The sequence below is a fragment of the Tenrec ecaudatus genome, chromosome 4 (genome assembly GCF_050624435.1).
Source record: "Tenrec ecaudatus isolate mTenEca1 chromosome 4, mTenEca1.hap1, whole genome shotgun sequence".
NCBI classification, from domain to species: domain Eukaryota; kingdom Metazoa; phylum Chordata; class Mammalia; order Afrosoricida; family Tenrecidae; genus Tenrec; species Tenrec ecaudatus.
Window position 1 is genome coordinate 57,750,515 of NC_134533.1, and position 451,639 is coordinate 58,202,153.

At 47.6% G+C, this 451,639-nt stretch overlaps 2 protein-coding genes across 12 annotated transcripts; both read right to left on the reverse strand.

The window, feature by feature from the left end:
- Positions 1-1,270: 1,270 nt before the first annotated feature.
- Positions 1,271-2,800, reverse strand: RASSF10 (Ras association domain family member 10). The gene has a single exon (XM_075548441.1). It carries the CDS (start codon positions 2,798-2,800, stop codon positions 1,271-1,273), a length of 1,530 nt encoding a protein of 509 aa, XP_075404556.1.
- A 45,779-nt stretch (positions 2,801-48,579) lies between these two features.
- Positions 48,580-333,992, reverse strand: TEAD1 (TEA domain transcription factor 1). Of its 11 annotated transcripts, XM_075546046.1 has the most exons (15): positions 332,198-332,313; positions 284,668-284,783; positions 240,753-241,008; positions 130,052-130,116; positions 127,389-127,451; positions 127,238-127,300; positions 114,247-114,258; positions 113,289-113,423; positions 112,200-112,246; positions 111,353-111,414; positions 110,274-110,398; positions 90,361-90,534; positions 66,855-66,995; positions 58,933-59,085; positions 48,580-56,119 (listed from the first exon to the last, which is right to left on the reverse strand). In XM_075546046.1, exons 3-15 carry the CDS (start codon positions 240,907-240,909, stop codon positions 56,006-56,008), a joined length of 1,311 nt encoding a protein of 436 aa, XP_075402161.1. In that variant the 5' UTR covers positions 240,910-241,008; positions 284,668-284,783; positions 332,198-332,313; the 3' UTR covers positions 48,580-56,005. The 11 variants fall into 11 exon arrangements, with proteins under 11 accessions (XP_075402161.1, XP_075402152.1, XP_075402160.1 ...); XM_075546037.1 differs by lacking the exons at positions 284,668-284,783; positions 332,198-332,313 and adding an exon at positions 332,986-333,992; XM_075546045.1 differs by lacking the exon at positions 284,668-284,783 and having other exon boundaries at positions 332,198-332,670.
- Between the last annotated feature and the right edge of the window lie 117,647 nt (positions 333,993-451,639).

Genomic DNA, 451,639 nt, shown 5'->3' on the forward strand with positions numbered 1-451,639 from the left:
TGCTCGGAGCTCCCACCAGGGCTGACTGGAGCTCAGGAGAAGGTGTTGCGCCTGCCTCCCCCGGCTGGTGGCTAGGCTCGGGAGACAAGACAGTCAACTCATTAGCTGCTTTTATATGCTTTTACGGATGGCTCTGTGCAATTGTTAATCAAATGAGTCGCCTAAGGTGTACGACGCCCCCAAGGGACCTCTCTCTTCCTCTCTTTTCCAGGCTTTATCTGGTAAGCATTGGTATTTACAGGACCTTGATTTCCATTTGAACAAGTCACTGAAAGCTAGACTGGTTTGGGTAAAATCAGTTGAGGTCAAGGTTGTTTTTATTCATAGAGCTCCACTCAAAAACTCAACACACACTCACAAAGAGCTTTGTTTCCAGGCCCCACTGTTAGAGTACACACTGGAAAGCAAACGCCGTGAGTGTGAGTGTCAGTTCTGCAAGGTCCCCTTCCTTTTTCCTAAGTCACTGCCACGGAGCTGAGGAAAGCAGCGAGATGAATTAAAGTGCAACACACACGTGCCCTTCCAGGATCAAATCCCACGGGCCCAGGTTAAATTTTAGCCAGGGATTGTGTTTGCCAGGATTTGATATAGCTCACCGGGGCTATGTTTGGCCTTTGCCATAATAAAAGTTAATTTGGGGGGGATGTGTCCCATTTTAACAACCACTGAGAAATACAGGGTTACGTGTCGCTACGGTTCAGCCTTTGAAAGAAAATAAAAGGGAAATGGACGAGTAATTCCCGAATCTGCAGAAATGTAAACAGCCTATAGTTTTATCAGAGACTCGAGGAAGGCTGAGATCAACCCCAGTGCGTCCTCTTTCGCTAGTTTTAACACGTTTACAGTCACAATTAACATTCAAGGAATTTCCTTTTCGTCCAAGAATTTCTTTTAAAAGCGCTTTATGCCACAAACTAACGTTCTAGTTGCCATCAGTCCTTCCCATGAGGAAAACAGGCGAAATCGCCATAATACTTTTCTCTCTGGTTTTGGAAATGGGCTTGGACCACGTCAATTTCCCGGGGGGGGGGGGGGTTCCCATAGCCTTCCTCCTTCCTCCCCCTAAAAGCATGTGGATTTGGCCCTTGGGCCTTCGGGGTCCCCTCACTCCACACTCGCCCCGTGGGGGAGGGGGAGGCTGGGGACGCTGTCTCACAGCCGTCCGGAGCGCGCTTCTCCTGCGCAAAGGGCACCGCTGCCTGCAGGAGCCCGAGGCCCACCCTAGGCCGGTGCTTTCTGCAGGGAAGGGAGATGCGTCCGTCCCTGTTTCCTACACCAGGGATTCACACACCGGCACGGAATCGGAGTCCTGACTGTGCATAGAACTCAGCCCCGTATCCGAGTCCTCGTCGTTGCCAGGGGAGCTCTTGGCCAGTCCTCGGGCCTGGTCCACCCACATCTCAGCAGAGGTCTGGGGCCGAGGCTCCCCGGAAGGTCCGCCCGAATCCGGAGACCCGTCGGGCGTCACGGTCAGCTCCAACGTGTGCAAAGTCTGAAGCAGGCCCTGCAGCTCACGATCCTTGCTGTCCCACTGCTGCTGGCTGTAATCCAAGTCCGACTTGATGGCCTCCAGGTCGGTGTTGAGCCGGAGCCCGATGTAGAGGCTGGTGCTGAGCTGCGTCCTGACCCGTTCCTGCTCCAGCACCAGCTCGCCGTCGGGGCCGCAGTCGGGTTCCGGGGGCTCCTCTTCGGCTGCCAGTTCCTCCTGGCGCCGCCGCATCCACCGCTGGTTCAGCTCCTCCTGGAGCTCCGCGGAGAGGCGCTCGAGCAACTCCTCCTGCTGGGCCCGCTGCTCCTGCAGCTGCAGCAGGTCGTCGCAGCGCCGGGCCAGCTCCTCCAGCGCCGCCGCCTGCACCTCGCCGTCCAGGGGCGCCGAGGCCTCCGACTCCTGTCCTGCCGCCGCCGCCAACGCCGCCGCGTCTCCCGGACTGGGCTCGTCGGGCTCGATACCTGCACCCACCAAATAAGTGTCCTGCACGTAGTTGACCCCGTGCCGCCGCATGCGGTCCAGGTGCACCTTGGCCTCGTACCGGTCGATCTCGCGGTCCAGCTCCCGGAGCCGCTGCACCTGCTGGCGAATGGTGTGGTCCTGGGACAGCACCAGATGCACCAGCGTCTCCATGCGCTCCACTGACGCACTCTCGTGGCCCCGCGGCAGCGACGAGCAGGACGAGGCGGTGGAAGAAGAAGTGGACGAACAGGGCGACGGCGGCGGCTGCTGCTGGCGCCGCCGGTTGAGTTTGGCCAGCTTGCGGAAGGCCTTGCGCACCACGCGCCGCTGCTTCTCCTGGGTCATGGCCAGGCCGGGCCGCGCCGGGGCCCCCCGGGCCGAGCAGGCCCGTTCGCGGCTGAGCACCACGCGCGCCTCGGCGCTGCGCGGACCCGCGTTGGGCAGCGACGCCTCGCTGCGCACCAGCACGAAGCGCACATTCTCCTGTTCGTCGCCCCAGGCGGCCCACAGGCGCAAGATGCGCGTCTTGTTGGGCAGAATGCGCTCGAAGCCGCGCCACTTCTCCACGATGCAGTAGCACTGCGGGGGCCCGCACAGCACCCCCTGCGGTCCCGCCTCCTCGTCCTCGTCCTCCTCCTCTTCATCCCGGGGCTCCCCCGGGCCTGGAGAGTCGCCGGCCACCCCGGCCACCCCTCGCCGCCGGCCCCGCCACTGTCTCCGGCGCCGGCGGCAGCCGTCCTCCAACAGCACCCGCACCACGTCCGAGCAAGTGGTGCGGCGCGAGAGGCCGGACACCAGCTTCTCCTCCTGGCAGATCCACACCGAGATCTTCTTCTCCGAGGGATCCATGACACCCCCCGACGCTGGGGGCGGGGGGGCTCCAGCCGGGCCCCTCCGGGCGGCCGGGACAGCCTTGCAGCCCGGGTGAGGAAAGGCGCCCGGGACCCCAACGCGAGAGCCAAGGGCGCTGCGTCCCGGAAGGCAGCCGCCTCTGCTCGGCAGCCGGGACGGCGAGTGCTCCCTCCCGGGCCGCTCGGACTCCAGCCGCTCGGGCTCTACCCGCGGCTCCCGGGGCCTCCGGGTTTTGCTCCTCCCCGTGTGGCTCCTCCTCCTCCCGCCCCCGGCGCCCGGAGCCGCGGGCCGGAGCGCGGGAGGCGCGGCGCCCAGACCCGCCCCTCGCAGCCTCGCAGCGCGGGGTCCGCCCCGTCGGTCTTGTCCTGCCTGCGTGGATGGATCAACCTCAGCCCACTCGCTTCACTCGTCGCGTCTGCTAGCTCGCTGGAGGTATCTTGGCTTTTGTGCCTTTTCTGGTGGTCCTAAAGGAGGTTTCTAACCCTTCAAGGTAGGGGTGTTTGGGAGGACCCTTTTCACAGCCTAGGAAACTGAGGCACGGGGAGTAGCTTACTGCCACGCTCTACCCTCCTCAGCTGGGAGCTGTAAGCAAAGTCGAGTTTGAGCGGAAAGCACTATTTGCATATTTAAAGAAGTAAACTACATGGGGCTGTGTTCTCCAAGGGCAAGTGTAGAAGTGTAGGTATGGAATGAAGGCCTTGTTCTAAGGGTACATTCAGGAGCTGCTTCCCAGTTTTTCGCGGGGACAAGTCAATGGACCCCCACGGAACCTCAGACTTACTCAGCCTTTATGGTGAGCCCTGGGCCCCTGATGGTATCAAGGTTCTGTGTTGGACCACTAACCATAAAGCTTGCATTTTGATGAGACGATCCACTCCGGTAAAGAATTACAGTCACAGAAACCCAGAGGCAGTTCGTTTCTACCCTGTCCTGTAGGGTCGCTAGAGCCGAATCCACTCCGTGGCAGTGAGTTTGGTGCTTTGGTTTTAGGGAGACTCCTGGTTCTGTGGCCCACACAGAACATAAGGCTCAGGCTCTTTTAGGCATCCCACCTCCATAAGGCGAAACTAGGGGCATTACCATGGCGCTTTCTGGTGTTCTCCAGGGTGACCACGTAGACGTAAAAGCACACATATTTCATGCTCCCAAAGAACTTAACTTGCTTCATCCTCAGCCACTGCCTACTAAATCGATGGAAGGCCCCTGAACGCAAGGCTTGTCCTTGTGTGCCCAGTCTGACAGGGCCACTCTGCACATGTTAGATGGTTCTCCATTACCCCTCAAATAAAGTACTTTTATTCCTTTGATCAGTAAATATTTGTTGAATACCGGAATACCGGCTGGGCTCTAGGTGCTGTGCTGGGAGTTTGAGGATGAACAAAAGTGGTGGCGGGCAAGGAGGTTGCCACCTAAGGGAGAACACAGCTGAGTGAAGGTTTATACAGCTTGCCTGATTCTCTGAAAAGGTGTCCTGGTGGAATAGTGGTCACTTGTTGGGCTGTGAGCCACGTGGTCGGCAGTTTGAAACCACCTGCCACTGCTCAGGAGAAAGAGTGGGCTTTCTACTTCCACGAACAGTTACAGTCTCAGACACCAACCAACAGGGAGCTCATTGACTTGGTGGCAGTGCTCTGATAAGGGAGAGCTTGAGGTGCCAGGGTGTGTTAGTCCGGGTAGACTAGAGAAACAAATTCATAGACACTCATGTGTATAAGAAAGAGTTTTATATAAAAGAGCAATTGTATATTGAGAAAACATCCCAGCCCAGTCCAGATCAAGTCCATAAGTCCGGTGTTAGCCCATATGCCCGATACCAATCTATAAATTCCTCTTCAGACTTAAGAAACACATCAATGTTACCCAATGCAGGAAGATCACAGGCGAGTGGGTGGAAAGTTTTATGGATTCAATGGCAGTGGAAGCATCTCAATGATGGCAGGGGTCTTCATGTGGCTCCTCCAGCTCCAGGGCTCTAGTGTAGATGACCAGACACCCCGCTTTTGGTGGGACAGTCCCAATTTTTAACAATTTTTCTATATCCCGCGGCATTTTAAAAAAGTCCCGATTTTTGGAAAGAATGCACGACAAGCTAGGGTATATGGTTTTCGGCTGCCATGTGGCTATTTCCCCAGGATATGAGTTTTATCAGTGGTGTCCCGCTGGTGTCCCGCGTTACCAATGTTAAAATCTGGTCACCTTGAAGCTCCATGTCTTTTGTCAGCAGGAATGTCTCCTAGGAAGTGTGTGTGTCCCACCTCCAGGGAGCTATTTAGTGACTCCAAATGTCATCAACCTGATTGACAGGCTAAACTTCACCCCTTCACTCTTAATAGTCGCAAGTTGACAACAGATTATGTAACTGCCTCACGGGAATGCTCGAACGGCACCCAGCTCCATGTGGGTGCGTCCAGGAGGCTTCTTCTAGCAGATGGTACCTTAAGCAAGGCCTGAAAGAACATTCCACCACTACCCGTTAACCATTCATCCCAGTTTCTGGGGACCCCTGTGTGTCACAATCGAGCTGCACCCCACAGGGCTTTCAAGGGCTGTGACTTTGGGGAAGTAGATTGCCAGGCCTTTCTTCTTTCTTGGAGAGGATTCAAACCTTTCTGTTAGTTGGAGAGTACCTGCCCATCTGTGCTACTAGGGACTCCAGAAAGACCCGTACACGGAGGGGCAGAGAGAGGTGGAGAGGGGAGGAGAGGCAGCAATCTAGGCAGAAGGTGCAATGTCAAGGTATCGGGTAGTGTGGCCGTGACGGGCCTGCCAAGCAGTTGAGTGAGTTACATTATCTGGCATCAACTTGAGGAGTAAGATTGTATGGGTGGAGTCTAGCCTGTCAATCAGGAGATAGTCAAGGAGGCCTCTGTGTGGGCATGGCCTTCTCCTGAAGATTCTGGGAACGCCTGTATTTCCTCCTTAGAGGCGGGGGACATACACACACTCTCTCTGCTCACCTCTGGGAGACATAGCAGCTGACAAGACACATGGAACTACACCAGTGCCCTGAGCTGGAGAAACCACATGGAGACCCCTGCCAGCACTGAGATGCTTACACTGCCACTGGATTCACAAGACTTCCCATCCACTGGCCTGTGATCTTCCTGCATTCAGGGTCATTGCATGTGTTTTGTGAGTTTAAAGGGGACTTTATAGATTGGTATCAGACATATGGGCTAATATCAGACTTGATCTGGACTGGGCTGGGATGTTTCCTCAATATTCAATTGCTCTTGTATATAAAGCTCTTTCTCAGACACGTGTGAGTGTCTCTGAATTTGTTTCTCTAGTCAACCCAAACTAACACACATGCTTAAAAATGAGATTGGGAAGATGAACAGGACTGGGATCAGGTGGACCTTTAATTTAGATATTTGGACTTATTTGAAAGGCAATGAGAAATCGGCGAACAGATTCTATAACAAGTCAGACTCTCGGAGTAAAAATGTCACCCCTGACACAGAGTTTGCAAGGATACTCTGAAGTAGCGCATTGTAGCACAGAGACATTTGCAGGTGGAGACCAGCAGGATGTTTTCAGGGCCCCTGTGTGGTACAAAGGAAGTCATGGTGGCGCTGTGGTTAGTTACTTGGATGCTAACCAAAAGGTGGGGAATTCAAACCCACCAGCCACACCACAGGAGAAAGACAGGGTTGTCTGTGTCCATAAAGATTAACAGTAACAACAAAGTACCTCAAACCACAGTCCTCTAACTGATTCTCACTCCAACTGTACTCAAAGATAGGGATTCTGAGATGGTAAATCTTTATAAGAGCAGACAGCCTCATTTTCTCTTGTAGAGTGACTGGTGGGTTTGAACCATCAACCTTTGGCTCCTAACCTACAGTGCCATGTCAGGATTACAGCCTGGGAAACTTGAGCAGACAGTTCTATTCACTATGAGTCAGAATTGGCTCAATGGCATGGGTTTGGAATTGGTTTGGGGAGTGCAAATAAGTTGTGTTTGACTACGGACCTGACCGTTGATGGTTCAAACCTGCGTGGCTGCACTTCACAAGAAAGACCTGAAACCTCTTCCAAAATTATAGTCCAGGGAGACCTTGAGACAGTTCTACTTGGTAACTCATGGGGTTTCCTTGAGTTGCAAATGACTTGGTGACAATGGGCTTGCTTTTTAATTTTGTAATGATTTTACCAGAAATTTATTTGGTGGAGAGGGGGGGACAACAAGTAAACTAAAATCAATGGAGAGAGGGGCATAGGATGCCTGGTGGGCTTAATCAAGGGCAATGAAGCAGTGAGGAATTACTAAACCCAAACGTAAGGCCAAACATGATGGTGGGACAAGAAGAAAGTAAAAGGAAATAGGGGAAAGAATCAAGAGGCAAAGGACATTTATAGAAGTCTAAATTCAGGCATATATATATACATATACATATATATATATATATATAATGAGAGGGGAATAGAACTATGTACTTTTAGCTACATGTTAAGAATTAAGGTTGCAGATGGACATTGGGCCTCCACTCAAGTACTCCCGCAACACAAGAACACTTTGTTCTAACAGTCCAGTATTCCATAATGCTCACCTACCCAACATGATCTCTGAAGACAAAATGGGTGTATAAGTAAATGTGAAGAAAGTTGATGGTGCCTGCCTATCAAAAGATATTGTGTCTGGGGTCTTAAAGGCTTGAAGATATACAAGTGGCCATCTAGCTCAGAAGCAACAAAGCCCTCATGGAAGAAGCACACCAGCCTGTGTGATCATGAGGTGTTGATGGTATCAGGTACCAGGCATCTAAGACCCAGGACAAAATCATACCAAAGGTGAATGAGGGGGGGGTTGGGAGGGTGGCAAGGAGTGGAGACCCAATGCCCATCAGTAGACAATTGGATATCCTCCTATAGAGGAGTCATAAGAAGAAATGAGCCAGTCAGGGTGCAGTATAGCACCAATGAAACACACAACTTTCCCCTAGTTCGTTGGTGCTTCCTTCCCCCCACTATCATGACCTCAATTCTACCTTACAGATCCAATTAGACCAGAACATGCACACTGTTACAAACAAGAGCCCTCAACACAGGGAATCCAGGATAGATAAACCCCCCAGGGCCAACAATGAGAGTAGAGCTATCAGGAGGATTAGAGGAGAGTGGGGGAGAAAGGGGGAATCAATCACAAAGATCAATCTATAGCCCTCTCCCAGGGGGAGGAATAACATAAAAGTGGATGAGGGGTAATGGAGGATGATGTTAGATAAGAAAATAATAATCTATAACTTATCAAGGGTTCGTGAGGGAGGGCAGGAGGGGAAGGGAGGGGGTGGAAGAAATGGGGAGCTGATATCAGGAGCTCAAGTGGGAAGAGAATGCTTTGAAGATGATGATGGCAGCATATGTGCAAATGTGCTTGACACAGTGGAGGAATGTATGGATTGTGGTAAGAGATGGAAGAGCCCCCAATAAAAATATTTAATTTAAAAAAAGAAAGAAAAAATGCATTCACATGTATGAACTTTTGAAGTGAAAGGGTTTCAGGATTCTCCCTGGCACCTAGCTCTCACCTGATTCTTTTCCTTGGGAAGTCCCCAATCTTCCCTGCCCCACACCCACTCTGAGTTTGTTCCCTAACTCATTGTCATTCAGTGGACTCTGACTCATAGTGAGCCATTAGGACAAGGTAGCACTCCCCCTAGTGGGTTTTGGAGACTCTAACTCTTGATGGGATTAGAAAGCCTCATCTTTCTACGAAAGAGTGACTGATGGTTTCGAACTGCAGACCTTGTGGTTAGCAGTCCAATGCGTAACAACTATGCCACGAGGCTCGTTTGTTTCCCACTATTGTATTCCACAAGGTCATCAAGCTCACACGTTACTGACTGAGAAGGAGTCGAGTTCCGAGCCTGGTTCAAAGCATGTGCATCTTTCCTTCCCTTCAGACTGAGCTTTCCAGAAGACAGCACGCCTCCCACTACGGTGCCGGAACCCTGTGATATGTCTTCACGTGGGATCCCAAGGCTGTCTGCCATTCAACCCTGTGGGGGTTTTAAGTCGTTTATCTTCCTAACACCTGTGAGAGACAGGACTCGGCTCCCTTGTCTGGGAGAAAACTGAGGCAGAGAGCGGTGCCAGGGGATGGGATTGGCCTGTTTCTCAGCTCACAGAGCTCTGTGGGAGCTGGTATTTTTGGTCTGAAAAGTCTACCTATCCAGTCTGTCAGTCACGGGTCATGGCAGCCATGGAACACCCCAAACGGGAACTTCCGCCTTAATGACGCTGAGCCGTGCCGAAGTGTGACTGAGCCTTCCTACCGCTTCAGTTCCTCTGAATGATTAACCTCCGGACATCATCCAGTAAATGGTGTTTACAGAAGCGTGTGCTCGCTCTCACACACTTTAGAGGAGACCTGGGAGCAGCTGCACTTCCCCAGGGTTTGGACTACACAGCTTCCACTAGGTAGTTGACCACAAAGCCCTTCCACCCACCCTAGACCTCCTGGATCAGGTTCTCAGGGGTGGGGGGTGGGGGGCTCATACCCAGGAACCTGCATTGGAAGCAGTTTCCTTGGGATTCTGGTGCGCTCACAAGTTTGACCTCAATGCTTGGGAAGGACAGTGGGATGCAGGAAAGTTCTCAGTAGGACAGCAATATTTGGTCATCTTGGTTCCATAGATACATACCCAGGAGAACGGTGATGGCATGTCACAGATGAGAAAGAGAAGACTTGCTCATTTCTGATCCTTTTTGGAATCTTTTTTGTCAGAGACCTCAGTGACAAGGTGATGATGACATAGAAATGTTTAAGTGACGGACATAGAAATGTTTAAGTGACGGAGTCAAAGGTCATAGTGACATCAGTCAGTCATCTCAAAGACATTCCACAAGGTATTCAGCTTTTTTTAGTCTTTGTTCCAGCAAGACCAGCCTCTTTCCTGGCTTACAAACCATCCTGAGAATGTCCAGCACTTTCTGTCAGAAAGCAGTGGCTTTTCAATGGAATATGACATCACCATTGAAGACGATGTCAAAGGGGGTTTTGTTTGATTAATTTCCTTATCTGCTGGTAGCCAATTAGTGAAAGGTGATACTATTAGCAAGTGTGTGAACGAGCCAGTGTCTTCCTTGCCACATTCTAAACATGCCCAGCATTTCCAGGGTAGAATAGGCCTGCCCCAAAATGTGGCCTTTCTCCTTTGTAGGGCGATACCAACTCTTTCTCTCCAAGCACCCCACACCAATTAATGTGTGTCAGCTGCTCCCCACCCGAGAAAATAATATGAAGCCTGTGCTTGAGTTACTGCTTTTTTTGTGGGAGCAAAAACACTAGCTTTCTTTGCTTGTTTTGTCAGCAGCGTCCATTGAGCAGGGCAAAGTTTTAAGACCACATTTCTCGGTTTGAAAGCATGATTGTTTGAGTTGCTGCTGTAAGCCACGAAGAACTTGAGACTCCCTGTACTGTTCCCAAGAAATTCAAATGGGATGGATTTGGAATATTTGCTCCGGTGAACTGTGCCAGCGCTGAAACCATATTCCCAAGGAGATGGTCTTGTTTGCTCCGCCGAGGAAGACACGGAGACCCGGCTCCCATTGACACTACATCCGGGTTGAAAGGGAAGGCTGCAGGCTAGATAAGCAAAAGGAGGTTACATCTGGGGAGCCCACAGGCTCGTCCTGCTCCCCAAAGAAGCTCCTCTTTGTCTCAGCCTGAAGCACAGGCTTGTTGCTCGCACCTTGCTCCCGGTTAAACCCGAGGTAAACGGTGGATCCCTTACACTTGATTTTGTGATTGTTAAGACCTGCACAGATGCAAGCCGAGACCACAATTGAGCCCTTAATAGCTGAAATCTCTGCCAATAGTAAAGAAGCCACTCGATCCAGCCAACGCTTTGCCAACTTGCATTCTCTCTGAGCTTTTTCTCTGCCTCCTTCTGTTCAACTAGAACACGAGTCTGGCAGAATACCAGTGAGCGAGTACTCACGACTTTCAGCCCCTTGTTCACAATGAAATGTTCACAATAATAATTCTGTCTATGAGCTCCTGTGCTTTCCTGCTCAGTTCATGACATGGGTCAGTCAGTGTCCGGTGTGGGGGTCAGTGGAGAATTTCAAGAGGGGACAGGTGGAAAAGCTTTTGTAAAGAAGCTGGGTTAGCAGGGAGCAAGGAAGTGACACCAGGCAGTCTGTCGATTAGCCAGTGGGCATTTTACCTCCCAAGTTGGGGACCAAAGGGAAGAGGTGAACCATTTGAAAATGATCAGCCAGTCAGGTGCACATTGGCTCACTTAGGCTTCGATTTCAGAACTGGTTCCTTCTGGAACCCTGCTGAGAATGTGCTTTCCCACCTCAGAGCTACAGGTTCCGAATCTAGATTCCGTCTGCCTGAGGTCAAGTGCCGCCCAGTCCTGGGTCATCCTCACAATTGTCCATATGTCAGAGCCCCTTGTTGCAGCCACTGGGCCAATCAACCCATCTTCTCGGGGGCCTTCCTCTCTTTTGCTGCCCCTCCACTTTACCAAGCCCTGTGGGCTTCTGAGACTGTAAATTCTTTCCAGGAATAGAAAGTTCTGTCTTTCTCCCTTGAAGGTGCTGGTGGTTTCAAACTGCCGACCTTGTGGTTGGCAGTGCAACCCACAGCCACACCACCACCAAGGTCCCACATGTATATGAGGTGATTTTCAAATACCCTGGCCCACCATACTCCTCAAAGTGACATCCTGGCTCTTCAACACTTTCAGGAGGGCTTGTGCAGCAGATTTGCCCAGTGCAACACATCATTTGGTCTCTTAACTACTGCTTCCATAACATTGATTATGGATTCAAAGAAGATTAAATCCTTCACAACTTCAATCCGTTCTCCATTCATCATGATGTTACCTATCGGTGCAGATGGTGGGTATCTTTACAGTGAGTGACAATCCATACTGAAGGCTGCAGTCCTTGATTGTCAGCAAGTGCTTCAAGTTCTCTTGGCTTTCAGCAAGCAAGATCGTGTCATCTGCATATTCAAGTTGCTGGATCTGAAGTATAAAGGCAAATTCTCAGCAGGGGGTTGAACAGAACTGAATCTATCGAAGCCCTGGTTTACTGGCATGAGGCTCAAGACAAGGAACTCTGCTTTGGGCTTAGGTTAGCCTAGTGACCTAGCAGTTAAAGACTTCAACTACTAATGGAAAGGTCAGTGGTTTGAACCCACGATCCACTCAGTGGGAGAAAGAGGGAGCAGTCTGCATCTGTGAAAGGGAAAGCCTTAGAAAGCCAATTCAGCAGTGTCTGAGGGTCACTGTGAGTCAGAATTGATTTGAGGGCATGAGATTTGGATTTTCTTGTTTGCAGTCAGGTTATCAATCTACATTAAAGAATTTTACAAAACAAAAACGCAGCCACAACAAATATTTCAGATTTTACGCCCCAACTTGTGCTAAGGGAATCTTCAACTTTCTCAAAGAAATGTAGACTGCCTTCCGAAGAAAATATGACATTTTGTGAATTCTCTGGTCTTTGAAGAAGCCAACTGTCTGATCAGTGTCCAGTCAAAGGAAGTGTCTTATCTTCCCTTTTTCACACCTGTTCTCCTAGCTCCACCTGCCAGTTAGCTCTGTTAGCTGTTTGTGCTCAGTGGCATTTATAGTTCCGGTCTTTGCCAGAAATGTAGGCCAACAGTTGTAAGTTTTGCTAAACTTGAAAAACAATAGCACTGATAAGCCTTTATGTTGAGAAACCTACAACTATAAATCACATTCCTACTAAAATTAATGTTCCACCTAGTTCCCAAAGCTGTGCTGTCACTGGGTGGCACCGGGTGGATTCTGCCACACTGTAACCCTCTGAATGACAGATTGACCTGCCTCAGAGAGTCTTCTCAGTTACCGTGTTACAGAGCCGATCACCATGCCTGCCAAACCACCGGCCTTTCTGTTGGCGGTGCAGTGCTTAACCCTTACACCACCAGGGCTGTGCACAAAATAAATGGACCAGACCTGGCAATGTAGCTGGAGACACTAGGCATGTTGGCATCACCATATGTTGGCATCTTTGAGTCCTTGTAGATATTTTCTGGGATCAAGCAATAGAAAAAAATAGAGCTGGGTGCACCCAAGGAAATCATCTTCCTCCTCGTTCCCTGGAGCAGGTAAAGGGCCTTAGTGTGGCAGGTGTAATTGCCCCTCATTCCAGTATCTGCCAGGGAGCTCCGGTTATATACATTATCTATTGGGTTTCCACTCACCACCCTCTGCCAAAAGGTAGAAATCCCCTGACCGGATTTCCTTAACTCTGCACCTTCCTTTCTTCCCTTCTTACTTCCTAATGATTCCACTTCCATGTTATGGAAGCTACTTAGTTATGGGGAAGCTGAATCCACCCACAGGAACAGAAAGGGAACTAGTGACACATGAGTTAGGTTTGACCAATCTTTTTGTTCCATCACTTGACTCACTGATTGGTTCAAGGATGGGCACGTGTCAGCAGAGGGCATGGTTACAGTATATCTTTGGGTTTTTCCTCGTGTGGTTGGTACAACTTTATGGCGTTCTTTCTGCTGTCCATGAACGAAGATGCCCAGAACATCTGTGGCAACCACAAGGATGGGCCAAGCTCTGACACGGAGCAGCACTGAGGAGCTGAGCCAAGTCATGGTATCTGCTCGAGTCGTGTGGCTGACCCCAAGCACTTCTCATGTCTTGGGGGTTTCAATTCTAGGAGTCAGTTTAAATTCCTTTATTGTTTAAGCCATGATGAGCTTCTTTTCTGTTACTTAGAACCAAAATTCTAACCGATACACCATTGATTCATGTCAAATGCTCCCTTATTTTATAAATGAGGAACCTAAGCCCTACTGGTACGAGATAGTTATTTTCCATTCAAAGTTTATGGAATATTTCAGGATATTCATGTTAGGGAACCTCTAGTATGTCTGGACTTCTTTTTTAAAAAAAGAGTTGAGTTCTGCTCCACATTTCTCCCTTTGTATCAGGATCCATCTATTGTGGCTCTGAACAGAAAGGTCAGGAGCTGGGCACCATCTAATTCTTCTTGTTCCAGTGTAGAGGAAGCTTTGATTCATGTTGATTATTAGTCAGAGGAATTTCATCAGTCGCATCTGAATATCTGCTACCTAAAAACTAAATTATAAAGCTAAGTTAACCACCAACACCAATATTTATTAAAAGGATCAATTATAGGGGGAAATAAGAAATAAGTATTTGTCATACATGTATGTTTATACATATGTGTACATATACATGTAACATGTAAGGAAGAAACAATGGCTAGCTTTTCAAGTTCTGTTTTCTATAACTGATTACTGGGCAGAGTTGGTATTCCCAACTTTCTTCCACCTCTTCTCTTCCTATGTTCCCTTCTCCTGTCCCCTGCCCAGAGCTTGTCTGGTCACGGTGCTATGCCTGGTAGCATGGCCCCAGCTTGCATTTCTAAAAGTGCATACCCTCAGTGGTCCTGCCTGTTTTTCCATCAAGTATTATTGGGCATGAAAGTACTAAGAGGCATGCCCGAGAACTCCCCAGCTTCCAGACATAGGCCCCAGCCTGCACTGTCTGACAGTCACCCACGTGCAAGACTAAGCACCACCGAGGAGAATAATGTGCTCCTTTGCCTTCCACTGCAGTGGCTGAGGAGCTCCTAATGGTTTAACTTAGTGTGTGTCTTCTGGTCCAAGAATTCCTCCCTTGGATGCTCAGACATCGAAACAGCAGAAATCAACGCTGTGGGAACAGAACACAAAGATTCTCAGAGTTACTGGGTGACTAGTGACCGAAGCCACTCCCATTCCCACCCCTTGGCACTTGGGCTGTGCGTTTTGTCTGTGGGCGAAACGGCAACATGGAGTTGTTGCTGGGTCAAAGAACATGCTTACTGCATCCTGGAAGATAGCGCCTTCAGCTGTCCAGAGTGTCATCTCCCAAATGATGCCCTAAATGGGTCTTCAGCAGGCCAGTCCATCCCGCTCCTCTGTCTCGCAGGCTACGTCTCACGTGGTCATGGGCTCCTTGCTCCACGTTTGCTGTGAAACATTGTCACAGAAGTGATCTGAGCAAATCTGTGAAAGGCAGCTACGCTCACCGCTGTACCACCAAGGCAGGAAAACTACGATGAGGAACCCTGTGCTTTGAAAGTTTGTGGACTCCGTGCCTGGCAAAATTGCAACAGCTGGAAGGCACTGGATTGATCCTCCAGGCTTGAAAGGGAGAGGGAAAGAAATTGAGTTTTAGGCTCCAAGTGAGAGGAAAAGGAGTCATGCCTACCTACCTGCCCCTCTCAGCCCCTTCCCACCCCCACCCCTGGCTCCAGCCCCAGCAGCAGTTGTGGCTAGGGAGCATCCCCGCTATTGCCAGGGCTCCGCAGGAAAACTGAGAAACCGGGGCTGAAATCCTCCAACCCCCATCGGCTGCTCTTTGATCTCTGGCACCGCTTTGCTTTGTCTGAAGCTAAAGGGAACCAGAGAAGCATAGTGCTTCTCTCCAAGGGGTCAGGCTCCTGGGGCACAGAGCAGAGCAGAGACTGGAGGGAGAAGAAGGCGCATATGAAAGGAACCATCCAGGCAGAAGCAATCTGGAGGGAATCTTTTTAAGGTTGGAGAAGCAGGGGTGAGAATTCCAGTCAATAGACTCAAGATCTGGTGGAATGGAATGACAGGCTCATGTTGCTAGAGATGGTTCATAGGAGAGCCGTGTAGGATGGGAATGGTGGGGTGTGCGCAAAGGTCCAGCCATACTGAAGTCTGACAGTGGTACCCAAGCGGGAAGGTCCGGAGGAAGTATCAGTGGACTGTACTCGCTGTGTGAAACTTTGTTAAGTCGCTTAACTTCTCTGAGCCCTAACTTCCATTTCTGTAAAACCCGAAGGATAGTATTAACCTTGCCGGGTTGGTGGTGGGCTTAAAAAAAAAAAGAAAAAGGTAAAAACCATCTGGCAGGTCGTAAGCATGTACTAACTTAGCAGATAACAACTATTATCGTGATCTCGGTCCATAGCCTCCTTAGTACATGGTAGAAGCAGGATTTGAAGCTGAGGATTGTGACCTTTGAGCCGATGCGCTTCATGACAACTTGTGGTAGCCATGGCTCCTGATGCTTTTGGCTCATGGGTAAACCCCCCCCCCCCCCACTGTGTGGTCCATCGAGAAGGCAGAAGGGATGGTAGAGCATTGCCAAGGCAGGATCATAAAGACTTTGGTTTCTGCCTGTCTCCCCCTGAGTGCTCATTCTGTCATGTCATGAATAGGGGGCAGAGCCTGTTTAGGAGGGCAGAGACCTCCAGCCAACAAGGAGCAACACACCCAGGTGTCCTGTTAAGCCATGTGACTGAGCCTGCAAGGGGACCTTCCATCTCCAGTCCAGCGGCCAGATGACTGTAGATCCTGCTGATATTCCGCCTGCAACCTCAAGAGACATCTTAAACCACAAACACACGCAAACTATTCCCAGATTCCTGTCCCCCGGGAAGGGTAAGCTAAGCCACTCCATTGTAGGTGTTTTGTCACCGGGCCACAGGTAAGGAATATATTCCTGGCACTGTGCTAGTGAGACAAGTCCAGAGGACCGGTCACTTTCCCCGAGTTCCAAAGCTGACAAGCTGGGCTTGGAGGGATGAGCTTTCTTGACAGAAGTGCACAGGGCACCACAGGATGCCATTCGGCCTTCCAGCAGCCGCTTGTAGTCACTGATCCACTGTGAGAGGAGTGTGCAGGGTGCTAGCGGATGGAGCCATAGACGATGCCTGGGCTCTATTCTCTGAGGATTAGCACATGAACCAAACTCCAAACCAAACCCACCGCCGGCAAGTGGATTCCGACTCATTGAGACCTTGCAGAGCGGAGCAGACGACCCGTGAGTTTCTGAGACTGTAACTCTTTATGGGAGTAGAAAGCCCCCCTTCTCCCCATTCGAGCTGATGGCTTGGCAGCTAGCAGCCCTACGCCTAACTTCTCTACCGCCAGGGCTCCTCTGTAGGGAGGGTCGGTGGTGTAGAAAGATGTAAGACCACGGAGAGAGAGGGACTCTTGCTCCCAGGAGACCTGGTGGAGGGCGCTCTGGTGGCTAGTGGGTTACCTGTGGTCACGCTGGAAGCCACCAGGTGTTCCCTGGGAGAAGGCCGAGGCTTTGGACCCCCATAGAGATTTACCATCTCAGAAACTCGCCTGTGCGTTTGTGCTCTGGCCTCCAGGTCGCTGTGAGTCAGAACCAGGCAGACTGCCATGGGTCTGGTTTGTTTGGGGGCGGGAAACAGAGACCCTGAGCCTGGGCCGAAGTTAGAGGGTCTCCACATGGAATAGCAATGGCACAAAGTAAAAATAAAACCCAAACCAGAGTCCCACATGGGGGTGGGGGGGGAGCGGGGGCAGGGGGAGAGCGGAAGAACCCGAGAGGGAGAGCCCAGTGCCCAGTGTTGGCACAGGGAGAGTGGCGAGTAGCTTATTGCTTGCTCATTTTCTGCTTTTCTTTTTCTTTTAATTTTCAAGATGAGACAGGTAGATAGTAAAATTACCATATCAAAGTAATCTGGAAGGATTTTTTTTTTGGCTCTTCATCCCACTTGCCCGCGTCCCTGGCAGGGGGTGAGGGAATCCCAGCTCTCTCCTGCCCAGGCCACAATCTGGGCCCTGGCCAGAGCTGAGCCCGGAGGGTGACTCCGATGGCTGTCAGGGGCCACGGCCCCCACCACCCTGGCATCGCCCTCTGAACCTGCTCCCTCACTGCGCAGAGAACGAGCCATCCGTGAAGGGCTCTTACCTTCTCCAGTTCCTTTGTCAACAGTGTCCAGGAAGCAGCCCGGCCAGGGGCCCACAGTGGCTTTGTGACTGCTGACTCTGCCTTTGCTACGTCTCAGGCTCTATTTGTACCCAGGGCGTTTCCGTGTGGAAAAACTCCCCTGGCTAGGCTACCGTTCACAGTGCGGTGGAGACCAGGCCATGGCAAACAGAATCTTAAAACTGACTTAGGGCAAGCAAGTTCTTTGGTTGAGTGGGTCGAGCCGCAGCAGTGACGGTGTTTGTTATCTCAGGCAATGGCAGTCTACAGACTCCTGCCCTGGTCCTGGGGCCCAAAGGAAGACCCAGCTCCCAAACAGCGCCCCAAAGAGCCGGAAACTAAGAAAAACCATGGGTCCACGGGAGGGGGAAAGGAGGGGGACACACTTGCAAGAAGGCAGGGATTCTCTGTCTCTCTTCTCCCTTTAATTTTTATCTTCTCTTATTGTGGTCGAGTTTGCCCTTCAACTGTTGAGCTGCAGTTCAGTGGCACGCTTCACATTCACCCTGCTGTGCCATCGCCCTTCCTTATTTCCAAACCCGTGTCATCATGCCAACAGAAACTCTCTCCTGCCACAAACCTAAAGTGCGCAGAGAAACACCCAACGCAGAGGAACCGAGGGTGAGCCTGGTGCCCTCAGCTGGCTAGTGCTGTTCACTAGCCCGTGCGCTTCACCACAACGTGTGGGCGCGACCACTCCTGATGGTGCCCCCCCCACTGTTTGGGCCACAGAAGAAGGCAGAAGGGATGGTAGAGCAGTGCCAAGGCTTATAGGTAAGGTCGCCCCACCCTGTACCGTGTAGCACAGACATCTTCGGAGACAGTCCATTTTTCTGGGAGTAGACAACCTTAGCTTTCTCCTCCAGAGCGGATGGTGGGTGGGAACTAAGAACCTGGTGGTTACCAGCCCGGCACTTCACCACTGCCACCAAAAGGACGCTGTAATTCTCCAAAGAGCCCGATGCCTAAAGCGAAGCTCTCTCTGCTAAACTGCTTGCTAGGCGTGTGTTTAACTTGGGGAAACAGTTCCTTAGAGGTTCAAGGGTCAAAAGGACACCTGTGCAGGTCACGCACACCCCTAGGACTCAGACATCAGGGTTGCTAGGGAACTGGACCGGTGTCTCCTACACCCCTCCTCTCCCGCCAGCCCTTGGTGACAACCACTGAGTTCTGTCTCTCGGCATTCGTCTAGTCGAGGCTTTCATACTAGTGGGACCTGATTATGTTTGTTCATTCTTGCCTTCCATTTCTTCACTTGACATGTTTTCAAGGCTCACCCTGTTCCCTGTTGTAGCGTCCAACAGGACTTCATTCCCTCTGAAAGGAGTAGAACGTTCCAGTATATGGACATAACACATTTTGCTTCATCTGTTGGCGGAGATTAGGGTTTTTTCACCTTTGGGGTACCATGACTAATGCTGCAGCGAACGTGCATCTGTTAGCGTCCCTGCTTTCAGGTCTTTGGGGACTATACCTATTTTATCCCCCACCCGCCCACCCACCCCAAATGTCCTGGGTACAATAGAGGCCCCAATCTCCAATATAATTTAGAGAGAACATTTTATTAAGTCTTCAAAAAGCAAAGATAAGGGGCGCATCATCCGAATGCGGGCGGCCATTAGCACACGATCATAATGGTCTCCAAAATGTACATCCAGGCAGCCACTTAACTACAGCATGGAACACAAAGGAAACACTCACAAACTCATGACTGGAGGGCGATAAAGAGATCCCAGTTACAGCTGGCACGACCGAGCAGGAGTAGGACCTAGAGTGGGACTTGTACGTTATGTTAGACCGAAAGGTTACCAGATTGGCCCAGGGCTTTCCAACAAAGGCAGTTAAGGCATGACTGATAGAACATGATTCATGACTATGTGACCTTCTGAACTGTCCCCAGTATGGTGATCTCCATCAAGGGTACCCCCAGGCAAGCCCATAAGAGAGACTGTACTTCCAGGGCTGGCTGGACAGGGGTGGAGGTAAGCCACTTTCCAAGGCACTCTGCCGGATGACAAGACTGTTTTCATCCCGAGTTCATGGTCAGAAGGAATTCAGTGGAGGCTTGTCCAATGTGGGGCCTCTGCGAATGGATCTTGGGCTTTCGCTGCTTTCCATGGCCTTCTGCACACCAGGTGCTGAGAATTTAAGTGCTAGAACATGCCCACAAACCTCAGAGTAAACTCGTTGGGTCATAGTAAGTCAATAGTAGACAGTAATTGCAGCTTATTAACTAGAAGGTTTGCAAATCATGTAACATTTCAACTGGAGAATCAAAAACATCCCAAAGATGGAGGAACCTCTAAGGATGCTGAAACCAAGTCCTGCTGGAATTGCCATGGACAAAGGATTGGGACTGAATGGAAAGCCGAACCTATGGTCAGGCAGGATTTTCATACAGCGTTGTCTTGAAGAGCAATCCCAATAATATCCGGCTTATCCGAACCATAGCACCCAGTCTGATCCTTGGAGTTCGTTTCCCAAAATGGGCTTAATTCTCCAGAGGAACACAATGCCCACGGCCAAAAGGGTCTTACTCATTCATCTGGTATCTAGACCATTGTTTGATTCAGAAGTGACTTCTAGAAGCCCAGTTTCAAAGAGGCTCGAGGTTCTGAAGGACGGGTAAAGATAAACCGCCTAGGTGGGTCACCTCAACCCTGTGGGCCCCAGAAATCTGGATGTTGGGTGAATTGAAAACTATTACCCAGGCCATATGATATGTGTATGTTTCACTTTCTGAGGACCTCTCAAGCTATTTCCCACAGTGCCTGCGTCATTTTAGCTTCTGCCCCGTAATACATGAGGGACCCAATTTCCCCACCCACACTTGCCATTGTCTTTCTATGTTGTAGCGATTCGAGTGTGTCGGATCCACTTCTAAAATAGCATCTACCACTCTCTGCAGTTATCTTGTTCGTGTACTGGTTTTTATTAGTATCCATCCGCTGTCCTCTGATGGCAACTCCGGGACCTCTTCATCCTCAGGGTCCTCAAAGTAAGCACTCAATGAATATTTGTTGAATGAATGAGTGAATGAATAAATGAATGACCAGGACCTCCAAAGGCAGACTCTTTGGAAGGTGGGTCTTATCCAAGATTTTCAACCCTCACCCCACCCTAATGATTAGGAAGCATCTAATACACTTTGTCATAGCAAGGAGCGATTCGTGTGGGGAAGCCAGCAGCATCCTTTGGACAAATCCAGAGACACTCATATATGAGTAAGAGAGAACGTTATATCAAAGAGCAATTGTGCATTAAGAAAATATCCCAGCCCAGTCCAGATCAAGTCCACAAGTCCGATATTACCCCATATGTTGATACTAGTCCAAAATTCCTTTTAGACTCACACGGTCATGCAATGACACCAAATGCAGGAAGATCACCTGCCAGTGGGTGGAAAGTCTCATGGATCCAGATGTGGTGGAAGCATCTCAGGCCTGGTGCGGGTTTCCACATGGCTCTGGCTATCATCAGTGTGGCTCCATGTGGCTTGTCAGCAGGAATGTCAAGAAGAGAGTTTATGTGTTCTGCCTCCAGCGAGCTAGTTATCTCTGTAGCACCTCCAAATGAGGCCATCAAGCTGCGACCTGATTGACAGGCTAAACTTCGCCCCTTCGCTCTGAAGTCTCAAGTAGACAACACATTATGTAACTACCACAGGGCCCATCATGCTTTACGCCGATCTTCAGTCTGATGACTTTCCCAAGGACAGGGAGCTTGACTCCCAGCACTGCTGCGAATAGGTTTGAATTCTGTGTGTAAGCAAGGAAGAGCTTTGGCTGTCCTTTTGGCTGGAGGGGGGGCTAGCCAAAGCAACGGCTCAAGGACGTGTATTTGGAAAGGATGGATGTTTCTCAAAGTGAGGGTGCCACGGCCGTTGTTCTTAATTAAGCACTGCAGCAAGCATAGCGAGGAGAATTGGAGGCACTCCCCGGGGGTGGAAGCTGCCCTTTCCCATGCACTCAGCAGCAGACACACTGCAGGGGCTTAGTTCCTGGGGCCAGAGCAGTTAGAGCGGCTGAGAGAAGACAGGACTGTGTTGCCACCTGAGCTCAACTCGCCAGTCTTCAATCTTCTAGTTTCACTCCTCGATTGTGAACTTATCACAATCTCTTTCCATGACTCTTGGCCTCTGACATACAGTAGACTTAAAAAAATGAAAGAAGTTTGAGTCATTGATAATCACTGAATGTCATACAATTCAATGATTTAAACATATTAATAAAAATCATGGAATCATTGCCATAATCAATTTTAGAACACTCTCTTCATTCTTATTCTTATTAGTTCCTCATTTTCCCCCAGCCTCCCCTGACATAACCCTAGGAAGCTATTAATCAAATTATTGTCTCTATAGATTTGCTTGTTTTGGATTTCCTATAAAGAAAAACATACCAAAAAATACATAACGATAAGGAAATAGATCTATGTACATATATTTATATGTTCAGTATCAAGATAGTAGACAGACATTGGGCCTCTACTCAAGTACTCCGTCAATGCAAGAACACTTTGTTCTAATAACTTGGCAATCTGTGATGCTCACCTTCCCAACACGATCCCTGAAGACAAAATGGGTGCATAAGCAAATGTGGTGAAGGTAGCTGATGGTGCCAGGCTATCAAAAGATATATTGTCTGGGGTCTTAAAGGCTTGAAGATAAACAAGTGGCCATCTGGCTGAGGAGCACCAAAGTCCGTCCACATGGAAGCAGCCCACCAGCCTGTGTGATCATGAGGTGTTGATGGGATCAGGTATCAGACATTAAAGACCCAGAGCAAAAAAATCATATCAACGTGAATGAGGGGGAGTGCAGAGTGGAGACTCAAAGCCCATCTGGAAACAATTGGGCATCCTCTTACAGAGGGGTCACAAGAAAGAGATGAGCCAGTTGGGGTGCAATATAGCACTGATGAAACAAACTTTCCTCTAGTTCTTTGATGCTTCCTCCCCCCACTGTCATGATCCAAATTCTACCTTACAAAACCGCCTCAACCAGAGCATGTTCTTGGGTACAGATAAGATCTGGATTGTGGATTTGTACAGATTAAAACGTGACTGCGCATGATTTATGCCAACCATGCAGCTGGATAAGGGAAAGTTTCAACGACACTCATTCACAAAGGAACAGACCTGCCTGCTGGACGCCGACAGGCCATGCAGGACTCTCAGGAGAGCTCTGTCCGCTCGATGGCTGCATAAAACCCTCTGTAAGCCCTCAGAGCCCTAGCTCCACTTCCCCCGAAGGTCCTGGTGCCAGCCTCAGAAGATTAAGCAAGGTGAAGCACATGCAGTGGGAGCAGGGAGCCCGACCCAGAGTTTATGGTCAGTAAAAGGTGATTTTGCTATGAGTCTGATGACTTCATTTCACAACAAAGCATCTGAAGCCCAGAAAACAATCTGATCGCGGTCTCCCGGTCAGTGACAGAGCTCATGATCTTTTGAGGTCTTTCCCTAACGCTTGCCACAAAACCAGAGAAGTCACCGAAATAGGAATGCGGGTGTGTTGGAGACTCGGGACATTGAGGAGCATCCTGGGTAATAACAATGAATAGCAGCTCTGAAATCGTTCTCCCTGGAACCTTCCGGAAGAGCCCTGGTGTGGTAGCCAGTTACCTCTTGAGCTGCTAAAGACAAGGTCAGGAGTTTGAAACCAGCAGCCACTGCTGTGCACGAGAAAGATGAGGCTTTCTACTCCCAGGAAGAGTTACAGTCCTGGAAACCCACAGAGGCGGTTCTGCTCTGTCCCACAGAGCCCGTGTGAGTCAGAATCAACTCCGTGGCAGAGCGAAAACCTTCTGACATGGTCAACAATTCTACCTTCCTGTCTAATTGACGGACCACAGACAATCCTCCATATTCCTCTCACAGTTTTATTATTATTATTATCTTAATTCTGGTTCCACTTTTGGGGTAACAATCCTGTGATTCTTTTCACAACCGAGTCGAGGGGACTAGCTATGCTATACCACATGCCCGGTTTGTCCATTAGTAGTTATTCTAGAACTGTAACTCCTCGTGCTGCCTCCATTAGTCACAGCTCCAGGTGGTAACATCCCCATAGATCCAAAGTGCATTTCTGGGTATTATTAATAGAGGTCTTTATGACCTTGGACCACACCTTTTCTCATACTTGCACTAGATGAACAGCTGCCTTTGTCCAAGATGCTCTCTCTGTCCTTGCCGGGATGAATAGAGAATGTTTACCTGTGTCAACATTTCTTTGGGGAGTATTATACACAGCCATTCCTTTAATATGACAGTAAATCTCCAGCAGACTTTATGGGCTGTCTTTCATCCAAAAGACCTCAAAGAAACTTTGCTAACACTGTCATTATTAATCATCCAACTTGCAAGTGGTGGTTGTCTCAGAGGGAGAAACTGAGGTTCCGGGAAGGTTGTGTGACTTCTAAGGGTCATGAAAAGGATCAGGAAAAAAGAGCCTGGCACAAAGCCCAAATTCCTGTCCCTCGGACCGAAGACCCCCTCCTCCCCTTCCCTCCAAAGCTCCGTCCTTGGCATAGAAAAGGCCATTTGTGACCTTGGGCGACTAGGCAGAAGGAACTCGGAACCTTTCTTCAATGACTCGGAGAAACCAGTTTATTTCTGAAGCCACTTTGAGTCATGCAATGCTGGATTCACTTTATTGAATAATGACACTGAAGTAAGTCAGTAGCTTTGTAGCCCTAATGATAGCTTGGGGTTCAATGGGGCCTGTGCGCGGCACAGCAGGGCAGTGCACCAACTTCTAAAGACCTTTGTTCTCTTGGCTGCCCCTCTTTTTGACTTCCAAGTCTCTCCAGCAAGCTCTTCCTATGTTTATGTGCACACGCGCGCACTCGCGCGCACACACACAGGTACATGAGCGCAAGCAATGCTCTCTTCATCAAATTTGTTCTTCTTATGCTTCAGGAATTGCAAGGTAAAAGAAGAGCCCCCTTGCCAGAGCCACACATGAGGAGACTTCCAGGCCTCCGGACGAGGCTGGGCAAGGCCCCCGCGAGAGGCTGCCCTGGGAAAGGGTTCAGATGTGAGCGCTCAGAGGCAGACAGTCCATGTTGCCAAGGTGATGCAATGTCCCACAGTGTAAGACATGACAAAATAATAATCACTTATAAATTATCAGGGGTTCATGGGGGCGGGGGGCAGGGAGGAAGGGGGAAAGATGGGGAGCTGATACCAAGGACTCAAGTAAAAAGAAACTGTTTTGAGAATGATGAGGGCAACAAATGTACAAATGTGCTTGACACAGTGGATGGCTGTATGGATTGTGATAAGAGTTATATGAGCCCCCATAAAATGATTTTTTTAAAAAGAAGAACTCATAACGCATTGGACGGGTCCTCCAGGGCGTAAGCTCATGACGCTTCTGGTCAGTGCCGTGCGAGGTGGTGAAGAACCACAGGCCTCCTCCACCTCTCCCCGACCTCGTGGGGGCCCTGAGGGGCCTATGGGTTACTCTCGGGTTGCGAGCTGCAAGGTCAGCAGTTCAACTCCACCAGCCATTCGCAGGAGGCTTTCTACTCCCGTCGAAGGTTGCCTTCTATGAAATCCCCAGGGTAGCTATAAGGCCAAATAAACTCAATGGCAGCAAGTTTGGCTTGGCAGTCACTTTCGAGGGCAGGGAGCCCAAGCTGGGCCGCTAACTTCAAGGTCAGCCCTTGGAAATGACCGGCAGCAGCGCAGCCAGAGAAAGACGGGCTTTCACTCCTGCAAACAGTCCTGGAAGTTCACGGGGGCAGTTCTGCCCTGTCTTGCAGGGTGGCTCTGACCCAGCATCGACTCGACGGCAGTGAGACCAGCCTTGCATTTGGTCTGCAGCAGGTGCATCTGTGAGATGGAAGGCTAAGTTCCAATCCTACTTCGCACTTCACATGAACAGGAAACAAGCTTCCTGTTAAACGCCTGAGGTTTCCACGTGGCGTCCGCTGTTAAGGAGCCTAACGCAGCAGCAGCAACATAACAAAATCTTCTAAAACTGGTGGCAGTGGCTTAGGCGTCAGGCTGGAAAGCTAGCAATCCACGAGACGCAATGGGAAGAATTCCAGAAAGTGGGGTCTGCCGTGACCTCAAAGGCAGCCCAGGAGCCTAGGACATTTCTAGCAGTGTGTGGAGAAGGCAGGAAAGCTTTTTTTTTTTTTTTTTCTTGTAAAGAGCAAGATGTAAATCTTCCCGGATTTGGAGGCTGTGTGGTCTCTTTCCCCCGGGCTCATTTCTGCCACTGTCGCATGAAACCAGCCACCGACAATGCGTCAGCGAACAAGTTCAGTATTCTTCTCCAGCACCACATGCACATGCATCCACTCTTATTTGTTAAACTTCAATATTGTAATTTTATGCTTGAATGTTGTCTCCGGTTCTTTTATCTCGAGAAATGCTGTTTGTGTTCTTCCGTTTTGGTTGTCCGATTCCAGGTCTCCCCACATTTCATGATAACAGTTTACTGTCTTCCCGAGTTGCCCTTTGACGTGGCCTGTGGCGCCCTGTGGCGCCATCATGTCTGCCACTTGCTGTAAGTCCTCTTCAAGAAGAGCAAGTTTCAGACTCTCCTCTGACATCCACGTTGGTCTTTTCTTCAGTGACCTTTGCTCTCTTCATGTAGGGTGGTCTTGATGTCCTCCCACGGCCCATCAGGGCTTCTGTCCTCAGTGCTCAATGCAGCAAAGCTGTTCCTGAGCTGGCCTCTAAATTCACGTGGGGTGTACTCAGGTCCCGTTTGGGCTCTGGTGGACTCGTTTTAATTGCCTTTAACGTCAGCCTGAACTTAAGCATGAGCAGCGGATGGTCTGTTCCACATTTGGCCTCTGGCCTGGTTTGGGCTGATAATAAAGAGCTCCTCCCATTGTCTTTTCCCACAAATGTAGTCAATTTGATTCTTGTGTATTCCATCCGGCAAGGTCAATGTATCGTCACCAGCCTCCCAAACCCCCTGGCGCCACTTGACTCAGAAACACTGGGGTCCGCAGGACTCGGCCTCCGCTAGATAAAACCAACAACACAGTGCTCACCCCGCCTGTCTGTAGATTGAAAAGAACCCAGGCCTACATCCCCTCTCGAGACCCTGGTTTCTGGGACACGGCAGGGAGTGGCCTGGGCATAGTTTGCTCCCCTTTTGACAATTTCTAGACTTGTATGGTAGTTACATAATCCGGTGTCAACTTACAAAGGGGTGGAGTCTAGCCGTCCATCTCAGGTCACAGCTTGATGACTTCACTTGGAGGCACCATGGAGATAAATCACTCACTGGAAGCCAGGTACACACAGACTCCCTGCTTCTTCTGCCTGCTGACAAGGCACACGGAGCAACGCTGGAGCCCTGGAGCTGGAGGAGCCACGCGGAGACCCCTGCCAGCGCTACTCTTTGATATAAAGTTCACTCTGACGCGTCTAGGAATGTCAATGAATTTGTTTCTCTAGTCCACCCAGACTAACACAACATGTTATTCAGTGACACTAGTTAGATTCTTCACATTGATTTAGACTCTAAACGCTTCATTGATGCTTTAGAATTTCTGTTATCCCTTTCGTCTCATATCGGTACTTAAAAATTTATAAACACGGTACTTAATGGTGTGTGCATATGTGTGTGTGTGTGTGTGTGATTTCACTTTAAGATGACTTCTTCTGGGGGTAGTTTTTGTTCATGGTTTGAAAAATCTCTGTCTAGAACTCTAGGCTTCCTTCCACCTCTGTTCCACAGTTTGCCTTCCTTTGAGGATCCACCTAGAGCGGCCCCGCCTTCTCATAATGTCCGGTGATGGCAGCCAAGCACTGTGCAGGTCTGGGCTCCAGCAGAAGGGGTGGGGACTCATGGGAGTAAGCAGCTCCGGAGTCCGTTGCTTCCCTGCTTCTTCAGGGAATTGGGAAGCCAGGTGCGTTCCTTCTTCCTCTGCTGCTCGGAGCAAATAGAGACCAATTGTATCACAGATGACCTCTAGCATACTTATTAAGCCCCGGGCGTGACTCTCGGAGCTAGGGGACAGAACATAACCTTGAAAACAGCCTGATGGCCATTGAGGGGTATTGGTTCAAGCTCCCCTGTGATTCTCATGTGCGGCTGTGGTGGCAATCCATGGATCCGTGCTACGGCACCACCTGCTCAGAGCGGAACCCAGAGCCTGTCAGGTCCCAGAGATGCAATAATCTGAGACCGTCCATGGGCTGCAGGGCAAAGCTCTTCTCTATTGCTGACCTTCACGTCCCCAGCTGGGCGCAGAGACTGTAGGATGCTCTCCAGTGTCCATCCTGATGGGCCTGTGGCATCAGTAAAGGGCATCTTGTTGGTCCATCCAAGGAGGGACTATGGTGCAATGTCATTGGGCTGTAAGATGAGGAGGTGGCCTTTGAGGAGCCCCGCTGGCATAGTGGTTACACATGGTCAGCAGTTCCAGAGCTAAGCATAAGGTCGGCAGTTCAAAACCACCAGGTGCTTCCTGCTTCTGTAGCACTCCGGTCTCTGAAACTCACGTGGCCAGTTTCCCCCTGTCCTATAGGGTCACTAGGCGTCAGAATAGACTCGACGGCAGGGAAGGTGTTTTTTGTTTTATTTAATTTGTTGCTGTTTTGAAGTAGCCTTCGGCAAGAACAAGCAGGAGGGGACAGGGCCTTGAAGGTGATTTCAGAACCACTCCTTTGCAGTGGCATCCCTCTCTGTGTCCTCAGAGGCCACACCTGTTTCTCAAACAGCCCAGAAAATCCTGATGCTGTTGTAGCCCCTGTCTGCTCTGGAAACTAGCAATCAGAGGAGACCCCAAGCCTCAAGGCCAGAGTGGCCAAGTGGGGGATCCCCAGCTCTTTCCTACAGCATGGGTATGCTGTTGGGGCCTCCTCCACTGTAAGTCACCCTCCTCCGACATTCTTCTAAGGAAAGTCGTTTTCAGCAGCTTTAGAATGCCAATGCACAACGGTCCCTGGCATCTCGGGAGGCAATCCCCAGCCACTTTTCATCTCTAAACGCTCCCGCGCTTCTATTAAATGAGACATTTTCAAAGCAATGGGAGCAAGTTACTCATTCAAATACTGTTAACAAATAACAGGATTTAAGTGTGTAATACGTAGTTACTCAGCTTTGAAAATTTGCCCCGAAGAGTTAAAATTTCTGCTTCACTGGAAATTAGAGGGAGGGGTAAATGGCCTTGTGGGAGGAATTTTTCAGCCCCTGGAATTTTCTGTCTGATCTCCCTCCCTGCATGGGAGCTGGGACGTGAGATCCCGCATGAGATTGAAGGGAGGGGGGGGGGCATGCGTGCAGGCTGGGGACAGTTCTGAGGCCTGCAGGTGTTCAGTGCCTGTGCCAGCAAGGGCTGCCCCCCAGCCCCGTCCCCCTACCCCCTCGAAGCCAGCAGATACCCGCCAGGACTTGCAGGAGCCCCTGTCAGGGAGCCGGCTTGTAAATTACTCTCTGGCTCATTGTGCCACGTTGCATCAAGCCACAGAGGGTGGAGATGGAGGCGCTGGGGCCCAGACGGGCTGCTGAGCATCTCGGAGGGACCCAGGCAGACAAGGCTGAGATGCAGTGGCAAAACGCAAGCACCACCTAGTGCGCGCAGGAGTGTCCGGTGGGAAACACTCTCTCACCAAAATTGCCATTTCCAAAATTGGCCCTGTGCGAAAATTGGGAAGAACACTCCATCTCCTCCCTCCATCGGAGTCCTCCGGCGGGGCAACAACGCGCTCAGCCGCTAATCACAGTGGTTCAATGTAGGGCTGAAAGAACATTCACATGGACAACCCCACGTGGAGCACAGTTCTGCTTCGGGACACCCATAAATGGGAGTCAAGCAGGCAGCAACTAGGTGACTGGTTCTCCCACCTCTAGTTCACTTCTTTTTTTCTTTTAACAAATATTTCCTGAAGTTCTGTATCACCAGAAGTGAAAACGTATGGAAGGATGCATAGAGTCTGGTCCAAATTGTAAGTGTTCAATGCATAATGGTTGTCGTCTCTTGGAATGAAGAAAATACACATGCCCCCAGGGTGATGCATACAATGCAGCCTCCGTGTCCTAAAATGAAGTCAATGTAATGCTGCTACCTCTAGGTATATGAGTGGATTTTGAGCTCATACCTAACCTGAGAACAATCAGTTATTATGAACCCCTCAACACTTACCTTCACATCCCGAGAATTTACTATAAAGCTACATGATTAACTTGTATTCTTTAAATAGAAAAATGTGTGTGTATGCTCTGTGAACTATCCCTCAGTATATCAGGGAGGGAAGAAAGGAACACAATAGTAAATCCAGGAAATGTTTATTCCGAGCAGCAGTGATGGTTACATTTGAGGCGGGAGAGGGGCTTGCAAGGACCAAGGCTGGGAGCGAAAGAAAAGAGCCTCAAGTTTCCACTTGAGGGCCTGAGAGGAAGGGGGGAGGAATGCCACCTCACCCTCACCCCTTTGGAGTTTCAGAGCGTGGTGGGGGCGGAGTGGGGTGAGAGGCTGAGGGACAAAGAGCAGGAAGAGAGGAGCCAAGGGTCAAGTTCTCAAGTTCTCCTGCCTCCAGTGGTAAGAATAGCAGGACCCCCCACTGAGGAAGCTCTTCCTCCTTAACAATCCCTCTCCAGGAGGTGCATTTGATCTGCTAGGCTCCCCCCCACCCCCAGGCCCCAGGCCACCCACTGACAGCACTCCCAGAGTATCACATTCAAGACCTCGCCCAGTACTTTACATATCTCACCTCCAAATCAAGAAATCAATGCCCTCACGCCCTAGGATCTGAAAACTTTTTCTGCATAAATCTCCTCTCAAAGTTCTTGTCTTGGATCCAGATGATATCGATCTACATTTTCACTTTCACGATAGCATGTTATCTATTGATTGTAATACCCAACCTCCGTCCAAAGAGGATTTGAGGCAGTTTCTCACGTTTCACTGCAATATATCTTGATAAATCTGCCCCCCACCTTCCTTCACAAATCCCGTATCCATACCCACAAAACACAAATGGTCTTGATCTTGTTCCAAATGGGTGCAGTGTGTCTGCGATGCTGTTGACCTTCCTGAGCACAGAAAGCAGTGGTGGTGGGTGATGTCAGTCAGTGGGACCTGGGAGCTGTTGGAGACACCCAGGGGTCCCTGACTGTGCCCATCCCCAGCAGGATGCTGGCTCTGATCTTCTCGCGTCTGCTTCATGACGGATGTGATTCTGGCTTGAAGGCAGTCCTTGGGACGGCTGTATTCCAGTTTGCGGGCACCCACTGTGTTAAGGAAGGAGCCCTGGTGATGTAGTGGGTGCCGGTTGGGCCGCTTACCACAGTCAACACTTTAAAACCACCGCTGTTATCTATTGATTGTCTTGGAAACCCGCAGGTTCAGCTCAACACTGTCCAGTAGGGTCGCTGTGAGTCAGAACAGACTTGAGGGGGGCGCGCTTACTGTGCTTTGGGGAGGGGCAGGAGCTCCATCCACCCAAGCAAAGGCAAGGAAGAACGTCTTCTTTCATAGAGGCAGCAGGGGCTGGGGAAACAGCAGGAATTTGAAACTTGCAGGTGAGTCAGGGTTCAAAGCCTCATTCCACACATGGCCAGAAGGTTGTCCTCCCAGAAGAAGACGTATGCCCTCCTTGCAAGTCTCTCCTTTGTTAAGGACTGAGGGGGACACACAGGCTCTACTGTTGAGACGGACAGTATTCAGAGCAAAGGGGCATTGGTGGAGGAAGGATTTTCCTCCCCCAAGGAACCCCTGCAGAGCCCCAGGTCTTGCCAACTTAGCCTTTGCCCAGCCAAATAGGGAGGCCACTGATCCTTACTGGACTGGTAATCCTTGGCTACAGGGCCTCTCAGCACCACCTGCCCAGCCTCAGAGGGTTTGCTGCAGGGAGCCTGCCACCTGGTCTCCCGCTCTGTGCCCCTGCCCACATCGCTGAGATGGTGTCTGGGGTTTGCAATAGGACTTGCCGCTGGTGTTCTCCCCTTCAAAGCCAAGGAAGTCCGTGTGCAGCCTCCCCCTGGGGGAAGTAACAGGGCCTGCTTGCTGCGGGGGCTGCTCTGTTCTCAGCACAGAGGGTGAGACAAAGAGGGGGAATCCCAAACCCTCCCAAACACAACTGCCAGCAAGCCATAGTTTCCATCTCCAAGCAGCCCTGGAGGCAGGGCAGAACTGCCTCTGTGGATTTCCAAGGCTGTCACCCTTTTCTGGTGTGATAGAGACATAATCTGTTGTCAATTTGAGACTTAAGAGTGGAGGGGTGGAGCTAGCCTGTCAATCAGGTAGTAGCTTGATGACCTCATTTGGAGGCGCTAAGGAGATAAATAGCTCGCTGGAGGTGGGACACAGGCTCACTCCCTGTGAGACATTCTACTGGGAAGACACATGGTGCTACTCTAGTGTCCTGGAGCTGAAGGAGCCATGTGGAAACCCCTGCCAACACTGAGATGCTTCCGCCGCCACTGGATCCAAAAGACTTCCCACCCACTGGCCTGTGATCTTCCTGCATTCAGCATCATTGGGTGTGTTTTGTGAGTCTGAAGAGGGATTTATAGATTGGTATGGGACATGTGGGCTAATATCAGACTTAGGGACTTGATCTGGATTGGGCTGGGATGTTTTCTTGTTGTTGTTTTCTCAATATACAATTGCTCTTGTATATAAAGCTGTTTCTTATACACATATGTTTGTTTATGAAGTTGTTTCTCTAGTCTACTGGACTAACACAACCGGAGTAGAAAACCTCATTTTTCTCCCCAGGAATGGCTGGTGGTTTTGAACTGCTGACCTTGCAGTTAGCAGACCAACATGTAGCCCTCCAGGGCCCGTGTATGTTTTGCTTCACAGATGGGAGGGAGTGCCTGTGGTGGTGGAGGCAGGGCTTTCGAATCACACTGCCTGGCTTCAAACTCGGACTCTCCCACTTACGAGCTGGAGGGTTTTGCATGCCGTTTCCGGAGGAGCCTCTGTTTCGTCATCTGTAAGATGGTGGTGACAGCCATTCCCAATGGTCGTCGCAGTTGGCTGCCCTCTACATGGCCCTGAGTCCTGTCATCCCCATGAGATGTTACACAGAGTCGAGCTGCTCCCCAGCGTTTCCTTGGCTGCCTCTTTGTGGAAACCTTGCCCCAGGCCTGCCTTCGGTGGAGCCGCTGGGGGACAGTGGGCAGTGGGGGTAGGGGGTTAAGGGTAGGGGCGGGGGAGGTAGAACTTTCCTGCTTTAGATTCACAGCCAGTCACAAGTGGTTGGTTCCTCCCAGGCTCCTGCCAGTAGGAGGAGGGTACCCCCTCTGCTCTCAGCCCGCTTCTGAAGGAAGAGTCTGGCCCAGCTGCAGTAGCGCTTCCCAACAGCACTGTCAGCCCCCTCAGAGGTAGGCCTAGCGACCAAAATGAATACAATGCACTTTCTGGGCCCCTGGCACCCTTTGCACTTTCTGGGCCCCTGGCACCCAATGCACTTTCTGGGCCCCTGGCACCCTTTGCTCGGAAGCCCTGGTGAGGTAGTGCTTATGCCTTGGGCTGCTAACCGCAAGGTCGGCAGTTTGAAACCGTTAGCGGCTTCTCGGGAGAAAGAGGAGGCTTTCTGCTCATCTGCGAGGAGCTTCCGTCTCAGAACCCCACAGGGGCAGTTGCACCCTGTCCCCAAGGGCCTCTGTGAGTCAGAATGGCAGTGAGAGACTGGGCTGTGGGGCTGTGGGGCTGTGGGGTGGGCTGGGTGCTGCAGCGGGAGCAGAGTGGAAGTTACCAAGGCCACCTGACATGGGAAGGCACACCAGACCTAGCACGCTGTTTGCCCGCTTTCCCAGAGGCAGGTAGGATCTGTGCAAAGAGGGTGATTTGGGATATAAATTGGATAAGGGTTCAAATCCAAGTCCCCCCTCCCACCTTTTTTGCAAGCTGTATGACTTTGGACAAGTTACGTACATCCAGTCATAGTTCTCAGGCCGGTTTCGCCGGCTGTAAATTGCAGATGAAAATGCAGACCTTGCGTGAAGGGTAGAGGAAGTCCACGCAGGTCCCCTGCCTGACAGTCAAAGGCTCCTATAAGTAAACCGGGTGGCCCTCCCTCTGTCAAAGTAGAACAGGAACTTCTTAGCATGTTCAATAGCTGAGGTGCTGCCAGCAGCTCACCAGGCCTTTCTTCTGAGGCAATTGTAAGCCAACTCAGACTTCTCATTCTCTGGTTAGCAGCCGAGCATGTGAACTGTGACTCTTCTTCGTTGTCCGCAGCAGCTGGTGGCCCTGCACATCCTCACTGTGGGCTTGTACTTCGGTGAGAAAGGCACCTGCTCGAATCCAAAGCGGACAGGATTCACAGGGTCCACAGGGGTGGCCCCAAAGTGTAACTTCTGGTTGTCAATGATGAACATGAGCAGAGGAACTACCAAAAACGCTCACAATGTCCATTGCGCATCGTCCCCCAACATGTGGTGTTGTGTGCCATTTGTTACAACTCAGAGTGGCACATGGGGTCTCCTGGGCTGTAAGCTTTATGCCTTGATCCAGGAAGAGCTGCCACCTCAAAACAGAGTGAACCATACCATAGTGCAGCAGATGCAGCAAGTCTTCCATTTGCAGCTGCACTGTGACTTGGAATGAGAAAAAGGAAACAAAGTATCCAGTAGTAAGTAAATGGAACAGTGAAAGAATGAAGTAGGTGCCTAGCAAAATTGGAAGTTGTCCCCCCAAATTAAATGGAATGCTTGATAATCAATAGCCTATGCATTGGTGACCTAAAAGGGACTGCTTTAGCCATTTTGAATTAGGCAGTCAGGTGTGATAAGTAGGTTTATTGTGCCAACCTGGCCAATAAGAACATGTGGGCCAATGCCTTCTTCTCAATATCAGACTTGAAGGACCACCAGAAGCAGTTTGCTTTCAGTTAGTAGGGGAAACAATACACTTTCACAACTCTCCCCCAGGGGTACATCAACTCTTCTGCCCCGTGCCATAATTTAGTCCAAAGGGACCTTGATTACCTGTCTCTTCTGCAAAGTGTCACACTAGTCCATTATATCGTGACATTATGCTGATTGGACCCACCAAGGAGGAGGTATCAAAACTCTAGATTCACTGGTACAACATGTGTGTGCAAGAATTTGGGAAATTAATCCAACAAAGAGTCAGGCACCTCCACATCAGTAAAATTTCTAGGGGTCCAGTGGTGTGGGGCATGTCGAGACATTCCTACTAAAGTGAAGAAAAAGCTATTGTATCTGCCCCCTCACAATAACTAAACAGGAGGCACAACACCTAGTGGGCTTCTTATGATTTTGGAGGCAACATATCCCTCACTTGGGTGTTCTACTTCAACATATTTATCAAGTGACACACAAAGCCTCCAATGTTGAATGGGGCCCAGAACAAGAAAAGGCTCTTCAACAGGTTCAGGCTGCCGTGCAAGCTGCTTTGCCACTGGGACCATATGACCCAGCTGACCCGATGGTGCTAGAGGTGTCAGTTACAGATAGAGATGCAGTGTGGAGTCTTTGGCAGACCCCTATTGGCGAATCACAGCTTTGATTGTTGGGATTTTGGAGTAAAGTCCTGCCATCCTCTACAGACAACTACTCCCCTTTTGAAAAATAGCTGTTGGCCTGTTACTGGGTCTTGGTGGAGACTGAACGCCTCACCATGGGCCACCACCAAGTCACCATGAGGCCTGAGCTGCCCATCATGAAGTGGGTATTGTCTGACCCACGTAATCATAAAGTTGGACGTGCGCAGCAACACTCCATTGTTAAATGGAAGTGGTATATACAAAATTGGGCTAGAACAGCACCTGAAGGTACAAGTAAACTGCATGAAGAAGTGGCCCAAATGCCCACAGTCTCCACACCTGTCACAGTACCTTCCTTCTCCCAGTCTGCACCGATGACCTCCTGGGGAGGTCCTTATGATAATTTAACTGAAGAGCTGAAAATCCATGCTTGGTTTATGGATGGTATTGCATGATATGCAGGTGCCACTCGTAAGGGGACAGCAGCAGCACTACAGCCCCTTTCTGGGATCTCCCTAAAGGACAGTGGGGAAGGGAAATCCTCCCAATGGGTGAACTTCAAGCAGTGAACCTGGCCATTCAGTTTGCCTGGAAGGAGAAATGACCAGATGTGAGACTGTATACTGATTCATGGGCTGTGGCTAATGGCTTCACTAGAGGGTCAGGGAATTGGAAAGAACATGATTGGAAAATTGGTGATAAGAAGTTGCGGGGAAGAGGTATGCGAATACACCTCTCTGAATGGGCCGAGAAAGTAAAGATAGCCGTGTCTCTTGTGAACACTCACCAAAGGGTTACTTCAAAAGAGGAGGATTTTAATAATCAAGTGGATAAAATGACACACACTGTGGAGACTGGTCCTCCTCTTTCCTCTGCCACCCCTGTTATCGCCCAATGGGCACATGAACAAAGTGGACATGGTGGCAGGGATGGAGGTTATGCATGGGCACAGCAACATGGACTTCCACTTACCAAGGCTGACTTGGCCACTGCCACTGCTGAGTGTCCCATTTGCCAGCAACAGAAACCAACATTAAGTCTAAGATATGGGATCATTCCTCGGGGAGATCAACCAGCAACTTGGTGGCAGGTTGATTACATAGAACCACTTCCATCATGGAGGGGACAGCATTTTGTTCTTACTGGAATAAACACCTACTCTGGATATGGATTTGCCTTCCCTGCACCTGATGCTTCTGCCAAAACTACTATTCATGGACTTACAGAATGCCTCATCCACCGGCATGGCATCCCACATAGCATTGCTTCAGATCAAGGAACTCACTTCACAGCAAATGCAGTGCGGCAATGGGCCCATTCCCATGGAATTCACTGGTCGTATCATGTTCCTCATCAGCCTGAAGCAGCTGGCTTGATAGAATAATGGAATGGGCTCCTAAAGACGCATTTACAGCACCGGCTAGGTGGCAACAACTTGCAGGACTGGGGAAATTTTCTCCAGGAAGCTGTATATGCTCTAAACCAGTGGCCAATATATGGTGCTGTGTCTCCAATAGCCAGAATTCATGGGTCCAGGAACCAAGGGGCGGAAGCTGGAGTGGCATCACTCACTATTACTCCTAGTGATCCACTTGCAGCATTTTTTATTCCTGTCCCAGCAACCCTGTGTTCCTCAGGTCTGGAGGTCCTGGTCCCGAAGGAAGGAACTCTCCAACCCAGAAACACAGCACGGATTCCACTGAACTGGCAGCTGAGAATGCCCCCTGGCCACTTTGGGTTTCTCATGCCTTTGGATCAACATGTCAGGAAGGGTGTCACTGAACTGAGTGGTGTGATTGATCCTGATTACCAAGGAGAAATTGGACTGGTGCTACATAATGGAGGTAAAGAAGAATATGTCTGGAATCCAGGAGATCCCGTAGGCCATATCTTAGTACTACCATGCCCTGTGATTAAAGTAAATGGTAAGTTATAGCAACCCAATTGTGAGAGAACATCTAATGAACCAGGCCCCTCAAGAATGAAGGTCTGGGTCACCCCACAAGGCAAAGAACCATGGCCAGCTGATGTGCTAGCCAAGGGCAAAGTAATATATAATGGGTAGTAGAAGAAAGTTCTACCTATCAGTTACAACCATGTGATCAATTGCAAAAGCGAGGTTTGTGACTGTCAGCTTATTCTCTTTATATGAGCTTATTGAATATCTTTCCTTTGTTCATGTATGATGTACCAGATACAATTAGATTCGGTGTGTTTTCATTTATATTTATGATAGATTTTTGCTGTTAGGTGTAAGTGTGATTTCATTAATGTCTGGAAATTTTAAATGGCTAAAGAATTATGTGCAGGTGCCAAGTTGGCAAAGGGTGGACTGTGATAGGTAGGTTTATTGTGCCTACCTGGCCAATAAGAACATGTGGGATTAATAAGGTCACAGTTTGATTGGAGGGCAAAGAGGTAAATGGCTTAGTGAGCCTTGACTCTCTCTCTTGCTCTCTGGTGATCGGACCAGCCTATAGCTGTCTTAGCTAGTTCTCCGCCTCAATTTGTGAGCTACACTACCTGTGCGACACCCAACCCATGGATCATGCCACTAGGGCTGGAGGTTACTTCGAGACCTGCTTTGCTACGTTGCTGGTACATATACATTGCTTAGGTTTGGGATTGTTGGATCCTGTCGTCTGGTTGACTGTTGGTAACCTGCCCTGCTGTTTGCTGCCTCTGGCTGGACTGCCTGCATTGTTCTTTGGAAGACTCAGCTGTCTGCTTCCTTGACCTTTGGCCCAGCAGCCCTAGTGAGTTGCAGGACTTCCAGTATATTAACTGTTTCACGGAAATGAGTTGAACTGAGTCCTGTGTACTGCTGTGTAGACTAATCAGCTGTTATATTTATATATATAAAATCCTAAGTGTCCTGACTTTGTTTCTGTAGAGAACCCTAACGCACCAGGAATGGCAAATTGAAGAGGAACATGGCCACATGCCCAGTAGTCTTTATGGCTGGCTGAGGCTCGCCTGGTTCTCCGCAGCAACCTCCTGCAGGCGTCCTCCAGGCATGGAGAGGGACGGCCCCTTGGTCCCTGCTTCTCACACCTACGAGGACCATAAGAAGGAGGAAGACTCTCCATGAGATGGATCGGCACAAAGACTGCAACTAGCAGTGATGGTGGGGACGCTGCGGGATTGTAGTTTTGTTGGTCATGACAGCTGGCACTTCAGAGCCACAACAAGCTGTACCGTAGCAGGGCAGCAAGTGTTTAGTCTCGCAAGAGCCACTTGCTCACTGCCATCTGGCCCCTTCTGCTCACAGTGACCCCATGGCGGAGTAGAACTGTCCCCATGGCTTCTGAGACTGTAACTCCAGACAGTCTCTTCTTTCTCCTGCAGTGACTGGAGGTTTTGAACTGCTGACCTGGCAGTTAGCGGCCCAGCATATAATCCACTATGCCACCGGGGCTCCTGCAGGAACCACTAGTGGGCTGGAACCACTAAGCTTTTGTAGAAGTCACGCTCTTAACCACTGTGCCACACGGGTTTCTTTCTTTTCTCGTCTTTTAAAATCCTTTCCCCCATCTTATTGGGGGCTCCTACAGCTCTTATCACAATCCACCGATCGTATCAACCACATTTGTACATATGTTGCCATCATCATTTTCAAAACATTTTTTTACTTGAGCTTTTGCTATCAGTTAATTTCCCCCCCTTCCCTCCTTCATAACCCCTTGATTTTTTTTTCGTGTCTTACACCGACCGCTGTCTCCCTTCACCCACTTTTCTGTTGTCTGTCCCCCTGGGAGGAGGTTATATGTTGATCATTGAGATAGATTCCCCTCCTGGTATCCCTACTCTCAATATCGGTTCTGAGGCGTTTATCTGTCCTGGATTCCCTGTGTTTCTAGTTCTTAGTTCTTAGTGTGCATGCTCTGGTCTAGCCACATTTATAAAGTAGCCTTGGGATCATGATGGCGGGGGGAGCAGTAAAGAACTAGAGGAAAGTTGTGTGTTTCGTCGGTGCTACACTGCACCCTGACTGGCTCCTCTCTTCCCTGTGTCCCTTCTGTAAGGGGAAGTACAAGGGTTTCTTAACATGAAGCATTCAGAAATGGCTACTTCACTCTGTAGCCTTCTCGGGAGAACGCCCGTAAGTGGCGGTTTGCTGCCCTCTGCCGTCCACACAGAGAGTTCCCTGCCATGTCTCCGGCAGCATCACCAGCCTGGTTCACATTGCAAGGAGCTCTGAGTTGCAGACCTTGCCTCGCTGTTGGCATCAAGGGGAGGTGGTGCCAGACCAGCGACGTCATTTGAGGTGCTCAGTTAAAAATGAAAACGTGGGGCACCTTGTTCGGATCTTTTATTAAGGGTTTCAAGAACACGGCCACGGTGTTGAAGCATGTGCTTTGAGGGTGGAGTTCTGGGCGAGGGCATGCCCCATGTGCACGGAACTGGCCTTCCCTAACCACCTGCTCCTGAGATTAGCTTCCTCAGCCACCAGGTCGTCTCAATAGCTCCCCGAGGAATGTTCTGGGCAGTGTCTGGAGAGAGGAAGAGGGACTCAGACTGAACATTTCTCCAGGCTGCCCGGCAGCCCTGGTGTCACTGAGGTTACCCTTTGGGTTGTAATCCACAAGCTCAGCAGTTCAAAACCACCAGCTGCTCCGGGGGAAAGGGCAGGACTTTCTATTCCTGTAAACACTTAACCTCAAAACTCCCAGGGGTAGTTCTCCCGTGCCCTATAGAGCTGCAACGAGTTGGCATCAATTTGATGGCAGTGGCGTTGGTTGGTGTTTATTTTGGGGGGAGGGGGGGCTGTGGTTCAAGGAGCCCTGGTGGCGTAGTGGGCTTTGTGTGGACTGCTAACTTCAAGGTCGGCAGTTCAAAACCACCAGCTGCTTGGTGGTGGGCTATTCCCCTAAAGAGTTAGTCTGGGAAGCCACAGGGGCAGCTCTACCCTGTCCTATAGGGTCTCCATGAGTTGAAATGGCCTCTGTGACCGTTTGGATTTATTTTTTTGGGACTGTATCAGAGATCGAAGCCCTCTTTTTCTTCCTGTTGGGCGTTTGAGGGGCAAGAATGCCAGTGTGTCTTGGCCAGCTCAGGGACTAGGCAGACAGCTGCGTGACGGAGTGAGGACAGAGCTTTGCTGGGACTCTGGAGTTCGCGAAAAGTGCTCCGGGATTCCACTCAGAGAGGTGGAGACCCACCCAGGTAAGAATGCAGGCCGGCTGGCCCCACCCACTAGAGCAGTGCTTCTCAACCGGTGGGTCGCGACCCCTTTGGGGGTTGGAACGGCCCTTTCACAGGAGTCACCTGATTCATAACAGTAGCAAAATGACAGTTATGAAGTAGCAATGAAAATAATGCTATGGTTGGGGGTCACCACCACGCGACATTAGAAGATTGAGAACCGCTGCTCTAGAGTCTAGTGACCAGACGATAATCCACGACAGGATTTTCTGAGAACAATCGTTGCCTGTGGACATCAGGCTCCGGGGGCTAGGGGGGGGGGGGTAAGGTGACCCCTCTGCTAGTCAAGGCCTCTCCACTGGTGGCACAGGCGGCGTCAGAAGGCAGCCCTGGGCTCTGTCCCAGCAAGCTCGCCATCTTTCAAACTGCCCCTGCACGGGTGGGGCCACTCCGAGTGGGGACGCAGCTGAAGGCCACGAACAACGGGAAGACCGGAAGTGCTCCAAGGGCTCACCACAAGGGCACTGGGTGGAGGGACTGGCTTTCACGGACGGGCAGGAAGGTCCTGAGGGGCTGGTGTCCAGGACTGGCAGGAATAAGCACGTCACCCGTCTTGGGGCGGAGGAGCCAAGGGCTGAGAGCTAAGACGGTGTTGACACATTCCAGGGGTGCCCCTGGAGCCCCCGCGGTCCCCTCTGTCCGGGCTGGAGCCTGAAGGAAGCCCAGGGCTGCTGACACCGTGCCTGGCACGGAGGAAAGGGAACAGTGCCCAGGCCTCTGCCCGCCCTCAAGGCCTGCCAGCGCCTCGCATTCTCACCGGGCTGAGGACGCAAGGAGCATGTCCGTCTCAATGACTGCAACCTCCGCAAGGTCCCCCCTCTTCCCCGCCATCTTTCTCTCCGTCCCCCGAGGTCTGTCCTTGCATGAAGGCTGACTTTTGAGGTTTACGGTGCACACCTCCCTAGTGTTACAGCTTCCTTCGAAGACCTACCTGCCCATGGCTGGGCTGAAACTTGAGCTCCGATCCGGCCCCGCAGCGCCACACTTCCTGGGGTTCCATTCCTCTCTCCACAGCCCACCCCCAGGGCTCCCCTTGTCACAGCACTTGGGCGCTGCAGCCAGGCGTCCGGGCTTAGGCTCCTGGAACTGATATTCTTGGGCGCCACCAGCTCAGGGAACTCACTGCGTCTGCGTGTCCCGACTGTCATGTCCCGTGTCTGCAGAGGGAGTGACCCGTCGCTGTACCTGTCCCGGCCACTCACGAACTCTGAAGACTCCCTGGCGTACTGTTGCCAGTGTGCCATGGCTGGGTTCTTGATTGTAATGCTATAAAAGCTACAATCACAGATATACCTGTTTCACTTTCTTACATAATGCCGAGCTGGTTTTCTGAATGGTCCCACCCATTGTCGTGTCCACTGGCATGGACGAGTACCCCGTAGAAAGATCCAGAACCACATTAATATGCCAGACGCTCATGTTTACCCGTCTAGGGTGTCTGTGGTGCAGGAAATGTCTGCATCTGGCTCGTCTCCACGTCTCTGTCCCCACGGGATGAGGTGGATCATGCAAGGAAGGCGGAGAGGACGCTGACTCCAGGACTGCTCTCTGAAGCAGGAGCAGGGAGGGAATTCCAGCCCAGCGAGGGTGAGATTCCTCACAGGCTGAAAAGAGGCACCAGACCAGAGGAGCTGCGACAGAGACCAGAGACAGAGCAGCAGGGGGGCTTCCTGGCCCCTGGAACAAGGCAGAGGCCAAGGGGCCACGTGGGTGAGAAGCTGAAGACCAGAGAGAGACGAGGCTGCTGAAATGGAGAGGTGCTGCTTTGGACCACGACTGAACCCTAATCTTTTGATCCTGATCTGTTGCCCTCCCTAATGAGCCCCTACGATTGTGAGTCTGGTCTGTGAGCTCTGCGTGGCCCCTGCAACAGACAATGGGGCTCAGCGGAGGCAGGGGGCCTGGGGAGGCGCCATCTGTGTCAGGGTAGGGTGAAGAAAGAGGGGGGCTGGAGGCAGGTCTGACCGCTGCTTGGTGGCAACAGGCCTCAGGCCCATGAGGACTTGTATTCCTCCCCCCCCCCCACCCCAGGTGCGGCCAGAGGTCAGCTAGGGCCCCACGCCATTTCCTCAGTCTCATTGGGGGTTTAACTTGTCTTTCTGGATTACTATGGGGTTCATGTTTACTGGCCAAATGGCTTCTTTGAAAAAGCATCCAAGTCTTCTCCATTTCCCCCTCAGGTTTGGACGTGGGGTTTTATCACTTTTGTAGTCCATGTAATTATGTTGTTTTTCATGATTCACAGTTATTTATTTTTTTGTAATTGTATGTTTTAAAGCAGTGGTTCTCAACCTTCCTAATGCTGTGACCCTTTCATACACTTCCTCATGTTGTGGGAACCCCCAACCTTAACATTATTTTCATTGCTACTTCATCACTGTCATTTTGCTACTGTTATGAATCAGGTGACCCCTGTGAAAGGGTCGTTCGACCCCCCCAAAGGGGTCGCGACCCACAGGTTGAGAACTGCTTTAAAAAAGGATGTTCCATTCTGTCCATCTCAAGACATATATCACCACAACCGTGGCTTGCATTTTCAGAAGCAGATGCACAGTTTTAGCCTTCTGAAACAACAGGTCGCCACAGAGATGGCAAAATGCCCGGGCTCTGGAAGCAGGCTGCCTGGGTTCCAATCCTGGCTTCCCCATTGGATGAGCTATGAGCCACTGGGCAGGTTAACCTTTCCTGGCTTGTCTCTTCTAAAGTGGGTTATCAAGTCTTGTCCATAACGTTTCTGAGACAGTAAATTCTAAACTCATGGAACAATAGCCGGCCCACTGGAAGCTTTCAATATTTACGCTCAGCAATGTTACCTAGGTCAGGTCTCACGCGGAGGCCGCAGAACCAGTAGTGCCAGCAAGAGCTGGGACCGTGCTAGAGATGGCAGTTTGGGGTCCACCCCATCCCTGCTCATGTCAGTCGCTCACCTTTTGACAAACTTTCCAGGCTTATGGCAAATGTTAAAATTCTTGGAAATTGGGTGATACGGGAGTAGACAGGAAGTTTTCTATAAATATCTAATTACTGCCCAATGAAAAATGTATTAAAAATCCTAAACATATAAAAAGCTGCTTTTCATTTTGGTACATAATTTATGACTATGCATCAAGTAATTTGCAAAGACATCCAGAATTCCTCCTCTCGAGAAAGCCAATCACAGGTCTAAGAATATCCACATATTTATTGTTAAGTTTGAAGTTACCTGACCAACCATTTCAACATTAACTGGTGAGAACAAGGAAATGTTGGGAAATGGCTCGCAAAATTGTAGCTTTAACAAAAATTTGAAGTATGACTGTAGGGTATGAACTATTCATACTGTCGCAAGTTAATGCCCCAACCCTCTTACCCAGCAAGCCCTTCCCCTTCTCCCAGTCCTGCCTGGGATTCCTTCCAAAGAACCGCTTGCTGTTAGATGCCAAGTCCAAGTGCACAGCAGAAGGAAACTGCCCCCGGACCTGCGCCAGCCTCACAATCGTTCCCATGCCTGCAGCCAGTGTCAATCCATGCATCTCTCACTTCCTCTCCACCAAGGGACGGTCTCTCCTGGCAACACGTCCGAAGGACATGAGATGAAGCCTCCCCATCCTTGCCTCTAAGGTTACCCAGAAGCTAAAGGAGTGAGCTAGGGAGAATCGAACAGCTGAGGGTTGTAACCTGGACACTCAACAACTTTTGTGGGAATGGTCTAGTGAGAACTTAACTTGCTGTGAAAACTCTCACCCACATTCAAATGTTATCAAAATTTAAAAAGCAAACAAGTGCTAGGGGGATAAACCAAAACACCCCCCACAGAACAGTGGATAGTGTTCTGATGTGTTAAGCTCGACGTTTCCTTTGTCTCATTAAAATCTTTTTTCCAGTTTAGGCCTTGGTTAGAGCAAAATATAAATTTGCCACATGCGTGGTTCATCAGCCAGGAGCGGCAGTGCTTGTCCCATCACCGTTAGAGCCTCTGGCAGGCCAGGGGGCCCCCCCTGGTCCCAGAGAGGGTGCCCGCTGTGGGCAGCTCTGCTCACACTGGCAACATACCTGGGAGTCACGTCCTGTGGTCCGTCCTGACTAGCACGGTGGCTGCTTTATATGGCTCCCGAGTTACACACAGCACCTCAGGTGCAATATAAACAGAGGGGAAAGGAAAGCCAGGTCCTTGGGGGCACAGCTGAAGAGTCCCCTCCCCCTACATATTTTCCATTCAGATAATGTTAAACGTGTATTATCGCCAACTTCTCATTTTGCCCTCTTTGCTTTGCAAACGTGGTTGCAGACTCTTCGCTGCAGATCCTTCCTTTCAAACACTCTCCACTCTCCCAGGCCCGTGGAGACATCTGGGCACATGATGCCGGGCTCTCAGGAAGGTGCCCCACAGGGAGAGGGAAAGCATGCCCTTCCTCCAACCTCCTCACCCCCCAACTCCTGCTTTCTTTTTCAAGTCTGACATGATAGTGTTAAAATATAAAGTCTGGAATGACTCCACCTACAAACTGAGGTGGATTTCTGACATCAAAGTATGAGAGGTTGTTTGTCAATGCAAATGTCTTCCACCCACACTGTCACCAGCAGCGGGCATCTTCTCCAAACGTCTTTTCTTCAGAGCGACACCAACATGCTGCTCTCTGGCTGTCAGGTGTGGGCGGCGGGCTAACCATCTGCCACGATCACACAGCAGCCCCGCTGTTGGTTTGCTGCTGTTTTCCGTACATCCCACCCGAGTCGGGCAGCCGCTACCAGGACCCCGCCTCATGGCTGTTCTCTTTTGCCTCAGGGTCCCTAGGCCCTGCAGGGCCAGTTGCCCCATCCCATGGGGGAAGGGCTGCCAATGTGAACACCACACACAGGAGCCACAGCCGTTCAGTGGGAAGGGTTTTGACTTGTCACCCCACTTACCTTGGCAGAGCCCGCCCTCGCCTCCCAGGAGGCCCAAGGCAGCACTCAGGTACGCTGACTCTCTTGTGAGCACCGCTTCAGGTGGCCTTCAAAGGTGGCTCTCCAGGCCATGGACTGGGCCCTCCTGGTGCATGAGGGAGGTGGCCAGGCAGAGGGGGGGCCAACAGGTGGGAGTAGACGCCATCCAAGGTATTACTTGACTGTTTTTCTCACACTAGTTGGGCATCGCCAGTTTGGTATTAAGGTCGCTTAATGACCAAATCTGGAGCCCTGGCGGCTTGGTGGTTTGCGGTTGAAACCCCCAGCCGCTCCACGGGAGAAAGGTGGGACCGTCTGCTCAAGAGTTAGTCTCCGAAACTTAGAGAAGCATTCCGCTCTGTCCTCGAGTCCGACTGCGTCGGTCTTGACTGGTGGCCAGTTGTTGCAACAAACCCCCCTTCTCTCAGATTGGGTCCTCCTTCCACCATTTCTAGACCTCCGTTGGCTTTCAGACCCAGACCTTTGATCAAAGGGAGGCTGGGGTCTTCAAGCAACGACTCCCCAATGCCACCAGCTGGCCACAAAGGGCTCTATCTATAGCTACTCACTATCTAATCCTGGGGAAAGGGACCCATGGAGAACTTTCCAGAGCTGTGAGGCACAGAATCACGCTTTTTGGCTTAGGGATAGAAGCTGCCAAGACTTCTTTTCTCCCAAGGGCCAGATGATGATTGGCAGGTGTACGAACTATAGGGCTCTGTCACAGCCCGCCGACGGCCACTGAGTGGGAAAGCAAGCCTACAGGCAGGGCGGGGCCCAGCATCTCATTTACTGAAGCCGGCTCGCAGCACCAGGACTACACTTTTCCAAACTCTGGCCTTGGACCTGGCCAACTCCTATCAGTTTCATGTGTACTTGAAAAGGATGTGTGGTATCCAATGGCAGAGGTTATAGTTTATAAATTAGAACATTAAATGATGGCGCTCAAATCAATTTCCCATATTCTTATCTGTTCTCTCTATAAAGAACCGATCGGGTTTAGCTGTTGAAGAAGCTCCCACCACAGCCACACATTTGTCTGCTCCATCTAGTTTGAAGCAGTCTTATGAGGTGCATACTAGTGTCGAAATCTTTCTTCTTCCTGGTCAATGGGCATTTGCATCACTTTGAAGTCATCCTCTTAAATGCCAGGGATCAATTTGCCTTGAAGCCTATGTTCGATACTCAAACCATGCCACACTCACCGCCATCGAGTCAATCCTGACTCACGGCGACACCCCCGTGAGACTGTAGAAAGCCCAGTCTTTCTCACCACGTTGATAGTAAAATAGCTACCCCCTTGTTTTGCTGGTATATTTCTAATCTTTAAATTTTGATCTATGCTCCCCGCCCCCTTTTAAGTTGGATCTCATAAAAAGAGCAGAGAGCAGATTTCAAGCTTTTGGGAAACCACAGCAAACGGAATAATGTTTACTAAAAGAGGCTGCTGGAATGCCGGGAACTTATTTGCTATGACTAGCTGGATACACTGACCACACGGGATGGGGCAGAACTGTCCCAGACAACCCTGTTTTTGAAGCTGTAATCTTGACAGCAGCTTATCACTGGGTCTTCCTCTAAACAGCTCCTGGGGTGATCTCAACCTACCGTGTGAAGCATTCAACAGAACAAGGATGTCTAAGGAAGCAATTTTTGCAAGCAACTTAAAGGTGCCCCAAAGCAGAGGTGCCTGGCTTATTAACACTACCTCTTTGGCTGCAGCCATAGCTGCTCGCTGACACGGACTCCTGGTCAACCAAACGGTAGCAGCAACTGGTATCTACCCACAGGCTCTTCATTAGTAGCAGGCACTTTTTAGTCAGGCAGTTTGTTCTCCTGGTGTTCTTGTGGGTCTTGGTGGGCTCTCTGCTTTTCTCCCTTCACTCAGTGCAGTGGGTTTGTCCCTCTCTCTGCTCAACTCAAATGGATCAGAACCCCAGACATTGGAGGGGCAAAATATTACAAAGCCTGGTTTTAGAGAAAGCCAAGGGTGATGCTGGCCTCCCAAATGCCTTACAGCAAGTAGCAGGAGCCTGTCCACCGTTGAATTCTTGCCTTGCGCTAGCTTTTACAGCCTCACGGGGCCCTGAGCTGTGTGTCTTACTGTCCTTACTGGAAAACTGGAGGGTTCCGTGGGTTAGGGAAATAGACTCCGGAGGTGCCATGCATCTAATAGGCACACCAGGAAGTGCTCCCCAGTCCCTCCCTGTTCAACGAACTCACAAAGCCCTGAGCACCTCACTGCACAAGAGAATCCCTCTCCAATGCTAGCCTGCTGCAAATAGGCCTCTTTTCAACTGAGTGTCCAGGTGCTTTCTGCTCACACTTCTTGGGAATTCAGGGAGACGTTATTTCAGATTTCAAAGACACCATGCCGTGATTCTCGGTCTGGTTCCCAAAGGGAAGTCCCGGGATAAAAGGACTTCTGTTCCTTTATTAGAAGCCCAAGGTCACAAGAGGCGTCCCACCCCCATGCTAGTCTCCAGGGGCTTTGAAGGCTTCCCAGTGTGCATGCATTGGTCTGGAGTTCTGGGGTCAGAGTGACCAGGTGTAAGGTTCTCTGCGCGTCCTAATTTCGAAGGACTACTTTTCTGAGGAGCCCAGGCGGCACAGTGGTTTTGTGCTGGGCTGGTAGCTGCAAGGTCGGTAGTTCAAACCTACCAGTCTCTCGTTGGGAGAAAGATGGGCTTTCCACTCCCATAAAGACTTGTCTCAGAAAGACACAGGGGCAGTCCTCGGGGCCTGGAATACAGGGTTGCGGCAGGCCAGAATCACTGGTTGCTGTGCGTTCTTACCTTTCCCAGCCCCAGTCTGTGGGGGTCATAATGTCCCTGCCACTACTCCATCATTAATTAAGGCTGCGCTGTACAGCTGGAGCGGCTTCACAAAGTTCCATGGGGAAATTCCATTATCTTTCAACTCCATTCCCTCTGACTTTTGGAAGCCCATGACCACGGTACCAGCACACCTGGCACACCGGGAGTTCTGCGATGCACGTGCGCCGCGCACATGGATGGGACCCCACTGATGCGGATTTCGGAGGCCTCAGAGAAAAAGCTCCACACACAATGATACCACTGGGAATGGAGGCGCCCTGCAGGCTGGCATAGCCCGCCCTCTGCCCCCTCCCGTGCTGTGCGTGCTCAGCAGCGGCGACCACACTTGCTCAACGGTTGGGTTGGTGTGCTTTTTGGGTTTCTAAGGTCCTAGGGAGACCGTGCAACGTGGAATGTACTTCTCAAGGTGCGCTTGGGGTCTACATACACACTGCTCTGCAACACTCAGGTGGGTTTTAATGAAGCACTGGAGACTGACCGACCGGCTGGCAGGAGGTCTTAAGAAGTCCTGCTAAATGTTAACACCTAAAGTTCTAATTATTGTGCTTGGTAAACACAGTCAAAAGGAGCCGGGTTTCAACCTTCTTCTTTTCAGCACCCACACACGTAAGGCACATTTCATTCTGAACCAAGTCCACTCTGAAGACTGAACAACAAGGTGACCCACACTTTCATTGTCTTTATTTTTCATTGATACCGTATGAATACAAAGTTTCTAAGAAAGCTACAAAATGTCTACCACTTTATCAAGAAGGCATCAAAATGTGTCACTTTGCAAAGACATGGAAACACCTGCAGGAACTGACACAAAAATAGCATTTTTAGAGTGATGAAATAATTGCACTTAACTGTCATGGATATTAAAGTTATCACACATATGTACCGCGAAAGCTAGAATACATTTTGTTTTGTTTTGTTTTTTTACAAAGCACTTTATAAAAAAATCCTCTGCACACAAACCCTATAATTTTCATATAACTATCATACTAAAGATAAAGTTCACTTTAAAGCCAACACATAGAACATTGCTTAAACAGAAAGGTACCAGTACCTAAACACAGACCTTAACAAGTACGAGAATACTGTACTGCCAAGAGGTTTGACCAAAATGCCTTTGAAAGTTTCCACACATGGGTTCAGAAAACGCTGTGTGAGAATTTGCCTCGCACCACTCAGTCCCTCCCACCAGCCCCTGGGGAACCTCCTTCCCCAAAGGCAGGCTCCACAGCCTGTGGCCAGGTGCAGTACAGTAACGAAGGAACCACTGACCCGATGAGAACGCTTACGTCACAAGCCCATCTGACACACAGGACACAAGACACAGACCGTGAGGATTTCATTAAGTCATGTAGAATGTGAACACACACGTGTCGAAAACCATTTACATGAAATTTAAGCATATTAAAAGAATTTAAAGGCTATTCAGGTTTCTTTTTTTTTTAATGTTACAAAAAAATTTTTTTGTTATTTTTTTAGGCACGTACTGTTTTTACTTTTTTTTGTCTGCAGTCATGAGCCTATTAAAAAAGGCCTACAGAAATGAATCTTTTAAGGAGGTGTAACAGGGACATGTAGGGTTTTTAAAAAGAAGTGCAGTTCACACCTAATTTACACCGGGAGACGAATCACAGAAGCAAACGCAAAGAAAAGCATCAGAGGTTTTTCCCTAGCGGACTGACATCGAGAGTCAGCCAGCTTCGCTGAGCGAGGGGAGGAAACCACCTCTTCACGGAAGCAGGGAGAAACGCACCAGCCTGAGAGGTGGCTCCGACCCCGCCACCCACAATGGCGAGCGAGCGAGGAAGACTCCCATGGCGTGCGCAGGGGTGCAGCCGCCCCCATGCCAACCACGGAGCTTACATGACAACCTCGACAATAAATACACACAGTTCATCTGATTTCCTGGGGGCGACTTCAGTGGAACTATCCCTTGCAACAAATTTTAAACACAAACCCTTCATTTCTAACAATATCAGCAATGAGTTTGTGACAGAAAAAAACTCTTGCCACACAAAAGCACAGTTGAAAACAGCAGGGGGAAAAACAAACAACAAACACGACACACACAGAAAGCAACAATCAGCTGTAATGTCTTCTAAGCAGTGGTGTTCAGTACCAATGGGGAGGAGCTGAGAATTCAGGCGGCTTAACTAGAACTCCTGTCTTTGGGGGAGGGAGGAGCCGGGGTGGGGGTGGGGAGGAGGGCAGAAATGTATAAACACAACTGGGCGTGGACAGAGATCCCATCTGAGCAGTCTGCCCTCAGAGTAGGTATTTTTGAAGACACCAGGGGGCGGCAGACGGACAGAAATATGGAGAGTTCAGAGGCTAACTTTCATGGAAATCTGGTATTGTTTTTAAGTCTACCCAGGGGCACAGGAAAAAATAAAATCTATTTTTTCCCCCTCCTGGCTTTTGTTTGGCTGGTGTTTGTCATCTGTTTGCTTTCTAGTCTTTGTCGTTCCTCTTCTTGACTTCTACCAGTCTGACCAGTTTAGACAAGGCTTTGAGCAGAGCCCACATGGGCTTTGAACGGGGCCGACCCTCTGAGGGCTGGAACAGTCTGTGAAGATGCCGAATTGTGAATGGTGCTCTTTGGAAGTTTCTCGTAGCACATCTGTACACGACACTCAAGAGTCCACATGTTCGCCTGGAGAAGGACGCGTTCAATTACAGTGACCCTGGCGCGTTTTTTGTTCTGCACGGTTATCTCAGTCTGAGGCTTCCAACTTTCAACATGGTATCGCTGGGGAAACCCAGTTACGTGCACGCTGTCGTCTGAGTGGGCCGGAGCCTCCGTGGAGGCTGGACACGGATACGAGAAGGACAGAGCCGTCACATCTGTCCACAGGCTGAGATCCGCTGCCACTGCCGCCTTCATCTGTGCGGGAAGCTCCCTCTCTCGGATGCAAGGCTGGGGGCGAGCTGCAATGGCGCACACGCGCAACGGGCCACAGCTTCTGGGCTCCACCCTGCTCTTGGTGCATGGGGCACGATGGGAGCCCCGGTGGGCAGACGCTAATGTGAGCAGAGGCCTGCGCTCGGTTCCTCGTCCCAGTGAGCCGAAGGCATTGCGGTGATGTCAGAGTATTTTTGGTCTCTCTACAAAGCATCGTTAGTATGGCGGCACTTCTCTAAGCTGGAATCTCAAACCAAAGGCACTTTCATGCTAGAGTGCAGACGGCTCACAAATAGCTAAGTATTTGGTCAGGTCTTTTAAAAAGGCAACGTTAAAGGTACAATTTCACTCGTTCAGAACTCAACTACCAAGTTGTAACCTTCCCGTTTGGGGGTGGACTTTGGAGAGAACCGACTGGGGCGCAAACTGCAGGCCAAGTTGTCCGTGTCTAAAGAACTGGAGGAGCGTGCACTTACTGTGCGTGAGAACCAATGCACGGTGTGTGGAGCTGTTGTCTGGCTGTACGTACTGGGCCAGCCAGCGATGGGTGACGAGAACAGGTGTCAGAAAGGCTGGTGGCAAGTCTAGTGTGTCTCTAAGGCACTGCTTACTGGAACGCTTTGGCAGCTCTGAATTGAAAACTTCCTAAAAAAGTCACAGTAGTGAGAGAAATGCTCCCAGCTTACAAGGGCTCACTGTTCCCGAGGCAGCCTTTGCATGGCACGCGCCCCCCCCCCTGCCCCCCGTGTGACATCTTGAGAGGTTTAAGGCTTTTCAGAAATGACAGCAGGGGCCGGGCTCTGCCACAGCAACATCAGCACGACGTCAGCAATGCAGACACGTCCTCCCTGACGTGCACAGGTGGGGACACCAACCCGCGGGAATCGGCTCGCCCAGTCGGTCGCACAGGTGTAGTGTACCAGAGCATAGAAAAAGGTGTACAAATTACATGTACCTGGTTTGTCAAAGTGACGGTCACTTCATAGGATTCCAATAAGTTACGGGTATACAGAAACAAACAAACAAAATTACCAAAAACAAGTTGCTAAAGCCACTAACGGTATTGAAACCTACGGGAGACTCGGGTCTGAAAGTCACCTGGGGACTCATAACACCAAGTGCTCGCACAGGGGCTGCTTTTTTGGCTGGTCTGAGAGCAGGCTCTGCTGCTGGGATGCTTTAATGAATAGAGATTGGGTTCGCGGCCTGTGGCAGGTGAATTGTCCTCAGGTGGAAAGGCTCACCAGCTTTTCGTATCTGCTGTGAATGCCCCAGGCAGTTACCGCCCGACAGGACCCGCCAGTGGGAAGAAGTAATGTCAGAAGAGGCAGGTGCTTTAGCAGAAGGAAGGGCCTATCATTCTCTCGCTTCTGAACTGCCCCTGCCCACACCCCTCTGAGGGAGCAGCGAAGCACAGAGCACTACAGAGGGGCAACTGCCACCAGACAAGTCCACGGGTTAAGTGGCAGCAGTCTCAATGCCTCACACTTATTCTGTCACTCACCACTGGGGCGGCTCTGGCTAAGCCACCTCCCCTTGGGGGTCTCACTCAGATGGGGTTCCCATCTACAACCCCAAAGGTAAGCTGTGCCCTCATTAAGCTGGTGCCTCTCTCTTCCGCCCCTAGAGGTAATACACAGAGATGTTCCAGAGGCGTCCGCAAATTGTACACGCGGTACTGACTGTAAGGAAAAAAGGAACGCAGCCCAGAGGAGATTTACTGAAACGATGAAAGACAGGATCGTGAGACCCCTAAATGTATGAAAGTATCCACGCGTTCTGTCTCGTTTTGTAGGGTTGAGGATCAAATGAGAAGCCTTCTTTCCACTGGTGTGGACTGCCGACAGGGATGAGGGTGATCTGTTGGGATCAGGCTTCCTCAGCTACGAAGGAAAGAACACTGTAGCAAGAGCGAGTGAGAGTGCTACGCGGCAGAAGCTCTGAAACAGAGGCGTGTGGACATCACGTCCCTCGCCGAATGCCCCTCCCGAGGTACTGGTGAGCTCAACCAGGCCTTGCGGGAGACGACCATCTTAGGCTCGGTCGGAGAGGAGGGCCCATCTCCATGAGAGGCTCTGGCACTGTAAGGTCCAGGGCAGTGGTTCTCAACCTTGGTGACCCAGCAACCCAGGGGACACTTGGCATTGTCTCTCCAGACATTTTGGGTTGTCACAACTGGGGCGCGTGCATGTGGGTGTGTGGCTAGAGGCAAGGATGCTGCCCAACATCCCACAATGCAACAAGGAACCACCTGGTCCAGAATGCTGAGGCTGGGGGCTAGGAGGGAAGCTGGGGCACAGGTGTGGCTCTAGGACAAGTTCTGAAGAAGCCTTGGTTCTAACGGAAGGCCTCTCACTAAGATGGAAACGAAGGCCTGTTCTTCAGCTCCTCTCTGCTTTGGCACCGGAAAAGATGCCTCCAAACTTTCCAGTGAAAACAGGACATGTCCCTGAAGCAGACCTGGCAGGGGAGGATCCCCAGGAGACAGACAGAGCACCTGAATGCCAACAGCGAGCAGCGTGGCCAGGACTGGGAAGCTTTCAAGACAGGGGAGAAGAATTGCCCACACAGTGTGAGGATCACGTGAATACCTCGGCTTGGCTGTTACAATACAAAGCTCTCTCTAGCGTCTCACTTGGGACGGGCAGAGAGGGGTCCAAGCATTAAGGAAAATATCTGTCTGGTAGAAAGCTTTTGAACAAAAGAAGATGCAAATGATCAAACAGCTTATACATTTTTAAGAGCAGAAAGGAACCCTCTAATTCAATTCTGCAACCCCCTGAAACTCAAGCGCACAGGCACAGGAGAAGAGGGCACTGACAACCCAGAGGGCCGGTGAGTGAGATCAGCAGAGAGGGTAGTTCTTCCTCTGCAGCAGGAGCGCTGCCTTCGACAAGGCCGGCCTGGCCCCACAAAACATGCTGTGTGTGACTGTGAGCCCTCTGAGGTCTGGGCTGGCCTGGGTCTGAAGGATCTAAGACAATGTGTACCGCCCCGCCCCCCCACCCCCCCACCCCTTCAGGAGTCCTGGCCACAGGAGATGAGGGGCTTCCCCTGGAGGACAGATGCAGGAAACAGAGCAAAAGAAACATCCCTAAATGGGATGGTCAGGAAAGGTCACTGCGAATGTGGTAGCCACAGAGGCGAGAAGCGTAAAAGCCTGGGCTGGAGCGGACGGAAGGGTCCCTTGAAGGTCCTGTGGAGCCAGAACAAATGGAAGTCTCTTGGTGGAGGGAGGAGGCTTGCCTTTCCCCCCTGCTCTTCCCAACGACAGTCTTCATCAGTTTGCCACCAAGGATCAGCCATACCTTATGGTGCTGCCCCCCAGATTTGGATCAAGTGTGGACAGGGTCAGAGCAGACACAGAGAAGGGAAGGGGCCTGTGCATGACATGGGCGTGGGAGAAGGAAGTGTCTGTTTTCTGGCTTGATGAAGCAGTCTTGACCATGCTCACAGAACTCAAAATTCATATCCTATTCTACGTTCCTGCTTGAACAGAGGCACGGCAATGACCAAGGTTGGTGGTGGTTGTTTTTTCACCTTTAAGAAGCTGGGGGGGGGGAGGGGAGGGGTGCCCTCTTGTCCTCTACTCAGTGAAGCACTTACAAGAAATCACCCAAGACATATGGCTGTCTCAAACCATCTGAGCCTGGGCAATGCTTTGGAATATTTGGATTGGAAAGCTGAAATTCTCTCCCAGGAAGAGAACCTCTCAAAGGAGCCTGTTTGCCAAGGCCAGATCGACAGCTGGTCTCTCTCTTGAATCCAAAGTCAAGCCAGCACTGGGACTTACCGAGAGAGGTCAAGTAAATGGATGTCCTTAGAGATCATCTATCTAGCTCTATGGATACAAAAGGAGAGATACATACCTATCAGCACCTAGTAAACTGAGTGACACTAAACTAGATGTTCAATAAATAAATGTTGAGTAACTCCACATGCCGATGTGTGTCTATGTACACATACACACACTAATTAAAGCACTAGCAAGATCACATGGACAGTGGGCCACCAGGAGAAAAGAAATCACCCACAGGCTGGTGAGGATGCTTGCGACTTTCTGGGGAGCAGAGATGCACAAAGCAGCTGAGCCTTCCCTAGTTTGACTGATGGAGCTTTCTCCTAGCCACAGGACTTTCTAGACCTTGCCGCTCACAGTGCAGTATTCATGCCAATTTACAATTCTGTGATTAAATTTCAGTGGTTCAAATATTTACTCATCTTCATAATAATTAAAAAAACACTTGGTTGTCCATATAAAATATAACTGCACACACAAGACTATAAACATTGTAAATTTTCAATATGTATCTAACTTATTGCAAAAAGAGCCATCTGTTCTTTTTTTCATTAAATAATCAGATCATCACATTAGTACAATATAATTTTATATTTTTAAATATACTATATATGTTAAGAATAAGGGGGTGACGTTTTCTTTCTTGGTAATAATACCTGTTTAAGAGTTAAAAATGGATTAGGAGATTAGTTTTTAACCTTGAGGAACAAATAAACCAAAAAAAAAAAGGGGGTTCAATTTTGTCCCATTAGGATATTCCTACCAAGCATTTAAGGCTGTATTTTTTAACATTTGGTTTTCAAAAAAAAATTTTTTTTTCATTTAAAAAATAATTTAGTGAATTACATTCTTCCATAACTTCCGCCCTAATTAGTTACAAAGATAAGTCTAAAGAGTCTTAGTTTTGTGTACTCATTTACAATTATATTTAAAGATTAATTTTACTTGTATCTTAAAACAAGAGTTTATGTTGGATTAAAAAAAAAGGAACTAAATTCATTTGAATCAAGGCTGTAAATGCTCCGTGGCAAATGCTCATTCCACTCATTTCTACCACTCAGGACACAGGTCTCTGCGGACAGAGACTTGGGGGCCTCGGGGCCTCCTTCCTCGAAGGACACAGAAATTTTCTATTTCTCTTGTTTTATCAACTGAACCAGAACTTCACAGCTACAGTGGTGGCAGGGACACATGGAAAATGACTTCCCTCAAACAGGGCTTAGAAAAGTTGGGGGTTGGGGTGACTGCAGGGCTAGGGCATCACCCCTGGGTGGGGAGGTTTACAGTCAGTCAGTCGTTCGATCATGGAGTGTGTGTGTGTGCACGTGTGTGTGCGTGCGGCGCATGTGTGTGTGTGTATGTACAGGTATCTATATATATAAATAAGCACGTTCAGTCCTTTACAAGCCTGTAGATATGATGCTGTGCTCCGTGTTCACTATTTGAAACTTCAAATACACAGGCCATGCAGAGGAGGGTTTCTTGTGTATCCCTGTTTGTTACCACCTGTTTAAACAAACAAACAAACAAACAAACAAACAAACAAACAAACAAACAAAGTAAATCAGGGCCCAGATGTACATCTCCATCACCACAGGGATGAGTCCCCATTCCAATGGGGCTGTGACAACACAGCCTTTGATCAGCCACACTTGCACCTCCACCCCACGATTTCAGGACCCTAAGGGTTCCCAAATGAAAGACCCACCTTGTAGAGAGGGCCTCCTTCATACTGTGGGCCCAAGAAGAGATCGCAATAATTCATTTTGTTTCTTTATAACAGACATTTCCCTCCCATCTGTGAGTCTCACTAGTCTTTCATTCGTTCAACATATCTTGAATTCTACTACACAGCAGCCACGCGGATGGGAGTTCAGCCAGTGGGCTGACTCACTGCTGCATTAACCAGCAGCACTGGGCCTCAGGATGCTATTTGGTGGCAGGAGGAGCAGGTAGGACTAGGATTATGACAAATGGTAATGGTTTTTAATTCACATAGGCAATTCAATTCAACCGCTCTCTTGGTCTCTGGAATGTGTGTCTCTCCTTGGGCCCGGGACCTCATTCCTGGTTCAGGTCTGGGGCTCTCGCCTCCCCACTGGCCTCAGACTCCTTCCTTCCTTCCTTCCTTCCTTCCTTCCTTCCTTCCTTCCTTCCTTCCTTCCTTCCTTCCTTCCTTCCTTCCTTCCTTCCTTCCTTCCTTCATTCATTCCCCTGCTCCATTCCCCAGGGCATGCTGAAAGCAAACCTAATCAAATGCCCTTACTTACTGGCATCCCTTCAAAGACTTCCTGTGTGGAGAACTAGAGAGGTAGGGGCCATGTAGTTGGAGTTCGGGTTAATTCCTAAGACTGCTTATCGCCCATCACCGCCAGCTCCTAGAGCTCCAAAGGCGTGCACCTGGCCTTCGACAGCAGCAGAGTGCTGAAGTGACCTGGGGCTGCTGGCGCCCCAAACTCTCCACTGCTCTATGTGCATCCAAAGACCATTTTGGGGAAAATGATATTAATGAAAGCATCGTTGTGGTTGTAGGAAGGAGCTTTAAAAAGTCTGTGGAAAAGCGGAGTTAAAAGCTAAGGAAAATTTTCCACACTTTTGAAGCCCTCATATTCCCAACTGCCATAGAATCAGCCCCTCATTCCCTGCAACTCCATGCACAAAACACCACCTGGTCCTTCCCCAGCCCCTGCATCCCCAGGGACTGTACTGCGGTGACCCATGGGGTTTTCCATCAGTTGGTGTCCTGAAGTAGATACCTGGCCTTTCTTCCTAGTGTGTTTTACTTGGAAACCAGCACAGCTGCATGCACGTGTCCCTGGCTGGCCAAGTGGCAGCTACACATGAGGCGCACTGGTGTGAACGGAAAGCCAGGTTTTCCCGCACGAAGGGGAGATTTCAACCCCTGACCGTCACTGCTTGCTATCCTCTGAAGAGTTATCAAGTAGCACATAATCCAATTTTTTCTGAAGATTCCTGGTCTCTAAATTACAGAGACTCTACTGAGTGTCCCTGCCTAGGATAAATGGAAGCAGTCTAGGAAGTGACCTATCTGTGATCACAGACCCATCAGCCACACAGGTGGCTCTCAATTCTGGCTGCACGTCTGACCCACCTGGGAGCTTTAACACTCTGCCAACAAAAGGTGATGCTGAACTCTACCCCTCAGATTAAAAAAAAATCCATCCCCCCCAAAAAAAATTCCTGGGCGAATCTAATATAACAGATGTTTTCCAGTTTTATTTATTTGGCCAGTAGTAGCCTAGAATTGGCTTCCAGTTGTTCATGAAAGTTAATCATGAAATAAAGGGAACTGTGGAGCCAGAAATCACTGGTAGCTGAAAGTCCTCATGGACGTCGTATTCACACCACAGGAAGTGGCAGAGGCTATTAACTAGGGTCCTCTGAGGGGTGCGGGCAGCTTTCCTTTTAACCTCATACCACTGACCGAGGACACGACGTGTGCCAATGAATCCCTGCAAAGTCCTTCTCTTAGTATTGTAGCTCCTTATCCCAGGAGCGAGGTAACCCTTCGGAAGGTTGAATATTAGGCCACGGTATTCTCTTTCTGCCCCTTTTAGCAAAATTGTTTTTGCCGAGTGTTATTTTGGCATTCGTCCCTCCGTTTCATCAGGAATGCCATTTTTAAGATGCGTTTCGTGAACCTGTTACTGTGTATTTTTATAGGTGTGCTAAGGATGTTGGTGCAAAACCTATCCAAATCCCCAGGGAGAAAACAGTTTAACAGTGAAAAATGCGGGGAAGCTGACATTAGAACTACTTTCCCCCCTCCCATGTTAGCTGCCTGTGCATCTTGGTTTTGTTTTGCTGTCCAGAAAGTTCTGCCCATCCTTTCCTATTTCACTAAGAAGGGCAGTGTCTCTCCTGTACCCCCGCCCCTTTCATGGTCACCGCATGCTCTGGAGAGTTACGGTTCTTGTGGACTGAGCGCACCTGATGGGGCCTTGCACAGCCTTTGTGGAAGGAGTTGGGGTATCTTTGAAACCTCCTGACCCCCAACTTTTGCCTCCCTGGTGATGCCCACACCTTGCTGAAACTATAATTACAGTGGTCCTAAGCCTGGCTGCACATTGGCATGATCAGGGAAACAGACAAACAGAAATGACCACACCTGGTCTTAGCCTCGGCAGTTCAGATTTAACGGACTTCCCCTCCTCACTGACCACCCACGGGGGGCGGGGGAGAACCTCAGCTGGCTGGTTCCACCACCTAGACCCCAACAGGCGGTCCCTTTTCTCCCTTCCCCAAAAGGCGGCCTCAAGGCAGAGCCTCCCAAGACAGGAAAGAGCAGAAACCATTACCAATAAAATTGTGAAGTTTTCCAAAACACTGTTCATCATATATTTCTCAGGTAAGTGTTTGAGCTTGTGGATGAAGTTGATCATATATTCACACATTGGGGAGCGGTTTATTCGGTACACAAATCGGCCATTCTCAAACCTTGCGTACTCCGTCTGTGAGGGAAAAAAGGATTTGAGCAGTTTTAGACTGAACTTAAAACATGCACCACACAGGTAGGGCTGCCTTTAGAAGCATGCCTGGTGAGCCTATCAAACCCATGCTAACTGATGGACTATTTGTGTTGTTTCCTTACAGGGAATTTAATTTCCAAACTTAACGAAACTGTTGTACACAAAATGCATTATTTTCCTGCCCCCTGTTAATTTAAAACACACACACACACACACACGTCAGAAACATGATAGTATTACAGGTTTTTTTGTAGTAAAGGTCGAGGGAGTGGGGGGAATAGAACTGCCTACCTAGTGACTCTGCTTGGGGAAGGTCCCTGAGAGTTGGCCCCAGTGAGCGGAGGCACCAAGAAGTCCCCAGAACCTCTCTTTCCCTTGAGCAGGTCTCCCAGGTTACCAGGCCACAGCGGCCCTGAGCCTCTTCTCATCAGCTATGACAGAATCTCACAAGACAGGAGGATTTTCAAGGCTGTAAGTCTTGACACAAGCAGATCGCCCCATTCTCTTCCTCAGAGCAGCTGGTAGCTCAGATAGCTGGCCTTTCAGTTAGCGTCCCAGCGCTGTAACCCCTGCACCACCAAGGTTCTGCGATGGTCGGATGTCTATTCTTTTATTACAGTGAAAAGTTAAGATATCGATATCTCACCAAAATATCCAGACACACACTTGGACCTAAACCAGATCAAAGAGGAAGGACACACCGGCCAGGGTACAGTGAGGAGAAACGGGTGTGGGGTCCAAAGGAACAGGGCACAATTTGGTTCTCTCTGGAGGAGAATGAGGCAGCTTCCTATGTCTTCGCCATTAAGGAGGAGACATTATGGAACAAAAATGAAAATCTTAAAAAAAAAAACTCCACAAAATAAACCCAAGCCACAAAGGAATCAAAGGGAATCGGGGACAGAAAAGTAAGGGCAAAAGCTCAAGTCAATGAAACTCAAAGTAAAAACCTAGGCGGAATAAATTCACAAAGCGGATCCACTGAAAAGGCAAAATAAACAAGCCCTCATAAACAGTGGGGGGGGGGATTCGAAAAAAAGAAAGCGTATTTTCTTTTTAAGGTAGGTCTAAGACAAAGTGACAAAACCACAATTACAGTGAGATGAAGAGATGCTCAGAGGGTAACTTCACGACTACGGAGATTAAAGACCCACCCCCCACATTACCCCAAGAAGAGATGGGAACGAGGAACAGACTAAAACTGCTTTCAAAGGGACTGAACCCAACGTGAGAAAGGGCGCACAGAGCAAGGCCTCCATCACTAAGGACTATGAAACCTTGACAGGACGGTCAGCGAAACGTGCCAGGCCACAGACAGGACGTCCCGGTTCTCCTGATGAGTGCACTAGCCACTCGGTGCCCAGTAGACGCCACCTATGTACCCCAAGCGGGACTTTCTTCAGCAACGTCGTGAGGGTTCACACACACAGGAAACGCACTAACCCTGTTCATCATATCAACAGACAGGAGGAGGAAAACCACACAGCAAGAGTTGCTGAAAAACCATGTGACGAAATACTGCAGCGAGACGAAAAGCAACTCAGGTACCACAAGAATAGAAAGCACTTAAACACTCTCTTTAATAAAGACTACTTAAAAAGTTAATATGACCATAAATGGCAAAAAGAAAAGCCAAAACAAGAATCCCCATATCGTTTCTATTAATCATAGGCAACTATAGAAGGTTAAGGAGCCCTAGAAGCACAGTGGGTGTTTCTGTGTGGGGCTGTGAATCTCAAGGTTGAGGGTTCAGAGCCACCAGCTGCTCCAAGTGAGAAAGATGAGACTGTCTGCTCCCAAAGATGTACAGCCTTGGAAACCCACAGTTCTATAGGGTGGTTCCGGGGGGAATCGACCCGATGGCAGGTACAAGGATACCAGCCGCGATGCCATTTATAACTGTGTTAGAAGTTTTAGCAAATGAGAAAGGAATCATGTTTTAAATCCTAGCATAAATGGGGAAAACGAGAAAGACTTTTCTTTTTCACTGCTGATCTGACCACACAAAGGAAACCCATGACTTCCAGGGAAGGGATGCCAACAAAGGAGACCCATGATGGGGCAACGAGAATGTGGTAGGGTGAATGACAGAAAGAATGACCATTGAAGGCAGTGGCTCTCCACCTTCCTAACTCTGCGACTCTAACACAATTCCTCATATTGTGGTGACTCCCAACCATAAAATTATCTTCGTTCCTACTTCATAACTGCCATTTTGCTGTTATGGATCGGGCAACCCCTGTGAAAGGGTCGCTTGACCCCAAAAGGGGTTGCAACCCACAGGTTGAGAACCATTAACTTAAAAAAAGTTGGTGGAAAAATTCAATTATTTTCTAATTCCATTTTCCCATAATCTTTTCCAAGTCCCGTTGTTCATAAACCAAGTGTTTCTCTTTTCTAGCACTTAGAATCTAGACATAAAGAATTACTAATTTATATAATATTTAGGAATTGATTTAATAAAGGCTAGATATATATGACATAGACTATCATCTTTAATATATATGAGTGTACCCCCCAAAAAACAGAATTTCCCCCCTCCAAAACTATGCATTTAATTTTTACACAACCGTATTACCTTCAAAGTACTCCCCATTAAACTTAATACATTTGTCAATTCTGCGATTCCATTCTTGAAAACATTTTTCAAATTCGTGTGTTTGAATGGCTGACAGCACCCCCTCACTTTCCTGCACATCTTCTACGTCAGTCATCAAATCGCTGTCCTTTCATGTCCTCTTTCTTTGAGGAAAGCAAACGGAAGTTGCATGGAGTGAGGTCAGGTGAGTAAGGTGTGTGGGGCAAGAGAGGTAGGCTGCTCTTTTGCCAAAACTGGCGCACTGAGATGGCTGCATGAGCAGGTGCATTGTTGTGGTGGCAAAACCAGTCCTCCGTCTGCCACGAAGCAGGCCTTTTTTGTCTCACGCCGTAACGCAATCTCTTTGGAACCTCAAACTAAAAAGCTTGATTAACAGCCTGACCTGGTGGAACGAACTTCAAATGTACTATCCCCCTCCCATCAAATAAACAAATGAGCATCGTCTTCATCTTTGATTTCACTTGCCAAGCTTTTTTTGGGCAAGGTGACGATGGCGTCTTCCACTGGCTTGATTGATGTTTGCTCTCAGGGCTGCATGAATAGCACCGTGTCTCCTCAACAGCAATGACCTTGGATAAAAGACTGGGTCACTTTGGAGCTGTTCTTTCAAAGCACAGCATGTTTCCACTCAATGCTCTTTTTCCTGGCCAGTCAGAACCCAAGGCAAAAATTTTGCAGTGTTCCTAATCATTCCAAAATCTCTACTAAAATTTGCTGAATTGAGCTCCAAGAGAGTCCAGATAACTTTCCCATCTCTTCAATGGTCCATCAGTTGTCTTCAAGCACAAGTGTAAGAATTTTGTGGGCATTTTTGTCCGGGAAGTTGACGGATGTCCAGAATGAGGTTTGTTATTAATCGACATATTACCTTTTTTGAAACATGAAAACCCCTCATACACTTGAGTTTTTCCCATAGCGCTGTCCTTTTAAGCTGTGTTCAACATCACAACAGTTTCTGTGGCATTTCTCTTGAGCAGGAAACAAAATTTCATAGCCATACATTGTTCTCTTGAATCGGCCATCACAAAAAAAAATGAGGTTTGAGCAAAACTGCTTTTATGAAAAAATTCACTGTGACCAGAAAGAACCTTCCCAGGAAACACCACTGGATGCACTAACTCAGAGAGAATTGCTTGATGCTTTCCTAGTGGGAAAAACGTGTACTATGAGCACTCCACCCAGCAGAGATTTTGGGGGGTACCCCCTCGTGTGTGTGTGTGTGTGTGTGTGTGTGTGTGTGTGTAACAAGATAGAAATGCAAAGGTTCTTGGTTGGGAAGATTTAACAACAAAAATGTATCCATTTTCTACAAAGTAACAGCTAAATTTAAAGCAATTTCAATCAGATGGCCCAAACATGCCCCACCCCCTTTCAAATTTTGGAATGATTTCACTATTTGTAATACTAAAAGCTGGTCACTCGCTTAGAACAAATGTGAAAAATTAGAATGAGGCTGACTTGCTTTGGCAGATGAGAATATACTGTAAAGCCAAGGTCATTCAATCAACATTGTAGCAAGAGAGAGACTGGGACAGGATACAGAGAATCCAGGAACAACTCCCTGGATATATTTGGTAATTTAAGGGGCAGGTCAGTTTAGATGGGAAAGGGTGAATCATTTAATAAGTGACTTTGACACAAATGCTTATTGATTTGAAAGAAAATAAGAGCAGGCCCCCATTTCATAACAAATACAAAAGAATAAAGAGATACGGAATTTTGCCTGTCAGACTATTAGTTCCTCCATGAAAACTCTGGATTTAACGCATCAAAAGCAACCTTTCTCTGCTCCCTCAACTTGCAGAGCTTTGGATGTGCACTTAGCTACGGACCTCAAACTTCATGGGTGGGTTTACTTCCTCTTTAATATGAGGTAAATTTGCCCTCACTGTGTAATGATTAGGAGCTCTTGTGGCTATGTGTTGGGCTGCTAACTGTAAGGTCAGCAGTTCAAAACAACCAACTGCTCTGTCTGTGGGAGAAGGACCAGGCTTTCTATCCCTGTAAAGATTTAGTTTTGGAAGATATGACAAAATAACGAGGTATAAATTACCAAGGGCATATGAGGGGGGGGGAAAAGGGAGGGAGGGGGGGAAAAAAAAGAGGACCTGATGCAAGGGGCTTAAGTGAAGAGCAAATGCCTTGAGAATGATTGGGACAGGGAATGTATGGGTGTGCTTTATACAATTGATGTATGTATATGTATGGATTGTGGTAAGAGTTGTTGGAGTCCCTAATAAAATGTAAAAGAAGAAAAAAAAAAAAAAAGAAAAGGTACAAGTGTTTCAAAAAAAAAGATTTAGTTTTGGAAGCTGCGGGGGCAGTCCTACCCTCCCTATGAGTGGGCAATAACTTGATGCCGTGAATTTGGGTTTGTTTTTGAAAAGATTGGAGTCAGCCCTTCCTGATTGAAACAAATTCTCCACCATAATCACCTTTACTTGCTGCCCTTGCAGCTTGTGAATCAGGGACAAGCCGCTGACCCCTTTCTTGCACTCCAAAGACAACCAAGCTTGTTGCCACCCCCTCCATTCCAACTCCAAGACCCCATAGGACGAGCCGAGCTGGCCCCGTGGGTTTCTGAAACTGCCACCTCTTACAGAAAGAGAAAGCTCCCAAACCCAACCTAAGTGCCATCAAGCAACTCACAGCGACCCTAGATGGGCTCCCGGGCTGTCAATCTTTACAGGCGTATGAAGCCTCATCTTTCTCCCCCGGAGCGGCTGGGGTGTGTGAGCCTTTCAGGGAGCAGTCCAATGCTTACCGGACACAGGCAGCAGGCTAAGGTAGAGCCATATGCACCTGTTCCAACTTTACCCTACAAAACCTTAAAGACACAGTGAGGAATTGATTGTGCATGTGGTGCCCGGGGATTTAGTATCTAAGGCAGCGGTTCTCAACCTGTGGTTCGAGACCTCTTTGGGGGGGTTGAATGACCCTTTCACAGGAGTCATCTGATGAAGTAGCAATGAAAATAATTTTATGGTCACGGGGGGGTCACCACAACATGAACTGTATTAAAGGGTTGTGGCATTAGGAAGATTGAGAACCACTATCTAAGGACCCACTGGGGAAACTCAGACACTTAAATTCCCTGCTCTCCACTCACAGGCCAGTCGGGGTGTGTGAGGGGAGACATACACGCACATATGTTTTTTATCCATGTACAGAAAAGTATCCTTCATGACTCAGTTATATGGTAGTGTTATGTAACCTTCACCTACCATGTTCCAAACTATAGACAAGTAATGGCTTTTTCTCAGCAGAAAGCCCCCTGGTTGCAGGTCTCTCACCTCTGCCTCACTGTACAGGTATATTCTCTCACCTCCACTTAACCTCCCCTCCCCTCTCCTTGGACTTCCTGAATACAGAGCCAGTGCTCCTGCACTGTGGGCTCCGGCTGCTCGCACCCCTTCTACTTACTGGCATTCCTCAAATGAACCCTGTCACATTGCTTGCCTTCCCCTGCCCCCCTTTTCTCTGCAGCTCACGCCCCATGCCCACGGCGGTAAGGACTCTTCACTGGTATGTCCAGCCTTTGCCTCCTTCCCTCCCCCGAATTCCAGATCCACAGTCATCCCCTCGGGCTACCTCCTCTGGGACTCTGCTTCTTGGCCTCTTCTTTATCTTTAATACCCTAGAACTTTCAAAGTTCTGCTCAGAATGAGGGCCACACTCGCTTTCGTCAAGTGGTTTTATGACACATAGAGCCCCGACTGACAACCTAGTCCACTCGTGCACCCCCTCTTCTGTCAGCACACCCCAAAAACCAAACTCACGGCCACCGCGTTGGTGCTGCCGACTCCTAGCGACCCTATAGGCAAAGAAGGAACTAACCGCCCCTAGGACTTTCTAAGACTAACTCTTTACGGGAGTCTTTCTCCCTCGGAGTGGCTGGGTTTCAAACAGCTGACCTCGCAGTTAGCAGTCCAACGAGTAACCGCTACGCAACCAGGGCTCCTTCTATGGGTGCTCCACCTGTAACAATCTTCACAAGGCCCCTCCGGTGCCCAGGGACCTCGGAGGGCTGCAACATCCCCAAACCCTCACTGAGCCACCTAAGAAACCCCACCCAAACCAAAAAACCCTTGGCCCCACCCCACTGTGTCCAACACCCCTTTCTCACTCCTCCACATCATGGTTTTGTCACCACTGGGGTCACCGCCGGGCTCCTCTGTGACCTGGACCACGTCAACTACACACTGTCCTCGGAATACCCACCCACACTGCAGAGTCCAACTCTAAATGCAATGTCAATTTAACACGATCCACCCGGAGCGACCACTCACAAAAACAGGCATTCTTGGGGGAGGAGGGAGAAAAGAGGAGCTGATCCCAAAGGCTCGAGTAGAAAGAAAATGTTTTGGAAATGATGGCAACATATGTACAAGTGTGCTTGATACAATTGAATGGTGCATTATCATAAGATCTGATTTTTATAACTGCCTTCTTTTAAAAGAGAAGAGGCATAAAACCTAAGAGCCATAAATAGGTGACTGACCCAGTCTGACAGGGTCACTGGAAGTGAATTGACGTGATGGCAGTGCGCTACATAACGAGGTATGTTCAGAACAACAAAACATCATTCGAACAAGGGGAGTATAAACGGCAAAAGCAGCTCTCGGACTCCAGGTGCTGGGCTTCTACGGCAGGAGCCAGAGCTCAAGGCCATTCTACGTGCGTATCAACAATGCCTGGGGGTCCCCTTGGACCTGGGGGTGGGGTTTCCCGGGAAGGATGTCCCTGGGACCCTCCTGCTTGGGGGAGGCGACAGGACCTGTAACTCAGGCATCCATCCAGGGCACCCCACACGATCTCATGCAGAGGCGGGCACTCTGGGCGGAGCAACACAGACTAGACTCAGCAGGTCCCGGGGTGCTGCTTGCCTTCTACCTCACCAGGGCAGTCACTGCACCACACCACACTCGTACAGACCCTGCTGGCCGGGCAGGTCTGCCCCGTGGGCTTCCGAGACTGAGACTGTGAACTCATCTTTCTCCCGACCTTCCACCAGGGACCTTGCCTTTTTTAAAGTCACAGGGAATCGGTGGGAGGGAGGAGACATCATAAAAGGAAAACTCGGTTTCACTGCTGGCTTCAAGAGAGCAGGGCGCGCCTCTGAACCAAGGTTTCAGGAGACTGGCCAACTTACCTCGACTTTTTCTACTACTTGCTTCCCAAAGGAGCAAACTTTGGTGGAACAGGTGACCGTCATGTTTTCGGAACTCTCGTACTGGCTGGTCACGCCATAAAAAGCCCCGGCATCATCTTGGATATTGCAATTTAAATCCGCCTGTTGAAAAGCAAATGCAGGTGTGGATTATTCTCAGCAGCCGCAAGGAGCGGAGTGGACGGCAGGGGGGATTCTGGGAGGTGATACCTAGCGCACACACACACACACACACACACACACACACACACACACACAATCCTTCACAGCGCAAATGTTGTGGATTAGGGCAGCCTTCCCTTGGGACAGACAGATGGACGGCACACTCCCTCCACCTATTCCATTTCACTTCCATGTAGGCACGGTCACAAAGCTGTCCCCTTGCAGTCAGAGACCCATGAGGTCTTCCGAGCGGGATTTTTAAAGGAACAGGAGGCTCTGCCATTGGGCATGTGTTTCCCACTCGGAAACAGAAACTTAACTCAAAACCACAGCCCTAGGGTGGCAGCGGTGCCAGTTAAAACAGAGTACCCGAGGAAGAATGCACCCTGTCCTCAGTTCACACACCTCCCGTACAGGCCCTAGCTGCCCACTCACAGGAAAGATATGATATGGGAGTGTAGCGTTACTGAATCTCCACTAGTGAAGTTGAGCCATGTGAAAGGCGGGCTCCAAGTTCAGACGACGGGAGGCAGCACGCAAAGTGGCGGTGGAGGGGTGGGGCAGGGACTGCAGAGGCGGGGACCTGGAGGATGGACGCCTGAAGAGGTTTGTTCTAGGGCTAAGGAAAGTCAGCTGCTGTCCAGTGACCTCCAGCTCCAGGTGACCCAAGCGGCTGGAGCAGAACCTCGTGCTCCTCAGGGGTTCAATGGCCGGTTTCTCAAGGTAGACTGCCAGGCCTTTCTTCTCAATGCCTCTGGGTGGACTAAAGCCTGAAGCCTTCCGTTGGCAGCCAAGCACAGTAAGCCACGGGGGATGCCACGGATGGGGTGGGATGCATTCAAAAACAACACTTTGGACTCAGACAATGAGTGCTAAAACCAGGGGTGTGGACTGCAATAGTGGGAAACGGGCCCTTGAGCATTTTGGGTTAAGAAGGGATGTGATCCCTGTACCTCAGCGGGAAATCTCTCAAGAAGGTGCCACAGATACTGGGCAGTGGTGCTGCAGGTCTAAGGCTCCTGACTGACAGCTCCCTTCCTGCAAGCTGCTGACTGGCCCCTACTGCCCACCAGGCACTGTGTCTGCAGCTAGGGAGGCAACTGTGAGCCAAAGCTGAGCCTGTCTCTGCTCTCGATGAGAGGAAGAAACAGTCCTGCGACAGGTACTGGGGGCAGGAGGGTAGGGTCCTGAGCCTCCCAAGATGCAGCTCAATTCAAAGGAAGGAGACTGCCTAACAGAGAGGCACCCCTTCACAGAGTGAGCAGGAACTTGGATAGCAAGCAAACGGAAAAGGGAGCCAGAGCACAGCATGGTGGGAACAGCCATGGGGTGGGAGGCTTTGGGTCTTCTAACAGCTCTGACTCACAGGAAGGGGGTGGGGCCAGTGAGAGGGTACGATCAGATCTGCCTCCCCAAAAGCCCTTCTCACCACTACATGCCGAGCAAATGAGCAAGAACGTTAAGAGACATTCAAACTCCAAACACATCCACTATGCCACCAGGGCTCCCTGAAAGACATTCGGAGGCTATCTGGTGGCCTGGTGGGTTAAACAATGGGCTGCTAACAGCAAAGTCACCAGTTTCAAACCGCCAGCCGCACCAAAGACGAAACAAGAGGCTTTCCACTCCCCTGCAGGTTTCTGGTTTCAGAAACCCCCAGCAGCAGTTCTGCTCTGTCCCCCTGCGTTGCTGTCAGCATCAACTGGACGGCAGTAAGAATGGTGGGTGATTTGATGCTGAGACTTCAGATTTGTGGGGTTCGAGCATTCTCACTAGCTGGTTTTAATGCACCGGCAAGCACGAGCCACCAGGAGACCTTGTTCCAGATTCTAACATTAGCTGAGTCATCACATTTACACATATGGCTGGAGTGGCTATGGGACATTATGTATCTATACACCTGAGCTTGAACTCAGCACCAGGAAGATGTCTATCTCCTTATTCAAAACTGGATTCAAATGAAGAGAACCTTACACTCTATATTCCCCTTTCACCTTAATGTGCAAAGGGGTTCCAGGTTAAAGTCAGTACTCCACTGCAGTCCTAAACTTACGCCAGGTGTCTCTAGTCGCCCCTAACAGTCAGTGTATGGCTCCTTTCACTTGCTTCCAATCTGCTTTCATTTGTACTTGTCCGTAAATGTTGTTAAGCTCCCACCCAATTTGTTTTTGTAGTGTATATGGAACACAAATCCTAAAAAAACACAAAAACAAAAGAGCCAGGCAGGCATTCTCTCAGATTCACCGGTCTAATGTCTGTCCCTGTAAAAGTGCAGCTTAGGAAGTAAAGTTACAGTTCTCCCTCCACTAAGATCTACATCTGAGCTACTCAAGGCCAAGAGCAGCCGGGTCTACTGGCGCTCCAGTTTCCAGGGCCGAGGGCTACCCAGTCCTTCCAGTCAGGCACAGGTACACCAGCGTCACCGAACCTGCACTCACCACCAAGCTCTTGGCAGGGGAGTCACTATGCAGCTTCGCCTGGCATCCCACAGCCGCTCCTGCCATGTTCTGCTCCTGACAGGAGTGAAATGCCCCATCTTTCACCCAAGGAGCAGCTGGTAGCTTCGGATGACCTTATGGTCTGCAGCATGTATAGCTATTTTAATAGTAAATCCCATGAACATTTTGAAGTTCCACTGTCTTTTAATCCCACTTTTAAAGAACATTTGAAGCCTCCTCATAGGTGTGTCTATGTATGCATAAAATGAAAACCCAATACTAATTGCAGCAATTGCTTAGAACTTGACCACCAAAGGATTCCCCAGCCCCCAGAGAAGTAGGGGTGCACTGTGATAATGAGAATGGGTTTTAGATAGTCATGGTTTCTAAAATTTCCAAAGACACAAACTCCCTTACTGCCTGAGCCAAGGTCAGATAAGCCAGCTTGCAACCACCTTGCCTTTGATTGTCTGGATCCCTTAGAATTCCCTGAACGATTTAGCTTAGCTGTAATACAAACTGTCGTTATGACAGGAGCCATCAATAATGAAATCATTAGAGAACACATTATAAAAACCTGCCTCCAGGAACGATGCCCACAATGGTGAGTCCAAAGTGGTTGAGGCCAACTTTTTCACATAAAGCATAACACATACTCAGAAAAGTGCACAAATCATGTTCACAACTCAATCCATTTCCATAAGGTGAACATGCTGGTGCACCCAGAAGAAACAGAAGAGACCCCCATCTTGCTCCTACCTATCACAGTCCTCCTGTCACCTCCCCAAAGTACCACTGTCCAGCCTCCAATTGCATGCGCTCGCTTTGGCTGTCTTTTTGAACTTTAGATACACGGCTCTCCACAGTATTTACTCCATTGTGCTTCGCTTCATTGACTCAGCACTGTTTTTCTGAACTTCGTCAATACTGATGTGCACGATTATGTGCAGAGTATTCACTGAATGAATAAGGCCACCATCTACCCTATCTACCTCTTGTAGACAGTGGCAACGTTTCCAAGTGGGGCCTATTATGAGGCGCTAGGACGAACACTCTCGTGGATGCCTTTGAAGAGCACATGGGTGCAGCATTTCTGCGAGGTGGTCCTCAGAGATGGGACTGCTGGGTTGTAGGCATCTTTAGCTTGCATACAAATAAGGGGCACAGACGGTTTTTAATGATCTTGCTTTATTTTTCTACAGCTCCCTTAAGAGTTTACACTTAATTACTCGTGTACATTTAATAGGTTCGATTTTAAAAGGCTTCCATCGAATGGTAAATAACCAATTAGCTAGAACAACTGCTTTGAACATGGAAAATAATCATGCAACCATCCAACCATCTCAGCTGCTCTTCAGGAATTTTCAGGGAGGCGGTATTGATGTGAAAGATGATCTGTCAGCTGATGTCACTATGGCGACCCCAGAAAGAACTATGGGCAGGAAATTCCCATTGAGCACAGGGAATATCCCAGAGAGAATGCTAGCATTAACCCCACAGTGAAGGAGGCAAACTCTGTAACAAGCCTGGGACCAGAGCTGAATTCATTACCCACTCTACTGACTCCTTGCCCCTGCACTGCAGCCCCAAACTCAGGGTGGCAAGCAAATCTATTTTCTGAAAGCAAGGAAAAGGGTTGGGGGAGGTGGTATCAGAAAAAGAAACTATTTCTATCCACCGGTATTCAGATTTCATCTGACCACAGGCTTTTAAAAAAGAAAACAAATACCAAAAAGGAGAGAAACAGCCAAACACTAGTGAACTTCTGAACACAAATCCCAAATCCAAACACATCCTCTCCTCTGAGGATGATACAGTTTAAAGTCTTGGTCATCAGTCAGGTTCTGCAGTATTAAGAAGGGACACTTTTGAACATGACCGAGGAAGGCAAGGCCAGGGAGCTAAGCCCTTCAGAGAAATCTTTACCTGTTTTACCGCAAGAGAAAGGATCCCCATGTATGAACGAGGCACTGAGTCCGCCCCTTCTCCCATCTCCTGATGCAGAAATCTTCTCTACAGCACCCTGAGTGCAGCTACCTTCTGGCTAAATATCTTCTATCACAAGAGTAGCATGACCTCAATATAATATTTACTGCATTGATTGGCAATCCCAACTGCTCGTTTTCTCTTGGCGGAGGTATTGGTTTCCTGTGCACACTTACTGTCTTAAGACAACACAAAGGCCTTTTCTCACAGTCCTGCCGGTTAGAAGGCCGACACACGTCTCCTGAGGTTAAGGTCAAGGTATTGGCAGCGCTGGGCTCCTCCTCTCTGGAGGCTCCAGGGGAGAATCCACTCCCTTGCCATTTCCATCTCTGAGATGCTGCCTGTGTTCCTTGCCCTGTGGCATCCTTCTCTGGGCAAAGCCAGCGGCATCAGACTGAGTCCTCACGCTGCCCTGTCTCTGGCTCTATCTACTCTTCTGTCTCCTCAGAGCAGAACCACCCTCCACGGGCTTTTTAAGGGTCCCCTGCCCCACCCCACCCCCATGGAAGTTCCCTGCCAGGCCTCTGGGTAGACTCAAACCTCCACTGCTTTGGTGTACACTAGCACATGTTCGTTAACTGGTGTGCACCACTAGGGGCTCCATCTGCCCATAGCTGTTGATGCTGTTGACTGCCTTCAATTCAGGGCCACCCCAACTCCATTCCATCCCAGGCTCTGACCCTGCAACTGCTCTGTATGGTTGTAAGGTTGTGACCTCCCAGAAGCAGGTATCTCACCAACCCTGTCTTCCAAGATGCAAGATGCCAAACTTTCAGCTCCTCGTCAAGCCCCATCTGTGCCCCTGGCCTCCCTCTGCACACCAGCAACCTCGATTCCCCTTGGCCATTTTATGTAGCTGATTCACAGATACAGGGGGTCGTTCAGAAGCCAGTGTTCTGCCTATATGCCTGTTAGATTCCAGCTGCTTCTCTGGACATCCACAGAGCTTCGGCCTCTAGAGCTGCCTTCATCTAAGAACTACAACTCCACGCGCTCCCTTCTCACCTCCTGTTTCCCAGGGTTCAGGTGCTACTTTCGCTGCTTCATCTCGGTTTCTGACCTCTGTTCCACCTGTGAATAAGCACCTTTGTGACCCCCAGCTCTCCACCTGTCATTTTGTCACCGCAGACCCACACTCCGACTCACTGCACGGACAGCAAAGGCGTGGGATTCATTGTCACTTGTCTTGTGTCTTGGTTCCTCAGACTTTAATGCAGAGAAGGCTAGCTTCCAATGGTCACTGAGATGTAGTCAATCAATAAGGCCTTCCTATCCACAATTCCTTATGCGACGTACTGTAGATTCTAGCCGCTTTGCCGAGGGTTCTAATCCCCCTCGGGAGGGAGTTCTGTTACAGGCGGGCAGTACGCACGGCGGCTCGGCTGCCAACTGCAGGGAGAGTGAGTGCAGCATTTGGTCGTGACTTTAGAGCCTGCTTACAACACAGCGATGCATAACCCTAGGGCAGGGGTCCTGGGTCGGCCCAGGAGCAGGGGCAGACACTCATCCCTCCTCCCTTCCGCCAAGGGCTTTGGTAGGGCTGGGCGGGAATTAACTTGGTGGCAAAGCTGAAAGCATCAAGAGCACTGTCCCTGATGAGAGACACTATAATAGGAGCTGATGGAGGAACGACGACGCGGGTGTTTTCAAACCGCCACTTTGAACCTCTCCTCTCCAGCCTCTCGGAGCAGTGATCAAAGGACCAAGATTTCCAAATTGTGAAGCAATTTTTTCCAATGGCAGCATCTGGCTCCTTGGCAGGAGGCACTGGGAGCTGGGCCCTGCAGTGGGCGGCTGTCCAGGCCTGCCACATGGTGAGGCTCGGCCAGGCAGGGCACGCCACTCGGGCCTCGCAGCTGCTCCCACAGGCGCCAAAGGACAATTGCTCTGCACCGGGAGCTGTCAGGCAGAATGCCCCAGAGGCAGCGCTGGGCAGGGGGGTCTGAGAAAGCTGGCTGCTCCCAAACCCACCCGGTCTGGCTCATTTGCATATATTTGCATCCTGGCCAAGACCCACTGGCATCCTGAAGGCCAGGTGTAGGGGGAGACTGGGAAGACGGGTGGGACGCATCTCCAGCCAGGCAAACTGCATCTGTAGAGAGTGATGGGGCTGCCCATGGGAGGCAGCTCTTTGAGCACATTCACTTCTGGCCTTCGGGTCCCTGCCCTGCACAACAGGCCCACAGCTGTGGCTCTCCTGTCACAGCTGTTTCAAATAAGAATAATAGGAATAAACTCAGCCAGACTCTTCAAGTTCCTTCCCACTAGTTATGGCATATATTTACATCTACAAAATAGAGGAGTTTTTTTTTGAAACATCACCCAGGGCCTTTATTGTGCAGATTGGGACCCCTATTTGAATTTCATAAACATTTAGTTCTTCAAAGAATCTTAAAAGCATGCTCTAATTACAATATGCACTGCTTGAAAGGCGGGCTGTTTGCATTGCAAATTCCTACAAATACCAGCATTCATTAAAAAAGAAAAAAAAATCAATTAATATCACCCGCACTACTTCAGGTGACTGCCATGGGCAGCTTCAGACCATGGCTCAGATGAAAATGCCAGGGTCCCAGTCTCTTCTTCCTTGGGGAGGCAGTTGAGGACCAGGGTGCCCATCCAGGCAGGTCATGCACACAGACAGCAGGGGTGGGGGGGGTTGGTGAGCACCAGCACTAGCCCCCCCCCCCAAACCTGGAAGAACAATGCCGGGCCCTGCCCCTGTTTTTTGTGCATGAAAACTCTGACAAAGACCAAGTTAAAATAAACATGGTCATATGCCATTAGAATGTGTGGGGGTAGAACAAGTAAAATAGAGAATGCCCTGTTTCATTTACACTTCATTGTGTCCTGCGTGGACATCCAAATATTTCCTTCGTGGACTGGATGGACAGGCATTCGTTGCTTTTCTGAAATTCGAGTTTAACTGGGAGGCCGCCTGCTGTGCTTGCTCCATCTGCCACCCCCACATTAACAAGTCACTTCTACCAAAAATAACAAAGATTGGGGCAATCCCTCAAATTCTCACTGTGTTCAAAGGCATCTGACACTCAAGATATCCTGGGTGGTTAAAAAAAAAAGAGAAGTGACCATCAAGTCGATTCTGACTCCCAGTGACTAATAAGGCGGAGGAGAACTGCTCCTTGGGGTTTCTGAGGCTGTAAACCTCCACAGGAAACAGCTTGTGGGCTTGAACTGGCGATCTTGGGGGTAAGCTGTCCAGTGCTTAGCATGCGCCACTAAATGCAGGGTCAGCAGTTGAGACTGCCTACTCTCCCAGAAAGATGTGCAGCCCCAGAAACTGCATCTAAGGCTGCTACACGTCAAAACCGACCCGTGGGCTGTGCTGAGTGGTTCGGTTGTAGAATTTGTTCGATGATGCGTGCCTGGTGAGGTGCAAGATGGATTTCTGAGTCATGAACCTCATGTGCAGCCGCCACCAGCCACCGGTGGGAGCTTCTGTGTTGCTTTGACGCCCAACAGGCTTCAGGGATGTTTCCAGATTAAGAAAAGCCTAGGAAGAAGGGAGGTGCGGGGGCTGGTGGCACAGTGGGTCATGCACTGGGCAGCTAACCACACCAGTTTGACACACTGAATGCTCCAAGGGAGAGAAAGGATGTTTCCTACTGCATCGAGAGTTACATTCTCATAAACCCTGTGCTGCAGTCACTATGCCCTGGGACAGACTCATTGGCAGTGCGTCTGATCTTTGTTTGGAGGAAGAAAATCCTGGCGAGCTATAGAAAATCAGTCGATGAGAACTCTATGGGTCACAACGGTCTGACTCCCACTCCAGGGTGGCTAATTGAAGACAAGTGACAAATTCCCCAGGGTTTGAGGCCATATCCAAATAAGAGCTCTCCTAACACTGGGCAGGGAAATAAGTAGTGCTTAGGACGATGCTCCTTTAATTCTTTCCTTCCCAGGCTTGAGCTGAAATGGAAGCAGTCGAAGAGGAAAGCCAGTGGGTGGCTCCTCAACAGGGCCAGAGCTGCAGATACAGGCATGCAGGGAGCATGCTTCCTGTGGGACCTCTGTTAGCTGCAGCAGCTCTGGACAGGACAGCTGGTTTAGGGGCGCAATCTGTAACCATGGTAGTTAGATAGCCCCAAGCAGGACAAGGCATAAATAACCCTGACCTTGGCTTTGTGAACAACTTCGCCAAATGGCTCAGGGCATAAAGCACCAGGGTAACAGCTGTCAGATGGATTCCCCCAGGAGGAAGGGTAACTTCCAATTTAAAGAGCTTCTGCCGGGATGGATACCCTGCAGGCTTAGAGTTCAAGGTTATAAGAGAAAAAAAATTGTAATTGGTGTGATAGAGATTAAAGGACTGGGGGGGACAAGCAGAGTGTACAAGCTGTCCTGTTCTTGTTTGCAAGGGAGTCAAGGAAGTCTTTTAAGGAAACACCTTTGATAGATGCTTCTATCCTTGGCTCTCCCCAAAGATGGAGAGGCGATGGGGACTCTTTCCTGAAAAACCCTCTCCACTCCCTTGTGAAGCCTTTGAGAGCCTTCTCAGATAGAATGGGTTGCAACTCTGCTTCCACTGCCCACACTTGCTCTTCCCACCTGGGCAGTCACTTACCTGCCTGAGTGGCAACCATTCCTCACCAGACGAAGGTCCGGCAGTTGGAACCATCTAGCCCATCTTGCTTTCCTCAGTTCTACAGGAACAAAGCTAAGCCAAGTTCAGTAGACGTCTGTTGAGACTCTCTGGTTGTTGTCTGGTCAAGTCTGACCTCAAGTGAGTCAGAGTGTAATTGCACTTCTGAGAGTTCTCCATTGCTGGGATCTTAAATAAGCTAACCGCCAGGCCTTTCTGCGGTGGTGCTATTGGGTAGATGTGAACGGCCCACCTTTCGGTTAGCAGCAGAGTTAAATGATCTTCCCACACAAGGGCCTTTCGGCAATGAGTGCACTACTTACTGATCCAAATAAGTAAAACATCTTTACAATAACCTGATGGCAGAGGGGAAGATTCTTATGAGACTCTTGATTTCTCCACTCATGAATTCCTTGAAGCTGATGATAACTCAACACTCAACGAATTATAGGGTGTTGACCATGAGCTGGCTGAGTTACCATGTCCAATCTATAGCAATCACTCTATGATTTATACAAAATACCATGACTGCATAAGATAACAGATTAAATTACATTAAATTTTTAAAAAAATTTTTAAAAACTAGTCCATCTCTCGGAGCCCTGGTGGCATGGTGGTTTCATGTTGGGCTGTGATCCGAAAGGTTGGCAATTGAAAACCACCAGCAGCTCTGTGGGAGAAAGACAGAGCTTTCTACTCCCGTAAACAGTCTCAGAAACTCACAGGAACAGTTCTATCCTATCCCAGAGGGTCCCTATGAGTCAGTATAAATGGAGTTGGGTCCATTTTTAGAAAATTGGGATGCTATTATGTACTTTGCAGTACTAACCAAAGACTAGTGGTAGTAGCCCCAGGACGTTTTCTTATATAATCAAACCAAGGGGAGTAGGCATGCAAATTCATCAGCTCCCCTAGTCCTCTACTTGAAATATTGGGGCCTGCCTACTGTAAGATCTACCCTTCGTTACAGTAACAGTGCATTCACAATCCACTGGAAGAGGCTTTAACTGTCTGAGCCCCGCAAGCCCCTCTATGTCTTGCTACTGTTTTCTACCACTTAAATCATCTCAACAGTAAATAGTGTCCAGGTAAATTTCAGAACTGACTACATTTTGAGATGAAATAGAAATAGAGAGACAGGAAAACTCATTAAGTTGAAAGGCCCCCTTTTTATTTGTAGCTGTTCAAAAACATGTGGGGAGCAAACGGTCCCCTTCTGCTTATTTCCTTTTCCAAGAAGAGCAACAAGGACATTCGATTCCAAATGATAGACTCTGGTCTGTAATTGCAACCTGAATCACACAGGGTCCAATTAGAAACAGGCTGAACCCCCAAAGGGGGTCCAACCTGAGAGTCACACTGTGTAGCTGGTTCCTTCACCTTAAATAAAGCCCAGCTGTTTTATGTTGAGCAGATGACAAGTTTGTGGGACAAACGTGCTTTCATTCCTACCAACATAAAAGCGTGTTCTAGAGGCTTCCACCCTCCTTCCAGGTAGCTTCTCTATTTTATAAAGTCTTAAAAGATGCTAGAGTTGGTCAAACGAACCTTTTTATGTCATAAAACACATAGGTTAAATTCCATTTATAATGTCATCTAAGAAAATAAAATACATAGGAATCTAACCAGGGACACATGAAGAACTTATACAATGAAAACCATATAACACTGCTGAAGTCAGTGGAAATGTGAATAAACGGAAAGACGTTCCATGTTCGTGGGTTAAAGACGATGTTGTTAAGAGATCATTAACACCCAAAGTGATCTACCGAGTCAACGTAATCCCAATAGAAATTTCAACAGCCTTCTTTAGAGAAACAGAAAAAAAGTACAATCTTCAACTTTAAATGGAATGACAAAGGGCTCTACATATGAAGATTAAGTGAGAAAAGTATTGCTACAAACTCATTTAAAAAAACTTGTATCATGGAAAAAAAAAACCTGGAAATGTGATGCTAACTTTTGTTGACATATCCTGCATCTAGGCTAGGTGCACACCCTTCTGAAGGTGGTGTGTCCATCTCTCTCAACCCCCCCCCCCCCCCACCGAGAATTCTCCACTCTGGCGTGTTTGGCATCTCTGGGGGACTCAAATCGCACTCCTTTACAATGTGCTTTGGGTTTGGGGAGTGAAAAAACCCTGAAGGGCCACAATCAGATCAGGGTGGGTGGGGTAAGGCTTCCCAATGAAACGCTCCTAGCCCTTGCTACTCCCAGAAAAGGAAAAGGGGCCTGATTGTGATGGGGGAAAACTTGCTTGGTACAACTTTACTGGCCTTTTCTCATCCGGGCAGCTTTTACTTTTCTTAAAACTTCTTCCTAACAAGCTCCGACGATCATCTTATGTCTTTAGGGAAAATCTATCCAAATCCGTGTTGTTATAAGGTGCTGTTGAGCCGGGGCTGACCCCTCGTGTCCCTAATGCACGGGAGGGAGACACCACCTGGTGCTGCGCCACCCTCACAAGTGTGTTACACTGGAGCCCACCGTGGCAGCCACCGTGTCAGTCCGCCTACTCAAGGGCTTCCTGTCTTTCCTGCTGCCCCTCTGCTTTACCACGCGTGATGTCCTTTTCCAGGGACTGGCGTCTTCTGATAACATGTCCGAAATACGTGAGATGAAGTCTCGCCGTTCTTGCCACTAAGGAACATGCTGGCTGTACTTCTTCCAAGACAGAGCTGCGTGTTCTCTTGGCAGTCCGTGGGGCTTTTCAATGCCTATTCTGTCCAAATGCACCAATTCTTCAGTCCACGGCCAACTTTCACAAGCATACGAGGCAATGGAAAACACGACAGCTTGGGTCAGGTAGCCTTTAGTCCTCAAAGTAACTCCCTTGCTTTTCAACGTGTTGAAGAGGCCTAGTGCAACCGATTTACCAAATGCCATGTGTCCTTTGACCTCTTGACTGGTGCTATCATTCATACTGCTGTGGTTTCAAAATGGAATCCCTGAAAACTTCTATCATTTCTCCTTTATCGTAATGTTACGGATTGGTCCATTTGCGAGGTCAAGGGGGTGTAATGGATACACTTTGGTTACAGTTGCAGTTTGAACCCTCCAGCTTCAGCAGGAGGAAGATGTGTTTACCACTCCTGAAGAGTTCCAGTCTGTCTTCAGGGTTACTATGAGCTGCAATCAACTCACTGGCATTAAGTTCTATCCAGATTACCTTTGGGGGGTTTGGGGGTGGAGAAGGGTCGGTGCAGGTGTGTGTGTGTGGGGGGAAGGGGTGATGGTGTAACAGCTGCCCTAAGCTGCTGAGCTGAGCTCTCTGCCTTGAAGTTAATTGGCCTAGAAGATCTCAAAAACCATGCTTTAGTTGGACCTTGCTCTCTGGATCATACTGATACATCTAGGACTCATTTGAAGTTACATTTGTTCCAGAAAGTTGTCTTCATTGCTTCTATCATGCTTTAAAGAGCAATGGATAAGATCAGCCCCTTGAACTACCTGACCCTCACATACTGCTTTTGCTACCCACTGAGCCAAAAGTTTGCTGTGGCCAAAAGTTGGTTTATAGAGGAAAACGCCACACCGTGTGACAGCCCAACCTCAGTAGCTATCATATGCATGGTAGCTCCACTGGCTTCTTATACCAGTTTTTGGACTTTAACCAGAGTATCTTCATTCATCAAGGTTGATCATCTGCCTTAAAATACTCCATCCAATTAAAACCTGCTGTCTGTGTAGGGCAGCATTCCTGAAAAATTTGTTGTGAAGTTTCAATGATCTGGAAAGATGTCCACAACTTGTGTTTTGCTAAAATTTGCTATAAGGTCCGACTTCAAAAATCCTTTTTGCCTTGGCACAAAAAGCATCCTTTATTTTTAAGGTACCCTAACACAGCTAAATTCAAGTGTATTTCTGAGAAAACGTGTCCACCGCTATCAACTGACTGCAGACACGTTTAAACATGTCTGTGTTATAAACCCAAGCCAAGTGTGAACTGGGGCCCCTGTAGCAATCCTTTCTAATTCACCCTCATACACCTAAAAAAAATGTCAACTGTTAAAAGTTGTGTGATAAACACATTTACCACAATAACGACAACAAAGAGAAGCTTTGGATCCGCTATGTACAACCGAACACCTCATGGGAATCAGTCTTTGGGTGTTCACCGTCCCAGCACCCAAAGAGCCAACCTTCCGACGGCTGAGAATACGTGGGGAGGGGGCAATATGTGATGGAAAGAATCCTTAAAAGGCCAAGAGGGTGCACAAAGTACTTTTCACATTATATCAGGTATTAAGTATACAAACACTGCTTATATGCAAACACGATGACATTTTATAAAAGTGCCTTGAGCGTCCCCAGATGTTGACAGGGCTCCTGAAACCAACCCCTTGTGGACACTGAGGGGCATCTGTGATGGGCTTAGTGCTTCTGTTCCATCTCTAGTTACTTGCACAGTGCCTGGGTCTTAAGAGCTTGTCACGGGCTCTCCTAGGAACGGAAATTGGTCTCTCTTCAAATGGAACAACAGAGGAAGAAGGTGAGCAGGGGCAACAGGAGGATATGGAATGTGTGGCTAATTGCTTCCAGAACAACTGGCTCCTTTGCCTTGAGACTGCGAGAATTGCCGCCTGGCTACAATTTATGAACATGGTGATCAGAGATTCCAGAAATAGAATCCTGATCACAAGGTGGAAAATAGAAAGCACAATTTCAAATTTTCGAGGGCTTGAGATTTCCTGGAGTCATGAAGCATGGATGGATCCTTGAACTACTGCTCTGATTTAATAAAACCTAAACCAAAGTATCCCCCGAAGTCTTCTTAAGCCATCACACCAGCTCAGCTTCAGCAGTATAGAAGGTCTGTCTTTGTTATTTAACTTACGCCTATGCTTGAAGAGCATTACGGTCTTTTAGATCAGATCTAGCTATATGATGTCAAACTGACGACAACAACCCGGAAGATGAGACAGGAACCTGAGGGCTTCTGAGGGAGGGGCACTCAGAAAAGGAGGGGGAGACGGTGACACAACAACTTGAAGACTATAACCAGTGTTGCAGAATTGGACATGCGGACACTACTGAACTGCTGTGTACACTCAACAAGGTATCAGTAAGGAAAGAGGTGAACGGGAGGAAAATAGGTTATGAAAGTTAACCGACTTTGAACTGAGTTGGACCCACTCAATGGCTGCTGGTTTTGAGTTGGTTGGAATCCATTTTAGTTGTTCTCATTGAATAATCACAATTCTAGGATTTTTAAAAACAAAGAATTGTTAACTATAGGAAAAGATCATAGATCCTGAGTTCTGGTGTCGTGGGCTACTAACCACAAGGTCAGAGGTTCAAACCCATTAGTCTCTCCTAGAGAGAAAGATGAGGCTTTCTGGTCCCTTAAAGATATAAAGTCTTAGAAACCCAAAGGGGCAGTTCTACTCACTGTAAGTCAGAATCAACTCGAAGGCAATAGGTTTTAGGGTTGGGTTTGTGTTTGGTTAAGATTCCATTAATTTGATCATTATTTTGGAGGCGGTGGGGGGGTGTGTGCGCATGAAAAATGCTTTCAAACTGACAACAGGAAATCCAGACAATCATTTTTGTTCTAAATTGGTCAGTCACGTGGACCTGGCTGACCTTCATCTCCAGCCCTGCCAAAGGTTAAGCTGATAGCACCTGGCCCCAGAATAAATCATGTTTTGGGCACCGACTAGGTGTCACAGCTCAAGACTTCCAAGTAAACAAAGACTGTCTTATCAAGTGAACACTCCAAAAAGCCTGACAGGTCACAATCCAGAATCAAAGGTCACAACCTTCTCTGGTCAAGCCTCATTTACAGCACTGAGCGGGACCTTTATCAGGTTTGCTTGGCATACGTTAGGAGAACAAAGACTGTTTTCATTGTTGGTTTGTATCTACAGCTGGTATCCTTTGCCTTCAATGCTATTTTTTTTCTTTCTCCGTCAGTCTTCAATCATCACTCATTCCCTAAAGGAACCATAATTATTTAGATTAAACACACCATATTCCTTCACTTTTAAGACACACAGGGGCTTCAGAAAGTTCATGGAAAACTGGAATTAAAAGACAAAGGAATTTTCCCACAAGCTTTCTGAAGCCGTCTCAGACAGATATTTGTCGCCAATGCTGCGTCCTAAAAGTGGGAGGCTTCTTAGAGTGGACGTCCTAGCTGCCTGGCCCACCCCCAGGGGGAGGAGGTGGCTATGGCCTGCCCCTAGTGGCCAGAGGCAGGGGAATAAGCATCGCAGGAACCTTGTATACCTGAGTTATTTGCATGGGTAGCACCGTCCAGAGTTAAAACTGTTGCTTAAGTTTGGATGGCTCATTAAAATATCACAGAAAAATCACATATTGTTGTAGCACTGAAACTGTTATGATGACTTAAGAGGAGTGGGAAACCAGATTTGTTCTAAGTGGAGCCAGTATTTGTCACTGGCGGAGAGCCACTCCCGCACCTCCCCACAGAGCACTGGCCAGCTGCGGTGCAGGCCCACAGGGCGAAGATGCCACGTGCAAGCGGACGGAACTCTGCTTCATTGCTTCCTTGAGGGGCATGCAGGTGTGTTGCCAGTTACCTGGCAGGCAAAGCTGCTAATTTTAGATTTGAAAAAATGTCAACTGCCTTGGAATCGATCACCGCATTTCCCAAGCTGGAAGAGGTGGGTGGGATTCAGTCATGCACTGTGAAGGACAAAAAATGCAAGCACAACTTGCAGTTGACTTCAAACAGGAGCTAATTTCCAGCCATCGGCAGGTTACTTAAGGAAATCAACCAGATGAAAGACGTACACAGATGAGCAAGTGCAGGTGCATCTGATATTTCTGGATGACCCTAAAGACCACGGCCTCTATCCCAACTATGTCTCATAGTGACAAGGTCATGAACACTGGGCTGCTAAAAAACAGGATGTCATGGACAAATCTGTCTTGGGAGAAGTGCAGCGTGAACGCTCCTTCCAGGAGAAGGCAGCCAGACTTCAACTCATGGACTTTGGGCACAGGGGGAAACCAAACAAGCAAGAAAACTCGTGAGTCGATTCTGACTCATGGCGACCCTATAGGACAGAGTAGAACGGCCCCTGTGAGCTTCCAAGACTGTAACTCTTTATGGGAGTAGAAAGCCTCATCCTTATCCTACAGCAGCGGGTATTTTGGAACTGTTGACCTTGTGGTTAGCAGGCCAAGAAACATAACACTAGAGTATGAAGGGGCTTCAGAAACGTTGTGGGGAAAAGTCCATTGTCTTTTTGTTCCATCCTTCCGTGAACTTTTTGAAGCCCCTCATATTGTAAGAAGGAACTAGTGCCTGGAATAGGTTATAATGTGTGGCAGTTACATAATCCGGTGTCAACTTGTGAAGGGGTGGAGTCTAGCCTGTCAATCAGGTCGCAGCTTGATGACCTCGTTTGGAGGTACCACAGAGCTAAATAGTGCACTGCACACAAGGCTATTTTGTCTTTCTGAAAACAAGAGACATGGAGCTACCCCAGAGCCCCGTAACTGGAGAAGCCACATGGAGACCCACGCCAGCATTGAGATGCTTACACCACCACTGGCTCCACAAGACTTTCCACCCACTGGACCGTGATTTTCCTGTATTCGGCAACATTGCATGTGCTTCCTGAGTCCGAAGAATTTACAGATTGGTATCGGACATATGGGCTAATATTGGACTTATGGACTTGATCTGGACTGGGCTGGGATGTTTTATCAATATACAACTGCTCTTGTATATAAAGTTCTTTCTTCTACACATGAGCGTCTATGAATTTGTTTCTCTAGTCCACCCGGACTGACACATCATGCTTGGTAAAGCAAAGGTCAGCAAAACATGATGGCTCACCACCTCCAACAGAGTGGCTGCAAACCAAGGGCCTCAGCCATGGGAATGATGGTGGTGACACAGGGCCAAGCAGTGACTGGGTCTGTTGTACACAGGATCACTCATAAGTTAGAATCCACTCGACTGCACCAGGCAGCAGCAGCAACCCGAACCTGTATATGCCTAAATCTCAGCATCATAATCTACAGTACAGAACCTTCCGCGATCACAAGTTTGTACACGTGATCATTCCCACTTCATACACGTACAGAAACTCAGTCGCAGGAAGGTAACGCTTCTGCAAAATCAGACAGCTCAGACCTTCCAGGTCCCAGACCCATGCTCATCCCACCAAACCCTCGCCTAGTCTCACCTCAGGGAGCATAGCTCTGTGGATGGAAGCCCCTGATGCCAGAGGTGGTCACTGGGGTTGTCATCGTCACGTTACCGAGTCCCTTACAAATGCTAGTGACCCTACAGGATAGAGGACAACACCCCATAGGGCTTTCTAGGCCGTACTCTTTACGGGAGCAGGTCTCTGGCCCTTTTCTCCTTGGACATGCTTGGTAGGGTCCGCCTGAACGGTTAACTACAGCGCCACTAGGGACCACAGCGTCCACAATCATGCCAGTTCACCCAGAGCTGCAGAGGAGCCCTCTGTCCTGTCCAAGACTATGCCTGGGACAGTGCCTGGCCCTAAGGCGGCATTCAATTGACATGAAAATAAGCGAATCTGCAGGAATAAAATGACTGGTCTCCCCGCCCCACCCCCCAAAAAAGGCATTTTAAAGAGCATTGAACTTACTTTAGAAACACCCACTGTGAGCATTTACTTATATCAAAGGATAAATATTCTACGAGTGCGTCACTGTTACTGAATTATCAGAGGAAGCCAATGCAAGTTCCAGACGGCAGCCTATTCTCAGCTGGATTTAAATTTCCTTTCCTCGTTTATGTTAACTTAGTCACAACTGAATTTCAATAAAAGGTTAATCTGAACAATTATACTGAAGGGTTCCCCTGCCCCCAAGGGAGTGACCTGCTCCATTTTACTTTTGTATAATCTTAATTTAATGAACTGCTATCTGATCTTGGAGTGGTTATCGTTAAATTTGCAGTGGGCACTTGTGTTAGTCTGGGTACTTTAAAGAAACAAATCCATAGAAACTCATATATAACAGAGAGTTTTATATAAAGGTTAAGGGTGCATCAAGAAAACATCCCAACCCAGTGCTGCCCAAGCCCACAAGCCCAACATTAACTCATATGTCCAACACCAATCCACAAAGTCCTCCTCCATCTCTCAAAACAGTCACAATGATACCGACTGCAGGAGGAAGGCCAAGTCAGTGAGCATGTAAGCATCTCAGGACTGGCAGGGGCCTCCACACTTCTGCTCCAGCACCTAGGGCTGCATCGGGGTAGGTCCATGCGGCTTCCCCTTAGAGATATCTTGCAGGAAGTCAGCCTTGCAAGCTTCACCCTGGTCTGACCATCAGAAAGCAAGAGACCCGAGAACTAGAAAGGCGAGGCTCACTGAGCCATTTATCCCTCCGCCCTTCTTTCTATTAAGCCTACATGTGTTATTGGCCAGGTTGGCACAATAAACTACCTCAGCACTGTACTTTAAATATCTATAATCAATATTTCTGTTTGGAGATTCATAACTAAAGGGTCCAACTACTGAAATTGTTGATTAACATTATCCATGAGTCAAACAGGAGCAATTTGGAGGGAAAGACATAATAACTTTCTTAGCTATTTGGAGGGAAAGACACAATAACTTAATTTCTTAGCATGGTCTGTACCATTTTATAGTCAAATAATCCATTAGTGGTCCTTAGGTGCCCATGTCCATGCCTACTCATGGTGATACTAGGTTCAATGAAGGAACACTTGCAGGTCCTGTGCCATGCTCACAATTGGCATGTTGGAACCCACTCTCACGGGCATGGTGTCAATCCACCTTGTCCGGGGTCTTCTACTTCAGCAAGCATGAGTCCCTTCTCAGGATCTGTGAGATGAAGTCTTATGATCTGATCCTCATGGCTAAGGAACACTCCGAGTGTGCTGCTTTCAACAGCTACTTGTTCTTCTGACGATCCATGGTGCTGTCAAAGTTCTCCACCAATACCATAATTCAGGTGCTTCAAATCCTCTCTGTTCTTCCTAGGGCATGATCTAACTTCCACATGCATATGAGACAGATTGAAAAAAAAGTGACATTTTTGCTCTTGAACACCTTTGTGCAGATCAGTGCAGTGAAATACATCATTTGGTTTCTTGAGTCTGGCTTCCATGACCAGTGACTGTGGATCCCAGCAAAAAGAACTCCTTAACCAACACTTGAGTCTTTGCTGCTTTTTTATGATATTGTCTATTGGTCCACTAGCAAACACTGTTGCTCTCTTTACAATGAGTTGCAATCCATACCAAAGACTGCATGTAGTTTTTGATTTTCATTATCAAGTGCTTTCAGCCCTCCTCCTGGCTTTCAACAAGCAAGATTGTGTCATCTGCTTACGACAGGATGTTAACAAGCCTTCCTTCCACCCTCATGGTGTCTTCTTCATATAGTCCAGCTTCTCTGATGATCTGATCAGCATGCAGATGAAATATGATGAAAGGCAACACCCTGCCACACCTTTTCTGGTTTTAAACCATATAGTATTCCTCGTTCTGTTTGCGTGACTGCCTCTTGGTCTATGTACAGGTTGCACACGATCGGTAGTCTGGAATTCCCGTTCTTCTCAACATTATCCAGGTGAGACAACTATGACTCAAATTTTCGTACCAACCACTAAAGCTAGTGATGAAAATCTTCCTAACTTATTCAGTCTGAAATTAAATATGCTAATTATAAATATTATCACGAAAGCAAATGTTTTTATTTTAACTTAATTTGAAACTAAATATTGTTTTTATCACCATTTGTAGTGCGTTAGTCTGGGTAGACTAGAGTAACAAATTCAGAGAGTCATGTGTATAAGAAAGAACTTTCTTTAAAGAGTAATTGTACATTTAGAAAAAAACCCAGCCTCGTCCAGAGCAAGTCTTAAGTTTGACAGCCCATCTGTCCAATACCAATCTATAAAGCCCTCTTCAGACTCACGAAACACATGCAATGATGCCAAATACAGGAAGATCACAGGCCAGTGGATGGGAAGTCTTGTGAACCCAGTAGCACTGTAAGCATCTCAGCGCTGGCAGAGGTCTCCAAGTGGCTCCCCGGCTCCCAGGGCCCTGGCTCCATCAGTATAGCTACATGTGGCTCATTGTCCATAATGTCTCACAGGGAGTCAGCTGGTGTCCTGCCTCCATCGAGCTATTTATCTCCTTAGCACCTCCAAGTGAGGTCATCAAGCTGCGACCTGAGTGACAGGCTGAACTCCACCCCTTCACTCTTAAGTTGCAAACTGACAACAGATTATGTAACTACCACATGTAGTTTCTGATTATTATTTCTACATTAACTTGTACAGAAAAAAACGTCTTTTTAAATCCTTTTAATAATGGCTCCTTAATTCTGTGCTGTCAGTCACTTAAACATTGGGGACCCCCAAACAACCTTTGCTTGTGTGGGTTTTATCTTTCTAAATTTTCTTCTCTATTAGGATTTTTAAGTGACACGATTTTAAAATATTTTAAAATGCCAGTAATGGGTTCACTGTGCCCTTTTCTGTTCGACAAACCTGTCACCACAAGGAAGCTGTGAGAAAAGCGGTGCTGGTTTACACACCAAATTATCTAATGTCCATCTGAATGGGTTCTCTTGCCGAATTCCACACTCAATTTGCTAAGCTATATCGAAGAATACAAAGAAAACCAGTTGCCTCAGATAGATGTGTAACCGGGAAAGATTTCAATAGACTTTTCAAATAACTGGTCATTTTTCTTTGAGGCTACACCAAAGCCCGACAAGTGGGAGTTCTGTGGCGGTCACACCACAATGGGATGGCACCTGAATGGTCTTCTTCCATAATAATCACACTCGCTAATATCACCATCGGTCCCTCATAAAGTCTTTGAATACATGCTATCCAAAATTGTAACTTTTGCTTAAAAGCTTGAATTTTATCATCGATACTAAATACTGTCAGCTGGTTTCCTTGAAGTGACAGGCTCACTGAGTACGTACTTGACGTTCTCGTAGTCAGAAAGTGCATAAAGGACATTTGTTATGGTGTAACTGGACTTTTCATTTTAACTGTGAATGAGTGCGTACCAATGATGGAGCCTACAGCCTTGACTCACAGCAAGGCATGGCAGCTTCACCCACTGCTTTTGTACTGTCCGTGTAATACTGGCAGAGAAAAGGAGATAAATGCGTCTCAGTATCCTTATGAAGCAGTTTGGGTCTGGAGGCTCTGGGGCCACACCCAGAGGACTGCTGTACCCTACTGTACAATACTGAAGCATCGATCCCTCAGCTACAATCCAACTCACTAGGTGGCAGTCACCAATTTGGAAAGGGAAAGTGGCGCTTTTGCAGATAGTCCACAGGCACTACTGACCCCAAGAACATTAATGTAAGTGGAAGGCTACTCCCACTATCCAAATTTGAATAGGAAACATGGAAAAGTAAACCTAGTTACCATGGAAAAATTTTAAAGGAAAACAAACCAGCCAATAAACTAAATATGCAAAGTTTCCCCCAACAAATTTGAAATATGAATGTTTTTTAATTCATCCATCTGTTCCCACATTTATTCAGCTGTGTAGGGTAGTTGTGGGGTGTGAGGGATATGGAGGGTCTTAGGCTCACAGACCCGGTGGCCGGTCCGCAGGCTGTTTATCTGCCAGGGAACCAAGCAGGGGCATGAAAGTCTGAGAGAGCTGCCTAGCCCCCCAACCTACGAGCAGCCTGCCTCTCTGTCACTGCCATGGAGCCAATATTGACTCACAGGGACAATGTAGGAGAGGGGAGAGCTGCTCCTGTGAGTTTCCAAGACTGTGGCTCTGAGCGGGAGTAGAATGCCCCATCCTTCTCCCATAGAGCTGCTAGATTGGAACTGCTGACTTTGGGGATTCTGTCCAGTGTGTAGCCACTATACGCTACCAGGGCTCCACAAGTATCCTGCGGGGTTTATATATAACCTTTATCTCTCTGAATATAAAGAAGAACTCCATAATCTCCAAGTCTCTCTTTTCTTAGCTGGGAAGGAGGTGCACTCCACTGAGCCCACAGAGGCGACGGTCGAGCATTCACAACAATGCAGGGCACAGAGCAGGCTCCTAACACACACTAGCTGCTGTCAGGGGGTCCACTGGAGGCACACAGACCCACAGCCAAATAATCGTGATACAGCAAGAGGAAGGATTCACTACAAAAGGTGATGGCAGCAAAAACAGAAATGGGGGGGAAAAACATGAAGGTCTGGCCAGTTGGGGGGAGGTGCCTTATTGGCGAGGCCACCTGCCTCAGAGGAGGAGGAGAAGCCGGCCAGGTGGTGGAGGAGGGAAAAGGAAGAAAAGGTACACAGACATGCGTAACAGTGGGGCAGAAGAGGGACAGGTGGGCAGGTGGAGTCTGGCAGCACCTGAGGCAGAAAACACACTGGGACACAGTCATCTGGGGCCTTCCGTACTGCGCTACGGGACAGATGCTTGAAGCCGTTCTCTTTTGATTCTGGAGAAGACTGAGAAATTGTCGTGTTTCAATGCTGGCAGGTCGTTTTCTCCCACACCTTGTCCCCACACGTGCGCGCGCGCGCGCACACACACACACACACTTACGCATGTGTGCACTCTGTCTTCTCTAGTGGCCCTCACCATCAACCCCCCTGGCCCAGCATGGACAGCAAAGCTCTTCTCAGAGGCCAGGGGACAGCCTTGTTCCAGCAGCGAGGGGAACTGGCCCTTAAGAGTTTTAAAAGTCAAACCAAACTCACTGCCAGAGTCAGTCTGACTCATAGAGAGCCTGTGGGACAGAGTAGAACCACCCCTGTTGGTTTCCGAGACTGAATCTTTACGAGAGCAGAGAGTCTCATCTCTCTCCCGTGGAGCTGGGGGGTTTTGAACTGCTGACTTTGCAGTTAGCAGTCCAAAGGATATGCCCCTACACCACCAGGGCTCTTGTCTTAAAAATAGCAGCGAGTATTTACTGGACAAAAAGCATGTGCATCCTCAGTGACACACACAACCTCCTGACATGTACAACTGTCTTCAGCCCAGCTCCTTTTCTGCCCATGCAGGATGGGCAGGCCCCTTTGCTAAGCGAAGTGGGAAGACGCAGAACTGAGGGGAGAGGGTCATGGCTTCCTACCGTGGAGCCCCTTGCTGCAACCTGAGTGAGCACTGAAGCCCCAAGTGGCCGCCCTCTCTCTGGCCCTTTGGCAGGGCCGGAGATGCACCTTGGAGTATTCAGGATGCAGGTGCACAGGTGCAAGTCTGTGGCCCTTGGTGATTCTGCGAATGTCCACGGACGGGGACGGGCAGGTGCCCAGGGCTGCACCCATGCCCTCTCAGACAGGACCACAAAGATCGGGGCGGCGCCTCACTCACCCAGAATTTTACGAGGAAGAAGGCATTCTGAGGGCCCTTTCCGAACAGTTCCTTTAAGCCGCCTTTCTTTTCAGGAAATTTGTCGTAAATCTGACGGATGTCCACGGACTCGAGCAATGGGTCGCTGTACGAATGGTTGGCATGGCCAATGTGCACGAAGAGGTGTTTGTTGTACTGCAAGAAACCAACAGAAACATTCCCGTTACAAACCCTCAGAGCAGTCGGGAAATTCCAGAATGACCAGGGAGGCGCTGGACAGCTTCAGGTCTGTTAAAACAAAAACAAACAAACATGACGTTAGCTTTGGGTTAAAACAATCATGATCTTTCGTTGACAAGGGAAAGTATTCCCAAATGCCTGAAAAGTGCGTGTTTGTTTTGCCAAGACAGAAATAAAGAGCTGCTTCAACAACCACCCAATGATGAATCCAATAAACAGCTGGAGAGACGCAGAGGCTGCAGAAGCTGATCCCTACACTTTATCCTGGGTCATAGGCTGTCATGCAAATGTTTTAAATTACCGGGGAGGGGGAAGGGGTAGGTTTGAGTAATTTTTTTCTGGAAAGGAGGCAGCACGCTGAGAAAGTTTGGGAACCTATGGTGTCGATAGCACACTTGAGCCTCTCTCTGTGCCTGTCTCTCTGCTGACTAGGCAGTGTGACACCAACTCAATATGATGTGAGCAACAATGTCTGGGGACAGGGACTCCGGGGTCCTTGGAACCCACAGGGGCTCTGAAAACCATCTCCTCTCTTCACCTAACACTCCCCACTCACTTTCCAGGTTTAAAATCGGGATTTCTCAATTTGCTATCCTCCTTCACCCTTTGAATCCCATAAGGCGGCCTAGTCAGAAACCCAACAAGAAGACCTGCTCAGAACCACCTCCCAGGAGAGTGTGGGGTCTAGACTCAGTCTGCTCATGCACTAAACTCAGGGCACAGCAAATTAGCCAGTAACAATAACAAATGTCTATTGAGAGGGAGCTGGGATGGCATCTACCTCAGCAGGTTGAAATGAGGTAGATACTGCCTGTAACTCTTCACAGGAGTAGAAAGCCTCGTCTTTCTCCTGCGGTGCAGTGGGTGGCTTCATACTGCCTTGCCCACCATACTGCCTGCATACAATAAGTGCTGGCTGTCCTCCCCATTTTTAGCCAGTCTCCCTTCTTCAGATTGACAGTGATCATCAGCAGCAAATTAAAAACACGGAAGCAGAGACATTTCTGTTAACCTTGTTTGACCAACGAGCCCCGGTTGCCTAGTGGCTATGCGTTGGGCTTCCATCCACAAGGGCCGCAGTCTGAAGCCAGTAGCTGCTCCTTGGAAGAAAGACAGGGTTTTCTACTCCTGGAAAGAGAGTCTTGGAAACCCACAGGGGCATCCTGTAAGCTGGCATCGGCTCGATGGCAGGAGTTTGGCTTTTGTTTTTTATAGCCCCAAAGTTTCCTGACTCATAATATGGTCACCAAACACTACTGCTTCTTGCTTTGGAAAGACATGCTTATTACGTCCATGACCTGCTGCCACCCACAAAGGGATTTCCGGTTCGCTCTGCCCGCCTGTGACCCACAGTGCTACCATGCAAGGGGCAGGCGGCCAGACCCCTTTCCTGCCCCAGAGCAGAGTGAGACCTTCTTCAGGGCACCAACACCCTGGCAGGAATCAGTGTAATGGAAAGTGGGAACCCGTCTACAAGCGACCAGGCAGACTTCAGGTAAAAGCAAGACCGTCCTACAAAAGACCGTAAGAAGGAGGTCTGCCGAGTCTGACAGAAAGACAAGTAGAAGCCCCATTTTTTAAGGGAGGGAGGACTGGTCTTTCTGTAGACTTTCTCAAATGCTGTCACCTCCTTATTTCAACGATAAGCAAACAAAGGCTGCAGAAATGCATGAGTCATGGGTATTGTAAGGCCAGGAAAAAGCCACACCGGCCGAGCCAGCAACACGACAATGTTTACAAGGCAATCAGAGCTGGCTCGTAGTCTGTCTGTTCATTCTCCAGGGACAGCACCACAGAATCAGGGCGGCAGCACTGTGCCTTCACTGCTCAGGCCGCCCGCCGCCCACCCCAACCCTCCTTCAGAGCCTCTGCTGGCAGCTGAACCCAGCCTGCCAGGCTCCTTCTTGTGCCACCCCCCCCTTGTCCCCTAAAAACAAGAACCCACGACCATCAACTCGAGCCCCACTCTCCGCAACTCTACACAGGGGCTCCGAGGCTGTCAAGCTTGACAGGAGCAGACAGCTATGTCTTCCTTCCAAGGAGCTGCGGGCCCTGCTGCTAGCAGTTCAGTGCTTACCTGACTTATCACTGCCACCAAGGCTCCTGCGCTTCCCATAAAGGCAAACCCTCCCCCCAAACAGACCAACCAAGAACTCAGGGCCACTGAGTCGACTCAGCCTCACAGTGATTCCACAGGGCAGAGAAGGACTGGTGTTGGTAAAGACTACACAACTCTGCTTGAGGTACTTGAACTTCTGAACTGTTAAGATAAGTGGATGGAATCCCAATAAAACTGTCTTTAAAATAAATAAAATACATCCCACCCCACCCCCAAAGAACAACTAGTCATTTGGTTTCCAGGGCTGTAAATCTCTATGGAGTAGAAAGCATCACCTTTCTGTCATGGAGCAGCTGGGGGTGAGGGGGTTTGAACTACTGACCTTGTGGTCCACTACCCCTCCAGGACTCCTTTGTAGGTAAGGAGCATTTGGGAAAGAATGGAACACAAACAGAGACTGAGGGAAACCGGTGTTTCAAATCTGAGTCTCCCACTGGAACGCCACCTGCCCCACTCTGTGGCCTCGGCCATATGAGGAGGCAGAGATTGAGCAAAGCTAAAATAGCTTAGAGAACCAGGATGCTGTTTCTCGCCCCACAAAAGGTCCCAGCAGCGCTGTGCTGGACCTAACGGGTCGAGGAGGTGAGGGGAGAAAGATGAAGTGCTCATCAGCAGAGGCCAGGAAGGAGCGGCCGAGATGCAGGGTGTCCAGACAGACAGAAACCTGAACCTCAGCGTGCTCCTATGTACAAGTGGGGATGTGGTACCCGCAGATGAAAGGGAACAAGGGACAGGAAGTGGTAGGTGTAGAACCAGCATTGGAGAAGTGCTCATCAGATCATTGTGGCAATGCTGATTCTTATCAGGGCTCCTTATCAGGTGAGATCAAGCAGCTCCTGCAGCACTGTCGTCCTGTAGCTAGCCCTCCTGACAGAGTCAGATAGAAACACACACACCCCACCAGGAGTCAGACAGACAGACAGAAACACACACACACAGCACCAGGAGATGGGAGCAAGTTACGGAGGCAGAGTTCAAATCCTCCATCTAGCCTGCTCATGGCAAACTCCTTATCATGGGACCTCTCCCCTGGGCCTGAAGGGAAGAGAATGACTCTCCTGTCCTAACTGTGCTAAGAGCTTCTGAGATAGGTGGCCTCAGGGAATTCTGGCTTCCCAGCAATGCTGCGTAAAGCCGCCAAGCCAGTTTTGACCCATGGCAACCCCCAGAGCAGAGCAGAACTGCAAGTCACGGCAGGAGCAGGCAGCCCATCTTTTTCCTGTGGGGCAGATGGAGGGCTCGAATCACTAACCTTGTGGGGTGAACAGTATAATGTGTAACCCTCTACACCACCAAGGGGGTCCAGGAGGGGGAAGCTTGATTAGAATCACTTTACAGGTAAGGAAAGAGCTGCTTCACGGACGGATTAGCTTGCTTTCTGTCATCCAGCACTGGAGCTCAGGACGGCAAGGGCGGGACCTGCCAGTCATCACAGCCCACGCCGTGGCAGTACACATTCATCACACTGCCTTGGCCAAGGCCATCTAAACACTGAGGAAAACCTGCTCTGGAAACTGAAAAGCTAAGCAGCGTCTCAAAATTGTGAGAAACGGACCTGGAATTCAGGGCACATGGGTCCACAGATGCACCCGGACCCAGACCTAGGAGGCTTCTATTTTGAGTCATGACCTTTGAGTGCAAATGGCCGGAGTGACCTGAGAAGGGGCAGCCTGTGTCTGCCAAAGGAAATCGGGCACTGCTTCCCCAAGCCTGGGGCTGGAAACCAGATGCTGGCCGTTGGCATCTGACGAGAGGCGTTCCGGCCAAGGGGTTTACTTTGTTTCTAAGAATAAGAATACAAAGGACTAGAGAAGGTATCCAGGAGACCGCCCACTGCTACAAACACAGGCTCGGTTGTCCTCACCCCTGGCTGATCCAGGCATCCCTTGGCCCCCAAACCTGGAAGGCTGGAAAGGGGAAATCCACCTGATACATTTGAGTTCAAGTTTTCATGAAATTAAAACTCTGAAAGCCATTTGGTGAGGCTCTATCTACCTCCTAACACGCCAGGTCTCCTTATAAGGGAAGGTTATGGTGGACACCTATCCTCCTTTTTCTCAAGTGAGTCCTACATTCTTTCCGGCAGCAAAGGTCTCCCTAAAACTAAAGGTGGAATGTACACACACACACACACACACACACACACACACACACACACACACACACACACACACCATGTGCTTCAGTTTATGGGGCAGAAAATGCAAAAAAAAAACCCAAAACCCAAGTATTTGCAGCAATTTATGAACTGAGCCAATGTCCCATGGACATTGTTACACGGACAACAAAAGCCAAAGACTAGATGTCCTCGATAGTGAGGAGGAAAAAAAGAGCCCCACCTTTTAGTCCGTTTAACTACAGAATAAACAAAGGTCCCCCTGGCAGTCAGCAGACACACGATGGATCATCAACAAAGGTGACAAAGAAAAGGCAGCGGCTCTTGGTATTTCGCTGTTGAGACTGGTGGGCCTGCGCCACAGAGAACACTTGCTAGCCATGAACAGTGACCCACTCCCGTGCCCTGTTACAGCAGCAGGACGTAATTACGACAGATGCCTACAACTTGAACACATGAAATACAGAGGCCAGGATATATATCCTAGAAAGACAAGAGAAGACCAAAAGGCTTCCAACTAAGAAAACGGTCCTCATGGACCACCTTAACCGTGTGGTGTACAAACTCCACACAGGCTGGAAATATGACTGCTGGATGGTCCTTATAACAAGATGCTGTGATGTAGTCCACGGTGGTAAGGGGTGGGGAGGGGGAGAGCGAATGGAAGACATGAGTGTGTTGGGAGGATTTTGTAATACGCGTGGGACACCAGGCCCCTAGCCTCCCATAGTCAGCCATCAACAGGTGATGTCTAAAATGGCAGGAGCAAGCTGTACAGCCTACGCTTGTCACTTAGAAAAAAGGAGGGAAACACCTAGAGCACTGGCTGGGAGGCCAGGAGGGCTGGGGTCTGTTGGGGTCTCTTCCCAGAGGCCATATGAACTTTTATAGACTACACACAGGTTACTTGAGTCAGTCATCACCCAATCAGAACAATCCTGAAACATCATGGGGATTCTTGAGGAACAAACTATAAAGGAGATTAAGTTATATTAAGAGTTCTGTGCCAAGAGATCATTCTACGTTGGTCATGCCATAGGAATTAGGTGCGTGTATAACCGAGACCAAGATTTACTTTTGGAAGACAACAGGCATCACGAGGGAATTTTATTTAGAAGTTCCTGGGAGGAAGTCCAGCAAGGCCAACTTGAGTTTTTCTTGACACCTGCCACCCCCACCAACACATGCAACATTTAAAAAAAATCATCTTATTAGGGGCTCGTATAACTCTTATCACAATCCATCCATCCGTCCATTGTGTCAAGCACATTTGTTAACATCACCATTCTCAAAACATTTTTCTTTCTACTTGAGCCCTTGGTATCAGCTTATTTTTCCCCTCCCTCATGAACCCTTGATAATTTATAAATGTTTATTATTTTTTCATGTCTTACACTGACTGATGTCTCCTTTCATCCACTTTTCTGTTGTTCATTCCCCCTGGGAGGGAGTTATAGGTAGATCATTGTGATCGGTTCCTCCTTTCTCCCTCTACCTTCCACTTACTGGTCCTGAGAGGTTTATCTGTCCTGGATTCCCTGTGTTTCCAGCTCTTATCTGTACCCGTGTACATGCTCTGGTCTAGCTGGATTTGTAAAGGTAGAATTGGGATCATGATAGTGGCGGGGGATGAAGCATTAAAGAAATAGAGGAAAGTTGTATGCTCCATCGGCACTATACTGGCTCTTCGCCTCCCTGTTACACTTCTGTAAGGGGATGTCCAGGTGCCTACAGATGGGCTTTGGGTCCCCAACCCCTCATTCACAATGACAGGATTCACATGGAATTTTTTAGAAGGTTCCTGCATGCCCGAGATTCCTAGGAACGTCCATCGTGGTGCAGGGGATTCTGGGAACGTCTTTCTGCAATGCACATGCTCTGCCCAAATGTCTACCTTCCCTCCCCTGCCCTGAATCTGAAAGATACCTGGGTCCAATCCCAGAGCTCCCGGCAGCTCAGGTACTCTGGATAACCGAAAGGAGCGGGAACACTGGGCTGTCTGTAGGGCTCATCTTAAAGACCCTTGCTGTACCAGAAACCCCACAGGGATCACAGACCTCCCACAGCTCCGTGCCTCCGATAGACTGCTCCACATGCAGAGGTCTGCTCTGACTTGGAGAAATGCTCATTTTTCTCTCACTAGAGGTATAATCCCTCATTATTCTTTGTAGCAGTTAAAAAACATCCTGAGAAAGTTGAGTGCAATCCTGAAAATTGATTAGGATCCTTTAGGGAGCACCTGGGGTAACAAAAAGCATTTTCTTCCTATCCCTGGCTCTCTCATAGGACAGAGTAAATCTTCCTCTGAGGGTTTCTGAGAGCATCAATCAGTACAAGAGCAGAAAGTCCCAGTGGAGCCACTGGTGGCTTTGAATGGCTGACCTTGAAGTTGGCAGCCCAAGGCATACATAGCCCACTATGCCATCAGGGCTCGGCATGGACTCGATGGCAGTGAGTTTGGTTTGGCATCCCAGGCTTTTGTGTGTGTGTGCTTTGTTTTGTTTTGTGGGCAGGGCTTCAAACGGTTTCATTCTGGTTTGTCCCCCTACCGAGAAATTGCATTTCCTCCCTAGATTTACTGAATCGGGATCCAAAATCTCACTACCATCCCCAGGTGATTCTTAGCTATACATAAGCTGGGGATCTTCCTAAAACGTGGGCTGTTGTTCAGAATATATCTGGGATGGAAGGCCAGTTTGGGGGGAAAAAGCAGAGGGGGATCTGGTTTGAAGCGCAGTCTGCTGCATAAGGAAGCAGTAGAGACTATTAAGGAGGGGCTGGCACTTGGGTGCTGGAGTCAGAGGTGGTCCAGGTCTGGACCCTGGCTCTCCCTCACCTCCCAGCTAAGTCATGGAGACAAGCAATTTAAGCCTCCTGGCTACAGTCCCCACCTGTCCTGGCAAGAGGTTTATGAGGCTGCGATGAGACAAAGCCTGGAATGGGCTATCATCATGATCGCTTCCCCTAATCATTGTGACAGGATTATTTTACTATGGACAGAATAATGAAATTAAGGCTGCTCCTCTGACAGCAACAAAAGGGAAACAGAAAACACAGAGAGAAAGTTTCAGGCACCTTAGGGCCAGGTCCACGGGCCCCTGATGATGCAAAAGTTAGACGCACGCCCGGAATCAGTGGGTGGTTCGGACTCACCCTGTAGCTCCTTGAGGGACCAGGCCTGGGGAGCTGCTTCTGTAAGGACTCCTGTTAGCTGCCATCCAGTCCGCTCTGACAGCAGGCGACCCTAGGCACCACAGAGGCAAATCCCACCATCTGGCGCCATCCTCCCAACAGCTGCTATGTCGGGGCCCCTCGCTGCAGCCACTGCATCAGTCCCCCTTTTCGCTGCCCCTCTACCTTTACCCAGCAGTGTGTCCTTCTCCCAGCACTGACCCCTCCTGATCACATGCCCGAAGCACGAGAGGCGACGTCCTCATCAGCCTTGCTTCGATACATGTGGGGCAGGGTGACTGTCACAAGGGGCTGGCTACTCTGGGTTGGGAGCACAGACCATGATTAGCTAGAGGGCCTCAGAGGTGGGAATGAGATGCCTGTGTGGCCTTTCCTAACCTAGGCCTACACGTCCCTGAGGCACCTGTCCGGACACCTCTTTCCAAGAGTGTAAAATCTTTCCTTGCAAAGAGGGACTGGGCCGCGTGGAAATATGTCCCTCTGCAGATGACACCAATCAGAAGAAGACTTCCCAAAGTGGCTGCTAAGGTTTCCTTTTCTGAGAGCCGCCACTACAGTCCTCCCATGCTGCGGCGCTCAAGTGCACAAACCAGGCTGGCCTGCGGGCTCCTGGGACGTGCCCCGCCGCAGCACTGCGCTGTCTGCCCTGAAGGTGGCAGTGGTGCCGCAGACTTACTGCAAAAATGCCAACGATTTGAAGAATGCCGTTAAACCTTGAAAAATGACTGCTGTCAAATCATACCAAGAGAAAAATTATAATCCACTTAGGAATTTAAAGGAATCAAGACAAATAACTCATGTCAAGGGATGCTAATGCACAAGTTGAAACGGAACAAGGACAAATCACCCACATTTGCTTCCTGTCAAAAGTTCCTGTTGGGGGCTGCCTGGCCAGTCGATGGCAGCTCAGGGCCACGTGGGGACAAGGAGTGGCTGCAGAGTCCAGCCAATTGGGGGTAAAAATACAGTGATCTGCATATCTCGACCAGCCTGGAAGAAAGCGACTGTGAATGAGGAATGAGTAATGAGTGCTCTAAGCCACAGCTGAGAGAACTAGCTTTCCCGGGCTCCAGCCCATCTGGCTGTCCAGCCCCCAACCCCCAGGGCTGCTGCCCCTCTCCTGGGCCTTTTCCCTGGAGAAGCACCAGGGCACACCGGGGACAAGGACAGCGAGCCCTTCCCTCCAGCACGTCTCACACCAGGGCCTGGCTGGCTGGGGGAGGCGGGCGTCCGCTGAAGAGCAGACACACAGGGCGGGCGGGTGCTGACCTGCCAAGGAAAGCAGATGGAGCCTGGCTGGGGCCTCTGTGAAATGTCTATAAAACCCGGGTCTCCAACTGCTTTCACTTGCCTCATCCCCAAACAGTAATGAAGAAAGTGAGTGAGTGGCCGGAGCAAAGTGCTGATGTTGGGTGAACAGGCTGCTGCTCCCAGGGGCATGGGAGACCCAGACCAGCAGCTCTGTCCCACTGCCCGACCCAGCAGGAGACCAAGCCACACCACAAGGGAGGGCCACTGAGTCCACAGAGGAGAAGGTCGCTAGAAGACAACTATCTCCAGAGTCCTGGGAGACCACATCTGGCAAAACCTCAGAGGGGCACAAAAGTTGGGGTTCAGCCAACAGAGACCAGCGGCCGCCTCTACTACGAAGCTGAAAGGTCAAATGAACTTTCTGACCATTTATTCTTGGCCTATGGGGCTCCAGGGAGCCCTGCTGGCGTAGTGGTTATGCAGAGCTGCTAACCAAAAGGTTAGCAGTTTTCTCCACGGAAGAAAGATGGGGTGGGGGTGGCTTTCTGCTCTTGTAGAGTTAGTCTTGGAAACCCACAGGGACAGTTCTTCCCTGTCCTATGGGGTTGTATGAGTCCGCATGGGCTCAAGAGCAGTGAAGCACACACATCAGCGACACATGGGCTGGCATCATGGCCTGAGAGAACCCATCTAAGCCTTCTGGGCCTCGGCTTGCTCCTACCGCAGGCCTTGTACCCGCTCTCCTGTACATCCCAGGGTCAATGTGGAGGACAAATGAAACTGTACACATGAACATCCTTTATAAGTTACCAAGAGCCGCACAGGCGCTGGTGAACAGATGGGAAGATCCACAGGCAAGCATAAAGGGGGCTGGAGAAAAGGGACCAGCCAGGGACAGAAACCAGAACTGGTTTTACCCCACTGAGGTGAAGCAACCACTCCTGTGGACACTGCAGAGCCTGGAAGCTCCTCCAGAAAGCACCCCAGCACCCCCCCCCCCAGGACAGAGCCTAGGCTCCTCCTGGCAACCTAACCCCCCATACAACCCATCCTTCCCGCTCTCTGCCACAGACCTCAGGCAGGTCACATGTCCACACTGTGCAGTGGTCACATTTTCCCAACCAAAATCAGGATCTGTGGTTGGACCGGAATGTCGCTGATCGGAAATCAGGCCTTCGAAAGACACTATGAACTTGTAAAGATTAAATCATCCTTGGGCCGACTGCTCTATGGAAAAGAAGGGGTTGTCTGCGGTATCCAGTACTTAAGAGGACTCCAGTGCGGGCCTGCTGTTGGTCCAGAGGTAAAGACATGGGCTCCCTGAAGCTGGAAAGACTGCTGACTCATAGCACCCCCTTCCCCCACTGAGGAGACTTTATAAGTTTTGCCACTTTGAATGAAGAGAGAGGTCAGAGAAAGCCAGCCTTGCCTGCTGGCTGAAGAACTGCTCACGCCGGAGCCTAGATCCAACTTCAAGACTTCTCTGCTGTCCCAGCCCAGCCCGAGTCTTGAGCTCACTGTCCTCTTCCTCCTGTGACTGCCCAGCACAGCTTCCTCCGCTGGACCCCGCCTGTGAACCAGCAGGAACAGCCACCTGAGGCCCCCTCCAGTAGGCTGGAGAGCAAAGGAAACAATGACAGGGCACATGGCCTCCCCCTCAGCGCTCCTTGCTGCCATTACCTTCCCAAGCCTCTCAGGCGCTGCCGGGCAGCTTTGGATCCGTGCAAACATCCAGCTGAAATAACTATCAGTGCAGTCGCAGTCGTGGGCTGGCTCTATTAGACGCTCAACATGCGGGGCCTCTTGCTCCCAATGCCTCTTTCCATAGAGCACTCGCATTATCACCAAGGCCGGCCTGCTCTGTACAGATCAGCTTCCTCCTCCTCCTTCCCCGGCTCTGCAAAGCATCGTCACTAGCCTTGGTCTCAAAAACTTCCATTTGTGCTCTTTTCTCCACATCAAATTAATCCCCCAGTAATGCTCTCTCCTCGGTCATCAACCATCACCTGGGCAACTGCAATGGGGGACCTCCCCCCTCAAGGGCACCCTCTGGCCCACAGCAGCCCTCATCTTCCTGAAACACAGCAGGGAGGGGAATAGTGCACACTCACATGAAGCTAGGGAGCCAGAAACCTCTGAGAGCCAGAATCCCAGGGAATGGCCTTGCCAGCTTTCCGCCTCTGACAGAATGCGAACACTCTACCACCACTCTCTGTGAGTGGAAAATATGTGTGTTTTCTCTGACACAGCCTTCTGTTTTCAAAGGTTTTCATGTACAAAAGAAAACCATCTCTAGACCGAGTCTCCCAAAGCTAGTTACAAGAGCTGCTTCTTTCAGGGGTGGGGTACGAATTAGAAGGAGGGAAAGTCTCCCTGCCCCGTTCTTTCACACTTTTAAGATTTATGACCCTATGAGTTTATTACAGGCGTGGCTTGCTGTTATGCTATCCCAGGGCACGCCAGGTCCAAGACCCCACCCACGCAGTGCACAGTAGGTCCCAGGGAGGTTGCTACACATCACTATCGCAGTCACACAGTGAGAGGGGTCCTGGCACGTCCAATTTACAGACAGGAAAAGCTTACGTTCTAGATGCAACATCCTTTGCCCCGAGGATCACACAGCAGGTCAGGGCGCTACCCCTAAGATTGACGGTTCAAAGCCATCAGCCAGGAGGCTGTCCCTGTAAAGATTTACAGCCTCTCTAAAGGTCACTATGAGCGGAAGATGACCTGATGGTAGTGGGTCTGGTTTAATTTGGGGCTTGGGCTTGGCGGGAGAATTACATGTTCTTATTTACAGTATGAGAGGGGCTTCAAACGGTTTGGGAGGGAAATGGAACTGATAGGTTATAGAAATTTTCTTTGAACTTCACTGCTCAGCCCCACATCCTCAGAAGAACCATTGTTTTCACCATGGGTTGAGGCAACCACCTCGGAGAAAGTTCGAATCTCTACCCAGTGGGCAGAGTCCTGCTGGGTCCAGCCAGTGCATGGGGAACTTGCCCGTATTTTGGAAGGCAGCCATTTTTACGGCTGAACAATTTAATTCTTCAAAAGTACTTCCTAATGGTGGATATCAATAACGTTACCTACCACCCGTCCCTCTCCCTCCTGCCTGCTGCAGCTGATGTGGGTCAGCAAGCGCCCCCATAACCTGTAACATACGTGCTTCCATGTACCTGAGCCTGGGTGTGCTTTCCTCACAGCTGTCTCTTAGGTCACAAGATAGTCCTTGTTCAAAACTTAAAGGGGGGTATCTCCCATCAACCCCCACTCTGTGGTGTAACTCCTACCCCAGTAAACTCTCCATGGGCCCTCTTCCTGTTCAGGCTCCTGCCTGTTCCAGCATTCAGACCACAGCAGGCACTGAACACACCAGCCATGCCTGGGCCACCTGAGCCCGGTGGGTCTGCCAGCTGTGGGACAGGAAGGGGTGGAGCTGCCAGGGAGCTGAAGAGGACAGCAATGGTCCAGGGGGTTTGGCGGGGGTGGGGTGGGGGCAATCACAAGAGCTGTACTAGGCCAGGTACTCCCTCCCCTTCCCCCAAGTCCCTCCTTACAGGATTCCCCTCACAGCTCCCATGAAGGGAGGGGCTTCTTCTGTCTAACCTAGCATGGTCCCCGGGAACCAAACGGTCATTTCCACAGTCCTCCTTGGGCAAAGGATCTTGCGCTTGCATTTTAAGACTCTGGTTACGCAACGTTACAATCACGTAGAAAGTGTATTTCCAAGCACTGCCAACCACTTCTAAAACAGTCTTTGTTTTCACACTCTTCCTTCCTTCTGTGCTCGCTGCTGCTGTTTTCCTCCGAGCTTCTGGTGCAAGCCAGAGGCAATAGAGGGGTGGACTGGCTGGTTCTCTACCAACAGAAACCGCTGACTTGGAGAAGCACTGCCCTCTGGCTGATGGGTGATGCAGAGCCAGCAGGGGGCGCCCACCCCTTTGATTAGTCTTTCCTTCGCTCCCTATGGACGACAGGCCTGGGCCTGAAAGAGGCCACCGACCCCAGATGGAAAGGGGCAGTATCGCCTTTTGGTCACGGTCTCAGGAATGCACACAGATGACCTGGATCAGAATCCTATGTCCAATAACAGTTAGCTCTCTGATACTGGGGCAAGCTGCCTCATAGGGATTAAACACAGAAACGTACTATGTTGGCGTGAAAGAGCCCATGACCACTAGTACTGCCATTATTACTCCTAGTACCACTAGAATACCAGGACTAGTACCACCACCACTCAGAGTGGCAGGTTTCCAGAGAAGCCTTTAGCAATGGGGACTTACAGAGACTCTCCAGAAATGTACACAGTGGGTAAAGAATTCCCAGGAAGGCTGGGGTTGTGGACGGAGGGAGAGAATGAGGTTCTCACCTCGTCACTGCTGCCACCTAAGTGTGCAAGGTGGGCAAGTTTTATCTTGGAGGCAGGGCAGCCACTCTGGGGTTCACGCTGGCCGCAGTGACTGCTGCACCTGACAACTGTTGAGACAGCAGCATTGCCAGGTGCCTCTGTGGAAGGGAGCGCCACCTAGTCTGCTGCCACGCTGGCGAGATGAGCAACACTGCTTCTTGGAAACGGGCCTACATTTGGCTCATCGGTGGATTTATTTTTCTTAGGCAGCACTGCCTATAACGTTCTCTTCTACTCAAAGTATCTTACGACCCTGTGATTTTAAGGAATCCAATCCATCTTGGGAGCCCGTGCTACTAAACAAGACCTGTGGTGTGGCCACCCCTGCCCCTCTGTAGGAGAAAGACGTGGGGGTCTCCTGCGGGCTGAAGCCTTGGAAACCCTGCGGGGCAGCTCCACTCAGTATGATAGGGTCCCCCCAAATCAAAACTGACTCCCAGAGTGGGCAATGGAAGCCAACGTAAACCAGGGGAAGAAAATGTGCAGACAAGTATTTGGAAAATTTATATGCGCAGCGTTTGTTTAGTGGCCCTTTAATTATTTGTCACTTTATTGGCGCACTTGTCAAATTAGCATGCTTAATGCTTGATGTTAAATCTTAAGCACAGTGGATTTAAACTCATTAATATGTCATCGGTTTAATTGCTTTTCTATGACTTCACTTTTTCTTCGACTTGAAGGCTGAGGGGGGTCACAAAAATCTGAAAGTCAAAGAAATCATCCCAATGCTGCTTCTTCCACTCACTTCAGTCGTGAAGGGCCAGCACACCCGCAGGCTAACAAGACCTGGTGTTCCTACCACCAAGCACAGATTATGTCATCTGAAAGGCAGGCCCTTGAGACATTGCCAGGATGCTTTAAATAATTTCGTGATATGTCCACATCACTTAAGTCAGTCACCTCCTTCACAATGAGGGTCCCAACCCTCCTCTTTGGGCACAAGAACTACCCTTCATGCCCCAACCCTTCCACCGAAATCAAACACAAACTAGTCACAATCTGCCTAGAGCACACAATTTAGCTGCAAAAGAACCACTCATAGCAGGGGCGCATTAGGAACAGGATCAGTCCCCTTCAAATCCACACAGTGCTACACACAGCACTGGTGGACATCTAATGTGAGAAACCGATGAAATGATCAGATATGATTTAATACGGCATTCAATGCCACATGCAACGTGTCAGAAAGTAGTAGTATTCTTAGAAAGAGCACTTTTTAAAACTAAAGACCACGTTAACTTTCAGTTGTGAAGGGCTAATGCTCTGTGTGAAGGGCGCCGTCACCCAAAATCCTAGCGCTCAAGGTCCAGAACACAAAATTGTCTGTAATTCACTGAGGAATCCCCAACGACTGAAACCGTGCAAGACTTGGGGCAGGTACTCCAAAAGTATTTGCTGCATGAATACCAATTTCTTGTAGACCCCAACTCATACCTCTAAGACAGCCAAGGGTGCTGACTCACAGTAGAGACTCTGAAATCACTTGCTGGGGCCCGACCTCTGGTTAGAGCCCACCAACTGCCCCAAGGGAGAAAGGTGCAACGGGCTGCTTCAGGAAGAGTCCAGCTTTCTTCAGAAACCTCACAGGGGAGTTGCACAGGGTCCGACCAAGACTCAGAAGGAACTCACTGGCAGCGAGTGATAGGATCTCTAGCTATCTATCAACCAGGCCTTTCCATTCAGTAGTCAAGGGATGGAAAGCTCCCGTCCAGGTAAAACACTCCGACCATCAGACGTGAACCCGCCTGAAAAGAGACAAGCACCTCCGCACCCCTGCTTAGCTTGGTGGCCCTGGCTTGACAGAAATCGTCACCGTGTTCATCCATGGCTTCTCAACTTCAGGGCCATCACCGTTGGGCTGCTCCCTTCCCAGTCCTTACTCTTCGCCTGCAGGTCACTCCCTTCCCCGCCCCTGTGGTACGGCTACCAGACTCAGCTGGCTCCTTTCCCCAGTCACACACCTGAGCGCCCTCCTGTATGTGACGGTTTCTTCTTGGCCTCCCTCACCACATGTGATGCTCCACAGGGACAGAGACGAGGCCTGTACATTGTAGGCACTCAATGGACTGAACTGAATAGCTCTAGCGATCATTTCAGGCCCACCCCCAGGGTGCCCTGAGACTAAAGCCAACAAATACTAAGCAATATAAGAGGTAACTGGGCACTCAGAGCCCTTACCAAGACTGACTAGAGAACATGGGAGCACTGAGAGGGAGGGGTCACCACAGTCTTCCAGCCGCAGGAAAACGTCCTTCTTCCTAGCACTTTTGCTGCCCACTGCCTTAGAGTTCTGAACCGAAGAAAGTTCTCTAGAGCAAAGGTATAGACTGGCTTACAGCGTACGCAATTTCCCAAGAGCTTCGGAACTGGGGGCTGGTGTGTCCTAGCAGTAAAGGGTACACACACATAGAAGCCAAGTTCTTTGGTGATGAGCAGGGACCAGAGCACACCTGTGCTCATTCTGGTGCTGGCCAGGGCAAGACAGAGTGTGGGGAAGGTAGCAACGGACCTCAGTAAGTGGAGACACTGAGAGGTCCATGAACATAAAAGAGGAGCCCTGGTGGTACAGTGGTTACACATCGCGCTATGATCCCCAAGGTCAGCAGTTTGAAACCACCAGCCTCTCTAAGGGAGAGTGATGGGGCTTTCTACTCCTGTAAAGTGTTTCAGTCTAAGAAACTCACAGAGGCAGTTCTACCCTCTCCCACAATATCACCCTGTGTTGGTTCAGACTCAATGCCAATGAGGTTAGTTTACTTTTTTATGGCAAATGCTGTAACATGCAGTTTTGTAACAACAGAAATAACATATCATGGTTACATAAATACGAGTGTGGGGAGGTCTATGGGAATACATGCGTACAGATAAGAACTGGAAACACGGGGAATCCAGGACAGATAAACCCTTCAGGACCAATAATGAGGGTAGTGATACCAGGAGGGTAAGAAAATGCTTTGAGAATGATGATGGTAACAAATGTACAGATGTGCCTGATACAATGGATGGAGGTACAGATTGTGGCAAGAGTTGCATGAGCCCCCAATAAAATTATTTTTTTAAAAAGGAAGACATGCATGAATATGCATGGGTGTATGTGCGGACACCTGCCTGTGTACATGTGTAGACGTGGTAACAATGGCATATGCTATGAAGTACGGAGAGGCATGGGTGTGGATAATTCCTAGGCCTATCCTAACCCTCACAGGATTGATTTATTGGGTTTGAAGACTCAGGACCATCGTCTCCTGGGACGACTAGGTCAGCTAGCATAACTTGTCTCCTAAGCACAGGGCAAATCTGCTGCCAGAGGGCCTGTCCAAGGGTAAAAGGCAAAGGAGTCATCTGAAGACTAAGATGCACCCGAGCCAAGCCAGGGTATTTTCAATCATCTCCTATGCACATGAAAGCTAGACACTAAGTATTAGTAAAGGATATTAAGATCCCGTGGACTGACAGAAGAATGAACAAATCTGTCTTGGAAGAAGTACAACTTCAGAAAGCTCCTTACGTTTATTTGCACGTCACCAGGAGGAACCAGTCCCTGGAGAAGAAAATCATGCTTGGTCAGCGGGTCAAGAAAAAGAAGACGGCCATTCACAAGATGGGCTGACATAGTCGCTGGAACTATGGGCTGAAACCTATTGTGAGGAGGGCAGCAGATAACGTTTTGTTTGGTTATACAAATGGACCAGAATGGACTTGATAGCCCTTAACAATAGGAACTGAAATTCATAAAGATAAAGCTCTCAATCCTAATCTGGTGAGTAGCATCTGGGGTCTTCAAAGTTTGAGGTTGGCCATCTGTGACATAATTATTGCTCTCTTCTTGTCTAGAGCAAAGGACAGGAAAGGGTTTAAGACACAAGAAAGCAATTAATCCACAGGATCAACCATCCACAAATACCACAGCCTCAGCTACCCTGAGACCAGAAGAACTAGATGGTACCCAAATACGCCTACTAATATTCTGACCAAGGACACAATCGAAGGTCCTGTTTAGAATGAGAGAAAATTAAGGAGCAAAACTCAAGTTCCTAAAGAAGGCTGGATTCTGAAATGACTAAGAGACCAGAGGAAGTCCCCAAACCATTGACCGACGACACACCTTAACTTAGAATTGAAGCCACTCCCAAGAGTCACCTTTTAGCCAAATAACAGATTGGCCTATGAGATATAAGGTAACTCCTGCGAGGGCTGTGAGCCAATAAACAATCAGGTTTATGAGACCAAATAGCCAACATCTGCCCCAAAGCAGGAATGAGATGGCGAGGAGGGGCAGGGCCACAGGAGGGAGGGGAGCAGGGCAGGTGGGGTGGAAAGGAGAGAGGGTTGACACGTTGTGTGGACTGTAGCCAGTGCTGTGGAGCAATATGTTTACACACAGCTGAATGAGGAAATGAGCTGCCAACTCCCACCTCCAGTACAATAAGATATTTGAAAACATCCGTATGGGAATATTCAATTTGGGCTCCTCGTCCTTCGGCTAAGAAACCTAAAGCATTTACTGCGCATGGATCTCAGCCGACTTTCTGAAGACAAGGAGCAAAGAATTCAATGGCACAGAGCTCTCTCAACAATGACGTGTTGTATGAGTTATGGATCGCACTTGAAAAACTATCTATACGGGATCAAGTGGACAACAGCAACTCAAAAGATGTGTCGGGAGCCCTAAGGAGCTGTGGGTTCAAGGTTAACGAGGGAGGGGAGTTGGGAGTGGAATGTAATCACTGCTATTGAATTATACACATCAATGAATTGATGTATGTTCTCAACAGCACCATATATATATTTTTAGTATTAGGGATGCTGAGCATCATCAGGGCCAAGTCTCAGCCTTCAGCTGAAGAACCACCTCAACTTTCCAGGACACAATCTCTTCCAGAAGAGGAGGCAGAGGGTCATCACAAAGCCATCTGCTTCCATACCCCCTATGGACAGGGACCGGAACCCATCCTGTCAGCTGCATATGAACCTTGAGAAGAGTGGCCATTTCTTCCTTGGCTTCACGAGCCTCACCTTCCTCACTGACTGGCCCAATGGCCTCATTTTCAGCTCTGAATGTGGAGCGTGCCCTATTTTCCCACTGGCTCCCAGACTTCTCTCCGAGTTCCTAGACCAGGGACACAGTGAGGAGGCCCCGCGGAGCCCCTCTGCTGAGGGTCTCTCCCCTCACCCTGTCACAGACTTTCCACTGAGCTGGAACATACGTGCTCCCCCTTATTTCCAGAGCCCACCGGGCCCAACCCACTACTGCTGGCCCTTCTCCTGATTGCAGGGCAAAAGTAGGTGGCAGACACACAGAGGACACAGGCTCTGTGAATGTCGGAGCGCCACAGGGTCAGGCGGTGGGGTGATGGAGCCTGTAGAACGGCGTCGGTGGGATCCCAAAGGTAAGCTCCCGATCTGCCTGGAGTGCACCCACACGCAGATCAGTGTTCATACTCCCGGCCCAGGAGCAGGTGTGAAGGACAGGGTACTGGGGTGATGGCACATGCCTGGGAAACGAGGGGCCTGGCTGGAAGACAATGGAATGAGGAGGGCTGAATCTGTGGGGGCTTGGGCTGGGGAAGGATGAAAAGGGCAAATCCATTCCAGATGCCACAGTGGCTGGTATTGATGATAACGGCACTGCAGTCTGCGTTACATTGTTACTGCATATTTAAAACAAACACCTCCTTAAGAAGATAATTAGTTTCCGATCTTGAGAAAGCATAGATTGACAGTCCAGATTGACCTGGATGGAGTCTAGGCTGATGGTCAGGGCATTTTTGAAGTGCTAGAGACCCCAGTGTGAATCTCAAATCCATCCATATTCTCTGTGTGACTCTGGGGAAATTACCTAGCCTGCCTGTTTCCTCATTAACCAAAGAGTTCCTACTCTGATAGCATTTCTGAGAGGAGAACAGGATCATCAATTAAACAGCTTTGCACAGCACCAGGCTCGGTAAAGGTTACTTTGTTTTAACATTTTACTCCAAGCAGAGATCTTCCCCTTTAGCTTCATTATTCCCATCTATCTGGGGTCTGGAGCAGCAGTCAAGAGTCAGTTCTAAAAAGATCTACATGCTGGAATGAGCTCTGGTGGTGTAGTGGTTACACTTTAGGCTGTGTTCCGCATGGTCGGCAGTTCAAAACCACCAGCAGCTCTGCAGGAGAAAGACTGGGCTTTCTACTCCCATAAACAGTTACTATCTCAGAAACCCCTGGATGCCAGCAGTGACTTGATGGTAGTGTGTTGTTGTTGTTTGTTTGGTTCAATGAACTAAAATCAAACTCACTGCCATCAAGTCCATTTCAGACTCCCAGTGACCCCCACAGAACAAAGTAGAACTGCCTCAGAACTGCCCCTGTAGATTGCTGAGACAGGAATGGGAAAGGAGAACGCCGCCTCTTTCTCCCTCAGAGCTGCTGGTGGTTTCAAACTGCTGATGTTGTGCTTAGCACCAGGGATCCTGATTTGTGCTAAGGGCTGCCTGGCTCTATCCCTCCTAGGTCCATCTTCACACAGGGTGCCTGTGTGGCAGGTGAGAGTGCAGGGGAAGGAGAGAAGACGGGCTGGAGAAGCCAGCCCTGGGCACGAGACGCAGTTCAAGGGTCACACTCACCGAGTCTGGATCTCGCTGCTGCTCCAGGAAGGCTGAGAACTCCACCAGGCGAAGCTTGGTTGTGCCGATGGAGCGGCCCTGCCAGGCAGGGACCAAGGGTGCTGGGGCGGATGCAGGCTCAAACCCTGAAAGACCAATCCAGACATTAATCTCGACTACTCCCCTGCCCATGGGCTAATAGTCAGTCAGGATGCTTCACAAAACAGGGGACTTTGGAGGAAAGGTCAATCACTAGCTAGGTATGGAACTAAGTCTTCAACTGGTGGGATTCTGACTCCAGACAGTGAACAGCCGTGGGAGCAGACCCAAGGAGCCAACTCCAGCTAAGGTCAGGGCTGTGGCAGGTAGCGGTCTGGACAGGACAGCAGGAACAAGAGGACACCTGGCTCTGAACCAAGTCCCTCAGGGTGGTACAGGCTGAAGCAAATGCTTCCAGAGGTTTCTTAGGAGATCCCCAACATGCTGGGCATTCCTGTCTGTCCATTTCCGTTCTCGTGAAGGTGGGATATGCTCTCCAAGTGCACTGGGACAGGAGTAGGGAACAGCATGGAACTGAGCTTTATGCTGGAGGACTCCCTATGTTTCAGCTCTACTGAGCCCCTCTGTGGACACGGGTGTCGGCCTGGGAGGGGCGAGCATGTGGTGGGGAGGAAGACGGACACAGAGGCAGACAGTAGCTCTCCTTTAAAAGGCCAAGCACCAGAAATCAAACTACATTAGTCTTAGAACCTGCCCTCAAAGACCTGGGGTCAGACGCAGGCAATCTGCCTTCACTTAGGATGAGGAAGTAGCCAGGGCAGCTTACTCGTCCAAGGACTGTCGCATGTCTTTAGTGAAAGCGACCGGGTTTCCAGTTACTTTAAAAGTCCGTCAGAAGAGCTCTCAGGAGTTGACTACAGTGAATCAGGACAGAGCTGGGACCCCCTGTGACCTTCTTGTGCGCCTCCATGCTCACCCGGCCTGGGGGCCAAGAGGAGACCACCATGGGTCTTCAAGTAACAAGAGTGCATTTTCCCCCTCTGGAGACAAGGTGAGGGAGAGGCCCCTCCCCGAGAAGAGCCTCCGAAGGCATGACTCACCTGGAATGGGGGCCGGGACTGCTGGCTGGATGGGGTAGGCCTGCTGCACAAAGGGCTTGACGCTGGGAAGGAGGAGGACAAGGTCAGAAGCCAGTATGGCAGTGTTAGCTGCTATCAGGGCTACCCGGGGTCTCCACGGCTACCCCAGGTTTCTAAATGGCACTGGCCTCTGCCTGCTGGTCAGCAATCCCTGGCAGAGCTCTCTTCAAGAGCCAAGACCCGGTGTGGTTGGGGAATCAAACCTCACCCAACTGTTCTGTGTGGGGATGTCTGCCTTTGACCCTTCTCGGCTAATCCTGGCAGAGGGCTAAGTAAGGTCAGCAGTCACCATTTCCAACAAGGTTGGGGACATGCTTCAGGCAAATAGCTAGAGATCCTTTCTACAGACGGCAAGATTTCCTCTCTGCTCTTATTTCCCTGACTGTCGTTGCTTCCAGCTCACTGAGCATTTGCCTCCCTTGTACCCAAATCACCAAAGGATTTCTGATTAGCTGGTCTTACCATGGGGGGGGGGCGGGGGGGGGCGAGAAACCGGGAACTAACTTCCTGTTTCAGCTGGAGGATGCTAGAAACTCTCTCTCTCTCCCTCCCTCTCTCTGTAACCCTGAAGGTGGAGAGAGCTGCTTACAGGGCTCCTGGCTCTGCAGGGGTCTTCCTTGCTATCAGTCTCTTAGGATGACCCCCTAAGAGGGGTCTCAAAAGAAGACAGCTCTGCAGATAAGCACGGCAGGGGGCCTGGGTGAGCTCAGGTGAAACCTCCCTTCTCCTCCAAGCTGGAGGCAGCGTGGCCCCCAAGAGGACTCTCCCCCAGTTAGGCTTGCCAGGGACAGTCCCTCCTCAGACTTACTCTTGCGAGGATCCCGGCTGCCCTGTTTGTATCATTCCCGGCCAGAACTGGAAGGCAAAGTGCAGAAGTTTCAGGCGCTGGGTTTTTGGCTCAGAAATTCTAAGCATTGTCACCCCTGCGCCACACCAGCAGATCCCCCATTGTCCACCAGGTTGCCTGGTCTACCTTCTCCGCCCATTGACCTACATCCTGAGCCTGGCAATGCAAGGCTCCCTTTAGCTTCTCTTTCCTGAAAGCCTCCAGGGCAGGGCCAAGGCATCCTTGGAGCACCTAGAGGATATCTGGGCATCTGACCACATCCCCACCCATCCTTCTCTCCCTCCCTCCCTCTACCATCTCCAGCTCACAGGATGGAAGGCCCGTGGGATAAAGGCAATGAGCTCAACGAGCCAATGCAACCATGTCCTTCGCTGTGTGGCCTGGAGGCCTTGGGGGCAGCCAGGCACCCAGCCAGAGGGTCAGCAAGGTGCTAGGGAGAAACCAGGGTTCTGACTTCACTATCCTTGTAGCTCGACTCTCAGAGACATGTACTGACAGCAGCTACAACGGGCTCCACTGTAGAAGAGACTGGGAGGATGGGGTCAGGATGGGGCAGGGTTTGCTTCCATTGTACACAGGGTCACTATGGGTTGTAACCAACTGTGAGTTGTTACCAAGTCATCTCAGTTTCCTGGTCTGTAATGGACATGGCAGTCCGAGGAAGAGGTATTTACTGTTGTCCTGAGGACCAGTGGCAGTGATAAACACGAACCTCTGGTTGGTGGCAAATGATTACTCTGTCCCCCGAGTGGCTTCCTGAGGACAGAGATCCAGGAAGGAGGAGAGGAGGCAGGGCCTGACAGAGACACACTGAAGGTTGCGTCTTCACAATGTCTTCCGGAACTAAAGACTCCCCAACTGCTGCTTCCTCCTCCTTGTGCCCCTCTCCTCTCTTCCTCCCCACATTCACCTCCTCCTGTTTCTGCCCACTGCCCCCCTCATGCATCACATGGTCTTCTCACTCCCGTGACCCAGGTCATGTTTGCAGGAGGCGCTGTGGGAAGGTTTACTGCTGGCCCCGCCCCCAGCACAGCACAGCCCGTCACTTACCCCCGGGGCCCCCGGGAAGGTCGGGCGTGGAATCCCCGGCAGCCCCAGCTTGTTGTGGATGGCCGTGGCCGACACTATCTGGGCCGAGGACATGGCTGCCATGTGCTGCAGGGCCTTGTCCTTTGCAGTCTGATCCTTGAATGTGACAGCGACACACTGACTTAATACAGGAGGCATGACTATCGAGGAGGTGCAACAGCGCAGCCACGAGCACACGGACTAAAATATGGAGCCATATAAAATAAGAAAAAACAAGGCCAAAACCAGCAAACATGCACTGATGAACGAATACAGCCAGGAGGCGAGGGCACACTCGGATGCCGCAGCGCTGTGCAGCGGGGACGCCCGGCGGCGGCGGCAAGGTCTTTAAAACCATATTCGTAACCGCACTGCTTGCAAAACGGGGAGCCTCTGAGAAGGAGCTACGTCTGCATCTACTTTCAGCTTCCAGAGGGAGATTCCGCCCTTGATTAGACTTGACGCACTTCAGGGGGAAATCAGGGGTCCAGGTTTAAGTAGAGGGGAGACGGGCGGGGAAGGAGATGGGGTGTGCACTAGGTCGGTCCAGCCACAGAGCACTGGTAAACCCTATGAGGGGGTGCTGTCATGTGGCCACAGTCCCAGGAGCTCCTGGGGTCACTTGAGGCTGGAAGCCCTGCAAGGGGATGGTGGCTCAGAAGCAGCGGGTGGACTGCTAGACAGACGGACGGGGCAAGAGGGGGCAGGCCAAGCGCATGCTGGCGGGCGCATGCTCAGTCTTCCCGCCGGGGGTTCCGCGGCTACACAGGCTCTTTCTAAAGCCATGGGCAGCGTAGAAGGTTCTTCAGGCAAGAGTCTGACTCCCCTTTTCCTACATGGGACTTTTCTAGAAAAGCCAAGGCTGGTCACACAATGCGAGCCAAAACGTCTGCCAAGCACAGCTAAAATACAGAATACTCTGTTTGGTGAAAATACTTACCATGCTGGTCACCTGGATACAATAATAAACAGTTTGTTAAAATGATTGTGTGCAGGGGCAGGGTTACTTTATTCCTCAGTTCAAGAGTACTTAGGTATACAAACACAATGCTTGGTTTCAGGAAAATAACATGGTTCTTTCCCCCCCGCCCCCACGTGACAGGTGAGCAGGAGACCCGGAAAGAGCGGCCCAGAAGGGCAGGCGTCAAGAAGGGGCACCCAGTTAATGATCAAAACACTACTCCTGACTCTTTGGATGGGTGCTATGGCTTCCCCACGTTCAGACGGGGAGATGGTCCTCCCCCGCAGCCCACGACCTGCCCTGTGTGAGGAAGGCAGGCTCTGCTGGTATGGGCAGGGGTTCATGCCTGGCACATACGGAAAGGCTCCTGGGCCGATACTAGCAGGTCTCTGCCATCAGCCCAGCTTGGAAGCCGTCCTTTAACCAACCAGGGGTAAAATGGGAGTACCCAAACACGCCACCCTCCATCCCTGCTGCCACTGGGGAGTTTCGAGATGACTGAGGGCCATGGGGAGGTTCAGGCTTACGTAGGGAGGCGATTTTCTGGGTTCAGAGTCAACCAGAGGTGATGAGGAAGCACACAGAGACACCAGGGCAGGATGGGAAGGAGAAGTTAAAAAGAAACATGAAAGCCTATAACACCCAGCTCCGAGGACGGGGACACCGCTCTGCCCAGGGAGTACCCGTGAACTAACAGAAAGCCTGTGTTCGTCTGTCCGTGGGAAAAGCTCCCTAGACAGATAGTGTTCACTGTCATTCCACAGAGTCCTCTGGCCTCCCTCAGAAAAGCACAGTGCGCCGCGTGACAAGCTCTGCAGGGACACACCGCATCATCATGAGCGTGTGTGGCGGGCACATGTGCCGTCGCTGAGTGGACATTTAGAGGGTCCCTGGAAGGATGTGGGACTACTGGTCCCTGGGGGACGGTCCCAGGAGGTTGCCCGGGTGATGGTCTTCTGTCTCTGTAAGCTCCTCCCCAGACAGCAACTTCTCCCCGGAGTTGTGGCTCCCTTCGCTCCTGCATTGACTGCTCCACCCCAGACCTAGCTTCCTCTGTTCCGTTTTCTTTGGTTCTGATGACATCTCAGGCTTTGAGGATCTCAGAAAAACTCACATCTTGAGGTAGGTGATGGAAGTTGGGGCAGGGGATCAACATGTCCTTAAGTTGAACTGAGCCCCAGGCATGTAGCCCACACAGTGGCAGGGAATCTGTTCTTGACTGGCCTGTGGTTGAACCCAACCCCGGCCAATCCATCTCCTCCGAGGGCAATCGTGTGCAACCCACAAAGCCTGGCTCCATCCATTCAATCTTGGGCAAAGAGGGCATACCCCAGTGCATTACTATGAACTCGCTGGTTCCTCTTTGGAGCCATCACTACAGCCCGCAAGCACAAAACCCGCAAAGGCCAGATTAGAAGTGCTCCAGAGACGATTTCTCATACTGGAGAAATGGCATGGGTCGGGCCAAGGGGGGCCTTTCTCCTGTGGGAGCTGCCCTACAACTCCTCTAGGGCCCAGGCTGGGGAGCTTGGAAAATGGCGGCTGGGCCTTCTTGCTGGCTTCGCTGACTGGCTTCAGAGAGCAATACCACAGAAGACTGGTGGGCTCGGCTCCATGGCAGAGGCCTCACCACTGAGCCGGGGTTCCGAGCTCAGGAAATACTCCCGACGGGGAAGGGCTGACTCCCCTGGCCAATACAGAGTGTATTTCTGTGCATGGGTGGGGCACCTCCTGGCTCCAAACACTGGGTGGTCCAGTGCCACGTGTTTGCTTACATCTCCGTCACCCACTAAATCCCGGGAGCGTGGCCCTTTGGGAGGCTTACTGAAAATGTCCTCAATGTTTATACCTCCCCAACTCCCTTTTTAACAGGGACTATTAGTCAGCTGAGAAGGAGAAGAGTAGCCATCTTGGCTTTTGATGTCACATAGCCTCAGAACTGGGATCCCTTTTCTGGCGCTCAATAAGGCTTGGTTTCGCTTGTGACCAAGCATTCTACGGAGTACTTCAAGGACAACCAAAGCTCAAAAGTGGGAGCAGCAAAACCCGTCTCTTCTATGTCATCCATTTGCTGTGTGGCAGTAAAAAGTATCCATGCTGGGCAGTCAGAGGAGCCAGTTCCAGCCTGCCCTGACATTAGCTAACCAGCTGCATTAACTTTGGGCAAATCAACACCAACACACACACACACACACACACACACACACACACACACTTTCTTTACCTACAAAAGAAAGTGATTCCCCCTTTGTGCTCTAAAGCCAAGAGTGCATTACTTGTAGCTAGTTAGAAGCAAAAAATACAAAAACATCTTAATAGATATAGCCTAGCTGCTGCCCTGCCCCCGCATTCCCACCCCCGCTACCTCCCCAAAAGAAAAGAAACCACAACACGCACTAATGAGGAGAGCAAGATGTTAAAATTTGGGCAGCACTCAGCTAGCTGCCCATCCTAATAGAGAGAAATCCAAGTGTGGAGAGGAAATTTTATCTCAAGTAGAAGTTCTGTCTGCACTTGACCTACCTATTTGAGAATAGGCAATTTTCTGCAAATGGACTAAGAAATATCTAGACCAGTGATTTCCTATCTTTTGTCCTGGCGACATTCTGATAACTCATTTAATTTCCTAGCACCACCTCCTCCCCACCCCTTTATATATGATCTACATTTGCCATTTTTTAAAAGGGTAAGGGATATTTTGGTTTGAAATCTGAAGTAACCTTGGAGATAATAAACCACCACTGGGGACAGATCTTGAAATCAGAACTGCAAGCTCGGCTGTAGATCCACTTATCTTGAAATGGGAGGACAGGAGGAGGCCGAGCTAAGAGATTTCAATGGCAGGGTCTCTAAATTGTCATTTTCAGCCCACGGATACACGCCTGGCTTTGCGGGGAAAGAATTATAACTCTAAATGTCAGGCCTGAGCAAACCGCTGCCCTGTGTCGTTCTGCTCCCTGTCCTCGGACATCTGAACATTCCTGTCCATCCTGCGCTGTTCACCGAAGCCCATGGAAACACCGATGTGGCCACATCTGTATGCCGTCTTTAAGACGTGTCCCCACCAACACTTGTGAGGTGGGTGAAATGGACAAAGGATGAGCACATGAACCTTCTACCTTGAGAGTGTTGAGATCAATTTCATGCTTTACACCCTATGGGGGTTTTATTGTTGTGTGCCGATTCTGATTCACATGGACCCCACATGACAGAGCAGAACTGCCCCCATAGAGTCGCCAAAGCTAGAAATCTTTCCGGAACCAGGAGTAGTACATCTCCCTTATGCAGAGTGGCTATGGGCTTGAAATGCCACTATTCCTGTTAGTAGACAGGTGTTTAACCACAGTGCCGCCAGCTACAGGAAATACTCTGATGAGATTTGCACAACAAAAATGTGTCCCAGACAGAAGCTGGGACCAATCTGCACCAACTCTCATCTTACTGATTTTCTCTCTCCATCCTATCAAAGGGGGTGGGTGATGAGAACAAATGGCGCCCTTGACTCGAAAGTAAAGCTGATGAAGCACTCGAGCCTGGGGTGCACGTCTCATTACCCCACTTTCTTCAGTATCCAATTTCTGGCACGCCACTACTGTCAGTGGCTTCACCGCGCTAGCCACACACGGTGCAAGCCAGCTGTGTCACGCATAAGCTCCTCAACCTGAAGCCTTTCAAACTGTTATTGTTACTAAGTAAACAGGCTTTCATATTTCATGAAGCAGAGCGGGCTGCTGCTACAACTCCCCGTTCCACTGACTGGCTCCTTTTTGTGGCTGAAAAGTACACACTGTTTGGAAAATGTCTACATGTAAGATACATGACAGGAAGGCAGCAGTATTACAAATGCACACGGCTTCAGGGCTTTTTATGAATCAGCTTCTGGATGTTTGGGGAGTGTTGTTCCTTTATCTCTCAGCTCCCCCGCCTTCTGATTATTCTGGGAAATCAATGACCTCATAATTTAGACATTCACCACACGCAAATTTTAAACATAATAAAAGTAACAGGCTTACATATACAATATATTACAGCTGCCATACATAGAATTTTTATGACTGGCATACTAAATCAATTTATTTCAAACAGCTTATTCAGAGCCATCATTTCAGATCTAATATAAAAGACTCCCAACTAATTTATTCATCTGAAAGGCTACCAATGAGCACCGGGGAAAATATGTAAAGTCAAAAGAAGAAGAAAAAGGGGGTAGGGGGAGGAGAAGGACCAAGGATTCAAAAACTCCTGATAGCTATTAAATGCCTTCCTTCAAATCTACTTTCCCCAGCAATATAAAAAAATAAGTGCAGGCAAGGAAAGACAGTAATTTGCTTGCAAAATCACTTTTTCAGAAAAAGACACAAAACGCAAAATAGTTTCCCAAGAAGTCATTTTGCAGATGTTGTTTCTAATCTTGCACTATGCAGCTCCGCATGCCCTTTGCAATGATTAGATGTAGCCTCTGAGAAGATAAACATCGCAAAACTATAGGAAGGCTTCGGAGAAAGGCTGGAGGGCCCTTGAATTTTTCTAGCCATGATCTCTAATTTACTTATTATTAGAGAAGGCAGGAGTAAACACAAAAGGGCTATTTCAGTCAGGCAACAGCTAATGCTGAGGCGAGAAGGCACATTCATACTTCGCCTGACTTGCTGTCTAATGAGTAGTAATTAATTCATCTTATTGTATCTCCAAATGCCAAAGGCTCCATTCACATCAAAGGGGGTTGAAAAACTCAAGGCTTTTGCCATTATTCATTTTTAAAGGTACTGGGCTATATTTAGTATTTTATAATTGTCAACAGCTTTTTCTTCCATTCTGGTGTGGGTCTTAGCATTATAAAGGGCTGTCTGCAGCTGAGAATTCATGTGATATCTTGGTGTGCAGATCAACTCCCTACTAGGGATTCAGTTCAGCGCTGCCTGGCTGTCGGTTCGGCCGGAGTTATCTAGAAGACACTCTTCTGCTCATCAGTCCTGTTTCTCTAGGAGGTGACAGCAAGAAGCAGGTAGGACACCTGAGAGGGGCCAGAGGAACCCTAGTGGGCAGCTGATCAAGTTTAGCCACAGACTGCAAACTGGTTCCCGTCACTCACCTCCTCTGTCCTTGAAGCACACTGACAAAATCAAAAGTGGGCTCCCTGAAGCCCTGGGGTGTGGTGGTTAGGTGATGGGGCAGCCGTTTGAAACCACCAGCCACTCCTTGGGAGGAAGACTGGGCTTTCTGCTCCCATGAAGAGTTACAGTCTCGGAAATCTGCAGGGGCAGCTCTACTCTGTCCTATAGGGTCGCATCAATTCAATGGCAGGGAGTGAAAGAGGGAACTATGGAACCTTGATTTTTCTGTGGGTTAGGCACTGGGCTGCTAACCCCAAGGTCAGTGGTTCAAAACTCCTTGGGAGAGAGATGGGGCCCTTTGCTCCCATAAAGATGCACTATGTCTCAGACCCTCAGTACAGGGTCACTGTGTCTGAACCAGCTGTCTCGCTGTGGGTGGGTGGAGCGAGAGACCTTGCACTCCAGGCAGGGGAGTGAGCACTCCTCCTGAATGGCACCTTTGGGAGAGGCAGCAAGACATCATTACTCCATGAAAAGAGCTTAGGTGCACTGCCAGACAGCCGTGGGATCCAATGCAGATGTGTGGCCCTGGGCCAGTCACTTATGACAGTCAGGCTGCTGCTACCTCATTTGTCACATCAGAGGAACAAAACCAGCTTCTTGGCTGCTCTGAGAATCACATCAAGTTCCCCGCAAGCACCTTGCCTGCAGCCTTGCCCTTGTTGACCCTGCTACCTGGCTCACTGAGCTCAGCAGCGGGAATATTTAAAAGCTCTGGTCTTCACAACGATCTTCAAGGTCGATGGGGCTCTTGGGAATTGTCTATTGGAGGCTGATGAGCATGGGGTGTGCTCTGTGAAACATCGAGGCCGGCTATTTCTGCTGGCCTTCCACACCAGACTGCCGAGGCTCCGTTCAGAACAAGGCAGATGTGGGTCAATGCTCTGCCTCCCAATTGACGTTTGGCGTGGCCATGCCGCGAGGATAGCTTCTAATTCCATCACACCCAGGCAAGAGGAAATCATGGTCTCCAATCTAAGCTCTCGTTCTGTTAAATTAACCACAAGGCAATGAGCCTATCTTGAGGAGTGGATGCCTGCCATGAATGCCAAAGAACTCCCCAAAGATCGGGACATGCCAGCAAAGGCCATGCATCATTTCCCAAGTCCAGTGGCAAGGCCAAGTGCCTTGGTGCTGACAGGAAGACAAAGACACTTGTCTCGGGTGTGCTTTGCCTTGGGCACTAAGAGTTAGCTGTGGAAGGGGTAAGGGTAGGGGGAGCCATAGGGATCGGGGCCACTGCCTGCAGGAATGTGTGTCTGTCTTTCCTGAGGGCGGGTCTGCACTTGGGTGGAAGCCACTGCAACACAAACGGGAGTCAGCAAACAGGGCTTTCACAGTGGCCCCAGCGAAGTTCTTAAACTTCTCAAAGGAAAACTAAGTCAACAATTTGAACTTTGGGGCTCTCTGCTTATTGGAAGGAACGGCCTGTTCAGAAATCAAATCACGAAGGCCACCAGGGCAAAAATGAAGAAAATGGCCCCGGGGGAGTACATGTGCCTTGTAAATTATCACCAGTGACTGATCACAGTCAGAGAGGCTCCGACCTTGTTCTGCTCTGCTGAGATGATGCAGGGTCAGCAATACGGGCTCTTGTGCAGCGCATGCCCAGCGCTTGGCGTGTGTGTCCCACTGAATGAAGTGTGTCTGCTTCATGATGCGGCCAAAGGCAGAGCAGTCAAGACTTCCTTTCTTGCCAGGATTGTCCAGAGTTAAGCCCTCCCCAAACATACTCCAAGATGAACCAGAAACAGCCTACTCCAACTTCACCTGGTGATGCACTGGTCCACAGCGAAGGTGGACTGAGCTGGCTGTGATTCTTGCAAGCTCCTGGAGCCAGCAAATGCAGGACCAATTTTCTCTCTTTTCTGGTCTCTGTAAGGGTGCTTTGAATAGGGAGCACCTAGCACCTACTTTGGACATGCTGTCAGTAGAGACCAGTCCCTGGAGAAGGACACCATACTTGGTAACATGGAGGGGCAGTGAAGAAGAGGAAGGCCCTTGATGAGCTGGACGGACACAGTGGCTTCAACAATGGGCTCAAGCATAACAGCAATTGTGAGGAGGGCACAGGACCTGGCAGTGTTTCTTTCTGCTGTACACAGGGTTGCTATCAAGTCAGGCCCGACTCTAGGGCACCTAATAACCATGGGCAAAGGAGGTCTGTGGGCAGGGCCTGGCCAGCCTCGCCAATGAACATTTGGAGAGCCTCAGGGGCAGGAACCACGAGAGGGACCTGAGTAGGAACAATGAGGGATGCAACATTCACAGAGAATCTTGCTATATGCTTTCTTGATAGTAACCTTCCAGAGTGGAAATAATCCATAATCGAGACTAAATGCATAGCGTTGTGGGCCAGCTCTGAGAACATCCCACCAGGTCTTCTCAGGCATGCATGCAACAATCCGAGATGTTGTTGGAAGGACAAGGCAAAACACTAGACATGGTTGTGGTTTAAGGGACCCTGGAGGTGATTCTCCCATGCAAGCTCCCACAGCTACACAACAGTGGCCCTTCCTTATTCCTGCACAGCCCTAGTCCCACCTGCATCCTAGCAAGAGGAGGAAGTCAACTTCCATTTCACGAGAACCAGACCCAGCTACCTAAAATCATACCCTCCATCTGAAGACTGGCTAAGCTAAAGGATTGGGGGGGGGGGGGGCAGAAGTGGGGGGGCGGCGGGAGACACATGACCTAGGGCACTCTTCCCACTGAGAAACACCTCTTTTCTCTAAGATACGCTCTCTTCTAGCCCATCAATGAGCACTCTCAACAAAACATAGATGGAAAGCGTGTTTAATTCCCAAAGTTCTGAAGCTCTGGTCACAACCGTGCTTTAGTCCTCTTTCCCTGTAACCAACTCTTCAGTCTTCAATTGCAATCCTCAGGCCCCTCCCTGGCTCCCCAGCTCTGGGGTCTCCCGTTCCTCATCCAGTTCTTTCTCTACCTGGCTACTTCTGCTTAACACTTTTTAATAGTTCCCGGCTCCCGGCATCTTCCCCTTCTAGTCTTTGGTCAATATCCATGTGGTCACCCCAAAGAGTTAGCCAAGTTTACCTTGGCTCAGGCTGCTGTAAACTGTGTGCGTGTAGGGGGCGGGGGAGTGCTAGCAGTTTGTTGCTGTAACACAAAAGAATACAACTGGTCGACAGACAATGAATAAAACTCTAGATTAATTTTAGGAAAGAGGCAAAAAGAGGTCAGAGAGCTAGTGGTGGATTTTTGTGTTCTCTGGGAAAATAAATGGCCAGAGAGAGACAGAAGTACTGAAGGAAAGAGACAGATATTGGTTAGAGAAAATAAACTGTGTAAGTACAACGGATTAGCATTTCTTTCTTTTAAAATATAAAAGGAACTATGTCACAGTAAAAATGAACATTTGTGGATGGTAGAAACATAAAGAATGTTATTCTCTGTAGTTTTTCACTTGCGGTGCTGAAAACTGGGCAACATCAAAAATTTCACTGATAAATTTAAATGCACATGCCTTTAAGAGACCTAAGTCTTTAATAAGTTAAGCTTCAACTGCTCTTATTGAAACTCATTTGGCGTATACTTTCCAGCTTTAGTAAGGACAGAAACGTTAAAAAATAATTTACTCTTTAAAAACATTGAGAGCAGATAGGCGGAGAAAGTGCCTGGCTTGGGAAGGCAGCCAAAGACGGCAAGAAGGACTGACTACTGCTCTCCCCAGCCCCGGACCCTCACAGCTGTCTCTGAATTACTGACTCCCTCTTAGCGACCCTCCGAAAAACGACTGGCGAGAGCTCCTCAGATGCTCCAGCCCATCCCAAGCCTCTAACTCAAGTGGCCCTGATAGTCTCCCTTTCCCCTGGCAGAGAATGGCCTCCCCTCCTTGAAGCTTCCTCAAGTCCCTCAGTCGGAATTAGTCACTGCTTTTGCTGCACCCACACTGTCCTGCTTAACTTCTCCTACTGAGTCCCCCTACCTGGGGTTGGCCCCCAAGAAGCCCCGTGTTCTCCCCAAGGACGAAGCTGAAAACAGTATGTGCGCCTGATGTTTCTCCAGAACACATTCACATTTGGGGGAGATCTAGGCCCTAAGCAAACACTTGGACAGCCACGGTGGCTTCAGTGTCCTTGGCAGCAGCGGCAGCAGGGTAGAGCTGGCCTTTGGAATTTATTCCCAGAGACTTCCAAGAGAGTGGCTTTCTTTAGCGAGATGACTCAACTGCAAATAGGAACACAAGAATGGCCACTTTCTTCCAATGGTTTCTTTGAGCCTGTTACTTTCGGAGGAGCTTGGTGTATGTTAGAGCAAGCTCCAGAGCTCAGAGAATACAACTTTGAAAATGGGGCACATGGGCTGTTCTGGAATGCATGGCTAGGAGGGACAGCCTGACAGGTAGGCACCTCCTCCGCCTGCTGTATAAAGTCGCGTGGCGGGTCAAACCTTGTTCAGCGGAACAGTCAAAGGTTTGAGATGTCCGCGACCAGCTGTGCTTACATTAGAACAGCGTTCACTCACTTCTAGGAGCGGTAGTACATTGGGCAATGGACTGGAAAGATCATGGAATTTTCCAGGCTGTATTCAAAGTCTCAAGTGAGGGTTTGAAATGAAACATGAGTTTTGTTATTTAAGAACGGTCGGGAAACCACACTCTTCCTCGTGAGGGAAGAGCTGCTTCTTGGCGAGAGCCCTCACATGGAAGCCACCCCTGGCAAGGACCCCAGGTGTGGGTAGAGCACCTTTTCAAGCTCCCTGGGAGGACAAGGTAAACGTTAAGTTTGGCCCCATTCACACAGGAGAACCATAGGCCTTTGTCTGCTCCAGAAAACAGAATTCTTTTGACTTTGGAGTCTGCATGGAGGTGGCGACCTGCCTGGCGGAGAGAGGGCTTGCCACAGTAGATCCTGATAGGCTCGGGCATCACCGCCTCCTCTAGGACACTTTCCTACATCTTCTCAGGCACAACTCAAGAGTCTCTTGAGAGCTAAGGAACTGCCTCCCACCTCCACAGCCGGGTCCCCCATGCTTGCCTTGTTGGGACGGCTTCCCATGACTCTAGTGAATTTATCACAGCAGAGGATACGGAAGGCTCCGAAAGAGTGGGGGCTATCTTCTCACCCCATCCCAAAGTTGGTGAGGATGCTTGCTTCTGCCCCCTCACAAATGTGCCGGAAGACTCCAGAGCCGAACAATAGTGTGGATAAGATCCACCTCTTCCTTTGAGACCTGGTCAGTTTAATAGGCTGAGACCACTTCCAAGCAATGGCTGGTTAGGGAGGCTAAGGGCCACGTCTTTAGGATAGAATGCCCATGGGAGAAGTGGAGGCAGTAGCATCTCCAGGAAGCAAGGGCCAGCCAGTCTCTCTTCCGACGCCCACAGAGTGATGCCACGACAGCTCTGTGCAGTAAGGCCGCATCGCCCCTGAGTTACTGATGACCGTCACAGCACCAACCCCTAAGGGCAGGTCTGTATTGACCTCCATGTTTCCAGGTCCACATTAAACATTCCTCTTTGTTCTAAACTGAAGGCCTGCCGCTCCAGCAAACACGAGGGCTGACCGGTTACACATGCTACGCAATGGCACGAAGCCTTCTCCCATCTCCACTACATGAAAGTCTGCCTGAAAGAGCAGTGGTTTAGGGTTCAGAAGGATCTGAGTTCAAATCCGGGCTTTGCCACTTACTAAGCTTTGAGACGTTTGTCAAGTCAACTTACACCCTTTGAGCCCCAGTTTCCTGTGTGTCTCCTCAGAGTCAGAATTGTGGAACTCACTACTTTACATTGGCCTTACATGCAAGGACATGGAAGTGGCTGAGCATTATGGGAACTCCTCCCTTTCAGTGTTTAAACTCAGAAGTATGTTTCTATGCAGGGGGTCCCTAGAATCCCCTCTGTGCTTTACGTTGGCACTAACAGCTAACACTTAAGCAAGAGAAAGCTCTATTTCATGGTCCCCTTTACACTGCCGGCTCTGGGAGAAGAGGGTTGGGTGTTAACTGCCCACCATGATGAACTCCCTGTCAGCGACACTCCATTGATATTAAGTGATGCAAAAGAAAAAAAACAACAACCCACAAAGAAGTCCATTTTCTCAAAGAATCATGTGGCAGGGAGTAAGGAAAGGAGCCACAGAAGACGGAGGTGGTTCTTGGAGCGTAAATGCTGAGCCAGTTGCCACGCCACTGCCTCTTCTCCCACCTCCTCCGCTGCCTGCCCCGAAGAAGAGTGGGCCAGGTCTGACAGCGGGGCCATTAATCCTTTTTTAAAGAACAAAACAAGTATAGCTGTGTGTCTCTGTGTAGGCATAGGTAAAAAGCAAAGAAGCATCACCAAGCAAGAGGATTTTACTGTCCAGGCGTTCAGCTGAGGACTCTGTGCCCTGGTACGTTGACCAGAACCACCCAACAGTGCAAAGAGTGCAATGCATAACATCTCGACCGGAAACACACAATTGATGTCTGTAAACTTCTTTGTACATCATTAACCCGTTAGCTCAGAAAGATCAGAAACAGGGTCAGAACTTCAGCAAACACTAGGGTAGTTACATCCACATAGAGGGGACTGCACCTTGGGTTAAAAAGCGGGATTCTATTTAGTTATCTTAGTCTTCCAACTGCTCAGCCAGTGCAGCTAAAAGCCAGCCACCATCAGCCACGTGTGCGAGCGAGCCAGCCCACTGCAGAGGGAACCACGCCAAGTGCTCCTGCCTAGCCTAGCAGAGGACCTAGTCCGGCTCCACTGCCAGCCTGGTTTGCATTTAAAAAAAAGAAAGAAGAAAAAGTCGGAGCCCTTCGGGGACAGTCCCAGTGCTCCGCCACTCAACGCAGTGAAACTACACTGTGTGTTCTCGGTTCAAACAAAAACAAATTCATATGTGGCAAAAATCAGAGCAGAATAAGACAAAAACCAAGGCACATCGGAAAGGCAATAATACAGGATCCAAATTCACTTTTGCTAGAAAGTTGAACTCTTCCCTGTAAACAAACATCCCTTTGCACTGTTGAAAACAGGGCACTGGGAAAAGGAAAAAAGTCCCACCTTTTTCCCTGCACACTTTGGAAGAGAAGAAAACGGGGAGAACTTGTCTTTTAAAAAATGGTCCACGCTTCCATTTTTAGCTTCAAAATAATTTTAAGAGATTATTGAAATGAGATGTGTTGATAGGGGGTAAAAAAATTAAAACTCACTGTAGATTGAGTTGCAAATGCAGGCTTACATGAGCAAGAACTTTCCTGTCTGTAAAATCCATTTTTTCTTTTGTTTGAAGGCCATACCCTCAAACTTTTTTTCCAAATAACAGAGCCGTTCATTTTGAACACAATTTTAAGCAACGTGGAAGAAACGTGGCCTCAAATACTCTCCCATGTTGGAAGAAACATTACCGGAAAAGGACTTCTTTTTCATAAATATTTCTGGAAATACATCAAAAGCCCACATTAAAATAATATCTAAATTTTATTTTTAATGCATTTCATGACCATTCTGGAAATGATTTTTTTCTTTTAAAAATAATTTCTGCATCCACTGTGTCTCTCTTGGACTTTATTCCTTTCCAATTACTGAGCTGTTTGGTGGCCATTTGAAGGTTTAAAAAAGAATATGAAAAAGAAAAAAAAAATCAGGTTTCTGGGCTGCAAAGTTATCAGGAGCAGCTCTGCGCCGCGTAGGCATTGTTATCAGGAACCCGCACGCACGCATCCACACTCTGGAGTTTAATGTGAGGCTAGTACAGAGACCAAGGGATTAGACACAAAGGAAGGACAACAGCTCTCACATGCGAGGAAACTAGGTTACAGGATCCCAGCACCAGGCATTCACGGTCGCCATGGAAAACAGGAAGTGAGGTGCATAGCAACCACAAGCCAAAAAGCAGGAAAGCGCATACCTTTAGCTTGGAATGAAAATCACGAGATTTCCTTCTGGCAAGAACCTGAATGTGACTAGACACCTGCAGGGAGGGGAAGGGAGGGAGACAAAGGAAACGCCTGTAACCATGGAGATGAAAAGCCCCCTACAACTGGGCAAGCCAGACGTACCTTAATGGCGGCTTGAATTTCTCGAACTTTCTTTCTTGCTAAGACCTGTATATGACTAGACACCTACATTGTGCGGGTTTATGAGGGGAAACAAACAAAACAAAACAAAACAAAAAAAGGAAATCAAATATAAAATCGCTACTCCTCGCGAGGGTTTTTCAAGGGGGAGGGGTGGGGGAGGTTATTTGCATCTCAACAAAGCGCGGCAGTTAGGAACACACAGTCCGGGCCAGACACCAAGCCCCCAGCGTTGCTCTAAGCCTTTCAGACTGGGCCATCAATGCAGTGACTCCATGTCAGGGTGAAGGTTGAGACTCACAGGTGGTCTCCTACCCGGGAGAAGAAATCACGGGTTCGGGAAAAACTATTTGGGGGGGGGCGGGTTTCTTCATAAAATTTAAAAGGTGGGGGTAGGCATGAGTGAAAACACATCTAACGTCTCAGGATCAGGATGGAAACTCCCTTTGTCTCGGCTCAGAAGAGACTGCCTATAAAGCAGGAGCCACGGTGGCACGGTGGTTAAAGTGCTGGACTGCTAACCAGCAGGTTGGTGGGTCGAAGGCTCCTTGGGAGGAAAGACATGGCAGTCAGCTTCCATAAAAATCCCCAGCCTGGAGAAGCCTAGGGGACAGCTCTACTCTGCCCAGGCGGGTCACTGGGAGTCGGATCAACTTGATGGCAGTGTGTTGTGTTGTTTTTTTGTGTGTGCGCGGGGGGGGTGGGGGGGGATCCATAAATTAGCACCTTCTGCAAAATCAAAAAGCAGATGCAGTTGGTTGTATTCTGATCTCATTAAGAGCTCTGGATTCTGTAGCAAATGTTAAAATAATACTGACATGTAAATTAGATCTCAAAAAGAAGTGGAAAGTCCCAGTTAGCAGAGCTTCCCCACTGCCCACCCCCTCAGTTCTTTTTCTCCTCCTCTTATAACTATCTCTAATCCTTTCACTCTTCTGACTGGGTGCCAAGTAGATTTGCATATTATTACAAAGCGAAATGTGTGAATACAGCCAGCCAGCCAGCCTGTTAAAAATCTGGATTGAAAACCACCCGGATTTGCTCAACAACAGAACCACATTGGAGGGGTGCATCACCAACTGCTGCCTAGGGCCATTCCCAGGATGCCGGGGTGGGGAGGCAAAGCCGGCCGTTTCTGAAGCACAATGGTTCCGAGAGGTCAACAAATTCACATCTCTTTCATTAGGCACTTGGTTATCATTTTGTGAGGGCCGGCTGCCCCAGTGAAGGGGCTGGGGAGAATGACCAGAGCTCGCTCAGGTGCCCAGCTTGCCATTTCAAAGTTCAGCGGCTCGGTGAAGGTTCTTCTATTCACATAACAGCAACTCTGCAGACCGGGTGTATGATCACCAAGGAGCCCTCTCTCTAGGTCTCCGAGTTCCATCAAACTCAACTTTCCCCCTGTCAGTTTGCTTGTGTACTTTGCAAGGCTCAGAGAAGCAGAGGCTCCTGCTGGGCTTCTTCACCCCCGCATCCAGCCCCTGGATTTCCACTGGTTTCTGTTTGCGGCCCATTTCATTTTCACAGGATCCTCTGAGTTGATGAGGGCCACAGTTAGGGCGACACCCCCAAACCGACAATGGCCTGCCTCTGCCCTGGCAGAAGGCCGGCTTCTCTTGTGCTGACTCAGCACCAGGCCCTCCAGGCTGTGGCGCATGTAGCATTCCTGGGGATAAAGCCTGTCCCAGGCACACACTCAGAAAAACAGCCCTTCAGCAGAACTGGAAGCTGCCCCTCGGGCTTAAGGAGACCCCAGCCTACCTGGCCCTGTGGCTTTTGACGGCAGATATATGTATTTTCAGAGCCATTCCAGATCATTCGGCAGAGATCAAAGTTTTAAAGTTCATTTTTAACAACTCACCCATCAGGTGGTGGTGGTTGGTTGCTTTTTTTAAACCCTTTGGGCTTTGTTTTCCTTAATTAGACCAGCATTTTTAGTCCATCCCAGCTCTATACTGGGTTCACCTCAGAGATTTGTGGTGATCACCCTCTGCTAGGACCAGGGGAGGCCGGGTGCCGACAGACGGCAGAGGAAAATACCCTCACCTGGTCCACCCTGCACAAGAGGTGGGTGAGTCGTAACTTCACCTCTGTGCAGTGGCTAATGACCACAAGCCACGCTGAAGGAACAACAGTCCCCAGGATGCACATCAGCTGCATGATGTTAGGCTGATGCACAGGCTGCTAGCGTTACTCGTGGACACGATGACTAAGAGGCCGTTGTCCCAGGGTTTTACAAGGTGCAAGATATCTCACCACCTTGGGACTTGGGAGAGTACACATGCCTGCAAGCCTTGGCGGCGTTGGCAGGTGCACCATTTGGGGAAGAAACGTGAGTTCCCATCGACCGTGCAGGAGCAGTCTCCCTCCATGCTGTCCCGGGCAGCGAGATCTGAGCTCTGTCAGGGAGGAGCCTAAGTATGGGCATGAGAAGCACTCCACTGGGGAGGCCTCGTCCTCAGGGTCACTGAAATGATGAGCAGTGGTAACAGCCGGTCCAGGAGCACCTAGAACGCTGCTGCTTGCACAGGGGCCTCAAGTTGGGGGTTCCTGGGAGCTGAAGCGCAGCCAGCCACCGCAGCCAAAATGCCTCCTGGGGCCATTCGCGGACAGGACATGCAGCACCACCCAAGAGGGCCCCTTACCTGCTTTCTTGTCCTCGTCTTCCCTGTCCTGAGTTTGATGTATCTGGCGATCAGTTCATTCCTACCTGGAAGAAAGAAAGAATTCACAATAAAGTGGGCTACCTAAAAACAAAACCAACCATTGACAGCTAAGACTCAGAACCCAATCATGTCATAGTTGCAGCTGTCGGTGTATTAATACTAGATACACACTGAGGGTGGAAGATTAGGAGGAAGGGTATTCTGACTTTGAACTTGGATCTGCCAGAGGAAGCTAGGGTTTCTGAGGGCAGAGGTGTGCTTGAGACTCTGCCTTGCGTGTGTGTTTGCTGTGTGTGTGCTTGTAGCTGAACGGGGGTTACATGTGTAAGCAACAAATCCAACAAAGAGATGATCTGGGAGGAAATAGCCCAGTGCTGTTCTGGCCTTCTTGTTTTTTTTTGTCAAATCCAGTTGCATTCTGGTTTCTACTTGGGGTGAAATTCCAGTTAGAATCTGAACAGTTGAAATAAATAAATACAAGAGAGAGCGGGGTGGGGGGTGGGGGGGATGGGATCTGAATGGTCTCAAGAGACTTTGGCACCCAGGCAGTGGCAGGCACCCTTACAACTAGGTCTAAGAAGCTAAACCGTGTACATGCAGACATGCCTAAAGACAGTCTTTCACCATGAACTCTAATTACATACATGATCACTGCAGTGACAGTGGGAGGGGGAGACGCAACCTCCCCTAAGCTTTATAACCCTGTAAGGAATGAACACGCCTACACAGAGATAAATCCCCAAGACACATCCCGATTCAATCAGGAGATAGTCTGACCTCAGAGAACTATAGTGCCATGGGAAAAGATAGCGCTTGAAGCTACGAGGAGAACACATCGCTAATAATACACCCTGTGAAATAAAAACCCACTCACACGAGACATGGGTGTCTCTGAGCCGCTCAAACTTTGGCTTCCGCTTGCTTTCCTATCAAACGCTTCATTTTCCACATGGCTGAGAGGTACCCTTGAGTTTGCCCCGACACAGCGAGACCCCATCTGTGCACAGCGGAAGAAAGCACTGCCATCCATGTTCGAGCATGGCACCTGGGTGGCAGCTACTGTGGCAACCCATCTCATTGAGGATCTGCCTGCTTGGTTTCTGTTGTTGCTGACCCTCCCTCCACTTTACCAAACATGATGTCCTCCAGGGACTGGTCCCTCCAGATAACACATCCAATGTTTGCATACTCTCTCGGGTCTCGGGTATGAAGGCCCCCGCTTCCCAACAGCATGTGACTGGCTTTGCATCAATCAGCCCACCTTAGGTGAGCTCTCCGGGGCCCAAAGCAAGTGTGAAGGGACGCACTCCTGAGCCTCACTGCACTGTGGCTATTGAGAGGACGTCTCGCCATCCTCAGGCCTGCTTCACGTCGCCCACCGAGGGAAATCTCCAGCTACCCACACTGAGACCCAGTTTCCTCCATCCGCCATTCCAGAGCAGCCCATCCCAGAGACCAGTGGTCCGTCCTCAACCCTTTAATACACTTCCTCATGTTGTGGTGGCCTCCAACCAGAAAACTATTTTCGCTGCTACTTCGTAATTGTCATTTTGCTACTGGCATGAGTCATCATGTAGATAGCTGATATGCAGGATGTATTTTCATGGTTACAAATTGAACATCATTAAAGCATAGTGATTAATCACAAAATAATATGTCATTATATATTGTGAAATATTTATTTCTAATGACAAAGATATGGGTTAAACAGTCTTCCCGCTGGGGACTCGTACGTGGGTGTATCAGAATGTGGGTGGACCTACCTGGAGGTAGATAGAGGTGTGGTGTCTCAGTTTCTAAGGCCATCGGAAATATGTGTTTTCCGATGGTCTTAGGGGACTCCTGTGAGGTCGAGAACTGCTGCTGAAGACGTCTCTCCTGATCTGCATCCAAAGCACAGCTATAATAACTGTCTGGTTATTTGTATAATTTGTGTTTATGTCTTACGCAGGGATCACAGAGGGTGAGAACTTTACCTTGATTCTCAAAGTTTTTCCAGCTCCCACAACACTGCCCAGCACATGAAAAGAATTCCAGAGTACACACTAGTGCAAACAAGGGGCCCCTCTTCCCCAGACCACCCCAAGACTTCCCTCGTGGAAATCCTGTGTGAGAATTTTGCTGCTGAGAAGGTTCATGAAGTCATGATTGTGTTCACTATCTGCCTGCCTGAGAGGTAGAACTTTCTGCTGGACAGAGTCCCTCCTGGAGGACAGAGGGACCGTGGAGTTCTGCAGCTGGCTCAAAACTTCAGGAAACTCCACATCCAATCCTCAAAGCCCAGCCGATGGGCGGACCCATGAGTGGAAGCAAACACTTTGAGGATCAAGAGAACAACCCATGAAGTCTTCAAACACATTTGAAAGGAACAAAGGCCTGCTTTATTGGGGGCTCCCTCTAACTTCCATCTCCAGATCCCCAAACAAAAAAATAAGCACAGTCCCCTTATCCACATAACAGTCCTTTAGATGTTAATGACAGTGTTCAGGTCCTCCTGAAACTACCTGGGCGAAAACTCTCCCCACTCGACTTCCTATGGTATTTGTGATGCGTTCTGGAATCCTCACGCCATCAGAGGCCGGCATCGGGTCTATTTTCCTTTCAGAGCGTAGAGTCCAGACCTACAGGCACAGCCTTGTCATGACAGGTCCACAAAAAGAGGGGACTGGTTACTTCCCTCATCCTAAGCACTCCACCCTTTTTTGGGGGGGGGGGGTGGGGGTTCCATGATAAAATGTCAACTCACCAACTTGAATTCTCAGGCCTTAATGTATGGGCTGTGTATTGCTAGCTCCCGAATCCCATCGTTTCTTGAATAGTTGGGGTTTCTAATCTGAAACCAGAACCTGACATTTACTTGTGTTCCGTTGCATCCTGACAGAATCTTCTTGGACCACACTTCTGACTGGACTTTCCTTTTACCCCAGGAAAGGGATTTCTAAATTCCATTTTGAGGGCTGTCTCTCAAAGCACTCACTTTCAAACTTGTGAGAGCCACCAATCTCCTCTGTAGTACCATTGGGCATCCTTCTCCATCTCTCAGATGGCTGTACAGATTTTGCAATTTGTCTCAAAAGCGCACTGACAGCAGTGCCCAGCTAGGAGTGAGTGCCTAATTACCAGAAGCCAGACCTCAGTGGCAATGTCTGCAGGCAAGCCAAGCACCCTCATGCTCGGGGCCATCTGAGTGGCCAAGCAGAGAGAAATCCTGTGCTCTGTGTAATTCCATCTGAACCTTGTCCAGACGGCGGACATGTCTCTGGCTCCCTCATCCTTGCTCATTTTCTGTTTACGAAGAGTGACTTGGTAAGTGTGACATAGCATACATAACTAATTTTCAATTTCCTATGGCATTTGGTTGAATGGATGAGATCAATATCCAGAACAGCCACGTGTGACTGCGTGGCGGGTGGTCTATGCAAACAGCACTCCTGGAGTTAACACATTGCCCAGGCAGTACCCCACTTTGAGAAAAACAGCTTTAAAATTGCTATTACAGGAGTCTCTACTGAGTACCTACTATCTGCAAAGCCTACCACGATGGTCGGCATTGCACCGAAAGCTTTTAACCTCCTGCCTCTGCTGCACCTCCTAGGCGCTTGCTTTGACATTCTCTTTCAAAGCATGAATGTTAATTGATGTGGGGTTCCTAGGTGCTTCCTCCTACCTGCCCGTCAGGAATATTGCTGATTCAAATTTTAAATTCAAAGTTAACGAATATTGAACATGGACTGTGACCTAAACACAGGCTCAGTCACTTTATGGTAAATGATTTTTACAAAAATAATTGAAAAGGTGGCTTTGTGCACACAAAGTACAATTCAGGTTTGCCTGGTTCCAATAAATCACAAGTTATAGAAAGAAAATGCACTGGTTTACCTTCAAGTTTTACATTGACCTTAAACAGCTTATAATTCTCTTTATAATCAGCAAATTTTTATAATCACTTTAAAAAATATTTAGTCCATCTTAAAAACCTTGCTCCACTCTGTAAACACCCAGAACTATTTTTATATGTTATATATTATAATGCATTTCATTCTTTTAAATGTCGAATTGTCTGATGTAAGGTTCCAAACATTTTCTTAAGCAACATTTAAGGCACCTTCCATTCCAACTCACAGGGTTTCCCGGATTGTAGGTCTTTACAGGAGGTGATAGCCTCCTGGTTCTCCCTCCGAGCAGCGAGGAGGTTGGAACCGCTGACCTTGCTGTTATAATCCAATGATGAAACCACAATGTCGTCAGGGCTACTATCTCTTAAATGCTCTACTATTGCTTGGAAACCTAATCGGACTTAAAATCTTCTCAATCCAAAGTCTCCATCAAGTCACTTCATTGTAAATTTTAGATGGGAAAAAGCCGCAATCCTGCTATATAGGCCAAATTATTTCAAACAACTACTTGAAATATCAACTATATGGAGTACCGTTAAAAACATAAGCTGCCTAATTTCTAAATCTAACCAGAATAAAAAACTGCTTATCCATAAAGGAAGGAACCACATACGCCATTCCAAATGATTTTGCAGCATCTTTTTTGGCATTGTTTAACAACTGGAAAAACTGATCAGGCTCCAGCAAGATTCTGGGCAGTGACCCTGACACCGAGCCTTAATTACAGTTTCCATGGCCCAATCCCTCCAAATGGGTTGAGTGGTCTCTGCAGACCACAGCCCTGGATCTGAACCGTGTGACTGAGGAGCAGAATTCCCAGAGCAAAGATTGGGAGCTCACTGGACCCCAGTGATCACTGATCTACCTGGGAGTGAGCCAGGAGTCCACACGGCACCGTCCTGTTCTCTTGCAGCCAAGATCAGAATGTGGGGTTTTAAAACTGTAATCTTTGTCTCTCTAATCCTTTGGCCCATCACACATAGAGAAACAAGCACTTGCCTGGTGGCACTTAATCCAGGTAAATATTGTATTTCAAAAATGACTTTCAACAAAGCTCACTTTAAAGCTATTTGCTACTGTCTCCCTATCCAGGATATAAAGATAAGGCAGTGCCTGCCCACGGGAGTTCAATATCCAATACAAAGAGGAAGGTAAGAAAGCAAATCGGCTCCACACATCAAACTACGACTGCCATGAGCGTTGTTTTAGGAATACCTGTGGGTAATTCAGAAAATCTAGAAGGTTTCCCAGAGGTCTGAAACTATCAGTTAAGGCCTTTAAAGATCCACCCCAACTTCCCCAAAACAAAACTGAAGGCCACTGCCAACCAGATGATTCTGACTCATGGTGATCCTCCAGATAGATCAGAACTTCCCCCAAGGTTTTTCAATGGGCTGTAATCTTTAAGGAAATAGACAGCGACGTCTCTCACCTCTTGGCCAGCAATGGAGCACACCTGACCACTTTACCACCAGGACTCCTTATTTTAAGGCTGTTATGACCCGGCCCACCCCCAAAATTTCAGGCATACAGAACAGAGTACGCACTCATCATTGTCTTTTTACCGTCTAGATTCTACTAATTTTTCCATTATTTTCCTTATTACATCTTCCCATCTACCAGCCATCGATCCAGCCACCAAGCCATCTTCTTTTACTGTTTTATTTCAAAATAAGCTGAAAACATATTTCTCTCCCCCAAATACTTCAGTGTGCATATCATTAACTAGAGTGAAAGATGTATTTTGACAGCAGAAAAAGGTTGAAAACCTTTTTTAGCCAGAGGAATCAGCATGTCTTTAAACATATAAAAACTTTAAGGAAAACAAGCCTCTGGACACTCCTGCTCCCCAGGCCACGGCATACACGCTTTCCCTCTCAAGTTAGGTGCCTGCAGGCTCTCAACCCACAGCATCTGCAATCCACTTCCTTCACTACAATCCCTGTGATCACTTATAGAGCTGAGTGGCAACATCACACTCCACCAAGAGGGGTCACTACACTAAAGCTCTGCAGCATGACACTCCATGGAGGAATGCACAGTGCATTCCACAGGTACGTGTTCCTGCTTTTCCTGCAAGCAGCAGCCAGGAGAAACAGTCCAATCTCACAACACAGTTACAGTCCTGACCAGCACCAGGAACTCTACTCTCATTTTCATTGTTCCTTTTCCCCGTTTTCCTAAATAACTCAGCTGAAAGGAGGCCCAGTACTAGTTACTCCTGCATCCTGGAATGCCCTTAAATTTCCTGTGCAGTAGGCAATCCATGCAGGGACTCTGGCAGAAAGGCGTGGCGCTTGTGCTGGGCTTGCCTGAGCTGACAGAGGCCTGGTGAAAGCTGTGGCAATGGGACGTGGCCGCGAGGTCATGTTTGAGGCACAGCAAATGCAGGGTCTGTGGTTAGAGATCGCAGCCCAGAGACACTCTGCTTTAACAGTCAAAGAGCCACTTTGTAACTGAACGGAGCCAGGGAGACACTTCTTCATCCAGGCTACAGCCAGTGGAGGACTGGACAGCCAGGCCCGGGGAAGGAAGGGGCTAGTGGGTTGAGAAAACCTCCATTAGCTCTCCCTCAGTTAAACCCAACGCAGAGCCACCCTTTGGGGACAAAGTAGAACTGCTCTTGTGAGTTTCCAAGACTGTAACTCTTTAAAGGAATAAAAAAAGTCGAAAGCATGGTCTTCCTCCCACAAAGGGGCTGGCTGGTGCTTTCAAACTGTTGACCTTGTCCTTAGCTTCCCAACCTGTGACCACTAGGCCAGTATAAATTGGAATCGACTCAAGAGCAGTACATTTGGTTTTGATCTTTACGTGGAAGCAGAGCATCACCTCTTTTTCCCCCACAGTGGCTGGCGAATTAGAATCATGAACTTTTTTTTTTAAATCATTTTATTGGGGGCTTATACAACTCATCACAATCCATACATACATCCATTGTGTCAAGCACATTTGTACATTTGTTGCCATCATCATTCTCAAAACATCTACTTTCTGCTTGAGCCCTTGATACCAGCTCCTCATTCTTCCCCTCCCTCTCCGACCGCCTCCCTTCATGAATCCTTGATAATTTATAAATTACTACTTTGTCACATCTTGCACTGGCCAACGTCTCCCTTTACCCACTTTTCTCTTGTCCATCCCTCAGGGAGGAGGTTATATGTAGAATGTAGATCCTTGTAATTGTGAACCGTCAACTTTGTGGCGAGCAGCTGGTGCACTGTCCGTCCCACCAGAGCTCCTTATCAACGTTTGCGAGGAGGGATGTATGAAGATTCCCACCCTCCTTTTCCCATGCAGACAGTGAGAGTCTAAATACAAACTCAAGTTTCTCTTCATTTGTACACTAAAACTTTATCAAATAGGCACCAATGCTACGACTTCTATATCCTCACAAACCCACGCTGGCCCTGAGTGGTCTAGGCCTTGGACCTGCACACCCAGGTGTTCTTAATGGCTTACAAAGCCCTTGCCCATTTCTGCAGGTCCCGAGTCTACAGATTTTTCAAAAGCCTCATCGTTTAGGAGCTTTCCAGTTGCCAGAGGACACTCTCCTGTCTCTAAACAGCCACAACCCCTGACCTGGGCTGCTTCCAGATGCCTTGTATCTTCCTCTGCTTTCGATCCTACGTGTCATGTCAGTGCTTATCACAGCGCCAACTAGAACATAACATTCTGAAAAGTACTGAACAAACAACAGGCATTCTTCTCTGCCCTCCTTTCCTGGGCAGTGAAGTGTCTGGGAAACAAATTGTGGTCAGGGGCGGAAGGAGGCTTCCGTACAGGAGTAACCCTGATGGAACAGTGGGCTAGTAAGCATTGGATTGTACACACAAGGCAAGTGGTTCAAACCCAGTAGCTGCTCTGCAGGTGAAAGATGAGGCTGCCTGTTCCCGGAAAGATTTACAGTCTCAGAAACCCTAAGGAGCAATCATACTCACCCGCCCTATGAAGTTGCTGTGAGTTGGAGTCCTCTCAATGCCAGCAGGGATATGTCCTTTCAATCATTTGATTTTAGATCATCAACATTAAGCGCAAGAAGGAAAATATGGCCCAGTGGGAGGAAGGGAAAGGCCACCAGTACTTTGCCTCAAGAGTGAAGGAAAGCAGAGGGAGAGAGAGAAGCACTCCACTAGCTGACCACTAGCTGAGGAGGGACACTCAGGACCGGAGAGCACACGGCTCTGTCGGCCAACAGTAGCAGCAGCAGGATCTGGCATATAAGAGACAGGAGCTTCACAAGTAATCTTGAAGTCGTGTTAAAATGTTTGTTTATATGTGTTTACATACTTAATTATATCTTAAAGTGTACATTTAAATGATAGAATTAAACATTTTATGTATATATTATACTTTATATATTACAAAATACTAATTATATTATTTAAATCATATATGTTAATATCTTACATATGAATATATACCTATTCTATATTTATATTATTTATTGAAATGTACTTATATGTAATCTATACATATCTTCATTATTACTTAATGATATAATCTAAATATTAATATACTGAATAGAGATATTTATCTATATATATATATACACTTAAAAAACACACCATAGGACTTCTTTTTTATCACCTGAGGTTCATCTAAAGCAGTGGTTCTCAACTTGTGGGTTGCGACCCCTTTGGGGTCGAACGATCCCTTCACACAGGTTGTCCGATTCATAACAGTAGCAAAATGACTTATGAAGCAGCAACGAAAATAATTTTATGGTTGGGGCTCACCACAACATGAGGAACTGTATGAAAGGGCTGCAGCATTAGGAAGGCTGAGAACCACTGATCTAAAGGAAGAAGTTTAGACAAATAAAAAAAATCCAACAACCAAAGGGACAGGTGCAAAGAGAGGGGAAGGCACAAACACAGCTGGCCGGGAGATGGGCTGACACCCTTGTCCTGCTACAGGTGTGGGGATTTATCCCCATGGACACAAAGGCAGAGTCTCTGTTACACACTAAACTGCGAGGAGTTAATAATTAGCCATTTCTCCCACACTGCTGCCATAGCAACTTGTTCTAGCCACACTGGACAAGAAGGCTGCCAAGCTGGCTAGCCAGCCAGTGACTGTGCCCCTATAGAGCACGCTACTAGAACCACGGGTGCAGAAGCAGGCTATCCCTGCCCTCAAGGATCTAACACCTGTTTGGAGTAAATCCCGCCTCTGAGAACAGGGTCAAACGGCCCTACTGTGTGCTCGCCCACTTAGTTCCCAAGTTGCTCGTTCCCAGCACAACTCCCGGCTGCGATCGAGTATTGGTTGGAACTATCACATGATCTCTGCCTGCTTTCCCCACTACTGACAGGAAGCTTCACAGGAGCATGGAGTACACGCTGGGTGGCCAACTGAATGAGACAAATGGAGGAAGACTCAGGGCATGGGGAGCAGGGAGTTATCAGAAGACTACAAAGTAGGGGTGAGGGAAGGCCTGTAACAGAGTATTTGAACTAGTCCCCAAGTATTGCCAAGGAGGAAGTTTAGACACTGGTGTCTCGGTTAATCCCCAATATAAATCATTGACCAAAAATCAGTACCAACGTGGAAAATCACAGGAACTGGCCAGACTGCCTATACTGGGCTGCCAGGGGCTAGGACTGCTTGTTCCTGGTTCCTGCTCTCAAGGTTTACAAGGAGAGTCAGTGGCCTTGACAAGGGGAATGCTGGTCCTTCCCCGAGATAATCTGTCTCTGCTCCACACAGGGGCTGTCAGGGACAGCTGGGGTAGGAAGAAGGTGCAGGGCAAGCTGGGCTCACTCTTGGTTCATCAAAATCTAGCACCCTGCACGCATCCCTCCAAAGGGCCTGCCAACCACAAGGCCCAGCTCTCAGATTTCCAGTAAGTCAAGGGCAACTGAGAACATGATCATGGGGCAGTTCCACAAACACTGTTCTCTTCTTCACCTAGCAGACAACCTACAAACTACATGTTCATATTAACTTCAAAGTGAAACACACTGCCATTGAGTCCATTGTAATAGTGCCCCTCTAGGGCAGGGTATAAGTATCCCTGTGAGTTCCCAAGACTCTACGTCTTTACGGGAGGAGAAAGCCTCACCAGTTTCCCAAGCAGTGGTTGGTGGTTTCAAACTGCTGACCTTGATGTTAGCAGCCCAACATGTAATCATTATGCCACGAGGGCGGTTATATTAACATAGACGGGGTAAAACGAGACAAGGAAAATATCTGAGGCTTGATATCGAGTACAAATCTTCTATGTTGGATAAGGAGTGTCTGAATGGTGCGAATGGTTAACACCTTGGTTATGACCTCAGAGGCTGGAGTTTCCTGACCCAGAAGCACCTGAGAAGAAAGGTCTGGTGAGCTAATTTCATAAACTGGTCATTGGATATACGCTCACAGAAGGGTCACAGGAAGGGACAAGTCAGCCAGAGTGCAGTATAGCACCAACAATACACACAACATTCCTCTAGTTATTTAATGCTTCCTCCCCCCACTATCATGACCCCAGTTCTGCCCTAAACACCTAGCTAGACCAAAGCATGTACACTGGTACAGATAAGAGCCCTGGACACACAGAATTCAGGCAGATAAATCCCTCAAGAACAGTACTGGGAGTAGCAAAACCATGAGGGTAGGGGGAAGGGAGGTAGGAAGGGGCAGAAAGGGGAATCAATTACAATGATCTATATAGAATACCTCCCATTCCCCTTGGAGGGTGGAAAACAACAGAAACGTGGGTGAGACAGTGGATGGTGTAAGATATGAAAACAAAAATAATTTATAATTTATCAAGGGGTCACGAGAGTGGGAGGAGGGAAAAAAGAGCTGATACCAAAGGCTTATGTAGAGAGAAAATGTTCTATAAAATGTTAAAAAAAATTTTTTAAAAGAAAGAAAATGTTTCTAAAAGAATGATGGGAGCATATGTACAAATGTGCTTGATACAACTGATATTTGGATTGTAATAAGAGCTGTAAGAGCCCCCAATAAAATGATATTTTTACTTAAAAATATTTATAACTACCAATGTTGTTATAAAGAGTACACATCTTTGGGAAAACAAATTGATAATACATAGTGAGCCCCAAAAGAATCCTCTCTTGGAAATTAATCCTAAGCAAAAATTTAAACAGAATAAAGTCTTTACCTACAAGGGGGCTAACAAAGAAAGAGAGCTCCTATGGACCACAGAGCTGCTCTGATACACACAGGCCAAGATGGAATGAACACCACCGGAGCTGCTGGGAGTGGGTAGTGGATAGCAATTCCGTTGTTTTGGAATTATTTCTACAAGGGGATAAAAAAGCCACAAATGATGCAATTTCTTCCTACTATCTCCTTCTATATGGCACAGTAAAGAAACGCCCACACAATCATCTTTTTAACCCTGAAGTGAATAGTTTAACTTGCCTCAACAGTTTGATGCCTCCATCTCCTCTTCTTCATCCATCTCATACACAACTATCTCAAAGACATCTTCAGTCTGGCCATTCTAACGCCTCAGTACCTTTCATGGCCAATACACTCCCTGCTGCCCCGAGAGTAAAGGCCACACAACTTTAGCTAGCCTTTAACCTTTTCTTTCCCATGACATACCCCACCATCATATCACTTTCTCGATCCATTTTGCCACCATCAAAATGCACGTTCAACATCCAGTTCTCTGAATCACCCTATCATCCTAAGGATTTGCTTATGATGAGCATTCCTCGTTCCATCCCATCACAAGCGAAAATCTTCCAGGTCCAGGAAGCCCCAGCTGAAGTATACTAGGGTGCCCGAGCCCTACCCGCAGATCCACTGCCAGAGAGTTGACTCTACCACACAGGACGGAGGAGAACTGATCCACAGGGTACCCGAGACTGTCACTCTTTATGGGAGCAAACTGCCTCATCTTTCTCCCTCTGAATGGTTGGTGGGTTTGAACTGATTATGTGGTTCTAATTCCAGGATTGCCACCTATCACTTACGTACCCCATAAATGTTTCTAATGAACAAATGGGCAGATGGTTGAGCTCTCTTTTCTGAAGAACAGAGCCAGAAGGATTAATCTAGGGCAGCGGTTCTCAACCTGTGGGTCGCGACCCCTTTGGGGGTTGAACCACCCTTTCACAGGGTCACCAGATTCATAACAGTAGCAAAATGACAGCTATGAAATAGCAACAAAAATCATGTTTATGGTTTGGGGGGGGGTCACCACAACACAAGGAACTGTATTAAAGGGTTGTGGAATTAGGAAGGTTGAGAACCACTTATCTAGGGTGTAAAAATTTTATTTATTTTTTAAATCAGACAGCATTCCCAGTATCGTCTATAATCTGTTGGATCTTTACAGTTATGACTATTCAGCGAAAGAGAGGCAGCAAGATTTCCCAAAGCTTACTTCTGTATTCTCAGCTAGGTATCCCTGGGGCCGATGAGGATTTTCTTCCTCCCACCTCTAAATGCTACAGAGTAACATGGACCTGGTCCAAAAAAAATCTAATCTTAATATTAACCCAGGTAAGTCTCATTAATGAAAAACTCAGCAAAGAACATCCTGTTTATGTGTTAATCATTTGGCCTTAGAGTGTGAAATCCACACATTTAAAGTGCTTTAAAAAACAAAAAACAAACCAAAAAACCAACACTACCGGTGGGAATGTTGCAGCCTCTTTTTTTTGGGGGGGGGGCCTTAGTCATTAGTGCGGTTGTTTAGATTTCTCTGTGGGGATCTGAATCTGTACAGAGTAGCTGTTTAAGCTTGGTCACGTGGTTTAACTTCTTTGGGCTTCTCTGACCTGACCTAGAAAATGGGAATCTTTATTGCACCAACCCTGGAGAGCCTTACATACATTGCAAATACAAATTCAAAAGTCCCAGAACCTAGAACAACAACAACAACACAACCATCAAATTATTTTCGTTGCTACTTCATCACTGTCATTTTGCTACTGTTAAGAATCGTCATGTAAATATCTGATAGGCAGGATGTATTTCCATTGTTACAAATCGAACATCATTAAAGCACAATGATTAATCACAAAAACAACATATGATTATATATTGTGAAATATTTCTTTCTAATGACAAATAAAAATTTTGTCCTCGTATAGCACAGGTAATAGTCTTCAGCCCATGTCTGTGGGTATATCTCCATGTGGGCGAACCCGCCTGGAAACAGATGGAGAGCGGCGTCTCAGTTTCTAAGACCATCAGAAATATGTGTTTTCCGATGGTCTTAGGTGGCCCCTGTGGTTGTTTGACCCCCAGGTTGAGAGCCACTGATCAAGACCATGGCTCTTACTATTCAGGTCTGGATGGAACTCACCTTCATCCTAGGATTATCAACCATTTGAGATGAAAAGGGCGGTTTTCCAAGGACTGAGAGTTCAGAAGAAGAGGAGCGGAGGAGTGGAGACAGGAATCACAGGCAGTGAACTGATAGTGCACGAGATGAATCAGAATGCGTATGAACCGCAGCGTGTGAAACTATGGCTCGCTCTGTAAACACTCGTCCAAGTCACAAAAAGCTGATGAATAGTCATATAACCCTGGAATCTTAATGCGCTTGGTTGATAGGTTTCCAATCAGAATCAACTTGATGGCAGTTACCAACAAGAGCTTTAAAGGCTTTTTGTACAAGACACCCTGCTACATGGGACCTGGTCCTTAGACTCAACGCCCTCCTCTTGATAAACTTTTCTGGGCTATACAGAAAATCTTAAAACCTTTGCTCCCACCCTGAATTTTCAAAATGTCATGGCCATGAAGTAAACGGCTTCCAATAAAACGAGCACTTTGTTGTAATGTCGTAACAGTAAGAGTGGTACCATGCAAGCTACTTTACTGATTGCAGTACTCTTTAATCTGGAATGTGTTTCTTTGTGGACTGAAATAGCCACAAATTGCTGTTGTTTTGCTTTGTCCAGAGGCCGAGCAAGGCCAAAATTCTTAAACTGTGTGGCAGATTGTAATGTCTCTCTGGATAAACTCTAAACCCAACCCACGGCCACAGAGTGCGTTCCATTCACACAGGCTGGCGGTTCTGCCTTCAGCAGTAGCCCTCCCCCACAAATTTCCACACTTTAGTTCTTAGTGTAAAAAATGAACTATCATCAGAAAAATTAAGCATCAGCTTCTTAGAGTTGCCCTAACAGCTCTTCAATGGTGAGTTACAGAACCATCAAATCAAAATGACACTCACATGCTTAGAACATATGCTTAAGAGAAATATAAAAGTCTTAATTAAAAAAAAATTACAGTACCCATGACCCAAAAGGACGACAGGTTGAAAATATACTCAACTGGAAGAAGTTAGAATGTGAAAGTTAAGTATTCCGTATGTGTGGGAAGCACAGGTGGTGTGAAGTGGTTTAGAACTGGACTATCACACGTGAATGCCTGCTGTGTCAGCATTATGCAAATCCCCAGGCATGTACACTCAGACCGAACCCCCAGACCCTTCTTACGCCCATTATATAAATGTTCAAACTAAGGTCAAAAGGTGTGAAGAAACTTGCTCAGGTTCCAAACTAGTAACTGGGAGAGCTGGGATCCGAGCCTAGCTGTCTCCACACCTCATTCCGCCTCCCTTGATTTCACAGTAACGGTTCTGCGGTGCACGAGGCTACTTACTGGGCTGCTAACCACAAGGCCAGCATGGGACTGCAGGCCAGTGTTTGAACTCAGCAGCCACTGTGGGAGAAAGATGAGGCTGACTATCCCTGTAGAGAGTTAGAGTCAAGAAACTCACGGGGTAGCTCTACCCCGCCCTACAGGGTCACGATACGTTGGTTTCGACTCGATGGCAGTGACTGAAGATCATTACTGCATCCAGAAAGTAGGCGGAATTATCTATCCATTACTTGAAAAGCTCTTTACCTATGGAGTCAAAGGATGAAATCCCAATTCCTCGCCATCCCTTGAAGGCTTACAATCTGGCGCCTATGCATTCCTCTGCCTTGTTCATTTGCTGATCATTTCCCATGTGAAAGGTTTGGTGTTAACCTCTGGCGGGTGGGGGGAAATACAGTCTGAAACATTACACACTCTACCTTGTAGGGAGGCACTCTGGTAGCATTGTTCATTAAGTACTGACCTGCTAATTGCAAGGTGGGAGGTTCAAAACCACTAACTCCTCTATGGAAGAAAGATGAGGGTACCTGCTCCCGTAAAGATTCACAGCCTCAAGAGTCCTCTGCAGCTGCTGTGAGTCAGTCAACCCCACGCAGCAGGTTACTCATGAGTTAGGAGGAGAAAGGAGTTAGGAAGTCACAGCAATAATGAAAGGCACAGTAAGCGGAGGGTGGGAAGAGATGTCCCTAAGAACGGTCTGCTGACAGTCCAGAGGTTTTTTCCTATGGTTCTCCTGCTGTCCCTTGACCCAACCACCCTAGTTTAGAAATCAGCAAGCAATCAAATCCACCCACACCCAGGCCAGCCATCCAGGAGAGATCAACAGCCTTTGAAGTGGCCCTCCCATTTAGACGGCCATCAAGCAAACAACAGATCGCCTGCCTCTGTCAGTAGAGGTTTTTAGATTCAGAAGCGCCAGCTCATTTTCATTCTCCCTTTACACGTCTAGTTAAAGCTGAGTAGTATGTGGACACATTTTCCTGTAATGTACATGTAACAAACCCACGGCTCACACATTCTGTCCCACTCCCCCCAACTCGTCTCTTTATCCTTCTTGCCACGCCGGCTGGTATTCTCTGTGTGGGATGACCTGTCCCCACACCTGCTTGCCCCGCTCCACCTCCATCCCCAATTATTTCTGAGTTGCCAAGGACTCTGCAGGTGTCCTGTCAGGTCCCGAGCAGGGTTAGCTTGCTCTGCCCCCTCACCTGACCCCTCTGCGTACACTTCCAGGTCAGGGCTTGCGATACTGCACTCTGTTGGTTTGCGGCCATCATCCTTGACAAACGGCAGGCTTCTAGAAGGCAGGGACCATGGTCTGTGCCAGAGTCCCCTCTACCAATTCCTGCCACTGTGCTGAGCAACGACGGTTGACTTTAGACCCTTCTTGAAAGAAAAAAAGCTGTCTATGTGAAGTAGTTTCCTGGCCCACGGGAGCTGGAAGGACAGAAGCAGGGCTGTATTGGGAGACACTGGGGGGCTACAGAAGAAGAGAAGTGGAATGCCTCATTCAAAGACGTGCCTTCCTTCCCAGAATAGTGGCAGAGCCCTGACCATCCTAGTGGCTGAGGCTGTTTGGGGCAGTGCTGAAGGTGGGTGAGCGAGGCCATCTTCCCGAGGGAAGGACCTGGGAAACTCACCACCGTTCCTTCTTCCACAGGAGCACGGTCACTCTGCTGTGTTCCTGCGGTTGCCATCCTGCGTTTTAACATCCTGCTTCTACTTCCCCCCGTACCCTCTGTAGGGTCACATTTAGTGCCTGGGAAAACCCTTCTTCCCCTCCTAACATCGCACATATTTTCTTATATCTACTTTGACCATAACCACCATCTGCTGTCTGGAAGGAGTAACCCCTGGAGGAGGACATCACGTTTGGTAGAGTGGGATCAGCGAAAATGAGGGACACGCTCAACACGATGAAGTGCCTCCGTGGCCGCTGAAAGAATGGGTTCCGCACATGGCGACAAACCGGGCGGGGGGATGCGGCATTTCATTCAGTTGCATGCACACAGGATCTTTACGAGTCGAAACTGTCTGGACGACACAGAATGCGCCCAATCAAGTGCAGGGTCACTATGTTGGGCTGCATACTATTTTTCACAGACAGAAGATTATGGATATATATGGATATGCACAAATGTGGCTTCAAATGTAATCTCATTACGTCACTAGAGAAGTGTGATGCTTCCCAAGAAAGGCAGCGCCCGGGCTCCGTAGCCTGACGTGGCCCCAGCCCTGAAGGCTGCTTTGCAGATAGCTCGGAGAGAACTGGTCCAGCAACCCCCTTGTGTGGATAGAAGGTGCCACAAGTCAACAACCGCTTAAGCAGTTTAAACCTACAAGCAAGATGCCCTCTATTTAAATGCTATGAGTGAATCTATTTTAAGCCTTTAAAAATCCTCTGGGCAGGTGTTTAAGCTGTGTACAGACTGAGCCTGTGGAGGCCCCGGGGGGTGAGGGGCGGGCGCCACTTTCCATCCAGGCAACATTTTATTCAGACAATCTTCCTGCAGCAGGTCATGTGACAAAGGCCAAATAAACAGCATCTGGGGATTTTCAATTACAGACCTTTGCCCAGCATGCCTGCACTGTAATCTCTACCAGATGAGGCTCAGGCCTCCCTATTTTCAATAATTCACACACTGTGTACACATAACACGACAATAAGGGCATTCATGGTGCGGTCTGATTCGCAGATCAAAGCTAGCAACGGGCAGGCTGTAAGCATGCTCCGCTGCTGGATGGTGCCCGCCTTTCACAGGCTTGGAAAGACACTCCGCGGGCCCTGGCAAGCCAGCGTCTTTCCTGTGCGGTGTGCTGAGCAAACTCTAAGCATGAAGGGGCACGGTCCCCTGGGAAGGCTAGAGAGGCAACCGATGCCGTGGGCATGTGCAAGTACTGGGCAGCTTCAAACTCCCATCTATCAACAAGCTGCCTCTCCGAGGGGCTTCCCTTGGCAGATGCATGCCCTGTGCAAAGATGGTGGTTCTGGAAAACAAACCTGTCCGAAGAAGACAAGACAGTTCCTCTATTTTATAAATCCTAAGCCAGGTGCTAGAGATTACAAACTCACTGGCTGTGAGCATCCATTGAGCTGTCCTCGAACACATACCCTAGCTCCCTGCCACCAACTCGAGTCCAAACTGCGGGGAGGTCTACTTTAAATGCACGGAGCTTTGGTGCTGAGAAACGGAAGAGGACAATCTTTTGTTATTACTGAAATCTCTACAAGTTAACTCAATTTAAGTGGGGTGTGTGTGTGTGTGCGCGCGCGCACCTGCTGGAGCACGCATCCTCAAGCCTTTCAAAAGAGTTCAAAATTCCCAAGTCCGTGGCATTCCAAATGCCCACTGCCCTGGCAGGAGAGTTGTGACTGGAGGAAGTGAGGCCACTGCTTCCTCAGATAAAGACTTCCGACCCGTCCATCAGGGAGGGGACCCCAGTGGTGACTTCCTCCTCCGTGGCAAACACACGCTGCTCACCAGCTGTGGGCTGGCTGTCCTGACTGCCTTTTCTCTCCCATTCAGAATGGTTTCCTCTTAATCACAATAATCCCAAAAGTGCTAAAACATATCAATCGTTGGGTAAGCCCTGCCTACAAAGGGCCAGCCGGCTGGCTTTTGTGGCCTTGTCCAACTGCAGCTGATACTTCATTCAGTGACAAATCCAATTTAGCAGTTACAAGAGGTTTAGCATCCCTGAAAAAGTATAGGGATTGATCTGGCACTCTGGAGTCAGCAAATGCTCCACAGCCATATTGTTTCAGAGATTTTTCTGCTGTTATATTTGAATATCTACAGCCTACTGTCTTCTACCTTCCCACCCTTGGCCCTGCCCCCAGACCTGATGGTAGTGATGGTGACCACCACTTAATCTCCAGCTAAAACTTATTGGCAGCAACCACATTGGAAACCAACAGAATCATGTGACTCCACCTCCCTTTGCTAAAAAGGAGCCACTGGCTCTGCTTCTTAAATGGCCATTGCCCACACACTTCAGTGAAAACTATGGGGGAAATGGATTTCACTCTAACCTCTGGATTCTAGGTCATCTCTGAAGAATGAAAGGAGATACATAAATTTAGTTATTTTCACCCTGGGGCTGAAATTCACCTTCTAATACATGATTGCAGGACATAATATAAAGGCCTTGTGATTCAAATATTAATTTTAAGCATATAATGTTAAAACAAAACCAAAAACACACTGTAAGTCACGATCAGAGGGAAAGCAAGGAAAAGTTTTAGGAATATTTAACGTCGGCTCTTCACAGCAACTATGTAGATACACATTAAACAAATTTTTTTAAAAACTGGGATGACTGAACTCTAACAAGGGAATGCACTGTGGTTCTGTTTACGGTGGCGGAAAATTTCAAATCTAGCAACAGATACTGGTGATGGTCATACAAGACAAAGAACGCAGTTACTGTGCCGATACACTGGTACACGTGAAAAATCTTTCACTGGCAGCTGTTGGGTGATTTACATCTTTAGAACAATTTTTAAGACACACAACTAATACGCTATCATTTTTAAGCAGCACCATACGGCGACTTATACAGTAAAATGAAAGGGAGGTGATCTAACAAGAAAGTGTCCAATCCTTACATTATCATTAGGCTTTGTAGTCAGTAGTTGGTTATTTATTCCAGCTCCAGTTTAAACATCACCAAAAGAAAAACCATAAAGATGTGTGTGTGTGTGTGTGTGTGTGTGTGTGTGTGTGTAAAGGCTATAGGTGTACAATTGTCACTGGTAAGGTTCCTGCAAGGGAATATTCCATACATCGAGGTATTACTTCACACGGCATTAAAAATATATCAGCTCTCCCACCCCCATTTCTTAAAGGCCAAACTGAAAATTAAAACAAAACCAAGCAAATGCCCAAAGCAGGCAAACTAGAGAAGACATTCCGCGCTTCTGTGAATAACAATCCATTAGATTAATATTTTGTCAATGCCACTTGTCACAACAAAAGCGGCATTTATAATTTTCTCTAAGACTGGTTTAATTAAAATTCAAAAAAACCCCGACAAAGCTATATTGAATTTCATTTGCTGCATCGTAATTACTTACTTTGTAGCTGACTATAAACAGTATTTTATTACATCCACAAAAATGCATTTAAAAAGGAACAGTAATTCTCAGACTCTGGAGGCACAGAGGGAACGGGCCCTGTCACTTCTACTTTGAACAGAGAATTACCTCCTACTCGTCAATGTGACATTAAGAAAATGGGCACCCACGAGCTGTCCCAATCTCAGGGACCTATCGGCCTGCCGACAGACATTTCCTTAGTGCAGCCTCACCAGGAACAGATTTGGCAGCGGCAGACCTATCTACTTCCTTCCCAAGACCAGTATAAAAGGGTCTGATTTGGCTCAAGCCCAACAGGGAGACAATTGCAGCTGTCAGACATGATGGATGACTTAAAAGACCCAAAACCACCGTTTGCATCCTCCCAGATAAACAATTAGCAGGGGGAGATCTCCCCCACCCTTTTTTCTTCTTCTGGAGACAACTTCTAACCTTGTTAATATGCCTGGTTGGGGAAGCAGTTAGGTTAGTGAAATCATACTTATTTTGAGAATATTTGACGTTGTCTTAAAATGTCTGATTGGAGCAAAAAGAGAGAAACCTTTCATTTTCGATGAGACTAATAATTTTGGAAGTTAGGAAAAGCTTACAAACATAGGACTCCTTTCAAAAGCTGGTATTTTAAATTCTGCAATGTATTTGGTAGTTAATTTGTAGATCATCTTTCCATCTCCCTCTCCTAGACTTAAAAGTCCAGATAGTTCTCAAGGGCAGGATAAGACTACAAAAAAAGAATCTCCGACTGAACAAGGCAGGCAGGCAGGCACACCGGCGGGCTGAGCATGAAAGCAAGGCAATGTCCAGAAGACATGCTTGCCAGATACAAATCACGGGCTCTGAATCGGCACAGACAGGCTGTTTTTTGGAGCTCCTGCACACACAGGAGAGAATGCCTGAGAAATGACAGAGAAATGGACTTACAAGTCAACCTGCATTTCTGGGGAATGGATTTACAGGACAGGGTAACAGTACCTCCGGAAGTTCACCAAGCCTCCATTAATAAATGAGACAGCAGTGTGGTTTCCGTGGTAACCGGAGGACTCTTAATTCTCCAGCAAGCTTAGTGTCTAACTGCCAAAAGTTTCTTCTAAAATCTCAATTCCCTGTTTCCAGGTGCTGACAAAACCAAACAGACTTTTTAAGTGCAGGAGGGCAGTGTAGAGGTTTTGGAAAGGGGACTCTCAGGACGCAGGCTGGGTCAGCAGGGGTGTGGGAAGTCTGCAGTTCAACCTTCCTGCAGAAGCTTGGCTTGGCTGTAGGGAGTGTTAAGAGCCCCTCTCCTCTTCCTCCCCCCACTCCCCCCCACCCTGCTCGGGATGCTAAATATATTTGTCGTAATATTATCGCTTGTTATGACAAGTTATATATTATTGTAATAGGCTCCTACGATTAACATTTGACTTCTCTGCTCTGTGGAAATGATCCGGGGATACTTGGGATCAGCTTACTGACCAGAATTTGGCACCTGGGAGAGATGACCACATTTCACCAACATGTCACTTCAATGGAGTCATTTCAGTGGGGTCATGCAACATTTTATAGGAGGCCTTTCCAGACTCCTTCTGTTGAACAAGAGAGAACAGATGGAACAGACTCTAGAACTTTCCTTCAGTAGCCATTGGCCCGAGGGAAAGGCATTATCCCGTTTGTGGGCCTTGGTTTCCACACAGGTCTTAAAATGCTAGGATTCTATTACAATGAGATATAGCTACTTTTTTCCCTTGTTATTTTTATTTTAAAATTTTTCTTTCTTTTAAAAGTTATTTTATTGGGGGCTTGTACAACTCTTATCATAATCCATACATACATCCGTTGTGTCAAGCACATTTGTACATTTGTTGCTATCATCATTCTCAAAACATTTTCTTTCTGCTTGAACCCTTGGTATCAGCTCACTTTTCTCTTCCCTTACAAACCCTTGATATTTTACAAATTATCATTTTGTATGATTAAAGATCATCTGAAATGAAGATGGCAACAGATGTACAAATGTGCTTGACACAATGGATGGATGATGGATTGTGATTAAGAGCTTACTCAATAAAATGATTTTTTTTTTTTAAAGAGCTGTTGGCAACTGGACACCCCCTATACAGAAGGGTCTCGGGGAGGAGACGAGCCAGTCAGGGTGCAGAGTAGCAACAATTAAACATACAACTTTCCTCTTGTTCTTAAATGCTTCCTCCTCCCCACTATCATGATCCCAATTTTACCTTATAAATCTGGCTAGACCAGAGCATGTACACTGGTATAGATAGGAACTGGAAACACAGGGAATCCAGGACAGATGATCCCTTCAGAGAGTGGCAATACCGGAAGGGTGGAGGGAAGGTGGGGTAGAAAGGGGGAACTGATTACAAGAACCTACATATAACCCCCTCCCTGGGGGACGGACAACAGAAAAGTGGGTGAAGGGAGACGTGGGACAGGGTAAGATATGACAAAATAATAAAATGATTTTTGCTGCTACTTAATCACTGTCATTTTGCTAATGTGATGAATCGGGTGACCCCTGTGAAAGGGTCGTTCGACCCCCAGGTTGAGAACCACTGCTCTACAGCTAAACTACCTTTGCACGGTCTCCCGTGGAGAAAAAGGGAAGCTTCGTGACATGAGTGTGGCCACTCCATCATGGCACAATGAGCGAACCCTGCAGTCAACAGGGGAAACCACCAGTCACTTTAAGGGAGAAGTCTTCCACTCCGGGAAGTACTTGCAGTCTCCGAGACCCACACGTTCTACCCTGTCCTACAGGGTCCCTGTGAGTCAGAACCAACAGAGGGCATGCGTTTAGGTTTTTGTTGTTTTCTGAGTTATCTTTGATGGAAGATCTGCCAAGAATACACCAATCATGTGTGCGTCAACCCCGAGTTTCGGAGCAGAGCTACACTACACAGGGTTGTCAGTGGCCGGTGTTGGGAACAGTGTCACCACGGCTTTATTTTGAGGAAACGCTGGGTGGACTGGGCCCTCCCCATTCTAACTTCCGTGAAGAGCCACAAAGAGAAGTGTAGTCATGCTATTAACTCAACCCAAGACAGACATCCTGAGACCAAGAATACATGATTAGTATGTCAAAGAGGAAAGCAAGCCAAGGTGAGGAAAGGCTTAGAATCAACCACTCCTGGTAGATGAGCTCCGATCGCCCTTTCTCTACTATTTAATCCCACACCTGCAGACTGACCTCACGGCTGCAGACTGAGCAGCTACATCACTCGGGGAGCACAGAAGGAAAGACACACCTGCTGGAGCAGCGGTTCTCAACCTGTGGGTCTCAACCCCAGTAGGGTCCCCCAATCAATAACAGCAGGAAAATGACAGTGGTGAAGTAGCAAAGAAAATATGTGATGGTTGGGGGTCACCACCACATGAAGAGCTGTAGGAAAGGGTCACGGCATTAGGAAGATTGAGAACCACTGTGTTAGAGGAACAGTGGAAGAGGAGCTAAGAAGAGAGGGCCGTGGCAGAGTGTTCAGTGCATTCCACAGACCGTGGAAAACACAGAAGTGGGCAAGGAAGAATGCTTAAAGCATGCTCACGAGGATAAATCCAGATACAGTGGATTTGGGGCACAATTGGAAGCAGGAAGACATGTAGAACAGAGACCTACCACGAGAGGGGATGGACCCCTGAGTGTAGGAAGTACGGTTCTGATTCAAGAGGCAGAATCTCCAGGCAATAGCCTCTTAAGTTTGTAAGATTGGAAAGAACTAATTTTAATGAGAACTGAGCTTTTTCATACCAAGATGGTGGCAACATGTATGTATATGTATGGATTGTGGTAAGAGTTGTTGGAGTCCCTAATAAGATGTAAAAGAAGAAAAGAGAAAAAAATGATTAGGGCAAAGACTGTACAGATGTGCTTTATACAATTGATGTATGTATATGTATGAACTGTGAAAAGAATTGTATCAGCCCCAATAAATTGTTAAAAAAAAAAAAAAAAAGATCCAAAAAAAAAAAAAAAGAAAAGAAACAAAGAATACAGGGGACATGGGAGCTCAAAGTAAGAGGGACAAGGCATTTCATTTGGAGTATTTTGAACTTAAGGGTGTGGAGACAGTTAATTATTTAATGTGAATCTTTTAGCCAAAGTCTTGAATTCCCACCAAATGCACTTTTCTTGCATGGGTCTGATAAGGAGGTAGAGGAAGATACCGATAGAATTCATCTGTGAGTAACTGCAAACAGGATTCTCTGAAATGCCATCCTGCTGTGCTGCGCTGTGCTGGGTGGGGCCGGGGGTGGCGGTGTTTAATCTCACATCCTCTGGCCCTGAGGTCCCTGTGCAGGGAGCCTCTTGGATCCAGATGGCAGCTCTAACAATATCAGCAGAGCAGCAGCAAAACCAGGAGCCAGAATATGGGAGAGTGATGGACTTCCCAGCCCGTGGAGCAAGTAAAGTGGAGGAATGGCTTGTAGAGTGGGGTGCCTCTGGGTACTTAATTGGGGGAGTTGGACTTGCTGAGTCATGGAAGTGAATTGGGTGCCTTTGAGCTGAGGCTTACAGGCTTGAGTGGGTTTGCGGATCCATCAAGTTTAAGTGGAATGCCTACGGTAGAGTGGTATGCCCTATGGGCATTTATTAGTAGACTTGACAGAACCGAGGAATAACTCAACCCTTGTCATTTCTCACTGGCAAGATAGCTTGTTAATTTCCTCAACAAATCCTTCAATTGTGAATTCTGTTTGTGAATGTGAGTTCTGTGTTGCCATTGTAATGGACACTAGAACCCAGAGAGGTGAAACCTTGAACACTAATTAAGACTACACACAGGGAACAAAAGTATGCCCATGTGGAACCAGCTGACAAGAAGCCCGATGTGCTCGGTTGGAGGACTAAGCACAGGAGACCTGGTTTTAGCAGTCAAAACCTGATTGGTGATAACTGAGCCCTCGAGAGTAACAAATCACACACCCGGCAGGGAGTGCAGGAGGCGAATGCAGGGCTGCAAAGGCAACATAATAATGCAGAGGAGGCAAGGAACATGAGAGAAAATGCACTTGGGATAAGTAATACAGTAGAAGGCGAGGGTAGATAGAGTTTTAAATAAAGAGAACTCCAAAAGTCAACAGTCTAAGATGCTGGAGGAAGGTCAAGAGAGCTTCGTGGACATATTAAATCACATCTCTTAAATGTTATAATAAACATCCTCACGTGCAAAAGTCGTCTGTACCACCCACCCGTCAGATTGAGCTAGGGTGAGTCTTGCTCTAAGAGAAGGCTTCTAAAGCAGAGCACACAAAGATCAAGGGCCCCTTTGAGAGCTACATGACTCACAGGGTCTCTGCAGCTGACCTCTGGGTCACTGGCCCAAGGCTGGGAAGCCAAGGCCAAGAGCAGCTGCTGAATTGCCATGGTCAGCGGACAGTGTGGACAAAGTGAGGTCTGTGTCCAGTAGCCCTCTGGTAGAGCACAGGAAGTGAGGTAAAACGGGGCCTTCTCTCCCAGAGTGATGCAAAGGTTGGGGGTGGAGGATGACTACAGTCACAGGTTCACTATTGATACAAGAGTTCAAGTGGGTAGAGGGTGCGGGTGGTGGGAATCCATGAAAATATTCTTCTGTGGGAATCAAACAGCCATGTAGCATTTATAATACAGGGTATTGTATATGTTATCATTACGTGTGAATGATGTGTTATACATCCTTTAAATAAAAACAAACCATTTACCATCAGGTGATTCCAATTCATGATAATACCGCGCCTGCCAGAACAGAACTGTTGCTCCAAAAGGTTGTCACTGGCTGGCATTTCAGAAGCTGACAGCTACGCTTTGTGATCCAAGGCCTCTCTGGGGGGACTAGAACTACCAATCTTCTGGTGAGCATGCAAGCACATCAACTGTCTGCACCATTCAGGGGTCCAGGGTCCACATATCCCTTGTAGCAATAAGCAAACATTTCTTTAACAGTTGCAACATATTTACCAGCACACCGCTGGCTATATCCTAACTCTAGCCACTGGTTCTCAGGGTTTTTCAAAAGACGAAACAGGTACCTATAAAAGCCAAAAAGAAATGTCACGTCAAATGCTCAAAAACCACTTCATTGCCACCCAGGGATGATGCACCGCCACCACTACTTAGAAACCCTCCACCTGTCTTGACACACTCCTCACAAGAACATCCCATTTCTCAGACCCACACGCTCTTCCGCCTCGGCCTTCACTCAGGCTCCATTTCTTTTCTGGTCATTTCCTTATCTTCCACCTCCTGCTGCTCTCAACCTTCCTAAGGCTACAACCAGTGGGCTCTTTCCTAAAATAACATGTCTTATCGCATTACCTTCAACGCCTCCTTCCTATTCCTGGGCTTTCTATCATGCCGTTCTCCCAAGGTCTCAAATGCCAGCTCTTGTTGCTGTCTGCAAAACTTCAGCTCACCCTTGAACAGCCTACTAAAATAAAGCCCTCCACGACAAACCTCTGGCAGTTATGCTCCTTGGTGTTCTTGGGGAACACACAAAGGGTGACATGGGGGACTACTAACCCAAAGTTGGGCAGTTTGAAACCGCCCAAAGAAACCTCAAGAAAAAGACTGCTTTTGAAGATCTGCCTCTGAAAGGTCACAACCTTGAAAATGCTGGCGCAGTTCCACTCTGTCCACACCAGGTAGTCATGAGTCCAATTCAACTCAAGGGACAATTTTTTTTGGTTCACAGCATGCGCCTTTCTCTCACCGGGACTCCGCTACATCTTTGTATTCAGAGTTACCTTCTCTACCAGTCTACATGGCAAATGCTTTTTCCTGTAACGTTCCTCTCCCAGCTCTCAGAACACCCTCTGGTACACTGGATGTGATCAATAGCTGCTCAATGGACAGAAATATACACAGAGGATGTGCAAGTGATTTTTTTCCTGAGACTTTGGACACGGACACAAGACACACACACATTTGGAATAAAAATATTATTTGGGAAGTCTCTGAAAGGCACTGCTCAGAATTCTTTCACTCATGGCTGCGGGGAAACATGTTTTCTGTCTTGAGAAATTCATAAGCCTGTTTCCCTGTGTGGCCACAGAGATTTCCTGTTGGGAAACCCACGTGTGCCCTGTGTGTGGTTTCATATCTACCTGAGCGAGCCTCATAATTACAAAATATTATCACCCTAAAGCCAACAAGCAAACATTGGGAAGATTTGTAAGCTGCGTTACCAGGACTTCAGAAGAGCTCTCTCAGAGACTTCGAAATTAAAGAGACAGAAATATGTGCCTCTGGAAGATACCTTAAGGATAATTCAGTTCAACTAGTTTAATTTTTGCAGAAAAGAAAATTAAAGCAGAGAGAAGCCAAAGACTTGTCCACGGCCACATCACTCATCAGTTCAGAGTTGGGGAGAATCAAGCCATCTAAAACCATTGGTTTCCATTGACTTTTTGTTCTCCATTCCAAACGCTATAAAGCTTACCTTTAAAAAGGCACCTCTCATCTCTTGCTTTAACATTTAGTAAATGCATAGCATGCCACTCACTGCTTCCCAGAGGACTGAAGTCACAGGCTCTTAAAGCGAATCTGGGTGGGTATTTTGGAACGAATCAACTCTGATCACAATTGCATCATCAAACACGAAGGCTCTATATTGGTCGTGGAGCACCGGTAGCTCACAGGCTACGCTTGGAAGACACTGAACTTATCCACAGGCAATACAATGTTCCAGAGACTCCCCAAGGGTCTCAGTGGGAGTTCATTTGTCCCACATTCCTGCCGGGGGTATGAAGTTTCACAAAAGGTCGCTCCCACATCAACAAAGAATCCAGGCATTCCACTATGAGGAGTCAAAAATGTCTCTCGTGCTATATTCGGATGTCATAGTTTTCAAAATCCCAGATTCATAGTAATCCCTCTTGAGAGAGTAAAATGTCTTCTCTCTTCACCAGCTTAGTGATGAAGCGGAGAAAAGGTAGTGAAGAGAGACATTTTTAAGCAGCATCAAATCTTATGAACTTGAATCCCTGCTTGCCCCCGTGAACTGTCTTCAGGAACCCTGGAAGCCTCAGTTGGGCACTGCTGGCAGGCCCCACTGGGCATTGGACTCAGATGACCCCTGCACCCCTGGTGGGCACCCCAGATGTTGTGCCAGTCTTCCCCAGTCATTTCAACTTTAAGCATTTAGAACCAGGCTTCCACCAGAGGAATCACACAGAAATGTTGACCACTTAAACCTTAGCTTTTGTGTAAGACAGAGCAGCAAGATTTGAAATGGGCTATGCTACCCTTTACTTTAAAATTCTTTACGTTTTCTAATTGCATCTCCATGGATGCATTTAGGGAAAATATGGACTGGTTCTACATTTATCCTTTATGAACTTTAAGCTTTATTTGACACAAATAAAACTTTCTTCACTCTGAAGCCTAATGTCAAACCTGTTTTTATCCAAAGGCAAGTCCAAGACCATTTTCCCTGTTGGGAGGTGTTCCTGAATCTTTGTGCTTTTCCGGAAGCTGTGTAAAGAACTCCCGCCGTATGCCTGGTACCAATACAAAATTATCTAGACTAGACCGTTCTAGAGAAATACAGATACCGACTCTCATATTACACAAACAAACAGGCTCACTGACTTAAATTGGGGTGAGGGGGGGTGTTTGGAGGTGGAGAACACCAAGTATCCAGGAGGTAGACAGAGGGTGGCTGGGAAAATCCAACCAGATCAGCACAGGTGTGTGCGGAAGCAGCTAACAAGGTTCCCGCCATAAACACCTCTCACCAACCCAGGGGGAAGATTCTCCCGAGTTCTGTAGAGATGATCTCGCTCAAGGGTACAATTCATGTATGCATATGTTCAAACCCAAGGCAGGAAAGTGTATGTTCTGTCACAACCCAGCCATCTAGTCCTAACTATCACGTTCCGTCTCTCTCAGACCCTCTGAATCTTTGAACAGGTAACACAGGATGCTTCTTGCCTCCCCCGCCTCTGACCCTGGACAATGAACTCCCTTTTCCACGGCAGGCCTATCTGAAAGAGTCCCATCGGCTCCTTAGTCTGCCCTGACAGGGGTAGGGTGGGAGTGCACACAGGCAGGGGGCGTTTTCACCTACATCTGTCAAGATCAACACACCTGCAGCTTCTAAGAGACTCTGGACTCCAAGGGCAGCAGCCCCAGCTGCCTCGGTGCTTCTGAGGGCCCAGCTCAACAATGAAAACGAGCAGAGATTAATGTCTCACACACAGCTCAAGAATTATGATGCGAGCGGCCATTGTTGAAATGAAAAGCCAAGTAAGAGGGGGGAGAAGGAGGACAGACCACCTGTACGGTTCACAGACTGACAAGTACGCTGCAGTGTAAACGCCGGGACATCACAACGGTTAATAAGAGGGCAATTACAGATGGCACGTAAGCTAATTTGCCTGTTCTGTACTAGGTATACACAGGGCTGCCTGGCTTGAGAAGAGTCACTGTGGGATGTGGACTGCGAATGAACTTGTGCTTAGTGGCTGAGCCTATTTAAAAAAAAATAATAATGTAGCAGACATCAAAGCCAAGGTGGTCCCCCAGTGGTGCAAGGGGTAGAGTGCCTGACTACCTGCTGAAGGGCCGGCTCTTTGAACACCTCCCTCCACCACCCCGCCCACAATTGGCACCAGGAAAGGAAGCTTCAAAAAGCAGGTAATTAGCTTCAAAAAGACTACTGATTCTAAAACCCAGTGGAGCAGTCCTGCCCTATGCACTGGGGAGTAGGGGTTGGGGGACCAGGAGCTGAAATTGACACCCAACCACAAGAGCGAGGTAGGAGCTGTTCAGGAGGCTTCAAAAAGGTTGTGGGGAAATTCCATTCTCTTCTGATTTCATTTTTCCATGAAACATGTGGGGTCCCCTCCTATTTATGGAAATTCCTTATTTAATGATGCAACACTTTTCAAAGATGATCTCTGCCCAGAGCACCCCCACCCACAAAAAAGAAATGTTCTACGGTTCTTAACAGAGAAGGTGCTGTTGCACCTTCTTTTTTTTTTTTTTGCACCTTCTACCTTTTACCCAATGATGCCCATCATACATGGAGGAATTTTAAAAATAACCTCTAAGGTACAGAGGCTAGTAGTAGGGGGAGGAGCCCACATAAGCCTGGGTTGTTTCCTGGGTCTGAGTCAGAATTTGACAGTGACTGAAAAGAAAACACTCAGCCAGACTCTCAGCTAGCCCCCAAGTACAGGGCTCTGTGCACTGGTCTCCCAACCCTGCCAAGGCCGGAAGCCGCGATGCCTGCTTCTGGGTGCACCTTCCGCTTTCTCTCTCATGCCGTGGGCAGCAATGGTGGTCTTCCACCTTCTCCTGGCTTTATTCCTTCCTCCAATCCCACGATCTCTTTCTCCGGGTCCCAGTCCTGGAGGATGAAAAGCTCTCAATGCCCTGCACACTCCAAAATGACTAACCTGCGAGTTGGAAGACCCATTCTCTCACCTGGGGGTTAGGAAGAAGTGAGCTGGGGGACCTCATTTACACCTTAGAAATCGAAATCGATTATCTGAAATGCACGCCCCACCAAACTCACAATACAACGCTTGAGAATATGAAACTTTGATTCATCATTGCAGGATGAGTCATTTTTAAAGAGATGATAACTTTCAGATCCAGTTCCAAACGGCAGCATGTGTTCACGTGTGTGTTCACTTGCTCAGCTCATTCAACAGCTTGAAAACCAACTGTGCGACAACCCTTTGCATCTACAGAGATTGGACATCAGTCAGACTCTGTTTCCAAGGAGGGCTGAGGCCCCAAGTTTGACACTCTGCACAGAAGTTCTCTCCCTGCATTTCTAAACCTAAAGAAAACACATTGTTCTAGACCAGGAATAAATGAGAAGCCAGGGTTTCTTTATATAAAGTTCACCACTTGCACGGCCAAATGAATGTACTCTCTCACAAATACAAGAATAATCCGAGTGTGTAAAATGCTAGACTTAGATGTTTACCAGAAACCATTAGCATGTGCAGCAATCTAGCTAAAACCAGTGCGAAGCAGATGCAATCACAACAATGGCAGACCTGGTGCTTTCTAACAAAAACGGACACCAGCGTTTGATATGGCACAGATTCCCATCAGCACAGCCTTCAGCAGGAAGTTCTTCGCTGCTGGTGCTGACGTCTGAGGCCCCTTCCTCCCTCTGCAACATTCTGAGTGGCGCCTGGGGCGCCCCAAGCCGTGTGGAAGTGACAGGTGATCAGAAAGGCAATGGCAATCCCAGGCTACAGAGGGCAGGGGAGAGTTAAGTCACAAAACCCTGAGCATTTGGTCGGCACGAATAGTTCCAGTTCTCTTTACCTCTCTCAGCTCTCAAAGAAGAGCTGCAACGGACCTTTAATCAGTAAAAGGTTCCATTTGTCAAGCACCTATGATGCACCGGGAGGAGCCCTGATGGCACACTGGTTACTCGTTGGGATGCTTAATTGCAAGGTTCGGCAGTTCAAATCCATCAGTGGATCCTCAGGAGAAAGATGGGCCTCTCTACTCCCATAATGAGTTATATCCTCGAAAACCCAAATAGGCAGTTCTACTCTGTCCTATAGGATCTCTAGGAGTTGAAATTGATGTGGTGGCAGTGAGTTTGATTAGAGTTAACATACCATAAGGTTGCAACGAGTCAGAATCTACTCAATGGCAGTGAGTTTGGTTATGATGCACTAGGCACTGTATAATACGAGGGGTACCCAGAATAAAAAACATTTTTTTTCTTACAAAAAAAATAAAACTATGTATCTGAATTTTTTCCCCCTCCAAAACAACCTTATAAGTACTCTCCATTACACTTAATACAGCTGTGTCTTCAAACTCATTTGTTTGGATAGCTGGCAGCACCTCCCTCCTTTTTTTTCTTCACCTCTTTTACTTTGTCAAATTGCTGTCCTTTCATTTGCAAGAACAAACTGAAGTCACGCAGAGCAAAGTCAGGTGAGTAAGGTGCGTGGAGAAAGAGAGAGATGCTGGTCTTTGCTAAAAAACGGGTGCACTGAGATGGCTGCATGGGAAGGTGTAATGCCACGGTGGCAAAACCAGTCCCTCATTTACCACAAATCAGGCCTCTTGTCAAACACTGTTAAGCTATCTTTTCAGAACCTCTAAGTAGACAGCTTGATTAACAGTCTGACCTGGTGGAATGAACTCCAAATGCACTGCAAGGAGACATTTTCGTCTGTTCGGGAAGTTGATGGATGTCCAGAACGAGGTTTGTCATCAATTGACATTTCACCCTTTTTGAAATGAGAAAAACACTTGTACACTTGAGCTTTTCCCATAGTGCTGTCCTGGTAAGCTGTGTTCCACATCACAAGAGCTTCTGTGGCGTTGTTCCTGAGCAGGAAACAAGTTCACAGCCGCACGCACACGGTTCTCTTAAATCAGTCATCGCAAAAACTGAGGCTTGAGTGAAGCTGCATTTGTGAAAAATTCACTGTGACCAGAAAGAATCTTCCCAGGGGAAGCCGCTAGTGCACTAACTCAAGCGAGTTGCTGTATGCTTGCCGGGGATGGGGGGGGGTATCATGTAACTATGAAAGCTCCTCCCAGTGGAGATTTGTTTGGGGGTACCCCTTCATACATTTCCCATGTATCTCTGTTCATTATCACAAAAGCTTTGTCAGACAAGGATTGTTCTTCTCTCCATTTTACAGATGAGAAAGCTGAGGCCTAGATCTGCTAAGGAGCTCACTCAGAACACACAGCTAGTCAGTCCCTAGCAGGGATGGGAGGGACCCCAGGTTTGAGAGACTGCAATGCCCAGGACAGGGAGAGCTGTGTCAGACATCGCGGATAGCTCTCACAGCCACTGCCCAGCCACCTCAACAAGAAAGATTTTAAAAGGCTTACCTTCCTATAAATAAACCAAATACAAGAAAACCTCTTCTGCGTAATTTATACCTCCTCCTCCTCCTCCTCTCTCGCTCTCCATACATGAACTAATTTATCTTTCGCACCTCACACGGTTTGTTTTGCACCAAACGGTAATTATCCCCCCAAGGCTGGTCCCCAGTCACTTGTTGACACCAGCTATATAACATGATTGCTTAAAATCTAGTTTTATCTGCAACATCTTTAAATCCTCACTTCTCAAGATGTGACTCTTATATCTCTACAACACACGTTTAAGTCCTGATGCGAGTCTGGGGCAAACACACAGGTGCAGCCTTGCCCAAGGCAAGCGCAGTCTGCTTGGCCGACGGAGGAAGCAGCGTAGATGCACAAGGAAGTGCAAACAACCATTTCATCTGAGAAATCCAGAGAAGGCGCCGAAGCGGACCCCGAAGGAAAGAAAGGTGGGGCATTCCAAAAGGAGAGAGTGTATGTATGAAGTATGGAAACAGCACAAGACGTCTCATTTGGAGAACTTCTGTGTGATGTAAGGGTGGTAATGGTGGGTGGTGGTTATAGGCTATGAGTCAATCCCAACACCCAGCAACACTGAATGACAAAGTAGGACTGTCCCACATGGCTCCCTGTGACGGCATGAGCCAGGTCTTTCCTCCCTTAGAGTGGACTCAGGGGTGGTAGCGGTAGGGTGTGTGTGTACACCTTTCCGTCAGCAGTGAAGCGCTCAGCCGCTTGATTTTCCAGGAGCATGGAAACAGGAGTATATGAAACTTCAGAAAGATGAAGATAATTCACCCCAGCGCCCGGCTGTGTGGCTCTCTCCAAGTGACAGGACACAGTCTACATGTGTATGTTTCACTTGCCCCAGTTTGTTGACTATTAACGGCTAATATCAGAAATAGCTTCTTATATTTCCCTTTCTATGTCCTTAGTTCAGGTAAGGGGACATTGCAATGGTTATGATTTGGGCCTCTAACCACAGTTCGAAACCATCAGCAGCTCTACGGGAGAAAGGTGGGGCTTTCTACTCCCGTGAAGACTTACCATCTCGAAGCAGCACAGGGGCAGTTCTACCCTGTCTTAGAGTGGCTGTGAGTTGGCATCAACTTGAAGGCAACAAGATTGGTTTTGTTTTTAAGTCCAAGTACAGCATCTTCCTGCTGTGCAAATACAGATCAGGCCATGCTTTCTACAAAAGGTCTCAGCATAAGAAGGGGGAGGGGAGGAGAGGCAGGGGTCCAGGCAGGCTATCCCCAATTGGGCAGATCTGCATTTCAGCACATCTCTGCCGGGTGGAATGCAATGTCCACAATTAAGATGACCTGAATTCTCCTCCATATCTTTTATTAGACTTTTCTCTTTTCCTTTGCTCAACCCATTGATAAAGCCTTGATTAAAAATACAGACATTTTGTCATCCTTACTCCATTTACCTCATCTCAAAACTCTCCTAACTGGGTGAGAGCACTAGCGCAGCCTCCTCTGTCTGGTCAATTATTGCATGGACACGAGGGACCAATTAATGCCATCCATAAAAGCCTGCATCATTCTGTCAATTAACGAGAACTAACTATGTCATCAGATATATTACTGGTGAGCAAGTCTATTTGGTTGCAATATGTCTTGGAGGAGAGCGGTATCAAATGAATCACAATTGACTTGGACAACTGCTAGCATAATTTCAGAAGATGAAAAGACAGATGTGGTAGTTATTAGTGGTCCCCTGAGGAATTACAGCCAAGCAATTGTAATGTGCTAAGACTGCACTAGCAGGTGCCTTACCGCACAAATCAGGCAGAGGGTTAAATCAATATTTTCAATTTCTTAGGATCAATCTGGTGTTTGAACGAGATGGAAACTTGTTAGCAATTGGCAGGATGTGTAAATGAAAAGTCAAACTTCTTCTTATTTGTTAAGAAGGAATGAGTGCACTGCATCATGCCCTTGGCACGAGGCAATGCTTTCATGATCCAGTCGCTGGGGCATTCGCTGAGAATCAAGCGGTTCTTAAATTTTAATAGAGTGCAAAAGGTTAGCTTTATAAAGGTTGAACATTCAAGATTTTAAAAAAATGACTGAAGTGTCAATAGGAAAGCTTTGAGCTGTGACAACAGTATAGTTATTAATGATTAGTGCAAGAAGCAGAAGGAAGCCTTAAACTCAATGGCACGAGGGAGAAAATCAGGTCTGACCGAGAGTAGAGGTTACCATAGCCTTGGGAACAGGACATTTCTTGTTCTAATGGGCAGCAGCCTGGACAATTAGCCAAGAACTCTGGTGCCAACTCTCTCTGCCCATCAAGTCTTCCGTGTTGTGTTCTGTGAACCTTCCTGCACTCCTGGATTAATTAAATGGCCATCTTCAACAGTGTTTCATCTTGGCTTCAGGGATAGACAATTATTCATAAGAGTAAAAAACCAATGAAGACTCAGTCCCAACACAAAGCAACTCAATTTGGAATTGTCACTGGATAAAACTGGCAACCGAATGTACTATGTGTATAAGTCATCATCAGCTTTGTCATTTCTAGGGGGCAGTGTGGTTAATGGGAAGGACTCAGAGGTAGAGACTTGGGACTTGTTGCTTAACACACCATGTGACCCAAGGCAAACCACATCCCTGCTCTAGGATCAGTGATCCCATAGAGATTTCCAACCTCTATCAGGGAGCACTGTGGGACAAGCCACGGATGGTCAACTACAAGGTCAGTGGTTCAAACCCAACAGCTGCTCCACGACAGACAGATGAAGCTATAGGCTCCTGTAAAGATCTCCAGCCTCATAAGCTCCTTATCGGGTCACTATGCATCAGAATTGATGCAATGGAAGTGGTTTTATCGGTGGTCCCGTGGTAAAATTCTTGTCTTCCACGTGGGAGACCCAAGTTCAATTTCTGGCCAATACGCTTTACAAACAACTGCCACTTCTGTGCAGGCCTGTGTTTTCCTAAGATAGTGGATTCAGAAGAGCTTCGTAACCTAGACAAAGTAGGAAAAGGGCCTAGTGATGGGCTTCCATGGATCAGCCAGTGAAAATCCTGGGACTCACATGGCGCGTGGGGTTAATGCGGACCAGGCAGAGCGAGCCCTGCCGGTCTCTTATGCGTGGGCTCACAGGGGGGGCGGGGCAAGGGCGGGGTGGGAGACTGGACAGCACTTTTATTAGAAGCAGAGGATCTCCTGTCTGGCTTATCAGTTCTTAGTGCAAACGTTTCTATTTTATACCCTATTTTTCAAAGGGGGCTCACATTTCAATCAGGAAAATTACAAGTCAACTCAATGCATCGTAGGACTTAAATACAGCAAGCAAGTCTTTGAAAGGACCATACTGAATCTAAGCACTTATAGACAAAATGAAGCTTCCTCGTAGTAGGTCCTTTGGTTTTAAAACCAAGTTCCAAAAGGCTTACAAACGAATCCACTGACGCTTTTCTCTACCGACCATCCAGGGAGCAAGATTTCTGAGACAAAGATAATGAGGCAGCGTATCCGCCCTCAAGGCGTTTGAGGGGAACATGTGCCCAATTAATGATAAACAAGGCAGATCTAAGATCAGCTCAGGGCACTGGGGGAATTCAGGGGAAGGAGAAGCTGGCAGAGGAAGCAGGGGGGAGGGCAGGCCTGGCGGGGAGAAGGAAACCAGGAAATGTATGACTTTTGAGATGGGCTCTGTAGGAGCCGTGGAGGCACTGGAAGAGGAGGAGCAGGCTGCGTGGGCTTCCTGAAAGAAGCTGGGCCTGGGAAGTCAGTGCTTGGAAAAAGGATCCAGGGAAGGAAGAAGGGGGAGAAATTCCAAGCCAAGAAATGTCATTTGTGAGACTGAGTGGCAGGAACTGGGCTTCCCCTCTAAGGAAAGAGGCTGTCCTGAGCTCTGTTGGAGACCAGAGAGAGGGGGGAAGAGGACTGAGAGGCGGTGTCTGGCCCATTCTCCCTAGACCCCTGGCTTGTGTTCCTGTGTCTTAGATGGACCACAGAATGAAATCCGTGTGTATCGTATGCATATACTAAAAAATATGAATGTAATTAGTTCATTAAGGGGCCACTGCATGACACAAAGGGTTAAAGTGCTCAGTGCTAAGTGACAGGCTAGAAGGTCCCCTAACGATACCTCGGAAGAAAGGGCTGGAGATCTACTTCCGAAAAGCAAGCATTGGAACCCCACAGAGAACAGGTCTCCTGGGACACACACCGAGGTCCTCACTGTGAGCTCAAGTCAACTTGGCAGCAATGGTTTTTAAAAAAATAATTAATTTAATTAATTATCACCTATGTTTGCCTATGTTTGTGCGTGCATGCCTCACACACATGGTCACACACGTAAGCAGATTTTAAAAAGACAAAAATACAACCTATATTCTATTCACTAAACCCACACGAGCAGCAGACACTCAGCAAACACACTGCCATGGAGTCGGGTCTGGGCGAAGACCCTCCAAGATGGGGCGGAACTGCAGCAACCTGGTTGGAAGCAGCAGAGACTCCATACAGCCTCGTTGGGAAATCCTCCCAGCCTCAGATTGTGAAGTCTTCTCACCAGTGACTGGACATGGAATTTCCCTTCCCCTGAGTGACTTAGGGTTCAAAGTCGATATTTCTTTTCTTTTTTTTAAACAGAGGAAGAGTCTGAGAATTCAAGGGAGGAATTTACAGAGAAATGCAAGTGTGAGTTCTGACTTCCCTGAATCACAACAGGGCCTTTCCATGGCCAGGCCCCTCACTCCATGGAACATCCCCACACCTCCCAGCCCCACCACCAGCAGTGTTTCCACAGCCAGTCTTTGTGGAGCCCTGCTGGGCAAACTGACCTCTGAACTGCCTGCCCAGTGAGGTGAGACACTGTCTTTAGGACATTCTCTTTGTTAAATTTGGGTTTTGTCACGCCTAACCTCTTCATGTCTTTCTTCACTTCCCTCCTGCCAATTTCAGCATGGATAGCCTCCATTTTCCAAGGACACCAGGGCTTTCCCATTCCCCCCCTCCCCCCACCCCCACCCCTTTCCTCAATGTGCCTGGCATCCTGTCCGCACACCCCTCCCTCCCTCCCTTCAACATGCTCCTTGGAGGGCCAGCTCAGCAAAGCCCTCCTCCATCCTCTCTTCCTAGCTCTTCCATTGAAAAGCCCTTAAATCTCTTCTGCTAGGTGCTATGGAGACACTCCAGGGGACACAAAGGTGTGAACACTAACTTACACACGTATTCACGTCCTGAGAATGATATAAGAGGATGCAAGTAAACCACCAGGTACAGGTTTGGCTTTTGTGACTATCATACTATAGACACTTGAGTTCATACCTAATCCCCACAACCAGACAGAGGCTTCATCTCCCGTGGTCTCCTGTAGAAGATGCTCAATTAATAAACAAATAAAGAAAGGCATTGTCCAGTCTGAGGATGGATATGGCCATCATCACTCCCTGTTCAGAACCAGCTAGAGTTAAGGGTCAGATTTAAGATCCTATCCTTTGTCTTACATTTTATTCCCAGGACAAGCCCTGGGAGGGCCACCGTTGATGCTTTCATCACAGCTGGCACCAATGTCCACTGTCATCCAGCTGTGCTCCCAGACATACCTACTCACGGTCTCTTGGTAACTGCAGCAGGGAGGGCTGTGAGAAAGATCTCTGGGTTTTTGGAGGCTTACAACAAAATTAATTCACTGCCATCGAATCTATGCTGACTCATAGTGACCCTATAGGACAGAGCAGAGTTGCTCCTATGAGTTTCTGAGACTAACTCTTTACAGGAGTAGAAAATCCTATCTTTCTCCGACAGAGCAGCTAGTGGTTCTGCACGTAGCCGCCCGGCAGGTAACCAGTATAGCTCCAGGGTTCTGTAGGCCTAAGGAATGCTGACCCAGAGGGAGAGAGAGGTGGAAGAAATTTAGAACTCACTGCCCCAGAGTCCGTTCATGATCAGTGACTTTTTAGCGCTGCTCTAGTGCGTTTCTGGAATTGTACATTTTTACGGGAGTAGAAAGCCTCATCTTTCTCCCAAGAAGCAGCTGGTAGTTTTGAACTGCTGACCCTGTGGTGAGCAGCCCAACCTACAACCCACTATGTCACGGAGCTCACATGCACATTTTCACCACACATCTGCCTTTATAAGCCGGAAACCTAGAAGGAGGCTTGGAGGTTCAATGACAAACATGCGCCTCTTCCATGCAGAAGCGTATCCTATCCACTCCTGGGACAACGTGTGTGTGGATGAAAAACCCGGTCTGCTGCACTGGTGGCCCACAGGGAGTTAAGCGCCAAGCTGCTAACAGGAAAGCCGGCTGTTCAAATCTGACCTCTGCTTCACAGAAAAGGATGTTGTAGCCGGCTGCCACGGAGATCCACAACCTTTGGAACCCTTGGAAGCAGTTCTACTCTGCCCCACAGGCTCAACTCCTCAGCCGTGGGATGATCACGGGAGGCAGCATGCCATGCTCGGGATCGCCCATCTGGCACCAGGTTCCCATTTTAGCACCACTGCCACCACCAGCAATAATAAACCAATGGGTCAGGGAGCAGGCAGGGGATCAAAAAATCTCAGAAAAAGAATCGTTTGTTGATCCGCGTCATATAATTCACTGACTGTATTTAGAGGTGACCGTATGGCACAGTCACGACTAGCCCTAAGTTTAGAGGCAGATTTCAAAAGTAAGCACCATGCTATCGCGTTAAAATAAAGGCTTGGAACAGTAGTTTCCAGAAGAGTAGACCATACTTACTGCCTCAGAGCAGTAAACTTTAAACACGGTTATGTTAAAATGGCAAGCTTTATGTCACGTAATTTTTAACCAGGTTTTTCAGCGTAAGAACAAAATAATCAGAATCCACGTGTTGCAAACAAGGCCTCCGTAGGGTTACATAAACATCCCCACCCCACTGAGAGAGAGAGAGAGAGAGAGAGAGAGAGAGAGAGAGAGAGAGAGAGAGAAAGAGAGAGAGAGAGAGAAAGAGAGAGAGAGAGAGATTCATAAGGAAGGAGGCCATAGGAAGGTTTGTGTGGCCACCCCAGGCCCAAGAAAAGATCGATTTAAATTAAAACCAGGAGTGTGAGCAGAGAAACGGTTTGTCTGCACGTGTGGTGAGTACAGAACTTGCTGTTAAGAAAGTCTCCCTTGGTTTAAAACAAACGGGGGGTTGGGGGTGGGCAGGGAAGGGGGAGGGCCCACATTACTGGACATTAATGTCTTGAAAAGCAAAGCTACACCTTTAAGAAATTCAACTCACAAACACAAGCTTTTGAAATCAGGCTCCAATAGGAAGACTGTAACTCGAAACCAAGCCTCACCACACAAAAAGAAAGGAACAAGGTTGGCCTGGGGTTTTGGCCCCTCTCCCCGGGACACTCCCTTCTAACTGGTTCTAGAACAGCAGTGCGCAGTGTGTGAGACAAGAAGCTAATTGACTTGGACGTCTGCTGCGTAAGCCATAAAATAAGTACATAAGGAACAATGTGAACACACAGCGCCATCAGCTACATGAAAAGGTCTGGCTGCCCGTTGCCACAGCGCGCGTACCAAACAAGTGGGGCGATTGTTTCCAAAGGCTGTGCCCAGGAAGAATACATAATTATCCTTGTGAATCAAGTGTCCGCCAGGGAGAGACCTCCATTGTGGGCCGGGGCAAAGCTGTACCCTTGGCCCTCGAGAGCAAGCTGGGGCTCTCGTAGATCTTGACAATCACAATGCAAGTAAACACCTTTTTAAACCAAGTAAGCCAACAACTCTTCCCACCTTGGTCATTTCCGATTCACTGGAATGAAAACACACACACACACACACACACACACACACACACACACAGTTCTAAGGTTTGACCAATTGCTAATTTTGATGACCAAGAGCTGTCTTTCATTGGCTGGGGATACAACCCTAGGACCAAAAGTGGTAACAAGAGCATCTCTCTGGGCCGTCTCTGTACACAAGGCACAGGGGGCCAAGCATGGTCCCAAAGGCACAAACGTTTGTCCAGTGAGGTGCAAAGGGGCAGGAGTACAGAACTCTGGCCGTGGTCTCAATTCCCAAGACTCATCAAGTGGACAAACATTTTCCTTCTGGCATATCTGGACACCAGAAAGCCAAGTGTGTTGTCAACCACACTGCAGGAGTGACGTCTGAAGCACCTGATGATCTGCTCCCGAGACCAGCACACCTGGACCCACTGGATTTGAGTTTCAAGCTCTGCCTTCCCCCAGAGCTGTACTGTTTTTCAGCACTTCACTAGCTTCTCTGGATAAGCGCCCTGCAGGTGCCAGGATTCTGCATTGCGCTTCGATCCATAAGGTCAGCAGTTCAAAACCATCTGTCGCTCCTCGGACAAAGACAGGTCCTTCTACTTTCATAAGCAGTCATAGTCTCTGACTGCCGAGAGGGCGGTTCTACCCAGTCCTGAAAGGTCACTATGAGTTGGCCTCCACCCAATGGCAATGGGTGTGGTTTGAGCTTCTCTGGCCTTTAGGTATTAGGTGATTTGACGAAGACTATGCAATTGAATATCATCTGCCACCAATAAGGTTCTAATACCTCATCCACTTGGGAATTCAGAAAACACCAGTCACAATCCCAGCATCTAATAAATGTTAATTGTTTGCTTAACACCGAGTTAGGTGGCTGGTAGATATATAAAAGTCTGGTTCCTAGCTGCCGGGGGAACTCACTGGCTAGTGGAGAGTTGGGATATGTTGAAGTTCGGGGCTATAGAGAGATCAGACACAGTTCATTGGATATAATAAAGTCTAAATGCTTGCCCCTTCTCTCACTTAATTCTTCTGCACTCGAGAAAACCCACTGGGTTCTATCCAGAAGGCTCACAGCGCTGAAAACAATAACAAGGGAGTGGGTGAGTGGCACCTCACCAACACCCAGAGGTATTCTCGGAGACAGACTGTGGAAAGGAATTCCCTCTTGCCCTTTAGTTCCTCTCTGAATTCAAACCGCGGGGAGTACAGCTGCCCCATGGGAAAGCACACGTCTGGAGCAACAAAAAGAACGGTTCCCAATCCTTCGATTGAGCTGCATTTTAAAAAGAACATAAGGCCCTGCACAGAATGCTTGCAAGAACGGAAGCCTCCCGGGTGTGAGGACCCAGCCCACGCCTCTGAAATCTAAACTCTTCTAAATATTAATGTGTAGTAGGGCCTATATACCAGGCACAGAACTACATCTTTACACACAATATTTTCAATTATTCTTGGAGCAGACCTCAAAAAAAAACCACCCCCAAATCAATTCTTCCTTATAGGGACCCTGTAGGGCAGGGAAGGAACTGTCCCTGAGTTGAAGCAGCAAGTTGCATCTTTCTCCCTTGGTATGCCGAGTGAGTTCAAACCGCTGACCTTGTCATGACCAGCCCAAGACCTAACGTACTATGCTACCAAGGCTCCACAGAGCAAGCCTACCCAACCCACAAAACACGAACACACTGTCACCAAGTTGGTTCCGGCTCACAACAGGACGGTGTAGAGCTGCCCCTGTGGGTTTCGGAGATCCCAGATCTTTACAGGAGTAAAGAGCCTCATCATTCTCCCAAGGATTGACCAACTGGGGGTTCAACCTGCTGACCTGGTGGTGAGTGGCTCCACTTGTGACCCACCTACACCACCACAGATCTAAGAGGTATTTGTCTTGTTCCCATTTCGTGGATGAAGAGAAGGATTTGATGAGGTGAAGTAACAGTTCCAGGGCTGACACCGCTGCTAAAAGCAGAGTCATGACTTCCACACCTAGGCAGGTTGGCTTCAAGCCCCAACCTATTTCTTTATCACACTCTGATTATCACATTAGCCTGGCCTACTGTCACTTTCCCACTCTGCTATTCATCTCTTGAAAGCTATTACTCACACTCTTTTCATTGCACAGGGGGAAAAAATCACCTTGAGCTCCTCACCAGAGGCCATTAGACCCACAGGTGCCGGGGAAAGTTGAACCAGAGAGACGAGCCCTCTGGCCTTGTGCTCTCCTCTATAGAAATACGTCCTTCAAGAAGGGTTGGAGGGGCTAGGGGCAGTGACCGAGATCTGCGATAGGGACAGTCCACACGCTTTGAATTTGAGGGGTTGACAACAAAAATATCCCACTTTAGCAGAAACAAGAGCAGAAACTCAAATGATATGTTGCCTTTTTTTTCACCCAGTGAATAAACGAAGATTAAAAAAAAAAATTTTATTGGGGCTCATACAATTCTTATCACTATCCATACATCCATCGTGTCAAGCGCATATGTACATTTGTTGCCATCATCATTCTCAAAACATTTGCCTTCTACTTGAGCCCTTAAGATCGGCTGCTCATTTTCCCCACCCTCCCCACCTCATGAACCCTTCCTCATTCATAAATTATTAAACAAAGATGTGTTTAAGAAGTAAAATCCTAAAAGGAGACAATCTTCTACCAAGAGGTGTGATGAGATGGTTGTATCTCAAACCTTGTATAAAATAAACTGGCAGACTCTGCCTCTGGTGTTTACCAGAGAATTCTCTCCCTATCCCAAAATCAACAAGATAGTAACATATTTTCTCTCTGCAAAGTTCCTAGTTTTAGCGTTTACATTTACGCCTACAACCCACTTTGAGTTAATTTTTGTGTATGGTGTGAGGTAAGGATTTAAATTAATCCTTTTGCATGTGGAGACCCAATTGTCCCTGTTTTATTTGTTGGAAAGACTATCTTGCTCCTATCAAATTGCTCTGGCAACTTAGAGAAAAGCACCTAACAATACAAGTGAGGGTTTATTACTAGACTTTCAATTCTGCTGCAGTAAACTAACCGTGTGTCCTCATACCAGTAACACCCTATTATCTCGATTTACTGTGGCTTAAAGTAAAAAAAAAAGTATCTTTCCATATTTTCCCTTCTTTTTCAAAATTAGTTTATCTCTTTTGAATCCTCAGGATTTCTACATTGCTGTTAAGAACAGTCTGTCAGTTCCTGCCAGAAAAAGAAAAGTTCTGCTTGGATTTTAACAGGGATTGTAATGAATCTACAGATAATTTAGGAGACAATAATATCAAGTCTTCCCATTAGTTAACACAGACTCTCTCTCCACTTATGTAGATCTTTAATTGCTGCCAGCAATGTTTCTGTAATGTTCAGTGTACAAATCTTATACTTTATTTTTTGTTTAATGTATTCGCAAACTGTTTATTTTTGCGGGGGATGGGGTATCAGTTTGAATGGAATTGTTGTTTGCATTGACCGACTGTCTGTTGCAGTATTTAACAGTGCACTCGATTTCTGGATATTGAGCTTGTATCCTGCACGTTTGCAGGACTTCCTGATCAATCCTAGATCAAGATTTTTCTACCTAAAAAAAAAAAAGATTTTTCTACCTAACGGCTCAGAGAAATCAGAGCAAATAAAAACAGTTCTATTTCTTTCTGTCCAAAAAGATCAGGATGCTATTAATTTCTTAACCTTCAGAAACAATATTAGGGGTAGGGGGGAATGTGCCAGCAAGAGTAGACACCCCTGCTTTGTTCCAGACCTTAGAGGGAAGCCATGTTCATGATTTAGATGAACAAAAAATCTACTCAAATCATTGTCTTTCCTGGAAACTTGACAAAATAAGACTGGATAAGTATTTTCTTATACCGTTGATCCATGATCACACACAAAATGAAAAACACATTGACAAAAGTTTTTTTTTTAATCAACACATTTCCAATTACGAACAGAGAATCAAAAATATAATCAACAGATAAAATACATAAAATCACAAATAATTAAAATGCTGGAAAAGCAGCCCTATATGAAGACTGCTAGAGGACAGTGGCATCAGAGATCGGGGGTGGCAGCAGTCTGGGGAAAATGAAGCAGGCTGAGTAGTCTGCAGACCAGTACGGTTTTAATGGCCGTGCACGAGCCCACCCATCACCTCTACCCACCCTTCAATCACTCCAATGCCCTGGGCTGCAGGGAACTGGGGGGGGGGGGGATGAGGGTCTAGAGTCTGGCCCAAGCCTCTCCACCATCACCTTGGGAAGCAGCTGGGGGGAATGGTGGTCCAGCCTGCAGGGGAAATGTTCACACACATACTCTTATCTTAACAAAGAGCAGCCAAACTGCTTTTCCAAACTTGGTACCAGCATGGAAACTTCCGGCAGCATTCAGCACCCTTTGAAAGAACACACTGGTTCCCAAGACCTGTTTTCTCCCCAAAGTGAAAGCTTAGCTGCCCCTGAGAAGCCCAGGAGTCATCACAATCCAACTCTGGAAGCAGCCGCATGCTCCATCCAGTACTGCGCTCCAGCTGACCTGGAAGGACAACTGCTCACACTCTTCAAGAGGCCTACAGAGCACTGCTAAACGCACCTAGACCCCAGGGCTCAGACCAGCACAGCTCAGTAAATGCTAAATACACCAGAAAAAGGCCCAAGTTCCACTGGCATGGACACTAACAAGCATATGCCTACCTCCCAAATACAGCTCCTATATGGTGACTGGAAACTGCTTCAAGAACTGGAGCAAGGATTTTCCCAGAGCAGACTGATGTCCCACTGTGCAGACTAATCAAAGCTGGTTACCCCTTGACAGGAGTGGGAGGCAGTCTCGGGCTGTGGGACATGGCTTAGGGAACTAAGAAAAATCAAGGGAGTAAACAGCTCCTCGGTTCACGAATCCACGCCCCAGTGGGATCCCACTAGTGAGTGCTTTAAGGACAGATCAACTGTAGAGAGTGGGTCAGGGCAGGGCCCAACTGAGGGAGTTTGAGCTGCTGAACTCTGGAAGCTATTTGGTGCCCGGGAACAGCCAACTATTTCAGACTTCCAAACTGGGGCATGCTATCCCCCTGTCCAGGATATTCTTCCGACATGCCCTGCCCAATTGTTTCTGCACTTGGAGACCTTCTGGTCTGGGATGGGGGCTCCAGACAGCAGAGTCATTAGCACAGCCATGAGGGTTTCCTGATCACCCTTCCAATCGCCACCTTCCACGCCTACCCCCAACAGGAAAGCCCCGTCTCTCACGTTTTGGTGATTCACGTTCTGGACTATGACTCTTGGGCTGCTGGTGCCAGTTCTCACACCTCCTACACCACCAAACAATGGCCATGTCCACCGCTGCAGGCCATTTCTGACACATAACAGATGCCAAGATTTCGTTTTCCTTCCCTCTGCTGCTGGTGTTTTGTCACTCATACCACCCGTCCATTATTTGATGGGATCCTGCATCTTTGGCCATAGCTTGGTTTCCTATCAGAGTGATTTGGAAGAAGGATAAATTATCTCATCCTTAAAGAGTATTGCCCACGAATCACGACAGACCTTGCCCTCTCCTCCCGCCTATACTTCTCACCTAGAGAAAGTCTCTGGATAGGTCAAGAGGCAAAGGTCTCCCTAGAAAGTTCCCAGTGTCCCCAGCTCCGAAGCAGCCCAAAGTCCCAGCATTGGACCTGTCTTAGGGAATGGTATTCAAATGCCTTCTAAGAGCTAGGCACTCTGAATGAAGTGACGGAGGAAGCCTGGTGAAGCAGATCTCCCTGACAACAGGGAGGAGGCATGTTCTAGGTTTGGACATCAGAGCTATAAAGTTAAATAACCCACCCAAGGTCACAGTGTTAGCTTTCCACTTGGAAAAGACCCTGCAATTCCAAATTTAAGTCCTGCAGGGTTCTACCAGGCAGGACACGTTCCTGATCGACAAGGTGAGGAGCACCAAGAGCATGCGCGCTCACATCTCCACTTTCAAGGTTGAGGTGTGTTGGGCTAATGAAAAGGACAAAACAAGCAAAAATATCTGTGTCATTCGTGTGACATGTAATTACGAAATGCTCTGAACATTAGTATAAGCTTTGAAAAGAGAACCACCGTTGTTAAATAAAAGCATGAGGTAGCTGCGTGGTGTCCTGGGCTTGGCGTTACTCATGTGGATGCTAATTTTATGTGTGCGTGGTAGCAGCTGACGGTGGCTATGTGCACAGGGACACCTCCAGGCCCAGGGGCCCTGGAAACAGCTCTATCCACCCTCTCACCTCCTGGCTTCCCAGACCTCCCAGTTGAGACACATCACAGGCAAGCTTCCATTCTGCCGCTCTCCACCAGTCTCCTAGAGAGCTGAGGGTGGAGGCTTGGAATAAATGGCAAGTCCTTACTCTGTGAGTGTGTGACAGGGCAGGCGTAGCAGCGCTCCTCGCCCCCAGCCTATAACTGATGATAAGTGTGGAGGCCAGGAACGTACAGTTCCTTCAAAGCAGTGATTGCAATAAATGTCTCCACACTTGTGGGGGGGGGGGCGGCTATATTTTAGCTGATAGAGGGCAAGCCTGTGAGAAACTAGACATTAGTTTTGTTAGCAGGGAGATAGGACCAAAGAGGGTGGAGAAAGAAGAACGGAGGGGAAAGGTCAAAGGGAGAAAGCGGAGGGGAGGGAATGAGAGTGGGAGGGCGGGACGAGAAGGAAGGCGGTAGAGTGAAAGGACAGAAGAGTTCACACAAAAAATGCCCAGCCAATTACGATCTGCATACAGGTCGACCGATACGTTTTAAAATGCACGACAATGGATCTGGACATTTTCTAGAAAGCCTTTTTTTTTCAGGGTTCAGTAGGCATTAAATGAGCACGTATGATGTGCCCAGCACAAGGAAAGTCATTATCCCTCCTCCAGAATCGCTCCTCAGAGTTCCAGATAATGTGCTATGGTCAGCAACAAACTCGTGTGTGTGTGTGTGTGTGTGTGTGTGTGTGTGCGCGTGCGTACGCACCAATGGGAAACAGCAGGAAGAAGCATCTTTCCATCATACAGCAATTGAACTTTGCATCTAGGTCAAAGCAAAATAGTGAGCTGTGATTTGCCATATCCCTAGCACACAAAGGCACAATCGTCCAAGGGAAGGAGATCGAGGACCCTAAACTCCCCGAAGCAGCCAGTCTGCGTCAGTGAGCCCCCATAAGTAACTCGGGCCCTGCTCACAGAGTAGAGCTGACCGCGGAGCCCTTGGTGCTCCTGCATCAGTTGTCCCGGCTGTGGCACGCTCACCTGTTGCCAAATGAAAGCAAACTGTTTGAACAGAGAATGAATGCCCTACCTACAGATGCCAGGCTGATTAACCTGGAGCAGGCTGGCATAGTGATGCTGAGGACAGACTCTGAGGCCAAGCCCCGAGCCTCAAACCACCACTTTTCCACTTCTTAGTCTGGGGGCTTAACTTCCAACCTCCTCAACTTCTCCCATCTTTAAAATGGGCACAGCACAGTTCTTTTCTCACAGAGGTGTTGTAAGAATTGAAACATGTCCATTTAGATGCAGTGCCTGGGCTATGGTATAGGATTGATATATACTGCCACCTCAACACACACACACACACACACACACACACACACACACACACACACACAAGAAAACAAAGATTCATCAACCCCAATGTATTCTTGCAATCATGAAAATAATGACTAAGCTGTTAACTTCTTTCTGCGATACTCCTATTTTGTAGGTAAACTAATTTATTGAGAAATCTGGCCTGCAAAGCGGTAAACAGACTTGGTCAATATCATACAGGTATTGTGATGCATATGTAGGCAATTAATGCCGGCCTCCCAACGCTCAGAGGCCTCCCGGCTTTGTGTGACTGCTGCTCCCATGTGGGGCAGGCATTTCCTGCTCAGTGACTTAGCTCTGCCTTCACTAGAGAGGTGCAGTATCACTGTTCCCCGGCTCATGCGGCAGGATTCCCACGCTGTGCACTGAGACACAGCCCTGACATGCCAAACATAGATAGCCAGGGCATGTACAGCCCCAGCCACAGGGTGAAGTGCAATCCTACGAGCTAAGCCATAACTGAAGCCAGATGCTGCCTGCAAGTCCACCTAGAGGTCACGCTACTGGTAGACACCAACGAATAGTCTAGACCCACCACAGCCCACATGCCTTAAATTCCTCCCAAGAAAGAAGGTGGCCTATTTCCACCCACAGTCCTTCTAAACATCTCAGGACCTCCGAGTTGGGGTTTAAATTCCTGTATGCGAGCTGGGGTGACGCCCAATGAATGCCTTGGTTAGGGTCCCATTTTAGAGATGGAAAGGCAGAGAGAGGCTGAACTCTGGCAGGGGTCTCCTCCAGGCCCACACTGCAATGGAATGATGGGCAATCATTTTCTTGGGGCTCTAAGAACTTCTCAAATCTTCCACCTGCATCACTGCAGGTGAGTCGATCAAGTTTTCACTAAGAGTAAGGCTCAGAAAGGCCTCAGTACAAGACCAGGGTCGCAGGCCAAGAAAGCAATGGAACTGGGGTGTGAACACTAAAGTCTAGACTCCTCATTCTCATATGCTGCTGCTGCTGTTGGGTGGGTGTCCCCCAAGTCCATTTTAAGTCATATGAACCTGTGTGAGAGAAGAGAACAATCCCCATCAGGACTTCCTGCCTGTAACCTTGATGGACACGAGCACTAGCTAGTGGTGTAACCGTAGCACCGGGCTGCTAACGGGAAGCCTGGGAAAACAGACCATGTGCTATTCTGTCACATGGGATCGCCATGAGAGGAGGAATCAACTCAGGAGAGCCTAAGCACGACAGCAACCATCTCTACAGCAGCAGATCTCCAGGTCTGTCCTGGGCTGCTAGCCTTTGGCTCAGCAGCCGAGTGCGTAAGCACTGCACTGCACCCCACAGAGCTCCAGCTTTCACATAGGGAACAGCAAAAACAAAACAAAAAAACCCACTGCCATCAAGTCGACTCCTACTCACAGCGATCCTACAGAATTGTTCCCTACCGCAGAGCTTCATGGAAACAAGCAGCTTATCTTTCTCCTAACGAGCAGCTGATGGAATCGAACTGCTGACCTTAAAATTAGCAACCCAACGCACGACCCATTATGGCACAGGGGCTCCTATAGGGAATGGCAAGGTATTAGCTGCTAAAGCACCTGGTACTATCTCAGAGACTTTCACTAATAGGTCCTCATAGCTGAGGTTAAGATGTGAGTTCCCCATAGTGAAACCCAAATGAAGGCTGAACATGATAGCGGGACAAGAAGAAAGTGAAAGGAAATAGAGCAAAGAACTAGGAGGCAAAGGACATTTATAGAGGTCTAAATATAGGCACACACATATGTAAATATAGTTATATATAAGGATAGGGAAATAGATCTGTGTACATATATTTATATGTAAAGTATTAGGGAAGCAGACAGACACTGGGCCTCTACTCAAGTACTCCCTCAATGCAAGAAAACTTTGTTCTAATAACCTGGCATTCCGTGATGCTCCCCTTACCAACATGATCGCTGAAGACAAATGTGTGCATAAGCAAAAGTGGTGAAGAAAGTTGATGGTGCCCAGCTATCAAAAGATACAGTGGCCGGGGTTTTAAAGGCAAACAAGTGGCCATCTAGTTCAGACGCAACAAAGCCCACATGGAAGAAGCACACCAGCCTGTGTGATCATGAGGTGTCGATGGGATCAGGCATCAAAAGTGCAGAACAAAACATCCTATCAATGTGAATGAGTGGGAGTGGAGGGTGAAGAACCAAAGCCCATCTGTAGACAATTGGACATCCCCTTACAGAAGGGTCACAAAGAAGACAAGCCATTCAGGGTGCAGTACAGCACCTATGAAACATACAACTTTCCTCTAGTTCTTTAATACTTCCTCCTCCCCACGATCATGACCCCAATTCTACCTTACAAATGCATCTAGACCAGAGCATATACACGGGAACAGGTAAGAGCTGGAAACATAGAAAATCCAGGACAGATAAACAGCCCCTCAGGACCAATAATGAGTAGCAATACTAGGAGAATGGGAAGGTGGGGGGAGAAAGAGGAACCCATCACAATGATCAATATATAACCCCCTCCCAGGGGGATGGACAACAGAAAAGTGGGCGAAGGGAGACATCGGTCAGTGTAAGACATGAAAAAATTTATAAATTATCAAGGGTTCATGAGGGAGGGAGGGAAAAAAATGAGAAGCTGATACCAAGGACTCAAGTAGAAAGAAAATGTTTTGAAAATGAGGATGGCAACATATGTACAAATGTGAGGGCTTGACACAATAGATGGATGTATGGATTGTGATAAGAGCTGTATGAGCTCTCCAAAGAACCCGGCTTTGGGTATTAACAGAAAAGAACAGGGGCTCTCCGTCCCAACGAGGGCACAGCTAGAGTCTGCCTCCCTCAGTTGAAGAGCAGACAGGCTGGGGAGCAGGCCAAGGCCAAGGCCAAGGCCAAAAGCTAAAGCATGCAAAAAGAGGGCAGAAACACCCACCACCACCCTCCATGGCTGTAAGTCCTCCCTGGAAACCCTTTCTCTGCCATGAACGAGCAGCTCCCCAAAGTTAGCACACACTCTGATGGACAGATCTTCCTTCGAGCTACCTGATTTTCATGCAGCACTGGTAGCAATACTAGGGTGGTACCCATCGAGCTGAAAGCTTGAAGAAGCCAAGATGGTTGATGACAATGGACGGTAATGAATGGGAGATCCCAACTTCAGGAGCTCTGGCATCAGTGCTAATGCCACCATCTTCTTCCCCTAGTTTCTGGGCAGCAACCACCATCTCTTCACACCATCTCTTCATTCATCGGGCTCAGCAGACGTCCTGCTCCGGGCTCACTCCTTGCTGCTGGCCAGCCTCTCTTCAAATGCTTCCTCCAATTAAAGGGTTGTTGTATGTTGGGCAGTATTTTTGTAAACTTGCTGCAAAGCTTCAATGAGTTAGGAAGATGTGCACTTTTGAGTTTTCATTAAAATTTTATATTGTGACCATAAAAATCTTTTTTGCTCCATTGTGTCATTTTGAAGGCACTTCAGTAAGGTTAAGGCACTTAGCGTATTACTGAGAGAACTTGTCTCTAGTCATCCAGTAACTGCAAAAATATAGTTAAGCATGTTTTGTTGGGGGTGGGGGTAGAGGAGGGAAGACCATGCATGTATAAACTGGAACCATGGTAGCAAAGTCTTTTTATTACCCTAGTATTTCATGCAAACCAGAACATGTCAGCACCCCCAATGCACACACCCCCCATCCATACCACAGTTTCCAGCTTAAAGCTCTTGCCATCTGGCTCCCCACTCCCATTTGCCTCCCGTCCCTAGTCTCTTCTTTACTCATGGTCTCTGCTGCAACCACATCACATTCCTACCCACCCACCATTCCAAATGGTTTAAAACACGCCAATGCATTCAAAAGACTTAATACATTTTTAAACTGTGAAATATCACAAGAGGTCCTTGATGATGTACTGGGTTACAATCTGGCTGTTAACCACTAGGCCAGTAGTTCGAATCCACCAGTCGCTCACTCCAAGGGAGACAGATGAGGCTTCCTGCTCCCATACAGATTTTCAAACTTGGAAACACACAGGGTACTTCTACACTGTCCTATAGGTCATTGAATTGGAATCGATTTGATGGCAGGTGGTTTGGATTTCGGGTGGGTAAACTATACATCCACACATAAAAGTACATAAGGTATAAAATGGATTGTCTATATAAAGGATTATACAGTGAATTTTTAAAATTAAAAAACCACCTCTGCACAATCATCTTAAGATTGCCTACCAGTGACAACATACAACATCTACCCCCCCACCCGTGTCCCAGACTGCTCTGCTCCCTTGGTGCCTGGAATCATCAGCAGGCTATGCAGGAGCCCGAGGCCTAGAATTTGCTCATCAGCTCAGCGTCTCACCCTTGGCTGGCCAGTCTCCCGTGAACATTTTAGGTCCAAGAAGTCACTTCAAGGTTGAGTTCATCAAACGGGTTTAGAAGCTAGAAAAGCAGGCTACTTCCAAGTGGCCACAGTACAGGGGTGGAGAGAGGAGACGGGTAATGAGATCAGTGTTAAAAATGGAATCGGTCAGGATGGGTCTAAAAATCTCCATGCCCAAGCACGGGCTACTATTGCTTGGTGCTGCTACGTAGAACACTACCCACCTGGGATTGAAAGGTAGGAGGGCTAGCTCACTCACTGGGTTTCACCCCTATGTAGGGAATCTTTCTACCCACCAACCAAGGCAACCCAAGGCAGTCTCGCTGTAAAAGACTGACTTAAGTGGAAGGTGTCTACAGCACTCTGTGACCTGACTGGTGACGAACAGAAGCAACTTTCTCAGCGCTCAAACCTCCGCACCTATTCTCTCCTACTCATGGCTAACATTCAGGATTCTCCCACTTAATCCTCACACCTGTAATGGCTTTTGTCTCCACCACACACAGCCACAGAAACGGGGGATCAAGAAGGCTTAGCCACAAACTTCATGGCAGGTCTGCAACTGCTGGCTGAAAAGCCACGGCTCACACTGCCACTCCAGGCTGCCACAGAGCAGAACTGGGCAATGCAGACAAGCTCCACAGACCAACTCCTGCAACGTTAGCGACAGCCTGGAAAACCACACCCCTGCACGAGCAGCCCAGGATTACCTACCAGTGATGACGATGCAGGACGGAAAACCTTCCTCTTTCACTGAGCCATCATTTGTATCATTCTCCATACTGTCTTCTCAATTTTCCAAGGCAGTCTCTGCTACAAAATGTGCCCTGTAGTTCCTATAGGAGCCCTGGTGGCATAGTGCTTATGGACTGGGCTGTGATGTGAAAGGTCAGCAGTTCTAAACCACCAGCTGCTTCTTGGGAGGAAGATGAGGTTTTCTATTCCTGTAAAGGGTTACAGTCTCTGAAACTCAGAGGCAGTTCTACCCTGTTCCACAGGGTAGGGATCAACTTGGTAGCAGTGAATTGTTTTTTTTTTAGTGGTCCCTACAAACCAGCGGTTCTCAACCCATGGGTCATGTCCCCTTTGGGGGGTCAAACAACCCTTTCACAGGGGTCGCCCAATTTGTGACAGTAGCAAAATGACAGTGATGAAGTAGCAGCAAAAATAATGTTATGGTTGGGGGGTCACCACAACATGAGGAACTGTATTAAAGGGTCATGGCATGAGGAAGGTTGAGAACCACTGCTAGAAACCCTCAAATGTGTTCCAAGTTCCTATGTATCTCCCATGTGTCCAGTTGAACTGGGAAACATTCAACTTATTTTTAAAAATTTGAATATACCATGAGCCCTAATGGAGGGGAGTTTCAAAATCTATGTACTGTTCTTTTACTATATTCTGTGTCTACTCTCTATTTGTAGTTCTCTTGCCAAACCGAAGAGGATTCCACTGCTTCCTACCGGTCCCAAGTCAGTGCTAAGCTGCCTCACATAGATTTTCCCATTTCCACCACTAAGGGTGATAAAGGTTACAAGTATTTCCGGTGCAATTATAAATTGCATCTGCACACCCAGCTTGTAAGTGCCTCAGGACAATTTCACACTACTCTGGTTCAATGTCTCCCAGTTGCCCTCTAAGCTTGAGAAACCCATTGATATTGAATCTCCTTTGACAGCAAAGGCAATTATGAGTAGCATGTGAGGGAAGAGGGGAGGGCGCCCAGGGGAGGAGCTGGACTTGACTGACCCTCTCCGACCTGCAGAGCTTTCGTCTCCCGAGGAGTTGGACTTCCTGCCTCTGGGTCATTAGCACCACCACGAATCGGCAAGTCAGACCCGTCCCGTGTCCAAAGTGCAACCTCTTTGACTTTTTTTGGGGGGTGGGGGGTCTCTGAAATAATCCAAAGTCCTCTGAAAGAAGTTGAATGAGATTTGCCCACGTGAGACCTGTTCCAAACACATGCTTTCTATAAAGAAATGTTAGCATTTCATAGACAGTGCTCATGACCTCAGATGTAATGGGGGTGTTGGGAACAAAAGCCTGAAGGCAGGCAGTTTTAGGGGACCCCCCTCAAAGATGGTAAGCTCCCCGCTTGCTCTTGCTCTGGGGGGCACACCAGCTGGGTCATATCATACGGGTGTAAAGCAAACATTCAACTTCACTCTCTCTCAGGAGCTGGAGACAAAGGTTAAAAATAAAAGGTGTCCGAGGACTATTAAGTGCAAGCGCCCACATACATGAAAAGCCATGAGGACAGGTCTCCTAATTTCCTATAGGCGCCTGCCAAATGCCTGCCGCCTCCAAGGAGGACAGAATCTGCAGTGTTTTCTTTGCCGTGCAGATATGCCCCCTGTCATGATAAACAAACGCCGCTTTCTTCACAGCTAAGAACCACAATGTGTGGGTAAGAAACCTCTCCAGTGTAAATCCGTCTGGACAAGGCTGCATTGTGGGCATTGAATAATCATCACAATCTGACATGAGTCAGAGGGTTGTTTTTCAATGGCCCTGTTGCACTTCAAACTTTAAAGTCAACCCCAAGCTCTCTTTCCTGGCACTTTTTCTCCGTGCTGGGCGATTGTGAAACAATTCTCATTCTTCATCGTTTGGTCCCATTGCAAAGGAGCTGGCAGGCAACGTGGGCACTCATGAAATATTACCACGCTACATTGATTTTTTTTATAAGTGTGGCCAACAGTGGATCAATTATATTACTATGAAAAGCTTTTCATAATTCATTTGGGGGGCATCAAGATCTCATTTCTGGACAGCTCGTGGATTCTGAAGTCGGCGGGTTTGAAGAGGCCGGCATTCACATGCACAGAATACATTAAATGTGATGGACGGGAGTTAATGCACTGTTCACAAAAGAAGGAAAAAAAAACTATTAGAATAGGGTAAAATACATCAGGTTGGGAACGAGCCCCATCCCAGTCTCACTCGCTCTCTGTCAACAAGAACAGGAAAACCCAAACTGCTGGCAATGTATCCATTCCCTTTTGGCGCCCCACAGTATGTTTATCCCTCCCTCCCTGAACAATGAGAAATGTTCTAATTTCTAGGTGATAGATGAGTCATTCTTAACCTATTCCTGCTCTTGAGAGCTTTTCATGGGAAGAACATTACAGTGTACTGTGGATTCTTATTTTGAAGGGGTGAGTTCAAGAGAGTGAGGCCGAGAATATAATTCAGTCCAAACAGTACGCAGCCTGAGAACAAGTCTCCCAGCTGGTGTAAGCCCAAGACAGGCCCAGCGGGAGGTTGCATGGCTCTGTTCGATGGGGAACAGGCCATGTCCACAAACCCCAAGAAGGCTGCTACCCCCATCAAGACACAGCAACAAACAATACACCAGGCCCCCCAGGCCGGCAGAGAGCTGGAGAAAGACAGAGGACTCACCCGATCTTGGTTCTTCCTTGACTCTAACACTGTGTACCACCCCGTGCCTCCCACTAATCGCTGAGTAGGGGGCTACTAATCACAAAGGCATCAGCTCAAACACACCGAAGATGAGGCGTTCTCCCGCCATGCAGTAGAAATGAAGTAGAAACTGGTCTTGAGCATGTGCAGAAGCAGTTCTACCTGTCCTCACAGAGGAGGAATCAACGTCACAGCAGTGTCTGTTTTGATCTAATACTTGGGGTTTTTTCAAATTTAAACAAAGGGTAAAAGAATAGTGACAGGATATAAATTCACCTTTGCATGTTTAAGTCTTTCTGTGCCAGACTTGTGTGAAGAAAACCAACCAGACCTCACCCCCCTTTCTTAACACTGGTCCCCACAGTCGGGCAGCACCTGGAGCAAAACAGTCATCCAAACATCATCCTACTATTCTCCGAGACCAGAGGCCCTACTTGGAAATGGCCCGAACCGAAGCCAACCAATACTTTTGGTTACTTTAGGGCTTGTGAGCAATTTGTTGTTGGGAGTTGCTGCCAAGTGGATTCCGACTCAGGGTGACCTCGTGTGGCCTGAGTAGAATAGTTCCATGGCACTTTCAAGGCGGTGACCTTTGGGAAGCTGGTTGCCAGCTCAGCTCCTACGGTGGCTCTGGGAAGATCTGTCTTAAACATTTGTGCCACCCCGCAATTCCAGCAAGGTCCCAAAATGTGTGTGTGTTGGGGGGGGGGGGGTTGAGCAGAGGGACAGGTGTGAACAGGCACTCAAGGAAGACTGTTGACTAACCTTTAAGTCTCTCTGAAAATAAAATAAAAAGAGGGAGAAGAGATTCCCAGGAGCACACCCCTGACACTGGGTTTGAGTGTCCTGAAAACTGGACCTCACACAGAAGAACCCTTCTCGGAAAGTTTGTCCCAAACCCTGCAGGGGATGCTCAGAGGGGTTAGGGAGCATGTGATCACAGAGGCAGTAGAATGGGGCAGAGGAGTGGCAAGATAGACAGGTGCACTTGACCCCTGCCCCGTGGAACATGGAAGAGGGGCATACCCAAGTACAAAACTCCCTGCCATCCAGTTGCTTCAGACTCACAGAAACCCTATAGAACAGGTCAGAATTGCCCCTGTGGGGTTTCAGAGACTATAACTATTTACTGGACTAGAAAGCCTCCTCTCTCTCCCAAGGAGCAGCTGGTGGTTTCAAACCATTGACCTTAACCTTACAGAGAGCAGCCCAACACGGAGAGAGGGCTCTGATGGTGCCTGAGATACTTGAATGGCTCCAGGGAGCGAAAGAGGGCAGGACCCAGGTCTAGCTTGCTAGTCCTCATCAGAGGCTCATCCTGGGTTTTAAGAACCCTTGGTCTTCTGAAAAATCACAACACTTCCGTTAGCTCCAGTGAAGGCCAGATTTGTCATAATTATTATCCTAATTTCGCTTCCTTCTCTCCACTGAGCCAGTGAAAGATGAAGAAAGAAGTCATCCATCTTCAAGGCAAGCAACAATGCATTGCTGTGCCCAGTGCCCAACCATGTGTGCACCGCAGTGCTGAAAACACACACAGTTCTCCTCTGGTTCCATCTGCACTCTGAAGAAAACATGAAAGCCCCACCCCCATGTACACACACACACACCACCACCACCACCCGCTGGCATCTCCACCCAAACCGTCCAGTCATGGCCCACTACTGAAACCACTCACAAGTGGCTCCTAAGTCTCAGACCTGTTCTCACCAAGGCCAGAACTTGGTGCCCCTGCTAAGCTGTCACTGAGTTGGAGGGCCAGTCACGGCATGCACAGCCGCACAAATGCATTTCTCATTTTGGCAGCCCTGGGTGCACGGCATCTCCAGGGCCTCTGCTCCGGATTCCTTCATACTTTCTGAATTATTTTAAATATCTAACAATCGAGAGCACATGCAGACAAACATGCTGACGAACAAAAGCAAATGGAATCTGTTGTGGTGGGGACGGCATGGTTTATTCCAGAGGCAGCTGGATGTCTTCCCTTCTCCCTGAGGGTCTTGGTGGCACATGGCGGAGGGTAGCGGCCAGGCAGTTTGGGAATGAAGGACGGCACCCCCTGGCAGATGGGCCTTACAGCCCTCTGAGAGGAACTTAGCCCGCACAGCCAAGCTCACCTAAGCCTCCCCTAATCTACCCACCACCATCAGCTCCAATATTAACCTGCTGGGTCCTTTCCTTTTGAGCTGTGGCTTATCTATAGAAACATCCCCATTAAGCACTTAGTCAGCAAACGTGTGTGCGTGCGCGCCTGGTCCCAAGAGTAAGGGAAGAAAAAGCAAATGCGTTGTGCGCGTGGAGGGGTCATTCACTGACCAACGTGCACTTGTGGTGCTCTGGGAGGGTGGCTAGACTTGCTGGTGGTCTCAGAGCCCTGCGTCTGACACCCAGTCAAGAGCTGACCGCCTGCAGGAGAATTCAGTGAGGTGGCTGGGACTCTGCTCGTGGATTTGACTTTGGAGTCGTTTCTGATCTTGATCTTTCCTCCGTGAGGTTAGCTGCAGGACAAGGACAAGCCTGTCCTGCAGGCTCCCTGAACTCAAAGGCACCCTCCTCCCCACCATAGCGCTTCTGGTCCATAGGGTTCCACCTCAACCGGGAGGGTGAGTCAGCCAGGGCCCACAGCCTTCCCAGATGCACGCTGATTACATACACGCCCTTGTCAAGAGCTGCACCAGTCCTCAACCTCATGACTTGAAGTGCAGGTCAGCCTCCCTGTGGACAGAGACCCAAGGCACCCCCAGCTCTTGCAGGCCCCGGCTACATGGGCCAGCACGTGGCCTCGCCTTTGCCAGCTGCCCGCCGCCTTCTACAGAAGACAAACAATGGCACACACTGTCGGCGTCCCACACCTCCCACTGACCAACCCTGGTGACCAGAGTGGGTGGCAGGCAGGGGAATTAGAAACAGCCACAAGAACAGTCTGTTTACGTCCACGGTTGAGGACCCGGACAGTCGGCCAACAGGGCAAGAAAGGCCTCCCTCGTAGCACTTCCTCAGAGCCTGGGATTTGTGGTCAGCCACCCCTCACCATGGCCAAGAGAGAGGCCCCCATTGGGCCTCATGACCCTCCCCAACCTGGATGGAGCAGTTACTCAGCACACAGCCTGCGGAGGGGAGGGGAGAGGAGGGGAGGCGTCTGCCCAGAAGCTAGAGCCAGACAAAACCTGGACCCTCCTCACAGATGGGTTTCAGCTCAGCGAGCTGTCTTCCAGGACCAGAGCTGTGGCTGAAGGAGGGCAGGGAAGCCTGCCCGCCCACAGGACCCACTCTGTACGGAGTGTCCTGGCTGGCACCTCCCATAACAGCCTCCCACATCACCCCTCCTCCTACTCCCAGCAGTCATGTATGGGACCAGATGGGGAATCATGTAGAAAAGCCCTCAAATTCCCAACTTGACGCCAGGCTACTGTGCTTCAAGTATCGATAATCCCCAAACTGGTTTTGAGGCAGGGGAGGGTATTCAGTGTCCCATTTTACTACAAAATCCTGTTCCGGGAGCTTCGATGATGTCACCACCAATCTCTCTCTCACTAGCTTAGTCACATGTTCTGCTTCCAACCAGGGACCAGTCCGTTCACGTATGGTTCCTTATGAAAACAAACCCTGCTATCACCATCAAAGGCCTCTTGTTCTCCCACCACGCCTTCTTCCACAAGACGCAAGGCTCTTCCACAGAGCTCCAGCAGAGCTGAGAATGCTTTCTTTACTTTTCCGGAAACCCCTCAAGAGCACTCCCCTCTCCCAGGCTTCGAGCAAACCCCGGGTCCATGTACGGATTAGCTGATGTTGGTCATGGTCCACCTCTGACGCTGGGCGCAGATTCAACTCCACCCTTCATCACACAGAGCAGGGGGCAGGTTGGCCTCGGTGCTTTCAGTAAGGAGAGAGGAATGCCTTCTCCAATAAATGTCTTCTCCAGCCCCTCAGACGAAGCGCAAAGCACTCAGCTCAGCAGCCCAGGGAAAGACACCCTGTCAGCAAGCAGCTACTGGATGAGGGCAGAAGCATGGCCTAGGGGCGTGGAGCTCCAGGGTCACGGACAAGGGAGGAGGCAGCAACTTCTTCAGAGCCACAAACCAGGACTGCTAGGACTCCCATAACTATCGTCAGAACATCACCATGAGGAACCCCTGGGTCACCATCATCTACTAAGTTCTCCTATGTGAGGACCCAGGACACTGCTGGTGAGACTGCCAGCCCCAGAGCTGCTCTGGGCTTCTAGCGCAGCAGTGGACACCGCCCTGGAGGGAGGGCAGCCTAGTCCTCGGTCACAGCAGGTCACCCGAGTCCCAGTGTACAAAGACTGTCAAGGCCGAGCGAGGACGTAGGGTGGGAGTAGCACGTGCCTCTGCCAGTGAAGTCCCAACAAAGACCTCCCCGGCTCGCCTGTGGGCAAGGAGCCCGACGTCCTCCCAGAACACCCTTAGCTTGAGAAAATGGGGAAATGCACAAGCTGGCCGTTTTCCCAGGCTGAAACCCCAGCAGAGAAAATGCTCCTGCTCCCGTCCGTGTGGATCTAAATTCCCGAGCGCCTGGGGGGATGGCCTTCACTTTTCAAAAGCCTTTGCTTGTTACCGGTTATTTAAGATTAGGAAAAGTGTTGGTTTTTCTTCTCCTTTCTTCTCCCTCAATTTGTTTTTCATTCTTTGTCCAGAGAAGCCTCCCTTCATGCCTCAGGAGCATTTTGCTAACAACTGGACAGCCCTGTCAAGAGTGTACAAGACAAAGCCTGGCTGCTCTAGCTGGATCTGGTCCCAGAACCGGAACCTGAGGGTTTCGTTAACCAGTTCTGCACACCTTAGGTGTGGCCCAGCCAGCCCCCAATGGGGAAGCACACGAAGTTGGATTTTGGCTGGCCTTCCTTAAGCTCTGGTCATGTTATGCCTGCTGCAAACATACGTAATATGCATGGGAACAAAGACAGGCTGCGCCCAACATCCGACCTGTGTCTGAAGCGGTCAAGGCCAGAGCTTTGGAGACCTGGGGATGTGCACATGTGAGCGTCACCCACATCCGCACCATTCATCTGGCCGGTACCTCTTGAACGCCTACTACATACCAGGCCAGGCTGAGAAACTAGTACTCATGGTGAATGAGCCGCTCCCTCCTGCTGTCAATGGAGAGATCCAAGGGGTTGACGCCCCTTATTCATCCCGCCTCCACACAGAGTGGGATGAACCATTCTGGGAAAAAGAACCAAGAAGATGGGAAGGCCTCAAAGTCTAAGGTTCCAGGGACCTCGGGGATCTGGGAAGGCAGTGGACCCGCTACTGCATGTGCCCTCTGGGGTCCTGTGGGCTCACAGGCTCATTCACTTTGGGGAAGGCTTCACTGGATTGGGAAGGTTTTTACAATAATTGCTACGTTTGGAGGGTATGCCCTGGGAAGGAAGAAGTGAAATGAACTCATTACGATGAATACAAGAAGAAAAATGTTCTAAAACTGGGTGGTGACTGTACACCTCTTCTTGAGGAGAATGAACTCCTGAATTGCATGATATGCGAACTAGATGCCAGCGAACGTTGGGAAAACCTTGGGGGGGGGGGGCAGATAAAGAATGAAAGAGAAACATAGAAAACTAAAGAGAGGAATCCGTGCCACTGCCATTTTCAGTAAAGTCCTTTGTGGTTTCTGCATGTCTCTTACCTGCAGGCTCAGAAAGAGAATGTCTACTTCTAATAGTTCACGGCACTCCCGTGCCGCCCCCCCCCCCCCAACAGCATCTCTTGGAGACTTACAGCTTCTCACCTGTGCTGCTTCATCTTCACCCTGTGATCCATGAGCTACTCTCCCCATTTCACAAGTGGAAAAACACAAAACCGAAACTTTAGAGAGATTAGTTTTTTTGAACACCAACGATGAAAAAGAAAAGAATTTATGGCTTGCAAGTATGCTTACCCGGACAAAGGGCAGAAAAGCAGAAACTGCCCGTTTGGGGTATGTAGTAGATGGCACTTGCTGTTTTCTCAGGCCTCGAAGCAGAAAGGCCTATAGCCTGGGGCCCAACGCATCTCTCCGTAAACAAGGGACGCGGAGGCTGCTTACCATCATCACTGGTAAGGCTCTTCATTCATTCTCAGAGCGTCCCCCATGTTCCACCGGAGAAAATCAAGGCAAGGGCAAGGCCTTCCACGCCTAGCTAAAAAAAACCGGGTCCATCCTGACTCATAAGGACCCTGTGTTAGGTTTCCAAGACTCAATCTGTAGGAGAGCCAACAGCCTCATCTTTCTCCATTGGCAGGTTTGAACCAACCAGCACCCTGTGGTAGGCAGTTCAAGGCCTACCCCACTAGGCAGAAGCAGCCCCCCAGGGATGTCAGATTCCACACAGAGCAGCCTGCTGACCACTGAGAAGATGCTGGGCCGAGCTGAGGACACAGGAATGGCGCCTGCTGGGAAGTCGGCTTCCTCCTTCCAAGCCCAGGATCACCCTAGCCACTATTTTACATGCCTGCCATGCACCTGTAACTTCCATCTGTGTTGGAGGATTGTTATTTGATTATTCCCGGAGGGGGTCAGGGGGGTGGTGTCTTCTAAAGCTAAATTCACTAAAAAAATACTGTATATACTCGAGTATAAGCCAACCCGAATATCAGCTGAGGCACCTAATTTTACCACAGAAACTGCACTAAAATGTGCTGAAAAACTCGGCTTATCCACGAGGATGACTTGATGAATACTGAGTGCATTTAGAAACAAGTCATTTTCCTCTGATCCTTTCCCCATATTTTCTGAAGTTCTTAAGGAACATGCGAGCTGTTCATTCATCCCTTACATTTGAGACTCAGAAAGGAGACGTCACACCCTTCAGAAACACTCGGGGCTGAAACAATAAATGACGTTTGGGGCACTCTTCCTCCTGGGGACTGCGATCTACTCTACCATGTGAAGCAAGGCCAGGGCAACAACACCTGGACAAGGCTGGTCACTGCCGACCAGCGCTTCCCAGGATTCTCAACCTCCCCTTAAGGAGAAGGTGCATCTTTCACCTTGGGATTGCCAAGGTGAAAGCCTTTGAGTTTTAAGAGGTTATCATGGAAAGGTTCTTCTACCACTAAGGACTGCCTTCATAGACACCCTTAAAGACTCCTCACACAAATGGGTTGATGATTAATAGTGTGCATTTTCATCTTTTTCATCTTTCTAATAGTGTAGGCACAATTATCCCACCCCTTCTACAGATGCGAAGACTGAGCTTTAAGGAGCGCTGCAGTCTCCCAGCAGAGCCCAGCCGTCTGCATTCTAGCTTACCCTACACCACACCGCCTCCCACTGCCTACACAAACAGACTTTCTTGCGGACAGCTCATTTTCATGAAGTGTTTTCAGGTGACAAGCAGGCCGCGTGGCGAAACAAAAAGGCTGAACATTCCCTTTAAAACAACAACAAACGGGACAAAAATCATCTCCGGCCAACTCAACTGCAGTTAAACATTATTGGTTCCAAATAACTTTGCAAAAAAAGGGGGGGTAGATTTTACAACAATGGGGAGTGTATGGTAAAAACGAGCATATATTTTGTCTGTGCTGTTACGCTCTGCACTTTCACATCATTCTTTTTTTTTGAGAGGAGAGGAGAGAGAGAGAGAGAGCTCACATCATTCTTTAAAGCAACCTGCGAGGTAATTTGCTTTCCTAGAAAACTGTATTATGCTCGATGCTTTATGGCCATCCATTTCATTGCTAGTTATATTTTGTTTTGTTTTGCTTTTTCTCAAACGGCCTCAGGATTTCGCCTATGGGAGTCAACCTACCAATCTATTTGATTGCTTAGCATAACCTGTAATTCTCAGAGGCAATTTCAGAGTTGCAGGAATTTCATCGTATGCATCCACATGTCTACAAACCGAAGAATCAGAGTGAATACAAACTGGGCCTGAGTGTGCGCACCTATTCAGACCACGTTTAGGTCACTCCTGAGGTCGTTCCCGCGTTCGATGTCCTCGAGTTGATGTCAGCAACTGCACCTGGCACAGCAGGAGCACCCATTGGGTTTTCTCGGCCGCGACATTTGCAGATCACCTGGTTTGTCTCCCACGAAGCCGGCGGGCAGGTGAAAAGTGCCAATCCTATAGTTAGTCAAGCCAAGATCCTAACTGTGCATCACCTGGGCTCCTCACTTACAAGGTCAGAAGGCAAAGACGCCAGAGGCTCCTCTGAGGCTTAAAAGCTAATTAGATATGGGTCATCTTTTATTCAATACATCATGCTGAGACCCAACTTGGCCTATCCGTTTTAGAGAGGCAGCTCTGGGCCTTTCTGAGTCATGTACTTCCCTTTACATAGGTTCAAACGGACACCCGAACATCATCTCTCCCCCCTCCAAGAATGGTCCAAAGAGCTCAGAATTCTGGGCCCAAACAATACAGTCAATACCAGGCACCAAGCAGACCTGCCCTGGACTGGTCCTGCCAAGGGCTACCTGTGCCACTAGGCTGTGCACAATCAGGTCCAAGGAATAAAGGAGGAACAGAGGAGGGGTGGCTTGGGTAGCCTGGAGGTAGCCACACGCCTGTGCATCACAGCCAGGAACAGGCAGAGCAGGGTGGCGGGCCCTATTGTTTGAGCCTGGATTTGTGGGTACACTTGTCAAAGAGGGAAGTGAGAAAAGATTGTTTAAGTTTAGCCACTTGATTTATCATTTTAAAATACTTCAGACACATCATTATGAGCTTTCACTTGTACTGCTGCCTCAGGATCTGTTAATATTCAGGATGTGTCCAGCCACATTAAAATACCAAAGTACTGCTTGCCGTTGTAAAAGGTAGAGTGAGAAACTCAGACTCTCAAACTATGTCAAGCCGGGCATTAAAAAGGTAGTCAACAAAATTCTTAGTAAAAGAATGGGAGAGGAAAAAGACCTTCATAAAACCACATCATCACCTAGAGAAGCAACCAATCGAGTGGACGCAGTCCCTGGATTTAAGAACATCGATTCTTTGGAAGATACCCAGGTGCATCAGTCAGTGCAGGTCCTGCGGTCACAATCCGTCTTCTAAGACTCCACAGGTCATGTTTCAGCAAATCCTCGGGCGCCATATGACCTTGTGCTCATGGTCCTATCGGGATATGTCCCTGCTTTTGTCTAGTCCTTTCCGCATTTAAGACTTAATACGTGTTCTCTTTACAAAAACAAAAACAAACCTCCATGGATTGTCTGAAAACTCTGATGCTTAATGACCCAAAGATCACGTATGTAGGTATCTCGAACGACCACATGCATCATCTTGGGGTTGCAGAGTTGGTGAGTTAACAACGCAGAATGGATGGATCTAAAACCCAAGCTTCAGTGTCCAGGTCTCAAAAGGAGTTCTCATAATAACTGACATAAATTTGGAGGCACTGTGGGTTGTGTTGAATGGTGAACCACAAGGTCAGCAGATCAAACCTACCAGCCATGAGAAGGATGAGGCTGTCTGATCCAGTAAAGGTTTACAGTCTTAGAAACCTCACCTTGGACTGTGATGAGTCCAAATTGGCCCAAAGGCAGTGGGTTTGGTTTCTGGTCTCAAGACGTATGCCATGTGAACTTCACTCCTAGGTTCAAGGAGTTAGAAAACCCACCTTCTGTAACTGCGAGGAAACTAGTGAAATGGGCTGCACTTGATTCTGATGGGAAGAAGTTCTTGAAGGAAAAAGACCGCCCATTCTCAAACTAGCTCCAATGTCTCTAAATGGAGCAGACTCAGCTGCCCCCAAAAGAGATCAACAAACACACCAAAAAAACTGTAAGTGCATTAAAATGTGATATATATCTTCCTTCACCACTAGCATTTGTCTTCTAGACAGATGACACGCCTGCTCGGTGATCCAATTTTTATGACCAGAAATTTTAAAGGAGATTCATGATCTCATTAGATCTGCACAGCAAACCACCAAATGGCCATTTTAACCCCTCCTTCCACATACCTACAACTGCCTGCTCGAGGAGCCCGGTCCACCTTTGTAGCTCTATTTAAAACTACATTCTTTAGAACACGGTCAACATGTTACCGCCTTTTGATCTTGTGATGTCTGAGGCCTACAGGACAAATCTGCTTTCTCCTGCCCGTGAGAGGCTCAGTGGCTGCCCTAGTTAAGTACTTGACGTAATTAAGAAGCTTGACCTGTAACAGAAGGTTGGCAGTTCAAACCCACCCAGGAGTCCCTCAGAACAAAGGTCTGGTGCCCTAGATCTACTTCAGAAAATCCACAGCTGTGAAAACCCAAGGATGGATTTTCCAGCACAGTTCTGCTCTGCCCACAGAGGCCACCATGATGACAAGACCCTTGCCACAGATAATGTCATTCACCTACCGTCAAAAGGGCCATGAGGAGCTTCCCACATTTTAAATAACAGGCTCTCCTGTCTTCCGTCTTTTGTCTAAGCAGGGCCAAATATCCCAAATAGTTTGCATGTGCCTTGCTGCTGTTCTTGCCCATACGGTTTCTTAGTTTCTCATTTCCTGGGTTCTTTCCCGTAGACCCTGCACCACGGATCCTCATCCTTTAAAGACATCGTCGTGTGTTCACTCTAACAGGAGGGGAAGGGAGAGAAGGGAAAACAGAGAGAGGCCCAAAGACCCCATTGCAAAGGCAGTCCACTGTGAGCGGTGCTTATGGATGGAACCGGGTTCTCACAGTCACACAAATCACTAAGCCTTCTCGCATCACCATAGTGATGCTGTGGGATAAGCACGAGGCTGCAAACAGTGGCGAGGCTGCAAACAGTGGCGAGGCTGCAAACAGTGGCGGTGGTTTACACTCTCCAGGCGCTCCACAGGAGAAAGACACGGCTGTCTGCTTCCCTGCAAAGCTACCGGAGCACTTCCCTGCAGTCATCTGGGGTCACTAAGAGTCAGAATCGGCTATCGTTAACCTTCAAGGGGGACATCTGGGTCCCTCAATCTTTCTAAAACACCCTCTTAGATGAGCCTAGTCCTCCAGGATGGGAGAGTTTTGGGGTTCTGAATCAGACCACACTCAACATGAGGCTCCCCTACTGGGTCCATATGACTGGACCAGAACACGGATATACATCATCCTGGGTGAAGCTCAATTCCACGTGGTCAGCTGAAAGCACTGTCCCCCAGAGCTTTTGCTAAAAAAAGAATGCCGTAAAGGGGGCTTCAAAAAGCACATTGGGGGTGGTGGTGGAGGAAATGAGAGATCATAGAATTTTTAGTGAATACTTTCAAAGCCCCTTTATATTTCTAGGTTACTATTTTGAAGGGAACATTTTTATTGAGGTCTATAAGCTCTGAAACACTTGGCTAAAAATTAATTAAATTCTACTAGTTTAGCACTGGAACACTGCCACCACCCCACCCCTGCCCCCCACAAAAACCTACAAAACAATTAAGCTCCATGATTTTCCTGGGCATAATACGAGGATCTGAGGAAACATTTACACAACTTCCACTGTGCTCCCTGGACAAATATCTCCCAGCACACGGAGATCTGGGATGGCCATGCCAGATCGAAGGCTGCTTTCAGCAAAAATGCCCAACAATCCAGCTGTGATCAGGTCCAAGCTACCTCGTGTCAAAGTAACTCTCGGGGTGTCAGGGGTTGTCAGTGGCTGCGTTTGGGGGAGCGGATGGCCATGCCTTCCTCCCCAGGTGCCTGGGCGTTGGCTCCCACCTGGATCTTTCCTGCTAGCCGCTGGAGGCACGGCCTTTATCAAGTGGAAACAAAACCCTCCCACGGAATCTTGAGGCAGGTCTCCTGTTTCCATGAGCTGCTCGAAGGAGGGATCAACAGGTTTGGGCTAGAATTCTATGGACGACCCGTTCCCTGTCTTTAAAACATGGATGGCAGCACCTCCTGACAGGGCCATAGTGTGGGGTACGGGAGCCCCTGTTCAGTGACGCGAGATGCAGCTGGCCTTCCCTTCTGCCTCCCACCTTCTCTTTTCTAATGGAGGGCGCTCTTAAAAGTCTTGGGTCACATGTCATCAGTGCGGAAGACTTTTATTATCCTGTTACATGGTTTTATAGTAGAGCAAAGGCTCCCCTTCCTACTTAGCAACAAGTCACCTGTCACCTTTCTCTCACAGGCGATTGTCGTTGGGAAGTTGCCTTGGCCGTGGGTAAGAAAGCGAAATCTCTTCTCTTTATGACTAAACACAAAGCCTCTCTGACGGATTTCACATCCAGACTTCTCATGCTTCCTTCAAGGGCCTTCAGCAATGCCAAGACCCTCGGGGAAGTGCCATGTCCTTGAAAGTACTGTGGCTGAGGGCACCCCAGGTTTAGAGATGACTAATGATGGAGATGCACATTAAACCATGAATAGTAAACAGCTTGGCAGGCCTCTCAGAGACAGGGAGAGAGATACCTAACAATCCAGGGCCTGGTAGAGAGAATGGTGGTTTTCCGGCAAACAAGTAAACAAAAAACCATATGCATGAAGGTGAAAGTGTTAGGCACTTGCACCTTTTGTTTCCACGAATCCCGGAACGGGGTCAGACCCTGTCGGAGAGAAGGCGCCCCAGTTCCTTGCTGCCATGGTGTTTTTTATCTTGACAATTCACTTCCCCAACAGGCACACCGCCAACTCAAATGAGACTCAGAGCAGTGAAAAGCCCTTCAGGTAAACAGTGTGATAAGCTAAACTGAAAAACTAGACAATGTTTTTGGACTATGAGGTAGTTGCTATGGAGACAGTTGCTAATTAACTGCTTTCAACCAGGAGAACAAAGGGCTCAGGGCAGGCAGGCCTCTGTATCTCCGAGTGAGCAATGCTCCGAGCCTTGCGCAATCAGCACATCACTCATATCTGGAATACCTGACACCCGGCTGGCTTTGCTGCGTGCCTGAAGAAATGACAGAAAGTGCATTTTCTTCATCTTGACCTGGATTAAGTCCACCGGTCCTTCTCTGCGGTGCAAGCAGCCGAAGGAGAAGGCAAATCCCTCACTCCTCGCCGCCCGTGCACCAGGCAGGTGCGTAGATATTTGCTTCACCCATGACTGGAGAGGACCGCGACCCACACCATCCCATTAACTTCCCACTCGGACACTTCAAATCAAACACCGTCATCGAAGGGATTAATCTTCCCCGAGTGAAAAGGTGACTGGACATGTCTCAACCACAAAATTCATGATCAATCCACATTTCCAGGTTCCATAAACCACCAACACAGCCGCAATCGGAGTTCTCACCCCATAGGTGTCTCAAGGTGGCCTCATCTTTTGAGGCTCAAACTGGTGCCAACACAAAAATGCTCTGTCCTGAAGTGCTGACTTCAGAGCTGCATCCAGTTAAAACCCCTAAGAAGCACGTCCCCTTCACAAACCTCTAAGCTCCCTCAAGAAACGGGGGCGGTCTTGAACATAATGGCCGCTCCCAACCACGGAAGCCCTGTGTCGGCACCGTGTTGACGCTGCACAGACAACGGGGCCGTTCTCAGCAGGGCTTCACCCTCAGCGAAATGTTGTCTCAGTACGTGCCAAACCCAGCCGTTTTTGTGTGAGCCGGTCAGCTTCCCCAAATGGTCCCTCTCCCCAGAAGCACCCACAAACACCAAGCTTGTGCACCTTCCCTGTCTGCGGCTGAACCCAGATTACAACGCCCGGGACACTGCAACCTGGTACCTGGCTTGATTGTGTGGCAGGAAAGCGAGCATACTACCTCAGCCCAGTCCAGCGAGGAACCTCAGGCAGGGGCCCGAGGTAGAAATGTACATGACTTCAACAAACTTGTGCTTCTGTTTCCATGTCTTTGAGCTTCAGCATCGAACCTGCAACACAAGGACACTAATCCCCACCCTTGAATGACTACCGGGAGAATTCTGTGAATTATGAGGTTTATTACAGCCACTGACCTACAGGAAGTACTCCAGAGAGCACGCACCCATTTCTTTAAAATGTAATCAAACTGCTAAAGGGTCTTGTTTCTGCCTCCTGCGAACAAGAAGGGACTAGGAGGGCACCTAAGTGGGGATCCTTTCCACCCCAACGAGCACTCTCCTCTCCCCACAAGGACTCATCAGCACTGCACACCTGAGAGAAGACATGCAATGCAAACCAATCCGCAGGTACTGCCTGCATCTAATGGTCAAATGGGCCCGTGGTTCTGGAATGCACGCAAGTCCCTTCTCCTGGAAGCAAAGAGTTAAATCCTAGCTTTGCAGACAACAGCTTTTTAATAAAGCTTCCAGCCCGAACCCCTCCCTACCGGGGTTAAATTTCATCAGCCACTGCTCAGGGCATCTCGGCTCCTCTCATTTTAATCTCTTCTCTCTCCTCAGATCCTTCCAGGCTAGGCCTCCCACCACCCCATTAGTCTACCCCTGCACTTAAGAGAATGTACCACCCAGGACAATGTGCCAGGCACAGCACTAAGGCTCAGGACACGGGGATGTATGCGGCCCCATCCGCAAGGAGCAGCATGCAGGGGACACACAGACACCTGTGGAACTCGCTTTGTGTTAGAAGCCCCTGGTCCTTAGGGAGCATAGCGGGGGCCAGGGGAAATCACAGGCACAACCGAACTATTCCCAGAGGGAGGCCCACTCCCAAAGCAAAGAAACAAGCCATGGCTCCTGCAGCCCCATGTCCTTCTCAGGCCACCTGTCTCCTATCACATTGTCTATTGTTCCCTCGCTAAGCAGAGATGTCCGGGGAAGCCTTCTGCTGGGCAAACCAAGCACTGAAGAGAAAAACGCCTCCCTGCCATTGGGCTGATGTTGACTCCTAGTGTCCCTACAGGACGGGGTAGAACTGCCCCTGCGGGTTTCTGAGACTAACTCTTTACAGAAGTAGAAAGCCCCGTCTCTCCTGCTGGAGAAGAGCCATCCTTTTATCAGCATGTGCCCCCTCTGCTGTTGGGAGGCTTCCCTAACGAACACTCAGCTCTGCAGCTTGGCTTACTGTCTTCCGCTCTCCACGAAACCTGTGAGCCTCTCTCTAGCAGCAGGAATCATAGCCCGATTTCCCATCAGTCTCTCCCACTGGCCTGAGAAGGCTCCAGGAGCAGACACCTTACTGATTATGTCTCCAGTCGCAGTACCAACCACCGGGTCTGGCCCAGAGCTGCTCAAGCAGACCATGCCACGCTGCACTGAATTGTCACTTCAAACCTTTGGGTGACCTCAGCCCCACCATACAGCTAAGCCCTGGTACTGAATTAGAACCCAGGGCTCTGACGCCAGGTTCTTACGGACTCTCCTGCACTGGCTAACTACGGATCTTCTCAAGAGGGTGTGACTTCGCAGACCCTGGTTACCTGCAAGCTTGGCGTGTTTTTTAACAGAGGGCTCACCTGCCAGAAATCTCCACCTTTTTGTGAAAGCCTCTGAACCTAACTCAATTGGTCTGGGCAGGTAAACTGGGAGCTGTATTTAATTAAATCGTTAGCATTATCCATTTATTGACCCTCGGGGGAAATCCAGGGCTACCAAGAAAAAATCATGTGAAATGTTTGCTGTTATCAAAGAAAAACAGAAGAAGGAACCCTTCAGGCCTGTCCCACAAGATCACCACCTCAACCTCCCTCCCCAGCATGCTCTCCCTGCCAGACCTGGGGCTGGTAAAACAAAATCCATGGCTTCAGGAGAGGTAGGGAAGCAAGCAACCATTAATAGGGGCCACTATCCAGATGACAAGCATCATGGTGAGAACGGAAAGAGCAAGGGATTTAGAAGACTTGGGTTCCAATTCCAGCACTAGCGCTTCCTAAACCTGTTAAGGCCACCAGGCCCGTCTCTAAACCTCCCTCTAAGCCACTTTGTTAAATAGAAATAAATGACTCTTCATACCAAAGGTGCTGGCTTAAGAGAGTTAAGATCTGAAAAAGCACGTTATAAACTGTAAAGCGCTGTGGGAGACCTTTAGGAGGTGTTAAAGTACACGCGCGCACACACACTCCCACACACCTGTTGCCAATCTTCAAGGGAACAACATGTACCGCCGTAACCTTAAAAGGAGCCAGAGTGATTTACAGGGACAGAGCCACAGAACTAGACAACTGGGTGGGGATGACAGGCATTTAGTCACCTGAACAGGGCATTCACTGGAGACGGAGAACTAGGAGACGTGGCAACTGTTAAAAGGGCCTCAGAAAATTGGCCCGAACTAGGTTTGGGTTTCCAACAAGCCCCTTAACCTCCTTATTCTGCGCCCAGATTCCGCACCTGTGAAATGAGATGGCTCGTGCGCATGTTCGGAGGGTTTGCCGAGTTTGCAAAGCGCTTGGATGAGTGTCTAGCACATTTCTAATGTCATAGGGAAGAAGCAAGGGAGGGGAAATGAGGGAGGAGAGAGGAAAGGGGAGGAGAAGAGAGGAGGAGGGAGACAGACGTTTGCCCCCACCCCTAACTTTCCCATGAGACCTATTCTATCAGTTTTGATTCCCCCAAGGCAGGGCCCAAGATTAAAGAAAGGTTGGTATGACATATCAAACATCATCTGCATTAACCCGGGATACACGCCTTTCAAGCTTTCTATTCCAAAAGACCACAACAGCAAGCAGGCCAGCTTCCCCCTCCCCTGATGGCGAGGTGGAGAGGAAAGGAGAACGGGCGGATTGATTCACTGCCTGCGCTGAATTGGCCCCGAGGCTGAGGCTCAGGCTCCCTCTCCGTGGCTCTGTACCGCCTCGAGACATCCCTCTCCACATCAATCACCACCTCCACAGAAGCCCGTGTTCCTTGTACGTAAACAGAGCATTCAGGGTTACAACACTTGTACCAGAGGCTCAGAGACGGGAGGATTGTGTGCCAGGCACAACTGTAAATACAAGGTCTTTTTAAAACTGGTAATTACAGATGTGAACTTTACTTCTGGCAGATACACGGCGAGACACTCTCAGTTTAGATATTTAAATACACACACCCACCACAGGTCCCAATTCCCTTGGTGTTGTCACTCAACCATTAGGCACTGCCTACCTACTATGTGCAAACCTGTGCTGGATGCAAGGGGGACATGCAAACCCCCATAAATCAAACAGAAGATCGTGAAGACAGTGTAAGGCCCATGGAGTCCTGCCCTATGGGCTTGCTTGTTCTAGGGACACATCCAAATGGGTAGGACATCAGAGCGCCAAAGTACTAGCAGGTAAACATCAATATAAATAAAATCACAGCCACGCTCAGGAGAAAAGGCACCAGAGAAGCTGGGTCCCACTTGAGGCAGAAGGAGAGAAACCAAGGCAGATGGAGCGGTCAGCAAAGACTTGGTGGACGGGGAACTGCAAGTCTCCAAAGACAGACAGGCAGAGCGTGGACAGACAGGTGGCTCAATCACACGTTGCCTCCAATCAGCAGTCAGCAAACTCCAGGGGAGGTCACCTATATGCAGCTCACAGAAGGTGGGTGCCAAAACAGGGGGAAAGTGAACAGTGTGGTTGGTACTGGGGCTGCCAACGCAGCACAAAATCAAAGAGGGTGCCCACCGGTCAGCACCAGCTGCTGTCAAGTCCACTTGGACTGGGACAGTCCCTCACATGGGTCAGACCAGCACTGCACTCCATCCAGTAGGTTTTCAAGGCTGACTTTTTCTTTTTTTAAAAAAAATAAGTTATTTTATTGGGGCTTGTACAACTCTTACCACAATCCATACATACATCCATTGTTTCAAGCACATTTGTACATTTGTTGCCAGCATCATTCTCAAAACATTTGCTTTCTACTCACCCTTGGTATCAGCTCCTCATTTTTCCCTACCCTCCCTCCCGAACCCTTGACAATTTGTAAATTATTATTTTTTCATGTCTTACACTGTCCAATGTCTCCCTTCACCCACTTTTCTGCTGTCTGTTCCCCTGGGAGAGGGTTATATGTAGATCATTGTGATCTATACCCCTTTCTCTCCAGCCTTCCTCTTCCCCTCTTGGTATCACCACTCCTGTTATTGGTCCTGAGGGATTTATCTATCCTGGATTCCCTGTCTTTTCAGCTCTGATCTGTACCAGTGTGCATCCTCTGGTCTGGCCAATTTTTTGTAAGGTAGAACTGGGATCATGATAGTGGGGGGAGGAAGCATTAAAGAACTCGAGGAAAGTTGTATGTTTCATCAGTGCTATACTGCACCCTGATTGGCTCGTCTCTTCAAGGCTGATTTCTGTTAAGGTGATTGACAGGCCTTTCTTCCACAGCGTCCGGGGTGAATTCAAACCTCCAAGTTTTCAGTTAGCAGCTGAACACGGTAAGAATCTCTATTGTACATGAAGGGCTTTAATTACATATATGAGGGAGCTTCAAAAATTTATAGGAAAATTATCTTTCAATTTCCTTTTAAACACACTTTTTAGGGCCCCTCCTCCCTGTCTATCTCAGAGGGTTATCCAGTGGGTGGGCTAACCAGGTGGTTTCGGAGAGAAAGCGCTTCTATAAAGGAGGCTGCGCCACAGGAGACGGATGAGAGACATTGCTGGGCACGATTCTGAACGTCCGGCGTTTCCCGGTGACAGAGGAGCATGCACCGGGAAGGGAAAGGAGTCCTGTGCACTGATGGGGCAGACAGTCAGCAGACTTCGTGAACCTCCTAGACAGAGGCGGGGAAGACAACGCCTGGAAGACAACTTCTTCAGAGCAGGGCCAGGAGGAGGTCGAAAGGTCGGTTTTAAAAAGACAAAAGGCATCCAAGATGCCAGAGCTGCAGCACAGGGCTCAAGCGAGGAGAGATTCCGTGGATGGGTATGGCAGATCAGGGGTGCAGAACACTGTAGCTGCTCTGGAGTCAAGGAAGTCGAGCCACGGGAGAGGAGCCCTAGAATGGTTATGTGGCGGCTGCCAAGCCCCACCCCGGGGGAGGCCTGGTCTTGGACTGAATGCATGTCAGTAGGGACACAAAGTGCCCCCCTCCTCCAATCTGGGGGTTTTTCCAGGAGTCCATTCACTAAGAGAGGGTCGGTGGCATGGGAGGGGTTTGAGGGAACTGCAGGAGAAAGAAGTTCTGAGCGGGGTCACTGTCCTTCATCAAGCCTATGCTGGTGACGGATTAACCCTAAAACACGTCGCCATCCGTCCGGCCTTTGTCCCCTCTCCAAACCAAAGCCCACCACCACCACCGCTACATGACACTCGGTCCGGTCACAATCAGTGCGACTCGGGCGTCGCAAAGTTGAACTGTGCTCCAGAGGGCAGTTTCTAAAGTAATCACCAGGCTTTTCTGCGGTACCACGGCCAGGTGGACACGGGTCACCAAGCACTTGACACCACCGGTGCTGCCCCAGAGATGCCTAAACCACTGCCCTCTCAGCTCCCAGCGGTCCTGTGTGTCCAGTCAGGTTTCTGAGACTATACAACTTTATCGGGGCAGGCATCTCGTCTTTCTCTCTGGTCAGTTTGAACACTATCTGCCCCCCCCCCATACACACACACCTGCCCCGCCCTTACAGTCAGCAGCCCACAGCATCACCAGGGCTACTTCAAAAGGCCAAGTAAAAAAGCGACTGCAAGAAATCAAGCAGGTGTGAAGAGCTGTTTTTTATTGACTCCCACCACTCCAACTGACATTTGCATGTTTATAACCTCAAGGTCTACTATTGCCTTAAGAGTCTTGCAGACCTCCACCCTCACAGCTGTTCCTCGTACCCCAAAGCGATCCAAAGCTCGATATAAAAACACTTCTCAGTGGGACCAACTTTTCTCCAAGTTGGTTTTCTCCAAGGCCGGTTTTCTCCAAGTTGTCCTTTTGTGTTTTGTTCTCTTTCCCGCTACCATTTAATTCCACAAACCCGGAGCGCCGGCTATCCGCCCCTCTCCCCACCACCTAGTGTTGGCCAGAGCAGCTTGTCTCGATAAACAGGTTGCTGCCCCAAGTGTCTGTGAGAGGAAGTCAGAGCAGAAAGGTGGTGTGCCACCTTTACTCTTTAAGACCACCCCCACGACGGCAGAACCCCAATCTGATTGCGGAAGAGGTCCACGGTCCCTATCAGGGAGCACGACCAGCCCAGTGCTTCCCTATGCGCACAGCAAACCAGCAGGGTCCAGGCAGCTTTTAAGAACTAGACATGCCTGCTACCTCATCTGAGATTCTGGTTCAAATAGCTGGGTGAGGCCGCTGCTGTTGCTGTGGACTTTCAAAGCCTCTCCGTGATTCTAATTGCAGCTAAGGCCCAGAGCCGTGCACTACATCAGGTGAGGCTAAGAAATGCAGGAATACAGATTCATGATTACAACTAACTAGGTGTAATGCCAGTGAGAAATGATCTATTTACCAGGTCAGGCTACAAAGTCCTCTCAAGTCTGATAATAAAGACCCCAAAGGGCACACTATTCCACTATACGTCTTAACCCAAAGGCCAGATCAAGCTCCATGGGCATCAGCAGACCCAATTCCCTGAATTGATGCCCAGAGGCACCCCAGCCTCCTGCACATCTTTACTTGCTCTGGGGGTTGAAAAGTCCACCACTGGTCCATGCTCTGGGCTCTGCTGCTACTCCACTGGTATAGCTGTCATCTGGATCTAGGAGGTTTACTGCGCAAGGATCTCGGGTGCTGAGGCCACACGCCTCTAATGGCTCCGGTTGGTAATCAGACTCCCCACTTCTCTCCCTTCAGAGGGCTCATTGTATGCACAGTAGAATGGCACCCCAGAGAACCGTGTTCACAATCACTCACACGTGAATGCTGTCTGTATCTTCCCCTACCTTCTTCCAGACCTGTACAGGGAAAGGGCATTTGGTGGGAGTTAGAGACTGATTAGAAGAGCCGCCTTTAATAACTTGCTGCCCCTGCAGGAACTCACGCACCACCATCAGTCGACACCAACTCAGAGCATCCTGACTGCCAGGTAGGACTGCCGGATGGGCTTCTCAGACTATCAGTCTTGGCGAGAATACAAAGTTTCATCTTCTTTCCTCAGTCCTTCTATCCTTCCTCCCTCCCTCCTTCCCTCCCTCCCAACTGCTGCTAGCAGCCCAAAGCATTTTCAACACGCACCAGGGTGCTGCCGACACTGCAGGTCCATAGGCCGTACATAACTGGAAGGGTGAGAGTGCACAGCAGTGAGCAGCAGCAAGCCCGGGCCTCTGCATTTCGAGGGCTCTCCAGGTGAGTCTGGACACACTGAATTTTAACAGGAGAACTTGCTGGAGGGCCACTGTCCCAGAGGGCTTCTGGGATGGTACGGAAGCAGGCTGCCACACCTTTCTACCACAGCTGGCTACTTTAGCTACTGAGCAACTAAGGCTTTTGCCTCCCTTCAAGAGGCAGCTTGAGGATGCGTGCAGGCACCTGGACTCCTGAAAGACTCCACAAGCTGCAGCCTCGGCAGTCGGGCTGGTTAGGGGTGCTCACACCTGCTCAGGCCTCCCAGGGGGCCTGAGGGCAAGTCAGGTTGGGCTGCCCTGGTCAGAAGCCCACTCTGGTTCACCAGTAGCATCTGACAGGCAGCCTAGTAGCCACATAAGAAGAAGAAAAAAAATCAAGGCTGAGGGATACCACCACTTGTAGAGGAGCAGTTAGGACAAAACAGGATGTCCCAACTCGCTGTACCTGGAGTACCCGTCACCAGTACTACATGGTTCAGAGAAGCGCAGGGCTTCCAGGGCGGACGTTCCAGGGGCCAATCACCAGGCCGTGCTTCTCAGATGCCTCTGGACGAACTTGAACTGCCAAAGTTTTGGTTAACAAAACTCTGGTGGAGTAGTGGGCTATGCATCAAGCTGCTACGGCTCAAGCCCATCAGTCACACGTCAGGAAAAATATGAGGCTGTCTGCTCCCAAGAAGACTTAAACTTTAAGTCTGAACGTCCCAGAACCCCCCAGGGACAGTTCGACTCTGCCCTCTAGGGTCGGTTTGAGGCAGAATGGACTTGCTGGCAGAGAAAAGAAAGGCAGACCACTGGCTTAACCCTTTGTATCACCTAAGGACTCTCTCACAGAGAACAGGGAAGAACTGCCCCTGCGGGTTTCCAAGCCTGTAACTGTCGATGGGCATCTAAAGCCTCATCTTTCTCCCGTGGAGTGTCTGGCTGTTTCAAACTGCTGACTTTGCAGTTTGCAGCCCAACCGCTCTGCCACCACCAAGGTTGCTATGAGTTGGAACTGACTTGATGACAGTGAGTGTGGCTTCCGTTGGCCTGTGAGAGAGAGACACTCGCTGTGACACTGTTGAAGAGTCAATCCTCTCTTTGCAGCTGCTGTACTCAGCTCCACTCGCTGGTCAGCCAACAGCTCCAGGGGACTGGGGTGTGTACGAGGGCACAGAGGGAAATTGGGGCACAGACGGGGGCCAGGGGAAGCTCATGGTCCAGTGGGACGAAGGAAAATATTTAGCCAGCATTTGCTGGGCACTCAGAACACGCCAAGTGCATCATACAAACAGGCTTCAAGCAGTTTATAGAAACATTCCGTTATCTTTTAATTTCATTTCCCCACAAACTGGGCAAAGGCCTCTTCTATGTATTATTTCATTTTACCCACAAAGCTGAGTAGGAAATAGAGACTAAGTGACATTAAGTAATCTGGCCAGATACCAAGCAGAAGAGGCAGGATCTGAACTCATGAAGTCAAGCCCTGCTTCCTTCCCACTGTGCATCAGTTACTTCTCACTGGATTCGATCAAAGCAAACATTGTAAAGTCAGAGGCAGTGACCACTTACTGCAGAGGGGGGAGAATCCAATGTCCACTTCTGTTAGCAGATCTAGCATTCCACATGTGGCTTTTTGAAGCAATGGACTTCACAGAGACCTAAAATGTCCTTGAGGAATGTCCGGGGGCTTCCGTAGACCACAGGGCTCACTGTGGTGGAGTCGATGTTGATTCCAGGTACCCTGAGGACAGAGCAGACCTGCTCCCTAGGTTCCCGAGGCTGTACAGACCGCTCCAGCTCTCTCTCACAGAGTGGATGGTGTGTTCCACCAAATGGCCAAGCACTTAGCAGCTCAGTGCTAACCCAACACACCTGGGTTCTGAGTAGCTACAGTGAAATCAGTGGGAAAATGACAGATGTTCAGCCTTACGGTTCTCCCCTAGCTCGCTCCATCACAGATGCAACCACTGGGCTTGAAAACTGGGGCAGGGAGGGAACAGTGGAGCTCTGACAGAGTGGAAGGACAGCCTCTAGCTGCAGCCTACATACAGAGTGGCAGTGTCCCACAGAGCAGGAAGAAAGGCACTACGCCACAAAGGAAAACCAAGCAAAACATTAAATAATTTATGAAAGAAATACAACTACATAAAGCACAGAACGTTATTCAAGTTTACCTGGAATCAAAGAAATGTACATCAATAAGCAATTAGGATATCATTTTCTACCTAGCCAAATAGCACAGACACTTGAAAATTTCATGCCCGGGATTGATCCCACACAGCAAAAAAATATGCATCCTTATTTTTCGATGAGATGTGTCTCACAACTGTCTCACGGGAGTGAGTTGCACTGAGTCATTTGTACTGCTTTATAATGTTATCTATATAAATATATATATATAAGTATTAGCGTTCTGGTTTTGTTTCTCTGGAGAACCCTGTCTAACATAGTTGGTACTGAGAGTGGTTCTAGAGAAATAAAATCATAAATATGGGCTTCTTAAATTGGCTCTCCGGCCTGATTAGTCTTAACAGCACTGATAATGCTATTTCTACACCCAAAGACATGGATAAGTCTTCTATTCTTACTAATCCATGGTGTGAAGTAGCAAAGCTAGTATCTACAGTATCACCGACAGATGAGGTGCTGGTTAAAGGAGAGGCTCTGAGTGATCGTATCTTTGATGTTTTCCAAGAGTTTTATCAGGATGACAAATATAAGGAAGCTGGTTGGCTGGTCCTTCTTACAATGGAAAGTGTGATTAAGGAGAGGGATGGTCTCAGAGTCTCAGAAGCACACCTCAGGTGCCGACTAACAGACTTAAAAGCTTCTGCCTGTGCTACAAAGGAGAGCCTTCTCTCCTCTCGTAATAGAGCTGACATTGCTGAGAACCAGGTCCAGAGTCTCATTATGTGAATGGCTGAATTACAACGTCAGCTGAATTGCAGATCTAGAGTAGTGTCTGAAACCAAAGTGAGGGCATTGATAGGGAAAAGTTGGGACCCTGAAACATGGTATAAGAACATATGGGCTGATCCAGAAGAGGAGGATATTTGAGCCCCTAGAAACAACTGACCCACCCCACTCCTGGTACCAATTTATGTTAGGGCTCTCAAGAGAAACAAAACCAGAACACTAAATAATTTTTTATATATTTACATATAGATAGCATAAGAAACAGTTAATTAAATTATAAAGCAGTACAAATGGCTCAGTGCAATTCACTCCCGTGAGACAGTTGTGAGACATTGGCAGTCCTTCAAATCTTGAGGGCCACCAGGTAGTCCTCTGTAGAGCAATTCAGACTATTCAGCCGCAGGCAGCAAATAGCAAGGCAGGTCACCAACAGTCAGCCAGATGACAAGGTCTGACAGTCCCCAGCTCAAGATATGTAAATTCCAGTAGCGTGGCGAAGCAGGTCTTGAAGGAACCTCAAATTACAGCAACAGAGTCCACGGGTTAGGTGTCCCACAGGTAGTGTAGCTTCCAAACTGAGGCCAAGAACATGCAAGGCAGCCGCACACTGGTCCGATGACAAAGAGCAAGAGTGGCGAGGCTCACCAAGACTTTTATCTCTCCGCCCTTCAATTAATCCCACATGTGTTCATTGGCCATGTTGGCACAATAAACATTAACTATCTCACCTGGTAAGTTAGCAATATCATCAATCTGTTACAGAAAACAAAACCCAGCTGCCAGCAAGTCGATCCCAACTCATGGACTCCCCGAAATGTCACGGTAGGCTGTGTTCTGGAGGGTTTTCAATGGCTAATGTTTCAAATGTGGATCTCCAGGCCTTTCTTGTGAGGCCCCTCTGGGTGGACTCAAGTCTCCAATCCCATGGTTTGCAGCTAAACCAATTACCCTGGAGGGTCTGGCAAGTGCATCATGTATATTAGTTCATTTTAAGAACACATTCCACTTCTTGGAATTGATCCTAAATACTGTAATTAGCTGGATTACTCACCAGTTACCTGTGAAAGGAAAACAATACTATTGTTGCTCAAAAGCTGATGACTGGGTGAATGTGATAGATGGCAACAGAACATAAGATAGTCAATGATCCCAACTTTCAGTTATGTAAGTTTTGATCCCAGTTTTTAATTCTGTAAAATAAGCTTAACATTAAAAACTGTATGTATATGTAGCAAAATAAGAAGTGATTAATTTCCAAGTGATGAAAATTCCATTTTCATTAAATTGCTTTACCTATTCTTCCAATCAGGAGAAAACACACAATAAATGCAAGTTGTATTTTAAATATAGATATTCCAAATTACAATTTTGATTGAATTAGTTACATGTAGGATAGGGAAAATATCAGATATTGAACATTTACTATGTTTCTGGAACTATACTAGATGCTTTACTGCAATCAAGCTCACTGCCAGTGAGTTGGTTCTGTCTCATAGCAACCCTACAGAGGGTTTCGATACTGTAGGCCTTCATGCCGCACAGAACCTCATCTTCCTTCTGCAGAACAGCCGGAGGGCTTGGAATGCCAATCTTGCAGTTAAGCAGCTCAATGCTTAACCACGAGGGTGCCTATTCATTTAATCCTCGTGAAAAGAAGTTGGGTAATTTGGCCAGAGTTGTTCAGTTTAAAGCTGGTGTTCTAAAGCAGGCCCTCTGGCAGAGCAATGCAGTGCGATTCTGAGAACAATTCAAATTTCACATTTCACTGACCGTCACCTGGCCCTAGTTACACACGGGTTTGCTAATATCAAACGTGAAACCCATGTTTCCAGGCTTGCAAACCCTTCTTCCGAGTTCCATACAGTCCATTTTGGGGTTACCCTCCTTTTCCTTTCCTTGTTACGCATGTCCTGTCCTGAGAACCCCTCTTTAGCGCCTGAGATGGAACAGTGAGCGAGGAAAGAACCCCATTTACCCACCACGCTTAATGGACCACTCCCTATCACTCACTCACGATTTCATGCACCAGGAGGAATGACCAAGCACAGGCCCCACATCTGGTCCCTGAGCCTGACTGGCCGTCCCAGGAACCACTACCAAGCGCCGTCTACCCTGACTGTCACGGAGCACTGGAGCCCAGGTCCACATTAATTCTTTCTTTGATAGGCTTGTGATTCCGATGTCTTTTGGGCTACTTGGGCTACTGTAATTTTAGGCTGCGATTCACTCTGAATTGTTGGTTTGACTTGTTTTAAGTAGAAGGAGCACGTCATCTGCATCCTACAAACACAACAGGCGTTTTATGACTCCTTGAATGCCTGTCCACAGTCACTTAATTTTAAACTGCCAATTAACAAGAAAGCATTTCCCCTAATTGCTTACAGCAAGAATTTACATTGCAAATGTAAAAAAATAAAATTGAATTGCCTAAACCGGTCCTAAATCTCAATCAAGAGGTTCTCTCCTCCAGGCTGAGCCTGGTACTAAAACGTAACAGACACACCTAAGATATGTGAACCCCTACCCTCCCACACCCACTGATGGCTTAAAATCAGGACGTGTATGTGTCGGAGTGGTGTCCTCTCACCCGACTCTTTCAACCTGTGTGCTGAGGAGGGACTAGATGAAGAAGAGTGCAGCGTCTGGATCGCAGGAAGTGAGAAGGGCTTGAGTCCCAGCCTTCAGTACAGTTCACAACTCAATGGAAAGAAGAGTAAAATTCCTCACAACTGGACCGATAAGCAACGTCACGATAAAAGGAGAAAAAAATTAAAGCTCTCAAGAACTTCACTTGACTTGGACCCACAATCAGAGCTCGTGAAAGCTAAGTCAAGAAAACAAATGACATATTACTGTACGGGGCACATCTGCGGCAAAAGATCTATTTGAAGTGTTCAAGAGCAAAGATGTCACTTTGGGCACTAAGGTGTACCTGACCCAAGCCCTGGTATTTTCAATGGCCTCATATGCATGGAAGAGCTGGACATTGAATAAGGAAGACTGAGATGATTTAATGCGTTTGAATTACTGTGTTGGTGGGGAACAAACAAACAGGTCTTGGAGGAAGTACAGCAAGGATTTTCCCTAGGCACGAGGTTGCTGAGACTTCGGCTCACATACTTTGGAAACGGTACTGGCGAGAGCAGTCCCTGAAAGGGTATTCTTGGTAAAGCAGAAAGTCAGTGGAGAAGAGGAAGCCCCGCAATGAGATGGAGTAACACTGGGGCTGCCACAAGGAGCAGAGCAACCACTGTGAGGATGGTGTTTTAGTCTGCTGTGCATGGGGTCCTTGTGAACTGGGGCTGACTCAACCCAGCACCTACCACCCCCCACCATCTCCCTACAACCATGGTAGTCAGGAAACAGCCTGCTCATGAGGCATCTCGGCCTAAGACACCTGTGTAAGAAGGCTCTGCCCACCCCTGAAAGTGACAAGGCCCCGGTCCCTCAGTGTGTTTCAGAGAGCTACTCCAGTATCGCCAGAACCTTCCATCACGCCATAAACTCTTCTTCAAAAGTCTGCAGTATTGAGTGACTAACATTATAACAAGGAGTCTTTGTAAGCAGGAGACCAAAAATAGGAGGCATCCAATCCTTTTAGTGGGCAAGAGTTTCTACAGAAATCCTGCAAGAGTACCCTGAATTCAATGGTCTTAAAACACAGAACAGCCTTCCGTTGTTCTCTGAACCGCATGAGAGACTGACTAGCTGTGGCCGGAAAAGCTTCTCTATGGAGCACCCCAATGTCTGGTGCATAGATGGAGCCTTCTTGGGGGAGGAAGGGCCTCTCTCTCTCCAGTGGGGAGCATAGAGGATGGTGGGCTCTTCATCTGTATGAAGTCTTCCTGTCACATACCCCCACCTCTGAACCCACAAAGCCACCCTACCCAGAACCACCAAATTCCTCAAAGCATTCAAGAATCCCCTTTGTGTAGTAGGGGAGTCAGTTAGGCAGTATGTGCCCATGCCCGCCACCCCAACCTCCCTTCCCATCAGAAATGGGAGGCAGCACAGTACTTTTCCTACAGTCTTTGGAAAACCTCACCCCCCCCCCCCCACCGCCCACCACGAAACTCCAGGCAAGAACTGCCAAGCAGTTAGGGGAAAGATTCTGACAATACCCAGTGCTAATTCCCATTGCCAACGTTGGCCATCCCCCATGGCCTGGCCCTATTCATCTACTATGGTAAACCCAGCATGCCCTGCTCCTTCGATTTCTCCCACATCCTGCCCTCCCACCCTTCAGTCCTCATTTTGGGTCCCACCCTTATCCATGAAACCTTCCAGCTTCCCCAGGACTTGAAGAAACCCAAGCTTTGTGCCACTCACTGTCCTCTCTGATCAACACAAGCCCCTTGTCTCTACACAGAATCCGTTCTGCCTTTTGATGATGCGGTCAGGGGAGAATTAGTCTGTGTAGGGTTTTCAGTGCCTGAATTTTCAGAGAGTGATCTTCCGAGGTACTTCTGAATGAACTCAAAAACCACCCATCTTTTAGTTTGTAGCCAAGCATCCATCTCTATCTCTATCTGTATCTTGCCCCCCACCCCACCCACAGGAAAGAGCTGTTCCAGGGAAAGAGAGCCATGGGAGCTGGGTGTGCTAACACAGAAGCAGTCTAAAGGGCATCAGGTCAGACCCTTGGCATGTGCCACCTGAGAAGTACAGAACTACGTCAAATCGCACAGGTGGAGAGGCTATCGATAATGTGCTTCTTCTAGTCTGCTTTTTAAAACCTGCAGCGTTTTCTTTCTACTCTTTTAAAAATCTGCTGTACTTTTCATTACATACTCTTAAGTATGATCCAATACTCACTTTATCCATACATACACCCTCATTTATTCAATAATATCATCACCGATCACTCTGTATCCTACACACAAACAAACACACAGTAAAGAGTTTGGTAAACGTGTGGTGTGCAGGTGACAAACTGAGGGAGGAGAATGAATGAGTGTGTGGGTTGGCTTATTTGACTTAGAATGAAAACAGCAATTTTTTCTTGATTATAAAAATTATACATGTTCTTGATAAAAAAAATCCTAACACATAACACAGAGAGAGAGATCAACACTTCAAGAAATCCCCATCATTTAGAGATAATCACTGTAAATATTGGTGGAAATTCTTCTAGACACCCGGATATTAGGAAACGGGGGCAGCTCCGCTGAGCAGCCTGACCAGGAGCGGCCTCCACTGTATCTCTACGGGGGGTCCCTGGCTGTGGTCCTTCGTCACCTTTCATCGCTGAGTCATAGTTTCATACCGATGGACTGCATTTTGCTTACCCAACCACTTGTTGGTGGAAATGTGGACTGCTCCCAGTTGTTGCTTAAGAGTAACGTTAGGAATTTACGTAAGTTTGTGTGTGCACAGGTTTTCCTTTCTGCAGGAAAGAGTTGTTGCTCTGTTTCACATCTGATGACAAACAAACTCTTCTGGCAGCATCCTTTCAGTTTCCCTCCAGCAGCCTGGGAAGTTCTGGTTTCGCCATATCCTCACTGGAACTTGTTCCCGTCTTTTTAGTGGGCAGGAGGAGGTTCGAGGTTCGAGGTTCCCGTCCACCCACTGGTGCCTGGGAGAAGAGGCCTGGCAATCTATTTGCAAAGAGTTGGCTACGGAAAACCTTTGGGAAACACTTTCTACGATGACACACATGGGGTCTCACATGAGTCAGAAACGGCTTGACAGGAACTAGGTACTGGTGGTGAGTAGGAAGTGAAATCTCATTGTGGTCTGGGTTGCATGTACTGAATAGTTAATCATACTGAGCATTTTTTTCATATGCTGTGTGATTATTCATAGACACCGTCTTTGGTGAGATGTCTAATTCAGATTCCTTGGTGAAGTCGGTAAAAGTTTAAGTCCGTAAATGAAGAAACACAATGCCCTGGCTTCTTTTAATGTCCCGATGTGTCTGGGACTCTCCGATACGAGGGTTGTGGAAAAACTAAACCGGGGAAGCAAGACTTCCCTATTATTCCCCTCTGCAGCTTTCAATCTTGTCAATAGCCAAACTAAACTTTAATATAGTTACTTATCTTCCCTCGGAACAATGCATGAAGGAGGCACAGTAATTCCCATTTTACAAACTTAAGGTAGCATTTAATGAACACTTATGTCCATGGGGTCTCAAGATAAAGATATTAGCAACCCCGCGAGAGTTCACTGCCTAGTAACCGAACAACGCAAACCCCCAAGGAATGCAGGTAACCCTCAACTTACCACTGGGCTCCATTGGGCTCCATTGCAAGCCAGCTAGGACGTACATTGAATACATCCACATTCTTCACAGAGAACATGGTGAGGTGGCAAGGACCAGGCCCTTCCTGTGAAAATGGAGGACCCCCCCCCCTTTCCCCAGGCCATTCAATTGCCCAGTTTTTATTTAGAAAATATGATCATAGAATTATCAACTGCTATGATTTATTGATGTGCCCAGGTGGAGGCTTGGAGAAGACTGGGCTGGGTAAAGCCAGGCTGTGTGAGTGGAGGATCTATGATTCATCACTTCACCTTCCCTCTGAAAGTGGATTCCCCACCGACCCTTGTAGGCCCTGGCTCAGAAAGCCTGCTCTACCTTCGGAGTCAGGTGAGTCACGAGGACATGGGCTACCTGTGAGGGTCTGGGAGTCTGGCTCCATACGCAGCCCCACTAAGGAGGCAGCTTCAGGACCCATTTTAGGGGCTTTAGGATGTCATCATGAAACTCATACACATTTCATCCAAACGCCTTCTCTGAAGCCTCTTCCTGGCCTCCCTTCCCATCCCATGCTAACTTGAAGTGCAGAGCCTCAGGCAACATGGGAGCCAGGGACTCAAGGCGGGTGTCATTTGGCTGGGTGCTCCCCGTGTGTCTCTGGGTGGGAAGAAACAGAGGCACAGGGTATTACAGCCCCGTTTCTCAAAGGCTGCCCAGAGACCCTCCTTAAGAGAAGGAATGCTCCACAGCCATTGTCACCATACCTCCCACCAGATTAATACAGATAGTTTTCTCCTCTGTTGAAAATGTGAAATGCTGGGTAAAGAGGTAATTGATAAGTGAGGAGTAGATATACCTCATTTTAAAAATTGCTACTGCCTTCTGCTATCCTTTTCTGTAGAAAACCTACCTGTATTTATCTTTGGTGTTGAAAGTACTACATATATATTTAATAGAAGAAAACATACAAATACACATATGGAGCTTTGGTGGCATAGTGGCTATGCGTTGGGCTGCAATCCACAAGGTGGGCAGTTCAAAACCATTAGCCGCTCCTTGGGGGAAAGACAGGGCTTTCCATTCCTGTAAACCATTTACAGTCCCAGAAACTCATGACCACTGTGTATTTTTTCCCTCACATCTGTTTTTAAAAATAAACACATCTATACATAGAACACATGAATGACAAAGATGTACTTTTAATGCAGAAGAGTGAGATGACACTGGCTTTTTGCCCGCCGCAGTAAGAGCTCCACTTGTGGAATGTGCAGGAGCATAGGATTATCCCTGGGCATGGGGATGGTATTTCTCGTCCAAAGATTAGTCTTTATGGGTCTTTTCTGTTTTCTTCAGAGGTTCCGCAGGAAGCTCCCACTGCTTCCTGAACCTGTCTGTTGACTTGAAGAGCCATCAGCATTTGGGTCCCTGTTATCAAGCCACTGACGGCCCTGATCAAATGTATGCCACAGTGTTCCAAAGAGTCATAAAACTGAACAGCTGCAGGTGAACACCTGTGAATGGTAACTTCCACCAATGACACGCTGCAGTGTTGGGCGGAGTAGAGATCCCATTACTATCAGTAAGATGTACCTACTGCTTAAAAAAAACAAAACCCAACAGCACTTTGTCTTAATGAAGTTTATCGTAACTTGAATACCTGTCAAAAGTTGGGGATACCTGTACTCATTTTCCCAAGTTCACTTAACCTTGAAGGTACATTAACCCACAAATGCCCATGTAAACCCAAGCATCACAGTCCCGCCTCCCCGCTGCCCCACCCCAGGCTAGGTAAAAAGTGATGCCAGGTTCTGGAGGGTCCACTAAAGGAAGGACAGTCACTGAAGGGCAGAGCATGGCCACCCCCACCCCACCACCACCATTAGACCCAGGCTAGGCAGCTCCCCAAGAGCATGGGGCTGGGGCCACATTACCCACGGGGGTGCTGAGCTGACACCTGTAGTGCATACTCATTTACTCTGCTTGGGCGGGAAGCTGTCAATCACCAGAAAGTGACATATTTAAATAAGAGAGCATGGACTGGGCAGCCCTGGCCTGACAGAGGCTGCAGAGCAGCTTGAGACCACAGCCCCCTGCCAGGGGTGTGTCTGCTCGGCTACACCCACTGGGCACCAGCTAATGTTGGGCAGGCCCCCTCGGGCTCTGCCTCCCGAGGTCCACCTGAGTCCACTGCACACCCCAACCAGGCTCCTCTCCCGACACACTCACAGTGGAGAAGAACAGCCCGGAGCCTCTCGGCCTGTGTCTGTTCATGCTAATTACCGACCTGACTAGAAGGACCATCTGGAGAGGGATGGCAGAGGCAGGGCACAGTCGCCAGGACTCTGCGTTACCACCTATTCTGAGCCCAGCTTCCTCTCCCTGTCTGCTCTCTCCCAAGGCATTCAAAAGATGCTGATGCACACCCAACACTTGAAGCTGGGTGTCTCTGGAGACAGCTATAATGTCTAATGTACATCCCAGGTCAGGAGAAAAGCAATGCCAATAACAATGGCATCCGCTGTAACTTGCTGGGAGCTTGCCACGTGCCAGGTACTGTCTAAGGACCGCTGGAAACGTCGCTTAATTATCCCAACAACTCCACGCGGTATATTTTATTCTCCCCATTTAACAGAAGGGAAAGGAAAACTTCAAAGAATTGAGGCATCTAGCTGGGAACGGTCAAGCTAGAAAAGAGGCCTTCTTGCCTATGGTAAAGTGAATGGGCTTCTGGGCATGATACCAAAACAGAGATGCCCGCCCAGGACCATCGTTTCTCATGGTGTGGGTCTGAATGACGTCACAGTCGTTGGCATCGTATACCAGTCCCTGCTGAAGGAAACGACCAACATCGAGAAATGGTTTAATCTAAAGTGTGTCCATGTGGCCCGTTTTCACTCTACAATGTAGGTACCTGCTTGGCAGCACCCAGTGCACATTTCTGGATGTTTTTTACAGCGGTCACCCGGCAGGTGTGTGTGTCTTGAGAGTATGACCCAGAGCAGAAGACAGTCCTTCAAAAACCATCGGCTCAGTACTTGCTTTAAATGTTGACTGAGCCTTAAGGTAGTCTTCCTGACCGGGGCAAAATGACCATCTTCAGAATACGTACCCTATGCTTTGAAGACCCGGGTCACTCCTGCGCCTTCTGAAATGAAATGCGAGGCTGTGCTTACCAATTTAAACATCTGCTAACAACATTACTTACCAAAGCTAACTTATCAACAAATGATGTCTAAGACAACAGGCTTGTCAAAGGTACTGGGGAAATATGTGCTACCCCTGTAAGAACTACAACTCTTGTCATCAGAATTGGCTGACATGTTAAATCATTTTATTGACTTCAAAAGCAAGCTTTCACAGCCTTCGTACTCTTCAATGAAGGACAGAGTTGTTCCGTAAAACCAACAAACATCTTTCTTCATTTTTATAGCCTTTACTTATACACATGAAATCAGTTGACTGCGTGTGCGCGTTTTATATTATGACTAATTTTTGAGATCAGACTGCTTCCTCCAGGTCTAACCCGAGAAAGTGCGGCACCACACAGCCACTCACTCGTCTCCTTTCTTGCGAACCCGGTCAGGGAGACGTGCTTTCAACCTCTGTGGGTCTCCTTCCATTTGAAAGGTAATTAGTCCGAAACAGCAAACGAGCGGATGTGTTTTTACTGAATTATCATGGAGCAGGCCCTGAAAGCGCAGGTGTGTACGTGATCACCACCAGGTCACCACTCTCGCGTGATGGATAGATAGCTAAATGCAACACATCCCTCCCCTCTGTTAGCAGAGCACGTTGCTCAAGTGGGGATGAAAGTCAGGAGGCAAGAGGCCCAAGATCTAGCCAGCGCTGTGGTGCCCACGGTAAAGTCCAGTTATGCCAAAGGACACACAGATCTCAAAGCCTACGAGGGAGGACAAGGTGGGAGAACCAGAGCCCAGGCTGGCTTCCGGTGTTCTCGACCCAGCAGCCAGTGACCTCTTGAAAGCCTAGTTGATGGAAGTCCTGCTCTGCTCAGTGCCCACAAGCAACTACAGGTCCTATGTAAAAGCCAACGTCCTTACAGCTGCCTGTTATAGGTGCCACCAAGTCATTCCACGTCCTGTCAAGCACGAGAGTGCGTGCATGCATGGAACCGCAATCACGGGTGTCGGATGGCTAATTTCTCAGGAGTGAACCTCCAGGTTTTTATCCGAGGTCGCTACAATTCCAACGACCAGGCAGCAGCGCCACATAAGCCAAGATCTGCACGTGACTCAATGCCTCATCCCCACAGCCTCCACATGCCGGCCAGACGCTAGCCACCTATGTGGCGTCTTCACAGTAGCCCTCCCCTCCATCTGGTGTGAATCCCTATCTGCCCCCCCCCTTGCTTCACTTCCCCTGTGCCCATTTCACCACCTGACAACTTCTTTCACCTTGCCCGCTGGCCCCCTCCCTCCCTGGATGTGAGCTCTAAGGGATCAGAAACTGCCCTCTGCTTCTGTTCACTGCAGCAACCCAGCACCTGGAGCAGAGTGTGACACCTGCCGGAGGGGACAGCACTGAGAACGGCCACCTGGGCTCTGGAGAGAGGTCAACCTTGGCCTGTGCCTTCTAACCAGCATTCCCAGATGAAAACACTAATACCGCATGGAGGGTGCCCTTCTACGTACGCGCCCACGCACGCAAGTTAACTTTTTACCCAAAAGTCACATTTAACTAGGCATCCCCTAACTCGTGAGAAAACTATCAAATCCGGGCCATGAAGGTCACTGGGGGAGTACAGGGGATGGAGCAGAGGCTGAGACTGAAGACCACATGGAAAGTCCTTTCCTCTCCTGAGAGCATCACTGAGGACCCCGGAGCTCTAGGTAGAAATAGAGGCCAAGGCACTGACAGTTGCCTGGGGGAGTTCTGACTCCCCCAAAGGGAGCCCAGATGCTCATGTTCCTTCCAGTCTCCGCTATGGAAGCCCTACAGACTCACAGTGAGCAAGGAACGCATTTCCCTGCCCCCCTCACACTGCTGCCTTAGGCTCCCCCATCCTCCTCCTCTGTGCCAGAGGAGTGTATGGGACTGTCTTCCCGAGCTCTCTCTGTACAGAGCGTGCCTCAAGCTCCTGAAGTAGAATGTTTCTCTGGTTACTTCTATGTTACCAGCAGGCCACCTACTGATAAGTATGCCCCATGTCCCATGCAAGGGATGACTGAGCATGTGTGAAAACAATTCAGTGCTCAGAATAGAAATAAGTTAGTAAATTTGGACCTAGCCCTACCACCCACAGAAAAGCAGGGTTCCCGGATCTAGGTTCTGGGCAGTTGTGGACTTCCAGTTAGACTCCCAGTGCTTTTCCCCAGACTTCCCACCTCCTGGGTCTTCCGATATGGGAGGTTTTTGGAGAGAGCTAGTTTTGCATCTTGGGATCTGAAGAGGTAGCCCACCTCCAGCCTTGTAAGCAAGCGCGGGCTAAGAACTGAGCCAAAGTGAAGACAGAGTAGGAAGATGGCTTGCCTGAGACACAATTTGTTTCTATTTTCCTGGTGCAATCATTCACACTGCCCCGTTGTGGTCTCCAAAGCATGGTCGTTTGGACATGAAGTTATACAGCGGCGGTCCCTGGACAAATGAGGCATGACCTCTGTCCCCTGGAGCCCTGGATCTGTGAGCGGCAGGAGGGAGCACAGCTGCAACCAGACCTGGCCAAGTAGCCCCTGGAACTGGGACTTTGAAAAGGGCACCACTGAGCAGCAGCTCCCAATGTGAAAACCGAGGAGGTCAGCCTGTCTTTCCAGGTCCCTCCGCTCTGCATCCTGAGAGAGCAGCTGTATGGGGGGTGCGTGAGGGCTCACACCTTCCCCACCCTCCCCAGGCCCAAGTCCAGAAGCCAGCTCACAGTCCGGTGTCAAATGACTGAAAAGCTAGTCTTTGATCTGACACAGACAAAGGGCAGACCCTTCCTCTCACAGGCCCCGCCCTCCAGCCTCTGCTTCTCCAGTCTTCACCTCAGGAAAGCAAGTTGGAGCAGATTTGGAAAAGGGCTCCCCCTCACCTGTCCCCCACCCCTACACGTCTGACAGGGCCAGGGGTTTCAGGCAGCTTGTCACTTGGATCCACTGCTCAGAGCCAAGGCTATATATTCTCAACAGCAGGAGCTTCAATGAACTGGATCCAGGATCTTCTGGAGCTGTTGGTCAAGCATTAGAACTGCTAACCCAAAGGTTGGTGGTTCAAGCTCACCAGTCACCCCTCGGGAGAAAGACGAGCCTGTCTGCTCCTGGAAAGATTTATGGCCTCAGAAACCCTATTTAGGGTCACTGTGAGTTGGAATCAACTCTTGCCAGTGGGTCTGGGATTGGGTAGTTCAGCTTTGGCTCAGAGAAAAGGAGCCACACTGGAGTCCAGAGACTGACCCAGTGACTCAAGGTAGGGAGCCACAGAGTGGGTCATCTCAAGGCCTTCAGCACCTTAGCCAACCTTCAAGGAAGCCATGGCCCCATGCAACCAGCACCAGGGAAGCCAAGCTTAAACCCAGCAGACGGTAGTTAAAATGCCCGAATTGAGGCTCCTCGGCACCCCTAAGACATTCACACGGGCATAGGTAAGTCTTAATGACTTTTGACTGTTTGAATGGGTTCCGCTCTTAGCCTTTCTTTCCCTATCTCCTAAACAATCTCACTTCCAAGGTCTCCCAAATTGCCCTCACAGCCCAAATGCGGCATTTCCAACTCCCGCCACCCCCCACCGGAAAGCCCTAGAGAACTTCCAACCAAACAAAATCCAAACCAATTACTCCAAGCCTACCCCTTCAAACCTGTTCTAAGGAGCGGTGCACGCTCCTTCCCTCTCTCGTGGTGCTGCCACCCACAGATGAAAGGCCTTCTTCACCTTCTCCCTCTCCATCAGTCCAGAACGAGACCACCTTGCCCAGCCCAGCCCTATTATTCGTTTCCCTATGCTCAGACCTAGTTCAAGACCTCCTCATCTCCCGCCAGGAATACTGGAAAGACCTCAGCTGCCTATAGGCCATGGGGTGAATAATTCTCCACAAGTACTGACTGACAGGCAGATAAGCATCGGTTCCCACCTGTCCGCCCCCATCCAGGAGCGTGTGGCACATGAGAAAGGAGGAGCAGCCCAGATCTTCACAGGCCATTACTTGGCAGTTCACGCCATCTCTTATCCTATCCTACCTCTCCCAGACCTAAATCACCCCAGTCCAGCCACCCTTCCACACGCCACCCTCGAGCTCTGTCAAACTCCTAGTGTTCCCCCAACAATGAGTCTGGAAGCCTCATGAATGCCAACCGCCTTCCTCCTGCACGCGAGCCATCTTTGAGGGGCAGTACTGTGCAGTGGTTAAAATGAACAGTCTTGGCAGACAGACGAGGGAGGTTCTGAGCCCTGGCTCCATCCCTCAGTAGCCGCGTGACCTTGGGTACCACTGTTTGAAGTAAGCATCAGAGAAGCAGCTTCTGGTTTTCCCAAAGTCTGAGGTGGGAAATTCCTTCCATCAGTGTTTCTTTGGGAAAACCACTGTGGTCTGTATTTTCAAATAAACGCATCTTGGCAGAGAACCTTCCCGCCTAATTGGCACATGAGTTCCAAGTTCAACCAGGGGAACCACTGGGAGCCATGTGCAGTGCTGACACACGCTTCTTCGGGCACGCGATTTCAGAGCTCGTCAGAACTGGGCTCCCAAGACTGAGCCTTTACAGAAGCAGTCTGCCTCCCAGCGGGCCAAAGGCTGAGGCCCAAAGGCATTCCACAAAGAGCAAAGCTGCTCAGCCTTGGGCTGACTGTGTGGTGAGGTGAGTTTCACCAGACACTGCTTAGGGGGGAAAAAAATGAAAACCCTAGCATTTATTTATCATACTTTTTCTCATTTTATTTGTAATCCTTGTGATTTAAAACAACGACAACAACAAACATACATACCCTGGTTTAGTAATGTCTAGACCAGGCGTCCTCAAACTATGGCCCATGGGCCACGTGTAGCCCATCGAGGACATTTATCCGACCCGCCAGGTGTTTTTGCCCCATTTTGTTTTGTTACTTCAAAATAAGATATGTGTATTGTGCATAGGAATTTGTTCATAGTTTTTTTAAAAACTATAGTCCGGCCCTCCAACAGGTCTGAGGGACAGTGAACTGGCCCCGTTTAAAAAGTGTGAGGACCCCTGCTCTAGACCCTAGCCCTTATCACACAAACTTTGATTATTCTTTTTTAAAAGAACACCTGGTTTCTGGGACACAGATAAGGCAATGGGTTCCAACTGTTTGAGCCGTCCGAGTTGCCTTCTGCCAGGCACCTTCACCCACAAGACCGCATTTAATCTTTCCACCAAGTCTCCAAAGCCGCACTCTGCTCCCAGCTTGCTGCTACCCAAAATTCAGGCACCTCCGCCATCACCTGCCATCGGGAGTCACTGCACTGATGTTCTTGGCTTTGTCCTGTCATTCCACGTTCACTGCTAACATAGGGGACTACACCTGAAGGAACAGTGACCATTACCAATGGGGCAGGCACAATGCTCACCATTTAAAAAAAAATGTAACAGCTTTGTGAGATAGTTCACTTTCCACATCACACAATTCACAAATGTAACCTGAGAAATTCAACGGGTTGTCTTACTTTATTTTCAAAATTTTTGTATATTCAGAGTGTTGTGCAACCATCACCCCAGCAAACGAAAAAGTCTTTCATTCCTAGAAAAGAAACAGCGTACCTTGTGGCAGTCACTCCCCATTTGCTCTCAATTCTCCTGCCTTGGGTCACCGCCAGTCTACTTTCTGTCCCTACCCATGTGCTCATCTGGGCATGCCACATCCCTCAGTGGAGCCCTCCACCGTGTGATTTGGTGACTGCCATCTTTCACATGGTATGTGTGCGCGCAGGGGTCCCCAGGCTGTACCACGCATCAGGCCGTCATGCCCTGTTACTGAGTAAGAATACCCCATTGATATGCCTAGAAGCCAAGCCAACCCCACTGCCTCCAAGTGCCTTCCAATTCACGGTGACCCCACAGGATGAAGTAGGACTGCCCTGTCAGGTTCCCAAGACTGGGAATCTTTAAGGAAGCAGATTACCACATCTTTCTGCTGCAGAGTCACTGGTAGGTTAGCAGCAGAGCACTTTAACCACTGAACCACTAGGGCTCCTTTGCATGGCTATACCACACTCTCAATCGATTCTGGCTGCTACGAACAACGCGGCCGTGAGCGGTTGTGCTCAAATATCTGATGACCTGCATTTCCATTTCCCTCGGGCACACATGGAAGTGTGGAACTGCCGGGTCATGTGGCAACTACGTTTTGCATCTTTTGAAGCACCAGACTGTTTTCAAAACGGCTGCACCATTCTACATTCCCAGCAAGGTATGAGGGCTCCCATGTGTCAATCCTGGCCTGTACATGTTTCTACGTCTCCTACCTACAGCCGTCCTGGTGGGAGTGAAGCGGTATCTCACAGAGGTATCATTTGCATTTCGCTGATGAGCAACCACGTTGAGCTTCGCTGCCTGCGCTCATTGGCCATTTGAATATCTCCTTTGAAGTGCCTGCTCAGATCCCCTGCCATTTAAAAAATTGGATCACTTGTCTTTTTATTATTGGGTTATAAGAGTTCTTTCCATTTCTAAATACAAGTCCCTTATCAGATTTATGGTTTGCAACAATTTTTCTCCCGTTCTGTGGATTGTCTTTTCATTTCTTAGCGATGTCTTTTGAAGCACAAATGTCTTTCATTTTTGATGAGGTCTACTTGATCTACTTTGACTTCGTTCACGTACCCTTTCTGGTGCCATTCCTATGAAAGCTTGCCTGAGCCCAAAATCATAAAAATTCATGACTACAGTGTTTTCTTGTTAAGAGTTTTACAGTTTTGTCTTACATCTAGTTCTATGACCCATTTGAGCTAATTATCAAATATGATGTGAAGGAAAAGGGTCTAGCATCATTCTTTTGCAAGTGGATGCCCAGTAGTCCCTGGTGGTGCTGTGAGGTAAGGCGGTGGACTGCTAACCTCATGGCTGACAGTTCAAACCCACCAGTTGCGCCAGGGGAAATAGATAAAACTATCTAGATGTTCCTGTACAGATTTACAGTCTTGACAACTCTCTATAGGTTTGTTGTGCGTCAGATTCAACTTGATGGTGATGGATTTAGTTTGGGGGAAATTTTTTTTTAATCCAGTAGTCTCAGCACCTCTTATTTAAAAATCATCTCCCCACCACACTGAATCATCTTAGCACCCCTGCCAGATATCAATTGATCACAAAGGTACGATGTTGTTTCCGAATTCACTTCTACTGTCTACCGTTGTGTCAATGCCACGTTGTCTTGTTTCCTGGAACTCTCTAAAGTTTTAAAGGTAGGACATGAGTTCTCTAACTTTGCTCTTCTTTTTCAAAGCTGTTTTGGTTATTCCGCATCCCTTGCAGCATTTCCACATGAACTTCAAGAGCAGCTCGCTCATCGAGTGTTCTGATAAAGGCAATCAATTAAGGAACATGCTATGGGACACCACAGAGGCCACTGGCTCCACCTGTGGGGCTGAAGAAGAATGTTTCGGAGAGGGTGTGATGAGTAGGCGGTCACCAGGCAGCAAGATGAAAGGCGTCATGGCAGAACCGCTTTCAGGCAGCAGTGCAGAGACAGGGAATCTGGCGAAGCTCTGATTCCAGTTCTGTCAGAAACTCACAGGCAGCAGAAAGGAGGTTATAAGCTCAAGCTCTGGACCATACCACGTCGGGGTCAAACCCAGGCGCCAGTAGTTAAGCGTTGTGTGACCCTGAGCAAGCCACTAATACTCTCTTGCCTTCGGTTTACCAATTCCATAAGACTTAGAATAGCTACTTAAAAGATGTTCTATGGCATTTAAAAGAGTTAACGGTACTGGCGTTAATAAAATGGGTTATCAGTATTTGGCATCCCACAAACACCAGGGAAATAATGTTCACGATTATTGTGTTGAAACCGGGTCACAACACCTGCCCTTGTCAGTCTAGGCCTTTTTGGAATTTTGCATCTCAAAAGATCCTTATGGCAACGCAGGTGGGTCAGCCCGCCTGACAATTCCCTCCACTGACCCAACAACAGTTCTCACGTACTGAGAGAATAGAATGCTCCCTAACTCACGTGGTTTGAGATCCCAGGAGCCCACGCAGCACCTATTCATGATCAGGATGTCTCACCACTGCGCTGCGTGTTGCTGCGACACAGAACCTACACAAGGCACCTCTTAGCACCACGATCGCAGCCCCAGTTGGATCAACATGCAATCCAATACCTCACATCTGGCATGTCAACATGCACGATACCTATTCACAATCAAATATGTCCAGGGCCAGGGCTACTTTATGGGTACACATGTCTTTATCGGGCATTAACGGGCACCAAACCTGTCTCCATAAAAGCAGCCATAAACAGCAATCTCGCTAAGCGGTTGCGGAAGCTTCTGTGTTTGCAGGAGAACCATTCATCTAAGAGCCAGTTGCCAAGCCCTTCTCGACACAATGGCAACGCAAGTCATTGAGCACAGAGCAGGCCCAGGGAAGAGGGCAGGCCAAGAGTGAATTAACTGGGACCTCTGTAAACCCGGGGGGCGGGGGGGACCCACTCATCACATGCGAGATAGTACTGAGAAGCTGCATGGCTTTGGGGGATCTAGTCTTTATTTCCCCTGCAGCAGCCTCTGGAGAGACCACCTCAACGTTCCCCCAGCTTCTGCAGAGCAGACAAGGTCCATGCAAATGTGCAGGCTAGTGATGCTTTCCCTGTGCACACAAAGAAAAAACAGCTGCCAGCCTATAACATCTTTGGGAAATAAAGGTAATGCCCAGGGCAGTCGGCCTCAAAGGCACATCTCTCAGGCTGTTTTCTCAAAGGCCGCGGCGAGAGAAGCATACATGCATACGGGGAAGGGTTTCAAAGAAATAATATCCACATGCGATTTGAAGGATAAGTCTGACTCAACTAATTTACCTGGCACTGAAGTATCTGGCAGGAGGAAAGGTGGGCAGACCGGGCACCTTGCAGTGCACATGGATAGCATGTAAGTATCAAGCAAATGAGGCACCCCTGTGATTAATGTGACTCACAATGGTAACCAGTTGAGAATGTGTAAACTACTTTCAAGTGCTCAGAGTGTTTCCATACTCTTATGGGTGGTCTACCCAGCACTGCCCAAAGCCGGAGCAAGTGCAAAAAAGTCTCTTGCCAGAATTTGGTTCCAAGCCTCTGAAAAGCCCCCAGCCCTCCAGGAATCAGCCCTACCACTCTCAAGTACGAGGTACAGAATAAAACAACCCTGGTCTTGGCTGGTGCGGCTCATGTGCCGTGAGGCCTGGGGCCCAGCAAGAGTGAATGAAGCTAGTTCCTCCAGCTGGGCCATTCCCCTTTACCACCCTGCCTGGCGGGGAGAATAATAACGTAGCTGTTCGTCTGGACAGCTGAGTGACGGTCCCAAATGGCCAGAGAACCTGCTGAACTCCCTGACCGAGGTCCTCAGACCTAAAATAAGAACACCCTGTACTGCTTCCCCCTGCTGACCACCTGTCCCTGAGGTCCTCACCCCAGAGGCCCACACGTTGCCAGCCTGCCGGCCCTTCAGCAGTTCCCCAGACTAGAGAATGGCACCCAGAAGTGGGCCCGGGTAATATGCTCTTCTTGATTATTTTTGGTCTTTTCCACACTCTCCTTAATGAGTACGGCTTGCTGGGCCATCACTGGAGAAAACAAACTTGGTATCTGTATCTTCTCCCTCCGAGTCTCAGAGTAACAAAGGCTCACGGTGAGAAGGTCCCCGAACAGAGAAACACAGCACGGAGAAGTGTGGCGTCTGGAGTCACTCCCCTCAGAGTCCATGGTGAGTGTGTGGTGCGTTCTTTCCTCTGGATTCCCCCCAGGATCCTAGCCAAGCGCATGTACCGAGGCTCATGAAGCCATGCAAATTTACCTGTAGGGCAGCACCTTCAGTAAAGAGACCAACAGAACTCTGTCACTGTCCTGATGTGGATACTTAGTTTGTTTTCATGCTTTTAAGAAAAGGCCACGTTGAAACCCTTCCTGTGGATGAGATAAAGTCCCCAGCTGCTTAATTGCTAACCAAAAGGTTGGAGAATCAAAGTCACCCAGAAGCATACTGGAAAACAGGCCTGGCGACTTGCTTCCAGAAAAATCAGCCATCGGAACCCTGGGGAGGTGATCTGGAGTGTGTTCCTGGAAGTTCTTGGAAGGGGACAACTCAGCAAAGGACAGAGAATGGCTGCACCGCTGGAAGAAGGCCATCAACGGGGCTGAACCCCGGGTGTACACTTGGCCAATGTCTCGTGCAAATTCTCGACGGCCACCATGAAATAAAATGAAAATCAAAACAAAACCCCCTCTGGAGACCCCAGTTCTACCCAGACACACGTGGGCTCACCATGATGAGCCAGTCAGTTCTAATTCACTAGTAGCTGGTGTGTCAATGGAATGAGGTATAAAGAAATACCAAAAACAATGATGCTGAAAGAGACTCGCGGCAGGAGAGCAAAAAGCTAGGGCTCTGAAGGGTGATGTGGGGCAGAGCATCTGTGGGAATCCAGAGTTGTCCGGTCAGTCCACTTCCTGGTCCCCTTTGATGATAGGGGAAGGCACTGCGATGGGCCTGGCCCAGGAGCAGGTTCCCAAGGGTCCCTCCCCCAGCATGTAGGACTTCAATTCAGCAATGTCCACCCTGGATCTCCCACTACTGCTCACCTCAAAGGACTTGCCCAAAAGTAACACTCTAACTTATGCAAAAATTGCAGGCCTCCAGGTAAAACTCTTAAAGCTTTCAGAGAAGTTTATAAAATTATTTTAAATAGGAGGAATCTTCAGGATCTAGGGTTAGGCAAAGAGGTCTTAGACTTGATAGCCAAAGCACCATCCCTCAGAGGGAAAGCTGATAGCCCGGGCCTCATCAGAATCAAAAATGTCTGCTCTGGGGAAGCTTATGGGAAGAGCACCCACAGGTAAGCTGCAGACAGGGAGAAAAGCTGGGGCCACCACACAGCAACACGCATCTGCACTGGACAAAGCCTTCTCAAGGTTCAACGGCTCAAAATAAAGTTCCACGTACGAAACAAGCAAAAGCTATGTCACCTGAGCGGTTTCACGCCAATGGAATACAAGCACACAAAAAGCTGTTTAACGTCATTAGACACCAAGGAAATGCAAATTACAGCCACATGAGTTATCATTACACACTCATTAAAGTAGCTAAATCAAACCATTGTGATAATGTCAAACTCACACGGCAAGGATGCAGAGGGTGGAAAATAGTACAGTCATTCACTCTGGCAAACAGTTGGGCTGTTTTGTTTTTGTTTTGTTTTGTTTTAAACTGAAACATGTAACTACCAAATGACCTAGCAATTGCACTCTTGGGCATTTCTCCAAAAAACAAATGAAAACTTATGTTCACCCAAAAGAACTGTGAGTGCATGTTCCTACCGGCTTTACTTGACATTGCCGGAAGCTGGGATCCACTCAGAAGTCCTTCAGCAGGTGAATGACTGAGGAAATCATAGTGCATACAGTAAGGCACAGCAATAAACAAGACTGAACCACTGATACACAGAACATCCTGGATGAATCCCCAGAGAATCAGGGTGAATGAAAAAAGCTGAACCCAAAATGTTACGCACTGCCTGGCTCCATTTATGCATCTCTTTTTTTGAAATGACAAAACCTTAGACATGGAAGACAAATGAATGGCTACCAAGGATGGTGGTGGTGGTTGTGCCATCAATTGTGATTCATGGTAACCCTACAGGGCAGGTTGTAATCTTTGTGAACGAAGTCTCCGGTGGTTCTGAGCCACCATCCTTTCAGTAAGCGGTCAGCACCCCACCAGGTCAGTGCCCCACCAGGGGGGGCGGTTAGGGGTGACTAAGCAGGAGAGACACAGATAGGGCCGCTACGGGGGCTCACTCCGCTCCCCCACTCCTATACACATCTATTGAGAATCCATGCCAGTTCTGTCCTTGATGCTGTGAGCTTGGGTTTTGCAGCCTGCTAACACCCATGTTCACAGTTGTAGGGGTGACTTCTCTGACAGCGAGTCCCCCAATCTCTACAAATGAACCCGCAGGAATGCCAGGCTCCCTAGAGGCCATTTTGGAGCCTTGGGCTGCTAACCGCCAAGTCAGTAGTTTGAAACCACCCGCTGCTCTATGGGAGAAAGATGAAACGTTCTACTCCCATAAACTTACCACCTGGAAGCCCACGGGGCACATCTACGTTGTCCTACTCTGTCCTGGAGGGTCACTGTGAGTTGGAATTGACTAGATGACAGTAGGGTTTTTGTTTTTGGACAAACCATCTTCACTTAGCTGTCCACTGGGTACACTTTAAACACATGACAAAAACAAGCCCTCAATTCCTCTCCTCCCTACAAATTTGCTTCTCAGCTCCACTCCCCATCACTTCACCATGACCCCATTGGCCAGCATGAGAACCCAGAGACCATCCATCATCCACGCTCCTTCTCTCTTCACCACTCACCGAGAACCACCAGTCTGGATGGTTGTAGCTCTGAAACCTCCCCCTCCACCAACCCAGCCGTAGCACAGGACTGCACCCCTCCCCCTGGACGACCCATCTGCACGCCACCACACTGCTCTGATCAAAAACATGTGCAGCATCTGCCTCAGCCCTCAGGATCAGCAGCAGACACTCGATGAGCACACTGAAGCCTGTCACCGAACTACTGAGCCGGGCCACGCCCTGGTGTCGACCTCCCCAGAGCTGAGACTTTCAGCCTTCCCAAGGCTTCCCTCATGCTGTTCCTAAAGGGCTGAATGCTCTCCCCGACCCTCTGGGAGCACCAAGAGGTGGCCTGAACCCGCGAAGCTCATGCTTGTAGAGCCTGCTCCCATGCACCACAACCCTATCAAACAGACCTGTCCACAGACTTTCCAAGTTGGAATCTTTATGGAAGCTGACTGACACACGCTCCTCGGCAGCGTCGCTTGTGGGATCAAACCACTGACCCAACCTTTTGGCTAGCAGGTGAGAGCTGAGTGCTTAACTGTATCACCCGGCTTACAGATGGGCTCCTCCCGCCCCACCACCACCACCCGCACACACCAAAAAGGCTTCGTAAGCCTCTGCAGGTTCTTGATAAGGTCGGTAGCTCACGTTTAAAGAGAACCCACTCTGTAGTCTTTTCTGAAATTTCAAAGCTTCCGTCTCCCAGTCTGATACACACATGTGCAACTAAAATTATAAATAATCCTGCTTCCTGCTCCTCTGCCCCTGAACTCTGTCTCTCTATAGCACAGGATGCATGTCCATCAGTATCTACTGTAGGCCAGGTGTAGACTGCCTTGATTTCAAGTATCAGCTCCACAATGCACTTACTGTGTGACTTTGCACAAGTCGCTTCCCCCTGCTGAGCCTGTCTCCTCAGCTGAGCCGTGGTGGCTAGGAGGGTAAGTTAAGCAGGGCAACCCATTTTGAAGCAGTGAGAAAGCGGCGTGTTGCCATTAGGTGTCATCAGGTAGGTATGACTCGGAGTGACCCTGCGTGCAACAGGATGAAATGCTGCCCTGTTCCACACCACCCTTCACCATCGCGCTTCCACTGTTGCCAGCCCGTCTACGGAGAACCTTCTTCTTTTCTGCGGACTCTCTCCTTCAACCAGAATGACGTCTTTCTCTGGGGTCTTGTTCTTCCAGATCATATGTCCAAAGTGTGTCCAAGGAAATCTCACCATCCTTGCTTCTGTGGAGCGTGCTGGTTATAGATCTCGCAGATTTGCTCTTCCACTGGCAGTCCAGGCAAACCGGTGCTGATTCTTCTGCACAAGCATCCAAAGGCATCAAGTCTTTTCCAGTCTTCCTTAAGCACTGGCCAGTTCTGGTGCGCCTTAGTCTTCAAAGTGACACCTTTTCTTTCTAACACTGGAAAACGATCTTTTGCTGCAGATGTGCCCAATACAACACATCCTTTAATTCCCTGACTGCTTCTATGGACACTGAGTGATGATCCAAGTAAAATAACTCCTTGACAACTTCAATCTTTTATCCACCTATTGTGATGCTACCTACTGGCCCAGTTGTGAGGACTTTCGTTTTCTTCACATGGACTGATCTTCATCAGTGAGTTCTTACGGTTCTGTTTCCCTAGCAGTAAGGCTGCGTGATCTAATTTTCGCCAGTTATAATTAGTCTTTTTTCAATCCTGATTGTCATGTTCTTCTTCATACTGTCCAGCTCAGTTTGATGAGTTATTTGCACCGCATATAGAATACACAATTACAATAAAAGAATATAACCTTTCCTGATTTTTTCCTGAGATATATGTAATATTTATATTTTATAGAATCCTGTTTTAAATCATTTTATTGGGGGCTCAAGCTCATCACAATCCATACATACATCAATTGTATAAAGCACATTTGTACATTCATTACCCTCATCATTCTCAAAACATTTGCTCTCCACTTAAGCCTCTGGCATCAGCTCCTCATTTTTCCCCTCCCTCCTGGCTCCCTCACCCTCATAAACCCTTAATAATTTATAAATTATTATTTTGTCATATCTTTCCCTGTCCGACATCTCCCTTCACCCACTTTTTTGTTGTCCATCCCCCAGGAAGGAGGTCACATGTAGATCCTTGTAATTGGTTCCCCCTTTAAAACTCACCCTCCCAGTATCGCCACTCACACCACTTGTCCTGAAGGAATCATCCGCCCTGGATTCCTGTGTTTCCAGTTCCTTCTGTACCAGTGTACAACCTCTGGTCTAGCCATATTTGTAAGGTAGAATTGGGATCATGATAGTGGGGGAGGAGAAAGCATTTAGGAACTAGAGGAAAGTTGTATGTTTCATCATTCTACACTGTACCCTGACTGGCTCGTCTCCTCCCCGAAACCCTTCTGTAAGGGGATGTCCAATGGCCTACAAATGGATTTTGGGTCCCCACTCCGCACTTTCCCTCTCATTCCCTATGATTTTTTGTTCCGATGATGCCTGATGCCTGATCTCTTCCACACCTCGTGATCACACAGGCTGGTGTGCTTCTTTCATGTGGGCTTTATTGCTTCTGAGCTAGATGGCCGCTTGTTTACCTTCAAGTCTTTAAGACCCCAGATGTTATATCTTTTGATAGCCGGGCACCATCAGCTTTCTTTGCCACATTTGCTTATGCACCCATTTGTCTTCAGCGACCGTATCAGGGAGATGAGCACACAATGATATGACTTTTTCTTTGATGGCTGATAACTGATCCCTTCAGCACCTCGTGATCACACAGGCTGGTGTGCTTCTTCCATGTGGGCTTTGTTACTTCTGAGCTAGATGGATGCTTGTTTACCTTCAAACATTTAAGACCCCAGACGTTACATATTTTGATACCCAGGCACCATCAGCTTTCTTCACCACATTTGTTTACACCTTTCCTGATTTTAAACAATGCAGTAATCCTTGTTTTTTTGGACTGACTGATTCCTGGTCTAGGTACAGGTTCACATGAGCACAATTAAGAATTCCCACTCTTCAAAATGTTAGCCATAATTGCTTACGTTCCACACCATAAAAAAGACTTTGCCTAGTCAGTAAAAATCTTTCTGTTACTCTGGGCTTTCAGTCAAGACCCTTCTGACGTCAACAATGATATCCCTTCCCTCCGCGTCTTCTGAAAATGGCCTGCATCTCTAGCAGCTCTGCTGATGTACTGCTACAAGCATTTTTAAATTATCTTCAGCAGAATTTTGCTGGCATATGGTCTGATAGGATCACCCAATTATTTCTGCATTCTGTTGTGTCATCTTTGGAATGGGCACAAACATGGATCTCTTCCACTCAGTTGACTAATAAGTAGCTGTCTTCCAAACTTCTAGGTAGAGCCTAGTGAGTACTTCCAGCCTTGCATCTATTTGTCGAACTTTTCCATCAATTCCTGGGGCCTCGTTTCTGAATAATGCCTTCTCTGCAGCTTGGACGTCCTCCTTCACGCTCACTGCTTCTTGAGCCTGTGCTACGTCTCCTGAAATGGCTGCACGCTGGCTAATTCTCTCTGGCTCAGTGACTCCGCATTCTTTCCATCTTCTTTTGATCCTTCCTGTATCATTCCATGTATCTCCTCAGGGGCTAGGTGGCAACTAGGTAAAAAGTGTCCCATGAAGAACACAGGACTGGGCATAGATAAGCATCGTTAGGCAATCTTTCCTGATGGGAGGCTGCTCCACTTGGTCTGCTGTTGTCTTCTCGGAGACCAACATGCCACCCCTTCCCTCATCCTGACTGGAATTCCCAGGTTGGTTGCCTTATCACTCTTGGAGTGATATTGTAGGTCTATTTCAATCGTAATTATTTTATGCCTGTTGCCCCCCATCACTCTCTCAGCACATAGCAGGCCCCCAGCGCATGATTCAGGAACCCATGAACACCGAAGCTCACTCACTGCCATACCAAAGCTGTTGGAAAGCCTAACTCCATCATCCTGTAACGCTCCTTTCTTTCTCCTGCCCTGTGACGAATTCTTTAGCCTCCCCCATCACCCATCCAATCAGCTTTTATTTTCCTTGCCACAACTGCACAATGGCTTACACCTGTGCACAAATCTTTGCATGACCACCCCCACTTCCCAATCAAAACACTGAGGACACTGACTTGGCTAGTCTCACAGGAACCAGACGGTTTCAAAATCCCCTATTACTCATCTGTGCTGAAGACTCCGAATTAACCCTTGCCCTACCACTGCACCCACTGTGGGCAATTGAAGCTCATTAAATGAACAAACACCTCTCTCCTCTTTTGTTCTCTTTCTTTCAATTCCTCTAATGGAAGAGGACCCTGGGGCTCAGAGATATAGTCACCCATTTCTCTTCATTCCTCAGGAGAAAGAGGAGGCTCTCTGCTCCTATAAAGACCGAGATCCTAGGAAGTTCTCTACAGGGTGACTCTGAGTTGGAATTGGCTTAATGGTGGTAGGTACCCTCTTCTGTAAAATAAGCCCAGGGAGCAATCAAAGGTACTGTGGTTCCCTGGCTGTGGGGGACCAACTCCGAGTCACCTTCCTCCTCACCCTTCTTTCTCGGGGGCTCACAACCCAGTTCCCTAGAACTGACCCCGTGGCACTGACTCCTCAGAGCAAGAAAAGAGTCTCTTCCTTGAACTGTACTATGGAAGGACCGAGAAGACATCTGCACCCAGAAGGAGAGCAATTGCTCTGCCCAGACCACCTGTGGGACCCTAGGGTACAAGCCTTCCAGACATCTTCCTGGCCAGCACCAGGGCCAGCCTTGTGATCCGAGATCCTCCCCACTCTGTTATTTGAGATGATGTCCTCCTGCCAGTAGCGGGCCAGGTGCTCTGGAGACTGGTGGCCAAGAACAGGCTTCAAAAGGTTAAGTAGCAAGAGACCATCTTCAAAGGGCTTCAGACTTCCCAGAAAGCTTTGGCTCGCAGCCCTGACCCAGGGTCGGCGTTTCCTGCAAATGAACTTGCGGTAGCTCCATGAAGGCAGGGACTGTGTCTGCCTAGCTCACCAAGGAGGCCCCAAGATCCACTAACAGGAGTGGGAACACCGCCAGCACTCAATACTGATTTGTTAAAATCACATTATGATAACGACAGCCACTAACATGCTCAAAGAAGGAACAGAAGAACACAGGAGAGTGTTTGAGAGTCGGAGACACCCAAATTTGGAGCCTTCTGACGATGCCATTAGTCATGGGCAATCCTCTCTCTCTCTTAGCCTCTGCTTCTTCATCTCTAAATAGGGATCATAATACCGACCTCCAAAGGGGATTGCACGCATGAGGAGGAAAACATACTCAAAGCACATGGTAGAGAGCAAATTCTGTCTTACGTTAATAAACATTTCTGAAACTTTCATCCTTCCTGTGCTACACAGACACAACTCAAGCGGGTCCTGGGTCACACACAGTAAGCTCCTTCAAATTCTTCTAACAATCCTTTGACGTAGGCTCCACTTTATCCCATTTGTCAGCTGAGGGCACTGAGGCACAGAGAGGTAAAACAACGTGCCCTAAGCCTGGTATTCAAAAGTGGCAGGGCCAGGATCCGCATCAACTCCAGGACCCACACTTGGGAGGGTTATACACCTCTGCCTCTGTAGCCAGCAGCTGGCGAATGTCAGTTTCTTGTGTGACGAAGGGGGTCATGTGACCCCACTGCCAGGGCCCATCCTGGCAGATGCCACAGTGCTTCAAGGGTGCTACTGGTGACTGTTTCGTTTTGTTATGTTCTAAGGATCAAGAACTTCCCTCCCACGCTGACTCCGGCGATCTCTTCCCAGAAAAAGACACCTCTAGGGGTTTTTTTGTTGCGTTTTTTCATATAGAAAGGTTAAGCCAGACCCAGAGAAAGGAAGAGCGCATGCCTGCTCTTACCTACCTGCCCACTGCCATCAAGTGAGTTTTGATACACAGGGAGCTACAGAGCAGAGCAGAACAACTCTCTGGGTCCCCGAGACGGTGCATCATCCCAGGAGCAGGCGGGCTCGTTCACTTCTAATTACCCACAAGAAGAACTGCTTACACATAAGGATGCCCAGAGCAGAAGCAATCTATCCACAGGGAACCAACGACCCTAAGTATCAGAGAACGAGAGCGAAACCATCTCCCCTAATGGGTCAAACCGCATCAAGCAGAGAGCTTTCCCCTTCCTCCTCGCCTTCAGATCACATTTGCCCTACTGCCTACCATGAAAGACATTTCATTACTCAAATAAATCAGCACGGCACTTGACCTTGCTTCTCCAATGGCTCGGGAGTAGTGACATCATGGTGCACTCTACAAATGCTCGGGGATGTTGAAATAACCCTCTCTAGTCAAAAAAACACTTGGTATGTTACAAAAAGACATAAAATTATTTCTATTTGGTATCCAAAATGCTTTCAATGTTTTCATTTTCTTAGGTCTTAGAGGGGAAAAAATATATGCTTAGGACCATAAAAAAATAAATCTCTGAATCCTGGTTTCATTTGCAGCCCTCTTCATGTGCAGTAAGAGAGCAGGTTAGAAGCGAGGGCCCATGCTATTGCTCACATGACTCGATCGCCGCATGGCTTCGGACCCACTGAGAAGGACTCCACATCAGCCTTCCCCCGTCCTCAAAGTCACAAGGCAGCTCAGAAGACAGTTCTAAGGTCCAGGCTCTGTCTCCCATGGTCCTGCTCGAGACCAGGTTTCCCTCCCAAAGCAGCAGTAGGAGCAGAGCTCTCCCATCTTGGTCAAAGAGAGAGACTTGACTTGGATGTTTTCTCCTGGGGTAAGGCTGACTACAGGGTGTCCCCCTGGAATACAAGTTCTTCAGGTGAAAACCCACAATGCAGAGAACCACCCTCCCAAGTGAGTTGCCCCCTCCACTGTTGCTTGCTCAAATGGGCTGCCTCCCTGTCAACCTGGTGGGTCACCAGCAGCAATGTCATGCTGACTGAAGCGACAGGAATCCACACAAAGACAGGCCTGGGAGCACGTGGAAAATGAGCAACCTTGGGAAGCACAGCCACGCTCTCAACTCCGAGCCCTGTGTTCGTCCACTCCCTCCCTTCCTGCCACCTGGCCACGCGGCCTTACGGGACAGAGAACTGCCCATATGGGTTTCTGAGGTCGCGAATCTTTACAGGGGCTAACAGCCTCAAATAAATCATCGTTTTTGCTGAGTTACAAGTCACAAAAATTGCCGTTACCACGAACTTATTCAAATGCATTGATTCTTCTTCAGTTGTCCTTATTCCGAGTTCAACGTTCACAATGGAATCACCTCCTGTGCAGTGAAAGTTGGACAAGAGGAATCCGTGCACTGCACTGTGGTGCTGGCCAAGACTCCTGAAAAGCACCACGGACTGCCCAAAGGACAAACCTCTCTTGTCCAGGGAGACGTATAACCAGGATGCTCCTTAGAGGCAGAGATGGCAAGACTTCATCTCACACACTCTGGACATGTTGTCAGGAAAGACCAGTCCCTGGAGAAGGAGACCATGCTCGGTATAGCACCAAGGCAGCAACAAAGAGGAAGCTCGTCAACAAGACAGACACCTCAATGGCTCCAACAGGAGCACAATTGTTGGGGATGACACAGGACCAGGCAGTGTCCCATTCTGTCGTACACAGGGTCGCTGTGAAGCAACAGCACCAACAACGTGGACGGCACAAGTCCAGGAGAAGATTTTTGGAGATGGTCAACTTTATCACCTTAGTTTAGAGAACACTGTGACCCCCAGACCAAGGTTGGGGCTGCCCTGGTTGTCTTGGACAGCAGACAACTAACATCCAAACCTTCTCAAGTTCATTATTCCTTTCCACAGTTTGCCTTCTCTGAAACCCAATCACCAAGTGTTACTATGCAATTATTTTTACAGGAAAATCAAATTTATAGTTGCATTGTATGCAAATGAGGTAAATCTATCTAAAGGAAAAATCCATTAAATTAACAAGAATGCTCACACCATTACTTTCATAGGAAAGTGGTTTTTATAGCTGAGTCACATGCAAGTAGGTTAAAACTACCACAAGATTATCTATGAAGTAAAATCTCAATGAAGACAAAAATCAAAGGGGGGTGGGAGTTAGCATGTTTGTAAAACTGAAGATTACACAAGACAGAATGTCCCAAAGCCATCCTTCATGACTGATCATAAAACAGTCTTTTAAAACGTCTCAAAGATTCAAGTGCTTTTCTCTGCCTTTAAAAGGCAGGGGGTTGGGCATGGAGTAGTACTTTTGGCATTTTCTAGAATGAAGATAAGCCCCCAAAAACATAATCAGGCAGAGGAAAGGGTGCTTGCCTCGGGGTTCTGAGAATGAGGAAAGGCACCCAGCTAGAAAGTGAGGGCCTGGAACGTTCTGACCAGAGCAGGTAAGATGCTTCCGGCTGGGGCTCCTGCTCCAGCCGTGCACTCTCCCGGGGCTGCAGAGGAGCACTCCAGTGTGTGCAGCAAATCCTCCAGGGTGGGGTGCCTGCCCACTTTCCTGTGCATATGACACAGGCAGGCTAAGAGCCACCAACGCTGCAGAGAGCAAAACTCCCCTGGTTTCCATTACATCATCCACGTTGGGGAGGGGGAGGGGGGCACCGCTGGTGGCAGCTGCACCACCAGCCGCTTTCTCCTTAGCGGTGTGTGCTAGTTTGAGCTGCCGCCTCCCAGGGCTCTCGACAGAGGAGGCACAGTGTTAAAGGCACAACACCCTATTATGAAGAGGCTTTCCAATTATTTAGAAATAAATCATTCTCCTGATAAGTTAACAGCCTCAGGTAGGCTGCCAAGCCGGTTTCCTTTGGGTTGAAGTTGTTTGTTTGCATCTCTTTAGTCTCGGCTACAGTACAAACTCTGTCAACTCAACATGCCCAATTAGACAAGCAGAATGGGCAGGCAACCACCTGCCATCTGTCTCCCGAAAGGTAAATAGCTGAAATGCACAGGTCTCCAGCTAGAAGTGTTGACAGAAGAAGTGGGGTCTGCACGAGCCCAGCAGCCCATGAACTCCACACTAATGGATGGGAATTCACTGCTGCCTCTGGCATTCCAAGCCTCTGGTCAACCAGCCTAACTCTCCTGGGCACACCTGGAGTTCCTGATAAGACACCACAGGGGGTCCTCAGAATGGCAAAAAGTGAGGTTTTGTGAGGCTAATGACTAGTACAGCTACTTATCCAGCTGCAAACAGGCAGCAAAGCCATAAACTGGTGGTTCCAGGGGCCATTCGGGCCCTTGTCACTTTGGATCTGGCCTCAATGGGGGTGTGGAAGAAAAAGTGAGTCAATCTCATAGGAACTGATGTGACTGCTGGCCCTTCGGGGTAAGAGGGTCCCACAGAGCTGGTAGCACCAAGTCCTGGAGCTAAGCAGCAGTGTCTCCTTCAGATGGGGCAGGGAGTGGGCTCTGAATCTCCGGTCCTTACCACTCCATATCTGCGGTAGTCACTGCCACCATATTATTCTGACCTGCACCCGGTAATAACATCGCCAAGCCTATAAAGGGAGATGAAACCCGCAGGGAATGATTTCCCAATGGCCCTTATCTAGTCTCCTCTTCAGTTGAGACTGAAGCTCCAAGATGACAAACTAAAATTCTACAAAGATAAGTCAACCCGGCACAGTGGCGGGATCTCAGTACCAGGCCAGCCTCACAGGTTGTGCTACTTGAAGCGCCGCACATTCCAGGCCAACTTACCATACATTTTGCCTTCATCTGACAAGATGATTTTCCTCCTCCCACATGGCGGATAGATAGCCAGGGCCTCCTGAAAGCTCTGCTCGATGTCGGGACTCCAGACACCCTCGGCGTCATTGTCAATCGGCTTATCTGCAGAGTCACTCATCCTTTCCATGTTCTCGGCAGGGCTCTCGCTGCCGCTCCAGCTGCTGGGCTCAATTTTGGCGGTTCGGTTTTCCAAGCCGGAGCCTGGAGCCTTTTCAAGAAAACAAACCTAAAAGAGAAATCACAGGGTGGTAGGGTGAGAACACAGGTTTCCACCCACATACCACTCTTGCTAACGCTTGTGCAAAATTGTCCTGCTGGCAACATTGCTCGGAGACTAACTCCGAGTAGTGAGGCTGGCAGCTTGAGTTCCATGTAGCTTTTGTTCTTCGGGGTCCTTGTGAAGCACTCCGACTGAAATGCTACTGCAGTCGCAGGCCACATCATCTTCCCAGACGAGAGGACGTTTTGTCCAAGAATAGTACTCCCTCTGAGTTGCAAGTTTGCGGTGAATTGTGCAAAATCCCACTCACCGAGCGTACAAAAGGCTAAGCAACTGCAACTGAGTGGTGATTTGAGCTCACCCAATGATACCTTCAAAGAAAGATCTAGTGGCCTGCTTTCTTGCCAATCAGTCACAGAAACCCAGAGAGCACAATTCTCTACCAACAGACCCAAGATCTCCACGTGAGAAGTGACTCCAGAGCAGCTGGTTCACTCTCTACCAGGACCACTGGGCTCAATGAGAATCCCAGGGGAGCACAAAGAAAATCATTTATAAGCTAATAAAGTAAAACAAAAGGTACTCTCCTTGCTGTGGCAACCGGCATCCCACCTATGAGACATCAAGCTGTCCCGCATGTCCTATTCCAAGAGGCACGGTGGTGGCAGGATGGGGAGGGATGGTGGGACCATATTTTGCCCTCACAAATACTCATTCTACAGACACAGCAAGTGCCTGCTGACCTGGACGGACGGACGGACACACACACACACACACACAAACACCCTCCACCATTTCTCCTCTGTGCCTTTCCTTGTCCAGGCATGTCTCTTGACCACGCTCTACTCCTACACAGGACAGCAGAATGCTCTTTACAGGCCTGGGTGGAGACTTCGCCTCACAGCATGGACATGTTGCCAGGAGAAACTAGGCCATGGGAAAGGACATCGTGCTCAGGAAAGTGGAGGAATAGTCAACCAGAGGAAGGTCCTAGGCGAGATGGATTGACACAGCGGCGGCAACGATAGGCTCAAGCCTAAGAACAATGATGAGGAAGGCTCGGGACTGGGCAGTGATTGCTATGAGCTGGAATCAACTCAGGGGAACCAAACAAGAGGATTCCTACAAGGAACTGCAACGCAGGGCCCAAGTGGGGCTCATTCCTGCTTCCCCACTTCACCTACTACAGGTGTCTAACACGTGGGAGCAAATGCTCTAGACCAGTGGTCCCCAACCTTCCTAATGCCTCGACCCTTTCATACAGTTCCTCATGTTGTAGTGACCCCTCTCCCCTCAACCATAACATTATTTTCGTTGCTACTTCATCACTGTCATCACTGTGAATGGGTTGTGACCCCAAAAGGGTTGAGAACCACTGTTCTATCCCCACACAGGGTACTTCTTCCAATTCCTAACCTCCTCTAAACCCCTAATCACTCATACACCTGTGGGGGAGCCTTTCATGTCTTCTTTCTGCAGCCCTGAGGATTACAGAACCCAAAGAAATCTCTCTCAAATCTATATTCCCTTAAATTATGCATGTAACCTAAGGTTATAACGTGATAAGCTTTCAAAACAAATGTCACACTGGCATCACACCAACATGAAAATGATCTCATCCAGTACACCAAAATATCAATATCCCTTTGGTGAAAAGGCATTAGATCAGGAATTCAAAGCTTTCCTAATGGGGTAAGGGGGTAGAATTGCTCCTGGTGGTTACCTGAAAGGGAGAGGCACAGGCTGGAGTGGGAAGGGCTTAGTGTGACCAGGGTTCCGCCCAATTCCATGCAAATTACCACAGTGGCACCAAGGAGGGCAGCATCCCAAAGTCAGGTCCACTCTGTGTTCCAGGGCAGGTGTCACCAGCGGCCTGCAGTTGTTCGTGGCCACTCTCTCAGGACGTCACTTCCCCTTCCTTCCCCCATCCTGCATATCATCAGCAGATCCCAGATGCAGAGACGTCCAGGCAGGTGAGTATTCCACGATGCACCATGCAACCAGTGGGCGCTCTGGACTCCCTACTCCAGATCTTTCCAATCTGGGAGCCCTTAGGCGGGAAAAACCCTCCGGCTGTCTGCCTGGCAATGATGCCTTGGACCCTTCATTCGAAGACCTCATCTGCAAATTAGTCTCTGCTTCTTCTCATCACATGTACACATACACAGGGCTTTCCAAAGGGCCATGGCAAGGCACCGATTACACCACAAGAAAGGCTATCTCCACCAGCCTCCCGATAAATTACAATGCCCACGGCCTGGGCCTTTTGAATTCTCAAGCGGTTAGACATTTTTGCTGTTGTTAATGGGGTCCAAGAGTCTTACTACCTAAAATTTCTGCTGCACCTCACTCTCCTCTAGACAACGTTCTGGCTACACATGGTTTATTGGGGAAAGTTATGGAGCTAAAAGAGTACCTTCTGGAGCAATGGCTATCCCATCTCATTTCTTCCCAAACAACACCACCCGACCCAATGTAATGCAACATGACACAGGCCAGCTATTGAGTCCTGGACAGCTCACAGCGGAATGAATTCACTTGAGAGAGACACTGGGTGTGGCCAGCACTAAGCCAGGGTAGTGAGGGCTAGCTGAAGGGGCCAGAAACTTAAAAATATCTCCCCAAGGATGTCCTAATGCAACTAGATTAGGGACAAAAAGCCGAAGTTTCCATTTAATCCTATTTAAAGTTCACAATCGTTAGCCTTAGCCATGGCAAAGCTGGTGTAGGATCTTCCAAAATCATCACTACCACACTTCATTAGACAATCAACCTGGAAAAGTTGTGAGTGGGCAGAGTGTAGACACAGTATGTGGGGCGCCCAAAAGACTCATGTTCAACAGCCTAGGAACTGACCCCTGTTCAAGAGGGTGAGCTGCCCTCTGGGACAGAAGGAGGGTCTTGTAGACTGCCCCTTCACAGTACCTCAAGAGCTAAGAAGTCTGAGTCCTTGGTTGCTTAGGGAATGCAATATTTACTAGCTCCGGGTGCTTGGTAAGCCGGGCACTGCTCTAAGTGTGTAAAGGTTCCTATTCATTGACCCCCTGGGGAAGAACGCTGTGTCCAGACTCTTGCAGTGTGGTCAGCTGGAGCTCAGCAGGATGGAATTACCTGCTTTGGGCCTGGGCCCGGACACAGTCCCAGAAACTACCAGATACATCATCCACAGCATGAGACAGGCCCTTGGTTTTACAACCCAATTGTAAGATGAGGCTCTGTATGGGCAGAGAGTTTCCGATCACAAGACTGGGGCTGGCTGAGAAAAGCTCCCATACTGGGGACCGAAATAGCCATTCTGGCGTTCTATCCCTCAGGTCCCTTTCCAGCCCAGCTCCAAATCCATCTCCTCCTGGAAACAGTCCTGAATTCAGTGGCTGTAAGGCTCAGCCTTAAAAACACACAGAATAAATCACCAGCCCCCAGCCAACCTACCTGGCCTCAAAATTTACAGCAACAAGCACCTGCTTATTATGACAACAGGAACTAATCAAGGAAATTATGCAGAGAATATCTGGGCCTGAGTAGCTGGTGTTCTCACAATACGACGTGTCCTTTGAGGGCAGTCAACCTCAGTTCAATTCATAAGTGAATAAGAACCTCGGACGAGGAGGGGCAGAGAGGAGAGGAAGCGGCTATTTGAAATCAAACGGATCTGGGTTGGAAACCCAGGTCATTCAAGAGGCAACACCAAACCAAAACCAAGCTCTCTGCCATCGAGTTGATGCTAACTCACAGCGACCCTATAGGGCATGGTTGAACTGCCCATGTGAGTTTCCAACACATTAACTCTTTAGAGAGTAGAAAGCCCCATCTTTCTCCCAAGAGCCATTCCACCGTGACTAAATTGGTGAACCTCGCAGCAGCTCAGGATTCCATTTGTCAAAGGGAGAGAATAAATTGAATTCAATCCCGATACAGAAACATCCACCCCACCGGGCTGCCATGAAGACTTAGTGGGATAATGAGTGAAGGGGAGCTGCCCTGTCACACCACAAGCAGATGGTCATTTCTTTTCAAGTCCACCATCTCTAGGCAATGGCATATGCTTTGGGATGCCCCAATACCTGCTGATACCAGGATGGTGCGAGCAGGAAGGCATTTCCCCAACTGGCTTCCCTTTGGGGAAATCATTTTACAACAGATCCTCTGCCTTACTGTCTTCAAGTGACCAAACGGACCATTGTATTTCTACACCCACCTAAACATGAACTTATTCACAGGCTCCGTTGCTCGCACACTTCCTGGGCTGTTCCATTCAAGGGGAAGAGAGGGGAGCGGGTGGGGAAGACGCTCCCTTTTCTTTAACATATTGCTTATCACGGAGGCCTCGTGTGCCTCGGTTTCCATCATCAACACTTTTCTGAAAGCGCCTTTCCAGAAGTCTTACCAGCCTCACTCTGATTCTCTACAAGGGGTGGGTGCAGCGACCCAAGCACCGCTGCCAACTACTCTAACAGCAGTCAGTAAAGTACTGCTACTCTCCTGGATGGTGTCTTCACAACTGCCCCCAGGCGCTTCAAGAAGAGCAACACTGGCATACCGAAACCATCCGTTATAAAGGCCAAAGCAAACGATTCTGAAGCTCCCTCTAGTCAATACATGAGCACAGAGAGGTAGGAGGCAGGCTCTGAGGAGGAATCTGCTGCTCCCTTCATCCTTCTTAGCTAAAGCATCTCACCCACTTACACGTCATTTAAAGGCTTTCCGTGGATGACTAGAGATTATGTGCTTCTCACCTTTAACACTAACTCAGTATGATTAATGGCATGTCACTGAACACGAGAACTAAATCAAACTTACTGCTATCAAGTCCGGTCTGACTCATGGTAGGCCTACAGGCAGAAGAGAGCTGTCCCTGTGGGTTTTCGAGACTGTAACTCTTCACAGGAATAGAAAGCCTCATCTTTCTCCCAAGGAGCAATTGTTGGTTTCAAACTGCTGAGCTCACGGTTAGCAGCCCAATGTGTAGCTACTATGCCACTAGGGCTCCTTGGAATGAGAGTCTCCCACAAAAAAGAAATCCATGTGGCTGGATTTAGCCAGTCTTCCTATTCTAGGAAAAAGCAAGGCAGTGGCTGGACTGCGAGTTCGACCCGTCTCCACACAATCAAGCAATGCAGGACCACGTGGTCATCACAGCCCATGTGTCTCAGGATCTCCGTTAACCCACAAAATGCCAGCTTAGTCATCCCTCCCTGTGTTCCCACGGACTCTGCCCATGGAAGAACTATGTTGTCCTCTCCTCCTCGCCTCAATGTCTTTGACACTCACCACAGTATCTGCAGTGTTAGCTGCACACTGGTAGAATACAGACTCCGTGAAACAAAGACTAAACCAATGACCAGACGATGGCGGCATTCTTTGACAGCCACTTGAGTGCCGTGATCATCCCAGCCCCCAGCGTTCCCGAAGGAGCCGTCTCTGGCTACGTTCCCATTTCTCACCCTGCCTCTGACTGGGGAACTAATGAACAGTAAGAGCTTTAACAAAGCACATCGCCAAATTAGAAAGCTGTAAGAGGACAGGTTTAAAGCAGGAGCAGTGTGGAAAATCCCAAGTTAGCATCTGATGTGATTTCTTATTTACTATATCATAACAATAATAATAATCCTCCCTCAATCCTGAACAGTGGTCTGAGTGGCTTAACGAAAAAAGGAGGAGAGTGAAACTGAAATGGACTTGGAGTCTTGCGACAAACAAGTTCACTACAAACAACCACACACACACACGAATAATAATCCTTCTGTGTTCCAAACTAAACTCACTGCCATCAAGTCAATGCGGACTCATAGTGACCCCAGTGGGATTTCGAGACTGTAACCATTTATAGGAGTAGAAAGCCCAGTCTTTCTCCCGAGGAGCTGCTGGTGGTTTCTAACTCCAACTATGAGGATTGCAACCCAATACATAACCACAATGCCACCAGGGATCCTCCTTCTGTATTAGAAGGATAGAAATAACTTGAATCCTCTAGGGCAAATGTTTTACATTCTATTGTATGTAAAAACAACTCATTGCCAAATGAAAACCAACCAAACTCAAAACCACAATCACTGAGTAGATTTCGACCCATACCCACCCTACAGGACAGAATAAAATTGCTCCTTTAAATTTCTTTCTTTTTTTTTTTTTTTAATCCCTGATGGAGAAAGCAAGGATGGAATGAGGGTGGTGTGGAAGGCGGGCTGAACGTCTTGTGTCTCCTCACAGGTTAGCTCAAGGTTGGCAAGATGACCAAGCTTGAAGAGCACGTGAAGGGAATCAGGAGCAAATTCCAACAGTACTCAGGGGTGCCCAGGACTTCTGATAAGCTCACTAAAGGCGAAGTGAAGCAACTGGCAACAGATGAACTTCCCAACACCCTCAAGGTATGTGGGGCCTCACATCTGAAGCTGTTCCATAGGGACCATGTCAAAGCCAGGAGGATGGTGCTAGCAAAGGAGCGGGTGAGGGGGCAGTCCCACTTAGAGCCCTAAGAGGGGCAGCCCCGTGTAGCGGACTAGCTGCCAGCTTTGAAGAAGTTCCTCCCCTTCCCTTTCTTTATAGCTCACCTATCACCTTCGGCTGTACACACTCCTCTCTGGGATCGGTTTCCTCACGGCTGGGAGGGTCTTGGTGCTAGGAGCTCTGGATTCTTTCCAAGTGGCGCCTTAGAGGAGTCCAGGGTGGTTCCCCAGTGTCCTCTCTCCTTCCTCTGCTTTCTCACATGTCTGGATAATGAGTTAAGTTCCGTAGCCTCCCCACAGGCCCAGGACGAACTTTGAGGGGGTAAGGAGTCTTTAGAGAAGAGGCCTGGACCTTGTTTGGATGTTCTAAGTGCACAGTCTGTTATCTCTTTCTCCTAGAACACTAAAGATCCTCCTTTAAATTTCTAAGACTTTTAAAATCCTTACAAGAGCAGACAGCCTCATCTTTCTCCTGAGGAGTGAATGGTGGGCTCAAACCACTGGCCTTCTGGTTAGTAGCTCAATGTGTAGCCCACTACAGGGTTCCTTTCTACCATATATTGCAAACCTTGGTTTGGTATAAAATACTTTTTATCTTCTCTAGTTCTTCCATTTTCTTTCTTTTTTTTTTTGAGGTAGGGGGGGGGTCCCATTTGAAACTAGAAGGTGAACACTTTAAGAAAAGCCAGAAAAGGGAGGGGGTTGTGGTGCAGGAAGGGTATTAAACCAAAGCAGCTGCCAAAGAAGACACTCAAAGAAGCATAAAAGGGTAACCGAGCAAATCTGGAGAAGTGACTGGAAAGCAGCTACAGCAGAAAGACATTTCTGAGAAATCGGGAGACAGTCAAAGTAAGTATAGGTGGGAGCGTGCTCGGGTTAAAGGAACAGAACCACATGGTCAGAGTAGTATTTGCAGTAGACAACTCAACCAAGCATCTGAGGGTTTGAAAGTCAGTGTGATCTCAGCAAAAGCCCACAAGAACGAACCCAAACATGTGCTCCTAAGAGAAAGATCCTGCCCAACAAGAAGACTGTGGGGGTGGGGTGGAGAGAAAATAGTGCATTACCTTGAAAGTGAACTGGCATCTCAAATCAACCTTCAATCTGCTTTCTTTCAACAAATCAGATTTCAAGGGCGATAGGGGCTTTCGCCTATGGGGTCTTTTTCAATGATTGTACCATCTCTATTGGGTCTTAGGGCCCAGAGAGGCTAGAGAAGCTAGTCAAAGTAACAGAGCCTGAATCCAAGAGTCTTTCCTCCGGCTAGAATGCACATTCCTTGGGAATATTAGACCCCACTTCACCCTCACTGGACAGGGAGCTGGAGGCTGAATTTCGAACAGCGAGCACAAGCAGTGCTGAATCTCTGTCCACGACTGACATTACCATGAGCTTAATTAATTCCTAATGAATAGTGATGATACTGACTCACCTCCCTGGGCAGTTGGGAGGAATGTCAGACACTAATGATGGCTAATTGCTTTTACATATGCAGAGGGGGCGTGTTCTTCTTTTCCTCCCATCCCAGACCTAGCCAATCTTATGAGCAAGTGCCTTGAAAAATACAGGGGAGCGTCAGCAGCCTGCATCTTGTAAAAACTCACGAGTAAATGAAACTGCGGAGCGGATGTAATTGTCAGAATGACAGCAGACCCTTCAGGGACTAATGACACTGACAAGTGAGGGAGGTTCTGCCACGGAGCCGGTAGCAAACAGGGAGTCCTGGTGTCCTATCCTCTAATTACCAATAGGTAATTACCAATTACCAATAATTTCAGCAGGATGAGGGGATAATTACTCTTTCTCATTTTCAATAATCACCTCCAGATCCACAGGATCCATCAACAAGCCAGTGTCATCACCCAAACCCAGAGCAGCACCCCATTAGAGGGCTGAGCATTAAACTCCTGGGATTCCCTGATTAATTCTCCACCCCATTAGCCCTACGTGCTCACCCTGGTGACAGCTCAAGCAAGGCTCTGATTGATTTCATGCTCTGCAGCTCTGATGGGATCACTCTGGATCACCACACATTAGGAGAAACACCTTCCTCACCCCTTGAATGAGCCTGTGAGGTGTGGAGAACATAAATTCCTGCCCCTCCCTTTCTCCCATCACCTCCGCCAATGAAGCTGATTGCCATTTTCCTTCAATGGTGAACTCCTTAGGGATAAAAAACAAACCGTCATTGACCCAGCTTAAGGCTGTCTATCCCATCTGGTTACTCACTGAGCTTGGATCCACACCGTCAGCAATCCAAAACGACCAGTCCGTTCCCAGGGAAAAGACAGGCTTTCTACTCCACTCTTGTAGAGCTACAGTCTCAGAAACTCACAGGGGCAGTTCTGCCCTGTCCTAAAAGGTTGCTAAGAGGAGGCATCGACTAGACAGCAGGGCGTTATCTCATCTGACCACCCCACAACACAAGATACTGCATTCACCAGGTAAGCACGAACTGCAAAACAAAACTGGCAACTGACATCATGGATTCCCCAAGAGGTGGTCAATTCAACCTTGGACAGGAAAGACATTTCTCTCTTGCCCTCACAGGAAAAAAACAAAAACCGCTTCTGGGGTTAGCAGTGCAGTCTTTACTTTAATGGAAAGGTCACAGGTCCTTGCTCAAGGGATAATAAAGAAGTTAAAGCTTTAAACACTCAAGAATAAACCCAGGATTGACTTCCCAGGTCCAGTAGGTCTCTAGAGTGAACACACACTGACAATAGATTAGCCAGCTATCATGCTTGCAGAAAGCAAACATGGGAAAATAATATTCCTCAGCCACCAACTGTAAGGTCACTTTTTCAGTTGGCTTAACTCATTGTAAGATTATCCTGATGCCTCTGAATTGTAAAAGACAGTAAGTATAATTCTAGGGATTAAAAATTGGACAAATACACTGTGCTGGCCAAACATGAAGAGGAGCAATTCAGAGAGGGTCCATCTCAGCCCAAGCTCAAAGGACCATGTAGGAATGGGCCCCATACCTCCACAGTGTGCTAGGTCCCTGGGTGGCCGGTCCGCTAGGGACTGTCATTCTAGGGCTGCCATAGGTCATCTGAGACTCACCAAATGGTACCCAGCCTGCTGCCAGCCAGTTTATGGGCTCTGAACTGACTCCGAGACCCAGCTGACCAGCCCAGATGTGGCCCCTCTTGGTGACTCAGAATTCGACTATCTGCTGCATCTGGAATGGTCCTCCCTATTGCCCATAAATAGACCTCATCTCAGGCCTTCTCTCCAGCTTCTCTTAGATGCATTTCCCATTCTAGCCTGGCTCTATCTGCCCTGGATTGTTCACATGAACCATGCACTTGGGGCTGGAGAAAAAACAAACAAACCCAAACTCCCTGCCCTAGTCAATGGTGACTCATAGTAACCCATAGTAACCCTAAAGAGCAAAGGAAAACTGCTCATGGGGGTAGAAAGCCTCACCTTTCTCCCTCGAAGGGGCAGGTGAATTCGAACTGATGACTATGTGGATTAAAAGCCAATGAATAACCACTACGCCACCAGGGATCCTGGATCTGGAGCAACAGTAGTAGCAGTCACAACAGCAGCAAGTACTACAGTTCATTGCTGACTGGATCACAAGCCAATCAAAAGGAAAAATTTTAATGAAGAGGGCATTTTTAAGCGGTTAACTATGAAAGCCACGTCCTGGTGAGGTTCCTCTGAGAGATACACTGACATCTGGATAGTCCCTAAAGATCAAATGACTCCACAGAGCTCTCGCCAGACATCTCAATGGGGAATCCAAAACCCAGGTTTCCAACAGGCACAGGGGGCAGGGAGCACCCAAACCCTCATCCGTCCTGTCAACAGGCTATGGCCAAAGAACAGGGCTCATCACACCACGTACTTTCTCCTCCCAGCCTATCAGATACCTTGTTCATTTTTTGGTGGGGTCTGGCCTATCTGGCCTTTGACTACCACTGCCCCTTCTTTCTCTTGATTTAATTTTTAAGGTCTGTGGTGGAGAATACAGTCACAGGTTCTACATGCACCAGTTAGTGACACAAGCGACGTTCTTCAAGTTCACGTTGTACAACCATGCTCACCCACCTTTGCTGAGTCTTTGATTCCCCCACTGACCTAATCCTATCCTCCTGAAGGTTCCTAGCTCATCTTTCAGGTTGCTGCCATCCACTTATCCAAGATAGATAGTTCTTAAAAGTATAATGCTCAAGGCAGGCTTTTATTTTTCTAAGTTAGGCTAATTTACTGTTTGATTTTAAGAAACTCCAAGTGGTATTTTTGTTTTAAGACTTAAAAGATTACATCAAGGCACGTTCCGGAGCATTGATTAAGGGTGGATTTATTCAACTGATTATTTTAATTGCTACCAATAAGTTATGAATTTGTAAAGAGTTGAATTGACAAAAGTTGTATGATACATATAGTGATGACTACCCAAAAAAAATAGATGTAGAGGCTGTTTACATACAATCTCTAACTTCATGAGATTTCTTTCCTTGGTTTGTAGGTGTGAGGTGATGGATTCATGGGATATCATAGTGTATTGATCCAGGTAGACTTAGAGAAACAAATTCATAGAGACATATGTGAACAACAAAGAGGTTTATATGCAAGAGAAAATGAATATTGAGAAAACATCCCCGCCTAGTTCAGATCAAGTCCCTAAGTCTGGTCTTGTCTGAAACCAATCTATAGAGTTCTCTTCAGATCATGAAACACATGCAATGATGGCATATGCAGGACGATCACAGGCCAGTGGGTTGGAGGTCTTCTGGATCCAGTGACATTGTAAGCATGTCAACACTGGCAGGGGTCTCTACCTGACGTCTCTGGCTCCAGAGGTCTGGTTGCTTCAGGGTAGGTCTGTGTGGCTTCTCCAGCTCCCAGGCTGTACGTAGCACTATGTGTCTTGTGGGTGCGTAGCACTATGTGTCTTGTGGGTAAAGGGTTTCTCAGGGAGTCAGTGTAGAGCAGTGATTTTCAACCTTCCTAATGTCGTGACCCTTTAAAACAGTTCCTCATGTTGTGGTGACCCCCTCCCCCCAAGCATAACATTATTTTTGTTGCTACTTCATCGCTGTCATTTTGCTACTGTTATGAATCGGGCGACCCCTGTGAAAGGGGTGTTCGATCCCCAAAGGGGTCGTGACCCACAGGTTGAGAACTGCTAGTGTACAGATATGTGTCTCCTGCCTCCAAGGAGGAAATATAGGAGTTCCCAGAATTCTCAGGAGAAGGCCATGCCTACACAGAGGCCTCATTGGTTACATCTTGATTGACAGACCAGACACCACCCCTTCACTCATACGCCTCTCAAATTAACACCAGAGTATATAACTAGCAAACATAGTTAACTAGGCTATAAAATGTTTACTGTGTCTAAGCTATCTCCTAGTTTGAGTAGTGTGCCTGGGGTCTCAAAAGCCCACAGGCAACCATCGAAGGGACACCTGTGCTCTATTCACCTGGACCACGAGGGCCAGGGATGAGAGGCGGATATAGAATGTGTGGCTAATTGCCTCCCTGTCTTGGTGGCAGTGTGCCTGCATGTTTTTAGTGTGCCACGAGACCAAAAGAACTGGATGGTGCCCAACTATCATTCCTGAACACTTTGATCAACTATCCTATGGAAGAATCCTCATTAATGGGAGGAGAAATGAAGAACAGAACTTCATATTCTTGGAGACTCCAGAGTTCCTGGAGCCCTGAATGTTAAACACTTATTTTTTAGTGAATCTAAACAAACTAATCCCAATATACAAGGGGGCTTCAAAAAGTTTATGGATATATGCAATTAAAAGATAACAACTATTCTCTCTAAAAATTAAAAAGCCCCTCCTATACTATCAAACCATACAGTACTATGTGAGCCTTACACATTATCATGAACTCCATCTAAAACGCAGAAACAGGGCCTGGGTGACTGCCACGACCTAGAAAATGTCAAACGCGAGCTAAAAACCAACCAAACAAAAAAACATTTGTTGTGGACTCGATTCCAACTCACAGCAACTCCGCGTGTCAGAGTCAACCTGTGCTCCACCGGGACTGCAGTACTGGCTGGAGAAACAGATCTCAGGCTCCTCTTGTGAGGCACCTAAGGGTGAACTCGAGCCATCTATCTTCAGTTATCCATTCACACTGCACGAGGGCCCCTAGATAACGGTGGACCAGGTGAACATGCAGCCTTCTGTCTGTTCCAGATCTTCCTGAATGTCTGAAGTCCTGGTGGCACCGTGGGCTCTGTCCCGGAGGCCAACTGCCGTGTGGGGAGCAGTTCGAAACGACCAGGTGCTGCACAGGAGAAAGATGACGCTCTGCTCCCGTGCAGAGTCTGGGGAAAACCAAAAGGGGCAGTCCCTACCCCCTATCCTATGGTGTCATTATAAGTCAGAACTGAAGCCATGGCAGTGAGTTTTTCTTTTTAAGAGAACGCTCATTTATTTAAGTATTCCAGGAGCGCTGAATGAGTAGCTTTTAAGCCTTGCCATGGGTGCGCTGAGGGTCATTAGAAGAAGCATCCCTATGAGCATTGCTGGACTTACTTCAAGGTTGCCGGGGAAGCTGTTCTTCACGTCCCACGGATTGCTCTTCACAAAGACTCCATGGAAAAAAGTTCTACCACAAACAAAACAAGGGTCTTCTCCCTCCTGATGAACCAGCTGGGCCTTCTTTCGACACCCCAGCAGCCCAAACCCCCGACAGGCCCACCACAGAGCACAGAGGTACTTGGGGCCTCTAAGTCTGGTTTCATGTCCATATCCTCTTCCGGTCCCCACCCTGTTTCCTCTTTTTCATCCTTGCTTTTTAAATCAATTAATCATGTTATTGGGGGGACTCTTATAAATCTTCTAACAATCCATCTTTCAACAGTACTAAGCACACTTGTACATATGTTGCCATCAACATTTCCAAAATCATTTCTTTCTACCTGAGCCCTTGGTATCCTTGTTTTTTTCCCTCCCTCCCCCACCCTCATGAATCCTTGATCAATTATATCTTACTATTATTTCATGTCTTACATGTCGGTTGTCTCCCTTCACCCACCCTTTTCATCCTTTTAAACTTTTAAATCCTTTTAAGCTATTTCACAATTTGCAACAAGCCGCCTTCAATTCCTTCTGGAACACCACAGAGGAGAGAGGGGAAGGGGAAGCTACATCATTTCCCATTGATCAGTTTCAAAGTAATGTGGTGGACCGCTTACAGAACCTCCCCTGGTGTCACACACCAGAGAGGCCGATACAGACATGCTCGCTCCCCATCCATACAGAGCTCCCTATCCATTAGGGAAGCAAAACAGTAATTCTGCCTTTCCACCAGGAAGCCTGTCCTGCCCTCGGCCCATCTCAGGCTCCTGCAGCATGTGTGGGACAGTACCAGGAGCTGGCCTCCATCCATGTACCAAACCAAGACACTCACTGCCCCCAAGTCCATTCTGACCCTCAGCGCCCTTGCAGGACAGAGTAGAACTGCCCAACTCGTACCAGGGCTCCTGTACTCGCTACCCAGGGTTTGCTTACCCGTCACCCTTGTGGGGTGGTGAGGCCTTTAAGGGTTGGATCTGTGCCCTCATTTATTTTTCTATCATTGCTTTGCATTTGACAGGACGCCTGGCACACATTAATCCCCCCCCCCCAGAAAACGTGACTGAATGGATGCCTAAAATCACGAGCCAGTGTGCAATGCAACCAACGAATGACCTACAATCAACAGAAGGAACTCAACACGCGGCAGCGTCGAAGATGAAGTGCTGCTGGCGCACAGAGGCTGGGTGGACGAACTCGGCCTGGGATCAGGGAGAACTGAGTGGGAGGTGACACGTGGGTTGGGGCTTGAAGGCCAACTAGGCAGCCCACGCCAGACCAAGGAGCAGAAGAGCCCTTCGGAGGCCTGTCCAGAAGGGAGAGGGGGAGACCCACGTGGGGCAGATGAGACCACAGGGGCACCTTGTACACCAAGACAGTGTGTGGACCACGTGTGGAGTGCTTTGTGAAAACGCAGGGGAAAACACGAGAAACATCAGGAGTGTGTGAGCAATTCCTGGATGTGTGTGTGTAAGAGGAAGAACAGATCTTTTTTTTAATATAACACTGGAATCAGAATGTTTCAGTCAAAAGCCATTTCAGTATGGTCTGGAGGGCCAGTATAGGTCTCCAGATAAAACCAAGTGCTACCAGGGGCACCTCCCTTTAAACACTCCCGATTCATAGGGGGTTTAATGCACCAGAAGACAGTGACAGTTGACACAGGTGTGCTTGTTTAAATAGCCCGGAGCCCGGGATTAACTGCACTCAGTAGCCAGTCACTCAACTCTGCCAACAGGAGCCCAGCCTCAGCCTGCACACTCCCTCCATTCTCCAAGTCCCTAAAGAGAAGAGACCTGCATGCTGACCATGTGGTCAGTGCCCAAACCCCGAATGTGAACCCCATTCCCTGCTCACACAGACGTGTCTGTACCTGGCTAGCGAATGTGGGCAGGAACGGGGGTACAAACAAACCAGAAATACCAAGGGGCTGCAGAAAGGTCCATGGGGAAATTCCACTTTCATGTCATTCCGTTTTCCTACCAACTTTGTGACACCCATGGCTTATGGCATGGCTGCTTCACAGATGTCCATGGGCTCCTGCTGTTCCCCGGTACAACCAAGTCCCGGGCCCAAAATGAGAAATAGCAGCTACCGATGCCACAGGGACAAGCCTGTGGCAACACCAGCCTCCCACTAAGACACAGAGAAGTTTGGGGGACATTTAAAGGCACCTCCCATCTCTGCCCTCCAAATTGACACCCAGTCATTGATTTACATGCAATTCGAGCTCAGCAGGAGAGAGGATCTTGGCACGGGTGACTAGCAATTGGCTGAGGCAGGACAAGCGGACAGCTGTTGGCTCCCTGTAGACAATAGGTCACTCATTCAAATGAGCAGATGTTACTTCAACACTCACTCAAGGCAGTCCTCTACCCGAGTACACAGTAGGGCAAGACCTGCCCCAAGGGGAGGGGCAACCGAGAGGGGAGGCATCCAGGAATGATGCTCTCAATTCTGACACCACACCTCTCTTCTTCCTCATGGTCCAGGGGGTCCGCTGCCATCAGGCCTCCTCCCACCTCAACCTGACCACCCCTCCAACCACCCCCTCGCCAAAAATGTGACTCAATTCTACCAGGTGAAACAGAGAAAGGTCACAGCTTGACTCTGTCTGCTGCTCCCCAGTCCACATAGGGACTGAGTCTCTCACGGGTTCACTTCCACCCACGGTCCCCCTAACCTTGGAGGAAGAAGGTTGAATCCTCACACGCCCACATTCTGCTCAAAATGTAATCCATTCCTAGATATACCCACAAAAGACTGCCACTGCCACCCTCTCTCTCCCCCCAGGGCATTTCCCCTCTGGGCCCAACTCCGCTGACTCCAGACATCTGATGCAATACGCCCACAGGCAACAGACACACACACACACACACACACAAATACTTCCCAGACACACAGGACGGCATGCTCCGAGTTAGTTTAAGGTGTATTAGGTAAAGGTGCTCTCGAAAATCCAGAAAAAAATTCCAGGACCCACACAATATTGTGGTTGCTGAGGAAGAAGGAGACCTGGTCTCACAGTGAATTTACGCACTGAGCTGCTACCCTCAAGGTCAGCAGTTCGAAACCAACCACCAGTAGGTCTGTGGAAAATGAGACTTTCTTCTCTCATAAAGAAATACAGTCTCAGAAACCCACTGAGGCAGCTCCACCTTGGCAGTGAGTTCGAGGCTTTGGTTTTTGGAGGTTTCTTCCTTAAGCGAGGACCAAAGGACAAGGAGGTTCATCAGCCACATTCCTCCCCTCCTGGAGTCCAAACAGTCCTAAAGAACATGCAGGAAAGCCTTCCTCTCTTAGCTCTATTCCCTCCTATCTCCTCCGCCCCTTGACTTTACTCCTGCTGTTAACCCTGGCTCTGACCTGAGCTGGCTGTCCCCTGCCTCCACCTGCTGCCTATTTAGCCCACCTCACCGACAGCACCACCTCCAATAAGCTGGCCCTGCCCGGATGCCACGCCTGGCTATAGGTGGGAATGCGAAGGTAGCTTCTTACCAACACAAGCCTCCCCCAACTCTGCTGCCAGCAGAACTAACCCAGAATCCCTGGGAGACACAGGATTCCAGCAAGTTCCTCCTGCTCCACTCAACAGCCAGTCAGGTTTTCCTCAAAGGCAAATTTGCCGTTTATCACACATCTCCCTGAAATCCTTCAGCAGATCCCACCCACCCACCCACTTCAGGACTCAAATGCCCACAGGGGCACCCAGGGCCCTTGGTCAGCTGGCCTCAGCCCGCTTCTCCAGCCACCTGCTCCGTGCCCACTCTGTTCCAGTTACACAGCTGTTGTTCCAGTGTATCCTGACATCGCACTCAGCCTGTTTCCCCCACCCCACCGAGCCCTAGCCCCAGTGCAGGCACCCGAGTCCTTCTGAAGCTTCTCTCACCCACTCCTCATCTCAAGAGCATCCCCTGATCCCTTTCAAGACCCAAAGCCACTGAGGTTGTGTCTGAGGCCCCCACCGGCTCCACCACTCAGTGGTCACTTCTGTGCCCCACAGCACTCCCATACGTTTCATGCTAACTGTCCTCCAGATCCCATCTCCCTGCCCCTCAGGAAGTTCCTAGGCACTAGCATGCTTCACATCACCCACAATATCTAACAAATTGTTAGGGAGCAAAAAAAAAGACACACTGCTAACTCTTCCCGACAGGTTCTCCTACCGATGGAGGGGGTCACAGAGTCCATCTGGCTGAGAAGTTTTTAAAAACTGTCAAGGGTTCGCCGCGTTCTGCGTCCTCCGCTTACTAGCTGAGCCTCAGCTGCGGGTGCAAAATGGGAACTAACGTTATCTACCTGCTGCAAAGATGAAATGAGGTGCTCTGGGTAAAGTATTCACGGGTGGCTCAATCGTCAGCAGTAATTACACAAACCACTTATGGGTATGCGTATAGATTAGAGGTGTGTGTGCAGACAGGTCTTGGGACTGACTATGTCTGACACAGGGTAGGCTCTCAAATAACTGTTGAATAAGCAATATACAACAACAGCGAAGAACCACTGATTCCACATCTGAGAGGACTCAGCGCCATTCCTCTCTGTACCCTCCACCTATCCCAGCCTCAACCTGGCACAGCCCAATGGATAACTGCTAGATTTATTTCGGCATAGAATACTAGTACAGTCACCTCTGTCGGAAGAATTATACAAGTGGTCTCCATCGGACACTAGACCCCAAGAGGGAACTAACAGCTCCCTGGCTTCAAAACCTTCCTCCAACCCCCAAATCCCTCACTAGTTTTCTTCACTAGTTTTCAACCACCACTTCTGCAGTTTCTAGAGCCTCAGGCTGCCCCTCCTCCGCCCCCCATTCCCCGGCTGAGTCACCATCTGAGGTCTTAATGGATGTCCCTGAGCCGGCGACATCCCAGCCCTGAGCCCAGCTGCAGCCTGCCCACAGGCCAGCCCGACGGAGGCAGCCGGCAGCTGCTCATCGCTGGGAGCTGTGGCGAGGCCCTGCTTGTCCAGTTCATAACCACTCACCCCAGAGGCCTGGGGGCTGCAGGCAGGCAGACCCAGCTGAGGTGTCAGCTTACCTCAAAAGTAACAGTGGGCCTAGTGCAGGAGAGGGAGGTCCAGGCGAAGAAAAAACACAGACATGTGCTATTTGCATGGAAGAGAAGTTGGGCTGCAATTGCGGAACGGAGGAGGACGATGCCCAGAGAGCGTAAGGAACGATGAACTATACCATGCTGTGGAATCAGTGAGTGTCCTTTACCTGCGTACTTACCACCCACACAGAGGAGAAAAGCATGTTCCATTCACAACTCTCTCCACCGCCACCACTCCAGCCCTTACTCCTTCAGTTCACTGTGTGACAACAGCACACTGCTCTCCTTTCAAACGCACGACGACCCTTCAGGACAGAGCAGAACCATCCTCTCCTGGGTTCCCAAGACTTTACATCTTTAGGGGGACCATCTCATCTTTCTCCTGAGGAGCTTCTGGTAGATCCGAACCTTTGACTTTGTAGCTAGCAGCTCAATGCATAACCCAAAGCACCACCTGGGCTCCCTGGTGACTCAGAAAATGCTTTCAAAAACATTATCTAAGAGGCCGAGATGGTCTTTCAGCGTTGGGTACTTGTTTGCTTGCTCCTGTGACTATTGACGGCCGTCAGATCTGGGTGAATGAAGGCTCTAACAAGTATTCCTACTCAAACAATTCTTGATAATACATCGCTTTCACTTTCTCAGAACGGAATCCCAACAGCACTGAGCTCGTGACATTTATGGACGGCAGAGACCTTTGAGAAAGCTTAAAAGCTGAATTTTTTTTGAAAATGTTGATTGTTTTTCCCCCTTAAACTGAAACCCAAGTTCACTCCCGAGCGATGATGTGGCCCAGCCCCTTCTGGTCATTTCAAATAAAGGTAACTTCAATCACATTACCGATTCTGCGTCCATCGTCCTTCAGCATATGTTAACTGCACACGCAAGGTGGCCGTCTAACTCACTCCCAGCATCTGTGTCACAATGTGGGGGGGGGTGGACCCCACCTCAAGAATGGGCCCTCCTTCAGCCATGCCAGCAAGCCCAGAGCCCAAGGCAGCCAGTGCACCAGGTGGGTGAAGTTTCCCATGGAAATCTGAAGCCTGAGGGACATCCTGCATGCCTTTTTGGGCAAAGAGCTAGCTCTAATGGGCATTAGACACCCCCAACTGGAAGGTGCTGAAGAGCAGGCAAGGGGGAAAATAGATTGTAGAGGGGTGGGAGTGGGGGAGAACTTGCGATTTTGAAGTTAATTTTGATGGGGAAGGATTCCCAAAATACATTGTTTTATAGTCATTAGTTTAAATTCCATTTTTCAAATATCAGGGTTGAGTGTGACAAGGCACAGCAATACGGTCAACAGCGCTCTATCACAAATGCTCTAAAAAAGGACTTCAAAATGACGGTGTGAGTGGCAGCCAGGCTAGCAGCTGGTCGTCATGCAGACCGGCCGAGATGGACTCTGCGTGTTCCGTGTGTTTTCCCTTAGACAAAACAGCCCTCCCCACTCAAGTCAATCCAACACTACCAAAGCAACTAGTGCCCACAAAGCCTGAGTCCGGGCACTTCGAAGAACGGCAAATTGTCGGTGAAACACGGGCCGGGTCCCTCCGTGTTGAAGCCTCACGGAAGCCGTGCTCCCAGGCGGGAGGGGTTGTCACTACCTCCCTCTGCCCCAGACTGTCAGAATCATCACAGTTCATGCAGGACACATCACACCGTGCAATTATCAGCCGGCACTGACATGGCTAAAAGATCTTTAATAATCCTGTTTTTTTTACCATAAAAGCTCTCATTATCCCAGCTCTCTCTGCTTGTTCAGCGTGCCTGGTCACTTACAGGAGGATGAGAAAAAACCGTGGACTGGACTCTCATCTTTCCCCAGCCATGTCTCCCAGGGAGCCGTTCGTGTCTCTGCGGTGCAATGCCACCGCACTGGCCGGCAGGGTTTAAAATTAGCCGAGCCCTGGAGAGCCGCGGGTAACCTTCTGACAAGGTTAGCCGGCAGAGCCCAGCACGGCTCAGGGAAGGGCATTAATAAGAAGCCAAGTGGAGCCTTTCAGCAAGCCCATTAGGGTCCCTCGGAAGCCCTGCGTCTGGAAGGCGGGGGAGCCAGGCACACCAGAGGCTCCGGCTGACCAAGCCGTATTTTTATCCCGCCAAGTCAGCAGCCTTCTTTACGGGCAATAAAGACAACTGCCAAACTGGTGTCGCCACGTTGTAATTCAACATATCCGGGCACGAACTGTCTCATCATTTTTGAAAAACTGGGGTTTTAAAAGCACTCTATTTACGGCCCTCTTATTTTAATTATAAAATGGAGACCCATCGATCACCCAAAGCAGGAACATAGAGAAACGCAGGTGAGAAAATCAACTTCACACAGATTATGCCACCAGAGAAGGCATCTGATGTGTTTCATTACACAAATTATACAAATTAAATATTATTACAAAGGAGCTTCAAAAATGTGTGGAAAAAATCATTATCTCTTTTAATTCCCTTCTCAAAGAACTTTGGAAGCCCACTCATAGTACTCACTAAATAATTGTGGGTTCTTTTATTACCCATGGAATATTTCACTCAAAAGCCGCCCCCCACCAAGTCCTGAAGTAGTCTTTGTAACTGTCATTTCATAAGATATATGTAACATTGTTTGTCATGGACCTAAAAAGTAGTTAACTGTTTCTCTCTGGTTAGACACTAAGATTTCACCCAACTCTTGAGGCATACGAGACTTGGTGGCACTGTTAATTAAGCATTAGGCTACCCACAAGTCAGCAGCTCAAACCCATAAGCTGCTTTGTAGGGATAAATGAAGTTGTCAGTTCATAAAGATGTATAGTCCTGGAAATTCTATGAAGCAATTCTACTCTGTCCCATAGGGTCATGGGGAATTGGAATCAACTCAAAGGCAAGGGGTTTCATTAAGGCAAACACCCTGATGATCATTGCCTAAGGACAAGTGGCTAGTGTCCGAGAGCAGAAACAATTTTTAAGTTCACAAGTTTAGACTGGTCAGCAGTTCAAATCCACCAGCCATTCTTCGGAAGACAGCTGAGGCGGTGTTCCGCTCCTAAACCTTTACAGCCTCAGCAACACACGGAGGGGGCCGTTCTCGCCCTTGGGATGACTCCGTTAGAACGGACTTGGTGGCAAGGATTTGTTTGTTTGTGTTCATTTGGGGTGGGGGTGCGGGGTCTAAGTTTAGATGGGGGACTCCACAAGGACACAGTGTTTTCTGACACAGTGACCATGCCGGAGTGCTTTGCACTCCCAGAGTCCTGTATTCTAATGTGACACTTTCCAAGCACCTACCGGGGAGCTCACCAGGTCCGACACATCAAAAGTTAGCTCAGCACTGAGACAAAGGGAAAGAGATATGAGGCATCTATCCAGCACCTCGGAATGCTTTCCAAAGGCAATTCAGATGGCCTCCTCCTGTTCCCTGGGACTCACTGGGGCAGCTAGGCTGGTTTTTCAAAACATGGGACTACTTCACTGCAGATACACTAAGCCCACTGAATGTCCCTGGCTCCTTAGCTTCTGCCCTTCCTCAAAGACCCTCGGGTCCTCCCCTATCCATTAAGTAAAGGGTGGTTCCCTCTGGTATAATGTGGGGGTGGACGATGGGGGGCGGACGGATGGATAGATCTCTGGTGGTTCCCACTGTCTGAACGTCTCCCAGGTCTGCTTGTTAAATATTTTCAACCTCTCCCTGCTCAACTGGCAAACTAAGATTTATGTTTTCTTAACATAATCTAGCGAACTCCCCAGAGACCACTGTTCAATACCAATGGCTTCAAACCTGTTGTTTTGTTTCTGGTTTTACGTGACTAAATTTTCTAATGTTTTATTTATTTTTTTAAATCATTTTATTGAGGGCGCGTACAGTTCTTATCAAAATCCATACATACATCCATTGTGTCAAGCACATTTGTTTATTTGTTGCCATCATCATTCTCAAAAATTTGCTTTCTACTTGAGCCCTTAATATCGGCTACTCATTTCCCCCCTCCCTCCTACCTCACGAACCCTTCATAATTCCTAAATTATTATTACTTTGTCATATGTTACACTGTCCGACGACGTCTCCCCCCGCCCTCTCCTCTGCTGTGCCTCCCCCAGGGAGGAGGCTACACGTAAGACACTGCAGTTGATGGGACACTGGTGAGGAGGCAACAAGCAAGGTGTCTAGCAGCTAGCTGCTTCTAAATTTTTCTCAGCAAAGCACAATGGTTGAGTTAAATAAAGATGAATTTCACGAGTGGAAGATTTATGGACCAACTGAGTACTTAGGACCAATGATGATAATAGTTCTCCAAAAATACAAACACCATCTACTTTTAAATCACAACTTTGTGCCCAGCAAAGCTAAAGCAATATTGAAGCATTTATATCTGGGGATAAACAGATGAGTCATATACAACCAGCCTGACCTCTGCCTAAGCTACCACCATATTGACTTACCTGTAGGTAATACCAATAAAAACAGCATTTACTGAGTACTTTCAGCAGCCCAGGCATATTGTTATGCACTTAGAAACATAATCGCTACCTTTAACTCTTTTTCTAAACTACTTTCTGTGGAAGGGAAGAGATAAACAGTAATAGAACAGTGTTTCATTTCCTTTTAATGCCTTTGGCCCTACATACTGGGGATGCCAAGGTAGAAACCAGCCAAGGCAGGCAAGAGGCACCAACTCTTTATAATCATATATAAACGTTGAAAATCGAGAGGGTGCTAGCCTGGGCCCATTACAACAACGCTGGCCCAACAGCTAAAATCATGCTGTGAGCTGGACTAAGCTCAAAAGACCAGGTCCACCCACCTCCATGATGGGGTAGTATATTCCAAATCCTGAGTCATCCGGAGTTAAGGCTGAGCTGCAGCTTCTTTGCCAACTCGCCAAAGTTCTAATGGATGGACAGGAAAAAGGGCTTGGGCTCATGAACTAAACACAATAACCAAAGTCAAAGTAGGTATCTTTTAGTAGTAAATGTCAACAATATTCATATATATCTCTCTCTCCCCCCCCCCTCTCTCTCTCCCCCCCCTCTCTCACCCCCCTCTCTCCCCCCTCTCTCTCCCCCTCTCTCTCCCCCCCCTCTCTCTCCCCCCCCTCTCTCTCCCCCCCCCCTCTCTCTCCCCCTCTCTCTCTCTCTCTCTCTCTCTCTCTCTCTCTCTCTCTCTCTCATTGCCAGAGTGGATTCAAACTCATGTGGACCCCACAGGACAGAGGTGAAGTGCCCCTGTAGGTGTCCGAGACTGTCAATCGTACCAGGCGTAGAAAATCTCATCTTTCTTCTGAGGAACAACTGGGGGGTTCAAACTGTCTACCCTATGGTTAACAGCTCAACCGTGCCCCACTGTGTCACAGATCTCCTGATAACACTCCAAGCTGACATTGACTCAGCACCCACTTTATGACAAGCACAGTGACTGCAAGCTTGCGTACATTAATCCTCATCACAACCATCTGAGGTAGAGATGTAAAACCCCAATAGTCATTATTTGGGTAAAGAAAATGAAATTTAGAAACACTGGATTATTTACCAAAAATCACACTGCCAGACACTGGTCAAATTGAAGTATAGACCAAAGCCTGTCTTGTTCAGCCTCTAATGAGCACTCAGCCATGACTCCCAATGTCTCTGTGAGGTGGTGAACCTCTCCCATCACGGGAGGTAATCAAGAACGAGTTGCGTAATCTCCTAACAGAGATGTTGTCAACAAGACTGGAGGTGGGGCGAGAGGGGAAAGACAGCAGGGAAGGTCCAGTCTAACATTTGATCCATGATTGGTAAAACCAAATTGTCTACCATAGTTTGTTGACTGGAAAATCAGTTTGCTCTGTAAATGTTCACTAAAACCACACAACAAAACTTTTAAATAAAGTAGGAAATGTTGCCAATTTCAGACTGCCACATTTTCCTCCCATGGAGCTACAGGTGGGCTTAAAACACCAGCCTTTCGGTTAACAGCCAGCAGACCACGTCACTCTTGTTCTACTTATGGTCAAAGCCGGCTGGAAAGCTAGGCCCCTAGAGAGTCCAGGCTCCGGCAGAACAGGCCAACCCTGGAGATGAATGAACAGTTCACACATGGCTCACAGCGAGCCTAGGTGAGGTTTCTGAGCAGAGACCTCATCTTTCTCCTGAGGAGAAGCTGGTGGGCTTGAACAACCAAAACTGAGGCTAGCAGCCCAATGCCTAATCCACAGCGCCACCAGGGTTCCAAACACATACAGCCTCACTTAAAAGTTTCCCAAAACTCTTTCCACCGCCTTCCCAAAACTATTGCTTCTTCCATAAAGCCATTCTGGACGCCCCTGTGTGTTTGAGGTGACCCCAGACCTGTTCCAGAACTGCGTGAGCTACCTTCAACAGCCTATCAGCAAGTCTATCACCCCCGTTACAATGTCCATGAAGACCAGAGTCTTGTCTTGAGATGTCTCCTCAAGGCCTACCTCTGCACACCCAGTGCCTCGGAAGGGATTGATTAGCTGCGGCACCAAGGGTAAGCGAGGGTGTTGCTCAGATTGGCAGTGTTGCCAATCTGCAGGCCCATCTCTCACCGAGGAGTAACCAAGGTAGGCAAACATGACCATCGAGAACTTTTCTCACCTGGCACTGGAAGGTAGGGGCTCCAATTGCACATGAGTTGGCAGGGGCTCTGGGCCTCCTCGATGAGCAGGAGTGCTGTACTCGTGAGCCCGCGGAGAGAGCCCTGGGCCCACCCTCAGAAACCTTACCCAAAGCCTCGGGCATCAGGCACGCCCAGCTTCAAAGTTTCGTGAGGGCCAGGGAGCATTTTCCCCTTGGCGGGAGTGAATGTCGCCATTGCAGTCTGAGCCACTGGCCCAGCACCTATTCTTTGGGCTAAAATTAGAACACACTCTTTAAGAATGCTAAGTCCTCATCGATACCTAGGGGTCAGCTCGCAAGGTATACGTGTGGTAATTGCTTTTCTTCACCTATTCCGTTTTCCACCCTTTACGGCAGCTGACGCACACGCCGTGCTTCTGCCATATAAATCATTCCGTCTCCTCGGTCTAGAATTCCTCTGCTCTGTGCACCACGTCTACTTGTGGCAGAGGAAGGAGACATTGTGGATTTGTAACTGAGCATAGTAATGCTACTGTTTTCTTTCTTATCCCCCAATAACCGAGTAAAATGGTCAAGAGTGAATACCAAGAGGGAAGTACGAGGCAGGTTCATCCTTGGACCCCACAATCAGCAGGGTCGAGAGGCCCCAACAGAAGAGCTGACGTGACATCTAGCACAACTAGAGGTTAGCTCTGGAGCAAGCCCAGGGTGGACCATCGCTAAGTCTGAGTTACACACAGCTCCAGGCAGATACCCCAAGGCTGAAATGCAGGAATAAGAGCCACACTGCTCGAAAGGTGGCTGGGCCCTGCAGACAGCAGATGCGAAGGGCTGTCCTAGAGCAGCGTGACCATGCCTTACTAGGCAATTCCCAACACCGTTATTGACTACTTTGGGTTTGTAAAAGAAACTAAGGCCTTCATTTAGTCAACCACGCTTATTAAGGCATTTCCATGAAATACTAGAGATGCAACAAAAGAGGTGTAAAACACATCATCTGACTACAAGGAACTTTCATTTCTTTCTCCAGCTTAGCCCTGTTTCCTCATACAGACAAGGAAGCTGTTTGTATTGGGGAGGGGGGAGCGGCGGGGTCAGCCTTTCCACGCTCTCAGGCTCTCTTCTCACTCCATTCCGCAGTCCACCGGAAGAGCAGACGTCTGACCGACTCCCAGCCATGCTTGCCGAAGGCCAGAAACCTTTTTAAAAGTCCCATAAAATATTACTGGCTGCATTACACATATGCACATTCTTGTTAAAAGAGTTTTTGCTTCTTAAAAAAAGACTAATAAAATAGTAAGTTAAAAAATGATCATTCTGCCCAACTGGCTTTACATAGGGCTTTTTCAAAAGTACCAGACATCTTGTAAAGCAAGTCACAGATTATATTTTTAAAGTAATAAAATACAGTCAGTCATTCAAAAAGAAGCCCTGACGGTTTAGTGGGCTGCATAGTTCGAACCCACCAGCTGCTCTGAGGGAGAGAGATGAGGCCATCTGCTCCCGCAAAGATCGGAAGTCTCCGACCCAAGGGGCAGTTCTACTCCATCCTATAGTGTCTCGGTGAGATGAGCGAGTTTAGGCTTTGTTTTTGTTTGCATACATATATACTCACTCAAGAGAAGCATGCTCCATTCGTTGCCAAACATTCCTTTTTATATATATTTATTATGGGCTGTATCTGTTTGACCTGTGATATTTCTTTATGAATGGGTTAAGAGTTCCAAATAGTCCATTATGCTACAGCCCACAGTCTAAATGCCCATCCGATTTGATTTTAAAACTCTATATTTACTAGGTTCAAGCATCAGACAGGAAGGTCATTTTCAGGTTTAAGAACAATCACTGATAGATTGATAACAGCTTCAAAGGAAGAGAAGTGATCACCTCTACGCCCATTTACAATAGGAAGTCTTGAAGTTAAATAAAATACCTAAAATCCCAAGTGCAAATAACATTGCAAATCTCGCTTTCCATCTCTTAAACTGAAATTTACTTCTATTTTAAGATGCTGTATTACTATGTGAATCTAGCTTCCCTATGGAGTTTGTTCTAGGTGGGGCAGTGGCAATAATAAAAATAAAAGGCTGGAATAATAAAGCTTTTGGTCTTAATAGGCTGTAAACACGTTCACATATTCTGGTTCTGAGTGGAAAGAATAAATGAAAGGAAGGAAAAAGATCGCATTTGAAATTTCAGAACGTGGGGGCAGATGCAGAGAGACATCTGCAATGCAAGCTACTTGCCAGAGTCATACGCCATTGCCAGCGTATTAACTTGTTCAGAGACTTTTTGCTCACAATTCACATACTCTAACGAAGGGCTTTAGGAAGAGCCTCACTTCTCTAGGTGTCCAACCTCTTCACAAATCACATAAATTGTGTCTATAGGCTAAAACACGGCCCGCACTCTGGGTTAGGTGCTCGGCTGCTGACCACAAAAGGTCAATGGTTCAAACCTGCCAGCTACGCCTCAGGTGAGAGATGAGGCTGTCTACTCCCGTAAGACTTACAGTATTGGAAGTCCTACATAGGGTGCCTAAGAGAATCAAATCAGGGGCAGTGGGTTTGGTTGTCTTAAAGGAGCCCTGGTGGCACTGGGGGTGAAGTGTTAGGCTGCTAACCAAAAGATCAACAGTTTGAATCCACCAGCAGCTCCGTGGGAGAAAGATGAGACAGTTGGTTTCTGTAAAGACTGAGAGGCTCAGAAATCCTATAGAGTAGTTCAACTCGGTCCTAGCTGGAATCCCCTCACCAACGGTGGGTTGGGTTTGATTTTTTAATATGGGGATAGTTCTGTAAGGCTGAATGAGGCACAGAAGCAGTGACTTCCTAGATCATTTTCAGTTGAGCTGGTTATCAGAAAACCCATCTAGGCATTTCTTCAATTCCATTTTCACTTCAGGCCAGGCTCTGTGCTGGAGCGAAAACAGATGAGTCATACATATACTCCTCCCTGAAAGATCTCCGGGTCCAGTGAGCAAGGCGGGCAGATCACCAGATGGCTCTAAAGCACGCTAACTGTGCGTGGGGGGCACAGAGGTAGGCACTGGTGCCAGAGGCTCCATGCCCAGTGGTCTCAGTACAGGGAATTCTGATGGCACAATGGTTAAGTGTTCAGCAGCTACCCACAAGACCACTGGCTCTCACCCACCACCTGCTCCACGAGACAAAGCTAAGGTGTCTACTCTCTGGCAGATGAATAGCCTCGGAAAGCCAATGCAGCACTTCTACTTTGCCCATTTGGGTCACTAGGAGTTAGAACTGACTTGGTGCCAATGGTGGGTCTTCATACAGGAAGCCTGTGTCACCATGGTCACTCAGCGTCACAGATGTAAGCTCAGAATCCAGAACACAGTTCAACCCAAACCAAACTTACTGCCACTGAGTCACCCCCAATACAGAGCGAGCCTACCTATGGTTTCTAAGACTGTAATTTTCCAGGACAGCCGTTTCTTTGTCTTAAGGAGCAGCTGGTGCATTTGAACCGACGACCTTGTGGTCAGCAGCCCATGTTCAAAAACCATGATGAAGAAAATAAGACTGTAAGGAAGAGGAGGGGGGCGGGGGAAGGAAGAAAAGGCAGAGGAGGAGAAGGGAGGAAGGGTTGGGATCTGCCAAGGGAGTTGAAGTTTGGTAGTGAGCATGACCTCCAGCACAGGGGCCTGGACAAGATCCACCTGCTGCCACTCTCGAGCTGTGGACTCCAGCAATGTATTTCATAACTCCCTAGCCTTCATTTCCTCCTGTGTTCCTCACAGGGTTGTGATGAGCTAACACACACTAAAATGTATGCTGTCTTATAGAAGATACCGTGGACACTTGACCTCCTTACCTTCCCTCGGGAGCAGGAGCAGGAGAGACATGGAACCACCGTAGCACGATTCTCCTCCTTCTTCCCCTCCTCCTCCTCCTCCCTTTTCTAATCCTCTCTGCAGCTGCTCCTCCACTCCCCAATGCTGACTTGGGTATGAATGAGCCAAAAATGAATTGGGAGGGAAAAGGGGGCACAGAACATCCCCGTGGGGAGGGGGTCTTAGATGACTGAACAGTAAGGATCTTGGAGACTATGGAAAGAAGAGAAATTGGTCATTCTTTGACATGGAAAACCAGTTGTCATCAAGTCATTTTGACTCATGGAGAATCTAGGCATGTCACAGGTCCACAGGGGTATTCAATGGCTCGCTTGTCAAGAAGAGACTGCCAGACCTTTCTACCAAGGCACCCGTGGAAAGGCTTGCACCTCCAGCCTCTTGGTGAGCAGCCAAGCACATGAACCATTTTCACCCTCCAGGGACTCCCAAAATAGGCTCACAGTATTTCTCCAGGGACAAGGTTGCTCTACGTCTGCAGACAGCCTCACATTCCTGACGCTCAGCATGAGTCATTTCTCCTATCACACTGCTTTAATTTCCTTCATAAATTAGGGTAATTGTAGCAGAGGAACACCATCAAGTAAGCCTCAACACAAGTTTAGATCTTCTGTTTTATTACACAGATGTGACTTTGTGTTTCCATACACAGAGCTATGAATGCCGGAGAAGCAGGTCTATTCATGTATACATGAGGGGGCTTCAGAAAACATCATGGGGAAAAAAATCCCTCATCCCTTGATTCCATTTTCCATGTACTTTCTGAAGCCCCCTGGGGTGTACATTCACACACGTACCTGTGTCATTCAAGTCTAAGGGTGCACAGGTGTGGCATCTATACATGATGGTAAATTCACCTTCCAAAGGTTGCTGGAAAGATGACAGGCATCTTCAACCTCTATGTACGTGGAGGGGAGATGGGGGAAGAAAGCAAAGATCCACCTCAGAAAAGTGCATGCTCACCCTACACACCAATCCAAGGTCCCAGGTGACGAAGATGCCTTCAATGTCTAGAAATCGATCCACCGGGATATCCATGTGACTATATCCATAACACTAAGGAACCTCTCCCCGTCTTCCAGAGAACATTCCCTTTTGGGTTACCAAGGGATGCTGCCCTTTGCCCTCATCTGCCTTATCCTCACTTGGTTTTTTCACTGACTTGGGTACTCACCCACTCCCCTGCCTTTCTGGAAGATACCAAGCTCCATCTCAACAATGTGCTCTCGTCCTAGCAGCCTACCCCAGCACCCTCCTAGAGGAAGCGCTCTGAGACTGGAGAGCTCCACGGGAACAGACAGCCTCATCTTTGTGTCCCATTTTAAGATGGTCCCAAGTGAGTGACTTACACCAAAAACGATTTGAACCACCAATCTTGCACTAAGCAGCCTAAACCGCAGTTGCCACTGGCTAATTTACATTTTTCTTTTTGCTTCGCTATGTTTTCTAAATGATTTGTAAGCTATCTTACAAGTCCATTAAGAATTGTTAAAAAAGGAAGGAAGGAAGGAAGGAAGGAAGGAAGGAAGGAAGGAAGGAAGGAAGGAAGGAAGGAAGGAAGGAAGAAAGAAAGAAAGAAAGAAAGAAAGAAAGAAAGAAAGAAAGAAAGAAAGAAAGAAAGAAAGAGAATTGCTTTCAGGGTTGTTGGTTTTTGTTTTTTTTTTAAGTAAGGGGGCCAGGATATGAAAATAGGAATCAGAGGCATGCTGTGTAACTCTGCAATAGGGAGTAGCAAGGGTGGGGCGGGGGATCAAGAATCCAAAAGAGCCCCAGGAACAGGCCCTGGTGCAATAAACAGGTAGTGAAGTGAGCTCCCCATCAGCATGTGGTAGACTGGGAGAGATAAAGACTCTTAGGAATGCACTGTCAGGCCTCTCTCCATGGAGTATGGGGCTAAATTAAAAACCCAAGCCCACTGCCACCAAGTCCACTCTGACTCATGCTGGGGTCCTCTGTAGCATAGGATCCAATACTTATTCAGCCTGATTGACAGCCTTTTCAGAAAAAGAAACTACTCAGCACACCCATGACCATGAAAATCTATTGTCCGTAGCTCATAATCTAGGATAAAGTATAGGGATCTGCTTTCGCAGCCTCTCCACCCGGCCTCCCCCCTTTACAGTGCTCCCCAGGGAGTGGTATCGCCACCTACAGGAAACATTGTTATCTAGGGTTTCAGAGATGGTACATCTTTGTGGGAGCAGATAATCTCATCTTTCTCCTAAGGAGCAACTCGTAGGTTTGAACCATTGACCTTATGGTTAGCAGCAACATGGCTAAATGACCTAGATCTAAAATATTCCAATTTCTTGAACACAACTGAAGCCATCTCTGCTCCGGAACCCACAATCCTCACTTTCATGCATGCAAAAGTTCAATTCCTCAGTCACGCTTTGAAAATCTCCCTCTCTGCTCTCCCACCAAATCCGAGCCAAATGGAATAGTTGAGAGCACTCAACTGGGATTCCAAAGAACTAGGTTCCAATCCCAGTGGTACCACTGGAAATACAGCCACGGACATGCCACTTCATCTCTGGAAGCCTCCGTTTTCTCACCTGGAAAATGACAGTCGCTTTGTGCAAAGCCACAAAGTTCGGCAGACTCAAGTGCCAGTGTAAAGAGGGCTTTACAAACAGCAGCGTGCCAGACCAACGCGACAAGGCAGCCTTCGTATCGCTCTGCAGTGACTGGTACCTCCTGGTTGCTTCAAAACCTCAGTACGACACACCAAGAGAGCACTTGCTAGCATGTTCTAGTAAGTTCTAACAAAATGAGAAGGAAGCTCTGGTCAAACATGTTAGATCCAGTTACCCGAGGTAAAGCAAAATTAAACGAGTTGCGGTACTGCAAGGCATCGCAGACCCCTGATGAGCTATACTGCCAACGTATCGTGTAGGGAAAGACTAGGTAGCATGTCCCACCATGATTCATCCACGTAACCCCTTTCCACAGGGCATCTCAAAGCTAAGGCTGGAAGCACGCTGGAGAAACAAGCATTCGGGGCACCCTCTGTCAGGGGTGCATTTAAGCAGATGAGGATGACCAACTGTCAAGGGAGGTATGGGTGTCCCAATGGCTTAGAGTCAGACACAACCTGAGCCCCCACGATGTAAACTGGGGCTCAAGCACCACCTCCACGGAAAAGCCTTCCCTGAACCCGGGCCAGCCAGAGTATGTTTGGGAGTTGCTTTTTCTCTAGCTTTAGACGATGAATCCTGACTTTTTTTTTTTAATCATTTTATTGGGGGCTCATACAGCTCTCATTACAATCCATACATACATCCACTGTATCAAGCACTATCCCGATTTTTCACCCTGATGAGTTTTCTTAAAATGAGAAGCAAGTCTGATCGACATCTATAATACCTGATGCATCATCAATTGATGACTGATGAAACCCTGACAGATGCCTGCTACTTAACGCCAGTGGACCAGCATTATCAACATGACCTGAGAGCTTGTGATGAATGCAGACTCTCAGGTCCTGGCCCAGACCCACTGAGTCAGAAACTGCATTTTTAATTAGATCCCCAGGTGAGTCATATAGGCTGACTAGGCAGTGCTGGTCCACTGGTCTACTCACAATCCCCCAGAGTGAAGCAAAGTCTGGGAACTCTCCCTGGGTAAGAGCGTCAAGGCCCATCAGTAAGACAAGTATATACGTGGGGCTTCAAAAAATTCACAGAAAAATAACATCGAAATACGGTGAACAACAAAGTCATTTCCTGAGAGATCGTGAAGTATTTCCACAAACTTCTTGAAGGCCCCTCATGCTAAGTTCCAATAAAAATAAGGCTTTCTATTCTCATCAAGACTTGCAGTCTTACAAACCCAGAGTCCTACAGGGTCAAGATGAGTCGGAATTGACTCAATGGAAGAGTTTTAGAGATAAAGTGGGAGGCACCCTGCTAGGCCAGCGTCACTGAAAGAAAGGTACGGCTGTCTGCCTGCCTGCCCTAAAACTTCAGTTGAAAACAACGGAAGTGCTTCTGGATTCCACTCCTCAGGCTGGAGCCAGTGCCCCCAATGTTTTGCAGGTGTCGGGGGAGCCACGGAGCAGCCACCCACACAAAAGCCACAGCCCACCTCTTGGGCAGCACCCCTTTACGTTTCTACAGGTGCCACATTCCAAACATGTTTTTGTCTTATAAAGCAAGGCAGGAATTCTACACTGAGGGATGGAAGGAGGTTAAAGAAGAGCCTTCTTTTTCTTGAGGGGGGTGGGGGACTAAGAACCTCTCCCAGAGTTTACATTTCTTTAATGTATTTATTTTATCAACCACATGCTTGCAATTCAAACATCCCTCAAGACATTTTGCAGACAGAGATATTCTGGGAACACACTGGAGGCAGCTTATTTATCTGATGCTATTACAAGACCAGCCCAGAGGGATGAGTATCACATGCTATCACCCACTGACACGTCTGCCTGCCTGCTGCCTCTTTCATGCCCCTCAAAGACCCACTAAGCCCCTTGCTCAGCCCTGCCAGCCTGCCTCTGGCCCATCAGCCCACTGAGAACCTCCCAGCTTGCTCTGTGTGCGCCCCGGGGGCATATGGATATTGTTCCTTCACTGGTACCTTTAAAAGGGTCTTGAAATGTACTTCTAAGGATACACGTGGCACAATTCCGCTACGTCAGGTCATTCCCAGCAGAGTACACTGCTCTGTCCTATTGGGTCGCTAGGTGGAATCATGGCAGTGAGTTTGGCCTTTTGGAGTTTTAAGAACACACTCTTATTATCCTTGGAGCTGAAAATGATGAGGCGTCTCGATTGGCTTTTGGAGAGTACACCAAATAAGAATGGTGAAAGCCAGAACTCAGACACCAGTGGGGAGGGGATCCCTGGAGCGGAATAAGCCAAATGCAACCAATGGGGGCTTTCTTTAACACAGCATCTCACACGGATGTGCACTGGTCCACAAGTCACTGTATGCTGAGCATGTTTCCCACACACAGGCCGCCATATGCCTCTGACCAAATATCTCACCTGTCTCCTAAAGATGAGTGTGCAGAATCATATCAATCATCTTAGGCTTTTATAATAAAACCAAGCTCACACTGATATGTGCCTCATGATACTTTATGCCTTAGGATACTCAAAGGCACTGTCTGCATCTTCAATTCCCACTGGAAGGCAGGTGTAGGTGCATCAGTGAGAGGAGGGCTGGGGCATGAAGTGGTCCCGCACATCAATCCCTCAGTACCAAACTCTGAAGCCAGGTCTCTCCTCCAACCCAGCATGCCCTTCTCCTCACCCAACAAAGCCGCCAGTTCACATCATCTAGCAGCCACATTGAAAAAGTAAAAAGAAACAGACGCAATTTATCTCAATTACTTTCCATTTATGCCAACACATCCAGAAGATGATCAGTTCAACATGTAATCAATACTGTGTTTAAAAAAACAACAAACATTCATCTTGCATTCTTTTTCATATAGAATCTGACATCTAGCAGGCCCTGTGCACTCTCAAGGGAACACGTTCTTGCTGAGTCAATGTCATGTCCTACAGACCCCAAGTGTGTCCGAAGAGAGCCGCGCTCCAGAACGGGCACAGCAGGCCTTTTGGTGAGCAGCCCAGCACATTAATCATCTGCCCTACCAGGGAACCCTGGCCCACGTGCAGTGCCCCCACCTGTATCTGGCTGAGCTAGCATGAGGCCGCTGGCCCCCACACGGCCCCGGTGCAGGGCTGGAGCGCCCACTCCTCACACACGCCCGAGTCTTACAGTCTGTTCCGAGAGGCCTAGACCTGCAGGGACTGACTCAAGGGCCCTAAGGCCGAAGTCTCCCTGCGGCACAGATTCACCATGAACAGTTCAGCTCCATCCTCCCGGGTGCACTGTGGCCAACACTCCGTGTCAGGGACCCCCTCAATGCCCAAACCCTCTGGTGACCCTCCTGCATCCTAGCATACCGGGACTTCTACCATCAGAGCCCCTGATGTTATGGGTCATCGAGAGGAGGTTCCAACTCAGAGGACTGACCCAGAGGCTGACACCTTTATGGGAGATGACCAGGTCTTCTGACGACCAGATGGAACCCGGATAGAACCCCACTAGTTGGGAGTCTAGGGGCCTGCAGCATGGGCAATGCCTGAGACCGTGTTAGAAAGGCAGACTGTCCGTCCACCCCCCACCCCAAACTCCCTCGCTCTGCAGTGTGAGAAGACCCCCAGGAGAGCCCCGTAAGTGTCTAACAAGGAATAGCAGCTGATGCGCTTGAACACTCCCCAAACCTTTCGGTGTGTAACCAGGGCACCAGCAGGGCCCCTTTTCCAGTCCTCCCCTGTGGTTGCTCTTAGGGGCCCCGAGTCAGTCCCAACTCAGAGCGGGCCTGTGTACAAAAGAACCAAACACTGCTGGCCCTGTGCCATCCCTTGCAATGATCTAAGTGACTAATCTGCTCTCAGTGTCACCCACTGTGACAGGTCCTTTGACGACAGTCCTGTGCCTGTTCATCCACACTGGAAGCTTGCTCTCCCAGCTCAGTGCGGGGTCAATAAAGATCTGTTCGATGCATGGCTGGGCAGCTGGATACATGAGTGGGATTCCTCCTAACACAAGATTCTCTTTCTCTGGGGTCATCAATTCCTCATCTGTAAGATCTCCTTGGTTCCTTCCGGCTCTGCACGCACAATGGTTCAAGTCACCCACACTCCCCCTCTGCTTCAAGGCACACCGGACACTAGTACTGAGTCTTCATACCCCAACCAACAGGGCCAGCTAGCTGACCCGAGAAGACGGGACGTGGACAGCGCTTTCCCTGGGACTGTGCGAACTGAGGCAGAACTCCCTCCCTCTGGCTCTCCAGAAAGAACCTTCTGACCGAGGCATCCTCACACTGCGGCCCGCCAAGGACATTTATCTGACCCGCCGGGTGTTTTGCTCTGTTTGCTTTTTTACTTCAAAATAAGGTCTGTGCAGTGTGAGGCCCCCTGCTGTAACCTTTCTGCTATTGTGCTGAATGGTAGAAATGTACATATTCTCTCACCTAGAACTTGGCTAGTCATGTCTGTATTTCCTATGTGTAGAGTGTCTCATTAACAGGGGAGACCGATTGCAATGATCAACATATAACCCCCATCGCACCTCAGAGGGAGAGAAATGCGGGTGAAATGAGACAGAAGAAGTTATAAGATATGAAAATAGTATTAATTTATCATTTATCAAGGGGTCACAAAGGTGGAGAGGGGGATTGGGGACAAAAAGGAGCAAATGCCAAGGGCTCAAGTAGAAAGAAAATGTTTTGAAAATGATGATGACAACATGTCCAAATGTGTTTGATACAATGGATGTATGGATTGTTTTAAGAGCTGGAAGAACCCCAAATAAAATGATTTATAAGAAAGAAGGAAGTGTCTCATTGTGTCCTTCAGTGAGGGGCTGTCGTGAAAATGTCAAAAGATCAGGTTCAAGACACAGGTCTGGGCTTTCACTGCCATGCCCTTTGCTCCCCCCCAGGGAGCTGCTTGATCATGAGCATGTTATTTAACCGTTGTGCACCTCAATTCCCCCTCCATAAAGTGTGGATAGTAACATAACAATGCACAGCTGTTACAATGTCAGGTGCTCTATAAATCGCAAGGGGTCAAGGCATGCCGGTTGCTGCATAAATGACTTCTTCTGAGGCACGTCAAAGTGGGCTGGCAGAGCCATCAAACTGCCCCTGCTGGGTAAATCAGGCAAGGCCCAAGGGAACCCCATGCAGGGAAAACACTCGGAAAACACTCGCAGCCCTCACCACCTCAGGAACTGGGAGCAAGAGAAAACTAAGCCAAGTTTCCCCAAGGCAATGCCCAGATGTCCTGGGTGGAGAGTGAGCTGAAGGGCCAGGTAAGGTGGGCATCCAGCCGCACTGGGGAGAGGTTGCCTCCTGGAGCACAGAGGACCCAGCCTGCAGAGGCAGGCAGGAATCTGTCCCAAAAGAGCAGAGCCCCCGCTGAGCAAGAGGCCCTGCCCTCTGCGGCCAAGCAGGGCCAGAGAGCAGATCATCAATGATTTCAACAGGCTTTTCTTTCTTGCTCCTACAACGGGGTTCAGAGGCACCTGAACTTTCCCCAACTGGTTCTGCTCACTTCCAACAGGCACCAGTTTTCATGCGTGCACAAGTGTGTGCGCGCGCACGCGCATGATCATTTCAGAAGAAAGCATTTTGCAATCAAAGAATGAGTCATCAGTAATCCTTGTCAATGCGCCAGGAGCCTGCCCCTCTTCATTCCAAACATAAAGAGAAAGGCTCTTGCACTATATTAGCTAATACACACCTCCACAGACAGTACAAATAAATTAATTGTGCCTCATCTCACAGAGCCTGGAGTGTGCGGGAGGGAAAATGTGCTCCGTCTTGTTTCATTAACAAATTAAACTGAAATAGACCCGAGCCCATTCTCCTCTGCACACAGACTTGGCTAGTCTGACCCCTCACTCAGAAACCCCCAGCATGCACCCATGTGGGCAGTGTTGCCCAAGGAGAGAGGTCATCAACAATGCCTTGGGCCCAAAGGAGCTATACCTTTCACAGGCCTTGCTGGGGAACAGGCAGAGTCCCAGGTGGCACCAATAATGAAGTGATCACCTACTAACCCAAAGGAAGGCAGTTTGAATCCTTAGAAGGCCAATGTGGCGACCCATTTGGGTAAGGGCCCAGCCCCAAAAGCCTACTTACTGTGTGCTGTTCTGATGCATCAGAAAGGCCCTCTGTGATTTTTGGTTTGGGCAGGCACCGGGGGGAGGTTTAATCTGAGGGGCTGCTATGAAGAGAAGCTTCGGTGTGACATCACCGTGAAGGAATCTGGGGAGTAAGAGTCACCCGTCAAATGTTGGGCACTGTCGTAACATGGAGGGGAGGGTGTTCCAATCATTTACCCACGGCAAATAAATAAACCAGTCCAGTGGGCCTGGTATGTCCCGCGGAGCAAAGTGAGTTTGTCATCCAGCAGGCTCTGTCATACTGAGGATGGCAAGCATTCCAGAGAGAACGAAGTGGTTCCAGACGAACTTGAAAAACAAGTCGGGCACCTCTGCACCACAAGCTAACCACTGTGCACTCCAACACACCTCCCAAGAGGCCACGCGTCTATAAGTCGGAGGCAGTGTGCTCAAACGCTGCGATTGTCTCCAGCCTCATTCTGTGCTACATGACTTCAGCGACCTACGTTTTATAAGTTAATGAGCATGACTCAAAGCAGATCTCTGTACTTGGGTTTTTTTTTTTTAATTTTACTTCCAAAGAGACCAACCCAATGCTTTCAGAAGAGATAGACAGGAAATGGAAGGGGAGGAGAGGATGGCGGTGGGAAGAAACAAAAGGGAATCTAAGACGAAGAGGAAAAATGCCTTTCCTCTCCAAATATCCTCTCCGTATTAACTTGTGACCTATAAGGAAGTTTAGATCATGAGCAGCTAACCCAACCGGAAAATAAATCCGAAGTATAGGGATTACACAGACAGGCTTGGGACACTGTGTTTTTGTTACGTTTAGGTTTGTTTCTCAAACTGGAAAACCCCAGGATCTGACTGGCATTTCTGAAAAACTCGGGGTGTAAAGTCGGACCTCAAACAGTTCGGATGTGATATGGCAAATTTTAAAACAAAATTAAAATAAAGTCAAACTCCACTGTACCATGATTGAAGAAATGCCAATTAAACAATGAAACACTCTTTTGCACCTATGAAATGAGCCAAACCTCCAAGAAAAATGACAATACTTTATGCAGCCCAAGATGTTGCATCCGGTACCTTCATGCCCAGCTGGTGGCATTGTACATGGGTACAGCCCTTTTGGAGACTAATTGGGCAACATCTATCGAGTGCCAAAAAAATGTTTGTGCCCTTTAACCTAGAAATCCTGTTCCTGGGAATTCACCCTAAGGAAAGCATCCATGATCAGGAGGTAGTCATACCTCAAGTATTATTTATTCGTAACAGCACGAACTGCAAGTGTGTGTGTGGGGGGTGGGATAAAGTCCAAGTCTAAGAAGAGATAAATGGTTAAGCAAACCCAGCCGGTGGAAGGATAAACTGCAACAGCATTTAAAACCATCTTGGAGGCCACGCAACCATTGGAAAACATTTGTTTAAGGTTTAGTGCAAAGAGCAGAATACAAAATTGAGTCTCCATAGGACGACAGCTATATAGAAACACGCCTGCATCCAGGCAAGGCGAAAAGGAAACATGAAAACACTCGTGTGAGGGTGGCCAGCATGTGGGCGATCATCTGCCCCCTTTTTAGTTTGGTTTCTTTTACTGTGGGTCTATGGGAGGGGAGGAGAAATATAAAGGGAAACCACATGGGGAGACGCAGCAGCTCAGCTCTCATTCAAGAGATGAATCGGGAATTGCGAAAAGTCAAATAGGGTCTCTCTGATTTTTGTTTGTTTGTTTGCACAGTCCAGTACTAATTCCAAGAGTCTCTGTATTACCTTCTACCTAGGCCCCTCCAGTCAATACTCAGCCCCCAAGGAGCTCCTTCAGGGGCAGGAGAGGCGGAGGAGGAAAGGGGGCACTTAGAGAAATGAGACCATCTTTCCAAGACGACAGCTTTTGAGGATGGGGCAGGGTAAGTCCCCAGAGCTGTTCTGCTCCAAAGCCCTGGTCGCCCCCGCACAGGATGGTGGCCCTCCGCTCTTGAGAAAACAGACTCTTCCCCAATAAAACGAGGACCACTTGTCAATCGGAAGAGTCTTCATTCAAGTGTGGTTCACAGACCACCTGCATCCAACAGGGACAGGCTCAGGCTCAGGCTCAGATAAGGGCCCTGGTCCAGACCTCCTCAATCAGCAGAAAGCAGCGGGTACAGTGATCCCGCAGTCTGAATGCGAGCAGCCTCCTGGGCTCAAAGGCAGTGGATTGAGTTTGAGCTAAGCGAAGCATGTCAATGTCTGCCACAGTCAAACACCCAAAACTTCACATGTCCATCTCCTAGATAAAATTCTCTTTGACCTAGAAGCTTGTATTACCTTCCATGAAAATTTAACCCCAGAGTTAAGTGTTTAAAGTGCAAGGCAGAGATGCTCCTGATACTTTTTTCCCTCTTGTAAAATGGCAAGTGCTGTACAGCCCCACACTGGCACAAAGCTAGTATGTAACTGGTGCTGCCAACACCAACTCAGGCGTCCCCAGTGGAGCAGACCTCCTCCAGGCCTTTCCTCGGAGGTGCCTCTGGTTTGAAGTCCAGCTTCTAAGCTTTTCACCCAGTAGTCAGAATAGAGTCCATGGCAGCACACAGCCAGAGAATAATGGGGGGTGGGGAGGAGGTGGTGCTCCTGGCCCCAGTCATCTAATCACCATGGGAACCCAGAGTCCTACAGAAGGAGACGGCTCCTTTACAGACACTCCACCATCACCAGGCCCAGTGTTTCCACACTCACAAAGCAGCCTCACAACCATCTGAAGGGTAGACCAGTCACCCAAAGTGTCCCAGGATGGAACAGTTTGCCCCAAGACATCGCTGCCAAGGAAGAGAACCTGGACTCCACTCCACACTCTGTGCATTCCGACTAAACAAGGTGTGGTCAGAGATTTTTTTTTTCTGGGTGGGGGGAGGGAGGGGAGAAAAGGGGAACTGATCACAATGATCTACATATATCCCCCTCCCAGGGAGATGGACAACAGGAAAGTGGGTGAAAGAAGACATCGGTCACAGTGTAAGACATGAAAAAATAATAAAATTTTATGAGGGAGGGAAGGTGGGGGAGGAAGGAAATGAGGAGCTGATACCAATGGCTCAGGTAGAAAGAAAATCAATGGACAGATGTATGGATTGTGATAAGAGCTATACGAGGCCCCAATAAAATCATTTTAAGATAAGAGTATATAAAATAATGCTCATGATCCACAATGTCAAGGAAGTCCACAGCACACACGGATCGACAAGGTAACAGTGAAAGGGTCCCAAGAGGCAAGCAGGAAGAGGACCGGGAGTCACACTTGCTGAGAAACCGCCTGTGGAAGCTAAGAGAGCGCCTCAGATCGCACGTCCTGGCCATGGTGAAACCCAAACACCAAACTCACCACCATGGAGTCGATTCCAACTCACAGCGACCTGACAGGACAGAGCGGAACAGCTCTGTAGGATGTCCGAGGCTGCGGATCTTTACAGGAGCAGAGAGCCTGGACCACAGACCTGGAGTTCAGCAGCCCCACCCTGAGCCCATGGCACCACTCGAGACTCGCTTCCGAAAGACAGGAGCGCAGCCCTGACATTGACTGCCGCCAGAGTATCATCAGCTGCAACCCTTTCAGAATCACATGGACCCTGCAGAGGTGGTCCAGGGGTTAAGTGTTGGGTTCAAAACGACCAGCTGTGGCTGGGGGGGAAAATGAGACCGTCTACTGCCATAACAATGTTCAGCCTGGGAACCCCAAGGATCCAAGCAGGTCTACACCGTACAGGGGTGCTGTGAGAGACGCTCAATTCAAGGACAGTGGGCTGTTCTGACAATGGGAGTCTCGGCTGCTAAATGAAAAGACTGGCAGTTCTAGTCAACCCAGGAGCACCCCGGGAGAGCGGCTAACCCCCCCCCCCCCCGAGGAGCACAGTTCTCTGGCACACCTTGTGGAGGTCTACATTGGCATCAACATAAATAACAACAGGTGGGTGGGTGGACTGGCTAGAAGAGTGTGTGGTCAGTTACCGCTATTGCACCCCCACAGAAACGCCTCACAACCTAGTCAGGAACCAAGTCTGAACTCAACCCCAACTGGATTCTCACCTGCACAGCAGTTCTCAACCTGTGGGTCACAACCCCTTTAGGGATCGGAGGACCCTTTCTCAGGGGTCGCCCGATTCATAACAGAAGCAAAATGACAGTGATGAAGTAGCAACGAAAATGATTTCATGGTTTGTTTGCTTGTCCTCCCCTTCATTGTAAATGAGGGTGAATGCAGAGTGGAGACCCAAAGCCCATCTGAAGGCAACTGGACATGCCCTTACTGAAGGGTCTCAGGGAGGAGACGAGCCAGTCAGGGTGCAGGGTAGCAAAGATGAAACATACAACTTTCTTCTAGTTCTTAAATGCTTCCTCCCCCCACTATCATGATCCCAGTTCTACCTTACAAATCTGGCTAGACCAAAGGATGTACCCTGGTACAGATAGGAACTGGAAACACAGGGAATCCAGGATGGATGACCCCTTCAAGACCAGTGGTGAGAGTGGCGATAACTGGAGGGTGCAGGGAAGGTGGGGTAGAAAAGGGGAACTGATTACAAGGATCTACATATAACCTCCTCCCTGGGGGGTGGACAACAGAAAAGTGGGTGAAGGGAGACATCAGACAGTATAAGATATGACAAAATAATAATAATTTATAAATTATCAAGGGTTCATGAGGGAGGGGTGGGGAGGGAAGGGGGGAAATGAGGAGCTGATATTAGGGCTCAAGTAGAAAGCAAATGTTTTGAGAATGATGATGGCAAAAAATGTCCAAATGTACTTGACAAAATGGATGGATGGATTATGATAAGAGTTGTAGGATCCCCCAATAAAATGATTTTAAATAAAAGAAAGAAAATAATTTTATGGTTGGGAGGTCACCACCACATGAGGAACTGTATGAAAAGGTCGCGGCATGAGGAAGGTTGAGAACCACTGTTCTAGTGGCTGAGATCTTCCCCTTTCCAGCCTCCAGAGGTTCCTCCGTGCCCGACCAACAGGAACACACACCAAACTCACTGATGTCACGCCGAATCCCAAGCAGGAGCCACAGAGTAGAACCGGGCTCCACGGAGGTTTTTGTGGCTGAAATCTCTGGGAAAGCAAACCGCCAGGTCTTTCCTTGTGGCACCGCGGGCCAATTCAAACCATCCACTTTCAGGTTAGCAGACAGGCACGAGACGTCGGTGCCAACCCAGGCGAAGAGGAAATGTTGGTCCCGTGGGAGTTGTTTTGAGGACAGCAATGCACTTAGGGCACTTACCGCAGGGCCTGGCACCCAGTAAAGTGATAATGAATGATGCCAGTTTCCAAGTTCCTGTAACCCGCTGTAAAATCTGATTGGGACTCAGGACATCGCCCTGATTCACAAGCATGCACACAACCTCTCGATGGACTGCGTTTCTTCCCCCCATTTCACATAAAAACCTTCAAGTATTAGCACTGTGCACAACCTTGTTATTTTTGATAAGCATGGGAAAAGTACCTATTCCTCTCCCCGAAGATCTAGCTTTTTAATGATTTCCACATTAGATTTAACATTAAATGCAAACTGGTCCACAAAGCTGCCTAATTAGAAATGAAGTATGGCATAGACATTACCGACGATTTAATTAGGAAGCAACATGATAGGATGAGAAGTGCCCTCGTATGCAGGAGAAGCAGAATACAGGCTCCACCTCTGCACATACTGAGTGATGAGGAAACTGGGAAGGGTCATGTAAAACCTGTCTGGGCCCCACTTTGCCTTCCTTAATCTACAAAGCAAGCAAGTTAGACTTCAAAGATCTCTCCATCTCAATGCAAAGAAATCCGCAATCGGGATCATTTTAACAACTTACTTAGGGCGCAGGGGGTCCTACCGTAGCTCAGTCATCCAGAAGCATGGCGGGAGGAGGACCTGGTGACCTACTTGTGAGAAAGTCAGCCACTGAAAGCCCTCCAGCCCACAGCTCCACTCCAACACACCGGGGTTGGAAAGGGCCAGACGGCAACTGGTTAGGCTCTGAGAATACAGAGTCGGGAGCTGCTAGGTTAGGGAACGCACCACCTACTCCACCCCTCAACATCCACCCCCTAGCTTTGCAGAGTGGGAGGGTTCTCAGTTTCATGATAAACAATACTGCCTACCTACCTACAGTCCGCTCCCTCCTAACCACCTCTCCTTTGAAGGGATGTAATCCTCCTTGTACCTTTCCCAAGGCATCAACTTCAAGTCTCAGCCTGGAAGGGCTCTCTCCCTGCCAGCCTGGAAGAGCTGCTCAAGCGCTTTACAATGTACTAGTGTTTCCAGGGTGGGTGATACCACCCCCTGGGGGTCCTGGGACTATCCAGGGGCTGCAGAAGCAGATGCTGGATTATGAACTATAGCACAAACGTTGTTAACTGTCTGGAAGGAGGAGAGAGGGGTCTGAGTAACGTTTTTTGTTGTTGTTGTTTTTCTTAAAAGGAGGCAGTGAGACAAATAAATTTGGAAATCTAACGTTTAAATCATAGGTTGAAGACTCCCACCAACTGACCTCTGATCCAGGGCTTGTCTCAGGTCAAATTCCTCACCCCGTCCTGAAAGGGTTGCCAAGATGCACTTCAACACTGTCTTCCAGCACACAATGGGCCTTGTCCCTACGCCCACGCACTGGAAGAGGGGGAGGGAAGAAGGGATGGAGAAGCACTGAGCAGTCAGTCACCTGAAATTCAGCGCACAGCCTCATGCTTAGGGGGCTACTGTCTCCCATGGCCAACAGAGTAAAAGGCTCCCTAACTTCATCAGAAAGCTCAGCTCATGTGGTCATGCGACATACACTCCCCCAGAGATTGTGTCCTTTTATCCTCTCAAACAAACAAACAAAAATCATAGTGACCCAACAGGCCAGGGAAGAAGTGCCCCTTCTCAGGGCTTGCGGGCTGTGAGTTCAGACTGCAAAGCCTTACTGCCAAAGCGCCTTGGGTGGGTGCTGTGAACCACCAACCTTTTGGTGAGCAGAGCAGAGGTGCACCATGGGTGCCACTCAGGAAAATGATGCTTCTGTTTACCGGTACTAGCTGATGATCGACCGATGCCTACTCTTAGTGACGCCATGTGTACCAGAGTATCAGAGCAGAGCTGTGCTCCCCAGGAATTTCCAGCAGCAGATTTGGGGGAAGACACAGATCTTTCTTGCATGGGGCCTCGGGGAAGATTGGAAATGCCTGCCATTCGGCAAGGAGCTGAGCCCGTGGAGGGGTTCCAAAATGGGTATGACCTAGTCCAAATGAGGGTGGAGGAGGGCCCTGAAAAAGGTAACATGAGGGTGAAAGTGGATTCCAGAGCACCAAAAAGGAATAGGTGGTGATCTCCAACAGAAAACTCCGCCACGGAAACCCCACAACACAGAGCTCCACTCGGGCAGACACAGGGTCGCCAAAAGTCAAGAGCTGATTTACTGGCCCGGTTACAGATGGAGGCAGTTGGGACCGGGTGAGAGGTCTTCTTTTATTTAAAAAATCTGAGTCCCAGTAAAATTCATACAATAAAAAATCATCTTACTACACTTGTGAAAAGGAGGCAGCGGCAGATCCTTACACCAAATCAATGTCATTCCAGCACAGCTTAACACTGAATGATGACAAGAACCCCACCTCCTCCAAAAACACATGGGGTCAAGAGGACATGGAGATCTCTCCAGACTCAGTGATCGGATACACGTGATGGCAGAGCTCCTGGGCCGCAAGAACTGGAGGGGAACAGAGGGAAAGCCCAGGGGGAACAAGGCCAACGATGGCAGCAAGAGCCGTCGTACCTTCCCGGGGAGGAAGCAGACTGCACTTCTAAAGAGCACTTTCAGGTTCATGATCTTCCATCCCAGCTCAGGCCTGTGAGGACGGGGTATGAACCCGATGAACCTGTTTCACACAGGAGAAAGGAGCGCCTGGGTAGTGCACACCTGTTCACAAACACACCCCTGATCTGCTGGCCAGCAAAGGGGAAGGGGAAAGGGAAGGGGAAGTCCATCCGCCCAGTGGTGCCTCCACAGGAAGACCTGATTGCCAACTTGGGGGAAATCAGCCTCCGAACACTGGAGAGCACCATTCTGGGGTAATAACGCACGGAGGGCGATCAGGGATCGAAAGTAACTTAGTGGCAGGAGGAAGGGCCTGGCGGGGATGACCCTGGGAGGCTAAAAAACTGCAGGAGGTCCCGCAGGTGACACATCTAGCATTGGAGCCCCCAGGTCGTGCCACGCACTGCTCTTGACCTCCCACCAATGGGCTGTGTGAGCCTGAGACACAGGGGGAGGCGTGTGGGTTGCACTCATTCTGAGTCCTTACTTCCTGAGCTGTGCTCACTGGGCCTCCCTCAAAGGATGAGGTTAGGGGTAAAGAAAGCCACTGCTTCCTCCTTTATCTTAACAACATCAACAACCACAACCACAATAAAGATTTATATGCTGCTGACTATGAGGCAGGCACAGTGCTAAGCACTTTATATACATTAATTCACTTTACTCTTCTTACAACAGACCCATGAGGTAGACATTATCATTAATACTCCCATTGTATGATTAAGGTAACAAAAAAAAAGGTTAAATAATTTCCCCAAAGGCAAAGAAAAGAGCCAGGCACCGGCAGTGGGCCAGTCGCAGTTCCTCTGACCATAAGCTAGATGGCCTTGGAAGGGGCTGTAGTGCTCACCTCTTGAAGCCTGCTACACACCTGGGGTGAGGGCAGGGTGGAGAAGAGAGGATGACAGAACCCCAACAGCTAACTACTGACACCACACAAAGCTTGCTGGACTTCCAGCCGCCTTGAACTTGCAGAAATAGGCAGGTCACCACCTTCCTTTCCTCCCTCCCCCATTCCCTTCCATTATTGGATTACAGTGGAAGGATCGTGTGTTAAGGCAAACACTACTTCGACATAACCTAATAACCACCGTCTCCCAGCACTCGGCAAGGAGGAATGCTACAGGGCACGCGTGCAAACTTGATTCCTGGTCTAGGAGTGATTTCCACGGGAGGTCTAATTCCATTGCCCGTCTCACCCTGCACGTCTCCTATCCACAACGCACAGTGAGGCCATCAGTCAGGCCCTCCTCCTAAGCCATGCTCCGGGAGCAGCCCCACTACATCTGGACACAAAGTCATGCCTCATCTGCTCCCGCCATTTAGAAACATCACAGGCACATGGCTGTCCATAGAAGGCAGCCTTGTGGTAGATGCATGTAACTGTCTCACATGCTACTCGGTGGCTTATGGAGTTATTTGCCCAAAGCTAGTCCCCATGCTGCACCCAATGATCATGGTAACATGATTCTATGCATAGTCTTGACTACCCATGGCTCAATCTTCAAAGCTCCACAAATCCACACAGGGCCCTCTTCTCTGGAAGCTCCAAGGCAAAAAACCAGTGCTTCTAGGCCTGGCCCAGCTGGCCACCAGGCAGCAGCAGAAGCTGTGATCTCAGAATGATAAACAATTCCATTCAGGAACAAGGACTTGGGAACCAGCCTCCAAATGGTCTTGGTCTCTGATGGAGACTCTGCATGCCCAGCAGGGCGACTCCGACTCATAGTGGCCCTGGAGGCCAGGGTTAGGCTAACCAGAGTCCATGGGGGCACCTGTGGCTGACCCACCACTCATCTTCATCAGCCCCACATGCCACGTTCCCTGTTTAAACAGTTGAATAATCAAGAGTAAATGATATAGCCTTCACAGTGCAGCATCCACAAATAAAACTTCACTGGAACAGAAGCTGCAGGATAGCCCTGTGCATAATCAATGTACATGCTATGTATGGCTGCTTCGCCTACTGTGGCAGAGGTGAGGAGTTAAAACAGAGAGCCTATGAGCCACTGCGGGTAGGGAGAAATCACTATCTGCTTGACGAGATTGAACTATGGAATGATATATGTATTCACTCCCACTTAATAGTAAATTAAAAAAGCACTGATTCAGAAACGGGTTTTGGGCTCGCACTAAATCCTAGCTCCAACTTAAGAACCAATGCTTCTTATATCATGGCCCTGCTCAATACTTGCCCTCAGACAACACAGAAAATACATAGCAAAATGTGGCAAAGAAATTGGATGGTGCCTGGCCGTCAGACAAAACAGCATCTTGGGTCTTAAAGGCTTGTCTCCAAACAAGCAGCCATCTAAGTGAGATGTCAACTAAGTCCACAGAGAAGAAGCCCATCATCAGGCACTGAAGGATTGTAAATCATAATAATCCGAAGTCGAAGGAGGGATGAGTCTCAGAGCCTAAATTGTGAGAATCTGGTTTGCAGAAGGCAATGGATGACAGTGGGACCCCAAGAGACATTTGTGGGGACTCCATAGGAAACAAGCCTCCGGTGAGCTAGCTCCCTCTGTCCACAGTCGAGAGATGGGAGGAAAGGGGCTACTAAACAGAGGGCCCTGGAGAGCTGAGTATAGAAGATCAAAGGCGTAAAATCTGACTTGAACAGTGAAACTTCAGTCAGTTGATCCCCCTTCTGATGCATGCTAGACCTGATCTTGTTTACAACATTTCCTCTATGTTGCTTTGTTTTTGCTTGTTCATATGAGGATGTATTTCAGAGGTGTCCTATCACTGGAGGTCACCCTCACGAAGTTGTGTGGTATGTTTCTCTGTGTTTCAGTATATGAAATCCAGGACTGATGAACCTATAGGGACAACAAGAACAGTGGTCGTGGTGGGGTAAAAGGAGACGATGTCAAGGAGTCCAGGAAGAAAAAGAATGTTTGGAAACTGTGGTAGCAATTGTACAATTCTGCTTGATATGACTGAACTATAGAATGATATATGTATTAATGCCAAATTAATAATATTTTTAAGTCCAGCTGGGAGTTAGTTATTTCCGGTTGGTGATTCACATCCAGCAGTACAATCACAGTGCCTTCGGGTCCCCGCCCCCCCCCAGTAGAAGAGCTACAGGCAGGCAATGGATGGTCCACGGACTGCAGGATCATCCCGTGCATTTCTAGACCCAAATGCGCACTGTACCCCAAGCCTACCCCTATAGGCACCTCCTTTTTCTAGGAAAAAAAATAAGGCAGGACCTGGGTGTGGTGAGATACAGCTTGTCCTGAATTCATCAGAAAATTCCAGTGCACCATAAAATTAGGGCAAGGCAGATAGAATTAGCTAGAATTTTTGCCAGAGTTCAAGCTCAGGGAAGCAGCCTCCCACTGCCACCCCCCTCGAGTTTCCTCCTTCCAGCAGGAAGCTGACAGGGCGGGAGCCAGGAACGGAAGTCCATGCTGTGTCAGTGGGCTCTGACCTCCAGGAGGTGTCCGAATGACAGGGAGGCCCAGGCAGTTTCAGTAATGGGGTGAGAGTCAAGAGGATGAGCTTGACAGGAATTCACCATTGCATCGGCAACATTCTATGGGTTGTTCTTGAGCAATCAGACCCCTGCACGCCTGTCCCTTTCTTCCTCACGGCCTCCATTAACCCAAGGACCCCCTCCAGAACCGGGCAGATTTAGCAAATAAAAATACAGGTGTCCCCCGGCTCAATCTGAGTGTACGATAACCAGACCAGTTTTTTCGGTGCCGCGTTTTCCCCAAATGCTGTTTACCGGACATCCGAACTGTGACTGACACATGTGAAGAGGCTTCACAAAATTCATGGGGGAAAAAATGGAACTGAAAGATAATGGTATTTTCCCACAAATTTTTTAAAGCGTCCCCATGCTTGTGGGGGAAAAAGTGCTCCCTGTCTACCTGGCATTCCAACTGACTGGGCACCCTGCATTTTATCCGGCAACCCTACATAACAGCCAGGTCATCCCCTGGAGAGGCCCGCCTACCTGCGCAAATGTGGCCATTTGTTCTAGCACTAAGATCAGAACACTCAACAGACATAAGTCTTAGAAATAAGACACAGAAATCTTATGATCAGTATCCAATGATTACAAGAATACTTAGCAGCCGACAGGGGGCCATGACTTCCAATCAAGTGTTTCAGTAAATCTGCCTTCTAAAGCAATTCTGCACAAACACAAGCAACACTCAGCACACCAAACAAGCCTGAAGGCCATCTCTGGTGTGCCCATAGGGCAACTGATGGCCCCAACTGACACAGCACCTACCTCCTAGCCCCCAGATTCCTCAGTAACATCTGGCCCTAATTTAAGAATGCTCATACTAGACAGAAAGCCAAGACCTTTCCAATTCAGCCCAGTGCCGGCCTTAATTCTCCCCTTTGTCAATCTTGATCCAAGTCCTTCGTAAGCCTTGTCTTTCCCCACGCAGACTCCCCAGACTGGCCCTCTGTGTTGTCCGTATAAGGCCAGCCCCTAGTGTATACATTATCCACGCTGAGTTGGATTTCTCGCCATTACACGTAGGAAGAACCTGGTCTTTCTCCCCATCTTCACAGGTGATCGAGATTCATTTCCAAGGGCAGGTAGACGGTGGTGACAGCAGTAATACTAGTAGTGGTCATAATGGTGTCAGTAATGACGTTTTAGTACTTGGATGCACTGAAAATGCAAGCACTTCCCATGCATTGTTTAACTGCATGGTCAAAGAAAGCTCTGAGACCAGCACCTGTCAAGTCCACTTGGCCCAGCAAGGCCATAAAGCAGATTTGGGTTATGTTCCCAGGGTCACACACCATGTAAGTAAAGCAGTGATGGGTGGGTATCATTGGCATTCACGTTATCAGCTAAAGCTGTGGCTGAGAAGGTCAGTAAGACTGAGAGGAGAGGGCAATGGCCGCCTTGGTCCTAGAAGCAGCATGGTCACGGTGGGAGGAAGAGAGTCCCTTGACAGGGCCCTTTCGGATCCTTACAAGGAACGGTGCTCTGCTCTAATAAACAGCTCAATTGAGGGATGGCTGGGTGAATGAATGGGTCATTTTTAGGGAGAAGAGGTGATTTTTATGAATAAATGCTTTAAAAGTCTCCCCCAAAGTTGCAAATTATCCCTGCAAGAGGGGAAACAGACACCCCCCGTTTCCCTCTAAATTAATATTTTATTTCTTTGCTCATTACAATTGCACCAATTCAGGAAGGGGGGATTAGAAATCTGTTGCAATGTGAACCATTTAAAAGACAGAAGAACTCCATGCACCTTTCAAAAAACGTCAATGTGAACAGTTCCAGACAGTCACACAACTGATGGCCAGTGATAGAGCAGAGCTGACCCCCACGGTTTCCTAGGCTGTACTCTCTATGGGAGCAGACTGCCAGCTCGTTCTCCCTCCGCACCACTGACCTTCTCATTAACAGAACAGCCCTGCGCTGACTCACAGTACCTCTAGGGAGCCTTAATTCAAAGACTCGTTGTTAGCTGCCCTCCAGTCAGTTCTGACTCATACGGACCAGAACAAAACACCACCCAGTCCTGCACCACCCTCACAGTTGTTCTTAGTGGAGCCCAGTATTGCAGCCACTGCTGTCAGTCCACCTCCTCAAGGGCCTTCCTCTTATTCGCTGCCCTTCTGCTTTCCCTTTTCCAGGGACTAGTCCAGTGGTTCTCAACCTGTGGGTCCAAGGGGTCTCGACCCCTTGGAGGGAGTCAAAAGACACTTTCTTAACAGTAGCAAAATGACAGTGATGAAGTAACAATGAAAATAATTTTAAGTTGGGGGTCACCACCATATGAGGAACTGGATGAGTGGGTCTCGGCATGAGGAAGGTCTAGGCACTGGACTAGTCTCATCTGATTACATGTCCAAAGTATGTAAGACAGGTTTTGTTATCTTGCCTCTAAGGAGCATTCTGTTTGTACTTCTTCCAAGATAGATTTGTGGGTTCTTTTGGCAGTCTGTGGTACTTCCAGTATTTTTAACCAACTGCATCAACTTTTATCAAGTCTTCCTTATTCAGTGTCCAACTTTCACATGCATATGAGGTGACTGGAAACACCATGGCTCAGGTCAGGCAGGCGCACTTTAGTCCTCAAAGGAGCATTCTGGCTTTTCATCACTTTAAAGAGGTCTTGTGCCACAGACTTAAACGCAAGCAGTGCATCGTTTGATCTCTTGATTGCTGCTTCAAAGAACTAGGAAACCTTAAAAGGGGTTCAGGCCAACTGGTTTCCTAAAAATTAAGTATCTAGTGGTTATCGATGGGAGGAGGGGCAAAAGGGTGGGGTTGTTCCTTATGGAGTGCTTGATTTCGGGATTTACAGTGATGAAAAAAATCACACTGATTAGGATAAGGTTGCACAGCCAATTTGAAAGTCTTGTTAATAAGTTATAAACCTACAGAAAGCTGAACTGGCAAATGGTATGTAATAGATACAGCTAAAGTAACCACAGCAAAACAAAGCAGCTGTTGACATTGCTGTATACACCAAAACACTTCAGGAGATTTAGTTCCTGTTTGGAAGCTTAGGGTCCTGATTTCACTTGGAGGAATAATGTATTCCAGCTTTCCCTCTTTGTTCATTGCACAGTATTTAAGATCTTAAAAGCTTACTAGTCACCATCCAATCGGTCCGCATGCATCTGAACCACAGTGCTCTAGAGGGGAGTAAGAATAGAGTCAGGAGTACCTGGCTAATTACCTCCAGGAGTAATGGTTCACTTTGCCAGAAGACCAGAATAGCTAGATGATGCCAAGCTACCACTACTCAACAGTCTGATCCAAGAGCCGACAGAAGAATCCTGATGCAAAGAGGAAAAATGTAAACCTGAACTTCAAATTCTCATGGACTCCAGACTTGCTGGCAAGAGCAGGATGAATCCCAGAAATCACTACTCTGAGATCATCTTGAAACTTGAAAGCAAAAATATCCCCTGAAGTCTTCTTTAAAGCTAAGCAGTAATTGCTTACCTTTAAAGAAGTAGTTAAAAAAGAAAAGTTTGCCTTGAGCATCGTGCTCTTTTAAGAACTACCTGTCTAGGGTCAACCTGACAACAGCATCTCAAAGATTAGACGGAAACCTTAGGGGCAGTCAGTTTATGTCAATGGGGCAGGAGCAACTCAGACGGGAGAGTGTTTGCACAACTGAATGCAACACTGACACTTCAATGCAAATGTAGAAATTGAACTGGTTTAGGTCTTGCTATGCGTATTCTCACCAACAAATTTCAATTCTAAAAAATAAATACTAAGTATCTCAGTTTTTTCATTTTATAAACAACTGACTCAATAAGAAACATACTTGACAGCAACGGAGTCCTCAGGTAACCTTAAATGTCCTCTCCCAGATGGTCATTATTATAGTTGACATTTCCCCCCACCAAAGTTCATGCACACCCACGTGTTGCATAATATGTGCTCATTTTATATACCCAAATATACTCATATCACAACAACTGTATTGCTCTGTAATCCAGTTTTCCCAGTTTGCCATCTTCCTCTAACAAGAAGTTGATAGCATGTGTTTAAACAATTGTGTATTTTAACTAGTTCCCTGTTAATGAATGCTTTTCTATCACCACACGATAACCAGTACTATGAGAAATACCCTGGTACAAGTTAAGTCCCTAACCACCAAAGTTAACCTCAGCACTACCATACCCACAGCTCACTCACTCACTCTGCCCCTTCACCAACAGCAGATACTGTACTATCCCACCCCCCCACCCCCCAGGATGCGCAAGTCTTACAGACGTAAACCTGGCCTCCACCGGAGGCAGCACTCCTGTACAGACATTGAGGGAAGATGACTAGGCCAAGGGAGCTGCAGCACCACATCCTGCTTTGTGAAACAAGGCAATCACGGGTGGGATCCCTCTGCAGCCCAGAGATGCTACTCACTCAGCAGTCCAGCGCTTCTGCAAGGCAACAGCGGCTAGGAGGGAGCACGCCTGTGAGTGTGCAGCAGCTGGAGCGGACACAGAGAGCCCGACTCATCCTTTCGGTCCTCTAAGGGAACGACGGAGAGCGAGGACCAACGGGCAGGTTCGAGCAACAGAATGGTCAGTTCTTCAAAGTAAAACTCACTGCCACTCATCCAAGTAGCACAGGATTCATGGGGCCGGTATCCTTAGGTGTGGGGTGAGGGGGGAAAACTATTCTTCTTTAAGATGTTTTCAGTATGGATGCTGAGCAACGCTTTCAGCCTCAAACTTTTTATTTTTCCAAATTTAAAGTCTTTCTAAAATGTCCACGTCTTTTAAATCTTATTATGGTGCATTCATATATAGCACGTGCTAGTTTAATATTTCACACGTATAATCCAGTGATACTGGTTATCTTTTTTATGATTGCTTTATTTATTTACTTAATTTATTATTCCCTATTAACTTTTTTAAATAGCTTTATTAGCATATAATTCACATTACTACCCCAATCTACTTTGATACTGATTATTAATGATCTTATGCAACTATCACCAATATCTGATGCTGAACTTTCCATCACCATTAACAGACATCCAATGCTTCCTAAACAAGGCGAGACAGAAGTACAGTGCTTCTGATGCACCACGGTCTTTTATAGAATGCACAGCATCAGCTGGGCTAGAACAGGGGTTGACCCCACCCCAAAGCAACAAGGCCAACCAGGGCTAAAGAACCCCGCTTCATACATCTGCTATTGTGTTGATCTCCACTCCTTCCAACAGTTAGCTCCTCTCTGCTTTTCAACCATTTCTGCTATGAGACCCCAGGAACACCGAGGGGAGAGGAGCACAGGCAGGAAGGATGAACGGGAAGAACACTGGGAGAATCACCGTGAGTGCAGCGGGCAAGTTTCACTGCACAGGGTTTGAGACAGCCAATTCAAGCCCCATCACTGAACCTGAGTCCACGTGCCTTACGATGGCTCGCAGATAGGGCAGCTGTGACCTCGTATGCATGGGCTTATTGGGACAAAGTGGAGGCAGCTGGAGAGCCACCAGTGCAAAAGCTGAGGAGTGGAAGGGTGATCTCAGGTCTTGGGGTCAATCTTATTGAACATGAGGGGTTTGTTTGCATTTATATTTTATTGGGGTTTTTTTAGATGTAAGTTTCCCATTGCAAGTTACTTTTCCAATCAACAGTTCATTCATATGCAAATGGGTGCTGACATTGGTTGCAGTCCATGAATGCCTGGTTCCCCACTCTGTTCATCCTGTTTCCCTGCCCCTGTCCCTCTATCTTCTCATCTTTGGTTTTGAGCAAATGTTGCCCTTTCGGTCCAGGACAGCTGATGAATGTAAGGAGCACACTCAGAATGGATGGTGGTGTTTGCTTTATTTTCCCCTCTATTATTTGGCGGAAAGGTGGCCTCTGGCAACTTCTTAGCATCAAGCTTAGAGGGTTGTCTCTAAGCCAGTCCTATAGACACCTTGAGAAGTGTGTTCTGTTTTGTTTTTAATTTATTTTTATCATTTGAATTTTGTTCTACATCCTTACCTACACTAACCGGAATGTTCTGCTTGGGACCTGGTCAGAGTTGCCAGTCACAGTAGACAGACACCCTCTAAATTCTTCTGGTTTCAGGTTAGAAAAGGTCATGTGTCCCTGTGAGTGAGGCCCAATCACATAGCACCATAAGTAAGCAAGTCTTCTACTGGCAATAACTTTTAATTTACTTTGTTTTTTTTAAAGAGACTTAGAAGAAGAAAGGAAAAATCCAGAAACATTTTATTTCTTTCCCTTAAGTTTTCTGGAAAATATCCAATTGGCCAACCGTCTGGAGAGAGTTTTTATAAAGTAAAACTCTTCTCCCAGGCAGAGTAGCTCAGTTATACCAGAGTAACACAGCCTAGTGAAAGAGCACTAAAGCTAAAGGTCGACAGATGAGGGCTCCAGTCCAGAACTGGCCGGAGACTCCCAGCGTAACCTCAGGTCAGTCACATGCTCTGGCTCAGCCCGCGTGCAAAATGGAGATTAACACCTGCCCTGCTCTGCTCTGCAGAGAGGGATACCATGGACTCTGTAAGAAGGCTGTGCTGGGGAAGGTATTGCTTATATCTCCACAGGAGAGGGAGAGATGAACTGGACAGGAATGCACCATACTAGCATGAAGCAGCAAACCAACAGAGAGGTGTGCAGGGCCAGCCCAAATCCCAATTATGTAGACTGCCCTCGATCCCCAGGAGAATGCACTTCAGAGGACAGCACTGAAGCTGCAGCTCAAGAAGGGCACTTCTGATCAGGAGCAAATGAAGAGGGAAGGAGAGGGAGTGGAACACATCCTGGCCCACCCATCCCCAAGGATGATATTCCTGCTCAGAGAAGTCAATGAGCAGAGGACCATAGGTGCAGCCCCACCACAAGACACGACATCCCTCACTGACCCATAGTGTTACAGGGGACAACACTGGAGACACATTGTGGGAATTGTGTCCAATCCGACCCCACCACACCAGAGTAGGTGTGCAACAGAACAGCAAGGGAACAAAGCAGCAAAGTCCCCAAGGAATACCAAAAACAGACTTAGAGGCCTGGGTGTGCCACCCCATCAGATTCAACTGGAAAACACTCATAAAGGTCAACAGACAGACCTGGGACTATTTATAGACTTTTCCTTTTTTTTTTTTTTTTTTACTGCTGGCTTTCTTTGATGTTGTTTTGTTTTCTTTTCTTTTATTATATTTTGCTTTGTCTTGTTTTTGTGCTCATTGTTGTCGCTGCATGTCTACCTATGTGATAGGCGAGATAAAACAATCTGGAGGAGAAAACAACAGGACCAACAGTTCCAAGGGGACACAGGAGAGGGGAGGTGGGAAAAAGGAAGGGGGTGCCAACAAACTCAAAGACAAGGGAACAACAAATGACCTAAAACTGATGGTGAGGAGAGCGTAGGATGCCTGGTGGGGCTTGATCAAGGGCAATGTAGCCAAAAGGAATTACCAAAACTCGAATGAAGACCAGTCATGATAGTGAGACAAAACAAAAGGAAGTAGAGGACAGACCTAGGAGACAAAGGACATTTATAGAGGTCTAAATACAAGCATGCACATATGCAAATATATTCATATATAATGATAGGGAAATAGATCTATGTACACATATTTATTCATTAAGTAGTAAGGCAGCAGATGGACAATGGGCCTCCACTCAGGTACTCCATCAATGCAGGAACACTTTGTTCTAATATCTCAGCATTCTGTGATCCTCACCTTCCTGACATGATCAATCAAGACAAAATGGGTACATAAGCAAGTGAAGAAAACTGATGGTAGCCAGCTATCAAAAGATACAGTGCCTGGGATCTTAAAGGCTTGAAGATAAACAAGTGGCCATCTAGTTGAAAAGCAACAAAGCCCACATGGAAGAAGCACAACAGCCTGTGCGATCATAATGTGTCAATGATATCAGGTTTCAGGCATCAAAGACCCAGAACAAAAAATTGTATCAAGTCAATAAGGGGGAGGGTGGAGTGGAGACCCAAAACCCATCTGTAACAATTGGAAGAGAAAGATGAGCTAGTCAGGGTGCAGTATAGCACCAATGAAACACACAACTTTCCTCTCGTTCTTTAATGCTTCCCCCACCACCCCTGTCATGATCCCAATTCTACCTTACAAATCGGCTAGGTCAGAGCGTGTGCATGGGTACAGACAAGAGCTTGCAACACAGGGAATCCAGGACAGATAAACCCCTCAGAACCAATCATGAGAGCAGCAATACCAGGAGGGTAAGGAGAAGATTGGGTGAAGAAAGCGGAAGCCAATCACAATAATCAACATATGACCCCCACCCATGGGGACAGACAACCAAAAAGTGGGTCAGTCGTCAGTGTAAGACATGAAAAAAATAATTTATAAATTTTCAAGGGATCATGAGGTTGGGAGGGGGAATATACTGATACCAAGAGCTCAAGTAGAAAGAAAATATTTTTTAAATGATGGCAACATATGTACAGATGTGCTTGCCACATGGATGGATGGATGGATGGTGATAAGAGCTATAAGAGCCCCCAGTAAAATGATTTTAAAAATGAAAAGAAGAAGAAGGCAGTACTACCCCACACCACTCTGAGGGGACCAGTCAGGCTGGCACTCCAACTCAGGCCTGGAATGTTCATGCCTGGAATTAGACATGTACATCATGTCTGGTCCAGTCCCATCGGAAGAAGCCAGGGAAGAGCCAGGGAAGGAGCCAGGAAGGAGCCAGGGAAGAAAGCACTTCAATGACAAGCAATCAGTTCAACCAAAGCAGGCTGCAACCCAGAAGCACCCTGGTCAGCTAGAAATATCTATGGCAGTCAGTGGCTTTTAAAGAAGTTTAGCAGAAGAAGCACTATTTTCTAGGAAAAAAACTTCACATATAACCTCAAAATATAAAACAGAAAGCAGTTCTTTTGTGAAGTAAATTTCTAATATTAAGTTATATTAAGTAATTACCATAACTTGCTATAATACAATTAGACTACTAGGAATACAATTAGACTGTGCTCATAAGCAGGTTTAAGCCAGGAACAACACATCAAATATATTGGTCTTTCATTGTGCCTACACAGGCTATGTACAGAAACCCTGCTCCTCAGTTTAAAGAGTTGCCTCGGTCACCATTTAACCTTTGGCTGACAATCTCAGAACCCACCCGATTACCCCGGCAACCTGAAAGTGGAGCAACAGGCAGGCTTTATTTTGAAGTTGGACAGCATTTCTTATGAGGAAGCGTTCATCTCGGAGAGCTGAAAACGGTGCTTAGCCACTTGGCGCTTGCATTTCTGGAGACAAGCACTCTGAGGACGTATCTAGTAACAGAAAGCAAAGTTCAGTGAGGTCAGCTCTCAAAATCCCCAGATACCCGGTGCCAGTCTCAGACAGATAACTTACGCAACTTTCAGAAGAGCCTTAAATTTATTTGCTTCCCACACTAAGTTCAAACTAAAGTTTCTGCTTCTTCACGAGCAGCCGAGCAGCCTTTGTAAGAAAGATAAAAAACTTAAAAAAACCAAGCCTGTATTGCCAAATTGAACTCAGTCAAGTTATTTCTTTTTTCATTTAGCAAGAGACTCAAGCACAGGCAGCCATGAGCTACATGAGAGCGTTAGACAGTGGGATTTCTTCACCAGACAACATCAAAAGATGGCTTTGTCACCTCATCTGAAGTATGTGTAGGTCAACCTCTCCTAAGGTTGTCAACCAAGTATACTGGGGAACTTCAAAACTTCGTTCTCTTTTAATCTCATTTTTTTCAAATGTTCTGCATGATATTAGTCTATTAAGTATAATGCATAATCAAAGGACTATTGTCTATATCATGGTAAAAGATCAAAAAATTCCTAGTATGATGCACTTTTGGTATATGACAAGCACGGCTCCTAAGAAACACTGCCATATATTTAACAAGCAGACTGTATAGACAGAGCCTACAACTTCCTGAAGGCCTGTGGTCACAGGCGCCATACAAAACATGCTACCTGCAGTTTTTCCTGCCATGGTTCTTACCACCTCAGCACGGACTTCAGAAACCATCAGCATATCTGACATGGTGGTGCACGAGAGCCACCACACTTAGAACGTGTTCAGTCTTGGGAAGCAGTTTTCCTCACATGTACCTGGCTCTGCGCACACGCGTGCGGCAGCTGCATTGCCCACACTTCCGTCAAGGTGCGTTATGAGAGCACGCATCATCCGGCCTCTGAATCTTCACCACCCAAGCAAGTGAGCACCAGGGTTCTTCTGGGCCTCCCTCTGCGACACCCACGATTTCCATAGCACGCTTGGAAGTCCTTGTCCCTATTAACCTGAAGTTTGGTGGCAGAACTCTAGGATTCTGCACACAACATAAAAACACGTGGCCTGGGGAGATGTGATGAAGAACAGAAGGTCTGTGGGGCCACTAAGCAGAAATATGAGCAGAAATGAGGATTCCAAGAGAGCTGTGATCTCAGCTCCGGCCTCACCCCTCCTTACAGTCAAGGAGGAAGTTCATTGTCAACACCCAGCTCTCCTTCTTGGAGGTTGGGAGTTCTTTCGACCCTCCTCACCCATCAATTCAGCCATTCCACTGAGAGCCCCTGGAGGTCTGTTATACTTCCCGCGTGGAGCAAAGAAGGGTTATCTGAAATGATGCACGGATCTCTCTTTGGAAGGCATGGAAGTGCAGGACATGGTGAAAGTCAGGAGATGCTGGGCCAGGCACGGCACCAGAGCTGGCCTCGGCCAGCTCAGAGTTCTGTAATTTCTCAGAGAGGAAAGAGGGACTCCTCTGGCAAACTCCAGGCACCCAACAAAGAGGTGACACACTGCCTCCTCCCCGTCCGTTAGGCAATGCACGAGGGGGGGTCTCAAAAGGTTGGGCCAAAAAACTTGAAAGGAATTTCTCCCAAAACTGTCCGAAGCCCCCTCGTACGATCTTCCTCTAGTCTAGGTATGGGGAGGATGGGGCACGACACGACACTCCCCAACCAACCACATCGCCGACTCAGCCATAAAAGAAGATAAATATAATGCACGTCTCTGGCTTGGCAGGAGCCTTATTTCTCCTGCTTAACTTTTTCCATGCTCTAAACCCACGTCGTTTTTCAAAATCATGTCCAGGGCCACTCTGTGCCTCCACGTGATTGGGGGTGGGGCGTGATTGGGGGTGGGGGAGGGCTCGTGGTCCTCAACTGGCTGTGCATATTCGCACCACCTGGTGAGACTGGGTTTAAAAGAGGCAGACAGCAGCGGCAGGAGGGGAGACTGACTAAAGAAAGCGCAGACCCCAGAGGGTGATGATGGCTCCTGCAGTTCAACATAGCCTCCAAGGGGGTTGTGACACTTGAAGGCTCTCCCTCCTCGGGTGTCTGTTCTACACAGAGCACTGAGGAGACCAGAGATGGACAAGCCACAATCCCTGTGCTGGAAAGGCTTCAGTTAGGAAAGCAGAAGCCCCCGGCCCCACCCCCAGACGGTCAGAGTTTTCATTAAGGAATGAGGGACCAAAGCAAGTACAGGCATGCCTCCTCCAAGGTAATGTGAGTTCAGTTCCAGACACCGCAATGAAGCGGGCGTCACCATAAAGCAAGTCACATTCATTTTTTTGGTTTCCTCGTCCATATACACGTTATTTTCACATGACACTATAGTCCAGGAAGTAAGGTCTGAAATGCTGTGAGAATTACCAAAACATACAACCCCAGCAGACTCGCTCCAAAGGGTTGCCACAAACTTTCGATTTGATTTTGAGGTTTAAAAAAGTAGGACCTGCATTGGGGAATCCAGGGCGGATGATCCCTTCAGGATCAGTGGTGGAGTGGCGATACTGGGAGGGTGGAGGGAGGGTGGGTTGGAAAGAAGGAACCGATTACAAGGAGATGTCGGACAGGGCAAGATATGACAAAATAATAACTTATAAATTAACAAGGGTTCATGAGGGAGAAGGGGGTGAGGGGAAAAAATGACGAGCAAATGTTTTGAGAATGATGAGGGCAATGAATGTACAAATGTGCTTTACACAATTGATGTATGAATGGATTGTGATAAGAGTTGTATGAGGCCCTAATAAAACTTTTTTTTTTTTTAAGTAGGATCTGCGAAGCCCCCTGAAACAAGATGGGCCTGCAAGACTTCCTTCTGTACTGCAGTGAGGAGCTCAGCGCAGACGGCCCGAAGGAGGTCGCTGAAAAGCATGGAGCAGTTTGGGAAGACAAAGAAAACCAACCGGCAGCACGCTCCGCTGAGCATTCGCCATCACCTGAATCTCACAGAGGGAGTGGCCAGAGTCATCTTCTGTGTGTCATGATGACTTGCCGGAACCAAGAACCAGAGCTCCGGTTCTTCACAAAGGAAGCCTGGTAGACGGTATGCGGTGAATGGGAGTCTGGAGGAATGAGGACAGGTCATCCTGTGCCACACACCGCTGCAGATCAGAGGCAGAGACCACGCTCTGGAGACCTCATAGTGCAGGCCGAGGAGAAGGCACCCAATGGGGCAGTGAAGAGGCACGTAGAGGACATGCAGGGGGGTTACCAGTTCTGACCCTCTGACCAGCCCTCCTGGCACCCACAAGGTGCCTCCAGAGCTCCTGGGGAAGTAGCATTAAAAGACAATACGCATTTCCCCACAAGTTCTCTACAGCTCCCTGGTATTAGCGATCTCAAATTTCAACAGAGAACTTTCCTTCTCCGTGCCTCTATTTTCTCGCCTACCAAATGGGGGATAATAGTTCAACCACTCTGCGGTGCAATTATGAAGATTAAATGATTTAATATAAGCAAATCCATGAGAACCTTGTCAGCCATAATAAATACCAGATAAGTATTATTGATGATGATGACGGTGATCATGCAGCAACTTAATTAACCACACAAGATACAGCGAGGGGGACTGGAGTGAGACAATCAGGTAAAGGATCCCATTGCTTCCTAGGAAAGGAAATCCGATTCAAGAGGTCCAAGGACACAAATGGAAAAGCCACCCCCAAAGACAGGAAGGACACTTTTTGCATGGGGGCAGGGCAGCTGTGGTGCTGGGTGGGGAGAGCAGTCGTTAAAGACTAAGGGGATTCTTTGCAGGACTTTACTGAACCTCTCAATTCTTCCATCTCTGAAATGGGACTAGCAAAGCCCTCCCTTTGTACTCTTGGCATGGTGGTGAGGATTACAAAGGGCCCCCAGGACTCCCACCCATCTCAAGACATGAGGCTCTCCACAAACAGCAGCACAAAGCAAAAGAGAGGTGTGTGGAGAGAGCTCAAGGGGAAGGGAAAACTCTTCCCAGGCTCATTCCTGATGTTCCCAGTAACACACAGGGTCCATTTCCAACACTGTCACTGAAGTGAGCCCAGCAAGAGGGCCCAGTTGGAACGACAGACCATGGGCTACCATGGAACACACCACCGCAAGGCACAGCAGAAACGGGGGCAGCGCCCACATCAAGTCAATTCTGACCCTGAGTGACCTCATATAAGGTTCCCGGGACCGTAAATCTTTAAAAGCGCAGACATTCTCGCCTCTCTCCCATGCAGTTGCTGCTGGGTTCGCACTGCCAACCCTCAAGGTCAGCAGCCGAACAAAACTCACCGCAACCTCAGAGCGCCTTACCATGGACAATGGGAGTTTATATCAAAATCACAGTGGTTGGCTCTACCTCTCTGCAGCTCTCCAGTTACACAGCCCGAGACTGGTAGATGAAGAGGGGTCCCGGGCCAGCCGAAGAGTCTGGGGGATGAGGAAGTGTGTCGGCCAGCTCTGCAGTGGGCAGCTCTCCAGCCAAGTTGGCCCTCCACCACAGCTAACGTTTGTTTACTTTTCCATATGATCTTGTGACTCTTCCTTGGGCAGCAGTTCTTACAGAAAAGAGCTTTCTGCAAACTTAGTTGGCTGTCGTCTACATAGCGTGGAGGACATAAACCACAGCAGCTAACATGTCACATAGTTTTCCTTTCGCTTCCGCTGGCACTCGGGACCCCCAGCCTCAAGTCTCTTCTCGAGTGGACCCACGCCTCCCCACAGCACATCACTCATGTGGGCAGACCGGGTGTTATTAATCTGGCTATTTCCCACTCGGATGGGATTCCTTGAAACTCTCCACAACCCAAAACTATCTCATGTACATCGCTGCCTTGTTAGATGTCCTTGGCTGCGTCAACAGGGCAGGGGAGACCACGCCATAGGGTCGGGTTTTTTGTGTTGTTTTACTGATACCACTATGGGAGCCAACTGCCAGCTCTTTCTCCCATAGAGCAGTTTGGGTGGGCTTAAAACGCCAACCTTTCAGTTAGCGGCTAAGATTTAACCATGGCACCACTAGGGAGCTTTCTCTGACATGAAAAACTAAGAACCTGGGAAATGATTCTGACTCATAGCGACCAGAGCAGAACTGATGCACAGGGTTTCCAAGAATGCAAAACCCTGACAGCCTCTACTTTCTCCCTCGGGGTCGACAGCCCACACTTTAACCCACTCCGCCACCAGGGCTCCTTAGATTCTGATGATAATGAGACCCTCAGTTAAGAGACTTTCTTGATGGCTCAGTTAAAGACTTGACAGCGAAGATCCTCTTAAATGCAAACCTACATGCAGCCCTGCTGGTGTAGTGGTTATGCATTGGACTACCAACTGCAAGGTCAGCAGTTCTAGACCACCAGCCCCTTGGAAAAGAGACAGGGCTTCCTATTCTTGTGGACAGTTACAGTCTTGGAAACTCACAAAGACAGTTCTACCCTATCCTATAGGGTCACTACGAGTCGGCATCAACTCAATGGCAGTGAGTTTGGTTTTGGTTTCTATATCATTTGTTTTTCAAAAAACCTAGATTTCTCAGCTCAAATGAAGAGTCTAGTGCCATTTGATTGGTTTTGTTTTGTTACAAGGCCTGTAAAATTCAATGCCTCTAACCACCCAAAAAATATAGTTAACTAAAATTCATGATGCGCTAGAGCAGTGGTTCTCAACCTGTGGGTCGTGACCGCTTTGGAGGGTCGAACTGCTATTTCACAAGAGTCGCCCGATTCATAACAGTATCAAAATGACAATGATGAAGTAGCAACAAAAATAATGTTATGGCTGGGGGTCACCACCACATGAGGAGCTGTATGAAAGGGCTGCAGCATGAGGAAGGTGGAGAACCACTATTCACCGTCTTATTTCAAGCAACATTTCTAAAGTCGATAAACCATAGGAAGCCTTTATTTAAAGAAAAGAAAATAAAACCTCAAGTAAACAGTTCCCGGTGTTTTCTAAGAATTTAGACTCTAAGAACACAATCTGTCCACACACGGATAAATGTCGTTTTATTAAAGAAAACACAACGGCCTTAAAAATACTCTTCAAATAGTGTACACCATACAGACTGAGACTCAAACAGAATGCACCGAGGATGGACATGAGGGTCGCCAGTGAGGGGGTGCGGTGTGGTTCCGCTCAAAAGCTTCACTGTAAGAGAGACCCACGTCAGAGACTGGCAGTCTCTCCCCACTGACCATCAGACCAATTTCAAGATCACTCTGTGGCACTAAGAAGGTGATTTTCAAAGTCAAGAAACAACTCAACAGCTTCTAATCTGCAAGACCCAGCTCTTTGGCACCAAATGCCATTAAAGGCCTCAAATACTAGTCAAGTTTTGTTTTACTCCCAAAACAAGAACTGAAGTTGGTAGGACTTGATAGGACAACAGAGAAAGTCTCTCTAAAGATAAAACCTCAAAGAGAGGATACCATCACCTAACTGTCAAAACATTTGCTACTGTGGCTGATGCATTATGGGAAATTATTCTGAAGTACTGACAAACGCAACCTTAAAAAGTCCAAAGTATAAAAATTAGAATGAGGCAAAATTAATCTATAAACTTTATGTGACCCCTAATAGTAACTTCTCGGGGGTGGATTTTATTTTTCAGCTAGACAAGCTATTTCTAAATTCATTAAATAAAGAATCCCAGAGGAAAGGTGGAATGGGATAGGAGGGGGTGGTCTTTAAAAAGGAGAGGCATAAGAGAAAGCCTTATTGAATCATGAAAACACGGTATGCTGATTGTTAGTTGTTACTCCGTCCCACATGGGGTCGAAGATTCTCACTCGGGGACCCTATATGTGATTCTACAGCTTTAAAGGCTGTGACCTCTCTGTAGCAGACCACTAGGCCTGTACTTGGGTGGCACAAACAGTTAAATGTTCAATTACTTACTGGTTGAAAGGTTGGTGGGTCAAACCTCCCCAGAGAGGCACCTTGGGAGAAAGCTTGTTATAGAGCCACAGAGAGGTAACAGAACATTTATGGATTTGGTGTGAAGGTGGAGGTCAACGGAAATATGAACAGGAAAAAGAAAAATCCATTCTTTAATGAACAGTGTTGGGGAAAGTAACGAACCAGTAGGGTAAAAGTTCTAGACCCCCCACCTCACTCTTTTTATCAGACCAAATAAATCCTAGACAGAGAACTACATAAAATATATGATTTCATTGTCAATGGTCTTGTAATAAATAATTCAGAGTAGAGATTTGCTTAGAAACAATAAAAGAACTGATTCATGTGTCTTAAAATATCTGTGTGGACAAATTACAGAATAAAGATAACAGGCAAATGAACGGCTCTGCCCTAATATCCCTCCTCCGGCTGCTTTCCTGAGCTGACTTTACACAGGTGCTTTTCAAACTGCCATGTGCACACATACCAATCACCTGGAATCCTGCTAAAATGCAAATTACCATTCGGGAGAGCTGCGTGGGCTCCCAGATTCTGCACTTCCAACCAGCTCCCGGGAGATGTCAAGTTTTAGAGCATTATCTCAGTGACAATACACCGGTGAGAATTTGGAAGGACTCGGATACCTCCGAAGAACACTCCATCAACCAGGCTTCGCCATTAGCCTTCACAAGATGTGGTGTGAGCAGCAGGAATCGAGAATTGTATTTCTTTTTCATTTTAACTCGCTGGGTGACTAAGAAACTGCTAGGTTTGAAAACCACTGGACTAGATAATCTGCTTCAGATCCCCTCATCGATCCCCCACCCCCTCCACCCCTGCTCTTTCAGGACTCAGAATACCTGTGGGAACTGACCCTTTATCATCCCCATATCCAATCAGCCCTCCTTGGTTCCTGCCCACCTTTCTTCAGCCCTTTGTTAGAATGCATACCCCTCCCACAGAGGACCAGAGAAGAGGGGAAGGCTGTGGGGAGGAGGTCGGGATGGTGATTATGGTGGCAGTCCAGATGACAGCAAAGCCACTTATGCGTGGCCTACATGACTCTGGGAAAACCTCCTCATCTGTCAGCAACAGTTCCTCATTTTCACACTCTGGGTTATTGTGAGGACTTGAGGGAAGTCAGCTAGTGCACTCACTCTCACTACACATTGTAAAAAGTATCCTAGGTGATGGATTCATAACCACCCAGGTTGTGTAAATGGCAACCTAGAGCCCTTTCCCCAGGGGGTCGAATAACAGAAAAGTGGGTGAAGGGCGACGGAGAACGATGTAGGATAAGGAAATACTAATCTATTATTTACCAAGGGCTCATGAGGGAGGGGGGCGGAGGAGGGAGGGTTAAGAAATGGGGAGCTGATATCAGGGGCTCAAGTGGGAAAAGAATGCTTTGAAAATGATGATGGAGGCATATGTGCAAATGTGCTTGACACGGTGGAGGAATGTAAGGATTGTGATAAGAGATGTTAAGAGCCCCCAATAAGAGTATTTAAAAAAAATGTATCCTATAAACATTAACCCCAAAGCCAAAACTTACTGCCACATGAACAGTCTCAACAGCTCACTGCCATCCAGGGGGTTCTCCCTCATAGCAGCCCTGAAGGGCAGAGAAGAACTGCCCCTCTGGGTTCCTGAGGCTGCAAGCATTCCGGGGCAGCTGGTGGGCTTAAACCGCTAAGCATTAGTCACTTGTTATTAGGTCTGAACCCACCACGTCCACACCCCAGTAGCTCCTCTCCCCCTTTCCATGCAATCAAAACACCCACTGCTGCAGTCAATTCTGGCTCACAGCGACCTTATGTAGGGTTTCCGAGACTAACTTTTTGCGACAGCAGATGGCCTCCATCTCTCTCCAGGGGAGCAGCCAGTGAGTCTGAGAATGGGAGCCGCGGTTAGCAGCTCTACACTCACTCAACAGTGCCGCCTGACAGGCTCCCTTTTCCATACATACCCCCCTCAATGGAAAAAGAAAACATCCACTTTTTAAATCCACCAACTAAACTTTATGGCCCGTACAGGTAGAATGTAACATGTCATATCAGGCCTTAACTAAAAAAGGATTCAGATTTGTAAAAGATGCCAACAAACGGATTCTGCATTCGTGTGTGTGTTATCTGCTGCTGACCATGGAAAGTTTGCTGTCTTTGCATCGATCTTCTTAAATAACTTTTACGTGACAATGTCCGAATTTTGTGTCCATTCTCCCTCCTTATTTACACGGCCACCAGCAACACATACCCAGCCACCTGGGGGAACAGTGGAGGGGCAGGCGGTTCATTTCTGACACAGTCCCTCCCGAAGGGCGCACATCTTACGGGTCTCTTAAGGGGAAGCATTTGCTATTATAAAATCCATTGGATTCTGAAGAGTCTCTGACAGATGTAATGCTAGCACGTGCCCAAGGAGTACATACCAGGTTTTTCAGCGGAAGCCACCAAGAGCATGCCTTCTGCATTGCTCAAAGATGGGCAGGGAAGAAGTGATGGCTGGCAGCCCTGGGCAGGACACTCAGGTCTAATGACACACCTGACTTGACTCCTTCCAGGTGCTCAGCCAACCAGAACTCTTCAGGGCCCTGGAGCATAGCTAGGGAAATTCCTCACCTGCCACTCTTGAACCTAGCACCACATGATCTGAATCCACACAGCACACCAGGCAGCATAAGAGCCCAAGCTCTTAACATGGTCCCTTTGAAACCCAGTGTTGGGGCCAGTCAGACCCCTCCTTGCAGCTCCCCAGTAAGGTAGCTAACAAATCCGGGGACCAAAATGGCCATCCCGAGGGCCCAACACTGAAGACAAGAGCCCAGCACCCTGCTCTGCTTCAGAAAACAGGCCTGCTGAGAGGCCAAGCAGAAGGCACGTGCTAGCAAACGCCACTGCCCTGGGCAAACAGGATCTCTCCAGACACCAGCCAGGGTTTATTTCCCAACAAACAAGTTGGTGGGAGAACATCTGGTTTCAATGAACAGAAACCCACTCCTACTAAATGGGGGTGGGGATGGAGCAGAAAAAGTGGAGGACATAGGTTCATTAAAAGGCCAACAGGTCTCTCAGAAGACCCTGACTCAGGAACTGCAGCCAGCCCTCATGAGAGAAGGAAACCAGGAAATGGGAAACCATCAGGAAATGAAACTGTTCCCCAGGTCTCTCTTCAGCACAACTGCTCGTTCTGGTCTCTCTGTAAGCAGCTCTATTTCCTGCTTCTCTGTACCCAGGGACCAGCCACCTACTCCACAGTAAAGCTCTCCCTCAACTACAGGGAGGCAGAGAGGCAAAGCAGGAGTGCTGTCTCAACCCCCACTCAGAAGGCAGGGTTTAGTTCAGCTCAGGCCAGGCATCCTACCCCACCACCGCTCCCCTCTTTGCTCCAAGCCTCTAGGACAAAAAGGTGAGTAAGCTGACTTTCTGACAGGGTAGCTACTCGCCCAACACAATCACCAAAAATAAAAACAGAAATGGCAACAGCTTGCTGAACTCGGACCTCTGTCAGAGCCACCAGGTACACGTTCTCCAAAGGTACCATTTTGGCCTCTCAGGGAAGAGCTGTACCACTAGGTCCGAAAACGACAGACCAGCGTCGTCTTTGTCACTGGTTTCCTCGTTGCTCAGGTCAGAGGAAGACCAGCTTTTTGTTTGGGTCAAATAGGATTTCATTTCTGGCACCTCCTTTTTTTGTTCCTCTGAAAGAAGGTGTCAGCAGGCATCTTGCCTGGACATAAGCAAAGAACCTGGCCCAAGACACTGAATGTCCTTGAGACCATGACAGTCTGGGTGGGGGAGAGATGCAGGCTCCATAAAACCACACAGACAGACCCCCACCCCGCACACACACAGCCTCAGACAGTCTGGGGCAGATGTACTAAAAATAAAATAATTTCCCCTATGAAGAATCTGATTCAGTGTGAAGATTCATGGACGGCCTCATCCCTAGGAAAGCCACGGGGTTCTCCACAAAGTAGCCCCAAAGAGTCCATCAGTCGGGGTCTATTCCATCTAAGGCAACACAACACATTCCTCACCAATCATTGGCTGCTCTGTGTGGTTGCTAATAAGATAATCTGTAACAGGAGGCTTACAAATCCATTTACATTGATTTTAATTAACGAATCAATCCCTGGTCTGGAACAACTTGGTGCAGAGACAGTAAGCAATTCAAGATTCATTCTGTAATCCCACCCCCACCCCCACCCCCACCCTGAAAGCTATATAAAGAAGGAAGGTCCACGCAGGGGAAATGAAAATCACTGGATTTGTACCTCTCGCAATATAAGGAAAAATCTCTTCCAGAGGTAGGTAGGGACGTGTGACTAAAAGGAATATGTATTTATTTTCACCATGACTCACTAACAAGCTCCCCTAACGACTGCAGGTTTGTGTTGGTTTTCTAATTCCAGCCTCAAGTCTGGATAACCAAGTCCGTATCTTTAAGATCAAAATAAGCCCCACTTTCTCAAAGGCGTCCTGGAACCTGTCAGTCTAAGCTAGAAGCTAAGCAGAGAATTATCCAAACACAAAACACAAATGACAAGCAAGAACCAAGTGGCACTCACCAGCCGAGCTGTGCTCTGAATCCACCATGCTTCATTAAAAAGCCAGGCAAACTTTTGCATTTGCTTTTATTTGATCTCTTACAAAGGCACAAGAGTTTGACCTTTCTGAGCTATTGCCAGCTATGGATTGGAAACCAGATAGAGTCAGCGCAGCATCGATACCTGAACTGCTCTTCGCGGCAGCTGTCCCCCTTTCTTCTCAGTCTTTTTGGAGGATTTGTCTACCCACTCTATTTTTAGACTCCTATTGGAACTTGCAATGGCCCCAACATTATTATACTGGGAACAAAAAAAATACAATGTCTAGCTTCTGGTCCATTTTCTTAAACCCCACCCAGCTAGCTCACACCAATTAGCCTCGGAGAAAAGACCGTCTCTCAAAACTCACTGCCACTGAGCCCATGCCGACGACTCAGAGTGACCCTGGGGGGCAGACCAGAACTGCCGCTGTGGGTTTCCGACACCGTAACTGCTTATGGGTGTAGAAAGCCCCATTTTTCTTTCAGAACAGATGGTAGCTTCAAACTGCTGACCTTGCGGGTCCCAGCTCAACGGGTAATGGTAACCACTCCACCACTAAAGGCTTCCCAGGAGACAAGAAGAGTTGACAAATTGTACACATCACACTAGATGTCAGGCTTGTTCATTTGTTTATTTTCAAAATCTGAAAAGTCCATAAATCCACAAGGAAAGCACCAAGCAGCTGTGACCACCAACCAACCCCTCACGGCCAGGAGCACAGGCTCGGGAACACAGGCCAGGTAGAGACCCCTCCAGGAAAAAGAAAGTTGACACAGATTGTGAGTCTTTCCTTATTTTTAAAAACATTTAACAAAACAGCTCTCAAGCTGAGTTTGAGGTCAATACGGCTGGCCTCACACAATGCGTAAGGAACCCAAAAAACATCCTATGTTCTCAGCAAGAGGCAGGCCAGAGCACAGGCAGGCAGACGCATGTGCTCTTTCCCCCTCGTGTGTGTGTGTGTGTGTGTGTGTGTGTGTGTGTGAGCAAGACAAAAGAAGTTGATACTGCAGTGATACACATGGAATCCAGAGCATCCTGCCGAATGTCCATTTGCATTGCCCACAGGTCTGAGGATTCACGGGATCACAAAAGCTCCCGGAAACCTCAGCCATGTGTGAGCTGGGGAATTTCACCACCACTGGCTGCCGCCTCGGCTACCTGAGCTATGCCAGCTTGCCCAGCCGAGCAGGCTATGCCCATGCGGCACAACTTTCGGCTAGGGACCACAAATTGCAAACAGTTTCAGCAAATTGACTCTAATGCCTTTGTTCCGCAGAGGGCTTCTCCAGGCCGCTTACAGAGGCGGGCAGGCGGGCGAGCCGGCGGGTCGTAGCCGAACCTAACCACCAACGTGGCTATAGCAAGGACAGGGGAAAGGAAGTTATTGAAGCCTGGATTTCCTGCTTTTGCTTGTAGCCAAGACCTATGAGGCTTGTAGTGGTTTCAGGAACTGACTCATCTAATGATTCATGAATAAGAAACTGCTTTTCATATGTTTCTGACCCTAAGACTTGAAAACTACAAAACCAACCCTAACCCCTGCTTCACTCTGACTTGCAGATTCATGTTCGCAGCAAAAATAAACAGGAGGACAATGGCCACTGAAACAATGACAACCTCCTGCCAACGGAAGGGAAAGTGGAATGTGGACGTCTGCGGTGGAAGCCGCGCTAGTCAGAAGCCTGATCTGAAGGCAGCCATGGCACCGCGTCCAAACTTCCCAAAAGCGGACAACAGGTGGGATCCGCTTTATTTTTAGATGTCACTCTATTTTTAGATGCAAAAATAGATTCAGCAGCAATATCTTAATTTGGGCTCATCTGGGGCTGTGACTCTAAATACCCAAGCTGCGGGGAACATGTGGCTCTGGACTTGACCGCTACTGCTGACCAGTGAGGGATGGGCAGTGGAGGACTCGTGTGGGAACTCACTCTCAAGTCATCCTCTTCCGGGAGAAGACTGCAGTTCTGTGTTCCCACCTACTTAAACACACACACACACACACTAAAGTGGTGCCAAGCTCTCTGCAAGTCCAGTGTCCGGTGTAGACACCTTGGGTTGCTCCCACGGCAGCATGCATTTCAGAGAGGCCCCCAGGGGACAGTCTTAGGCCTCCGCCACCTGCCACACCTGGAGGTCTCCCAGTCCTTGTATCAGAGGGCGTTAAGCACAGGATCTGTGTCGAAGGCGGCTTTCAAAAGTGCTCACAGGCTTTAACACCAGCCCAGCGGCTCTGAGGGAAGGGAAGTGGGGGGGGGGGGGGGTGGAAGCAGTGAGAACAGTTGACCAGGAGAGGCCAAAGTGCAGGGCGGGCTGGCAGGCTCTGCGTGGCCGCGCTCCGGCAGATTTACTGGCATGACCTGGTGTGACGTCAGTGGCTGCAGTCCAGCTTTTTCTTTGGTAGCTTTTACTTGCTCTTGAAGCCGCCACTCTGTGAGGGAGCCACAGGACGGTCATGAAAATTTCCTTTGTGGAGCCGAGTTTTCCTGGGGGCAGAGGCCCATCCGGCTCAATGGCAGCTCCTCACCCTCCTGTGACCATGGAAGGAAGGGACTGGGAACTCTTCAATACTGTACTTTGCTCAACACAGAAGGACCATTAAATGAAGCTTGCTGCCTTTAATAAAAAGGGGGTGAGGGTAAGGGGGGGTTTCAAATGTGTATCCAAAATTTCACAGTCCAAGACACTGGATAATTTCTCAGGGATGTAGTGAATGATGATAATTTCAGGACTATTCACGCCTTCTGTTGGGAGGCTGTGTTGGCTGGACTGGGAACGCACACGGCTTTGTTTCACCAACAAAACAAAAAGTATTCCTGAAGCTGGGGCTCCCGGCCTGAATGGAACCCTCTGAAGAGAGCATTACAGCTCGTCTTTAAAATGAGTCCCCGGCCCCCATCCCCCTTCTCCTAAGTGCATAGTCTATGATGCACCAACATGAGCCTAAAACGATTTCCAAGAAGCAAAGGCAGGAATTACTAAAAATAAGTCTAATAGCAGACTCATTAAACCAAAGAAACCCTCAAAAAACCACTCCTTTCAGACTTTTGTTGCATTCCCACAACAAAACAATAGCTCCGTTGAGCAAAGAGCTCCAGAGCAAAGAACCGCCTACAATTACAAAGCTTGAAGGAAAAAAGAAGTCCGGCTTACAAAAATAATGTATTCGTGATAAATCCTTCCAGCGGCTGGGACATTAAACATACTTGAGTTCAAACACGGGAGGAGAGGAAGGCACAAAACTTAAGCTCAGCAAGTTATTTATTTATTGAAACGGGGGCATAAATGACCCCAACAATATCAAAATACAGCTTGCGGTCTGAATGGCTCAGTGTGTTAATAAGATAAGGAATCTCTCACCTCCTGGTTATTTACACAAAGCTAGAGCAAACCATCCGGCAGTGCTGCGGAAGGCAGTGACCAAATGAATGTGAGCTTTGGCCTTCAAGAAGCGTCCACGCCACCAACTGTCCAGACACTCTAGTGAGCTGGGCCTTTTTCTTAAGAAAAGAACAGACAAGAAGGCAAGCAGCTGTGCAGAAACAGCAAGCCAGCACCTACGGGGCCCAGCAGGGGAGAAGTGTGCAAGGAGAGGCTTTACCATGGATGAGCGTGGACACCTGGGGGGATCCATTTGTGTAAAGGCAGGTAAAGGGAGCTTTGTGTGTTTTATTAACAAACAAATGGGAATGGGTAGCATAGTAATTTAGAAAACACACACACACAGAGGTACTGAGCACCCCTACACTGTCACCTCAAAATACCATTTGCCACTAAAACTCCACAGAAATGCCCCACCTTCGGTCTGGGAGAACATACATACATACATGCACAAGAAGAGACTAGGCATTCAGGGCTACAAGGTCACATGGAAAGGCCCCAGGAGTCAACATAGAAAACTCCCATTAGCCAGAGATGTATCAATTTGAGCATCCAATTAAAAAAAAAAAAAGTAACAGCAAGGGATTCAAGTGCATCCAATCACTTCAAATCCATGACAGCATAATGACTGAAAAACAAGAAGTGGAACAAAAGGTCCACCTTTCCGGGACACAGTCCATGGCTAGGTAACCACAGTTTGGAAGGGAATGTGCCTCTCTAGAGATTTTTTGGAGCTCATGAATGAACAAGACAGGGGGAAGCGGAGGATCACCAAATTGTGAAGCCCACAGGAAGTAAGTGCATCAGTGACAGAGAGAGTCAAAAAGTGAATGAAATACTAGGTACGAAATAGCCCTACCAAAAAAAGAGTAAAACCTGACTCAGGTGAAGCCTCTAGATCTCAACTCCCATGTACAGGAAATGGGACAGGGAACATATAAACCACCACCACAGTGATGTCATTTGCAAAAATCCACAGTGAAGGAAACTCTACAAGAGAAACAATGGGGCTTTGATAACCAAATAAAAACGGGCATGGGGGTGGGGAGCCCTACGGATACAAGTTTAAAAAAAAATAACCACCAAAATGCCCATTGATCTTGTCTGGAACCTGATTTGAACTCATCGACGGGAGGAAAACCTGTATGAAACACAAGGGAATGTGCACTGTCTGGAGGATCTGATAGGAAGGAATTACTGTTAAAACAGTGCCGAGATATAGCGAGTTAAACCTGCCAGATTTTGGAGACACGTCTTTTAAACACGAGCATGTGAAACGGTATATTTCGAGATAACTCCGTGGGAAAGGAGCTCGTGTTTGGGAGAAGCAAGGGCAGTCATGAGGTGAAGTGAGATGCTGAGAGACACTGGGCACTGAGGGAGCTGGGGCTGGCACTCTCCTCTGTTCCATAGGAAACAGGACAGTTTCTATCACGCTCTTTCACAAAAGAGGCTATGGCATGCTAATTCACAATTACAGTCACCATCATAACCAGCAGCTAACATTTATGGAATACATATTCCTCTGCCAGGAATGAATGCTGCTACAACCACCTGCACCTACTGTCACTGAGTCATTCTGACTCATAAAAACCCTAGATAGGTCTTTACTGCAACAGAGAGCCTCCTCTTTCTTCCCTGGAACACCTGGTGGGTTTGAACCACCAACCTCGCAGTTGGCAGTTCAACACTTATGGGACAAGCACCACTAGGGTTCCTTAGGCATTTTACTGAACACCTCATTAATTACTCACTTTAACTCCAGAGGAGGGCACGACTATGTCCGTTTAACAGGTAAGGAAACTAAGGTCCAGATGATTAAAGAGATTGTTCCGGGGAAACAGCTGGTCAAGTGGCAGGAATGTGTGTAGCTCAAGGAAGATACATGCTCATCAGCATAATGGGAATCAGAATGAGTTATGGCTTTTCAAAATAGTATCTCCCTAAGAGTACTGGCAACTCTAGTAGCCAAAAGATTCAGTATTAAAGGCGGCAGAACCAAGAAAAGACCTGTTTTTCAGATGACCATTTTTGGTGAAACCAACTCAACTGCAGGGACCAAGGCCCTTTTCAAGATCTCAAGGTGACAGAGCAGAGAACGGGTGAAAAGCAGAGGAGGAGGAGGAGGAGGAAGAGGAGGTGTGTGCGTGGGTGTGGGTGTGTTGTGTGTGCACGCATGCTTCCTGGTGGCAGAAACAGAAAATACGACAGCAAAATGGAAACTGCCAGAGACAGGAGGCGAGAGAAACAAATGAGCAGGAACTCTAGTGAGGGGCGAAGCTGGGGGAAAGCTGAAAACTGAAAGCCCAGAGGAGGGCGATGGGAAAGTAAATACATGCGCTCCTGTCAGACAGGTCCGTTTCGACACAGTGGGCACCCTCAGGCTCTTGGATGAGAACTGGAGGGTGGTGGAAGCAAGATTTCTGAATGGGCGGGTAAGGGGGTGGGTAGGTAAGGGAAATGATGAGGCTAGGTTACTGGGGGGGGTGGGGCGCCATTCACCAATTTCACTTTATAACTCACAACTCAAGTGGGAAGTACTTCTGAAAGTATTATCATTTTCCTCATTTTCCAATGAGGAAACGGAGGCCCAGAGAGAGTAAACAACTTGCCCACGTTCACACAACCAATAAGCAAACTGACGTCAAAGCCATGCTTTTAGACTCCTTTGCTAGGCAGATCCAGGGCCAGGGACCTGCAGTGCGAGGACAGCGGCTAGCAGCCAAGTACCGAGAAGGCACCTGGGAAAGGCAGGAGGAGTGTGAGATGGGAGTGAGTTAGGAAGGGAAGGGCCAGGGCACACATCCCAAAGCCAGGCAACCCATAATCCCACACCTGTAAACTCAGAGTTTCCAGACACAGGTGGGCAAGAGGAAAAGACGGTGGCCTCCTCCTCCCACTCTCCCAATCTCAAAGATGATGGCAAAGAGGGACAGACAGCAGCTCCCCTTTCAGAGCTACGGCTGGTTCTTTAGAAAGACCTGCTCCTGACTCTGAGCAAGGATGGTTAGCTAACCCTCTTCTTTCAGCATCTGCCCCTCACATAGCCCGCCAGCCACCTGGTCACCTGGAGTGGTGGGAAAATCCACCTGGACTCCCACTTCCCAAGTACTCCGCCTCTCAGGAAGTCAAGGTCATGTACTTAAGCCCTCACTCCCAGGGCAAGGACTTCAGGTGGCAGAGGGGGCTAACTTAGTCTGACTAACTGCCAACAAAGCACATTCCAAAGCAAAACCAGATAAACCGGCAAGTCTGGTTCCAAACTTCCAAATGGGGGTGGGAGTGCCCCAGATAGAGGCTCCCATCCTCAATGCTTAGCACAGCCACTGGGGAGGAGAGGGCCCTGTGTCCCCACAGCCCGTGTGGTCTGCAACCACCACTGCCCTCTCCACCAAGACAGGAGTGAGGCAGTCCTCACTGGAAGGGATCACATTGCACCCAACATGTTAGTGTCTTCCCCCACCTTATTATGGTCCCCTTTCTGGACAGATACTAAGTGAGGGAAATGTTATTTTGTATCAGCATCATAATGCGTTTTTTACTCCGCAGAAATACTAAGTGAGGGAAATGTTACTTTTGTATCAGCATCACAATGTGTCTTTACTCCATTCAAATGACCCAATCAAACCTGACTCCAACTCACTGCCATCAGGTCCATGCCAGCTCATAGTGACCCTAGAGAGCAAGGTAGAACTGCCTCTGGGAGTTTGAGACTGTAACTCTCTACAAGAGAGCAAAGCCCCATCTCTGCTGCAAACTCGCTCTGTGACTTCAGGCAGGCTACTAAACCTCTCTGTGCCTCACTTTCCTCAAAGACTTAAGCAGCTCGATGCTTAAAACGAGATGATGCTGAAGAACACGCTAAAGGCAGAACTTGGCCGGCCAGCCTTCTCTTAGTGTCACATTCTCCCGGTGCAGCCCAGGAACTGGCACGACTGAAAAGGAGCCCCTAAGGATGTCACGTCTGAAAGGTCATCTGAAAAGCCACGTCTCACACAGTGCAAATCTTCCGGAATTCCCCCGGGACACTTCTCTCTAAAGTAAACTTTAGGAGTCTGGAGGGAAATGAACCCATGCTGAATCACTCCTATGAATGACGAGCAGCTATTTTTTTTTAAGAGTCAAGAATCAATCCACAAATAGCACAAGATTTGGTTTGAAATGCCATATGTACTCATGTTTAAGCCGAGTTTTTCAGCACATTTTTAACGCTGTTTTTGTGTTAAAATTTGGTGCCTCGACTTATATGAGTATAAACGGTAACTTGGTTGAAACTCACACAGGTTTACAGCTGTGAAACTAACACAGCTATGTTTGTGACTACCCCCACCCTTCATGTTGTAGCTCTGGCTCAGTAACCACCCAGGTCCTCCTGCAAAAATAAGACTGTCCTGAACACAACACGTGGGTACATCAACAAGGCTTTCTGGCCAGGATTTTCCCACCATTCTGTTTCACTAAGGGAGTCAGCCAAATTCCTAATTTAAAAAATGGCCATATTGTTTGCTATTCAAACCAGAGCACTTCTGAGTAAGCCAGGGCACTACTAGGAAATACAGAAAGACCAGTTTAACCCAGGACTGCACCAGGCAAAGTGGTGGCTGGCCACTCTCCTAGGTAAATTCCATGAGTTGCATTGTTAACCACCAGGTCTGAAGTTCGAAACGACCTGCCGCTCCTCAAGAGAAGGATGAGGCTTTCTGCTCCCAGAAACCCACTGGGGCAGTTCTACTCTGTCCTAGACGGTTGTTCTGAGTCTGAATGGACTCTCTAGCGTTTGGGGTATTTTTTAGTCATGTCCCTGAGGAAACAGTGGAGGACAACCCTTTAAAGCACAGAAACAAACACTGCCACAAGGTCTTATTACGAGCCCTGCAGTCAGAATGAGCAGGAGAACACAGAACCCAGATTAAAATGAAGAAAGATGAAACCAATAATAATTTATAATTTATCAAATGGTCACAAGGGTTGGGGGGGGGGCAGGGAAAAAAGCTGATACCAAGGGCTCAAATAGAAAGTAAATGTCTAGAAAATAATGATGGCAACATATGTACAAATATGTCTGATACAATTGATATATGGAATGTTAATGTTATATGTCTTATTGGGGGTTGTAAGAGCCCCCAATAAAATGACTTAAAAAATTAAATTAAGGAAGAACTTGGCAAAGCAAAGTCCAAACCTAGTATATAAATTAACCCAACTCTGGGGACTTTTTTTTCCCTTCCACCTAAGATGCAACTTACAAATCTGATTCAATGAGTGAGTAATGGCTTGGTGTGGCGTCTAGACCGTGATCGCCTAGCATACCCTTTAATGATGTAGTTTTTGGTTTGTGTCAAGTAAAAGAAGACCTGAGGTCAGTTAACACGGTGAACATGTATCATTAGGAAGAGCCAGCCATCCCATTGGCTGTTGTCAATTTGAGAGACTTACAGAGTAATGGGGTGGAGTTTTAGCCTGTCAATAAGGTCGAAGTTTGATTGGAGGGCAAAGAGATAAATAGCTCCCTGGAGGCAGATAGGCTCACTCCCTGTGGAAAAGACACATGAAGAGAGGTTGATGGAGCCAGATCTCTGGAGCTGGAGAAGCCACATGGAGAACCCCTATCAGTGCTGAGATGCTTACAAGGCCACTGTATCCACAAGACTTGCCACCCACTGGCCTGTGATCTTCCTGCATTTGGCATCATTGCATGTGTTCGTGAGTCTGAAGAGGAATTTATAGATTGGTATCAGACATATGGGCTAATATTGGAATTGGGCACTTGATCTGGACTAGGCTGGGATGTTTTCTCAATATTCAATTGCTCTTGTATATAAAACCTCTTATACATATGAGTGTCTACGGATTTGTTTCTCTAGTCTACCCAGACTAACACATCTTACAGTATTTAATCTTTCTGAAGTTTTACTTAATGTTCCATTGTGAATACGTCTGATGGATACTTTTGAAAGGAATGACAAGGTTTCCAGGCTTATTTTTTAAAAAAAATAGAAAACCAGTAGAGACATAGCCTCTTACAGTCTTAGGTCATCCACTCTGAATGCCAGTCTTAGGGGCTTGGTCACCAAGAACTAGTGAGCCTGCTGAGGGCTGGGGAGCCTTGGTGAGTATGGCAGCCATGACTGACGCAATCCAGGGCTTTACTTTTTAGGCAACATAACTCTGAAAGACTGCCACTGAACTGATTCTGACTCCGCTCATGCGAGTTTCCGAGGCTTTAGACCTTTCTGAGAGCAGAAAGTCATGTATTTCTCCTGAAGAGCAGCTGAGGGGCTTGAACCGCTGACCTGTGGGTAGCAGCCCAATTCGTTGTAACCCACTTATAACTCACCTCCCCCAAACCCACCCTTTTTCAAGTGTACAAGTGGGAGGGGACGGGATTGGGCATACTGGTAAGGTTGTAAATTGGTGCTTTTTATTTCCTCTTTTTCCCAACTATTAGCAGGCCAGCTTCCAAAACCCTTTTTCTACAACCACTCAGCTGCCACAGCCAAGGTTGAAGGCTGGTGTCCACCCTGAGGTGCCGCAGAAGATAAGTCTGGCAAGAACAGCTGTCAAAACCCCAGTCAAAAGCCCCCTGGAGCACCGTTCTACTCTCTCACACATGCTAGTCATCAGGAGTTAGTACTGGCTTGATGACAACTGTTTTGGTTTAGATTGAAGACTAGGGAACCTGGTTAACTAAACAGGCTAGTTAAGGAACAATAGGAAACAATGTTAGTAAAACACAGGTGGCCTGGGGCCCAGTCTCACACAAAGGGGTCTTCAAGGCTCAGCCCCATCACTGGGAGTGGCCCTGCTCTAAATCCCTGGGGCAGTTACACGCCCAAAGTGTGGAAGGGAACTGGGAGCAGAGGACCAGTTTAGGGCAGGTGAAACTGAGAACTGAGGTCTGTACCCAACAGCCTCCACAGAGGATTCCGCTCATCTACCCAGGAACATACTTGGAATTAACCTCTCGAGTTAAAAAAGTTCTTAAATATGCAAATTCACTGCCAAAGAGGGGGAACTACCATTTACACAGGCGTAAATGGTATCTCAGACGGAGCAGGGTAGTCTAAGAGGGCAAAGATTTCTTTCTGGGGCTTACATTACTTCTGGGGAATCAGGGTCATCACAGCAGTTGCCAGTTCGCACCCAGCCAGGGACAGATTATTCAATAAGCAAGGTGAACACAGGTTTGTTTGTGCTTGTTTTACCAATCTGGGGTGAACAGTTTCACCTGTTTCACACCGTTCACTCCAGATTAGTAAACCCACATGAGACTGTTCACTGCCAATTACTAAGTCGGCACAAGCAAGCCCATGTTGACCTTATTGATCAGGTATTGGACATTGCAAGTAGCTCTTGCCAATATCCAGCTTTGCTACAACCCTTCAAGATAGAACTTCTCCACCTTCCATGTGAGGAAGTGGCGGAGCAGAGGGAGGGTAAGCAGGCTGTATTGTCTCATATCTGAAGTTGGATGTCCTCGGAACTCCCAACGGGCTCCTCAAGGGTGTTGTGGACAGGACCTGGATCCTAAGCATTGCTTCATAACCTCAGCAAAAAACTTAAATTATGGTGTGGTTTCCAAGCAAGATGGTCCCTTCTGGGCAAATGAAGGTGCACCATGCCTCAACTTTCTGAAGCATTTCCATTTAATTTGTACTACTTTTCATCAAGGAATGAACCTCAGTGGTATGGATTTCCTGATGGATCTCCCCCATTTTAAGGAGCCCTGATGGTAGAGTGGCTTAGGACTTGGACTGCTACCCCAAGGTCAGCAGTTCAAAATCATCAGTTATTCCAAGGGAGAAAGATGAGTCTTTCCATAGTCGCGTAAAGAGTGACCGTCTCAAACTCACATGGGCAGTCCCTGCCCTAGGGGGTCACTAAGAGTCGGCATCAACTGGATGGCAGTGAGCTTGATTTTGAGTTGTTTGGGGTTTATTTTTTCTTCTAATTTCACTCATTTGAAGCACAAGGGAAGTATGGTTCAAAGTAATTACATGGCCTAGGGCAGTGGCTCTCAACCTTCCTAATGCCGTGACCCTGTAATACAGCTCATGTTGTGGTGACCCCCCAACCATAACATTTTTTTCCTTACTACTTCATCACTATCATTTTGCTACTGTTATGAATCACGTGACCCGCGTTGTTCAACCACCCTAAAGGGTTGTTCAACCACCCTAAAGCTGTGACCCACAGGTTGAGAACCACTGGCCTAGGTAGGGTTTTATGGGCTCCCTAAGTCTCTCCAGGGGTCCTGCTCTCCTAAGAAAACAGGGCTGCCTTAGGTGTTGCTCAAGACTCACTGTCCAGGCTGTTCTATCAGAAATCCTTGAATCCAATCTGGAATCCAAGTTAATGGTTTAAATTGCTACTTCTTGGGCATGTGTCAGACGTATAGTAGGGATTCTACTGGATTTATGGTTGGAGGGGTGCTGTTTCACAGTAATGCTTCCAAGACCACAGAACTAGTCACTGGCTGAACCAAGATTCCCACTGAAGATGGCCAACGCCAAACCTGTTGTTTGTAAAGCGCACTGTCATATCTGCTGTTTGCAAACAAGCATTGGAAGCAATTCCTGCTCTCCGTGTTCTTTCTTTCAGTGCTTTGACGACTTTCAAAGCTCACGGCCACATTTCAGTATGATACGCCTACGCGTCTGTAACTGGCAGCAAGCCTTCTTTGTTGATATCTATGGGCTGGGTTTATTTTCAGGTGAGTCTTTCCCAGGTTTTTGTTCGTGTTGCTTTTTTTTAAACTAAGCTCTACTCTCCTGAAAGGACAGCTGGCAAAACCATCCAACTCCAACTCTTAAAGTTTTCCTCAATCACGATTTCTCCTGCCCCTACTTTATCCTGCCCTATTTATTCAATTATGTAATGATATTACATAAAGGTATGCCCCTGATAATCTACAAAAATGTGAAAAGATGAAAGCACCTCCCCTTTCCCACCCCCAGGTCCCTGGCACACACTCTGTCCATGCAACAGTACCAGTAATCATGGTCCAGATCCTGTGAGGCACATGCGCAAGCAGCTCTAGGATGGCCAGGGCTGCAATACACAAGAGTTCAGTGAGCATCTAAGAAACTGCTGAGCTGCACACCATGCCGCAATGCTTTGTTTCTGCACTTAGAAACACTGTTGCACCTATAGTAACACTTGGACCACAGGTCCATTTTGCACATGTGAGGAAAAAGAAATCGGGTGAAATAGTCCCAAAACAATTTATCCTCGATGTGACCATCCTTTTCCACACAATACCACCCTCAGTGAGAGGTGACTTAGAAATGCTCCCCTCCTCCCCCACTTGCAGAAGGGTCCCAGGGAGGAGACAAGCCAGTCAGGGTGCAGTGTAGCAATGATGAAACAACAATTTTCCTCTAGTTCCTAAATGCTTCCTCCCCCCTACCCCCCACTATCATGATCCCTATTCTACCTTACATATGTGGCTGGACCAGAGGATGGACACTGGTACAGATAGGAACTGGAAACAAAGGGAATCCAGGACAGATGATCCCTTCAGGACCAGTGGTGAGAGTGGCAATACCGGGAGAGTGGAAGGAAGGTGAGGGAGAAAGGGGGAACAGACTACAAGGATCTACATACATATAACCTCCTCCCTTGAGGACAGTGGAGAAGTGGGTGAAGGGAGATAACAGATGGTGTTAAGATATGACAAAATAATTTATAAATTATCAAGGGTTTGTGGGGGAGGGGGGGATGAGCGAATACCAGGGGCTAAAGTAGAAAAATGTTTTGAGAGTGATGAGGGAAATAAATGTACAAAAATGCTTGACAAGATGTATGTGTGGATAGTGAGAAAAGTTGTATAAGCCCCTCAAAAATTTAATTTTTTAAAATTGCTCCCTTCTTCCCTGACTCTGAGATGGGCTTTCTCTCGGCCGTGCCCATCCTGCAAGCCTGGGCAAACAGGAGTGGAGTGTACACCTCAATTTCAAAAGTGGTCAAATGTTTGTTTTCTTTTAATTACAACCAAAGGGGGGAAAAAACACAAACCCGTGCATCTGGCAAGTTGTGCAATCTGATACAGTGACACCCCCCCCCCACCCCCTGAATGGTGACAATGCCCCTGCTCGCTGGAAACTTCTTGGTGCCAGGGCTCTGCTCATCACCCTGACTTCCTTCTGCTGAGCACCAAGACCAGTAGGGAGCTGAGTCAACTCAATGGTGCTGAGTTTATCTCCCCAGCACACAGTTAACCACTTGTGTTCAAGTCAATTCCAACACATGGCAACACCCGTACATGCTGAGGGAAACAGCTCCATGAGGCTCTGGATGGCTTTGTTAGGATGTCATTGGCAGGCCTTTCTTCTAAGGCATCTCAGGGTAGATTCGAATCTTCATCTTTTCGTTAGCAGCTCACCCTCCCACATAATCAAATCCACTGCCAGTGAATCTATTCCAAATCACGGCGGCCTTATAGAGCAAGGTAGAACTACCCCTTTGGATTTGGGCAACTATATGTCTTTATCATAGCAGACAGCCTCATCTGTCTCCCACAGGGCAACTGGAGGGTTTGAACTGCTGCCTTTATAGTTGGCAGCTCAATGCACACCCCTTTACACCACCATGGCTCCTCCAGTACACAATGGCACCTGTCAATAGCCAAGGAGCCGTTCTATGCACAACTGGAAGCTTCTAGGTTTACAAAGTGTCCAAGGTGGAGGGAAGAGAGAAGTAAGCAAGGTTTATCCCCAGGCTGGTCTCTAGAATGCTGTCAGGACCCCGCTCCACACTGAAGGAAGTCTTCCCATTCCCACACTCCCCGCCCTCCATGGGACACACCACCTAAGCAGCTCTAGTGCTAGCACGCCTGCCACCTTCAAACAGTATCACCACCTCTGCAAGCAGTCAGGCAAGAGCCCCACCACCCCCACCCCCTGAAGCCCCTCATCAGCAGACTTGACCCGCACAGTTCCGTAACTGCATCTGGACCCAGGTGCCACACGCCCCAAGACGCAAGTAGCACAGGGGGGCGCCAAGCAGAGAAGGTTGGTCTGGCCATTTGACCATTCTGCCCACATTTGGGGCAGCCCCATTCTAAAAACTCACCCAATGACACACTAACCCACATTCCTAAGCAGAGGAACGGAGAGGGAAAAAATCAGGAGTGGACAAATTTTAGTCCAGCTGGATCTAAGGAGTCTAATGAACCCCTCTAGCGCAGCAGGTTCCCAACCAGAAGTAGGTCTTTTTACGGGGCTTCCTAGAAATACACACGAGGTGCACCTACCCCAGGCCTGCTGAGACTCCAGGGAGGCTGCAAGGCACGGGCTGAAGTTGGAGCCACCGGTGCAGAAACATAGGTTCCTCCGTGGGGCAGGAGTGGAGGGACACTGCTCAGGGTAGTGAGTCAGAAGCACTGTGATTTTAGTAATGTGCCGGGTTCTCTGTACCTGGATTACAAACCAAGATCACACCTAGGAAGCGGTGCAGTGTCTAGGCAGGTGAGCAAGAGCACACAGATCTCTGAAGCGGGCAAAACACCACCTTCCTCGGGCTTCCCAATGCCCTGCTCGTGTTTGTAACATGGATCCTTGCAGAGTGTTTCAAACAGCAGGTGAGCAGACGGCCAGACTCCTGAGTTTCCTACTGTGTGCTGAATCCCTGCGGTGGCTCCTGCTCACATCAGAGTGGCCCAACCCTGGTCTCTGCACCAGGAGGAGATTTTCATTTTGTTCCAGCTCCACTGGATACCTGGGCAGTGGGTCTCTAGAACAGCGGTTCTCAACTTCTGGGTCACGGACCCCTTTGCAATTCAAACGACCCTCTCACAGGGGTCGCCCGATTCATAACAGTAGCAAAATGACAGTTATGAAGTAGCAACGAAAATAATTTTATGGTTGGGGTGTCACCACAATATGAGGAACTGTATTAAAGGGTCATGGCATTAGGAAGGTTGAGAACCACCGCTCTAGAAGCTTCTCGCCTTAGCAATCCCTAGTCATACAGCTAGAGCTCTTGTGGGGCTGGCTAACCACAAGCTCAGCAATTCAAACCCACCAGCCTCTCCGAGGGAGAACGAGGCAGCTTTTATGCTCCCATGAATGTTTACAGTCTGAGAAACCCACAGGGGCAGTTCTACTGTGGCCAGTGTCACTGAGCACCAATATTTTTAATCACAAAAGACGCTGGCCCCAAATCAACAAGATGACATTTTTCCAGATTTCCAATTATACAGTTGTTAATCCTTTTGCATTTTATAGCTGAGATAAAATTTAAAGGTGAAAGAAAAAAAGAAAATTGGGCGTTCTGAATGCACCATTAAACTAGACACCTTTTAAAGAAAAATGAGCCAGATGAGCTTTGTTGTTCCATTGCTGGGATTCATGGGGACCCCAGGCATGAACGGAAGAGTGATAAAAGGCAGGCGCTGGTGGAGAATCGGACACAAGCCCCTAAACAGGACATGGGAAATCCGAGTCCTGACTTAGTGGGCCCAGTGCTAGACCTTCTACTTTAAGGCCGTTAAGTTCATTCTGACTCAGAGAGACCCTATAGGGCAGGAAAGAACTGCCCCTGTGGATTTCCGGGACTGTAACTTGAGGGGAGTAGAAAGCCTCATCTTTCTCCCTTGTAGGAGCTGGTGGTTTAGAGCCACTAACCCAACAGTCTGCAGCCTAACGGGTAACCTACTATGCTACCTAGGGTCCCTGTTCTAGACCTTACCACTCCGATATTTCACACAAAAGCAAACTTTGAACAGCGGGACTTTCCTAGCTCCGCCATATCAAGTGTGGTGGAGGAGCCGGTTTTCTGTCTCCCGCAGTGGCTTCTATGGCTCCCAAGTCTCCCAGATTTCAAGATGAGGCCAAGCATCCCTGGGGAGGAAGAGCGCTTTCTCAGCTCGGCCCACCATTGTCTAGCCGCTGCTGGAGTGTGGCAGAAGCTCTGAGATGAAAAGGGAGACAGGGCTGAAAAGGATTCCACTGAAGGAATCATCAGACCTCGCGCACAATGGTCTCCGGAATCCGTTAGCCCCCTGCGCACCCCCAAGCACGGCGAAGGGCATCTGAAAACGAAGCATATCAAAATGCTATTGATAAACTAAATTACCAGACAGCTTTATCCGAGGCCCACATCCGCCATATGGTGCCCCAACTTCTGTCGCCTGTTGCTGCCACAACAATAGGCACGCCTACCCCCGGCGCACACCATCGGACAGAAAAACCCAGCAGCGGCAGCATGTGGCGCGCTCCAATGTTTACATTTTATTTCGTGCGATTAGGTCTGTGCCTCCCCCTGCCCCATTAGGGCTTGAGGCGCGAATGCACGGGCGCGCGCGCGCGCGCGCACACACACACACATTCAGTGTCAGGAACACTGCTTCTGGGTGGCATACACACTTGCACGCTGCATGCGTGAGCACGTGTGCACAGAGATCAGGTGAACAGAGAACCACAGATGTCAACTTCAGAAATGGAGCTGCCCGGTGGGGGAGGGCTCCGGTTGGGACAATGCGTGCTTCTCTCCAAGCACTGGGGCCAGCAGGCCTGGGAGTGGCTATTTAAAACACTTGGCTCCTTTGATATCACCACCACTGGGGGAAGTGAAGCCGGTTCTTAAGTGCCCAAGCTAATGAAGTCATTTGGCTTTCTCTACATTTGGGCAGTAGGAAATAAAAGCATTCCACCAAGTGGGGACTTTGGCTTCAGGTATTACACCCCCCCCCAAAAAAAAAACCCAAATTCATGTTAAATGTCAAGCAACTGAGTTTTAAGATGAGGGTTGTCATAACAGACCACCTTCCCAAACACCAGAGTGGGAGAGGTACAGTGTGGGTCATCTCGTGGTGGCTTCATTGGTATAAACTAGTAGTTCTCAACCTTCCTCGTGCCTCGAACCTTTAAAACAGTTCATGTGGTGGTATCTCCCCCCCAACCATAACATTATTTTTGTTGCTACTTCATCGCTGTCATTTTGCTACTGTGATGAATCGGGTGACCCCTGTGAAAGGGACATTGGACCCCCCCAAAGGGGTCTTGACCCACAGCCTGAGAACCGCTGGTATAAACAATAAAAGGTGATGTCAACTGAATTCAGAAGAACTCTGCATTTCTTTCTTTCTACTTTCTAGTAAAGCTGCCTTCCCTATCTTTCCACAGATTCTATCATTCATGACAACTAAAGATTCATTTCTTTAGTTTGCTCATAGGGAAAAAGCTCTTGGTCTTCAAAAAGAAATGAGCAGAGCAGAGCATCTGGTTATGAAAAAAATAATACACAAGATGATGCAAATTTGGATACAGCACAAAGCCCCCCCAAAAAGCAATCTCTTTCCTAATATTCAGATGTGTTCAATTATTAACAGATCTCATGCCATCCCTCCCCCACAATTTACCCACACCTAAGCAGACAACATTCGCAGATGAGCTTTTCAAAAATTTTCTTAAACATTCTCAGTTTTTGTTTTTTGTATTTTTCCTAATCTCCTTTCAAGTTAAATTGAGATTGCACTTGAACACCATCCAAGAGCGGAGCTGAACTGAATTATGATAATTAGAAAGCTGTGCCTATAAAAAAGCAGCAGAGTTGATGCATTTTTTAAAAAAGTTCATGCCAGAGAATATAAGTTCAATATGTTCTCACATAATTAACATTTCCCACCATTAGCGGCAGTTTTTCAGTTTATGTATCAGTACACACAACAGCGCCCGTCATTGTTGCAGCATCCCAGTCAATAATGTTTCAGCCACTTTATACACATCTCTAACTAAACCTGTCAGATGTCTAAAAGGCAACCAGAATCTCCCGCCTGAGACAAGGGATGCTTAACTTGCTCATCGATAAGCCAGCTCTTTCTCTGAAGCCCACTTTCCAATGCTGGGCACCCTGCCACTCAAACTAAAGCTGCTACATGAAATCTTAAGACAAAGCCTTAAAAGGCGAATGTGGGTCAAGAAACTGAGACAGAAAGCATTGCGTTTGAATAGTAAATATTGGTTTTAAATAATGGGAGGGGCAAAAAGCCAGTACCTCTGGGAAGCAGCTTTCCCCTGTCGGAGCCCAAAAGTAGAAAAATCAGCCTCCTAGGAGAGTACCCCCCCCCTTCCCTACCCAAGGAGAAGAGACGCCACCAGTTTCACAGTTAGACACCCAGGACTATGGCAACCATCTCCCAGAATCCCACCCCCCAGCCATGTAGGAGCCAGTGGACAAAAGCACAGCTCTAGAGCTGGGAGTGACCCACCCTGGAAGACACACACCCCTGAAGCCCACCCCCCAGGACCTCCCACTGGCTTTGATTAAAACAAAAGCACATGTTTCAAAAGTCTCACTCTCCATCACTACAGAGCCTAAATGTGAGTAGCTGAACAAATGATCAAATTTCAACCCGGTGATTAAGTATGGGGCAGGGCCAAGGAAGCTTAGCATCAGAATCTTACAGATGGAGTAGAGGCTCCCTCCTGGGTCACAGCTTGGAAACCAAACCAAACCAAAATCTACACAAAGGCATGCCAAATATGCCCCTCCAAATACTCCAGCACTCCACAAGCTCCCCCCCCAAAGAAGTGACAAGGGCCAGAATGTGCCCCCTCAAGTGAGGATATGCCACTGTGTTCAATGGGGGCTCAATCGGTTATCTGTCAGAAAGTCTAACCCAGACAAACACCCAGTGCACTTAGGATGGACTTTTATATATGAAGGAAAAAAAAATCACCGAGTGCTCAAACATGACTCAGGATCTCATTTAAATACCACACAGCAATCTGTGGCTTCTACAGATAAAATAAGAAAAAGCACCACGCAGCTATCAAAGACTGCTCCAGCCATCAGTTGATCCCCAAGTAGCCCAGTGTCAAAGTCTAAGCTCACGATACATTTTTCCCACTGACTTCAGAAGTGGGACATTAGCACTCTGCACTTCCACTTGAGGAACCAAAAGGGAAGCTGCGCCCACGTTATCAGTTGAGCGGCAGACAGATTTGCCTGCCATTCTGCAGTGAAGGCTGAAGACTTGCATTGGCCATAATCCTTCAGTCTCTGGAGAAAACAGACCTGAAAAGTTGTACTACTACACCAGATGCAACCCTTAAGCACAGCTTTCACTCGGCAATCTATTTTTCTTTTTTTCCTTCTCGCTTTTCTATCTCTTTATTGGGAACAAGACCAGGTGTCTTAAAAATATAAGCTTCCAAGCACTATAAACCGACTACTGTGTGAATATGATCACTTTCTGCGCACTTGATCACACATGCACCAACCTTTTGAGTGCTAACACACACTTTTCAATTCCAGGCAGTATAATTGTACTCACAATTAACACATAGTAACGCATGGGATTAGAAAAAGGCAATTCCACAGATGTACAAGCTTCTGTAGGACCACCACATCGGAGGGACCCACCTTCCAAGATTGTCAAAGGCATGGGCCATGCCTGCAAAGCTCTCTCAAATATTCTCTATATTCTTTGAGGGTTCCTGCTATGTACATTAACAACCAGCACCAGGAAGACAAGTGCAATCTAGATACCGGTGATTAAGACTACGGCATTTTCTCCCCCAACCTGCCCATTTGAAATGGCATCTTCCATGCACTCTGTGGTCAGAGGCAGCAAAATTCAGAACTGTTTATAAAATGCTGATGCTCAAGCAGGGAAAAGTTTGAGCACCATCCCCACCCTACTCCCACCCCTACCCCCACCCTACAGTTGTCTTCCTTTTTCTAAATAAAAGGGGCTAGCAACCCCCAAAGTGGGCACATGAATAAACCATTCTTGCTGTGTACAGCAGAAAAGGGGCAGAGGAAAATTGGGGGCTGAGGGGCTGACACCACCTCCAAACACACACACACACACACACACACACACACACACACTCCACCCCCACCCCCCCTCATTCGCAATTAATTTGCTGCTAGGGCCTACTACCACAAGAAAGCTCCTCTCAGTGGGAAATTCATTTCAGTCTGGCTCAAACCAAGCTGGGAAGTCCCTTACTTTAAATTAAATTTCATTAAGCATATGTCAAAGTAAATCCTAGTTTTTGTTTTGGGGAGAAAAAAAAGCCGGGGGGTGGGGGGTAGCCGGGTCCACTAATTTCTCTCAGGCATAGTTCCTGGAAGGAGTTATTTTTATATGCTACTTTACAGAGGTAAAATAAGAGGAGGAATTTACAAGAAAGGTTCTTTCCCACTATCTTTTTTCTACTCTTACTGTCCAGGCAAAGTATTCATTACTTTTGCCTCAAGCTTGTTGGGGGGAAAAAAAGATATCTAACAGTCTCCTAAAACTATCAAAGAATCCTTATCACTAAAGTAAAAATAAAATGTTGGGCACTTTGACACAATCAGCAAGTACCAGTCATGGATACTGCTTATCAGTTTTTTGTTGGTTTTTTTTTTTAATACCAACAACAAATACAATAGTAAAGCTGCTTCAAACCTAAAATCTGAGAGTTCAACACAAGAGTCCCACACACAAAGAAACACTAAACAAAAATATCTATGACCATTTATAGAAATGGTGAGATTAGGAAAATGAGCCTTACCCCCTCAAACAAATAATAAAAATTCAACAATTCAAAACTCTGCCCGTGAGCAAGGCTCGACGAATCCATTTGTCTTTCCTGAGTCACTTTGTAATTAGTTCTAGTATTTCCTTCAAAAGAGGTAAGAATTCTGCCAAAGTTGGTTCTAAGTCTGGCCCTTACAAGCATGTAGATGTGTTTGCGCCCAAAGATCCTGATATTTACAGAGGGAAAGGATGAAGCCCTGTGGGCACAGGCTGAGGTCTACTCCCCAACCCCCGGCAAAAGGCTCCAGCAGGCAGCTAAGAAAGGCACTCACTCTGCGCCCTGACAAAGCAGCAAACCTCAAACCCGAGCCTATTCAGGTAGCCACCTGCTGGGCCCCAGCACAACCCCGAGATCAGACGCCTCAACTTCCCAAACAGTCCATGGGTGGGTGGGGTAAAAGGAACCTGCAGTTACCAAGAGGGCACACTGACGGTGAGTTTGGTTCCTTTGCAATATTGGTAGCCTTTTTAAATTTTTTAAAAAGTATTTTGAAATCTGATAGGTTTTGTAAACCTTTCTGCTATCCTAGGGCCTGGGATCCCTCCAAGGCACTGTTTTTAAAACACAAGTCTTTTTATATTCCCTTCTCCTGGAACATCGTTTGTCTCTTAAGTTTCCAGTGCTTACTGAGGTCAGTTTTCATTTCTGCAAATCACAGGCAGCCACTTGCTTCTAAGAAGTTAACAAGCCTCCTGAGAAATGCTGGTGGCTGGTATTTCATTGTTTCATAAATATTTTTATACAGTGACACCATTCAACTTTAAATAAATTTTAAAAAGAACGACGACTAAAAAGCAAAGCAATTATCTGAATTTTATTTACTTTCATAGAGGGGGCAGGACAAGGGAGATATGAGGTGTGCGGCCTCCAACCCAGTTGTTTTTGATTCATTTTTTTAAAAAAGGTTGATTTGATACTTTAAAAAATACAAACACATTTTAAAATGAAAACCAGCGAAGTTGAACTTTCTCTAAAGTGGGCCTCTGGACTTTTGAAAACAAGGGTTACAGCTAAGCACAAAGGCTAGAAGTGCACCCTGATTTTCTCCCCTCCTGGGGATCATTTCTCTTCCAATAAACAAACAAATCCCCCAGTATTTCCTACCGAAGGGAAGTTTTCCAGGGAGTCTCCTCCAGGGTTTGGTGGTAAGTGCGACTCAGTCTTTTTTGGACACAATGTTTCTGCTGACTCCTGAAAATTTTCCACTTGAATGTGCAGTGAAGCGGCGGCGGCGGCGGCAACAGTCCTGGAGAAGCGGCAAAGCCGACCGTGCCCTCTTTCATCTTTGGGCAGAAGCAGCAGAAGCCCAGACGCCCGCGCAAGTCGGAGCAGACCCCGGGCCGGGCTCGGGGGCCCAGGCTGGGGGCGGCGGGGAGGCGCGGGCGGGGGGGCAGGGCCGGCTTCGTGCTCCGAGGCGGCAGCGACTCTCCCCGCCAGCGCTCGCTCCCAACTTCTGGCTTCTCCAAGAAAAATGTGAAAAATGCTCCAGGGCGTGCGCGCGCGCGTGTGTCTCTGTGTGTGTGTGTGTGTGTGTGTGTGGTGTGTGTGTGTGTGCGCGCAGACGGGCGTGAGAAGGAGAGCCGTGTGCGAGGCGAGGCGCGGCCGCCCGGAGCTTCCAGGGCCGCCGGCGGGGGCAGGCGCGGGGCCGCCTGTTGCCGCGCGGCCCAACTTCACGTCCCGGCAACTTGCGCGGCGGCGCCCAGCCGCTCACCTACACGGGGGCCGGGGAGGCGGGGTGCGGGGGCCCGGGCCCCCTCCGCGCGCCTGTTCGCCTCACACAAAGCACCGCCGCGAGAAAGCGCCGGCCGGAGCGGGACGCGCCGCTGGCCCCCAGCCACCGCCGCCCGCACCGCCCCCCCGCACCCCAACAGGAGCCCCGCGCGCCAACTTACCTCGGCGAAGGAAGCCGCCGCGGCGCCCGGCGAGTCCCAGGCAAACTTCTGTGCCGCTTCCCCGCCCCCTGCTCGAAGCCGGGCACACTCCCGGCTCCCTACCCCCGGGCTGGGCACCCCACCCTGCCTAGCACCGCTCAGCCCCGGGGCCAGCTGGGCGTTCTGGGTTGCTGTGGCCCGAAGCTCCGGGCAAAGGTGTGGGGGGGCTCGGGGGGAGTCACTGCATGGCCTGTCCCCGGACGCGGCTGCCCCGGGCCCGGGCTCCGCCGCGCGGACTGGCACGCAGGGTGGAAGCGAGTCTGCAAAGTGCTTGGTGGGCGCCCGCGGCGGGCGGCGGGGCCGCGGCGGCGGCTGCAGAGGCTCGGCTCGGCTCGGGCAGCGCGGCGCGGCGCAAGCGATGCTAAGAATGTTCGGAATGAGGACAGGAATGAAATGAACGCCAGGACCGAACTCGCTCCGGAGGGGTGGGGCCTTGGTGACGTCATGCGGCCGACCGCCCGGGGCCGGGGGCGGGGCTGCCGCCGCCGGTGACGTCATGGGGGCTTGGGGCGGGCCGGCCTCCGCCGCTCGCCGCTGAGGCGCGGGCTCGCCCCGTCCTCCCCCTCCGAGGGGCGGCGGGGCGGAGTCTCGCGCCCCCACGGGGGAGCGGGGCGCGCGCGGGAGCCGCCCTCCTCGCCCTCCTCCTCTTCCCAGCGCGGGCTCCGGGCTTTGTCCCGGGCTAGGGCGGGGCGGGCGGTAGGAGGGCGGCTTGGAGGTGCCTGCGCCGCGCGGAGGACTCTGGAAGCCTGGGTTCCCTCTCGGGGGCGCGCGCGAGGCCGCAGCGGAGGCGCGCTCGCCGCCCTCCAGGTCCCCCATCCGGGACCCAGCGCTCCGCCGGGAGCGCGCTCCCGGACTCCCGGAAATCTGCGCGGGAGAAGTTTCTCTTCCGAAGATTCTGGCGGCTCTGGAGCGTCGAGGACGCTTCCCGAGGCCCGACTCCCAGCCAGCCATTCCCCTCTTTCCTTTCACTTTTCACTTGCACCACTCAGACTGAAGTTTGTCCTGTTGGGAAGGGAAGCGTTCAGCATTCCAGAGAAAGGCTGATGACAGAGTTCCTAATAATGCTGCCTGGCACCACTCCCTCCAGGATTAAGTTCACTCGCCTTTCGAAAGCGAGGGGTCACGTACAGACCTTCTAAACTTGAGAATGTGGCGCTTTACAACTTCACCCCTTTGTGGATAAACTTATTTTCCATAGTAATAATTTTTTTATATTCTGCCTGAGAGGTAGTGGTATAAAAGTGGCACAGTGACTCATTCGGTTAACCAGAAAACAACGGAGTGGGGCCGGTCTGCATAAAAGTTTTGGGGGTCCATGTAACCTGCAGTTACACCAGCATTGAAGTCACGAAGCACCTCCTGCACAGTTAACCTCATTGGTCTGGTCCCTTGACTGTCCAGCTGGAGCTTGTAGATAATAAACGCGTGGATTTTTGTCCAGGAAGAACCCCTAAATATGGATAACAGAGAAGCTGGATGTGACTCAGCACAGTTAATTTTCAACAAAACATGCCGTTGTTCAGTGCCTTGCAGGATTCTGGCTGGCGGCCACCCCATGTACAAGGAAACACTGCCCAGCCTTGCGCCATCCTCACAAGCCCTGCTGTGCTTGATCTAGTCCATCGTTGTAGCCGCTGTGTCTACCGAGTTCGTAGAGGGTCTTACCTTTTTTGCTTACCTTTTACTTTACCAAGCAAGATGTCCTTCTCCAGAGATTGCCCCTCCTCTCCCCCGTAGCAGCGCATCAAAGTGCGCGAGACAAAGTCCCACCATCCTCCTAGGAAATGTTCTGGCTGTCCCTTGGAGACAGATGTCCCCTAGCAGTCCACAGTGTTCTCAATAATCCTCACACAACATTCACGGACATCAATTGCGTGCTGATCTTCCTTACTTTATCCCTTGTCCAACTTTCCAATGTGTATGAGCCAGTTTAAAAGATCAGGATCCGTGCACCTGGACCTCAAGGTGACCTCTGTGCTTCTTTCTAGCGTGCGCGGAAGGTCTTTTGCAGCAGATTTGCCTACTGCGACGCATCACTCCATTGAACTGTGGCTTCCATGGGTGCTGAGGGTTGCTCCAAGTGAGATGCAATCCTTGACAGCTTGACAGCTTCAGTATTCTCGCGGTTTACCGTGATAGTACTCATTGGTCCAAATGTGAGTGCTTTTGTTCCCTTTATGCTGAGGTGTAATTCATACTGAAGGCTGTAGTCTTCCATATTCATCACTAAGTGCTTAAAGCCCTTTTGGCTTTCAGCAAGCCAAGTTGTGTCCTCAGCGCACTGCTGCTTATGACGGAGTCCTCCTACATCCTTCTTCAGAGAGTCCAGCCCTCGGATCATTTGCTCTACATACGCATTGAATAAGTATGATGAAAGGATGCAAGCCCTTCCCTGGTTTTCAGCCCCACCATATCCTCTTGGATTACGGGCTCATTCACCAGCAGCATGATTACATGTTGTGAAATTCCCGTTCTTTGAACTATTGTCCACACAACCTTTCATACCCAATAGAGCAGAGGTGAACATCTTTTTGGCACTTTGTGCTTTCAACCAGGACCCATCTGACGTCCTTCCACACCTGAATCTACCTGGAATGGCTGGTGGTTCCTTGCCAATGTACTGCTGCAACCATTTTTCCATTTGTCCTCAGAAAAAAATTACTTGAATGTGATATTAATTATATGGTTTGGTCATCTCTGCACTCAGTTGGATCATCATTTTTAGAATGGTCATAAACGGATCTCTTCCAGTCGCTTGGCCCGGTAGCAGTATTCCGAGTTTTTTCTTTTTTTTAAATTGAGTTAGAGGGAGAGAAGGAGAGGGAATGTGGGAGAGGGAGAGACTCCCGAATTTTTTCATAGATCAAGTGCATGCTTCCAACTGAGCATCCATTTGCTGGAGCACCTCCTTTGGCGTTCTATCCATTGCTGGACTCTTCCATTTCACCAGTGCCTTCGCTGCAACTTGAACTTCTTCAGTTCTGGATCCCATGCTACTTCCTAAAATGGTTGAATACTCACCAGTTCATTTTGGTACAGTGACTCTGTGGGTTCCTTTCTGGCTCCTTTTCATGCTTCCAGAGCTGTTGAATATTGTCCCCAGAAATCTTCAGCATTGCAGCTCAAGGTTTGAATCTTTTCCTTCCGTCCTAACAGCTTGAGAGATGCTGCCTCTGCTTCCCCTCTGGGTTTCTGACTCCAGGTCTTGGCACATTCCCACATTGGCTCTGCTTTCCAGAGGCACCTCTTTTCTAGCCCTGGTTTCAGTGCTTTTCCACCTGAGGGGCTCATCTTCGGGCGCTATACCAGACAGTGTTTCTGCTACTATTCCCAAGATTTTCACTGGCTAACTATTTTTAAAAGTAGATTCCCCAGGTCTTTCTTCCTAGTCTTAGTCTTGAAGCCCCACTGAAACCTGTTCACTGTGGGTGACCCTTCTGGTATTTCAATTACTCCTGGCACACAGGAACACATAAATAAGCTACCGCAGGATGACAAACTGACAGGTGAGTAGGGACTTCAAACATATCTTGTACTGATGCATTTTTAATTAAAATTTTCATTGAGATAAATGAAGATTTCACTTACAAATGTACAAAAACAATACAGAGAGATCCCATATGCTATGCATATCAGTTTCCTCCCAGTGATGATATTTTGCAAAATGACACTAGAATATCACAATCAGGGTATTGGCATTGATACAATCTATTCATTTCTTCAGATTTCCCTAAATTTGGCTAATCCTCATTTGTGGGTGCTCAGACGTGGCCACGTGATTCCATCCGTGGTGGCCCCGTGTGGGCCAGAGTCCAACTGTGCTCCCACGGGTTTCCACCTTCTGATTTTCATAAACACATCTCCAGGGCTTTCTTCCGAGGCAGCCCTAGATGGGCTTGAACCTCCAGCGCCTTAACTCTTTGCCTAGGGACACCCACGTATGTGTATGGGTCCACATCATTTTATCACCATGTAGTTTCATCTAGTCACTACCAGCATCAAGTACTAATGCATTTTCATTTCTAATGTGTAGTCATTGTAATGCGATACAGGAAGTTCACAGTAATGACTCCCCAGCCGCCTTAGCAGTGGTTTTTGGAAGTGTGTTACAAAAACAATTAATTTGGGATTACAACTGGACTGGACATATCTCTCTCCAAATATCATCTTCTGAAAGCAGTGCCAGCCGGACCCTAGAGTGCCTAAACCACTATCTGTTGATCTAGTGCACCTGGGGCACCTTTCAGATTCTGATTCCTGTTAAAGCCCCCAGAGAAGGCAATGCTGGAACGTCTGACCCGCGCAGGCACTGTCCACCATCTGCCTCAGAGGGCAGGAGCAGGAGCTGCCCCTGCTAAGAAGACAGCACATTCCAGGAAGGAAAAATTGAATCGAGTTGAGCCCTCATTGTGGAGGAAAGAGTTTTCATATGAGCTTCAAAGTGTGTGCATGTGGGCAGGAAAAGTTGGAGCCCCAATGTCCTGCATCCACACTCAGCATCTTGTTGTTCATGCCGTCCTCAAGGCAATCAGTCATATATACATGATGGGATTATTACCCATGTCCAGGTGTGTTAGACCTGATTGACTAGAGAAACAAATCCAGGGACACTCATATATGTACAGAAAGAACTTTATATCAAAGAGTAATTGTATATTAAGACAACATCCCAGTCCAGATCAAGATCAGAAGTCTGATATTAGCCCATAAGTCTGATATTAGCCCATAAATCCAATACTAGTCCACAAATCCCTCTTCAGACTCACACAGCACATACAATATGCAAAATGCAGGAACATCACAGGCCAGTAGGTGCAAAGTCTTGTGGATCCAGTGGCAGTGGAAGTATCTCCAGGACTCTGCGGGTCTCAGCATGGCTCCATGTGTCTTGTCAACAGGAAGGTGGCAGCCTAGACAGAGGAGACATTCCCAGGACCTTTCTTATGAGAAAGGCACGCCCACAAGGAAGTATCCATCAGGCTGCGGACCAATGGACAGGCTAGACTCCATCCCTTCACTCTATCAAGTGGTCAAGAGATGATATATGTCCCACATAGGGGGGTGAGGTGTGGAGACTTAGGAAGAGTCTCTGACTTGGCTCTAGTTGCACAGCCTGCAGAGTGTAAACCAGGATTAGCATTCTAGAGCCATCTGACTCTAGCCCAGGTTCGTAACCACCAACTTCTACGGCTCACAAAGCTGAGCTAGACGTAAATCAAAGCGGCCGAATGCCAGGTACTGTTCTACTTTCCATACATCATCTCATTTAATCCTCACAGTAATCCCACGAAGTGGGTACTGTTATCACCTTCATTTGATAGATGAGAAAACCGAGGTCCAGGGAGGCAACATAGCTTTGTCAGACTCACACAGCCACTACATGCAGAGCCAGGACTCAAACCATCTCCAGACTTCAGGCTCTCAGCATCTCCCTCTACTGCCCCAATGCAGAACTATACTGAATGCATAAGATCAGCCAGCAGTAGGGGTGACCTACCCGGAGATTTAATAATTACATGGGGCACTAATGATACAACAGGGTTTGTTCCCCTCAAGTCTTAACAAGGAAGAAACTAACATGTTAACATATAAGACAAACTGTAACCTATTAAAGCAATTCACACGGGGCCCAAACCTATAAGTCTGCATGAAGCTGTAATGGAATGTCAGTGGGTTAGAACTTACCCAAAGGAAGCAGATGGCTTGGAAAGATCCTGCTCTGGGAGACAAGATGCATTAATCATAATAGAGTTTGCTTCAGTTCTAATGATATTAAGCACCTCTTCTCATCTGAGTGGAAATGCGTATGCTCGTGTTGGGAAAATCTGGCATTATCTAGTGAAGTCAACCGTGTATGTAGCCCCTGACCCGGCAGTTCCACTCGGGAGTGAACACAGAGAAATTCAGGCACATATGCGTCAGGACACACATATAGGAATGCTTATTTTTTTAAAAAGGAATGCTTATTGGGGCATTTGTATGCTGGTTCCAACAAGAAACAACCCAATTCCACTAATAGTAGTTAAGAATAAATTAATTTTAATACATTCAGACAATGGAATACATACACCACAGATGACAAGAGACATTGAGCAAAAGCTATAAAATACTCCAGTGGCTAGATGGGTAGATGGAGGTCTTGTATGCCATTGACTGGACCCTGGCACAGTGACTGTAGGGCAGAACAGAACTACCCCCTCAAGCTTCTCTAGGCTCGAACCTTTAAAGGAAGGAATCAGGTGCACTGTGGGATAAGCAGTGGGCATACCAGTTGTTCTGAGGGAGAAAGATGAGGCTGTCTGCTCTTGAAGAGATGTACAGTCTTGCAAGCCCTGTAGAGGTCGCTTTGAATCCTCAAGGACTCAACGACTTTGGGTTTGGTTTTTGTCTCTGGTAACCTTTATGGTAGCAGGTGGCGAAGACTTTTCTCCAGCAGAGCAACTAGTAGATTCAAACCTCTAATCTTTTGGTTTTATCAATTGAGCACTTAATCACTGCACCACCCAGCCTCCTTAGATAGAGATATAAAATATGATATTTAATGAAAATTCCTAATATGGTGTATAATGCTTACATGAATTTCCAAAACAAGCAGAAACTAAACAGCACCATTTAGAGACATATTTAAGTGGTAAGGACCCCTAGTTGCATAGTGGTTATGTGTTGGATTGTGATCCTCAAGGTCAGCAGTTCAAACCTACTAGCTTCTCCTCAGAAGAAAGCTAGGGCTTTCTACTTCTGTAAATACTTACCGCCTCAGAAACTCACAGGGGCAGTTCCACCCTGTCCTCTAGGATCTCTTTGAGTCAGCATTGACTCCATGGCAGTGAGTTTGGTTTTTGTTTTTTTATTTAAGGGATAAAACTAGAAAGAAGAAGAAGAAAACTTGGAAGAAGAATATGAGTAATTTCCCATAAATCTGGGGGAATGATTATCGCAGGAGGGGGCTGTGACAAAGAAGGGAAGCATGGTGATAGGAAGTGGCGCTGGAGTGCTGACAATGTCACATATTTGTCTGGTTACATGAATATTCACTATATTAATTCATTAATTTGCCTATTTGTCTTAAACCCTTTTATTTATTTTTTATCATTTTACTGAGAGCTCTTACAGATATTATAACATTCCACAGTATTGTACAATTGCTACCAAAATCAGTTTCAAAACTTGTTCTTTCTTCTTGAACTCCTTGATATCAGCTCCCCTTTCTCCCCCACCCCCGCCAGCAACCCTTATTTTAATTTTTTCCTCTAACAGTTTTTATTTTTGTCATATCTTACACAATCCAATCTATCCATTCACGTACAATTCTATTGTTCGATCCCATTGAGTGGGGTTATACAGTCATCAAAGCCCTCTTTGTAAGATATGTCTGTCTGTCTTTTTCACATTTTCTTAAAATTAAAGGCTAAATGTTAGAGCTGCCGGTATCCTCAATGTGCCAGGACTCAACCTGGTTCTAAATTTCAACCCTCTTCACCGTCTCAGGAGTCTGTAGTGAAAGTTTGGAAGTTCATTCCCACCCAGTGGCTCCATGAAAGGAAGTCCTAATACTGTATACTCTAGAAAACTCTAGAGACCGCCTACTCTACGAATCAAAATTGAGTTGATGACAGCCAACAACTCATGTTCGGGCAGGGGACTGGGACTGGTCTTGGCTCAGGGATGGAAGCCAGAACTCATCACACCCTTTCTCTTTAACCTTCAACTTCACATTGTCCTAGGTCCTTATCATCTGCAGGTAAACATAGACAGATTACAATTTTGGTAGCATAAGAACTTACTCGGCTATTGAGGCATTTACCAACTTCTGTTCACCATTGCTCATTGCATCCCATATCCTCTTTGGGCTTTTAGCTTCCCTTTTTAAAGTTCATTCTGAGTTGGTCTTTTAGTTAGGATAAAGGTCTAGAAAAGTCTCCGTAGGTACGTGATATGTATAAATTCTTTCAGGGTCCTTGTTCCTGAATTATAACTCATTTGCATACAAAATTCTAGGGAGACCATTCTCAACCTGTTGTAGACACTGCTCCAACATTTGGTGCGTCTGTGGCTGCTGCCGAGGAGTCTGCTGTCATTCTGGCTCTTTCTTTCGCAAGGTTACTCCACCTCTTTCTTTGCTTTTAATTACTTCTTTCTTACCAAATTCCTAGCCTTTGTCACTTTGAATATTGGTTTCTCCCACGCCACGCGCTCTCTGTTTCCCTCATAGCAGTTCACAACCTGTGGGTCATGACCCCTTTGACGCATATTCCCTATGGTCTTGGGAACCGAGACACCGCTCCTCTAGCCGTTTCCAGGAGGGTCCGCCCACATGCAAATACACCCGCATACGACTGAGTACCCGGCATGAAGACTGTTGTTACCCATGCTACACCGTGCTTCAAGACAAAATTTCATTTATTTGTCCTTAGAAATAAATATTTCACAATCTATAATTACATATTATTTTGTGATTAATCACAATGCTTTAATTATGATCAATTTGTAGCAATGAAAATACATCTTGCAATTCAGATATTTACATGACGATTCATAACAGTAGCAAAATGACAGTGATGAAGTAGCAATGGAAATAATGTTATGGTTGGGGGTCACCACCTCATGAGGAACTGTATGAAAGGGTCGCGGCCTGAGGAAGGTGGAGAACCCCTGCCCTAGAACCATATGTGTGTACTCACACTAGCCAACCCACAGCATCTAGCTGAGTTCAACACACGCCAGCCCTCCAGAGCCCGTAGGACTCTCTCATACGGTTTCTGTGGCTGTAAGCCTTTACAGAAGCAGACTGCCTCATCTGTCTCCTTTTAGTGGGTTCAAACTGCTGACCTCTCTATTAGTGCCCATGGCGCCACCAGGACACACACATGCACATATTCACTAGTACTATGTCATAAAGGGTGCCCAGGTGGTGCGACAACTGCTCACTTTAAGGTCAGCAATTTAAACCCATTAGCAGCTTCCTGGCAGAAAAGACTTGTGATCTGCTTCCGTAAAGATGACAAACTAGGAACCCTATGGGACCCTATGGGACTCTCGCTGTTATATAGGGTCCCTGTGAGTTGGAGTCAACTAGATGGCACACAGCAACAACTTTTTATGAACACATTTCCATGCCATTGGTTTATACAATACTTTTGAATACTTGTACACTCTAAAGATATTATAATTGCTATGTATCAACCTCTCACGCTTGTCTGTTAGATTTCCCCCAACAGTTTACTATTAAAAATAACATTGAGCTAAGATTCCATGTACATAAATCATTGCATCCTTCTGATTTTTCAGAGGATACAGACTTAGAAGTAGAATCGCTGGGACAATTGCTTTAAGAATGTTGTGTTGTGCAGGTAATTAACCCACAAGAGCTCAATACCACCTCAGTATCTCTTGGTCATCGCAGGGCATTAAGCAAACTCTCTAGAGCTAACATAGAACTATATAAGCACACAAAAATATTTACCTAGGACTTTATCCTTTAGAGAAAGTTTTTTTTTAAAAAATCTTTATTTAGATATAATTTATACACCATAAAAATCACTCTTAGAAAGTATAGGATTCAATGATTTTTTAGTATATTTATAGGATTACATAATCAGTACCACAATCTAAACTTGGAACATTTTATTTTTACATTTAAAATGCCTTTATTTAAATGATGAATACTGTTTAAATTTAGAACATTTTATTCCCACACAAGAACAAGCAAGCATAAAATCGTATGCCGATTAGCACTTAGGCACCCTCCTCCCCAGGCCTCAAGCTCCAGCCCTAGGCAACCACTAGCCTATGTCCTCTCTCTAGATGTACTTGTCCTGACTATTTCATATAAATGCAATGAAACAACACATGGTCTTTGGGGACTGGCTTCTTGTACCTTCACTCTGCTTTGGGGGTTCATCTTATGGTAGTATTTATCAGTTCTTCATGCTTCTTTATTGTCAAATCGCACACCACCGAAAAGATAGACCACATTTTGCTTATCTGTTCATCAGCTGAGGGGAAATAGGCTTATTTCCACTTATTGACTATTACAAATTATTTCGCTATGACCATCTTGTGCCCCATCTGCAACTACATCTCCTTTCACTTAAATCAATTGAATTCTTCCCCCATTGCCGTTAGGCTAAAATCTCAAATTCCCATTCTGACCAATTGATCCAATCTAGCCTACTTCTGCAGACTCAAGTTGAATCCATTTCTTTCTTTTTCTTTCCTTCCTGGCCATACAAGATCTCTCCCAATTCATCAAACATGCAACAGTCTCTTCTCCCTCTCATTCTACCCCCACACTCTACATATAGTTGGAAGCTGCTTCCTCCTTTCCCTAATTTCTACCCGCTGCTCAGATTTCAAACCAAAGCATCACCACTCCAAGGCACCGTGGTGGCATAGTGGGCTACACATTGGGCTGGTAACCACAAGGTCACCAGTTCAAACCCACCAGCTGCTTTGCTGGAGAAAGATGAAGCTGTACAGATTTTCCATCTTGGAAATCGCCTCGATAATGGTGGGTAGCAGATTCTCACTGCTTCAGGAAAGCTCTCTCCCTCTGTAATTCAGCCCTCCTCGGTAAGCTCTGCGGGGATCTCGGAACGCCTCCTCAGGCACCCTTGGCTCACTTGGCTACTCTGCATTTTAAAGGTACTAGAAGGTATATCCCACAGCTGGGACTGACAGCACCACTACACATGGAGAATAATGCTGGATTACTCTGTAATATGGAGTGAAGACAAGAAAAGGAGGATTCCTAATATTTACTTTTAATTCTTATTATTTGTTCACAGTTATCTTAAGTCAAGTATACTTTGGTCAAGGCATGTCCCTTCTTAGGGAGCTGAATGCCTCGTTCAGCCCCCTTGACTCACAGCTAGCGGTGGGATATACCATCTAGTACCTTCAAATGCAGAGTAGCCGGCCCCTCTCCCTCGGCTTCTCCAAGTGTCTTTGCAAGCACACAAGACATCCTGGGCGAAGGACAGATGATCCCTTCAGGACCAGTGGTGAGAGTAGCAATACTGGAGGGTGAAGGGAAGGTGGGGTAGGAAGGGGGAACCGATTACAAGGATCTACAAATAACCCCCTCCCTGGGGGAACGACAACAGAAAAGTGGGTGAAGGGAGACGTTGGACAGTGTAAGACATGACAAAATAATAATAATTTATGAATTATCAAGGGTTCATGAGGAAGAGGGGAGCAGGGAGGGAGGGGGAAAATTAGGAGCTGATACCAAGGGCTCAAGTAGAAAGCAAGTGTTTTGAGAATAACGATGGCAAGAAATGTACAAATGTGCTTGACACATGGATGGATGTATGGATTATGATAAGTATGTACGAGCCCCCAATAAAATAATTTCTTTTTAAAAAGACATCCTGACTGAGAGGATCCTGTGGGACTAGTACAGCAAACACCTGGCTCAGAGTTTCCTCCCATCTCCTTTCTTTTGCTTCAGGTTGAATTAGAAAAACACAGCTCTTATTTAGGAGTATAGTTGACAATATATTCCTCTGTCCCTTTCTTATCCCAAACAAACAAACAAAAACAAACTCGCCTCCAATGAGTTGCTGGCAATTCACAGCCAGTATATAGTTAATTGTTGGAGTTCAATTACGTACCCAAGAGCTCTGAAAGTTTCGTGTATTCAAACTCTTGCCCATGTATCCCCAGAAAATTCCCCAGTAACCATTTTGGTTCCACTTGGACCATGCCTTTCAGCATATGGACTGTGCTAGTATATATCATACTCCTGTGACAAGGAAAGAGAAACGATGCATCCAGACGGAAAATTACATGCGAGTTTTAAAAGCAGCACACTTTGCCACGTGCTTTCACCACACCCAGAGTCCCCATAAGAGTCTGCGCATGCCACTCACAGTGTTTTATCCTTTGCTAAGCAAAGCTCTATAGATGTTTCTTGAATGAATGAATAGTAATACCTGCTTATCTCAAGAACTTGTAATTAGGAGGGGTGGGGCGGGAAACAACTTGCAATTACTGTATGTACCGTATAAGCCAAACCGAGTATAAGCCGAGGTACCTAATTATTACCTGGGAAACCAGAAAAACTGATTTACTCGAGTATAAGCCTAGGGTGGAAAATGCAGAAGCTATTGGTGAGTTTCAATAATCAAAACAAATGAAAATAAAATTACTAAAAATTGAGACATCAGTGGGGAATTTATTTAAATATTCATTTTAAATAAAAAACATAAATAAAAGGACAAGTCATTTAACATTAGTAAAGCAGTACAGTAAGTTGAAAATAGGTTCAACAAAAACAATAAGGTATCAACAATGATACCTTAAGAGTACTATTCCCTGAGCTCAATCAGCAACCAAGCTAAAATGTAAAGAGTTGAAATCCTTCAAAACTGGATTCCTCATCATCATCCGTATCCCAATGCAGAGCTTCAGCTGGTGTGAGGTCATCATAGACGCTGTCCTCACTGAGATCGCCGTCATCACCATCACTGCTGTCATTTTCATACAAAGCACAGTCTTCACTGCCATCCAAAGCATTACTAATACTACATTTCTGGAAGGCACGTTGCACCATGTCTTCTGGAATGTCTTCCTATGCATCTCAAACCCACTTTGCTATTAACTCTATGTCAGGCTTGACCAGATGACATCCATTCATGCCACATCCTTTGCACATGGTCTTTAAAAGGCTCATTCAAAGATTCATCCAGAGGCTGCAGTATAGATGTAAGCCTACCTGGAATAACGGCTAAAGTAACTTTACTAGATTTTGCCAATTTTTTTATGTCATCCGATAGGTGGGTTTTGAACATATCCCAAACAAGTAACGATGGCTTTTTCTCTAAGGCTGCTCCTGGTTGTCGGTTCCAAATTTCTTCCAGCCATTTTTTTTTGTTCCACCTTCATCAATCCAGCCTTTAACATGTGCACGCACAGTAATTCTTGTTGGGAAATTGATCTTTTTAGGCAAGGTCTTTCTTTTAAAAATAATGACAGGACGCAGCTTAGTTCCATTAGCCAAACATGACAGAACAACTGTAAAGTGGTTTTTTTTTCATTTCCTGTGGTTTCGAGAAAAATGGTTTTTTCTTCTAAACTTGCCACAGTTTTGTTGCTTTGAAGATCAAAAGTCATGGCAGTTTCATCCATATTCCCAATATCTGCCAGGTCATAATTATACATCCTTCTTTGTTTTATTATAAATGATTGGAATGGCATAATTTTTTCTTCAACGTCTTGTGGCAATTTCTGGGAAATCTTTGTTCTTTGTCTCAAACATAGGCTATTAAGCAGGTACACCATCCTGCTGATGCAGCAAAATTTTCAATGCCTGGTGCTTTATATTTGTCATCCTTAGCCATTTGTAGAGCATGTATGCAGATTCCCATGCATGTTAGGCAGTAACCATTTTGACAACACTCCATAACCCATTCATGCAATTCACTCTCTAGAGCCCCATAAAAAGGTGTTAAACCACAATGAGCTTTTTTAGCTTTTGGAATCTCGTCCAAGTCAGCCTTCATTTCCCGCCACTCCCTCACTTGCTTTTCGTCAACACAGAATTCTCTACTTGCAATACTGTTATTGCTCTCTTCTGCGCTTGACACAACCTTCATTTTGAAACCAGCCTCATATGTCTGGCGTTTTTGTTTTAGTTCAAGAGTATCCATTTCTAATAGGATAAAAAAACAAGACTTTGAAAAAGAACTTTCATGGTAGTGCCGGGAGGAGGGGGGTAGTCCGTGCAGGCGGGGGATACAGGCTGTGAATTAACACAGAGACCAGAGGGGAGAGACGGAGCGCAGCCACAGACACATCCTTACCAGTTCAGCTGCCGGCGTAAGTGAATCACTACGGGTGCTTCTGCAAATTGGAGTCGTCCATGTCATAGGACGGCTCTGATTGGTTAGATGTGAGTAAACAAACATTCAAAGCCCTGCAGTGTCAGCGGGGCTTTGAATGAACAGCGGAGGAATGGCAATCACTCGTGAGATAACAGGTGCTTGTCCCATTATCTCAGGGTGGGGCGCCAGGGAGATGTTACACCTTGCTAGGCTACCACTGACCCGTGTATAAGCCGAACCCCAGTTTTTCAGCACATTTATACACGAGTATATACAATCAGTAAAATGCATTTTCTGCTTTCTTGTTCTGTTCTCATCTCACAAGTACATTCACAGAAAAAGTTAGGATAGTATCCAGTGCACACTCCAGGATGGTTTCCTCCCCTTCACTGGATGCTCCAAATGCACAAGAAAGTAGCCTCTATTAGTTTACTATTGTTTCTGCCTGTGGAGAAAAGGGGGGCATGTTTATAGATCTGAATTCCAGGAAACTGACTTACAAGTATGTTGGGGGGACAGTGTCACTGGCTCTAAATTTCAGAACTACCTAACAACATTCAGATATCAAAGTACAGTCATTTCTTTGGACTTCTTGAGGTTCATTTACTGAGTCCTCTTTTCTAAGTTCATTCTAAATGGTCCACCCTCCAGACATCAAAATCTACTCTCTTCATTGCTGGCAGGAAGGTAAAATGGTGCAGCCACTGTGCAAACCTGTTTGGAAATTCCTCAGAAAATTGAGCTTGCAGTGACCCTATGGCCCACCAATCCCAGTCCTAGATCTGTAGCCAGAAGGTGTGAGAGCAGGAAGATCAAGTGCAGTGTGGACCCCAGTCCTCCCGGCAGCACTTCTCACAGCTGCCAACAAGTGGAAAACACCTGGAAAGTTCACCATGAGATGACATGTGGTATATACAGCCAGCGGACTCCGGCTTAGCCACAGAGAAAGGAAGCCGAGGAATGCCACATCCCGGGGGTGCCTTCAGCACCTGATGCCGAGCAGAGGCGTCAGTCACCAGACCACACTTGCTGCATCGCCTCACTTACATGAAATAAGCGAATCTACGTTGTTGATAGGTGCTGCTGAGTAGGTTTCAACTCATAACACAGAGCAGGGGTTGGTCTACAATAGGCAGTGAATGAATGAATGAAATAACCCATGAAGAGATGAGACATTTTAGACCAGAAAACATTTAGCTGAAACTTGATTGTGCCGGGGGTATTTGAAAGTCAAGGTTTTGGAAGAGTCAAGAAGTTCATGTGACCGAACCAAGCAGAACTAAGACCGATGTTCAAAGGTTATTATCCATCCCACAAGCAATTAAAGCATGCCGATTGTGTCATGTGTGGCTCGTGGAACGTAGAGTAATTAAGCAGCACGACCCTGCTCCATGGCTCCCGGTTGATGGGGACCTGTTGGGAGTGGGAGGGTTTCCACAGAGGAAGCGATCCTGGGAGGACATCGGGGCTGTGGATTTGTTTAGAAGTTGAGCTTGACAGTTAGTTCCATTTTAATTGAAATTATATATTTATTTGGAGTGTAGGGGAAGCTCCCAGACCCCATCAAGTCAATCCCAACTCATGGCAACCTCTTGACCTCATGGGTGTCAGATGGGAACCATATTCCAGACATTTTCAACAGGTAATTTTTCACCAGGGTGTTTCCCCAAAGGACCTTGGGGTGGACTTGAGCCTCCAGCCTTTTAATCAGCAGCAAAGCACATGAACTGTTTGCATCACCCACGGCCCCCTGAGGGATGCTGGTGAAGTTTATTGGGTTTGTGTGGGTAAAGGGATGGTGGTAAGTATCTCTTGAGGCCCAGGCTTATGTGATTAATGCTTATTGCTCTATGAACCCACCCACTTGTGGTCCTTCCTTCCTCCTGAAACAATATGGCTGGTTGTTTATATGGTTACAGGTCAGGAAAGTTTGAGGAAAGAAAGATAAAGATCAAGAAGATCTTTCAGATCTTTTTCCTATATCTTATTTGTAAGTGAATTTGCCCCCACAAAAAAGCAACCCTGTTAAAATGTCTTACTATTGTGACAATTTTCTGAAATGAAACCAAGAGAGTTGCCCCAACTTTGTTACATCTGGCATCTCTATGGGTATAGACAATATGGTCACTGTGTGTTTGGGTTTGGAAGGCGCTACTTCACAGCCATTGATTGGCTCAGAAAGGCGGGGCCTTTGCTAAAGGGACCTCTGGTGTGCTGTAATAGTTAAGGTTTTGTGTAATTTTTAGTAGTTAATACTTAGTAATGTCCCCTGATGAATCTAACATAATGCCATCACCTCCATGATAGATCTGCTATGAGCAGCAAGTCAAGTGGACGCAAGTTTCTTTGGGGGTTGTGGCCTGCTTCCAATATAAGTGGATGTAGTAGAAAAGCTTGCTTGATTTTTGCTGGGCTTGGGTCCTACACCTGGCTCATTATCCAACCGCCAGTTCTTTGGATTTGAGCCAGCCGCCCATTGTACCACCTGCCAGTCCTGGACACCTTTAGCAGCCTGCCATTTTACCTGATGGTCTAGAATTCATCCACCTCTGCAGCCAGCAGCCTGCTCTCTGACCTGCTCATCATCAGCCCTTGCTGCTACTTGAGTCCAGAGAAGCCTCCAGCCTGACATTTGATCCATAGACTTGGCTCTTGCCGGCCTCCCCAAGTATGTGAATATAAACCTTGATATAAACTTCTCTCTCTCTCTCTCACATATGTGTGTGTGTGCATGCGTGTGTGCGTGTATGCATGTGTGCATGAGATTACACACACACACACACACACACACATTTCACTGGTTTCGTTTCTCTAGGAAACCCAGCCTACGACGTGCCTTGGCCCAGCCTATGTGGATTAACTAGTTGGGTGGTGGGAAGCAGGTCAATATTTTCCTCCTTCTGGCACTCTCCCACAGTTCCAGAGAAGGCCTGCAATCAACCAGGGCTGAGTGCGAAAGACAGGCGGGGTGAAGGGAGGCTGTCTCATCCTGAAAGCAGGGCTGGATACATTCAGGAAGGGCATGCAAAGGGCTGGCCGTGGGCCCTTGAGAATATGCAGGGCAGGACTGGGAGGAAATGACAGATAAAAGGACTGGATCTGAGTGTCCAGCAACATAGGGCTGGACCTGGACAGGAAGGAAAGCTTATATAACATGGTGTGACCTCTGCCTTGGTGTGAGGCTTTATCAAAGAGCCTCTAAAGCCCTGGAGAATTTGAAACCTCCAAGAAGCAGAAATTCACGGCCCTGGGAGCCTAGCCTCTTCCGTGGCAAGCATTTGCTCCTCGGCTGGCAGACAAGGCCCTGACCTCTAGCCACCCTTCCAGTCTTAGGAGTTTCATCCTGATCCGCTGCCATGTCCTGTCCTTCTGTTGCTGCCTTCAAGCAGAGAGTGTGAGCCAAGGAGGTGCATGGCCTATGAGACTGACACCTATGTTTCCCATACCCGGTGTAGGCACACAAGATCTGGCAAGCGTGCATGTGCTTGTGGGATTGTGACCAGAATAGGTATAATCAGCTGTCCCAGAAGTCTGGCATCCACAGTGGCCAAAGCTTTGGGCAGCCGTCTCCAAGCTTCTGTGGTCCCACAACTCCAGCAGCTGCCTCTTCTGCCACCATCGTCCACGCTAGCTAACAGTGGGATTCTGTGCTGATCCAGGAGCCCCAGAGACGTCTGCATTGAAGATCGTCTCTTGATTTAACTCCCGCTTCAAACCAAGGCTTGCCATTGAAATGCTTTTCAAAAGCAAGGTTGGATGCCTCTGACCATTTTTCAGTTTTACATGAGAAAGGCTTTCTTTTTTTTATTTTAAGAAAGTTTTTTGTTGAACAAAGGAGATAGGTGGGAATGAGATGATCGCTACAATAATTAGTGGTCCCTCCATTAGATATACGCATGGAAGCAGTGAGTCTTGACTGGTACTTCCTACCATACATAAAAATTGGATCCACGTGGACCCAAATCACATCAAAGTATGAAAATTAAAACAACAAAACTTCTGAAAGGCAATCTAGAGGGATATCTTCGGGGAAGGAATTTTTAACATTTTTAAATTGAGCTGCCTGACTTGTTTGTCTGTTTCCTTTTAAAATTGTGGAGTATCACACGCGCCGGGAAAGACACAGTTGAACAGTCTGACCCAGCCGCACGGTGACGGTTCCTTAGGGCGCCCCTGTGCACGTGAGCCTATCTTCTTTCCTGCCAGCGCGGCATTTGTTTTCCTAATATTCACTTTGGTGAAATGTCAAAAGGAGGCGAGTATTATGGATTAAATGTGTACACTCATGACACTGTTATGAAAAGGGGGGTTGTCAGTTTATACAAAGAGCTTTATACCATGAGATAGATTTTGGAGCAGCTTGGACTATACATGGCCTCACAGTGTATGTGAGCCCAGTTACTCTCCATAGCATCTCCCTTCAGGGAATGATCAGCTCTGTACCCCAAGATTTGCAGGGTTTACTGCATTATTGTTAAGGGAATTCGTTTAGATGCCTAATAGTAAAGGAGCAGCTAATCACATTAAACCCATTTGGGTGAATATTATGCCTCAATGGAAAGAAGATGGGAAAAATAGACTTATAATGCACACACACACACACACACACACACACAGACCTCTCAAACACATGGAAAGAAGTTCAACATCGCTCAAAATAAAGAGAAGTGAAATTTAAACCCATACAAGCAACCATTATTTACCTGGTAAATAAAAAAAATTGGTAACTTTTGTTATTAACAAAAATATGTTACTATCAACTTGATTCCAACTCACACTGACCTATAAGACCCAATAGAACAGTTCCAGAGGTTTGGAAACTGGGATCATCATGAAACTGACAGCTACAACTTTCTCCTACATAGCAGTGGATCCACTCGAACTGTTGGCCTTTTGGTTAGCAAATGAGTGCTTTAACCACTGACTTACCAGGACGCCTGGTTTTGTTCATCAGGAAAGGAAAAATGCATGTAATATATGACAAAATTATAATTTATGAGTTATGAAGTGCTCACGAGGGAGTGGGAAGGGGGAAGGGAGGGGGGAAAAGGAGGAGCTGATATTAAGGGCGCATGTAGAAGGCAAATGTTTTGAGGATGATGATGGCAACAGATGTACAAATGTGCTTCACACAATGGATGGATGTATGGATTGTGATAAAGAGTTGTAGGAGCTCCCAATAAAATGATATATTTTTAAAAAGCAGTTAAGTAGTCAAACCATTCCCTCAAAGACCAAGCAGGCAGCAAATGTACAAATGTGCTTAACACAATGGATGGATGAATGGATTGTGATGAGTTATATGAGCCCCCAATAAAATAATTTTTTAAGAAAAAGGAAAGGGAAAATGGAATTCCCATCTACTCTATTATCTGTTTCAATATAGCAAATTACTCCTCAATTTAAAGAGTTAAAATAACAATAAGTAAATATTCCATCTTGCGTTAACAATAAACTAGTGGATTCATAGAAATGCAAGCTGAACAGGTGTGGGAAGGTGAATACAACCTAATGTATATAAGAAGCTGTTTCTTTTCTTTTTTTTAAAAAAAAATCATTTCATTGGGGGCTCGTACAACTCTTATCACAATCCATACATACATCCATTGTGTAAAGCACATTTATACATTTCTTGCCTTCATCATTCTCAAAACATTTGCTTTCTTCTTGAGCCCTTGGTATCAGCTCCTCATTTCCCCCCTCCCTCCCTGCCCCCTTCCCTCGCGAACCCTTGATAATTTATAAGTTATTATTTTGTCATGTCTTACACTGTCCGACATCTACCTTCACCCACTTTTCTGTTGTCCGTCCTCCAGGGAGGGTGTTATATATTGATGATTGTGATTGGTTCCCCCTTTTCCCCCTACCTTCCCCTTACCCTCTGGTATCTCTACTCTCATTATTGGTCCTGAGGGGTTCATCTGTCCTGGATTCCCTGTGTTTCCAGCTCTGATCTGTATCAGTGTACATCCTCTGGTCTAGCCGGATTTGTAAGGTAGAATTGGGATCATGATAGTTGGGAGAGGAAGCACTTAAGAACTAGAGGAAAGTTGTACGTTTCATTGTTGCTATACTGCACCTTGACTGACTCATCTCCTCCCGACATCCATCTGTTAGGAGATGTCCAGCTGCCTACAGATGGGCTTTGGGTCTCCACTCACAATGAAATGATTTTTTGTTCTTTGATGAGAAGCTGTTACTACACATGTATTTATATGTGCTACAAATCTACTCACAAAGGGTCACTACGAATTGGCACCAATTCCATTGCAGTGGGTTTTTAGGATTGGGTTATAGTAGAGCATGTAGTGGGCAAGTTATGGAGACTTCTTTGCTATCCAATCAAACAGAAGGAATGAGTTGCTGGACCTTGAACTTGGGCCTGTAATCTTGGGGGACATCAAGGTCAACTGTCATATCACAATCCACAAAACAATGTTCTACAATTTACTAAGTTGACCAAGTTGAGCTTGGGTCTTAAAGAGCTTGTATGGAACCACCTAAGATGTAATTACTTCTCTTCCTGTCCACAGCAAAGAAGGGCAAAGAAAATCAAAGTCATGGAAACAAGAGTCAAGCTGCACTACCCTGAGACCCGAAGAGCTAGATGGTGTCTGGCTTCTACTACTGACCATTGCTTGGGACCAAAATAGAAGATCCCAAATAATGTGAGAGAAAGATGTGGAACAAAACTCAACATCGCACAGAAGACCAGGCTTACACGCTGATCTCTATCTGGTGGAAGATACAAGATGATGTTCCCAGACACTCTTTAAACCTGGAATTGAACTCACCCCCGTGGATCAACTTTCAGCCAAAAGGCAAGCCAGTAAAGTGAGCAATCATCCCAGGGAGGTACACAGGTCTAAGAACAATCAACCATACAAGACAAAGGGTTAACGTTTGCCCAGGGACAAAGTTCAGAAGGCAGGAAGAGATAAGAAAGAAGAATGTGGGGCAATGGGAACCACAGGAAGGAAGTGGGAGGATTGATTTTACAGTTAGGGATTGATTGCAATCAATGGCATAAAACAAAATGTGTATCAATCATTGAATGGAAAACTAATTTGCTTGGTGAACTTTCACCTAAATCACAATAATACTAAAAATAAATTCAATTAAAAGCCAAAGAACAATAAATTCTATTACTGCGTTTGGTTTGTGTGAATCAGTAATCCTGGAGCAGCTGAGCTGGCCCTTTGTGGCCTGGGGTATCTCCTAAGAGGGTGGTATCCTGAAATCTTGGCTAGGACTGGAGATTCCACTTCCGGGGTAGCGCACTCACGTACCTGGCAGATTGATAATGATTGTCGGTTCCTCCCCACAGGAAGACTTAAGCGTTTTTTATGGCGTAGGGCTGGGTTTCTCCTGGGAGATCCAAGAGGACAAGATAGAAGCTACAATGCCTTTGTGATCTCACCCCAAAGTCACCAGCTGTTGGCTCCACTGTGGGCGGAGCATGCTTAGAATACAAAGAGAAACGAGTGATCAGGGCTGGCTTGTAGATCCACCACCATTTTAAGTGGGAAAACAAATCCCACAAAGTTCTTAGAAGAAGATTTGTCAATATTGATCAAATTGTGCCCCAGGAGTTTCACCTTTAGCAATTTATCCTATGGATGCCAATTTACAGTATAAGAAGAATGTGGTGCAGTGAATCATTTAATCTGATTCTTCTAGCCAGACATTTGCAACGAAGAAGTGGTTAGTATGGCAAAATGCAACCATGCGAGCTCCAGCTGTGTTTCCCTCTCCAGGGTCATGTTTTCCAACTACCAATCCTTTTGGTTTACAATTGCCAATTGTGTCAGTCTGGGTAAACTACAGAAACAACATTCATATTTTATAAGAGAGTTTTATAGAAAGGGTAATTGCACATTAAGCATCCCAATCCAGTCCAGTCCAAGGCCATAAGTCCGACATTAGCCCATATGCCCGACATTGATCTACAAAGTCCTCCTCAAACTCACAAAACACACGTAATGATGCCGACTACAGGAGGAAAGTCAAATCAGTGAGCGTGAGCACCTCAGCGCTGGCAGGGGTCTGCACGCAGCTTCTCCAGCACCCAGGGCTGCATCAGGGTAGGTCCATGTGGCTTCTCCTCAGGGATGTCACACAGGCCGTGAGCCTTGCCAGCTGAGGCAAAGAACTAGTTAAGGTAGCCACACACTGGTCTGACCATCAGAGAGCAAGAGACCAGAGAACAAGAAAGCCGAGGCTCACCGAGCTATTTATTTCTCCGCCCTTCAATTAATCCCACATGTGTTTATTGGCCAGGTTGGCCCATAAACCTTAACTATTTCACCATTCGTTATCAATGACTGCATACACGGTCAGTTTCACACTTTAGGAGTTGGTCGAACCCTTCAATCTTCCATCACTAGCTTGAGTTGTTGATGGCTAAATCTGAATAATATTTGTATTAACTGTATGTCCTTATAGGTGCATAGCTACTATCCTATCACACAGTGTTGCAGTTTCAAAATAGATCTTGAGATAATCTTTTTGCTGATGAATGTAATGCCATTCCTCTTGTATTTGGCATTCCCAGATAAACCACGGGATAAACCACCACCTTTTAATAGTTCCTCACGTTGTGACCCCAATAATAAAATTATTTTCGTTGCTACTTCATCGCTGTCATTTTGCTACTGTTAGGAATCGGGTGACCCGTGTGAAAGGGTCGTTTGATCCCGAAAGGGGTCGCGACCCACAGGTTGAGAACCGCTGATTTGAAAATGGCCAATACGCATCCATTTCCATTCATTAATGCCTGGGATATTGATCATTGTTCTCAATTTCATTTTTAATAACTTCTAGCTTTCCTAAATTCATACTTCATGCATTCTATGTTTCAATTACTGATGCATGTCTGCAGCTGCTTCTTCTCATTTTGAATTGTGCCCCATCAGCCAATGAAGGCCCCTGAAACTTGACTTCCTTATGGTCAACTCCACTTTGAGGAGGCCCTCTGACCCAGCCGCATTTTGAGTGCCTTCCGGTCTGAGAGTTTCGCCTTGGGACAAATGCCTGACAACGGGTCACTGCTATGCATAAGGGTTTGAGTGGCTTATCCCTCAGAAGTAGACAGCCTATCCCTTCCACATAGTCTGTCCTGAGCCTGGAAGCTCCATTCATCCTGGTGTTTAAAAAGACCAGTGGCATAACGTCCAGTATCACAGCAGCACGTAAGCCACTTTGCATGTGAACAGTGAATAACGAAGACTGAGTAGTCGATGTATTTGAGTTGTGGTGTTGTTAAAGAACATTGAATGTACTGTGGACTACCCGGAGAAGGAACAGATTTGTCTTGGAAGAAGCACCCCCAGAATGCTTCTTGGGTACAAGGGTAATAAGACTTTGCCTCAAGTGCTTTGGACGTGTTATCAGGAGAGAGTGCCCGTTGAAGGATAGCGTGCTTGGTGAAGCAGAGGGTCAGGCAAACAAGAGGAAGATTCTTAACAAGATGCATTGACACAGTGGCCGCGACACTGGGCTCACACATACAGAACAACACTTGTGAGGATGGCCCAGCACTGGGCAGGGGTCCATGAATCTGAGCGGACTTGCACAGGGTCACTATGAATCTGAGCGGGCTCGGTGGCACCCAGTAGCAACATGGTGTAGTGCGGTGCAGTATAGTATAGTTACTAAGTGGAATATACTAGCAGTTATTAAAAATTATAAAGTACCCCTTCCAGTGGAAAGCAGAGTGATGAAAATAGACTTATGGAACCAACTAGTCCAATGGGCTAATGGACCACATGAACAGCAGCCACCGTTACCCTGAGCCCAGAAGAACTAGATGTTCTCAGCCGCCGCTACTACATGTTCTGAAAAGGATCGTCCTGGATGGAGTGAGAGAAAAGTGTTTAGCAAAAGCCTGCATCATAAAAGAGAGCAGGCTTCCTGGTGGGGTAGAGAACGGTGGGACCTTCAACACTATGACACTCAGGCACCCAATTCACCCCTGCATTAGAACTGTCAACTATTTCAGACCAAAAGGGCAGCATTCGCCCGAGGACAAAACCCAGAGGGTTAGGAAAGGAAGAAGTGGGAAGTGCGTGCGAGGCAGGGAGGAGGTGGGAGAAGAGATGGAGATTGAGGGGTTGCGGTGCATGGGCTGAAACAAACACGTATCTGAATTGTTGAACATCTCCAACTGATGACCTCTGTCAACCTTCACCTTATTCACGATGCGTGTTAAGAGGTGTTTTTAAAATAAAATAAAAATCGTGAGAGAGTTCAATATCCTGAATGTATCAGATGAGAAAAAGGTGGTGTAAAAATCCTATTATATTGCATCATCATATATCAATGTATACATGGACACATGTCTGAGGCAGCTCTGAGGCTCAGGTAGAAGGAGACAGTTCCTGTTCACTTCATGCTTTTGCATACTTCTCACATGTTTTACCGCATATACACATCTGCTCAGAAATTAATAAGTTGGGAATAAAAATCAATTTTAATATAAGTATACATTTTTAATTACTAGCATATGTTTTAAATACAAGAATAAATAAAAACACAGCAAACTAGATGGTATAATCTCATTTAAAATGCTATACATAGAAAAATAATTTTTAATTAAAAAACTTTAAAATTGTGATCTGGATGAACGTATCTAGAGCAAATGATTTTCCAATGGGCAATTCATAAACATTTTGATTTGTGACATTAATTGTAACCCCTCCCACATCAGAGCACTTCCTTCCTGCGCTCGCCATTTCCATTGTCTTTCTATTTTATCCCTGAGCAAATACCGCCCTTTTGATCTCAAATGGTTGATGGTTCCAAGAAATGAGTTCCTCTACACTTTTAACTTACTGTACATTAAAAATACCTAAATGAAACGGAATGAAAAATGAACATTTTCCTTGATATTTTCATTTTACTTCCCAAAGTTTTACAGTGATTAAATTCTAACATCAGAACAAAACAAACAAAACCTCAAAACAGCAACATTAACTAAAGAGGTAACTTATCTCTAGTTCATGGGCTTAAGGAAAACCCATTCCCCGCCCCCCTTTGTGGATTTTTCAATAATGGTGTTGCATTACTTTTAAGCAGAGTGGGTGGGGGGAGATTTTAATCTTGTGATGCTCTGATCCAGAGTCCTGCACCTGGGTTTCTAGAGCTCTGAATAGCACCCTGCAGATGGAGGACTATGCTCCCCTGGGTGCCCTGGTAGCCCTGGACAACAGAGAGTTCTAGGGTTTCCAAGACCTCGAGACCCTGTACCCAGCCGAGGACCTCAGTCAGTTCAAGCAGCCGTGTCTGCTACTGCAGATGGACCCTGGGAACTAGCAGAAGCACAATGGAGAGACGGAGAAAAGCCAGAAAGGCTGGCCAAAGGGGAAAGCCAAGCACAGCGCAGGTTCCAGGCGCGAACATTTGGGGGAGAGCATTTGTGCTGCTTGGAGGGCACCCTAACTCATGCCCCCGGCTCTTCAAAGTTGCTTCAAGCTTCCTGTGAACGGGAGCATGCTGGAAATCTTTTGCCTTTTGTGTCTTGCCCAGTCTCTCAGCCTGTCACTCTATTTTGATCATGAGTGCCCACAGCTGTGAAGTTCCTGGCACCAGGCCCCGGTCCCTTGCAATAGCTGTTGTCCGAACGAGAAAGCGGGCACAGAGACATGGTTGGCTAACTCCCACAGTGCAGAAAGAACGGGCGGCGGAAGGACAGTGACTCTGAACAGAGTAGTACAGCATGACCCTTTTCCAACACTCCGAGCAAAATGCCCCGAGGGAGAGCCACCTTTCAGAGCCGAGAAGGCTGCAAGGTTGAATATTGCCACAGCTCAGAGGGCATCATGCCAGGATTAACTCAAAACACTGAACACATGGCCATCAGTCCGTGCCCACTCCGAGGACCGACAGACAGGGCAGACCCGGCCCGGGGTGTGTCTGAGACGGCAACTCTTTATGGGAGCATGCCTCGTGTCTTCATTACAAGGTGATACGTGATGTATTTGAAGGGTCTGTGGATCGAACCACCAGTGACTTCAAAGAAGGAAGATGTGGCAGTTTGTGTCTAAAAAGATCACATAGAGCAGCGGTTCTCAACCTGTGGGTCACGACCCCTTTGGGGGTCGAACAAGCCTTTCACAGGGGTCGCCCGATTCATAACAGTAGCAAAACTGACAGTGATGAAGTAGCAACGAAAATAATGTTATGGTGGGATGTCACCGCCACAGGAGGAACTGTATGAAAGGGTCGCGGCCTGAGGAAGGTGAGATCCCCTGATGTAGAGCCTTGGAAACCCTCTGGGCAGTTGTACTCTGTCCCCACTCACTGCCATTGAGTCAATTCTGACTCCTAGGGACCCTACAGTTCAGGGTAGAGCTGCCCCTGTGGGCTTCCAAGACTCTTGATGGGAGTGGAAAGCCTCATACGTCTCCCAGGGAGCAGCTGGTGGTTTTGAACTGCTAGTCTCGCGGTTAACACCCCAAGGCAGGACCACGCCATCCCCAGGGCTCCTTCTTCTTGGTCCTTAGGGTCCCAATGATTCAAAGTCAATTCAGCGTCAGTGGGCGTGTTTATTATGACATTTTTCCCCTGGAAGATAGCTTTAAATAAGTGAAATTTAACAAAGTAGTATCGCATGACCCTTTTCAAAGACAGTGAAAGACGCCTCGAGGAAGAGCCGCCTCTTTGGAATTGGCCGTGCTTGTCAGCAGCGAAAGCCGAGTCTGAGTTTAGGGGCAGCGTCTTGCCTTCCCCGCAAACCCAGCGCAGCTCGCCTGCGAAACTCGTGGAAGAAACGACGACAAGGTGCAATCCTGGAGCCACAGTCACGGTGGTAAAACGAAGGCAGGGCCACAGGCCTCCATTGCATCTTGAGCGTTAGTTCTGGCCCCACACCTGGATTTCTGGCTTCGCCAGTTATGAGAATGGCATGCTGGTGTGCGTGTGGATTTCAAAGCAATTATGGAGACCTAAGGGCTCCATTAAACTGGAGTTGCTGCCTGACTCAGCAAGCGTCGGCAACTGGGTCGCTATGGCGTTTAATCCTGACTCACGGAACCATGCGCCTCCCAGGCGGAGAGCACGGATTCTGTGAGTGACCACATCAGACTGCGCCTTTGCCTTGTTGGCGTGTGTGTGCGTGTGTTGTGTGGTGTGGTGTTGTGTTATGTGCATAGTAAATGCATACCTGCTTCCCTCTGAAATGCTCCTTAAAACACTAATTCAGATATCTCTGAGCAGCGCTCAGTATCGAGGTGGGCACACATCATGTGCCCTGCGGAGGCAAATGAAGTTGAAGTGCGTCACCAGCCTGCGGCTGCCAGGTTTGAGGAAGTCTGTTAGTAATGAAGGGCCTCGGGGCTGCGAAAAGGCAGCTCAGCACAAGGCCTCCTCACTGCTTACTCTCGGCCTTGTCCATGAAATCACGTGAGCACAAAGAGCAGGAAGTGACCAGGAGCCTTCTTGTCCGCCATCACTCTTTTAACGAGATGCCCCTTGTTGTTAGGCATGACGTTAAGGGTCATTCCCGAAGATCCCACCTGAGCAACCCAGGCTCCCTTGTGGAATTCTTCGGCTGCTCGCCACAAGGTTGGCAGTTCAAAACCAAGCGCTGCTTCTCAGGAGCAAGCTGAGACTTTCTACTCTCTTAAAGCTTTACTGTCATGGAAACTCCAGCGGGCCTTACTGGAAAACAGCATCAACTCATTGGCAATGCATTTTGTGAGCACACTTGCGGAATATCAGGGCCCCCACCGCTGCTCCAGCAGTGAGGCTCTGTGCCCCTCCGCACCAGCTGCCCTCGTGACTGCATCCCACCCACACATGTGCCAAACCACAACCAGGACTCTGAGACTCACCTCAACCGCCCCACCAACCTGGAGCTACATCTATCTACCCGTCGATGTCTATATCTTATGGGCGCCGCACGTTGATGTGCCTATGAAGAATTTTGTCAACTCTTTTCTTCAAGGATCTCACGAGGAGAGGGAACACGCCGACAGACAGATGAAGCTGCAGCACCAATGAGGTGGCTGGTTCTGCTTCCTTCGGGATCTCAAAAGACCAGATTGTGATGACGGGGAGCACGTGTACTGAACTGGATACAACACAATGATGGGTGTGTCCTGCTGGGAAAAGGATGAATCAGTCACCACTAGAACTGCATAAACTGGCCACTGACAAGAGCCATCCCCATTTGTGAGATTTCATTGAGACGCATTACCTAAGTAAGCAATGAAATCCATCAAAGACTTGGATGACTACATGGCCAATATGCACAAGGTGGGCCCCAGAACCTGGTTTGGCAAGAGTCTCTTTGACAAGCACACCTGAGAAACAATGTTGGAAAGAGTTATAGGGCCTGGCTTCCCCCAAGCCACCTGTGTGACTCCTGTGGGCATCAAAACAGTGCATGCATGTTGGGTTTACCTTTTATATTAACTGTACCAAGGCATCCACTTAAGTTCTCTTGTTTGTACCATTCCTTCAGCTAAAGTCATTGGGTACCCATTGTCTTGGCAATCTGGTGATAAGCCAGAAGCCTGTTTAGGTTATCTTGGTTAAATCCTTTAAATGCCACAGTTTCAGTTTCAATCAAACTTAGGAAAACTTATCAAACCCACTATTGTCAAGTTGAATTCCAGCTCATAGTGACTCCTAGAGGACATGGAACTGCCCCAGTAAGTTTAAAAAACTCACTGCCATTGAGTTGATTCAAATTCAGTGAAGACTGCATAGAACTATTTCTGTGGGTTTCTGAGACAAACTCTTTTGGGGCAGAAAGCCTTATCTTTCTCCCTGAGAGCAGCTGGTGGTTTTGAACTGCTGGCCTTGCAGTTAGCAGCCCAATGCATAACCACCAATGCTCCTGCCCCTGTAGGTTTGTAAGGCTGTAAATCTTTACAGGAACAGAAAACCTCATCTTTCTCTCACTGAGTGTCTTGTAGGTTCAAACTGCTGACCTTGCGATTAGCAGCCGAACATGTAACTCACAAGGAAGATTCCAAAAAGGAAGTGAAGAAAATAACAATTATGATAGAATGGAGGGGAATGTGGAACACAATCTCAAATTCTTAAAAACATCCAGACTCTAAAAACCATATTGCTGTAAATGAGGGCGAGTGCAGAGTGGAGACCCAAAGCCCGCCTGCAGACAACTGGCCACCCCCTTACTGAAGGGTCGTGGAGAAGAGATGAGCCAATCAGGGTGCAGGGTATCAACAATGAAACATCCAACTTTCCTCAAGTTCTTAAATACTTCCTCCCCCCACTATCATGATCACAATTCTGCCTTACAAATCTGGCTAGAACAGAGGATGTACACTGGTACAGATAGGAACTGGAAACACAGGGAGTCCAGGACAGATGACTCCTTCAGGACCAGTGATGAGAGTGGTGATACCTGGATAGTGGAGGAAAGGTGGGGTAGAAAGGGGGAACTCATTACAAGGATTTACATATAACCTCCTCCCTGGGGGATGGACAACAGAAAAGTGGGTGAAGGGAGACATCAGACAGTGTAAGATATGACAAAATAATAATTTCTAAATTATCAAGGGTTCATGAGGTAGAGGGGTGTGGGGAGAGAGGAGGGAAAACGAGGAGCTGACATCACGAGCTCGAGTAGAAAGAAAACGTTTTGAGAATGATGGTGGCAGCAAATATACTTGACACAATGGATGTATGTCTGGATTGTGATAAGAATTGTATAAGCCCCCAATAAATTTTTTAAAAATCCAGACTCTGGGACCAGTTGAGACTAGAATACTCCTGAGCACTACTGTCCTCTTTAAACTTTGAACTGAAATCAGCTCCTAAGGTTACCTTTCAGATACATAACAGAGTGGCTAAAAAAAATAAATAATATCACCTATAAGTACTGGGCTCCTTTAGAAAATCATGTGTAGAAAGAAAAGAAAGTAACATTTACAATAACTCCCCAAAGGATAAAAGTCAGGAAAAACAATCTAACCAAGAATGTATAAGACTTATCCAAGGCAGAGTACAAAATGCCACTCCAAGAAACCAAGGGAGCCACACGAATGGGAAAACATTCCATGCTCGTGGATTGGAAGCTTTACCATTTTAAAAATGTCAACACCACCCTAATTGATCTATAAATACAATGCCTTCCTGATCCAAATCTCAATAACATTCTTTAATGAAATGGGAAGGCTAATCTCCAACTTTATATGGAAGTAGTGCCTTCAATGGGCTAAGGCAACATTGGAAACTGCAGAGAGGGAGGCCTCATGTGTATTGATCTGAAGTTTACTATACAGCCTGTGTCAGTCTGGGATGACTAGAGAAACAAATTCAGAGACACTCATGTGTATAAGCAAGAGTTTTATATACAAGAGCAGTTGTATATTCAGAAAACATCCCAGTCCAGTCCAGATCAAGTCCATAAGTCCAGTATTAGCCCATATGTCCAATACCAATCTATAAAGTCCTCTTCAAACTAACAAAACACATGCAATGATGCTGAATGTAGGAAGATCACAGGCCAATTGGTGGAAAGTCATGGATCCAGTGGCAGTGTAAGCATCTCAGCATTGGTGTAGGTCTCCACGTGGCTCCTCCAGCTCCAGGGCTCTGACTCCCTCAGCATAGCTCCATGTGGCTTGTCAATGCACGGAGAGGGTTTGTCTGGCCTCTAGTGAGTTATTTATCTCTGTCACGCCTCTAAATTAGGTCATCAAGCCATGACCAGATTGACAGACTAGACTCCACCCCTTCGTAAATTGACGGGAGATTATGTAACTGCCACACAGCCACAGTGATCAAAGCAGCCTGGTGCTGATTCAGTGTCAGACACATTGACCAACTGAATAGAACTGGGGACCCCAAATTAAATCTATCCATTGATAGCAGATTTCAAAGGGTCATTCAGTGGAGGAAGAGTCTCTGAGAATCGGGCGGAAGAATAAAAGAGAATCGATACTTTATCCTATACATAAAAACGAACTCAAAATGCATCAAATATCTACCTATGAAAGCTAAAACTATAAAGTTTCTGGAAAATAACACAGGGACAGAACTGGAGGACCTAATTTTTCACATAAATAGCCTATCAAACACACCTAAAAATGCATAAATGACAAAAGATAAATTACATAACTGAGACCTCCTAGAATTAAATACTTATGCTCATCAAAATATTTTACCAAAATAATGAAAACAGAACCTAAGACTAAGGGGAAAAGTTCTGGCAATGGCATATCTGACAAAGTTCTAATCTCTAATATGCATAGAAAATTTTAATAATTCAAAAACATTAAGAAAATCCAAATTAAAAAAATGGGCTAAAGACCTGAACAAATATTTCACCAAAAAGCAATTCAGGTGGTAAGCAAATACATGAACATATGCCCTCAATCATTAATCATCAATCATTACAAAGATGCAAATCAAAATTACTGTGCTATATCATCTCATCACTGTGACAATGGCAATGCTTATAAAAAACAAAACAGAAAATAACAAATGATGACAAGGTTAGAGTGAGAGAGACTGGAACTCATACTGTTGGTGGGATTGTAAAATAGTACAAAAGAGAATGAAGGAAACCAAAGAACAGAAGAAATAAGCTAGTCTACAGGATTTTAAAAATCCACACAAACCATGAACTCTCTAAATTGTCACCAAAAATAGATGGTGGTGCCTGACCACCACCAGCCATTATGCACAGAGATGCAATAGAACGTCCCAGATAGACTAGGAGAGACACAGAACAAAATTAAAATTCTGAAAAGGCGAGACTAAAGAAACCTCTAAATATCACCCTAAAATACCCTTTGAATTTGGAATTGAAGCTAATTTTGGAGGTCAAAATAATCAGTTGGCTTACAAAATAAACACTATTACCTGATAATAGTAATGTGCTCTTTTAAACAATCAGTCTTATGAGACCAAATGGTCAACATTCACTCCAAGTCAAAGAAGAGACAGCAAGGAGGGAAAAAGACAGTCAATCATAAAAAGAGTACAAGCAGAATGGAAATAATATGAATATGGACACATTGTGAAAATTTTAACCAATGTCATGGAACAATTTGTACAAAAATTCTTAAATGGTAGCCTAATTTTCTGTGTGAATACTCATCTAACACAATCAAATATGCTTTTGAAAATGAAAAGATATTTGTAATAAGTACAGATGATACAACTTGTGGCCAAATATAACGAACTTTAATGAATCAATAAGAAAAGGTAAACAACTCGATAAAAGGTAGACAAAGCAGGATATCCGAATGGCCAAGAAACACTTGAAAAGGTGTTGAGTTCCATGGGATGTTTGGGAAATGAAAATAAAAACCTTAACATGTTGCCACTAGAAATTACTAAAATGAAAATGCTAGAAACACTAAATGCCAGAAATACCAATACCAAGTAATTGGAGGGGCGTGGAGTCACTAGAACCTTTATACTCTGCTCGTGGAATTTTATACTGGAATGAATGATTTGGAAGACGGCTTGCCAGTCCCTACTTAAGTATGCATACACATTTCCTATGACCCAGCAATTCCACACGTAGATGTTCACTAAAACATCTAAGAGCACTATTCATAATGCCAAGAACAGGTAACGGCACAAATATACCTTTAGAGAATAATGGATAATTAGTGTTTGTATGTTCATATAACAGAACATGGCAACGAGGATGAATGTACTCAAGGCAACTTTAGTGTGGATGACTGTCACAGACAGTGTTTAAAGAAAGAGGAGGCACAAACTATATAGTATGACTTCATTTGTAAGCTGTTTAAAGACAAAACTATTGTAGCCTGTTAGAAGTCAGGATAACGGTTATTCTTCAGGGGTCTGGTGAGAGGATACAACCATGACGCACACCTTTCCTGATTTTAAACCATGCAGCATGTCCTTGTTCTGTTCACACAACTGCACAATGGTATCATATATTACTTTATCTTCTTTAAGATGCCCTTTGAAATTTTTGGTTCATCTCTTTGACTTGATCCAGGTACAAGTTCTGCATGAACATAACAAGATATTCTGGAATTCCTGTTCTCAAGGCTATCCATAGTTTGTTATGACCCACACAGTCAAATGGCTTGGCATAGCAAAAAGACAAAACAACACCCAAACCACAAGTAAACATATTTCTGATATCCTTTGCTTTCAGCAAGATCCATCTGACATTTTTTTCTCTTTTCGGAATTATTTTGGGGCAATCACCAGCTCCATTTTGTTTGTTCTAATTCCTGTGGAAGCTGTATTTGTTTTCTTCTTTGAATACTTGTTAGGACTTTTTGAACAGCATAAAAGTAATTTGGAGGTGAATTTCCCCCATAAAGCAGTATTATTACCCTTTTGGGGGAAACCCCCCCAAAACTTTGACCATCGACTCTTACTACTGAAACTGAGGCTTGAAATTTTTCTTTAGTTCTCTCAGCTTCCGATGTACTGAAGCACACCAGCCTGTGTGATCACGAGGTGTCGAAGGGATCAGGTATCAAGCATCAAAGAACAAAACATCACATCATTGTGAATGAGGGGGAGTGCAGAGTGGAGACTCAAAGCCTATCGGTAGGCAACTGGACATCCCCCTTACAGAAGGGTCGCGGGGTGGAGATGAGCCAGTCAGGGTGCAGTGTAGCAACGATCAAACATATAACTTTCCTCTAGTTCTTAAATGCTTCCCCACCCCCCACCCCCACTATCATGACCCCAATTCTATCTTACAAATCTGGCCAGACCAGAGGATGTACACTGGTACAGACAGGAACTTGAAACACAGGGAATCCAGGACAGATGAATCCCTTGGGACCAGTGGTGAGAGTGATGATACTGAAGGGTGGAGGGAAGGTGGGTAGAAAGAGGGAACTGATTACAAGTATCTACATATAACCCCCTCTCTGGGGGATGACTAACAGAAAAGTGGGTGAAAGGAGATGTCAGACAATGTAAGATATGACAAAACAAAAATAATTTATAAATTATCAAGCGTTCATGAGGGAGGGGAGCGGAAAAGGAGGAGAAAAATGAGAAGCTGATATCAAGGGCTCAAACAGAAAGCAAATGTTTTGAGAATGATGATGGCAACACATGTACAAAAGTGCTTGACACAGTGGATGGATGCATGGATTATGACAAGCATTGCACGAGCCCCCAATAAAATGTAAAAAAAGGTATACTGAAGGTATTTTTCCTTTATGCACATTTATTATAATATTTTACTTTGTCTTCTTTAAGATGACCTTTGAAGTTTTCTGTTCATCTCTCTGACTTCATCCTTTCTACGTGCCTTAGTTACGCTACAATTAAGAGCAAGTTTCCGTCTCTATTGACATCCATTTTGATCTTTGCTCTTTAATGACTTTTTGCTTTTGTGTATAATGTTCTTGGTCTTCCCACAGCTCATCAAGCCTATTTTTTTCTCATCAAGCCTCCTATCATGAGTGTTCAATGCACCAAATCCATTCTTGAGCTGTTCTTGAAATTCAGGTGGGATATATACCCAAGGTTCTATTTTAGCTCTCACGGATTTGTTTTAATTTTCTTCAGCTTCAAGCTGAAGTTAAATTGGAGCAATTGATGTTCTGTTTCACAGTTGATCCCTGGCCTCACTTTAGCTATTGATATTGAGCTTCTCCATCGTCTCCTTCCACAGATGTAGCCAGTTTGATTTCTGTGTAGTCCATCTGGAGAAGTCCATGTGTGTAGTTGCCGTGTGTGTTGTTGAAAAAAAAGGTATTTGCAATAGAGAAGTTGCTGATCTTCCAAAATTCTACAGAGATCTCCTGCTTCATTTCTGTCACCAAGGCCATATTTTCCAACTACTGGTACCTCTTCTTTGTTTCCAACTTTTGCATCCCAATCACTAAATTAATTTCAGACCAATGATACTGGTAGACTTCTCCGGTTTCTGCATCACTAGCTTTAGTGATTGGTACATGCATTTGAATAATATTTCTATTGATTGAATAGCATACGATGGTGCTAGATATTATCACAGACAGCATTGTGCTTCAAGATAGATCTTGAAATGTCCTTTTTGACGATGAATGAATACTGTTCCTCTTGATTTTGTCACTCTTGCCATGGTGAACCACATGATGCTCTAATTCAAAATGGCCAATACCAGTCCACTTCAGCACACTAACACCTAGAATATTGACCTTAATGCATTCCATTTCATTTTTGACGACTCCCAATTTTCCTAGATTCATACTTTGTGCATTCCAAGTTGTGACTGTTACTTGGTGTTTGCGGCTGTTTCTTTTCATGTTGAGTCATGCCTCATCTGCAAGTGAAGGACCCAGGGACCCCACCCCCACAAACCTTACTCCATCTGTGCCATTACGGGAGGCAGGTCTTCCTCAGCTATATTTTGATGCCTTCTGAGCTGAGGGGCTCTGTTCTGGCCTTTTCCATAACAATGCTCTGCTTCTGTTTATGAGCTTTTCTGTATCTGACAACGGGCTCCCGCTGCCCATTATGTTTTCAGAGGCTAATTCCTCTGAAGTGGGCAGCCTCCCCCTTCTGCAGTCTATTTCTCGTCTGGAAGCGCTGCTGAAACCTGTTCGTTTTGGGTGACCTTGCTGGTATTTGAGATACCAGTGACATAGCCGCTGGCGTCATAGCAACACACAGCCACCGGAGTCTGACAAACAGGCAAGTGGAGGTGGACGTTGCACTGCAGAATAATGAGTCATAGAGGCTCCTTTTCCCTCAGTAGTGTAGAGCATTAGGCAATAGAGACTGGAACAAGAAAGATCACAATCTGATTCCTCAGAGAATACCCACGGAGCACGCTGACTGTCCTTTGGACCCACACCCCCAGACACTGCTCTCCTCTCCGTATTCTACTGCGAATGGAACAATATCATGTCCTAGACGCTATTTTGTAACTTCTCTCGAAAACTTCAAAGATATTTTCAACTACTCAATGGTAAATATCCATCCAGGTCATTAAACATTATCCTATCATATTTTAAAAGGTCACTCCTCGTCCCTGAATTAGAGTCCCACAGCACATTTAACAATCGATCCATTTTTCATGTTGAGGTTGTTTCCATGTTTCAGCATTACTGACAATAATGTGATGATTTTTCTTGTAATTAAATGTTTGCTCCCACATTTGAGTGCCTGTGTCCCGTGAGTACAGATTTCATTGAGATATAGATAGTTTACAGTTACCTTTTTAGAAAGCAAAGCAATGATTTGCAAAGTGAGCATGATCTAAACTGGGTTCTCATGAGGTGGTTCCTGGTGTTCTCAGAGCAGCCACATGACATCAGTGACAATGTCACTAACGAGCACAGTGCCCAGAGGCCACCGCATTTAGGTCCCATCTGTAACCTGGCTGGGAGGGTATTAAAAGTTTGTTTACAAATGAGAAGACAGCCTCATCGAAGTGAAGGACCTTGTTGAATTTCTCTCCAGGAAGCAAACCGGATTCAAAGCCAGGTTCTCCTCCACGGTAAGGCCCTCCCTCCTGGTCCACTCTGTCTCCCTGGAGAACGGTGAGCTCTGTGACTGTACCACACCAAGGAGCCTAATTAGACTAGGGATTCCTGGAAATCATAATATTAATCATGCTAATGAGGATGGTGGTGAGAGGCAGTGCTCAATGGACACGGACAGACATCACAGGTTGGTGTAAAGGGCCATATTAATATAGGCCTTCCAACAATTCCACAGGCTGTTGTGGTCAGGGTCTGACCAGTCCATTCTGGCTCACCACAACCCCCTGATCCACAGGACGAAACACCACCGGTCCTGTGCCATCCCCACATTTGTCGTTCTGCTCGAGCCCATTGTGACAGCCACTGTGTCATCCCACCGTCCACCTTTCTGCTGTCCTTTGACTTTACCAAGCATCCTGTCCTTTTCCAGGGACTGGTCCCTCCTGATAATATGCCCAAAGCGTGTGAGTAGGCTGGGTCTATTTATGTTTCACTTTAAATATAAAGAAAGGAAGACATGGTTTAAAGCTTCTAACTCATGCCTCTATGCGTAGCGGCTTCAGGTTGAGATGAACCTGAGTTCAAATCCACTTCTCAACAGCTCTTACAAGATCTCCAGCAAGCTGCCGAAGCCTCTGAACTTGTTTCCTTCGCTAGAAAACAAGGGCAATAGAAGGAACTTCATTATGGAGTAGTGTTGAAAATTAAATGAGTTTCCAAAATCCTCACTTAGCACCAAACCAAAAACCAAACCCTCTACAATCAAGTCAGTTCCTACTCATAGCCATCCTGTGTAGGAACTGCAGGAGCAGACAGCCTCATCTTTCTCCGACAGAGTGCTAGGTTGGTTTGAACCACCGGCCAAGCGGTTAGGAGCCCACCGCCCCACCAGAGCTCCTGCACAGATGCTACACAAACTGTGTCATACGTGTTCTGCATTGTGACTCTGATGTGAAGTTACTCAAAGGTGAAATGGACCACAAGTTAGCTCTGACCTTTCATAGCACTTTCCCGTCCCCGTTTGTATTTTGCCGTCCCCTCTCGATTGCTGACTAAACTCCTCACCCTGTCAACTGACAGAGTCAGTGTTGAAATGTAAGTCAGCATGGAGAAGGATTGAGAATATATTGCCAATCAACATTCATCTTCAGTTTCCCCCAGACTTGTCGGTCACAGCATTTCCTTCATGGAATCTTACCCATGTTCAGACACATGCTCACAAACTTGTGCACACATGCATACACATGGTTCTCTCGCTACTTCTCAGTAGTCAGCACAGGTAGCTTCATGCAGAAAATGGGATGCAGGCTGACCCAGAAGTTCACCAGGACATCACCCCCGGTCTCACTTTCCTGCGCTCTCACAAACACATCAGAACTTGCACAAACATCTCTACTCCCTCAATGTCTTTTCATAAACTATTTAGATTCTGGCCTCTCCCAGATACATCTGTCTCAATGGAATGTGCTTATCAATCTTACTCCCAGGGAGGGAAGCCAAGCAGCTAGGTGCCCTTTTGGGTGGTAGGCTTGAACAAGCTTGGGACATGTCATCAAAAAGTGGCTTGAAAAGAGGCTTCAATTTTTTTATCTTCTAGAAACTTACATTAGATTCAGATTCTTCCTCAGTGCACCTACTCTTCCAGACTGAGTCTTTCTATCTCTCTCAGCACTACATTCCTCCTGACCACTGTATTAGATAGTATAAATTGAGCCTTCGAGCTCACCATCATCATGATTAAAATCATTGAAAATGGGCCTTAGATTAATCACAGGCCCAACTGGGTTCCTAGTTTTCTGTGGGTTGTAGTCCTATTGACCTAATTTTTATGTGTCTGCTTGTGTTTTCAGTGTCATATTTAAGCAATTCTTGCTTCATCCAAGGTCAGAAAGATCATGAAGATTTACAACTATGTTTTCTTCTAAGAATTTGACATTTAAGTACTTGGTCCATTTTGAGTTCATTTTTATATATGAAGCTGAGTGCAACCTGAGTCTCTCACGTGGAAATATCCAGTTGTCCCAGTAATACTTGTTGAAAACTTATTCTTTCCTTCTTGAATTATCTTGGCGTCCTTGTTGAAAAGCAACAAACGGCTTTAAATGTCTTTATCTTTAGTAACTACTTTTGTTCTAAAGTCTATTGGGGGGGGGGGTCTGATATTAGCATAGCCCTTCAGTTCTATTGGTCACTGTTGATATGGTATATGCTTTCCCACACATTTTGTTTTCGACTCTAGGGTGTGTCTCTTGAAGATAGCATGAAGCTGCCCCATTTTTATATGTACCCTTCCGATATCTTCCTCTTAATTGTTTAGTCCATTTATATGTACTACAATTATTTTTAAGGTAGGATTTACATCTGTCACTTTGTTAGTTGCATGCATGTATATGCCTTTTCTTCTTCTTCCACCACTGCCTAATTTTATATTAAATAAATATGATGCACTGTACCGTTTTAATGCTCTTGTCTCTCTTTTTGAACCTTTTGGGTATTCTCTTAGTGGAGATTACAATTAACATCTTAATTTAGAACAATCTAGTTGTATTAATACCAATCTCATGATGTGGTAAATATATAGAGCGGAGTAATTTTCCTTCCCCTTCTTTGTGCTGTTTTCATTTAAATTATATTACTCAATCACATGGATCTGTAATGATTATTTTATGCATTTTCTCAAATTAGATAGAAAAAAAAGTTATGAAAAATATCGATTTATACTATGTTTTGTATTTACCCATGTAATAATTACCTTGATCAGTGGGGCGGTTGTTATTGCTCCATGTCTACTTGAGTTGCACATGGCCCTGCCTAACGGGAACACAAAGGACTCAAATTGACAGTATCTGTGGGGAAAGACCATGGAGACGCTCAACATCAGCAGTCCAAATGAAGCCGGGCTGACTGCAGAACAGACCATCAATTGCTCATATGTAAATTCAGGTTGAAATAAAAGAAAATTAAAATGAGTCCAAGAGAACCAAGATAGGATGTTGAGTATATGCCACCTAAATTGTGAGCCCATCTTAAGAATTGATTAGGGGGCACTGAATTCTAATGACAGAATCCCTGGTGAATTATGGGATATTATCAAGAACATCATACATGACAAGAGCAAAAGGCCGTTAAAGACAAGAAGGAATAAAGCAGAGATGTGAGAAGAGACTCTGAAACTTGCTCGTGAACATAGAGGAGCTAAAGCAAGTGGAAGAAATAATGAAGGAAAAGAGCTGAACAGGGTTTTCAGGGCAGCTCAAGAAGAAAAAGTCAAGTGTGATCAAGGACTGTGCAAAGACCTGGAGGCAGGATGCCACCAAGGAAGGACCAGTTCAGCCAATTTCAAGCCAAAAGCTTTGCAGACAAAACGTCAAGCTCTCACTCTTCCACGCCAAACATTTGGAAAACAACGACCTTATCAAACCAACAGGAAGAAATACATATTTGTACCCATTCCAAAGAAAGGTGACCCCACAGAAGGAGGGAAATATTGAACAGTATCATATGCATCACATTCACATAAACAGAAGATACTTCAACATTTCCGGCAGTACATCATCAGGCTGACATCAGATGGATCGTGAGTGGAAACAGAATAGCAGAAAAATGTTCACTTGTGTGGATAATTTGACCGTGTGGCTCCTAGCAAACTATGGTTAGCCTTGAGAAGATTAGGAATCATAGAACACGTCATTGTGCACATATGAAACCAAGAGGCAGTTATTTGAACAGAACAGGGAATTATTTCGTGGGTGAAAATCAGGAAAGGTGTGTGTCAGGGGTATCTCCTTTCACCATGTTTATTCAATCTGTACGCTGAGCACATAATCTGAGAAGCTAAACTATAGGAATGACGCGGTATCAGGATGGGAAGAGAGCTTACTAACAACATGAGCTATACATGTATGCCCAACCCTCCGTGCTGAAAGCCAGAAGCACTTGAAGCACTTCCGGATGAATATTGAAGACTGCAGCCTTCAGGATGAACCACAATTCAATGTGGAGAAAAGAAGATGAAAAGAGAAACAAAATCCGTACAAGTGGGTCCATAGACAATATCATGATAAATAGAGAAACAATTGAATTGTTAAGGATTCCATCTTGCGTGGATCCACTATCGATGCTCATGGAATAGTAATCAATAAATCAAATGACACATTGCACTGGGCCAATCTCCTGCACAAGGCCTCCTGAAAGTGTTGAGGAGCTAGCTCGTCACAGGGAGGACTAAGGTCTGCTTAGCCCGTGCTATGGTGTTTTCAGTGGGCAATGAGGAAAATCAAAGAATTGATGTATTTGAGTTATGGGGCTATGGAAGGCTAGTGAAATACCAGAGGCAGGCAGAAGAACAAACAAATGGGGAGTCTTTGTCTCAAGTATCTTGAATGTGTTACCAGGAGAGACCAGTCCCTGGAAAAGAGCATCATGCTTGGTAAAGCGGGACAGCTGTGAAAAGGAGGAAACCTTTCAGGAAAATTCATTGGCATATTATCTGCAGCAACATTTCTTGGGGTAGGCTACTATCTCTCTACATACTAATAAATAAATGTTTCCTAGTTTGGGGGGTTTTTTCTTTTAAGAAAATCACTTGTTATGGAGAAATAAAAATAAAGCAAAAGAGAACAAATACTTGGCTAAAATGCCAGAGTGTAAAAAAAGAAAAAGCCTTTTAACCTACATTCTATGTGCTGTTAAGAAAAGTGAATGTACAGTTAGTATTGAAATCACGGGGGACAGAACTTTTAAATTTTTCAGAGAGAAAATCATGATGCATAGAAATGAATGATACGGAACCTTGACTTCTAACTTGATATGCATAAAATCGAACACCATTTTGTATGTTGGAGTAATTGATTTTCGTTGACGAGAGTTAAAAATAGGTATAAGCCTTGTTTTCTACTTTGTCTATAAAAGTATGTATTTCTTAGATTTGAATTTTTCTTTCATGAGAGTAGAGTTCCTGGGTGGCCCCAGTAGTTGGCTCTTCATCATTAGCTGGAAAGGGTGACAGTTTGAATACACCCAGATACATGTTAGGAGACAGACCTGGGGACCTACATTTGAAATGTCACGGGCTCACCTTGAAAAATCTCACGGAGGGACCATGACTTGGAATCAACTCAGTGGTTGCCACCACCACTACCATTATGGGGATGGTAGTCATTTGAACTAATTCACAAACACTCCATGGAGCTTATATGGTTAGACATGCAGGCTAGCAATTCTCTTTCCTCTTTTGAAGTCCTGGCCAGAGGAACATGAATGGCAGTGATGGGTGCCAGCTCCAAGCAGAAACCTGAAGGGCCCATTATGTGCATGTTCCGTTCCTTCTGCTGTAGGAATGATGCCCCGTGAGAGCCAGCCTCCACCTGGATCTTTACGGCACAGCAAGACAGCTAAGCGACTAACAATCACAGCATCTGTGGAATATGCAAAAAGTACACTTTCGTTACATTAAATTCCTTGGACATGTTGATGCCTCACTATAACTTCATACTAACTAGATCAGGTAATAGAATCCTGGGCAAGGATGACTGTTCTGTTTCTCTTTAAGGTAATTGGATGGTAGTGTGTAGGAAAGATGGATGGAGTCATATTCTGGAAGCAGGAATGTCTGTTAATGGGAACAGAGGAGAAAAGCCAAGTCGTACACCTTGTGCTCTCTGGACCTCAATCCACTGTCGAGAGCAGGGTGACGCATAACTGCTCAGCAGTCACAGAGCTCTCCAGGGGGCTGACTTGCTTTGCCTTCAGGTATATATGTATGCATATGTATATAATGGGATCTGTATGTAGTATATCTGTATTCTATATAAGGTGTATGTGTATATAAGACATATAATGCAATATATAACATACACATCTATTATATACACACATAGGTACCTTTAAATCTAAGAATAATTATGTTTGATGCACTGGTACATTTTGGTTATCGGTGTTTGGGATATTTTCTAATTGACAGAATTTCCTATGTTGCAGGCTGAAATCTCTTTAATGTGGTAATTATCACTGGGAAAAAAAGCATATTCAATTAAAAAATAGCATATCCAATTTATTCTGAAACTAATCATACTGTGGCATCAGGCATTTTACAATCAATGGAGATTTTTTTCATTAGAACAGAAAGAAATATTAATTTTAGGAGTCACAATAGAAAGATAAGGCCCAATGGAGTCATCATTGGTCTAGGCAGCTGATTTCAGATCACTAGCTAGTTCTGTTTGCTGAATCACAATTGAGTGAGGTCCCAGCGCCACTTGTGCAGATAAAGGTACTGATATAAAACATACACCTCAGCTGAGGGAATTACTGTGAGTCAGATGCTTCCTAGATATCAGCTGAAGCACAAAATTAACCCCACTCTCTTGGTCTGTAGATGGTTGGATAGAAACAGATGCTGCCAATATCCAGTAGGTTTAGGGTGTGTTCACTTTACCATTTTCCCGTACCATTAATGTGCCTGTGTGGGGGGCTGTGACCCCTTTTGATGGCATGATATTTATTATTTTCAAATTTAGAAATGCAACTGTTTATTAAAGTCAGTTTTAAAAGGAGTCCCCACTATGTCACTACTTACTATTCACAAAGGCCAGCACTGCAGTGAGTGAGTCCAATCTGGGGAGCTGGGCCTACAGGAAGAAATCATATCATTTGAGTGAGATCCCTATTTAGTCCCCATGAACATATGCGGCTTTAGAAGTCAAATGCCACACAAATTCCTTTATATTTAAAACTTTTCATTTATAGCTGATTGTTTAATTCCTTCACAATAGTTTTGTTTCCAAATTCATATATTGTCTTCATTTAGCCTTTTGTATTGCCATGTACATTTTAGAATCAGCTTGTAAATTTCCACTAAAAACCTTTGCTGGCATTTTGGTTCGAATTATATGTAATTCATAGATCGACGTAGAGGACATTGGCATCATTGAAATATTATGTCTGCAGTTCATAAAAAATGCGACATCCCTCCAGTTATTTATGCTTTGCTTCATAGCCTTCAACAACATTTCCTAGTTTTCAGTGTTGAGCTCTTGGGACATTTATTACTATGGACTTGATGGTTTTGATGCTATAAAATGCTTCTGCAAAGATGTCAGGTCACAATATCTATGACCAAAAAAAAAAAATGTCTTTGAAGAAGAATTAAGAATCCTGAGGTGAGAAGATTGTCCTGAATAATCTGCCTGGGCCCTATCTGTCATCGTAAGATCATATGTGTGCCTATAAGAGAGACATGGGGGGATATTTGACATAGAAAATGTGATATGAAGATGGCCAGAGAGACATTGGAAGATGCTGGCCAGGGAGACTGCAGTGATGCACCACTAGCCTGAATGCCAATAGCCAATAGGAGCCAGCAGAGGACAAGGGCGGATCCTCTAGAGGCTAAGTAGTCTGCGGACATTGAATTTGGATTTTTGGTCTCCAGGCCTGTGAAAGAATACATTTCTGTTGTTTGTAAGTCAACACGTTCGTGGTGTTACAATTTTTATTTTATAGCAGCTCAAAGAAATTAATACACTGCTGTGAATAATTCTTGTAAATGCATTAACGTTCAACCATTTATACAAATTTTCTTTCATGACATTAATTCTGATCCCTCAATGAGCTGCTGTTTTAAAACTCATATTTATTGTGGTTTAGTTTGTATTCAATAAAATTCACCCTTTTCAGGTATGTAGTTCAATGACTCGTGACAGATGTATACAATCATGTAATTACCACCACAGGCAAGATATAGAACATTATAATTATTACAGAAAGTTCTCTCCTGCTACCCTGAAATCAATCCTCTTGGCCCACCTTCATCTAAAGTAATCAATGATTTAATTTCTGCCCTTAGCATTTGCCTTTTCCAGAATGTAAATGAAATGAAACTGTATGGAAGCATTAGTGTTGGGTTAATATCTTGAAGTTTTTTGTGTTACGCTTGTAAGGGAAATTTTTCTACAGTTTTCTTGAATGTCCTTTTTGGCTTAAGTATCAAGGAAATCATGGCTCTAAAAACTGAGCTGGGCTATGTCCCTCCTCTCACAAAACCTCCTTAGAAGATTTTGTGTGGGATCAGTATCATTTCTTCCTGAAACGCTTCATGTTATTCACCAATCACATCAGCTAGGGCTGGGATTTTCCTGGTGGGAAAGTTTTTAAAGTGAAAATTCAATTTCTTTATCAGATATAGAGCTATTCTTAGTATCTAGCTATTGATTAAGTGTGATAATTCATACTGCATTATCAAGTATATTGGCATAAAGTTCTTATAACATTATCTTACTATTCTGTTAATGTGTGTATGATCTGTAGTTCCGTCCTCTTCTGCACTACTGTTCTTGGTAATTTGCTTTCCCTCTCTCTTATGTTTTTCTTTCTCGGCCAGTCTAGGAATTTATTTGTTATAATTATCTTTTCTACTAAACAGCTTTTTGGTTTCATTGTTTTTGTCTATTGATTTTGGTATTTAATGTTATTGATTTTATTATTTTGTTGACAATATCTGTTTCTATACATGTGCAAGTAGAATTTTTTCATGCTAATTTATTAAAAATAATTTTCCTGAGTCAAAAATTCTAGGCTGGCATTGAATTGCCTTGTTTTCATAGCTTTTGCTGAGAAGTCAGCTATCTGTCTAAATTTGTTTTCTTACAGTATATTTCCTTTTCTGATAGCTTCCCCACCAGTTTTTAAATTCATGATTATTACATTTTTTATTGTGGTTTGGATGAAAGCTTACAAAGCAAACTAGTTGCCCATGCCACAATTTCCATGCCTTTTGTTTTATGACATTAGCTGAAATCTCTGATGCAATTTGGGTTCCCGGTTTCATTAGATCTTCTTTCCTGCCACTTCCTGCCTTCTAAACTTTGTTTCTGGGCAAGTGAACCTCCGCGCCCCCACTGCTTTTAAATTCTCCCCTCTGGTTTTGGTTTGGGCACAGTGAATATCACTGTTTGGCTGTGATTCTGTGGAACTCCTCCTGCATTGTTGTTCATAACGCTTTTTGTTTTGTGATTTGAGTCATTTTGTCCATTTACAAAAACTTAGACCTTATGTCTTCCCATATTGCTTCTGCCCCATTGTCTCTTTACTTTATTTTGGGAATCCCAGTTATACATGTATTAAAACATATGAAGCTTTTAACACTCTTTTGTATCATTTCACTTTTTTCCACTCCTTGCTTTAATGTGAATACTTTTTTTAATGGACTGATCTTCTAGTTAATGAATCCTTTATTTCAGATGTAGCTAATCTTCTGTTAAATTAGTTTGTTCCATTTTAATTCCAATGACCCCCATATTCGGTATTATAATGTCACTTTTAATTAATTTATTTTCTGAAGAAATTCCCCATTTTGATACCTATGCTCTTGAACAAAGTAACCACAGATTTTCAAAGTGCATGTTTAATAACACAAATAACTATTCTCTGATTCTATGTTATTCCTAATTTTCATTAGATCTGTAAAATTTTATTGAATGATGGATTTCGTGTCTAAGCCATATAGCATATCTGGCTAACATCTTCCTGAGACTGTTTACTTTGCTTCTGGCAGTCCAAGAAGAAGCATATGATTTCAGTTTACTTGGGATGAAGTTAATTCCAAGATGAGTTTCAATGTTTGTGAGGATTTACCTCTGGGTTGCCCTTACTTCTGCAGTGTGGTTTTGTAGAAGAAGTTATTAAAAACCAGAGAGTCAAAAATTCAATTCTATTGTCCTAGGAGGAGAGAAAAAGAGGTACTTAATTTTTTAGTCATTTATCCACTATTTTTGGTAAGAATTTCTACTTCTACTTGCATACCAGAAAATACCTGGGATATGAGATGAATCTATGCCCAATGACCATTTTCTCCTCTCTTGGCTTACATATCCTCACATTCTGGCCATGTTGGTGCTTCTTCGTTACCTCCACACAGAGCTTGTAAAAAGATTCGCGTGCTTGGCAAAGAGCTAATCTGATATAAGACAATCCCTCAGCTTGTAATCTTATATCAGATGTTAATCTGATATGATTCCTCATAACTGGATCCAAAAAGTCACTGCCTTTGAGTCGATGCCAATTTATATGGAGCCTATAGGACAAGGTAGACCTGCCCTGTGAGTTTCTGAGACTGTAACTGCATTGGGAGTAGAAAGCCCCTGTCTCTCTCTCGTAGAGCAGCTGGTGGCTTTGACCTGCTGGAGGTTTGCTCATAGGCCAGCATGTAACACTACACCAGGCTTCTTATAAATGGAAGTGGTATTAATCCACCCCCCCAAATTCTTTATTGAAACTCAATCGTGTCCTTTATTTTCTACAGAGGGTATCAACACTATAGGTCCGAATCAACAAGTTGCTCAGACTTTAAGGACTTCTGGAATTGTCGTACGTCCTGGTAAAAGTGACCCCGAATCCTATCTTATGTATTTATATGTCTTCTTATGCATCACGTTCCAGCAGTTCCTCAATAATTTTAGACCCCTGCCAAGTCCCCATTTAGCAAGCTGTCATACTGGGTTCTGTGTGACCGTGATGCTAGAGGCTACGCTAGAAGTTTCCCCAACCCTAGCAGGGTCACCCATGGTAAACAGGCTTCAGGGGAGTTTCCATACCAAGAACAGCCTTGCAGAAGGATAGGCTGTCCATTTCCGAGGAATTAACTACTGAAAATCTTCTGACTGGCAGAGGAACATTGTCTGATATAGTTCCAAAATATGGGCCCTTCAGGTTGGAGGGCACTCAAAATACTACTGAGGGAAAGCTGGCTCCTAACAGTAGAGCTGATCATAATGACATGGGCGGTACAGCTGTCATGGAAAGCAGTGTGCAATTGCTTAAAACACTGAAAACAGAACTGTCACATGACCTAGGAATTTCACTCCTCCGTATATACCCCTGTATAAACCAGGGACTCAGACAGACACTGGTGCAGCAATATTCACTGTATTACTAATCCCCAGAGCCAAAATACGGGAAGCACCTAAATGCACATGGACAGATGAACAGATACACAAAATGTGGAACACATGTACAATGGAATACTCCTGAGTCCGTAGGAGAAACAAAGTCATGGGGACATGCTACAGCATGAGTGGAGCTTGAAGACATTCTACTGAATGAAATAAGTCAATCACAAAAGGACAAGTGTTGTATGACCTTGCATATATAAAAGAAAAGGCAAGTGTATCAAGAACAAATTTTATTAATGATTAATTGGGAGCAAGGGGGAAAGGAGAACACTGTGGTGGAAAACTTTGCATTGTTTAAAGATAGGGTCCACAACCAATTATAATTCTCAATAAGTTGTACATCTATAAGAAGTTGAATTGGAAAAAGTTATGTGGTAGATATATTTACAACAATGACAAAAATAAAGACAAAAATAGTGGCTGAGGCTATTTAGATACAACCAAACACCTTGGGAGGTTTGACTTCTTGGTTTAGAAGTTTAGGGTCATGGTTTCAGGAGGCATATCCGTTAATTGACTGGATAATGTGTTTAGTGTCTCAGTTCTACCTCCAATTTAGCTCTCCAGTGCCTGGACTCTGAAAGGCTTGCAAGCAGCCATCATGAGGTCTCTATTTCCCTGAGACAGCAGAGGAAGAAGCCTAAGGGACAGGAGGAGGGTGTGGAATACGTGGGGCCTTGCCTCCCTCAATAACTGCCTCCATTGCCACGGGCAGAACTGAATGGCGCCTGACCACCGCTCGTGAACATTTTGAATAAAGACTCCATGGAAGAATCCTGATCAACATGGGGAAATCTAGAACAGAGTTTAAGTCCTCATTGACTCTAAACATTTTGGTCCACGGAGGATGGATGAACACGTTAAATATTTGCCTTCAGATAACCTTTAAAGTTTAAACCAAAAATATCCCCGGAAGTCTTCATAAAACAAAATTATAGTTTAGCTTAACTAGTAAAAACAAAAAGTCTTCTTTGAACATTATGCTTTGTAAAAGAACTATCTATATGGGATCAAACTGACAACAGCAACTTGAAGATTAGACAGAAACCCTAGGGGACAATGAGTTTATGCTAATAAAGGAAGAGGGGGAAAGGAGGGGGGAATTCTTGCACACCGAGAAGAATGTCATCAATGTCACTAAATTGTACAAGGAGAAACTTTTTTGCATTGCATTGGTGTGTACTTTGCTGTTTATTACTAACAAGATCAGCTCTGATGTCTCTAAGAATTTGTAGGAGTCGGAGCAGGTACACAGCGTTCTTATTTAGCCTAATTTTAGTCTAAACTTTAAAAGCTAAAATTCCGTGTGAGAAAAGGGATTCTTGGTGGTACAGTGGGTTAAACAGTGGGCTGTGAACCACAAGGCTGGCAGTTCAAACTCACCGTAGGCTCTTAAAGAAAAAGATGAGGCAGCCTGCTCCTCTAAAGATAGACAGTCTTGGAAAGTCCATGGAAACTCTATGACGCGGTGCCGTTTGAGGATCCTTATGATTGGAATCAACTTGTTTAGTGTGAGAAAAGTCCAGAAGCCTGTTCAATGATTTAAAAGCTGCACAAGCAGCAAGAGTTGGTGATGAAGAATTTGCAGCCTATTTCAATTCATTCAAAGTGAGAATAAATGTCCCTAACATGAATTGTCTATAAAGTAAAAGCATCGCCCCCATCCCCTAAAAAAACAGAATTGTGCTGAGGTGAGCAGAACTTTGGTAGTACTCATTTTCCCGCTGGGCAAGCGTCAGACAACTCGCTCTGAATTAGTGCACCCAGGAGTGGCGGCACTTCGGTAAGTTCTCTGGTCACAGCGAATATTTTTTTGTAAAGAGTTTTGTTTGAACCTTGTTTTTTGTGATGGCCGATTCAAGAGAACAGGGTGCAGCTGTGGAATTTTGTCTCCTGCTAGGGAACAATGCCGCAGAAACGGCTGCGTGTTGAACACAGCTTAGAAGGACAGCGCTATGGGAAAAACTCACGTGTACGAGTGGTTTTCTCGTTTCAAAAAGATGAAATGTTAATTGATGACAAACCTCGTTCTGGACATCCGCCATCTTCCCGAACAGATGAAAACGTCAACTTGTCGTGTTTTTGGAGTTTGTTCCACCAGGTCAGAGGTTCTGAAAAGATTGCGTAACAATATGCAACAACAGAAGAAAGCCTGATTTGTGGCACATGAGGGACTGCTTTTGCCACCAGGACAATGTGCCTGCGCACACACAAAATACCACGCCTCTCTTGCCCCTGCAACTGACCCACCTGACCTCCCTCCATGTGGCTTCTTTTTGTTTCCACGAGTGCAGAGGGGCATGAAAGGACAGCGATTTGACAACATAGAAGAGGTGAAGGAAAACACAAGGGAGGGGCTGGCAGCCATCCAAACAGATGAGTCTGAAAAATGTTTCCAAGAATGGAATCGCAGATTTGACAAATGTATTAAGTATAATGGAGAGTGCTTTGAAGGTGATTAGGGTGTTTTGTTAAGATATATATATATATATATATATTTCGAAAAAAATCTGTTTTTTGGGGGGACACACCCTCATATTCCTCACCCAGGGGAGCCAGTATTCCCAACAACATTAAAAAAAAACACCCAAACCCCAAATCTCCTGCCACCGCATGGACCCTGACTCAGTCACCTTATTAAGGCAGTAGCGCTGCTCCCCAGGGCTCCCCAGACTGAAACTCTATATGCGAGCAGACAGCTGCATCGTCTCCCATGGAGCAGCTGGTAGGTTTGAACCACCAACCTTGCCGTTAGTAGCTCAACACTTAACCCACTAGGTCACTGATGCTCCTTGTAGTGTCAGCAATAGCAAAATAAATGCAATTAAAAACCAACCAACCAACAAAAACCCGCAAGGCGCTAAACTCTGGTTGGGAGTGTGTGTGTTTCACAGACAGAGTGAAGGAGAAGCACTGTGAGCTGCACGGTGGATGAAGGATTGTGACTTTGTGGCAGTTAGTTGCCTTTGCTCTGTGCCTTTTTACTGTGGATCCTTAGACTCCATCTGGAGCGCGTGCTCAGGGCCTCCCCTATCTGGGTGATGTGCTGTTGTCTTTGTCTTTTTGAAGACTCACAAGAATGTTCTCCTTCGATTATATTTGAGATCAGATCTCATTTGGTCCCTAAAACAAAAGGCACAATTTTACATGTTGACTTTTTTACTCGAAGCATGTTAGATAATCCTGAAATCTTAACAGTCACAGACAGACCATCTCTCTTGATTTGAATGAGTGGAGAAATAGCCATGTTTCCTTGGATAGAGAGTTTCTCAGGGATGAAAATTTTTTCATGAGACCAAGTTGGGGCAAACTCCAGGTGATTGAAGTCTATTTCTCCCTGCGCCCTGTTTGTATTGGGGCTCCCTCCAAGCAGTCTCATTTGTGGGATGTACAGGAACAATAGATTTAGAAGAGAAACCCCTTTCATTTTATAGATGGATTCCGTTCATTCCAATTTACCTGTGAGAATTTGAAAGTGACTAGCATCCTGTATTTTGATTCTTTTTCCTGGTGGCAATTTGAGGGCATCAGATGAGTGAATAAGATTTGCAGTCAGAAAGACTTAATTAAGCATGTGAGCCACAGCCATTCACTGTGGGTGTGCCCTAGGACCTGAGATTTGTTCCTGTGAATGATCAAGGGCTAACCTTCCTGAAGCTGAGGTTGAGTTTCCTGCCTTTCTTTCAAATGGTAAAGAGTAAAGAAACCTAGTTCTGTTCGTATTCTGTCCAAGCACCTGGCAGTCTTTCTTCGTGTCCTCGTGTCCTAGAATACAAGTGACTTACTGGCATTGTGCAAGCCTTTCATGAGCGAGAGAGATCTATTCTTTCCCTATTTTGCTAAGGACTCCCTGCTCTGCTGAAGACATGCATGGGTCAGGATGTAGTGCCCAGGGAACTCGGAGACCTGGGTAAGTGACAGGTTGGGGTGTCATTCATTCAAGAGCTGCAATGGATCAGAACAGCACCTGGGGGAAAGGTAAATTAAAAGCTGGGCTGTCGATCTCTCAAGTCAAAGGAGCTAGACCCAAAGCGAGAAGCTCAATGGCGCACAAAGTGGACACAAGCTTAAATGATCCCTCAGGACGGAGCTCTGGAGGAGGAGCTGAGCAGCTGGGTTTGGAGTGATTCCCAGAAATGCCAGCTCAGGCGGCATGACCTGAGGGCTTAAAGGCCGGGCCCTGAAATGAGACACGCTCATGTTTCCTTTAAAAGATGAGATGCTTCACAAAGTTGCATGTCATCGTTGCACAGGGGCCACACTAACGAATCCTCCGGGTCTCTTTCTGGTTTTAGCCCACATACTCAGTGTGCTGCTGAAGCGAGTGCAGCCATGCTATTCCGTGTCACTTCTCTGTGTAGTGGAAAATTCATCATCTACTCAAGTACAGGAAGTAAAAAGTGAATGTTCCCTTCTCCCTTTGCTCCCGGGTATATATGTTTTTACACACATGAGATTATACTGCGTGTTCTTTTACAAATAATCCTGCATGTGTATTTTGGAGAGTCATCCATTCAACAAATATTCATTTTGTATTTGTTTTAGGCAATGGAGATATGGTAGTGAATAAAACAGAAATCTCCATTACCTCCCCACAATCTTTTGATATTGATATACATAGATGCATGTAATTTTTTATGAAAACAAATGGCAGAATTATTTTTATAACATTAAGGGCACCTATTGTTTTCTCTTAGTCGGAGTCTTGTCTTTTCATTTTAAATGGTTTCTTTCCAAGAACAAATTTTAATTTTGATTAAGACCACATTATCTTTTTCCCCCCCTTTGATGATAAGTGTTTTCTAGTGTTTTAGTTAATAAACCCTTTGCGAATCTCCGGGCTACAAAGAAGGAGCCCTGCTGACATTAGCAATTAAGCACTTGGCTGCTAATTGAAAAATTGGTGGTTCAAACCCACCCATAGCTCCACTGGTTATCTATTCCCTTAAAGGTGGTAGTCTAGGAAAGACACATCTATCGTCTATGGGGGATGTCTGTTCTGTCACCTGGAGCTGCTATGCGTCACAATGGACTAAACAGCAGCCAAGAACAACAACGCTGTGAAGGTTTCCCCATCTTTTTCTTTAGAAGTTCAATCGTCTGCCCTTTATATTCGATCTGCCATTGGAGTAACACTTGGCTGGTTCAGTATCACGAGGGTCGGTCCAGAAACATGCAGCCTTGCGCACCTGAACTAGCTCTCCACTTTCTGGAGTGATATGTTATTATGTTATATGGAGATTAAGTCCAGAGCTGCAGGTACATGTCTGCTGCCCGAGAATGAAGGCAACGAAGAAGAAAGTACATGTCTGACAACATTGTTTGCACAGCTGGATCCCCCAGGCCCTGAAGCCATATATCTTGGCCCTTTCAGTGACTCGAGGCAATACACTTCTCTTTGAGCTACAGGCCATTTGAATGGTGTTTCATTTGTCGTCAATTGGTTGAGCGTTGACTCATGAACATAATAAGGATGTAGCAGAGCTTACTTGAACAGTCCTCTATGAATGGACATTCGGTTGTTCAAGTTTTCGCTGTTATAAATAGTGCAGTCTCTGGGGAATGGAGCGGAGGAAGGATATAGAGGAGGAGGTTGAATAGCCAGAAGGGCCTGTCTTTAAACCCGACTAGCTCTCAGGTACCATGAGAAGAGTGGCCAGGGACGGGGTTCTCCCTGATGCCTTAGCACCAACACAAAGCGAGAAGAGACAGAGTGGAGAGACTTGTACACGGGGCTTCTGGTCTCTGCTTTGACTCTTCCCTGGTTTCAGTTTAATCCACAGATACTGTCTTCTTGCCCTCGACTGTGGCACAGCCCGCGTGGAGGAGTCCCCTCTCTCCTGAGACACACATGGCCAAGCCACTTCCAAGAGAAGCAATCCTTGGAATAGCGTGCAAGTCTCTAGTGGGAGTTGATGAGCCAGGTCTTCTAATTTCCCTGAAGGCCCAGGAGGCCATTTGAGAGTGAGGCATGGCCTGGAAGGCTAAGGCTGTTTCCGTATAAGCTTTCCAGTTGACTCCGCTGGGTAAGGACTGTGAGCGAACAATTCACCTTCAGATGCCTCCCTTTCCTAAGGGATGCGAGGGGGCTAAGAAACACTCCTTCCATGTACTTGTGAGCATCCACCGAGCTAATTCTGGCAACATGAGCCACGGAAGACACCCGGTGAATGGGAGCCGACAGTAGTCATCCCTGAAGGCTCAGCAAAGCTAGACCAAGTCCACGCTCTCATAACTAGCTAGAACGCAGAATAACCTCAAATCCATGACGTCTGACCCGTTCATCCCATTATATCACAGACCTGCTGCAAAGACTGATCGGAACAGCAGGGGGAAGGCCGAGCCGAGTCGGTCTCTCAGCTCCTGAAAAGGGTGTGTAGAAATGGTGTGATGTCCTCAAATCTCTTTCCCTTCAATGTGGTTTAATATTCCTTTCAAAAATATTCTCCAACTGCTGGATCGTTAGATTCAATCAGATACTGGCCAGCCCAAGATTTTCTGCTGCAGCAAAGACACAGGAATGGTCCACGTTCCTCAGACCCCCGGGTCTGGACTCCCCCCAGTGGCTGCTGTGGAGAAGCACCCCGTGCCAACTGGGACAGAGGGCCTTGATGCCCATGGAGAGAGGGTGTCAAGCACGCAGCGTGGTGAGCGCTGGCGTTCACTGAGCCCAAGTAGGACAAACACTTTACAGAACGTACCCGGTTTGATGTAACCCTCGCCCCGGGGGAGGCCAGTCTCATACTCTGCCCCGAGAAGTCCAGGGCCAACAAGGTCAACAGTGGTTGAGGACGGAGCTGAGGGCTTCCAGAAGGAGACTGTCTGAGTCATAGAGTAGGGAACAGTCTTTTATACCCGTACTTAGTGTTAGGCACAAACAGTTCAGAACGAACTACAAGCTGTGAAGCTGGGGCTCAAACCTACCCACAGGGTCCTTGGAGACAGGCCTGACTGATGACCTGCTTCCAAAAGGCCACGGCCATGGAAACCCCACTGAACGCAGTTCCAGTTGCACACGTGGCCTTGCCACGGGTGGCAACTGACAACTACAAACTTAGCCTTAAGTGGTTTATTTTACTTCCATCCCTCAGGGCTGGGCTGGTAGTGTTCCCGTGCTTGGCCAATTCGCCCGAGGCATACGCTCAACCAATCGGGCTCTGTCTCCGGAGGAGCTGCCCCGGCTCTGTGCAGCCTGTTGGGCTGGCCTACCCTTGGCCATGTGCTCACCCGAACTCTAGACTCTGCGAGCGGCGGCTCTCATCGATTTCGTGGGAGCCTGTGTAGTTTTATCGCCACAACATCCCTCTGAGCTGGACTCGTTCATGAGGCCGATCTTCACGGCGAGGAGACTGTGATCCAGAGACCCCGCGTCTCCTGCCAAAGAACTCTGTACACACAAGGGGGAAGCTGGCATCCTAGGCCTGCCCTGAGAACTTCAAAGGCTGTGTTCTTTCCACGGGGCTACTCTGCACCGGAGACAGCGATTATTGGTTGCCTACAGATAACATTGATCATAGAGCTGAAGAAACACTTGGGATTGCAACATGGGAGCAAAGCCTTATATTTTCCACAGTTTTTCTTCGATCTCCTGACCCAGCTTCCTACCCATCTCCCTCCCTACAGTTTGCTCCACAAGCCTTTCTTTTATCTCAGAACCACTGCCAAGCCACAATTTCCTGTGTTTTGTCTTATTATCCAGGGAAGAGAGTGGTGTCTGCTGGCTTGATCTGTGACTTGGGGCCATAATTATTTCTGGACTGTTTGGGTCCAAAGAGCTGGCATAGCATCTCCAAGAAATACCACAACCTTCCGGTTCTTTCATCTCCTCTGCGTAAGTTAAATAGAAGAAAATTAACATTATTTGAGCACTATGAAATATCATATTTTGCCTATTTTCTCTCTCTCTCTCTCACACACACACACCCCACGGACAGCCAGAAGAATGAACAAATCAGTCTTGGAAGGAAGCACAACACAATGATACTCTTCAGCCCTAAGGGTGGCGAGACTTCACCTGGCTCCTTTTGGACTCCCATCTGAACAAAACCGCCTGCCAGGGAAGGACCTGTTTAATATTGCAGAGGGTCAGCAGGAAGGAAGGGGAGCCCTAGATAAGATGAACTCACGCAACAGGCTCAACTAGACCAACAATTACGAGGATGGTGCAAGGGCAGCCAACATTTCCTTCTGTAACATGTAAGGCTGCCATGAATGGCACACCCAGACAGCTGGCAGCAACAACGAGTCCTGGGTGAGGCAAATAGGCTAAGCACGCAACTACTCGAAAGGCTGGAGGTTCAAACCCACACAGAGAAGCCTCAGAAGATGGGATTGGAGATCTGCTTTGAACGTTCACGGCCTTGAAAGCCTTATGGAGCCGTTCTTTTCAACACACCCGGGCTCACCGTGAATCAGAATCGATTCCGTGGCAAATAATCAACCCAGCGGATATCAATCGATGGCCATGTCATCTTCACAACAGCCGTACGACGCAGGCAACCTCAGTATTACCGCGAATCAAGAAACCGAGGCTCTGAGAAGAGAGGTGGCCAAACATCTGGGAGGCACGAGCTAATTTTTGAACTCAATCTGACTTGCAGTCCATGTTCTCTCTTCTGTATCACCTCTCCTTCATCTCACACACACACACACACACACACACACACACACACACACACACACCTCTGCTTCGGTGTCCATCTTGATGGATTTTGACAATTTTATCTGCTCCTCTAGCCACCATCATTAAAAAACTGCAGACCTCTGTCATTTCAGAAAGTCCCTGCGTTCTCTGTGAGCTCATCCCAGGGGTGGTACTAGCCAAGGTAACCACCAAGCCTGCTATTTTGTCACTAGAGGTCAGAGACAAAATTATTTCCCACAATTTCCTATAAATGCAGTCACCAAATATGTACATTTTTGGGTCTTGTCCCTTTCCCTTAGCAGAATTAGCGATTTATCCTTGTTCCCACATCTATCTGCTTTCATTTCCCTTGATTGTTGAGGAGTATTCCATTGGGTACTAGACTTCAGTTTGCCCATTCATGCCTTTTGATAGGCATTTGTATGGTTTCCAGATTGAGTTATTATGTAAAATGCTACTGTTAATATTTCTGGACGCCTCTTTGTTTGGAATATGATTTTAAGTCTCTTAGATAAATCCCTAGGTGTGACATTTCTGAAAGTATATTTACATTGTTATTTTTTTCATTGTGATTCAGGTGAAAGTTTACAGAGCAAATTGGTTTTCCATTCAATGATTCATACCCACTTTGTTTCCTGATATTGATTTCAGGCCCCACAATGTCCCAACACTCTTCCCATTTCCTCCCGTGCTTATCAGCTTCTATTGGTACTTCTTCACTATCACTTCCTGCCCACCTGAGCCTTCTCCCGGGCAGGTGCTGACCTTTAGATCTTGTGTGGTTGGTTGTTCTAAGGAGCATTACCTCCGTGGAGTGGTATTGGGGTTGCCCATCAGCCTGTTTACTGTTTGGCTGAGAGTTGTGCCAGGGGGTGAGTTCAGTTCCAAGCCTGAAGGTTGGCTAAAGGCCAGGCTGACTGATCTGCTTAAGGATGGGTGGAATCCCTGAATGTATGCTTCACTTTTTAAGAAACTGCCAGACTGTTTCCCATATTGGTACCCTGTTGCCTTACCACCAGCAGAGGCCGGAGTTTTAACAACTAGTATTGTCAGTGTTTTACATTTTAGCTATTCTAAAACCTAAACCAAGCTCACCTGCCATTGAGGCGATTCTGACTCAGAGCGCCTCTCCAGAGCAGAGTAGAACTGTCGCCTGAGGTTTCTGGGACTTGCAATCTGCTGCACAAGAGCGCTTCAACATGCTGAGAAGCAAAGTTCAGGGAGCACGGAGGTGTGCCTGCCCCTTCCAATTGCCTCATAGGCATGTGACTGTCAGAGTTGAGTGAGGAATGGTACATTTAAATGATTGTGCTGGCCAAGAATATCGGAAGTACCACAGCCTGCCACAAGAGCAAACAATCTTGTCTTGGAAGAAGCACAGCCAGAATGCTGGATGCAGAGACTTCGTCTCAGGGCCCTTGGATATTTTCGCAGGAGAAACCAGTGCCTGGAAGGAGGTATCCTGTTTGGTGAAGTAGAAGGGCAACGAAAAAGAGGAAGACTCTTGACAAGATGGACTGACACCGTGGCGGCAATAATGGGCTCAAAAAAGAAGAACAGTTCACTGTGAGGACGGGCGGCGCAGGCCTGGGAAGTGTGTTTTTCTGTACTATGTAGAGTGGCTGTGAGTTAGCCCCAACCGGATGGCACCTAACAGCAACCAAACCAAACCAAACCCATTGCTGTTGAGTTGCTCCTACTCACAGTGACCCAACCCAACCCGACCCACAGAGTTCTGAAGGTCACGAATCTCCACGAAAGCAGACGGCTACATCTTTCTCCCAAAGAGCAGCAGGTGAACCCCAACCCTGACCTTTGGGCTAGCATCTCGATGTTTTCAATCTCTGCACCACCAGACCTCTTCTCTGGTCATTCTAGTTCATCTAAATGGCGTATCATATTTTAATTTACATTTTCCTGAAGATTAGTCAGCTTGAGCGTAATTTTCGTGTTGAGTCATCACATAAATATCCTCTTTTATGAAGTAGCCCTTCAAATCTTTTGCTCATTGCCAAGCCTTGAGGGCAACACACTGGCACGGAGCAGGGACCTAACAGAGACGATGACGGGCCAGGCCCAAGTCAAGCTATGCTGACCCCCTCCCCAGAAGAAGGCAATACAGAGGACAATATAGTCCAGGGAGAGAGGCAGGTCTGTCCAGACCACAAGGGAGCAAACTAAGAGTGAGTGAGGGAGGGAGGGAGGAAGGGAGGGAGGGAGAGAGAGGGAGAGAGAGAGAGACCTCATCATGGGCCACTAAGCCCCAGGGACAACATCCCTGCTCAGAGCAGCCCGTGCATAGAGAAGACTGTAGGGCCAGCCCCCACCACGAGACACCACATTCCCTCACTGACCCATAGCGCTGCAGGAAACAGCACTCGAGACACTGTGTGGAAAGTGTGCCTGGTCTTCCCCATGCACTGGGAGGTGAAACACGAAGGGGGTGCAACTGGCAGCAAGGGGAGCAAAGTAACTAAGTCCCCAAGGAATCCTGAAAATAGACTTCTGACTTGGGGGACAGGGCTTGGCACCTCATCAGACTTGATCAGAAAACGGACATAAGGGTCAGCAGACAGACCTGGGACTATCTTTTCTTCTTCTTTTCTCCGTTTTGTTTTGTTTGTTTGTTTTATTGTTTTTCTTTTTCCTTTGCCCTATGTCTATCTAATAAGATAGGCAGAACAAACAATCCTGAGGAGAAAACTATGGGCCTGGTGGTTGGTGGTTGGGGGGTGGCATGCGAGAGGAGGAGGTGGGGAGGGGGAGTGAGGAGCCAACAAACTCAGAGACAAGGGAACAACAAGAGATCTAAATTGATGGCAAGGAGGGCGTATAATGCCGGTGGGGCTTGTTCAAGAGTGATGTATCCGAGAGGAAATGCTGAGAGCCGAATGGAGGGTGAGCATGATAGGGGGTAAGGAGGCAGGTTAAGGGAAATAGAGGAAAGAAGCAGGAGGCAAAAGCTATTTATAGAGGTACACTTATAGGCAGGTAGATATTATTTTTTACATAAATTTAGTTGGGGCTCATATACCTCTTATCGCAATGCATCCATTCATCCATTGTATCAAGCACATTTGTACATATGTCGCCATCATCATTTTCAAAACATTTTCTTTCTACTGGAGCCCTTGGTATCAACTCATTTCCCCCCCCCCACCCTCCCTCTCTCATGAACCCTTGATAATTTATAAATTATTTTTTACATGTCTTACATGTATTGCTGTCTCCCTTCACCCACTTTTCTGTTGTCCATTCCCCTGGGAGGGGGTTATATGTTGATCATTGTAATCAGTTCCCCATAAATATATTAATTTATAATGAAAGGGATAGAGGTCAGTGTACATATATTTATATGTTAAGTATTAAGATAGCAGAGGGATTTGGGGCCTCTACTCAAGGCTTCCCTAAACACAAGAACACTTTATTTTGATAACCTGGCACGCTTTGATACTCACCTTCCCGACATGATTATTGAAGACAAAGTGAGTGCATAAGCAAATGTGGTGAAGAGAGCGGATGGTGCCCGGTTATCAGAAGATATAGCATCTGGGGTCTTAAAGGCCTAAAGACAAACAAGCAGCCATCTAGCAGGGAAGCAAATAAGCCCACATGGAAGAAGCACACCAGCCTATATGCTCATGAGGTGTCGATGGGATCAGATATCAGATGTCAAACAGTCCAAACAAAACAACTATATTGATTTGAAAGAGGGGTTGGAGTGGAGACCCAAAGCCCAGCTGTAGATAATTGGGTATCCCCCCACCCCATAGAAATGGTATAAAGAAGGGATGTTTCAACCAAGGTGTAATATAGCACCGACAAATCACACATCATTCCCGTAATTCATGAATACTTCCTCCACCCCCCTACCATGACCCAGTTCTAGCCTACAAATCTGGCTAGATCAGAGAACACACATTGGTACAGATAAGAGCTCTCCACACATGGAATTCAGGAAAGATAAACCCCTCAGGATCAGTAATGGGAGTAGCTATATCACGAGGGTAGGGGTATGGTCAGGGAGGGGGAAGGGTGAGAAAGGGGGAACCCATCACAAGATTGGATATATAGGCCCCCCTCCAATGGGACGAATAACAGAAATGTGGGTGAAGGGAGACACTGGACAGTGTAAGATATGAAATAATAATAACAGTATATAATTGATCAAGGATACATGAGGATGGGAGGGTGAGGGAGGGAGAGGAAAAAAGAGGAGTTTATTCCAAGGGCTCAAGTAGGAAATGTTTTGGAAATGATATTGGCAATATATGTACAAATATGCTTGATATAATTGATGTATGGAATATTAACTATAAGAGCTGTAAGAGCCCCCAATAAAATGATTTTTTTAAAAATGTTGTGCTCATTTAAAAAAGCAAGCCATTTATATTTGTCTGGATGGATTGTCTGCCTTCTTTATGTTATGGATGGATTTTCTGGGCAGATGTGTCTCTGTGTTGACACACACGTCAGAATGTACTCGGGAAAACAAACAAACAACAACAACAAAAGAATATATGCAGGGCCTTCCAAAAGCTGCAAGGCCAGTCAGGGTGCAGGGTAGCAATAATGCCACACACAACTTTCCTCTAGTTCCTAAATGCTTCCTTCCCCCCCACTATCATGATCCCAATTCTACCTTACAAATCTGGCTAGACCAGAGGATGTACACTGGTACAGATAGGAACTGGAAACACAGGGAATCCAGAACAGATGATCCCTTCAGGACCAGTGGTGAGAGTGGCGATACCAAGAGGGTGGAGAGAGGGTGGGTGGAAAGGGGGAACTGATTACAAGGATCTACCTATAACTCCCTCCCAGGGGGAACGAACAACAGAAAAGTGGATGAAAGGAAACAGCAGTCAGTGTAAGGCATGACAAAATAATAATAATTTATAAATTATCAAGGGTTCATGAGGGAGAGGTGGGGAGGGAGGGGAAAAATGAGGAGCTGATACCAAGGGCTCAAGTAGAAAGCAAATGTTTTGAGAACGATGATGGCAAGAAATGTACAAATGTGCTTGACACAATGGATGGATGGAAGAATTGTGATAGGAGTTGTACGAACCCCCAATAAAATTATTTTTTAAAAACTCCTAGAAAAATTCCATTATCTTTTATTTTTATTATTTATTTTCATACATTTTTATTGTGGCTTAGGTGAGAGATTTACATTTCAGAATATTACTTCCATATTCAATAGTTCAATCCAATCATCAAGCCCCCTCCCTCCACACATAGTGTTCTATTCCATCCCCCTCCCCTAATTTCTCTATTCCCTCTTGTGGTTCTCCACCCTCTTTTCCACCAAAGTGAACATCTGGCAACCCTCTATTCTAGTCTAGTGCATGCTTCATCTTCCCGCCTTGCCCTGGGCACCCTCTGAGGTCTCTTCCCTTTGGTATGTAAGTCTTTGTCTTGGTTTTTATAGTAGTCTTCTCATAGTAGGTTTATCCTTTTGTGATTGACTAAATTCACTCAACATAATATTCTCTAGACTCACCCATGAATGAGGTGATTTGGGGTCTCATCATTGTTTTTTAGAGATGTATATTCTATTGTGTGTATGTGTCAATACTTCATTCATTCTTCTACTGATGGGTTTTGGGCTGTTTCCAACTTCTTGTCGTTGCGAACAGTGACAGGACACACATGAGAGTGCCTACATCTGTTTGTACTATGGCTCTTATTTCATTGCTTTGATCCATTATTTTTTATTCTATTTTTCTATGAATTTTTGAAGCCTTCTCACGTGTAAGATTAAGTATTTGTGTATATATGCATACAGTATGCATGCATGTATTCTCTCAATCTGAGGCTTGCCTTTTACTTATTAAAATGACATCTGTCAAAGGGCAGAAATCTATAGTTTTGATTGGATTAAGCCTAATTTATTAATTTTGTTCTTTTATCATGAATGCCTCTTTCATTCCTGCTATTGGAAATCTGTGTCTACTGTCTTTCTTTTAACTTTTCATTGTAATTTAGGTGAAGGTTTACAAAGTAGATAATCAGTTTTATATTGAACAATGTATATATATTTTGTTTCAAGTCATCTTTTGGTGCCCTCACTAATCCAATGTGTGGGAGTTACATAATCTGGTGTCAATTTGAGAATTATGCGTGTAGGGGTGGAGTCCAGCCTGTCAATCAGGATATACCCAATGAGGTCTCTGGGTGGGCATGGCCTTCTCCTGAGGATTCTGGGAACGCCTGGACTTCCTCCCTGGAGGCAGGAGACACTCTCTCTGTATGCTCCCTCCCTTGGAGACTCTCCGCTGACAAGTCCCACTCCCTGCCAGACATCCCTGAGGAGAAGCCACATGAAGCTACCCTGATGCAACACTTCCGTCGCTAAATCGCTTCTCAAATGAGTTGTATAAACATCGTTACAATCAGTTCGAGTGCTCCCTCCCCACTGCCCCATTCATGGTTTGCTCCCCAAATCCCTTCTCCATTGACCTCCAAACTTTCCAAGCCCAAGGTTGTGAAGACTAGACTCAAAAGTTCTTCAAGAGATTTTGTTCTAGACCCATTGTTTTGTTTGGCTTGAGTTTTAAAATTGGTGCTTTGCAACCTCAAGGTAAGATAGTAAAAAACACAACCCACCAACTTACCAGCAACAACAATAACAAAAAGGGAAATCTCTTTCTGAGATTTGTGTAATCACATTTTCAAAACTTTAATGGAAAACAAGATTCCCATTATGGAGTTGAAGATGTGTCATTTACTTATTAAGTGCCCCGTGTCAGTTAGGTTGCTTGGTTCAACATGTTCTTTTTTGTTTGTGGTTTACATTGTGCTTGCTTGGTTTTTCATAGGCAGTGTTATGTTAGATACTTTTCATTATTGCACATGCTTTCATTATTTTGAAACATACATGTTCCTATACAGGGACATCGTTGGTTTTGAATATATGGATCCTGTTGCTGACAAGAAGAGGCAGAGGGGATGATGGGGGCATAGGACATTTCAGGAAAAGGGAACAACAGGACGGGCCTAAGCCCACAGCTGATGAATCGACTCCGACTCCTGTTGGCCCTGTAAGATAGAGTGGAACTGCCCTGAGGTTTCCAAGGCTGTCCATCTTTAGGGAAGGAGACTGCCACAGTTTCCTTTAGCAAAGCGGCTAGTCAACCCGAACCAGCAGCCTTTTGGTGAACAACAGTGTTGAACCACTGCACTGTCAGGGCTCCTAAACATGTAAGCTATGTCAAAAGATAATGCTACAAAATCATGGACACATTTATTAAACAAAAATAACCAAATGCGACAGCGTCCCTCACTGAACCATGCGCTGCGGGGGACAGCACTGGAGACACAGTGCCGGAATAGCGCACGGTCTGGCCCCATCACGCTGGGCGAGGCACCGAGGGCATGCAGCAGAGCAGCAGGGGGAGCAGAGTGATGAAACCCCGGGGAATACCAAAAATAGACTCTGGAGACAGAGTGTGGCACCTCATCAGACTCGACTGGATAACACTGTAAAGGCCAATAAATAGACCTTGAACAATGTATAGGCTTTTCCATTTTTGTCAGTGGCTTTCTTTTTGTTATTGTTATTTTGTTTTTTATTTTGGTTGTTGGTGCTATTATTTTGTTGGTTTTGACTTCCTTTGTTGATTTATTTGGCTTTGCCAGGTTTTTGCACTTATTAATGCAGCTGTGTCGATCTAGATAAGCTAGGCGGGATAACTAATTTGGAGATGAAAAGAATAGGATGAATATGGTAGAAGGGGAGGTGGGAGAAAGGAAGGGGGGTGGGTAACCAACCCAGGGACAGGGGAACAACAAGTGAACTATAATCAGTGGAAGGGAGGTTGTAGGATGCCTAGTGGGGCTTAATCAAGGGCAATGTAGCAGCGAGGAATTACTAAACCCAAATGACATCGAACATGATGGTGGGACAAGAGGAAAGTAAAAGGAAATAGAGGAAAGAACCAGGAAGCAAAGGACATTTACAGAGGTCTAAATACAGGCATGTTCATATGTAAATATATATATAAAATGAGAGGGGAATAGAACTATGTACTCATACCTATATATTAAGAATTAAGGTTGCAGATGGACATTGGGCCTCAACTCGAGTACTCCCTTATCACAAGATCACTTTGTTCTAACAATCTGGCATTCTGTTATGCTCACCTTCCCGGCACAATTGCTGAAGACAAAATGGGTGCATAAGCAAATGTGATGAAGAAAGCTGATGGTGCCCGGCTAGTAAAAGATATAGTGTCTGGGGTCTTAAAGGCTTGAAGATAAACAAGCAGCCATCTAACTCAGAAGCAACAAAGTCCACCTCTAAGAAGCACACCAGCCTGTGTGATCATGAGGTGTTGATGGGATCAGGTATTAGGCATCTAAGACAGAACAAAACCATACCCAAGGTGAATGGGGATGGGTGGGCGCGGGAGCATGGAGTGGAGACCCAATGCCCATCTGTAGACAATTGGACCTCCCCTCACAGAGAGAGGGGTCACAGGGAAGAGATGAGCCAGCCAGGGTACAGTACAGGACTGATGAAACACACAACTTCCCTCTAGCTCTTTGGTGCTTCCTTCACCTCATTATCATGACCTCAATTCTACCTTACAAATCAGATTAGACCAGAGCATGCACACCGCTACAGATAAGAGCCCACAACACAGGGAATCCAGGATAGATAAACCCCTCAGGGCCAACAATGTAGAGATACCAGGAGGATTAGGGGAGGGTGGGGAGAGAAAGAAGGAATCGATCACAAGGATCAACTAGAACCCCTCTCAGGGGGGCAAATAAGGAACAGTGGGTGAGGGGTGACAGGACGATGTAAGATATGGAAATAATCATCTATAACTTATCAAGGGTTTGTGAGGGAGAGTGGGCGGGGAATGGAGGGGGAAGAAATGGGGAGCTGATATCAGGGGCTCAAGTGGGAAGAGAATGCTTTGAAAATGATGGCGGCATATGTGCAAATGTGCTTGACACACTGGATGAATGTATGCATTGTGATAAGAGATGTAAGAGCCCCCAATAAAAGTATTAAAAAATAACCAAGTGTGAACCTATAGTTTCTCAACAAGTCCTCCGTCTAGGCCTGCACACTTCTGTGTCAGTGGTTCCATCCCTCCAGCCACTCCCTGAAGACCACTCTGCTTTTCCAGTGACACCACATCGAGCGACTCACATCATGTTCCTTCAAAATATTGAGTTTTGAAAACCAAAGTAAGTCTGAAGGAGCAAGATCAGGTGCAGTCGGGGGCCTGGGGCCAGGTCTCCCAGCCACATTCTCATAGGACAGCCTGTCTTCCGTCAGAGAATAAGCAGGTGTATGGTGATGGAAAACACATTTCTCCGTGAGGCATGCCTGGTCTTTTTCTCACCAATGCAGCTTTCCATTTTCTTAAAACATCTTCATAAGAAACCCTTGTGATCGGCCTGTTTCTTCAAGAAAACCTATCCAGATTACACCTTTGGAATCCCCACCAAAGCAGTGGCCATGACTTCCTGAGCTGACCTCTCGGTCTGGAATTTACTAACTGGCCTAGCAGATTCCCCTTAGAAACCGGTGTTTTGATGAGACCACTTTTTCCTTAGGGAACCTGAATGAGGCTAAGACAAGTGTACGACTGAGAGAACTTGTCTGCAGCCACCCACTGATCAGAGACATGTTTCAATCCGTTTGGATTGGGATAAGCCTGTGCATGGACGAACTAGAACCTGACTGGCACCACTTTGGGATTCACCCTCATTTAAGAGGGGGCTTCAGAATGTTGGCGAGAAAAACACATGATCTTTCAATTCCTTTTTCCATCAACTTTTTGGAGTCCCCTCACATCGCTCTGTGTGTGTGTGTGTGTGTGTATTACAGACATCTTCATAACCCTATTCTTCTTGGCATGTGACACAAATATGTACTTGGCATGCGACACTCTATATGTACTAGTTATAATAATCAATAATTATTAAAATAACAAATAATATTCCTGCAAGCTTTCAAGCACCAGATGAGGAGGAGGGGATGCGACACCGAAGAGGAACCGAGTTTAGTAAAATCCCACATGGTCATCAAAAACCCAGTCAGACATCACTTCTTCCAGACTGACTCTCCCTGGGTAGACTCTCTTCTTCATCTATCTAAGTGCTCTGTCTTGTGTACAATCCTATTGTTGCATAATGGGAATTGTGATGCATATAAACCTGTCTCTTGCCAATACAAACCCTGTCGGATTCCTTCATGCCTAGCTCAATGCCTGATGTGTAGAAGTCACCCAACAAACGTTTCTTGGGTAGCGGGGAAAACAAGCGGCCTTCCCTCCCCTGCCTCCGGAGTCCTGGCCAAACGCTCAGATGGTACGTAGCAGGTGCGCATTCTGCTGTGCTGTCGTCCAGAGAATGAGCATCCGTGCTTATTGTTCTCCTGCAGCACAGTTTCAATGGGGAAAAGGTTCAGCAGGTGTTGTAAATTACTGCTCTCACTCAGAGTAGGGCCTTGAATCAATCACTGTCTGGGATCCAACAGCAAGTAGACAACTCACTCCCCCAACACACACACACACACACACGTACACACACACCTATACCAAAATTGCTGGTGTCAACCCAACTAACCCCTCTAGTCTTTGTTCCAAGAAAAGGGGGTTTGTTTCCAGAAGAAAGGGAGGCTGGATCCTCCATCGCCTGCCACCATTTCAGAAATCCTGAATTCAGAGAAATTGCATAATAGGATATGCTCTTCTTCATCCCCAGCCAGATCCATCTGTCCCCGCCCCAGGGCCATTATCCCAGCACCCTAGCCAAAGCTCTCGAAAGTCTTCATCTTCTCTTCCTTGCTTCGTTCACTGTGGAGTTTTCCAAACACTTTCCCACCCCAGATCCTTCTAATCATTGCAGCAGCTGCTGTCTATTCCAGAGGGTCCCACAGAAAGGAAGGAAGAGGCACGGCAGGCAGACAGCACTGCCTCCATTCCTGCTGGGCCACTGGCTGGTGCATGCCTGTAGGTCAATGTCTTCCTTCACCGAGCCGCGTTTTCTCATTTGTAAGACCGAGAAGACCGTACTCTGCTTGCAGGCTTAAGATGTCGAGAGTGAACAGAGCTAAGCCATCCAGCCCAGCGCTTGGCCCAGGCGAGGTGCTTGAGAAATGAGAGCGATGGCTCGTGGTGTTTTCAAGTTCTGGTCCAGTGTGCATTATTTTGGATCCTTGTCGTCATTCAGGGTTCGATTAGGACAGGTGCAAGAACGCAGGGAAACAATCGCTGCGGATAATGGTATGCTGGATGCTGCCTGTCCTGCCTCCTAACACAACCCTTCTAAAGACAGGGACAGGGGCAACTTTTGAAAACCAGAAAGCTATGTGGAGCAAAGACCAAAAAAGTAAATAAAATAAAATTAAAAAGTCAAACTCATTGGAATGGAGTCAAACAAGCTCTTTCTGCTGCGGACCAGCTGGTGACTTCCAAGGTCAGACCTTGGAGTTAGCAGCCCAAGGTGTGACCACTACACCACCAGGACCTCTAACTACCACTGAGTGAACCCTCACTCATGGGGACCCGGTGCTCAGTGGAACAAAGGCTGCCAGGGGCTGTGCCGGTCCCCTGGTCACCGTGGATTGGTCCCTAGATCAATCCCTGGACGACTTCACAAACAACAAAATAAATACACTTTAACAAAGCCACAAGCACACACAGATACATAATGCACCTTTGCCCATTAAACACCCCTCAGGTGTACAATCCCACAGGATATGCGCTGGTAGCTTACTAGAGCTTTCTTCTTAGTCTGTCTTAGTCTGGAAGTTCCTCTGAAGCTTGTTCAGCATCATAGCAATGTATATGCCTCCACTGATATGGGGACGGCTGTGCATGAGGTCCATTGACTGGGGAGCAACCCCATCTCCTGCATGATTCTACCACTAAGCTATTCAATGGGCATATCCTGACTGAGGGCAACCAAATTTACCCTGAGGTCTGTGTAGATTTGTACTTAAAGTGATTGCTTTGGGAAATTTGAATATTCATCGATCTGCATCCACAAACATAATGGAACAAAAATGGAGGTGATACTGATTTGTCCTGGGTGCTAAGGATATGGAGATCCCTGACTGCATAGCTTGATGGAACTGGGCTCTCCGAGAGGAGGTTGTAGAGAGAGCACTGGGAAAGGAGTCCCTCGCCGGGCCCAGGAGAACTGGGAAAGACTCCCTGGAAGAGCCTGAAAGGACAGACAGACGGGCTTCCTTCTGATGTGGCACACACTAAGGCTTACTTGTGTGATGATCATCCTTCAGAAAGGGTCACAGGAATTTGTTTTGCATGATTGTGAGCTGTTTTCTCTAGCGTGAGGCAGTGAAAAATCAAACTGCCATTGATAAACCTGGGGGACCTTGGTTTACTGAACTTAAAAATGTGTGACACACAAAATACCACCAAGATTGGTGGGTTTAAAGATCAGGAATTAATTTTCTTACAGCCTTGGGGGCTAGCGGTCCAAGGTAGGATCTCAGGTACATAGACCCCTTCTGAGGGCTTGGAGAGAGGAATTATTGCATGGATCACTCCTGGTTTCTGGATCTCTTTGGGCTTCCTTGGGTTCTAAAAGAATCCTCACACACCGTCTTCCTCCTGTTTGTGACTCTGTTCCTGAATCGGCCCTTCGTTCGTAAACCACCACCCAGAAGGGGTTAGGATGAGGACTCAGGCAATCCAGTTGATGATGACTCATGGTGGCCCTATAGGGCAGGGTCGACGGCCCCGGTGCATTTCTGAGACTGTCTAACTGTATGGATGGTGGTTTCAAATTGCTGACCTTGCAGTTAGCAGCCCGACATGTAACCACTCCAACGACAGGAGTCCTAGGACGGGGACTCCGCCCACTGTAATATAATCTGCCTAATTGAACTGAAAACATCTCCAGAGAAAAACCTGATTTCCTCAAACCAGGTCACACTCACCAGTGGAAGCGTTAGGAGGGACGTGCCCTCTTTGAGGGTACAATTCAACCCGTAGTCCTACTAACATATACTCTGGGGATATTAAGGGATAAACAAACACTATCGTCTCTCTCCCAGCTAGGCTTGGAACTCATTGAGAGGGCAGCAGGTAGAACGCCAGAGAGGAGCACGTTCGCTTTCCCACGAGTAGAACTGTACAGAAACCAGGGTGCTTACACATGGTGGGTCCAGAACCTTGCGTGCTGTCTAAGCACAGACTGGGCTGCCAAGAACACGCCTCTCAATGACAGCGCCCCACTCCACTGCTCTTACCTGGAGCCCCAGCTGAGTGCGTTTTCTCCAGGTGGTCACATGGGAGGCGGGGCCAAATGCTCCTGGTTCCTTCTTCCCAACCAATCAGAGGGATGAATGACTCCCTCTGGGGAGAGCTAGGAAGGGAGCCAGAGGCCAAGGTTTTTAACGTCATGCAGATTCCCGCTGCCTGGAAACAGGAAGCCAGAGGAAGGGGAGATGGCCCTCGGAGCCTACTGTAGAGAGTTGCTGTGAGAATTTAACGAAGTACTAAACACAGTGCCTGGCACATGGTAAGCACTCAGTAAACGCCAGCCTGTATTGCTGCTGTTGTTATGGTAGCAAATGAGCCGGGCCCGGGTGCCGTCTGGTATCCTCTCTTTAAACATCCATGAGGAGAGGCAGAAAGACAAACCCTGGAGGCTCTGAGAAGACCACCCGCCAAATCAGAGAGGGACTCTTCCAGTTGCAGGTGGATACAGAAACACAACCGTGGACCGCGTTCTTCTATGGCAGTCGTCTCTGGGGAACGGGGTTTATAGGGACCTGAAATAGCAACAGATCCGCGGCAGCTTCCTTCCTCCTGTGCTTTCGACGGCAGTGGTCTGAGCCTCTCCTCTTAGTAAACTGCGCTCCATACCTCTCCAGGACGGGCGGTACAGGTAGTTAACCAGGGGAAATGTTCTGGGAGGGATTGTCAAGTTCTTGGAACAATGCATCAAGTGGAGGAAGGGAGGTGATGGAAGAGGAGGCGGCCGGGGATAGGATGTGGTTCTTGTTTGCAGGAAAGAACTGATTGTATCTGAACCACAAGTCAGAGCAAGAGAGTGTTCATCTCAGTCCAGCTCAGCCCTAGACTTGGAGCTGGGGCCGGAACTAGAGACAATGCACGCCCACCCCTGCTCCAAGTCTAGTTCTAGCTGTGAAAGAAAACGCCTGTGGGCAGAGAGAGAAACCAACGCAAGCCCACGCTGCTAAGCAAACGTTGGAGGTTTGAGTCAGCCCAGAGTGCCTGGAAAGGGAGGCCTAGAGACGGAGAAACTATCCGTGGAGACCCTGCGGAAGTCCACGCTGATGCACCAGGACATGAGCCAGATTCCAATAGACAGGAACTAGTTCCCTTGGCTGGCAAAGGCCGGGCCTTCACATGGAAGAAGCACACCAGCTCGTGAGATCGTGAGGTGTTGATTGGATCGGGTACCAGGCATCAGAAGACCCAAAACAGACAAACAAACAACATGTTGCTGAGAATGAGGGAGGTGGAGCAAAGACCCAAAACCCATCTGTAGTCAATGGCACGAGCCCTCACAGAAAGGTCACAAGGAAGGGATGAGTCAGCCAGGGCGATAGCACTGATGAAACCCGTACTCCTCTGGGTCCTTGAGGCTTCCTCACCCCACACTAGCATGACTCCAGTCCTGCCTTTCACTGCGGGCTAGACGCACGTACACAGGTACAGCTAAGAGCTCATGCATGGCACACGGAATCCAGGTCAGATGAAACCCTCGGGAATAGAAATGGGAGTTTCCATAGCAGGAGAGTAGGGGGGGCAGTGAGGAGAGGAGGGCAGGAAGGGAGACCCGATCACAATGATTGATACCTAAATCCCACCCCCCCCCCCCCAGGGTCACGAACAACAGAAACCGTGGAGGAAGGGAAACAGTGGTCGGTGTAAGATATAATAATAATAATTTATAATTTATCAAGGGATCAGGAAGGTGGGAGTGGGGGAGGGAGGGAGAAAAAAGGAGCTGATACCAAGGGCTCCAATAGGAAGTAAATGTTTAGAAAATAATGATGGAAACATATGTACAAATATGCTTGATACAATTGGTGGATGTATTATTATAAGAACTGGAAGAGCTCCCAATAAAATGATCTTTTGGGAAAAAAGATGTCCTATAAACGTGAGTGCCGCACAAAGGAAAGTGAAAACGATTGTTCAGCTCTGGGCAAAGGTTTGGGAGGAAATCTGCTTGAAGGAACACTGGGAGGAGATGTTATCAAAGGCATCAAATTGTAGCTGGAGACAGGGCCCTGGCTTCCGGATGGGAGCGGGGAACAGGGGGAGGGGTTAAGAACAGGCTCTGGGAACACGGTGGGAAGCAGCTGCTGCTGGAGACCCTGTTAGAGGCAGAGAGAGGGCGGGGTCAACGACCTGGCTTCTCTCCTTCTAGCCTCTGGTCTTCCGCTTCAACCACCTTCCCCAGTGCAGCCCAGGGTCTGGCTCCTAGCTTCTTCCTCTACATTCCCCTTAAATTCGACCTCTCTTAATATGCTGCACAATTCAACTTAATCCCAACTTCTGCCTCCAAACTCTTCGAGCTGGAAGTGTCTCAAAGGGAGACTCTGGGATGCTTGTCTTGACCAGTCTCGGGATGTGAATAGCCATCCCATCAGAGAACATTGCAAAGAGTTGATTATGACTGAAGTAGTTAGGCAAAAATGTAATATCTCATCATCTAAGATCAATTAAAAAAGAGTGAAGGGGAAAGAAAGCTCCTCTGACCACAGACCAGCGATGTGCCGGCCTGGCTATCATGCAGAGTGCATTGGAAAGCGGGTCAATGCAGATGCAGTCCATTTATTCCGTTTATTTATTTATTTATTTTTGTAATCATTTGGTGTAGTAAGTTTAAAATGTGGCACTTTCATCACTTGATCTCCCTTTTGACCCATTTTCAATTTTGTCTAGTTTTTACAATTTTCTGATTTCTTTTCGATGGAGGTTTTTCTCTGTTTTACTTTATTATTATTCTTATTTTGTTTTTAAAAGTGTTTTTTTCTGTAGATGAAATCTAGGGCAGGTAAATCGATAGAGACAGTACCTGGATTAATGGTTCCTTCAGGATGTGGCAGAGGATGTTGGGGGGAAATGTAATAACGAATACAAGAATAAAGAAAATGTTCTACAATTGGCGATGATTGTACAATTCTTTTTAAGATGGTTGATCTATGGAATTCTAGGATGTGTGGATTATATGCCAACCAAACCATTAAATTTTAAAAAGAACAAACAAAAAGGAAGGAATTGCCTAGAACTTGTAAAAGATGATTGAGATTGTTATAGATTGACTTGTGTCACTAAAAGAGATTTGTTGAAGTCCTAACCGCCAATAGTTGTGAGTGTGATCTTTATCAGAAATAGTTTCTGAAGATGGTATTGATTCAGTTAACATGAGGTCAGTATTGGGGGTAGGGAAGGACCTAATCTGATCTGAGTGGAATTCTTATAAACAGAGAAGAGACACAGAGGGCAAGTAGCCACATGAAAATGAGGCAAGGAACAGAGCGATGCATCTACAAATGAAGGAATGTCAAGAATTTCCCGGAACCAAAAACTACCAGAAACTTGGAAAAAGCACGAAACATTTATTTCCTGAGAGCCTTGCAGAGAAAGCCTGGCCCTGTAGACACCTTGAATTCTCGCCTTCAGAACTGTCAGGGGAAACTGCAGTTTTCATCCATGTGTGGTACTCTGTTAGGCGGGTCTACAAAATTAATGCAGTGATATATTGGGACAACGGCACTGTCAGCACCAGAACACTGTGCTTATGAACTAGGTTTCCCTTAAGGCTTTAGATCATCTTTTAAATCTCACTCTCAGCAATTCAGGCAAGATGGTAAAGATTATGAAGTTTTACGAAACGTCTACATTTGAATGATTTGAGTGAAACTTGGCTAGGCTTAATTCTTGGTGCATTTTCCCTAGCACTGTTTTGTTTTTGTTCTTCTTCTTCTTTAAAGAAGTTGTCTTTATTTTAATTAATCACCAAATAAGTAATACCTGCTTGTTAGGAAAATTCAAGCAAGACAAATTAGAACTATTTTACAAAAGCAAAACTCAAAACCCTAGCAGTACATCCCTAGATGGAGAAGAGTTCGTTTATTCACATGCACCTGGTCACAAATATAATATGAAAATCAAAATGAGATCATATTGCTCAGAAACTGGGCTTTTGTTTCTTTTTAAAAGATTGTGACACATGTGATACATATAGCAGATCACGTAAGTGGATGTATTATAATGAAATAAGTAGCTGTTGAGTCCACTCCGGTTATGGGATGGAAAATTACCTGCACCTCAGAGGCTCTCAGTGCCTTTCATCATCACACGCACATCTCACTCTTCCTGGGAAGACGGCGCCTTGATTGTGTGAGTCCTTCTCTCGCCTCTCTTCATGTTTGCGTCCCATAGCGATGGTTTCCTAAATAACATTTTGCTTAGGTTTGACTATTTTGGGTTGTCACGTGAGTGAATCCTACTGAATGTATTTTTCTGTGACTCTTGTCTCTCAACCAGCATTGTAATTGTATGATTCAGTCATCTTGCTGCATGTGGCTGTAGTTCATTCATTCCTATTGGTATATAATGTATCATTCTACAGATATCAATCAATTCATTTATCCACTGGACTGCTCATGGTCATTTGTACTGTTTCCAGTTTTTTAAAAAAAACTATTATGAATAATGCTATTACAAATATTCTTAAACACACATGCTGTGTGTATAAATAATTCTTCTTAGGATATGTACCTAGAAGAAAGACTTTTGGATCATTGAGTGTGTCAATTACATACTCTCCTGTCAACTTGAGTGAAGGGGTGGAGTCTAACCTGTCAATCAGGTCATAGCCAATGAAGCCTCTGTGGGGGCATGACTTTCTCCTGAAGATGGTGAGAACTCCTGTCTTCCTCCCTGGAGGCGGAACACGCACTCTCCCTGTGAGACATTCCTGTTGACAAGCCACATGGAGACATACAGATGGAGGCAGAGCTTGGAGCTGGAGGATCCACGTGGAGACCCATGCCAGCGCTGAGATGCTTCCACCACCATTGGATCCACAGGATTTTCCATCCACTGGCCTGCGACTGGCCTGCATTTGGCATCATTGCATGTGCTGTGTGTGTCTGAATAGGAATTTATAGACTAGTGTTGGACATATGGGCTAATATCAGACTTATGGACTTGATCTGGACTGGGTTGGGATGTCTTATTGATGCATAATTAGTTCTTGATATAAAGTTCTCTCTTACATACATATGAATCTCCTCAGATTTGTTTCTCTATCCTACCCAGACTCACACATAGAGTGAGCACATGTTCACTTCTATTAGGCAATTCGAAATTGTGCTCATACATGATACAAACTTACTGACGAGCAGATGGATGGAAGAGCTTAAGTCATCACATCTTTGTCAACACTTGGCATTATCAGACCGCAAAATGCTTGCCTACAGGTAACATTTCATGCTAATTTTAATTTGCGTACCCCAGATTGTTATTGAGGCTTGGTTTCTTTTCACATGGTTACTGGCTGTCTTAATTTTCTTTTTATGAAATATTCAAGCCTTTTGTTAATTTTGGGAGTAAAATTTCATTTTATTTTGAAAACCATTTATTTTTCATAGAAATATGCTATGCTTTTTGTTGATTTTTTTACTTGTATTTTATTTCATGATACTCAAGTGCTCTTTATATGTGATATTTGATCAAATCTAAGATACTATTGATTAAAATATGCATCGCTATTTTGTTACATTAAAAGAATACTGCCAACTAAATTATGATATGCCATAACATGTAATATATACACCAATTTCAGGGATAGGAGGTGCTTTTAATAACTCATATTTTTAATGTGTAAGAGAGAGTTTTATATAAAAAAGAGAGTTTTATGTACAAATATGCTTGGTACAATTGATGTCTGGAATTTTATAAGAGCTGTAGGTGCCTCCAATAAAATGATCTTTAAAAAAAGAAAGAAAAAGAGAGAGAGCACTTTACATCAAGGTGTTTTGTTGTGGTTTTATGTGCACTGAGCTTTCTTGTCTCTTCGTTTTGGAGGCTAGGCGTCTGATGCAGGGTGAATCTCCCTCATGTAGGAGAAGATAGTCCCGTGGCTCTATAGCTTTGAGAGCCTGGGCATTTCTCGGATTCTTTGGACTACAGCTGGAACTTCGTGGGTTTGCTCATCTGTGTGTCTCTGTGTCTGTACTCCCCTTTATAAGCCATTGCTCAGAAGGGACTAGGGATATTCTCATTAACTGAAAATAGAAAAAGAAAAGAAAGCAAGAAAATAAAATTCTATTTCCAAAAAGGGTCACAGTCACAGCTACATGTGTTAAGACATGAGTATTATTTTTGTGAGGACCCAATTCGCCCCCTAACAGTGTGAGTCTTAGAAACAAAATGTCATGGTATTTCAGGTGTTCGGTTCTTTGCCATAATACCAAAGTGTTATCTAGTTTGTGGCTTGTTTTTCCTCTCTCTTAATGGTTCCCTTTAATTAACTGAAGCTCTACGTTTTATTTATTTATTTTCTAAGTTTTAATAAAGTGATTTTTCCTCTATATATCATTCCTTCTTGCATCCTGCTTAAGAAACCCTTTCTACTATGAGATCATGAAGATATATTATTTTCTAAGAGTTACAGAGATTTTTTTTCTCTCCTCATTTTATCTGAATTGATTTAAGGATGGTTGGACATAAGCCTTTCCCCCATGTGTCTTATTTCTTTACGGGTGACTCTTATTCTGGGTCCTTATTCTTTTCCATTATTCATTAATCTTTGCGTCAGTGTTGTATGAGTTTCTTATAGTTTCTCATCTGTTACAGCAAAGAAATTTGGAAGTCCTGGACATCTGACTGGAAGTCATCTATATTAGACCCAGTCCAGAGAAAAGTGATCCAACAAAATGAGGAAATTAGAGACAATATCATTTATGTCATACACAAGTAATACTTTGCTGAAAGTAATTCAAAAACAGTTGGAGACATAGCGTGACAAAGAACAGCCAGAAATTTAAGCTAGATTTAGAAGATGATGGAGGACAAAGGATATCATTGCTGATATCAGATGAATTTGGCTGGAAGTAGAGAACATCAGAAAGATATTTAGCCACATTTAATTGACTTTGTAAAAGCATTTGACTGTGTGGATCATAAAAGTTGTGGATAACATTACAACACAAACGGGACTTCCAGAACACCTAACTGCATTCATGTGAAACCTGCACATAGACACAAAGTGGATACCACCTGGATTAAACTCAAGAAATGTGGATGTCGGGGTTGCCTCCTTTCACGGTCAAATGCTAAGAAAGCATCTGAGAAACTGGATTAGATTAAGAAGAATGTGCCATTAGGAAACCTTATTAATAACCTACAACATGCAGAAGACATAGCCACGCTCACTGCGAGCAAAGAAGACTCAAAGCATTCACTGACATCATCAAATACTATCCCCTTCAGTGTCGGTTCCACTCAACGCAACAAGAACACAAATCCTCACAACTGGGCCAATAAGCAACATCATGATGAAAGGAAAGACTGAAGTTGTCAGGAACTTCATTTTATGTGGATCCACAGTCAACACCCATGGAAATAGCAGTAAAAGCAAACAAACAAATAAGCATGCGGCATTAGGCAGCTCTGGGGAAAAGACTTCTTGAGAAAATTCTAAAAGCCAGGGAGTCACAGTGAAGGCACAGGTGCACCTGGCCCAAGCCACGGCATGAGGTAAGTCAAAAGCGCTGCTACTGGCTTGCCAGTCCATGGACGCACAGGTTTATTCCAAACAAAACCATTTGAATATCTCTCTGTATTCGGTGGGTGGCTGCAGACAGTAATACACTTTTCTTAGTTTCATTAGGGTATTTCATTTTTAAAAGTCCAATCAAAACAAACAAATAAAAAAACTCAGTGCCAGCGAGTCAATGGCCAACTCATAGAGGGACAGGTAAACCTGCTCGTGTGAGTTTCCAAGTCTGAAATGTTTACAGAAGTAGAAAGCCCCGTCTCTCTCCTCAGAGCTGCTGGAACCGCTGGTGGATTCTCACTGCAGCCTTTGAGTTAGCAGTGCAACGTGGGACCGCGGTGCCAGCCGTGACCGTGTCCTCTGCCTCACACCAGTGCCGACCAAATGAATCTGCAGGGCCAGTTCAATTCAAGGCAGAGAAGTCAAGTCAGAAGGAGATGGCAACTATTGTTGAGATCTCAAGGGGGCATCATGATAGAGCTACTAGAAGGGACAGTCTCTTAAACTTCCCTGAAGTTTAAAACAATTGAAAACTGCATGGGTGAGAGACAGAGTTACGTGTTGGAACCAAGTGGACCCCACGTAAATAACAGCATAACAAATCTCTCTTTGTTCTCCATTTGTTGACTCTTTGACCTTAGTGCACTTTCATCATAAAAATCTAAAATAACAACATTTAAATCTCTACAGAAAAAAAAGGAAAACATTGCTAGGACTTAGATTAAAATTGGGTTGGAACTACTGATCTGATAAGAAATATCATTATAATGTAAAATCTTATCATTCATTAGTATGATATACATATCTATTTTGGAACCCTTAACGGTTTTTATTGATAAATGTCTTATAGTTTTGTGAGTGTCTTGCACATTCTTTGTAAGGCTTATTCCTGTATATTTGTATTCTATAGATTTATTTATTTTTACAGTGGATGTATTTTTAAGCCACTAAAAGTAGTCATTAGGAGTCCTGGTGACATAGTGGTTACTACTTATTGGATGACTAACTGAAGGGTGAGCAGTTCAAAATCAACAGCTGCTCCCCAGGAGAAAGATGAGACTTTCTACTCCTGTAAAGAGGTACAATCTTAGAACCCCAAAGAGACCATTCTAGTCTGTCCTGTAGGGTCACTCTGAGTCAGAATCAAATCAACGGCAGCGAGTTTGGTTTTGGGGAAAGTAGTAGTTGTTTTTTAATACATGGTCATTTACTTATAGGAATAGAATTGATGTTTGTATGTGATCTTTCTTTACAACATTGCTAATTTGTTTATTAATTCTAATGCTATATATTTTTGAAATTTTCTATGTAGATAATCATACCATCTGTTTAATATTATAGATGGGGCTTCTTTTATATTTTTGCTTGCCATATGCACAGTTTAGAATTTCCAGTACGATGCTTACTAGAGATAACGAAAGCATGTAGCCTTGCCTTAGGCCACTACCCCAAAAGAGAATGTGCCATGGCTTTGAAGAGTAAGGATCCTATTTGTTGTAGTTTTAAAAATAGATATGGCATACTATAGATATGGCTACTGCCTGATTGATAACTCCTTGTGGGCGTGGCCTCATGAGGATTCTGGGACTTCCTCTCTTCCTCCCTGGAGGCGGGACACATTCACTCTCTCTGCTTTACATTCCTGTTGACAAGCCACATGGAGCCACCCTGATGGCAGTCAGCCCTGGAGATGTGTCCACTGCTATTGGACCCACAGGACTTTCCACCCACTGGCCTGCGATCTTCCTGCATTCTACATCATTGCATGTGCTGCTGAGTCTGAAGAGGAATTAATGGGCTAATATTGCTTTTATGGGCTCGATCTGGACTGGGCTGGGATGTTTATGGATGCATACTTACTTCTTGATATAAAGTTCTCTTACGCATCTATGAGTGTCACTGAATTTGTTTCTCCAGTCAACCCAGTCTAACACAGATGGCCTTGAGCAAGTTACTTTTCCTCTCTTCTGTGAGTCAGTTGCCTCATCTGGAAAATGGGATGCCCACCTCTGGATTTTTAATAAACAGATAGAGGGGGAAGGGGAGACAGGATTAAGGGCTAACACTTTATACGGGAGGTGTAACCCCAGGGGGACAAGGAGAGAAACCAAGTAGAGGTAGAGCAGGCTAGGAAGAGATGTGTGCCAACACCTTACAGAACTGGCCTCTGCCTCCTGACTAGCTACAAAGACATAACTACTGCTCAGATGGTACTTCGTTCAGCCCTGCAGGACCCTCCAGATGGGCAGAGAATAATCTGGGTCTCAGAAGGAGGAAGGAGAGGGATTGTTTCCTGTTTCAGTCTTTTGCTAGTCAACACTTGCCTCACTGGGAGTTAGCCTTCCCTCAGTGCAGAGCTGTATTATGCGACTTTTTGGTAGCTCCTAGCAACCAGACCGCACAGCCTGATTTCAGTTGTTTCAGGAGGAGTGGGAGGGATCAGAGACCCCAGGTGCTTGCCTGTCAGATTCTGACAGCAGACGCCCCAGGGTCTGGATGACTTGGGCTGAGGTGCTGAGAGCAGCCGAGCAGATGGGTGACCGTCCAAGGAAGAGGTGATGCTGAGAAACTATGAAGCACAGTGAAGAAGGGGGGTCAGTTTATGGGGTTACAAATAGCACCTGCACTACAGGATGTTGTGTGGACTAAAGAGTCGACCAAACCTGAGATGCTTAGCAAGTGCCCTGTGCCAGTGAGCTCTCAAATGCCATTCGCTTGTGGGCAACCCAATTTACCGTGTTTTTCTTTGTAGACTGATCTTTAAGAAATACTTTGAAAAATTTTCTCTGACCCACCCCCCAGAGAAACAAAACAAAACAAAGCACCTCGAAACAAATTCGGTCGTTGAGTGGATGCCAATTCATAGCAACCCTGCAGGAGAGGGTAGAACTGCCCCTGTGGGTTTCCGGGTCACGTAGTATAAAAATAGCACCCATTTGGGCTTTATTTGGGTGTAAGAAGTGAGGTCAGGACCAAATGTCATTTTTCCGAAATACCACGTGCTGAATGTCCTATATTTCTCCCTTTGCTTTGACATTTAATTGATAATTTATCAAATCTGCTTATTTATTGGAGTTCATTTACTGACTCTCAAATTCGGTTTTGCTGATTTATCTGAAAATTCTACATTGATGCTGTAGTGTTTAAAGGATTGTGACTTTTTTAAAATAGCGTTTGGTAGGATGTGGTCTCATTTCTCACCCTTTTAGCAAAAAATGATTTATCTAAGGATGAGGCTCTTTCAAAGAGTTTGTGGAAAAATGAACTTATAAGAAAATGATTTCCCCCCATCAAGCTTTTGAAGCATCCTTGTGAAATTAAGAATCATTTTGCCAAATTCATTCTCCTGAGAAAGGCTTGCATGAGTTTTAACTGTGAATACATTAAGTCATAAGCTAAAAAAAAAACCTTAGTTTAAAAACAAAACAAAACAAAAAAAACTCTCCCCCCACCTCCCCCAAGACTTTCATATTTCTTAGTAGGAGTTTTTCTTCTTAGTAGGATTTTGTAGATTCCCTTGGCTCCCAGTATTTCTTGTTCCATTCTGCCTCGGTAATTTACTGTCTTCTACAATTCAGAAGGGAATGATTTCTCCTATATGTCAATGGATTATTATTTGCCTAGGAGACAACCACTGTGCACACTCGTGTACAAGCTGAGCTTTAGCACATTTTCAATGCAGGTTTTGAGGTAAAATTAGGTGCCTGACTGATGTTCGGGTCGGCTTATACTCGAGTATAGGCGGTCATTTTTATTTAAAATTTTTGATAAGTTTGCTGAAATGCTGAAAAAAAGTTTATAGTGTTGCAAATGTCTCATGTGCACATTTATTTCTGAACCAGTCCAGTGATGCAGAAGCGTAACTACAAAGGAAAATCCCTAGGAGTGGCAAAAATGTCGAGGGCATACAGGAGATGCTAGGGCAGTGAACAGAGCATCGGTCTATGTACCATAAAGGCACAGGTGACTCTGCAGAATCACCTTGGTTTTCTCTAAGTGTCTCTTCTTAACATCTGCACCTGCTTTGATTACAAGTTTTCACGAATCCTCTAGGGCAGCAGTTCTCAACCTTCTTAATGTCATGATTCTTTAATACTGTTCCTCATGTCGTGGTGACCCCCCAACCATAACATTATTTTCATTGCTACTTCATCACTGTCATTTTGCTACTGTTATGAATCGGGCAACCCCTGTGAAACAGTCATTTGACCCCCAAAGGGGCCGTGACCCACAGGTTGAGAACCACTGCTTTAGGTGATGGGGTGGTACTGCTTTCACTTCTTGGTCAGGAATCTTTTGATTCTGCATCTTGTGAGAAGACAAGACAAGGATGGAAGTCAACTTCCCTCCTATCCTTTATACTTTCTTTGTCCAACTTTTTCCTTCCCTCTGCTGTATTTCCCCAAGTTTGTCATTGGAATCGATGGTGATATTTACGGTGGGGGCTTCTTCTCTAACTTCTCTTGGACTACCTGAAGACTTTTTCTGATTCGATGCTCTCTCTCAGGTTGGGGTATAGCTACAGCTATTTGCTCTGTTATTTTAGAAGTCACTGTAGGGACTATAGTTTATATTGTCGCACGTTCTACCATCTAGTGCCGATATACCATTTAACATACAGTGCGAATGATGTGTTTTCATTTATTCCTCCTGAACTTTGTGCCATTCTGGTCTCCTACATTACTTTTATATTTTTTGTGACCCAGGCTGTAGGTCATGCTTTTGCTTAAAGGGTCAATTGCCTTTAAAGACACTCTTCTGAGAAAAGAGTTTCTTCCAGACTGGTTGATGGGAATAGGCACCGTTCCTAGTTCAGTGTAGCACTGGGCACTATTTGCTGCTTCCTTCCTGACCCTTGAGCTGTTTCCTCATGCACACGTGCTGCTCACAGCCAAGAGGCTGCTCTGCAGACCTCTGGAGTGCTCATTCCATGTTAGTGGTCATGGCCTGACTAATGCTCTGCCCCCAAATACGTGCTGAAATCTTCATCCCTGCATTTGTCACGGTGACCTTGTTTGGAAACAGGGTGTTTATTTTGTCAGGAAACCATATCAAAGTAAAGTGGGTTCTAAACCTAATCACTTCTGAGTCCTAAAGAGAGTGGAATGAACGCAAAGACATACAGGGGGAGAGGACAGACCCCAAGCGTGTCAGTCTGCGTTGACTAGAGAAACTAATCCAGAGACATTCATATGGGTGTAAGAGAGAGCTTTATATCAAAGAGCAATTGTATATTGAGAAAATATCCCAGCTCAGTCCAGATCAAGTCCATAAGTCCAATATTAGCCCATATGCCTGTTACTAGTCCATAAATTCCTCTTCAGACTTACACAGCACATGCAATGATGCTGAATGAAGGAAGATCACAGGCTGGTAGGTGGAAAGTCTTGTGGATCCAGTGGCAGTGGAAGTATCTCAGTGCTGATGTGGGACTCCACCAGCTCTCTGAGTATGGCTATTCAGCAGGAAGGTCAAGCAGAGAGTGTGCTCTCACAGATCTCAGCAAATCCCTGCATGGCTTGTCAACAGGGAGACAAAGGTAGAGAGAAAGAGAGGAAGTTCCCAGAATTCTCTAGACGACCATACCCACAAGGAGGTTTCATCAGCTGTGACCTGATTGATAGGCTAGACCCCACCCCTTCAATCTTAATGCCCTCAAGTTGGCACAATGTTATATAACTATCACACCAAGGAATGCCAAACCCGCGCCCCCAACCCGGGATGACTGACAAGGAATAACTACTTGCCATTCCCTGATTCAGATTTTTCACTTTCAGAACTTTGAGAAAATAACGCCTGTCCATTAAAGCTGCCCATTTGTATTATTTTTGTTACAACAACACTAGGTAATGGAGGCATCTCTCCTCTGGGTCTTCGTCCTGCAAATACCCGCTACCGGACCTTCAGCTGTCTTTGCACCTTGTTGCCATGGTTGTAAGGTGGCCGTTGAGTCAGTCCCGGCTCATGTACCGTGTACATAACATCACAGAAGGAAACACTGCCTGTCTGGTCGCTTCACCTTGAGGATTAGTGTTTCTTCTTGATGAATCGACACCTTTCTTCTTATTAAATTCCTCTCCTTATCCCTGGTGACAGGTTTTGCTCTGATTCTTGATATCATTAATGAGGTGACACCCTGTACAGGCAGTATTCAGTGTTCTTCAGTTCGGAGGGCTCCCGTGTGGCTGGAAGGACCGTGAGGTCTGCCTGGCTCTGGGTGAACTCTGGGTGGATCCCTCCGATCCTTTAGGGTTGTGCTCTCCATCCCTGGGTGGTGTTCTCACATGCACGCTCTGTTGTGTCCTGAAGACTTGAGAGGGACGTCGACGTTCTCTGGACCTCTCTCTTGGCGGCTCTCGCTTCTCTTTGGCACTCTGTCCTCTGCGCTCGAGCCACCCCGGCTTCCTTGAACTCACAGCTCTTTCTTCTCAACTCAAGAAGCCTGCTGCCTCTGTCTGCTCTCTTCCTCCCGTGCGATGGCTGAGAAAGCACCGCTGGGAGCAAGCTGGGACTTTGGAAGGCTCACCTTCTGTGTTGCCACCTCTCTCAAGTGTCATTGTCTAGAATTTTTCATGCTCAATGCCTGAAAACCATGATTATTAAACAGTTTTATTGCCACTTCATGCACATGTCATACAAATCACTAATGTAATCATATCAAGAAGAGTTGTAGGATGATCACCACATTCAATTCCAGAACGTTTTCTTCTTCTTCGTACTCATTGTTATTCATGCATTTATTCTTTAACTGTGGCAAAAATATACACAACAAAACATTCTCCAAGTCAACAAATCCTACATGTATAACTCAATACCATTGATTATACTCTTTGTGTTGTACCAGCATTATTCATATCCTTTCCAAATGAGTCCACCACCATGAACATGAACTCAGAGCCCCCTGAGCACCAGCTCTTCCTCCTCCATTCATGGTCAAGTCTGGTTTCCTGCTTTCTTTAAGCAGTTTTCTTGATACTGTATTCACATGTCACGCACTTTCAGAGTTAAATGGCTTTTTAAAAGAATTGTATGTGCATCATCACAATTCATTCTAGCACTCCATCCCCCTTCTGCATTCATTGTTTGCTCCCCAAATCCCCTCACACTCCACATCACTGCCCCCCAAATCCCTGATAAACTAATGCATCCATATTGTCTCTATACATCAACTCCTGTGCTTCACAAACTGAGAAAACAACAGAAACAATAAAAACCAAAAACAAATGGCAAGAAGAAAATAAAAATAATATCAAAATAAAAAGTAAGAAAGAAAAGACCAGCAGCTATATTTTAAAAACCAGAGAAGGAATTTCTGTTGTGGAACAAGTGAGAAACACCCACCTGAGCCTACAGCAAATTCAGGTTGGGTCAAGAGGGAGGTCACCTTAACAAGTACCATATTAGACTATGGTTCAATCCACCATCATAAAGTTTACAATAATCTGTCTGATTGTAAAGCTGTTGGAGTCTCTTGTGTGTGGCTAGAAGGGATCTGCCAGAGGCTTAATCTGATGAGATGCTCTGCAGATGGGTTTTAGGCTCCCACTGTCCTCCATAGCCTTCTACAAATTGGGTGTTCATAATTTTAGCCCTGGTACTTTTCCCTTCACCATATATGAATTTCATTATCATCGTCTTTGGGTCACAGAGGCTGGTGTGCTTCTTCCATGTGTGCTTAGTTGACACCTCACTTAGTTGGCTGCTAGTTTGAATACAAACTTTTAAGACCCCAGACACTATTCCAAAATATAGCCAGGTACCATCTGCTTTCTTCACCACACTTGGCTGTAGCACCCTTATCTTCAGTGATCTCTTCATGAAGACGAGCAGGGCCATGTTATAAGAAACAACTTTCCTTGGATTGGGGTTAGCGTTGAGTGGGAGCCCAGACTCCATCGGCTTGTCCGTGGAAGAAAGACGATGAAAACCATGATTTGTAATTGGGGTTTGGTCCTTTTATTAGTCGCTTCAGACAACAGTACCAAGGGCTGTTTCCTCTATCTAGATCACGTGGCATGCTCATGTTTATTACATTTTTAAAACCTGCTGGCATAAAGGAGTATGTGTCGTGCTGCAAGCCACAAGGTCAGCAGTTCGAAACCACCCAATGCTTCCTGGGAGGACGAGGAGTGCTGCTACTCCTGTGACGAGTGACAGTCTCGGAAACCCACAGAGCAGCTGTCCCCTGTCCCCCACGGTCACTGTGAGTAAGGATGGACTCAAGGGCAAGTGGAACTCAAAGATCACGGAATTTTCGTAAACCCCCCCCTTGCATTTTCTTTCTGATAACTAATTCACGATAACTAGTTCACGGTAACTAGTTCACGATAAGTAGTTCACAGTAACTAGTTCACGATAACTAGTTCATGGCAACTTAATGGACTTTGCAGATTTCAAGTACTTTTTTAAATGTTAAAATGAAGTACTTTTGCGGATTTAAAAACACTGTCAGTAATAAAAGGAAGTGGCAGTTGAGTAATAAGGCAAAGGAATGCAGAGTTAAGAAAAGGGGGGTCCAGAGAGATGAGGACGGCTGTCCTAGAACTGCTGGGCACGGCTCATTGAGCTCAGAGGACGTGCTGGGAGCTTTATCTGGAGCATCTCATGACCCTCCTGGAGGAAGGGGCGGGTCCCGCTTTGTCCCGGAGAAGGGGAAGGGAGCTGAGGGAAGTTAAATGCTCCCTTAGGGGTCCAGAGCCAGATGTCGGAGCTGACTTTAACTGGGACTGCCTGCCTTGAAAGTCCTTGCTCTTGCCCTTAAACCCCAGGTGTGCAGAATATATTCCCACCTGCCCCAGGTGTGTTGCATATATTGGGTTCTTGTGAGAAGCATCCCATTCTCAGTGTTATTGTTTTCTTGAAGTGAGAGTGTGAGGTCAGGTTAAAACCAGTGTAAGATTCTGAGTGCTGATGATCCCGTCAACACGTGACTTAGTACGGCTCTTCTCCCCAGAGTCTTTTTAACTCCCACCAAGTGACTGAATAAACCAAAAAACCAGACTCACTGCCATCGAGTCGATGCTGACCCAGAGACACTCTGTAAGACAGCATAGAACTGTGCCCGTGAGTTTCCAAGACTGTAGCTCTTAAAGGGAGTAGAAAGTTCCGTCTTTCTCCCCAGGAGCGACTGGTGGTTGACCTTGAGGTTAGCGGCCCAACGCTGAGCCACAGCGACTGAGAAGGACTATGCAAATATGGCTTGCTAGCAATATAAGTAAGGTACACAGCCCCTTTGTGGAGGTTGCTATTAGGTGCCATCGAGTCCACTCCGACCCATAGCAACCTTATGCACAACTGAAGAGAACGCTGCCTGGTCCTGCGCCATCCTCCCGCCGGTTCCTTTGCCTGAGCCCACTGAGGCAGCCACCGTGTCCAGCCATCTGGTGGAGGACCTTCCGCTTTTTTGCCACCCTTCCACTTTCCCAAACACAATGTCCTTCTCTAGGGGCTGCTTTCTCCTGACAGCATGTCCAGAGCATGTAAAACAAAGGCTTTCCATCCTTGCCTCTGAGGAGAACTCTGGCCTCACTTCTTCCAAGACAGTACTTTCAATATTCTCCTCCAGCACCACAATTCAAAGACATTGATTCTTCCTTAGTCAATATCCAGCTTTCACATGCATATGAGGCAATGGGAAATACCATCCCATGGCTTTGGTCAGGCGTACTTTAGTCCTCAAAGTAACATCCTTGCTCTTCGGTACTCTAAAGAGGTCTTGGGGTGCAGGTTTACCTGATGCATTTACCTGATCTCTTGGCTGCTGCTTCCATGAGCATTTTTTGTGGATGCAAGGACGACAAAATCCTTGACAACTTCAACCTTTTCTCTGTTTATCACGGCGCTACCTATTGGTCCAATCGTGAGGATTTCGGTCGTCCTTACGTTGAGCTGTACTCCGTACCAAAGGCTACAATCCTTGATCTTCGTCAGCCAGTGCTTCAATTCCTCCAGACTTTTAGCAGGCAAGGTTGTGTCATCTGAATTCCTCAGGTTGTTGATAAGCCTTCCTCCAGTCCTGGTGTCGCAGTCTCCTTCTCAAGGTCATCCACAGTTTCTTATAGTCCACACCATTGAATTCCTTTGCATAGTCAATGAAACACAAGTAAACATATTTCTGGTATTCTCTGCTGTCAGCCAGGATCCAATATCAAGAAAGAAGAGCCAGGAGTGGAGCATACCTTTTGGACCTGAGATCCCCATGCTGAACCTCTTTGACACAAGAGACAAAGAGTGAGCTGTAATACCTTGCTGAGATGGCAAGAGGCAGTGGGAAGCAGCCGAGAAATAGTGCAGCAGAACCAGGAGACTGACAGGTGATTGCATGGTGGGCTTGCAGACTCACAGAGGGAGAAAGTTTGGTGGGATACTTCTCAGCATTTATCAGGACAGAGGACAAGGGTCCATGATCCAAGAGTCTGAGAGCCAGAGAGGCTTGCCTGTAGGCCCTGCCCAAAAGAGGTTGCCCTGATCAAAGAAGTGTATCCTCAGTTGTTTCTGATCCTGAATTGTAACTTCCCTAATAATCCCTGTCATTCTGTCATCTGTGGGTTCTGTGTGCTCACTGTCATGGCTCATAGAACCCATCAGAGCAACAGAGTGTAGTGGAACAGACAGCTGCTATCTGAATTGGTAAAAGGTGGGAAGGTGGAGGCATGTCTGACCTCTGCCTCACAGGAAGCAATTTTGGGCTGTGGATCTTGAGTCTTCTGTCTCCCGGGGAAGTCAGAGGCAAGCGGACTGCCCCTGTGTTGTGGTTAAAATCACGTGAGGCTCCTGCTGCCAGTGGGAATTAACAGGAGCAGAGTTCAGCAAAACTTTTCCATAATAAAAAGTCAGCTAATAAATATTTTTGTTTTCTGGGTCAGGTGGTCTCTGTCGCAACTACTCAACCCTGCTGCTGTTGGACAAAGAGAGTGCCACCAGGCTGCTTGGCACAAATGTAGCTATAAACAGTACGTAAGCCAGTGGGTGTGGTTGCGCTTCTACGAAATTGTATTAACAAGTAAACAAAACAGGCCAGAGACAAGATTTTGCTCATGCGGTATGGTTTGTTGCTGTTGGACAATGGGACACCACGATCACATGTCGTTGTTGGGGTCTTTGAGGGAGCGCTGAGTCTTCAGGGCACCAGGGACAACAGAACAAAACACTGCGTGGTTCCACACCATCCTCACACCGCTCACTGTGTGTGAGCCCACACATGATCACATCCAGTAATCCAGTGTTCCCTGGACACACGGCGCTCGCAGAGACTGTCTGGTCCCACAGCCAACTCTGCCGTCAACGCTTGGAACCCTAGGGACACCATTCTTCTTATCTCAGCAGCCTGCCTGCAGAGAGCAGCCACAGAATGTTGGTCTTGGCCAGGGACACTTCATCAGATCATTCCATGATTCCATGATGCCCATTGAGTCATCCTGGCCTTCCTCGAGCTTGGTGGGACTGGTCGACTGACTAATGCGAGATGGCCTGTTAGGTTATATGTCAGACAGAGAAGTGTAAGAATTTTGGAAACAGTTATCGTGGGGTTTTTTCTTTAATAGTTAGGCTTCATGTAGAGTCCTGGTGACACAGTGGTGACGCGTCCCTCTGCTAACCCAAAGGTGGGTGGTTTGAACTCACCCAGCAGCTCTGCAGAAGAAATCCCTGGCAATAAGCTCCTAGAGAGAGTTCCAAAGCGCCCAACTCGATGCCATCGAGTCGATTACATGTGAGCTGCTAATCGCAAGGTCAGCAGTTCAAAGCCACCTCCCCGTCCCCTCGGGAGAAAGATGAGACTTTCTACTCCAATAAAGTTACAGTCTTGAGAATCCACAAGGGGCAGTTCTATCCTGTCCTATAGGATCACGGTGAGTTCTATAAAGATTACAGTCTAGAAAACCCTATGGGCAATTCTGCTCTGTCCATTGAGGCTGCAATGAGACAAAATCTACTTGATAGCATCTAAGAACAGCTCAGATGGAGTTTAAATTTTAATACATTAGTGATATTCTAGAATTTTCTAGGGAAAAAAGGCTGTGCCTATTGCTGATTTGCTAGTCAAGTTATCTATCTCTTGTGCATCACTGACCATAGCTGCATCAGGGTTTATCCGGTTGGGTGGGATGGGAAGAGGCACTATTTTGGAAGAGGATCCGATTCAGTTCAGGGAGGACCATTCTGCTCTGATTCCAGCTCTGCGCGCAGCACTCCCCCCCCCCCCCGACCCTCGTGAGCCAAAGCTAAGTCAGAGCTTGAAAGTGAAAGGGCAGCACCTCCCTCCAGGCTGCTGAGCCTGCCCACGCCCACAGATTTCCTGAAAGTCCTCATGCCATCCTCACTTCGGATGTCCTGGCTACAAGACTTCCCACTGCATCTTCAGCTGTCAGCCATACATTTAGAGATTCCCAGATCTTCTCACTTCCCAGCTGCTGGCTCCCACTGCTCCCTTGGGCTCAGTAATCCGCTAGACTGACTCACAGAACTCAGGGAAACCACAGTACGGAGGGTTACAGTCTTATTACTGCATACACACACACACACACACACACACACACACACACACACACACACACACACACGAAAAGGCACATAGGGTGAGGTCTAGGAAGCTTCCTAACACAGAACTTCTCTCTCCCTAAGGACACACTATTCTTCCACATGCACTGCTGTCAATCACCAACCAGGAAGATCCTGTCGGAAGCCTCTATTGGATCCTCATGAACACTTTGCTGATTGGCTATTTTAAGCCACACTATCCTGCGCCGAGCTCCTATAAATCCTATATTACTTTCAGGCTTAAAAACGGCATAAAGTAATGTGTGTGCAAACACAAGTTAACTTGTGGCCAGTCGGCAACATCCAGGCACAAAAACATGAGCATACTCAGGATCGGTCAGCACTGTGGTGGATGTTGGCTGAAAGTAGAGAATGCCAGGAAGATGTTTACCTGTGTTGTACTGACTGCACAAAGGCACCAAACTGTGTGAATCATCGCACATTACGGAAAACACGGGGAAAGTTGGTCATTCCAGAACACGAAACTGTGCTCGTGTGGAACCTGTCTGCAGACCAAGGTGTCCAAGAGGATACGGAGTGCTTTAAAACACAGGAAAGCTGCGTCTCAGGACTGTATTCTTTCACCATTCTGATTCAGTCTGTAGCTGAGCGAGCAATCCAAGAAACTGTGCTCTCGTGAAGATGGATGTGGCACTGGGAGTGGAGAAAGACAACACCAACGTGCACTATGCCCATGACCTTGCTGAAGAGAAAGAGAGCTTGACACACTTACTGTTGACAATCAAAGACTCCAGCTCCTTCCACGTGATTTATGCCTCGTCATAAAGAAACCGAGTCTTCAGAACTGAACCACCAAACAGCAGCATGATAAATAGGACAAACACTTGACATTGCTAAGGATTTCACTTTACTTGGACCACAATCAGCACCCATGGAAAGAACAGTGAAGAAATCAAGCCACGTAGTGCCTTGGACAACTCTGCAGTGCAGGGCCTCATTACAGTGCTGAAGAGCCAAGGCGCCACTTGGAAGACCAAGGTGCACCGGGCCCAGACCGTGCTATTTCCAATCGCCTTCTATGTATATGAAAGCTGAATAACAAAGACTAAAGACTTGATGGCTTTGAGTTATAGGGTTGATGAAGAATTCTGAATGTACTGTGGGCTTCCAGAAGAATGTGCATGCCTGTGTCGGGAGAAGTACAGTCGGAGTGCGCCTTAACAGCAAAAACAGTGAGACTTTGTCTCCCATATTTTGGATATGTTATCAGGAGCAACCGGTCCTCGGAGGAGGGATAAAGTGGTTGGTAGAGTGTCATTGGAAAAGAGAAGACCTTCAGCAAGGTGGATGGATACTGTGGCTCCAACAATGGCTTCAATCTAGCCACACTTGGGAGGATGGAGCAGAACTGGCAGTATTTTGTTCAGCTATACATCGGGTTTCTATGAGTCAGAACTGGCTCAAATCATAATAAGAAATCTAATAATAAACAACTATATATACAAAATTGATTGACTCATGTCTTACCCTTCCTGAGTTCAACTGACTTCGGGCCCACCCTCACTTTAGTCACCTCTTAGATTAGCTATCAGGTGACCTCATCAAAAACACTTGAATTTCAGAGGCATGCCCAATGTTTTAGAGGTTATCTCAGGAAACAAAGACCGATTTTTTTGATAAAGTTAACTCCACAGGTATCCATTGACCTGACTTGAGAATCTAGAACATAGAGAATAGATGGATACTGAAAGATATTGTCAATACTTAACCAAAGTTAGATTGTGTGTGTGTGTGTGTGTGTGTGTGTGCGTGCGTGCGTGCGTGCGTGCGTGAGAGAGAGAGAGAGAGAGAGAGAGAGAGAGATATTTGAGCTCCAGTATAGAGGGGTATGTGCTGGGCGGCTCACCACAAGGTCAGTTGTTTGAACCCACCTGCTCCTCTTTGGGAGAACCGTGAGGCAGTCAGTCACTGTGAAGATTTACAGCCTCAGAAACCCTAAGGAGCAGCTCGATTTTGTCCTGTATGGTGGCTGTGAGCCTCAATCACTTAGATGGCGACAGTAGTTTGGTAAAATGTACCTTTCATAGAAATCAGGGGTGTGATAGCTTGCTCTCTATTTTGGACCAAAACTTACTCACTTACTCATTTATCTATCTTCCTGGCATTTCTAATTATGTTTCTGTTTTCTTATTGATAAATAATATGAACTCTTTCTTCATTGATAATCACATGTACCCAGTTACCATGTTAAAATCATTTTTTAGTGTAATGCTTTTGAATGTGTAATGCATTTCCAAAGGTCAAATCTCAGAGCTCCTCAGACGATCTTGCTCTGACCTCAGTCAGCTGTTTGCTGAGTTTCCACACTAGGTGACCGCTGGGCTTGGCTTCTTAATAACCCCTTCATTTACATTTGAATGCCTATGCAAGTCAGTGCATGTGGTTATTTTTCTTCTCCCCCTTTTACACCAAGGAGAACATATTTTTGCATCTTCCCTTTTTTTCCTCCTTTCATTAGCAGTATATCTTGGCAATCGTTCGGTGTTAATCCACACAGAGCTTTTTCCTGAGCTTTTACAGCTGCACAGATTTTCTTTGTGTGAATAATGATAATTTATTCCATCATAATTATATTTAATAGAATGATCATTCTGGTCCTTTGCTATCATAGTGACCAGTGTGCGGTTCATCTTATGGGTGTCCAAATGTAGGATAAATTCCTAACAAGGAATTGATGAGTCAAAGGCTATATCCATTTGAATTTTAAGAAAGTACTGCCAATTTGCCCTCCACCAGGGCTGGACCAATAAAAACTTCTAATAGAAACATGGGAAAGTACTTGCCTCTTCCCAGCAGCATCACTCCACTCCAAAATGCCGAGGGCATTTGCCAACTTGATGGGTGAGAGGTACTTTCTAAGAATAGTGTTAATATACATCTTTCTTAGTATGAAGGAACCCCTGAGGCTTAGTGACTCTGCATTTGGCTGCTAACCTGTGGGCCACGACCCCTTTGGGGGTCGAATGGCCCTTTCACAGGGGTCTCCCAATTCATAACAGTAGCAAAATGACAGTGATGAAGTAGCAATGAAAATAATTTTATGGTTGGGGGGTGGTCACCACACCATGAGGCACTGTATTCAAGGGTCGCAGCATCAGGAAGGTTGAGAACCGCTGCCCTACAGAGTTACAGTCTAGGAAACTCACAAGCGTAGTTCTACCCTGTCTCACAAGGTTGCTGTGAGTCATAATCCATTCAGTGGCAGCGAGTTTGGTTTGGGTTTGTTACGAATGACATTGAGCATCATCTCATTTTTTGATACGTTGCTTACGTATTTTCTCCGGAGAAGTTTTCATATCCTTTGCTTGGTTTTTCTACAGTAGTTTAGTCTCCTTCTTGTTTACATCCAAGACCTGGTTTGAACACACTCAGCATCTCTGTGAAAGAAAGTCGCTCAAAGCAACAGAATTCAACTCCGCCGGTGCCGTCCTCACAACTGTCCTGCGCTTCAGATTATTTGCAGCCACGTGTTAATCAATCTTGTCAAGAGTCTTTCACTGCCACTCTGCTTTACCATGTAGGATGTCTTCTATGGGCACTGGTCTCTCCTGATAACATGAATGTGGTAGTGACCAAAGGACATGAATGTGGTAGTGACATAATCCATTGTCAATTTGTGACTTAAGAGTGAAGGGGTGGAGTTTAGCCTGTCAATCGTGTCGTAGCTTGATGACCACATTTGGAGGCGCTAAGGAGATAAATAGCTCCATGGAGGCGGGACACATGCTCACTCCCTGTGAGACATCCCTGCAGACAGGACATGGAGCTGTGTTAGAGTCCTGGAGGTGTAGGAGCCATGTAGAGACCCCTGCCAGCACTGAGATGCTTCCACCGCCACTGGATCCACAATACTTTCCACCCACTGGCCTGTGCTCTTCCTGCATTCGGTGTCATAGCATGTGTTCCTGAGAGTCTGAAGATGAATTTATAGATTGGCATCAGACATATGGGCTAATATAGGACTTATAGACTTGATCTGGACCAGGTTGGAATGCTTTCTCAATATTCAATTGCTCTTGTATATAAAGTTTTTTTTCAAATCCTATTATTGGGGGCTTGTGCAACTCTTATCACAATCCATATATACATCCACTGTATGTCAAAACATTTGCTTTCTACTTGAGCCCTTAGTATCAGCTCCTCATTTTTCCCCTCCCTCCCTGCTCCCCGCTGCCTCATGAACCCTTGATAATTTATAAATCATTATTTTGTCATATTGTACACAGTCCGACATCTCCCTTCACCCACTTTTCTGTTGTCTGCCCCCAGGGAGGAGGTTATATGTAGATCCTTGTAATTGGTTCCCCCTTTCTACCCTACCCTCCCTCCACCCTCCTGGTATCGCCACTCTCACCGCTGGTCCTGAAGGGATCATCTGTCTTGGATTCCTTGTGTTTCCAGTTCCTATCTGTACCAGTGTATGTCCTTTAGTCTAGCTGGATTTGTAAGGTAGAATTGGGTCACGATAGTGGGGGAAGAAGGAGGGAGTTAGCATTTAAGAAGTAGTGGAAAGTTGTATGTTTCATCGTTGCTACACCGCATCCTGACTGGCTTGTCTCCTCCCTGAGACCCTTTTGTAAGGGGATGTCCAGTTGCCTACAGATGGGCTTTGGGTTCTCACCCCGCATTCCTCCTCATTCACCATGATATGATTTTTGTTCTTTGATGCCTGATACCTCATACCTTTGACACCTCTTCTTCCATGTGGGCTTTGTTGCTTCTGAGCTAGATGGCCGTTTGTTTATCTTCAAGCCTTTAAAACTCTAGACACTATATCTTTTAATAACTGGGCACCATCAGCTTTCTTCACCACATTTGCTTATGCACACATTTGTCTTCAGTGACTGTGTCGGGAAGGTGAGCATCATGGAATGCCAATTTAATAGAACAAAGTGTTCTTATATTGAAGGAATACTTGAGTGGAGGTCCAATGTACATTTGCTAACTTAATACTAAACCTATAAGTATATGCACATAGATCTATTTCCCCATCATCATATATAAATATATTTACATATATACATGCCTGTATTTAGACCTCTATAAATGCCCTTGACCTCCTAGTTCTTTCCTCTATTTCTTTTTACTTTCCTCTTGTTCCACTACCCTGCTCAGCCTTCATTTGGGTTTTAGTAATTCCTCTCAGTTACATTGCCCTTGATCAATCCCTAGCAGACCTCTTACACTTGCCACTGATTTTGGATCACTTGTTGTTCCCTTGTCCTGGATTTGTTAACACCACCTCATGTCCCCTCAGAACTATTAGGCCGTTTTTTTCTTCTCCAGATTGTTTGTCCAGCCTATCTTATCTAGGAAGACCTGCAGAGATAATAATATGCACACAAAAAACAAGACAGAGCAAAACAAAGCAACAAAACAAAACAATGACAATAACAAAAAACAAGGACAAAAAAGAGAAAAGCCTGTAAATAGTCCAAGGCCTGTTTGTTGACCTTTAGGAGTCTGACAGAGTGCCACGCCCTGGCCCCAATGTCTATTTTTGGTATTCCCTCGGGACTTCCTTGCTCTGCTCCCCTTGCTGTTCTGCTCTTTCTTATACACATATGAGAGTCTATGAATTTGTCTCTCTAGTCAACCCTGACTAACACAATGAGACAGGAGCATTCTGGCTGAACTTCTTTCAAGGCAGATTTCTTATTCTTTTGGCAGTCTACAGTACTTTCAACATTCTTCCCAGCACCACAATTCAGATGCATCGATTCTTCTTTGGTCTCCCTTATTCAACATCCAACTTTCACATGCATATGAGTTGAATGAATATACCATGGGTTGGGTCAGGTGCGCCTTAGTCCTCAAAGTAAACTCCTTGTTTTTCAACATGTTAAAGAGGTCTTGTCCCACACATTGAACCAATTCAATGCACAGTTTGATCACATAACTAGTGCTTCCATGAGCATTCATTGTCTTTTCTCCATTTATCATGATGTCGCCTATTGCTACAGTTACGAGGATTTAGATTTTCTTTACATTCTGCAATCCTAGATCTTCATCAGTAAGGCTTTCAAGTCCTTCTTACTTTCAACAAGTAAGGTTCTGCCATCTATTTATTGCAGGTTGTTAATAAGCCATCCTCAAAGCCTGATGCCGAATTCTTCTTTTTTTTCTAACAGTTTTATTGGTACCTAATCCACATATCATATAATTCAATAGCTCAATCATATAAAAAAGAATTGTACAATTATTACCACAATCAACTTTAAAGCAGATTCTCCCACCCCCTCACCCCCACCTCCACCACTCCCTGGTTAAATCAGCTTTAAAAGGAATTGTGTAATCACAGTCAGCTCTAGTCCTCCCTCCCCACCCCACCCCCACCTTCCTTGTTTACTCCTAAAATTCCCTAACTCTCCCTATCACCCACCCCCCACTGCTGTGTCCCCTATACAGTTATTATCTCTATGCACCCACTCCTGTGCTTCACAAACTGGGAACCCAACAGAAACAATAAAAAGCAAAATCAAAATAAGGATAAAATAATAATATATAGATAAAAATACAAATAATGAGTAAGAAAGATAAAACCCCCCCATCAACATTTTAAAAGCCAGGGAAGAAATTTTTGTCATGAAACAAGTAAGAGATTCTTGCACCTAGAATAAGTTTCTGTGGCGTCTGGCCAAGTATCCAGTTCGATCCAACATAATCAAGACTATACTGGTCTCTGCCTGATAGGAAGGCTGTCCAAGATTCTTGCCTGTGGCTAGAAGGGATCTGCCAGAGGCTTAATCTGACGAGATATTCTGCAGATGGGTTTTAGGCTCCCACTGTCCTCCATAGCCTTCTACAAATTGGGTGTTCATAATTTTAGCCCTGGTACTTTTCCCTTCCCCACATTTGAATTTCGTTATCATCATCTTTGGGTCACACAGGCTGGTGTGCTTCTTCCATGTGTGCTTAGTTGACACCTCACTTAGTTGGCTCCTTGATTGAATACAAGCCTTTAAAACCCCAGACACTATTCAGATTAATAGCCGGTACCATCTGCTTTCTTCACCACGCTTTGCTCTAGCGCCCTTATCTTCAGTGAGCACTTCATAAGGATGAGTATTGAGCAGGGTCATGTTATCAGAACTAACTGCTCTTGAATTGGGCCCAGAGTTAAGTAGGAGCCCAGACCCCATCTGCTTGTCCATGGGGGTTGCATGACGCAGATTTACTTTGGCCGCTGTAAGAAGACAAAATCAAAACCCCATAAGACCAACTACACCACTAGCAGCCCTAAGCCAACCAGAAAACACACAAATAGAACACACACACACACACATACAACAAACAAACAAAAATCAAGTTAAAAGCAGGACACTAACAACCCATAGGAACAAAGAAGTACAACACTGTCAGCGACCCGGCTGGGGATACATTGACTGCACTTTTATCATCATCAATTTTTTCAATGACCCAGCTCTCCAGACATTGTCGGTGTGAGCAGTCTGTGAGTGCGGTTCCGACCTACAACCCAGGAATTTTTGCCTACACAGTTTGATCTCTCAGTCAATTGGGCTCTGTTGACCCAAAGTGTGGGGATTAAGACGAGGGGAGACTTTCCTGGATCAATTCTTCCAAGTGCAGATCCCTGCTCAGTGAATTAGAACCTGCTGTGCCACTGCAAGGTGGACATCGAAGTACTAAATATATGGCGATCCTGGGTCCCTTTCCATTGGACACCCACCAAGCCGGGGGTTCCCCCCAAGTCCAATGACCATCACTTCCACATTCCTGGGGCAGCCACTCTCTACTTCCTCTCTTATCCAAGTCCTCAGTTCACAGGTGCAGGCAGCTTCGAGGCAGGGTTCGGTTCATTCAGCGGATCCTCTATGTTAGGTCCTCTGGTGTAGCCCCTGTGTTATGCCCTGCTGCCTGCAAGGTCAGCTTCCATAATCATCACGGTGCTTAGTCCATGCCATGGTCCACCAAAGGTTGGGTAGAAACACATTCATAGTGTCTACCCAGGAACATAAAATCTGGCCCATTGTCAGATAAAATACAAACCATGCCCATTGTCTAGGTTCCCTTCCCAATGTAAGGTTACTTCTCCCCAATTTCCCACCATATCCACCAACAGAATATCAGCATCTCCTCCACAATGTAGATGGTCTCCTCTCCTGGTCTTGGTTAGAATTTCTGGCAAGCTTCTCTTTCCATTCCTGTGGGGGCCCAAATTCTTCTGCATATAATCCAGCTTCTCTGATGATTTGCTCAGAATTCAGATTGAATACGCATGGTGAGAGAACACAATCCTGACACACACCTTTCTTGATTTTAAACCATGTGGTATTCCCTTGTTCTATCTGCACAGCTACCCCTTGATCTAGGTACAGGTTCCGCATGGGTACCATGACATGTTAAAGAATTCCCACTCTTATCAAGGCCATTCTTAGTATTAGGGTCCACGCAGTTGAATGCCTTTTCCTAGTCAATACAACACAAGAAAGCATCTTGATGGTATTCTCTGCTTTGAGCCAAGATCCATCTGATACCCCTTGTTCCACCACCTTGTCTCTCAGTATGGTTGTCAGATGTGGTGGCTTGTGTGCTGCTGTGATGTCGGACATTCTGTCACTAGTCTCTTCAAATACCAGCAAGGTCACCCAAAGGTCAGCAGAGCTTCCAGACTCAGAACAAACTACAAAGAAGGAATAGGCTGTCCATTCTGAGGAATTAGCCACTGAAAGCCTTATGGATAGCATTGAAACATTGTCAGATAGAGAAAACCTCATAAACAGCAGCAGAGATTTGTCAGAGATCGGGGCAGAAGATGAGCCCCACAGGTCGGAAGGCACTGAAAATTGGACCGAAGAAGAGCTGCCTCCTCAAAGGAGAGTTGACCGTAAAGACAGGGATGGAGAAAGCGCTTTGGAAGTAACATCTTTGGAACCTTTATTTGCTGATGGGGCATGACTCAAAATGAGAAAAAAAAATGCTGCAAACATCTGTTAATAATTGGAACTTGGAATGTACAAAGTATGAACCTAAGAGAATTTGAAGTTGTCAAAAATAAAATGGAATGCATAAAGATTCATATCCTAGGCATCCGTGAGCTGATACGGACTGGTATTGGCCATCTTGAATCAGAATATCATGTGATCACTATGCTGGGAATGAGAGATTCAAGAGGAATGGTGTGGTGTTCATCATCAGAAAGGACATTTCAAGATCCACCTTGCTGTCTTTGATTGGATACACGTGTATGGAGAGGTAGAAATGGAATAGACCATTAGGACAATGACCCATGGTAGAAAGTCTAGCAATAGACGCGTGAATTTATAGAACTGTAATCGATGATAAATATAGCCCATTAAAGAACAGTAATGGGAATATTAGATCTCAACTTAAAAATACCAAGTTACATTCCAAAATAAGTTCCAGATGGGATAAAGATTTCAATATAAAAATAAAATATTTGAGGGAAAAATAGACTATTTTATCATTGTGGGTGGGGACGTTTCCAATGTTTGTACTTTGATGTGATCGCCTATCATGGCTGTTTTGAGAAATTAGCCTTTTGTGCCAAGTACAAGTTATTTAAATGGCGAGTAGAACAAAATCCTTTACCGAAAAGGAAAATGCTCTAAGAAATGTTAAGAAGGTAGTTGTAGAACAATGTGCTTAGGACAAGTCTATTAAGGATTTAGAATGAAACCAAACAATAGCAACCACACAAAAGCAAATAGCAAACATGTGAAATGCACTGGAGGCTATCTCAGGAGTAACAACTAAAATTGGGTCAAAAGGATGAGGAAAGCATTTATGTTATTATATACCTATGCCTTGTTTCAAATGTGCATGTATTTACATGTATGCAAATATACACAAAACAAAACCCATTGCCAACAAATTGATTTGGACTCACAGCGGTTGTCCAGGCCGGGGTCTCCTGGGCGATGACCTTTACGGAAGCAACCCTGCCGCATCTTTCCCCACGGCGCAGCTGGCGAGTTTGAACCACTGACTCTTCAGTGAGTTGTACTGTGTTTAGCCAGGGCTGTTAACGACCTACCTTCCAACCTACTTACCTACCTACCCACCATCTATTGGGTGAGAAAACAACTCACAAACTCGATGGGATTTGTGAAGGGGGCAGTCCAGACCACATGAGGGCAGTAGCAATCCCGTCCTGCCGCCCAGGTAGACAACCTTGCTGATTGCTGTCTCTTCCCACCTTGACATGTGGACCTTCTGGGGTTTCTGCCTTGGCAATGTCCTTTCAGTTACAAGTAGCAGAAACCTCTCCCTGTAGGCATGCTTAAAGGAGGGACTCATCATCCGAATAAGAATAAAAGGGGCCACAGAACCCAAGGGCAGCGTTTGTGACCACAGACACAGCGACTGAGCCCAGGCAAGCACACCCTCAGGAACCAATGTGTCCCAGTTCTGTCTGACTCCACGTGCTCTGGCTCCCGGTTTTGGTTGTCTGCTCCCCTGCGCCGTTCGTCCTCCCCCTGCTCCTCTGCGGGGGTGAGCTCAGTCTGCTCTGTCTAGAGGGCAGAAGTCAGTCACCCCCACAGCTGCCAAGCACATTTCTTCCGTTCAAGGACAATGGGCATTTCTGGATCCCATTTCCAAACTTCTGAGGGAGAAAATCTGGTTTGTCCAGTTAGGTAAATCCTGATCCACTTAGGATCCGCTGGGGCTGGGACGGGGGCTGGGGGCCATGCACAGATCCTGATGCATGCGAGGGGCTGCTGTCGTGATCAAAGGGATGTGTCATCTCTGGATGGTGGCTGATGAGCTTGACAGCTGACGGCATTTCCATTGTTTAGCAATGTCCTCCGCATGCAGCTTTAGTCCCTTTATCTTCTCCTGGTCCTCAGCTGCTAGGTGCCCTGTGCTGCCTGGAAAACCAGATGTTTCCATAGGGCACCAATAAAGCCAGATGTTCTTTCTTTCCCTAGGAAACTTCTGTTTCCACCCCCAAAACGGTCTCTTCCTTGTAAGCTTCTCAAGCCTGGCTTGCCTTCCTTGTCAGGAGGAATCTACTAGATTTATCCTCAGGGCCATTAACTAGGGAGGATCTCAGGGACAAATCCAGGACCTACTGGTCTGGTTTTTCTCTCTTAACCTTTGAATGACTTTTTTTTTTTTCTAACAGTGAATAAGTTGAAAGAGAGGAACATAAATAAACGTCATCCCCTCTGTTTCCTGGCTGATGAAGGCTCACAACCTTGAGGAAAACTAAGCCTCATCTTCCCAGCAGCCTCTCCTTCCTAAAAAGCTCACAACTTCCACTTACCATTGCCACCTAGTGGGAAGGTAAATCAGAACACAGGGTGGTGCCACCAGCCCGGGCGCTTCACTTCTCAGGAGTGATGGGATGACTGAGGTCTGGCAGAGGTTTCTGTTAGGCGATGTGGGTGGGGACGAAGCACTATTAGCAGCTGATGCGGGAGGAAGTGCAGTGATTCCATCTTCCCATTTTAAGCGGAAAATCCATCTCTCACCACCATCATCAATTAGACGCAACCAGTTCTAGAACCTGGGGAAAGTCAGGATGCAGAACTTGAGCGAAGCCACCTGGTCTCTTGACAGCCTTGTCCCAATAGAGGGTGGTGGTGGGGGGGAGGAGAAGCCCTGGGGCTGCTGTCCTTCAAGGGGAAGGATGGCGAGAGAGGGGCTGGGGCAGGCCACGTGGGAGGAAGGGACACGGGACACATTTCCTCTAAAGTCATTTTCTTGCGTCTGAAAGAGGGCGAGAGGAAAGACTTTCAAAGAAGTTGAATTTCCTTGATGAGATTCCTTTAATGAGCTCGCTTGGCAGGGAAGATCAGGACAGGGCTGAGCCCGGCCTCTCTCCATGGCTTGAGCTTCCTGGGGCCCAAGAGATGTACATATGTTTCCGGGACTTGAGACCATTTGCAGTTTGCCCCTTGGCTCCCACACATTCGCTTCTTAATGTCCCACAACTCTCCCTGCTGCAGCGTTCCCATAGGAATGTGGCCGCCTGCCAAGCGACCTCATGAACATTCCATTCATCTCCTTGCTGGGAGGCAGCAAGGAAGCCAAATTGGCTGGTTGCTTAACTCTTTGGGCCCCAAACTCACCCTGAAAGGAAGGGCCAAGCTTGTTAGGCTTCTCCAAACAGCCGTGAAGCAAAAACGGGAAGATAAAACAAAAGGGAAATATTCCATGATTCCTACGGCCCCAGCTGAAAAGCAGCTCTCTTGAAAGGTAGCTAACGAGGGCCACATTCTCTGCGCTGTTCTTGTTATGAAATCATCTTCCACCAGAAAGGCCTTGGGAAGGAATGGGGTTTTTTGAGGTGTGACTAAAAACAATGCGACTTTTTTTCCCTCCCTCTCTTTTTCTTTTTTTGGAACAAACACACCAGAATGGAGCCATCCAAATGAAGGCTGCTGCCTTCCAAGGAAACGCAGTGGGATGCTCCCTGAATTCAAACTTGCTCAGACATGTGGAAAATTCCTTTTAGGAATGACTGGCCAAAGCTCGATCGCACAGTTTGCTTTCTGTTCAGCATGCATTCAGCAGGTACCGGGTACCTCCTGGGTGCCAAGCACTGGGTCAGCCCCCGGAGAGGGTCCTGAGGAAAAGTTGGCCACAGAGAGGTGGTCGGTTGGTAACCTGACCTGGGCTGGAATCCCAGTTTAGCCTTGTGCGAGTTGTGTCACCTCAGACAACTTTCCTAAACTCACCTGGGGCCACAGTGCCCTGTCTCTCACGTGGAGACTTCAGAGAGGTAACACCCACTTCAGAGGGCTGCTCTGGGATTCAGAGAGAATGGAATTTTTCCAGGAACTTTTTGGAAGCCCCCTGGCGTGTCGTGGCCTTGCCACAGAGGTTGATGGGCAGTAATTGATGGGCAAATGGTAGCTCTGATGAGTATAATGGTTTGAATGGCACAGTGAGTTCAGCTGTTTTTTCTCTGCCCGCCCCCCCCAGACTAGATTCTAAATGCACTCTGTGAAAAGCGATTTGCCTCGCCGCGTGCAGGGTAGCTCACACGAGAGCACGGCAGGAGGGGGTGGCAACGCAGCCTTGGGCTTCCTTTGCCCATCCAGCTCTCCGGCTGCCCACAGACCACCCAGCCGACCCGGCGCTGGTCTCCTTCCAGAGTCACGGACTGTAGCACTGCCTTGCTTTCTTCTCCGTGACCAGCTGGGTGCCACTGACGGGCCGTATCAGTCGAACAGCCTTTGCTGTCCCATACTGGCCGACATGTCAGTTAGCCCCAGTGTTCCCCTAGGACCACAGTGCAGCCGGAACCAGCCTTGTGCTTAGCTTTGACCACTTTTTGTCAAAGAATAAGTCGAAGTCAACAGGTTCCTAAGGCAGCTCCTGGCAGAATCGTGGGAATAAGGCCTCTACTCAGAGATAGGCCATGCTGATCTGATGGCTGGATACATTGTGGTCTGACATCTCACCGCATACCCCCTGCCTTGTCCTACAATAGTCCTGTGAGGCTGCCGGGGTTTGTGGGTAGGATTCTTGCCTTTCGGCAGGGGACCCAGGTTCAATTCAGGCAGTCACCACCCAGCTGGCTGTGGCAGCTTGCATGTGTCTATGAAACCGTGCACAGGTTTCAGATACAGCTTAGAGTAACCTAGACTGAGACTAGGAGGAAAGTCCTGGCAACCTGCTTCAGAAAATCAGCCGGTGAGAACGCTGTGGACCCTAACAGTCCAGTCCACAGCGGGTCGTGGTGATGGATAGCACCCAGTAGCGCTTGCTGCCATGATGCCAGGAGCCCCATCGACGGCAGACTATTCACAATCACACCCCGATCGATGCGCCTCTTTGAAAAGTCCAGAGTCTCTGCAGTAACAGTAGAGAAAATGGTGGCAGTTTTTTTCCTTCTTCTTTTGGTCAAGACATGACTGTCTCGGAACCTCTCCAAGACATATAATAAGTGAACAAATTAGTCTTTGTTGGCATCAAAGGACCGTGGATGTTGAGATCCCAGACAGCCGCTCTAGAAGCGGCTGTGAAGAAGATCCGCGCTCTAATTTGCTGCCACAGCTTGAAATAGGGAAGCGTATTAAAATGTGCTGCATCGGTGAACGTGGGTTCAATTAGACGAAGGTTGCCAGTTTGCAGGGGGAGGGGGGAGAATGTTGCTGATGGCCGTCTTTGCCCATGCCCGGGCCTGTGTGGGCAGTGTGTGAGAGAGAATCAGGAAGAACTTACACACGAGGCTCTGGCACAATCCAAGCACAAGTCAGATCCAGGGATTAGCCTTCCTGGATGAATAAGGATATCTGGATCCTGAGAAAGACACACGTGGAAATAAGCAAGGGAATGGAAGTCTTTGTAAAAAGCCTCCTGTCCGCAGAATCCCAGATGAGTTCCTTACAAATGAAAACCGGTCCCAGTAGCATCTCGAGCCAAAGGAAGTTCTTGGTCAGGGCTGGAAAAAATGTCAGATAAATAGATTCTCCTTGCTTCGCAGCAGGCCCTAGCTATCACAGCTCTCCAGATCTGGCCGCTCAGCACTCCTGGCAGGTTTAGCTTGGACCAGCTGCTGTGATGAAATCGCACTCATTCCAGGTTTCCCTCGAATCGAGACGGAGCCAAAGGCAATCTGGGCTGTGAGCACCCGGCTGACTTCACTGCCCTCTCCCATCCCTCCTCCGCTTTCAAGCTTCTGGTTTTTTTTCTCCTTTTAAACAAGGGGAGGGCGAGGGAGAAAAACCCTCTCAATGTTACCCACAGCTTGGGAAATATTCATTTCAGTCAAGGCAAGAAACTGGCTTTGAGCATCTCGTAGGTCTAGCGTGGTGGTCTACGTGGGATGACCAGTTATAACAATAATATTAACATACATTTTGCATACCACAATATGGCAGGTGCTAGGCTCCTGGCACAAATGGGCCTGTTTCATCGACCGACAGCAATCTGGGCTTGGAGCCACGACCCCAGGTTCATGCAAGAGAAAATGGAGTTGTCGGAGCATTGAATCTCCTCTTACCTTAAGACGTGCAGAGCTGCTAGTAGAAGTATCCGGACTTAATCCCAGATCCATCCCGAGTCCTGGGCCCCTGCTTGGGTGGTGAGCTGAGACAGCATGTCATTTGGTATGACACAGCAAAGACAGAACCCCCAGCTACTGGCAGGTTGGCTCTGACTCGGTAATCCCATGTGTCTCAGAGTAAAACTGTCCTCCATAGGGTTCTTGGTGGCTGAATTTTGGATGCAGATCATCAGCCATTATTTCGAGGCCCTTGCAGGTGGACTTGAACTTCCGTGCTTTAAATTAGTTGCAAGAGTTACTTGCGCTACCTGGGAACGCCATTAAGTTTATAGTTAGGGTCTGCCCAGGTTCAGCTGTCTCAGCCCCAATGCTTCTGCTCCAGTAAGGATAGCAGAGGGTTACCCATCAACCTCTGTGTCACCCAGGATGCATGCAATAAGCCAGCGGTTCTCAACCTGTGGGTCGCGACCACTTTGGGCGGGGTTACCGGATTCATAATAGCAGCAAAATTACAGTTATAAAGTAGCAACGAAAATAATTTTATGGTTGGGGGGTGGGTCACTACAACATGAGGAACTGTATGAAAGAGTCGTGGCATGAGGATGGTTGAGAACTACTGCCATAAGAGACTGGGCTAAGAAAATCACGGCGAGCAAAGAGGAGAAAACAGAGCCTCAGATGAGAGGTGGGTAGCGTACATGGATAAAATGAGAGAGGCCAGGCTCACGCTAACCCTGAGTCCCACCTGGATGCTTCTGGTCCCGGAGGCTCTCTGTTCTCTGCCTGCACTGGTCTCAAGCTCCTGACCAAGGCACACATTTAGGTCTTTAAGGCTGAAAGGGGCCAGTGGGAGGTTATTGACCTAATTTCCTCAGAAATCCTTTAATTGATGGAGAATCTCCAGTCACTAGCACAGAGCAGGAAACTTTCTAAGAAGTTGACTATAGCCCTTTGTCCCCAAGGGGAGGAGAATGTTTCTGGAATGACTGGCACAGAGGTACAGATGCGAGGGCTTCAAAAAGTTCATGGAAAAATGAAAAGATAATGGAATTCTTCCACAAACATGTTGAAGCCCCCTCAATGTGTGCTGTATGGGGTTCACGGTCCCGAGACTGACTCAAGGCACTGAGAGACCTACTGTGTGACTCACTGGAGCTTAGGGAAGAGGGTTTATTGACTTTCTTTCACACACGGTGCCTGGGCCAAACCGGAGACATGCTACCGTGTCCCTGGACTATAGGCTCCTTGGGGGTCGGGCGGATGGCTCAGGGCGTAAAGCCTCCTTGACACGGAGCCAGCCAGCAGCCTGTGGGGTACGGGAAGGGAGCATCGGTTCTGAGTGGAGCTGAAGGGGTCCTGGCTACTCGGGCTGTCCTGAAGGACCATTCTGAGCAAGCTGCCTAACAAACACCGTCCCTTTTCATGTGTGGCATCAGCCCAGGTTTGTTGAATTATCCCGAGCCATCGCCCACGGGCCCTGAGCTACCAGAGGGTAGCAAAGATCTGCTACTAAACCAGGGTGAATGTTGCGCTACAGAAATGACTGGCCACCGAGTCTGCCCCGAGGAGAATTCTTGACACAGAAGTGAAGAGAGGAGACGCATCTGCATCTCCTTTCTGGACCGTGGGCTCTCCCTGGGAAGTCTGGTCCAGTCACAGGAGCGCTCGCAGCCTCTGTTTGGCCATCTGCACGGTGGGGATAACCGCAGCTCTCACCGCGCCGTAAAGTGGATCATGGCAGATGCCGTTAGATTATCATCTGATCTCCCCTGTGACCCATTTCAAGTGTGTTCCTGTCTTTAATACATTCTGCTTTCTTTTCGATTGAGGTTCCCCCTGTTTTATTTGGTTAGTTATTGGATTGTTTGTTGGTTTGGTTTTATCTGTTCTTATGTATACGAAAACCAGGATAGGTAAGTTTACAGAGATCGTAATTGGACCCATAATCATCCAGGGACAAGGCAGGGGAGGTTGGGGGTGGAAACAGGGCGCTAACAACAGTAGCCACAAGAAGGAAGACAAGAGCCTGAAATTGATTGTGCTGGTGAACGCATGGCCCTTCTTAACACGGCTGAACGAATAAGTTGTCCGGTATGTCAATTACTTGCCCGTTAAAAAAGAGAAGACAGCCCTGACCTCAGGACGAGGACTGAGAGGCACTTCCAAAGCGCTTTTTAAGTGCCAGCCCCCACTGCTACAAATTCTGCACCCTCCCAGCCGCCAGGAGCGCACAGGTGAGGCTCGCCGTTCAGGCTGGAGCAGGGATGGCGTCTGCATTGGAACAGCGAATGTGGGAAGGAGTTCAATCACTGCCCTCCACCTGCGCCCCCACTGCTACAAATTCTGCACCCTCCCAGCCACCAGGAGCGCACAGGTGAGGCTCGCTGTCCAGGCTGGAGCAGGGATGGTGTCTGCATTGGAACAGCGAATGTGGGAACGACTTTAGTCACTGCCCTCCACCTGAGCCCCCACCCCCACTCCAGCTTTCTATGCGGTGCTTGACCACAATGCAGCCTAGCCCATGGCGTCCCGTGGCAGTGCCTTGCGGTCACCAACTCTTCAGAGTCCCACAAACCCTGGAAGCGGAACCCTGATCCTACCAAGCTGGGGCATCACAGGGGTCAGGATGCAGCCTGGCAAGGTCCGCAGAACTCTGCTGAGCCCCAGAATGCTTCCTGTTAGGGAAGTCTGTCTGCCTGGCTGGGCTTCCTCCCTCGGCGCCTGGAGCCGGAGCCTGCGCTGGTAGTCAACCACCTCAGAGTCACTCATTGTCTCCTTGTCCCCGCACACCTTTTTTCAGAGATGGGGTCCTGCTCAGAGACAGGTAGTTCCCTGCTCTGGGTCACCCAGAAAGGCAATGTGGCATTAGACCCCACCTTGCCTGGTGCGGTACGGTGCGCTAACATTTCTATATAACATTTCTGTACATTCTGGGCCACCCACTCACAGCGCTTTGCCCTGCTGGGGAGTGTAAGGAGACTGGGGGCTAGAGGGAGCAAGAAAGCAAGGACCAAGTCAGCCCAAGGGCCTACACCCTGTGAGCCAGTCACTGACACACTCATGGGTGCTACGGGGGCTAGGGTGTTGCTGAAGAGGGGTGCTGGGGGCTCAGGGACAAAGAGGGCCCTTCTTTTCTCCTCATGATGCCTGATCTTATCATGTCCATGTTTTAGACAACCCCTGTGACCCCTGAATCAGGACCAAGACAGGTCCCTTGGTTGGGCATCCAAGGCCCACCACCCAACTCCAGTGGGTCATCTTCTGTGCCCTCTCTTCCCACGCGGAGCTGTTTACAATTCCCCGTGTAGCCACTCTGAGGGCCTGGAGCAGCGGGGATGCTCGGTGAGAGCTGGAGGAAGAGGTGTCCCTGCCAACCCAACCCAGATGACGTGGAGTCGGAGGGAGTGGGGCAGGTCTGGGAGGGCGAGAGCCCTACAGGGGTTTGATCACAGGGCGGAATCCTGCAGATCCTGGGCTGGGATGCTCAGTCTCCTCCCCTTTACCATGTGGCTGGGTCTAGGCCAGGAGTCTTCTCCGATGGCTTGGCCATAAGCGGTAGGCAGAGGGTCAGTCTCCCTGGGCGTGGAAGGCAAGAGGTCCCGTGGAGGAAGTATAGGCTCTTCCTGAGGGCTGACAAGGTGCCAGGAAATGTACCGGGAGCTAGAGGCCCAGGAAGAACATTGCAAGAGAGGGAAGTTGGCCTGAGAATTCCTGCTTTCAGACAAAGAACAGGAATTGGGGAGCTTTGTTGATTGTTCTAGGGGCCAGTGGTTATGCCCTAAGCTTCTAGTCCAAAGGTCAGCTGTTCAAACCCACCAGTGTTCCATCAGAGAACGACATGACAGTTTGTTCTTAAAAGATCACAGCTTTAGGGCAAGTCTCCTCTGTCCTTTAGAGTGGCTATGAGTCAGAATGAACTCAATGACAGTGGACAATGGGTTTGATTGACCTGCTCTGAGCACTAGGAAACCAGCTGCCTTCAGTTAGACTCTGGCTCCTGGTTACTCTGTGGGTGCCTGCCAAGAACTGTGCTTCACGGAGTTTTCAAAGGCTGATATTTCAGAAGCAGATCAGCCTACTTTCTTCTGAGGAGCTTCCAGATGAATTCGAATCCAGAACCTTTGTGTTCACAGAGAAGCACTTTAATCATGTGTGCTGCCACGGGACTCCATGAAGTTGATAGATGGCATCTGGTCAGGTTGGGTCTCTTCATCAACAATATGAGTAAGGCTAACAGGTGAATAAACTGGGATGACTGCTCTCTCACTCTGGGATGGCCGCCTCGTCTTGCTGTAGAGCTACAAGGGGATGCTTCCAGAGGAGTTCTCTCTGCCCTGGCTCAGGCAGGATCCCTCTCCTGCCAGGTTCTGTCATTCCCAGTCTTGGATCACGGAGAAAGGGAGGTAATGAGCCCCTATTCTAGGTACTTGATACTCATCTTAAATAAATGAAACCTTTCACCCTACTGGTTGGAGTTCATTCCCATTTTTACAGTTTGGGATATTAAGGTTCAGAAATATTTAGTAACTAGCCTTGAGTTGCCACCTGAACCTGGGTCTTGGAATCGTGCCTTTTAATACATCCTGCTATCTCCTTTTAATCCATCCTACAGGCAGCTGGTTCCAAGTTGAAGCTGATTTTATGGTGGCAACCCAAAGCCAAAGCCAAACTCATATTTGAACCCTATTAGGCCTCTAGACTGGGTCTGCTGAGTTTCCCGGATTTCCTTCTTCTAAGTGCAGCTCAGCCCTCTTTCCCAGGGATTTTATTCAACTGGGCACTTGGATTCCCAGAGCAAAAGGGTCCCAGAACCTGGCCCCAACTTTGCCACCAATCGGCTACAAGACTTTGAGCAAGCTAGTTTTGCATGTGCAGGGTGGATTTAAGGAGCTCTGGAGGGGATATAGTTATTTGTTGGGCTGCTAACCAAAAGGTCAGTGTTCAAAACCACCAGCTACTCCTGGGGAGAAAGATGAGGCCTTTTACTCCATAAATAATCAGTCTCAGACACCCATGAGGGCAGCACTACCTTGTTCTGGAAAGTCCCTATGAGACAGAATTGACTCGATGGCAGTGATTTTGAGGGTTGGATCAGAAAACTTCTAGAGTTATCTAGGCCTCAGAATGCTGTCTCCCCCGAAGTTGTCCCAGGCTGGGCTCTTGGCAAGAAGGCTCTGAGTTGAAGTTCATGAGCAGGAGGCTCACAGACCCCCCACTGAGGTAGCAGCAGCCGCCAGTGTGGGCGGAGAGGGAAGCTGCACTGACGTGTGGTTGCACAGTGCACTGTGTGGTGCCTGAGCCAGACGGCCTTTCAGAGAAAGGCCCGATTGAAGCTGGCAGGCAGGCTCTTGTGCCCCACAGCGGCCAGTCACTGGGTACCCAGGGAAGGAAGGGGCTGGAGAATTGGACCCATCGACTTCCTTCAGCCCAGGGCACTTCCTGGAGTGTGGGCTAGCTGGGATGGTCAGTGGACACTTGTGGAAATGAGTGTGTGGGGCCTGAGAGGGTTGCTGGGCAGGCACCCGGTTCCCCACGCAGGAGCCCTTCCTGCCTCCGGATTTTCTTCAGGAAGGACATGCTTGCTGCTGGCGTGGCCTCTCTCAGCCCAGGACCCACTGCCTATCCATGAATAGTCCCCACTGCCCAGGGCTGCCAAATGCTGAGACCAAACGCTAAGGAATTTAAAGCATGCATGCTTTGGTAAAATTGTTCCTAAATGGCAGTCTTCTCCTAAGAGGCCCTGGGGTCCTGTTAGAAGCCAGCCAGGGACCTTCGGGTCTCACTTTGCAGGGCCGCCCTCCGGCTGAGAGATCTGGGCCCTCTGCGAGTCTGGCTGGGAAATGCAGGTGGAGCTGCGGCCTGCTGCCCACAGGTACAAAGCTGGAGTTAGATGACTCTACCCCATTCTAGGAAACTGTCTTGACCACCCCACATGGGCTCTCCGGGCTGTGCGCCTGTCTCTAACACGGACTTTGTTCTACCCACAGACCCTAGTCACTTGTCTAGCGGCTCTAAAACAGCACACCTTCTTCCAGTAAATGCTTCCTTCTTCATGCTCAAGAGATGACTTGGCTGAGAAGTACAAATTTCCTATAGATTCTACTGCTTGTCAGGATTTGAGGGAAGGAAAAAGATAAGGGCAAAGAAGAACCACCTAAGGGTGTTTCTCTGACCCAAACAGGGCCAGTTATTACTATCCAGGTACTTTGGGGGTGGGGCAGAGGGCTTGTATTGGTGTCCTAAACTATAAATTGTTCAGGGCCTGCAATGGCAAATAGCTTTCCTTGCCACATTCCTGCCTCTCTCCCCACCTCCTGCCATGCCACCCAGACAGCACTAGTCAGCCTGAGGGCAATGAGTGTTGGATTGATTAGCAATGCCTGCCAAAGGTGTGTGATGGCGGAGTAAGCAGGCTCCTCTCTGACAATCCTGGTCTCATGTGTGGAGGAATAGCAATACCAGGAACGACCCCTCTGTGCCACAGAGCTTTCCACTTCCCACAGTGTAACAGCCATCATTTCATTCAGTCCTCTGGACAAGCACTGGGCTAGCCATGCTCCTCCTGGAGCTGACACGGTGACCATTCCAGGTTGAAGCACAGCATTAGGGAGTCCTGCTGAGGATGTGGTAGGAAGGGGACATGGTCTGAGCTAGACAAATAGAACCCCACCTAAAGTGGGGTGTGAAAAAGTACCCACACACCCTTGCTATAGACAAAGAGGCCCAGGGGCACTCACTCACTCCCTCTTATAAGTGCCAGGAGTGAGCCCCAATATTTTACCTCTAGAAAGTTCTGGAAGGACATGGCTTACTCACAGCACTACCGAAGGAGGTCTGGCCCCAGAGAAAAGGAAAGGTGAAGGGGCCCCAGGGGCCTAGGGGTTAAGCACTGGGCCGGTCACTGCTCAGTGAGCGGTTTGAGCCCAGCAGCGGCTCCCGCAGAGAAAGATAGGCCAGTCAGTCTGCTTGGGCAAAGATGATGTCATGGGAAACCGAGGGCAGGTCTATTCGCTCCTCTAGGCCCATGATGAGCCAGAATGAACTCAATGACGCCAGGCTTGATTTGGGGTTAGCAGGGATTTGGGCTGTACCAATAGTCCAACCCCCTTGGCTGTGGATGGCGAAGGTCTGCCGAAGCACACGAGAGGAGAGGCCTGGTGATCTACTGCTAAACAAACCAGCCATCAACAGTCCGATGGAGCAAAGCCTGGCTCAGATGCACTCTAGGGGGTCTCTGAGTTGCAATCGACGCAAGGGTAACTGGGGACTTGTGGCAATGATTGTTGTTGGAGAGGGCCAGGCCAGAGTAGAAGCTGGAGCCTTCTGAATTAGGGGCAAGAGGAAAGTCTCAGACTTGGCAGTCTCTAGAGTATGCGCAGATGGGCAGAGAGCATGTCTGTTTTGGTCTCTGCGGCATCCTCCCATGCCCAGCACTGTGCCTGGCACCATTTAAACATTTGCTGAACGGATGAGGACTAAATGAAGGCGTTGGCGACCTTATCAGTGCAGCGCCCGGTGGTTTCAGGAATTCCATGGAAAAACAGGGCGAGGGAGAAGAGCTGCGGGCAGGAAACAGAGCTGCTCCCGCAAACAGACGGGTCTAGTGGGGGTCGAAGGGCCAGCAGTTGGTCTGACAGGCTGGAAGTTGGTTCTTCTGAGGAAGAAGTACGACCAGCAAGTGGTGAGCACACGAGTTCCGGAGCCAGGCTGCTCGGGTGGAAAGCCTAGTTGTGTCATGTTCAAGGCACACGGCTTGACTTACACGAATGTAAGTCTCCCAACTTCTCCTGGCCTTCATTGGTTTCCCTCTGGAAAATGGGAATAACACTAGTCCCTTCTTCATAGGGTTGTGGAGAGGATGAAATCAGGTCATGTGTATAGAGTGCACACGGCACTTTCCCAGCAAGCACTTCGGTGAGCATTTTCGAGGCATGAAGTCATCTGAGCAGGTTCAGCAGGAACGTGTGCGCGATGGGAGGCTTCACAAAACAAACTCATCAGGAGGCTGTCGCCATAGCCAGGCACGAGAGGATGAGGCCAGAATCAGAGGGAGGGTTGGGGTCAGGGCGGGGAGGGGGGGGGGGCGGCTCCATGCAGAACAGGTGGTTTGTGAAGGAACAGTCAGCCGACCAGACTGGCTGTGTCCAAGGGAAGGTCCCGGAGAGGAACAGGTGACTGAGAACCACCTGGTGGGTTTGGGAATCAAGGTACCGAGGAAGCAGGTGGCGCCTCTGAAGAGGCAAGAACTGTCTGAAGGAGGCGCAGGTTGAGGGGGTGGGGCCAAGTGTGCGAATGGCACCCCAGAGGTCTAGTGAAGCTGGCCGTGCGCCAATGGGCCTGGGAGAGCCCTTGGGGCTGGAAGTGGAGAAGGAGGTAGGAGCCACGGAGAGACACTCAGAGAGAAGTTTGGAGGACACGCCTGGGAGCAATCAAGTTTGAGTCGGGGGTGGGGGTGGAGAGCGGGGGAGAGGCAGGACAAGAAGCCGAAGTGTAATCTCCGAAATGTGGGCACTTGTGTTCGGGGAGGAGGGGTGACTTCAAGGGTAGATGCCAAGGCGAGTGGGGTCAGGTTCAGCCCACTGCATGCAGCGCTGCCCACTCAAGAGGGCGATTTCAGCTTGCAGAAAACTGCAGTCCGATTTGAGGGAAGGAAAAAGATAAGGGCAAAGAAGAAAATGAAGCCGACTTGGTCTACAAATACTGAGGCAGTTATCTCAAGGGAACAATGGAAACTGGGCTGGAGATGGAACTGCCCCAAGAGGTGGTCCGAGTGTCATTGTGCTAGGTTGTTTTGTTTTGAATCCTAGAAACGTCAGCCTGTTTGGAGTGAAAGGTGGAGGAGGAGAAGAGAGGAGGAGGAGGAGAGAGGAGGAGGAGGAGAGAGGAGGAGGAGGAGAGAGGAGGAGGAGGAGAGAGGAGGAGGAGGAGAGAGGAGGAGGAGGAGAGAAGAGGAGGAGGAGAGAGGAGGAGGAGGAGGGAGGAGGAGGAGGAGAGAGGAGGAGGAGGAGAGAGGAGGAGGAGGAGGAGAGAGGAGGAGGAGGAGAGAGGAGGAGGGGCGTGGAGAAGAGGAGGAGGAAAATGGAAAATAAACTTTGCCAGAAGACACGAGAGTCTGTCTTGGAGGAGAAAGGTGAGGAACAGGCACCTTGGAACTGAGGCAGGAAGTGAAGGGGGTCCCTGATGTTATGATGCCCAGGGAGGACAAGAAGCTACTAGCTTGGGGTTTCTTGGGAAAGGAAGCAGGTGAAAACACACGGAGGGAGAAAGTGAGAGGACAAGGACCTAATGGCCTGGTGCCTCCGTAACACAAACACAACAAGTGGGTGGCTTTGAAGGGTAGAAACCGATTTCCTCACAGCTCTGGAGGCCAAAAAGGCAAAGTCAGCATCATGGCTGTCTCGATTCCTTATTTGTTGGTAGCCCACGGCATGCTTTTCTTCCCTGGCATTACTGGAACCATTTTTACAGAGGGCCTTTCTTTGTCTGTGTATCTCTGTGTCTAGTCTTATCTTTTTAATAACTCAGAAGTGATGAGGTTTAGGACCCAACCTACACTGGTTAACATAAGAAAGGAAACCAAATGTCCAAACAGGACCATTCCACAAGTATAAGAGCTGGGAATTTAACACGGTTTCAGGGACAGAATGGAATCATTCACCAGGAACATGGGGAGAGAAAAGGCAGTCTGTGCTAGCAGAGAAGCAGGCAGCACCCAGTGGCAAGTGAAGGATGACTTAGGAGTTGTGCGGAGGCCTGGCAGTGCAGTGGGCTAATGTGTTGGGCTGCTGACCACAAGGTCAGTGGTTTGAAACCACCAGCTGCTCCATGGAAGAAAGAAAATTTTCTACTTCCATGAAGACTTAGTCTCAGAAACCCATAGGGGCAGTTCTGTTCTCATTATGAGTCAGAAGGAACTTGATAGCAGTGAGGGGGTCCATTCTATGATCTTCTTCAGCAATTCTGTGCCGGCAAACAGAAAGACGTGCCCAACAGTGGGAGAATGTGGAGAAGCAAGGAGACTTCGAGTCAGAAGGCTGAATCAAAAGACTGGCAGTGGACTTGAGACTCGTCTTTGAGTCTTCCCACGCTATTTGTGGGGTCAATGTGTGGGGTCAAGGCTGTCATTTCCCAGCCACCACTCCATAAATGATGCTTTAAAAAAATGACTAAATCACCACTTGACTTTGGGGTGAGCTGTGTGGTTTCTGTAGCAGCAAACCCCTGTGGACGACGAAATTGCTGATTATGGGCACAGACTCCCCACAAAGATTACATGGCAGGTGGATTTGGGGTATTTTCTGAGAGACTCAATCAAGAGGTCCTTTAAAGTATCAAGAGTTATCTTGTCATGCCACTGAATTATTTCACAGGAGTTGAGTCTGTGGCCCTTAGGATCGAAGACCCACTTGAGAAGGGATCTTGCACATTGGGACCTGTTTTGTGCATGGAAGAGTACCCGACACAGAATGAGTAGTCTAGATCTGTTCCGATGGAATTAATCATGCTAGTTTGTGGTCTGGCCCCAGAAGCTACCCAGAATTCTTCTAGTTTCGTATGGTTTGAGTGACATTTCATCAATGCCAGAACAGGCCCAGGCTGTCATGGGTGAGAACATTTCCTGAGGGTACTGGAATCATGAAGAAAATAACAGAGAAAGCATCACATCCTATTAACAAGTTGCACTGAAGGTGTAGGGTCAGAAAGTTGACGACTGCATGAATGAAGATGAGTGGATGGGTGAATTTTAAGAAATGGAAACAATCTGGCTGACCCGCTTGATGACAGCATTTGATGGCCAGTTCGGTCGCTCACAGACAGTGGTGCCTTGATAGGGTGCCCGGGCCACAGACAACACAAGAGTAGGATAATATGAGAATTAGCTGGGAACTCTGACACCAATGGGTTGACACAGCGGCTGCACCATGGGCTCACACATAAGGACCATCGTGAGGGTGGCCCGGCCCTGGGTGGTCCGGCGTTCATTCTGTCGTACATGGGGACACCATGAGTTGGAACCAACTCCATGGCCTCTAACAAGGATGGAGGAAGTGTAGGCTCAGATTTAGCACAGAGATTGGAGCCACTTTCCAAGTGCTTTGTATCAACCAGAACGGAAAAGAGCTGAAAAGAGAGATGAGTTGACTGGGTCATGGCTTGTCACCACTCCTAGCTTCAGGCTTGTCTCGGTCACCGTCTTATTGCCCACTATTTTTAATCCAACCCTCCATAGCTCAGGAGCTTATGCTGCACAGGATTGTCGTGTTCGCTGCCATTGAGACAGTCCCCAACGCATAGAGATCCATTGCCTAAAAGGGACAAACCACTGGCCTGGCTGTGCACCATTCCCCTGGCTGGTTGCAGCCAGCACCGTTGCCATCCCCAGGGGCTTCACTGGCTGGTTCGCCGAGGGCATCACCTGGCCTTTCTCTCTAGTCCATTGGAGTATGGAAATGCCACTGAACCTGTCCAGCCTCACACCGACACACGAAGTCCAGTGACTAGCTGGGTGGTGGCTATCCGTGAGGTGGACTGGCTGCCAATCAAATGCAGACCTCTTGCAGGACAGGCGAGAATCCCACCAGTGACCCACCGCTGCCCCTCCAATGTCATTACAAGGAGAAACAGCTCACCTCTGAAGTGGGGCAAGAGAAGCCTTCCAGGAGCTGCTTTTCCGAAACAAAGAAATGTTTGCAAAGGGCGGGGCCTGTGTTCCCAAAGGGGCATGAGGCCCTGGTCCGGGTTTCCAGGAAGACTTGAACCGCCGGAGAGTTGGAAGGCTCAACCCTGGCTCCCTTACCAAGCCAATGTGAAACCGATTAAATATTTATGTCTTGTCCTGTCCACCTCAATCAAACAGCACGCTCTTTAAACCGGCCGCCTTCATGACGTTTGTGTGTCTGGGAATGCTGCCCTGGGCTGACAAATCACCACGGAAGATGTGAAAACATGAAAATCAATAAAAAGAAATGAAAAGTCTGCTTCATTGATAAAACATCATTTGTCTAAATCATTGGGGCATCTCCGAATTTCCTAAGTGCCCTTTGAAATACCAGTATCGCAGTCAGTGCCCATTTGTGTGCAGCAGCTCCAGGGGAGTTGAGGCAAGAATACAGATTGCTCAAGCCCCAGGAGCCAGCTTCTGAGAGAGCATGTGCTGGGGCAGGAACTCAGTGCTTGCCCACCTTGGAACTTCCTGAGGCTATTTCTGGTATTCCAAGACGCCCATGAAGATGTTTCACAAGGCTAATGTCTTTCTGCTAGGCTTCCCATGGATGCAGTTGGCATGATAACAATCGTCCTTCATGATGCTTAGGAGCAACTTGGAAAACGGTTTCATCTCCCAAGAAATTACTGTTCCATCTTCAAGAAGCTCCACCTGGCCCAGGCCCAGGTCGGAGGGCAGCACATCTCCTCCCACATCGAATCCCCGGGGAGAAGGTGGGAAACAATGGTCCCCCGGGATCAACTTTAGGGCTTAGTCATTCTCTCCTTTCCTGCCACATGCAGCCTCAACTAGCCTGCTCAGTCCCCCCAGCTCTTCGCAGAGAGGAAAACCATGGGGAGGCTTGGGAGGGGCGAGGAGCTCCTGCCCGCTCAGCAGGCTCAGGGTGGGTGGAATATGAGGATCTCCAGCAGGTGTGACCATTGGATAACAGTTCAAGGATTCCAGAGCATGTTGAGACCAGAGGATCTCTCCTCACAGTCTCCTGGGGATTCTAGCCATCATGGCGGAAGGAGGAGAGGACGGGTAGTCCCAGACCTTTGTGATGCTAAGGGCTTTCACAGAAGTTGGGGTTCCCCCCCTGTAGCCAAAAGGCTTTCAAAAATATGTCCCCCCCACCCCCCATTCTTAGGGCAAAATCCAGAGTCCTGATTGATCTGCCCCTCACCCTGTTACCCTTTGAAATCTTCCTTCCACGTCCCTGAGAGGGCCTTGTCTTGTCCCGGATCCTCACCTTTCCGGTTGTTCTCTTACTTGGGACTCTGCACGGCAGTGCCTTAGCTATCCAGGTGTTATTTTACAGCGTCCCACTGCCCAAGGTTTCTCTTGACCTCAAACTCTGGCACGGAGACTTCCTGTAGCCTTTCGGCATTCGTCCTCAGCGTGGTCTCACAGTTTGCAGAGCGCCGTGATTGCGGATTCTTTTACTCGGTCTCCCCTGAGACTGGGAACACCACAACGCGACTCTCACTCACTGCTGGGCACAGAGCACCTGCGATGTGGCCGGCATGCTGAGCACGAGTGTGGACTCAGAACGATGGCCCAGAGTACGACGACTCTCCAAATATCCTCGTGGGCAAATAGGCCAAGTTTGTTTGCCACCCGCTGCACTCTGCGTCTCCCTCTGCTCTGTTAGTTGCCATGACACTGACCTCCGATACACGGTGACGCCACGCACCACAAATGCAAAGTCGCCTAGGCCTGCCCACCCTAAGGATCTGTAGATCACACGTTGGTCTGCCCTTCCCCCAAATCCAGACCCACTGCCCAGTTGATTCCGACTCATGGTGACCCTATGGGACAAGGTAGAACGGCCCCTTTCAGCTTCCCAGACTGTAACGCTTTACGAGAGAGCCCCTTCTCCCAGGTGGACGCCAACCTGACATCCTGTGGTCTTCCTTTGGGCTGCTGCTGTGGTCCTGGGGGAGCTACTGGGCACGGTTCCAGGCAGAAGATAGCTAGTTTCACTTAGACTGGGGCCTCATGCTTCCAAACATATTGGAATGGGACTGCCCCTCCTCTAGGATGCTTCCCCCTAGGGAAATGTGCTGTAAGAGGGCTTCGCAGTGGCTTCAGGACGCCTGAAATTCTCCCGACCGGCGAGCTTGGTTTGGGGGCCGCTCATCTGGCATGGCGAACACATCTGCACAGAATCGCATCTGTAGCCACCACGAAGCACAGGACAGGGATGAGGAAATTGTGGGGCCACCCCAAGTTTGCATATTTCAGAACAAAAGGCAGGCCCCAGTAGATATTAGCAGATAAACCTTCCCCCTCCCGACAGTCAGCCCCGCAGAAGGCTCAGGGCTCACACGAACTTGTCTTTTGAATCAACAGGAGGAAGCTGGTGTGTGGAAAGGCACACAGGTCCCCCTCCCCCTCAATTATCAGGGTTTGTGTCTCAATGCAGTTCTCTCATTCTTAGCATGCATAGTAATTCTCTTGAATTTTCTAATAGACTTAAGTGAATTCTCTGGGGAAATTATATTCAGTATTAGAATTCATGCAGGCTTCAAGGCATATTACCCCCCCCCCCCGCCGCATATCCAGGAGGACGCGGTGGTCACAACAATGGGCTCCTCCATATGAACTGTGGGGATGGTGCAGGACGGGCGGGGTTTCATTCCAGTGTGCAGAAGGGTCGCATGAGCTGGCATGGACTCGAGGGCACCTAACGCCAACATGCCCAGTATGCAGGTATGTTTCTCGAGATGGGAGAAGGCAGTACTGTATCTAAAGGCAGCAGAGCTCAAAATGTTTCACCAGCCCCACCAGATGTGGTTAGCAGCCATTAAGTAGA

Bases quoted from the DNA above. Each gene is read 5' to 3' on its own strand.
- TEAD1 (XM_075546037.1), bottom strand. From the start codon at position 333,975: ATGGCTGGCTGGGAGTCGGGCCTCGGGAAGCGTCCTCGACGCTCCAGA. The intron at 112,247-113,288 runs GTAAGTGACGGG...TTTGCCTTCCAG, and splicing joins CCTTCCCGGGGGCCCCGGGG to TTCTGGCCGGGAATGATACA. The intron at 66,996-90,360 runs GTGAGTGAGGCG...GCTTTTCAACAG, and splicing joins TCTTCCTCGTAAAATTCTGG to GCGGATTTAAATTGCAATAT.
- RASSF10 (XM_075548441.1), bottom strand. From the start codon at position 2,800: ATGGATCCCTCGGAGAAGAAGATCTCGGTGTGGATCTGCCAGGAGGAG.